Source organism: Spea bombifrons, chromosome 2, assembly GCF_027358695.1.
Source record: "Spea bombifrons isolate aSpeBom1 chromosome 2, aSpeBom1.2.pri, whole genome shotgun sequence".
Classification (NCBI taxonomy): Eukaryota; Metazoa; Chordata; class Amphibia; order Anura; family Pelobatidae; genus Spea; species Spea bombifrons.
Window position 1 is genome coordinate 132411606 of NC_071088.1, and position 576716 is coordinate 132988321.

The following is a 576716-nucleotide window of genomic DNA, read 5'->3' on the forward strand; positions in this document are numbered from 1 at the left end:
GAGCCAGAACCTGCAGCTGTCCTCTTCCACCTCGGTCCAATGCCTATTACAAAGAGTTTTTTTTAAAGGGAAGGGGAAATAGATCATGCATAGAGTACAACTACCATTGTATACGCCAGAAGCAATTAAAATACAAAATGTAATTAGTATTAAACATTTTTGGCCCTGAAAACAAGCTTAGCAACTGACATACTAGTAGTTGTGATCAGCCATTAGATTGCCGGGGGGGCTACCATGCGAAAGTTTGTACAATAAATGGAACCCACATGTTATGAAATTTAGCAATTTAGCCAAAATAATTTGTCTCTATGTCCTCCGTATTATTCCGCTTTGGTTCAAAAGAAGTTTAAATCACTGAATCATGCCGGTTATTTTTTAACACATGCTGTCAGAGGAGGTGATCGGTGCTTCCATAGTGACACGACAAGGCGTTAAACTACCAGGGCAGAAAATATTTTTCGGTCACAGAGAGTTCATACAGATTTTGGATTTGAAATTGGTCTGCACTGACCTTCATATAACCGTGCGGGTTAAGTTCAGGTACGCACCAAGCAAGCACGGAACAAGCTGACAACTTGTGTATTAGGAACATACATCTAAAAAAAAAGTGATGTTATATTATTATTAATATTATTAACTGTCACGGGGTTAGGGAGCGAAGGAGGACCCAACTATGCAGATATATGGGTGAGGCACGGTCCAGTAAACAGTCCGAATAAGGGGCAACAGCAAGCAGCGAGGTCAAAAACGTAACCGAGGTCGAGGCAGGCAGATCAGAAGCGTAAACGGTATAAACAGGTCCGGGTCGGTACACAAGGCAAAAGATATATACGATAGAACAGCACACCCAAAAGCAAAACACTTTGAACGGGTAAAGGAGAGAAATACAAATGGCGTTTAAATAGGAGAAGGTACTCACGGATAGGCCGCGGCGTGGTGTCACGTAGCGTGGCGTGCGCCGCGTGACGTCATCGCGGCCGCGGCAGGCTCCCTATCTGCTGTCCCGGTATCTGCCTGCACGTCCTCGGCGTGCAGGCACAAGCCCCAGCGAGGTAGCGGAGGCAGGACTATCCTGCCGACGTCGGGTCGCGGTGGCAGTGACGGGCGCGCCGCTGCGATCGCCTGAGTCGCGTGCCGCGGCGGCGTGCGTGACAGTAGAGCCGCGATCCCGATGTGACCGCACGGCGTCATCGGGCGGATGGAGAGAACCGCCGCGAGCACCCGAGGTAAGTGCCGCGGCGGCGCGCGTGACATTAACATATTCCATAGAACATATGAAAAACACCCATAATCGATCCTCCATAGTTCCTTCATCTGCTTTTATTTTATATGATCTTTTTATGCACACCAATCCTTCAATGCTAGTAAACACAAATACACTCACGCTAACACACATGCTAACATACACGCTCACGCTAACACAAACACACACGCTAACGCTTACATTATCACACAAATCACACCATCATCACACCTTTACCATTACCAGAGCTTACTTTCTAACCACACTATTACCACAGGGTCACTTTGCATTGTGTTATGTGACCCCACTGTCTTCCCACCTTCACGAGGGAGCCAGTCCAAGTGAGATGAGCCCTGTTTAAAGGATCTTGGACCGGCCCAGGGTGTAATAACTCTCTCTTCCCACTGGGCCACCCCGTCCCTCGTCAGGAAATTCCCGAGAAGATGAAAGTTACGGAAACTCCAGAATGGATGTAATCCTAATACGCCGGTGGGAAAAGGTAGAAGAGAGACATGTCATGGTTAGGAGTTTGAATGTAATTCTGGAGAGTATAGGGAGCCAATGGAGTGAGGGACACAGTGGGGCAGCGGGCGAAGAGCGACGGGATATAAAAACTAATCTGGAAGTGGATGTCCACGATGGGTTGGAGTGGTGAAAGGCGGTAAAGCAGGAGACCGGGGTAATTTTTCAACCATAACCAGAAATGTGCTGTAAGCAAGATGAAACCCTTTATGTGGCATTCTATCACCTGCGCGACTTTCCTCATAAATAAGCAACTTGTTTTGGCTAGAAATATGCAGAACAATTTCACAGCAAGATTTTACAGATGGCACTTTGGCTTCACGGGTTTATCCATGCGCCTCGAGTAATGTTTTGATGTGTATTGAGATATGCTATTTGCAGTGAACCAGGGAATTACATTTTTCCAGTACAGCTCATAAAACTCTGCCTATAAGACTGTGATACGTCTTTGTGTTTACCAAGTCAGGATCTCACAGTTCAGTGGAATTCTTTTTACAAGAGCTACCTGGTCATTGAAAAATAAAAATGATGTTTCACAGGTTCACAGATCGCGATGACAATTTAATAGACCAGAACCTGCACAGATATTAAAGCAGCCGAGTGCAAAGAGCAGATTATGTACAACAAAACTAGCAACAGAATGTTTTTATGTATATACCATTTTTTTACGACCAAGTGTATATTGATCACAAAATGATGGAGGTCTGAACAGCCGGTGCTGCCCGGTGGCGGGTATATCACATGTAGGTATGTAGCTTGGCCGAACACATCTACTGCACAGAAAATTAATGGGGAGCTGGGGAAGGGGTAAATGCAGATGGCGGAGTCTGCAGAATCCATCTGTGGTATCTGCACCAAGATGTTAGCAGCAGATCCTTTAAGTTGTGAAGTGTGGCCTCCATGGATGAGTCCTCGTGCCATGTGTTCTCCAGGTAAGCGACGCACCCGGCCATCCACCTGATGTAAAAGAAAACGTGATTCTTCAGACCAGGCCACCTTCTTCCATTGCTCTGTGGTCCAGTTCTTCTGCTCACGTGTCCATTACAGACGCCTTCGGCATTGGACAGGGGTCGGCATGAGCACCCTGACTGGTCTGCGGCTACACAGAACCAGCATTAACTTCTTCAGCAATCTGAGCTACAGTAGCTCCTCTGTTGGATTTGACCACACATGTGCACCAATGAGCCTCGGCTGCCCATTTTTCCTGCTTCTAACACAACAACTTTAAGGACACCTGTCAGTGGCCACGTGGTTATGGCTGATCGGTAAATACTGTATATATATATATATATATATATATATATATATATATATATATATATATATATATATTGCAAACTAGAGCCCCATTCTTTACCCATTAGAATTCCAGAAGCTCCAGTTCTGTTGACATTAAAAATGTCAATAAATAGGTTAACTCAGTACAGACACCAAACTGCCAACAGCAGGTGGATAATATTGTAAAAAGTTTCAATAAAAAAAAATTCAGACTAAGAACTGCAAGACCATGCGAGACATTTAAGCTCCTTAAATCAATTGAATATTATTTCACTAGAACATCCGGGTTCTCTGTCTCCGGGAATACGACATTGTACCTTGTGATGTTCAGGATTACTGGATCGACAGCCGTTCCAATGTCTTCCAGCTATGCATAATCTCATACATTTGTGAGTATAAGATTTGGGTATAGAATTCTTTTTTCCCCAGTGTTATTAGTTTTGGGGACATTTAAAAGACTTCCAAAGTTACACAAAAAAATGTTGAATGTGTACATCTTTAAGAAATGATAAAGAAATATTGTTGTGTAGATTGTAGATAAAAAAACAAACGTTTGTTACATTATTTATTATGCAAGCATAACTCGTGTTCTTTTGCATTTCAATATTTCATATGTTTAAAATGGAAATGTATATCCCTGTAATGAAGGAATAGTACTGGGAAAGTAAGAAGCTTATCTGTGAAGCAGAAGAGAATGAAACTCATTATATAGTCTATAAGCATCCAAAGTCATTAAGAATGCGGGTAAGCAGTTGTGACTTAATACCTTCGGCTAGGAAAGAAATAGATTTTTTTCTGTTTAATTTATGTTTCATTCTGTAGCGAGGTCAGTGTGTTGGCTGCATCATTCTGTAAATTGCCATTTTTTACACCTATCCTCCCATGCAGGGCTAGCCCCACACATATGACCAGATAGCCCAATGACCTCATAAAGTCACCCCCCCAGAAGAGGGAGCGCTCGGAGTTGCCCATCCAGGGAAATTCTCAGGTAAGTATTGTAACAGAAAACCAGGTAGATCAGAGAGTCCCTGGCCTTTGTTGCCGGCTTCATTGAACTCTTGGCTGGCTACAGAGTAACCGTTACGGTTCTCGAAGAAACAAACCCCCCGACTAGCAACATAGCACGATGACTAAACGAATACTGCTTATTGGGGGAAAACACTGTATTTTGGACACAGACCCAGGAGATTACAGGTAGACACACAGGACACAAATTGGCTTGGTTATCGTTATCTATAGCCAATGGGATGTTGAAGGTGACAAGCAATAGACATTAATATGAAGTTTGTTCCCCCTTTTGCAGCTATAACATCTTCCAATTCTTCTGGGAGGGCTTTCCATAAGATTTTAGAGTTTCTGTGGGATTTTCTTTGTGGAAACTGCAATTGGTTTAGACAGCCTAGACCAGTGATGGGCAACCTTTTTGGAGTGGTGTGTCAAAAATCGGCAAAAAATCGAGCATAACTCGCGTGGTGTGTCACTTAAAAAAACATAATTTTGCGCAATTTATAGTTTAAACTACAAAAATGTATAATTGCAATATATAATTGTATTTAATAAACCAAAAACAAATTATTTAACATACCTGCTTAGTAACTTCTTTGTTCATCAGTCGATTTCGTGTGTTGCCCTTGATATACCAATCCACACACATACACCAATCCACACACATACACCAATCCACACACATACCAATCCACACACATACCAATCCACACACATACACCAATCCACACACACATACCAATCCACACACATTCCAATCCACACACACATACCAATCCACACACATACCAATCCACACACATACCAATCCACACATATACACCAATCCACACACATACACAATCCACACACATACACAATCCACACACACACACCAATCCACACACACATACCAATCCACACACATACACCAATCCACACACATACCAATCCACACACATACCAATCCACACACATACACCAATCCACACACACATACCAATCCACACACATTCCAATCCACACACACATACCAATCCACACACATACCAATCCACACACATACCAATCCACACATATACACCAATCCACACACATACACAATCCACACACATACACAATCCACACACACACACCAATCCACACACACATACCAATCCACACACATACACCAATCCACACATATACCAATCCACACATATACCAATCAACACACATACCAATCCACACACATACCAATCCACACACATACACCAATCCACACACATACACCAATCCACACACATACACCAATCCACACACATACACCAATCCACTCTCACTGTATGCTTTCCTACCTTTCCTCTTTTCTCCTTACAGCTCCTTTTCCTGCTCTTCGCTCCTCTTCTTCTTCAGTTCTTCTGTCTTCTTCCGAGGGCACGGGGTTCAGAGGGCACGGACAGCGGTGGGCGCGGCTTCAGTGTTGTGCGCCGGGATCTGACAACAAACCCCGGCGCACAACAGCTGTTGCCGCGCGGATCGCAAGGGAGCGGTATCGGAGGTCTTTAACAGACCTCCGGCTCCCTTGAGTGATTTTAAGCCGGGTTCAAGGGAGATCCTTGAACCGGCTTAAAATCACTCAAGGGAGCCGGTGGTCTGTTAAAGACCTCCGATACCGCTCCCTTGCGAGCCTGCTCCTCCAGCGGCGGACATTACTGTCCGTCTCTGGAGGGGTGCCGGGTGCCGGCAAGTCGGCACCCCCCTGATGAGCGGCACCCGGTGCGGACCGCCCGCCCCCCGCTAGGTACGCTACTGCACGTCCCGCCCCCCCCCCCTTCCCCCGTTCCTCCAGCACAGATTCTTTCATCCTCGGTGGCCGTGCAGGAGCCGAGGATGAAATCCTGCGCGTGTCACCCCAAATGGCTACGCGTGTCAGCACTGACACGCGTGTCATAGGTTCGCCATCACTGGCCTAGACTGCATGTCAGTTGGAGTAGCCGCCCTTACAACCCGCTGTAGTATATGGGCCATGCAACGTAAATCCACAAAGTCCCCATCTCTAACGGCTTTCACCATGTTTACTGCCCTGTAAATCACCTCTAGTGCCCTTTCTACCACTGTGCTTGCCTATGGTCCAATCCGCTGCCCCAGCATCCTTCTGCCAAAACCTCAGCAAGAAAGGATCTATAACCTCTTGCCCTCCTACTGGTGCTTGTAATGGAACCAGTGGACTGGAATTATTCCTCCTCACCGACATTTCCAAACCTATGGCACCCGCCGGTAAAAATAAAAATGCATATTAGTGGAAGAATGCAAAACTGACTACTTTGGCGATCACAGACTAGACATTACGCACAACCTCCTGCTTTCTATACATTTCCAGGGTCGAACTCGCCAGTTTGCTCTGTAAGAAGGGCCAAACTCAAAATACCTCATAGAATTCATCTAAAAATGTAACTATGTGTTACACAGAGCCAGCTGCAGGAGAATCTCTTTTTATTGGAATGTCTGAGGCTTTGAGAGGAAGCCATGTCTGAAATATAAACATGAGAGTGCTTGGTAATTCCAATTATTATTTCAAAAGGCTAAATCTAGCGTGCTCATTCATACTCATTTGAATGAGCTGTAAACACAAGAGAAAACATCATGGCTCTAAGCCACAGCATTTGTTAGACTCCGGAAACATGGTCTCCTGCACGTTCCGAACGGGTGACATTTGTAGAAGAATTTGTCTTGTCTCTAGTGTTTTGAAGCCGGCGGCTATATTTACTCTCACTGACAACTGTTATAAGTGGCACTGGATCATGAGGTAGGCGTGTCCGCTGTGTTTCCTCCTGCACGCGGTGGGCGTGGATGCGCATGCGCATGCGCATTGGGACAGGAGTCGGAATTGGACGATGTGGCGGATGCTACCGAACTGGCAGCTACGCGGTGACCATAGAAATGATGACGGACCCCGTAGCGTCAGAGGAGGGAGAGGAGATAGGTAGGGATGCCCGGGGGGCGTGGGCCCTGTGAGTGTGACCGGTACTATACACAGACCGGAGTTGACCCACATTCACATGTCGCAGCTTCGGTTTTAATTCATTACTTTCTTTAGCTCCTTTACCACCCTACGTCACTGCCCCCCCCCTGGTCACAACCCTCTGCCCTTATTGCCTTCCCATTTGCCAAAGCATTCTGCCCTTATTGCCCCCCTACTTGTCACAGCACTCTGCCTTTATTGCCCCCCCCCACTTGGCTTTATCTTTGTTGAATAAATCATGACAGTATAATATATATATATAGACCTTAGAAATACTGCTATCCATTATAGAAGCATGTTTGTCATAAAATTAAGTAGAGAATTAGCGTCTGCAGCAATGTTTGAGATGATAGTTTAAGAGCGAGGCGGTTCTGCCTGAATTGTGCAAAGATCATATTTTAAGTAATTTTATGAAAGGGCAACACCAGTGAGTTTAGACTCCCCTGCCTAATGCAATGTCAATCAATGCGATTACATAACGTTGCCTCCTAAACTATGCCTTATGCGGGGTCATCCCTGCTGCTGTTGCGGGATAAACCTGTTTGAGTTGGTCCGTCATGATGTAAAGTAAAGTTGATGAGCCGAATCTACATCTCTGCCCACTTTAGTTAATAAACCCCGGTGTGAGAATAAGGCTGCGATTTATGCCCCTTCTTGTTTTTGTGTAAATTAGCCGTTCAAACTTTGCTATAATTACAGCCTATAGTTTAGGCTAGAAGTGTTTTGAAAGTGGTTTATTAGCTGATATCCCGGTTAATCCAGACGTTTAACCGGTTCCCCGGCAGGTAAGAGGAACTTGCCAATGTTTGCCTATACGGACACCTTGGGCGGTTTTTGTGATCCGTATTTCTTTCAAAGCTATTGCGAGATTCCAGGAACTATCATTCCTTTACAATGTGTTACACCCGCTGCATTCTCTGTTCATTCTTCTACTCGCACGGCTCCAAGCATCACGCACATGTTTACAGGTACTAACCTTGAAAAGCACGAAGTACATTAAAATGGATGGTTTATAATAAAGACCTTTTAACATCCCGCTGAAGTGCTGAGCCTGGAGAACGGACATTAGATGTATTTACTTTAATGGTTGAATGGTCCCCGCAAATCAAGATGTTTAAGGGCGACTAAAGAGCTTGTAAAGGGATTCTGTTGCATATTTCCATTTAGATGAAACATTGATAGTATCGTCAAAATGACTTTTCTCTTTTCCAAGGCGGAATTAAAAAAAAAAAAAAAGTTGAGTCCTTTGTTAGCGGGATCTGGGGATATTTCAGACGCTGGTTTTGCAAGTACTTTTTAGAACTTTAAACATCTTTCTAGATTGTTTTTTTTTTTTTTTTTGCTGAATAATAATAATATATGGTAATTAAGATTTAGTCTGACACACAGGGAGGTAGAGGTTGTGTCAACTTCTGCCAGGTATTTCAGCTGCCTGGGGAGGGACATCTGAACTAAATATTTTAAAAGCACTAATTCATAACTTAATTTAACTGATTACATCATGAAGACAAACAAAATATACCTTCACATTTGTCACCGGTAGAGATTTAGCCCCTGCCTGTGCAAAAAGTCCATGACGTAGGGGATACATCCTTGGTCCTCTAGGACCAATTAGTTTGTAAACTATCCCCTACTTCAGCATTAAGGAGTTAAGCTGGGATATCTGGGTTTGCAGCCCTGACATGTACCAAGAAACCATACATTTGTATAATAAAACCACTTCTACTAGTTTTTTTTATTCAGTAACCCGGAAATAACAGGGTGGTTAAAATATGGCCCTGGTGTGATCTCTTATTTATAAGAATAGATGAATCCCTTTCTGCTTCCTAAATTCTACACAGGTTTGATTATGGCTCCTGTATACAGCATTTATCAGACTAAGACAATTATATTCTTTCCATTTTCAAACTAGTGTTTCTTGTTTCACAGATATGGAAGTAATGAAGCCTCTGATTGAAGATGACAGATCTTCTGATGAGAACAACGAAGAAGAGGCTTCTACTCCTAGACATTACGACTCTGACGATGCCGATGGCTTAACGTATGTGTAGCATTGTACGTCTTGTTGTGTTGTCTGTATGTCCATGTTCCATAAGCCACTTGCACACAAGTTCTTCTGCTAACGCTCATGTGATTTTAATGATGTCATTGTTTTAAAAAAATGGTTTTTGGGTACCTATGATTAAGCTCAGCATTGGGACGGAACGCGTCAGTTGTACCCCTTGAGTGTTTAGAGTGAGCGTGATCTCCGTGGTCGCTGAAGCTCTGAGACCGCAGCTAAACATGTGTGTAAATATCAACTTCTCCAGCGAACAAACGCATATTAAAATACTTACAAGATCCTTTAATAAGCGTTCTTTGTTATTGCCGCTTGGATCGGTGGCGCGTCCCTCAAACATTGAAAAGTTAGTAACCTTCAGGGCTATGGAAAGACTTTTCTTGTACTTTTGAAGCATCTGGTCCTGATGTTCGTAGATAATGTTTGAAGCTATTCTAGGCATCGTTACTCAAGTTAATTATCTACTCTGAATATAGTCTTCCGCTTTAAGTATTCCATGTCATGTTTTACAGAACATTTACGTGAATGTGAAAGTAATTTGATATCCTAACAAAGCCGTTCTTTAGATGTAAATTAAGGTTTGTTCTCTGTAGTTTCTTCAAGCATTTTTTTGTCTTTCAAGGGCAAAAACTTTGAAAGCCACTGGGCTTTTAAAAAGACTCTTACTTTTTCAAAGTTATGTTTAATTTGAACATTCTTCTCCTACTTTTATTCCTGAGTTTTTAGCTTATTTACCTTGAAGATACCCAGACCTCTAAGTAACGGCAATATTCCTGCCGGCTTATGGCTTATGGCCATAAATTGTGAGAAACGCTTGTCAATGTGACAGATAATGAAGCGATATTCATTAAATGGTAAACCAGTAGAAGGTGGTTGGGGGGGCTTGGAACATTGACCTATTTCTGTGATATTTAAAATATATCCAAAGGGGGGGGGGATTGTGCAAAAGATGTTGTGTAGATCAGTCTTGTGCCAGATTGAGCACCACCCAACAGTTCGAGGGCTGCTTGGCCTCCCAAGGAAAGGTGGTGGAGGTAAGGGCTAAATCTACAAGTTGGCCAAGTGAACCCAAGATCTGCATCTTCTGGCTATTCTAACTTTAAGTTTCACTCACTTTGTGAGTTCCCCTTGGCAAATAAACATAAAAGTAGCTTTCTACCTACTTGTTCATTCGCTTTTGTTTGTGTTTTGTGTGAATGAATTAACTTCAGCCTTGGGGACACCAGGAACCAAAACACCTGTTGGCACAAAACCTGCACTTGTGGACTTAAAGTTAATTGTAATTTAGAGTGTAAATATACGCAAGATATGTAAGTTAAGTTATTCCACCAGAATCGAAACACATTTACTGAACATTCCATTTGCAAGTTCCAGGCAGAATTATATTTCTTTTGAAAGGCAACTATAAGAATATTATTTTTCCCATTTGATGCTATAATCTAGTATTTCTTTTGTATCAGATACCGAATTTCAAAAAAATATTTATTAATGTTTTAAAAATCCTGTCTACAGCTTGTCTGGCAGTAAAAGCTGTGAATGGACACGGCGCAAGTTCAGGTCTAGATGAATAAGCTGCAATGCCAGCAAATGTACGTCACGGGCTAATTCTTATCGACCTAGCTAAATATATATATAACGATATAGTTTGTTGGAGTTTCCTGAATGTTCGCCAACTATATAAATATAAATAAAAATCCTTATATTTTCACTTTATTGTTTTGTCTTCAGGTTTGTACAGACTCTTATACATCTTTTGAAAGGAAACATAGGCTCTGGACTTCTCGGGCTTCCTCTTGCAATGAAAAATGCAGGGATTTTGGTAAGATCATAACGTGACGTTATTTTGTTAGATTATGCTTTTGATTGGGGCTCGGCTCTGAAACTGGGTCTATCCAGGGATGGGGGGGGGGATATGTGAAGACCCAGGGCGTGATCAGCCATTCTTTATCAGACCTTTTTGCCTGCGTATAAACAAGGATTGCTTAAAACTGCACCGGGTTCCCGCCGCCTTTGAAACAATTTAAAGGGTTTCACGTTTTCTAGCAGTGGGTTTTTCGCACGAATGCATACCAAATGTGTTCCAGACTGTAGAAGCGGGTGATTCTTTGAAAAATAATGCTTTAAGGTACGCAGGTTATACATTAAACATTGTAAGAATAGAAAGAAAAAAAAAAAACATTAAAAGAAGTGCTGCGCTTTAATGACACGGATGTATAGAACGCTAATTTTTGGACCTTTCTATTGCAGGTAGGGCCGTTCAGCCTGTTACTTTTTGGCATTATATCCATTCACTGTATGAACGTACTGGTACAGTGCAGCCACTATTTCTGTCGAAGGCAAGTACCATTTAATGTGGAAAATATGATTTTGGATATTCTAATTATGCTTTTTTTTATTTGAAATGTTGCTTTTGATACTGTTGCTAACTTTAAAGAAACTTGGCTATACTCGTCATCAAATTATGATATTAAAGCCACGTATAGCATTTCTTTTAGTTTTTCAACCTTTGTAATGGCTGTACATATATTTGGTGTAGAAGTCCCGTTTATTTTTTTTTCTCACCAAAAGTTAGCAAAACCTGCCTATTATTTTGATCTCTAAATCATTCTTCCCTGCAGGGGAAAATCTACATGGCGGATAATTCACAAAACAATCTGTTGATCATTTTTTATGTTTTTTATTCTCTCTTCCAAGTAAAATGTTGGAGACTTTTATATTTGCTGTTAATTGACTCTTCTTCGTTTTCGTTTTTAGGTACAAGAGAGGGAATTTAGGCTATAGTGAAACAGTGGGCCTTGCTCTGGAGATGGGGCCAGTGAGTTGCCTTCAGCGACATGCTTCATTAGGAAAGTAAGTTTTTTGTTTTTACTTTTTTATTAATTATTGGAATTTAACCCTGCGGTCTCACTAGGTTAATGCTGGTAACATATGGCAAAACCCCCCCAAAAAAACGTACGTTCATTAGGGTAGTAAAAACCCTGGTAGCGAAGGGGTTAAAATGTTGCTGAAAGCATTTCGGTTTGAAGTCTCTTTGTTAATATGAAACGTGCATCCCATGGCGATAACGCGTTCCGACTTACCTGGTTCTGTTCCCGGGCGAAACGTCCTTTTTGTTCGGAAGTGAAATGGAATTGCGAGAAAGGAACGCAGTTTGGAAATGGCTAGAAAGTAGAAATAGCCCTTCGACTCTTCCGCCATCCTGTTCTACTTTCATAACAAGAAACAAAACTGTTTCTTGTACAGAAGTTTTATAAAACTGACAAGCTTGACAAATGGCAACAATCAGTGGGACCCGGAAGCGAGCGAGGAGCCGCTTGTTTGTGAGCGCGTGCTGTGGTGTCAGACTCACCGGACCGTAAGAAGGATACAAACTGCACCCGGCACGTGTCTTGTAAACTCCTGTGCTCTGTATCAGAGCGTTTAATGGCTCTGTTTACCCTGCTTGTTAAAGATGATGAACAAAAAAAACCCAATTATATTTAATAACGTCACCAGACTAGGACTTTGAGTTTAATCCCCCCCCCGTACATTATGCTTATCTTATTTGCTTAGCTCAAAAGGGGGGGGGCAGTGGATTAAAAAACTAGGAATTAATGCTGGGGGGAAAGATATATAGCACATAATGTGATCCTAGTGATGCCCCCCCAATGTATGTTCTGAAGGTGAAATCAGCTGATATTGTTCCAGTTTTGAAGGATTTAGAGGTATTAATGGCGCTGAGGCCCTGCATGCAAATTCATTTTATTTGGACGGCTCCACGTTCGTCAGGATGAACTTTATCTGTTAACTGCTTTATCCCATCATTATTAGCACAGGAGGGATTTAGTAAACCTCGTCCTGCGTAGTGTGTGCCCCTGCTTAAAATTATTCTGACATTTATTGTTTCAGCCTGGGATTGGTTTCTATTTAGAGCAATTTAATTGTTTGAAATTGCTGGAACCTTCTAAAGACAATGTCAATGACGGTAACCAATGGCATTCAGAGCAATGCGAGATACCGGGATATTTTTTAAATGTTTGGAATATATATGAAATATATATACTTTTTAAAATGACTTGAAGATAAAGAATAAGATTTTATGTGAATGCTAAAATACTGAACAGCATGTGTGTGTATATGTGTCCTAAACACTCTGGCTACCCTGTTGGATACAATAGAATGGCTCGGTTTCAATCACGTAGATGCTGACACTTTAGTTGAACTCTATGTTGGAATGGATTTCATTAGTGTTGCCATCAGGGGCGTAACTAGAAACCACCGGGCCCTGGTGTGAAAAATTGCCCCGGGCCACCCAACCTCAACAGATGGTCTGTGCCAGCATTGCCCCCACACAGCCGGTCTGTGCCTTCTTTGCCCCTTGCCTCCTTACAACATACAACATATGTCAACAAAATAGTTTAGAAAGGGTCTTTCTGACATAGATTGGTGCTGTTCAGGTCTGAAGGGCCCTTTCTAAACTATTTTATACCGGTACGAGGAGAGGAGAAGAAGGGGTCGCACCAGGCTCCCTAGAGGCACGGGCCCGGGCGCAGCTGCGACCCCTGTAGTTACACCAGTGTATACAAAACATTGCTTTAACTTTTAAATATAATCTTCAACATATTATAGATATTTTGTAATAGTTATTCACGCAAACTGTAAATAAAATGAAACATTGACATTTTGAACAATTTATTATATGCTACGAGATACATGAAAATGTGCGTATTCTGCACCTAATCCTAAAGTCAGTTATCTATGAGTGCATAAACAGGGTAATATTCTCCTCTATGCACTTGGGGATGTCTTGTAGAAGAGCCAAGGTTTTAGCTGACTGTGAGGTGGTCTTGGGTGGAAGGAAGGTGGTCCAGAGCCAAGGTGTACAGCCTTCTTGTGGCAAGAACAGTTATGGAGGAACGTAGTTCTCTGGTGGAAGTGTAGCAATCTTAATTATTGAAGACATTGTTGCTATTATTTATCATCCTCATCACTGTCACCATCCTCATCACTGTCACCATCCTCATCCTCATCACTGTCACCATCCTCATCCTTGTCACCATCCTCATCCTCATCCTTATTACTGTCCTCATAAGTATCCCAATCACTGTTCTCATCACTGTCACCATCATTATCCTCATCACTGTCACCATCCTCATCATTATCCTCATCACTATCATCCTCATCTTTTTGTTGGCCTTCCACATCATCTTGAATTTTGTCTCTGTGTTTGCGAAAACAGTGACGCAGAAGGCAGCAGCAGCCGCATACGATCACAAGCAGCGCTCCCGCACCTATAGCACAGTACATTGCCAGGTTTTTAAAGGTGTGATTTATAGAGGGGGCTTCAGTCACTGTGGCTTGTGTTCCCTCTACTTCTGGGTTGTTCATATGCCCTGTACGGCGTGTAATCGGAAGTGGCATCGCAAATCCATTTGATGCCAGCAAAACTAAAAAGAACAAGCGCAGATACACAGGAGACATTGTCTTCTGTCAAGCTGAGTGCTAGTCTGAGCTTCTAGCCAGTAGCTCAGCCTTTACACCATCAGTGGGCTGTGATGTCACAATGACTGCATAATGTCATATGTCATAATTGGTGTTTCAAGAGGGCCCAGAGGAATTATTAAAGAGACAGTCTCATGCAAACAATAAATGAAACATTAGAGTTCTGTATGCAGTAAGGAAATGTTGGTTTATTTCTATTATTGTTCAATAATCTCTCTGCTTGTGCACCACTGTTTTCAAATAGTTCCTTTGGCTCTTAATTATATTTAGATCTTTCACTTGGCTACTGACTGTCTACTTATTGTTTTTTTTGTTTTTTTTATTTTGCTCCATCCATTCTCCATCCATAGTTTATAAATTGCCCAGGTCCTGGTGTCAGAGCCAGGGCTGTCAGCATGTATGACAGTAAAAAGGGTTAAAGGCCTCATCTTTTGCTATATGCAAGAGCAAGTTTACCTAGTTATCCTCTCTAGCCAATGATCCAATTTTACTTACTTCACCGACCTGTCTTGGCTGTGTAGGGCATAACTAGAAACAACCGGGCACCGGGCCCTTTCTATTTTTTCAAAATCAAATTTTTATTGTGATTTTCAACTTTTATGTAAAGGAAGGAGGGAGGGGGATAGGGATACAGAAAGGAAAAAAAATCGGGGGTGAGGGTACACGCGTTCCCACCTAAGATGGGCTGTACATAGCAATGAAATACATAGCATGCAATTAATAGGCATCATGGTACATACATTATCAACAGTACATGTGGAGGAACAAAATAAATCTGTACCCTGTGTTGGTGACACCCTTGAGGTGTCGTATACCCTAGGTTTCGAAGTTTCATCTGACTAGCTGGCATTGCAATCTATGGCGCGTTTCTGGCCACAAAGGATAGCCAGCGAAATCAAGTAGCTGTATAAATCTCCCTCTGACGTAGAGAGGTGGCAGAGATATCTTCAATATTCCTAATTTCCTCTACTCGGAGCATCCACTCCCGTAGGGCAGGGGGATTCGCATTCTTCCAGTACAAAGGGATGAGGCTCTTCGCCGAATCAAGCAGGTGACGAACAACAGATTTTTTTTATAGCGTGAGACAGAACGCGAGGTGTGATGTAGCAACATCACCAAGGGCTGGAAAGGCGGGAGGGCGTCGGAGCTCAGAAATCACCCGGTGGACCTCCCTCCAGAACCCCTGTGTCCCGGGACAGCTCTGCCACACATGCAGCATGGTACCCACATCCCCTCCAGCATCTATCAGAAGTGTTTGGAAACAAGAGGTGCAGTCGCTGTGGCGTTCGGTGCCATTGTGTCAGGAGCTTGTAGTCCGTCTCTTGGGTCTTAGTCGCCCTGGAGGTTTTGTGTGTGAAAAGGAATACTCACTCCCAGTCCTCATTTTAAAGTCGCTCGTCACAAATAGCTTCCCAAGCCAAGCAGAAGGAAGGTCTCGTAGTGTGTGTAGAGTTCCAAATCAAACAATAAAGCAAGGAGACGGCCCCCTCTGGTGGGCGCTCTCTAGTGCACCAACTCTCAAAGCTTGTTAAATCCCTGTGTAGGCATTGTTGGTTTGGGAGGGTGGAAATGTAGTGCGCCACCTGATGGTATGTAAAGCGTTGTAGCCAGGTAGGATTGGTGTCTGCCAGCAAATCCCCCATCGGCGCGACCCCTCCATCCGTCAGCAGCGCCCGGATCCAGACGGGTAACGGAAGCCCCATAAAAGTCATCCTGCCCCAGGCACGCCCAGGAGCAAAATCTGGATTACCCCAGAGGGTATCAGCGGCGAAGGCGACGTGGATAGCAGGGCGCTGGGCCCCATGGCTCTCCACACCGTCAGGAGTGGATGAGACCCTGGGGCCCCATACGGCATGCAACATGCTGCCCCTAGAATCACCCAGTTCCAATGCGACCCAGGGTTTTACGTTTGGCTCTGACATGTTCCATTCAGTGACCCGCAGCAGGTGGGTAGCTTGGTAATATTTGTAGAAGTCCGGCCAGGCGACTCTGCCCGTGGACTTGGGCCGAATAAGCTGTGAGAACCTCTGCCAAGGGCACTTATTGCCCCCAAATGAATCTAGTCACAACAGATCTCAGGGAAGTAAAAAATGCACAAGGTATCTGAATCGGGAGTGTTTGAAATCAATACAGCACCCGTGGGAGCACATTCATCTTTATGACATTCACGCGACCAATCTAGGATAGGTACAAGGGCATCCAGCTCTGAAGGGCCACCGACTGTGTGGAAAGCAGAGGGGCAAAATTTTCCCGATATATGTGGTCAGTCGTCAGCCAGGTCCCCGGGTATTTCATCCTCCCCGTGCACCATTTAAAAGGGAAGTTGGAAGCAAGCCATGGGACCTGCTGCGGTTGTATGGAGGTATTTAGAATCTCGGATTTGGAATAATGTATCTTGAGGTTCGACAGTTCTCCATAGGATCGGAATTCTTCAAGCATATTTGGTAGCGTAACCACGGGGCGATCCACAACAAAAAGAAGATCATCCATGTAGGCAGCCGCTTTGTGATGCTCCTCCCCATCCTGAAACCCCATGATGTCGGGGTTAGTCCTAACAGCCTCCAAGAAGGGGTTCAAGACACAGTACAAATAATATGGGGGACAGAGGGCATCCCTGCCTCGTACCGTTCCCAGTCGCCACCTGTGGAGAAAGGGCCCCATTAACCCGAATACGTGCCGTAGGTGTGGAATACAAGGCAGCAATCCAGGATAACACTGAAGTGCCCCTGGTGTTTCAGGGTGGCTTGTAAAAACGTCCAGTCTACCCTATCAAAGGCTTTTCGGCATTGGTGGACAAGAGTAAAACCTGACTAGCCCCCGTCTTTGCTTTGTGGTGATATTCAGTAGCCGGACAGTGTTGTCCCGTGCCTCCCCCTGAGGGACAAATCCCGCTTGATCTGAGCGAACAAACTGGGGGAGAAACCAAGCCAACCGCAACGACAACGCTTTAGCGAGCAGCTTCAGATCCACATTTAATAGAGAGATGGGCCTGTAGCTTTGGCATAGACAGGGAGGGGTCCTTGCCCTCTTTGTGTATGACTGTGATCGTTGCTGCCAGAGTCTGAGGCCCTCTGGGATTGAGTTTACAGCTTTGAGTAAACGAGGGAGCAGGAGCTCTGAGAAGGTCCTGTAATATCCCAGGGGCAGCCCATCCGGACCCGGGCACTTGCCCCTCTGTGTAGCCCTCAGAGCTAGGGTCAGCTCCTCAGCGGTGAGCAGCCCCTCTAGTGTGGCGGCCTGTTTGCGTTTGATGTGGCGCGTAAGGCATTGGTGGATCAGCGCGTGCCTGTCGGGTGCCGTCTCCTGGGACCCCTGTGGGTGTTAGGTTATATAGTGATGTGTAGTAGGCGTGAAATGCCTCCATTATCCTGGAGGGGATAGGAGACACGTCACCAGCGGTCGTCCGTATCTTATGCATATGTGTGTTTTTTTTTTTTTTTTTTTTTTTTTTTTTTTTTTTAAAGCATTTTAGCCAACAGTGTACCACATTTGTTGCCGCGTTCCTGGAAGAATCTCCAGCTGTACAGGGAGGCTCGCCGGAAGTGAGAATTTAGTATATCAGACAATTTACCCCGTAAGGACACAAATTCCTGATAAGTCTCATCTGTTAGAGACTGCTGGTCTCGGGGTGCGTAATACGTGCAGTAAGTCTTTCTATCTCTTGAGCGCGTGCTTTTTTTACTCTGTGCGCCCTGCTGTATGAAGAATCCCCGTATTAAGCTCTTGTGGGCTTCCCAAACTATCATTTTCTTGAAAGTACCTGTTGACCCCTATTAGGAAGATAGATGCTAGCGAATGTGTACATAATCTCTGCAATAAGGCTCTTTACAAAGACGTATCTACCCGACCCAACTAGGAGGGTGTCCTTAACCACAAGTAGTACCGATTTGGCGATCAAGAGAGCCGTCCTCTTAGTTTTGGCCTCTGGGTTGTTGCTAAAGTATCCTGTGGGAAAGTAGGGATTGTTAAGACTGGGGGCCAGACCCTCTTTAATGTGCGTTTCCTTTAGCAGCCCCACAGATGCTTTATGTAGTCAAAATTTGAAGGGGCAATGTATACAAAACACTGCTTTTCCTTTTGAATATAATCTTCAACATATTATAGATATTTTGTAATAGTTATTCACGCAAACTGTAAATAAAATGAAACATTGACTCAAATATTTTGAACAATTTATTATATGCTACGAGATGCATGAAAATGTGCGTATTCTGCACCTAATCCTAAAATCAGTTATCTATGAGTGCACAAACAGGGTAATATTCTCCTCTATGCACTTGGGGATGTCTTGTAGAAGAGCCAAGGTTTTAGCTGACTGTGAGATGGTCTTAGGTGGAAGGAAGGTGGTCCAGAGCCAAGGTGTACAGCCGCCTTGTTTTTCCTTGTGGCAAGAACAGTTATAGAGGAACGTAGTTCTCTGGTGGAAGTGTAGCAATCTTAATTATTGAAGACATTGTTGCTATTATTTATCATCCTCATCACTGTCACCATCCTCATCACTGTCACCATCCTCATCCTCACCCCACCGTAGGGCAGGGGGATTTGCATTCTTCCAGTACAAAGGGATGAGGCTCTTTGCCCCATCCAGCAGGTGACGAACAACAGATTTTTTTAATAGCGTGAGACAGAACGCGAGGTGTGATGCAGCAACATCACCAAGGGCTGGAAAGGCGGGAGGGCGTCAGCGAGCTCAGAAATCACCCGGTGGACCTCCCTCCAGAACCCCTGTGTCCCGGGACAGCTCTGCCACACATGCAGCATGGTACCCACATGCCCTCCAGCATCTATCAGAAGTGTTTGGAAACGAGGTGCAGTCGCTGTGGCGTTCGGTGCCATTGTGTCAGGAGCTTGTAGTCCGTCTCTTGGGTCTTAGTCGCCCTGGAGGTTTTGTGTTTGAAAATGAATACTCACTCCCAGTCCTCATTTTAAAGTCGCTCGTCACAAATAGCTTCCTAAGCCAAGCAGAAGGAAGGTCTCGTAGTGTGTGTAGAGTTCAAAATCAAACAATAAAGCAAGGAGACGGCCCCCTCTGGTGGGCGCTCTCTAGTGCACCAACTCTCAAAGCTTGTTAAATCCCTGTGTAGGCATTGTTGGTTTGGGAGGGTGGAAATGTAGTGCGCCACCTGATGGTATGTAAAGCGTTCTAGCCAGGTAGGATTGGTGTCTGCCAGCAAATCCCCCATCGGCGCGACCCCTCCATCCGTCAGCAGCGCCCGGATCCAGACGGGTAACGGAAGCCCCATAAAAGTCATCCTGCCCCAGACACGCCCAGGAGCAAAATCTGGATTACCCCAGAGGGTATCAGCGGCGAAGGCGACGTGGATAGCAGGGCGCTGGGCCCCATGGCTCTCCACACCGTCAGGAGTGGATGAGACCCTGGGGCCCCATACGGCGTGCAACATGCTGCCCCTAGAATCACCCAGTTCCAATGCGACCCAGGGTTTTACATTTGGCTCTGACATGTTCCATTCAGTGACCCTCAGCAGGTGGGTAGCTTGGTAATATTTGTAGAAGTCCGGCCAGGCGACTCTGCCCGTGGACTTGGGCCGAGTAAGCTGTGAGAACCTCTGCCTAGGGCACTTATTGCCCCAAATGAATCTAGTCACAACAGATCTCAGGGAAGTAAAAAATGCGCGAGGTATCTGAATCGGGAGTGTTTGAAATCAATACAGCACCCGTGGGAGCACATTCATCTTTATGACATTCACGCGACCAATCTAGCATAGGTACAAGGGCATCCAGCTCTGAACGGCCACCGACTGTGTGGAAAGCAGAGGGGCAAAATTTTCCGGATATATGTGGTCAGTCGTCAGCCAGACCCCCGGGTATTTCATCCTCCCCGTGCACCATTTAAAAGGGAAGTTGGAAGCAAGCCATGGGACCTGCTGCAGTTGTATGGAGGTATTTAGAATCTCGGATTTGGAATAATGTATCTTGAGGTTCGACAGTTCTCCATAGGATCGGAATTCTTCAAGCATATTTGGTAGCGTAACCACGGGGCGATCCACAACAAAAAGATCATCCATGTAGGCAGCCGCTTTGTGATGCTCCTCCCCATCCTGAAACCCCATGATGTCGGGGTTAGTCCTAACAGCCTCCAAGAAGGGGTTCAAGACACAGTACAAATAATATGGGGGACAGAGGGCATCCCTGCCTCGTACCGTTCCTAGTCGCCACCTGTGGAGAAAGGGCCCCATTAACCCGAATACGTGCCGTAGGTGTGGAATACAAGGCAGCAATCCAGGATAACACTGAAGTGCCCCTGGTGTTTCAGGTTGGCTTGTAAAAACGTCCAGTCTACCCTATCAAAGGCTTTTCGGCATTGGTGGACAAGAGTAAAACCTGACTAGCCCCCGTCTTTGCTTTGTGGTGATATTCAGTAGCCGGACAGTGTTGTCCCGTGCCTCCCGCTGAGGGACAAATCCCGCTTGATCTGAGCGAACAAACTGGGGGAGAAACCAAGCCAACCGCAACGACAACGCTTTAGCGAGCAGCTTCAGATCCACATTTAATAGAGAGATGGGCCTGTAGCTTTGGCATAGACAGGGAGGGGTCCTTGCCCTCTTTGTGTATGACTGTGATCGTTGCTGCCAGAGTCTGAGGCCCTCTGGGATTGAGTTTACAGCTTTGAGTAAACGAGGGAGCAGGAGCTCTGAGAAGGTCCTGTAATATCCCAGGGGCAGCCCATCCGGACCCGGGCACTTGCCCCTCTGTGTAGCCCTCAGAGTTAGGGTCAACTCCTCAGCGGTGAGCAGCCCCTCTGGTGTGGCGGCCTGTTTGCGTGTAAGATTGCGTTTGATGTGGCGCGTAAGGCATTGGTGGATCAGCGCGTGCCTGTCGGGTGGCGTCTCCTGGGACCTCTGTGGGTGTTAGGTTATATAGTGATGTGTAGTAGGCGTGAAATGCCTCCACTATCCTGGAGGGGAAAGGAGATGCGTCACCAGCGGTCATCCGTGTCTTATGCATATGTGTGGGGTTTTTTTTAAAGCATTTTAGCCAAGAGTTTACCACATTTGTTGCCGCGTTCCTGGAAGAATCTCCGGCTGTACAGGGAGGCTCGCCGGAAGCAAGAATTTAGTATATCAGACAATTTACCCCATAAGGACACCAATTCGTGATACGTCTCATCTGTTAGAGACTGCTGGTCTCGAGGTGCGTAATACGTGCAGTAAGTCTGTCTATCTCTTGAGCGCGTGCTTTTTTACTCTGTGCGCCCTGCTGTATGAAGAATCCCCGTATTAAGCTCTTGTGGGCTTCCCAAACTACCAGAGGGGACGTCTCCTGCGTATCATTTTCTTGAAAGCACCTGTTGACCCCTATTAGGAAGATAGATGCTAGCGAATGTGTACATAGTCTCTGCAATAAGGCCCTTTACAAAGACGTATCTACCCGACCCAACTAGGAGGGTGTCCTTAACCACAAGTAGTACCGATTTGGTGATCAAGAGAGCCGTCCTCTTAGTTTTGGCCCCTGGGTTGTTGCTAAAGTATCCTGTGGGAAAGTAGGGATCGTTAAGACTGGGGCCAGACCCTCTTTAATGTGCGTTTCCTGTAGCAGCACCACAAATGCTTTATGTAGTCAAAATTTGAAGGGGCCGGGTCGCAGCTACGACCCCTGTAGTTACACCAGTATATACAAAACACTGCTTTTCCGTTTGAATATAATCTTCAACATATTATAGATATTTTGTAATAGTTATTCACGCAAACTGTAAATAAAATGAAACATTGACTCAAATATTTTGAACAATTTATTATATGCTACGAGATACATGAAAATGTGCGTATTCTGCACCTAATGCTAAAATCAGTTATCTATGAGTGCATAAACAGGGTAATATTCTCCTCTATGCACTTGGGGATGTCTTGTAGAAGAGCCAAGGTTTTAGCTGACTGTGAGATGGTCTTGGGTGGAAGGAAGGTGGTCCAGAGCCAAGGTGTACAGCCGCCTTGTTTTTCCTTGTGGCAAGAACAGTTATGGAGGAACGTAGTTCTCTGGTGGAAGTGTAGCAATCTTAATTATTGAAGACATTGTTGCTATTATTTATCATCCTTATCTTCATCACTGTCACCATCCTCATCCTCATCACTATCACCATCCTCATCCTCATCCTCGTCACCATCCTCATCCTTATCACTGTCCTCATAAGTATCCCAATCACTGTCCTCATCACTGTCACCATCCTCATCATTGTCCTCATCATTATCCTCATCACTGTCCTCATCATCCTCATCTTTTTGTTGGCCATGGCCTTCCACATCGTCTTGAATTTTGTCTCTGTGTTTGCAGAAACAGTGACGCAGAAGGCAGCAGCAGCCGCATACGATCACAAGCAGCGCTCCCGCACCTATAGCACAGTACATTGCCAGGTTTTTAAAGGTGTGATTTATAGAGGGGGCTTCAGTCACTGTGGCCTGTGTTCCCTCTAGTTCTGGGTTGTTCATATGCCCTGTACGGCGTGTAATCGGAAGTGGCATCGCAAATCCATTTGATGCCAGCAAAACTAAAAAGAACAAGCGCAGATACACAGGAGACATTGTCTTCTGTCAAGCTGAGTGCTAGTCTGAGCTTCTAGCCAGTAGCTCAGCCTTTACACCATCAGTGGGCTGTGATGTCACAATGACTGCATAATGTCATATGTCATAATTGGTGTTTCAAGAGGGCCCAGAGGAATTTTTAAAGAGACAGTCTCATGCAAAAAATAAATTAAACATTGGAGTTCTGTTTGCAGTAAGGAAATGTTGGTTTATTTCTATTATTGTTCAATAATCTCTCTGCCTGTGCACCACTGTTTTCAAATAGTTCCTTTGGCTCTTAATTATATTTAGATCTTTCAATTGGCTACTGACTGTCTATTTATTTTTTTTTATATTTTGCTCCATCCATTCTCCATCCATAGTTTATAAATTGCCCAGGTCCTGGTGTCACAGCCAGGGCTATCGGCATGTATGAGAGTAAAAAGGGTTAAAGCCTCATCTTTTGCTGTATGCAAGAGCAAGTTTACCTAGTTATCCTCTCTATCCAGTGATCCAATTTTACTTACTTCACCGGCCTGTCTTGGCTGTGTAGGGCATAACTAGAAACCACCGGGCACTGGTGCGTAATAATTGCCCCGGCCACCCAACCTCAACAGCTGGTCTGCGCCAGAATTGCCCCCACACAACCGATCTGTGCCTTCTTTGCTCCTTGCCTCCTTCCAACATACAACATATGTCAACAAAATAGTTTAGAAAGGGTCTTTCTGACCTGGATTGGTGCGGTTCAGGTCTGAAGGGCCCTTTCTATTTTTTTCAAAATCAAATTTTTATCGTGCTTTTCAACTTTTATGTAAAGGAGGGAGGGAGGGAGGGGGATAGGTATACAGAAAGGGAAAAAAATCAGGGTAGGGGGAGAGGGTACACGCGTTCCCACCCAAGATGGGCTGTACATAGCATGCAATCAATAGGCATCATGGTACATACATTATCAACAGTACATGTGGAGGAACAAAATAAATCCGAAACCTAGGGTATACGACACCTCAAGGGTGTCACTGACACACGGTAAAGAGTTTCATCTGACTAGCTGGCATTGCAATCTATGGCGCGTTTCTGGCCACAAAGGATAGCCAGTGAAACCAAGTAGCTGTATAAATCTCCCTCTGCCGTAGAGAGGTGGCAGAGATATCTTCAGTATTCCTAATTTCCTCTACTCGGAGCATCCACTCCCGTAGGGCAGGGGGATTCTCATTCTTCCAGTACAAATGGATGAGGCTCTTCGCCGCATTAAGCAGATGCCGAACAACAGAATTTTTTTTATAGCGTGAGACAGAACGCGAGGTGTGATGCAGCAACATCACCAAGGGCTGGAAAGGCGGGAGGGCGTCGGAGCTCAGAAATCACCCGGTGGACCTCCCTCCAGAACCCCTGTGTCCCGGGACAGCTCTGCCACACATGCAGCATGGTACCCACATCCCCTCCAGCATCTATCAGAAGTGTTTGGAAACAAGAGGTGCAGTCGCTGTGGCGTTCGGTGCCATTGTGTCAGGAGCTTGTAGTCCGTCTCTTGGGTCTTAGCCGCCCTGGAGGTTTTGTGTGTGAAAATGAATACTCTCTCCCAGTCCTCATTTTAAAGTCGCTCGTCACAAATAGCTTCCTAAGCCAAGCAGAAGGAAGGTCTCGTAGTGTGTGTAGAGTTCAAAATCAAACAATAAAGCAAGGAGACGGCCACCTCTGGTGGGTGCTCTCTAGTGCACCAACTCTCAAAGCTTGTTAAATCCCTGTGTAGGCATTGTTGGTTTGGGAGGGTGGAAATGTAGTGCGCCACCTGATGGTATGTAAAGCGTTCTAGCCAGGTAGGATTGGTGTCTGCCAGCAAATCCCCCATCGGCGCGACCCCTCCATCCGTCAGCAGCGCCCGGATCCAGACGGGTAACGGAAGCCCCATAAAAGTCATCCTGCCCCAGGCACGCCCAGGAGCAAAATCTGGATTACCCCAGAGGGTATCAGCGGCGAAGGCGACGTGGATAGCAGGGCGCTGGGCCCCATGGCTCTCCACACCGTCAGGAGTGGATGAGACCCTGGGGCCCCATACGGCGTGCAACATGCTGTCCCTAGAATCACCCAGTTCCAATGCGACCCAGGGTTTTACATTTGGCTCTGACATGTTCCATTCAGTGACCCTCAGCAGGTGGGTAGCTTGGTAATATTTGTAGAAGTCCGGCCAGGCGACTCTGCCCGTGGACTTGGGCCGAGTAAGCTGTGAGAACCTCTGCCTAGGGCACTTATTGCCCCAAATGAATCTAGTCACAACAGATCTCAGGGAAGTAAAAAATGCGCGAGGTATCTGAATCGGGAGTGTTTGAAATCAATACAGCACCCGTGGGAGCACATTCATCTTTATGACATTCACGCGACCAATCTAGCATAGGTACAAGGGCATCCAGCTCTGAACGGCCACCGACTGTGTGGAAAGCAGAGGGGCAAAATTTTCCCGATATATGTGGTCAGTCGTCAGCCAGACCCCCGGGTATTTCATCCTCCCCGTGCACCATTTAAAAGGGAAGTTGGAAGCAAGCCATGGGACCTGCTGCAGTTGTATGGAGGTATTTAGAATCTCGGATTTGGAATAATGTATCTTGAGGTTCGACAGTTCTCCATAGGATCGGAATTCTTCAAGCATATTTGGTAGCGTAACCACGGGGCGATCCACAACAAAAAGATCATCCATGTAGGCAGCCGCTTTGTGATGCTCCTCCCCATCCTGAAACCCCATGATGTCGGGGTTAGTCCTAAGAGCCTCCAAGAAGGGGTTCAAGACACAGTACAAATAATATGGGGGACAGAGGGCATCCCTGCCTCGTACCGTTCCCAGTCGCCACCTGTGGAGAAAGGGCCCCATTAACCCGAATACGTGCCGTAGGTGTGGAATACAAGGCAGCAATCCAGGATAACACTGAAGTGCCCCTGGTGTTTCAGGTTGGCTTGTAAAAACGTCCAGTCTACCCTATCAAAGGCTTTTCGGCATTGGTGGACAAGAGTAAAACCTGACTAGCCCCCGTCTTTGCTTTCTGGTGATATTCAGTAGCCGGACAGTGTTGTCCTGTGCCTCCCGCTGAGGGACAAATCCCGCTTGATCTGAGCGAACAAACTGGGGGAGAAACCAAGCCAACCGCAACGACAACGCTTTAGCGAGCAGCTTCAGATCCACATTTAATAGAGAGATGGGCCTGTAGCTTTGGCATAGACAGGGAGGGGTCCTTGCCCTCTTTGTGTATGACTGTGATCGTTGCTGCCAGAGTCTGAGGCCCTCTGGGATTGAGTTTACAGCTTTGAGTAAACGAGGGAGCAGGAGCTCTGAGAAGGTCCTGTAATATCCCAGGGGCAGCCCATCCGGACCCGGGCACTTGCCCCTCTGTGTAGCCCTCAGAGTTAGGGTCAACTCCTCAGCGGTGAGCAGCCCCTCTGGTGTGGCGGCCTGTTTGCGTGTAAGATTGCGTTTGATGTGGCGCGTAAGGCATTGGTGGATCAGCGCGTGCCTGTCGGGTGGCGTCTCCTGGGACCTCTGTGGGTGTTAGGTTATATAGTGATGTGTAGTAGGCGTGAAATGCCTCCACTATCCTGGAGGGGAAAGGAGATGCGTCACCAGCGGTCATCCGTATCTTATGCATATGTGTGGGGTTTTTTTTAAAGCATTTTAGCCAAGAGTTTACCACATTTGTTGCCGTGTTCCTGGAAGAATCTCCGGCTGTACAGGGAGGCTCGCCGGAAGCAAGAATTTAGTATATCAGACAATTTACCCCATAAGGACACCAATTCGTGATACGTCTCATCTGTTAGAGACTGCTGGTCTCGAGGTGCGTAATACGTGCAGTAAGTCTGTCTATCTCTTGAGCGCGTGCTTTTTTACTCTGTGCGCCCTGCTGTATGAAGAATCCCCGTATTAAGCTCTTGTGGGCTTCCCAAACTACCAGAGGGGACGTCTCCTGCGTATCATTTTCTTGAAAGTACCTGTTGACCTCTATTAGGAAGATAGATGCTAGCGAATGTGTACATAATCTCTGCAATAAGGCCCTTTACAAAGACGTATCTACCCGACCCAACTAGGAGGGTGTCCTTAACCACAAGTAGTACCGATTTGGTGATCAAGAGAGCCGTCCTCTTAGTTTTGGCCCCTGGGTTGTTGCTAAAGTATCCTGTGGGAAAGTAGGGATCGTTAAGACTGGGGCCAGACCCTCTTTAATGTGCGTTTCCTGTAGCAGCACCACAAATGCTTTATGTAGTCAAAATTTGAAGGGGCCGGGTCGCAGCTACGACCCCTGTAGTTACACCAGTATATACAAAACACTGCTTTTCCGTTTGAATATAATCTTCAACATATTATAGATATTTTGTAATAGTTATTCACGCAAACTGTAAATAAAATGAAACATTGACTCAAATATTTTGAACAATTTATTATATGCTACGAGATACATGAAAATGTGCGTATTCTGCACCTAATGCTAAAATCAGTTATCTATGAGTGCATAAACAGGGTAATATTCTCCTCTATGCACTTGGGGATGTCTTGTAGAAGAGCCAAGGTTTTAGCTGACTGTGAGATGGTCTTGGGTGGAAGGAAGGTGGTCCAGAGCCAAGGTGTACAGCCGCCTTGTTTTTCCTTGTGGCAAGAACAGTTATGGAGGAACGTAGTTCTCTGGTGGAAGTGTAGCAATCTTAATTATTGAAGACATTGTTGCTATTATTTATCATCCTTATCTTCATCACTGTCACCATCCTCATCCTCATCACTATCACCATCCTCATCCTCATCACTGTCACCATCCTCATCCTCGTCACCATCCTCATCCTTATCACTGTCCTCATAAGTATCCCAATCACTGTCCTCATCACTGTCACCATCCTCATCATTGTCCTCATCATTATCCTCATCACTGTCCTCATCATCCTCATCTTTTTGTTGGCCATGGCCTTCCACATCGTCTTGAATTTTGTCTCTGTGTTTGCAGAAACAGTGACGCAGAAGGCAGCAGCAGCCGCATACGATCACAAGCAGCGCTCCCGCACCTATAGCACAGTACATTGCCAGGTTTTTAAAGGTGTGATTTATAGAGGGGGCTTCAGTCACTGTGGCCTGTGTTCCCTCTACTTCTGGGTTGTTCATATGCCCTGTACGGCGTGTAATCGGAAGTGGCATCGCAAATCCATTTGATGCCAGCAAAACTAAAAAGAACAAGCGCAGATACACAGGAGACATTGTCTTCTGTCAAGCTGAGTGCTAGTCTGAGCTTCTAGCCAGTAGCTCAGCCTTTACACCATCAGTGGGCTGTGATGTCACAATGACTGCATAATGTCATATGTCATAATTGGTGTTTCAAGAGGGCCCAGAGGAATTTTTAAAGAGACAGTCTCATGCAAAAAATAAATTAAACATTGGAGTTCTGTTTGCAGTAAGGAAATGTTGGTTTATTTCTATTATTGTTCAATAATCTCTCTGCCTGTGCACCACTGTTTTCAAATAGTTCCTTTGGCTCTTAATTATATTTAGATCTTTCACTTGGCTACTGACTGTCTATTTATTTTTTTTTATATTTTGCTCCATCCATTCTCCATCCATAGTTTATAAATTGCCCAGGTCCTGGTGTCACAGCCAGGGCTATCGGCATGTATGAGAGTAAAAAGGGTTAAAGCCTCATCTTTTGCTGTATGCAAGAGCAAGTTTACCTAGTTATCCTCTCTATCCAGTGATCCAATTTTACTTACTTCACCGGCCTGTCTTGGCTGTGTAGGGCATAACTAGAAACCACCGGGCACTGGTGCGTAATAATTGCCCCGGCCACCCAACCTCAACAGCTGGTCTGCGCCAGAATTGCCCCCACACAACCGATCTGTGCCTTCTTTGCTCCTTGCCTCCTTCCAACATACAACATATGTCAACAAAATAGTTTAGAAAGGGTCTTTCTGACCTGGATTGGTGCGGTTCAGGTCTGAAGGGCCCTTTCTATTTTTTTCAAAATCAAATTTTTATCGTGCTTTTCAACTTTTATGTAAGGGAGGGAGGGAGGGGGATAGGTATACAGAAAGGGAAAAAAATCAGGGTAGGGGGAGAGGGTACACGCGTTCCCACCCAAGATGGGCTGTACATAGCATGCAATCAATAGGCATCATGGTACATACATTATCAACAGTACATGTGGAGGAACAAAATAAATCCGAAACCTAGGGTATACGACACCTCAAGGGTGTCACTGACACACGGTACAGAGTTTCATCTGACTAGCTGGCATTGCAATCTATGGCGCGTTTCTGGCCACAAAGGATAGCCAGTGAAACCAAGTAGCTGTATAAATCTCCCTCTGCCGTAGAGAGGTGGCAGAGATATCTTCAGTATTCCTAATTTCCTCTACTCGGAGCATCCACTCCCGTAGGGCAGGGGGATTCTCATTCTTCCAGTACAAAGGGATGAGGCTCTTCGCCGCATTAAGCAGATGCCGAACAACAGAATTTTTTTTATAGCGTGAGACAGAACGCGAGGTGTGATGTAGCAACATCACCAAGGGCTGGAAAGGCGGGAGGGCGTCGGAGCTCAGAAATCACCCGGTGGACCTCCCTCCAGAACCCCTGTGTCCCGGGACAGCTCTGCCACACATGCAGCATGGTACCCACATCCCCTCCAGCATCTATCAGAAGTGTTTGGAAACAAGAGGTGCAGTCGCTGTGGCGTTCGGTGCCATTGTGTCAGGAGCTTGTAGTCCGTCTCTTGGGTCTTAGCCGCCCTGGAGGTTTTGTGTGTGAAAATGAATACTCTCTCCCAGTCCTCATTTTAAAGTCGCTCGTCACAAATAGCTTCCTAAGCCAAGCAGAAGGAAGGTCTCGTAGTGTGTGTAGAGTTCAAAATCAAACAATAAAGCAAGGAGACGGCCACCTCTGGTGGGTGCTCTCTAGTGCACCAACTCTCAAAGCTTGTTAAATCCCTGTGTAGGCATTGTTGGTTTGGGAGGGTGGAAATGTAGTGCGCCACCTGATGGTATGTAAAGCGTTCTAGCCAGGTAGGATTGGTGTCTGCCAGCAAATCCCCCATCGGCGCGACCCCTCCATCCGTCAGCAGCGCCCGGATCCAGACGGGTAACGGAAGCCCCATAAAAGTCATCCTGCCCCAGGCACGCCCAGGAGCAAAATCTGGATTACCCCAGAGGGTATCAGCGGCGAAGGCGACGTGGATAGCAGGGCGCTGGGCCCCATGGCTCTCCACACCGTCAGGAGTGGATGAGACCCTGGGGCCCCATACGGCGTGCAACATGCTGTCCCTAGAATCACCCAGTTCCAATGCGACCCAGGGTTTTACATTTGGCTCTGACATGTTCCATTCAGTGACCCTCAGCAGGTGGGTAGCTTGGTAATATTTGTAGAAGTCCGGCCAGGCGACTCTGCCCGTGGACTTGGGCCGAGTAAGCTGTGAGAACCTCTGCCTAGGGCACTTATTGCCCCAAATGAATCTAGTCACAACAGATCTCAGGGAAGTAAAAAATGCGCGAGGTATCTGAATCGGGAGTGTTTGAAATCAATACAGCACCCGTGGGAGCACATTCATCTTTATGACATTCACGCGACCAATCTAGCATAGGTACAAGGGCATCCAGCTCTGAACGGCCACCGACTGTGTGGAAAGCAGAGGGGCAAAATTTTCCCGATATATGTGGTCAGTCGTCAGCCAGACCCCCGGGTATTTCATCCTCCCCGTGCACCATTTAAAAGGGAAGTTGGAAGCAAGCCATGGGACCTGCTGCAGTTGTATGGAGGTATTTAGAATCTCGGATTTGGAATAATGTATCTTGAGGCTCGACAGTTCTCCATAGGATCGGAATTCTTCAAGCATATTTGGTAGCGTAACCACGGGGCGATCCACAACAAAAAGATCATCCATGTAGGCAGCCGCTTTGTGATGCTCCTCCCCATCCTGAAACCCCATGATGTCGGGGTTAGTCCTAAGAGCCTCCAAGAAGGGGTTCAAGACACAGTACAAATAATATGGGGGACAGAGGGCATCCCTGCCTCGTACCGTTCCCAGTCGCCACCTGTGGAGAAAGGGCCCCATTAACCCGAATACGTGCCGTAGGTGTGGAATACAAGGCAGCAATCCAGGATAACACTGAAGTGCCCCTGGTGTTTCAGGTTGGCTTGTAAAAACGTCCAGTCTACCCTATCAAAGGCTTTTCGGCATTGGTGGACAAGAGTAAAACCTGACTAGCCCCCGTCTTTGCTTTCTGGTGATATTCAGTAGCCGGACAGTGTTGTCCTGTGCCTCCCGCTGAGGGACAAATCCCGCTTGATCTGAGCGAACAAACTGGGGGAGAAACCAAGCCAACCGCAACGACAACGCTTTAGCGAGCAGCTTCAGATCCACATTTAATAGAGAGATGGGCCTGTAGCTTTGGCATAGACAGGGAGGGGTCCTTGCCCTCTTTGTGTATGACTGTGATCGTTGCTGCCAGAGTCTGAGGCCCTCTGGGATTGAGTTTACAGCTTTGAGTAAACGAGGGAGCAGGAGCTCTGAGAAGGTCCTGTAATATCCCAGGGGCAGCCCATCCGGACCCGGGCACTTGCCCCTCTGTGTAGCCCTCAGAGTTAGGGTCAACTCCTCAGCGGTGAGCAGCCCCTCTGGTGTGGCGGCCTGTTTGCGTGTAAGATTGCGTTTGATGTGGCGCGTAAGGCATTGGTGGATCAGCGCGTGCCTGTCGGGTGGCGTCTCCTGGGACCTCTGTGGGTGTTAGGTTATATAGTGATGTGTAGTAGGCGTGAAATGCCTCCACTATCCTGGAGGGGAAAGGAGATGCGTCACCAGCGGTCATCCGTGTCTTATGCATATGTGTGGGGTTTTTTTTAAAGCATTTTAGCCAAGAGTTTACCACATTTGTTGCCGTGTTCCTGGAAGAATCTCCGGCTGTACAGGGAGGCTCGCCGGAAGCAAGAATTTAGTATATCAGACAATTTACCCCATAAGGACACCAATTCGTGATACGTCTCATCTGTTAGAGACTGCTGGTCTCGAGGTGCGTAATACGTGCAGTAAGTCTGTCTATCTCTTGAGCGCGTGCTTTTTTACTCTGTGCGCCCTGCTGTATGAAGAATCCCCGTATTAAGCTCTTGTGGGCTTCCCAAACTACCAGAGGGGACGTCTCCTGCGTATCATTTTCTTGAAAGTACCTGTTGACCTCTATTAGGAAGATAGATGCTAGCGAATGTGTACATAATCTCTGCAATAAGGCCCTTTACAAAGACGTATCTACCCGACCCAACTAGGAGGGTGTCCTTAACCACAAGTAGTACCGATTTGGTGATCAAGAGAGCCGTCCTCTTAGTTTTGGCCCCTGGGTTGTTGCTAAAGTATCCTGTGGGAAAGTAGGGATCGTTAAGACTGGGGCCAGACCCTCTTTAATGTGCGTTTCCTGTAGCAGCACCACAAATGCTTTATGTAGTCAAAATTTGAAGGGGCCGGGTCGCAGCTACGACCCCTGTAGTTACACCAGTATATACAAAACACTGCTTTTCCGTTTGAATATAATCTTCAACATATTATAGATATTTTGTAATAGTTATTCACGCAAACTGTAAATAAAATGAAACATTGACTCAAATATTTTGAACAATTTATTATATGCTACGAGATGCATGAAAATGTGCGTATTCTGCACCTAATGCTAAAATCAGTTATCTATGAGTGCATAAACAGGGTAATATTCTCCTCTATGCACTTGGGGATGTCTTGTAGAAGAGCCAAGGTTTTAGCTGACTGTGAGATGGTCTTGGGTGGAAGGAAGGTGGTCCAGAGCCAAGGTGTACAGCCGCCTTGTTTTTCCTTGTGGCAAGAACAGTTATGGAGGAACGTAGTTCTCTGGTGGAAGTGTAGCAATCTTAATTATTGAAGACATTGTTGCTATTATTTATCATCCTTATCTTCATCACTGTCACCATCCTCATCCTCATCACTATCACCATCCTCATCCTCATCACTGTCACCATCCTCATCCTCGTCACCATCCTCATCCTTATCACTGTCCTCATAAGTATCCCAATCACTGTCCTCATCACTGTCACCATCCTCATCATTGTCCTCATCATTATCCTCATCACTGTCCTCATCATCCTCATCTTTTTGTTGGCCATGGCCTTCCACATCGTCTTGAATTTTGTCTCTGTGTTTGCAGAAACAGTGACGCAGAAGGCAGCAGCAGCCGCATACGATCACAAGCAGCGCTCCCGCACCTATAGCACAGTACATTGCCAGGTTTTTAAAGGTGTGATTTATAGAGGGGGCTTCAGTCACTGTGGCTTGTGTTCCCTCTACTTCTGGGTTGTTCATATGCCCTGTACGGCGTGTAATCGGAAGTGGCATCGCAAATCCATTTGATGCCAGCAAAACTAAAAAGAACAAGCGCAGATACACAGGAGACATTGTCTTCTGTCAAGCTGAGTGCTAGTCTGAGCTTCTAGCCAGTAGCTCAGCCTTTACACCATCAGTGGGCTGTGATGTCACAATGACTGCATAATGTCATATGTCATAATTGGTGTTTCAAGAGGGCCCAGAGGAATTTTTAAAGAGACAGTCTCATGCAAAAAATAAATTAAACATTGGAGTTCTGTTTGCAGTAAGGAAATGTTGGTTTATTTCTATTATTGTTCAATAATCTCTCTGCCTGTGCACCACTGTTTTCAAATAGTTCCTTTGGCTCTTAATTATATTTAGATCTTTCACTTGGCTACTGACTGTCTATTTATTTTTTTTTATATTTTGCTCCATCCATTCTCCATCCATAGTTTATAAATTGCCCAGGTCCTGGTGTCACAGCCAGGGCTATCGGCATGTATGAGAGTAAAAAGGGTTAAAGCCTCATCTTTTGCTGTATGCAAGAGCAAGTTTACCTAGTTATCCTCTCTATCCAGTGATCCAATTTTACTTACTTCACCGGCCTGTCTTGGCTGTGTAGGGCATAACTAGAAACCACCGGGCACTGGTGCATAATAATTGCCCCGGCCACCCAACCTCAACAGCTGGTCTGCGCCAGAATTGCCCCCACACAACCGATCTGTGCCTTCTTTGCTCCTTGCCTCCTTCCAACATACAACATATGTCAACAAAATAGTTTAGAAAGGGTCTTTCTGACCTGGATTGGTGCGGTTCAGGTCTGAAGGGCCCTTTCTATTTTTTTCAAAATCAAATTTTTATCGTGCTTTTCAACTTTTATGTAAAGGAGGGAGGGAGGGAGGGGGATAGGTATACAGAAAGGGAAAAAAATCAGGGTAGGGGGAGAGGGTACACGCGTTCCCACCCAAGATGGGCTGTACATAGCATGCAATCAATAGGCATCATGGTACATACATTATCAACAGTACATGTGGAGGAACAAAATAAATCCGAAACCTAGGGTATACGACACCTCAAGGGTGTCACTGACACACGGTACAGAGTTTCATCTGACTAGCTGGCATTGCAATCTATGGCGCGTTTCTGGCCACAAAGGATAGCCAGTGAAACCAAGTAGCTGTATAAATCTCCCTCTGCCGTAGAGAGGTGGCAGAGATATCTTCAGTATTCCTAATTTCCTCTACTCGGAGCATCCACTCCCGTAGGGCAGGGGGATTCTCATTCTTCCAGTACAAAGGGATGAGGCTCTTCGCCGCATTAAGCAGATGCCGAACAACAGAATTTTTTTTATAGCGTGAGACAGAACGCGAGGTGTGATGTAGCAACATCACCAAGGGCTGGAAAGGCGGGAGGGCGTCGGAGCTCAGAAATCACCCGGTGGACCTCCCTCCAGAACCCCTGTGTCCCGGGACAGCTCTGCCACACATGCAGCATGGTACCCACATCCCCTCCAGCATCTATCAGAAGTGTTTGGAAACAAGAGGTGCAGTCGCTGTGGCGTTCGGTGCCATTGTGTCAGGAGCTTGTAGTCCGTCTCTTGGGTCTTAGTCGCCCTGGAGGTTTTGTGTGTGAAAATGAATACTCTCTCCCAGTCCTCATTTTAAAGTCGCTCGTCACAAATAGCTTCCTAAGCCAAGCAGAAGGAAGGTCTCGTAGTGTGTGTAGAGTTCAAAATCAAACAATAAAGCAAGGAGACGGCCACCTCTGGTGGGTGCTCTCTAGTGCACCAACTCTCAAAGCTTGTTAAATCCCTGTGTAGGCATTGTTGGTTTGGGAGGGTGGAAATGTAGTGCGCCACCTGATGGTATGTAAAGCGTTCTAGCCAGGTAGGATTGGTGTCTGCCAGCAAATCCCCCATCGGCGCGACCCCTCCATCCGTCAGCAGCGCCCGGATCCAGACGGGTAACGGAAGCCCCATAAAAGTCATCCTGCCCCAGGCACGCCCAGGAGCAAAATCTGGATTACCCCAGAGGGTATCAGCGGCGAAGGCGACGTGGATAGCAGGGCGCTGGGCCCCATGGCTCTCCACACCGTCAGGAGTGGATGAGACCCTGGGGCCCCATACGGCGTGCAACATGCTGTCCCTAGAATCACCCAGTTCCAATGCGACCCAGGGTTTTACATTTGGCTCTGACATGTTCCATTCAGTGACCCGCAGCAGGTGGGTAGCTTGGTAATATTTGTAGAAGTCCGGCCAGGCGACTCTGCCCGTGGACTTGGGCCGAGTAAGCTGTGAGAACCTCTGCCTAGGGCACTTATTGCCCCAAATGAATCTAGTCACAACAGATCTCAGGGAAGTAAAAAATGCGCGAGGTATCTGAATCGGGAGTGTTTGAAATCAATACAGCACCCGTGGGAGCACATTCATCTTTATGACATTCACGCGACCAATCTAGCATAGGTACAAGGGCATCCAGCTCTGAACGGCCACCGACTGTGTGGAAAGCAGAGGGGCAAAATTTTCCCGATATATGTGGTCAGTCGTCAGCCAGACCCCCGGGTATTTCATCCTCCCCGTGCACCATTTAAAAGGGAAGTTGGAAGCAAGCCATGGGACCTGCTGCAGTTGTATGGAGGTATTTAGAATCTCGGATTTGGAATAATGTATCTTGAGGTTCGACAGTTCTCCATAGGATCGGAATTCTTCAAGCATATTTGGTAGCGTAACCACGGGGCGATCCACAACAAAAAGAAGATCATCCATGTAGGCAGCCGCTTTGTGATGCTCCTCCCCATCCTGAAACCCCATGATGTCGGGGTTAGTCCTAACAGCCTCCAAGAAGGGGTTCAAGACACAGTACAAATAATATGGGGGACAGAGGGCATCCCTGCCTCGTACCGTTCCCAGTCGCCACCTGTGGAGAAAGGGCCCCATTAACCCGAATACGTGCCGTAGGTGTGGAATACAAGGCAGCAATCCAGGATAACACTGAAGTGCCCCTGGTGTTTCAGGGTGGCTTGTAAAAACGTCCAGTCTACCCTATCAAAGGCTTTTCGGCATTGGTGGACAAGAGTAAAACCTGACTAGCCCCCGTCTTTGCTTTGTGGTGATATTCAGTAGCCGGACAGTGTTGTCCCGTGCCTCCCCCTGAGGGACAAATCCCGCTTGATCTGAGCGAACAAACTGGGGGAGAAACCAAGCCAACCGCAACGCCAACGCTTTAGCGAGCAGCTTCAGATCCACATTTAATAGAGAGATGGGCCTGTAGCTTTGGCATAGACAGGGAGGTGTCCTTGCCCTCTTTGTGTATGACTGTGATCGTTGCTGCCAGAGTCTGAGGCCCTCTGGGATTGAGTTTACAGCTTTGAGTAAACGAGGGAGCAGGAGCTCTGAGAAGGTCCTGTAATATCCCAGGGGCAGCCCATCCGGACCCGGGCACTTGCCCCTCTGTGTAGCCCTCAGAGCTAGGGTCAGCTCCTCAGCGGTGAGCAGCCCCTCTAGTGTGGCGGCCTGTTTGCGTTTGATGTGGCGCGTAAGGCATTGGTGGATCAGCGCGTGCCTGTCGGGTGCCGTCTCCTGGGACCCCTGTGGGTGTTAGGTTATATAGTGATGTGTAGTAGGCGTGAAATGCCTCCATTATCCTGGAGGGGATAGGAGACACGTCACCAGCGGTCGTCCGTATCTTATGCATATGTGTGTTTTTTTTTTTTTTTTTTTTTTTTTTTTAAAGCATTTTAGCCAACAGTTTACCACATTTGTTGCCGCGTTCCTGGAAGAATCTCCAGCTGTACAGGGAGGCTCGCCGGAAGTGAGAATTTAGTATATCAGACAATTTACCCCGTAAGGACACAAATTCCTGATAAGTCTCATCTGTTAGAGACTGCTGGTCTCGGGGTGCGTAATACGTGCAGTAAGTCTTTCTATCTCTTGAGCGCGTGCTTTTTTTACTCTGTGCGCCCTGCTGTATGAAGAATCCCCGTATTAAGCTCTTGTGGGCTTCCCAAACTATCATTTTCTTGAAAGTACCTGTTGACCCCTATTAGGAAGATAGATGCTAGCGAATGTGTACATAATCTCTGCAATAAGGCTCTTTACAAAGACGTATCTACCCGACCCAACTAGGAGGGTGTCCTTAACCACAAGTAGTACCGATTTGGCGATCAAGAGAGCCGTCCTCTTAGTTTTGGCCTCTGGGTTGTTGCTAAAGTATCCTGTGGGAAAGTAGGGATTGTTAAGACTGGGGGCCAGACCCTCTTTAATGTGCGTTTCCTTTAGCAGCCCCACAGATGCTTTATGTAGTCAAAATTTGAAGGGGCAATGTATACAAAACACTGCTTTTCCTTTTGAATATAATCTTCAACATATTATAGATATTTTGTAATAGTTATTCACGCAAACTGTAAATAAAATGAAACATTGACTCAAATATTTTGAACAATTTATTATATGCTACGAGATGCATGAAAATGTGCGTATTCTGCACCTAATCCTAAAATCAGTTATCTATGAGTGCACAAACAGGGTAATATTCTCCTCTATGCACTTGGGGATGTCTTGTAGAAGAGCCAAGGTTTTAGCTGACTGTGAGATGGTCTTAGGTGGAAGGAAGGTGGTCCAGAGCCAAGGTGTACAGCCGCCTTGTTTTTCCTTGTGGCAAGAACAGTTATGGAGGAACGTAGTTCTCTGGTGGAAGTGTAGCAATCTTAATTATTGAAGACATTGTTGCTATTATTTATCATCCTCATCCTCATCACTGTCACCATCCTCATCCTCATCACTGTCACCATCCTCATCCTCATCACTATCACCATCCTCATCCTCATCAGTGTCACCATCCTCATCCTCGTCACCATCCTCATCCTTATCACTGTCCTCATAAGTATCCCAATCGCTGTCCTCATCACTGTCACCATCCTCATCATTGTCCTCATCATTATCCTCATCACTGTCCTCATCATCCTCATCTTTTTGTTGGCCATGGCCTTCCACATCGTCTTGAATTTTGTCTCTGTGTTTGCAGAAACAGTGACGCAGAAGGCAGCAGCAGCCGCATACGATCACAAGCAGCGCTCCCGCACCTATAGCACAGTACATTGCCAGGTTTTTAAAGGTGTGATTTATAGAGGGGGCTTCAGTCACTGTGGCCTGTGTTCCCTCTACTTCTGGGTTGTTCATATGCCCTGTACGGCGTGTAATCGGAAGTGGCATCGCAAATCCATTTGATGCCAGCAAAACTAAAAAGAACAAGCGCAGATACACAGGAGACATTGTCTTCTGTCAAGCTGAGTGCTAGTCTGAGCTTCTAGCCAGTAGCTCAGCCTTTACACCATCAGTGGGCTGTGATGTCACAATGACTGCATAATGTCATATGTCATAATTGGTGTTTCAAGAGGGCCCAGAGGAATTTTTAAAGAGACAGTCTCATGCAAAAAATAAATTAAACATTGGAGTTCTGTTTGCAGTAAGGAAATGTTGGTTTATTTCTATTATTGTTCAATAATCTCTCTGCCTGTGCACCACTGTTTTCAAATAGTTCCTTTGGCTCTTAATTATATTTAGATCTTTCACTTGGCTACTGACTGTCTATTTATTTATTTTTATATTTTGCTCCATCCATTCTCCATCCATAGTTTATAAATTGCCCAGGTCCTGGTGTCACAGCCAGGGCTATCGGCATGTATGAGAGTAAAAAGGGTTAAAGCCTCATCTTTTGCTGTATGCAAGAGCAAGTTTACCTAGTTATCCTCTCTATCCAGTGATCCAATTTTACTTACTTCACCGGCCTGTCTTGGCTGTGTAGGGCATAACTAGAAACCACCGGGCACTGGTGCGTAATAATTGCCCCGGCCACCCAACCTCAACAGCTGGTCTGCGCCAGAATTGCCCCCACACAACCGATCTGTGCCTTCTTTGCTCCTTGCCTCCTTCCAACATACAACATATGTCAACAAAATAGTTTAGAAAGGGTCTTTCTGACCTGGATTGGTGCGGTTCAGGTCTGAAGGGCCCTTTCTATTTTTTTCAAAATCAAATTTTTATCGTGCTTTTCAACTTTTATGTAAAGGAGGGAGGGAGGGAGGGGGATAGGTATACAGAAAGGGAAAAAAATCAGGGTAGGGGGAGAGGGTACACGCGTTCCCACCCAAGATGGGCTGTACATAGCATGCAATCAATAGGCATCATGGTACATACATTATCAACAGTACATGTGGAGGAACAAAATAAATCCGAAACCTAGGGTATACGACACCTCAAGGGTGTCACTGACACACGGTACAGAGTTTCATCTGACTAGCTGGCATTGCAATCTATGGCGCGTTTCTGGCCACAAAGGATAGCCAGTGAAACCAAGTAGCTGTATAAATCTCCCTCTGCCGTAGAGAGGTGGCAGAGATATCTTCAGTATTCCTAATTTCCTCTACTCGTAGCATCCACTCCCGTAGGGCAGGGGGATTCTCATTCTTCCAGTACAAATGGATGAGGCTCTTCGCCGCATTAAGCAGATGCCGAACAACAGAATTTTTTTTATAGCGTGAGACAGAACACGAGGTGTGATGCAGCAACATCACCAAGGGCTGGAAAGGCGGGAGGGCGTCGGAGCTCAGAAATCACCCGGTGGACCTCCCTCCAGAACCCCTGTGTCCCGGGACAGCTCTGCCACACATGCAGCATGGTACCCACATCCCCTCCAGCATCTATCAGAAGTGTTTGGAAACAAGAGGTGCAGTCGCTGTGGCGTTCGGTGCCATTGTGTCAGGAGCTTGTAGTCCGTCTCTTGGGTCTTAGCCGCCCTGGAGGTTTTGTGTGTGAAAATGAATACTTTCTCCCAGTCCTCATTTTAAAGTCGCTCGTCACAAATAGCTTCCTAAGCCAAGCAGAAGGAAGGTCTCGTAGTGTGTGTAGAGTTCAAAATCAAACAATAAAGCAAGGAGACGGCCACCTCTGGTGGGCGCTCTCTAGTGCACCAACTCTCAAAGCTTGTTAAATCCCTGTGTAGGCATTGTTGGTTTGGGAGGGTGGAAATGTAGTGCGCCACCTGATGGTATGTAAAGCGTTCTAGCCAGGTAGGATTGGTGTCTGCCAGCAAATCCCCCATCGGCGCGACCCCTCCATCCGTCAGCAGCGCCCGGATCCAGACGGGTAACGGAAGCCCCATAAAAGTCATCCTGCCCCAGGCACGCCCAGGAGCAAAATCTGGATTACCCCAGAGGGTATCAGCGGCGAAGGCGACGTGGATAGCAGGGCGCTGGGCCCCATGGCTCTCCACACCGTCAGGAGTGGATGAGACCCTGGGGCCCCATACGGCGTGCAACATGCTGTCCCTAGAATCACCCAGTTCCAATGCGACCCAGGGTTTTACATTTGGCTCTGACATGTTCCATTCAGTGACCCTCAGCAGGTGGGTAGCTTGGTAATATTTGTAGAAGTCCGGCCAGGCGACTCTGCCCGTGGACTTGGGCCGAGTAAGCTGTGAGAACCTCTGCCTAGGGCACTTATTGCCCCAAATGAATCTAGTCACAACAGATCTCAGGGAAGTAAAAAATGCGCGAGGTATCTGAATCGGGAGTGTTTGAAATCAATACAGCACCCGTGGGAGCACATTCATCTTTATGACATTCACGCGACCAATCTAGCATAGGTACAAGGGCATCCAGCTCTGAACGGCCACCGACTGTGTGGAAAGCAGAGGGGCAAAATTTTCCCGATATATGTGGTCAGTCGTCAGCCAGAGCCCCGGGTATTTCATCCTCCCCGTGCACCATTTAAAAGGGAAGTTGGAAGCAAGCCATGGGACCTGCTGCAGTTGTATGGAGGTATTTAGAATCTCGGATTTGGAATAATGTATCTTGAGGTTCGACAGTTCTCCATAGGATCGGAATTCTTCAAGCATATTTGGTAGCGTAACCACGGGGCGATCCACAACAAAAAGATCATCCATGTAGGCAGCCGCTTTGTGATGCTCCTCCCCATCCTGAAACCCCATGATGTCGGGGTTAGTCCTAAGAGCCTCCAAGAAGGGGTTCAAGACACAGTACAAATAATATGGGGGACAGAGGGCATCCCTGCCTCGTACCGTTCCCAGTCGCCACCTGTGGAGAAAGGGCCCCATTAACCCGAATACGTGCCGTAGGTGTGGAATACAAGGCAGCAATCCAGGATAACACTGAAGTGCCCCTGGTGTTTCAGGTTGGCTTGTAAAAACGTCCAGTCTACCCTATCAAAGGCTTTTCGGCATTGGTGGACAAGAGTAAAACCTGACTAGCCCCCGTCTTTGCTTTGTGGTGATATTCAGTAGCCGGACAGTGTTGTCCCGTGCCTCCCGCTGAGGGACAAATCCCGCTTGATCTGAGCGAACAAACTGGGGGAGAAACCAAGCCAACCGCAACGACAACGCTTTAGCGAGCAGCTTCAGATCCACATTTAATAGAGAGATGGGCCTGTAGCTTTGGCATAGACAGGGAGGGGTCCTTGCCCTCTTTGTGTATGACTGTGATCGTTGCTGCCAGAGTCTGAGGCCCTCTGGGATTGAGTTTACAGCTTTGAGTAAACGAGGGAGCAGGAGCTCTGAGAAAGTCCTGTAATATCCCAGGGGCAGCCCATCCGGACCCGGGCACTTGCCCCTCTGTGTAGCCCTCAGAGTTAGGGTCAACTCCTCAGCGGTGAGCAGCCCCTCTGGTGTGGCGGCCTGTTGGCGTGTAAGATTGCGTTTGATGTGGCGCGTAAGGCATTGGTGGATCAGCGCGTGCCTGTCGGGTGGCGTCTCCTGGGACCTCTGTGGATGTTAGGTTATATAGTGATGTGTAGTAGGCGTGAAATGCCTCCACTATCCTGGAGGGGAAAGGAGATGCGTCACCAGCGGTCATCCGTATCTTATGCATATGTGTGGGTTTTTTTTTAAAGCATTTTAGCCAAGAGTTTACCACATTTGTTGCCGTGTTCCTGGAAGAATCTCCGGCTGTACAGGGAGGCTCGCCGGAAGCAAGAATTTAGTATATCAGACAATTTACCCCATAAGGACACCAATTCGTGATACGTCTCATCTGTTAGAGACTGCTGGTCTCGAGGTGCGTAATACGTGCAGTAAGTCTGTCTATCTCTTGAGCGCGTGCTTTTTTACTCTGTGCGCCCTGCTGTATGAAGAATCCCCGTATTAAGCTCTTGTGGGCTTCCCAAACTACCAGAGGGGACGTCTCCTGCGTATCATTTTCTTGAAGGTACCTGTTGACCTCTATTAGGAAGATAGATGCTAGCGAATGTGTACATAATCTCTGCAATAAGGCCCTTTACAAAGACGTATCTACCCGACCCAACTAGGAGGGTGTCCTTAACCACAAGTAGTACCGATTTGGTGATCAAGAGAGCCGTCCTCTTAGTTTTGGCCCCTGGGTTGTTGCTAAAGTATCCTGTGGGAATGTAGGGATCGTTAAGACTGGGGCCAGACCCTCTTTAATGTGCGTTTCCTGTAGCAGCACCACAAATGCTTTTTGTAGTCAAAATTTGAAGGGGCCAGGTCGCAGCTACGACCCCTGTAGTTACACCAGTGTATACAAAACACTGCTTTTCCGTTTGAATATAATCTTCAACATATTATAGATATTTTGTAATAGTTATTCACGCAAACTGTAAATAAAATGAAACATTGACTCAAATATTTTGAACAATTTATTATATGCTACGAGATACATGAAAATGTGCGTATTCTGCACCTAATGCTAAAATCAGTTATCTATGAGTGCATAAACAGGGTAATATTCTCCTCTATGCACTTGGGGATGTCTTGTAGAAGAGCCAAGGTTTTAGCTGACTGTGAGATGGTCTTGGGTGGAAGGAAGGTGGTCCAGAGCCAAGGTGTACAGCCGCCTTGTTTTTCCTTGTGGCAAGAACAGTTATGGAGGAACGTAGTTCTCTGGTGGAAGTGTAGCAATCTTAATTATTGAAGACATTGTTGCTATTATTTATCATCCTTATCTTCATCACTGTCACCATCCTCATCCTCATCACTGTCACCATCCTCATCACTATCACCATCCTCATCCTCATCACTGTCACCATCCTCATCCTCGTCACCATCCTCATCCTTATCACTGTCCTCATAAGTATCCCAATCACTGTCCTCATCGCTGTCACCATCCTCATCATTGTCCTCATCATTATCCTCATCACTGTCCTCATCATCCTCATCTTTTTGTTGGCCTTCCACATCGTCTTGAATTTTGTCTCTGTGTTTGCAGAAACAGTGACGCAGAAGGCAGCAGCAGCCGCATACGATCACAAGCAGCGCTCCCGCACCTATAGCACAGTACATTGCCAGGTTTTTGAAGGTGTGATTTATAGAGGGGGCTTCAGTCACTGTGGCCTGTGTTCCCTCTACTTCTGGGTTGTTCATATGCCCTGTACGGCGTGTAATCGGAAGTGGCATCGCAAATCCATTTGATGCCAGCAAAACTAAAAAGAACAAGCGCAGATACACAGGAGACATTGTCTTCTGTCAAGCTGAGTGCTAGTCTGAGCTTCTAGCCAGTAGCTCAGCCTTTACACCATCAGTGGGCTGTGATGTCACAATGACTGCATAATGTCATATGTCATAATTGGTGTTTCAAGAGGGCCCAGAGGAATTATTAAAGAGACAGTCTCATGCAAAAAATAAATTAAACAGAGTTCTGTTTGCAGTAAGGAAATGTTGGTTTATTTCTATTATTGTTCAATAATCTCTCTGCCTGTGCACCACTGTTTTCAAATAGTTCCTTTGGCTCTTAATTATATTTAGATCTTTCACTTGGCTACTGACTGTCTATTTATTTATTTTTTATATTTTGCTCCATCCATTCTCCATCCATAGTTTATAAATTGCCCAGGTCCTGGTGTCACAGCCAGGGCTATCGGCATGTATGAGAGTAAAAAGGGTTAAAGCCTCATCTTTTGCTGTATGCAAGAGCAAGTTTACCTAGTTATCCTCTCTATCCAGTGATCCAATTTTACTTACTTCACCGACCTGTCTTGGCTGTGTAGGGCATAACTAGAAACCACCGGGCACTGGTGCGTAATAATTGCCCCGGGCCACCCAACCTCAACAGCTGGTCTGCGCCAGCATTGCCCCCACACAGCCGGTCTGTGCCTTCTTTGCCCCTTGCCTCCTTCCAACATACAACATATGTCAACAAAAGAGTTTAGAAAGGGTCTTTCTGACCTGGATCGGTGCTGTTCAGGTCTGAAGGGCCCTTTCTAGACTCTTTCGAAGCAGCACGGGGAGATTGGAAGAAGGGGCCACAGGGGGCCCATGTGGTTAAGCCAATGATTGCCATAAAGCATTTTTAGAATCTTTCAAAACAAATTACTTAAATCTCCCGCCGGGATCTATATTTTATCTATAATAAGGTATTTTGTGTTTCCTTTTAGAAACCATAACTTATATCATTTCAAGAATCATTTATACTTTTTTTTTTGTCTTTTCATGCCTTATTCATGACAACACTTCTGGAGCATACAAATTTTGCTGACGCAGCAACCCCCCTTGAACCACCCCCCTCCCCCCCGTTTATGTTTTGTTGCAGGGCGGACGGCAATTACTATTTTGTTGTATTCCGTAACAATAAAGCACAGGTGATAGTTTGTCTTATCTCCCGCTGGCAAACGCCAGATGATTTCTTTGTTTGAAGCCGTGTTACACCATCCGGCTCCTTGTAAAGCTCCGTCTGTCGCCGCAGTAAATTGCTTCAGCCGGCGTGTTCTTCCAGGACACGGAAAACAGAAGCTATTGCAGAAATCTCACCGAGTCGCCATCGACGTCCCTCCAGCTGTTCTTTTTTGAATGTGTTATCAATTCAATAGAGGGATCGGCTGAAACATACCGCTTGTATGTTACTACACAATCTATGAACCTCGTTGCCTGAAGACTTCAAGGATCCTCTTTAAACTTACAAACAAACTTTTTTTTATTCCTGAAGTTTGTGTTCCCATTCCCAGCCCGTTGACCGAAAATGAAGATTGTGTCCCGTTGAGCAGGAACCTGCCTCTGTTTAAATATTTCAGTTGATGTTTAACTGCCGCATCACTTGGTGTTTTAAACAAACATAAAAATTCTAATGTTTACAACCGCAATTCTAAATCTAAACGCTGTCTGGGTATTAGTTTATTATTTCTAGAGGACTCGGTGGTGTAGGTTTGTCCTTCAAGAAGAGCAGGCCTTGCGTATTGGATGGTTCAAAGGGTAGGGAGAGGGTCTCGTGTAAAATACTTAAATATGCATTATACAGGGCTAATTGAGTTCTTGCAGGAGAAGCTCACTGATTTGTCATAAATGCAAGGCAAAGGAGTTGAAATGGCAACCGTCCTCTCAAGTGGGGGGCAAATAAAACGTTATTGGCACTTTTATAATTGTTTGTTGTCTTCCTTACACAGGAATATCGTCGACTTTTTCCTGGTGACAACGCAGCTGGGGTTCTGCAGTGTTTATTTTGTCTTTCTGGCAGAAAACATGAAGCAGGTGAGTTCGTGACTGTAACAACATTGTCATTCTCACTAGGAGGTTCTGTAGCACCATTATTAACCCCTTCATGACAAAGCTCGTACATGTACGGGCTCACAATGCATTGTTTTTAATGGGTTAAAGGACAGCCCATTGTGCTAAAGGGGTTAATCGTGCAAAATAGCATTAAAACGCTGACAATAAACTTTGAGAAGGTGCGAGTGGAGTGTGCCACATCAACGCTCCCAGGAGTTCCCATCGCCATAGAGCGGCGCATAATGGGCAATTACAGTATAAGAAGCCTGGTTTGTTTAGTCTTTTTCTACATTTATTTGCATGGATAAACCTGAAAAAAATATATTCAGTGTGGAAGTATGTGCTTTAAAGATATAGCTTCATATATGGCCAGTTAAAAACATGTGCTGTTTCTGGGGCCAATTAGCCATATCTGAGGGTTACATGGTCAATATTTCTTTATTAACCGGAACTTTTTGGCTATCCTTGGGTTTTGTTGTATGTTACCTCCTTATGTTAAACATAAAGGGATTAAGTGAATAAAGCCCACTTCTTCCAGCGTGCCTTTTCTCTGTTCTTCCGTGCAGAGCTGGTCTCTGACAGTACAGAAGCTGGCCGTGTCTGTAAAGCACTAATGGAGCCTCACTTCATAGTAAGTAGGGCATTTCCTATGAACTGCGGATATGAGTCAAATATTTGACTCCAGAACACGTGTGAGTAAAGTTTGCACGTCTGTCTCATTTAAGTCCGCCCCCCCCCTTGCTGCCTGTATTAGAACCAAGAAGCATTGGTATACAAACCACCTGCGCATGCTCGGTGGCTCTGCCGGTAAAGACCCCGGCAGCTGCACGCATTGTTCAGATAGCATACATGTCATTGGCTGCTGCTGCCATTGATTTCAATGTGAGCTTGGCTCCCATTGTTTGGAATAGGAGTACTCCTGAGCGTGTGGAAGGAGCATACCATGGTATGCTTCCTGCTCTCAATAGCGGCAGCTGGGAGGGGCTAAAATGAGACAGAACTCCAATATCTCCAGAATGTTTACACCTATTCGCATGCAGTAAGATGAACTGGAGTCCATGGCCTTTTTTGGCACCGTTAGAGTGGTGGCAGCATTTGTCTTGGGCTGTAAATATGACATTAATAAGAAACTCCATATCAATGAATTATCTTCCAGGTATTTGAAGCATTCTTTGAAAGCCGTTGGCCCTCGGTGGAAACAGCTGAGAAATGGAGCTTCGACCTCAGACTGTACATGGTCTGTTTCCTTCCACTCATAATTCCATTGGTGTTTATTCGAGACCTGAAGAACCTCTCTGTGTGTTCCTTCTTGGCCAACCTCTCCATGGCAGTGAGCCTTGTCATTATCTATCAGTACGTTTTCAGAGTGAGTATTTTACCCCCCCATTTATTTTACAGATTGGTAATATAGAGTTCCATGAACGATATATACAAAAATAAAGAATAAGCACCTGATATTTTAACACAATTTAGATATCTAGTTACAGGTATTTGTAGACAATCATTAACAATATATGTTAGTTATTGGTGATGGGTGAGGTGTGTGATGGCGTACGTCTGTTTGGGATGGTCACAGCAAGCAGAAATGCTTATTTGTGTTTGAAATAGCTAGAATATCCCTAAATTCAATCAAAGCTGTATCTTATTTTTTTTCTGTGTCCATTAATAAGCAAAAACACATTAAACGAGTAGCAAAGTGTACCCCTCGTGCTGCACTCGGCTTTGGTTTATACATATATGTATCTAATGCGTACATGCCGGTGATATCAATGGAGTGACATTCTAAGGGTAGGGCGAGTTCCCTTACAAATCGGGTTTTACGTGATCCCTTGGATATGTATTTGGTGCCCCATCACTGATAGTCCATAAGCATTAAAGCTTTTATTATGTGTTCATTTCTAGGCTTTTATTAAGGTCGTTCAACTCTTTTTTTGCTTTTTAGAACCTCTCGAATCCTTGTGCGCTGCCTCTAGCAGCCAGCTGGAAAAAGTACCCCCTCTTTTTTGGAACAGCCATCTTCGCTTTTGAGGGAATAGGTGTGGTAAGTCCACGAGTTCCGATAATTACATTCATTGTAATATTTGTTAGCTGACCTATAATTCATCATTTTTATGTAAATGTATTTATAGTGTCCTCAGAGTGAAGAGTCCCCCAGCCTGTGCTTATTCATGTTATCATGTTAGCGATAAGAAATCCCCTATTAAAACTCGGGATCTTTGAGACCTCTAGGTGATCCTCCATCTCACTCTATAATTTGTGTCCATTAAGGGGTCTCGCAGACTTCTGTGGACTTTGGGATCCAAATGGAAATATCCAGGTTTTCGTATTTACATATATATGGTTTTGAAAATGTCAAAATCTCAGTCGTGTTGTATTCATATAGTTATATGCAGGACAAATCTCAACAGACCTTAAATGCATTTTACTTTTTACATTTGGGACGTTGAAAGGTATTAATAGATTTTGGAGAAGACGTTTTTAGCAGCTGTGGCTTTCTCTGTTATATAATTAACCAGAATGTGTCCCAAATTTCTAGCCATACGATAACCCAAAGGTCCCTTTAAATCTTTGCATGGATCCCCATGTAAAATTTCTGCATGCAGATATTCTGTGGAATCATCATCTGCATTTGACCCTTCCGTCACCCCCCCCAGCTATTCAGCTGAACGCGTCTCCTGGGCATATGGTTACCACCGGTGGTGGCTCAAAAAGGGTTCCACTGTGAGGTCTAGCAAGCAATGGCCAGAAGAACTGGTTCTCTGACGCTGGTCTGCCTGGGTCCTACGGGCAGCCGGCAACGGCATGGGGTAGTTTAGGCAGCCCACTTAAGAAGAGAGCATATTAAAGTGCTTTAATATTTATCCCTTAAAATGTTAAATATGATAATAAGTTATGGTGAAGCTGCAGCAGAACGCCTCCTCGGGGGTCTGACGATTCGCGGCATTGATTAGCTACTGGAAAAAGCCAGTCGGTGTCGGGAACGGTCCCAGTGTAATCATTGGGAGCACTTTCTGCGCATGCGCATGGAGGGGGTCTCCCTCAGAGCTGCAGCCAGCTGGCAGTAAGTATATCAGCTGGGAAATAGTCAAGCATGTCGAAAGTTTTGGTCTGTATATCTGTTGTAAGACACTGTATCACACTCAACGTGTTTTTCGGGAAACCAATGTTGATATCACCCGTACTAATGGCCTGAAACATGAGAAAACTATTCTCTCGGTCCCAAAATAGCTTTGGGCTTTAATCTATGTTTAGTTTTTCAAAGCGACCGGCCATCTTCAGGAAAGTCGAAAAGAAATAAATTGAGAGAGGTGTCTCTAATAACTGTTCCTCGGGCCATCTGTACCTTTACGGTATCAAAGCTCCATTATTTTCAAGCAGGCTTTGAAGAAGGACTTTATTGTACTTTCAAGATCAAGCAACGCAAGAGAAATATATTTTTGGTGCAGAAAAGCTTGAATTTCTTTAGACTGGTTCTTCTCAAACTCTCTATAAAATGTTTTAATGTAGGATGATCTAAATTTTTTTGGGGGGGTCTGCTTACGTATGAATGGAATTTAGCCACAACGCAATTATTGGCTCTTTGATTTAAATTGTGTAAACATAAATAGGTTTACCAGAGGTTTATCTGATATCTGGTATACTAGGCAGGCTGACCCAATGAAACGCAGACTACCCATTGGGACACATTATTGTACGGGGCGTTTCTGATGGTATTGGCTGTTTATCTGCTTTGTATGAGAACAGCACACACGTGTGTTCCGAATTCACGCGTGATAGTTATTGTGTTCCGTTAGACAGTTTAAAACCTCAGACTTAACAAGAATGGTGAAGGAACCAAGGCAGTTGACTATCATGGCCACCCGTCCTATCATGCTTATACCCAGAAGAGACTCTCTCTTCAATAGTCTAGCCTTCAAGAGCCATAATACTGGCAGGTATTGGATCTCCCAGAAATAATAATAATAATAATAATGAACACTATGTATCATTAAATACCGTGCTTTATAGTCCCCTGAAGATCCATTCGGTCCTCACAGACTGATGTTCAGCCATCTTGCCATAGATCGAGCACTGAAAAGATCAGGTTATTTAGAAAGCTGATATCTAGGACAGCTGTACAGACTTTAAACCAAAAAGTTAAACCTATAAAATAAATGATTGGTAAAGCTGAATTCCTATATTCTTCACGAGATTAATTTTTAATTTGCAAATACCAGAGTTGTCATTTATCGCAGAATGTTTTAACCATCGGTTCTTTCGTCAGAATGTTAATAGGTTTGGCTAGACGCTGAAAAGTAATTATACCGTTCTGTTCAAAATATCATTACTTATAATCGTTTGTGACATTTCGCTAAATTCATTTGTGGTTTTTCACATGCGACAAATCCTTTTTTTTTGCTCTGAGTCTTTGCAAATAAGTGCCAAGCTTTAGAAAATCTTTTTTTAATCTCCTGTTTTGTGAAATCTAAATGTGTATTCAGGAGGGGAATTTTTCCCGGACGGAAATAGATTAAGTTTCAATGTTAGACATTTTAAAACACAAGATTTGTGTTGCCTGCTCTTAATTAGCCCATGTTTAGGTTTACACTGTTAGCGTTCCTTAAGGGAGGTCGTTGCGTGTGTTCGGTTTTAATATACCCTTTTTGGATTATTTCTCATTGTCAATGTTTACTTTAACAATAGCGGTTTGGTAGAAAAAAAAAACATTACTAAAGGAAAATTCTGACAGATTCTGGGTATTTTATTTTTAATAAAGGGACAGGACCATCAGGACAACACAAAAAATAATGTTTTAATTTGTAATTTGTTCAATTTGTTTTTTGGGTGCATTTTAGTCTCTTAAGTAAAATATATTTTATGTTACCTCTATGCATACATGATTTCCTTTTGGGAAATTAAGCACTTTGTCAATAGCTGAAACTAAATCATAAAGTCCAATAGACCTACGTTAGGGTCTCTGTGTCTAAGGTGGGAACTTCTTGGGGGGAAAAAGCATAAGGATAGAGGACTCTATCTCCTTGGCAAGAGAAAGCATAGAATGATCTGCCTCCTTATACAGTAAATAAATTGTTCTCTATAAATTGATGTTTTTTTTCTTTAAAAAACTTGTATTCAAAAAGAAGTCAACCAACTTTAATGTTATCACGGTAAATCCTTGTTTATATTGTGTTTCCTTAATGTGTTTCCATACAGGTGCTTCCGCTAGAAAACCGAATGAGAGAAAAAAAGGACTTTAGGAAAGTGCTCAACATCGGCATGGCCATAGTGACGGCCTTGTACATTTCCCTCGCAACCTTAGGGTACCTTTGCTTTGGAGATCAAATCAAAGGCAGTATAACCTTGAACCTTCCTCAGGATTCCTGGTGAGTGACCGTATAGACGGAACATGGAACGGCTTTGGTTCTTGGAGTATGAGCTATGAGAGGTTGTGCGTGCTGTCATAAACTAGGGATGATCTTCTAATCAATAAATGTAAGGCTCAGGTCAGGGGGAGAAGCACAAACAAAATCATGCCATTGGTCACTTTGAGAATTAGGAAAGAACTTCCGGGACCAGAGATTGGTTGCATTTCCATGGTTCCTCAGCAAAGCTATTCGAATCGCTGTCTGAGAGTAGAACAAAAATGAATAATGACGTAATAAAACACAAAAAAAGTAATACTGTGTTGCATGAGATCCAAGGATGCACCAATTAGCAGGCTAGGATTGGAGTAAAAAAAGTACAAAAGTGTGTGCTTCGTACTTTCAAAGTCGGTTGCGGATGTTTTCAGTTTAATGGAATGGTTAATAAACTTTTATTTCTCCTAATTTATTGTTACTTTGCTTTTAGTTGAGTTCCCATTAACCCAAGTCAAATTTATGTAAGCATTAAACATAAGGAGAGTGATATGCTGGACATGCATGCTGACCGTTCCCTTTTTTCCCCCTAGGTTGTATCAAATGGTGAAAGTTCTATATTCCTTTGGAATCTTTATAACCTATGCAATTCAGTACTATGTACCGGCGGAAATTTTACTGCCGGAGATTATATCCAGAGTGGCAAAGCAGTGGAAGCTGCCGTGTGAAGTTGCCGTGAGATCTTTGCTAGTCTGCGTAACCTGTAAGTAACCCCACCGAGACCTTAGTCTTTCAGCTTGATGAGAGAAGAAGGCGCCTGTCAGTTACAATGAAGCGACCGTCAAAGTCATTGCTCTATATTACGTTCCTTCGCTATTGTCCATCCTTGTGATTTCATTGTCGAATATCAGTTGGAACAATTTGTTCCTTGACTGATACAGACAAAAGCTGAAGTCTTTCACGGGTTTTTTTTCTAAAGTGTCTAGCAAGCACAATGATATTTAGGATCTCACTGGGGGCTCATACTATTTAATATTTTTAATAACAATATTACAAAAGATCTCAAAGGTAAAGTGGCATGTCTTTTTGTAGACAATACAAAGGTCTACGACAAGGTAGATATTACTGTAGGAAAAAGTCAAATGTCTAATGATTTAAATAAATTAGAAGAACGATTGAGAGTGGTAGATGCAGTTTAATGTTGATAAATGTAAGATAATGCACTTGGGATGTAAAAATCTAAAATCGGAAAATAGCACTGCAGACACGGTGCTGTCAGTGACAACAGAAGAGAGGGGCTTGAGAATGAAAATTCTGGGCCGATAGCAATTACATATATATATATATATATATGTCATGTCATATATATATATATATATATATTTATTAGAAGTTTTCTGTCCAATTTTGGCGTTACTTACCCAGCACGTTCAGTCACCATATAGAATTTAGGAGAAGCATGTCGGAGGATGTGGAAGTAGCCGTATCAAGAAGAGTGGCAGCTTACAAATGGATGGGGTTTGGCGTGTTATGCAACAGGAGCCAAACAAAGTTCCTTTAATAGATCTGGCAATCAGCATTGGTCTATAAATGGTTTCCAGTTTGTGATTTACAAAAATTCTAAAGAATTAACCTCCAGATCTAAGATCTGTGTTTTTTAAATGTGGAATTACTAAATCCGACTAAATCCTGCTTTACATTCCCACTGGTTGTTAGAAAATGTTGACCCCCAATATATTGAGAATTCACAAACCTGATGACGTATAAATGAACCACTAGAGGGTGCCAGAGGACATCAGATTTTGTACAAAAACCTTCGCTTTTATCTTATAATTTGACCCGGTTTATTTTACAATGTATTGTTCAGGGTTTGAGCATTAAGCAGTACGGGTGATATTTCTAGCTGTTAGAAACCCATCATGAGTTACATTAAAGCAGGCGTGGGATTTGTAAATACTTAGCACAGTGTGTAATGCAGGGAATCCAAATCCTTGCTTTGCAGTCCCTTCATTTCAGGTTCTGAAGTAGAATATACACCCGTGGTATAACCTCCCTAAATATCGTATCACATGACACGGTTCACGTTACCCCATTATGTTTAAACTATTAAACTGTTTAAACTGTTTTATCTATCACGTTAGAAGTAAGAGTCAGCCGAATGGTGTTTGGTTGAGATTGAACTGTGCCAAAGACTATGAGGCTGTAATGTCTTAACCTGGATCTTTATATACAGGTCTGTAACAGGGGTCGGCGTTTACAGATTCCTACCAGTTCCACACGTATTGGGCATCAAATTGACTTTTTTTTTTTTACCGTTACTGATTAAACAAATAAAAGTATATGTACTACTTTAAAAAAAATAATAATAATAATAAAAAAAATAAATAAAAAAAAATAAAAAAAAAATAAAAAATAAAATAAATATATATATATATATATATTATATAATTTTTTTTTTTTTAATGAACCATTCCCTTCATACAGACAGGAAAATGCCGATAATAACGCTGCCCTGTTTGCTTTTGGAAATGCTGAAGTTTTGTTTGGTACTTTTCAGTTCTATTCTCCAATAGAATTATCATAACGCTCACAGATTGTTCTGCGTTATCTGTGTGTGATGTGTAAGCTGTACATTATCAATTTGTTCTGATGGATAGAAGAAAGGACCCAGTCTAAGAATTCGTATATAGTTCATTTTAAATACAGAAGAGATGCATTTGCATAACAAAGGAGTGTTTTTAACCGCATTTGCTCGTTTATGAAGTGAGTTTGGATATTTTCAGTTTTAGTTCTCTTGTCTTTGGGGGGGAAAGTGATTCATGATTTTCTTTTGTGTTCTTTTTTTTTTTTCTTTGATTTTATTTACAAAACAAATGTATTCATGGTATCCGTTGCCTAAACGGCGTGCAGTGGTGGAATTGGCATGCATAACACAACGAGATGTCTACTTTCTTTGCATGACTAGCGGAAGCTCGAGGTTCCTTGGGTTTTAAAAGAAAAAAAGTCTTCACCGCTTGGATTCAGATTAATTATTCTTTACATTCAATTTAGCAACAGCCAATCTTCATTTCGTTACTTGGTACCTGAATGGATAAGACTCAACTTTTAACTGAGCTCCTCAAAAGATGAATGAAGTTTCTTTTTCATAATAGAAATTTGCCCTTGCTGGTCCAAAGGACGAGGGTACGACCTGATGGGTCGAAATAGGTTGGTCCGGCCAACGATGAGCATGGACGGCCTTTTATATGGCCAGGAGGAGTGAGCGCGCAGAAGACTTCTTGTGACCTTGGGTCCAAGGTCATCAAACGCCACGGTGACAAGTATTTCATAAACGACGGACGTGACAGGAGGGCTGATGGAAAAACATGGGGATGAATAGATAATAAGTAGAAGGAGGGTAGCAGAAACACAACGGCTGGTGGAAGGGAATGGTCAGAAATAAATGGCGGTGTAGAAGGGAGGTCGGCGGAATCATAGAAGTGATGCTTTTAAAGATTTCTGTATCTAAGGCCTTTAGGGTTTTCTTTTTGTGCCGTGATGCATTCTTGGCAAATGACATGGAAATTAGATTTGACCAATTTTGTGCATTTTCTATAATTTATGTGAAAGTCGGAATTGTGCGGGTTGGATGTAGAATGGTGCATGCCCCGTAGACCGTGCCATTTGGGAATTGGGACCAACATAAAAAATGCTGCAATTAAGGATGTTTTTTGTGTGGCTTCTATATAGATGAATATAACAAATTCAGCTCTTTATTCACAGGATGGACACATTTTTACGAGATTGAGCATGGGGTAGAAAGAGAACCAGCTAGGTTTTTTCCATGAAACAGTATGTTTTATATAAATAAAAATTTGTGTTCCAACTATAAATCGGGCACAAAAAAAAAAAGCAGCACGGGTTAACATAAAAATGTAAATTCTATTTTTAGGACTGTGTGTTGACCGAAATTGGCGATTTATCAGCCATAAAAAATGCTATTTAAAAAAATTGTTAATTATGATGAATAACACATTATGATAAAATGAATTTTTTTATTTTTTTTTATAAAGAAAATAACTTTTATTAAGTTATGGTCCACTCCAAAAACTAATAAAATGGGTTTATAATTATATATTAATTTTTTTATATATATATATATATATATATATATATATATATATACATTAGTTTACATTATGTGCTTTAATTTTTTCTCATGCATATAAATAACTCATCAGTCAGTGAAAGTCGGCATATCTAGGGCAGTTTTTTGCAGAAATATTAGTTTGCCTTTCATGTTTGCTCCTGGAATCCTGCGATCGTTTGATATCAACTTTAAATTGAAACACATGCAGGTATTTGCTTACTTTTTCTACCCTTTTGCAATTAAATGTAAAACCGTGTTTTCAGGGATTATAATCTTCAATTTGGATGAAAGCGTGCCTATTTCTCTACTTTTTTTTTAATCATTGGAAGGATTTTTTTTTTGTCTGCAACTGTTGTTGCGGGAAGTAATGTTTCTATCTTAACAAGTTAAGCTGATGTACAAAGCCCAGGTTCCGAGCGGCTAATGAAATGTCCGCAGATAAAGGACCCATATGAACACTGGCAATCCATTTGCAGCCGTCTTCAGCAATTCATGCGATCAAAGAATTTGAGGTATTGCTTATCTTGCTCGTTGTGACAAGTGAATTGGCATATGAGCGCCTTTATAACGCGAGGTAATGAGCAGATTTATACTTTCACTTGCCCTTCAAGCTGACTTTCTTCTGAAATCTAAAGATTTTTTTATTTTACCATGTCTGTTTAGAATTTTCTTTCATTTTCTCTTGTCTTTTTTTTTATTTTTTATTTTTTTTATTGCAATAGTTACATAGGCTGAAAAAAGACATGCGTCCATCAAGTTCAGCCTTTCCCATATCTGTTAATTCTTGCTATTGATCCAAAGAAAAAAAAAAAGGCAAATTTTGCACAACTTAGGGAAAAAATTCCTTCTTGACCCCAGAATGGCAGTCGGATCTCTCCTTGGATCAAGAAGCTGTTTCCCCATCATTTAAAAATGATATCCCTGAATATTATGTCCACACTTCCAATGGTTTCTGTCACCAGTGACTTCAATGGGAAGTCCGACGAACAGCGAATTTCAAGACTATGTTTAGTGACTGTTATTACCTGTTGGCTTTTTTAAGCCTGGTTCATGTTGAGGCCCCACAAACAGCGGCTAAGAGTTCACCGCTTCCCAGAACTCTGCCACGGTGAGCCACCTTTGGCTTCAGCTGAGAGAAAGTTCTGCGATTCGGATATCAGTTGAATATTTGGACTGGATCTCAGATTCCCGGAGCGCTGTACAAAGAGTAGAAAGGACATAACAAGTTATATAAAACATAACAAGATGACATACAGGAACGAGTGAGGAGGACCAAGCGATGTCTCAAATACAGCCCTAAGCAAAATGACTTATTGGAACAACATCTTTAACACCTGGAATAATTCTGCATAAACTAAGGGACACAATATTTATACCTTCAAAATTATATGACAGAAAAACACCTGATATAAGTGATGATATAACTTTGAGAATCCATGTTGTTCTTGTATAAGTATTCCCCCTTCGCCCTGTAAGTGGTCCCTTAGATCGGGGATCCCGAGTAGCTGCTTAATCAGCTAATATGGTAGTTCCACACAATTCTTCGAAAATGCACATTTAACTAATATTTTCATTCAGGTCTTTTTCTTTCATATAATTTTGAGGGTATAAATAATATGTGTCTTGGTAAAGCCTTACACCATAATGACGTTTCACAACAAACTCTCTAAATGAAAAGTATTATTATTTATTATTTAGTATTTATATGGAAGGCATGAGATGCCACCTATGTCTGTCTTTGCATTTCTGAGGCTACCTGAAATCGTATATTGGGAAGGTGATCATTTTCTAATCAGCTCAGTATTGAGGGGTGCTATAGGCTGTCTAGTTAAGTCATCGTCATCGTCGTCATAGTAATTAAATAACTAATCATGATACCCTAAACTTTCACTTCTGATTTTAAACACATTGCTAGATTTACGTTTTAGACACCCTAAGGCTCGGGTTATGGCCATAATACACGAATATACAAGATCATGAAGGCAGACCATGGAAAGAAACTTAAAATTACTTGTTTCACTCTGGATTTTTTTTTCTAGAAAATTCCAAATTCAAGTGAACATTTTAAAACAGTTTTTTTTACTACAGCAGGGAAATTACAATGTTTTTTTGTGAACCATGGTTGTTCATGATAAATGTGATGCATTCCATATAATATAAAATATTAATAAATAAATAAATATATATATATATATAAATATATACTGTATGTGTGTGTATAATATATATATGTGTGTGTGTGTGTGTGTGTGTGTGTGTGTGTGTGTATACACACACACACACACACACACACATATATATTATACACACACATACAGTATATATTTATATATATATATATATATATAATTATATATAATATACACACCAAGCAGCAGACAACGCGTTCAGGTAAAATGCTGTTAGAACAGTTAATCTCAGAATCATCTCATTGGGGTTTATTCACTAAACAGTGAGTTTTGGAAGCCAGTTGTGGCTTCAACTCGCTTCGCTGTTCACTGTGATGACCCCGGCCGGTTTCTCCAGCAGGAAGGGCTGATCTGGCCAGGACCAGACAAGTTTCGCCCTACAGAAGCAGCTCACTGGACCTGTCATGACACACAGCGAATCCAAGCGTGTGAAATCCATTACTCTCCGGTCAGCTCTCCCTTTAGTGAATAAATCCGAATGTCATTGGTTCAGTGAACGAAACTCACCTTTGTGCGTCTACTGATTGTTGATTGGTTCAGGCAGCCTTAGAAAGGTGGGTTGAGACCATCAAGGCAGAAAGTCTACAGCAAGGGAAGGCTCCGGGTAGCCGGAGCCCCGAAGTTCCCAGGTATGGTCGTGTGTGTCCCGCAACATAACGAGACCTTTTATATGTTTGTTTTTAACGACTCTGGCGTTGGATTTAGTGTTTGTCTCGGTACATTCTGTAGTGAGTAACTATTTTCATAAAACATGTTACATGCACTAGACTCATTTTATTAATTCTGCTGGAGATGAGACGTGTGACAAAAACTCCATACGGTTGAGTAATGAACCTTTTTGAAAATGCTAGTGGAATGAAATGATTTTAGCGCACGGGGTAAATACTGTACAGATGGAATATCGAGCTTCTTGTGTTATCGGTGTTGACAAAGTCTTTTCTTTCTGGTTGCGCGTCTTGGAAATAGGGCATGCATTGTGAAATAAAATTGCTTTATAAGAGAGATTTGTCGGGGCATTGTGAGGTTCCTTCAGTGGCAGGAATAAAGACTAAATTCACGGTGAAAGCAGGCCGCGTTTACACGTTCCAGCCGTGTCCAGTTATTTCTGACAAGGTGCGCAAAATGATTATCTTTTTAAAAAAATTTTTTTATTTATCCATGTCTTTAACCTTTTCCATGCTGCAAAGAACTGCACGTTGGGACAGGGTAAAGGTTAGGGTGACCACATGTCCCACATAGGGGTCATGAATGGTGGTTCCCCTGCGCCAGAAACCACTACTTTCTTCATGACGTTCCGTGCCACTCAGTCGTGTGTGTGTGTGTGTGTGTGTAGGACAAGTGTGGGGTCTCTGCCATAAGCATTTTTCCCCATTCTTGACCAAGTAAGCGTATTTAAATGTGCGCCTGAGAGTGGCGTTTGTATAAAGTGGAAGAGGATAGTCAGGATAAGTGTGGTCAGTAGGTTTGAGTGTCCATCAGTGTGGCAAAGAGGGGTCAGTCAGAATGTGTGCCAGTGTGGCTGAGAGTGATCAGCGCTGTCTACAGATGCTCAGCGGGTTTGATTATGCGTCAGTATGGCTGCATGTTCTTGGGGGGTCATCATGATGAAATTGCGTCCCCTTGCGGAAAATCAATCCTCTGCTTAAAAAAAAAGTGGGGGAGGGATTTTTCTTCCATTAACGGTAATGGATTTTCGGTGTTGGGTAGAATCTAGGAAACATATTATGAACTCTGTGTCCGGTGGTATTCCAATGGAATCTTCATGGCAGGATGATGGGAAATGAATTAACAACTCGGTTGTTTTTCAAGTTCTTATTTCATTGACATGGATAATGATGTATAAATGGTTCTGTTTCCAAAGTCAATGGAGAGCATTTTAAGCAACTGGGTGGTTTTAAGATAAATCACGAGCAGCTGGTGTCATCCTTCGTATTCTTGCGTTAGGCGAGGCTTTACTTTGTCTTTCAAACGTGTTTGACATTCATTAGTTTTGTTCTTTTTAATGCCAACAAAAGTGCTGAAATTATCAGTGACCTGAGTCGAGTTTTGTGCACTTCTTGATAAATGTAAACGTTCCAGTTCCTGGTTGATATTATCCACACTTACGCGACTAAGGAAGCACTCATCAGATTTGTTATTAATTATTGATTTAGATGATATCATATCCGGCGCTTTTCTACCTTTCTGCAGGTGGGGTTCAGCCATACCCACTCTCGCCACTACTGCCCTCTCACTTAACGCAGCGTCTATGCATGGCTAGCGGTGGAACCCCTCATAACGCCACTCTAGAAGAGCGAGAGAACCAGGTAGCCCACCCTTGTATTCACATGGGGCACCAGAAAGCCCAGGGCCAGCACTGAATCCACCAAAAACATTCTTTGTCAAGTTGTCGCAACTTATGAAAATCTTGGAGATGCTCGGTGGAACGCTTTGCTCATCCAAAACGCTTTCTAGAATTCTACAAGATCACCCCCAAGCCTAACAGATGTTAAAACTAGGAGTCAATGAATAAAGTCCCCCCATGTGTGTGGTTTTTTTTTAACGCAAAGTTGAGGAAATGGTAACCTATATCCCAAGGGGAAAGCTCTTTTCTTTCATGGTTGATATGCGCCCCAAAGCAGCCTTTTATATGAAATGTGTTATGGGTTTTGACAGGTAACTAGTAAAATATTCTAGAAAACACACAGGATTTGGTTAAACATTATATTCAGATGTGTACGCGTTTGAACTTCGCACGTGCGCTCAAAACCTCGGATAAGCTTGGACACGGTGTTAAGATCTTGGAACCCAACTTTACATAATTTGAGCGTAAGCGGGGATGTTTATTTAAATTTGTTAATTACTGGCGGCCCATGCTCTCCGTACAGTTTATTTACTCTCGGAGTTTCTGGCACTTCCAGGACTTTTTCGCAATTACTTTGTACTCCTCCCGGCAATTAGCATGCAAAACGCTAACCGAATGGATCCGTAACTGAAACGCGAGCATTGGGTTCGCTGGTGTCAAAGCGAAGACAGAAATACTAAGTACAAGATAAAAAAACTCAAATAACTCCCTAATGAATGTTTCAAATACGGTATTTTATGGATTACGGTTGTGAAACTGCAGGAAATATGCACCGGTGAGCTGTCATATACGGTACCATGTTTAACTTTTAATGGGGTCCTGGGCAAGCCTCTACTATTGCCCCCCCCAGTACAGTTTCTCCAAATGCCCCCATCTCCTACGTTCTTGCTTTCTTGCCCTACTTGCCATTTAAAGCGCTTGTCCAAACCCCGACCTAAAAGGAGCATTTTAGGTTAAAATTATAGCTATTCCATTGAATTTTCTTGGAAGATGTAAGCATGCAGACTGCCTGTACTCATTTATTACGTTTATATTATATTTATGAAGTACAGTGCGTCTGTTTTTTGTTCTTTACTTTTTTTCTTATTTCTTGGGTTTTTGTTTACTTTTTCCCGCTTAATATTGTAGGAAATATTTAATCGCAGCGAGAACGAACATGCTTATTCCTCACACTGTTTTAATCACAATATCGCCATCTGATTTACATCTGATCACCATCTGATTTAAATATAAATGAAACCTATATTACTATCCAGGCTGCAAATGTGGCTCGAGAATCCGACCTCAAGGTTTTATACCGTATTATTTCCAGCTTACTGTATGTATTTTCTTTTTACTAAGTAAATTCATAGAACTACGACCAGGATTTCCATGTCTAATTAAGGCTTCATCATTCCCCTAATTTATCAATAGTTTATTACGCAGCACAAGTTTCCTAAAAGTATATTTTTTTTTATTTTTTTTTTAAGAGATTTAGAGATCTCTGCCATTAATTGGATGACCCGTCAATAATCGGCACGAGTTGGGGGGCAGAGGGAGCAAGTTATCCATCTCATTGAATACCTGTTTGTGGGAAAAGGCATTGCAGTCATTTTGACTTTGGCTTCTCCAATGAAGAGAAAGTGGTGGTGAATTCAGAGCCAGGCATGTACGAAGTGTAGAAGAAGATGTTTTTTTGTAAGATGATTATGCAAAGCTGGCTATTTCTGGACAGGACTGGAGCGGCGGACGCTAATATGGTTGGATGCGTGATGAGCCACTCAAGACAGAGCTAGTATTTAAAAGCTGGCTAATGAGGTATCGTCTCTGGTGACTTCTCAATGTTGATTGATTAAGACTTTCTCCCTAAAACTCTGCATTCTGCAGTAACTCCTGTTTCTGGAATCTATTATTTACGATGTAGAGAAGCTCAATTCATCTTGGGTTACCTTGCCTATACTCGCCAACATTTAATTCCTGGATCAAATGGGGCGGGACATAAAAGGGGGCGGGGTCACATACCCTGCAGCGCTGAGCTCTAGGCTGCCCAGTACAGATATTGGGTGGTTTGGAGCTCATTTACAACTCTGTAAGCTGTGTGTGTCTTAGACCCAAATTTGGATCCAAAAAACGGAACTCTTCCAAGAAATTCGGGACTGTTGGCAGGTATGCCATGCCTCCGAACATTAAATGTGACTACAGAGGGACCCTTTTGATTTAGGGGGTCATGGTGTTACCAAGATTCTAAAACATTTTAATTTAAAAAGAAGAAAAATGGCTCCATTCCCGAACGGTTCTGCCGGTGCGATGCATTTGATCATTTTTGCCCTTTACTAACTTTTTAGGTAGCAGCCCTCATTTGCCTTTTATTTTCCTCGGGTTTGCCTTTCTCTGGTATTTGCACTATGCTCTCTCCTGGCTGATTGCGATGAGCTGATTAGAGATATAATACTCGAATATCATTATTAAATTATGTTTGAAGTATCGGCCTCTGCCTCATCTTCTTGTAGTTTAAAAAGGTTAGCCCGTTTAATTCTTAACGTAAACCTCTTTGTGCCGTGTGAGCCAAGGGCAATTCATCAAACATGTTATCCTTCTAATGCGAACAGCTTCAATCAACGGATCGAGGATGACTTTTATTACTGGCTGCATAAAAAAAACAAAAAACAGCAAAGTGACTCGCGTGTTTCTTTTTAATTCATTACTTTTCTGCTCATTTATCGCCTGCCGTAATAACGCTGTTGGGGTCTCTTTCTATTAAATTATAATAATTTACAAAATCTTGCCTATTTTTTTTTCTTGGAGGAAATCTCCCACCGAAATATCTTTGGCGTGAAATATTTTTTACGTATTAAATGAATTGGGGGTTTGATAGCTGATGCCGCTTTAGCAACTACTAAGCATAGATGCGTAGCGCCAGGCTTTACTCCTAAATCCTATGAATGGGGAAGAATGCATTGGATGTCTGCCAATGTGCCGAGGCGCCCATCACCACTCTTCTTACTAAAGAAAAGTCTGTCGGCCTTATTAGTGGGTTACGAGTAATGCAGTTACGAGTAAGTGTCTAAATTGGGGTGCCCATGTTGGGAGGTTTGGCTAGAGATGGAGTTGGACGTGGGAAGGGGGGGTGGCTGTAGGTGGGAATGGGCAGCGAGACAGTGCCCGGGAAAATGGACTATCCCGCAAAAACCGGCACACTCTGGAGGTATGCAGTGCCGCTAATTCAGCTCCGTGGCATGCAGTACAGAGGTTAGGACTTGCCAAGAATGGGGTGTTTGACTTAATGGTGGAATAAGCGATGTACGGCCATACAGTGCGACTCAATCCCCATTAATAATAATACTTGAGATTTTTTTTCTTCCCCGCTTGTATATTTAACATTGGACCAAAATAATACTTTTTAATCACACAAACCATTAGGATGCTTTTTTTTTTTTTTTTTAGTTTCGATAGCAAGAACCCGTCAGGAGCTTCTTTTGTGTCTCTCGACAATGAAAGAATCTCAACATAAACGGAACAAAGCCAAAGTTCGCATGATTGAGTAATTGTTTTTGGGTTTTAGCATTCTGGGGAACCGGATATTTCTTATGCAGAACGTGGTTATAATAGTGTCACATTTCATGTTTTTCATATACCGTATTTGCTCGATTATAAGACGAGGTTTTTTCCAGCAAATGCTCTGAAAAATACCCCTCGTCTTATAATCGGGGCCGTTTTATAATCAGACCTCAAATATGCCTGTGTTATGCCCCCCCCCTCAAATATGCCTGTGTTATGCCCCCCCCAACTTACCGGTGCATCAGAGTCCCCCGGGGGTTAGTCCGGGCAGCGTCTAGAGCTCTACGCGATTCGCGTGGAGCTCTAAACGCTGCCCGGACTAAGCACCGGGGACTCAGAAGCACTGGTAAGTTTGGGGGAGGGAGGGGGAGGGAGTGTTAAACGGGGGGGGGGGGCATAAGGCATTTCTGGAGGCAGAGTGCTCTGTGAAATGCCTTTTTTAATCCCCTTAATGCCACTCTGCCTCCAGAAATGCCTTTTAACCCTCTATATGCCACGCTGCCTCCTGAAATGCCTTATACCTCCCTATATGCCACTCTGCCCCATAATATGCCTTTTAACCCCCTAAATGCCAGAGTGGCATATAGGGGTATAAGGCAATTCTGCAGGCAGAGTGGCAAGCCTGGGGGCAGATGTGCATAACTGGGGGGGCAGGTTGTAAAAAAAGGAAATAAAAACAAAATATTTCTCAATCATAGCTTTTATTAACAAACAATTGTTCACATAGTTTTAACTTTTTTCCTATAGGGTTGTCTTATATTCAGGCTTTTTCTTTTTTTTCCTAAATTAATATTCAGATTTTGGGGGTCGTCTTATAATCAGGGTTGTCTTATAATCGAGCAAATACGGTAATAGTGTTACATTTCAGATTCTTAACCAGATTATCCAAGTGTATGAAGTGGTCGCTCACGTGCCTGAGCTTTGTGTGTGTTTACTCACAAGGAGCCATTACTAGAGCCACGGAAAGGCTATCAAATAGTCACTTTCAATAACTCACGTTTTCCCTATATTTTGGAAATTAAAGCTCATTTAGCCACGATGTGAATTTACCCAGCGTGGACCTTATTTCTGGGCAAGGTTAGCAATGATTACTTTTACTGTCACTCACTCCTTGTTATGGGGTGCGTTTGGACAGCAGTGCTTGTTCTATCACAAACTGAAGCCGCTTTGTATATTCACCATAGTACGGCGTGAAATAGAAATAAATTCATTTTTGATTAATGCTACCAAAACATACATTTTAAACTTTACACTTTTTTTTGCCTTAATAAAGATCTCAAAAACATATCCTGTCCAGAAAATAGTCATGAAAAACCCAACTTTAAATGAGTAGGAAATTCAATCACGTTTATCCAAAGGTGCATAGAAATTTTCATGGAAGACAGAATAGAAAAAGATGAGATTTTTAATGCTAGAACCAATTATTGCGTTGAGATGCACTAGCTGATGTGCTGCGGGTTTAATTTTCTCTATCCAATTTGGAAGATTATATGCGCTAATCTTTAATGTGCTGCTAATTATTCCGGTGCCCCGTATCCAGGTATTCCCTTTTTGGACTTATTGGAAAACAATTTCCCTTCTTACATAGTCTCCTGATGATAAAACTTGAAATAGTTATTCACTTAAAAGTGTGTGCACAAGCATATTTAAATATATTATTTCAATAATTATTATTGAAATATATTTTTTCTGCGCATTAAATTGAATTAAAAAAATATAAGGGACGTAAAAAGTGTACAGCGCTACGGAATATGATGGCGCTCTATAAAACAATAAATAATAAAATACCAATTGGACATATTTGAGAATTTCTAATTGAAATACAAAGCAGGAGGTCAGCACAATGAATACCATTAAAAAAAACAAAGGACCCCAATTTTGGGTAGTTCTATATAATTTTTCATGGCTATATTGCTTACCAATGAGCTAAATCAGTGGGACTGCATTGCCTTTTAGCACAGCGAGGCTCTCCCACGGTTTATACCACTTTATCTTGCTTAGATTCAATGTTTTTGTGTTTACGGGAGTGAGCTATTGTATACCGTCTCTAATTATCGAAGATTCATCGCTATCTCGTAGTCTGGTAAGCTGTTGACCTTTCTTTCAAGGCTCACAATTCGTTTAGAGAGTTTAGAGAGCGTTAAACGGTCAGAAGCCAACTTTGCGGAATCGTTTTATTCCCGTCAGGCGTATTTCCACTGACAAATTATCACGCTGTCTGTCTGAAAGCTGACGAATGAAATTAATATGCATAGTAAGTTTTGGCAAGTGTATCAGGGCTGACCTAGTTACAGTGTGAACGTCATGAAGTCTTTAAAACATTTAGAAGTCACCAAATCTTGATGGTTTGTAGCATGTGATATGTGAGGAATTAGTCACTAGATTTCCCCAGGATTTTAGTATATAAAGAATGTAAGTTCTGGGCAGCATTGCCATGAAAAAGGTGACTAAGAATGTACCTCCTGCTGCCTTACGATCAATGAACCACTATACAGGAGAACTAGATTACTGTCAGGAAAAACCGGCAGACTGGCTGGGCTGAATGGTTCTTAACGGCCGCCATGTTTCTAATGCTCTCACATTGTCATGAAGAGCGTTGGCCCCTGTCAGCCGGGTTCCACACTGAATTCAAATCATCTTATTAGTGGCCTCGCAGTCTTTTTGCCCATGAAAATTGAGCATTCTTGGTAAAGTAGCTCCTTCAGCTACAGCTTAAAGGTCAAGAGACGTATTCCCAGAAGACAACAATTTCAAAGAGCCTAGAGTGAAGGAAAAAATGATTTGATTCCCTGCTGATTTTGGACGTTTGCCCGCTGACAGAGACAGGATCATTCTATAGTTTTAATGGTAGGTTTATTTGAACAGTGAGAGAGAATAACGCATTTCAAATAAGTTATAAATTGATTTGCATTTGACCCCTTTACAAAGCATGACTTAGGACTTGGTGGCTAAACCCTTGCTGGCAATCACAGAGGTCAGACGTTTCTTGTAGTCGGCCACCAGGTTTGCACTCATCTCAGGAGGGTTTTTGTTCCACTCCTCTTCGCAGATCCTCTCCAATTCATGAAGGTTTCGAGGCAAACGTACAAAATCAGCAGGGGATCAAATAATTTTTTCCTTCGCTGTAGATAGAATATGGATGAGGGAACTAAGATAGACATTTGACAACATCCAACAAAATAGAGGTGCAGATACCCCACGCACATAATAAAAGTAAAAAAAAAAAAAATAAAAAATAAAAATAAATAAATAAAAAAAAAAGTAATACAACCATTAATTTATAAAATATTTCTGCCCCCTTTTCCAAATATTGTTTTGTTCTATACCCTGAGAGCAGGCAGGGTTAAGTTCCGCTTCTCAGTCGTATGATCGTTCCAATAATTGTGCCACGGATATAAGTCTGTTTTTAGATAGGCCCGTCTTATGTTTGCAATTGCTTGATATCCACGACTGTGGAGTAATATAGACAACTTTTCACAGCCTTTTTTGCTGATATTTATCAAGGGTGACAATATGTGTGGAGCACACTATGTACAGTATGTGTGTGTATAGATAATGTATGTATATACACTCACTGGTATACCTGGGAACTTCTGGGCTCCGGCTACCTGGAGCCTTCCCTTGCGGGACGCGGCCAGGACTGCCCACTGACATCGGTGGGTGTTACCTCTGTCGTCGAGGGGAGTTCCCCCCATTTAAAGGAAAAATGGGCGGGGAGTGGGGCGTGTCGAGATCCCGCTCCAGCGACCTGGAGGATTCTCCCGGTCAAACCCGGAAAGTTCCCAGATATGCCCACTGGCCACTTTGCTAGTTGTCTTGACCACGTCTACATGCCTAAATGCTTCCATGTGATTGGCTGATTAGCTATTTGTGTTAACAAGACAATTGAACAGGTAGACCTTGGTGTTTTATGTATATGTCTGCATACATATACCATTTAAATGTTCTTGTTCTTCAAACCCCACATGATGTATCCCTGCAATAGTAGTAGAGCAGGTCCTGGCACTTGTGTCTTTTGGCTGTCTCTTGCGTGTGAATTGGTCGGGCCCTGCGCTACGCTACGTTTTGAGTAATTTTTGATAATTATGTATATTTATAAAATGACTCTCTTGCCACTATAGCACAAATAACGTCAAGCTGTTTCCGGTCCGCTTCTACGGCAAATCTGAATTTGGAATAATCAGGTTGGCGTTCGGAACGGTGTTTTTCAACGATTATTTTGAAACCTTTACAACGAAGCCTTTAATTGACGAGAAGCTCACTGAAAGCCCCACATTTTAAATGCTCTGAACTTGAAAAAATTGGCAGGCGCCGTCTCCTTCTGAAGCTACCGCGCTCTGCCAGGAGGAGTAACGCGAGAGGAAGACGCCACTCCATCTCTATGCAAATAGCAAAGAAAACATGTTAATCAGAGCAACTATAATCCTGCCTGCCGCCGGGCTGTTTATTGATAATCTTTTCAAGCAGATGGCTGGAGTGCCATCCACCATTTAGACACATTTCCGAAAGTGTTAGTCCCAGGAAAGTAATTGGAAGTTCTTCGATGGAAGTTGTCATGAATAACTCCTAATAAGATCCTGGGTTTTGCGATAGCTTTGAGGGAAGCAGTAGACGCCAGACTCTAATATTATAAATGAAGGCCCTTGAAAATAAGAGCCTTCAGTCTGAAATTCTTGGTTTTAGGCGGTTAACGTAAATGAACTATTACATTTCCCTTCTGTTGCTACAGTGTTTGTTCTGGATGTTTAACCTCCTAAATGCCCTAAATATTGTATATTTAGATCAACTTGTACTGGATTTTATCCCTAAAATGCTTTGAACTCGCCTACCACACATTAGGCATTGTTTTTAGGCTTTTTTGGCTTTTTAACCTGAGCTCGATAAAGAACGTTTGGTGTCGTCCTCAAAACTCCTTTCTTACACTCGCTCACTGGTCTCCCCTGTGCCAGCAGAGGCAGTGTAACAGTGCTCTGTATACATGTTGTTATCATGAGTGCGTTCGAATGCCTGAACCGTTTGTCTCAGCTGACACTTTGGGGAAACATCGGGCATAGTAAACAAGGTCCTACAGGTTCTGGACAAATCCCACAGAAGTCTTTGATGAAAGCAGATCTGCACTTTCTGATTACTCACAACCCCAAAAATATAAAAAAAATGTATTGTGTGGGCTGGGGGACTGGGACACTTAGATACTTAGGTGCCAGTAAACGGGGCTTCATCTATGACAGGTGCTTCCCACTCTCCTGTCGGTGACTCTGGAGGTGTCACAGCCTCTTCGACATGGCACCAACACTTACACCACCTCCTAATACACAAATATCACTCTGTAATACCCTTCTGATAGGGTGTCCCCTGGTACCCTGCAATTAGGTAAGGAGACCGGGCTCCACGCGTTGCCCACATTTCCATGGGTTTGTTTTTGTGATGCCTCTGTATTTTATTTTATTTCATGCTTTGATGCCCTCATGGCTTCATAGAACCATGCCAGGTGAGACATCCTGCTGAAATTATAATTTTCTTTCTATGGAGATAACAATTTGTATATATTTTCTTTCTATGTTCTTTTTAAAAAGCCCTGGCTTGAGATTAGCAATCAGATGTGAAATGGCTCCGGTTATGTCTGTTTTATCAAAGCGTTCACCTCTATAAATGGGAAATATTTCATATGATTTTTCAGGAGAGTGTTTTACTGTAGCCGGTTTTTATTTCTTTTTATGCTCTACCGCTGATCAAAAGCTGGTTTCATTGAACAATTTTGAGTCCTTTTTCCTAGAATAAGGTAACTTCACAATAAACCGGCAAACCCATTAGGAGATCTTACAGCTGAAATGATAGTACTTTTCGAATGCTCATTCCTGATTGGTGGAGGTAACGGTAACAATTATAATGATTTTTACTGAAAACTTTCATTTTTTTCTTCTTTGTGGGGCAGCTCAAAATGTGGTTGGTTTTGTTACAGAAAATCATTCTTGGACCGTTAAATTACAATTATAATGAATGGGTCATTCCGTCTGACCTGCTAAGCTTTGATGTACAGTTATTGGAAAGTAATTGTCTAGATTTGAAGGCGCTGCGTTTTGCAAACGCCATATTATGTTTTTCTAGCTCTCTTTTTTCTTTATTTTTGTGTGCACTAAAGTAACTGCTTTAATTATAGTATTTATGGTTCTGATAAAAAATAAGCCGATTAAGCACCATGATATTTGACGTTTTAGATGCGTATCAGTATTTGCTTGGCTCGCAACATTTTTTTTGCACAACTTCTATGCAAGCAGAACCAGCAGCAGGTCTGAAACTGAAGTGATGGAGAGAATTATAAGTAATGATTAAGGGATATGATTGGGTTGCTGGTAAAATTATCTGTATGTATATATCTGTTTATCCCTTTTGGGCACCTGAAAAGGCAAGTGGACGCAATTAGATATTTGTTTCCACCATCGATGGAACGTTTTTAGTCATGCTTCATCCCTAAGAGCTCAAGATTATTTGAAGTCTAAAGGTCAATATGCTAATGCTAAGCCTCTTTGGCGCAAGTAGACCAGTTGGGAGATCTCCCAATGGCCCTTTGTGCAGCGGGACATTGGGGTGCTTGGCTGCCACAACGTAGACCCGCCACCCCAAGATATGTGACTGGTTATGGTTGGATCATTTAAAGGGAAAAAGGGCTGGTATCGCAATCTCCGTTCCAGTTCATCCAAAAGGTGTTCGGTGGGGTGTAGGTCAGGGCTCTGTGCAGCAGGTCAAGTTCTTCCGCATCAAACTCATCCATCCATGTCTTTATGGGCAACCTTCTTACTCCTGCTGTTGAAATGCCACTGGCAATATTGGTTTCAACCATCTAGAAAGGAATTTGGTCTGTCACTAAAAATTAAGACAGGAATCTGGGCTTTTTTTTTTTTTTTTTTCTTTTTTTTTAAAAATTAATCACTTATATTGCTATCAAGCAAATAGTTTAATAAAAAAAAAAATGTATTGTAGAAAAACCTGAGCCAAGTCTTGGACGTTATTCAGCCAAAAATAAGACTCGATCATCCTTGATCATCACCATGCATATTGAGTTCAATGGCGCCGCGGCTGTAATTGCTATTCCTGCGTCTCGTAAAAAGTTATTCCTCCGCTAACTGGTTTCAGTTTCCCGTTAAATGCCTGGGGTCACGGGCTTCTGTTCTTCTTCTTTTCTCCCATTATGGCTTTCAGTTTTGTCATGAAGTTTAATAAATCACATTATCCTCATATTCTTTTTATGTGCTTGTATGAGATCAGATAAAATAAGTCTTTGTATCAATTTATGCTAGTTTTTGAAAGACATAGTAACTGCTGTGTACCTTAATTATAAAAATCCTGCTTTATGATTTTTTTTTTGATTTTTTTTTTTTACTCGTTCACAAATGAGGAACGCTTCTGATTCTAATTCCATCACTTAATAAGGTTTTGATGTAAACTGAAACAATATGGCTGAGATAAGATATTCCTGGCATTGATAGATTTGTGTCTTTGTGTAAGGAGATTAAAAAAAAAATCTTATCAACTATGGATATTTTGTAGAGAGGATTTTGCTCATTGTTGGAGAAGCTATGTGTGTTAACCCCCCCCCCCGTGTCACATTTGCCGGATATATATATATACATTTTAAGTTCCAGAATTTACAGGATTGTTACCAATAGACATGAGAAAGTCGGCCAGTAGTGCGGTATGAGCCTGGTTAGACTTGTCAAGTCCCCCAAATAATAGAGCATAACTTTGTGATATCTGTATGGATGTTTATACGGATGTCAATAGGTAGAGTGTGACACAGTGACCTTATATTGTGAGCAGATCCATGCATGACATCACATGACCGGCTGAGTCCTGGAACTGGAGTGTTACCAGGTATGAGTTCTGGTGTGTGGCTGGTTTGTGATGTGTTAAATTCTGCATCATGTGACATTTTCCCTGCAATCCCTGGAGACACTAGATAGATAGTACATTTCATATCTCCAATCTACTGGTAGACCGAATGTCTTGGTTTTCGCTATGGAAGGCTTGTGTTCCAAGCCTTGTTTTCAGCTACGAGCCAGAAAAGGACTAGTGTACACTGCTGTTGCAGTATAATGATAAATCCCATCTTGTTATCTGATTTGGCACCCTATTTAATGGGTCACCTTGGCTGTATGTGAGTATTATCTGCTCCCTTCGTGTATTTTGGTGCTGTTGCATCTGTTTCCAAGTATGTCAACCCCTGACAATCCGGATGTTTTCTCTGTTGAGAATAAATCCCAAAAAGTTACCATGAAAACTAAACATGCTAAGTGTGTCGGATGCTATAAAACCCTGCAAGATACTAGAAGAAAATTGTTCTTAATGCTTAAAATCAGCAGTGATTTCAGAACACCCCTGTTGAAAATAATTTCTCTCCTTGTCAAAAAGTGAAACGCCATCTGCCATGTTTAGACATCAGGCGGTCCCGGCCCCTGTGGACTATCCTCATTCCAAAGCTGCATTTCCACACCCTTCACAGAGTGCATCAGACTCTGATGGTCTCTGATTCTGATCTTGATTATCTGGAGCAAGGTGAAATTTCCTCTGATGAAGGTGAAATTGGCGACTGATGGTTCCTGTCTCTTTTCTGTGTAGCAAGTAGACACTTTAATATCGGCTGTTAGATCAGCTATGCATTTAGAAGAAGATGTCAAATCTAAACAGAACCCTTTCTCTGGATTTACCAGTAAAAATTAGTCCTGTCCGACATAATTAATAAAGAATGGAAGCATCCAAAGAAATGAACCAAACGTCTCTTCCTGTTCGCCGAAGAACTTGCCCAGTTGTGGAGTAAACCTAGAGTAGACACGGAAGTTATGAAGGTGTCAAAAAAGACTACACTACCCTTAGAAGATGGATCACATTTTTCAGATCGGATGTAAAATAAACCAGGAGCAGCTGTTGAAAAATCGTTCTAACTTCTACAGCAGCCTTTTGTTCACATATAGCCTCACCTTTAGTGACCAGGGCAGTTGAGGCCTGTTTATCCCAAATTGAGATGGAAATTGACTCTAAGGCATCTAGAGAAGATTTGCTCAAGATGGTGGCGGCAGTTAAAATAGAGTGGACTTCCCCTGTGATGGGTCCATTGGGTCTATTCACATCTCTGCCAGAGCCTCGGCTCCATCAGCGGCAGATGGATTATCCGGACCATTTGTATGGCCTACTCCTCGGCTAATAGGAATCCACCAATGGGAATCAAAGCTCATACTGCTCGTGACATATTAGCAGAAAAGTGCAAGATTTCACCAGAACAGATCTACAAATTGGTCACTTGGACGAGTCTTCAGACATTTGTCCGACGCTACAGGATTGACAACTTTTCTGAGAAGAATACTATCTCGTGTCACTAGGAATTGCATGGAAAAAAGTCTGTTCTACTTACCGAGAACTTTTTTCCCCTGTGGATCCCCAGTGACATGTTCCCCCCTCTCTTTATTTTTTTTCTGATTTTTTTTTTTTTTTTTTTTTTTTTATTTTGTTTAATGTTTTTTTGGCAAGTTACTATTTCTTCCTGAGTGGTCTTTGTTATTCGCTAAGGATAATTTATCAGAAGTCTATCCATCATCAGCCATCCACAGGCAAAAGAAGTTCTCGGTAAGTAGAAGTAACTTGCACCGACTTGATTTGTGTTCAATTAAAAGTTATAATTAGAAATGTTGGGATATCTCAGACAAAATCTGGAATACTGGCTTAATTTACAGCTTTCCTAGTGATATTTATTGCTGTCTTAAGCATTTAGTTGAAGCATATGTTAATCTGTAATTAAACAGCAGTGCTTTGGAATATTATTATTTTTTTTTAGTTATGTGATCTGTCCGCACAGCTGCTTCATTTAAGTTAATATTTTTAATCTTTTAAAAGAGAAAAAAAATCAACTACAATCCTCTCTGCTTTATAGCTATTTTTTAATCTTAAACGAATGAGCCCCATTATTGTACTTTATTTTTCTGATATTCGTTCATACATTTTACGCTTAATATTTGAGGGCTCTGCGGAGTTTATAGAGTTCTCAGTGGTTGTAGGGATGAAACGAGCGATAACGGGGGATTCCTGGTAAAACTGTCATCTCCGGTGATTGCATTCTTCTGCGAGAGGATCGGATTAATCAAACGCGGCAGGATCCTTCGCTGCTGATGAGGTCGGGAACGAGGAACACAAACCGCAGGACGCCCTGCTGCCTGCAGATAAACTGCTTTCTGCCTGCGACGAGTGTCCGTGCCGTGAAGGCAACGTGTATCTGGACACACATCTCGCTACATAGTATCAGGAAGGCAGGAATCCAAACCGCTTGGCTGTTCAGATTCTCAAACAGGCTTCATTTATTAACTTGTCATCTAATAATTGCTAAAGTATACACAAAGGGTTTGAACAGAATTCTTTATAGAGAACTTGACAAGATAGAATAATAAGCTATGAATTGGTTGATTAACTTTACTGAAGAGGTGATAGTCAAGTGGCACAGCCTCCCAGCAGAGGTTGTAGAGACCAATACCCGGGATAGGCTTGAAGCTATCCAGAATGTAAGATAAGACCGAGGACTGATTGAGTCTTTACATCAGAAAAAAAATGGCGGACTAGACGGACCGAATGGTTTTTACCTGCCGTCAAATTCTGTTTCTATAACTAATAAACTTTATGACAAAGTTGTGATGTCACAAGTGTATAAACTAACACTTTATTGGTAGTATATTAAAAATTCGAACTCCGCTTTATCTGTGTACCAGTGACAGAGATAAGTTTTAACTACTTGTCCCATGATTTGTACAATCGTTCCCACTCAAGGCCCTGGTAAGTGGGAAGGAGAGAAGCCGTAGGAAGCCGGGACTAGAGGACTGCACTGGGAGGCGGGTCCCGTGGGACCCGCCAAAAAACTTGCGGGCGGTCTTGCTGGGGCTGCGGGCGGGAGCGGGCGGTCAGGCACTGTACCTGCGGGTCCCGGTAATCCCGCGCAGTCCCGCAAGGCTGCCTTCTTGCTGCTCCCTTACAGTGTCTCCTAGCTTGCTCCGCCCAGGAACAAAACAGAGTCACGTGATGTGACATCACTTTCTGTGACTCCGCCTTGTTCCTGGGCGGAGCAAGAGAAGAGACGCCGTGAGGGAACAACTCGAGGGCAGCCGCGCGGGACTGTGCGGGAAATCAGGTAAGGAGGCGGGCATGATTGGCCACAAAAGTGGGCGGGAATGGGCGGGAGCGGAACACCCACATTGCGGGAGCGGGATTAAAAACCGCGGGAGCGGGATTAAAAACCGCGGGAGCGGGATTAAAAAAGTAGTCCCGCGCAGGGCTCTAGCCGGGACAAGAAATTAAAGGGCAACAATCATGACTTCACTTGAGATGTCAAACGGTTCAGAGGTCACGAGTCCTACGTCTTAAAAAGCTGTTGTCATTGATTTGCAGAATTAAAGTCTGATGTCCTTAAAGCTCCTTTCCTCTGTCGCGGCGAGTTTCTTAGGGCATAAATGACTAAATTGCATCCAAGTGCACGCATACCGATAAACGTGTACGGAAGGTTCAGAGAGTAATAGATAGTTCTTTCCCTGAAGTAATTATGAACGATTCTTACCAGCAACTTGTAAATCTGAATAGAGAAAAAAGATACTAAATAAAACCCAATAGCCGGGATATTTGTGTTCTTTTATTAACGCTGCAGGTTTTGCCAGCAGAGAAGATGAACTTTAATTATAGAAGCAGCTTATTGGATTTTATATCATTTGATAATTTGTATTATACACTGTTCTATATTTTATTCATCTGTATTGGACTGTATATGTATTGTCAGAGCCAGTATACGGCAGCTCGTGTGCCTTCGTCTGGGAACCCAAATAATGCCTTTAAGCAATATACCAAAATCTACCAACCAAATGCATTTATCATGATATAGCATTTTTAGAATTGCATACTAAGTGGTAATCGTATATTCTTTAAGGCCGCCGTGTGAAGTGTAGAATTGCTTGAGGTTAAAAACCTAATCTTCACGATTTTTCCTTATTTTTTTCAGGTGCCCTAGCTGTTTCGATCCCACGCCTCGACCTGGTCATATCTTTTGTGGGCGCTGTGAGCAGCAGCACCTTGGCTTTGATTCTTCCGCCCCTGCTGGAGCTAATCACTTTTTATAAAGACGGCTTAAGTCCGTGGACCGTCGCTAAGAACGTTTTCATAGCGGTCGTCGGCTTCGTCGGCTTTCTGATGGGAACGTACGTGACGATAGAAGAGATTTTATACCCAGCTGACGCGCTCCTCGGAAATGGCACCCAAGCTACGTCTAAAGTCACAAACTGTACTTTCTTCGGTGCCCATTAATGACGAGGCTCCTGTGAGGCGCTGTGCCTTTACGCCGAGATGAAGGCAATATTTAATGTCAGGAAACCTTATTTGAAGCGTATTTATACACTGTAATATTTTACTTTGTCTTGCTTTTGCTTCCAAATTATATTTTTTCCCGCGTCATACATCAGAGACCTTTTAAAGTCACGGGGATTTACTTTCCTAATAGAATACACGATTTGTTTTCATGGAATATGCAACTTGCCGTTCATGCAGATTGCCAGCTACAAATAGTTTTCAGACTTGAAAACCCTGATTTTCTTCTCCGAACACAAAACAGATGAATGCGGTTCATTGGAAGCGACAGATAATTATCGGAACCGTGCATTTCTATAATTATTTTTAAGCCTTTGGAAACAGGACTCAAAATGTTTAGCGTAAGCGTGCGTTTTATATGCAAGTTAGTGTTTTGGATTCGCGTTTCAGCAAGTTAAAGTTAAGCAAAGTTTGCGTTATAGACATTTTATCTCTTTTACAGACGTCATTAACCGTTTATAGTACAGGCACGTTAAAAAATTGTAATTCCATGATATCAAAATATATTATAAAAGGCGAGAGGCTGAGGTGGTTCTCAATGTCTCGTTGTGTCAGTAATGAGCCCAACGAGAAAGGTTCTACCAAATGACCCGGTAATAACGCGGCAGATCACGTTTGGTAGACAGCATACTCCAAGACCACTACCTAGTCCATCTCAAAGTCAATTTACATATACAGAATGTATAGAAAACACACAAAAGGAGCATAGAACGGATCCAACCAGTAGCTGAAGGCTGCTTAAAAACCCACCATAAGCATGTTGTCCCTTCATGGTGGAGAAACTCACTAGAGTTATGATGAAGGGAGAAGTCAAGAGATTGAAATGCTCTCCTCCCTTGCAAACTCCTGGCGTTAGAGAACACACAACCGTGAGAACTCGGTGCTGGAGGACAGAACTGATTACAATCCGCTGTATCTCTTAAAATATGTAGAATGAAAAGAAAAGATATTCAAGATAGAAAATGACCTGCACATTATAGTTATTTTAACCCTTGAATAGGGTGAGTGAGTGAGTGAGCGAGTGAGCGAGTGGCCAAAAATACAGGTTTTTAGGATCTCCTGAAATGTGAAATAATTTGTTTCTCGTTCTGTGTGGTCAGTCAACCAACGTTTGCTAGGAACTCTTAGGAGATCTCCTGAGGAGTCCTAGAATAAACTATACATTCATAGAATATTAATATTCCCTGTTTAAATTGGATTGTATAGCGTCGTTATGTCCCATGCTCCCTCCCGGGCACATGCTGCCATCCCATGGTGGAAATTTTACAGTGAAAATGAATGCTTTCCAGACGTGGTTGGAAACGGGGAGAGTCTGGTTTAAGCCCCGTGGAGTATAGGAGGCTGTGAGTATTCATTCATGGAGTTACCACTCAAACAAGTCAAGACTTTCCTTTTCCCTAAGTAAAGATGTAGCATTTTAGATCAGTTTTTAGGGGGGATCTAAGATAGTGTATTTTTGTTTTTCCCAGTTGCCGGAATTGCAGAATATTGCTGGTTTTTAAAAGCATCTCATTTTTTAGGAATGGGTCTACCTTACACCAAAAAAAGTAGTGTGCTTTATCCAAAAAAATAATAAATAGAATTTGAATTATAATATGCAATTAAAACATACTTACGAGGATATTCCCTTTCAGATGTGTGGATTTATTTATTTTTTAGAAAAATAATGAAAGGTGTAAAGCCTGCAGGGGAGTAAAATATATCTATGTATCTATACATACAATAGGGAATATAAAAACATGAAATAGCAATAAAAATTCCAAAATATTGAATGCATAGAAATATTGTATTTTCCATTCTTAATACAAGATTTGTATATTGCGAAAAAAATGTATCCATGACAAATGTATTTTTCTACGGTTACAACAAAAGCTGCTTTTAAAGTATATGTGTGATTTGTAATGTACTGTAACACAATTTTAATGTGAATTTGTACATTAAGAGTCATTAAGAGTCAGGTTTGCTGCAAGTTTCAAAAGTTGTGTTTAAAAATGACTTTATATCTGTTTTTTTCCCCCCAGTTTTCATTTTATGAAACAAATCCATCACATTTTTATTTTTCTCTTATTTTGGAGAAATCTGAAAGCTGCCGTTAATGTATTTTTAGTCTCATTTGGTTTTTATATGTCTGAGAAAAATGTGACACTCTTATAACATGGCTGTCAGAGTGGAATCTAAGATTTTATTTCATTCCCGTCATTTGTGTCATTCACGGCTCATTATCACCAATAGGTTCAGATCTGTCTGTCACACTAGCGTGCGGTTTAAAAAAAAAAAAAAAAAAAAGTAAAATTATCAAATGTATATATTTTTCAAATATCAATAAATACATTTTTATGAAAATGAATGTGTGTATTTATAAATATTTTATCATATTTTGGGTCAGGTATGGTGTGCATATTGTTGGATGCCTAACCAAAAAAACTGGATTAGGTAGGTCTGATTTCGGGTCTGATGTGGGGCCAGGTTGCCACAGATGAAGCGCATTGGTTTCTACTCCCGCTACCTCTGCATTGGAACATTTGGGTCATTTATAAATGTCTGAACCTTAGCAGATCTGTCATTTTTTCATTTATCTATTTTTCTAGCAGGATAGCCTATTAGAAAGTGTATTTTTTTTTTTGTCTCAAAAAACGAATGAATTAGACATGTACATGATTTCTTTATAAGATTACTCTTGTGTGTTTGGCTCTGTTACAAAAGGGTGGAAAGTAACAACAATATTAAAATCGGCAATTGAAAACAAATAAATGTAGACACCTGACAGTGATACCTATATTAGCTTAGACATCACATTCCAATACTATGGGCATTAATATGGAGTTTACTCCCTTTGTGGATTTAACAGCCTCATGATTTTGGGGGTTTCTGTGTGAATTTTTGCCCATTCATCCAGTAGAGCATTCGTGAGGTCCAAACTCACCCAAGCGTGTCTTCATGGCACTTGCTTTGTGCGCTGGGACACAGTCACGCTGGAACTGGAAAGGAAGCAGAGCATTGGCCAAAATGTCTTGGTGCTGAAGCATTAAGATTTCCCTTCACTGGAAGTAAAAGGCCCAAACCCTGAAAAACAGCCCCAGACCGTTATCCCTCCTCCACCGGACTTTACAGTTGGCACAATGCAGTCAGGCTGGTAACGTTCTCCTGGCATCCACCAAACCCAGACTCGCCCATCAGACCTCCAAACAGAAACGCATGATCCGTCACTCTACAGAACACGTTTCCAGAGCGGCGCCGTGCTTTACACCACTCGATCCGACATTTGCGTGCAGCTGTTCGGCCATGAAAACCCATTCCATGAAACTCCGAATGCTTGTGTTGATTTTGCTTCCGGAGGTGTTTTGGAACGCTGTAGTGAGGGATGATACAGAGGCCAGGCATTTTTTTAATGCACTTGGCAGCCCCGTTCTGTGAGTGTGCGTGGTCTACCACTTCATGACCAAACTGGTGTTACTCAGACAAATTACATCTGAGAGATTACATCTGAGAGATTACAGCAATTGGATAACGTTCTACCTAATTATAAAAGTTGAATTCAGAGCCGTGCCTTTAAGCCACTGGTTCTGCATGAGAACACGAGTTTGATATGATCGCGCAGGTACATTTGCAGATATCACCAGGCTGGATGCCTGATTTCGTTGTAAATTCCACGGTAATTAGAAGATATTTGATTTCAGAAATGTCAACATAAACTATAATTACAATGCAGAAGAGTGAAATAACCGCATCTGTATTATTCGCCGCGTTGCCTAAAGATCCAAGGCAGCGCACCGACATTCCCTAAATGCTGAAATAAAAGAAATATACACTACGTGTATTCCTGAATATTAAAATGCTTTTTATTCAGCTGTGTTGCAGACTGTTCTGCTTTTACATTTTATTACATACATTACACACATATTATATGGATATATATTGGTGTATGTATATATATATATATGTTCATGTGTGTTTGTATATATATAATATATATATAATATATAACAATTTTGTGTTAATCGCCCCAAATAAATCCACTTGGCTCTGATGTTAAGCATCCACGGTCATTTCAACTAAATAGATTCAGGAGCTAAAATAAACAAAGAGAAATAAGAATAAACTAAAAATGAACAGTGGGATGAAAAGAAATCCTTAGTTTTTTATACTGGCCTTGATCCCGCTCCCTGCCCACAAAATAATACTTAGGCATCCACGCAATCGCCCACGCTTACCAAAGAGCAACTTATTTTCACGGAAAGCCGGCAAAGGCCAATGAATTTGGTCTCCTAGACGGCCTGCGGTTTACTCTGTAACAAGTTCACGCTAAAACGCTTTGCTATCGGCAGCAACGTATTTGGAAAGTTAACGGCGAGACTTGTTTTAAAGAATATTTTAATATTCCAACTCAAAGGAATACATTTAGTAGAAAAACTTGACATTGGGGAAGAGTGAAAAAAAAAAGTATGAGATGCTGTTAAAGAACCGTGCAATTGTATACATGTAACATAATGATAAGCTGAGGTAAAAAATAAATAATGCTAATGCGCATAAGCAGTAATGGAAAACAGCAATTTGTATAAACAGATCACGACGACAAAAGGAGTCATTTACATTGCGGTTCTCTACACGCGTGGTGTAATAATAATAGGTTATAACCGATAAGAAATGCAAGACGCTGCGGTGCATACGAGGGAATTATGTTTGTCTATATTCTAGCAATGTTCCTTTATTAATAGCAGTACAAGCAGAAACAAGACGAGGTGAAGAATTTAATCAGAAAAAAACTGATTATGATGAATTCCAAGGAAAAACGCTGTCCCTGACAGACATTTACCCTTCACCGAGGGGAAAAAGTAGCGATTCCGGCGATTGTTTAGGGCTCCGGGCCAGGCGTGTTTCAATAATAAAAAGTACGACTGGAAATAGTTCGATGGAGAATGGCCAAAGAGTCAATGAAGAACTGTCACCCGTCATAGATGATAGTATCGCTAAAGCTGTTCGTTAAAAGCATGGCTTGTGTGTATCGTTCTTTACTTTACAAAAGGTAGATCGAGCCGGCAGACTCCAAAGAAGGATGGAACCCTTGGACGGCCTCCAAAACAAGCTAGGAATACGTATCTGGAGTCCACCGAGAGAGTGTCAATGTACAAGAAAATGGACCTTGTTGTGTGCAACTTAGAAGGTGATGTGTCTGTCTATATATAAATATATATATATATATATACTTCAATGATATATCATGCAGCCAAAAATGAACGTCAAAACGGGTGGTAAATTGTACTGTGATTAAAGGGCAGACACCAGTGTCCCACAGCATTATGTAGAGCTGAACTATATAGCTGTAACATTGTGACCATCAAAGGTGGTCTAAGGAAGGAAAAGCGGTGAACCGGCTACAGACTCATTGATGCACGTGGAGGGGAAGGCTGGCCCGTGTGTTTAAATCCAACAGACGAGCTGCTGTTGCTCAAATTGGTGAAAACGTTAATGCTGGTCCTGATAGAAAGATGTCAGAACACGCAGAGCATCGCAGTTTGTTGCGTATGTCCCTGTCCACTGCTGAAAGCATAAGAACTGGACCACATAGCAATGGAAGAAGGTGACCAGTTCTGATGAACTACGTTTTCTTTTACATCACGTGGATGGCCGGGTGCGTCACTTACCTGGAGAACACGCGGCACCAGGATACATCCATGGAGGCCGCACCTTGCAACTTACAGGATCTGTTGCTAACGTCTTGGTGCCGGATACCACAGCGCACCTTCAGAGGTCCAGTGGAGTCCATGATTCGACGGGTCAGGACTTTTTTGGCAGCAAAAGGGGGGCCTACACAATATTAGGCAGGTGGCTATAATGTTATGGCTGATCGGTGTGTGTGTATATATAAATTATATATATATATATATATATATACAGCAAATAAAGTTGATGCACTCAGCGGGTCTTCTTTTTATAAAATGTGTTAACTTGGTGAAGGTCCGACGTTTTGGCTCTCAATGAGCCTTTCTCATTTATAGTATTTTAAAATGTAGATTTTGTGAAAAAAAAATGTTAGAAAAATCTAAAATGCCAAACAAAGGGTGTTTAAAACGATGGAAGCGAGAATTTGATTTGCTCAGTTACTGTTATTCTGTAAAAAAAAATTATATTTGGTGCCAGGGCTAGCAGTGTTAGTCTTTGCCTGGATTATTTTCTTCAACTTTGTACCAAGAAATGCTGGTTTTTTTATATCACTATAAACTTTGGCTTCAAAGGCAGAAAATATTTTTACCATCACGTTTATTTTGCAGGGTTTATTTATTTATTTTTTTTTACATTATTCAGGGCTTTGTCAGTAGAACACAGCACAAAGCGTGATTGACAGCTTAGGTCCTAATAGTGCCGCAACAACTGCTGCGTTAAGTGTAAGAAGTCTGTAATTACCGGCCTCACTTATTCACTTACAATCTGCAGAGAAAGACCCCATCTCGGCACAGAGAACGGCCTGATAATACGAATTACGAAGGCTTTTATCTACCTGTGTCCCTTGGCTACCGAGAGTCCGCTCGTGGCTTTTCTTCTCCGTTTTACATTTCTGGATATTTTACTAACACGTACAGAAAGTACTGAAAGGTTTTTGCACAAATGAACTCATTAGCGTGGTTAACAAAATAACGAATTAGATGGTTTTCAAAAACAAAACGGAAGAACACAAACCTCTCGCTTTCACCTTCCTTTTCAATTCTCTGCAGAACAAGAACCTGGATATAGGAGGACGATGGCGTATCTCATGCTTTATTGTGGTCTTCCGCTGTCCGAGCATTCATTCGAGACCTCTGATGTCATGGAAGCCTTACAGATGATTGGAGGAGTGATGTCAAGAGACTTAAATAAAAAAAAAAAAAAAAAAAAAAAAAAAAAAAGGGACCGTGCTGCTGATCAATGACTGATCAGCAGCATCTCTGTAAATGGAAGTAGTGATTTTTCATGACTACAAGTATAGATAAAGTGCTTGTAGGCTGACAACTGATCTACGGTCACATCAGGTTGCCATCGTTGCAGGAACAATTGTCCAATCCCGATTCACACATTTATATAACCAATACTCACCGCCTGCAAAAGCATCCCCATAAACAATAAAAAACACCTTAACACACGCAATCTCATAAATATGTATGCTACAAATGGCATTAAATGTACTTACGCAAGTCGCATGTAATGTAAGCGCAGAACATCTAACATAGGTACCTTCTGATCATATAAATACGCCGCATCCAGCAGAAAAAAATGGTTCCCTTTTAACGTATGCTTACATAGGTAGAAAAAAAACCCACGAGTCCGTCAAGCTCAACCTTTCCAAAATATCCTTATATCTCGTTGATCCAGGAGAAGGCAAAAAAACGATTATGCTATGGCCAATTTATCTCAGTAGGGTAAAAAAAAATATATAATCCTCAACTGCACAGGAAATTGGATTTTCCATGGATCATCCATACAATCCTTGGCAAGTTCAGTCAATACCTTAAAAAAATTGGATACATATTTTGCTAAAGCAGGCATTCTGTCTTATAACAATTACGTTAAATGTAGTTGTAACCCACAATGCCTGATTTAGCAAAAAAAAATAAAAAATCCATCCAATCTTTTTTGACGTTATTGACAGAACCAGCCAAAACAAGGTCATCAGGCAGTGAATTCCATGTTTGGACTACCCTACTGTACAAAAAAAAAAAAAAAAAATAAAAATCCAAAGAAATGTCCTAATATTGACCTTGGATATACTTGTAGATGCCAGTTAAAGCCCCTCGTGGGTAAAACTTTCCCTGCGTTTTATTTTAAGTTCTATAAGTGGCCTTTACTACCTATATATTTATTTAATTATATATATATATATATATTAGACTTGGGCACCAGGGGGCTCTTCGTGTTCGTCTTCGTGCTCGTCTTTGGGGAAAAAAAAATCTTCGTATTCCGCGAATATTCGCCCGTTCCTGTCTTCTCTTCGGGCGAATATTCGCGGACATTCTTCGTGCTCGTTTAATCTTCGTTTTCCTCCTGGTTGCCTAGCAGGGGTTAATACGGGGTTAATAACACATCACAGCAGCAGCAGCTGCCGTGAAGGTACGTGTGTGCAGCTCTATTGGTCGTTTCGGCAGGGGGCTGGTCTGGCATCAACGAGTGAATTGCAGAACTGCAGAATGCACTTCATTCGTTGATGGCAGGCGAGCCCCCTGCCGAAACGACCAATAGAGTTGCACACACATACCGAGGTGTACTGTCCATAGATGTTTAATAAAAGAATAGGGAATATTTTACATTTTTAAATTGATTTTGGACCACTTTACATGCCTAACATTTGCTACCTAGATGGATTATGTCTAAATAATAATAATTTAATTTTAATGTTTTTTTAAAAAAAAAAATAGGGGTTTATTTAAATGTATTTTAAAGTTAGATTTATTATTTAGTACTTGATTATATTTATTAAATGTTTATAGTAGCGTTACCTACCGAGCTATAACTACCTATGTGTATTTGCATTTTGCATACCTAGTTTAGCTAAATTAGATGGGACAGGACTGGAAAAAAGCAGGACTGTCCCTGAAAAAGTTGGGTCTGTTGGCAGGTATGTGGATGGAAAAATGTTATAGGGTGAAGTGTGAGTTATAGTGTTAATGTAATGCTATTAGTGAGTGAAGGCCAGGGCAAATAACAAGGAAAAGGTCCTTGTGTTTTGTGCATTGTAAGTGTGTGTGTATGTGTGTTATGTGTGATGTCACTGTGTGTTATATGTGTTATATGTGTTATTGTGTGTGTTATGTTTGGTTGGTTGTGTATCAGAAGGAAAATAATGAAATGGAAAAGGAAATGGGAAAGGCAAATGAGTGGGAAATTGGCGACCCGCTCACCTGTTTCACCCCAGGGCAAAGCACCCAAACACTGTCAGTCTTAGACGTTTGGCAGCAGACTTCCAGAGCTCAGACACAAGGCCCTAGAGTAAGCTGGCCACTCCGGCGGAGGTAGCAGGCGTTGCCACACCGCAAACAGAGGCAGTCAGGGGGGAGAAACTGCCCTTACCATTAGGGACATTTTGGGCATGACTCTAGCCAGGAAGCGAACTGGCAGAGAAGAGATGCTGGCACCACCAGCAGCAGCATTGAAAAGGCGAATGAGTGGGCAATTGGCGACCCACTCACCTGTTTCACCCCAGGGCAAAGCACCCAAACACTGTCAGTCTTAGACGTTTGGCAGCAGACTTCCAGAGCTCAGACACAAGGCCCTAGCGTAAGCTGGCCACTCCGGCGGAGGTAGCAGGCGTTGCCACACCGCAGACAGAGGCAGCCAGGGGGGAGAAACTGCCCTTACAATTAGGGACATTTTGGGCATGACTCTAGCCAGGAAGCGAACTGGCAGAGAAGAGATGCTGGCACCACCACCACCACCACCAGCAGCATTGAAAAATTGGAAAGGCGAATGAGAGGGCAATTGGCGACCCGCTCACCTGTTTCACCCCAGGGCAAAGCACCCAAACACTGTCAGTCTTAGACGTTTGGCAGCAGACTTCCAGAGCTCAGACACAAGGCCCTAGCGTAAGCTGGCCACTCCGGCGGAGGTAGCAGGCGTTGCCACACCGCAAACAGACGCAGCCAGAGGGGAGAAACTGCCCTTACCACTAGGGACATTTTGGGCATGACTCTAGCCAGGAAGCGAACTGGCAGAGAAGAGATGCTGGCACCACCACCACCACCAGCAGCAGCATTGAAAAATGGGAAAGGCGAATGAGTGGGCAATTGGCGACCCACTCACCTGTTTCACCCCAGGGCAAAGCACCCAAACACTGTCAGTCTTAGACGTTTGGCAGCAGACTTCCAGAGCTCAGACACAAGGCCCTAGCGTAAGCTGGCCACTCCGGCGGAGGTAGCAGGCGTTGCCACACCGCAAACAGACGCAGCCAGAGGGGAGAAACTGCCCTTACCATTAGGGACATTTGATTCATGACACTAGCCAGGAAGCGAACTGGCATCGAAGAGACACTGGCACCACCACCAGCAGCAGCAGAATTGGGAAAGGCGAATGAGTGGGCAATTGGCGACCCACTCACCTGTTTCACCCCAGAGCAAAGCATCCAAACACTGTCAGTCCTTGGCGTTTGGGAGCGGACTTCCAGAGCTCAGACACAAGGCCCTAGCGTAAGCTAGCTACACCGGCGGAGGTAGCAGGCGTTGCCACACCGCAGCAAGTGCAACCAGGGGGGAGAAACTGCCCTTACCATCAGGGACATTTAAGGCATGACACTAGCCAGGAAGCGAACTGGCAGAGAAGAGATGCTGGCACCACCAGCAGCAGCAGCAGCAGCAGCAGCAGCATTGGAAAAGGCAAATGAGTGGGCAATTGACGACCCGCTCACCTGTTTCACCCCAGGGCAAAGCATCCAAAGACTGTCAGTCCTTGGCGTTTGGGAGCGGACTTCCAGAACTCAGACACAAGGCCCTAGCGTAAGCTGGCTACATTGGCGGAGGTAGCAGGCGTTGCCACACCGCAGCAAGTGCAACCAGGGGGGAGAAACTACCCTTACCATCAGGGACATTCGAGGCATGACACTAGCCAGGAAGCGAACTGGCATTGAAGAGAGACACTGGCACCACCACCAGCAGCAGCAGAATTGGGAAAGGCGAATGAGTGGGCAATTGACGACCCGCTCACCTGTTTCACCCCAGGGCAAAGCATCCAAGCACTGTCAGTCCTTGGCGTTTGGGAGCAGACCTACAGAACTCAGACACAAGGCCCTAGCGTAAGCTGGCTACACCGGCGGAGGTAGCAGGCGTTGCCACACCGCAGCAAGTGCAACCAGGGGGGAGAAACTACCCTTACCATCAGGGACATTCGAGGCATGACACTAGCCAGGAAGCGAACTGGCATTGAAGAGAGACACTGGCACCACCACCAGCAGCAGCAGCATTGGGAAAGGCGAATGAGTGGGCAATTGACGACCCGCTCACCTGTTTCACCCCAGGGCAAAGCATCCAAACACTGTCAGTCCTTGGCGTTTGGGAGCAGACCTACAGAACTCAGACACTAGGCCCTAGCGTAAGCTAGCTACACCGGCGGAGGTAGCAGGCGTTGCCACACCGCAGCAAGTGCAACCAGGGGGGAGAAACTACCCTTTCCATTAGGGACATCTGAGGCATGATTTCAGCCAGGAAGCGAACTGGCAAAAGATACTGGCACCACCACCAGCAGCAGCGTTGGAAACGGAAAAAGGTGAATGAGTGGGCAATTGACGACCCACTCACCTGTTTCACCCCAGGGCAAAGCATCCAAAGACTGTCAGTCCTAGGCGTTTGGGAGCGGACTTACAGAACTCAGACACTAGGCCCTAGCGTAAATTGGCTACACCAGCGGAGGTAGCAGGCATTGCCACACCGCAGCAAGTGCAACCAGGGGGAGAAACTACCTTAAACATTAGAGAGAAAAAATTTAACTTTCCAAGCTAAGAGCTGGGTAACCCAATTTGGGCAGATTGAATTTAAGAAAGGCAATCTGCTCCATCAGATGAGGTGCCATGCGTGAGCGCTGTGGACTCAGTATGTTTCCAGTCATAGAAAACACGCGCTCACTTTGAACAGTGGTTGGCGGACATGATAGAAGCTGCTGCGCAACCCATGAGAGTGCAGGCCACACACTCTTCTTTTCATCCCAGTAGCTAAGAGGATCAACATTAGGAGCAGAAGGAACTTCACAGAGGTAAAGTTTGACCATTTCAGCAGCACTACTCTCCTTTCTGCTGCTAGCTCTGTCAGATGGTCCAACTATACTGCCAAGTGCCTCTTCCCAAAACGCAGCTGCTCCACTCAGCTGTGTTGTGCTGCTTGTGGCACTGCTGCTGATGCTGCTGCTAGGGGTAGCAGACCACATCATCTCTTCCTCCTCCTGCACCTCACCCTCCTCGGACAGCATTCCCATTTTACGCTGCCAGTCACGCACCTTGTTGACCAATTGCTCCCGGTAGCTACTGAGAACATTGAATTTCAAAGCTAGCTTTCCCTTAATTCTTGGATCACAAAGGCACGCTAGCATCATTTCGGGACTCTCTTCCATTCGCTTGCGAAGGTGTACTTTTAGCAGATCCTTCAGCTTCCTGACTATGGCTGCTACGTCAGGATGTAGAGTGCCACCTTGAACAGCCTCACGGTTTCCAAGGAACACATCCATCTTGCTGCCTAGATGGGAGAACACTGGGATTACCTGGGCCAGACTGGCAGTGTTTGAGCTTAAATTTTCTGTGGCATCCCTGAATGGTTTAAGGACTGCCACTAGCTGGGCGATCACTGTCCAATCCTCCCTATTCAATGGAGAGGTAATCCCAATATTGTGCTCTGAGGCAAGATTATGGATTGCCCTCTGCTGCTCCAAAATCCTCTCTAGCATGTCTAACGTGGAGTTCCACCGTGTACTGACATCCTGACGTAGGCAGTGTACGGGAAGACCTGACCTCTCTTGCTCTTCCCTCAAAAGTTGGCTAGCCTTAACACTATGGTGAAAGTGCCCAGCGATCTTTCTGCAGCGGGACAGAACTACTGCTGCCACATTAGTTCCTTCTGACATTGCTGCCTTCACTACAAGATGGATGATGTGGTCTGCACAGCGCACACCAACAATATGACCATCTCGCAGCGCTTTCACCATATTGGCACCTCCGTCAGTTACCACAAAACCAACTTCAACATTGGTGCCCGCCTCTGCTCCCACCCAAAGGCTAAACATTTTCCTAATCGCATGCAGAATATTTTGGGAAGTGTGCTTTTCATCCATCACTTCTGCATGGAGAAGGAATGATCGGTAGCCTGCTGCAGCAGCTTCCTTAGACACACCGGGCTGCCACCAGTGTGCTGTCAAAGAAAGAAAGGCATGCTGGGCGCTAGGTGCACTCCACAAATCTGTAGTGAAATGAACACACTGACCAGCAGCCTTGGAAAGCTCCTCTTTCACTGCTGCAACACAGGACCGATACAGCGAGGGGACAATGTTCCTGCTGAAAGTGGAACGTGACGGAACTGTGTATTGTGGAGCCACAGCCGCCATCAATTGTTTGAAAGGCTCCCCTTCAATCATGGAGAAGGATGCCCCTCCAACAGCAATGAACTGACCAATAAGTCGCGTTACTTTATTGGCCTGCTGTTTGGGCATCGTTCTCTTGGAGTGGAATGCCCCAAATTCTTCCAGGGTGGGCTGGGCATGCAGTGCTCCAACCTGCCTTGGTCTCTGGCTGCCAGCACTAGTTGCTGCTGCTGCTGCTGCTATTGGCTCAGAAGAAGAAGCTGTTGGGGTTTTTCCACGGCCACCAGCTATGCTGCCTGCACTAAGTTTTACCTCTGCATCTTTCCGCAATAGCACAGCGTTGTGTTGAGTGCTGAGGTGATGCTTCATGCTAGCACTGGTAAAATGGCCAGACACTTTCCCTCTGCTTATTAGCTTCCCACAATGTTTGCACTTTCCATAGCGCCCTTCTTCAACATTTTCAAAGTGCTCCCAAATTGGGGCGCGCATAGCCTTGGAGTGTGCCTTGGGTGCTGCTCTTACTGCTCGGGGTGGATGAACAGAGGCAGAACTAGTGGTGGTGGGACTGGTGGTAACAGTACTGGCCATAGTGGGACTGCTAATTGCTTTAGATTTGCTAGGTTTTGCTGCTGCTGCTGGTGGTGGTGATGGTGATGATCGTAGCAGAGAAGGTGGAGGCTCAGGGGAAAATTGTGCACTAGTCATTTGGACACTGCTCCCTGAGGAATCTGATTCCTGACCACTCATCTCCTCTACTTCCTCTGGCTCATAGTCTAGCTCTTCATTAGCCAGATCGAATGGAATTCCTGCTAGGCTGGAGCTAAGACTGATATCGTCGTGAGACTCGTGACTAGTAGTAGTGCGAGCAGGAAGAATAGACTCTGCACTTGGCCTCTCAGTCTCAGGCTCCTCTGCTACCTCGCTAGGTGGAGTTCCACTATGTGTAGCCCTCTCTCTAACTGTCTTTACAAAAATTTTGTAAGGACTTGGTGGCTTGCTAGAGGTACTAGGAGGACATGGCGTGGCGGTACCAGTGGGAACAGTAGGCGCAGCACTAGTGGTGGTAGAGGCGGTAGAGGTGGGGGTGGTGGTGGTTTTCCCTACAAAGGAATGAGATCGCTTTGGTTTGGGACCCCTCTGAGTCTTGCTGCTAATTTGGCTCTGCTTGGTACCTTGCATGCTGCTGGTGGATGGGGAAGATGCTGCTTGGGGCAAAAGGCACTTCTTTTTAGTCACTGGGCTGGTACTACTTGTGCTACCCTTTAACTTTGAACGTGCTTCTGGTGCTTTAGGCTTTCCGTAAAAAACCATAGAGCTTGTGGGCCTAGCCGCACTACTACTGCCTGCTTTTGGTGCCTTTCCTTTACTTGATGATCCTTCAAGCAATGCTTCCCCAAATGATAAGCGAGAGCTTGGCCTACTTGGCCGACTAGACTGACGCAAAGGCTGCATCTTAGAACTGGTGGTGGTGCTGCTGGTGGTGGTGGTGGTGGTGGTGGTAGATGGAGCTTGTCCCTCCTTAGTCCCAAAAGGAGGATCCATTTCAAATTTTGTGTTGTGTGTGTAGTGTAGTGTAGTGTAGTGTAGTGTAGTGTTTAAAAAACTATAAAAAAAAAATAAAAAAATAAAAATAAAAAAAAGGAAAAATGAATTAAAGACAAAAAAATTAGAGGAAGTTCTCTTCAGTGCTACTGCTTAAAAAGTAAAACTATGCACTACTGCACTGTGCTGTGTGCAATCTGCCAAAATCCTAAAGTTATTTAAATTATTAACTCAAGATTAACTATTTAATAACTAGCAGTATTTTATTTTTAATTTGAATTTACACGGGCCTAAGAGCTTAGCCTACTACTATGCTAGCCTAAAGCTATATTTCCTTACTATAAGTCTACCTCTAGGCAGACGCTCTCAAACCCACTAAGCTAAAGTGAGGTTAAATCAGATTCAGTATATGATTTATTAATTAATATTAAGTTATATAATATTAATAGATTAGAACTAATTTACTTATATATTATGTATTATAGATAGAAGAATATAGATTATGAATTAGAATTTAGAATTAGAATTACTTATATTATAGATTATGAATTAGAATATTATTATTTATAATATATTATAGATTAAGATTAAAGAAGATTAGAATTATTTTAGTACTACAGCTAGTAGCTTGAAGCTTTGCTTAGTACAGCTCGTCACAGTCAATTTTTCTTGAAAAGAATTAGAAATAAAATAAAATGTCACAGCAAAACAGTTATCTTCACTGCTTGCTGCACTCACTAGCCCAACAAGTTCACTTCACTGATGGACTGAGGTGAGCAAAACACTAAGGGTACTTTTAATAAAATTGAAATAAAATGTAAAATAAATGAGAAAATCTTTGCAAAACAGTTAACGTCACTGCTTGCTGATCAAAAAAAAACACAGCACTTATGCGGCTGCACTCACTAGCCCAACAAGTTCACTTCACTGATGGACTGAGGTGAGCAAAACAAATGAAATAAAATGAAAGATTAATTAAGAAAAATTGACTTGGTCTCTTACTGTTGCTAAAACAAAGCACAAACTATAGAGCTGCAGCACCAGTACTAATAAGATTAGCTGAACTATACGCTAGTAGTAATTAATTAATATTATTACTTTTATTTATAGCTAATTTAATTAACTATTAAGATAAGAAAGAATTAGAGAATTATTGATATTACTGATTTTAGATTAGACACTAGTAGATGTTCTGAATGTCTACAGTACACTCTACACTAGTATACTATTACTAACTATAACTGACAAATATATATATAATTTTATAATGAATTCAATTATTAATTATATTAATTAATATTACTGATTTTAAATTAGACACTAGTAGATGAATGTCTACAGTACACTCTACACTAGTATACTATAGTATATATATATATGACTGACAAATATATATATATATATAATATTATAATGAACTATTAAATTATAGATTCTATTAAATTGTAATTTATAAATTCTATTTAATTTATTTAAGCAGGACAGGCAATAGGCACTAGTGCCAGCCCAGGGCAAGGGCACCCCAGTGCCACTGAGGCACTGGGTGCACTGTCAACTCAACAGCACTTACACTAAAGTTGATGACAAATTAATTTAAAAAAAATTAAATTAATCAAATTATTATTATTAAATATATTAATTAAGTAGCACTGAAGTGAGGATGAAGTACACAGTGAGAAATGGCAGGCTAAGGCTTACCAGTCTCACACAGAACAGAACAATCTCTCTCTGTAACGCTCGGATGCAGCACAGCAGTGTTGCCAAAGCAGTCACAGCGAAAAATGAATGGATCTCTCAGGCAAGCTCTGGTCTTATAAAGGCGCCTTCAGAATTCAAAAAACAGCAGCACAGGCATTGGACGAGACCCTTAGCGTTACGTCACAAGAGTGAGCTGATTGGACAGACGAGGATCAGCTCACTCCTGTTTGAAATTTTGGCGGTTGCGCGGCAAAAACGAAGACGATCACGAAGAATCTTCGATTCTTCGTGATTGTGAGTCTTCGTCTTCGCCTACGGTTTGCCGGCACTGTATTCTGTTCTACGTTCCTTCGGAACGAACAAAAAAACGGCCTCTTCGTGCTCGTTTTCATGTTCGCCCGAAGACGAATGCACAAGTCTAATATATATATATATTTAATTAAAATATATTTAATTAAATATATAACATTTATAAATAATTTATAAATATAAAATGTCATTATATATATATTAAAATATACAATAATATAATTATATAATAATTAAAAAAAAAATATATATATATATATATATCTTCCATACGCTATCCACAGGTACTGTCAAGACCAAGTCAATTATATATACTGCGTCACCATGGCCCAGAAAGAAGAAAAATATTTGTAAATTGTAAGAGGTTTATAAAAATGTTGCCTAAAATGAAATGAGCAGAGCTATGAATGTCGGTCCAGTTTCCCAGGAGGAATACGGTGCCGTATCTCTCAGTACTCAAAGGTAAGAAGAAGATGCTTTAATCCGCTATCTGTATGGATACTGCATGTCCCAGTTTGTTTCCCTCCATCACACCTTTTCTGTTCCCATCATCATGATGTAATGAATGTACTTGTTTGCTTTTTACATTTATTATGAACTTTTTACAAATTATGGTTAATTTAAGGCTATTGCCAAGGGTCCACAATGTGGAAGAAGCCTCAGCGTAACCACAGCTTGAAGGTCTGCCTTTACTTTCTGTGAACGCTGGGAGTTTGGACACAAGTCATGCGCGTACATTCACACAACATGAGACCTCCAACCGCATATCTCCCAACTTCTACCCACAGCAAACTGGGACGCTGGAAGCTCACTGGGAGCGTCGCCTTCAGAGCTAAATGAAATTGGGACGAGTTATTACATTAGGGGAGTTGGGTCGGTCTTCTACGCCGTCTATTCCTGGCAATTGCAGGAATAGTAATCCAGTTTAGAATTATTACCAAGTACCGGCTTCACTTACCTGCTGTACTAATTAATGACGCAGCTAATTAATTACGAGCCGGCTGTGTGTTGGGAAGGCTCTACAAAGACTTTGTTAAAGCTGGATTTGGTCGGATTATTTTATTTAGTGAAAGCGGTGTAGTCCCAATTGTAGTTGGGACTGAAAAAAATGTTTAGTCATTGCTCAGGAGAGCCAGGATTTTGTTTTATGATTTGTTTTCTGGTTAACCAGTGTGTGTGTGTATGTGTGCGTGTGTGTGTGTGTGAGTATGTGTGTGTGTGCGTATGTGTGTGTGTGCGTATGTGTGTGTGTGCGTGTGAGTATGTGTGTGTGTGTGTGAGTATGTGTGTGTGTGTATGTGTGTGTGTGAGTATGTGTGTGTGTGTGCATATGTGTGCGTGTGCATGTGAGTGTGTGTGTGCGTGTGAGTATATGTGTGTGTATGTGTGCATGTGAGTATGTGTGTGTGTATGTGTGTGTGTGTATGTGTGCGTGTGAGTATGTGTGTGTGTATGTGTGTGTGTGTATGTGTGCGTGTGAGTATGTGTGTGTGTATGTGTGCGTGTGAGTATGTGTGTGAGTATGTGTGCGTGTATGTGTGAGTATGTGCGTGTATGTGTGTGTGTGTGAGAATGTATGTGTGTGTGTATCTGTGCGTGTGAGTATGTGTGCTGCAAATGTGAGCTTTATATAAATGAAATCCTGCAGTATGGAGTCCTGCTCAAAACCCCGGATTACCCCGGACAAAATACCTTTGTCACAGTACATAGAAACAACGTTCTTCTGCCTCACGTGTAGAATTTACATTTATTTACCCCTTCTGTTTCCAATTTATTTCCAGTATTTTTTTCATCTTTTCCCATCTCAGGCGTTGTTGTTTCCTTCAGAAGCCGTGTTTACGAGACGTTATTTAGCGATTACCCTCTGCTGGATGCCGGCACAGAGGGCGCTGGGGGCCGCTGACGTTGGTGTTGTAGGACTGGGGGTATCACTGTGTCACTGCTGTGCTCGGCCAATGCATCCGGCTCTCTCGCTGCGCCCTGTAACACGTCTGGAAAGAGATGCTAATGCCGTTCGTGCTCATGATAAAATTGCCAATTTATCCGCTGATTACCTTTTCCTTCATCATTCCCTTACTTTGCATGATCTCTTTTAGAACGTGTGTTTGGCATCTCTGCTAGGTGGATCCGTGCTTCCTGACGCTGTCGTATCATCGCCGGCTCTTGATGACAACAAAGAGTCACTGCCAAAGCAAAAACTATGGGGTGTACAATGATGTACTAAGAAACATCCCGAAACCAGAGCTTTTGGACGTGATAGTATGTCTGTTCGGTGGTGAGGAGGTTAACTGATCAAGTGTCTGCTTCTGCACTTCTACAAGATGCAGGTTTATGTTACTGAATGTGTAGCAATGGGAATGAAAGGGTGCATGAAAATGTTTATCAAAGTACCCAACAATTACATTTTTTTTCTGATAGATACCCCTAATAGCGCCTGTTTCTTACTTAATAAAATGACTCTTTGAAGTTAAGTAGGTTTCTAGTGCCCTCTGGCCAAAGACTTTTTTTTACAGCAATATACTATATAGAAAAATATATTTTGCCTTAACCCCTTAAGGACCAGGATTATTTTACAATTTTTCCATTACAGGACCAGAGCGATTTTCATGTTTTTTTTTTGCTATGTCTTTATTCAACAGCGATTTCCCATTAACTCATGTATTGTACCCCCACAAATTATATATATATATATATATATATATATTTTATTATTATTTTTTTTATATACTATACATAGCCAGTGCAAATGGGGGGGAAAAACATTTAGGTGTTTGTCCTGATTTTCGAAACACTTCGTATGCCTGGTATTCTCACCTATTTTGGAGATGGTTGGCGAACCAAAGTATCTACCGTATTTGCTCGATTATAAGACGAGGTTTTTTTCAGAGCAAATGCTCTGAAAAATACCCCTCGTCTTATAATCGGGGTCGTCTTCTAATCAGACCTCAAATAGAGGTCTGATTAGGAGACTAAGATCCAGATCCCCCGCACCGCTGCAGGGGACCTGGATCCTCCTGTCGTCGCCCCCCCCCCTCCCCACACACTTACCGGTGCTTCCGGAGGTGAAGTTGGCAGCGGGGGTTTGTATGCGTCCGTCGCAAATACCTTCCCCGACTGTCAGAGATCAGAGTTCCAGAGTTCCTGATCTCTGACAGCCGGGGAAGGTATTTGCGACGGACGCATACAAACCCCCGCTGCCAACTCCACCTCCTTCCGGCTGCCGCGGAATGAGACGTCAACCCGCTGCCCCGGCAATGCAGCAGGAAATTGGAAGCACCGGTAAGTAAGTGTGTGTGTGTGTGTGTGTGTGTGTAATGCCTTACACCCCTATATGCCACTCTGGCACTTAGGGGGTTAAAAGGCATATTATGGGGCAGAGTGGCATATAGGGAGGTATAAGGCATTTCAGGAGGCAGAGTGGCGTTAAGGGGGCATTTAATAGTGCACTCTGCCTCCTGAAATGCCTTATACCTCCCTATATGCCACTCTGCCCCATAATATGCCTTTTAACCCCCTAAATGCCAGAGTGGCATATAGGGGTATAAGGCATTTCTGGAGGCAGAGTGCTCTATATAATGCCTTTTAACTCCCTTAATGCCACTCTGCCTCCTGGAATGCCTTATACCTCCCTATATGCCACTCTGCCCCATAATATGCATTTTAACCCCCTAAATGCCAGAATGGGATATAGGGGTATAAGGCATTTCTGGAGGCAGAGTGGCACATAGGGGGTCAAAAGGCATACCATGGGGCACAGTGGCATATAGAGGGTTAAAAGGCATATCATGGGCCACAGTGCCATATTGGTGTGGCAAGCCTGGGGGCAGATGTGCGTAACTGGGGGACAGGTTGGAAAATACAAGAAATAAAAACAAAAAAAATATATTTTTCTCAATCATAGCTTTTATTAAAAAAAATAGTTTACATGAATTAACATTTACTGGTAAAACTTTTTTCCTTTAGGGTCGTCTTATATTCAGGCTTTTTCTTTTTTTCCTAAGTTAATATTCAGATTTTGGGGGGTCGTCTTATAATCAGGGTCGTCTTATAATCGAGCAAATACGGTATTTTTGGAACGTTGACGGACCAAAGTGCCAATCTGTGCCAAACATTGCAGTAACGTTTATTTTTTTTTTTACATTTTTAACAAACACATTGCAATATTTCAGTAAATTTCTTTCGCAGGGTATGTGCAAGTACTGAAACAACTCATGATTTGGATTCATGAAGACCTCTCAAGTACAGCAATAGCCCACATTGCGTGTTTTTTCTACATTGTAGGGCCAAAATGGGAACATACGTGTTACAGATTTCAGACTTGGAATTGACAGATGACTTTACTAGGCCCACCAAAGACCCCCAAATCATGAGTGCAACAAGGTTTCCATTGAACTAGAAAAGGCACACCATGATTTGGGGTTAACCCCTTAAAAACAATGCATTGAGAGTCCATAGATGTACAGGCTTTTTCATGAAGGGGTTAACATCAAATATGACTTCAAAAGATCCTCTCATGAACTTCAGTACATATTCCACAAAAGCACAAAGCCTGGGAACCTCAGACACACATTACATTTATGTATATAGCGCCAGCAGATTCCGTAGCGCTGTTACAATCATTGGGATTATTTGAAGTCACGCATAATAACAAACGGGTACAAAAGGAGAAGAGGGTCCGGGTCTTGTGAGCTTACAATCTAGTCACCCTGCCTTTCTAAGTGGATCTAAGTTTGAACTGCTGCAGAGTCTAGCTGACAGCAATTGACCTGAAAGCACTTTGGACTTCGCTTCGGGGCAGACATCAGCGTCAGGGCCACCATGAATGTAGGAAGGACCATTAAAGTCGCCGGAAGTAGGAGGCCACCGCTCCCTCCTCCCAAAAAAGAACATAAAAACAAATCTTCAGGGGATCCGGTTCCATCATGGTTATTTTCCGTGATTAAAAAAATTCTGCAATTTTTTTTAAAATAAATAATTTAATAATATGCGCACAAAAAAAAGAAAAAGAAATTGTGGAATTTGTGAGAGCTATCTGTAAAATATTCTAATACATTTTCTAACCTCAATTAAGAAATGGACCATATATAATTATTAGTATAGGCAATAGTCAAAGATATGTAATTATTGTTCATAAATAAATGATAATTAAGATATATTAAAAGGTTTCAATTATAAGCTTCAAGGTTTCCTTGACCTTAATTATGGAATGAAGGATTTGCTGAACAGGCAGTCTATAGATAGGATAGTAGCTTGCTGATGCATGGTATAGTTGTAACTCTAAAAGGGCATTACAATATACGTACAGCGACCATCTAAAATAGGGTTTGGGCGTGTAAGACCTAAGTGAACATGTTTGAACACCTAATTAGGTGAAGACCAATAGACTGACATCATTTTCAAATGATATATAAGCTTGGTGTACGAGAGGCATGGGAGGAGAGGTAGAGGAGAGATGTACTTGCCATCCACAGACTCTTCTTGTCCCAACACTCCCTCCCTCCATCCTCAGGAATGCATAGGACAGATGTCATGAACTAAATTCCTTTCCAAGGTTTTGTAAGACTTGTTTCGTATTATTTTTGTTATCTTCTTTTTATATTCTTCTTTTATTTTTGTTCGTATTAAATGTTTTACCTTTGTTTGCATCTAAGTGACTCTGCCTATTTTTGACGCACATACATTTATATGTGATCCAATTATTTGAAGTTTGTGTTTGGCCTATATTTTCTTACATATCTGGCGTGCCAGCCCTGCGTATTTTTTTCCTGACCTTTGCCCTCCAGCTTGCTCAGGGGGAAGGGCAGATATATCTGTACACTTTTTGCAAACTGTCGGGAGACAATTAAGAAAAGAACCTTTGAGGATACAGACTTTCAGATTTTATTGGAACCACAAGTGCTAAAAGACGCTATTGACGGCAGACGCAAGAAAGCCATACAGCGTGAAACAACACCCACTCAAGGAGAGTTCACTAAACAGGGTAAGTCATGGATTTTATAAAAACATATGCTAACAAAAGTAAAATAACTTTTCAATTTGATAATTGTCCTACTAATGCACAGTTATGGGCTAGTATGTACAAACAATGTGAGCTAGAGAATATGAAGATAGATAAGAAATTGTTATGTATTGATAAACTTAAGAAGAAACTGCAAAATGTCCTAAGCATGTTTAAAACGTTTAATGACTTGATTGTGGAGGATTTACAACCTAGACAAAGTATTTGCATGATTAACAAAGTCGTACCAGAATCTAACCCTGATGACAGTACTGACGACTTTAACAGCTGTCCCGACTGTTTTGTTTTAGCTCAGCAATTAGAGAACTTGGAGAGGGCTAGGGACAGACAAGCTCAGTTACTGTCTAAACTATGTTTAGAAAATAAGAAAGTGTCAGTTATCACAAGACAAGAAGGTAAGAAGGGCGTATCTTTTGTCCCTGAAATAGCTGGTACCTCAACAATAGATTCTGATGAGGAACTTGACGTAGGAGGAGTTGAGAGACAAAAGCTCAGAGACAGTGCAACAAAATTGACTTTAAAAATTAATGATCAATTAATGAAAATTGCCAAAGATATTCCTAAATATGACGATAAGATGGATGCATTCCATAATATTGATGTATTTGAAACAAATACAGACAAATTCCAATTAAGTAATAAACAAAAAAACGCCATTTTTAAGCTATGGATACCTTCACATATGTCCAAAAGGTTACAGGACACACCTACAGAGGATGCATTAGGTCAATTAGTGCATGCAAATGACATGGATAGATTGAAACAATTAATTCTGTTTACAACTGGTGACTCATCTCCATCTCTTGACTTAATCGAATCTCTAAAAGTAAATCTTCAAGATGATCCCTTTGCATTTTTGTTGAAATTTGAGAAAGCCTATAGAATGGTAATGGGAGTTGATGATGGAGATGAACCACAGGCAATGATTATAGCATTTGTAAGGAAATTTAAATATCTAGATCCTGTATCTGTTCAGCTTGCCTCTGAAAAACCTAGTTTGCAAGAAGCAGCCATATTCATTGATCGTATTAGAAGAGCAATGAAAATGTCAACTGTAAAGGTAAAAGTATCTACAGTACAGGAACTAATTGACAAACGGCGAGAATTAACTCAGAATGACTGTCACAAGCCACAAACTAATCCTACTAATTTTGAACGATTTGATAATACTAACCGAAAGATATTCAGACCAAATGTTAGTTGTTATCATTGTGGTCAAAGAGGACATTTGAAGTGGCAGTGTAAACAATTTCTTCAAAATAGAAAATTTGTCCCTAGAACACAAAATTTTGGGAAAGAAAATGGGCTGATGCCAACAGCCCCACCTACTGGTGAACAATTTAAGTCAACGTCCCCATACACTCCACTAATTAGACAGGTGCAAGAGCTCACAACAAATAGTACTGCTACTAATGTAACAGGAAAGAATGTCAGGAGGGGTCTGACACCCTCTCAGTGACTAGATAAGAATCAATCACTCTGTAAGTTGACCTATGTAGCTCCAGTGTCAACTGACAACTGTGGCAGACCATATGTCAAGGGAAAATTACAGGGAAAAGAGATTACATTCCTAATTGATACAGGAGCTCAATTAAGTGTGACTAATCAAGCTTTACCTATAACATCTAACTCACCTGTTTGCACGATTGTAGGTTTTAGTGGTAAAGGTAATACTTCAGCAACTTTGGTTACTGGTGTTTTGTTTGAGATTCCTGGCTATTTGTGTACTGAAATTGATATCTGGCATTGTCCTAGCTCAGAAAATATCTTAGGGGCTGATGTAATGAGAGAACGAGGTTGGGTCATTGACTTAGGGAATCAAGTGATTTGGAGAAGTAATAACCTTAAAGGGCCTGTAGTAATTGATCCAAGTGACTACAGTGTAGTGGCCGTCATCAATTTAATTGAGGAGGTATCCCCAAATCATGTTTGGCCACAAACGGATTGTAATGACTTGACTCTTGTAGAAATTGTGCAGAAACATCCCTCGTTATGGGCTCAATCTAAGAATGAGGTAGGGACGATGAAAGATGTTGTTGTCAAAGTGGAAGGAACAGATCCCATAGCTCAGAAACAGTACCGATTGCCTCCAGATTCAATTGAGCCTTTGTCCAAAATTATTGAAGAACTACTTCAACAAGGCGTCATACGCAAATCAAATTCGGTGACAAACTATCCGTTATGGGCAGTTAAGAAACCAGATAATTCTTATAGAATGCTTCTAGATCTGCGTATGTTTAATAAATGTACCCCAAATGTGGCGCCAATTGTAGCAGATACCCCCGACATCATGTCTCGATTGAATGCTAAGGCAAAGTTTTTCTCGGTACTGGATATCAGTAATGGTTTTTTCAGTATTCAGATAGAGAGGAGTTGTCAATACAAATTTGCTTTTACTTTTCTGAATGAGCAATATGTATTTTGCAGATTACCACAAGGGGCGCACATGTCACCTAGTCTGTTTCATCAGGCATTGGCAAAAGTGTTATCAAAATTCTCAAGGCAAGATTGTATTCTACAGTATGTTGATGATATCTTGTTGGCAACAGAGAGTAGAGAGGAACATCTCACCTTGCTAGCAGAATTGTTTAATCTGTTGTACGAGTCAGGATTGAAATTAAATCCAAGGAAGGTCCAATTACTGAAACAAGAGGTTCAGTACTTGGGAGTTTTGATAAGTCCAGGCCAGAGACGTCCTTTGCATGAAAGAGTAGCAACAGTAGCAGCTTTGCCTGTACCTACAACTTTCAAAGCTTTAAGACAATTCCTGGGATTTGTAAATTTTTCTAGAGACTTCATAGAGGGCTTTGCTGAAAAAGCTAAACCCTTATATGACTTACTAAAAAGTACTGATGATGACAATTTGTTTGGTCCATGGGGAGATGAGCAGCAGAAAGCGTTTGAACAACTAAAACTTGATTTACAGAAAGCACCAGCTTTGACAACTGTGTATCCATCTAAGCCTTTTGCTTTACAAGTTCATACCTCGGAGACGGCTGTCTCGGCAGTTTTACTGCAGCTACAGGGAAAGGAATGGAGAATAGTTGGCTATTTTTCCAAACTCCTTTCACCTGTGGAAAAAGGGTTTGAAACGTGTGCAAGACATCTGGTGGGTGTACACTTTGCAGTCAAGGCGACTGAACATATTGTTGGGTTTAACAAACTAATTTTGCAGACCCCTCACTCCACTTTGAAATTGCTTTTTGAAAAAAGTATCCCAGGAGTGTCACATCAAAGATTTGCACATTGGTTGTTGTCTTTATCTCCAAAACAGATTGAAGTGGATCATAAAGCTAAATATGTGCTCCCTCAACTAATGCAATATGAGGGTGAATCACATGAGTGTGTTGAGACATTTCAGGGGGATTTTCCATCTCTTTTTAGGAAAAAAGTAGAGGAAACTGATGAACCAGTATTTGTAGATGGTTCTAGATTTTGTTTGAAAGGACAATATTATACCGGATATGCCATTTGGTTTCCAAAGAAAGGTCGAGCTATTCAGCATAGACTACCAGGACATTTTTCTGCACAGAGAGCAGAAATTGAAGCTGTTAAAACAGTATTGGAAATTAATGAGAAAGAAAATAATGATCCTTTGGTAATCTATAGCGATAGTTCATATGTCGTACGTTCACTAACAGACTACTTACCTGTGTGGAAAAAACGAGGTTTTGTGGATTCATCTAACAAAATCTTAAGTCATGTTGATACATTGCAGAATATCTTTGAGCTTGCTTCTAAAAATCCTAACCGATATGCTATTGTCAAAGTACCTGGCCATAGCAGAGGAACTAGTGATTTAGCTTTGGGAAATGAGAAAGCAGATTCTCTAGCCAAGGAAGCAGCTTTGATAGGAGAGATAGTGATGGAACTAGAACCGTTGGAAGTACTACCAGTAAAGAGTAAGGAAGCAAATTTACCTTCATTTAGTGATGAACAGATGAAAGATCCGTTCATTGTGGAATGTAAGAATAAAATAACACCTCCTTTTGTTTGTGAAAATGGAGTGATTTGTTATGAAATGCAAGGTAATTTACTTCCAGTTGTGCCTAAACACTTGCAGACGGAATTCACCCGCTATAATCATGAAAGTTTAGGTCATGTGGGTCAGCAAAAGTTGCTGGAAATTCTCAAAGAGAAGTTTTATTGGGACAAAATGGAGGACTCTGTACAAAATGTTGTTCAGTCATGTCTCATTTGTGCTCAAGTAAACCCCAGGCCTAAAGGACAAAAGCCTCCACTTCTAAGAATTGCACCTGCAGACGGTCCGTGGTCTACATTGCAGATTGACTACGTAGGTCCCCTACCTTCAGGTAAACAAGGTCTCAGGTACGCATTGGTTGTGGTAGATGTATTTTCTAAGTGGGTAGAACTGTTGCCTGTCAGGAAAGATGATGCTTTGTCTACGGCAAAAGCATTAGTGAATCATGTTTTTTGTACTTGGGGAATCCCAAGGATGATTTCATCTGACAGGGGGAGCCATTTTACTGGCAAAGTCATGCAGGCTGTTTGCGCAATCCTGGGGGTACGTCAACAATTCCATGTTCCATACCATCCTCAGTCCGCAGGTATTGTAGAAAGAATGAACAGAACGATTAAGTCTAGAATTGCAAAAATGTTACTTGATAAAGGAAATACTTGGGTTGATGCAGTACCTCTGGTATTGATGAGTATTAGGGGAACGAGCTCCTCAACTACCCAGTATACACCTTTCGAATTAATGACAGGAAGGAAAATGCCATTGATCTTTCCTCATGAACCGTTTTTGTCTACTCCACAGAAAGATGCCATTGCAAGAACTAAGTGGTTACAGATACTTCAGGAGAATTTAAAAACAATTCTTCCTCACGCAGCGTCTAGAATGCAGCGTATGGTACCGCCTCACTCTTCTAAATTTGTGAAAGGAGCATCAGTAATGATTAAGACTTTTAGGAAGGCGGGACCTTGGGAAAGTAATTGGGAAGGACCGTTTGAAATAATCGATACTATGGGTCAAGTTATGATCCTTGTTCAAAGAATAGAAAAGACTGTGAAAAATACCCGTAGGCAGCAGAAGCTGTGGGTACATGTTGACCAGTGTAAATTGTATGTTTCTAACTAAATTCTGTTCTTGCGGGAACACAGTTCTGCAAGAAAATGGAGGAGCAAAACTGTTTACTATTGGACAAAGAACCTCCAAAGAAACAGCAATACAAGAAGCGTGACATCAAGATAGCGTGTTACATATTACTTCCATGGTTGTTGGTGCTGAGTTTTTTGGTTGCTGTGTTGTTTGAACTATATCAGAAGCCAATTGGAATTGATGATCCAACAAAGGATTTACCACAGAAGACATTATCACATAAAATAAGAGAAGTTCGGGTGGATCGACTCCTGACATCAGACATTGATACATCAAGAGACATTGTTGGACAAATTAGATTCGGTTATGGCTCCAGAGATCAACCTTGTTTGACTATATTTTTTGAGCATACCTCAGAAATCACGGTTCATGCAAAAGTAGGACCAAAAGCCAAATTCACACAGTCACAGGGGAATTATACCCATAATAATCAGACAGGTGTTTGGGAATGTCATCCTACTGAGTCCATGTGGTGGTCTATAACAATTAAGGGAGAAGAACATGCACAATGGACAGGTGATGTTACCAATGAGATGTTAACATCAGGGAAAATGGGAAGATCTAAGACAGAGATTTGGTATAAGACTCAGTCTTATGGGAAAATCTTAGATCCTTCACTGCTTTCTATATCAGCAGGGGATGATGATTGGACTAGGGTTTGGAACTTTCAGGTGGAAAGAGAGACAGCTTTGGTCAAAGTATCTTTTGTGTTTACGGTAACTAATTCTATAGCACCTGAAGTTAGAGTAAATCCCCGTAGTGTGAAAGTCCAAGAGGAATTGGAACCTATAGAACTACAATGTGGGACAAGGTTACCATTACCCCAGGAAGCATCACTCGTTTGGTCAAAAGGGAAAACATCTTTAGGAAGTTTTACGAATAATCCAACTCGTATACTTCATAAGGGTCAAATGGGGGATGTACATTGGAATGGTATGCATTTTATACTTAGATTAGATAGTCCAACTCGTAAAGACTCTGGGATATATGAATGTTGTGTATTACTGAAAGGAGATTACAAACACTGCGACAGAGCAAATGTCAGTGTTTGGTCCCCTGAAGATAATTTGTGTACTGGTACTACACTCAAACCATCCAATCCTTTTCAGGTTAATTATTTTCAATCTAAACCATTATTGAGGAATGGATCGTTTGTAACCCTAGTTTGGACTTTTAACATGACTGATTGGAAAATATCCACTTGGTTTCCTCAATGTTTGTCACACCTTACTAATATGGAAAAAGGTCTTGCCCAATGGTTTGAACAAAATCCATTGAGAATGACAAGAAGTAGACGAGGTGTTATTGAGGGAATCTTGGGGGGTGTTGGTTCGGTAGGAAGCTTACTGAATACTATGGATATAAATACTCTTAAATCCGATTTGGGATCCGTAAGTTATGTAGGAAGTCAGGGAGCAAAAGTACAAAAAGGGTTAAATCAGTTATTGGAACAAATGGTTCTAAGTTCTGCTACTGTGATTGGGTCGTCTGTATCTCACTTACAGGATGCCACTTTAGACTTAATAGAGAGTCAAGAGGAGAATCAAGTGTCAAGGGCATGCCTGGAAATACAGATAGAATATTCCACTAATCTAAAGATGATTGCACAGGCTTTACAGAGTGGTATTACACCTTTGGGTTTGTTGAAAAGCTTACCTGATAAATATAGTTTTGGTCTGGGTCATATTGATTTGTGGATTAATAAATGGATGGGATGTGATCAGGATTTTTGTATTGGGACATCTTTAATCCCAGTGGCAGGAGTTGAACAAGTAATGGTACCAGTAACAGTTTTAGGAATTCCGGTCAGTGACACACAATTGATTCATTATAATTTAAGATATACAGATTTTGTATTTGATGGGGAAAATCTGGAACAATTAGATGTTTCAGCTTGTCTTCATTTTGTTTCCAAAGTAATATGTCTTCCAGGGCAAGAAAAAGTTGTCTATCATTCTTGTTTTCACAATCATTCATCATGTGAGGCCAGGATTGAAAGTGTTACATCTATGCATGAATTAATGACTCAAGTAAAAGGAGGAAAAGTTTGTTTTCAGGTAATGAAGGAAGAGTCATTGGTCAGAGCATTCTTTTCAAATTGTATGCATAATGAAACTCTTCACAGAGGATTATATTGCATAGAAGGAGAATTGAAAAAGTTGGAGATAGATGGGAAAAAGTTTAATGTCTCCACTATGGGCATAGAGCGTTTAAAAACACTACCTCTGCAATTTAATCTCACACAGATAGACCATTTTCCTTGGAAAACATGGACTGAGGAAATAAAGAAAGATAAGGGATTATTGGCCATATTAAAACAACAATTGAAAGATGCCGAAATTGTTTTCCAACATAAACAAGGTGAATTAGAACAAATTCAACATCAATGGAATGATATGTCTGGAGTTAGTTGGTGGTCAAATTTTAAAAAATCAGTAAATATGTGGTCACAATCTTCGGTAAAATCCGCAGCTGGGAATATATTGTTGAATCCAATTGTTATTATAGCTATACTTGTTTTATTATGTATTATTTATCAAAGTTTTCTTATGTGTAGAATAAGTAAGATATATAAACATGTTAAGTATGAAGTAGATAAGGGAGATGGAATATTAAGGGAATTGATAAAAAGGGCACAATCCTCTCATTCCATAACAAATGTAGAGAAAAGGGTGTCTCATGCTAATGATTATCATATGGTCCCAGGTAAAGTGTGATGTGATTGTAGTATAAATGTGATACGAATGTGATACGAATGGTGAGTAAATGTGTATATTTGAAAAGATATGATAAGGATATTATCCTATCATCAGGGGGAATTGTAAAAGATTCTAATACATTTTCTAACCTCAATTAAGAAATGGACCATATATAATTATTAGTATAGGCAATAGTCAAAGATATGTAATTATTGTTCATAAATAAATGATAATTAAGATATATTAAAAGGTTTCAATTATAAGCTTCAAGGTTTCCTTGACCTTAATTATGGAATGAAGGATTTGCTGAACAGGCAGTCTATAGATAGGATAGTAGCTTGCTAATGCATGGTATAGTTGTAACTCTAAAAGGGCATTACAATATACGTACAGCGACCATCTAAAATAGGGTTTGGGCGTGTAAGACCTAAGTGAACATGTTTGAACACCTAATTAGGTGAAGACCAATAGACTGACATCATTTTCAAATGATATATAAGCTTGGTGTACGGGAGGCATGGGAGGAGAGGTAGAGGAGAGATGTACTTGCCATCCACAGACTCTTCTTGTCCCAACACTCCCTCCCTCCATCCTCAGGAATGCGTAGGACAGATGCCATCAACTAAATTCCTTTCCAAGGTTTTGTAAGACTTGTTTCGTATTATTTTTGTTATCTTCTTTTTATATTCTTCTTTTATTTTTGTTCGTATTAAATGTTTTACCTTTGTTTGCATCTAAGTGACTCTGCCTATTTTTGACGCACATACATTTATATGTGATCCAATTATTTGAAGTTTGTGTTTGGCCTATATTTTCTTACACTATCAAAAAACAAAGAAGTAAAAAGGTGCCGATCGTGGATCCAGTCTTCTTACATTGGTATATTAAAAGTATTAAAATAATAGCGCTTTTTGGTGTGCTAAAAAAACGATATGTTCTGGGATGCAACAGAACAGTGATTTATGCACCCGCCGAGACCCCGGAAATAACCTGGAAGTGCTGGGTAGAGGCTCTCGTTTTGGTTTTTGTCCTGATTTACACCCGTCTTGGATTATTACGCGCCCTGAATACTGTCTTTCTCTTGTATTATTTTTAAAATGATGAATATATACCTTATGAATAAATACAAAATCACATGGTTTTAATATGTAGCGCTTGGCGTGTCTCTACACGAGCGAACGTCTACCTCCTGCTCTTTGATATTCTAGTTTGGAAACGTTGCAGGCCTAATTATTTACTTTGCATCACGCCGTTCTCTTTGTTTATTGATTCAGCTCGATAAATAGACTATAGAGAACGCCAACATGTCTCCGGCTGCAAATAACCTTTTCCAAAATGGCTGGCAGCAGGTAATGAGATGTGTAATTTGCTGAAGATAAGAGACATTTATTTGGCTGCTAACAGTTTTTTTGGAACAAAACATGAAAAAGCTCGGCTTTACCGCGAATAACACATCGGCCGATGGGGGGGAGCTACGTGAAACTCCCGAACCCCTTCGTAATGCGGACCGCAGGGTCAGGAGTTATGCCTGGCTGGGTATTAGAATATTTTAGGAAACATTCTACTTTTTTTGTAAGAAGTTCAAACAGTTCTTTGTTGGAACGGTTACTCCCAGCATATAATGCATTTTGCTGTTGGGATAATTCATAGAAATGGCCATTAAAACGGAAATTATGGGGGGGGGGAGTAAAATTGTCCCTTATGATGTTTTTCGGGGAGTAAAAGTGTCAGCGACAGCAGAATGCTTGTCTTTTGTGTTGCTCGTCGGCACTCTCTGCCAATGATCGGGCATCATCGATGACATACTTGGTACGTCCCGGTCTGTGGGTGTCACCCAACCAGGAAGTACCAGGTACGTCACCGGTACGGAAGGGGTTAAACATATAGGAAATAACCAGCAGAGACATTCCACCCGTTTCCATGGTGATTGCGTCTCGCTGTGCCAAACAATTGTATTTTATAAATTGGCACTCATAAATCTTGGGACATTTTCTAGATCAATAAAGTAAAATGTTGACATAATATACTTTGATTTTATAGGGTTACATTCAATTATAGCAATAAGTTTTTTTGCCGCAGAAAATTGTTTCCCAAAAGCCATTGTAACTTTAACCATATTAACGTTTTTTAAGACCTGAAAACTCTCGGCTTTGTGTTTTGTAAATGTCAGGAATACATTTAACTTGTTCTATTTATCCATAATCTTTTCTTTCATTCAATAGAACACTGGGGTTTTTTTTTTTCTATGTAAGGATGCGGCACTAAAGCTACTTAAAAAAAAAAAAAGTTTCCCTAAGTCAAGAAAAGTGAAATGTGATAATGATAGCAAAGAACAAACAAAGGATTCTGCCATTGACATTAGTTTTAGTGTTTGTTCAGGAGAGTCATGAGTTTGCAGAGACAAAGTAAAAAATAACAAAGAAAGAAAGTATATTAGGAGAGTAGACTTCTGCACGAGGCCCAAATTAATTTCAGATAATTTTTTTTTGTTTTGTTTTCACTAATTTGTTTTTTGGCAACAAAGGTTGTTTTCTGCCCATTGGTTAGAAATTTGAGCGCTTTTTCGGAAACGGAATTCAGGGGCCAAAAACATGTCTCTCTGTCTGTGTCCCCCAGTCCTATCTGTGTCCTCCCCCTGCCTTCTACCCCCCACCTGCTCACTTAGTTTGTTATCGCCACTGATTTCTTTGCAGATGCAGAGATGATGCAGGCAGGGAGCGGGGAGAGGGGGAGTCAGTATGTGAGACAGTGCCCTGCTGCATAGAAAAAGCCACAGGAGAAGGGGGGCATTTAGTGTATGCACAGTGCCTGAAATAGACGCTGCTCTAGATTATAATATAACCCTTGCTTGTCTGTAGAGGTAAATTAATGCAATGCTTTCCTTACTGACAATGAAATGGTTAATTGTCATTTGCATATTACCGGGGTTTTTTTTTGTAAAGCCGCCCAGGGCCATTCAACACAAAGAAAACAGTGTTTGGGGTTTTCATCCTTGGTAGTTAATTAAATCACTCTGTAGGCCGCTGGTTATAGTGGTATCCAGGCTGCTCGAGTCCCGACTCCCATTCCTCTCACTCTGAGGCAGCTGTCTGGGAATGAGGAAAATGGGGGGTTGGGACTCGAGCAGCCTGTATACCGGTATCTGAGCCCTTCTCTGTGGATATAACTCTTGGAGCCTCCCAGTAGAGGTAATCTGCCTCCCAGTAGAGGTAACTTGCCTCCCGGTAGAGGTAACTTGCCTCCCGGTAGAGGTAACTTGAGGTCCACAGAACCCCTGAGATCTTTCTTTCTTGTCCTCATCTTTGCGTCTCTCTAATATCAGTTGGTGCCTTGGTTGTTGTTTTTAAAGATCTTATTAAAAGTTTTTAATTTTAGAGTGATCTGAGATAATGTGTGAGAGGGAGAGATGACTCTGGCAAAAGGAATCTAACAAAATATTGGAGATTTGCAGTAAGTTTTCATTAGCTTTGTTGGGGATCACCCTTGTTTTTCGGAGATTCTTACGAATACACGAAACAGGCAATTTAAGGTAAAAAAAACAAGTTTGCCCCACCCTGAATGCACGAGTCTGGTGAATAATATGGAATGGCATTGTCTAATTTTTGTAATGTTAAAGAATCTCCATAATCACGGGAAGGGTTAAGTTTATTTGATGCACTTAAGAATGTAGCTTATCATATGTCATCAACAGAGTCTGTTTTTAAACGAAGCTTAAGGGGCTTATGGGAATTTAAGTTTTCTATTAGCAAACCTCATCACATTAAGATGATGTCATACTAATTTAGGTTGAAAAAGGACATGGGCTTGATGGAAAGTCTGATGACCCCAAAGCCGCATCAAGGGGCTTTTCAATTGTGCCTCAGGTGAAAAAGCACAAGGCACAACCACTGAAGGCAGTGAATTCCCCATCTGTATTATTCTTACTGTAAAGAATCCAGTTCACCGCTCTGGGTGAAAGTCTCTGAATGGGTGACCTCTTGCTCTTTTAATGAATAGGTCGCTCGAGAGCGGTGTATTATCCCTGTATGCGTTTGCAGTGTAACCGCTGTCAGCTTGTCAAGCCTTTCTTAATAACTAAAGTGTTTCATTCCGTGTTTCCATTCATTCATGTTTTGTAGAAGCCCCTGCACTTTTTCAAGCTCCATAATGTCCTTTTTCTTTAATTAATTCATTTTTTTTACAGGTGCCCACAGTGTATATTCAAGACGAGGTCTTTGCATTGACTCACACAGAGGAAACATTATATTTTTTCTCTTATGAATAAATACCCCCTTTTTACACTTGACAATACTGGCCCTTGCAGCAGCTGACTGACATTGAGCAATACTGTTAAGTGTATTGTCTATTATTGTCAAGTCCTTCTTGTTTAATGATTCACAACCCAAATGAGAGTGTAATTTGCACGTTTATTTCTTTTCCCAAAATGCATAACCTTGCATTTGTCAACATTCACCCGCCAGTCCTCCAATTTGACCAAAAATCCTTGCAGGGAAGGGACATCTAGGTAGGACTGCGTCGCCTTAAGTAATTTTGTATCAATTGCAGGTTTTCAATACACACTGCAAGATCATTAATGTTCTAAGGACATAATGCTGTGATACTCCACTTAGCAGTTTTGCCCCATCACATCCACTCTCTCATATAAGACTCTGATCTATACTTTTTTTCTCGCCTCTTCATAGAAAGCAATAAAGTTAGTGTGACATGATGCGTCTTTCATAGAACTGTGACGACTCTTACTAATTATATTATCGGGCAAAATGTATTATTTTAAGTAACATCCCCACCTCGGACGTCAGGCACACAGGTCTGTAATTACCTGGCTGTAATGTTGATCCCCTTTTGATCAAACAGTCTTGCTATTTTTTTTCTAAGTTCCCTAAGTACCCGTGGATACATACCATTTGGCCCTGCGGCTTTATCTATTTTAATTTTATTTAGCAGTTTTATCACTTTTTGCTGCATACTTTCGTAGCATTCATTTGCAAACCTGCAGGCGTTGGTTCTTCATTCATATACACAGGGACACAAAATTGAATGAAAGCTTCTGCCTTCTCCTGATCTTCACTAACCAATTTCAGTTTTCAGTTTACCTTTTTTATTTTTGTTGTTGTTAATTCATAAAAAACGAGGGGGTTTCTCGGCTATCCTATCATTCTGTAGCCATTTTTTCATTTCCCTTTTGATAGCGCCTTCGTATTTTAAATTGATCCTTTTGAGTTATGTGCTCTAAATGACATTCTTCTTTCTCCACTGATTGCTTTATTAAGCGTTTTTGGTTTTATTTTGCTTTTGAGTGCCCAAGGCTACATTATTAATAAATAATACGTTATTAATAACATATTTATATTTATAACTCTCCTGTAGCATTATATCATCAGAAGCAATGAGCACTTTGAGAGAGAACCTAATGAGGAGGAATAATCACACAGATCTTGAAAAAAGAAGAACACTGTTACATAGATCTATGGGAGTTGGAAAAGTGCGAATTTGCCTTTTTTTAAACCAATTCACATTAGTATAGCATTAGAAGTATCTACACAGACGACCATCTCTTATAAATAAACCCAGACTCTGGGGCAAGCAGTAACTTGTACGGCCCCATTACTTATTTTGTGGGACCCCCCAATATGCATGCCACAAGGCAATGCTGCATCAGGGTCCACTTGCTGGAAGTGGAATTCTGCCTATACTATATTTTTTATTTTTTTCCACTATATTCCAGCAATACAGGGGCTGGGAGGGGGGGGGCATTTACGTATATTTTAAAATATACGTAAATATTTTTTATTTTTTTATTTTATTTATTTAGAAAACTTCTGTTAAAAAACTTTTAGAAATTCTATCTGCCTGCGCGGGAAGTGCTGGGTAGATAAAAAAAAAAAAAATACACACATAATGTTTTTTTTATACTAGTACTCATTAGTCCTGTATTGATGATTGCTGTCAAATTATCTTCAAAGTTTAATAGTGGCCTGCGGGATACCCCATGAAGCTTTTTTTTTTATCCCAGTCTTTCCATGCCGAGTCTTTTAAGTAAATGTTTTCTTTTTAGTAAACAGCGGTATTCCTTTCCGTTAAAGGGCATTGAAGTTGAGGCTTGATTTAAAGATCAAAGCCAATGCCTTGTCAAAAAAATGTGTAGTTTATAAAATTGTCAACTTGTTTTAAGCAAAAATGTGAGCGGCTGCGCATTATGGAAATTCTAGCTCAATTAATTTGTATATTATTAGTACGCTGAGGGTGTACAAACCAACTAAGGTCTATTATCATTTTGACATTTTTAAGTCGGCAGCATATTCCTTATTGTTCTACAATCAACGGAGGTTGACATTCCCTGCGACAGTACATCAGATTAAAGTTATCTAAAAGCACTAAAAGAAACAACTATGCAAGAGGCGCACTATAAGAATATTTAACCGTGTATTTTAAAAAAAAGATAAACACTCAAAGTCCTTTTAATGTCCCTATAATGGAGTGTAAATTATAATACCAATAAAGTATATAATAATTATATATACACACATATATATATATATATACCGTATATACCATATTGGCTCGGATATAGGCCGCCCCCGTATATAGGCCGCACCCTAAAAGTTTGGTGCTTTTTTAAAGAAAAAGTTTTTTTCTTTAAAAAAGCACCAAAAACATGCTGCCACTCTGTCCCGTCCCCCAGACTTACCAGAGCAGACTCCCGGGTGTCTTGCGGGGCCGGAGGGGGACATCTATGCACATCGTGTATACAACTCCCGGTGCTGGCACTCAGCGGAAGTGCCGGCACCGGAAGTTGTATACGCGTATTGCGTAGATGTCTTCCGTCGGCCCTGCAAGACACCCGGGAGTCTGCTCTGGTAAGTCGAGGGGGGTGTGTGTAAAATGCATCGTGCGGACGTTCGGACGATGCGCTTAGACAACCTCCTGTGCCGGCACTCCCCCCGTGGGAAGTGCTGGCACGGGAGGCTGTCTGAGCGTATCAGACAGTAGGATGCAGGTCCCCTGCACCGCTGCGGGGGATCTGTATCCTAACCCCGCTGCCTGCCCGGCGCCCAGGACTGCATGTCCTGGGCGTCGGGCGCTAGACCCCGAATATAGGCTGCACTTTTTTCCCCCACTTTAAGTCTTTAAAGTGGGGGGAAAAAGTGAGGCCTATATTCGGGCCAATACGGTATATACACCCAGAATTGCGCAGCATATTCAAGGTGAGGCCTTACTATTGACTTATTTTTATACAATATTTTATGGGCTTTGCAGCTGCTGACTGGCATTGCACACTGTTGCAAAGTCTGTTGTCTACAATTATTCCTAAATCCTTCTCCTTTGTAGTTTTTCCCAGGCAGTTACCATTTAAAGTATACGTAGCATTGTTATTTTCTCTTCCATAATGCATAACTTTACATTTGTCTGTAATGAACTTAATTTGCCACTTGCCTCCTGCAGAGAAGACACATTCGGGTTAGACTGTATTACCCTACCTTGTTGTGTGTCGTCAGCAAACACTGAGTCATGGCTCTCGATGCAATATTGTAATCAATTAAAAAGAAGAGAACCCAGAACACTTAATACCTGGGTACAGGCAGGAAAGCGCTGCCAACAAGACATTCAACTTAATTCATGGGAAAATGTACCCAGAGTAGCCATGAACTCGAAAAAGGTGCACAACATGAGTTTCTGGCTATAATAATTAACATTTCACTTTGATTTGCATTTTCAAGCTTTATAAAATGTGTAAAGACTACCCCTTTCTGAGGAACCGTTTCATAAATTCCGCATCATCTCTGTTGAGAACCTTTTTCTGCTACTTGCGATGTCTTCGCACTAACATCAAAGCGCAGCTCATTCATAATTTCCTTTGGCATGAAAGTTGTCGTGAATGAAACTCGTACATAAAATCTATATGGAAAGAGAATGTTAAAAGGGAAAAATGTACAGAGGCTTCACTTCTTTCAGAACAGATATCTCTTCTTTGATAAGATGCTTCCATGTTATCATAGATACCGGGGATGAAAAAGACCGACCTCAAAAGAGCGAGACCAGGAACTTTGATAAGATTAATACAGAAAAATAGAAGGGTGCTAAGTAACAAAATAAAGAATAACTCAATATTTGTTTTCATTCGTATCCTATAAAATTGGATTCCTAAGTTTAATTGTTGTAACATTGTACACCGTCCTTTATGGACTATATATTACTTGAGAATGATGAATGCCATCTGAGCATCAGTAGAGAGAGAGCAGTAAAGATATGGGGGGTACCCAATGTGGGCGATTTACAGCTCCAACATATAAAGAATGAATACATTCGAAAATCCACTAAAATGAATGAAAGCCCAAGTCAATTAGACGCAGAAGACGAGATGAATGTTTTTCGTCAGATGACCTCACTGAACTGACCTTGTACGTTTGTAAGCATCAGTCTGCAAAGAGTAACCGGGTAAACATTTAAATAGGTAAACAGGGAAAAGAAAAAATGTCGGTGCGCTAAGCTAGTCACAGGCTCAAATAATACAAATGTGTAATACGAGGCCTACCAAACAGGTGTAAGCATGCTGCAAGAAACAGTGTATTGGCTGTACAATGTATACAAAAAACAAAAACTGTCTGCGCTTCTCACCCTAATAAAGTTGGCAACAAATATATAAACATAATATAAATCAGGGCTCGACAAATCCCAGGCGCCAGGTCGCCATGGCGACAGAGAATTTTGTCCTGGCGCCTAGGTTTTGTCAGCCTCTGACATCCAGAACAAAATTGTTGAGGCTGAGTCGCCACACGGGGGCGCTGCTGTCTGCCCAGGAGTCTGGGCAGACAGCACAGCCACTCCGAGCCCGCCCCCGAGCCTGAGATCACTCCCACGGAGTGAGCCTGTAGGCTGAAAACGCGGTTGCTGCAAAACCAGTAATCGCGTTTTCAGCTGCCACAGGCAGCTTCAGGGAAGGGGGTTGTGTGTTGATTGGGCCCCCACATAAGTGTGGGGACCTGACACAACACCTCCCAGCTGCCTGATCGCTCCATGAGAGCGACAGTGCAGCGTTAACCCCTTCAATGCCGCGATCGCGGCATTTAGGGGTTAATTCCCGTTTTGTACGGGGCTCTGCTGCTGGTGGTCTGCCTGGTTCCAGGCAGACCAGCAACAGCAAAAACGAGCCCCCACAAGCCCTGTGATGACTCCTGTAGGCATGGAAGCCTACAGCAGTCATCAGAGTTCCCCCCCACCCCCCTGCAGTGGCTGGTCTATAGACCAGCAATTGCTTCCCAGCTGCCAGAGGCAGCTTCAGGGACAGGGTGAGAGGGTTCTTCGGTCTCCACATGAGTGTGGAGACCAGCCCCAACACCCCCCTGCTGCCTGATCGCTCCCTGAGAGCGACAGTGCAGCGTTAACCCCTTCAATGCCACAATTGTGTATGACACATTCGTGGCATTGCAGGGGTTAACATTTGTCCCCACAAGCTTGTGGGGACTAAATATCAATGCTGTGCGCCAATGGAACATCAGCATTGAAAGGGTTAAAAAAAAAAAAAACAGCACTGACCTGAAAGTCCAGGGTGCTTCCAGGTCAAATGCTGTGAGTTTAGTAAGTGGGCTGATAATGATCAGATCACTCCTAACCAACTGTTAGTTTAAAAAAATCCTGGCTCCTAACTTTTTTACCTGGCGCCTAGATTCACAACAGATTTGTCAAGCCCTGATATAAATGAGAGGTTTTGGTTATATGAATTGGCCAAAGCATAATTAAGCTCACCCGCCACGTCAAGGCATCAAATAAATCAATAATAGCGGAATTTTGAAAGTACAGATTTAGTCTTTTACAGTGACATGTTGACCTCATTTATGTCATTTTCTGCTTGTGGTCTTAAAGGTGCCAGGGTCATCTCGTCATCCACAGTCATGCCCTGCTCACCAAGATTGGCACTTCATAATAATCCACTTGTGCTACAAAACTGTCCTTCTTGCTACTTATCATAACTAATTTATTAAATCCACCTAATAAATTTTAGTTTGTCAATCACTGTAGATATTTTGTTTAAAGGTTCATCTCATGGAAGCAGGGCCACCATTATCTGATAATGCTCTGATGAAGTTCTCTTGCTTCTCCTCACCCACCATTACAAAGACTATCTGAACAACATCAGCAAAGCTAAAGGTTTTTGGTTCCTTGGGCTTTTGCGTCACATGACCATTAAATATGAATGAGGTGAAAATGTTCATGATTAAATAATTATTTCCGGGAAAGGTGAGGGTTTTTCACAGCATTAGGATTGATGTTTAGTTATAAAAGTGTGGAATTCAGCAGAGTGCTTGGAACATCACCTTAGAGGGAGATCCTGTAACTAAATAAGTATGATAAGTAAATAACTATGGATATCTAAAAGTTAAGATGGTTCTTCCCATGTCAAACATATAAGGGGGGTTTCTAAAACATATACTGCTAATATGTCAACACTGTAACAAAGATTCATGTATTTTATAGAATTATAATATGTAGGAATCAGGAAAAGTGTTATGCAAATGGTTTGTTTAGCATTCCGTAATACATGAAGCGTTAACAAAGTATCTTGCCTGTCCGACTAGATATCTAAACCTCAGACATGATAGATCCTGATGGAATTTTCTGTAGGAACCTGAGAAACATAATACATACAAGATGATATTTATGATAATACCCAGGAGATGTCCATGCGGCAGGAAAGATTTGTAGGGTACTGCGTAGCCTATCCTGGGGTTACACAGGGTAGGTTTACTTTGAGTCTGCCTACTAGAAGATCGTCAGCTTCCATCATAATGATGATCAGTGCAATTGCTGACTGTAGCTCAATTTAGACAGAAATCCCTTGATACGTTAATAAAAGAATTCTCGAAATCTGGAGATACTCCCCTTCAACCCATCGTCGGTTCATTGGAATATATATTTTATTGTTTTTTATGGTTCAGCAGCAACCGTTTCTTACATCATTTATGATGTTTATTAGCTTTGCAAAAACAGACGCAGAGTTCTAACTGTGAAAATCTCATTATTGGGTTTTAAATATGCCAAACACGCGGCTTCGGCTTGGGGGCTAGCTAAGGACGGAACAGAGGGACTGCAACATCTCACGTTCCAGAATTCCATCTAAATCACGATAAGAGCATTTTAAGCGGCCCCGTGGGATATAGGTTACTGGGTGAAAAAATAACACTACATGATTCTCCGGCACTAAGAAAGGTTAATACCATGGATATCTGAAAATTGACTAATGGATACAGAAGGGGGGGGGGGGTAAAGTAGACTTCCTAGTGTGTGTGAAACAATATGAAAGGGTACTTGTCTACCATTATAGTATATTCTGTTTTTTATTGTGAATGGCTTCTTTTGATTTTTAATTACAATACTCAATACCAATAATCCTCTGAATGCGCATTGACAATAAATCTTACACAAGAGACACACCATTAATGAAATGTTTGAGAATGCTCAGGGCTGTGCTATCCTTTCAAACAAAGATGAGACTTCATTAAATGCCGGTTCGGCTTTAGTAAATTGCTGTAGTGTGTTGGGGAGCCATTGCTGCCCCCATGTTTCACTCCACCAGCCTAGAGATGAAGAAGATGCTTTATTTCATGGTATCCGGCAATACAAAACTCTTTCATTAACTACCTGGTGTCCATGTTCTTCAAATGAAGAATGCAAGTTATACAAATGATTATTTGCGTACTGCTGTAAACGTTTCTCATGTTGTTATAATAAAAATAAGAGAGCACAACTATTTTATGGTAACATGGTTTTCCTTTTGTAATGATCAGTTATTTTGTTTTTCTGAGAACTGGTTCTTTGTAGCATCTTAAAAGCATTGTGGCTGTCACCTGATAGACAATCACTTTCAACGGCCTGCGTACAATGAGCTGAGTTATCAACAAACTATTAGCAACAATTATTAGGAATAAGGCAAGATGCTTTAGACATCAGACTACTATTTACGCTTTAGTTGAGCAGGGTTGAGTGGGGTGACGTCACATTGTGTGACCGCTGTAGTGTACAAGCTCCACTGAAGACAGGATGAGGCATCGTAGGGTAAGTGAATTGTGTGCGTCTGGGTATGTTAGTATGTGTGTGTGTCTTGGTATGTCACTGTAAGTGGGTTTGTTAGTATGTGTGTGTGTCTTGGAATGTCAGTGTAAGTGGGTATGTTAGTATGTGTATGTGTGTGTCTTGGAATGTCAGTGGAAGTGGGTATGTTAGTATGTGTATGTGTGTGTCTTGGAATGTCAGTGGAAGTGTGTATGTGTGTGTCTGTGTATGTCAATGTAAGTGGGTATGTTAGTATGTGTATGCAGTGGCGGAACTACCGGGGTCGCAGGGGTCGCGACTGCGACCGGGCCCTGGAGTTCTGCCAGTCAGGGGGGCCCAAGGGGTGCCGAGCGGTTGCTGAAAACGACCGCTCGGCAACTCTTGGGCCCCCTTGACTGACAGAAATCCGGGATGCCTCTGCTCACACATTTGTCTCGGGTGCCGGCGCTCAGCAGTGAAGCGCCGGCACCCGAGACAAACGCCTCACGCTCCCAACACAGGAGTTGACGGTAATTGACCTACAAAAGGGGGGGGGCTTGGGTAGTGAGGGAGAGGGTAGATCGTGAGAAGGGGGGGAGGGTAGATCGTGAGAAGGGGGGTAGGGAGGGAGAGGGTAGATCGTGAGAAAGGGGGGTTAGGGAGGGTAACAGTATTACATATATTTTGTATATTTGCTTTCTATGTATGTATTATGTATTTCTATACTGATTTTTATATATGTATATTTTTGTATGCAGTTTTGTTTACATTATAAAATTATATTACGTGTTTGCATTATATTTTTGACGATATATTTTCTATTTTTGTTATGTTAGTGTGAGTGTCCAGAAAGAAAAATGCACAATATTTTTGAAATCTGATATTTTTTTTAATCTGATATTGGTAAAAACCTCTCTTTCGGATCACTTAGTGGAGGTTTTGCGTTATCTAATGGAACCTGGTTTCAATTTTTATTTTAAAAAAAAAAGCATTACAGCTACTGTAGCTTTGAAATATTTTACTTTTTTCAGATTAATGGGATCGGTGTAGGACCTAATCCATCAAGCTCAATGCTTGCCTACTGAGTGCTGTGACCGAGGGATACTGCTCTATACATGGAGTCACTTCAATTGGAATGTATTTGCATATTCATGGCGAGTGGAAAATGTGTTTCACTTTAGTCTCATAAAAGAACTTATATTAAATATATTAAAACTGAGCAGAATGTATTCATACGGAGGTTTATTTAACGTGCATGAGCAATTATCTCATACACTCTACATAAGCACAAGTTCCTCTGTTGTAAGACCGAAGCAGATCAAAAAAGGACAGCTGTAGTCCTTCTTAACACGTTTTTACATATTAGGTTATCTAGAGGCTTTTAGCAGAGATACTTATGTAAATTAGGGTGAAAATATGGACATGGTCTGCAAATTTTTTTTTTTAAATAAAAATTGATTCTCTTTATAACGCAAAAAATGTCCATGGACCTCTCTGTTGGGTAGCGGAACCTTTCATGCTTTGTTTTCAGCTGTTAAATATGACCTTCAACACAGAAGTGAAACTATTTAAAGGGGGTGGTTTAAAGGGGGTGATTTTATTATGTTCTATATAGGACCAACCTTGGTGAACTTCTCCTGCCACTCATCTAACCTATTTGACTGCGCTTCATGCTTGGGTTTTCCTGCAGGAGAAGTTTATGAATGTACCCAAAGTGACGTGGATGAATGATGTTAACGTCTGAGAACTATCACGATTTGCCCTGCACTTTCTCAGCTTTATTCCATATGAGCATGTCACTGTCCTGCCTTCAAGGTGTAACAGTGTGGCTCCCCAGATGGACCTAAAAGATGAATGCCAGCATTTGCACGTATGAGAGCCCCTTTTTCCCCGACGCTGGGCCTTGGTGTAGCCTGTGACCCCTGAAACTTCATTCTTCCTATTGTACATGCATCAGGGGGAGGATAAAGAATCATAGTCAGATGAGGTTCCAGAGCCTTACACAGTTCCAGAGCGTAAAAATCAGACTGTCAGTTCATAGTCATGTGACATCTAATCTATCCATTTCTTCTGCTGCAATGGCCAAGACCATAATCAGTCCTTGGTCTCGTCCTTTTTTCAGGATAACCGCATGTCTACATGTTACAATTTCCTTAATTTCCACCACTTCTGCTGGGAAGTTGTTCCATTTATCTACCCCCCTCACCAATAGGTAAAAGCACTTCCCAAGAGGTGCAATAATCAGCTGTGATTCCGAGGTTTCTGGTCCAAACCTGGAGCAGTCCCAGATGGAAGATATCTACAGCTCTTTGGGAGGTCAGTGCGTGTATCTTCATTTGAGGTTTTCAATGGATCTTTCTAACTTCACTTAGGATGATAACATTTATGTCTCAGAGGCATTGCTAATGTACATCTTGTCAGCAGCGTTTGCACATAAATGTTTATTATTTTGAAGTCTAACACAAAATTCCATCTTTACGTCTCATATTATTTTCTCAACCAAGCAGAAGCATAGCTACATTTGATTGATTTTCTTTCCAAATCTGGATGTCACAGAGAAAAAAAAACACACACAGAAATGTGCTCAACTCATTTTTCCAAGTTCTATGTGTAGTGTCGGTGTGTTCATTTATCTCAAACAGCTAGTAACAAAAGTGTTAAATGTAGCTTGTGGGTGAACCTTATCTCACAGTAACCTCATGATTGGAATATATGATTGAGGTTATTGGTCAAGTTTATGGCACCTTATGGGACGTTGGCACTTTTCTGTCCACATAATTAGAAAGGTTTAATCTTCTTAAAGAGTCTAATGTCCCATGCAGCCCCCACAACAAACATATTAAAGTACTTTGTAAGTGATAATTTCTTGCCCGGAAAAGCACTTACTTGGATACGGAGCGCCATTGTTGCTGTACATGTTTGTGTCAGTTTTGGTTGCTCGAAGCTGACAATCATTGGCAAGAAAGCCAATGGAAGCATGTAGATGGGGAGTGGATGGAACCAGCCTAGAAGCCCCCTAGAACTAGTGTTTGGTCTGGCTGATGGTTAGTATGTGTGAATGTGCATTGCGTAAGAGATGTGTAGGCGAAAGCGATGTACATAGCTGAAGGGGAAGTGTCAAAACAGTGTGGCCCCCCAGATGGACCTAAAATTCATTCAAAAAAGGGTTCATTTGAAGGTGACACTCAACACTCATTAAAGAAGGCCTAAGGGTTTTTTTTGGACTTTAGGCCTCCGAAAAAGCAGATAATGTTAAAGTCTTAAACAATAGGTACGCAATACATACAAAGCTAATTTTGGTGGGGAAATAAAGTAATAATAACAAACAAGGGCACCGCAGAATAATCATTTTATCGCCATACGTAAATTGCCTAGAACAGTTAAAGGCCCAGATTTTATGATGGATAATGAGGTCCCGAGTGCCTCACATTGGAATGAACACCTGGAGCACGGAACCTGCGCAAAACCTCAGATTTGAGAGAAACCCTGTGACATGAACACAGGGTTACATGTGGTTGTTGGGGAGTGTATTCGGTTTTAAGGGTTAATGGCAAAGGGTCAAATAGAGGACAACCTTGGAATATTCTGGTATGCGCTCGCGCTGCTTAGTTTTGCCGCCTTTTGCATTGGAATGCGCTCGTGAGGGGTCTCGCGCCGCTTAGTTCGCACGCGCTTTTGCGTTTAGCTGCGCTCGCGGACAGCTCGCGCTAGGTTTGGGCGGGATTTTAGGATATAAAAGAAGGTTACCTGAGGCGTTTGCCCACTGACCCCTGGCTAGCGCTAACTGACTGCACTGACCTTAGAGTCTGGTGAGCGGCGGTTTGCAGCTGTGCCACGGGGAGCAGCATGGAAGAGCTGCTGAAGTGTCTGCGTGAACGAGCCGGCAGAAGAGGTTTCGATGAATGGCTGAAGTCCTGTCTTTCGTCCGCTCCGGTTGCCGAAGATATGGATGCTGTCATCGAGCCGGTGGAAGTTGAAGAGTTCGCGGAGGAGGAGTCGACGGCTGGGGAAGACGGCGCTCTCTCTAGCAATAGGTTCCTGATCTCGCGAGAGGTTCCCGAATCATCGCGGGATTATGATGCAGTTGCGGCTGCGTCATTGGAATCCGTGGAACGCGGAAGAAGGTCATCTAGGAGCGCGACAGCAAGACGTACGGCGTCTTCTAGGGCTGTTAGGGGAAAACAGCCCTGTAAGAAGAGGAAACATCAAGAGGTTGAAGAGGAGGTTTCCCTGAATCGTCGGGATTCCGGAGGCAGGCGTCAGTCGCTGGCTGCATCTTCTTCAGCTCGTCAGGAGGATCCTGATCAGCCAGGAACTTCCGTAGGACAAAGCAGTACGGGGGCAACCGTGGGTGAGTGCCCTAAGGACAATTTAAATAAATTAAATATGATGGTGGGTTCTTTATTTGAGCTATTGAAAGATTGGCAGGGCCCTAGTCCAGCTCAAGCTTGGGGGGGTCATAGTGTAGTCAGTCAGAGAAATTATGTGAATGAAGTGAATATGAAAGAAGCATTATCTTGCGAAATGTCACCCCTAGGTTTTCATTTGACTAGAGGGTTAAAAGATAAAATTTGGAATAATGAATACATTGACATTTTGTCGCTGCTTCCAGCTTCAAAAGAATTTTTGGTTAAGCAAGATAAGGAAGAGGATAGGAGACGACCAGTTCCTAGGTCGTTCAACAACTGGCTTCAGGCATTCTGTATTTATTCGAGTGTTTATTGTGAGAAGCATAAGGATAGCAGTTCAGGATTGTTCCAACATTTAGAATCTGTCCTTGAAGCCTATAAGAATTTCGGAGGTATGTCGTGGTTTAACTATGACGAAACCTTTCGTCAGAAGCTGGCTGTACACAAACACTTGAAGTTTGGTATGAAGGACGTAGGTACGTGGGTGAGTTTAATGCTGCCCCAACGGTATAATTTTACAAACAGGTTTCAGTCTTCTAATGCTAACCAAATGCGGCAGAAAGGAGTGTGTTGGGCCTTTAATGAGGGTCAATGCAAATTTTTTAATTCATGTAAATTCAAGCATGAGTGCTCTTTTTGTGGAGGTAATCACTCAGGTTCAAAATGTTTTCGTAGAATTGGAGGGAATGCAAGCACTAAAGAACCAATTCAAAAAAGCAGTGACACCGGTGATAGTGTCAAGACTGCTCCGCTGTTTAAGCAGCTATCCAGACAGACAGAGAGCTGAGTTATTGTTTAATGGCTTTAATGAAGGTTTTAGGATACCATTGTATGAGGAGGAGGAATATGTTTGGGTTAATAATCTGAAGTCTGTTCTGGAGAATGTTACAGTGGTCCGTGACAAGATTAGAAAAGAGTTGTCTTTGGGCAGGATTGAAGGTCCTTTTGTGCAGCCACCTTTTGAGAGGTTTAGGCTATCTCCTTTAGGTTTAGTGCCAAAGAAGGAGAAGGGGTCTTTTAGATTAATTCACCACCTGTCATTCCCTAAGGGGAATTCTCTGAATGATCAAATAAATACGAGTGAATTTCCGGTGAAGTATGCATCTTTTGAAGATGCTTTATTCTGGGTTCGACGGTTTGGCAAAAATGCTTTGCTGGCGAAGGTTGACATAGAATCAGCGTTTAGATTATTGCCTATACATCCGGAATGTTTCCATTCATTGGGTTTTCAATTTGATGGTCAGTTTTATTTTGACAAATGTTTACCAATGGGCTGTTCAATTTCATGTTTTTATTTCGAGGCTTTTTCTGGGTTTATAGAATGGTTGGTTAAGACGGTTGCAGAATGTAGTTCGATAGTTCATTATTTAGATGATTTCTTGTTTATAGGTAGCGAAGGTTCCGGTGATTGTTGGAAGTTGTTATATTCTTTTATTGAAATTTCAGAGTTCCTAGGTATTCCTTTAGCAAAGGATAAGACGGTTTTGCCCTGTACTTCACTGCAGTTTTTGGGTATTGTTATCGATACAGTGAACATGGAATTCCGCCTACCTTTAGAAAAAGTTCACAAATTGCGAGGCATTATTAATGAAGTTTTAGTTTCCAAAAAGGTCACAGTTCAGAAATTTCAGTCTTTGCTAGGTCAGCTTAATTTTGCGGCTAGAATTATGCCGATGGGTCGAGTTTTTTCTCGACATATGGCTAGGAGTATAGCCGGTAAAAAGGTGAGCTATCATAGGGTGAGGGTGAATAAACAAATCAAAGAGGATTTGAAAGTGTGGGATATGTTTCTTCAAGATTTTAATGGTGCTATGGTTTGGCAGAGTGAGTTTATTAATGCGAATGAGTTGGAGCTATATACTGACGCGGCAGGGTCAGTAGGCTTCGGGATATATTGTGGTGGCCAATGGGCAGCTGAGAAATGGCCAGCATCATGGTCTGCAGCAGGTTGGACAAAAAATTTAGTTTTACTTGAATTATTCCCAGTGGTGGTAGCTATCTTTTTGTGGGGTAAGACATGGGTAAATAAGAGAATTGTTTTAAATTGTGATAACATGGGTGTTGTCTGGGTGATAAATACGCTCAGGGCTAAGTCAATCCCAGTTATTAACTTGCTTAGACACTTGGTGTTGTTCTGTTTACGTTATAATATTTGGGTAAAGGCAAAACATATTGAAGGGGTTAAGAATGGAATTGCTGATGCCTTGTCTCGATTTGATTTTAAGGTATTCAGGCGTTTGGCGCCGTTGGCGGACAAGGAGGGCTTAGCAGTTCCCGGGGAGGTTTGGAAGTTGACATCGCCGAGTTAAGTTTTTATTTGTATAATTCTCTTTCTAAGGCTACTTGGGTTAAATATTCTAAGGCTTGGAAGGAGTGGGTTAGTTTTATGCATGAAAAAGGGTTAAATGAATTTGATAATGATGCAGCAAAATGTATTGAATTTGTGTTTATGTTAATCAATAGGAATTTTTCACGTAGTAGAATTGATTGTTATTTGTTGGGCATTTCCTTTTTTATGAAGTTAGCAGGCAAGCAGCCGATAGGTAAGGATTTTTTAACTAAACAGTTACTGAAGGGTTTTGGGAAGAAGCAAAGGAATTTGGATTCTAGACGGCCGATTTCTTTCAGCTTGCTGCAAGATTTAGTTGGTATTTTACATATTAATTGTTGGGACGAATACGAAACCCTTTTATTTCGAACAGCGTTTATTATAGCTTTTTTCGGCGCCTTTCGTGTGAGCGAATTGGTGGCAGCTAATAAAAGAGGGGGTTCTGGCATTAGGCATGAGGACGTGTTATGTAATGATAAGCTGCTGATTTATTTAAGAACATCCAAAACCGATCAGGCATGTAAAGGTTGCTGGATCAAACTGAATAGGATATCTAATTGTGATGTTTGTCCGGTAAAAGCAGCAGAATTCTTTAATGAAAATAGGCCGTGTTTTAATGGTAATTGGCTTATACATAGGTCGGGTTTACCTCTGACACAATTTCAGTTTAAGAAAATGTTAAAAAAGTGTTTGATAAGTTTGGGTTTGGGGTCTGAGAAGATATCTTCTCATTCATTTCGTATAGGTGCTGCGACTGAAGCTTCCATGCTGGGTCTCGATAATTCTATCATTAGACGGTTGGGTCGGTGGGATTCAAATCGATTCAAGTTATATATCAGACCTCAATTGCTGTAATGTTTATATGGTTATGTTAATACTATTTTCTTTACAGGTAAACGCCCATTAGTAGTATGGATAGTGGGACACTCTTTTATTTTCTGGGCACATCGAAGAGCCATGGAAAGATGTTACGGTGAAAATCTGGGTTTCAGCTTCGAAGATATCATTATTTATTGGATAGGTATAAGGGGTTTAAGTGTTTTTCAGTTAAAATCGAATATTGTTAGCTTTATTGATGTTTTTCCATGGCCTGACATTATGATTATACATTGTGGGGGGAATGATATAGGTAAGGTTAAATCTGTTCAATTGTTGATAAGTTTTAAAGATATTCTTGAACAGTTAAAACAGGTATTTATTGGGACGAAGTTTTTATGGTCAGAGATTGTGCCACGGTTAATTTGGTTACAGCGTCATGACTTTAAAGCATTAGAGAGAGTGAGGCGCAAATTAAACAGAGGTATGGAGAAATTCATGATTTTGATGGGGGATTTAAGTTTTAGACATGTGGATTTGGAAGGGGGCTGCGAAGGCCTCTACCGAAAGGATGGAGTGCATTTATCTGCAATTGGGTGTGATATTTTTAATGCTGATCTGCAAAGTATGGTGGAGAAGGCCGTGGTTTTTGTGGAAGGGGCCACAAATGGTTTTTAAGTATCCATTTGTGGCGGTTGGGGGTTTTGGAGGTGTTAGGCTGACCGGCTATTGGGGCAGTTGGCCTTGATTAAATTATATTTTGAGAACTCTGTGGTTTGGGCCAAGAGTTTTTGGTTGTTTTGATATTTAGTTACAAATTGGTGTTGCAAAATTGTTTGATATGGTAATGGTTAAACCAATTCTGTTGTAAGCTAAATAAAAGACCACGGCCTTTATTTATCCACAATATTGTTTCAGTGTCTTTATTTATTTGGTTACATTCTGATTACATGCATTACACCATACAACCACATGAGAGAAACCCTGTGACATGAACACAGGGTTACATGTGGTTGTTGGGGAGTGTATTCGGTTTTAAGGGTTAATGGCAAAGGGTCAAATAGAGGACAACCTTGGAATATTCTGGTATGCGCTCGCGCTGCTTAGTTTTGCCGCCTTTTGCATTGGAATGCGCTCGTGAGGGGTCTCGCGCCGCTTAGTTCGCACGCGCTTTTGCGTTTAGCTGCGCTCGCGGACAGCTCGCGCTAGGTTTGGGCGGGATTTTAGGATATAAAAGAAGGTTACCTGAGGCGTTTGCCCACTGACCCCTGGCTAGCGCTAACTGACTGCACTGACCTTAGAGTCTGGTGAGCGGCGGTTTGCAGCTGTGCCACGGGGAGCAGCATGGAAGAGCTGCTGAAGTGTCTCCCGCCCGCCCTCCCTGTGTTAATAAATAATAAAAAAAAAAAAAAAAAAAAAAAAAAAAAATTTTGTGTATGTATGTGCATAGATATATATATGTTTGTTTTTTTTTTAAAAAAAAAAAAAAAAAAAATCTTTGGTCATGTCGTGGCTTTTATTGGGGTTAAGTTGTTCTCGATAAGAGGGCGAACATTGGGGGTTTTGGAGGTGTTAGGCTGACCGGCTATTGGGGCAGTTGGCCTTGATTAAATTATATTTTGAGAACTCTGTGGTTTGGGCCAAGAGTTTTTGGTTGTTTTGATATTTAGTTACAAATTGGTGTTGCAAAATTGTTTGATATGGTAATGGTTAAACCAATTCTGTTGTAAGCTAAATAAAAGACCACGGCCTTTATTTATCCACAATATTGTTTCAGTGTCTTTATTTATTTGGTTACATTCTGATTACATGCATTACACCATACAACCACATGTTTTTTCTCCCAATTACTGCCTTCAAGGCTCAGGACAAATCAGTGTCGCCCGTTCTTATTTGTTCCAGCTTAATAAATTCATTGTTTTACACGGATATCAAACAGGCATCGCAGTTGGTCCAACGCTCCAAAAGAAGATCTTGAATGATTAATCGGTCTCTATTCTGTCTGCTCGTCGTATCCAGAATAATGTGTAACATATGTCGGCTGCTTGTTAGCAAGCGCCTTGCGTAAATACAAAGGGGTTGCCAGCAAATTGATTCAATTTTGAGCATCTGTCTCCTAAAAATAAGGCTACCGAATATGACGCGGACAATGTATTTTGTAACTCATAAAAGGATGTGTGCATTTTCTAGTCGTTTCATGGAGAAGGAGTTCCTTTCGTTTTTAGGTGGATATTTGAAACATAAAGAAATTGTTTTTAATGCATTAATTTTCCGTAACCGTCGACGGACTGGAGAGAACGCACACAGCAGGGCTGTTGTGTATTTTGTGGCACACGTTGCTAAAAAAAATGGGCCGGGAGTTAGCGATAGACTGTGACTCCGCCATATGGTGCTTTCTTAATGAGCGCTGATTGCATCCTTTCTATTGACTGCCTTTATGCGTTGGGTTCATTTATGTTTCATGTCTTGGTTGATTTAATTAGCACTGTAACATCTCGTTAAAAAGAACTTTTTACATACACAACTTAATGAGGCCTAGCGCCGTATATCCTTCAGGAAACCATTTCGCCACATACATGTTAACAATGCCGGCATCCTTGTTGCTACGGCTACTATTATAATTTGCGCCGGATGTTCTTTAGAATTGTATAATTTAACTGTGTTAGGCAAAGAAAAGCAGATATTGTTATTTATAAAGCTACGACGTACAAGAAGTCAAACATTGGCAATGACTTAGTTTGAAAGGTAATGGAGGCCGGGATCTCATTTCATGTTTGAGGTGATGGATAAAATGTTGGCCTGCATTTTAAGACATAAGTGAAAGAAAATGCAAGGGGGCCGCTGAGGGTATGTTTTGGTACTTCAAAGTTGGCCCCATTTGAGACATTTTGATGAAATTGGGTCTGTTAAAAATATTTGTATTCGGAATGATAGTATCTGGGGATCCCAGATACTATCCACAAGGCTCACTAGGAACTGGCCGGGATGCCTAGGGCCCAGCAAAGATTTGTTTTTTTCACAGTGAATCGAATAACTACTGCTGTTTCAAAATGTCTCCGTTATTCCAAAATGTTGAATTTTGCGGGCCGCTGCCTCACTCCATTAATAAGTCCCTCGGTACACAATAAAAACACGGAGGGACTGACTGATTGAAATTAGCGTGGCCCTCTCCAGCCACTGGATGAGCCTTTCCTGGAACAATAAACTAGGTGTATATGTGACTGTGCGTGTATGTGTGCGCATGAATGACTGTGTGTGTGTGTGTGTGTGTGCGTATGAATGACTGTGTGAATGTGACTGTGTGTGGGTATGTGTATGTGACTATTTGAGTGTGTATCAACTTATTTGCTTGATTATAGGAGAAGGAAAAAATCATCTGAAAAAATTACCTCATCTTTTATTCGGACCTCAGATCCGTTGCTTACGCCGCTCTCTTATGCTCTCTCACACTCTGATTCACTCTCAAAGTTTGTGGGGGTCATCTTATAATCAGGGTCGTCTTATCATAAAATACTGTAATAAGCTTGTATATATATAAAACTGTGCAAGGTTTTAGACAGGAGTGAAAAAATGCTGTGAAATAAGGATGCCTTGAAAAAAAGACATGCTAATAGTTTATTTTTTATCATTTAACAAAACGTAAAGCGAATAAAGAGAAGAAACATCTAAGTCAAATCAATATTTGGTGTGACCACCCTTATAGGTACACTAGGTACCTACGCAGGTATACTCGCACAACATAAAGGATTGATTTTATTTAGATATTCCTTCTGTTCGCTCACTTTGGGTGAATGGTACTTTAATCATGATGTTCCATGCAGGTTTTCTGGCGCATGTTTTCGTAATGGCAAGGAACTTCACGAGAGTTAATCGCGAGTGTGATTTCTTGTGATTGTAAGTATTGTGTCCCTAGTTTTTGTATTAAACTGCTAAGGAAACCCAGAAAACCCAGAGTCTTGGATGTAAACTTGGCCAGGGAAGATATGGCTAAAGTACCCGCGCATATTTTGCCTTAACTACGATCATCATTTACTTGGAAACCTTTATACGAAATACTGTTGCAAAAAGGTTTTTTTCCAGCTGCAGTGACTAGTTGAATGGTATGATGAATGGCCAGAGGGAATTGAGATCCATTACACATCTCTGAGGTAAGAAGACGGCACCAATTATGCTTCTGCATACATAATAGATTTTATAATTTAGAAAGTAAATAAAATTAGTATACCACCCAAGAGAAATGAAGCAATATAACAAATCTAACTGATCTGTTAGAATGCGTCCCCTGTCTAGTTAAGGATATCAGCGTTTACAGCTTATCCTATAGCAACGGATTACTGTATAAATACTGGAATAAAACAATGTATTTATTCAATGCTTGTCTATTTCTCATTTTAAAAATAAACAACTTCGCATTTAATCCACAGAGTGTTTATTACAATTCAGCACAAGGGACCCATGTTCTTTAACGAACACCTAGTATTTCTGTTGTCTATCTCATATATATAAAAAAAATGGACTGGGGGGAGAGGCAAGGGAAAGTTTGGGATACCAAATATAATAATAAATAAGAGGTCAGAGATAGAGAGAATGGAGAGATAATGAGATGGAGAAGAGAGGGGGCAAAGGGGAGAGATAATGAGAAGGAAGAAAGGGGAGAGATAATGAGAAGGAAGAAAGGGGAGAGATAATGAGAAGGAAGAAAGGGGAGAGATAATGAGAAGGAGGGTGGATAATAAGGGGAAGAGATAATGAGAAATGATAAAGACTAAAGGTGGGAGGATAAAGAGAACCAAGAAATAAAAAGAAAGAGACGAGATAAACAGAAAGGGGAGAGATAAAAATGAGAGATAAAGAGAAAGATGAGGAGAGATAACGAAAAGGGGTACCAAATAAAAGGGGGAGAGATAGAGAGAAAATGGGGAGATAAAGAGAAAGTGAAGAGAGATGAAGAGATAAGGAGGAAGTGGGAGGATCAAAGACAAAGAGTGAGATAAATAGAAAGGAGATAGATAAAAGTGGTAATGAGAAAGGGAGCGATGGTCAGAAAGGGAAAAGATAATGAGAGAGAAAGAGAAGAGAGATTATGAGTTAGGGGAGAAATTATGAGAAAGGGAAGAGAAAGGGTGAGTGTTTTCAAAGTGTTTGTAATCAAGTGTGTCCATGCAAGTGTAAGTCAGGATGTTTATGTGTAGGGGAAGTGTGAATGTGCATGTGTTTATACAAATTACATTTGTAGAGTATATTTGTAGGGTAGAGTATATTTGTGTAATTTCATAGTCTATACATTACTGTATTGTGCATAGTTCACAGAGGTTGCTGTAAGTAAAGAAATCAGAATTTTGTTCATTTGTTTAAAATAAAATTGTTAGAATCTGCTATGGGCTCCAGCCCTGGATCTTTTGGAGACCTAGCAACGCCCCTGAGACATTACATCTGGATGAGCATTGTCGCTCCTGGTTCCACTGGGACTGCTGTCTGTCATGGTGCCTAACATTTTACTTAATGTGATGGCATGCATGTATTATACATCCGTGTTGCTGCTGACACAATCAATGAAAAAATATAATAATAATAAATAATATTTGAACTAAATGAACGTGACTGTAGTAGTACATAAAACACATAATAACATCTACACCAACAAAACTCACATATAAACATGACACAGGTTCCATCCCATAAACCAGAGACAACACTAACTTGGGCACATCCCCCAGTAAATATATCGCTGGGAAACTCTTACTCCACAAACCACCTTGTTCCAATTCTCAAACCTTCCTTAAGATGCCTATAATCATAACCAAACCATCTAACTAAACACTCGCTTAAGGTGCCTAGTAAGACGAATGGGGATTTCCTACATGCAATAGCCAGAGACAACGATCTTCACAAAAATATTTAACCATAGGCATAATCCTAGCGGCAAAATTCAACAAGAACAACAATTTCTGAAATGGCTTAACTGTAACTTTATTACTAAATAATAACCAGACTTAACCAAGCAAAACGCTCTGACATTTTACAGGAATTATTGAGTAGTAAAACCCAAGAGCAAGCTTTATGATAAATACCAAAAATATCTGAATAAAGAACCATTGAAACAAAACCTGACTCCAACTTTAAAACCCCCCATTTCCAACCTAAGCGTGTGTTCTGACGCACCTAACAATACCCGACAGCCAATCGCCACCAGCCCTACTTTTGCTGCATTTTCTGGTTAACCTCAAAGCGTCCTCAAACAAACCTGTCGGGGACGACAAACAATGAATTAAAGAACGAACCCAAACGTATAACTGCAGTTCCAACCTAAATGAGTGTCCCCACGTACTTAGCACTGCCTGACGACCAATCGCTGCTGGCCCTTCTGGCCCTACTGGCCCCGGAACAAATATTTTTGTCCAGCAACTAAACTAAACTGTTGAAATGCTGTGTGAGCAAACCAAAATCAAAAAAACATTATTTATTTGTAACTAAACCCTATAACTAAAATCTAGTATAAGAAGCTAATCTTTTCCTATCCAAAGATTAATATTTGTATCAAGTTAGCCCTGGGATCAGGACACAAACAAGATGTTTTGAGCTGCCTTGCATGCGAGTTACTGAAAAATATCCAAAAAGCAATCTGATGTATCAAGGCGAGCGTGGACAGAAGGTCAGCGTGGGTCTTGCGCAATCTTTTATTGAATGAACTCACATGCTTAAATATTATCAGATCTCCACGTGTACTTTTGTATACTATCAGTAGGTAAATGTCATACAGAACTAGGGGAGCCAGAAGCAGGCTGTTTGGGAATAAGAAAAATGTACATTTGCGTATTTGGCATAAATAGCAGAAAATCATTCCTTATCAAAGAGCTTCGGAGGACAGCTGCAGAAATGCCGCGTTTACAGTAGATTGGAAAGATCTCACCTGTTCTTCTCTGGAGGGAAGATAAAAAACAGTGCATGTAAAATCTGGCATAAGAGTGGCTCCTGTATTCTATCTCATTTTAACCTCTTAATTGCCAAAAAATGAACAACTAATATTCTCGTTGCTTTCTATTCGCTCATCTAGCACTCTAAAGGTTAAATATTTTTCAATTCTTGGAAACCAAATGTGTTCTGGTTGGATTTACTGTAAAATTAGAGATAAGCGCGCATATGATTCGCGCAGGTAATAGATGTCTTTGAAGTAAGCTAACATGGTCCAGGTATACGATTTAAATATTTATTTGAGTTGTATCAGAGCGTCAACTGCGTGCATGTCATTTCACGGTCATTTTTTCCCCCCGTATATATAAAATCAAACATAATGTGATTAAAGTACACCAAATTTAAATATTCAAGACCGGGAGACCGTGTAAAGAAATGATACGGAACGTAGCCAACCGAAATGAAACATTTCTTGCTTGTCTGCGGTAAATGGGAAAAAAAAAAGAATATAAAGAAAAACAAATAAAGGAAATATAATAGGATTATGGTGTATGTTGTAAAACTGTTCCCTGCCATACTAGTGCAAATTCTCCTGAATTAACCCCTTAATGACAACATGCATTGTTTTCAATGGGTTTAGGATACCGCCCATTGTCCTTACGGGGTTAATATAACACATAGCATGACTTAGTTGACTTTGGAAAGAACCAACGTATGTGATAACAGTATATTGCCAGCCTGAATGAATAAAATTAATATTGAAGAGGAAGAGGCCACCTTGGCCCTTTAAGGCCAGCGGCCTAGTGATGACCTAGGTGTGTCCGATGGCTGCATTTTAAAATAAAAGCAAACGGCATCCAAGGAAATTACCCAGCATTTCCACCCAGAGAGCGTAACGGTAGAACTGGGTTTCTATTTGCATACCTACAAATTGCAAATTCCCAATTAAAATTCCCCCAACCACGGAATATCTTTGATGTGAGGGTAATCTTCAATTGCTTATTAAAAATAATAACGTCAGGAGCGTTAGTAATAAGCTGGCAGCCGGGATATGATTGGAGGCATTTCATTAACTTTGTACTCGCTTACCTTAAAATGTGCATTTTAGATTTATTTTTTTTTACTAAAACAAAAAAGGGTGTGTAGGAAAAGCAGAATCCTTTCATCCCAACATTCAAATTCTTTTTTTATGTACAAATATCTAATTCTGCGCTGAAGCAGAACTAGATATTTGTAGTTCTCGTAATTCATGCAGTTTATTTTTAATAACGTATTCAATTAATTATTAAAGTTGGTAAAACTACCTATATACATGTTAAAAACAAACGATTACATTTAATCTATACTGTTCTTCAATGTTTTATCTTCTGATGGGAAACCTTGATTTGCATAATTATTACCCCTAATACTTTATCCCACCACCTTGATGCGTGTAACTTCAGGAAGAGGTGCGAGAATGATGGCGGTAGAACAAAGGAAAGAAGGGATAGGAGGGGGCAATTTATGGTTGGGGCAGGGATAACCATGGGTGGGGGAAAGGGGGCAACTCTAGATCCTTTAGTCCTTGGTTAGTAAAAACAATTCAAATCCCATTGTGTTCAAATAATGGAAAGCAAACCAAAAATAAAGCATATACATTCAGATTCCAGGGTTCTGATGGAATGACCAATATATACCCTAAGGCTTGGCCACAACCTGCAACTATATATGGGCAAAACAATATATGGCCCAATAGTAGATAGTATCAATAGTCAGATTTTGCTTTTAAATATTATTTACTTTTTAAATATTTTATTAAGCAAAACATTTTTTTTTTTAAATTGAAAATTGAAATAAAATTGAAAAATGATATATATTGCTACAAAATTATCCATGTGAACCAAAGTAAGGATAGGAATAAGGAGCATAGTAACTATTGTTCTTCCAATATAAGTTTAATTATTTATGTACCTCTCCTGATACAGTGCCTGAGGTGGGTTATGAAATGTCCCCTGGATGACAGCTAAAAGATAATTACATTATATTTGTTCTCCTAGAGCATTGACAGACAGACATTTCCCGGCGTCTTGAGTCCCCATCTTATACAATCAGCGGTCTATTTATGGTCCTTTAGACATAGGGGGGATAATAGGCAGGAACATCATCTGATTCCAAACCAGGTCATTTACTGCTACATGCTGGACCCCTCTTTCCTTTTCTGTTTCTCGATTTTTACCAGAAATAGAGTTTTAGCTGTCCAGAATAGACTAGATATACCGGTATTCTGTTGCCAAATATATACATTAATAATTTGGTGTTTTAATTAAAAAAATAGATGACGCACATATTTTTGTGACTGAGGACGCATGTTATAAGATTATCGGGGGGGGGGTTGTTAGACTTCTCCTGGATCTGTTAAGAAGGTTGAACTTGATGAGCCGCCTGTATACTGCAGGCAGCGGCTTATGTATAAATGCTTGATGTCGTAACTGGAAGGTTCCTCTCTCTGCGAAGCAGAACCCGCAAATGTTTGGGATCTGTACAGATGACTTGGTTGCATTGTTTTCTGGCTTAAAGACATTCGTATGACGAGTTCTGCTGCAGCAGAGTCCTAGGACAGGGGTAGGCAACCTTCAGCTCTCCAGGTGTTGTGAACTACATTTCCCTTGATGCTTAGCCAGCAGCAAGACTGTAAGAGCATTATGGGAGATGTAGTCTACAACATCAGGAGAGCCGCAGATTGCCTACCCCTGACCTAGGAGTATGGCAGCTTGGGTAGAAATAGAAGCAGATAAGAAGCATTCGGCCCCTCTAGTCTGCCTCTTTCTTCTGATGATTACTAAATATTCTGGAGTGTCCCTAAGCTCTGGCTGAGACACAGCCTAAAACATTTAGTTACAGCATTATCAGCAGTGGCGTCTCCATCATATTTAGGGGCAGACGGGAGAATAGGAAAAAGGAGAGAGAGGCAATTATAAAGCTCTCTCTCCCTCATAAACACACATGCCTGCCCATACACACATGCCTGCCCATACACACATGCCTGCCCATACACACATGCCTGCCCATACATACATGCCTGCCCATACACACATGCCTGCCCATACATACATGCCTGCCCATACACACATGCCTGCCCATACACACATGCCTGCCCATACATACATGCCTGCCCATACATACATGCCTGCCCATACATACATGCTTGCCCATACATACATGTCTGCCCATACATACATGCCTGCCCATACACACATGCCTGCTCATACACACATGCCTGCCCATACATACATGCCTGCCCATACACACATGCCTGCCCATACACACATGCCTGCCCATACACACATGCCTGCCCATACACACATGCCTGCCCATATATACATGCCTGCCCATACATACATGCCTGCCCATACATACATGCCTGCTCATACACACATGCCTGCTCATACACACATGCCTGCCCATACATACATGCCTGCTCATACACACATGCCTGCCCATACATACATGCCTGCTCATACACACATGCCTGCTCATACACACATGCCTGCCCATACACACGTCTCCCATTTCATATAATTTCTCCCAAGTTTGCTTATATCTCCCATTTCTACCCATCTGTCACCTACCCTTTGATACTCCCTTTTCTTATTATCGCTCCCATTTTTCTTTATCTCAGCTTTCCCCTTACTCTTTATCTCTTTCTTTATCGCCACAACCTTTGTCTTTTTTCTTGCCTCTTCTTTCTCTTTCCCTTTTCTCCCTATTTCTCCTATTTCTCTTTATCTCTCCCCTTTCTCTTTAGCTCTCCACTTTCTCCGTATCTTTCCCCCTCGTTGATCCCCTTTTTTCATATCTCTCCTTCTCTTTCTGTTTTTTTTGCTCCTTTCTATCTCTCTCCTTCCCCATTATCTCTCCCAATTATCTCTACCTCTTCCCTTTCTATTTATCTCATCTCTCCTGTTTTCCTTATCTCCCCTTTTGCCCCATTTCTCATTATCTACCCTTTTCTCATTATATCTCCCTCTTTTCTTGTTGTCTCTCCTCCCCTTTCTCATTATATATCCCCTCTTATTCATTATCTCTCCCCTTTCTTCCCATCTATCTTATTTCTCCATATTTCCCCCATCTCACTACCTCCACATTCTCGCCATCTCTCCTTTTTATCGCTATCTCCCCCTTCTCTCTATCTGTATAAGGGTTTTGAATTTTGTAATTTTGCTCCCCTCTATACTCCTATGGATGTTTCTTCTCAAGTAAAGATTCAGATTTCAGTTGGTTAAGTTAGCAGAAGAAGGCTTTAAATTGCTTGAGAATCTCCATGGGTTAAAATGCAATGCAGTCCCACGGATTCAGCTCCTTGGTAAGCAAAATAGCCATCAGCAGTAAGATAGGACTCACCAAAATTGGGGTACTTTGACATAGTGGAGGGCTAAGCAATATCTGGCCATATAATGTGACAGACTCCCCAATATTTATGCCTAGAAACTAGAAAGGTGTATTTTGAATGGTATTCGCTGGATATGCACATCTTTTTTTAAGAATTATGTTTCCCAGCATATAGAAAGCCAGCACTGAGGGGATATGTAAGGACGGAATGTTTTATATTATGTTTCATCTGTGTTTCTTTTTTATAATTGAATGTGTTCTTTGATGCAGCAGATTTTTGACTTTCGTATCCTTTGCTGTTACTCCCCTTTATATTACGGTGGTTTAGTTAGCAACCTTCAGTCGGGCGAGTTGGACAATATGAATGCATTTACTTTCCACTCCATGTTGCTTTGGACATCCACAAAAGTTACTTGGATCAGCGCAGAAAGGGTTTGGGAAAGATCTCTCCATTTCATGGTAGAAACTGTGAAGTTGAGGTTCAGCTTAACGCGTCATCAGGTCAGTAACCTAAAAATCAATTGTAAAGAGCTGCAGGACATGATGGAGCGTTATAAAAATCAATACAAAATATTGATTGCTGTTTTGTAGAATGTTTAGAAGCACTTTAAGGATTACACAGATTACCCAGTTTTGATAACAGCATGATACCTGATCTTACAAAAATATAAGCTGAGTTTGTTAACCGTTAATATTATGGATACTTGGAAGACATTTAAATGATTTATACAATCATTATGTTGATTGATAGAAAGTTATTAGATACTTTATAATTGATCGACTAACATGGTCTGATCTGAAATGTTTATTGGATCTGAAAACACTACATGCCTATAATGCAACGATCCATTTGTTGAATATATATCTAAAGTAAGAGAAAAACTATTGGGTTCAATTATTTTCCTTGGCTGTAAATAAATACATAAATGAAGAATTTAAAAGAAAATATGTCTGACATTTCAGCTGAAGGCTCAGGGCTCCTCACTAAGGAGAAGACCAAATGGCATAAATAAGTGAATTACCGCCTATTCCAATGACCTTGCTTGAGAAATCCAGGTATAATGAGACTCCTCGACAAGACCATAGTGTTCATTATCCAAAGTATATGACATTACACTCTCTGCAGTCAATAAAACACATAACACATTGAGGTATATGAATGTATGAGAAGGAGCATTTCTGTCAAAACAAACACTCTAATAGCATTGTAGGCCGTGAAGCTCTCTGTCTCCCCGATTGTTTTCTCTGTTGTTATGGCCAACATTGGCATTCTTTGCGCATGTTTATTATTGAGGATATTGTGTTTTTGTTTCTGCTTCAGAGACTTTTTTAAATTTCCCCACCTCATCCAAGTTGTCCATGTCCCCACTTTCATGGCATCAGTACCCGGACCTCTAGGGATTAAGTCAAGCTGCCAGAGAACAGTGCACCATGGGATCATGGATTTTGATATTATTATTATTATTATTATTATTATTATTATTATTATCTTTTATTTATATAGCGCCAACAATTTAAGTAGCGCTTATGATATGTCTGTATGTCTTGACTAACCAGTATATTTTCCCTTTACTGATTCCAGATTAAACTATGACCCCCCCCTAAACTCTACTTAATATGAAATAAAATGCTTAGGCGGGTTTTCCATTGAATTTTTTATGTTTATTACAGCATTGGGGTTTTGACTGTTGATGGTCAACTACTTTTGGATACTTTGGACCTGTAAGGCCACCCCAACTCTCAGTAGTCATCCAGCAATCAGCATCCTTGGATTTGTGTCCCACTTTCTGTTTTCAGACAAAAAAAAACTCATTATAGAAAATGTGTTTTATCGAGTATCTTTCTGTTTCATGCAACAGGTAAAATAATCATGACATTTTTAATTTCACTTTTTTTCTTGCTTTTATTCAGACAAAAAAAAAACTCATTATAGAAAATGTAAGAAAAGTTGTTTTATTGTATTTTATTGAGCATCTCAATATTTCTAACAATACTTAAAAACTGACATCTGTTTTTTTTTTGTTGTAAAGTTAAAAATATTTCACGTTCCCTCACGATTCGTTTAAATAAGTGAGTGCCTAGGCCGGGTTAAAAGTCATATAATTTATTTTATTGTAGTTTCCCCACATATAGAAGTTTTGGGTAATTAATGGGTTTTTGTCGAGTAAATTTTAGAATCAGATTATAGAATGATGCATAAAAATCACAACTCAAAACCGGATTAAATTAATATATGTCATGTATGTAAAACAGGAATAAGTTTAAATGCATCATCTTTTATTTATTTATTTATTTATTTATTATTTTTCCATTTTTTTTGCCAATGTCCGTAGAAGACTTTACAGGACAATGCGGTGTTATGGAATATTTTTTGTGCCACTTTATTATTATTTAATTATTATTATTATTATTAATAAAGCTACCTGTGTAAATATGTGGCAGATTACGTTCATCTGTCACGTGTGAGCATGTGAATTAAACCTGGACTTGTTCTCGCTGTATCATTCTTCGGGTATACTATTTGCAAAGGAAGCTTACTATTATTTGATTAATACAATCAAAGTACATTTTTTTTTGTAATGTAAAAATATAAGTTAAAACAATCCATTTTCTTATAATAAATCATTAAAATCTTTAGGTTTTTTTGAACACATGGAACATTTTATATAAAAAATTAAGCAGAATAAACTATGACACATTCATTTTCCCCTCGAGGATATAATTTTTTTTTATTATTGAATGCATTTTTCTTCAAAATATTTTTATTTACTCTGTAAAATAAGCACCACGTGGTTGGAAAGTACTATGAATGGATGAAAGGGGGGGGGTGTTTGTGGCATGCTGAGCGTTCATTCACGGTGGGTTTAGACCGTGTCTGTTTTCACTTGGTCGTTGTTATTTAAAGCTGGAGAAGGCTTACTTTTCGGACACTCGGTGCCTCCTTTTGATAGTTCCTGAAAGAAGAGTCGCGGCATCCACAGGGACATCAGAATCTGTTTATATTCCTTACGGAAATTTTGATTAAGTAGGCCGTATATGACCGCGTTAAGGCAACTGTTAAAATAGGCCATAAAGTAACTGACTACAAAGAGCCACTCCGGGATTTTGGGACCAATTTTGGATGGATTAATAGCCACCGCCAAGCCTATGAGGTTCAGCGGCGCCCAACAAAAGGCAAAAATCACAAATACAACAAACATTGTGAGAAAGTTTCGGAAATCACTTGGTTTCATCCTCGGTTTGGTCTCGGATTTCACTTTTCGTCTTACTTGTATCACCAAAATCCAGATACGAAGGTAGCAGAACGTCACCACAGTGATTGGCACAATGAAATGGATGACGACTACTGTGATGGTATAAGACGAGCTTGCGGTTTGAACAAAAGTGCACGAATAAATCCGGGGGTCGTACTCCAGCGAGCCGATGAAAAAGTTTGGAACAGTTGCCAAAACCGTCAGAACCCATATCAGACAGACGTATAGCATTGTATTCAACGCACTGAAGAGCTTATCGTAAACAAAGCTATGGCAGATGTAGCAATATCTGTTGATGGCAATCCCGGTGATGTTGAAGATAGATCCGATAACACTTAGGCCCATCACAAATCCACTCACTTTGCAGTGCGTGTCCCCAAGGACCCATCCATTTTTAAAAATTGCCACAAGCACCAATGGGAAGGGGTAAAGGGCAACAACAAGATCTGCAAACGCCAAGCTTACCACGAAGGCATTACCTGTAAGAAAACAAAAGTCACAAGATTAGAGTCCACATTTTCTGAAATCAAGAATAAGTGTGTAAGCTGTATTCCTAAATATAACATTCATTTTGAGGTTAAATGTCAGTCCTTCTGTAGGGTGAGAAATGATCAAGCGCAACCGAAACCATCAAAGACAATTGTTTGAAGTGTATGTTAACTTCCCTTTTTCTAAGCTACAAAAAAAAGGGACTCGGAGAAAAGGACAATTAAAGACTATATTCTGAGTGAACCATGGGTCATATGTATCTCTTTTAGAGCATGTTTAAAGAAAGTCTTATTCCCAAAGGTAGCAGGAAAATGACAAAAAGATATATAGTTACCAAATAAAACTGGAAAACCAAACTCCCTATAACAAAGTTCTAGAATCAAAACAATGACTACTGTTTATTAATTTAAATGATACACCATCACTATACAAACCTAAACAATATAGAAAAACATATTTATGGGAACATTGAGGAATCAATTGAACCAACCTATTATTTATAAGTTACCAAGGTGGAAAAAATGATCTTCAGTAAACCAAATCCCCAAAACACCTATAAAGTTTGTGTGTGTCCTCCTTGGGTGGGATAAATGATGATGATCTAGGTCAACCAAACCAGGAGGACAAGTGTAGAGCCTCTTGGTGAAACAAGGACATTTTCAGACAGTAGAACATGTATTATTTTCCTTAATCAAATATATTCCATATGCTGTCACATTCATATTTTGGGAAAATCCCATGAGTGGTAATGCAACATTTAATTTGCCTTGATATATAGTAATAGAAATTTAAGGTATTTAAGTTGATTCACTAAACCTCAGATGCTGGGGACCAAACATGGAAGATAAAACTAGGGGAAGACCGTGCTCAACTTGAGTTGCACTAAAATCACCAAGGTGGAGTTGATTTAAAGCTGAATATTTACTTGCATTAATTTGATCGGAGCTGAGTGGAAATCCTTTGGATTAACTCACCATAACTAAGATGGCGGAAAATATATCTTGAATTTATCTCTTCTGTCTAGCTTACATCATCCATGTTATGGACATAATCTCAAGGTTTGTCTATAGAAGTTGGCCATAGATTAAAGGCTGTCCATTGGTCACATCAATGCATAAGTGCCAACAATAAGCAAAAACAAATGTCCATTAACAGTATATAAGAAATTAAATCAGGAGGGAAATGTCATCTTTTTTCTTCTCTACATTTCTGGAGTTCCAGCTCATGATAATGTTTTGATCATCACTCGTATATTCTTTCTGGCTACAGACTAGTCACCTGTTATCAACATGTTATTGTATTATTTTAACAAAAACAGTATGGGAATAAATCCTTGAAGAGTTTAATGAGCGTCAATCAAAAAAGGACATTGTTCTAGAAGTTTTGTGGTTTGTTCAGATGCAGCTTTGAAAACCTAAGCCATGCTGCCATGTACTTTTTAGATAGAAGAGGTCCTGGCAACCCTTTATCGCCAGGAGAAGGATAGGAGAAGAAGCTTTTATGTATGATGGGGAAATTGAGACAATACCCCACTGGGGTAAATCAAGCATGTTTCATGAGAAACATGCTAGTCTGGATCCTTGGAGAATGTTAGGGGCACATAAGGCAGGCTTATGACATTTGAGAGAATAGTACTTAATTGATATGTACTTCAAGGCAGCTTTATCTCCAGAGGTTAAGGGGGGGGGGATTTTATAGGATGAGTTAAATATCCTATAAGTTTAAAGCAGTAGTTGCAAACATGAGACAAACAAGACAACGAAAAACCCATTAAACAGAACACGCCTTGGAACTGAGGTGTTGGAACTTCAGTTATTTTACAAAAATAAAATAAAAATAAAAAAGAGATGTTTCAAAAAAAAAAAAACAACAAAAAAAAAAATAATAAAAAATAAATAAATAAGAGGTAATACGTTTGTCTCCAGAGGACTGTATCGTATAAATGATCTGCGACATGAGAAAATATATAGTGTACTTTGTGTATGAAGAACCCAGTAACATGGAGAGCGGCACTTTGACTTTAGCTCTGTTCTGTGATCTCTGTTGTGATGTTACTGTTTTTAAAGCCCTGTAGGATTTTGGTCTTTATCCACTGGTCTTTTTTTGCGTACGTTAAAACTCTAAAAGACTCGCATTGGTAGAATAAAAATTGTACCTGGCATTTATTTTTCATCTATTTTTATAGGCTGCACTGGGAATGCATGTTATAAGAACTGCAATAATTTGAAGATTTTGATGCAAATTTTGATTTTATGCAAATTTTACATCTGCTTTCATACTTATTCACTGCAAAATCTAAAAAGAACGGACATTCGCAAGACTTTACACCATGGCTGCATCCTTTCTGATTTCCTTTAATGTGTTTTTACGTAGTTGGCATCTACTCTCACCATCTAACTTTCCTTTTTCCACTTTAGGTGGTGGAAGTTATAGTTTGTGATAGAGGAATATTGATCGTATTGTCCCCTCAAAACACTAAAGTATTGAAAGAAAAAAAGTCATCATAAAATGTATATTTTTTTTTAATTTAAGTCTGTCCTTTTCTGCTCTAATTGAATATTTTGTAAATATAATTATCCACAGGCATTTCATACAATACTGTGAAAACAAAATGTGAATGCGTTTTCCACACTTGTATTTTATATTTAGTCACCGTTTGATTTCTGAAGAATGTTTATTGGTTTCTGCTAAAGAAAAAGATGAAAAAAAAGCAAACTGTGTTAATTTTACATTTATGTGTACACAATAAAAGTGAGTTTAATAACATAGGGGGTTTAATCATTAGAGTTCAATTGAACTAACTTGCTACTTTATGCATCCTCCGATGATTTTCGTCTGTACTTCTCATGTGCGTTTGCCCAAGGACTGCCCCATCCTCTGGAGCATCCAACTTATCCGTCTCTGCCCCTGCTTCCAGTCCACTAAAAGATGCCCCATGGCCCACTTCTTCCGAGATGCCTATCATTGACATATTAACTGCCTTCCTTCCAGTGGCGCCCAATCTGTGCTACCAACAAGGAACCTAGCTAGACACGTTGGGCAACCAGAACCAGAAAAGGCTGAGGCTTAGCAGGTCCTATAGAGTTATTAACACAGTAATCCTGCATGGATTAATGAGACAGTAAAGAAGGGGAGTCTTCAATATTTTGTAGAACCAAGTGTGGCTGATCCTTTAATTTAACATAAAGCAGATCCTAAACCTGGGACAATCATTCATTAGGCACATGAAAAGACCCCTCTTTTCATGTGCCTAACACATCAACTCAAACTAAACATATTGAATATAATAAAAATCAATGTATTGCAAATTCTTCTCAATTCGTTCATGATGTCACACTCTACTCATATTAAGTGTTGGCGTCACATTTTGTACAAAGCATATTTCAACAGGCACTGCGTATTTGCAGCCAATGAAGTGCCAATCAGGCCGTACCCCATGTGCAAAACCCCTGGTCAAGTCTGCATATACCACACAACACTGTGGTGGGGAAAATAGGGAGTTAAGATCTTCTAAAATGATCTACCAACCATTGAACTTCAAGACACAACCTTGTTGTCCAATGGGAAAAAGAACGAGTCTGAACAGCCAATCAGAGCACTCTCCATAAGCCCTCCCACACTTCCTGTCTGGGCGCAGATGGGCACCTGGAGCGAGGAGCCGGCGCCGCACAAGATCTATCAGGTAACATCCATACCTGTTGGAGAGCGGCTGCTCTCTGCTAGTTTCTAACTGACCCTCATATTACTCAAATGCAGCACAGGTTATGGCGGTAGTGGAGACGCTCAGGCTTCTACAAAGGCTCAGGGCCCCGCACTACTCTGGGGCTCAGGAGAAATCGCTCCATATGCCCCTTGGTGAATCCAGCCCTGATTGTACTGTGTCCTACGGTGCTGATTATTTTTATGTTGTCATGGTGTTCATAAAATGTATGTTCTCGACTAGTGATTTTTTCTTAATATTCCACGGCAAACTCTGGATACAGCCCATGGAGTTGCTGCAAGTCAAAAAAACTGATAGATTTTATAAAATAATACAAATAAATCTGTTCATACCGGTTCATCTATTCGGAATGCCTGAGCCTAGGGATACTTTTGTTGCGTTTATATGCGATTACAATTCTTCTCACGTTCGTCTGTATTTTACTTCTCAGCTTTTAAATAAAGGAGAAAGAATTAGTCCTCGTCGTCATTGTTTAGCGTGAATGAGGGGAAAATTGCTGTGTTGCATTTCAAAGACTAACATGAGAAGATTCTCATGAAGAAGAAGCGTGAGTGTATGTAGAGACGGAACAGAAATGATTCTCTTTTTCAACGTCGATAGTGCCTTTTATGATTCAAGCAGCTATCGCTGCTAACAGGTTCTGCTGTATTCATTCCTTCAAAACCCAAAATGTTATTAGAATGCCAGGTACTATACATGTTTCATTCTAAATCACAGTAATAACTATTTCAGAAAAAATATACGGTAATTTGCTATTAAGAAAGGGTACATTGTATAGTTATGGTACCTCAGAAATATATTATTATATAATAATACAATATTATTTGAACCAAAAAATATTATCCAGAATTTCCAGCGCTCTAAGCATGAAGATTATTTTTGTCTTCAACATGAAAAAAGACATAAACTGAAAATCCCAATATTAGAGTCAATTAGACTTTGGAAAAATCTATACGTTTTGACCCCATAAATGGGTCCATCCAGTCTGGTTGCTTTCAAACCAATATTAGAGTTGTTTTTTCTAGAACACAAATGTGGATTTTGCCATATTGGTACCAGAAAAAGATTGTCCAAAGATGTTTATGACACGTCGAGGGGGAGGCTTGCTGGTCTTTCGTAAAACAGAAAACAAGTGGTTTGGTGAACGAAATATGTTTCTGGGTACCTGGTTTTCAGGGAGTATGGATTGTAAATCGTAATTCTGAATAGTTATGCTAGGTGATAACATAAGGAACCCATATATTTCACATCATCTCATTATAAGTAGTTGACTTCTGTCTATATTTAAGGGCAGTGCAATTTCTTTGTCAACTTCTCTAGCTAAGTTGAATAATTTGTAAGGAGAGGGGAATGTGTTTGTATTTAATGTTCATATCAGACCGGAAGCAGTGACAGTAGATGGCTTGACTATATGTTACAACTCCACTCTAGCATCAGGTAGTGGAAAAGTAGGATCCCAAAACCCAAGTAATGGATGCTCACATTCCCAGCCCCAGCACCAGACACAAGCCAGACATCTCCAACCACATGTCTCCTTAATCATATCCCATTTTACCAAGTCTCCGTCATCTATTTTTATTCTTACCCTTTCATCTTTAATCTCTCCTTCTCCACAGGATACTTCCCGAGTTCCTTCAAGCATGCCACCACAACCCCACCAGTTGATCAAACTGCCATCTCAACTCTATAGTTGCCTCCAACCTCTGTGTTTGCATACCCAGCTGAATAACTTTCTTGATTTCAATGCTTTACTAGACTTAACTATGGATAGTACCCTACTGGGAACTCTCTTATTAGTGCTTTTAACTATGTTTCCACTGGGACGCAGTTCTGTGGCTGGTCCACCTCAACCATTTGCACTTTTTGCCCCACCTTTGGTTTCTGTAAGTTGAAATTGTTTTGTGATCTGGTCCGGACTTTCCATCTGGCTCACCAGGCAGATAAGTTGCTGTAGCGTGCATCCAGCGGCTGGAAATGCCCGGCTCCATCCTACATTAGCATAAAAACGAATGTGCGGCCTCACAAATCCATCTGTCAGCTACACTTTATCAAGCGGCCATCAGGCTGCAGCTGGCCTTAAAGTTCCAGGGCCCCCTCGGCATCACAAGTCTGGCCCTGTATGTGATCCTGTACACCCATAGTACAGCCCTGTGGAATATGAAGGCACTATATACGGCAATAAGTAGTCTCTGTACAGAGTTTCTGTAGCCATTTGCATTGTGTGACACTTATGTTGTGTGATATGTTGTCACACATGCCACACAGCGTGCATCGCTTTGTCAATTAATGGATATTGGTTCCTGTTCTCTTTGGAAGGAGTTATATCCCTGTAGGAATTACTATCAAACAGGATGAAATTGTGATGTTTCCACGGTAGCTTCCAAGGGAACTTACTTTTCCTCCAGCTCTTCTTATGTGACTCTTTACCTTTCTCTATGAGCGTCGGTTCGTTAAAAGGTACCACGGATTGCTTTGGACTCTTCTTCAAGTCAGAAATACGCAGTAACTGACTATTTGTGTCACGTTTATATACCCGCTGATAAAATCATTACTGTGCATTCATTAGAATTACCTGCCACTTTTTTTACTTACCAAATACATATTTTTTTTCTTTTCATTTGAAAATATACTAAACAAAAGTTATATTATTATAGCATCCCAAACACTAGTAATGGTATAAGAACTAAAGAAGAACTAAAGAAGTCCCAAAAGGTGAGGTTTTTGCTGAAACCGTTCGCCTTTAGTTCTTTTAGAAACGCACATCTCAAACGATCCAAGAAGAATAATTATAAAAACACGGAGATAGAACTGGAATAAAAGAAAAAGACGATTGCCAACTAATAAAGTCACGAACACGCGTGAAGCATGAATGATGATGCATGGCGTAAGCTGTTCTGTGGCTGTGAGTGATTGCCACCACTGAACCGCTTACACTACAAACCATCCACTCATGACTATCTGTATCAACCAGATCAGGTCTGCTGCATGATTCGTGAATAGTTTGGGCTTCTGTGTCCGGATCTAGAGAGGCGGCGTCCGGTAATATATTTTTTGAAGATGTAACTATCCCTCAGTTTCTCATCCAAACTAATTCTGTTTTGAGCTCAAATACGTTGAGTAGAGCATGCGCCACTTTGGATGGTTTGACATTTTATCGTTGGCCGTGGTACTTGGTGCCGCTGGGTCTTGTAATGAATTCCCTACATGTTTCACGTATGGGATTAAACTGCTTCTGAGCCTTTTGGCTATGAGACGGGGAAACACTTGGTCAATCTTTTCCCTTCACATTGGATCTACCCATTGGAGCACAGATCACCTCGGTCCTTTCAACCACACTTTCTCTATCTCTCTCTCTCACCAGCCCTGGTCTTTTGGCTGACAGGTGAAGGATACATTTTTATAACACCAACCAAGCAGCTGGGACAGAATTTTTTTTTTTGCCATTTTTTAATCAGTTTTAACTCACGACAGCTCCAAAGGTCCCCAATTTTGGCGAGTCCTATCTTATTTTACACGGCTGTATTTCTTACCATGGTGCCGAATCAATGGGGCGGCGCTGTCTTTTAACCCATTGAGACTCTCCTGGTATTTAAAGCCCTCTCTGGACACCGTTAAAGAGTGGTGGCTCGGGATCCTTACCTTCTTTGACCTTCAAACAATAAACTTTTCCGCTAAGAAGCTTTGAACGTCACACTAACTCCGTATCACATTCCAGCGCTCGTTTTATGTTAGCGTGTACAAATATATTTTGTTTTCTGCGCAGAAATGTAGGTTTATCATGAGTTTCAAAGATTTCACTATTCATACCTCAAGCTAAATATTTTGTCCATTGAAGAATCAATCAGAGGGCTGGAGATAACGGCATTATACAGAACGAGTCATTCTGTTTCTGTCAGCGTAATATTTTAGTTGCATTATTTTAGCCTTTCCAGCGAGTTTTTATACCGATATATATTTTATCTTTCTGTAGGGCATTATGGTGTCTTGATCCAGCGCTTGTTGCCTGCCAATCCCCACCAGTTATCTTCCTTTAATCCTTTTCTTGAGGCTGATATAAAATAACTTACATTATGCTTTTTTTTTCTCCCCCTCCCCTCAGCATTCTCATGTCTGCAATTTAACATTTTTCAAAAAGATTTTGCCCTAACATTTGAATTCTATTTTTCTCTGAAAAGGCATTTTTAGCGTGCCGTCAACATTTTGCTTACTGTGCATTTTTGTATAAACGCGTCTGTACTTTTTATTCTATAAATTAATAAAACATTGGGCCGTGTTGTATTCATTGAGATTATATTACGTAGAGGCCAATCAGGCACCCGTAATCTGTGTTTATGTGCTTGTTAGGGTGTGCTTCCCTTTTTATATATTTTCTGTGCATATTTTGAGGCCCTGATCGTACATCTGGGTTAAGTCACCCCCCCCAAAATGGTATTTGATTATGCGTGTTGAAAGAGCTATACGAGCGACTCCATTGGTCGCCAGTAGGGGGCTCATCTGCCATCTACCAATGAAGTACAGGTGTGCCTGAATAATTTAATTTAAGTCAAATATTTATCATTTTTAAAGCGCGACACCTTCAGTGCTATTTATCCAGTTCCTGGAAATACCCAAAAAGTTCATTTCTAGATAAATTGTGTTCAACGTTATTTAAACAGTGTGGATTTTTTAAGGTTTTTTTTTAATTTTTTTTTATAAAGCTGGGCCTATTGTATGAATGTCTCAATTATATTATTATAAATGATATTTAATCAATTATATTATTATTAATTATATTGAATCAATTATATTATTATAAATGATATTTAATCAATTATATTATTATTAATTATATTGAATCAATTATATTATTATAAATGATATTGAATCAATTATATTATTAATTATATTAAATGTCTCCTTCAATATGACCAGATGTTGACACACAACCTATAATAATAATAATAATATATATATATATATATATATATATATATAATCTAGATAAGTCTACCATTAATAGTCACCCAAGATCATTTTATGTCATCTTGTACCATTTACCGCATTTTTTCCCCAATCTAGTTTGCTTTGGGACATAACGGGGTCTTTAGTTGAAGTTGATACCTTTTATTGGACCATCACAGAAAACGATGTAAAGCTGCGTAAACTCACAGGTCTCTTCTTAAGATGACACCCGATAAATGTGTGTTGATGAAAAAGTATAGAACAATTTACCGGCAATTTAGAAAATAAATAAGAAAGGAAGAAGTGCTCAAATATAATATTGAATACTTTATTGCGATTTTAGTAAATAATTGTTTTTGCATTCCAGGCACAATTTCTCAGCAAAACATGAATCCATAATGTCCTCACAGAATTAGGCTCCGTTACGAATAATTATGTATGATTCAGGTGTATTTGAAGTAAAATCAAGAGAAATAATTAATTACAAAGGTTTATACAACTCAAGCCGTCCAGAGAATTCCATAAAAATTAATTTGGTGAAAGTCATTGCTTATATTAACGCGGTGTAAGAACGGGATGAGTAAATATTAATGAAGCGAACATCAAAATGTTTCTCATCGGAAAAGCAGCTTCTATCATCCTTGAGCCAGATGCTCACCGGTTTCAGCGACCACAAATCTCTTTGTTAGAGTGACCTGTCATTTCAAAATGTTTCCTCATTTCCACTGAAAAGTCTGCCGACCCTCTCCGGCTTGTTCGACCATAACGTCTAAGACAATCTCTCCATTGAGTCTGGGTGGCCAGGCATGCTTGCTAGCAAGTGTTGGAGATGAGGGCAAATCTGGAGTCCATGATGCCCAAGAGCATCCATCATTACATGTAGTAAAAGGTACAACACACGATTACAGATTAATCGGTGGTGCCACTCCTAACACCACTTGGTCCCAATAAAGCGTCCACCATCTTTTCAGCACCAGGGATACGGCTGGGGTAGCCATTGCACTGGTCCATTGCGCTGAATATTGTCCATGGTTGAGGACACATTTTTTATCCCATGTGTTCTGTTATCTCTGGGGATTCCATTACATACTCACCATGCATTCTACTTTCCATACCTGTTTATCTGCTCATGTTGCCACATTTATTGTAATCATATTCGTCGACACACATAGACCTAGACCTTCCTTCCTGCAGAGTGGACGCAGATGTTCAGGCCTCTCAGTGAAACCATTAGTCTATGAGAACTCTTTGAGAAACAATCCTGATTGCAGCCTTCAGAACAACCTTTTTCTATCTGGTTGAAGGACACGGTCTTCACTCAGCCCCAGTCTCTTTCTAGCTACCCCTAATTAAATGCACTTACACTATAACTGCCATAAAATATTACATTTTTAAACCAACCCTGGTTGCCTTCTCATTTTGGGTCTCTTTAGATCTTTTTAACTTGTTCTACAACTGGTGCAAAATCCAGGGTTCATTAGGTCTACAGCAAGGTCAAGAAAACATCGACAATATTTTATTCTCCTTTTTGTGTTGCTTTGGTTAATTTTTTTACAGTATTTCTTTATTTTAAAGATTTATGCAAGCAGAACCATGTAACATAAAATGAAAAATCCCCTTACCGACAATAAATTATTTTCTGGGCAAGCTGGCAGAAGCAGCTCTGCCCTTTTATTTCCCTCTTCTATTAAGATTTTCCGTTTAACGTGCATAACGTCTATGATCCTAACATTTTTCATTCTAATTTATGAAATGATTACCTCTGTATTCCTAAAATAACATTAAATATCAAGTTAAAAGGTGAAAAAAACACTTCAATCCAGAATATTCATGTCAATAAACCATAAATCCCATTAAAGGTACCCAAGATAATGTCCTGTCTTCTGCTTCTTCAGTGGTTGGCATACATCTATCTATAAAAGTTTGACTTAGCCTCATATTAAAGCAAACTGTCAATTCTTAAATGGTCAAAACAAAACAAAACACAAAATAACCTATTTCAACCCGTCTGATGTCACAAAAATAAATTGGATTGTCCTTAGATATATTGCTTAGCCAACCATAGAGTTCCTTGAGTTGCTCTTATGCCAGGGCTCGCTTTCTGTCCATTTCCCAAGCTCCGTTACCTTATATTTTTGACAATTCGTGACAGTCTGAATGCAAGTGAAAATATCTTAAATTCCCTAAAGGGTCCATTATTAAGGTAAAAAAAAGCAGAAGAAGAAGAAAAAAAAGTACATCGTCCGTTCTCTCGAGTGCGTCCCTTTGTACTCGCACTCAATACTTTACTTTTCTGTAATGTGCGTTGCAGCAAGGTTGGAGGAAACGCTTTCAGAAAAATACTTTTATTGGTGTTGTGATGGATTGGAAGGGAAATCTCAGTTCACGTCCCGTATGAGGTCATTAAGAGAGTTGCAATAACCGAGGCTACGTGACTTTTCCTTTGTCTGCGAAATTTATTGCACGCAAAGTAATGTAGGTGTATCCTATAAACTAATTATATGATTACATATAACACTCATAAAAAATAGTCTCAATTAAGTTATCCCATGGCGTTCTGGATATGCGTCATTCCATAGAATATGCAATTATAGTATAATAATTTTATAGTATAAAAATAACTTACAAAGCGTTACATGCGATACATATATACTATATAAGATAGAATGAATTAGATGTTGGTGAAATTAAAATTGAATGATTGTCATGTCCTCTGCTATCAAAATAGTTTATAGCAAATATAGCATCCTTGAGGTCTTCGATATATCGATTTTAACCCCTTAATGACAAAGCCTCAAAATGCATTGTTTTCAATGGGTTTAGGGACCGCCAATTGTCCTTAAGGGGTTAAAAGTCCTTAAACTGCTATTTCGTTCTCCTTGCCCTCCCTTCTATTTCTTTTTTTTTTTTTATTGCTTAAACTTTTTTTTAAACTTTTAATCCACATGAGAGCCACAGAGTCACTGCCAATTCCCCATTAGTAGTTAATAATCTCATGTAATTGTATAAAAAAGGGAGATTACAAATAAAATAAAGAATACGCATGGAAGAGAATAGATATGGCTGTTATTGGCATCAGGTAGGATGAATGCATTATGTACGGAATGACTTTCATTAGAAGCGAGAAGCCAAGCAAGGAGACAAAGTGTGTATTCAATATGAATGGACACAATTATACTCGTTCGATGCATTTTCCGGTGTTCTCGATATTTGTTCTCTTCCCATCCACAATATCCTTTTTTCTTTTGCATGATACGTGAAAAATAACAGAAGGTCAAAGTATCACATCCACCTACATACTGAATAAGTTATGTGAAAACAAACAAGGTTAAGAGCATCTACAACCTTAACCCCTTAAGGACAATGGGCGGTCCCTAAACCCATTGAAAACAATGCATTTTGAGCCCGTACATGTACGGCCTTTGTCATTAAGGGGTTAAAAATGTTATGTTAGCTAGTTTAAATCTTGAACAGAACGTTGTCCTTCGGGATTCTTAATTGGTGGCATTCTGTAGAGTTAGAAAGACAAAGATGGCACATATAAGCTGTTTGGGGGAAAAAATGGCACAGGCATGCTGTTTGGGGGCAAAGTGGTCATTATGTTATTCTTATTGTAAACATTATTCTTTGAAAAGGGTTTGCTGGTTCACAGGGCACTCACTAATGGTTGGCCATTAATGTATACAAAAATCCTAGTTTTCATCGCTTATAGCAAGAGTGGTGCGGATTTCTTTGTAGTTGTATTAATGGTAATTTGTTTTAAATACACTACCGAAATACTTCATTTAAATGATGAGTGTCCCCCGGGGCGATGTTTTAAAAGGAGTGTTTGCGTCTGACAGATTGATAGATACGCAGCCATTTAAAAGGCGAGGGTATGTGAGTGAGTGATATAGATATAGACAGTTTAAATGCGTTAATAGGCAGACCAATATTTGTTATTGACCTTGTCTTGTCTATGACATCTCCTACAGAGGACTAGGGAGAGGATTTACTCATGAATAGTGCAAAGCTGCTGAGCGTGACCTTATGTCCGTGTCAATAAAATGCGCGTAATGTTGTCCACAAAGGACGATGGTCACAGAAACCATAAAGGAACTTTATACATGCGCATGTTTTAGCGGGCCAAATGCACAGAGAGATAGGACCGAGGAGAAACGTGTGAAGGTTTACCACCTTCCTCTGTATTCTACTCCTATATAAATAGGTCTGATTATGAGACTAAGATCCAGATCCCCCGCAGCGATGCAGAGGACCTGGATCCTCCTGTGTTAACCCCCTCCCCCCCACTTACCGGTGCTTCTGAGTCCCCGGTGCTTAGTCCGGGCTGCGTGTAGAGCTCTACGCGATACAATCGCGTAGAGCTCTACACGCTTCCCGGACTAAGCACTGGGGACCCAGATGCAGGGGACCTGGATCCTCCTGTGTTAACCCCCGACCCAACTTACCGGTGCCTCTGAGTCCCCGGTGCTTAGTCCGGGCAGCGTGTAGAGCTCTACGCGATTCGCGTGGAGCTCTACATGCTGCCCGGACTAAGCACCTGGGGCTCAGATGCAGGGGACCTGGACCCTCCTGTGTTATGCGCCCCCCCCAACTCAGAAGCACCGGTAAGTTTGGAGGAGGGAGGGGGAGTGTTAAATGGGGGGTGTAAGGCATTTCTGGAGGCAGAGTGCTCTGTGAAATGCCTTTTAACTCCTTAAATGCCACTCTGCCTCCTGAAATGCCTTAAACCTCCCTATATGCCACTCTTCCCCATAATATGCCTTTTAACCCTCTAAGTGCCAGATAGGGTTAAAAGGCATATAGGGTTAAAAGGCATATCATGGGGCACAGTGGCATATAGGGTTAAAAGGCATATCATGGGGCACTGTGGCATTTAGAGGGTTAAAAGGCATATCATGGGGCACAGTGGCATATAGGGGGTATAAGGCACTTCTGGGGCAGATGTGCATAACTGGGGGGGGCAGGTTGGAAAATAGAAGGAAATAAAACCAAAATATTTTTCTCAAGCATACCTTTTATTAAAAAAAGTGTTTAAATGAATTAACATTTACTGGTAAAACTTTTTTCCTATGGGGTCGTCTTATATTCAGGCTTTTTCTTTTTTTCCTAAATTAATATTAAGATTTGGGGGGTCGTCTTATAATCGAGCAAATACGGTAATGTATATATGAAGATCTTTGTGCAGTATCCCAATGCCCCCATCAGAATATTCATGAATAGTCCCCAGGGGTGCAGAATAAGTGATACAATATTGCATAAATGCATGTGGATATGTGACTTTGTTACAAGGTCAACTGGAATATTTTTTTTATTTATTTGTCATTTTATTTATCCTTTTATATTATTTTTTTAAAATGTAAAAGAATCTTCACATTCACACCATATATTGTTTTCCATTAATATGTTGGTTAATAAGGATGCATACACAGTGTTTGTATATCTACGTGATTATAATGTTCTTATTTTTTATATCTTACAGAAAATGTTTAGTACATAACAGCTTTGTACCAAACAAAAAAGTATGGGATAGAGTCCCTAGAATGAAGATATTAACTCAGTGCCCAGCAGAGAAGAACCATTCGGCCCATCTAGTCTGCCCATTTTCCTTTAAGTAGTCTTTGGTCTTGTCTTAGATTCCAGATTTTTATGCCTGCCCCATGTATGTTTAAATTCCCTCACTGTATTAGTCTCAACCACTTCTAATGGGAGGCTGTTCCATTTATCTACCACCCTCTTAGTAAAGTAAAATGTTTTTACATTACATCTAAACCTCTGATTTAGATATATTCCCACGCCTGCCGCTAATACTCTTCTTGAAGGGCTGTTCTTTGTATCCGCCATTTGTAATCTACTATAAGTATACTTTAAAGTGTTTAATGGTTAGTTTACCTGTATGTATGTATGTATGTATATTTGTATGTATGTATGTATGTATGTATGTATATTTGTATGTATGTATGTATGTATGTATGTATATTTGTATGTATGTATATTTGTATGTATGTCTGTATGTATGTATGTATATTTGTATGTATGTCTGTATGTATGTATGTCTGGATGTATGTATGTATGTATATTTGTATGTATATTTGTATGTATGTATGTATGTATATTTGTATGTATGTATGTATATTTGTATGTATGTATGTATGTATGTATATTTGTATGTATGTGTATTTGTATGTATGTCTGTATGTATGTATGTATGTATATTTGTATGTATGTCTGTATGTATGTATGTCTGGATGTATGTATGTATATTTGTATGTATGTATGTATGTATGTATATTTGTATGTATGTATGTATGTATGTATATTTGTATGTATGCATGTATGTATATTTGTATGTATGTATGTATGTATATTTTATATGTATATATATATATATATATATATATATATATAATGCTTGCAACCTTTATAAAGCCTTTAAAAGCCATTACAGTCTTGATTAAGGCTGCAATAATTCGCTGAAACATTGACCACAATTATGTACAAGTCTCAATAAACATTTTACTTTTTTTAAAGTCCATATACTGCTATTTTTTTTGGTTGATATCCCTGCTTGAATGCAGGTGACTCAATTAAGTCTATCTTTAAGGCCAAACATTTTTTTTTATTACATTTTCTGCAATATTACAGACCATATTGGGGAATCATTTTTAAATTTTTACATTGTTTAAAGGAGAATCCTATTGTCACATATGGCACATTTACTGCGGCATGGATCGGTGCATTTCCATGAAACTGTTAAACAAAGCTCTTATTTTTTCTACTTTCAAATGTCATTACCAGACAAGCCATTTCATATTTATTTGTAAAAAAAAAACCGAAAAAAAAAAAAACCCTAAAAAATAAGTTACTAAGGCAGAATGGAAAAATATGCAATGTATATGTAAATGTTTATTTTTTTAAATTATTTGTAAATTATTTATTTACCACCAGCAATGTACGCGTTGTAATTAATAACTACATTTTTACAGCCTATTTTTGGATAAATTATTTAAATTGACTTTTGCCATTTAACTGTTTTTAATTAGTTTTGGAATTTCAGCCTGGCAGGGGTTGGGATCGATCTCTGCTCAATACAGAAGTGGCAAGTGAGAGCCTCACTGGTGCCCTCTAGTGGCTGCACGGCGCGGATATTATTACATTATATCCATCGTCTCTGCTTATTGCTCTGCTACATGAGAACAAAATCACACGACAGACACCTGTGCTAAAGCAGCATACAAGCAAAATAAAATACATTTATGCGAAGATGGGTCTGAACGTTACACTGCTTTGATTTGTGTTTTTTTGTTTTTGTTTTGACAGACAGTTGTGTTTATTCCAAGACAGACTATACATATGAAATGCGAGGCGACACAGTACACAACACAATGAAACAGCTGCTTCGATCTGTTTATTTATTGTCAGCGCAGGGTAGGTGCTGCTTTGGCTCACGCAAGTAAATCTTACAAAAGCACTAGGTCTGTATGGTTATGGAGAGCCAAAAGCTATAAAAGCCTCTACTAAGGCCCTGTAAAGCTCTGTTTTTCAAAACCTTTGAAAGATTCATGTTGGTTTCACTTTAAACCCCCGGATCAAATCTTCTAGAAGAGAACAGCCGCCTGCGCCACTGATTTGAAGGCAGTGGCACATCCTTGTCCCAACACACTGGAAGGTGGCTTCGGAAAGCAAAACGAAGATGCTACGGAGCAGATACTCATGGCCAAAAGAGGCTGGGGCATGGAAGTGACTTAACATACATGCCCTGCATGCTAGATCAGTCTGCACACGGAACAGAAGAAGAGAGACACAACACTCCTACAGAGATATGGTGTGGACAGGGGCACTGGCAAGCTGTTTGGGGGCAAAGATGGCACAGACAAGCAGTTTGGGGACTAATATGGCACTAATAAGCTGTTTTGGGGGCAGTGGTGGAACTGTGAAGTCTGTTGCCTGTGAAGTCAGGAGGCCACAGGGCAATTTTTGCACCAGGCCCTGTGGTTTCTAGGGCTGGGGAGAAGGTGCTCATGGTGAGGAAGGGCTGGGGAGTAGGTGCCGGTGGTGAGGACGAGGCGGAGGTGGTGAAGAGGTGATGGGGGTGTGGAATACGAGGTTATGACGGTGAGAATTTGTGATAGGAGGAGATGGGGTGGTTATGTTCTTAAGTCCTTATGATTGATCTAATTTTTATATTACATTTAATATCAAATTTTGTTTGGGGATTAATGTCGCCCTAATTTGATTAAGATTCAATTCATGCCCTACCCTCCGCTTTACAGAGCACAGCAACAAAAATTATACTAGCAATATAATTAATTATTAACATTATTAACATAATTAACATTAATTATACACTTGACTTGGACTTGTTAAAGACTAAGAGACACACAAAGACTAACTCACAAAGACTAAGAGTCACAAAGACGTGACATAGATTTCTGCCCCCTCATATATCTCTGGACCCTCTTTGTCGCAGAATATGTAACTACGTCTCTGATTATGATGTCAGGAGGGGCCAGGAAATAATTGCACCAACATTTTTCATTAAAACGCATGGGTTGTGATGGAAACCATACTCTGCCTCACTTTTCAATGAAAAAAGCAGCCTTTATTTACAATTTTACCTAAAAAATAAAAACTAATATCATTGTTTTAGTTTGCATTAGAGTGGAAAACGTATACATAGTCATCCATAATTGCCATTTATGTCTCATTCACCCCAAACCCCCCAGTAGATTGTACCAGCGTGTCTTAATGTATGTTAATTTATTGTCCTATTGTGATATCGCTGTATAATCTGCTGGCGCTCTAGAAATGAGAATGTAATATATTGTGATTTCTAGTAAAATGTAGAAACTGACATTATTTACTGGATTCTCAGCTATCCGTGAAACCTTCTGTACACTGGCGAGTGGGGCAGACAGCAATTACCCTCCTGGGCTGCTCAAAGTAAAGAGTAAATCCACCTGCTAGCTTTTTTTTAAGAGTTTTAATATTTTTTTTAGAATTTTTTTAGGAAATGTACTATCATTCTTAGCTTGGCTTCATGCATTTGGTGTTGTGGCCCTCCATGCAGATGGGTAAAAGGACATCTGGTTCTACGCATGGTGGGGAGTCTGGCTCAGCGAGTCCTTCACTGACCTGCCAAACCCGGTACGGCTCACCCACCACTTTCCATGATCTTCTCTCATTACGTTTCTTGAGGACATGAGGTGGTGAGCAGGAGAGGGCTGGTAGCCTAAGGCCTGGGGGGCAAGTCAAGTGAAGTGGCTCCACCCCCTCGCACTCACCTTTCACCCCTCACGCTGCTCCCATCACTATGCGGCCATCAGACTGCTAGAAAACTGATCTAAACGGCCGCTGGGTGCTGATGCCACCGGCCGGAGCTACTTTAATCCTTTTTTTTATTTATTTAATACGCCAGATCAGCTTGCCATATTAAAAATAAATAAATAAATAAAGTATTAAAGTAGCGCCGGCCGGCAGCATCAGCACCCAGCGGCCGTTTAGATCAGTTTTCCAGCAGTCTGATGGTCGCATAGTGATGGGAGCAGCGTGAGGGGTGAAAGGTGAGTGCGAGGGGGCGGAGCTTTCACCCCTCACGCTGCTCCCATCACTTGGCGGCCATCGCATACGGCCGTTGGGTGCTGATGTCGCCGGCCAGCGCTGCTTTAATACTATTTTTTTTTCATTTAATAGCCGATCCGGCTTGCCATAATAATCCAGCGGCCGTTTAGATTAGATTTCGGGTGGTGAGGACAGCCTGCGTCCCATCATGAATACTGTATATATGGTAATGTATACCTTCCGCTCTACACATTGACACCCCCACATTTTTGATTGACAGGAGCAGTTTCCAAGGTTATATGTTAAAGTAGCCAACAGGTTCTATAGATGACATCCCGCGCAATATAAGTGACATCTTGTCAAGGCAGGTTCGTCGGTGTCCAAAGCAATCTGTTCTTCAGGAATTCAATCAAACTTTCATCAATACAAGACCTTTAATATGTTACGGTCTGGCTCGATATTTCTCACTTGTCCACCATGCTCAGACTCAGAGATGAGTAACCTTTGTGACAGACATTTTACAAAGCGCACCGTAGGCAACTTCTACAAATGTTGTCATAGACACCTTCACCTCCATGATGCAATAAATCCATGAACGTCCTGGCTCAGATAACCTAGGTAAATACCACCGATTTCCTGAAATCAATAGAACAAATATCTATTTGGGAGTCAAATATTTATTATTAATCACAAAGGATTAAACATGGAATTTTTGTTGGGGCCTAAAATATAGAATAGGCTATTTTATAAAGTTTTGCTGCTGCTTTTCCGCCCTTCCTCAATGATTTGTTTCCATCACCCGTTAAATAATATAAAAACATTTCCCGTTTAATGCCAATTGTAAGGTCAGCTATGGGGGGAAAAAATAATTTCCACTGTAAATAGAATAAAATGAATTCTCTTCAGAACAATAGATGGTATCAAAATGTTTTATATTAAAAAAAAGATTAGAATGCTGTAGTGAACAGATAATCGCAGCGAAATGTCACACATGAAGAAGAACAAATTCTTTAGCTTAACTGCATTGACTTCCAGGACGGTACTACGTCCGCCATCCGCCATGTTTCCCAGGACACATATCATTTTTACATATTGCTGACCAGCCCAGATAAAATGCTGCCCTGCAGTATGGAGGATGTATATCTGACTAATTGGTTCCCTTCCATGAGTCTATACATCCTCCATGCTGCATGGCGGCATTATAACTGGGCTGGTCAACAATATGTACAAATGATGTCCGGGAAAACACGGCGGATGTGGTCACCTTACTTGGTAGTCACAACGGTGAAGTATGTTAGTATGTATTTCTCAGTAGCGCAGAAAAGGGGTTAACCAGGGGGGTTAACAGGGGGGGTTAACATCCCAATTACTTAGCTTATATTTAGCTTCAGGAACAAATTAGGATCCCCTCTGTAGTTTCCTTGCAAAGGGGGCTCCTGTAAAACCCTTTCTTGTGCCCCTCGTCTCCACATCCTGATGTTAAGGTGAGGGAAAGATAGTATGGGGGTCCCTACATATGCTTGTGTAAGTGTATCCCATTGAACTGTGGCCCCCTCAGTGGGTTCCCGAATGCCCAATACAATGATTTGGCCCTAATGAAGTGGGACAGGGCCTGCCACCTGTTTTCAGAGCATGCATTCCTTGGCCTAGGCCGAAATAGACTACTTATTATTATCCCATTTCAGACATTCCCCCTCGATTACCCATATGTTCTTTTTTCCTGTCCACCCCGATTTGTATCCGAAAATTGTGATTTTGCGGAGACTCGCCGCAGGACTCTTTAAAGGTAAGTACCGGGGGGGTGTGTAAATAATGGCGTCGTCGAAGTTTAAAATGACGCCCCCCCCCCGTCGGCCGGCCCTGGGTTCCAGATTATTGTTATTATTATCTTTTATTTATATAGCGCCAACAATCTATGCAGCGCTTAATACAATACATATATTCAAGGGGTCTGACAAGACGAGAATTGACCGACTAAGACAACCCGATGCATTAGACGGAGAGAGCCCGGCTCACAAGCTTACAATCTTGAGATGCAATATGTATGATAATAGATATGTGTTTTTAAGGTTACTGTAAATCCCATTACAGACAGAAAAAAAAATCCAGAGCTATAAAATACAGCTTTTTATACACTCCGTATAATCCTTAATCCCACCACAATGACAATCATGTCCCGCCACCTCTGTAATAAAATAAGATGTTAGAGCTCCTGACTCTATCACAAGAACGGATAATTTGGGCGAATTGCCACTGAAAAAAACGCCACCTTTTGCCCCCCCCTTCATAGTGAGTTCTAGAAGATCTGGCCACCCCTTGGCTTCGGCCAGGATGGGGAAAAAAAGGTCCTTTATCCCCAAAAAAGGATTGGAATGGAGTGAGCATTGAGCACATCCGTGGCATTGATGTCGGTGAGCACCACCAATCAGCGGCAAGGACTGTTGGACCATGGAGGAGGGCAGCCGCCGACACTAGAGCTGCAGCTTCTACCTTAAGTGTTTTATTTTTTTATTTCATTCATTTAAAGTGCACTCTTCTTTAGTGTAGGTGTCAGGTACATTAAACTGTCCCTTTAAATGGGACACTCAGCTTTCCCTTTAACCACTCGCAGTACAACACAAGAGATTACCACCCAGCAACGAAATGTTTCTTGTACCTATTTTTTTTATGAATCACTAATATCCAATTTAATTCTGCTTCATCGCCGTGTGGGTATTTTCTTGGCAGGATTCATTATTTTGCAATTATGCTACGTGTGGCACAAAGTAAAATAATTACAAGAAAAAGTCAAATGATTGCCAATTGCTCGGCTAACGAAAGCGTTGAACAATATCCCATTAAACAGTGATGTGGTTCCATTAAATCGAGGTAATTTTCTTATTTGTACAGGTTTGGAGCTTTTTTTTTTATGATGGCTGAAGTTCCGTGGTGTACGATGGGCATACTTATACATGGAGTCATTTCTAGACCAGAATGACCCGAGGCACAATCTTTTGAGCTATACATCTGCTAGCTAGTTCTATGAAATAGTGGGGGTTACCCAAAAAATGTAATTGATGTATAAAGCAAAGGCTCTCCGCTAGCTTTGTACTTGAAAGTGGAGAAGAACGCACTTCTAGATAGATAGTAACATGTTGAGGAACGCATGTATATTAGATGTCACATCACTCCCTCTGTTGGACCAAACATGGATCCCAAGCTGAATCCTCAAAGCCAACCAGAAATGTGTACTTTCAGCTTCTTCTTGTGCCGGTCACTTTTCCCAAAGACCTATCCGTATTATTAAATTAGTGTCGGGATTTGGGTTCCCGAGACTGGATCCACTGAAATCTTTCAGATCAACTGTTTTATAATGTTTACTATTAGTTAGTAATAATGCCTACTGCCACATGGTGTACTCAATGTCAGTCATCTCCAGCAAGCGCCGGGCCACCATGTCCTCGGGGGGGAGGCATAACGAGTCCCCACCCCATTCGAATGCATGGAAAGTGATTGCAATGGGATTGCCTTCCTGATACTAATTCACTGCTTTAAGCTTTAACCACAGAACTGGACCTCTGGAGCTGCAGCTTCTCCTAAAGCACATTGATGGTGAAGCTGCATGGGACACTGTAGCACTGCTTTAATATCCTTTATTTGCATAGACAGCAGGTTATACAAAAGATGCCGCTGTTATTGTGAGCTCACGATCTACATTTTTTGGAATCCATCCATGGGCATCCCTTTGGTATAGGCAAATAAAATACTACCCACTGTCCCACTTTGCGTCTGACAGTCACAGTATTGCCAATCTGTCCTGCTGAGCTCTACTGCTGTCTCACTTTTCGGGACAGAAGTATAACTCCTTGGGACAGAGAGATTCGGGACCGTGGGATTGTATTTAAATGCATATTTAGTGGATTCTAGCGTCGGGTTAGAAGGTGTTGGTGTTGCGCAAGATCATCAGAAAAATGGCGGCCTGAAACGATTTGCCACCCCGAGAACCCATTAAGTCGCACAAACACCGTACTACATTGCTGATTATGTATGCTGTATAAATACCACATGCAGATTATTTTTCATAGATAGACATTTTATTATGCTTTAATCTACGTAAAGAGAAAGGATGCACTCAATCGAGTAAGGGATATCTTTATCTCATTGGGTTTTTCAGACATTAATGGATCCAGGATTCTGGTAAAAATAAACTATTAAGGCACATAGCATTAACACGAGACAGGTATCATATTTATATATATAGGTTAAAAACTATTAAATTAATTTTTTTTGATAATTTTATATGATTTATTTATTGGTTGTCATGTGAATTGTTCAAGTTAATGGAGATTGAAGCTGCATAAAGTGCATATAAAGAGTTAATTATGAGCTTTTCTAAGGCAAAATAGGGATTTGACCATTATATAAAATTTTAAGACAATAGTAAAAAAAAAAAATGCAATATTGCTGCCCTGGCATACAGTTTGATGGCTGAGAATGATGGAGGTTGCAGTCCACAGCAACTGAGGTTGTTTTGCACTGGATCATAAGTGCAATCCGGCAGTCTTTTTTGCCTTTTTTATTGCTACATCCCCTGCCACTCTCAGTCAACAGCTGCCTGCCCTTGATGGGAGTTATACTGCAATGCTTATCCCAGTAACTGTAGCTACAGAGCTGGGGCTATAAAGCAAAAGCAGCGCAACTGCCCACAGCAGACACATGTCTGCAGAAATACATGAGACACAATCCCCTGTCATACCAGGGGAAAAAATCATTTATAATATCACACACACATTTATGACGTCATCATGCCGATGGATCAACTCCAAAACCTGTATTATACGCACTGGTCTGCCCTGGCATGGTACCAAGGGGCTCAGATCACAATTGCTTACACGTTTGCACCAACAAGGCAGGGCATCCCTGACCCCCCATCACACTGCTTTCCCAGTACCAAACCAGTACCAAATCTAACAATAAAGCCATGCATTCGCAAAACACACACTTTGCAACTTTCTAACAACTGGACACCTCTCTCCAAACCCATCACTGACACTATGTGTCCAACTCAAGAGCTCAAAAGTCTATATATCGCTTGAACATAATATATAAGCATATATATAATATATATATATATATATAATACATTTCAGCAGCGCACATGGGATTTAAATGGTTAAATGAGTATTGAGCAATATGAGAAATATCTTCATGTGACATCATATCAGAATGCAACGATGTATTGAAGATAACAACACACTCTGTGCAGTTTTGAGTTGGTGTTCATTGTGATTGTTCTCCCCCCTCTAGCGCCATCACATGCCGTAGCGCTGTACAGTGGGTCACACAAGGACATGCCATCCACAGCCCAGGCAAGGCATGTGAGCTGACAGTCTGTTCTCCCCTCTTCTTGGATAGATGCTACTATCACAGGTGGATGGTACAGGATAAGAAGACCTCACCTGAGTTCCTCAGCTTTCTGTTCTTCAGGACAGAGATGATGACCAGCAAGCTCCCCAAGATGTCCACCACTGTGGTGAGGATCAGCACGCTGGACAGAGCAGCCACCAGCAGAGCAGCCCTGGGAGCCTCAGCTTCCAAGTCCTCCTTGCTGCAGCAGTTTCTTGGAAGTGATGCATTTTGTACCATCTTTCCTCTCCTTGCCTCTCATCTCACATCCTTAGAAAGAGTTGGCCAGGAGGATGAGGACTTCTGCTCTCCTTGCAGAGTGTGGCACAGGTAGCAGGGATGCTCAGTGCTCTGACACATCCCATGGATGGAGGTAGGGTGGCAGGGGCTTCAATGATCAGCTGACTCTGGCTGACAAGTTAGGGCTGCCTTTTGTCAATGTTCAGGGTGTTAAAAGGAATGGTGGGGAGGGGGATAGGATGGATTGGGGGGAAAAAAAGGAAAGGAATAAAAGGAGATCAGATGCAGAATTGCAAAATCATCAAAAGTAAACCAATGAGGGATCTCTGTAAGACTCTTTGGAGTTAAATGCAAGGATGGGGGTGGTGTGAGGCTGGACACAGAGCAATGCAGGGACTGGCAGGGACACAGGAGAGACTCATCAACAAGGTGTGCAAGCAGCATCCTTCACTACTATTGTGACAGTAAGAGGGGGGTGAGTGCTGCTGGACCTCAGCTCTCATCACAAACAGCCAGCAGGGGCAGGGAAAGCAGTGAAGCTGCCGGTAGATGCCAACTCTCACCACTCTTAGCCTGCCATGCTCATGTGGCAATGCCTGTGAGACAGAAGTTGGAAATGATCAAAACCATTGTCTCTTTAAATGTAGAGAATAAGCGATCTCTCAGTGCCTCTGACTAATTAGGATGTGGCAGGCAGTGTTATCACCATGGATTATATATATACTGTGTGTATGTGTGTATATATAAATATGTATACTGTGTATTTATATATATATATATTGTATATACTGTGTGTGTGTGTATATATATACTGGGTATATATACTGTATATAATTTGTGTGTGTTTATATATATATATACTGTACTATGCATACTGTATATACTGTGTGAGTGTATATATATATATATATATATATATATATATATATATATATATATATACTGTATATACTGTGTGTACATCTAGATATGTCTGTGTATGTTTTCATGCACAGCTCAGCGCTAGGTAAAGTATATTTATTTTTTAAGTGCTGGTATATTATCATTCCGAGTCAGTAATCGGCATCTGTAAATTACATGGAAAAGCCCGAGAGAGACTGTAGTGTCTGGGAATGACTTTTCCAGTTTAACGGCTCCCCGTACTTAATGATAATGGCAGCGCTAACCCCTTCCTAAACGCAGCTAGCTTCAGTATGATTGACAGGCTCCAAAACTGTAATCTTCTTTGGCAGCTATAACCAGTGGTTGGCTACCATTTCTCAAGCAGAAATCTCTATTATCTTAAATATTTCCCAACAGCTCAGAAACGCCGATGCATTTCTCCCAGGACAGGATCACCACAGACCGCATCACATTGACGGATTCCATAACCCATTACAGGCATTGATAAACAGTTGATTTACTGAGAGGGTAGTGGATAAGTGGAACGGCTACCCAACAGAAGTGGTATGAATACAGTAAGGGTCTTTAAACATGCTTGTATGGCTATCCTGAATCTAAGACGACATCAAGGACTGATTAAGGTCTGAGCGTTTACAGCAGGAAAAACCAGCAGGCTAGACAGGGCCGAATGGGGCCGATCTGCCAGTAACTGGAGGAAGCGCCTGTCTAGTGATTAAATCTATTAGGCTCTAATTATGCGATTAACAAACAGCAATCAGAAAATAAACTGAATGCAAGCAATTACGGTGTAAATAAATAGTACATTTCTTTTTGTTTGGAGTTAAAAGTTGTAATTATGAACCCGAGCGCAGGGTTTTAAAGCCCGAGCAAAGACATCAATTATGTAAAATGTGAATTTTGTGAATTTTTTTTCTATTACCATAATTCACTATTTACCAATGGGAGTTGTGCGAAGTGGTGAAAGACGCAAAGGGAAGGTGTATGAGACTAAGGGGGCATCTTGTACAAACTTTCTCCCCTCTTTATTAATCGCTGGACTTTCACAGACCTCCGACATACAGATTCCTTCTTTTTGAGATTATTTTATGTAACAGGGGCTTCTTTGGGATCATTTTTCGCATCTCGGTGCATTATATAGAAGATATGTAAATGTCGGTTGTAACTATAATGCAGAACATTAGTTATACAGATTACATTCAGCACTCAGAGCGCTTTACGTTAATTGGTACAATAGCAGAATGCGAATTTCACGAGGAAGGTAGAGAGATCTGAATGATTTATAATAAAGACGCTTCTTTCTCATATTCCAGTAAGACGACTTTGGGGTCTTTTCATTAAAGCGGAGTTGTGTTTCAGTTCCTTGACTTCACTATTTGTTATGGAGGGTCAACTCGAGTGAGCTGCAGGAAGATTTTGGCTATCCCTATATTATGATTATTATTATTATCATTATTTATTGTTTTATATATTAAATAATAATTTACATAAATCATAATAAATCAATATATTATTAAATATTTATTGGTTTTTTTTTAGTACTCTACGTACCACACGTTTTTTGCCATTTGTTACCATATATTGGTTTAGTCAAGACTCCTTAGATTACAGACATACCCCACCTATTTTTTATATGTTTTATATGTTCTAGGGGGCCACCTCCATCCCTTAGTACCCTACAGGGTAGTATTTTGAATACATCTGGCTTAAGGGGTTTGGGGGTAGTGAGCAGGGGATTATACTTTTTACATGTAGTGTTAGAGCATTGGGATGTGGGACTTTGGGACTTTGTGGATAGAGATCACACATCTTACACATGTTAGTGATGTCACAGTGACATCACTGAGCTCACTGTATTGTTTATTTTTATTTTTTTCTTTCATTAACCCCTTCGAGACAAAGGCTGATTTTACTTTTTGTACCCTTTGTGACAATGGCCTTTTTAACATTTCTGCGCTGCTTGTGTTTAGCTGTAATTTTCTTCTTTCCCGTTTACTGAACCCACACACATTAGATATTGTTTTTTTCGGGACAAGAAGGGCTTTCTTTAGATGACATTGTTTTGATTGTATCATATTATTTACTATTAAAAAAATTATAAAATATGGTGAAAAATTTAGAAAAAAATGACTGTTTCTAACTTTTAGTTGAAAAATCTTTTACTCATCTATAAAAGGTAATGAAAAAACCTGCTAAATAGATTCTACTATTTGTCCTGAGTTTAGAAATACCCAATGTTTTTATGTTTTTTTGCTTTTTTCTACCCATTATGGGGCAATAAGTACAGGTAGCGTTTTGCTATTTCAAAGCCATTTTTTCCAAATCTGGTAATTCTTCCCCCCTTGTGCCATTTCGGGTATCTTTGAACCCGGCCAATGCAATTTACCCCATCAAGTCATATATTTTTGAAAACTAGACAGCCCAGGGTATTCCAAATGCTAGTATTTTAACTCTTTCCATGCACCATATCTACCACCAGTCTTTGTCAAACTTTATGGTAGTCATTTTTTTGCATTTGTTTTGTCATACACATTTTACTTCAGGTATGAATTAAAATGTTCTCGTTTATGTCACTATCACAAAACACCCCAATATGTGTTCAGCAACATCTCCTGAGTACAGCGATACCTCACATGAATGATTTTGCCTGGCTGTTTGGGGGCAAAAGGGCCACATTTGGGGCATGCGCATTTTTCAATGTTGAACTTTGGCATTTGGGGATCCACTGCCCATGCCCTATTTGGTACATCTTTGAGCCGGGCCATTTCAGTGTGCCCAATAAACCCATATATTTTTGAAAACTAGACACCCCAGGGTATTTCAAATGCTAGTATTTTAACTCTTTCCATGCACCATATCTACCACCAGTCTTTGTCAAACTTTGTGGTAGTCATTTTTTTGCATTTGGTTTTCCACACACATTTTAATTCAGGTATGAATTAAAATGTTCTCGTATATGTCACTATCACAAAACACCCCAATATGTGTTCAGCAACATCTCCTGAGTACAGAGATACCTCACATGAATGATTTTGCCTGGCTGTTTTGGGGCAAAAGGGCCACATTTGGGGCATGCGCTTTTTTCAATGTTGAACTTTGGCATTTGGATCCACTGCCCATGCCCTATTTGGTACATCTTTGAGCCAGGCCATTTCAGTGTGCCCAACAAAACCATATATTTTTCAAAACTAGACACCACAGGGTATTTTAAATGCTGGTATTTTAACTCTTTGCATGCACACATTTTACCACCAGCATTTTTTCAAAGTTTGCAGTAATATTTTTGTGTGTGTATTTTTCCCCCACACACCTACTTTATGTATGAATTTACAGCTCCTGGTATATGCCGCTGTCACACGACACCCCATAATGTGTTCAGCAACATCTCCTGAGTGCAGTGATACCCCACATGCATGGGTTTGTCATTTTTTGGGGGAACTAAAAGGCCACATTTGGTACGTGTGCATTTTTCTAATTGGAAATTAGATGTGTGGCCATCCTTCCCCCCGTGTTAATTGGGACGTTGTTGAACCTGGCCCATTCAATTTACCCCATCAAATCATACATTTTTTAAAAGTAGACACCCCACGGGCATTTAATATGCCAGTATTTTAACTCTTTCCATGCGAGAATTGTTTTAAGCTAATATGCTAACTTTAGGACTTGCTCACAAAAATATATTTTTTATATATATATATTTTTTTTTTATTATTTTTTTTAAAAAAAATTTTAACATTTTTTTCAACTTGGAGGTTCCCCTGATAGTGACATCAGTGGGAAATGATTTTTACATTTTACTGTTTTTTTACTATTTTTTTCTAATTATTATTAATTTTATTTTATTTTTTAATTTATTTTTACTAATCACACTGTGATTAGAAAGCTGGGCTCCATTGACTTGCATGGTGAATGCAGTACCTGTATTCAACCTGCAAGTGGAGCCAAAGTTCTCTAGATGGTCTGGACCATCTAGCTAAATTTTAAAATTTGTTGGTTCCTGTTACAGGACGGCGGCCATCTTCCTTGATGGCGAAGATTGCCGGTAGCTGCGGCTGTGACCGCTCTCCGGAGCGGTCACAGCCCATCAAAAGGTTAGTGTTTGGTGTCGCTGGATGCCTCCTGATCGAGGCATTCCAGCGACACCATTTAAGTTTAGGAGGCGATCGTCGATCGCCTCCTAAACGCTTTTAAAACGGGCGTCCGCCGCCATACAAAGTATGGCGGATGTTGACGCCCCGTGGAGGGGCCAGAGATGGCCCCTTCGTGCCGATCGCGGCGTTGCTGAATGCCTCGAGGTCGAGGCATTCAGCAACGCTTTTTGGGTGCAGAAAGCGATAGTAGATCGCTTTCTGCACCCGTTTAAAGACGTGCCGGTCCTGGCACGTCAATTGTCGTAAAGCACATGCTTTTCCGTGCCGTGCCAGGACCGGCAATTGTCATTAAGGGGTTAAAACCTTTTTCCCTTTGTGGGAAGAGGGAGCACGTCACTTCCCTCTGATCTACCCTGAGCACAGTGATCAGCAAGCAGAGCCGGATAGCCCTGCATCGCTGATCACAATGCGTGGGATCAGCCAGCAGGGGGAGCAATCGAAGACAAGATCTAGCAGGGCCACGGAATAGCTGATTCTTTATGTAACAGTATATGTACCTTATGTACGATTGGTTGGCAAGAAGCCAGCAATGCTTTCAAACTCTCCTTGACATCTCTCCCTTTAGTGAATATACCCCATTAGGCTTGCTGACTGGCCTCCAGCGAAGCTAAGGAAAACATCAAATTGGACAACAAAAATGTGGTAAGGAACCAAGAAGGTAAAAAAAAAAAAAGAACCACCAAACAAGGAAATGACTTCTATGGCTGCAGCCGAATTTGGTGGATTGATGATGAGGGGCTGCGTAAAATCCTCATCAGCCATTGTTATGGTATAAAAAAAAAAAAAAAAATGTATTTAAACATGGAAAATAGGTTTTATTCTGACATGTTTAATCAAATATATCTACGTATTATCTAGCTAAGTAATAAGTCATACCAATTCTGATTCAACTCAGAACAATGAACAGACTATTATTATCCTTTATTTATTAAGCATCAACAAATTACTCAGCGCTGCACAATTTAAACAGGGCAGGTAACATACACAACAAATATACATTAATACATACAGACACACAAGTAGATGAGAGCCCGGCCTGTGAGCTGCCATCTAGCTTCATAGTCATAACTGGGTGGATGTGGGCTCAGGCTACCCGGAGCAGGATGAGGTCAGGGCCACCCGATGACATCATGGGAAACACCCTCATTTAAATGGGAAATGGGTGGGGCGTCGGGCGCGCCAAGACCCCAATCCCGCGACCCGGAGGATTGGGATGTTGAGAACCAGCGCTTCTCCTGGAGTTTTTCTGGGTGAAACCTGGAGAGTTCCCAGGTATGCATATGGTATTTATGTACAAAGTTCCTGGCAGGAATGGTGGGCTTATGAGGGTTTATAAGGGACCAGCTCGTGAGCTTACAATCTAATGCAGTAGCTCTGTTATAGCAGTAATTAGGGTTAAGTGGGGCCATGATGCAGAAGAGGATGTAGGAATAAAATATACAGAGGGGTGGGTTGGTTGGTGGGTTGGTTAGTGCTTTGCTTGAGATGGTGGGTATCAGAGGGCTTGTGGTGTTTTAGAAAAACTACAAGAGAGAAAAGAAGAAAAAGAGAATGGAAATGTTTTTAAGTAAACGGGAGGGGGTGCGTTACGGCGGCCGTAAGGGAAGGGGCTCAGGAGGTAAGGAATGTTTCATTTTGGATATGGATTAATAAACCTGATTGTAGATCTGCCAAAGTAGATTGCATACCTTTGTCTGTTTTGCAAGGAGCCTGGCTCAAGATGGCGGCTTGCAGATGACTTACGGCGTGTCAGGAAAGCCTTTCTATTAAACACTAACCTATTATCCAAACTGAGACCTAAGAGGAAAAACATCACACGTTCACAACAATAACCATAAACTTACAAAGCGGGCCGGTGCCTGGAGGCAGCCATCTCCGTGGTGGCAGTGATCAGCGTCAGACGCTTGTTATTTTGGTGTAAGAGTTGGCTATAAGGCATCGTTCAGTAATGGCAAATACCCAAATACAACTAAATATCACTTAATATTACCTAGATTAAACAAGCTCTGCTTCCAAATCTAATGAGGCAAGTTGTTCCAGGAGGCAGACACTGGGACATCATAGACACATGCAGCTCTGTGGAGAAGGCCTGGATTTCCCCAGCATTATATATTATATATATATGGCCCTGTATAATGTATTGTTAAATCAGTAGGAAGAACTTGAAGAATTCTCCCATATTAGTTATGTATTATACAGGGCCAACTCAGTGGGAAATAAAGATACAGAAATCCCTGCAAGCTTGTTGGACCACTAGTGAGTATATCTTCTGAAGGTCCACCAGGATGCTATGGAGAATGCCTTTAGTTATCCCAACAGGGTTCTTCGAGAGCTTTGTTTGTTAAGTGCCAGACCTAATAATATTTGGGACTCCATATCTTGCGAAGCTATGGAACAATATTGTTGAAACAGTATATTTATAATAAGAGGAATCACGTCTGGTTTTACGAGAGGGAGTCCCGTGCGATTGTCCATCATGCGATTTACAGACCAAATCAAAGATGACTCAACAGTCCACAGCTATTTCAGAAGTGGGTATTGGTCGAATAACCTCAATTATTTTTCAAGGTTCTGAAACTGATGGGTTTAGTCACTAAAGTAGGATTTGGCAGCAGAGTTCATGGGAAAGTTGTCGTTTCAAACCTCTGAATTCATAATGCATGATGAAGGAACATCCCTGTCAATGCTCTCCTGAAAGAAAAGCCAAGCTGTATGATGCATAATTCAGCCAGCGAGAAGACCTTCCAGAAATGTGCCGCCGTCCATTTATATTTCCACACATGGGGGAAAATTCAATCCACAACTAAGGCTTTCCCACTTTAAAGCGTCCGAAATCCTCCGGTGATTTTGATTTCCATCATAAAAGTGATTCTTCTTGCATTCATTCTTTTATTTTTCGATGGGCCTCAATCTGCTAGAACAAAAGTATTCTCCCTTTTGGCTTGTTTTGTAATCATTTCTCCGTTGTTCCTCAAAATGCCCAATTTCTGAGACACGAGTCAAATAAGATGTAGGCCCAGAACAAGAAATATTATCTAAAATACATCACATACTGTTCAAACCGAGGAAACGTAACGTGTGCGGGGTGAGGATGCCGAGGCAATAAATGGGACCAAATCATTCCGTCTATGAAATCGTTCCGTAGCCTAGATATGTGTAACTGATGCAAATAATACAGAGGGGACATTTTCAGAGGGGAAATAATAAGCCATGTTATAAAACTGGAGGGTCAGAGGTCAGGATGTAATGCAAGGAAGTTCTACTTTATGGAGAGGGTGATCGATAAAAGGAACGGCCTCCTATAACAAATACAGCGAGGGACTTTAAAGATGTATGGGACAGGCATATAGCTCACCTAGATACGACTGATTAAGGCCTGTCTATCTATCTATCTATCTATCTATCTATCTATCTATCTATCTATCTATCTATCTATCTATCTATATATATATATATACTAGAGATTTCAAGGATTTAACATAGTTCTTTTTTCTCTAAGACTTTTTGAAAAGTTGCACACAGTGATGAAAACAATTCTCGCCGCTGACTTACAGGACGCACAAGTCTGCCGTATAGTCTCCAATAATAAAGATATGACATCATTAGACCGGTAGCATACAAAATATATGAGAATCCCACATACATTTTTTCGAAAGCAGTGTGGTCATGAAAGCAGAAATTGTGGTTCAAAGTTTGAAAAGCGATCTTCTGACCATAGGAACAGAATGGACCGATCACCATCAATGCTTTTCTTTTTACAGCGATAAGGTCGTGCTTGAAAAAATGTGCACAATGATCCCTTTTTTGTGTATGATTCGTATTGGAACCTTACGGGATTTTGAACGCTTTCTGGAGCATACCAAGTGAAAAGATCAGGATGCATCTCAGCCAATTGGCCGTTTGGGAGCCATGCCAGGGATCTTCTTATTTAACCTATAGTGATAAACGCTGGGTTTTATGTCAGATCCCTGTTACTGATAAAGGTCATAATCGAGCCATTCACGTCAGAAGTAACTGCTAGCATCTCGACCAATGCCTGCGGGCAGTCAGTGAATTGTCCAGAGAAAGCAGCCTGCAACTTCTAAATTACCAGCTGCTTCCTGGTGTCATAAAAAGGAGCCAAAAAACCCAAAGTTATTTTAATGGTTAAGCGGCAGTTTTTTTCTTGAGCTCAACATTAACACTACGTAGTTTCCCAGTCAATTATTTTTTTCTTCTTCTGTTTTGTACTGAATATTAATTGTGTTTTAATGTATGCATTATATTTATTGAATTTTGTACGATCCTGTAAAAAATGTTGGGTTTTATTTTACATTTCTTGTATTAAATTGAATATCACGCTTCAGTATGATACTTAGTAGCTGATCTGCTGCCGTACCATGACGACGAGTAATATCTGGCAAAACACGTATTTGCTAAATAGATTGGATCTCCTTGGAGAAATCCAGGTATTTAACCCAAATTAACTTAATGTTTCTCACAGCACCAATATCGCTTGACAAAACAGGGCTCTGTGTATAGCAAAGACGCAAAATTGTCTATTTCTCTGGGAAACCAGATGTACTGGAAATTGACATCAACGTTGGGTATCAACTTTATTCACATGGCTAAAGGGAATGAAATGGTTACTCGGTCTGGGCAGCGTCTACGGAGACAGCTGCTGGAGATTTAAGTGCTGCTACATTTTAAAAGTAACAAGGAACACAATTTAGGCACCAACTGGCTTCCAGCACCGTCGGCTGTTAATTAGAACACCCAGATTGTCGCGAGGGAGCAGCTTTCTCTCATTCCGTCCTCCTAAAAGCCATTTGCCTTTGATGGTTTGGAAAGCGATGTGTTTGTTTTTCCTGCTCCCAGAAAGGCAGCAAAGAAGCCAAACTCCATCCTGTCCAAAGCTGATCTTCATTATTGAAGCTTCTGCGTGCTGCTTTGTCTCCAGCTGCGCTCCTTCCATATTTAGACTTCATATTGTTCTGTTTTTCAAGTGGATAATCAAGTAGCCTGGAATCCCCCCGGCTGGACCTTCAGGAACTTGGAGGGCTGAACAGTGGAGGTTTCTGGGACATAAAGGGGGTTATATGGTGATGCGTGACTCCACCTTCTCCCTTCTGCCCCGGGGTGTCTGGAGCTCATTTACCAGAGGTTATTGGGGGGGTGGAGGATGGAGCCTGACTGGAAGGAAATCTCATGGGACTGAGATGCCAGAGATGGTGTTAGACCGCCTGCTTAGATACATAGTTATCATTTGGAGAGCTTCCTTTATTACGTTATTATTATTTTATTGTTTAATATCACAAGTCCTGTGTAGGGAACATAACCTGCATTCTGGGTTTCCAGTCAGGTGGTGGTAGAGCCAACGACCTGAAAGCCCCAATATCTCAATCCATCGTGGTGGCTCAAGATCCCCCAGTCAGCCCCGAAGCAGTAACCTGGAGATAGCTGGTAAGTGCAGCTCATCCAGCCGGAAACATGTTATATAACATAATCCACCATATGCTATCCTATATTGAGTAGCTTCAAGAACATAGTTAAAAATCGAGAACTATATAAATGTATAAGTAAATGTAACCCGCTGGAATCCATGGAGCAAACATGGAAACCCAGCAACGATCCGAGAGCCAAGCCAAGTTCCAAAGGGTTCCAAAAGAAGTCATTTCATGAGATGACAACCTGAGTCGTTCATTGTCTCATACAAGGTTATGCTGTTAAATATGGTAACATGACCATTCACGTACATTGTTGTCAGACAGAGCTGTTCATAGATATTCAAACGCAGCATGAAATAATGTTAGTTAATAACTGTACAAAAAAACATCTCAAATTTTAGCTCTCTTGAGCGATTACGGAGAAAAAAATCTCCATCTACATACCAGTCTGATCCCAAAAAATGGGGTAAAACAGCACTGAAATGATATAATGAGATACAAGTTTCCTCTGCACAAGGGAACCAACAACCCCAGATGTACGTTTCGGCCTTCGGTGGCCTCATCAGTGGGGTCCGGTTGGTGCCCCTCTAGGCACAAGAGAGCAAGGAGTTAGGAACTATACTATTTTTGTTTTAGTATTGCCAAACATCTAAAAATCCATGAAAGGGTGGAAAAACATAAATCTGTTATCCTAGGCAAATCAAATAATTTGTAGTGCAGAAACGGTAATTTGTCTCTAAAGTGGATCAACAGGAAAGTTTGAGGCAGCAGGATAAACCTCAAGGAATATTCAGTGTGCTGCAGAAAGCCTCGGTTAACTTGATACAATCCTGGCAATCCGTGACAACCTTTCCTTATTCTAATACTCACGTAGACCTCTGCGTTCTATATATTAACACGCGGATTAACGGTCTGCAATTCATATGCATGGGTGTCTACATTTTTCCCCTAGACTGGGGACAGAGGGGTTTATTCACTAAAGGGAGAATTAGCAGTAGAGCTGTGGTTTCAATGGTCTTCCTTCACTATTCATTAAGCGAATGAAGAAGAAGAGCCGAGCTGGCCCTGTAGAATGTATAGGTTAATGACTCAGCAGAAGAAATCTCACTGATTTAACCATGCTGATTTAACCAAGCTTCTTCAACAGAAACTGATCCTTCAGGAGGCTCTGAAGCCACACATGTGTATAATGTATAGCACTTCTTGCTATATATACAGAAGTCCAGTAGATTAGAATCTGCAAAGACCAAGGCTGCCCATAGGCATAACAGGGAGCATCCAGGGTACAGCTACCTGGACATCTCCCTTTTTGGGATCCAGGTAGACAGTCCTGCTGAAGTCAGTGGACGGTCCCGTTAATGTTGCCGCGGTCCCGCTGCCCAACGAGCAGGAAAATGTTGTGATTGGAGGGGAAATGGGGGCGGAGCAACCCAGAGGTTTTTTTTTCGGGTGACTCGGCGACCTGGAGAAGCAGCGCTTTACATGGAGTCTCCATGGCCATAAGGCAAACAAGGAAGAGCCTGGAGGGCTGGTGCCCGACAGCGCCTTTATTGATGCTTGTGTTGCAGAGCCCGTTAATGTGCTGCCTCTGGCCGGATACAAATAGCCGCTGTCTGCGAACGTCTAGGAGTGTAGCAGGCGGCTCCGCTTATGTTATTTATCGGCGGTTGGCCTGAATGTGCCAACGGCTATATTAATTACCCGTTCAACCTTGAATCTGTCCTCAGCCTGAACTACTCTATTGTACAACGTAACTTTTGTAAAACAAATATCATTAAATCTGCCTATTCTGTGTCTTTTCATGACTTCATAAACATCTCCTATATTCTTTAAAGGATGTCAGGAAGCTTGTAATGTAAATATTTTATACGGTTACATGTAGGATAAGAATGTACTCATGGTATTATGCGATGTGTCGTATAAGATGTATGATTATTAATACTCCGCTGAAAAGGAAAGAAATGAAAGAGAAGCAAATTTTGTCCACTAAAATAACATAGAATGAATCAGAAATCCAGCCCAGACGGGGTTAATGTTGTTAATGACTATTGTAGCTGGAAACGGCTGATATTGAATGGAATATCTTTATAGGTGTATAGAGGCCCTTTATCACTCCCATCACTCCTGTGTTCCAATGGCCCTTTATCACTCCCATCACTCCTGTGTTCCAGTGGCACTTTATAACTCCCATCACTCCTGTGTTCCAATGGGCCTTTATCACTCCCATCACTCCTGTGTTCCAATGGCCCTTTATCACTCCCATCACCCCTGTGTTCCAATGGCCCTTTATCACTCCCATCACTCATGTGTTACAATGGCCCTTTATCACTCCCATCACTACTGTGTCCCAATGGCCCTTTATCACTCCCATCACTCCTGTGTTCCAATGGCCCTTTATCACTCCCATCACTCCTGTGTTCCAACGGCCCCTTATCACTCCCATCACTCCTGTGTTCCAATGGCCCTTTATCACTCCCATCACTCCCGTGTTCCAATGGCACATTGTGTACGCTGATCCAAGTTTCAGTTTAAGAGGATCATTTATTGTTAGAAAACCCTTCTGCAATTATGTTACAGCTAGAAATGTCCTTGTTTTCCATGAAAACAGCTCCGTGACCCCAAACTTTTATATTAAAGGTAGTCATATCATGTTAGCGGAATGTAAATTCCATCTGCCGTATTATGTTCATAAGCTGTATGCACACAGAGTTCGCTGCAACCATTTTCCTCTGCTTCTCGTTAATCCGTTCTTGCTAATGCGCAGCGATATCACTAATAGATGTTATCAGGGTGAGGTTAATGCCGTACGATTTAATAATAATTGCACTGTTTGGGATAATTTGTTTAGCTGCTGCAGGCCACCAACATGAAAGTAAAAGAATTCCATTTTCACTTAAATGATTAAATATTTCATTTAGCTACGTATCATTTCATTTGTATATAATTAATTCATATTTTGTCAGATGATGACTTCCATGGTTTTGTTACTTAACATGGAAATAGTGTAGAAAACATAAAGTATAGATCCTTCTGTTTCTGTCAATCTCTATATCCATACCTGGGATCTCTCCAGGTTTGGAGTCTTTCTCCAGTTCTCTGGGTCAACACCCAAATTCTTCGGGTCGCGGGAGTGGGGTCTTTGCCATGCCCACTCCCCGCCCATTTCCCCTTTAAATGTGGGTGTTTCCCACAATGTCGGCCCATTGACAATAGCGGGAAAGCCTGGCGACATCAGCGAGACCACCCACCGACATCAGCGGGAGCGCCCACTGACAAGGATAGGCTCCAGGTAGCCGGAGCCCACAAGTTCCAAGGTATATCTCTTTCTATCCAAATGCCTGGGAATGTTCTAGAATGCTCCCCCCCCCCCGAGTGCACCGTGCCTTCCTCCTTATAAATGGCAGGAAGGGGCCATAGGCAAATCATACATAGCCATACCTCTCAAAGCCATGGTTTTTGCAGGATGTTCTCGATTTTACACACATAATAATAAAACAAAAATAGGTGGAGGAGAAAATAATAGTCAGTTAATTTAAGGGTTAATTTGACATATTTGGCTTTAGTCGCATTCGGTTAGCGTTACTTTTGTGGGACTTGTCTTATGATGTTCTAGAAAAACAAAAAAATATATATGTTCCGTAGCGCTGTACAATGGTATGCTAACATGACATACTATTTTAGGATACATATGATTTGGACAGGTAAGTTTGGATTGGAATTTTAGTAAAACAAGGAAATTTAAAGAGAGTTTGGGATCTATGAGTAGTTTCAGGATTACAGTACGCCCTCTTGTTGTGCCGTTCACCCATTTTAATAACACCTTGGCGCCCTCTGCTGGCGAGTTAAAGACTCTTAGTGATCCTTTTCTACATCCCACTGAAAATGGAAATAATGTTTCTGTGATGGTTTTGCTAGTAATAATAAATCAGTGGTGAAAACTTTTATTGAAAAACATCAAAAAAGGTCAATAAAGTTTGGGACCTCAGATGCCTCTTCTTTATTTAGTGAGAATCAACTTTGTATAATTAACACAACGCCGGTTCTAGAGTCATGCAACCAAGTACTGTGTTGATTTCTAATTATTGACCCTGAGGTTGGCCTTAATGTCTCTATTTGATTATTTTGTGTACGTAAGCTTTAGGAACCTCCGCAGTCTGTTCTTCAGCTGATGCATTCCATCTGAGGTTGTGAAAACATTTTTTTTTTTGGTTGGCCCAATATAACGTTTGATTAAAGACTCCATTAAAGACGGCTATATCCGTCTTATTACTTGTATGGAAGTGTTTTGGAGGTTATTGTGGGCTTCATCAACATCTCCTAGATGTGATAGAAAGTGACTATTACCAAAACAGTTATTTTTGGTGAACTTTAATAATAGGACCTTTTGTTTCATGAGAGAACAATTCCAGCATAAGACCCTCTATAACGTCTCGACTGTATGTCTTCTCAACGCATCTAGCAGCTTGTGGGTGATAGGTTCCTTACTTGGCTCTCGGGCGTTTCGTACGGTCCAATACCTTTCATTTCTTGACGAATATAACTTTACGAACTCTATTTTTCATGAAGCTGCGCACGTTTGATAACCCCTTTGATATCTTTTATAGTTGATATCCACTTGAGATGTTCAGACTTTCCACTTGAGGTCCTGTCTGGAGCCAGGAAAGTAACATTTTCCTTGTCCGTGAAGTGGAAAAATAAATTGATTTTTTTGTTGTCCCCACTGGCTGGGGTGCCGCAGAGATCTTTTTCATAATTGAGAAATGTTTTTAGTCCCCTTTGATGGCACAAAATGCGAATCCTGTAAAATATGCCACCATTTTCCTCGGCGGTCCAGCCCTGCCCTCAAAATATTCTATTATAATGTTGAAAATCGAACAGATAGCCCCTTTTTCACTTCATTAATTGAATGCTGGTATTGCCGTGAAACAATGTTGCCTTTCAATTAACAGTTCCTTTTAATTCGCAGCCGCTCTACGCTTTCCAAGCCACCAGATTTTTTTTACTTGGCCGCCACGCTCTCGTTAAAAATGCAAAACAATGGCGAAAAAGAGAATTATCCTCACTACGGTTCCGTGAAAGAACGCAGAAGCAGATATGTTCCTCGGATTTATTCTCCTATAATTGCTATAATAACCCTACTAGCTTTTCCCCCGCTGAGAATGTCAAAACACTACTTCTGGAATAATTTCCCTTCTAGACAATCTCTGTGTCTCTGACAATCTGTTTTTTTTTTTTCGTTCTGTTGGCTTCTTTTCAATGTCATAATTACTACGAGATTATTCAATATTTATATTTTAACGGAAATCTTTTGCCCACCTCCTGTTCCTTTTTTTCTTTTCTTTTTTTTTTTTTATGTGTTTCTGCTCCCTGGATCTAGAACTGGTCTAGAATCTAGTCTTCTGCTACCAGTTCCCAAAATCATCAAAAATAATACTCGATGCATTAAACAAACTTCGTTTTCCAACTCATTTTCCTCTTAGAAAGTACTGTAGTGATTTTTACATCTGTTTTATGCAATTCCATAGTATCTTAGGTTTCACAAAATGTAATTTACGCTCTGCTTCTTTCTATCATCTTATAAAGTAATTACTTTTCATTATTCAATATGAAAACTATCAAGAGAATATACTATCATATTGTACTCATACGTATAGAGCCCCTGATTAAATATGAATGATTACCGGGTAACGCGATGAGGGAATATTTTTGTAATATACTATATAACCGATTTACATTTTGTGATTTCGTTTTTTAACACAGTTCACAATAACAGGTACGATTCACTTAAAATAACACATTTTTCGTTGTGTTCCTCTCGGATTGTTTAGAGAATCAGATTCTACTCTATTCATATTATTTTTTAATATATTAAAACACAACGCCCCTTCCTCTTGAAACTAACATGTTTCTATAGCCTGGTCCCATGCCTTACATTGGGTTGATAGCTCCATCCATGAAGGTTTTGGTTGTTTCTTCCTCTTCTGCTCTTGCGCTGTAGTGAACTGTGGACTGATTTCCAATAAAAAATGATTATAGGTTAGTTGCCTTTCCTTGACACCCAATTTATATCCCAGACACAATCCCGTCGGTGCATTACAAGAAGACAGTTGGCACGTATTGGGCACACAATGATTTCTGCAGCCCAGAGATGGGTCCATACGCTCCCTTGGGACCTCGTCAATAGGGTAGATACTATCAGCTGTTAATCTATAACACTTTGTAATAACAACCTGCATCCTTGAAAAATATCTGGACTCCCCACCTTCGAGATCTCTATGCAACCGACTTCTTTACATCGCCCAAGCCATACCCAACCTTAGAGATTGTAAGATGGCAAGAGCAGGAGCCCTCCTGCACCAGTATGTCTTAACATGCGTTAAACGTATTATCCAGTTTTATATTTTAAATGTTATTGATCGTTCTCACTCTTTCCTATAGTAATAGCGCTATATAATCTGCTGGCGCTCCATAAATTATTATATATATATTTATTACGGTATAGTATTATTATATATTATTATATAAATTATTATTATATTTATATATATTGATATAAATTTATATAAATAAATATATAAATAAAAAACGGGTGTGTGCCCGGTTGATGCCCCCAGGGAGGGGCCAGATATGGCCCCTGATGCTGATTTTCACCCATTTAAAGTCATGGCGGTTCTGGCACGTCAATTGTCATTAACTGACTGTTTTTGCGGGACGTTCCTGGACCGTCATTTGTCATCAAGGGGTTAAGGAGCATGGGCTTGTTTGGGATATCCTCTGATCTCACCTGACTGACCCAGTGAGGTGAAAAGGCAATGGATGTAGGAGTTTTGCCATTGGATTGTTGTTATCTACTTATGGGGCCAGCCCCGACTTTTGCCACACACCCCATCACACCTCATCACACCACATCACACCCATCACACCACATCACACCACATCACACCACATCACACCCATCACACCCATCACACCCCATCACACCACATCACACCCATCACACCACATCACACCCATCACACCCATCACACCTGAAATGTTGGGAGAGATGCCGCTATACCGTGAGATAGACAATGGTGAATGTTGCACAGCACACAGAATGTGATTTTTTTTTTTATTATTTTTTTTTTTAAAACATCCTTCAAAATATTTTTGGTCCATCTGACCAAATAACTGCAAACGTACTATGAGAATGCACCAACCGTGCTTTAAAATCTATCTTATAAATAATATATAACTTGAATTGCTTGCGAGAACTAGTGATCATGGCTTGAATAATAAAGTACTTTACATAAGGATTATCTTCAACCAGAAAGTTTATCTTTGCTGAAGTTCTCTCACCGTGGGGAACCTTCTTTGTATTTTGCGTTAGTTAGAATAAGCCGAGCCGGGCTTGTTAGTGAGAGGTGATCAAGGTTTTTTCTGACAGCACCCATTGTTCTAATTTCCAGCTCATGCGTTGACTTCACCTTCTTTGCAGGGACAAGGAATTTACATTCAGATACGTTAAGGTTATGGGTTCCATAAAATCGTTTTTCGGATGTATGCAAAGTTTTTAAGTATTTTGCGTTTTTGAGGTTTCTGGGGTTACAGCTCCTTAGAAATCTTGAGAACAATTTTAAAATGGCTTGTCTCCAGTCTCTCTCTCCGGCTAATTGCATTGCGCTAGTTGTTTCAAGTACTTTTCCAGTACTTTTAGTGGTTTCTGGGAAATGTTATCATTAGACTAATGAGTAAAACTTGTAAAAAGTCAGGATTTCTCTATTTCTTTGTTAATGCATAGCTTGCAAATAAACAGCACAACGCCTTTTTGGTATGAGTAATTTATTAAATCCCCCTATAACTATAAATATGTTTATTAAAAGATATAATATTAATATACTTGGATGATCCCATGTTACTTACGTTAATCTTTACATACCACGCGTGATAGTGTAGATACAATGAGATTTTCTGTGCGTATTTTGTCACATGATATGTATGGATCCCGGAGGTGGTGCATTTCGAGAGCAGGTTGGGCCAATGCGCCAACTCCAGTCCTGTAGCAGATTTGATGCCCGTGTTGGGTTTGCAGGATCTGGTCCAGGACTTTGATGCTGCGGATTAAAACCCTTGGAGCGGACAATCAGAGAGACTGTTGAGGGGAGAAGAAGTTACCATGAGCTCCCAGGGCAAGAAGATCTCCGGGCCAAGTGATGCAATACCTGCCTGGACCCATGTGTCCTGTCCATACCTGGGAACTCTCCGGGCTTGACCTGGAGAACAGCATCACTTCTCTGGTTCTCCCTAGAAGACCACGCTTAACCCCTTAATGACAAAGCCCGTACATGCTCAAAATGCATTGTTTTCAATTGGTTTAGGGACCGCCCATTGTCCTTAAGGCGTTAAGATCGCTAAATGTGACATCTGTAGCCCTCATATACCATGGTTTGTCACACATTACGTAGATTTATTTTGTACTAATAAATACTTATTTACAGGGCCACTTTAATTCTACCTGGGCCCTGGGAAACCTCTGTTGAAAGGCCCCCATTCATATATTGTCATTCCTCCCAACTGTCCCAATTTAAGCTGGGCAACCAAATTTTTTGGGGTTGGGGTTGTGTATTTTATGCATTTGGATAGACGATACATGCACATGTGACCACATAAGAGCCTGCTTGACACTGCTTAAAGAAAAAACACGGAGAAATGAAGTGAAATGTTCTGTTAACGTGCCAATACTTCCAGTAGTACAATATTAATGAACCTGCATGATTATTTCATCACTTTTTGTTTGTCATGAATACCTCAACAACGGGAAGAACCACCACCTGCCTGCCGGCTCTCACTGTGGGTGTGAAAAGGTTAATGGAAAAAAAACAAGCCCGCAGGCTTACTTGCCACTCTCCCTGTATTCGCTGCCACCACCACCGTGTTCTATTTAAGACTTTAAATACATCTAAGGAGGTAACCCCCTCAACTACTCAATCTCTATAAAAACCCAATTTGATAAAAAAAAGGTAAAACTTAGAAAAAAATAGAAAAAGATAATGTGTGTGTAAGAGGGTGTGGAAGGCAGTATAAATGAGTGAGTGTATGAGTGAAGGAACGAGTTGCTGTTTGGGGGCAAAAATGGCACAGGCAGGCTGTTTGAGGGCAAAAATGACACAGACTAGCTGCTTGGGGCAAAACGTGACACAAGCAAGCTGTTAGGGGGCAAAGCTAATCCAGGTAGACTGTTTGGAGACACAGACAAAGTGTTCAGGGAAAACGATGAAACAGAAAAGCTGTTTGAGGGTATTAACAAGCTGGGGGCACAGATAGCACAGGTAAGCTGCTTGCAGGCAAATATGGCACAAAGAAGCTGCTTGGGGGAACAGTTTGCGCAGACATGCTGTTTGGAGGCAAAAGTTGCATTCAACTGTTTGAGGGCAAAGATTGCACTGTGGCAAATGTTGCTTGTGAAGTCGGGGGGCCCGCGGTCTGTTTCCCAGGTACTTATTTGGACCTTTTTATTACTTTTGGTTCCTGCAATTTTAATAATAATTTGATATTCTGTTATCATTAAGGAACAATCTAATATACATTTTTAAGATGGCAAATACTGTGACTAGATATGGAAAAGGGGTGTAGCGCGTGGCATAAGAGCTCAACCCCACGATAAAATACATAGGCCAAGTGTCCAAATATTTCCATTTTCATTCCCAGCCTGCACAGAACATCTTCATGTCTTGATTCTACTCTGGAAATGTAACCATTTTTATGACATCATAACTTTGAAGATGCTAGGTGCTGCATTTCCTATGTGATCGTATTAGATTTTATGGCACCCAGGACAGGGTATCTGCTTGGGTGCTCTTCATTGGCGGGTCTGAAAACAAATCCAGATAGCATTCATGGCAGGAGGTGGCATACGAAAAAGCTACATTTTCTATTCTTCATGCAACCCTCAAACATAGGCATTTTGCATGCCATTGTTAATAAGCTTCATTAAACTCCCATTCCTTCATACAATATTAACACACTGTTGTCACTTCATATTAGAAGTAACTCTGGGTTGGAAAATCTGTGCATGTAATAACCTCAGAATGCCAAACGAATGCAAATCTTGAATTCACTGGCTCCATACTAATCATTATGTTCAGCAACATGATTATAAATTTATAATAAACATTGTAAGTCGTTTAGACCTCACAGATAAAGAGACGGAAATCTGACGCCAACAAGAAATCTGCATATATTTTACCTTCATGAGTTATCATTTTAATAGAGATTAACAATACCTCTGTAACTCCTGGAGTGTGGGTGATTATTTTTTAATGATGGAAGCACGTCAATAATCGTCATGGGGATATATTTATACATACACATATCTACCAGCGCAATTAACTTAATATTTATGACATAGTAATCATATATATATATATAACCTGTGCAAAAGGACCAAATATGATTCAGACTAATTTTCCGGTTCGTTTTTGGGCAACAAATTATGTTCCCTCCCCATGCCTTATGGCTAAAAGCTTGGGGGCATTTTTAATTGGGGAACAAAATTTGTTTCCTGGTGCCCATATTCACTCTCATTCACACTCACACTATCACTCACTCTCTCACATTCTCGTCCTCGTTCACTCTTTCTCTCATTCTCTATAAGTGTTTTCCTACCTTCTCTGCCGTCCACTTCCGCTTTTGTATATTTTCCTGAATCTTCTTCATCTTCTATATTCCCTCTCCTCCAGTCTATCATCAATCTTTAATCCTTAATCTGGTAACCTTATCCAGATTATCTTTCTTTGTCCGCATCTCTGCGGACACAACCTGGCAACATCCGTCAAAATGGCGGTGCTGCGGAGACGTCCTCCCCAATTTTTTTTTACAATTGCCCCGCGTGCGATGCAATCTATACCATGTTCCGATCTCTTCACATATAGCAGAGGATCATGGGTAGGTGAGAAATACATTATAAAATTATATATATATATATGTGTATGTGTGTGTGTGTATTCTTTACAACTATTAGACAATTACTACAGTTATTAAGGTTAGTAAAGTATAGTGGGACTTCCCCTTTAATGTAAAAGGCTCGATTTTTGGCAGTTTACAGCTTATAATTGATGTGACTGTTGCTGACACAGGCAGGGAAGACATGCTAGGAGACCAAAAAAATATCATCCGCAACGCTAAACTACTCAAATGAAATAATATTGATTCATAATTCTTACTCAATGGAAAGCCGAGGCTTCGCAGCGAGACGCACATAATCTCAGCGAAGCTTTCTGTGTCGCCGTAAATAAATTGGCAGCTCGTACCAAATGAGTCATTGCAGAAATGTTGGGATATTTGCATGTTGCTCTGCACTTGAGTCGATGTTTACATAGTTTGAGGCGCGGGTTGCTGCAAGTAGATGGGAGCCGAGTCCTTCATCGAGAGTCACATCAACTATAAGCTGTAAACTGCCCGCCATACTTTAATAACCTTCATAAATAGAGGCAAAAGGTAATAATTAGTAACCTTGTTGGCACATGGCTACCCAGAATCCCTTGCAGATGTAAAAAAGCTACAGGATTTCTGAGGGGGAAAAAAAAACATTTTCTGGCTTGTCTGGTTGGTGTAGATTAGTGTTTAATAACATGACTGCTACCCCCTTGGAGAATGTTGAGTTTTTGTGAAATAAAAGTAATGAACCAATGATAAGCAGATCCCCTTCTTTTCGACGGGAACCCACCTAAACTAAACTTTGTCCGAGATGTCCTGTGATGTGTCTCACTGGACCAGTGTTCATAGAGTTAGGCTATAGGGTTACATAAGCTTCCACGAGTAACCCTATAGAATGCCTTCTTCTGATATCCCTGTGTGGTCTTTAAAAAGCTTATGGGACGCTACATCTTACCCAAGCCACCTAAAGATACATAATCATCTTCAGACTAAAATCCCCATAATTACTCCATTGTTTGCTCTAAAATGTCCATGCTCCAGTAATACGGCTGATTTTTTTTAACCCAAATAGAAAATTTTATCATTATTGTTGGGCCAACTTTGTTCTTTGAAGAACCATCTGGTGTGGATGGTGGGGTCAAGTGATCACTATGATCAATGAATCAACTCATTTAAAGCCAATGCTTATAATCTCATTGGTTTTGTAAATCTGAATCTCTCTTGGCGGAAGAAGTCAGGTAACGTGTGAAAAAAAGTTAAAGAAAAAGTTTAGAAATTAACATTTCTAAAATTAACTCATTGATTACCTGTACACAGTATAGTGTATAATTTATCTATTTATCCTACACTGAAAGAAGAAAATCTTGAACAATCTAAATTCAGTGTAATTCTTTTTTCTTTCATTGGTAAGTTTTTTCATTATTTTTATAATCATTTTTTGGGTAGAATAGTTGCGCTCAGCACATGCATAGTTTAGTAGGTGAAAATTAGAGAACCTAGTGGTCAGTAGGGAGGAAAAGAATATTGTATTTATTTTATAGCTTGTATAATTAAGTGGAATAGGTTTTATTTATCCTACTTCACCTAGGAGTTAGGGAGAATTTTTTTATATATATTTTTTATAAAAATATCCTTTGAAAAGTGACAAAATGACCCTGGTTGTTCCTTTTTTTCCAGAAACCCATACTGTTGAAGTTACAGTGCTAGCATGCAAAATCTGAAAGATAGTTTGTTTTCTCAAAAAATGATGGTTTGCCAAAATATGAAAAATCTCTCATCCATGGGGTACAAAATAAGGGGTTAAAATAGATTGTATGAAAGCATAATAAAGAATTTCGACAATAAAGAAATAAACACAAAACACATTTTTTGTAAATTCGTTAACCATCAAGTTTATCAAATTCCAACATTTTATAAACCTGTACACAATTTTTTTTTTACAGAAAGAACAAAAAAGAAAAAAAAAAAGAACAAAATAAAATAAATGTAATACTGTCAATAGCTATATATCTTGAATTGATATAGGCCCATCTTTCCAGTTGCATATCTCATTATCAGAGAAATAACGACATGGCATTTGTAATGGTATATAAATTGTGACTGTGCAAAATGTATTAAAAAAAATAAAAAATAAAAACATAACAAAAAATTAATAAAAAAATTAAAATATATTTAACACAACTACACATTTTTTTTTAGAATGTTGTGATTTTGTTAATTTCAATTTAGATCAGACATGTGGCCCCGTAACATTCTTTAAAATGAAATCCATTCAAGAATTAAAGTAAATTGCCGTGTAATATCTACAAGATCTTGGAAATCCAGACCACTATATACATTTTACATTGTATTTTACAGACCTTTTAAACAATAAAACATACATCACTAAAACCAGCCTGTTCAAAACAGGAAAATAATATTTCTTTTTTTTTTTATCTTTTTTTTTTGACAGTGCTTTAATAAATCCCAAATCAGAAGGGCATCCTAGTGGTGAAATATTCTGGGCAAATATGTAATGCACACATTATGACATAATTATATTTATTAAAATAATAAAATTAGAAGCTTAACTAGTTGTAACTAGCACCTTCTAGTCGAAAAATTCTGAAATTTGTATGAGGAGGAAGCAAGTATCCCCTCAAATGTCAGACAATTATTCCAGAGTTATTTGTATCTCAAAGGGTTAACTAAAGTAATACTCTGAAGTCCAACAAATGACAGTCCTTTATTAATACTGACACATTTTACAGGTAATTAGGATAAAGTGATATTTATTGCCGTCTTCTGCATATATTCAGTTTACCATGAAAGAAGTAAATTAATATTTTTTTTTAAAAAATCATATTAACAGGACTAAGTCCTGTTACAACCATGAAATAATTTTTAAAATTAAAAAAAATATATTTTAAAAAAAATCTAATTGGCTGACAATTTTTTTTTGGAAACCTGGAAGGAAGAAGTAGCCAGTTTAGCTTTTTTTTTATTATTATTATTGCTATATAGACTAAAGAAATAACTAAATATGCAGGCTTTGAACTTTCATTACTTAACGATGAAGATTATTTCAACATAGGTAAACTAATATTTGAGCCATACATTGCAAAGGTTTGTTACTGTTTAGATTCTGCTTAAAATATTCCTAAGAAAAGCAAATATATAATGTGTAATATTCACTCAAATATTCCTCGTGTTGGACAAAGATAATCTTAATTCAGACACAGAAACCTATAACTGATGTTGCCCTGTTTTACACTATACGGTTAAAGAAATCTTAGTACTAAAATTCCCACCATCCTGGTAAATTTGCCAAGATGGCTTTTGTCATCCCGGGTATGGGCTGACCCCGGCCTTTAGGGGGAGAGAACGTGGCAGGGCGCCGGTGAAAGTGGGTAGGGAGTGGGCAGAATGTGGACACCCTTTATGGGAGAGAGAACAAGCTGACCCGGAGACCCCGTGGAGCAGGGCTTAATTTGGAGACTCCGGGTCAAACCATGTATAACTATAACTATATACTTAAACTATAACTTCCAGGTATGCTTTTAACTAGCTAAGCATGATGAGACCCCATGTAAATAAGATTGTAGGGAAAAAAAAACGTAACTATTTCTCTACATGAAGAATGGCTTAAAAAGGCAATTAATAAAATCAATAATATAAATGACAATATGATTAAATATTTTAATTCATCCACATGGTGATGATGAATTATAGGTCATTGGCTGTGATTTTAGAAATGCTTGGTTTGGAAGCATTCAAAATTCTTCATGAAATTTTTTTTAAAAAGGATTACTCAGATGCATAGCACGGTCCAAAGCTGCAGTATAATTGTGCCAGGACTCTGTCTCCCTCTAGTGGTAGTGTTTATTAGTACAACTGCCTAGAAACTTGCATAGTGTATCACTTTTAGTAGGATTTTTCATTCTTCTTATTGTCTAATCCTAATTTTGATGTAATGGTATACAAGAGGGTAATGAGACTTGGAAGCTCTTACATATGAATCAAAAGGTATTCAGAGCCTCCAACTTGAGAGTCAACATAAGGTCCCAGATAAACTGTTTTACACAAAACAGGACATCAAATTTTGACATATTTAAGTCCTTCGAGATTGTATAAAAACTCACAACATTAAAGAACCTAGTAACTGGTAACTTCGTGTCGACCCTTAAAACTAAAAGCATCTATTAACTTAAATTTCTTATGGAAAGACCTTCAAAATCATCTAGATGGTGGACTTTAATAACTAAAATCAATATTTTCAATGCCCCAAGAAATGGTTAAATGAAAAGTGGAGCGTTGGTAATATTACAAAATATCAATCCTACTTCTTCCCTGTTCTCTTCTCAGCCTATAGAGTAAGTCTGTAACGTACTGTTATCTGGTGCCTCCAACTGTTTAATGAATAAGCACCTATCACCGTATGCCAACTCTCCCAACTGCAGGACTGTCATTCATATGCTTTATCTATTTATCTCACTCATTATTATTATTTATTGTTTTATACGGCACCATCATATGCCGTAGCGCTGCAACAATGGGACCTTCGACATCTAAAACCTTGCGAACATTCACCGCTTAGACATATTTCAGATTTCTAAAGACTGTATGCATCATTTTCATTACATAGACACATTAAATGCTCATGCATGCACCTTCGCATTCTTCAAATAAAGTTGATCAAAACAACGTGTTTTAATATGGAAAACTATAACTCATAAACCATATTTTACCAAATTTTAGAGGGCCAGTTTAATTAAGAATACGGCTACATTTTAAGAGATGGGAAAACAATTGTATATTAATTCATATATTCATACTTCTAATTAAGTGTATAATAATTTAGTTATGGATGCTGATTTTGGGTAATAATAATTATATTATTATGGACACCGTTACGTAGGTAGCTTCGTATTACGCAGGTCTGTCTTCATTCTCATGCTAACAAAAAAAAAATGAAAAAAAAATAAATAAAAATAATAATAATGGACAGAATATAGATTGGGGAATAATAGCACTAATTAAATATTGGTCTTTAACATTCATTAGGAGGTTGTAACTTTTTAGGTTTGATAGGTATTGATAGGAGGTTATTTCATTAAGTGGACAGTATTTAATAATTGACATATTATATATTGTATATGAATGCCTATCTACTCGCTAATCACAAAATATCTCAACAAGCAAATATTGCGACGTGCTGTATTAAAATTCTATATACAAGGTATTCAAAAAGGTGGTTGTGGAGCGTAATGTGGACGTTGCTAAACAAGAGACATGGCTTGTGTTGGGAGGAAAAAGAAGCAAATACTTAGATATTATAGAGTATTTTTTATTCTACACAAGTAGTTAAATATTGATTCTGGCATAAATTGTAATGGAATTGAAATAAAATACAGAGATACACTGGGCTAGATTCATAAATGAGATAACACTTTTCATCACTGGTTTAATCTCATTTTTGTCCATTTTGGTGTACGGGAGTATTGCCATTTAATTACTTGTGATGGTGGTGGTGGAGGGGGATAAGTGGAACGGCCTCTCAGCAGATGTGGTAGAGGCTAATACAGTGAGAGAATTGAAGCATGTATGGGATAGACATATGGCTCCTGAATGTAAGACAAGACCAACGACTGGTTATGGTTTGAGCCTTCAGGGAAAATGGGCGACTAGATGGGCAAATGGGCCCTATCTGATGTCAAATTCTGGGATTCAATCCAGCCCATTTCATATTATAGGATTTTCTTTTTAGGAATAATGCGTGTGGTGAATTTTTAAAAAATATATATTAAAAATCTAATTTTTGTTCTCTTAGAAAAACATAACATGGGTTATATTATTTTTCATGCCATGTTTTCGATGCCTTTAGTAACAAATATTCCTATTACAAAAAATAGCAGCTTTCTGACAGGCTAGAAATTAGACAATAACAGGCTTATTTAGGAAAAATAGGTCCTGGTGCAAAATGTGCTCTTAATAGAGTGCAAGCTCACAAGAACAGGGCCAATGTTCTATTTTCCCCTCACTGTAATAGCGCTATGGAATCTTCTGGATCTCTGTAAATATTAACAATAATCACCCCTGTAACCAATGGAATGGTCCAGTCAATGGTTGCTATGGAGATCATACCTCTTTTTAAATGGGCACTTCTCATACAGAACCCCCAGTATGTTTTGCAATAATCAAAATTCCATAACTTTATTATTCACATTATAACAGAGCCAATATTTTTTTCCCCCCCACTTTTTCTTTTTTTGGTAGAATTCTTCAACTTTCGCCTCAATTAATCACTGATTCTCTTGCAGACATTTAATCTACCGCACATTATATTTACTTTCACATTTCAATATTGTTTATAAATAATGGAAAACATTGGCACGACTGAAACACCAAAATCCTATATATTTTATACTACTTCAATGCTCGCTAATTTCTAGTTAATATTTATCGCTAGCTAACATCTTGCTAAAATTGTGCTATTCGTATATTTTTTTTCTCTACTTATCATACCCTGAAACAGAAATATCGGTATTTAGACCGTAGGAAGCTAGATACAAAAGACGATAGGATTCGGACACAAGAGCGTCTGTGATATATCACGGGAATAGGTTGGGTTTGTTATCACTCCAGCAGAGTCCTCCATTCCTTCTTTCTGTGTCTTTTCTTTCAAAAATCTGTTGTTATCACAACTGCCCTCGGAATTTGCGGGGCCGGGGCCAAAACTATTTGTAGAAGCCCTTAGAAAAAGGCCAAAGGGTGCTCCCATTGTCCCTCATGCTTGTAGTGTCTCCAGGGCTGAAGAAAGTGGAGCACTGGGGTATGACTAGGCTACCTGGAGCTCTGAGATGAGCCGGGTAGCTCCGCCTGAAGGTGGAGCTATCCATGCATGGGGTGTGGTTAGCCATGTGGCAGGTAGCCCCAGATAACAGTTAATGGGTCAAGATTGGGAGAGTTATTTGGCAGCGAGTGTGCGTGGCTTAGAACCTCTCCCCTGGCCTGGAAAAATAGAAGAGCGACCCGGAGACCTGGAGAAGAATCTGGGTGACACCTGATGGATATGACATCATATTCCTGTGCTCCACTTCGCTCAGTGATGCAAAGACCACAAACATGAGGGAGAGCGTGATAAACAGTTTAATTATGGGACCCTCTTTAGAGTGTGTTCATGATCAGGAGCCCGGTTCCGGAACCCCACTTACCTCTGCCTAAGGGGGGGCCCTGGTAAGTATTATGTGTAACCCTCATACTAGATCTATGGAATCTGATGACGGCATAAAAGAGAAGATGATGGTATATAACACATGATAATAGTAAATAATATCCAATAGCTCCAAAACAAAAGGCAAAAAAAACCCAAAAAACATCCTAAAAAATATGAAATTTATAATCAAATCTCAATTAAAAAAATTCACATGTTGCTAGAAAAATTCCGGCTTTTAAACTGATTTTATTTTGGTTTCCAAAGAAATAAAATGCCTTTTGGGAAAAATGCACATCAATGAAAATGTTTGCTAAAAAAAATCAAGGCGAAAATAAATACAAAATATTTATTTATACAGTGGTTTTATAGCCGCTAAATTTAATAATGATTAAAATAAAGAACATATATTTTTTCTGGGGGAGGGAGATAACTTAGAATGGCCTATGGCTGTTTATTGTTTGTTCTGCAATATAAATCAATGCCCAGCTACTTACTGTATGTTTGCAATGACGCCATATAAAATGTGACCACCCAATTAATCAAAACATTCCTTTTTAATCTAAAATGATTTACCCTCTTCTATGTCCAATTTTAAAAAAAAAAATACAACATGGAATAGCAGCCATATCTTGCAGCTGATATATGGAATACTACTACGCCTTATCACTACCCTCCTCGCTAGCAATCCTTCTTAAGGGGGAGTGGCTTTGTGAAGGGGTGGGGTTAGCAGGCTATGTATGCAAGGTTAGGCTTATTAGCAGAATAGACGGGGCTAGCCTGAGTGCGGATCGGGACTATCCCCCAGTGGGAGGGGAAGTGGGCAGGGAATGGGTGTGGCTAAACAGCACTTCCCTGCCCAGAAAAGGAGAAAAGTGACCCAGAGACTCCGGATCAAACCTGGAGATCCGGAGTAACCAACAATACACCATATAATGGGATGAATTTTATTGCTTTACATTTCTGGAAGTGAATTTGTTTCTGCAATATTACTGCATCACTTGAGGACATTTTGAATGTTTAAAACTAAAATTTTTTTATTTCTTGGGGTATTTTTTGGGGAAATTTGGTCAATAGTGCAAAACAGAAGCGATGGCCTTTACACGAACCGATAACACCAGAGTATACAAGGCACCCCTCGTTCTATAAAATGCTATACGTAGACATGGCTATTTTATTTGTTAACGTACACGTGTCGTAGTCGTCAGTAATGTAAAAATAAGATCTTTTTTTTCTAGTACAATTTAAGCTTGTGCTATTCCAGTAAGTTTTTCAAGTCGCTATTTTCACAGAACCCTATTGCATATCGTCAGCTTTCCAATTCGTCTGTAAAATAACATGAATTCCGTCCATTTCAAGCCGTCAAATGTTTTGAGGATGCATGGCACTGAGTAATAGATTTTTCTCGTATTTCAAAAAACACGAATGAGATTTTAATACTTCTAATCGTAAACTAGCTTTAGTACCAAAACACTGTGCATAAGCTTTTTTTTTTTTTTTGGCAACACATTTTAGCCACATGTTGAAAGGATTGTCTGTTTGATCTTTGCGAGAAATCACTGACGTACTATCAAAGCAACCGCTATGTCATCGTTTGGACATGTCCATGTCTCGCGGCGGGTACCGTAACTCGGACGCGTATTTTGATATCCCAAATAAAAACCGCGAATCACACTTGCGTTTGATGTTGTGTTTCCATGTAGGGGATGTGAGAATGATCCATGCGGAAGTCATCCAAACTTTCATAGTCACTAACGGCGACTTCTGTGTCTTCGAACCCACAACTCGCTGAGATATCAGACGAAGAAGTGCAAGGATTGTGCAAGGATAAAGATACATTATCTGTGCTTGTCTTTTCCACCCTTGGACTCGGACCAGGTACAAAAGTACTAAATGAAGGTCCAGGTTGTGGAACGCTTGTCTCTATGTCATTGGATAGATGGTGGGGCGGTAAATATTGGCTGGGGTGGAAGTGAGGACGTCTCCTGCAGTCAGGGCTGAGAGTGCTAACCACGGATATGGGCTTGGCTTTGGGGAGGGTGTCGTAATGTTCTTGGAAATCTTCTGGAAGGGGAGGTGGTAGCTGATCCTGGCTTAAATAGTCTTCTTGTTGGGGTGGCGGATAGTCACTGTCAATGTCGTAACCCCCCAAATAATAATCTGTCTCCAGTTCCCTTGTACTTCCATGGTGATTGGAGGCCGCATCAGCTGTTTCATAGTTGGGAACCTCTTCGATATCGGAGAGTCGGGCGCTTGGCATCCAATCAGACGTATCCCAGTGATAAGCTGTGGAACGGAATAATCAACAAATAAATAAGTGCGCACTCATACTCAGCTTTCTGCATGCACCAGTTAATCATGCTTTTGAATTTGAATTCAACATTCCTTTATCATGTTTTCCATGCTTTCAAGCATGTGACAGAGAAAAAGCATTCATCGGGTGGCAACAGTTTTTTGGGCTGTATTAGTTGGATATAACCATCATGCTGGGAAGTGAATGTCAATGGGTACGTGTAGGTTGACATCGATGGAGGCTAAAACAAATCGGATTATAAGCAGGAGAGTGCAAACACTTGCAATCAAAGAAGACAGAAGCTTTCGAAACGTGTATCAATCGGCACGGCATACGCGCAGCAAACGCGTTAGGTGATACAACACAACAAAACGTGATAAAGCTCAGGTTACAAATGTCACCTCTGTTGTAATTCTGTCCTTGGTCCATTTCTGGAGCTGCTTAAGTCAAGGGAAGAAGAAGATTGCTTAACATTTCAGAACATTTTGAGGGTAAGGTGTTGTTTGCATGCAATATGAATATGTTTGATCTTCAATAACCTGAAGGAAGCCTGCCCATAGATGTTCTAGATATCAAAAATAATACCCCCCCCTCTGGAGAAGTCAACCGATCTTCAGCTAGTGGGAAGTGGAAGCGTTCCCTTGCCTTTCCATCCTACCCCATGTGATTCTGCCCCTCCTGGCTCCCATTTGGGGTAAAAGAAGGACATCTTCAGAGGAGCTTATCTGATGAGTTCCCAGCTTTATACATTTATCTACTAAGAAGCTTTTCAGTTGAGGTAGATCTGAGATAAACTAGGGTTTTGAGATAATCCAGATCAGGGATAAATAGGATTAGGAGATAATGCCTAACCGATAGGGTATTTAAACAGAATTTGATATGTTGAGATGTAGCTACACCTATTTTGCTAATCATGGTTAGGCTTTCATGGGCTTTTGCTCATTCCTGTTAAAGCGCAATTCAAGAACCAACAGGCATTCAGTAATCACGCAGTTCGTTAATTTGGGGAATGGCAACCAGTTTGAGCCAAGATAATTAAGTGGAACTGAAAAGCCAAATTGGCTGTCCTGCTGTTCAAGCTACAAAGAACGAAGCCCTGTGCATTTCATGCATGTGATTATTAATGATTGGCTATGGATCTCTTGAAAGCGGATATTTGCCGTAACTATTACGTGGGTTTTTCTAGGTAACACTGTTTGCCAAAAACCTGTCTAAGGATTAAGTAAAAGCACCAAACAACACATGGCCTGCAACAAGAATGCTGAATGTTGTTAACTTAAGGGTATTAAATATATGCAATACATCTGTTTTTCCTTATTAATGCTGTTTCTCTCGAAAAGGTGGGGTCACTTTGAGATTTGAGATACAGTATAATAAACATTACGCACATGTTCATACCAGTGTGATACTCCTTCCTTTTGGTTGAAGCTTATTGGTGCCCTCATCCTTTTATAGGGTTAAAATAAATGTTAATGGCACAAAAGTTATTAACATACCTGGGAACTCTCCTGGTTTCACCCAGAGACTCTAGGTGGCCCTTCTCTGGGTCACCATGGAGAAACTCCAGGTTGCGGGAGCGGCATTGTGGCACGCCACAGTCCCTGCCCACTTCCCCATCCATGGGCAACCAGCCAGCGACGTCAGCAGGACCACCAACCAACGTCAATGGGGGGGCCTTCAGCTTGGATGTTCCCAGGTATGGTAATTAGCTGTGAATGTTTCTGTCAAAATGTTCCTGGACTGGATCTCTGGTGTGTTCAGAGGTGTATTCACCATGGATGTTACCATATACTTGACCCAGGGCGGTGCCCCCAGCCTCCCCCCGCATATCCTGGTGCATTCTTCCATGGCCTAAATTGGCTGGTTGGAGAATTAGAGATCTCCCTTGTAACCGACCCATTGAGCAGAGGTAGAGGGGTGCCTGATCACCCAATAGCATGAACCGCACCCCGTTTTGCGGCACGGTGACTGCCACCCCCTCTGGACCTGTCAGCCAAGGCCAGAATATATCCCTGGTTGCGTTGAGGTGTAATGATACAATGCCCTTTATGTAAGAATGTGTTTTCTTCCATAATTAAGAGATTTTGCCCTAAAATGATATCTAATGACGGCTACTATGCTCTCAACCACCACCACCTGTAATGGATTACCTTTACATATTTATTTTTAGACATATTATAATTTTTGAATGGCCAAATGAAGCAATGAATATCATCCAATTCCAAACTTTAAAGAGCTATTTAGAAATAGTCTATTAATGTGCATTTCTGTTAAACTTTTTTTTTTTTTTTGCTTTTAACTTTGTAATAATAAATTGAAAAACTGACCCTGACTATTAAATCTATTTATACCCGAAGTACATTGGAAAGATCGGTTATTCTTGCATTTCTATTCTTAGTTTATAATACAGAAATCATGTTTCTCGTTACAGTGCTTCAGCATAAAAAGTACAGAGGATAAAAGTCACAAAAAAATTGAAATACCTTCATTTTCAATTGTGTCAACAACATTGTTGACTAGATGTATGACAGTCACTATGGAAGCTTGTGGAAGGGGGCAACAAAGAGGGGGAAAAAAAGGTAGGGGAAGGAGACAACAGTTTGGTTAGTATTTAACACACATGTTATCACATCAAACCTTTGAGTTCCAGATGATTTGACAATATATAGCCATCCCTGGGAGCCTACAAAGATTGCCTCTGAGACTGAGGGTCTCGGGGGGGAATGGGCAGGTTCTCCGAGTCACGCAGTCTGGACCCAGCTTCTTCATATCGTGCTTTTTTCATTAGTAAATCAGAGTTAAAATCCCTGCTTGAATACAGGTTGATTTAATTGAGAGCCGTAATTGCCTTTGTAAGGACCATTACTAGAACTACAGTGTTTGATTCCCACCATTAGCGGGTTACTAAAACAGAATCTTTGTGAAGGGCTATTAAAGGGTTAATGATAAAGTCTCAGAGTCATCTCGTTTAGCAGGTTCCCAGGCATGTAAATTGCTTTAAACATCCTGATATTTAACAAGTTAAGTATAACAGATGATTTTCTCTATAATGCAGTCAGGGCAAAAGTGCCACTCTTGCGGTAGGCCATGGTAATGGCAGCTACCACAGGAAACCCACCAATGGCAATGCTCCATTTCTTCCAAAATGCCTTCTTCCTAAAAATCCTTTTGTAAAGTTGGAGCTCTACGCTACGTTAATAACAAAAGAGCAAATACACTGAAACACTTCTGCATTATTTCAATATATAATATAGTATTCACCCAAAACCATACTTACCAACTGTCTCATTTGGTCAAACCCAAGCCAATTTTACTTTTCACATCTTCATGTCATTTCTGGCACCATACATGGATGAAGTGGAAGAAGTCTCACTTCTATCCATTATGAAGGGCCAGCCAAGCTCTTCAGAAGCTCGCTGGGGTCGGCTCTTCATAATGTGCAGTGAAGTTAGTTCGATTAAGACCTTAACCCTCTATTTAGCAAAAAAAACTTTTTTTTATGAATTCATATATTAAATTGCTCCGTATTTGTGCTTTTTCCTCATCTCTATATTCTGTACAACCAACAAACAAGTGAAATATAATAATAATACTAATAATAATAGTTGTTTTTAAATGTTTTTGAACCCATAAATAAAGTGCATTGTCACATAAAGAACCCGGATTACAACGGAATGCGCGTTGCTTTCAGGCATTTTAGGCATTGACACCGTGCATGAGTAACCGTCTTACCATTGTCATCTCCTGAATCCGACTGAAAGGAGTTTAGAGACTGGTTTTCGGAGTTGCTGCCTTTATTGCTTCCCACGAAGCAGGTCGCCTCTTCGGCAGCATCGAGCCCTTTGCCTTTATGTAAGACAACAAAGCAAAGTAATTACGTCCTTGTACAAGGGCTGTTTGCCGTTACCTTTTATATACACCCGACGCGTTCTTCTTATCTGAACTTTATGGAACGTTCAGTTATTTGCTGGAGCGGCATTGAAGAGGCAGGTCAGGCAAGTCTTTTTTCATAGATTTTGTTTTTAACAGTTTTTTATAAACCGTTTTCATAAACTGTCAGTAAAGCATTCATTTACCGCCACGTTGACTGGCCCAGGGAGCCGTAAAAATCTATGGAAGCCTGTGCTGTTGTATTTATTTTGGATGCTGCCCTAGCTCATTGCCTCCAAAGCTTGGGGCAGTCCACACTTTGCCACTTTATCCAACTCTTCGGGACAGAGTAAGAGCTCTATGGGATTCGGGGTCTTGGACACCGGAGAATGGATACTATGCACAGTTCTGGGCATGCGCAGCTGCCTCCCAAGCTCTGCCCCCTGGTGTCCGGATTCACCGGGGAGTAGAAGTTGGGAGGTAGGCCAGTCATGGAAGTGAAATGACATTTTGACATATTCATATAAACATTCTCCCTTACCACATTGTATTTAAAAGGAATTGCATGACAACTTACACTGTAAATGTGTTCAGGCCTCCTACATATTTAAAACAATGTCCTAACGCAACCAATCTAAGTGCATATCCAAATCCATTTTCTCTTTAAAATATTCATTTATGATGGTTCTGAGTATGTATCCCAGCATATGACTCTGAACAATAAATGTACTGTTTATACCCATCCTGAATTCTGAATTAATAATAAGTATGTGATGTATCGGTGAATGATAACTTTTACTAAATTCAACTATGTCTACATGACTTTTTAATGTGAGCGTGACACTCGTGGGAAGGGATGGTGGCCTTTTGGCTGCTATGTCCCCTTGGAGACTTCAGTGGTTCCCCCTCTTATGCTGGCCCTTTGCCTTGGAAGTGAAGAAAGGGGCCACATATCCCTTTCACACCCCAGAAGACGAAGAAAGCCAGGGACTGGGTGGTCCACTACGACCCTTCCATAAAGAGTTTTTAAAAACGTATGTATTCAAAAAAAGAACTGTGCCGGCTTTCATAACAAAATGGCTCGTCCGTGCGTCCACACGCCATCGCTACACATTACATCTTTCATTGAGCCTTCTGATACTTAAAATTAGATGAGGAGAAGCTAACCAAGACCCAAAAGTTGACTTGAGGGGCTTCCTGTAGACGTAGTAACTGGTTTTGTCCCTCGCAGAGCTCTTTAAAGATAACTGAGGCTGGAATACGGGGTTAACCTTTAGTATTTTTACTTACAGTCATTTCCGGTATCCCAGGTGCCTTTTCTGATCGAGTCGCAGTCTGACCGACAAGGGGACATGGAGGGCAGATTGGGAGCCACGCTGCACACCACCACCCCTCTTCGAGCCGTGAGTATCCGAGGAGATTCAGGGTGAAAAGTGGTCATTTCTTGGTGTTCTACGCCTAGGCCATCCACCATTTTATCCAAGTTATTCCTCGATTCACTCTGAAAGCATGGAGTGTAGGCCATAGGCCGGACGGGTACTTGAGGTGGACCGACCTCCTGGTAAATATTTCGACTGTCCCCGCTGTTCCTCAAGTTTTTGAACTGGATCCCATTGGTCTTATTGAGTAAGGCCGCCGTGGCAGGGTCCTGTACAAGCGTTATGTTGTTTCGGGAGTAATTCTTCCGGAACACTTTCTTTCGGAATACGATAAAAAGAACGATGAGAAGGACGATAACGAACAGCACTACAGCGATCCCAATGAACTCTTCTTTGCCTATGTAGGAATGTCCGGCCTGGATGTTGGGCACGACAACTGGTCTTAAGCCGCAGTACTGGCCAACATAACCATGAGTACAGTTACAGAAGAAAGATCCGAAGACGTTGACGCACGTGCCGCCATTTTCACAGTCTTCCCTTTCACACTCGTTGATATCCTCTTCACAACTACATGAAGGAAAGGATAAGAATAATACAGAGTAGAGACTTGGTGTTCAAGTTCTAGGGGCTCGTTGATGTCGGTCGGCTCGCTGATTACTATTTTTAATATACATAGTAAAGCAGCTAGAATTTTTGGAACCTACTAGGCATCTCTACTAATAAGATCCTAAATTCTTAGCTGCTGTGAAAGATCCATATGTGTTAGTTAAAGAATAATTGGTATTCATAATTGAGATCTGTGGACGTGATATTAGAAAGTATTCACCGAGCGGGCAAGGGGGACAGCCGTCCAGCAGAAGTGGTAGAGGTTAATATGGTGGGAAGATTGAAATATGCATGGGGTAGGCATATGGCTATCCTAAATATCAGATGAGACCAACGACCAATTAAAAGGTAAGCAAAGGTATCAGGATTTACTACATTTAAAAATATTGGGAGAGCAAGGGGTTACTTCATTTAGAAACATAGATAGATGAAATGCTTTGTATCAAAAAGTGCAAGTTTTGTTGCGAAAGTATTACAGTTATTTACTTACATTTCATATATATATATATATATATATATATATATATATATATATATATATATATATATATATATGTATATATATATATAACGCTAGCACATTCCGTAGCAGTTTTAGAGTCAGAGTCAATAGAATAATTTAAAGTCGCAAACAGTAACAAAAACTTTATTGTGAAATAAAAGCGACTTACGTTAATCCTCTAAGTCCTGTTCTACAATTACAGATGAACGAGTTTCCGATTGGATCACAAGTCCCACCGTTCCGGCATGGATTGGGGAAGCAGGCAGTGATCTCTGATTCACAGTTTTTCCCTATGAACTGAGAAGGGCAGCTGCACTGATACCCTGCGAGAAAGAAATCATCTCAATAACCTGAACACAAAACAAGCAGAAGAATACAAAGCTGGCAATAATGTTTGGTGCACCCCCTTGTCCTTGTCAATTAAAATAACATGAAACAACTCAAAAATCCGGCGCAGACAGGGTTAATGTTGTAAATGACTATTGTAGCTGGAAACGTCTGATTTTTAATGGAATCTCTTTATCACTCCCATCACTCATGTGTTCCAATGGCCCTTTATCACTCCCATCACTCCTGTGTTCCAATGGCCCTTTATCACTCCCATCACTCCTGTGTTCCAATGGCCCTTTATCACTCCCATCACTCCTGTGTTCCAATGGCCCTTTATCACTCCCATCACTCCTGTGTTCCAATGGCCCTTTTTCACTCCCATCACTCCTGTGTTCCAATGGCCCTTTATCACTCCCATCACTCCTGTGTTCCAATGGCACGTACTGTTCGCTGATCAAAGTTTAAGTTTAAGAGGCTAATTGATCGTTAGAAAACCTAATTATCTTACAGCTAGAAATATATATATATATTCAGATTTTACCTAACAGGGAGGTTATTACCAGTCCGTAGGATTTGTAACTCAATAGCGACATCTACTGTTTGAATGAGTAACTGCACCACATGTGTATACTAAACACATTTATACACAAAGCACCTAATGTGGGCTCATTCTCTCTAAGATTATAATAGCGGCTGAAAGATACTGATTCCCTTCAACTGTCGGGGTGGTAGATAAGTGGAACTGGCTTTCAGCATAGGTGGTAGAGGTTAACACAGGAAGATAACTTATACATATATGGGAAAGGCTATACTGCATCTAAGGTCATGCAGGTTTGAGCATTTACACCCCCTTTCCAGTTGGTCTTGTAGTAGACCCTACTGAGAATTCTTTGGGACAGGAGAGGAATAGCAGAAAGTAATCTTTAAAAGGTTTGATGAACGCTATATATGTGGGCGTCCGGAGCGAATGCCTTCAATATTTGAGAATTGTATGTATGGCCTTGTTCTTTTTAACTCTTTTTTTTAAATCAATGTCGCAATTATTTTGCCATATTTTCAAATTAATTCTAAAATTGGCACATAAAAATCTAACCAATAAAATACTGACGTGTTCTCCTTTATCAACACACCTGCGTAATAAAGCCTAAACGACCTTGGGGTGGTACGATACACTTGACAAATTGAAAAATATTCTTATGGAGGATTTACAGAGATCATGCGACAAAGAACCTCTTTTAGAACCTGAATTATTAATGCAGATGACACATCGGGTCCCTTAAGACCCAGCGCTGCCGTCGGTACGTATCGCTGCACTTGAACCTTGAACAATCAACAACTATGTAATTCCGTCAGCCATAAATCACATAGGCGTTTGGAGAATTTCCCAATGGGGTTTCACAATTAAATTTGCCAGATGGCGCGGTGAATAAAATGCGCAGAACTACATGTAGCACAATACGGATCCGGGCTCGGCCAGGAACGTGTGTATATAATACAGTCGGACGTTCATAGAGGATCTGCCAGAGCAACGTCGTGATCATTCCTCATGAATCGATATCCTCCCTGAATATATATGTATATATATATTTTATATATATCTATATTTTTTATATTTATATATATATAATATTATATTAATTTCGTTTTGGAAATAAAATAATTATATGTCTATACTTCTGCACAGACTTGCAAAATTTTGTACATACTGTAATTAGTGGTTAATGCATCTGGCCGGAATCCCCGAAAATCCAAAATCACAGCAAAATAATCTCAGCCTGTCGCGGTAATCTCTGTTTCCGTTCCCAGGATGGGTCAGACCCACTAACCAACTTGCAGAACTACAGCTCGCTTTTGTAAGTGGCCGCTATTCTATTGCCGGGGGTTAATCCCCCCCCCCTACTGGCTTACCAGCTACGGGTAAATCTTAATTTTCCAATTGGCAAACAATGCTGAGACAGCAGAGATAGAAACGCCGATTTCTAGATCGGCAGCAGAATATCCCGCAAAAAAAAAAAAGGAGATTGGGGCTCTAGTTGTGGTTTTTAATACCAAACATTGATCTGCTCCACATAATTACAGAGCGCGCTAAGTAAATGTCACTATAATAATACAGGAGTCCCACAAACGTAGATGTATGCTAGAGATCAATTGAAAACACAAATGACAGCACTAGAGCCTCATCCGCTGGAGCGATGTCAGCGCCGGCTTTGAATAATTACAGTCGTGGAGCACACCGAGTGGCTCAGCCTTTCTCGCTTTATGATACTTGACCTACTTTTTTTTTTCTCTTCTCCAAAGCCCGGAATAGAAATTTGTTCAACTGCGACGCCGGTAGTTGTATTTTTTCCCTAGATAACCAGATCATTCTTTACTTGGATCCTTTGTGCACAGCTTGTTCTATCGTATTATTTCTGCTCGGGGTTCTTTTAAAAAGTGTTAATGTTCTCAGGAATATAAAATAAACATCTCCTCTTACTCTTAGGTGGCTGATGAGAACTTGCAGAGAGCAAAGCTGGTCATCTGTTTTAGGTTGAATAATGGGCATTTATGGGAACTCCCTGGGTCTCCGGGTGCTTCTCCCTTTTCTCCATGGAAGATGTATAGCCTGTGTATCTACCCCCCACCAAGCATGCCCAGGGAAGTTCCCAGGTATGATGATTGGACTGGAAGTCTAGAGGACATAGACAAGTCTGATCCTACAGATATAAAAACGAAGGACCAAGTCTATGTAGCCACCATCTTCATCCCTTCCAAGTTTCTCTGTTAAGATGAACCAGCGCTTCGTTAGGACCCAAATCCCTCTGCCCCTCTTTCCTTCCGCGAAATGACCCCTTTTTTTAGGAGCTCAGAACCCTTGGTGGGCTGTAAGGGAATTTCTAGGGGTTTTAGCGCACTCTAGGTTATTTACTGCCAATGCGTCAACAGTTTTTTCTGACAATTTTTCAGTAAAAAAGTAAATCTGTCAGGGAAATGGTGTTTAAGCATGGTCCAAAAAGTTGCAGGTCATATCGCTTGGGTCGCAAGCGCAAAATAATCTGAAATGGCTTTACAGCCGTGATTCCGTTTCCACAGATCGGGGGCAGGTGCAGTTATAGCTCAACACGTCTACCGATAACATGGTCGGGGTTGGAGGTTCAATGTCAATTTTCTTGAGCAATTAATTATTTATTAAACTGTATCCTAAGGCCAGAGACGGCCTTAAGTGTTCTGGCGCCCTGTGCGGACTACTCCTCTGGCGCCCCCCCATCCCAAAAAAAAGAAAGGAAAAAAATCTCCCCCCTCTGCCCCCTTCTCACTATCTACCACCTCTGCCCCTTCTCACTACCTTCCCCCCTCTGCCCCTTCTCACTGCCTTCCCCCTCTGCCCCTTCTCACTGCCTCCCCCCCCTCTGCCCCTTATCACTGCCTCTCCTCCCCTGCCCCTTATCACTATCTACCCCCCCTGCCCCTTATCACTATCTACTCCCTCTCCCTATCCTTACATACCTTGTTGCCGGAGTCCTGCTGTGGGAGCGGGAGGCGTCCATCTTCCCGCTCTGCCGCGGTGCACGCTTCACAGCTAAGTGCCAGAATAATTCCGACGCTCAGCATGAAACGCCAGCACCGCGACGGAGTCACGGAGAGTGAAGGGCGCTGAGCGGTTGCTGAAAACTTCACGACCAACCGCTCGGCGCCCCTCACATGGAGGATGTTAAATAAAGTTACAAAAAAAACAAACAATGTTTTAATTTATGTCCCGGACGGCGCCCCTGTTTCCATGGCGCCCAGTGCGGCCGCACAGGTCGCACACCCCTAAGGCTGGCCCTGTCTAAGGCTTCATAAACTGGCATGCACGAGCCCTTAGAAGTGGGGCAATGTATTATTAGATGAATAAATGCAAAGTGCAGTGCTGGATACTGACCACCAGATGGCACACTGGTACAGGTCCCTCCGTTCTGGCAGGGCTTCCTTTCGCATGCATCAGGATAGAGAACACAGCCCAGCTTTAACTCCGTCAGTCCGACCACTTCTGCAAAACTGCTCCTCTTGTTTTGAAGTGGCAGTTCATTGTTATTCAGGACGACCGAATCTAAGCAGCCCTGGAAGCCGCCCAAGACCTGTGTGCTCCTTTTGTCGGTTAGGCTGCGGACGTTCTCCACTTGCACCTGGGCGCCAAAATAAATCGAGCTGTCGGTGCTGAGCGTCTGAAAGTAAAGCGGAGCCTTGCGACGTTCGACGTAGCTATCGTCCAGCGACAAGCTCGTGAAATTGCGGTTTAGCTCCAAATACACAGAGTGCCAGCTCCCGTCATTAACAGTCCTGCCAGAAATTCCCAGGATTCCAGGGCCGCTGCCGCAGTCCAACTGGAACCACAACTTGCCGTCCACTATCTGCAAGAAGCAAAAGAAAATACACACTGTATGAAGTGCACGCTCAGCGTTAAATGTACATCAAACAAAAACACGCAGTGAGGGAAAGAATGTGATACAGCTGCTAGATAAAATAGCGTTATCACAAGTGAAAATAACACCATGGGTTAACGTCTTTGAAGCTGCTACACGGATCATTAAATCGTGATACAATATATCATGCGCAGACATTCGTATTATTTTTACTTTGCTGATCAAAACTAAATAAAGATGCTATATTTTATATACAAGGCGTCAGATTCCTCCCTACAGGTAGGGGGCTCCAGCGAGCATTCCGCTCATCCCGTCCCTAGTGACAAATAAAACGTTGAGATGTATCCTACAATTAAAAAAGAAGGATTTGTGGGTAGGATGGACAACAGACACAGCCAACGTGTTGCGGTATCCACTTGATTCTCAAGACGCAAGGTTGACGGAGAGCCTTTTTGTGGTGGACCTTCATAATGCACCTCAACGCACCTGAAACCCATCATTTAGCGTATACATCCATCTGTCTTTCTCATAGAGCACCAATTTATTTAATTTCAAAAGCCCAACGTCCTTTAAAGATTTCGGGGCCCTGAAGAACTTACTGAATAAAACATAATGATCGAAAAAGGAAACAAATAAACATTCCTTTATGACGTCACTCAACGTTATGAAGAGTTGGCATCACATAATGTCCCAAGTAATCTAAGGTCCGGCCCTCGACCAATGAAGTGACATTGGATAGGACTGTTGGCACATAACTCCTGGTCATGGCTGTCCCATTCATATCTGGACAATCGACAAAAAATATAACGTGGGGCTCACCATAATATTGCATACAACACGCAGGGGTGGAACAAGCTAGGCACTTAAGCTCCTCCGACCTGGAGATGCTATTGGCCATTTCTCTTCAGGCAAATATGTCGCTGACCTGTTTGTGGCCCTGTTTGTGGCCCTTCGCCACTACTTTTGGTAATATGTCTGTAGCCCCATCTAAGATCAACCCCTGCTAGCTTCTGGATATAATCAGGGCTACCGATACACCTCGTAAAAATACTTCGGCGTAGCGTATCAGTCATATACGGTCCATCTACGCTCTTTCGATGGCTACAAAATATCAAGGGGATGGTTCAGAAGACGGGGTTAAATTTCATGTGTACTTTTTATAGCTCGCATATCTAATTAAAGCGTTGCTTATGTCAAAAAACCGAGTCACAACTGGGACGTTATCCAAGCTACGAGTTGAGCCAACAAAAAAGATGAAGTATTCAAAAATGAAAAGTCAAACCATACTTGTTAACGCATTTTTCTAACCGTCTGCCAAAAAAAAAAAAAAAAAAGATTACGTTAATTGCATAGAAGAAAAATCAGTCGCTTCAGCAACAAAAATTAAAATAAATAAATAAAAGAGATGACTTTTCCAACCGGTCCTTGAAGTGATTTTTGTAACATAAATTAGGATTCCGGCCATGGTTGTTCTAATCTCATTACGGTCCATAACCCCTTTCCTTTTCTCCAACAGATGTTGAGGGTAAGGAGACAATCCTATCCATATGTTCAATAATGACTTCGCGAGATAATGTGTCACCCAGACTGGACGGTTTTATTTTAATCATGCTGGAATATCAAAAGGGTTATAATGTCTTGGGTTTCACAAGGAAAAAAACAAATAAAAAATATATAATATATAGTATATATATATATAATATATATATTATATATAAATATTATATATATATATATATATATATATATTGTGATCCTGCACCCACACAGGGTACCAAACAGCACGGTCCTCTAGGGTATTAACGCCACATCTCAATTAGGTAATCACCCACGATTTATTTGTAGTCCACGTATGAAGATATTTACAGGATTACATAGAACACAAATTCTCTACAAACAAAAGCCTAGCTCGTCTGAGCGCTTACTAACATATAACTTCCCTCACTACACAGGGTCTAAAACTAAACAAAACGTAATCCCACCAACCTTTTTGATGGTCTCTCTTGTGCAAAGCAAGCCCTGCTGCTTCCAAACAAACTCTCTCTCTTCTGTCCAACAGGTCAGGTTATATTGCAGCCAGTGCAGCTAATTACCTGCAGCTGACCAGTGCATTGGAGTCAGCTTAAACTCCTGGCCTGGATCCTGGGTCAGTCCAGGTGCATGTAAACTGCGGGGCGGAGCACCAGCCTGCCCTATATGTCATATAAAACCCTGCAAAATCGAGGGGGAATGTATACCCCTTCCACAACAACACCCCGCACCTTGTTACATATCCTCCCCCCCAGCTCAGACCCATCGGGGCGAGCGGCCTTGGACCACAAACAGTGAACTCGGGAGAGGCCATCCACATTACCCTGGGCAGTACCAGCCCTGTGAACCATAGTAAACTGGAATGGCTGGAGACTAAGGAACCACCTGGTGACCCTGGCATTCTTTTCCTTGTTCTGCCTCATCCAGGTTAAAGGTGCATGGTCAGTAATCAGTGTAAACCTTCGACCCAACAGATAATACCTCAAGGACTCTAGTGCCCACTTAACAGCCAGGCATTCTTTTTCAACCACTGAGTACCTCTGTTCATGAGGATTTAACTTCCGACTTAGATACATGACTGGATGTTCCTCTCCATCATGTGCTTGAGAAAGAACCGCGCCCAGGCCAACATCAGACGCATCGGTCTGTACAATGAATTGTTTAGAAAAATCCGGAGCTACCAATACGGGGTCAGAACACAATGCCTCTTTCAAGACCTGAAAGGCATGTTCTGCTTCTGGGGTCCACTTAACCATAACCGGGCCTTTAGCTTTTGTGAGCTCAGTCAACGGGGCAGTAATGGTGGCAAAGTCAGGGATGAACCTGCGATAATAGCCAGTTAAGCCCAAGAATGCCCTTACTTGTTTCTTTGTTACAGGACGTGGCCAATTGGAGATGGCTGCTACCTTGCTCTGTTGTGGTTTAAGGAGCCCCCGCCCTATTGTATAACCCAGATATTTAGCCTCTTCTAAGCCTAAAGAGCACTTAGCGGGGTTGGCAGTCAAACCGGCAGCCCGTATACTATCCACTACCGCCTGAACCTTCATCAGATGTGTTTCCCAGTCCACACTGTGAATCACTACATCGTCCAGATAGGCAGCTGCATACTCTCTATGGGGCCTAAGTATCCTATCCATCATACGCTGGAAGGTGGCTGGGGCACCATGCAAACCAAACGGTAACACAGTGTATTGGAACAACCCCTCAGGGGTAGAAAAAGCAGTCTTTTCCTTTGCTCTCTCTGTCAAGGGAACCTGCCAATATCCTTTGGTCAAGTCCAATGTACTCAGATACCTAGCTTTACCCAACCTCTCTATGAGCTCATCCACCCGAGGCATAGGATAGGCATCAAACTTGGAGATATTGTTTAATTTACGGAAGTCATTACAAAAGCGTATTTCTCCATTTGGTTTAGGCACTAACACAATTGGGTTACTCCACTCGCTTTGTGACACTTCAATCACCCCTAGTTTTAGCATCTTTTTTATCTCTGCACTAACCGCTTCACGTCTAGCCTCGGGTATTCTGTAGGGCTTCAGATTGATTTTCTTTCCGGGTTCGGTGATAATATCATGTTTTATTATGTGTGTTTTTCCTGGTACTGGGGAAAACACATCTCTATTTTTTAGCACAAACTCTCTGACTTCCTGTTTCTGATGAGAGGCAAGAGTGTCAGCAATGTACACCTCTGGTTCTTTCCCACAAGCAACATGAGTGGGTTGCCCTTTGGTCATGGTGAAGACCTCTCGCTCTACCCATGGCTTCAATAAATTCACATGGTAGATCTGTTCTGCCTTCCTCCTACCCGGCTGTCTTACTTTATAATGAACCTCACCGACACGCTCAATAACTTCATATGGTCCTTGCCAGCTGGCTAGGAACTTGCTTTCAACTGTAGGGATAAGAAGCAATACCCGGTCCCCCGGTTTGAAGATCCGAAGCCTTGCATTCCTGTTATAACTGACTTGTTGGGCCCTCTGGGCTTTTAACATGTTCTCCTTCACTATGGGCATTATAGCTTCCATACGCTCCTGCATTTGAGCAACATGTTCTATAACACTACGGTGAGGGGTATGCTCTTGTTCCCATGTTTCCTTGGCAATATCTAAAATACCTCTGGGGTGTCTGCCATATAATAATTCGAAGGGTGAAAACCCAGTGGAAGCTTGTGGGACTTCTCTAATAGAAAACATAAGATATGGTAAGAGATAATCCCAGTTCTTACCGTCTTTGTCTACCACTTTGCGTAGCATGGCCTTTAATGTTTTATTAAACCTCTCTACCAGTCCGTCCGTTTGAGGATGGTATACTGAGGTTTTTAGCTGTTTAATTTTGAGCAGCTTACATAGCTCGGTCATAATCCTGGACATAAAAGGAGTTCCCTGGTCTGTGAGAACCTCTTTTGGTATACCCGTCCTGCTGAACATCATCATTAACTCCCTTGCAATACTCTTAGAGGAGGCATTCCGTAGGGGAACTGCCTCAGGATAACGCGTGGCATAATCAACAACCACTAAAATGTATTGATGTCCCCTAGCTGACTTAAGCAGAGGCCCTATAAGGTCCATTGCAATTCGTTCAAAAGGGACCTCGATAACAGGAAGGGGTACCAGTGGGCTGCGGAAACCTTTGTGCGGTGCCTTTAATTGACATTCGGGGCAGGATTTGCAATACCTCTCTATTGCAGCGTATATACCTGGCCAATAAAACCGGGTCAGAACCCTCTCTCTGGTCTTCTCAAATCCCAGGTGCCCACCTAGCACATGGCTATGGGCCAGTTTTAACACCGTGTGTCTATACGATTGTGGGACCAGCAACTGTTCCATCTCCTCTTCCCCTTTCTTCTCTACCCGGTAAAGCAGGTTATGTTTTACTTTGAAATAAGGAGAACTTAAGTGCTTGTCAGGGTTTACAATGGTATCCTCCATTACTTGCACATTCTCTCTAGCTGCTGTCAGGGTTGTATCCTCCCATTGGGCAGCTCGGAAATTTCCAGGGTGGACTCCCAGATCCTGAAACTCTACTTGTGCTAAGGGGGCCTCATTATGGGGAGGTTCTACATCATTACCCAGGCACACTACTGGTGACTCTTGTTCCTTGCATGGCTCCCAATCAATACTGGGGAAAGGAAAAACATTATCCATTCCTTCTTCCTCATGGGTTTCCTCAGAGCACGTTACCTGAGGAACTGAGGGTTTTCCTGTTATGTTGCGGAAATGGGGGAAGTCCCTCCCTAATACTACATCGTAGGGCAACAGGGGTACCACCCCTACCTGCCATTTGACCTTTCCTACATCCGTGACAATATCAACCTCTGCCGTGGGGTATGAGTGGGTGTCACCATGTATACATACAATATCAAGAAGCTGCCTGGTATCTACTTTCTCTGGCTGAAGCAGAGCACTTTTTATCAAGGTAACTTCACTCCCAGAATCAATCAATGCTTGTACACTCTTCCCCTCCACCCTCACTGGTCTTAAATGAGTTGCATCAACAGCACTAGTAACCACACACATTTTTGAACAAGTCAACACAGTCTTGTGTAGGGCCCTGGCTCCTACATCACACTGCATGGGCTCTTCACCCTCTGGACAATTACGCGCAAAATGTCCCAGCTCGTGGCATTTGAAGCATCTTATCTGTTCCTCAGTCTGCTCTTGTGGCCGTAATGGGAATTTCGGGTGCCTGTTACCACCATAGTCATATTGTCCCATGCGGGGTACAGGGTTTTGTCCTTTGCTTCCGGTTTTCACGCTTGTCCGGTTGTTAAGGGATCTGGACTTTGGCTGTGGAGAAGTACTACGTAGCTCCTTAACGGTCAAATACCTCTCAACCAGACACATCATCTCCTCTGGATCCCTCGGGTCCCCTTGGCTGACCCATTGTCGCAGTTCTGTAGGCAAGTTCCTGAGAAAGCGATCCATGACCACCATCTCCATTATTTTAGTAGCAGAGTTGATCTCAGGTTTCAGCCATTTCTGAGCAAGCCTCAGCAACTCATACATCTGGGTCCGTGTAGGTTTACCCATGTCATAAGCCCACTTATGAAACCTTTGGGCTCTAAGGGCAGGGGTTATGCCTATACGTGTTAGAATTTCTTTTCTGAGTTGTACATAGTCCTGGGCTTGGTCATCAGGTAAATCTTCATAGGCTTTCTGGGGTTCCCCACTTAGACAAGGAGCTAGTAACCCCGCCCACTGGCTTGCTGGCCAGTTTTCTCTGGTAGCAACCCTCTCAAAAGTAGTGAGATAAGCTTCCACATCATCTGCCTCTGACATCTTATGCAGGAAATCCGTTGCTCGAATACGGGGCCCCTTATCCACAGTGGGGCTCCCTGCAGAGGGCGACAGCACTTTCTGCAAAACATTAGCAAGGACAGCTCTGTCCTCATGCTGGGCTTCTCTCAGGTTTTCAACCTGTGCAGTCAGTAAACAATTTGTCTCCTGCTGTACAGCAGTCGCCTGTACCAAAGCCTTCACCAGCTCTTCCATCATAACACCAAGGCAGACGACTAGTATGAAGGTACTGTACTGAGTGGGTGTCCCACAATTCACAAACAATCTTCAATATGCAGACTGGCAGAGACTTTGCATACCCACAGACCTTTTATGTGCTGATGCCCGCATTCTCCACCATATTGTGATCCTGCACCCACACAGGGTACCAAACAGCACGGTCCTCTAGGGTATTAACGCCACATCTCAATTAGGTAATCACCCACGATTTATTTGTAGTCCACGTATGAAGATATTTACAGGATTACATAGAACACAAATTCTCTACAAACAAAAGCCTAGCTCGTCTGAGCGCTTACTAACATATAACTTCCCTCACTACACAGGGTCTAAAACTAAACAAAACGTAATCCCACCAACCTTTTTGATGGTCTCTCTTGTGCAAAGCAAGCCCTGCTGCTTCCAAACAAACTCTCTCTCTTCTGTCCAACAGGTCAGGTTATATTGCAGCCAGTGCAGCTAATTACCTGCAGCTGACCAGTGCATTGGAGTCAGCTTAAACTCCTGGCCTGGATCCTGGGTCAGTCCAGGTGCATGTAAACTGCGGGGCGGAGCACCAGCCTGCCCTATATGTCATATAAAACCCTGCAAAATCGAGGGGGAATGTATACCCCTTCCACAACAACACCCCGCACCTTGTTACAATATATATATATATATATTATATATATATATATATATATATATATATATATAAATATAGGATATGCTTGAGGTATATCAATACAATGAAATGGAGAAGGTGGAAAAATAATTTTTTTTAAAAAAAAAGGTAAAATTAACAGATTTAAAAAAAGGTTTTTTTTTGTGCGATTGAAAAGGCAGTAAAAGGAAGATATTAGGTGTACGGTGATATAATTAACATGTACACGCTGTACTCGTTATATTTATTCATGGTGAGTCATAAACCCACAGTGTAGAATAATCATTGTGAATAATTAACATACAAAGAATGAAGACTCGAGCCGTTTTTTTTTTGTTGCTTTACCCTGTTTAAAGAAGAGCTGCCGCCTTCCTAAATTAGATGTGTTAGAGCTCATGAACGTTAACACATCTTTGGAGCACGCAGCTCAAAATGAAAGCTATTAGGAAGCCCTCTTTATCTGTATGCCAGTGACCATGCTCATCTCTTGTAGTAGAAGTAGATTGAGGTTCTGGTAGCGTCCGAATCAAGAGTGAGGGGAAGAGAGGTAATGTTCGGAAGAGGAACACAGGTTTTACCCCAAAATGGTACAAAACTAAGCTAGTATTTAATCATATATCTGTGAAACATAATGCTGATTGAAAACAAACGGCCGGAGACTGGTAAATACACCGGGGCTGCCTGAAGATAATTGCCACAGCTAAGCTATGAAAGGAGTGGAAGGTGGGTAGAGAGTAGGTGGGAATAGGTGTATATGGGGTGGGAGAGGGCATGAGCGAACATCACTTCCCTGCCTGGAGATTGAAGGCGCCTAAAACCCAAGGAAAGCAGGAGTAGTGGAACTGCAGCTTAAACCTGAATAATTATCCGCTTTATACATAAGAGTATGTGCTTTATTTGCTAAAATGTGGGTTTGCCGTTGAGTAGCTAGTCCGAATCAGCATCCATATTCATTCTGAAGGGCCATTATGGTGAGCTTTTCTCGCATGGAACATAGTTTCATCAACGAGGCGGAAATCCTGATCTAAATGGCCATCATACAGAGCCAACTCAGACATTTTTGCACAGGAAGGTCTATGGGGATGCAAACCTCTACTATGAGACCACCTGAAGACTTGGTCAAGCTGTACGCCGGGGTATGATACTTCACTTGGTTGTGAAGGGTAAGGTAGGGTAAGTGACGTGACCCAATCATTATAATGACTTTTTAGATAAAATGGTGGACATTTGCCATACAGTTCCTGAGATACAGAAGTTCTCACCTGTTCCCACCCAGCAATGGAGTGTTTCCTATTTACTAATGTGTGATATGAGCAAAAATAATTCCTTTACTTTAATGTTTTATATTCTGTTTTTATATGAAAACTGCCCATATTTTGGACAATCCTCCGAGTATCCAGAATATCGGCTTTCAAAATGGCGGCTCTGCTGTTTCAGAGGACAGAGTACCCCAGAATCAAAGCTATGTGTTAGAACCGGACATCCTCTCTCTGCAGAGAACATTCTAAAGATGTTTCCACATCGTGTTGAGTTGCGCAGTATCTGGTTAATATTTAATATTTATGTGAATATATATTTAATATTTATATTTAAGGTTGTGATACATTTCAAGGCAATGCTTTTGGGATTTTTGGAAAGATTCTGTTTTGGAAACTGCTGGGGAAATAATTAAAGCTACATTTAATAAACCCAACAGTGAGTGATGCTATAGAGAGTTCAAGCGTATATTTTTCTTCCTAAAAATGGCTTTTTATTAAGTTACGCGCACGCACTACTTCTGGAAGTCCCTGCTGCTACGGCTGAGGAGATAAATCCTGTTGAAGGTTTCTGCTCCCTATTTCTTGCTTCCCTCGCTGTTACTGAGAAATAAGACAGAGAAAAACCATAGAGATGAACGTTCAGTCTCCATAAGGTATTATGTTACTTAAGTCCTCTCTGTGATCAGGCAGCAGTGCGAGGAACTCTCCTCTCTGACAGACGGAGAAGGTCTGCGCGATGGACGCAGACAAGCCCCGCTGCAAACCGCAGAAGTTGCCTACGCGAATCGCGTAGACGTCTACACGCTGCCCCGACTACACGCTGCCCCGGATACACGCCGGGAAGTCAGAAGCACCAGTAAGTTGGGGGGGTTACTAGACAGGAGGATCCAGGTACCCAGCAGCGCTGCGGGTGATCTGGATCTTAGTCTCATAGTCAGACCTCTATTTGAGGTCTGATTATAAGATGAGGGGTATTTTTCAGATCATTTGCTCTGAAAAAAACCTTGTCTTATAATCGAGCAAATATGGTAATTTAGCACAGAATAGAGATGTTCCTGGCAACTAAAAAAAAAAAGTGATAATTCCCACTTAGCATCCACGTTCCACACAAATTCATCAGGGAGAAAAGCAAGAAGGGATATATGTTCTACTTCCCATGGAATAACATTAAACAAATACATTTTAATAATTAAGTAATGATAACTGTTTATCGGTTTGGAATTTATTGCCATTTTTTTTTTCTGCAACTGCCTACATTTTTAGAATTTGTATTTATTACGTTGACAACGGATTTCTGTCTCAGTATCTTATTTTTTTTTTTTTGGTATGAAGTCTTTTACATAATGATATTTTGATCCTCGGCACAATTTGGGAGAATACGCGTTCTATTAACATATATATGCATTTTAGTATGGTTGGCAGAACCGCAGGGTGCTGGATGCCAGGGGAGACGTTTCGCCGTCTACCGACCAGTAGGGGAAAAAAAAAAACCCGAAACAACAAAAATCAGAGTGGTTTTCCCTGCTGGTTGTGAAGTTTAATAATTCCCTCTTCAGCTCTGCTGTATTTGCATCTCACAAAGACTCCGTGCAATTCTGTAACAGTTTGGGTGAATAACCTCTCGCTTACTTTCAGTGATTACATGCAGAGAATACAATTTAGCAATCAATGAACAATCTGCAGGACCGTTACGAGACTTTTTTTTATTTTTAAGAAAAGGTTGTTACGCTCCAGAGCATATAACATTATGGAGAAATCAATGATGCTTTTTAAATATTTCTTGTAGATGGGGGAGATTTTGTCTTTTAAAGGGACAGTTTAATGTCCCCGACAGTCTCACCAAAAAGAACGCATGTTAAAAGTTCTTTATTGATACTTTATTATCCATTCTTTAAAAGTTAAAGTAGGTATTCTTTAAATTAAAGGTAGAAGCTGCAGCTTCAGAGCTTCTCTGCCTCGGTCCCCGGTCTGACAATTCTCACCGCCGATTGGCTGCTCGAAGCAACCAATCGGTGGCAGGAAAGCATTCCCACTGAAATCAATGGGAGCTCTTTCTCCGCACGCAGAATAGGGGTCTTGTTAGACCTCCATCAAGACGTTTACGGAAAAAATAGCTGGGGGGGGCAGGAAAATGCACACGAGGGGGACATCACGTAAATTTAACAATACATGTCCGCACATATCTTTTCTCTTTACGTGTTCTCCGTGGTACGTTATATGAATTTACTTTATTCGGCTTTGAAGAAGTCTAGTTTAAACACTGGAAAATACAGTTGCGAAGCTTTAATTACTCGTAATGACCTAAAAGCCCTATTCCGCGGAACAGTTCCGTTGCAAACTACCAATTTACATACAAAAGCCTTTAAAAAAAAAACCTTCAAAGAGTTTGCGCGACGGAAGAAGCATACATCTGCTCGGGATTCTCCAGGGATGGCTAGCGAGAGTATTCGTTTTTTTTTTCTTTGTTCTGTATTATGCATGAGAAGGAATTGTTAGAATAATTATAATGATTTTGGTCTTGTGAAGTGTCTTAAAAGGCAGATTCCCAACTCGAATTGAAAGTCTAGGGAATTTAGAGCTTTTTCTTCAAAATTACAAGAAAAAAAAAGCAGAAGAAGAAAAAAAAAAAAAAAAAAAAGAAAACATTGAAGGGTACGGCATGTAGAACGGATTATCTTACCTGGACAATCATTACTAAAAAGTCTATTTATAATAATATTAATTATAATGACCGCAGATAGATAGAGGAGACAGAGGAATACGTACCTGCCAACTTTCTAAATGAGCAGGCTTGAAGGCATTTCAAATATTAAGCCTTTAATAGCCCACAGCAAAGATTCTATAGCAGTCATCCATTAATCATAGCACCCAAATGGGTCAACTAATAGTCAGTACGAGTAACGAGAGATAACGAGTATTCTGAATGAAGCCACCAACCGGGATTTCATCTGTGATGTATCAGGGAGGGAAGCACCAGCTGGGATGCTCAGATATTATTTATCGGAATAAATTCCAGACGGTTTGATCTTGAGAAGCTGACTGTTCACCCCAAGACCCTGACATTTGGGTAAAAGCTCTTCTCTCAGAGACCCCACGTAAGGACACAGACATGTAATAGATATCAGAGGTGGATAGAGTGATTGATGAAGGCCCAGACTGGCCATCTGGCACACCTGGCAAATACTCGGTGAGCCGGTGAGGGTCGCATACTTACGGATGTTGCTGCTCCAGCAGGAGATCAGGTCCTACAGGGTGCTCCCGCCGGCTGGATACACTGACATGATGCAAGAGTATAAAAACGTAACACGAGGATGCGTTTATCCAACTGGCAGCCATATGTCACTTGGCAACCACTGGGTTTAAAGTGCCAAGGCCTTTTAGTTACCCCCTAGTTCAGCCATGGGCCAATAGCCCTACTTTAAGGGAGCAACAAGCATGCAAGAACCTACACATACCACAAAATCCTTCTTCAAAACACTAGTAAGGCAAATCAATGAGTTACCTTCAGAATCATGCATGGGTTAGCTCTGGTGTACATGATGATTGCGTTGTTTTGAAGCGTTCTCATTCGCAGCGCCAGCCGGAACTCATCTTTCTTGGGATTTTCAGAGACCCGGTATTTGATGTAACTGTTCCCCGCGAAACTGAGAGAAGTATGTCCTGGAACAGAGATCGAGTGGAGTCAGACTTCGGCACAGTGTTTGCTTACAACCTGTGGATTTATTCTAGTACATAAAAAATGTTTATGAAACATAACGCGTCGTCAACGTAAATGCTCGTTCATTGCAACCTATATCAACATTTAAAAAATATACGCAGCTAATGGGAGATTAAATAGATTCCCAAGAGTCTACCGCCAGTTACTCTCAATTCTAATTTGGAACGCTAACTCACTGATACAGATGTGTGCGCGTCTGTCACTTCATCTCTTCCTTTCTAGCTTTCTTCTTTCCGAAGGAGGACTGAAGCTGAACTCTCATTCTGCCCACGCTTCCACTAATAAATTACATTTATAAAATCCTGTGAACACTCCAGCCTTCTTAGTTATCCTGGATATTCTCTGTGCTCTTGGACTGAACTCTACAGTTAATATTACCATGTGCATGCGTGTCACAGTTACAATATTTTTAAGGTCAGGTTAGAGATGAAAGGCTTTTCTTGAGCCATTGACATCTCCTTAAACATAATGAAAGAAAATGATAGTGTCAAAATTGTATAAAAAGTTTAAAACTCGAACTCCTCAAAGGCACTATGTGTAGGTGGGGCAAGAGCAAATGCGAGGCTGGCCCAGAAAGTGGCCTAGCTCCTCAACGTTCCTGCTGACTAACCAAGGTTATTGTATGAGGTACCATAACCACATGAGGACTGGTTGGCATTCACTCCCACACCCGGTCATGGACTGGCCTGGAGAATGGCCCTCCTTGACAAGTGTCTTCTTCTTCTCTTTGTTCATGACAATCTAGATAAATGTCTATTACCTGAGCACTCCCCGAGCTTGCCTGGTGGACACTGACAGATGAAAGGTCTTCTGCTGATTTCGTACCCAACACATTGCATGTCTTCGGGACACGGCTTGTTCAAGCATGGATCAGCAGAACCAGGGCAAAGTCCACCTAAAATAAACAAACCAGAAATAACTTTTATTTATCTGAAAGTGTTCTGCTTTATGTGAACACTTCTGCTAAATGGGAGCTGTCTACATTTTCATTCCGATGATAAAAGTTGCTGTAAATATGTAACGGCAGCAGTTCCCCTTTGAAGGTACTAGGACAGAAATATATCGTAACGTATACAGAAACATATCATGATATATATGCAAGTGACAGGATTATACTCCAGCATGGCCCACCGGCAGACAGGATGGCCGCCGGAGTGCACGTGGCACAGGCCTCAAATCGCCACTCTATACCGCTGGTGGGACAGCAAGACACCAAAATCCTGTAGACCACATCCCATTCTCAGGTGACACCTCAAAATGCATACTGAGCATGAGCAGACACTCTTCCTCCCAAGCTCTGCCCCCCCCATCACAATTCGGGAGGTATGTATACCTGTCCACATAAAGAAAAACAGTTTTTGCTGTTTCTACACACATTATTGGGGCTTTTCGGGCTGTAGAACCCTGCGATCCCCTCATACCCAGCAAACATTCCGAGCACATCGAGAAGAGGTGTATGCGGGGAAGAAAGAGGGACAGAGGGATTTGGGTCCTAGAGAAGGAGCTATGATAATTATGTTGATTTATCTCATCCGATTTAAGAATATAATTCTTTAAAAGATTAACCCCTTAAGCAAAAATGTTTTTTAAAGTAATTATTATCTTTTATTTACATTAAAAAAAATCTTTCTATTTACTTCTATTTACTTTAATTTACTTCTCAGACAGGTTAAAAAACATAACTATGGGAGTTTACAAAGAAAAATATATACATGGTGGATCGTTTAGTAAAATAAGGGCCATCTGGCAGTGATATCCATAAGTTCCTGTATAATCAACTACGGTAGTTGAAACCGAAATCTGCTGATTTATTGAGAAGGAAAATGCCTGGTATTAGAGCCCAACGCCAGCCGCACGTTCCACTGAAAGATATATTTTCTGTGAAAATGGGTAAATTACTGTTTTCAAAAATGACACGGTTCACTTACTAATCCAGTTGAGGCCTCTAGAGAACACGTTACGGAATGACAAGCTGAGGTCTGCTATTCTAGAAAGATGTTTAAGACAGACTACAGTCAATGGCTCGTTCCCTGCTGACAGTTACATTTTTGCGCCGACATCTCATTTAGATGGGATTTTTTTTTGGGGGGGTGGGAGGGAATAAAGTGGCTTTATATTAATGTACACCTGTCACCGGGGGAAAAAAAAAGGGGACTTGAATGAATCAAACAGCAATAACCGTCTGTGCGCTGCGTTAAAGTGTTTAAGTGAGCCGTCAAGCTTTCCAAATTCTAGTTGCCGGCGTTGCACTTAACCTGCCCTTCCGCCATTTTGAAATATCTTTTTGATCTATGCAGCTGGAGCAGCAAACATAGAAATGTAATAAAGATAAATATGGTATAAATGATGTCCCTGTTAGTGTACCGAAGCTATGTTGGAGAATTACAGAACCGTCAATTTATGTAGGAAGCTGGATGGAACCGCGAGCAATGAGGTCATAGCGTCGAAAGCATGGGTTTTACAACGAGAAGGATAAAATACCCTCTGTGGGGACCCGAAGCCCTCTGACTCTCTTTCCTTCCTTGATGTCACTCTTTTATATAAGTTGGGGATGTTTGCTGGGTAATAGTGAATCATAGTACTCTACAGCTATGATATATAGAATAATGCATACCCAGCGACAGTTCGGGGGCCTAAAAAGTGACACTTTTGTTATAGGGAATGATTTGAGGTGGCGAGCGTAGGCCAGACATTTGTGTTGTCTAGGTTGTCCGGAGGCAGGTTTAAAAATCCCTGGAGAATATGTAAATTAAAGGTATAGTTCCACCTAAACTTCAACTAAATGCAGTATTACAAACACACAATCCAAACCCTTTCCAAGAAATAAATCTGTGATTACTTTGTAATTATCAGGATTACTTTGAGCAGGTACGTTAGAAGACCATACGGTCTCCCGGCCGTCAGCTATCCCGGAGATAGGAAGGAAAGGCTGTCGACTCAATACACCGGTAGTAAGATTAGACCAACCTTACAAACACCTTACAGAATGAACGAAGATCACAAAAACCATGGAGCCAGAATAATTTAACAGTATTAATGTGTAGAATATATATAACTATAGCAGCAGATGACAATATCTGCAAAGTATTATGCTCTGCGTAGCATTCAATGAGCATTTTATTTTATTGAATGTAGCCCATCTGTGACATATGGTGAAAATGAATTCAAGATGTTCTAGATTAGTGTTCATTTGGATTTCCATGTGTCTTCTACACTTCTTTTACGCTGTCTGTAACATAACCCTGGATTTCGAGTTAACTATGTTTTTTAGACAATGATCTGACAGCACCAACTTTTTGGTGGTGGTGGGGGGTGGTGTTATACCTTTATTTCTTTTCACTTTCCTGGGTTCCCTACGTCAAGAGTCAAATAGCTCAGTAGACCGGCATAACAGTCATTCATAAAGATAGGAGTACAGAGGAATCAGACATGGGGTGGAAGAAACTGTAGATAAAAGACACGTTTAATGCCACTTTATAACTATTATACAGGCAGATACACAAACTGAGAGACGCCTGCGCGAGTCATATCTCACGCAGGAGTCAACCTACAGTATGTGGCGCCATCATGATGTCATATTCCACAGACATTATGTCAACGCTGCAACATCACTAAGCACTTTCCCCATTATTAAACCCCATATCTACCTCTCTTTCTGCATGCAGATACCTGCACAGGTGCACAAAATTTGACAGCAGAGGAACCATCGGCCCATCTTCTCTACCCGTTTTTTGGCTCAAACCTTAATCAGTCGTTGGTCCTGTCTTCGATTCAAGAGCCATATGCCTGTCCCATGCCTAACCCTCCACTACTCAATTAATGTTCTATACGCCTCTCGAGGTAAATGGAACGACTTAAGAAATGTCTGCAAAATATAAGCTAAAATAATGAAATAATGTAATTTAATATAATTATTATATATATATATATATATATATATATATAAATATTATAAATATTTTTTTGAAATATATTTCTCTGTGTTTGCTGAACACTTTTTATAGATATTTTTCGAAACAATAAATGCGTGAATTTCAAAGAATACCCCTTCGTGCTATACGTCCCGTCAAGAACATTGTTTTAGATGTTCTTACAATCAAGGATAATATAGACATAATAAAAAAAAATTAAGAACAGACGCTTAAAGACCCCAAGACTAAAAAATGAATGCATGCAGGAGTTTTCGATAATTAAAGTGCGTCAAAATACTATGACAGGAACCTAATAGAATCCCTTATTCTCCGTATTTCAATATAAAAACCATTTTGGTTGCAGAATAAAAGCCCTGATTTTGTGTCCTCGAGAAGACTATTGTTCCGTAAGTACTATAACTATCAGTTTTGGTTCTTCTGGGATCCTTTCACTGGTCCGGGGGTAATGGATTCCTTAATTAGTTTTCAATAGCTAACCTATGTTTACCATCTCAGTCACACAAGAAAAGAACGTCCCCGTTCCCTGCCTCGGCAAACATGATGAATGACAGAACAATTGCCACATCTGCTTCTCCGACTTGGTAAACCTGATTTTGAGGCAGAAGTATAATTAAAAAGTGGCAGCAACCATCAGATTCTGCTGATTTTCCAAAAATACAAAATCCCTGTAATCGTCATTTACAGCGAACGCTGAGGTGCGGCCATTTTTTTTTTTAATTCATTGCTGTTTATGATAAAAAAGATATTTCAGGGGTCTAGCTGGGAGACAAAAATATTAACTGACCGCTTAGGCTTGTTAAGCAAATAAACCTTAGAATAGCTGCGATGGAGAATGATTGATCGTAAAACAAGGCAGAAGCTATTGAAAATGTTTTTTTCATGATTCTATGGCAACATCCTATCAGAGGCCTGGTTTTGGGTCACATGACAATTCTATATTCCCTGAGAAATTAGGAATAAGGCAACATTTAACATGGTTTGAGGCTATATTTGGTTATAGAAGTGTTATGTTTTGAAAAATGGTTGGAACGACACCTTTCAACGACCACTTCATTTGAATGTCACTTAAAATTAACTCTTTAATAGCTAATCTAACTATTCTATGTGATAATCTGCCATGGGTGTATCCGTCTATGATCCCAAATGTTTTATGTTGGAAAAGGGCACAAGGTCATTACGTTTATTCCTGGTATTGGGGGTGGAGTATGGATGCGTGGGGCTGCCAAGCAAAATGGCCGAACGTAGTCGCCCCCAAAATCTGATCTTCTTCTTCATACAGCGGGCCATAAGAGTAAGAAATGCACAGCAATTTTGGAATAAAGGTAAAAGAATAATGTTTTCTTTAATTTTCATGAATACGTATATATTACCGTATTGGCTCGGATATAGGCCGCCCCCGTATATAGGCCGCACCCTAAAAGTTTGGTGCTTTTTTAAAGAAAAAGTTTTTTTCTTTAAAAAAGCACCAAAAAAACATGCTGCCACTCTGTCCTCCCTCCCCGAGATATGCTGCCACTGTCCTCCCTCCCCGAGATATGCTACCACTGTCCTCCCTCCCCGAGATATGCTGCCACTGTCCTCCCTCCCCGAGATATGCTACTAGGGTGCTTTGTAGTCACCTTCCCTTACGATAAAATTACTGCAGTTTTTCTGAAGTAATACTGCAGTTTTTTGGACATGAAAAAAATGCAATACTGCACTTTTACTGCAGTATTACTGCACATTTACTGCACTTTTACTGCATTTGTACTTCACTGTACTGCAGTTATTTTTGTACGGAAGTACAAATGCAATAAAGCTGCAGTACATTGAAGTACAACTGTAGGTTTGCAATATAAAAAAAAAAGTGCGGTAAATGTGCAGTAAAACTGCAGTACAGTGAAGTACAAATGCAGTAAAACTGCAGTAAATGTGCAGTAATACTGCAGTAAAAGTGCAGTATTGCAGTTTTTTCATGTCCAAAAAACTGCAGTATTACTTCAGAAAAACTGCAGTAATTTTTTGTAAGGGTTGACTTTACATGTATATGGAAATCGTATTCCCTTAAATAATGGAGCTCTCCCACAGTAAACAAACGCAATCTGGACAGCTTGTCCTCGTTACCAAATGCTTCAATTCCTTCTAATTAATTTCCCAGCCTGTCTCTGAAGCATCTCCAGCTCCACTCCGTCTTTTATTTTATTTTTATTTTTTTATCGGCTGGCTTAAAAAAAACGACTTTTTCATGGTGAAATTTTAGGAATAATTTATAAAGAAGTGAAAATGACATTTTGATCGCAGATTCTAAAATAAAACAAAAAAAATTGAAAAAAAATCTGACAAAAATTGAAGAAAAAAAAATTAAACATATCACCTATGTTCAAGCCGGGATTTTCAACCATGGGATAATAATAATATTTATAGAAAATCACCAGTATTTATTCAAAAAGAATACTGTCTGCAGTATAAAAAGTTAAAAACAGCTGGACAATCACCATAGCAACCAATGGAAAGTTCTTGATGGATTTTTTTACCACTTTGCACCATAATTGGTATATATATTTTTAACGCCCCGTGTGAATTCTGCAAATCATGTCTTATTTCCTAAGAATGGATCTTATAAAACTAAGATTCCCCCAGAGTTCCCCGTAATAAGAAAGCGCGCCGTACGGCGCCTGATTTTATTTAGCGTTTAAAGGGTCCGTACTCACCATTGCATACGCATCGGACATTTCTGTAAAAACGCGGGCACACAAAACTTATGCGCGCTGTGCTGTAGGTCATTAAGGCATGAGAGTCGACGGACAGCGTCTGCTCGCAGTGCTGCTCCTGACAATCCAATCCCGAGCAATTCTTTTCTAGGATGGTAGAGATGCGGATCACATTTTCCAAATGTCTTCTTGCATTTGAGAGCTTCTGAATCAAATAAGCAGGCTTATAGAATCCCCCGCTCTGCATTTGTACCGCAAACAGCATGTCAAGTTGGTTGGTTCCCACCACTGGCTGAATACTGATAATATACAGGCTGTCTTCCTTCTGGGTGAGGACCGCGTTACGGAGGGTCCGGCGGAATCCATGCAAGTGAAGCCCAACAAAGTCTTCGGGGGAGATGTTCTCGAAGCGTATGGTAACCGCGTTGTGTAGCATGTCCTGGATCAACTGCTCTACGTGGACCGAAACGTCAACTGAGACTTGGTAGCGGCCATCGCTAACGGAGACGTTCAAGTTGTACTTCCCACCGTCCAGGCCGCCGAGGGCAATGACTTTCCCGTCGTGATTATTCACTTTGAACAGACTTTTCTGCTCAGACTTCAGAGCGTAGGAGAGCACGTCATAAACGTCTTGATCGGTGGCGTGGATCTTGCCTATCACCCCGCCCGGAAAGTCGTCTTCCATGGTGACGATGTATATCTCCAGGGGTATGGCTGATGGTTTGTGGACACTTTCTTCAATCACTCGTACCTGAACGTAGGACTGCGAACTCAGGGGAGGTTTGCCAGAGTCTTTCGCCTTTTGCAAAAAAAAAACAAGATAAACTGTTACCGTGTTATTTTTAAAGGTCTTGGGTGATCAGAAACAAACGAGTCTGCAATGTCACTGAAACCCAGGGTAACTCTTACTTTCAAATGCAAATGGCCAGCCATTAACAAAGTACAACATAAACAGCGCCTGGTCATCTTAACTGCAGCTTTCCCAAAGCTTTAAAGATCTTTGCTGAAAAAAATGCATTTTTATACAATTTAGTATAAGCCTGCATCCCGATCGTGACGGGGGGGGGGGGCTTTGACAAGCACATGGAGAGTAGCATTATGTGCGGGAAACATGGCTTGTGTTTTACGTTATAAGGAATGTTTTGTACCTGAATACAAAGCAAGTGCTCATTGGCAACAGTATGCTGAAATATCACCGCAGAACGTAGAATCCCATCCTGATCCAACAAGAACTCGCCCCCTTCGTTACCGCTTACGATCGTAAAGCGGAAAGGAGGACCATTGTGGAAAGAGTCCTTGTCTGTCACCATTAGTTGTAAGATGCTGGTCCCTATAGGTTTGTTCTCCTGTTTGAAACAAATGAGTATGTTAGCTCTAGAAATACATCCTATCGAGTATATGATCTGCTATATACTATGTTATGTTTTTTATTAATAACGACAAATAAGAACTGACAGAACTATCCAGTCTGAAAATCAGTCTGTAGCCCTCATACACTGGAAGGTAACTCCACTTATATACCACCCTACCGAGAAGCCGATTCTGGTCTGGCTGCATAACTGTTGGCCGAACGTGTTCCTTGTAACCAGCCCCTCGCCAACTCAGCTCCCATAGTGAACTTAACGTCATGCGTCCTCAAGACGCAGCAGGCCGTGATATGACATGATGTCATACCCCAGGTCTGACTTCTCTCGAAGGAAAGGCCAAGTTGACTTTGTTTAATGTAGAGCTAAACCGGCACCATTCCCTTGAAGATTTAGCTTGGCAATAGGCAAGTTCACCTCGTCCATTCTTGTAGAAGAAATTTCCAGAGTTAAGCTGGTGAGATGAAAGGTCTCAACCGGCTGCAAGACCTACAGCTTTCCCTTCATCAAATAAAACCATTCTTTGGATTATTCCATCTTGTTATACTATTTTTATTTCACGTTTTATCTAACCATGGAAAAAAACTAAATCCCAAAAGATGTAACTCAAACACAAGATGAAGCGTATTAAACACCAATGAGGTCAATTAATATAGAGCGCCTTTATATTAATGAGCATGTACACACCTGGGAGCTTCCAAGGGCTGGTGGCCCGGAGCTTCCCCTCTCGTGCTCCTTATAGAAAATCTATAGAGTCTGGTTCATTAAACAATGACTGGCGGTGGGGCGAAATATATGGAAGGCTAACCTTGGAGAACGGCCTTTGCCAGAAGTAGAGTGTGATACATATTTCAGTAGGTGAGATGAACATTTCTTCTCACCGACTTACTGTTTAGTGAATCAACACCACCGTTTCTTTGGCTGCATGGAGGTATGCGCTTCCTCCGAGACTCTATAGATGTAACAGATGGTAAATCACATGCTAGTTAATATATACGTGTAAAAACTTCCAGCTTGACACTTTCACTCGCTAACAAGCGTGAATATTCATCACTAAGCCCTAAGAACCCAAGAATGTGTTGCAAGCTGACTAAGGAAAATCCGCAGACCAAATATTTAATTTCCTTTTCTTTTAAGCGCTATTTTTCACTGAACTCATACCTCCTTTATTGGATCTGCGATGCGGCGTAAGATTAATGAGTGTTTAGCCGCGGGTAACAAATGTATGCGGCGTTTAAATATCAACATTCCACTCTACGGACCGTCTTCTCTAATGCAAAGTAGCCTTGTTTATTGTGCTAGAATTTATCTTTTTTTTCCGGATTATGATTGGCACCTTGCCATAGAGAAAATGTGCAGAAATAAGCTCAGTTAGGAGATTAAGGTTTCATACATTGTGTTAAAACTGATTTATTATATACTTACTTGAATGACAGCAGTATGGTTGGCGGGTGTGAATTGGGGGCTGTTGTCGTTGACATCAGAAATATCAATATTAACGGTCACGGTTGAAGACATGGGAGGTATACCACTGTCTCTAGCTTGGACCATAAGTGAGTAACCGGATACCTTTAAAGAAACAACTAAAAGTTAGGAATAAAGTCGTATGCTGGGTAAAGTTCATTCGAGACATTTCATGTATCTGACAATTTCATGAGAATGTTGTTGGCTTGCCAATCTTTGGACAATAGGGTCTCTCTAGACATTAGGGTCAGTCTTTGGACAATAGGGTCACTCTAGACATTAGGGTCAGTCTTTGGACAATAGGGTCACCCTAGACATTGGGTCAGTCTTTGGACAGTAGGGTCACTCTAGACATTAGGGTCAGTCTTTGGGCAATAGGGTCACTTTAGACATTAGGGTCAATCTTTGGACAATAGGGTCTCTCTAGACATTAGAGTCAGTCTTTGGACAATAGGGTCACTTTAGATATTAGGGTCAGTCTTTGGACAATAGGGTCTCTCTAGACATTAGGGTCAGTCTTTGGACAATAGGGTCACTCTAGACATTAGGGTCAGTCTTTGGACAATAGGGTCACTCTAAACATTGGGGTCAGTCTTTGGGCAATAGGGTCACTTTAGATATTAGGGTCAGTCTTTGGGCAATAGGTTCTCTCTAGACATTAGGGTCAATCTTTGGACAATAGGGTCACTCTAGACATTAGAGTCAGTCCTTGGGCAATAGGGTCACTCTAGACATTAGGGTCAGTCTTTGGACAATAGGGTCACTCTAGACATTAGGGTCAGTCTTTGGACAATAGGGTCACTCTAGACATTGGGGTCAGTCTTTGCATCATGTACCAGGCATTCACACATAACAGGCACAATTTACCACTGTAGGAGTAATTTAGAGACTCAACAATATCTGGATCCCGACTAAAACGACTGATTATTGTTAGAATATATCAGTTTAGTTGACCCCGTGCTCCTGGCACTGTAAGTAGCCATGGCAAATTATGTATCCACATACCCTTTCTCTGTCCATTTTTTTCTTAACCTTGATAAGTCCAACTAGTGGATCGACTGTAAATTGTTTATCTTGATCACCGCTGACGATAGAAAAGGTAATCTGTCCGTTGGAAGGACTGTCCAGGTCTTCAGCATATACCTTAAAATTAAAAAACAAAATGTAATTATGTAATTATGTCCCTGTACATTGGATACTCCAGCCATTGGCTGACTGTAGGTCACTACTGGGGATGTCCTGGGGAATTGAAAGAACCTTGAATCATTAGACTTAATTGGAAAGAAAGTACTGTTAGTTCATTAACCATATAAAGTTTTAGATGGGAATAGTTACCGTAATTAACAGGCATTGATAGGCTGTCGCCATAAAAACTGAAACCACTTTCCTTCTGTATTGTCCTTATGTGATTATAACTCAAAAATAAATAATAAAATAACAGATCTGTGTAGAACACCATCTGTAAAACCAGTTCTACCCAACCTCCGTTACTCTAGACTTTGAAGAAGCTTGAAGAAAGTTGAAACGATCATTTTAAAATTTCGTAAAAATAAAAGGAATTGACTGGAGTGATTTTTAGGCAGCTAATTAGGTTAATAGATGATTATAATTATAATCATTGTCGAGGAGCACAAATAGAATTACTGCAAATATAGCAGGTATATGGCAGGTATACTATTCTGCCCCAATCAGTACATATTGAAGAGCTTTTGATTGGCCCAGATGCCTATGGGGCACATTGGGAGTCAGTACTGCACTCAGCCACTAGGGGGAGTCAAGAATGTGTGCGTCATATGTCTGAACTCTGTACAGATAGGCATCTTTATGATCATAGACAAAATATTTGCTATCTGTAGTTAAAAAGTTTGTTATATTTATTCACATCAATAAAATATAAGTGTTTATGCTTTATTTTAGTTTTCTTAACTTATATCTCAATAAACCGACCATTAGTGTAGCGTCACACACATACTACGTTAAGAGGAGCTAATGAATGCAATATAACCAAATGAAACTAAGGCACTCAGATCCGATGAGCTAAATTAAGGAAATAAATCATTGATTTTTAAAAATATATACTGACCGTGGTCACAGAATCACCGATAGAAGCATCTTCACTTATGACAGCACTATAAACTTCTTGGCTGAACGCGGGTGCATTATCGTTAACATCAGTTAAATTAATATTTACTGTAGTAAGCGCACTTAACGGTGGCGTGCCTCCATCTTTAGCTTCTACTGTCAAGTAAAAATGCTGGCAGCTTTCATAGTCGAGAGAATTGATAACAGAAATGGCTCCTGGGAAAATAAAACAAACAAAAAAAAACATTTGCGAAAGCTTCCATTCTTGTAAATTGCAAACCGGTACATTACTAAACGTATTTTTTGGTTTTGTTAGGAAGGTAGAAAATAAAATGTCTGTCCCCTGTCTGTTATTACTGAAACTAGCAGTGTACTTAAGTATGCTACCTGTTCATTAGCAGTAGCCATAACCTGGGAACTCTCCACGGTTGACCAAGAGTCTCTGGGTGAAGAGTTGGTTACCCGGTCATCGAGTCGCTCTCCTTATTCTCCGGGGCTAGGGAGCAGTGTTTGGCCGTGCTCACTCCTAGTTCCACTCAATTCTCCCATCCCCAAATCATTTAATGCTATCTGGGGCTAGCCTCATCCTTGTTTGTGGCTACCCCTTGCCCCATTGAGTGGGTAGGGCCACTAGAGGTGGCGTGCCTTCTGAACTTCCTAGGTATGGCATCAACTTATACACAAGTGAGTGGAGCGCCATTGAAAGCACCAGCCATTAAAATTTTCCCATAACATCCAATGGAAAAACCCAAAAGAGTGCAGGCTCTTAAAAAATACACATGGATAACCATTTTATAAAAATACCCGCAAATCTTTTCAGACTCAGAAATCAATCATAAACCGTATGCCTAGTTTCCATTGGCTTACTTTCGAGCTATTAAAATGACTAGCTATGGATCGTTCAGAGGCAACAACTTCATAATTATTTGTCTTCCTAATCCTGAGCTCAGCACCTTCTGTGTATTCTTCTCTCTGTAGCTCCCTATTAATATCAGCATGTACCCAAAGGCAAGAATATATTAATGGGACGGAATAACCATGCAGAGCGGGTGCAGATAAATGCCCCCCACCGAGTTGAGTATCTGAGAGAGTTTTTATGTTGAAAGCTTGAGTTCTTTGGAGTAATTTAAGACTGACTTTGAGAACGTACAATATGTTGATCATTATAATAGCTTTGCATACAGACACCGATATATGGTAATCCTTGGCACATGATGCCGCATCTACTGCTATATTACACTGCCTGCGATCTTGAAATACGACGCAAGTGAAAAATAAATCACTGATAAATCTTATGCCTTAAAAAGATCTATGCTACAAGAAATAAACATTGCTAAATGTTAACTGATCGTAACAAGAACAGGGTGTCCTCCACGTTTATCAATTACAGTTTTCTTTGTCGTAAAGCGGAAAACATCTATTTGTTATAAAAATAATTGTTCTATATAAAAATATTATATTCTTTTGTCTTCCTACTGTGATTATAACAATAATAAAATGAAAACATGGAAATGTACCATTATGTTCTTTTAACTTAAATTTTAGACATTGTTACTGTGCTCGACATTCCATGGTAGATCATTAGCTCCCCCCAGTTATATGCATTTTGGACACACCCACACATTTTGGTTAAGCTCCACCCCAAGTGGTTCCCAACGGAGTTGTCATGGAACACTAACCTTGGCAGTACTTAATAATTACCACATCGTATTCCAATATGGAGAGTCAAGAAACCCAGACCATTGCTGTCCCTTGATGACTGGATTGGGAACAACTGATAATGTTAATAATAATATAAAGAAGTCTCACCTGTTTTGGGGTTGATAGTAAATTTACTATGTTCGTTTCCAGACCTGATGCTGTACAATATTTCTGCATTGGTGCCGATGTCTTTGCTGGCAGCAAAAACAGACATAACTTGGGTTCCAAGTATTGCGTCTTCGGCAATGGTGACCAAATAATCCCTTCTTTCAAAAATGGGAGGGTTATCGTTAACATCAAGGACTAAGATCGTGACAACACAAAATGATGACAGAGTCATAACCGGGCTCAGGTCTGATGCCTTTACTGTGATGTTGTAGGTAGACTGTAACTCCCGGTCAAGTGGCTGGTCCAGAATGATAATTCCCGACAAACTGTCGACAGCAAAATAACCCCCGGCAGAATCAGCTAGAGAATATACGACCTTTCTGTTTATACCTGCAAAATAATCAATATGAAAATTGTATTTGTTATTTTGAGTTGTGAACACATACCAATTCATTAAAATGAATTGAACATTGCTCTAAGTTCCAAACCACCAGTTCTGAAGTCAATGGGGAGCTATGGCATTGGTGGAACAAAAACCCCCAAAAAACAAAAACATAGCGGAACGTGCAAAAACATCATTAAAACCAATAATTAGCACTAGTCTTCCTTTGTCTTCCCAACTCTTGATACTATGGACTTATCAAAACTACAGTAACAAGTGGATTTATTCTCTAGATGATCTGTGACATCACCAACACAGCATGGAAACACCAAAAGTGGGTGACAGTCACTAACTGTACTTGACTGTACATTCAGCAAGTTCTGTGGGCCAGAGGGCCACTGGCACCTTGAGGCTTTAGTGATAAACCCTGTTGGACGATTCCGCTGAGAGCATGCGTAAAACTGGGGGTTCTGCCTGTGGGGAAATGGGGGTCAGTTAAGATAAAGGGTTGGTGTTTTTGAGTGAAACCTTATTTCTTTAGTGAAAAGAATGAGGAAAAATCGATTTGCTTTACTGATCCTTGCAGAATAAAAATCTGGCATTGCTGCACCCTTTCCAAAGAACTTTAGAACTGAGCATTCTCTTATGTTCAAAAGCATGTTTTAATCCCGGCCAAGAGTCAAGAGAATAAGCGTCCAGTGTCCACTTTTGGAATGACATCACTTTTGGAATGACTTGTGGCTATGAATATATTAATGGAACTGCCGGGAACGATGAATAAATTGATTCTTGATGAATAAAAGAAATTGTACGACGAAGCTAGGTTTCCTCAAGGTAAGCTGTTCTTAATTTACCGTTGATATTAATTCTCGGCCTCTTTCAACCGAGTTTTGCTAATCAGTGAAATGCTTGCTTTCTGTAGTGCTAAGTGGTTATGTCTAAAGAGCAGAAGCTTACGTTCTAATCAATAGATAATTTAGGAGAGCACAGATAATAAACTCAGACAATGGTCCCAAAGACCACGAGGACCCAGACATACTGTAGCTAGTGGGCCGCGAGTGCCTAGTCTCGGGTAATGGACTCTGATGGTCCAACTCTACATGGGAACCAAACTATCTATAGCGCTAGAGGTTCATGCGCAGCCTGCTAAACCAATACAACGTCCAGGAAGCACGTTACAACTTCCTAGTTTGGCTAACAATGGTATCCTTATATTTTTCACCGAGACATTATGGGGAATTAAGCGAAATTGACATGAAATGCTTCGGCTACCTCTGGCGGCCAACTGAGACCCAAAGGCACATTTCAAAGCTTCCTCTTGCCCTCTAGAAATCATCTGTCACTTAAAGTTTTTGAGGACATGCTTTAACCGTCCCTAGAGCCTAGCCACTTAGATATCTTAGACATCTAGATATCTAGATCATTAAATAAATGTTGACTTAAGCTTAATAATAATGGTTTCCTGACGTGTTTTTCTGAATAGCACTTATGGTTTATATTTTAGGGGTTTTTTTTTTGCAACGTTCAAGTTCTGTCAAATCCTTCAGGTCTCCTTTGAACTATATTTTACTTTGTTAGAAATGCGTCTCAAATAAAAAAAGAAAGAAAGTGGAGAGTCTACAGAAATGTCATTTTAATAGCATCAGTACATATATATCTCGACGATGAGGACGTCTTTTTGATTAAACTGCTAACACGAGGAGTTCAGAACGAGGTGGTTGGTAACGGAGGAACAAAGGAAAAGATCTATAGCTTTAGGGCATAACTTCTCTGCCACATCAAGTAGCACACTGGAGAAGCTGAAATAAGGGTTGCTACTTGCTTTAGTATAATTATTAACACTGCGTAATTCTATCACTTTCTTTTAAGCTCTGTGCTGGCTACATACATTGGCAAAATATTAGCTCGGAACACGCGTTTTCTCTTCGGAGAACATTTTGGAAACCAATGAAAAATGGGAAATTCTATTGCTATTTCGCATAAATATCAGGTCACCATGGCCTACAAAAAATGACATGAAAATGGAAACCTTTAAGGAGGCAAAAACACACCAAAAATGTAATTTCTGATCTTACATGGTTCCAGAGACACATTCCCCACATGCCACCCCGTTATGTTCTTCTGTGATGTAGGTTGGAGCTGCCATCTTGCTGCTGCTTTATGTTTGTAATTGATACCTCTCACTAATATCAGTTTGTACTTGTAGTAAGGAAGCCAGGTGGGTAAAGCTTAACTATAGCCCCTTTCATCCCCGCATCTACAGTCTCACCATGGTCTAACTATTCTTGGACCATGGCCTTGTCAACATAGTCTAACATCTATCCCATGCATGAGTTGTCAGCATCTCAAAGAATCTCACAAAATGCTTAAGAAGCCTTTTTTTCTGGTTCTATGGCAACAACCTATTAGTACCAACTTTTGTGTCACCTGATTGAGTGGTTCCAAAAAATATGTCAACCTTTTACATGAGCAAATAATTATTTTTTAGGGGGGGGGTTGCGTGTTCAGCAGTACAAGCAATAATGTTTCTAATGCTGTATTTATTAGGAAAGCAGTAAATTCAGCAGAATAGAAGGAACAGCATCATTAATGACCGGTCACTCTTGGTTCTTTGCCGTACTCACCGACATCAGGGTCGTTGGCTTGAACTCTGGTTAACAACGCTTTGGTGACTGTGTTCTCATAAACGCTAGCAATGTAATGATCTGATGAGAACGCCGGAGGGTTATCATTAACATCTTCAAGTATTAAACGGATTTCGGACTGACAAAATCTTCCGCCTCCATCTGTGGCGCGAGCAATTAGGTTGTACACTGGGATTTTTTCTCTGTCTAGAAGGGACAGTGTTTTCAGCTCACCTGCAATTGATTGGAAACAAAGGGAATTATTTGCAGGCGCATAATGACAGCTCAAGCTGCGGCATATGTCATGTTTCCTCTTGGGCGCTTGCTCCAGCAAAATACACAACAAGACACAATTTAATCTATTATGTTCACACAAAGCAAGTGTTTATAATAGGAAAAAAAAAAAAACGCTGGCATTATGCTTCTGAGCCAGAAGTGCATGTTTTACCATTAAAACATTTTGAAATTTGCACTATATATCATTTAATTTTTTTTTCTGATTTTTATTTTCTTTGTTATATTTTGCTATTATATTATCGTTTATTATCATTGATTAATTTATGTAGCTTCATCAATTTCCATAGAGCTTCATGGGTTTATTTATACATCATCTGAAGCTCATAAATGAATATAGCAAAGGTACAGATATATATCCACCACATTGAGTGTAATAGTAATACATCCATTCAAATAATAATATGTATATAGTATATAATATGAATGCTACACTTAAGTAAGTAAAGTGGAATGTTGTAGCTGGTGTATCAAACACCTTTGACGTATGAGCCTCTGTGACCAAAAATCAGGTCCTGCCCTGACAAGCATGTGAAGAAGCATGTTGACTTCATGTGAAATCTAGCATCAACGTACCGCTTTCAGGATCTAAATTAAAGTTATCCGAGCCAGGTCCATGGAGAGAGAAACGGATCTCAGCGTTGGTCCCAATATCGGCGTCTGTGGCACTGATCCTAAGAAGCATTTTATTGGAAGGAATGTCTTCTGGGAATGATGCTATATTAATGGCCTATAATCAGAAAATAAGGTAGATGACAGTTAGATGATCAATCTAGGCCTAAATCACCTACATTTCACGTTGAAAGATAGCTTGTAATCATTTAGCATCCCTTCTACACAAATCCGGCTTCATTATTTTGGCCTCTTGGAATACTTCCACAAAAGGGCAGAGCCACCAGGGCTGCCTCTCCTCCATTCCTCCAATTGGGGGAGAGTGTGTGCCTGGAGGATCCCGCCGCTTTCCGGAAGAGCACTAGAAGACATGGTAAGCTGATACCGGGAAGAAGAGGACAAAGAAGCAAGACAGAAGACACAAGAAAAAAGAACAAGAGGCAAGAGAAGAAGCAGAGCTGCGGAAAAGGAAACAGAAGGGTCAGTTGAGAAGGTAGGGAGACATTGAGAGAAAACATCAGACAGAGTGAATGCAAGTGTGAGAGAGTGAATGAGAGTGTGAATGAGGGTGAGTGCCAATTACAAGCCCTTTAAATTTCATCCAAACCAAGAGGACAGGAAACTAAATTTGTTGTCCAAATGGACCAAAAACAAGGTGGAAAATTTGTCTGAATTGTTTTTGGTCCATTTGCACAAGTCTTATATTCAGAATAAGAAATAAATAATTGAAATGAAACACAAAAGGCAAGACAAACCTTATCACAAACAGGAGTGTTGTCATTAACATCGATGACCGATACTTCAACCAGAGTTTGAGACACAAAAAGGCCGTCCGTTGCTGTGATGTCGAGATAGTACATATCTTGTTCTTCACGGTCCAGTGGCCTTTTAACATATACTTTCCATTCATTCTGTATCATCCCCAGAGCAAACTTTCCTTTTCGATTGCCTCCTAAAATCGTAGCATAAATAACCAATGTATAGGTGATAAGTAGGATACACCATGAGTAAAAGGGAAAAACGCTAGATGGGCCTTCCATACTGAGATTATGTCCAGCCTAGAGATTGTAACATTGAGTTAATAGAATGCAATAGTTTTAACATTACTTATCTTCAATGTACTGCCCTGGCCCAATGACTGGCCCAAGGACTTCCAGGGAGGCTCAGGGTAATTCATGTTAGTTCTTGAGAAGACCACCAATTAGCTTCAAATGCTAAGCAGGTCTTAATTTTCAAGAGATTGGGAACCCTTATATTAGATCACCAAATCAATGTTTAATGAACAGAGCTTTTAAGGGTCATTCAGGAAGCCAAAAACCAGTGCGTATAAGTGTAACTGTATGTACAGACTCATAGTGTTTCCATGGTTGAGGTTTGCACATCCAATTGGGTTGTATCCTTGTGGAGGACTACAGAGATTTTCTTATGACGGTCTAACACATTATTTCCATGAAGGAGACTACTATCTCACCACCTCGTATTGTCCCAGCACATGGTGGTTTCAAACACAACATGCAAAACTAGATGAAGAAACTTTAAGGAGACCCTCACAAGGTCCAAGTTGGTGCTAAGTACCCTTAAGTTCCCGATTTAAATGATCAATTAGCCCACTGGAAAAGAGGTTGAGGTGTGTGGTGGGGACAGCCAATGTCACAAAGACCACATTTACTACCCTTACCCACAAAAAAAGATAAAGCAGATTCTTCCTATCCTGCTACTAACATTATTTATGAATAATTTTTGATACACCTAAATATAACTAAGGATAAGTCTAAGTAAATATGGCATATACATAGAAGTTTAGTTGGAATTAAGCAATTATTTATTTATTTTAATGCATCCACGAGGCTCCAATAATTGTTTTTTAAAGAAAGAAAAAAATAAATTGACAAAAGAGATAGAATAACATACCAGCCTTAAATGGCCTTAACGAGGGGTCATTTGAGGAGCAGTTTAAAGATAAGAATTGTAATTAGGTGGAATTTATCAGACCGGAGTCTGCTAAGCAGTGGACTATATGAAGCAGAACAACCTTTTATTAAGCTGGAACACTGACATTGAAACTGGCAATAGCGCTTTTCCACATCATTAAACCGCACGCCGCTAAATCCTCCTTGGAAAAAGGGACATGTTTTTGAGTTCCCTGGCACAGCGAGTACCCTTGTCTTTCGGATACGGGGAAAAAATCATAAACTTGATGAAGGAGTTTTCTCCCTTGACAATGTGAAAAGGCAACGGGGTGTAGAGAAAAAAAAAAAGATTTGGATGACTGATGCAGTGTAAAAAACATGAAAAACATCCCTTTGGAAACGCATTTCGGTTCTAGATGTATACATTTATTGTACGGCTGGACAAGCTTATTGGCTCCGGGCAAGAGTCGTTCATAGACAACATGAAAGTCTTGGTAGGGACCAATTATGTGTAAGTCTACATAACAAAAAAAAAATGGGACACAACATGCATTTTCTGCACAAAATCTGAACCTTGAAAAGTTTCCAACACCGTTTTTTTTTAAATTCTTGGCAGGGGCGCGCAGCCATGGACACAAAAGGCGCGTCACTATTAAAATACTTTGTCTGGGCTTCCTTCTTTGAACTTGCGTGCTTGAGCACAGCATGGTCTGATAAAAAGACGGCAGATTCATTGAATGAATGGCGCAGAAAGTGTGGATATATGCAGTCCTGTGCTTTGTATTTCAGAAAATGAATAATTTTAACTCATTCGTTAACGGATGACAACTTTGGCTGTGTATATTGGCTAATAAAGGAGAAATGGATAAGATACAGTATAATGATACTAAAGGAACACTCTTTATAGGAAAGCGTACGAAAATGAATTAATATTAATATGAAAATATTATTAGGATTATTGGTTATATATTTCATAGCCCTGTATATATTTTCAGCTACTAAGAAATGTTGCGCAATATATCATGGCGGAGAATACAGGTTACAACTTACATTAATTCCAACCTTACCTTATAAGAAAACTAGGCATCTGCCTATTGGCATTGGACGCCGCCTGGTTTACAAGGGAACAATAAAATTTCAAGAGATGTCTCCTAAGAGATTTTTTCATTTATTTTTTTATTTTACCATTTTCTCTCTTTTAATATTATTTATTGTACCATAATTTTATTTTAATATTTATTTAATATATTATAAACCAGATTTCATAGGAAAGGGCACTTCAAATAAATTCTACAAAATAAAATATATATTTTTAAAAAAAATATATATATATATATATTTCAGGAATGGTTTTGTTGTCAGTGAACTATGAAATAACCACTTTATATTTTTGAGTCGTTACCGTTTATGTGATTTTTGTTCTGCATGTTTCATATATATATATATATATATATATATATATATATATATATTCATGCTGCTCCATAAATATATAGCCACAAAGATCAAGAATCCATCTGCTTTGAAGCAACAAGAATTATAGCTCGGACTGATAATTAACTTAGCATTAATTAGGAATTAGATTGCCTAATAAGTTATCATTAACAGCTAGTCTATTACATTTTTGAGCTTTAATGTTTATCAATGGTTGATATATTTTAAGTAAGACGTCCTAGAGTTCACAGAAATGTTCATACTTCTACCTAAGCATAATCAAAATCAAGGTATGAATTACAGGCAATGTTAATTTTTTGTGGAATATTTAAATTTTATTTTTGAATGATTAGTGAAGCATGATTTGTAGTGTTGGGCAACAAGGAAAAAAAAATATGTGCTGGGACTATAGTGAAAACCTTGTAATTTTGCCCCATTCCGCAGCCACTCTCTCAGGAATAAAAGGCACCTATGGAGGATGGAGGAAACCCTGCAAAGGTGGGGGAGCTTGTCTCAATGAGGGTGAGGCTAGCCCCATATGGCATTCACTGGGATGGAAATGGGAGGAGCTACATGCCACGCCCCTCTCCTGGACAAAGAAGAGAGTGACCGGGAGACTCAGGGAAGCAATGCTTCACCCGGAGATTCCAGGTCAAACCCAGAGAGTTCCTAGCTAGGGTAACACCACAAGCAATCACGTGATGTGATCACATGATGTACACACCACAATGCATGTGATGGAAAAGAAACGTGTTTTTTTCATAGTTCCAATTGGAGTTGGCATTATTTGATATGGGGAACATTTTTCATTTTATATTTAATTATATTAATATTTCATTATATTTCATTATATTTTTAATTTTTAGTAAAAACAGAACAAACCTCATCCTAACATCACAAATTCAATAGACGAATCCAGCGTGTCCTTAAATCATCCATGTTCTTTAAGTTCTGGGTTCAAGAACAAATAAAGCAATGTAGCCATGTACGTAGCTTACATCGGTTTTAGAAAATCAGTAGAGGGATCCTTTAAAAGTTATTTTTGCAAACTTGGCTGCTTTGCAAGTAGGGAACAAAGACAGCACCGATTGTGTGTCTAGGGGGACATGTTATACAAACAGGTCTCTTAAAAATAAAGTTTTTGGTTCAAACCAACCTAATATAATTTAGTGTCAGGGAAGCAGACTGGGATTCCTGTTTTATTTGCTTGAGTTGATTTCTGGGTAGAAAAAAATAATGATAAATGCGAAATACGCTATCATTCTCTCCAGAGAATGTCTACTAAGTGCTCAGTCGAAAGAAGGAAGATTAACAATACTTCATTAGCCTCAAGTACGATCCTCAAGTCGGCTGCAATGTATTGTCAACGTAAAGGGGGGTAAAGTAAAAATCCAATTAGGATCTGTTGGGGGTTGATGCTGCTAGGGAGTTAAAATTGTTGAAGGCAAGTCTGGAAGCATTTTAACAGCGGTGCTGATTGAATATCCTACGGTCTTATTTTTTTTTTTTATGCCAAATCATGTGCTGAGAAAGTCGGGGGCTTGGATCCGTACTGTGCAAATAATTCATACAGGTATTCAGAAGACACAAAGGCATTTACCTCTGTAATCACCATTAAAACAAATCAAGGGGATTTCATTATGCTTATAATTAGTAACAGTTTTAGTAAACCTAAACTATGATGGCATTTTGTTTTCTTACAACTTGTCTGAATTATTATTGCGCTAAGTACCATACATTTGGGGAAGTGATTACTATAACTTCATTATTTTTATTCAGATCATTATTATTTTTATTTTTAAAAGTCTCTATTGGCTACCAAGCAATGATCACAGGTCATAATGTTTTCCAATTGTATCACAGAAATAGGTGATTAAAAAAAAACAAATATTTGGGAGAATATTTGCCCATTGCTAATATATTCAGAATTAATATCTGATAAAAGTTAAATCTAAAATTAGAAAAAAATCAACACTCCTGGAAGCGCTCCTGCCAATGAGCTTAAGTGAATAAACCCGAGAGAGTGGTTAGACCAAATGAGGTCAACACTATAACTCCCATAAAGATTTGTGTGTCACAAAGACACCTAAGGATTTACTTTACGTATTCACAAATGACAGCTGGACGCCCACCTCTGACTGATCACTTGATCACTTACTGTACTTGACTTTATCTCATGGGTTAAACTGGTCCCCAAGACATTCAGTTTTATGTGTGATGTGCTGCTGCGTTTATAGAACTGGGGTCTGTACAGGCTACTGTAAAGTTCATTGTAGAATGAGGTTTGTTTGTGGTTAGGTAACTAGATACCTAACTATTCTGCACGTTGTGAAGGTAGTTCACCTGCCAATATTGTCAATGCAAAGCTCTGCCGATGATATTTTTATTGGAGCCTGAGGTATCAACAAAACTTCATTCATTGATGTCCTCCAAGACTCCAACCTCAGTGCAGGTTGGTCAGATCCACCATGGAAACCACCAAGCTCAGTGCAGGTGGCCCTGATCCATCATGGAAGCCATCAAAACTCAGTGCAGGTGGCCCTGATCCACCATGAAAGCCATCCAAACTCAGTGCAGGTGGCTCCAATCCAACATAAAAGGCATCCAAACTCAGGGCAGGTGGTCATGATCAACCACGGAAGGCAGGTCTACTTACTATCCCCTAACATTCCAGTTGGATAATAAGGCACTTAGCCTGCCTTAGATATCGTATATACATACCCAGTAGGTTGTGGACCATCAACATATCAATGAAGACATCTGGCCTGTCTGTGTCTGGTCTTATAAGTAATAAACATAATACATCTGTAATTTAAATGTTCTAAGGACTTGGTTGTATACTTTTTCTTGTTTTGATAATTATATATAGACACATTTTTGTGTCGTTTTTTTTTAAATCTCAGATGTAGGTTTAACTATAAAATGTTGAGTGTATTAATTAAGAAGCTATATTCATAGCAGGAATTATGAGAGATTCAGCCATTATGTTGTAGGAAGGACAAACTTTATGAGGCACAAATTAATTAACTATCATTACTGCGGCCCGAATGTCAAACACTTAATGTGTCTCCAAACTCTGGAAAAATATATATTTTTCTAAATGGAACAGAAAAGATAAATGGTGTCCTATATTATATATCGATATTTGGGAATGAATAACACATTAAAGAGGGTTACATTTAACACTTTAGTAACTAAATGCAGCATTAGAAACATCATTCCCAATACAGTTGAAGGACATTGAATCAGCACCCTGTGCCTCAATAGCCCAGATCTTCTCTTGGGGCCCTACTCTATAGATATGATATTACGATCTCTGTCTTCAGAAGTACCTATGGAATGTCAGATGATATGTGGATCTGTGATTTGTAATTCCCTGATAAATAAATAGATAATGCAGCCCAGAACAAGCTTCCTCACACTGCTCCCTGGAAGGTACCTGAGCGTGAGTGTGAGTGAAGGTGGCATTCTGTGCAACTCTCCACTAGAGCGTCCTCCTTGGTGATCTGCAGCCACCTGCTGCAGAGCAACGGGATGTCTCATCATATCCCATCGTTCTTCACCAGCAGGTCATGTGCTTAAGTGGAGAAGATGATGGCAGCTGTTGAGGGGCATGAAGGACAACCGCTGACCTCTAATGTTAACCCCACCAGGACAGCCACCTCTTTTGTCCCAAGGTGGCCCTGAATAGGCTTAAAGTTGTACTTTAACAATGGAGCTGGAAGTAACTGGATGTAACTCATATCTAACATAACATAGCGTAAGATTTGCTGTCAGGAGTGGAATGGTTCCATTAACATGCGCACGGTGAATTTTCTTCACCAGTAGACCAGGCAACGCAAATCAGATTATGTTTCACAACTTTAAATGTTATATTCCTTTAGGCACAGATGCCAGATTCCCATTCCAGCTCACCCAGCTGACAGCACGATTACAATATATTTACATATTCTCATATGTTTATATATTCCTTTGAATCCCCTGAATGGTTTGTTACTGGCATCGTATATTTAATTCCATGACTATTTAAGCCTTACGGGCAAAATTAGGCTGATGTAGATCCATATTTGTCATTTTTTTTGTATGAATTCTGCAGCTCACAATCATCACCGCTTATCTGAAGGCAGCCATTGTGAGCATTGATGCGATATTTTGGGTGACTTTCCCTGCTTAAACTGAGCTGATGCTTTATTTGCAAAGCTAATGATGTCCTGCTTTAGAATTCCTTGAGTAACTGAGTGATTAAGACGGAGTCATTCTATTCTTTTATCACAAAGCAGTATGATAATGAGCCGGGTTTATTTGTCTAGTACATTGGACCAAGATATTGGACCCCAAAGGTAGCACTAATATGCAGTAATATTTTTTTTCTATAGCGCTAACTCAAATGTTTGTTTTATAACTCCACGTGTCTCTAACAATACAGATTATACCAGTAAACAACCTCTATAACACCGATCACCACTCAAATCCCACAGATTCTTAGTCACAGTTCTTGAGGAACTCTCTGGACAAGATATACATTGCCTTAAAGGTGAAGCAGAGCCCCTAGACAGAAGGTGCTCCATAATACAGTACGGTAATTTAAACACTCATGTGAAACGCATACGGCTCCTGAAGACCAACGACTGATCAAGATTTGAGTCTTTACAGCAGAAAAAAACAGGCAGACTAGATGGGCTGAATGGGTCTGATTTGACGTCAAATTCTATGTTTCTGTATAAGACACAATTCATGCGTATGAATTTGTGTTAATTAAAACAGTTTACTTACCGGTAATATGGTAGCTCACTTGCCGATTCTCTTCTGATGTGTCTTCATCCCACGTACTGAGTACCGCCACAACTTCTCCAGGGGTATCACTCTCTTTCACAGATCCCTTGTAAACATCATGTTCAAAGACGGGCCCATTGTCATTTACATCTGTGACCATGACAGAGACCACCGTTGTGGTAGAAAAGGACAACGTCTCTCCAAGGTCTGCTGCTACCACTGTAAAGGTGTACGTAGGATGCTTCTCGTGGTCCAGCTCTTTCAGCGTGCTTATCCAACCGGTATTTGTGTCAATTGTGAATGTTTCGAAGAGTTGGTCTTCCTCCCTATCTTGAACAAGACTGTATGTAACCTGGCCGTTAGCACCCCAGTCTGCATCTACCGCTTTAACCTGGATAACGCTGGCTCCTGTTGGCATGCCTTCCATTACCACTGCCTCGTAGTGTGCAGAGATGAAAACAGGTTTGTTATCGTTCAGATCCAAAACCTTTACCTCTACATCAACTGTAACTAAGACATCGATATTGTCTAGAGGTACTGTTGCTGCCACTTTGAAATGAAATACTGGAGTTACTTCATGGTCAACTTTTTTGTCTAGTTTTAACACTCCAGTGTCTTTATCAATGGTAAAAATGTTGTCTTTGTTGTTTTCTGGCAAGTCACCATTGACAGTGCTGAAAATGGAAAGTTGAATCGGTGTAATATGAAAAGAGCCTATTGTTGTTCCTATGACAGAGTCCTCTGGCACTGTGAATGAGTACTGAGGTTGGGAAAAGGTAGGCACGATGGTTTCTGAAGGTACCACGTGGATGTAGACAGGAATGAGAGAGTGTTTCATTGGGATGCCACCATCTACTGCTTTAACGAAGAAGGAAAGCACTGTGTTTTTTAACTGGTTAAAATTGCCCTTTGTAACCATCCAGCCGTTGTCAGGATCAATTTCCAGGAGATCGGCAACTGACACAGAAGCCTCGCTGTAAAGCGAATAAGTAATACGAGCATTCGCACCATCGTCTGCATCAAAAGCTTGGACCTGTGTCACCAGATGACCTTTCTCCACGTCGGCTTTAACAGTTGCTCGATATTCTGTTGCCTTGAACTGTGGTGAGTTGTCGTTTTCATCCACCACTATGACTTGAACCGTACAAAAGGCAGCTCTTCCTCCTCCATCGAGAGCTCTCAGGAATATGTTGATGTCCTGTTCCAGTGGATTTTCCCGGTCAAGCTTTTCTGTTGTCACTATCTGACCCAAGGAGTCAATAAAAAATCGATTTTTGGCCAAGTCATTTATGATGGTATAGGTAACTTGTCCATAAATGCCAGAATCTCCATCAGTTGCCTTCAGGTATATGACTTTTGTTCCAATAGCAGAGTTTTCCCTGACTTCTGCCACATAAACACTCTGAGCAAAAACCGGGCTGAAAAGGTTAGCTCCTAGAATCTTTATGTGGACCTGAGCTGTGCTTGTGAAAAGCCCGTCGGAGACAGAGATGTTTAAGCTGTGCATTGGTTCCATTCGCTGTTTACGATGGTTAGAAAGCGTAATGACGCCACTCTTACTGTCCATGATAAAGGTTACCCGATCATTTCCGGATAGGATGCTGTATTCCAATCTGTCAATGTCAGTGCTGTCTGCATCCGATGCTTGGACACAGGTCACAAAATGTCCCCTTGGAGCAAGTTCACTAACATAAGATTCATAAATCAACTGATTAAAAATAGGTGGGTTGTCATTTAGGTCTGTAATGTAGATAGTTACCAGAACCTCACTACTCAGAGCTGGGAATCCGTTATCGGTCGCTCTGATTTTTAAGCTGCTCTGCTGGGACACTTCATGGTCCAACAAGCGAGCGGTTAGGATCAGGCCACTTGTGCTGTCTATATGAAACGAATCAGTGTTGTTAAAAATATCTTGGACGATTTGATACCGTATAACTCTGTTGTTTTCGGAATCAGCATCGGTGGCAACAACTTGCAAGACCGGGGTCCCAATCAGTGAACTTTCAGAAAGCGTTGCATTGTAGGAAGAGAACTCAAAAATGGGTGGGTTATCATTAACATCGTTCACACTTAAATCGACAATGACTTCCGCTCGAGCGCTTGTAAGGGAATCACTAGCTCTTACAGTCAACTTGAAAGAAGGGTTGATTTCAAAATCCAGAGGACTTACCACAGTTATTACTCCTGTATTGAAGTCAATGTTAAACTGGTTATAAGGATCTCCATCCACTATCGTGTAGATAATATCCTGGCCTTCTGGGCTCGTGGCATTAATACTTAAAATTGGGGTGTGCATTTCTACGTCCTCGTTTACCGATGCCGTGTAGAAGGCCTTATCAAAGATGGGCATTGCTTTGTTGACAATAGTAACAGGAAGTTCCACGGAAGCAGACAGTCGAGGATCGCCACGGTCTTTCGCGTGTATGAGTAGCACATATTCAATGTTGGAAAGATCTGAATCAAAAGGTGTTCTTAATGTCACGCTTCCGTTGTGCTCGTCTATTTCAAAATGGCTGTGGTCGTTTTCAAGAAAAAATGTCAGCTCGCCATTTTTACCCTTGTCCTTATCTATAGCAGTCACTTTATAAATGAGAGTCCCTGGTTCAGCGTCAACTTGAACAGCAGCGTAATACGGGAGTCCGACGAAAACAGGCACGTTGTCATTAATATCCTCGATGTTGACCTTCACCACCACGCGTGCCACTCGAAGGTGATCGAGCTCCCTACTAGCCTCAACCACCAACTCATACACCTCTCTTTCTTCTCTGTCAAAAGAGACCCCAGTAGTTTGAATAACTCCAGAAGTGGTCTTGATCTTAAATTTATTTCCAGGGTTTAGTATGGTGTATTTTAAAGGCTCATTCAGATGATGGCCTATAGCATTTACAACGGCAATTTTGGTGATGTTGGTGGTGTTTTCTGGTATTGATGCTGAATAAAAGTCTTGGGTGAAATAAAGTCCACTGTCCATTGCTTCTTTGACCAGTATCGTCACAATAGCAGTGCTATAAAATTTCCCATCGGACACTTTGACCATCAGCATGTAGTGATCTTTAGATAAACTGCTATTTTTCACCGTAAGAACCCCACTGTTGGAATCAATAGAAAAATGGTTCATGTTGCCCTCTGTCAAAGTATATGTTAGCTCTGGTGGTACTGCTGAATCTGGGTCTCTCGCACTGACCTGAAGAACCTCGACCCCGACGTAAGTTGGCAACAGCAACGTTGTTTCAAATACAGCTTCTGTAAAAACTGGTGGGTTATCGTTCACGTCCGTTACTTCGATAGTGACTTCAACTGGATTTTCTGCAGTAAGCTGTGGACTTCCGCTGTCTCTTACGTGTACATGGAAATGGAAAAAAGCTATTGTTTCATGGTCCAAATATGCAATAGTTCTGATAGCTCCTGTGCTGGAATCCACGGTAAAATACTTTTTAGCCGTTGATTCAACAATCTGATAGACAAGCAACGCATTCTGGTTGCTGTCGGCATCGTTTGCTCTTATTACTAATGGATTCTTCTCTGAATTTCGCACAATGCTGTTAATCGGAGCAGCTTCGCTGATGCTGCCCGCATACTGTGAGCTAAGAAAAACAGGAGGGTTATCATTTTCATCGAGAAGCTGAATGTTGACGGTAGTGTTGGAAGCCATGCCAGCCATATTGGTTGCTTGGACGACCAGCTGATAAGACAATGTTTGCTCATAGTCAAGAGACTTTTGGGTAGTTATGACTCCAGAGTATGGGTTTATTGTGAAGGTGCCTTCCGCGTTCCCAAGTCTAATTTCATAAACCAGTGTAGATTGACTGATAGCAGAAATCTGGATGATTGATGTTCCCAAATCCACATTTTCAGGAATTTCAGCTTGGTATTCATTCTGCATGAATTTGGGCCGTGAATTATCTGACATGGATAAGGAGATTCTTACTATAGCAGCGGCGGAAAGCGGTGGGCTACCTCGATCCGTTACTTTTACCGACAGGACAAACTGGCCCATAGACATCATTTCTGGTTCTTTAGCAACTGTGATAATGCCTAAAACAGGCTCGATTTTAAATGTATTTCCATTGTTTCCTAAAAACAAAAAAAAACGAAAAAGAGCCCAATTAGCATTGTGCATAACAATCATAACAGGCAAAATGAATGCAGATCACATCTGTTTCATACGAGAAGTAAACCTATATAATACTATTCTCCAATTAAAGTAAGCACAAATATACACCCTATATGTATAGCATAGGTTAGGGTATCTCTCCCTGTTCTTAGAAACTATATGGATTATTCTTCCTTATTAAGTTAACTCTCTCCTATTGTAAAGTCGCTGACTGTTGTTGATTGGTCCAGGGAGCCTTTTTTTAAGTGCGGAGGAGAAGGGAGAGAACTTCAGCACAGTCAACTAATCAGGTGTTGCTGGCTCTGCCACAGGCTGTCACCAAAATCAGCTATAGATAATGCCTGTTGCTATATATATATATATATATATATATATATATATATATATATATATATATATATATTTTATTATTATTATTATTATTTTTTTCTCATGCAAAGTAATTCTGTAATAAGATTAATTGCAGGCTGCTCTATGTCGTTTAAATCAGATGATTTGCTTAGTGAACTACGACGGCTCACGTTTCATAGCAAATTATTTTAGGGCTGGATGTAAAAGCTATAGTAATATAGAAATGGATAAATACGGAACGGAATTAAAAAAACGCCTTTAGAAAAGGGACTTTTGTAAGCATTCATTTATCGTGTTATTTTATTAAAACGTTAAGTTAAAAATATTTTTATTATTAGTGTTTTGGTATAGTTTGTGTTTATTCAAGTCTAAAATAAGTACAGATACCAATAAATACTGCATTTTTGGTTAAAATACTTGAAAATGGCTAGACAGATCTGAATTTGAAATAGATTATAGATATAAATATAAACCAATGGTGAAGTGCATTAGAAAAATAATATATAATACTCCGATATAGTGTGTGAAAGGACGGAGATGAAGTGTGAGGCAGTACAGCTTTCCTTGGAGCATAACAAATTTGTGGAACAGCTGCCAAGCACAAGGATGAAGAAAAATAAATTAGCAGAATTCAGAATTACTTGGGACGTAAAAATAGAACCCAGGAGAATGGCAACTAGTAGATACGGCAATCACATCTCAGCGTGAGCTTCGAACTCAGATTCTGATAAAATGCATCAAATTTTTTGCATAGAATTATTTTTTATTATTTCACTTAAAAGAGTAGTAAATGGACAAAAAGGATCCATAGCTTATGTGAAAGAATGCTTGCGCCATATGTTGTTAGAGACCTAAAAGACATTTTTGGTCACACTTCAAACTGCAGCTTTTTGTTTGTTTGCTAGAGATGGAGAAGTCCATGGAGATGTCCATGTTCGGTTGTAAGCGGACTTTCTCGAGCACGAATGGAGGTTCAAGATCAGCTCTCATCACAAAGGAAACTATGGCGTCCATTCATCTTTATCTTACCGACATTACTATGGGTTATATAGGGCCAACCCTACTTATCCTCTGCAAGGGCTGAACTGTGTATTATACAGGGCCAACTTGGCTTTTCTTGCAGGAGAAGTTCACAAGAGCTGGCCCCTCATAATGTATGGGTGAGGGGAGATAGGAGCTTTCCTTACAAACTCATGTAGAAATGATTGTGCTGGTGAATACACCCCAATGTGTTTTAGTAACAAAGTAACAAAGGTTGAAAACAGAACTAAGTTCAACTCTTCTACCTATCCTTCCTGCTTTTGATCCAAAAGAAGGGCAAAAAACCTAATTACGCTATTTTTTAGGGGAAACAAATTCCTTTGTACCTCCAAACTCCAGATTTCTGATTGGGCCAAATGTTAAGGTCTATTCAATCATATATAGCCCTGTATGTTCCGCTTTTCTATAAAAAAATTGGGCATCTATTGTATCTGATAGAACCACCTCTCTTGGCAGTGAATGATATACCTTTATTTCCCTTACTGTAAAGAATCCCTTCCTTGAAATCTTCCCAAAAACTCAACTTTGACCAATGCTCCATCTTCTTGTATCTTTATGGCTCTAAACATCAGGCCGTTGATTCAAAGATTCAATTTATGTGGTAGTCATGTTAGCTAATTCAGCGAGATCGAGCTCTCAAATTGTACTCATTCTGGGCAAGATCATTATGAACTTAGTTGCTGAATTCAACACATTTTTGACAACATGTAGAATAGATGGAGATAGATAACAGCTTACAAAACGAACCAACGTTTTGGGGATGTAGGTTCTTTTTACGCTAATAAAAGTTCTAGAATTGAAAGACAGACAAATATCAATTTCTGTTGAAATCATCCATTTTTTTTACATTTCATCAATGTTTTTAATCGATTTTATTGGATCTCACAGGATACTTTTAATAAAATCGGTTGCATGTTAACTACTCCTCAATGTGTTTAAAAAAGCTCCAATAAGTACCTGTTAATTAAAAGTTAATCTTAACACAGTTGGGTATTTGAAAGCATTTAACATTAAGTTAATTAAAACCTTAGCTATTAGTTAAGCAAAAGCCTCAGTACTTAATTAAAGAAGCTCATTTTAAGTATTTTGCAGTTTATTTAACATGAAATGGTACTTAAAAGAACAGCACACAATACTCTGCAGTGTCACCTAAAGTTATTGAAATCTTTAAGGTTTTAAGTTTCAAGAATATTTCGGACATGGATGTGAGGGGGAAATGAAAATCCCCAAATATTAGTGGGGGACTGTATTCCAGGGTGAATCCCATCAGACACAATAACCAGGCACTAAGACCATACGGGGAACAAGTGGAACGTGTACAGAAAGGTACGTTGTGGCATCAGAGGCTTTATTAAATCGAACTACGCCCGCAAGCCTGGGGTCACTTACACAACTATGGGGTAAGATGGGGGTAAGATCTGTTCTTGTTCTGTTTTTTGACACATCACTCAATAATATTTATTGTATGCCCCTCCATGTTTGTGCCCATGTCCCACAAAATATCCAGTGAGGTGGCATAACGTCCTAGGTCCCCTTGTTTCAGAGGGACAGAACCTCTTTGGGACCAAAATTCCATCCATTATATTCCTCTTTTCTAGGAATGTTTGCTGGGTATGAGGGTATCAGAGCCCTAGAGTTCTAGAGCCCTAAAAAGCACAACAACGTGTATAGAAACACCTATCATAGATACATACATTCTTCTTCTTCTAAATGATCTACGTATTTACTTGAATGTCAATAGGTCACAGAAAATTCTCAATAAAGGCCAATTCCTAGCCATGCCTCAATCTAAAAGAAAAGTGTGCCTCTTCGTCACCTTAATCTTTATGTCTGGGGGTGTCTTGGATGGTCCTTTCTTCTACTACCAATCATATTACCTACTGCTCCTCAGGTTCCATGTTTACAAGGGTTGTTCCTCAAAAAATCTGTCTACCATGATACATATAAACATGGAGTACAAAGCCTTTTTGCCCTTCTGTGTCCGGAAGAAGGTATTCATCCCCATGCTATCCACGGAAGTTGCTTGTTTCCATTTCATCATTATATGACACTTATTCCATTCTTAAATGGTTAATAATTCACGCTTTCTGTATCGTTATAATTCCCCTTGATGTATTTTAACAATAATTAAAATATAATGCAAACTAGTTAGTTTGTTACCAGTAACCTCATTTAGACAAGCAATTAATGTTGACGATATTAATTAGTAAGAACTACCAAATTTGTATAATTTGAATACATAATGCCCATTACAGTAATTAGAATAATGAGGGTAAATGTATCCTCCTTAAGGTTAACCCTATGTATGCCGGACCCGAAACCCCTTTTTCTAAGACATTGTTATTCAAATAGACAATTTGCTTCAATATGGGTGTTTTTTTTAACCAGAAAGTCTATGATACTCTGATTCTTTCTCTGTATTGTTTCTGTATCTTCTTCTTGAACACCCTCTCCTTTCTTAAAACAGATTTTTTTTTCCCCCCGCAAAGTGACATTTGGCAAAATGTCACGGTTTTCACAAAATTTGCTGAAAGTGTGAAACACGGACGGAACATAAGTGTTAGTTTTAGAGAGATAACATTTGCAAAATATGCAAAGATATTCCAAAGGAAAGAATAACGTTAAAGTTCACAAAAAATCTGCCAGGCATTATCAATCAGTAAATCAGACAAGCATATAGTTTAAAAGAAATACAAAAACTGTAAATATTTATATTCTAATTATTTTATATTTTAATATTTCAGCAAATGGAAGAAATGGACAGATATGAGTATACTTGGGAACTCTAAGGGAAGCTGTCCTCTGTGTCTGGGAAGGGGAGCGGTGTTTAGTGGTGCACACTCTCCAACGACTTCCCCTCCTACGCTCAGCGCATTTAAGGCACTCTGGGGCGAGCCCCGCCCATATGTGAGGCTAGCCCTGCCTTCCCATAAAGCCACTCCCCCCAGAAGTAGGAGAGCCCTGGGTGTGAGCACGAGTAATATATCTACATTGTAACAACTATAGTAGAACCTGCTGTTTATAAGATATTTTAAAGAACAGAAAACTGTTGCTGTGTGTATAAATAAATTCTAAACATTATTGCATTCACCAAATTTAATTTGAGAGGCTACTAGGAGTACCGTGAGGTCTGTATTAAAATTCATATATAGCATCATATGCATATAATTCACATATATCATAATAACGGATGTAGTCAGGAGGTGTTGCCACCATTACCTGTTTCGATTGAGTAGATAAGCTCAGAGTTTTCCCCTTTGTCTCTGTCTAAGGCGGTAACTTGGATAACCACGGATCCGATGGCGGCGGATTCAAACACGGAAGCTTCGTAGAGAGGGCTGGTGAAATAGGGGCTGTGATCATTGGCGTCTTCTACAGTAATAGCCACCCGGGCCAAGTTCCTTCGGTATGGAAATTCTTGATCTTTGACCTTTAAAAAAATGAATTTGAAAGAAATTACCTTTAGAACACAATGGGACATCTTTTTTATTGTGGTATTCATCATAATTTGTAAGAACACGTCTATTGTAGAATCGGTGATTATTTTTAATATGATGCTCAACCTTGCATTTATGAATGTTATTTTATGAATGTTTATTTAATGTTATTTTATTTTCATGCTTAACCTTTACATTAAGTCCTAAATACTTTTTCATTCTCATCCTTAATGCTCATTCTTACCTTCCATTAGTGGAAAAATCTAAAACCCTTCAGAAAAGTAAAAGGTCACTAATTCTTGATTCTGAGTAGAGATATCATTTTGAGGGCTGGTCATTAGTTCAATCATAAAGATTCTATTGAGATATTTAATAACCGTTTATTGCGCTGTTATTTGATTAAGGGCACTAAAAAAAATATGCTGCAATTTATTTATAGCAAAACATCTAAATTGAACATGGCAGACAAGTGGTCTTGTTTAGCATTTTCCAACCCTGAATCGCATTCCACGTTCATTAAAATAAACCTTTCCACTTCATTAAGTCCAATAGATTTTAACAAACCCACAAGGTGGACAGACACCTGGCAAGCAAGGCTTTCAGATTTAACAATAAACCTAGATTTAACAAAAAAACAACTATTTACAATAAATACTAACAATATGGTTATACAACATATAAACTTGCCCAGAATACTCAACATTTCACATCGTATAATCCAGAACACAGCAACTAATTGCTCAGCATTATAACTTAACCGTGATAAGAACTCTCATGTATCCTGCATTAGATGTACTAAATGTGGCGTATAGATATGTTAGGTGTAGGCGCCATTTATCTCCTTGCCATAAAGAAAGGCATGTATGCCTAAAAAAAACCCAGTAATCTTCATTCACTCCATATAGTTTTTCCATATATAATTAATTCAATCAAGTGATTCACATAAAGGTGGTGGATGCTGGTTGATGAACCCTTTGTGGTGGAACCAGCCGACCACTATTCACTAAGTCAAGTCATAGACATATATATATTCAAAGTAATGGCTGAAAACAACTATAGAAACATCATTTGAGGATGTGCCTAAATATATGGTGGGAAGATCTACTGACACCCAGAAGCACTGCCCCATTTGTGGTTTTGAAGAAGGCAGTTTACATACGTACAAATACATAATAGAATACGCAGAACACTGTTAATGAGTATGACAGAGTTGAATGTTCTAATAACGCAACAAAGGACGCCTACCATGACTGTGAGAATGTGGTGAGCTTGTGCTTCGTGGTCCAGTCTTTCAGCTGTGTACAGCACCCCCGTGCTGGGATCAATCCGGAACTTTCTCATGCTGTTGGGATCAATGCTGCTGTGGATGATGTAGCTTAATTTGTGGTTTTCATCTTTATCTGTGGCTTTGATTGCCAAGATCTCACTGTCCGCCAGGACGTCTTCTGAGATGACAGCGCTGTAGCTTGGCTGAGAAAATTCAGGTCCGTTGTCATTATTGTCAAGAACACGAATCAGAACCTAAAAATAAACAAATATTGTAGTTAAACTTTTTTTTTTTAGCATCTTCCTTCAAATCCATTTAACACTGAGAAGATTGCAAATCAACAGACCCGGTGGCCTAAGTGGTTCCTGTATCATTATATTGCACCGTCTATTTTTGACTATGACCTCCCGTTCCAACATCCCTCTTGTGCTGATGTCCCAATAAGTACCCCTACCAAGCCCATAAGGGCAATAATTGGCTACAAAAAGCTAGATTTCAAAGATCGCTCTGCATCCCGTCTGTACATGCCAGTTACCCCATTCACAGACAGATTAGGGGCTGATCAAAGCCAGGTTGCCTCCAATGCCTGACAATGGCGGACTGGCTTGGGAATATAGTGTAGTGCTTAGAAACCATGATTGGCACTTTGCGTATTATACCCTTGGACTGTTTTCATTCTGGTTTCCTCCTACGCCATTACGTTAATCTGGATTCAGTGAACTTAATGTGCAGCGGTGTCCGTAAATAATATTGTCCCCTGAATATCTGGTATTCTTAGCACCACTGCTTACTATTACTAATTGTGCCTGACACCGGCTCTCCCCTCATTCCCATCATTTTTTGTTTGGACCAACACAGAATGATATGTAAAGTCCTTCTTCTCGGATTCTCATAGTGCAGTCCACTCAGGTTGCAACATTCGATCTTCAATGCTGACCCTTCTGTATAATGTTTAATTTCCTTTCATCCATTTCCTATCTTCTTCATCTCTCGCTTGACCTCTTGCGTCTTCCACGCTATTACTTTCTTCCTTTTCAGTTTTAAAGCAGTTTTTTTTTTTCACACATCAGCTCTTTTAACACAGAAACATAGAATCTGACGGCAGATACAAACCATTCAGCCCATTTTAACCTGTTATAAACCAACTTTAATCAGTCGTGATCATAACGAACCTCTGGCACTTTAAGGTTAATGGCTGGATATACACAGCCGCACATTACATTTTCTTTTTGTTGGCTAACATAGCGGGCGTATCTAGGAATTGGCCCCACATTGGAGCGGCAGATTGGGTGAGTATGAGGTGCCAATGTCCAGGGTCCCACCGGACATACCCAAGGTGCGCCAGATGGTCAGTCCATGCCTGCCTCTACCACTTTTTTATGGAACCTGTTAATAACCACTTAATAACCACCCTCTCAGTAAAGTAAAACTTTCTCCAATTACTTTTTCTCCCCCTAAATATTTTTAGCCCTTTATCTGCAGTGGTGTGGTGACCATTGATGGTGATCTCATGCAGAATAAGCAGAAGATCACTTAAGAACATAGTACACATTTATGGCCATTAAAACATGTTGCTTCTGTCTCATCCTCTAGCGAATATTACAATGCAATGGAGCATAAAAATCAGCAATTTCTAGGATGAAAGTGTTTCATATCATTGGTTTTAACTAATTCAAGATTATCATACTAAACATTTTCCTTATTTTTTTTTTTCCCCCAGCTCTGCCCCGCATAAACAGTCTGTCTCTCTAATATGAGACCGCACGGAGAAAATCTTTTGCTCGTCTCCCGATCCGTCTCATTTACAGTCATCGCACGTTTCTCATTACTTTCTTCACATTTCCCACAGTTACAGAAGTTTCTAATAAAGAACCTTGTGCTTCACTAATCTCAGAAATTAAGCAGAGAGCGACTTGATATTCCGCAACAAAAGAGCTAAACCGTGCGCTACTACAAAACAAGAATATAAAAAAGTGATCTTTATTCATACAGCGTGAAGTGGTTGGAGGGCTGCCACGCTTTTTTTTATTTATATATATGGTTTTTTGAACTGTTTTCAAAGGTTAGAAACCCACTACTTTGTGCTAATTGCTTTTCCGAAGATCTGCTGTTGGACGACAACAACAACATATTAAATCTATAAATAGCAAAACCTCAGCATTTTGCTTTATTTGATCTGTAAATTCCAAAATGTTACCGTTCCCCTTGTTGCTACTTTTATGGAAAGAATGGCTGAGCAATTAGGTCCCTTTAGAACTGATTAAGTATACGTTTGTCTATTGTCTTTTGCTATTACTCCCCCAAGGTCATTTAAAACGCGTGGGTTTCCTAAACCATTGTTAAAAAGCCACTGTGTTATGTCCCCCCTCGTACATTTTTAGTAAGTTTAGAAAGAACTGCAAAGAATTCGACCTGCGTCTCATGGGGTAACTGACTTTAATAATCTTGGTTTAGCAATTTAAAGAGGAAAACCATATCACCATACTTGGGAACGCTCCGAGAGACTTCGGGTGCCATGTTGCTTCTCTGGGTCACCACTATCTGTCTCTGGGTCTCCGGAGTGGCACTCAAGCCCAACCATTCCTCGCCCTGTCTCCTTCTCGCCCCCATACAGATTTAGGGTAAATGGGACTAGCCCATACCTTGGAACCCTCGCATCTCTGGGTCACTTGCCCACCTTACCTAAAAAGCCATCTCTAGGGACAGCTTCAGATTGTTGTAAGGTGGCCACGTGGCCATTGAAGTCTGTGTTGCAACAATACAGACCTCCATTGTCTTTCATCCCTGCGCCAAAGGATCTCCCCATCTGGCTTATGAGCTACTGTCTAAATCAGCTACATAGACAGCAGAACAGTGCCAGGAAATCAGGAATATTCTCTGAAAGCCGTGACGGTTGGGAGTTATGATAGCCAAACTTCGGGTTATGCAGTCATTATGTTTGCATAGGAGAGGAAACGATTATAGCTGCCCACTAGCTGTATAATTTAATCCCCATGTAACGTGATTTGCAAAAACGTGTAATTTTACAGTATGAAAAATGAGCAGGTTTCATAAAAATGATCCATCGTATAAGGCTAATGGCGTAAGAGAGAATCCGAGTCTACATTTTCAAGTCTGGCAGAATTGTAGCAATAGCGGGTTTAAAAAAAAAAAAAAAAAAAAGTATTAATCCAGAAAATACGATTGTCTAAAAATGGCAATTCTGTTTTATCTGTCTTTAGGACGTTTCAGTGTCCTTGAAGAAGCAGAGACTACACAAGGGATTAATAGACTCTGCTTGGCAAGCATTAGGACTTCTGATGTCATTAAGCATTTTTTTTTTTTTTGGACACCTTCGGTTTACTGAAATCTTTTTTGGAATCCGAAAATTGAATATAAATAAAAACTATAAGGATTCTGTCGCTGTATTGTTTGGTAATATTATAATTATAATGATATTCCTTTTCACGTGTGCGTATATGTCTCTTACATGCTTCCTCGTTTCATCTGATACGTGGAATGTCAGAAACGCAGCTGATGGCCGGAATTCTATAACCTGTGATATATTCTCAGGTCTTATCTCGCACTCCCCTGTATATTATAGCATGTTGTGATATAACATAGTGAAAGATTTGTCACGTATGTGAGGTCAAGGTCTAGAAGACAAATCCCATCACTCCCATTTAGCTACAGCCTCAATGGGAGCTTATTCTTTAAAACAGTGGAGAACTGAGAAGTTCTAATTATATGCAGTAGCGATTTTTATTGTTTTGGGGTTTTTTTTGAATATGAATGGAAGTAACTCATTCCATACCACAGATAAAGAAAAAAATCCAGAATTTATATCAAAATTATCTACGATACATCTTAACGATATAAGTAAATAATGCAATACAGACTTTATTAACTTCATATCAGTGACCGACTGGGCATGACGGGTTGGGCCCTGGCACTTTAAGGCCAACGGCCCCCTGATGACATAAGCAGGCATCTGCCCCGTGTCCCAGATGGCCGGTCTTGCCCTGCTTTATATGTAGAATTGAAGCAGGCAGTTTCCAGCTGTTTTACGTTATTTGTCCACTATTGGAATCATTTTTATTTCTTGCGCTCGCCTCGCATTAATTTCGTATAAATGTACATTTAAGTAGGATCTCGCCGGGTAACAGACATTTAAATACACGGCTGTACCATTCCACTGATATAATCTAACCTGCAATTAAGATCGGAGGCTTCGTGAGCGCAGCAGGCATGCTATTTCAGAAGATTGAAGACTTTTTATTACAGCAAAGTTTTGGTAACAAACTTTATAAGACATTCTCTGATTAACAAAAGATCGCAATTTCCCATAACGCAACAGTCTCCCCAAAAACGCGACCCGTGAAGGAAAGAGCCCACAGAAGTGTATTACAAAATATACTGGGGTACCACTACCGGTAAGAGGGACAGGTCCATTTATTTTGGCTGACCCTGTGGAAGCTGAATATAAATATTTATCACCTCACTTCAGTCTTATTGGATGGCTCCATTATTTACTGTGTGGCAGCTGCATATTGCCTAGGGGTAACTCTGGTATTATCGACTCCTTTAATGAACCGCGTCAGGGAAGTAGCTAAAACTTGTTGTTTCTTCCTTTGAAATATTGCTAAAATCCACCTATTTCCCTCTTGGTGTACAACCAAATTATTTCTACATGCCCTAATCATCTCCTGTCTAGACTACTGTAATCCCCAGTTTATTGGCCTTCCTGCCTCATATCTCTCTCTACAATCTGTTCTCAACTCAGAATATGCTTTCTTTCCCCAAAAAACATCACTCACCCTCATACTAAAACAATTATATATTTCATCTCTGATTTCCCACCATATATACCAACGCACCCTCTGTGCCCCTCCTATAATGACCATCTTTCTCGACTAAAGACCTTCGTTCTCTCTGTGTCACATTTCTAGAACTCCCTACCACCAGACGCTTGCCAAGATTCAACTCTCCACAGCTTCATCAGCAAACTAAAGAGACATAGACCTCCCGTACATCACACTCGATTTTGGGCAATGGGTGCCAAAGACTTCTTATGCTAAATAAGACCTTGACCGGTGATGATGCTGATCTACGTCTGGTTAAAATCTTATTTGCTTAGATGGCTGGCTACAAAAAAATGGTGTAATATTTAATATTAAGTAGAGAATAAAATACAAATTGTTCAAAATATATAATTATTATATTATAATTGCCCTCCTACTTTTATCAATGCCCCTCTAGATTTAATTTCTGGAGACTCCACTGTGTGGGTTTTGTGTGAAAAGCATGGGGTAATGTTAAAAATTACCATCTCGAGATAATTCTAGCTCTTTTGGCCCACACGCTATCTCTCTACGTGTCCTCCTCTACCACTACACCCAGCACTAGTCCACCAGACCAAGTGGATCATCAGGTGGCCGTTGGTGGCCCAACCCATCATGGCCAATCGGTCCCTGATACTAGTCCACCAGACCAAGAAGCCCCACCGATAATGGCCCAACTGCTATTACAATTGATAAGGCAACATAAAAACACACCATTGATTATACCACATTCCACTGGACCATGGCAAGTCTACTGACACGAAAGGGTTAGGCTATCTTTTCATTCATGGATAAAATGTTATGAGTTCTGGTGTTTGTATAAAACAAAGCTCACTTCATTTTCTTTCATGTGTTGCTTGGAACCTCGGCTTACTGCCTGAGAATATGTTTATTCAGAGAGAGAGCTTTTGAAGGATGGTGTTCACCTTCTTCCTTGAGAAAGTAATCATTTTTCCAAACATGGCCCTGAGCGATGATGTATTAAGCAGCGGTGTAGTAAAGCCATGCATTTCACTCAAGTGTCTGAAAAATTAATCAGTCGGAGGGGGGGGGGGAACTCTGGGGAAGTCAATTCCTTACACATTAGGAAACTTACAGTGAGCCGGAGTTAAAAAATGGGTCACTTCGTAGGTCAAAGTAAGAAGATCAAGTTACGGAACTTGAGTCACTCCGTCCAGACGGACCTAAAATTACCACAAATTGTGTAATTATGTTTTTTAGAAGGAAATAAAAATGTTCCGTTATGTTTTTCTTTTTGTCTGTGTCTTTGTTGTAAAGCCACCTGGACGTGCGATTACTCTATAAAACATTCAGAAATGAGAAACCATTATTTCAGTGTTTATAAAGTTTATAAAGTGTTTATAACACTTGGTGCGAGACTGGCTTGAGTTTGAGATTATTATTATTATGGAAAAAAATTGTAGTATTTGAATAAAACCACAGATTTTAATGCAGCCCTATAGGACAAATGGTACATTTTACGGGGATGAGTATAGGTAGCAATGTATTTTCGTGCTTCCCTAGGGCCGACCTGGGGAAGCTCTCACTCTGCGGCCGGTATCTTCACTGCATTAAAAGGCCTACCATGCCTTTAAGACACGGTAACTCGAGACTGAGGACATATGGGAGTTGGTTTGAGTTTAGGAGGGGGCCAAGACAGATTCATGATGAAGCGCCTTTCTCAGCTTCCCAGTTCCCTCTTGTGTCTAAATCACCCTTTGCATATGGGGGGGCAGGGGAAACCCAGGTGACTGGGAAGCCCTGTTTGGTCTGCCCAATACAGACTACTAATAAAGACTAATCGGCTAGGAGGGCTCCACACGCCTGACCGGGACAAACCAATCTACGGAACCGTTGAGCGCATAGTAACTTTGCCCCCGTATGTAACGAGACTGTCCTTATTGCTATTTCCTGCTCCCTACTGGCAGCTTCGGGACTTGCAGAACGCCGTACCTTACACCTGGCCGGAGGACTGCAGGATTCCCGTGGATCACGAATCAACCGAGGTCCCCTAAAGCTTTGAGTTATTGCAGCTCTCCATACAGCCTCCGACCAGTAATATATTTGGGAATGAGGGCCGCAATTGTAAGGGGCATCTCGGGATATACAGTCACCAAGTTAGGGGGACCCTATTTTCCATACGCTAGGACTCTTCACAGCAGGGCCCTGGGAAAAAAGGGCGCAAGGCAGACGGCTGGAATGTCTACTCTGGGAAGGATAGGAGGATAAATGCGTGCACTGTAATAAATGAGTCTTGTTTCAATCCTTCATCGAGTTTCAAGGTGGGGAGCTATATATCACTGAACACGCAGGCCAAAAAAAGAAGAGCCTTTGGCAGAGATACTCTGGTTAAGAATCGGAGCTCCACCACAGCCGAGATATGATGTCATATAGATGTGTCTTAAAGATGCACAATGTCTTCTGATGCAGTTCCTGAGCTGGCAATACCTCCATAGTGTAAATGGGCCGGGTGGAAAGATCCAAATGATCTGACCCTGTGGACTGGCACCCCCTGGACCTCCCGCTCTAGCCCTAGTCAGCCTAGGCCAGGAGATATCACTGGGTGATGGATTTGCATGTCTAGATAGCCAACCTCTTTAATAGAAACACAAATTTACAGCGGCTAAGAACCATTCAGTCCATCTTGTCTGATGTGAAGACCCTAATCGGCTCTTGGTCTCGTCTACCACCCTCTCTGTAAAATAAACCGTCTCACTTGCCGTTTATTTACATTACCATGTAACCGGGGTGAAACTGTCACTCTTACTAACACCTCTAGGTGCTGCTAATAGGAAAGGTATTTATTTCTTTGCGTCGCCTGAATCGTGAAAACCTGTGGTTTTGCAGTACAAAAAATGAGCAAGTTTAATCAAAAGTATCCATTTTTTCTAGTAATACAAAGAAAGGAACCCCTTAGTGACAAGGCCCGTACATGTACGGGCTCAAAATGCATTGTTTTCAATGGGTTTAGGGAGCGCCCATTGTCCTTAAGGGGTCAAATGTACATTTACTACAAAATATGAGTTTAGAACATTTTCAGCAAAGGTCCAAATGTTTTTTTTTTCTTATTTGTTTAGAACTATTTTACTCAACTTGAAAAAAAAAAAAACATTTTCTCAACCATAGCGATAAAATACATAGATTATTTTTACTACACACTTTTTCTTGCTTACCCCATTGGTTTATTAATAAATATATTATACTAGATCATTAAATGTAAAAAAAATTATATTATGTCACATGCAATCAATAAAATAAAACCCAGACAATAAACTTGCTTTCTTTTCGGAATGAAGCAAATAAATTGAATAAAAGAAGAATTTTAGAACTTTAGTAATGCAATTAAAGTATTATACCTGTGCCAAAATAAAGAATATTCCGGTTTTCTTTTCCCTACGATGGGTTAGAGGGCAAAATTCAAATTGCCCTATTTGGTTTCTGACTAAAAATGCGTAAAGCCACCCACAAAGCTGAGGGCCCGGAGGTAGACAGGCAACATCTTATCTTCCATTAAACCACTATATAAAAGCCATTCCTCTCATGTGTTTTTATTTTCTGCAGAAAAATAATGTTTTCAACGTTATCTGCGTATATATTTTTATTTATATTACCTGTAAAAATACCCCAGTAAAAGCCCCGCTACTCCGAGGACCAAACAACTGCTCCTCAACGTCTATTCCTAAAGAAGCCATCTGCTCTGCCCATCTTGGAGATCTCCATGCCGCTGACCACAAAGAGCCCCAAACCTTATCCAGTACTTAATAGATTGTAAGCTTGTAAGAGCAGGGCCGTCTGTACCAGGATATCAGCTTGTGTCATTGTCATTGTCCATCGTCAATTTTAGCCCCCTCAAGACACACGGGGTGGGGGGATTGATACCTTAATGCCTTGAGCATTGTTGCCCTTTTTAACATATGTTGGTTTAATCAACCGTTTCCCCATGTCCATGTTTGATTTTTTTTTTCAGGGCTTTTTAAACCATAGAAACACATAAAACATAGTAATTCTGATAATATATAAAATATACCCCTATAATGAAGAAATAAAAAAAATAAAAAGTTTGTTGCAATTATTGCTTAGGATTTCATTAAAAATGTTTATGTATATGTGTTAACGTCACTAATGTTTCTTTTGCAATTCCATAAGAGGCATCCAAACAGTATGAGCTTTTAGGTAGCATTTTAAACAATACTGGATCCTTTCTGTGCTCCATGTATTTTATTTCATGCATCCAGTTTTACTGAGTGTAAACGGGGGTGAATCTGGATTGTTGTAGAGGGCCCCTCAACGTTTCAAGCTGCCAGGCTTCCCCCCAAAATATAACTTTGAACAAATCCCAGCAGGTACCAAGGAAGAAGAGGTCACATTTCTGTCCAATGTCAGGGACTTGGATATTACTGGATTTTTACTTATTGTTAATCAGGACAGTAATAAAAATGTCTGCCAAATACTGCTGAAGAAATAGTTGATTACATTATGTTTAAATTTGTTTTTGGACAACAAATGACATTTAGAGCAAGGGGAGCCGGTACCGGTATCCGGTACACGCAGCTCACTGCATACTTTACCTGCGTGGTTGCAATGTTGGTTCCATCGGTAACCTCTATGGTCATGTTATAAACAGATCGGGCTTCGGCATCGAGCGGCTTTGCGATGACGATAGTGCCTACCCCTTTCTCAATGTCAAACGTGCTGTCAGCGTTTCCCCCTGTGACAAAGCGGTGGAAGAAGGGAGAGAAGCCATCAGTCAGAATTCTATCTAAATTCAAAAAAAGTATTCTGTCTATAGATGGACCAACCACGACCCTTCATATCAGCCATATTTATCAAGAGCTTTCATGTTGAGGTTAAGAAAAACATAACAAGTTACAACTCAATAGATTAAGAAAGAAAATGAAGTAGAGTATAACGTACATTGAACTGAAGAGCAATGCATAGTAATAAAAAAAATAAAAAAAGCCAGATGGGTAAGTGATGTGTTCTTCACCATTTCAGCAAACAAAGGGTTAATGGTGGATGAGCATACCTTTATGGAGTACGGCGATCAGTGGCAGGACAGCAAAAGCAAACCCGCTTTCCACACAAGCGTAAGGGGGTCTCAGTAGACCCCTGCCCGTAGCGTTTGCCGAGTCGGTGCTGGAGTTCCTACTGGACATTCGAAGGGGGCGTCTTAGCTATACAATAAAGTGCATATGATGGCCGGAGTGTCCCTTCAAACTCAGGACAGGGAACCCACTCCGCACCCAGGTTCTGATCACGACCGCCTAATGCCCACCTACTGCCACCTTCTCTTGGCCACTTGTCACCCCTCAAGTGTAACTGAGACTAACCCACCGTCTATATATATATATATATGGAGATGACATGCTGTATATATAGAGATATAGAGACCATGTCATCGTCTTACAACGGTTGCTCGGAACTTGTATAAAAGCACTCTATACCCATAACCCCGAACAGGCTGGATTCGTTGGCTGGAGATAAACCTAAGTCAGGTAAGTGAATAGCAGTCACCCCCATATACTTTAATGGGAAATGGAAATAAAATGAGATAAAACAGGGAGGCGCGCTGCTTAAAGACTTGTGATGGACGCTGGCATTGAGCCCAGCCCAATGTGTTCCCACGGCTCAGCTGGCGAGAGCCTACGAAGCCCCTTTTATAGCCACTTTCTGTGTAGGTGAATAACAAAGTGGCCATTAATACATACTTAATTCATTTCTAACGTCACAGTATTCATCTTTTTGAGAAATAGTCATAAAACTACTAGAACAGAAAATATCTACAAATTCCAGAAGCCCAAATCCCCCTTTGTATGCTATTATTGGATATTAAAGCCAGATTTAGTGCAGCACTTGCCAATTTTCTAATTTTATGAAGCTTTTTAGTTACCGTTTCCACTCCCTGGCAATTCCAACAAGTTTATCATCGATCATTTTCGTTACTTTACTTGCAAAAAATAAAGAAGAAAAAAAAACCATGTTTCTTCACAAAACAAACCTAATATCAACTACCGTATTTGCTTGATTATAAGACGACCCCCCCAAAATTGGATTATTAATTTAGGAAAAAAAGAAAAAGCTTGAATATAAAACGACCCTATAAGAAAAAAGTTTTACTAATAAATATGAAATCTCATGTAAACAATTTTTTCATATTTAATAAAAACTATGATTGAGAAAAATGCATTTTTTGTTTTTATTTCCTTTTATTTGCCAACCTGTCCCCAGTTATGTAAATCTGCCCCCCAGAAATGCCTTATACCCTCTTATATGCCACTCTGCCTCCCTGATATTCCTTTTAACCCCTATATGACAGTCTGCCTCCCTCATATACCGTTTAACCCCCTATATGCCACTCTGCCTCCCTGATATTCCTTTTAACCCCTATATGCCACTCTGCCTCCCTCATATACCGTTTAACCCCCTATATGCCACTCTGCCTCCCTGATATTCCTTTTAACCCCCTATATGCCAGTCTGCCTCCCTGATATTCCTTTTAACCCCCTATATGCCACTCTGCCTCCCTGATATTCCTTTTTAACCCCCTATATGCCAGTGAGACACATGTGACACCGACGCTCCGTCATAGAAGTGGCGGCAGCAGCGGAGGTTGTCTGCGCGCATTGCACAGACCTCCACCGGCTGCCAGAGAGAAGGATCCAGGTCCCCTGCAGCGCTGCGGGGATCTGGATCTTAGTCTTGTAGTGAGACCTCTATTTGTGGTCTGATTAGGAGACGACCTCGAATATAAGACGATGGTTATTTTTCAGGGCATTTGCTCTGAAAATAACCTTGTCTTATAATCAAGCAAATATGGTACTTCCAATAAGTAAATCATTCTCATTACACTTCCTTCCTTTGTTTATTTCTCTTATATAATCCCTTTCTTCCTTTAATTCCTTCCTTCATTCTTTCTTGTATGTCTCTCTTTGTTCTTTCTTTATTTTCCTTCCCTTTTTGTTTTCTTTGTATCATTTTTCTTTCTTTCTTTTTCTTTCTTTTTTCCTTCTTTTCTTTCTTTCATTTTTCTCTTTCTTTTTTCTTTTTCTTTCTTTTATTCTTTCTTTCTTTTTTGCGCTACTTTATCAGGTTCCACCCAGGCATACAAACTTGAGCACAGTAAATTCTAATAAAAACACATATTTGACTCATTCCGTCAAAAGCTTGAAGCTTCAGGATACAGAGGCAACAGCTTCGCTGGTTTCATTTTGTCCTTTTCCCCTTTTAATCTATTTCTATAGTTTTGTACCAGAAGACACAATTTCCCCCCAAAACATTGCATTAAAGTGCTGCCAAAGTGTATTACTTTGTATTTCTTGGAAGGAAGTGCCATCAGCTGGAAAAAAATAAATAAATCCATAAAACGCAATGAAAGCCGCAAACAACCTTGGATTAAAGATTTATAAAGATTATTTCTTTCCGAGGCACTGAACTCCCATAAAACACACTTTTTACTTCAATGCTCTGCCTCTAAGCAGAACCGACTGGAAAAACCGCTGCCGTAAGTTTTCCTTTAACACGGTGCGATGAGATTCCTCTATGAATAGTTTCCAATAGTATTCCAAATATATATATATATACATATATATATACATATATATATATATATATATATATATATATAAAATGCATATATTCATATAACTGTACTTTCATAGCTTTAAATCAATAGGACCTGTTCGAGGATCTGATACATTTTGTGTACCGCCAGATTGTGAGCTTTTCAGAACATATATTATTAAAAAGGGAATTGCCCTCCCTTAGCATATATGATTATTAATATTATTATTATCTTTTATTTATATAGCGTCAACAGTTTACGCAGCGCTTAATACAATACATAAATTCAAGGGGTATGACAAGACGAAAATTGACAGACTAAGACAAACCGATACATTTAACCCCTTAAGGACAATGGGCGGTCCCTAAACCCATTGAAAACAATGTATTTTGAGCCTATACATGTACGGGCTTTGTCATTAAGGGGATGATATTTTATTAAAACTACCTAGAGCTCATGGTTTTGTTTGTCAATTAGTGCCTTTTGAAGATATTCAATTTAACTCAAGAAATCGTAGATCTTTGTCTCAGTGTTATCTCTGATCGGCCCGATCCAATCAACAAAAGTCAGCAACATCGCAATAGAAGAGAGATTTAATGGGGGGGGCTAATGTCGATGGCTTTCTCCATGATATATATACACTTAGGGTGAGTGTTTTTCGCAATTTCTCTCAAATGAATATTTTTTGTTCAGTTTATAAAGCTAATTTGGAAAATGTTACCGATCAGCTTTAAAAGAACCGGATGAATAATGCGAAAGATTCCAGTAAACTGAGACTGTTCTGTATGTAAATCGTTATCATTACTCTTAATTAAGCTATTATTATTTCTTGCCATTTAACATAGGAACACTTATTGGCCGACAAGAACCATTCAGCCCATGTAGTCCATTTTTATCCTGCTGTAAAGACTCAAAACTTAATCAGTCGTTGGTCTCGTCTTAGATTCAGGAGCCATATGCCTATCCCATCAATGCCCAAGCCGCCATCACTGTATTAAAGGAAGACACTGCCCACAATTGTCATATAAGCTTAATAATTGCTAGCGAGGACATAATTGTCCTTGACATTCAATTTGGGTTGCAGAGATAGTAAGGTAGCTGGAAACAGCTGTTAGACGACGTGCCTTTTCAATGACATGCTAAAAAAGACTCGGCATCTTCCAATTAACGTTTTAATTGATTTGCTTGGGAAATGGTGCACACAAAAAAAAAATGTAAAAAAAAATTGTTTGAAGAACTGGGATGCAAGTAAAGTATTTAATTGAAAGCCCTGGGAGAGTCTGATATATTTCAAAGAGAATACCGTGTCCTGTTAATTAGAAGAAAAATAAAATAAGCATCAAATTATGCCATTGCCGAAGATGAAAAGTATAAACTAAGGTACAGAAGTTTGTAAAATAATCATTTCTGCCTATTTAAAAAAAAAAAAGAAAAACTAGCACAGTGGAATAAATACTTCTTATAGTTATTTTTTCTTTTTTTTTTAATCAGAATTGTTTTAACTAAAATAAAATAACCTGGAATATTACACTATTATGTGGCAGGGAGAAATCCAAAATGGAACTAGAAAAGTGCTTTTAATTCAATAAAATTAGAGCAAGCATTAAATGATGTGAACGATAACCTAAATTTACACTAAAATTCCTTTCTAGAACATGCAACATATAATCACCGCTCTGGAACACAGGAAGCTCTATTGAAAATTAAGCGAGATCCCAGTAGAGGATGAAGGACCACATGAGAAGCCATTTTTGCGGCATCTATGAGTGATCATGATTTTTTTTAACCCAACTTTGAATAAGACTTACAGAGACCTCTGGCAATATCAGGTATTTAGTAAGGACTAAGGTGGTGCTATCCTGGTGTATATCCAGGGAAAGAGATGATCTATAGATCTATATTGTTCCCGTTGCTCCCACACAGAGCAGAACACCATCTCATCCCAGTCCTCTGATCCATATGAGCTTCACAAACTCATGCTGTCCTTGGCTTTGAGTAGAACGATACAATCATTTCATACATCACTAGTCAGCATGCCCCTAGTTTCCTTCTACAGAGGCATTTAAGTTTTGGAAAAAAGAAACCAGGACAATAGTGCCCCCCCCCAATACACAAACTAACTGGACTTCCAGGACGCCTGCGGTAAGAGGACGTAGACATCCATGAAGACAGCAATGGGTGATGTCCTCTTCTTACTAGGAGATTTTACATTGGGGCAGGGATTTCCCTAATACCAACTGTTAGAATGCTTTACATCTCTGAATGTCATCTAGAATCTTGGGTCGCCTTCTACAAGATCTCCAGGAGAAGCACAGCAGGGACCACTGAGACCTCTTGGGATCTGTTAGATTCTGGACCATGCCCCAATGTTGTATAGAGCTAATTTTTTAATCTATGGGTCATTAATAAAAAGCAATCCAATGGTATTAAAAGCAACAAAATCAAGAAATGACATGGTTCCTGAATGTAATATTCCCCATATTGTTACCATAGAAGAGAGTCAAGTTATTTTAACTTTATAGAAGAAAAAAAAAATCACAATTTCCAGAGCCAAACCATTTACATAACTATTATTTTGGTGGTAAAACTAAATGATAAACACTGTTTAAAATGTAAAATTATAATTATTGCTCTTGCAGCAGAAAGAAGGAATATGCCGTATCGCGTTAAAACAGAAGCGCATGAGTTACTGAATCTTGAGTTATTGAATAAGTTTAGAGGCAGATCAGGAGATCAAAGCAGAAACGGTTAATGTAGTGTGACTAAGAACATTAGCTCTGACAGACTTAGGAAATCCTGCTTTCCAGAGGACATCGTTGCCTAGTTTTCGCCTATAAAACAAAACGATGCAAGTTCTCAGCAATCTGCAATCATACGTTACCCTACTTTCAGCACTTAAAATAATATTACAGAAAATGGAATGTCTCTGCTGAACATAGCGACATCATAACTGATGGCAGTGCTTATACATGATATAAAGTGAGTAAAATTATTAAGATCCTCCACTTCCATATTTCACATTTTTCAGTTTATGTGGATCCTGAAAAAGGCAACTTGAGGGCATTGGAAATGTTGCTACGAAGACTAATGCAATAATGTCTGTCTCTAAAATGACCTAATAATCTCAAAGAAATGTATTAATATTTGCCGTTTTATACCTGAAATGTATCTAGAACATGGAACTATATCCACGGTGTCCACCATCACCTGCTGATACATTCTGAATAATTTAACCCCTTAAGGACAATGGGCGGCCCCTAATCCCATTGAAAACAATGCATTTTGAGACCGTACAGGGCTTTGTCATTAAGGGGTTAAAGTTTTTCCATACAAAAAGTCTATTGTAGCTCCCATTCATTGTTGATGTTATCTGTGGTGTTGAAGCTATGTCTATCTGTAATTTGGATGGCATCATTTACCTACCCATGCCTTTTTTTTAAATGATCTCTAACCCACGCATACTGAAAACTCTAATGGTGGTAACATTGGTGGAGTTATTCATTATTTTGATGAATTAATATTGATCAGGTTCCTTTCCATAGAACAATGGTAAATACTATCTGGTTTTGTGTCCTGACCACCTGCGAGGCTACAATGGTAGAATTCACCTTATTTAGCTGAGACATTATCACATAAATGATGTGTGAAGTGACATAGCCCCCCCCATGCTTCCTTTCAAAGAGGTGCACTGGGATATGACATCATATCCCAACACCCAGAAGTAAGGATACAGGGGCGGAGGGGGCGGCAGGTGGTGCTACTCTGGGTTAGGCCTAGGGTAAATACATCACTGCCCATTTTCTTAGAATTAGCTTACTATCATATCTTCTAAACCTCTGAAGGGCCAGCTGGCCCTTCTATCCTTGCATGTATACTAGCTGTGTTTAAGATATCCCATGCCTGTTTAAATGTCCTCTTCTAACCTTTACCGCCTCTGTTTCAAGGCTATTCCCCTTATCCACCACCCTCTTCATGATGAATTACATACTTCCATTTTTTACATAATGAATGGCAAATCTACAGAGCGTGTCATGGGGCCAACAAAAGTCCAACTGAGGTTCCACTAGCCAACATTTGTAGCACACTTAATCTTATCTATGCAATTAGTTAACACAACATATTACCGGCTTCTGACAGCATGGAAGGAATCTGAATTAACAATATTATCTGAGCGATTCCCTAGTCATGGAAAGCATATACAGAATTAGAACACTTTCTTTTTTCCTGTAGCAGATGCAAAAACTTAGATTGAACTTTTCAATAATTAGAATATATTATATAATATTAAATATATTATAATATATATAAAAATTATACTATACACACATATATATTTATATATATATTTAGATGTGAGCATATTAAATAGTCTCTATAGCATTTAAAAGCTTAAGCAAAATACCACTTGGTGAAAAAATTGCCGCTATAGGAGTTCATAGAGAAACGTTTTACAGATACAATAAATAATAAGCCTTTAGGGGTTGTGCGTTTATAAGAAAGGAAAATGCGCCATAGCTCGCCAACGCGTTTGCACCGATAATACCTTCTGTTGAGCAGTTCTGCCCACAAGCTGTTTGCAGGATACAGAACATCTCCCGAGCATGCTTGCCACCTTGAAGCAGAGCAGTCAGCGGCAAAAGCAACAGAGAGCAGGAAGAGTAAAGAGAAAAGAAGTAAGTAACAAAGACAAGTTAAGTCACACGGAAATATGACGGACGGAAGAGGAGGAAGGAAGAGAACAGGCATTGAGATATTAGTAAAAAGCGTGGCATATTCATCTGAGATAACACAACATAGCCTTAGGTAGCCTCGACAGCAACAATGCAACAGAACAATTCAAAATGGCCGACATTTCTTATTAACAAGTATGAGAAGTAGTTTCGTTCTTCACGGTGGATCAGGCTGAAACTCATATGATGCTTTTAGCCCAGGAACAAGGGGTAACATAGGCCATACGTGGCAGGTGCACTTTAAAGGGGCCCCAAGGCCTTTTGGAACATAAAGTCGGGGGTTAAACGCATAAGTAAAACAAATGATGCAATTTTGTTAGGAAAATGTATTGATAAAAATATATTCTGGCCGTGTTTTCTGCTACGGATCCAAAATCTCGTACTGTCATATGTTACAAGCACAGTGATACATTCTTATCGATTAGTAGCCTACAATGTTAAAATCTTACTCGAGAAAGAAGGTGTTGAAAAAAAGAAAAACAACGTTGACTTCTTCTGAAGAACTTCTGAAGGTCTAGAAAGTTTACGCGACTCTGCGCCCTGCTTTATGAATATGTCAGCCCACTAAAAGCTAGGACCTTCTAAGACGCTGCCTACTCTGGGACCTGAACAGGTAAGAGCTAGCATAAAGCCGCACTTACAATATAACCTGGTCTATATGTTCTTCAAGCAGGACAAAATAATAACCAGTAGGTTAATGGAAAAAAAAATAATTTACTGTAATAAAACTGTTTATTTGTTGAGTAGACACGTTCTTACCTTCTACATCAAACCAAAGAGGGATATTTGAAGGCTGCACGGTTACGACTCCCACGATTTCGGTAACTTTGTCACTTTCCATTATAGTAAAATTGTAAAAGGGCTCGTCAAAGGTCAAAGGAACGATAGAGGGTGGTGGCTTCTTTATCCATTCGATATGGAGTCTCGCCGTAGAAGACTTCTGAGGGCGGCCGTTGTCTACAGCTTTAATCTGTGTGGTTAGCGAGAGACAGGGTTTAAACAATTAAACATATACAGGTATAGGAGACACTTGACCAAAATACCAAATGGTGATAGAGCCATCTTGGCTCCAGCTCCCAACCCCACCTTATTAATGCCAAACCAAGCCAGACATTGGGCTGATATATCCAATTGTACAAGACATATAACATATTCTCTGCTGCTTACTAATTCTTACCGTTAGTATGTCGTAACTCCCGGACGAAAACTGCTTCCTTGAAGACACCATTCCAGTTTTAGGGTCGATAAAGAATTTTCCATCCTCGTTTCCATCTACGATGGTATACGAGATTTCGGCATTTGGACCTTCATCCTTGTCGAAAGCAAACGCTCTGTAGATTGGCTCTCCCCTTTTTTTGCGATCCCTTTCTGGAAGCTTGATCTGGTAAACCTTTTCTGGAAACTGTGGTTTGTTGTCGTTTTCATCCAAAACCTCTACTATGACCCAGACGGTGGATTGCTTGACCGATGGACCACTATCACTGACGCTAACCTGAAAACAGAGGAACACGATGTTCTGAAACACATTGGATGGGAACCAAGCCCAGGAGATACATCTATCACAGTTATTGAATAGCAAGCCTCCTATAGACTGCAAATAGAAACCATGTGGTGTATTTTCTCAGTTAATGAAAATGTCCCAATTTACCGTTATTGCTGGGTTTTTTTTATCCTACCTTCCCCATTACAGTCTATGGGATGACTGCTATTTACTGGTGATATATTTATCTCCAACAACTGAATCCAGGCAGGTTCCTTTAGAATTAATTTGGTTCATTAGATTAGGTTAGTGTTAGTCCTCAACTCCAACCATTCATGTTCAGGAGCTGGTTTCGTAACATCACAAGAAATGTAAATGGGAAGTCTGGGTGAAGATCAGGATGGAAATTACATTTTGATTCAGTTTCCACAAAAACCCATGGTATTCCTGCATGCTGAGCCATGCAATAAGGGGTTCTATTTACTAAAAAAAACAGTTGGAAGGACAATTGTGTTTCGACCCCCTTCACTTCACCATTCATTATGAAGATCCAACACCGGCAATTTTGACCAACGTCAAGGGCTTGGCTGAACTGCATGTAGCATAATACAATGTGTACGGAGAACCTCACTCATTTAACAATACATAACACAGGGCCAGCTAAGCTCTTCCTGCAGCGAAAGCTCACTGGGGTCGGCTCTTCACATGAATAGTAAAGTGAAGGAGATGAAACTCAGCTGTCCTTTAAACTCTCTTGACAACTCTGTTTTTAGTGAATAAACCCCATCATGTGTAACATCGCTCACGTCCCGTATGCCGGTCATATACAAGGCTCTCGGAAAGGCAGCTTTGGCTTAGCTGGCAGGAACCGGCATAAAATCAATACAAGGTTTTTTTTTATATATATATAATAGGCTATTTTGCATCCGATTTACTTATTCAAATATTGGCTAGCGGAGAATTACATTTTTTAAATACAGAAATGGCCTAATGATATGACCAAGTAGAAGCAGCTTAATGCTGATTAGCTCAATGTGCAGGAACGGCACAGAAATGTATTTTTTTTTAGCCATTAGATGCTAAAATTCTTTCCATTATGAATTCTGCGGCTGTAAAAAAAAATTGCAGGCTCTCTCCTCTTTCACCGAGGACTTGAAAAGTATCTATTTACATATCCGTTCATCATGGCGGGGTTTCCACACTGTTGAGTGAGTTAATTCTGATTATTACACATTGACGGCTTTGCTGTTTATCAGCTCTGCGGTTCACCGTAGCATAAAGCCCTCCCACTGGATGTTCTATTCCCGAAAAAGCCCCAGCCAAAGCACAATTTCACATCATATCATCTCCCCTGCTGTAATGTTAATACCAAAACGCTCCGCAGCTATAATCTCCAAGCCCCGCAGCAGTGTTCAAAATCGATACAAAGATGAGAAAAGTAATAAAGTGAGTTATCCGGTTCGTCACCTATATTTAATATAATTTCACTCGTAAAGTAACGGGTTTCTAACTTTTCATACCCTTTTCTTTTTGTGAAAGTATGCATTTTAATTTGTCTGTAACTGTTTCCGGAAGGTGAGATGCGCAGTTTATTCATTGTAGAAGATATAACAAACATAATAGAATGTATCTGAATGTCAGCGTTCTAAATAAAACATGACAAACCGCCAATAGGAGACATGAACGGCAATCATTTCACCCCATTCTCTTGGAATGCATCCACTAAAGATCTAGCAGCGTAGCATAGGTTTGGGCGAGTTGGCCACAGCCAAACATCGCAATCAGGCTATCCCATGGGCCAGCTCATTTACACGATGAAGGACTGTGCCTAGCCAGTAAAACCTGAGACTGTGTCCTTAAGAGACGTAGAGCTGGCCTAACTTAACTTAGGTGCCCATGTCAGTTGTTTCTTGGGCCACCACAACAGTCGAGATAGTCCAGTGGAGGTCTTTGCTCTGCCCGGCACAGACTCTTCCTAATGCTTCTTCCGTGGTGTCCTGTGCGTCCATTGGAGTTGGGCTACCAAAAGTAAATAACCAAACCTAGAAACAAGGCTGAAAACAGCAAAAAAGCCTGGTGATAAATGGTGCCAAGTCCAAACGTACCAACCCCGACGTTTGGACTTGGCACCATTTATCACCAGGCTTTTTTGCTGTTTTCAGCCTTGTTTCTAGGCTTGGTTAGTTACTTTTGAGCACTGATGTACCATTGCTGTTTGTTATTTCATTTGTTCCTTCTTACTTTATTGCTGTGGTCATCTTTGTGTTTCTTATTTGTGCCTTTATATACATACCTAGTTCCTGTAGTCCTGTGCCCTGGTTCATATGTACCTTCCTATATGTGTTTTGGTGCCGAGATGCTTTTTTATTATATATATATCTTTTTTATATGTATTTAAATCGTATTGTCTAATAAAGATTTACTTTGTATATACCTGTTTCTCCTTACGTGCTCTCCTTACAATAGGTTTTGGTGTTTATATATGTAGAGTGCACGTATCTCTCTAGTTTGTTTGTTTTTGGTGATTATTACATAGAAGCTGCAGCCCTGCAGCTGCCCTCATCTCCCATGGTCGGACATTATTGCCAATGATTGGACCGTGCTTTATTTTAAAGACAGAACTTGTTTGAAAAAGCGTCTTCATTCATTCGATTCACTTTTTCATTCCTCTGCTGCAGAGGGTTAAAATGAAGCACACACAAAAAAATTCACCATATATTCATCTTAATTTTCTTTTTTCATTTTCATTATCAGCGGGAACTAAATACCTTCTCTCGGCTTTCTTTTAATTACAATGATTGCTTCTCTGCATTTAAACCAGATGGTCCCAATTTACCCAATAACAAGACATCTTAAGACACAAGCAAACAAAAGAATGTAATCCTGGTATATTTTAAATGATGCAAAACTACAATCGTAATTTAAATTAAGTAACAGCAACAATAATTTTACAAGAAACACACAAAAAAACCCACCCGAGTGTATAATAGTCACTGATGTCTAACTATGATATAACTTGGAATATTTATAGACAGTGTCTGGATGATGTGCATTGTAGTTAAATAACAGCTGGAGGGCTATAAACTACAACCCTGTAATTGATCCGTAGCCTTCGTCAGGTTTGTCCTCTATCCATAATGACTTTTTTTTTTTAATTCCCTGCAGATGGAAAGAGTGTTTCACAGTTTGCCTGAACCAATCTTTAAATCTGACTTTTTGCTAATGCATCCACTTAAAAAAAAAAAGTACTCAAAGTGAAAATTAACATGCCGGAGAACATGTGGAGTGGCGCTCATTTAAATATTTATAGAGCAAACAGATGTAGTTATGCGGTTCTTATTATAGTTATAGAATACCGGGGTTTTTTTATGCGCAGAGACAAAGTTACAATATTTGCTTTTTCTGTATAAACACGAACATCTTACTCGTATATGTAATTTGTTCGTTTGTAGCATTGCTGGCTGGTTTCATTAATGTCAAAATGTAATACAGAGGCGGCAATGGCCGAGCCTAGGATTTCTAAAGCAAACTATGCTTCTGGGTCCCCTCCGCCATACTTCCTTGTTAACATTGGAGAGGACCTCATGGTGGTGCCACCTAACTGGTCAATAGACTAAGTAAGGCCGGCCCTACACGTGTCAAGAACTAAATCTATCATGGAACAGAAGACTTAAATGTATGCATATTGGCTTGAGAAGATATACATATCTTAATATATGTTGTTTTACACAAAGATAGGTCAAGTACATGCTGGAGCAAATGTTTGAGATATCTACAACAACAGGCTGACCACATGGCCATGTTTTCCGAGACACATATACATTTGGCTTATTGCTTACCAGTAAAGTGCTGCCCCCTGCAGTATGTGGGATGTATAAACTCATGAAAGAGAAATCGGATACATCCCATACACTGCAGAGGGCAGCACTTCACCTGTGCGTATCAGAAATATATATTAAAATTACGCGTGTCCTGGAAAATGGCCGATGTAGTCACCCAATGATCAGCATGCTGTGGTAGATTTCTCTGACACTTGCTCCATGCAGTTGTACAGGTTTTATTTCTAGTGCATGGTACATGGAAGTAGAGGGCATGAAGGAAACATAAGTATGAGTGCTGTAGGTTATAGCAGGGTCACCGGCCGTGCCGGGCTGATGATTTGGTTACTCTTAAAGTTTGTAAGTAACAGTTGAACTGCATCACACAAGTACTGCGCTCAACCTCAGGATGCAGGGGGTATCAGTGAAGTCGCATCACGTCGCAAGCGAGGAACTAAGTGACAACCCAGGCTGAATTTAACTGAATTGTCTTATTATTATTATTATTATTATTATTATTATCTTACGTGCGGTTTGGTTTGTAGAGTTCTGTTGGTGGATCTAAAATGGTTTAGATCCACCAACAGCTTTATGTATTTTGGACACAAACATCTTTTAACATCAAGATAATGTGAGATGAGCCTTACTAAGACCATAAATACTGATTTAAGTTAATCTCCATAGGATCTAAAACCCCATCTTTCCTAATTAGTACAATAGTGTCTACAAGTAAACACAGAAGCCTAAACTTTGACGGCAGATAAGAGCCATTCAGCCCATCTAGTCTGCGCTATTTTCCAGATGTAAGACCTCAAACGGTCCCATAATCAGGATAGCTTTATGCCTATCCCATGCATGTTTTAATTCCGTCACTGTATTAGCCTCCACCACCTCTGCTGGAAGGCTGTTCCTTTCATCTACCACCCTCTCTGTAAAGTAGAACTTCCCTTCTTTATACCTAAGCCTGACTCTCTAGTTTTAGATTATGACCTCTTGTTCTAGCATTTCTCCTCCTTTGAAATAAACTTCTCTCCTTTACCTTGTTAAATCCCTTTAAGTATTAAAACGTTTCTATTGCATCTCCTCTCTCTCCTTTCCTCCAAGCCGTACGTATTGCGATCCCTTAGTCTTTCCTGATGATATGAAAAGGTCTGCGAACCCTCTAAACCTGATTAAAACTTGCTGCGATAATGCAGGGAACATCCACTGTTTAAATAATAGCTGGAAATATCAAGCACGGGCTGTTATCGGTGATAACGATCATCTACCATCCAAAAAAGCAATCAGAATTCGCCTTCCAATAGATGGCTTTCCATAAACTCCATTAGACTCAGCAGAACCGAGAGCCCCTTGTAGTTTTTATGGTCTAGTAAAGTTAAAATGGTATATAGCATATGGCACAGGAATATGAATTGATACTAAAATCAGATTTGCTTTTAGTATTCGCTAAGAAGCAAGAAATAGCATCATCTACAGCTCCTGCTTGGGTAGTCAAATAAAATGTGACAGTCCCCCGACGCACCCGAGGTCATGTTCCCCCTGACGGCATTTTCAGTGATAAAAACCCTTGCAGTATTAATAGCGGTGTGAAAATTCACAGTATTTATTTTTGACGGTTCCAACTGATACAGTGTTAAAAATTAGTTTCTGTAAAAAAAAAAAAAAAGTAAGTGACGGAATTTTGCAGAAATTAACAAAAAAAACCCATTATATATATAATGAGATTTCTTACTGTCAGAACCACAATGGAGTATGCTAGTTTGATGGGAACGCCACTGCTTTTAGTAATGAATCAAGGTTTTGTTCCCTAGTCAACTTATGAGACCACCAGTGATGCCCAACTCTGTCCTGAAAACTAAAACTACAATAGATCTTGCAATGCAGATGTTTATTGGTCTCCTATGATCCCTCGGTGAAGATCGCAGCGGAATTCTACTTTCAGGCCGGGCAGGAAGTTGTAACCCACTTCCTGTACTCTGCTCGCATTGTATTAGCAACGCAAGAACCATGTGTAAAAAATGCCATTTGTTTGTCGATAAGTGAAAAAAGCAAAATAACATAATATGGGGTATATAGGTGTAGAATTATGGTTCAGCAATATCTATGTGAGATTTCTGCCACTGATTAGCTCGTGAATCACTCAGCAGAGACACGCGTCTAACACTGAAACCCACATTGTCCTTGAATTCCGGAGTCAGCAAACCACTAGACACACATTTTATCCGTGGACATCATGTAATGCTTTTTTTTAACCATCTCAGCTACATTTTGACCCAGTTCACAGAAACCCCAACGAGAGGAACGACGTCCATGTGAAGATCAAGTCCCTCTTCTGGCTCGTCTTAACCCATCATCATTCGTCGGCGCGGCAGACAAACCACCTTTTGTCTATTGTTTCTTAATCCATAGGACCTTGTCAAAAAGCCTCTCCCTCCCTTTCTTTCAGTCTATTATTTCCTCTCTAGGCATCTGATTGCTAAGTACGGCGAAACGCTTCGCAAACACAAAGCAGATTTACAGTGTCGATTACTAAGAGAGAAAAAGAGACCAACATAAAAAAATGTGATGTTGCCATTTCTTTCTCTATTTTTTAACATGTGCCCCAAATATGATTTTTTAAAATGGCAATTTGGGTAAAAGCATTTACCCTTTGTATGCCAGGTGGTTAGACAATACAAAGGGCTTTGCCACTTCTGAGATATTAAGGCGTTACCAATGCAATAAGCCGTGTAGGCTATAGATACACTTTAATACGTTTTCACATCTTGATATGGTGTCTGCAGGCCATGGGGTTCTGGAACCTGATCAGATAGGAGAGACAGCTGGATAATCTGGCAACAATGTAATCCTTTCTTAAAGGACGCTGGAAAGCGTTCATAGACTGGGCTCAGTAGGTGTGTATTTCATCGCTGGGTTAGTCCTTTTACAAACCAAATGCATCCCCAGACTTTGGCACAAAAACATATAAGACGCACAGGGTAATCGAAAAAAGACATTTAGGCACGAACAGGTGCAGCATCCACCACTAATTGCACACCACAGAGGCAAGCACCTCGTAAATGCTACCACGGCGAGCGGTAGTAAGGTTGATGAGGCATCTGTCTTTTCAAATAGTAAAACTAATCTGCCTCTGACAGCTATATCGTTTATTCTGAATATGCAGAAAGCTCACATCGTGTACGCTGGCAAAAAACATAAACGCCGCGTCTTTCTGAAAAGGAGATTTCACGACGCCATCTAATCTCTCCATCAAAAATGTTACGATGCATTGTACACCTGTATTGTCTGCATGAAGAAGATATATCCGATTAGAATGAATGCGCTGATATGGAAGAGGCAAGGTGTTACTGGAATAAAATGTAGCCCCTACAAGAAAACGTTATATGAAAGCACAATATATGACCCTGCTCTATATTTCACACACACATATATATATATATATATATATATATATAGCATTTCCTTGGCCAACCATTGCGTCTATGGTCCTCAACATTGTACATTTCTTTGTGCTTCTTCAAAAGAACTTGGACACCACATCTGGAAACCCCTGTCTGCCTTGAAATTTCTGCCTGGGACAGAGCGTTGTGGCTACCTTGTGGGTTGTTGCTGTGCTCGGTGTTGCCGTGGTTTATGACTTTTGACATTGAACCGTCCTCACCAACCTCACCTTGTTAGTGAACCCGGCTGTTTCTTACCAAGTTTTATTCCTCCTACACAACTGCTTCTGTTTACGTTAATGATTGTGCTTCACGTGTAATTTAAAGGATTCACTGCCATGACTAAGGCAGTTTCCTAAAATATTTTGGGATTTCACATAGGGGGTCAGCTTGTCCTGGTCCATTTTGCTTTATTTATGTACTTTTTGTATTTGTTAAATTAATATTTTGATACTTGCTATCTTTAAGTAAATATGATTTCAGCATACTGTTTCTTTGTCCTTCTTTTACTGGTGCGCATGCTTTAAATTATGTATGTTTATGATATTGTTTAGTGCTTGGAGGGCAATTGTTTTAGCATTGCATCCTATCATATTCAGACTTTTATAGGCCACATCATAATAACCGTTTCAGTACAGCTCCCACCCATCTGGAACACAAAGTGTTAAACCAAGCCTTATTCTAAATTCCTTTTTCTACGTTAATGATGTGCTTTTTGGTTTCTTCCCAGCTTTACGATTTCTGCCCTCATTTCCCCTCCTGTGCATTAGCCTTACTCTGGTCTCCGTGATTCCTATTAATTAAAAATCTGCTAATGGCTGGGAATTGGTACACACAACTATTAGCAGCACGGGGCAGCCATTGACGCAGAATCATATTTATGGCGAAATTAGCATCTAATACCTAATTGCTCAAGAATTTAGGTTCATCCATCTGCCTGAAATTGGCAGAACGTCACAAAAAAATTCTGGAGATTTATTTTTTTAAATTAAAATTGATGTTGATGTGATTTTCCCTGCCTAAATTCTACGTTCAAATGTATGTATATTTACATATTTAGATATCAATAAAACAATCCTTAATTAGGAGGCTGAAACATTAATCGTTCCAATAAAAAAAAAATTAGTTTTGAGTGCTATGTTTTCTCTTATATATATATATAAATATATATATATATATATATATATATATATATATATAGTTTAAGGTCAATTTAAAATTGAAATTGAGGGTTGATATTTTAATTTTTTAATTTTTTTTATGTCGATTTCATTTTTTTAATTTTCCTCGATTTGTTTTAAATTGTATTAATACAAAACCTTTATTTTTATATAATTGAAATCCGTAAGTAACGATGCGCTCCCAGCGTGAGGCTGAAAGCATCTGAAATTGAGAACATTATGTGTTAACATACCCCGTTCAAACGACTGGAGTCCATAACCCCAGAAGATCCATAGAATACAGATGCAAACTATAAAACTGAGCGGCTTCGGATTCAGACCTTGCAGGTGCAGCGTAAGAGAACCAAAAAAAAAATCCTTTAACTGTTTTTTCTTATAACACCAAACTTTAAAGTCCAAAAAAATAATCGTACAGCGCTGCGGGATATGATGGCGCTATAAAAATAAATAATAATAAAATAAACGGTAAATGAGAGTAAAAAAACATACAATAGGAGTTATGGCTATTAGCTTTAAGCAAACCTAATCCTGATGGTGGCACTATCATCGTGGGGGTACTGATGCCCCCAAAACATACCTGTTGACATTTAGCATGGATTAAAATAGTAGCCGCTACCAATCACAAGACAATGAATGAGAAAGTAGAAATAAACAATATATTGATAACAATATGGTTATTCATCGTCAATCTTTTATAATTCCGATGCAAGCAACTAGATGCAATTATAAAACTGAATAAGTATTCCCTACAAACGCGCTCGTGAACTCTTAATGATTACAGTTACGCGAGAATCCAAAAGCTGTATAAATTAATGACCATCCAATATAATATGTAGGAGATGTAAGAGATGGAGAAAGTAATGTCTTCAGAATACCTACAACTTTGAGCATTGGCAAGCTGCTTCATATCTGAGAATAGATTGAAAGGGGATATAAAGATGTCTGGGAAAAGTATCTATCTCATGAGGCTCTTCTAATGATAGTGTGAAGAAGAAGCACACAAAGCGGTTCTCTCTTTAACACACTTGGCTCTGTCTTTGGGACATTTGGCTACTGCCTATTTTCTCCATTACCCAAAGACTGGACAGCGTGGCGACCATTTCAGGTTCTAGTCCAAGCTTTCTCGCCTATAAATGCAACTTGGGTATGGTGGTGCTGCCCCTTCGCAGCTGTCGTCCTCACTGCTGAGCGCCAGGTTGTGAAGTCATATCATGGAACTCCGCATCCTAAAGTCGATGGGATGCTGCATACTATGGAGGTTGTGCCGGCTAGGCTCTCCAGGGTGGGGACATCTTTCTTGTAACCAGCCCATTGACAAGAGACACACTGGGGGTCTAGTCATCAAAGAGGACTATCTGTCCCTCAGTTGAGCAGCAGAAGGACATCTGCCCATATTCCAGATATACTAGGCCAGAATACTTCATAATACAATTTATGTAAAATGTTTTCACACTGTTACAGAACACAAGATACATGACATTTCATTCAATGTTCTTATGTCCAGGATAGCGTTTTGCCTATCCCATGCATGTTTAAGTTCCCTCACCACTTCTGATGGGAGGCTGTTCCAATTATCTACTATCCAAGTGAGAAAAAAAACCCTACATACATCTCGAAGGTATGTGTGGCCTTTTATCTCATGCTTTGAATATATGTGAGTCTTCTAAAGGTTATGACAACAGAAGCAAAGATGGAACCACAGAGGTATCATCCCCCCATCGTCTAAATCATAACACAATTTGAATGGCTATAAATTCTTAAACAAAAGCTTTAACTCATTACTTTTTCTTGGTGATAAATAAATTTCATATGACAAACTCCCGGTAGTCATAGTACCCCTTTACATGTTTGCCCCATAAGTCATGTTAATGCATACGGCTAGAACCGCTGGGCTGTGTTCATTTTTCTTAGATGCCTGGGATTTCTGGTACTCTTGAGGTGCTTTCTCTCTAAACAGAAGATCAAAGCTCTTCCGGGGAATACGTATAATCAAAGCGAAGCACTTATACATATTCAGTGTTCCTTTTCCCCTTCCAATTCCTGTTACAAATCATAAAATAGGATTTTATTTACGCAGCTCTTTTTTTTTCTATAACTTTCATAGCTGGTGTTTGGGGTGATTTACAGTCCGAGAGCTCCATAGTGCAGTAATTATGGAAGTATGGGGGGGGGGAGACCACAAAAGCAGCGGGCATGGACTGTAAATCAACGTAGGTCACGTTGTACCATCCACCAAGAGCTCATCAGACAGCGACCATCCCTCTTACTTCTGGAGTGAGGGATGTTGCTGGACAACAACATCTCAAGGACCTGGGTCTATGACGTCCATTTTTTAGTCCTCAACATGCGGATAAAAGCTTTTGCATTTGCTGGTTGCAAGACTAATAAAGTTACAATTAGCAGAATTTGTTAAAGCGCCTATTTAATTATGTTAGAACTCATGATAACTAATAATATTTATTAGTTTAGATACTACTTTTCTGGATTTTGGCTTAATGGATACAACTCAGAAACATGTATCTGAATGTTATGATAGCAATAGAATGCTTAGACTGTAGTGCTTGGTGACAATGGCATATTATACTTTGGCACTAGCCTAGGGGCCATTAGCAGAGTATGATGTCATATGTCAGCATGCTACCTTTTAAAAATGTTGGGTACCAACTCGGCACAATCCCCTATAGTGATCTCCCTTTTGACCGTCTCATTGAGCAATGCTGCTACAGGGAACCTTATTGCCCAATAGGGAACTTGGCTCCTTGTTATTCGCCGGAAGGGCCGCCACCACCGTGGACCTGCCGCCCTAGGCCTGCCTGACCTAGACCAGCTTACGCCATTGCCTGGTGAAGGTCTACTAAGATCCAATGTGAAATAATCATCACGGTCAGGTTTGGAAGCTGGGCATTGTCTTCTGTATCAGAAACATGAGGTTTAGTATTAGAAGATTATTAGAACAATTAAGTTATAATCAATTCAGTCCTGAAGAAGTAATTGCGGTTACCACGTCTACCTCCAAACCTATCTTCTTAACCCCTTAATGACAAAGCCTGTATGGGCTCAAAATGCATTGTTTTCAATGGGTTTAGGGTCTGCCCATTGTCCTTAAGGGGTTAAACATGTCTTTAGGTCCACTATTAGGTTTGGCCCCTATATCACTTATATGCTACACCAATTGCCAACAAATTCGGCACAATACTGCTTGCAAATTCCCCAGGCAGAAGGTACCGCGAGCACAGCTGCACCACGCGAGCAATTCATAGGACTAAAACTGGTGACCCGAACAAAGATTAAGCGTATAAATGTAACCACAACGTAACAATAAAAATCAGAACACACTCTGCTTCTATTATACAAAGCCCTGGAATTATCCAGCGAGACAGCACCGAAACATTCATATTTTAGAGCTGATTGATCCAAGGATCCAAGGAGAAATCTGATTGCCTTTTGGAGTCAAGAACGATTTTTTTCCCCCCTAAGTGGCACAATTCGAAAAATAGCTTAATTAGGGTGTTTTTTTTCTTTCTTTCGGATCAAAAGCAGGAAGGGTCGGTAGAAGAGCTGAACTGGATGGACTTTTTTTTTTTTTTTTACCTAAATGACTAAATTCAAAGTAATAACAAAAAATAGATTTCCCCTTTAAGGAAACCAAAATTCTTGAAATATATGGATACGTTTGCATACGGTTTGCCAGAAACCCATCTTTGGCGCCCACATTATCTGAATTATTAAAAACTGAAGTGGTAATTTTAGATAAATTGACATTATTTTCACATTACCGCATGGAAACGAAAAACCCATTTTATGCATACAAGATATATATTTCTACATTTTTTGCTCTTTAAAACGAGCAGCCGAGTTCACTTTGAAGCATGACGCCTCTTGCAAAGATAATCCCATTTCGCTGTGGAATACAGCCAGACGTTTCTTATTGATACAATTATGTCATACAGGCAATGGTGCCAAAAGTTGGTTTGTAAAGATCACGCTGATGCCGGACCGCTAATTGAATTTCTGTTGTCTAGAAGCGCTGTATATCCCCTTATACAAGCAAAATTAAATCACTGCTACAACATTTAGAAACAATTCTAACTACAAAGAAATCACTATTTTGTTCAGCTCTCCCCTTCAATAATAAAATTCATTTTTCAACCCAGTTTGGGAAAAGAAAAAGCCATCAGCCTCAATTTTAATATAGCTTTTAAATATTTTATGCCTGCAATGGTGTGTTCCAGATTAAATGAATTAAATGTAAATTATATATATATATATATATATATATATATATATATATATATATACACACACACCGGTATATAAATGTCTCTCTCTCTCTCTCTCTCTCTCTATATATATATATATAAATAAATGTCTATATATATATAAATAAATAAATGTCTATATATCTATATATATATCTATATCTATCTATCTATCTATCTATCTATATATATATAAATAAATATCTCTCTCTCTCCATATATATACACACACATACATAAATAATGTATATATATATATATAGAGAGAGAGACATTAATATATATATATATATATATCTATATACACACACACACATTATACATATATATATATATGTAATGTGTGTGTATATAGATAAATATATATATATTAATGTCTCTCTCTCTCTCTCTATATATATATATATATATACATTATTTATGTATGTGTGTGTGTATATATATATAGAGAGAGATATATTTATTTATATATATATATATATAGATAGATATAGATATATATAGATATATAGACATTTATTTATTTATATATATATATATATAGACATTTATATATATATATATATATATATATATATATATATGTGATATATATATATGTGATATATGTAATGTAGCATGACTCAGGCATGGGTTTGATCAGTAGCAGGGCAGATGAAAGAACCAGGCTACTGGAGATAAGTCCCCGAGGTCATGGGGTTTAGTTTTTTGATAAATCCCGTTCTGCTTTTGTTTTCCCTTAGAGGAGCTATGGCCATGGAAAATATTACCCAACCATCCCAGAATTTCAGATTCTCATCTAAATCCTCCAGCAACAGATAAACAATTTATCGGAGCAAATCAGTAGCCTCAAAAGAATTCATGTAACATAAAATAAAATAATACTAAAAGCTTTAGTTTAACGGAGAACATTTATAATAAATGGGGAAAATGTGCTGTGATTCCAAGAACTTTTTCAAAAATAAACAAGTTTTAATATGTTCAAAGCTTATATTAAAAAAGAAGCAAAATATGTTTTTGTTTTTTTGCTGCCAGATGGTGGCAAAATTTGCAGAATTAATTTCTGCAAAAAACTTAATTTCTGTCCAATCCCCAATCCATTCTGCTTCCGAAACTACCAGAGCTAATCAGCTTCCTTCGAAAATGTCTGTTCTTCTAATATAATTAGAAAATTATAATTATTAATGATATAAATATCGTTCTTCTAATATAATTAGAAAATTATAATTATTACAGATTTGATGTTCTCTTAAATGGTATATTCCCTATAAAAAAAGTCTTGCCCAACGCTATGGAGGCCAAACGTTAAAATAATCTGTGCCCATCGTTTGTAATTTCTGTAAACAAGACCCTTAGCTCGGGCATTGCTAGGACATTGGTGCGGTTCCAATGTTTTCAGCACAAATCTTCACGCTGATACCCAAATGTGTGAAATTCATTTTCAAGCCCAATTGTTTAATTGAATGTTTATGGGGAGAGGAGATAATAAGAAAATAAAATCCAAGACACTAATTCACTGTTAATAAATGGCTGGTGATTTCAAGTCATAATTGGATAAATTGTATTGATTTTTAATGGTTAGGTTTTGGTATATTTTATCATTTAGCGTGTTTGATTAACTCTTTGCTAGCCATTCATTCTGGATGTAAGGGGGAAGTTCTCCTTACAGCACCAAGAGTTGGAATACTATGGAAATTCACTATTCACCTACCAGCTTGAATTTTCATGACCCCCCCCATGACTCCCCCGATTATCCAGTTCATTAGTTCAACTCATGAACGTTCTCGTACCATTTCTTTTATTGAACTCATTGGAGATCAAAGTTACAAACACGTTCATCAAAGCTTCTTACCCCAGAGTTGGCCCTGAATGGTCGCTAATGAAGAACTTTCATTGGTACCACTATAAAAATACACAGGTCTTCCTAAGACCACTTTTATACCCAATTGCATTCACATTTGAGAAAAATATAAAATATACGGATGGAATTATAGCTGAAACGAATCCAAAGCGTGATATTCTTCCCACCCCTACCCCATACTTGTCTTTACCCACCTTGAAAGGACCTAGGAACCCAAGTCCGAGGCTGAGAGTCATGTTTGGCATACACAGCATTCTCTTAGTCCTCCCATCTGCTTGATGAGCTAATTTCTTTTATTAAGCAATTGCTTTAATAGAATCCCGCCTCCTGTTCTATAAATCTTAAAGATCTATAGCAATCACCGGGCTGATTTTGATTCATGTTTCCATGTTTAATTATGTGCTGTTCTACCTACGTCGCTGTCGTTAAGACTTTTGCTTTGGAGACGTCTTAGTACTGTTGAATGCTCAAACCCCAGAAAGAATTATTTAATCATATAAAATGCTGCCTCCTTTATCATTCAGAAGAAAAAGAAAAAGCCTGTGTTCATATCAGCTAATGTTTGTTGGCTTAACACGCTAGAGAAAGCAACTAATGATTTATCTAAGTGGAACAGCGCCTTTAATGAAATATAGGTCAATACGCTACGCTAGTACTGTGTTGCTTTCCTTGGTGAACTCGTTATGTGATAAACCCGGAATAAGCAGATGAGGTGGTGGATAACAATAACCCTTTGTTTTCTCAGGGCGATTGCTGATTGACTTAAAGCTCAGAGGGCTCCGTCTTACGTTTAGCCACTTGGTTGGAGGTTAAGTTGGATGTCAATTGAATTATCCAGTGTTCCTTTAGTTCGTTGTTGTATATTACGGCTGGTGGTTTTCTTGACGGTACATTAGTGTGATAGTCAGGTTAACAGTTCAGAGTTCAATTTAAGTATTCTACAGCAATAAACAAATCTGGAAGGGAACGCTAGTTAGCTAGTCCATAACAGTACTTATTACTCGGGAAACATAATGACCGGTGAAGGTCTCTATAAGGTTTATTCCCTAAACAGCGGATTTGCAGGTATGTTAAAGTGAGAAGAAGCATTTAGAAATTACCAACTTCGCTATGAATTATTCAAGGCTGAGCTGCCCAGCATAATACATAGTTAATGTCAAGAGATTCTACTGATTAATGTATACATTATGCAGGGTCAACATAGCTCGCCAAGGTTTACTGTTGACAATGCAGAGTGGAGTCATGCGTATAGGGCTAGTTTTCTAATGTAACAGATGGGACTGGTGCTAGACTTGTACAGGTTCTGGGGCTGAGGTCCATAGCATACATCCACATTTTTTTACACCTCTTATGTTAAGTTTACAATAAGATCTAAGGGCTCTTCAGAACACTCCAGTGTGACCTAGAGTCTCTGCTCCCCTGAGCCTCTGGGTCAGAGAATATGCCATGCCCACTCTCCACCTTCTTCTTCCCACTCTCCACCCACTACAGGTTGTCTGGCTTTAGCCCCACCCCTACATGCACCTTGTCCCACCCCATCCATGAAGCCCCTACCTTAGAAGAGGGAGAGCTCCATCGTTTTGAGACCCACCTAACAACGCTCCATGTAAGGATGGATTTGGTGCTATTAGGTGTAGGGGTGACCTTGATCATGAGCGGAGATATTCCTGTATCTTCCACCGCAGCAAGCAACTCCATGTGACTATACAGAGTGCTCCTTGGTTCTGTCCTAGATAGCAGGTCATGTTGAGGCTATTGATGTAGCTTACATATGGAATATATACTAGGGTTCTATTCAAATGTTGTATATGCCTTTGAGTTTTCTGCTAAAACCCTGAAGGTCTATATTTCAGCAGCTGGAGTTACCTGCATCTGTTCACGTCACGCTGGTCAACAGTCATTAAACGGCTCATAACACTATGCCCAATATTTAATAACCTCAGAGCTCCGAAAGCTTATGTAACGACATGGTTTTCTGTACTGGCTCAATATACGGTATCAGCTGGAGATTCCATTTTATGTAGAATGACAATATCCATGTTTCTTATTACCATTAGGCAATTGGAGAGACACAAGCTCATAATGTCTACAGTTTCTTCCATGGGTGGTGGGAAATGTACATCTCACTGCATTCATTTTAAAATTATTTTCACATGGTCTAGATTTTAAGAACCAGTGTTACTGTTTTCGGTATCCGGACTATTGGGATCCGACAAAAACGTACCTCCAGAAAATGCTCTGCTTGTTGCTCGCGGTCCAGCTTCCTTGACGTTGTGGTAATGAGACCTGCGAGAAAAGAAAGAAGACATCATTTTATTTTCAAACCATCTTGTTCAGGAATCAGAGAATTTGTTAAGTCATTTGTGGCCAACCTAATGCAACAAACAAAGAGATCAATGAGTTCTAATTTTATTCATTTAAAAGCAGCAAAGATGCTGCATCATTAAATAATTTAGTGTTAACGCACTGCCAGGTTTGGAAAGCCTTGGGAAACGTGGTTTAGGGCGGAAGCTAAACGTCTACACTTAAAAGGTTCTAAAGGCACGCATATGTTGTAAAACCTTGAACAATACTATTAATGGTTGCCATATTACTAACTTTTGGGGCCTAAATATATTATCAGACTGAGCTGCTCTGAGGCAGGATAGGTTGATGAATTAGCATATTCATCAACAGCTTGATTTATGTCCCAACTGGAGTCTGTCCCAAGCAGGTTATACCTTCTGAGCGGCTATTGATTGCACATGGGCAAAGTCAAGAGCAATCAATAGCCGCTACCATGATGGGTCTACCATGATGTTATAGGAGCAGAGACATCTCATGACAATACCAAGGGTGGGTGTCCTGAAAGTTGTTCATTATGAACGTAGCGTATCCCCCTTGTTGAAATAAAAGGACTGCTTTCTCCATGCAGAACTCTGTAATACATAGGGTGGTCCCCATGCATAGGGGCGAGGCTAGTGCAAATAAAATTGAGTGTTTTTGATTAAGGTATGCACTTTTGAATTACAGACCTCAATCGCAGCTCCCATTTGGCTGCCTGATGACGTAATGAAGCAGAGCACCACAATATGACATCATATCCCAGAGCTCTGCCTCAACAATTCATCAGATGGAGAGAACAACAAGAAGACTCTTCTCCTCTTCCCACCACTGACCACCCCATCTTGCCTCCCGGTTCGGCCTCCAGCAATGATGCGAGATATAACCAAACCTCTTCACGATCAGAAAATAATTCCGTTTTAAATGTCATAAATCAGTCGATTGTTATATTCTGTGGGGGTCCAAAAGAATACCAGCTTGTTCCCCCCCCTGCCGATTACTACGCTTTGGATACAATCTTCTCGCCTTCACGCATAACCACATTCAAAACATACAGTCCATAGCCTGCTTTTTAATTAAACACACATTTCCAGTTCTAAATTAAGCAACAAAGTTCATCCGAAAGCTACCGTCTCCACTACAGCGTGTACCAGATGGCGTAGCTCGGCGTGCCAGGAAATAATAATTGTATATAGCTGTGCATGAGAATACATATTGATTACCGCGGGAGGGAAGAGCGTGACTTAGCGCTCTAAATGGGAACTCCGCTGACAAATTCTGCGTGCGTTCGGCTTCTATATTATAGACTTTACATCTGGGTGACACAAATAAACAAATTCAGCCGAAACGTCTAAAAAAAAAAAAAAATGGATTAAATAGCCTGCTAATTGTGGCACTTTAAGCCACTGGTAGCCCCGCTATGTTTTTATTCAGAACACGGACCGCTCAAAATCTAGGCGAGAGACAAAAGCAACCCCAACACCTGTTGCTAAGATGACCTCATCACTTAAGATTAGGAGAAAGCAGAAGAAAAAAAAAACAAAAAAAACTTTTTAGGGCAGAACAAATTTTTCGAACTTCTATTCATCCCGTCTATTTATCCGCAAGGCCCCGGACAAAAAATACTTGGTTGGAGATTTGTTCTTGTTTTTTTTTTCTTTTTTTGTTGCTAATCTCGCGGCTGCCGCGGACTACGGGATCTAAATACATGTAATCATAGCTCTACTTAAAAAGTTGTATCAAGCTGACAATTTGGATGGTTTCTGTATAAGAGCACGCTGTGGCTCTATCGTTATTTCAGACTTCCAGACAGCATCCAATCTTGCCAAATGTTTTGCAGGGCAATTTTCTCAGACTCTTAACCAGAAATTTATAGCATGTACCACGATGGTTTGTTTTTTTTCTCCTATCCGCATTAAAATCTTTTTTTTTTGCTCCGCCGGGTGCCGCTTTTGTGTTAACCCTTTGAAAACAAAAAAGAGAAACGCAACAACGCAGACTGTGCTGGCGCGGAAAGGGTTCCTATGAACCTCCTTACAGCAGATCTGTCTCTTTCTATGAATTAGAAACCCGCCTGATGTGTATACCACGGGGGCCAACTACCTTAAAGGGGCAAGCTAGTAAAAATTGTAATTTTTATTTTTTAATGCACGGACCCCGGCGCATTTTACAGCATGCGTTGTTTAATCATTGGTGTTAGAAAATGAGTTTGTAATCTTCTTGCACGTGCCCAGGAGCCTATTAAAACACCAGACAGTGGCATATATATACCACAATAACAGGGCAAAACTAGCCCTTGACCTAGGGCTGAGGGTCTTGGGGGTGGGAGGGTTAATCATCCTATAGGGCTTCCCAGTACGCCGCTTGGAACAGAAAACCACCACCATATGGCCAGTTTATGGACCTGGCTAGCCTGGGATAAAACATAAGTGCTACATTTCTGTGAATATGGTATAAAACCAACTCTTTCTATGTTTTATGCTCTACTGCTTACTTCTTCAAACCCCAAAGAAATATGGAACCGGAAGGGTTAAAGGTATGGATGTGCCTTTATGTATACCAATACTTCATTTGTGTTAAAATCTATAACAGCACGCTGACATACGTTCAGAAAGTGTTTAAAAAACGCCTATTTTCCCATTTAACTGCTACAAGAAGCTGTGAGTTCATGAGAACAGCTGCGGAGGGACGATGACACTAAAAAACAGTGACATGTTTGGACTCTCATCTCTTCTGTGATTGGCTGCTTCTGATTTCGAGCCAATGGGAATAGAGCTACACATGGCGAGCGCGCAGGAGATGCACAGATGTGAATGAACGAATGGCGGCCCCATGCCTGCTATAAAATGCACATTTCCTGGAGCAATAAAAGTCAAAAATAGGCCAGTTGCACAACTTTTAAACACAAACTTCAACTTTTGGAAATATGTTTGGATGAGCCTTAAAGTTTTAGACTTTGGTAACTTCTCCTTACTACACATTACCTAACAAGTCTGTATTAAGGTTGACCAACATCAGGCCCACCTACCTTCCAAAATTAAATTTGGCCAAAAAAGGGAGACCTTTGCTTTTGAGGCCATAGCTAGAGGCTTTAATTATGTGGAATTTTGCCTTCAACACAATATTTGGAGAGCTAGACTGGCAATGACAAGGTGGACCTGGATGTGGATTATACACAGTGCACATTATACCCCAAATCTCATGAGATAATCGTTAACCAAATTAAAAATGGGAAAAAATAAGAAGTGGCCAATAAAGCCTCCTCTTCCATCCACAATGCCTTTATTTGTATTCCACACCTCCGTGTCCTCTCTCCTATAGTTTCCCCCCAAACGTAATTCTTTATATGTTTTTGCATCACTATTCTCGTGCTGTGATCGTATCGGCCGTATCACAAGACGTACGTTAGTCAAGTAGGGTTTTCACAGAAAACAAAGACTAGACACCACTTGGCCTTTGCAGAAAGGTCCCACTTCAACTTGATGAGATGTTCCAGCCGTAGCTAATCTCGATTTACTTGGCCAGCATTTCCACTTAAATGAGTAGAAGAGCAATTCCACGGCTAGATATGGACCACCCAAACTGCAGAACTGCCAACCGCCCCTCATAACGGCAAAATCCACTCTACACGCAGATACAAACTGCCATTTCTAACAAAATCCTATCAGCATTTCCACGTTCGTTGGCCACAACGAAACCACCGAAGATGTAGTGTCCTGTAGAACCATTATAGCCATGTCATGCAGCGATCGGGGCGTTTGCGACCGGCCAAACCACAAATATTGTGTTTCTAAAGAACACGTGACTTAGACTTTCCAAGTCATCAGCGGAAAAAAAAATAAAGGATCAAAATGGAAAAAAAATATATTATTATTATTATCTTTTATTTATATAGCGCCAACAATCTACGCAGCGCTTAATACAATCCATAAATTCAAGGGGGTCTGACAAGACGAGAATTAACAGACTAAGACAAACCGATACATTAGGTGGATACAGAAATAAAGCATTTATTTAGACATTTTCAACATTTTTTACCCGTTTATTTTAATATTGGCTATTCATCAATACAGGGTGAGATCCCTAGGGTAACTGGAGAGCAAAGGAAGAACAAGCGACCGGGGCAGTACCTGACCCAGGCCCAAAATAACAGAAAATATATGAATTGCAGGATTTTTACCGAGGCTTGCTGAGTATTCAGAGAATTACAAATTCAGCAACCATTATTTACCACAAGATAACATGTCCCATAAATCAGACCAAATTTATGGTCACAATGCTGAGTCTGCTACGAGGATAAAACTATTTCTGAGTTGCCATGGGAACTGTTGAGCAGGTATGTATCAAACACTATAATCACGGTTCCTCTCCCATTTGTATGTAGAGGGATTTGATTATTTCACAGTCCTATATAACACCGTGTAGCGGAATAGAAATATAGTTATAAATAGATACTTTAACCGTTAACTGCTCTTACACAATATAAAATACGTAAATACTAATATTTACCTATTATAATATATATTTATAATATTTATTATTTAAAAAAAAAATATATATATATATATATATATATATATATATATATATTCAGAAAATATTTATAGATTTAAAATATTTATAGATTTACCATACTGTATATATGGCCAAAATTAGATTAATATTATTATAAAACATAACAAAGGAGAATATTGAAACATGTATAAAAGTATAATTATATGTGTATATAGGTTTAAGTCCAAGTTCCACAGTGCTGCCTCTACTACATTAAGCTATTTGTGTTTTATTTCTAACTTTTATTGGATGTCCTTCATATTTTTATTTATTCTGTCTGGCATGGCTTGGTCCAAGTGCAAAGCGGAGTGAGGACCTTAAGTGATGTAACGTTTATGCAGGCAGCGCGGCGCATGACATCACAAATCCACTCGCCAAAGGTGTCAATCCCATGTCAAGTTCTGACAGTCGGGGGGCAGTATAGGTTAAAAAAAAACCCAAAAACATAACAATATCAGTGGATAATGGACTGGATTCAATGTCAGTAATTGGATGGTAATCATCCCATTGTTTGCAATTTATTTAATTTATTTCACCTGTACTATATGCAACAATTATTACTCCATTACTTTTGATGGATTGATCTCTGGCATTTAAACGCCACGTGCCAATAGCCTAGTCTTGGAAAAGTTCTATTCCTTCGTTACATTTATTTTTTCCGCACCGCTTGGGGAAGTCCGCGTACAGGACTTCAATACCCAAATATAAAGCAGGTAAGTGAAAGTTAAGCCGAATAGACCATGCCAAGTATTTTAAATTGAATCAAAACAAAATTACTGCGCCTTTTTATTCTCCGTGTTTAGCATCCTGCAAAGATTTTGTTTAAAAAGTACATTTTCATCAAAGGTTTGTTCCTTAGAAAGGTGAATAAAACCACTGAGCTGTTTGCTGTGGCCTCGGGCAAAGAATTTGTCTTATATTATTTTCCACGCTGGGAACCGTGAGTTGGAAATGTTCTTTTTTTTTTATTATAGTGCCGTTTCTAATCTTGGATGGGACATCTGTCCATTATACAAAATGTTTATGACATATATAAAATGATTTTTTTTAAAATAGGGAAAGGGAAAAAACAGAAATGTTCTTTATTGCTTTTTCTAATGTGCTTTTTTTTTTGCTATTTTTTTAATCTTAAACTGAGCACTTTGTTCTAAGGTAATATGAAACGTAAATACTTTCGAAAGTGTACGATTTTAAGTGCTCCTTAGTAGCAGCTGATTAAATGTGAACGTAAAAATGGTAATGGTAAAATTAAGAGAGAAGAACTAGAGCAGCCTTAAAATGGCCAAAACCTGGAGTTCATTTCTTCACAAATAAAAGCTGATTTTATTCAAGAAACAATACGTTTATTTTGAGCTGTAAAGATGTTAAGATGTAAAAAACAAAAATAATTGTATAAATAGATATGCAAGGGAATGATAGGAAAGTAACGCATTATATGTACAGCACATATCTTCCGATAGTCCTGATTATTGGCTGTCCTAACAGAATAGGCAGACTAGATGAGCCGAATGGTTCTTATCTTGCGCCAAATGTCTCTAATTGTCCCATTTATTGGCAAAGCTGACCACTTAGCATTCACAATGTTTTAAGTGAACAATGTACATGATGAATCAGGTACGAACTAAGCGAGAAAAGTGGCCCTTGCACTTCAAGGGCCAGCGGATGCTAAAGGACATTCAAGACCATGGCATGTGGCTGCACGTGTCTGTCAGGGTTCCACCCTGCCTGCCCAGACCCTGTCTATTGTATACTGGCCGTCATGTTTATCTTCAGCCATTAGCGGCCACCCAGTTGTGTCGACCAGTCCTGTTTTGTACTTACCTGTCTTGCCAGCTTACTCCAACACAGAGTACCTACCGGTCACTATACATCATGGGTTCAGACCGAGCTCCTGGTATCCCATGCACCCAAGCTCCTCCTCGACTCCCAAGCCTGTGTCCTGATGGTGTCTACCCAGCGTGTGGCCACACATTAAAGCACCATATCTGCCGTGTGGGTGGCAAAAAAGGTAAGTGGCCTGTGCTATCTGTGACTAGCCATCCGGGCACTTGCCCAGTTTGACAGATGGCTACTCCAGGTCTGTGGGAGTAACATCAGTCTGCCTATAGAGCCAAAGGTAATGTCATAGTCGTTAGTAGATGGGCTTTATTAGATAGGATCATCCTCTATTCTAGGTATGATGTCTCTTTAATGGTTTGTTCTTTATAGCAGGTATTTAATTTTGTGTGTATACAGTATATTATATTATATTATATATATATATAATAGTACATACATACAGAGTAGATAATATATATACATTAAGATCATGCAGATCGTTCAATGTCATAATAAAAAGTCAACAAAGAACCCAACTAAAAAAAAAAAATTGACACAATGTTGCTGTAGTAAACCGATAGAAAACAGATGTTCCTTTTGTGTGTCTGTTCTTTCTTGTGCATACAAATGCTTTTTGGGGGATCTAATTAGGCTTCCACAAAACTCAAACTAGGTAATTACTATCATTATCTCCTTCTCAAATAAATCTGAAGTCTAAACTGCAATTACATTTTTAATCTTGCAGATCATATTCACACAAACATTATATTTTTTTTTCTTTGCTAAAATACTTCTGAGGTCCACTAAAGGAATGATGGGGATCCTTTCTAAAAATACACCGACCGTTTTTTTTCCACAATTTTATTGATGGTTTACATTTTTTAAAGGGATAGCACATTTTTTAAAATAGACAATGGATACCAAGACCAGACTGAGGATGATGGGGTTACCCTCTTTAAAGCCAGAGCACCCAATGACCTAAATGTGGTCGACAACTGGAAATGTGTGGCCGCACTCATATTAGTCAACTGTGCATCACCCAGGGCACTACATCCTCCATGGCCACCATCTTCTTTATCTCATCGTTAAGATAAGATTTTATGATAGCATATCCCAACACTCCCTGGAGTTTAACACGGTCTATGGTGGCTGTGCTGAGCTCAGGTCGGAGATCTCCCCTGTAACCATCCCGTTGAGCAGCAGTACACCTGGTGACCTGATCACCCAAGATGGTCATATGGTCCTCAGTTTTGCAGTAGGTGGACTGCCGCCCCCTGGACCTACCTGGCTAATCGATCTAGGCCAGGGTAGGTCACTGCCAGCAGCTGATCTAGGTCCTTATAAATGTCTAGATCACCCACATAAGTCCCAAGCACTCATGGCCATTGACAAGCGTCCACAATAACCAGTTCACTCATAGAACGTACTGTATAATTTCCATTCTAGCATTACTCATATGGTAGAAAGATATTTCTCCCCCAGTATTAACAAATTGAAGCCATTCTTCAAGCCTATTTTGTTTTCTTGACTTCGATATTATTCATTAACCCACATATTTCTTTGACCTTTCCATTGAGCGACTTCCAAACTAGCACTTGGAAAATGTTTTAACCGGCATCGTGAATAAAAGGCCTTTAAAGGTAAACTGATTATATCATTAAGCAGATTTACTAACTTGTATCTATTATGTATGATGCGTTTTCCATTAAGATTCTCAAATGACAAGTGAATATGTGAGAATATTCTCCGTCAGGAAGTTTATTGATCATGTACTTTGGAGACAAATGAGGCGTAATGCATCTTAAAAGTATTTTCAAGATAAATTTAAAAGGCTGTTCATACCACCTTGGGACATAATGTCATAGCTTTACTACCAATGCGGCACTGAATATTAAACTAATATAATCAAAATAAGGCCCTAGAGCTCCCTAATGTGCCGGTGAGTGTTCAAACTTCACTTCCCGTAATTGAGGTCTACAAATGCAACATTTCCGAGCATGAAGAAGGATTTATTGACGTCAGATTGTTAAAAACTTTAGAAGGCAAACTGGTTATATCTTGGCTTTTATTTCGTTTAAGACTAATCAACTTTTACAACTCTTTTTGATCGTGAAGGATGATAGATTTTAAGAAACTTTACAAACCCTCAATCCCTAGAATCAAGATTGCCCCGGCCATACGCAGTGCATGAGATGGCAGCACTAAGACGGGCTTCATAGAACGTACACGTGAGGGCCTAGCAGTCATAGGCCTATAGGGCTACGGAATATGGAATCCATCAATCTTTAGGGTCATGTGGGTGAAAGGTAGGTAGGCATTCTAATCAAGGTTTAGATTGGAAGGTTTTGTTCATCAAGGTTCTCATGGCTAGTGGCAAGGAACTGTATGAAGAAGAACGTTTGGGTTCCTACTGCTGGAATGATAAAGGCCAGCTGGGCTTTCCTAAGTGCTGCCAAAAAAGTTGAATACAGTGGTTAGTAGGATATACAGTTTCAGCTCAGCGGATTTAAATCTGTATTACGTACAACATCTCCGGAGCTCCAGCTATAAAGCACCCAAGACGCAGCTCCCTAGAGAAGGACACTGGGGCTCAATGGCAAAGCATATTGGTTGCTTGTAGAATATCAGTGGTAGACATTGTTGGGTCACAGACGTCTCCAGCCCGCTCTACAGGAATCACAAACGCCGCTTTCGCACTACTGGGTTTACATTTTATAGTTAAGAAATTTGGTTTAATCCATCTGCAGTAAGAAAAGGTCATGCTGCATGACCCTGGCCAACTTCACAACTGCAAATAGAAAGAAATGCGTTCATCCAAATTCCTAGATTGAAAGCGGATTATGTTGCTATTGACACCATCCTCCCCCAGGTGAGCTCACCCCCTTTTAACCGAACAACATCACTTCCACTCCATCTCTGGAATGAAAAGCCTGAGGACACGTAGCAATAGATCCAACGCGCTTGACCAAGTTGCCAAGAATTCATTTTACACTTTTTCATTTTTAGTTCATGCGGCTGGTAACAAGGAGCTTACCGACTCTAAGGTGCCTCTAGGAATGTGCCTTCTGTGACCTGTGTAAAATCCAATCCCCGTGCTTTACTGCTCCTTTAACGCGTTACAACCTAGCTTTTTAAGTTTAAACCGTGAAACTGCGGTCGCCCGAGCATCTCGCGAACAGGGATGGCAGCTGATGGATGGCTCGTATTACAACTCTTGCGTTAAGAACTAAAACACAGTTCAGTAGAAAAGTCACAACAAAGTCTGTTTGTACATAGTTATTAACAACTCTTTTTATTCTTTGTCGCTTCTTACTGCGAGGGGACGCAGCAATTGCAGTAAATGCCTGCCAGAGATATTGACCTCCGGTGTCACGTTGGTGTTGACAGCAGTTGTCCAGAGGAGGATTTAAGAGAAAAAAAAAGGATTAATGTCAGTGTACCGAGGGCTTCACAGTGTGTTGCTGATACAGACATTAAAGTAAATGCTGGTTATACAGTAGTTTATAACTGCTACAGTCACTAGCAAAAGATATCATCGTTTGTGTTGTCTTCTGAAAATAAATCTCTAGCTGGGTAAATTAGATCCATACGGCAAACAAAGGAGTCACTACTACGATTGGATTTTATACAATAAATACCAAAAAAAGAGGCCAATCAACAGAGACGTGAGCTGCCTCCTAAGACAATACCTTGGATTTATCTTTCAAATGTAGCCAACGAAGAATACTAATAGGAAACGGTGTGTTCTTTTTGTCTTCGGCATAAAGAACCCCACAATCATTATGTGATATGGCCTTCATTCATGGACATCTTCAGAAAGGAAAGATATGAATGATAAGTGTTTCTGACCCACCTTTTTTCATGGTCTTCTTGATTTTAACCAGTTCTGTAAATATTAGCCTGATTCGTGTACTCTTTCACATCAGACCGATTTGCCCCAGATTATTATAAATCAAAATTACAAGGAGGTCAAATACCCCGATAATCTTCATTCATTTGGTAGTCTCTTGTCCCCTTGGCCCCTCTTGTCTATACGGTCTCATCATGGTCAGGTCCATCCTGTTCATATATGATAAACCAGGGCAGCTGCCCAAGGCCGCAATCCTTAAATTGGAATGAAGGAGTATCCTAGTAGCCCCCTACATGATGCTAAGAGCCCACTTACAGCTAACTGAGAAGCAGTCCACTCACTGCATCTCAAATTCACCATTGCAGTGAACTCCTCGTGGAGGTGAGGGTCCCTGTAAAATATTAATTATTACCCCTGGACCCCGTGCCCACCCTAGCCTCAGATCTGGCTGTAGAACATTGGTACGTATGAGGCTATGGAACCTGACAGATCCTACGATAATATTAAAGCTTCTGCAGATCTATAGAAAAAGCTATAGGATTGAATTCTCAGATTCTTCATTGATTTTGATTTTTTTTTACTCCAGTCGGTGAAGGGGCAGGTTTCCAGAGTCACATAGCCTGGAGGTGAGTCCTGTTTTATTACAGTAATAAGGTTTGAGCCTCTCAGTTAGTACGTTCCTTTCTAATATGTCATGATTGTAATCCTTGCCTAAATACATGGGAGTCAGATATCTTTCAGACCAGAGAAGACATGAGCAAATTGTACAATAAGACTTTTACTTTTTTGCACGTAGTAATTAAAAAGACACATTATTATTAAATGTGATTCATATTAAAGGGTTAACTGCTTGTGAATGTATAGTTGGGACCACGGTGTCTATTGGCGTCATCAAAAATTCTTATTTTTTATTACTAAAAAAGTACCAGTTTAATTTTCACTTTGCCCTAGGATCATGTATATCCCCTCTGGTAAATTATAGGCAAATAATTAGTAAATAATTAGAGGAAAGAACCCTAAAATGGTCGCTTTTTTACGTTTACTCTTGGGGTTTTGCGGTTCTATTTTGGGAACTAATATAAAAGTAAACAGTTTGTTTTAATCTCAAATAAATAATAATAATAATAAAAAAAGATTTATTGACCAAATTAATTTACTTTCTTAGTCTATAGTCCTCTAATCGGCATAATCAAAGAAAACACGTTCAGCCAATCAGATGCTGGCGTTCGTCTGGGAGACATTTGGCGTATAGCAATTTTTCATAAAGTTGAAATGCGTTTAGAATGACAGCAGACGGAGTCGGGGGAATGATGCGTGATAAATCTTTTCTATGCTAATGTTGCGGCAACGTTCAAAGAAGATCAGTTTTCAACAACGTTAAAAGAAAGGAAATCGATGGGATTTTGTTGGACTGGCATTTTGGCACCGCCGTCTTATCTCTTAGTACTCCGGGTTCGCACCGCCGCATCAAGAAAGAAAATGAAGATCTATAGCAAAGCTTTCATAAAAGTGCAGGTAATTCAGATGCCGGTCAATGAAAAAAAAAGGTTGGTTCTTTTTAGGTGTTATGTTTTCTGTACTTAGAGGAAACACGTAACCTTCAGCAGGATAGATGCTATGACAAACGTAATAGGACCATTTAAGTCTCCTCCTGCCCACTTCCCCTCCAACAATAGCGTCTGTCCCATGCCGTCAGCGGCACTGCGCTGTGACATCATTGGGACTTCCTACCTGCATCCTGCAGATTGGTATCTGAAGCCAGAAAGTTCCCAGGTAACTCCCGTTGGGCCCCTCTCTGGCATATGCCTTGTTGCTCCAGACAAGTGTAAATGCCCTCAAGCTTCATAATGTAGGCTTCATCAAAGTCTTGGCCCAACCTTCTCTTAAATTGTTCCAACCCAGTGACCCGTGTAGAGGTCCTGTGCATAACCTGAACTTGTTCTCAGTTATAGGGCAGCAGTTTGTAGAGAACATCCCACTATGATGTCTTTAATAAAAGTCTGTATCTCCGTAGGACAGGCAGTGTAGGGCTCAGGTTGAGCTGATGAGCTTTGAACCGGCCAGTGATTAGCAAACAGCCCAGGAGGATACGTGGGAACTCTTTGGCTCCGACTACCTGGAGACCCCCTTGAGGAGCGCAGGACTTGCCATGGGCTAGGTTCCTGGTGTGTCCACCGAGCAGGGGACTTACCGCCGGTGTCACCAATCTTCAAGGTCTCATCTGTTTCAAAGTTCAAGCTAAGTTGGATAAGCTAAAATAAATTGTTCAATGAACACGGTGCTCTTTTTTATTCCATGCCTCTGCGTCTGTGTCTTTATTGTAATGACCGCGTTCACATTGCACACATCATGCGGTGATGCAATCCTCTTAGAATGAGTCACTGACTCGAGTACTCCACTTAAATCAAGAGTAAACCGTCCATCCTCTCTCTCTACAGCCCCCCCTCCACCATGTGCTTTCTGAAGGCATTCTCGCTGATAATTGGGGAAAATTGAGCTCATAAAATAATCCATTCTTTCGGTAGGAATGCCCCCCCCCTTGACTGCCATGGCTGTTGTCTTTTTTGTGTGCCTTGGCATGCCTAAGGAGCCGACGAATGCCCCCGTGAGCCTCATACACCCTGTGGGATACATTTTCAGCACAGTTGCCGGAAAATTAGGCGTGCAAGTTCCATTAACAACAATGGGTAGAGGTGTAAAATAATTCACCGCGGTACAGATTTACTCCGTCCCTTGCCTGCGCCGCCTTGAAATGACTACATAGGCGTTGAAATGCAGTTTTGTTTTAATGGAACCTCGCTGAGAGGGTAATCATTCTGAAATATGCCGCATTTGGGTCAGATAAGAGGACACTAAAAAACCCAGCACCCTACGTGAGCCACCTATCCGGTGGTTTTATTTGATTTATTATAAATTAGGCAATATTACGGCACCTTCCAAAATACAACGTGAAATGTCCGTGAAACAATGCGCTAATGCCATCCTTCAGAATTATACCACGCTATTACCCGGATAAAGCTCTGCCATTGATTGCAAGAGATTCGAGACGTTATTGAGATGAAAAACCGAATTACAGATCGGTTAATACCCCGTAAAAATAAGACACACGTCATTACTTTATCTCAATGTGCACAGCAAACGCTAATTCTCCACTAAATTACCATTCTCCCTTTATGTCCACGGAGAAGAAGAACATTGAAAACCATAGTTTTGTTCCCACTAATAATAAATCTAATCTATGGGATGGCATAATACGTTTTTTCTTGTAGTTCTACCTTTAAACTAAAACAAGAACAGCACATTAAATATAGTTTTATATATATATATATACTTACATACTCCTTTTATATTTATATATATATATATATATATTTATGATTTAACTATATATATATATATATAATTTAACTATATATATATATATATATATATATATAAATATAAATATACGGTATATATAAAGAATATGTATATATGCATGTATATATATATATATATATATATATATTCCATTATATATATATATATATATACATATATATATATATACACACTCCTTTTCTCTAGAACTGCATAATTATTGATATATTGAAATATTTCTCCCCTTTTGTACATTTTGGCAGTGAATAATGCTAATTCTGCCATCTTTTGTCACCGATATCTGCTTCACTAACGAAATATTCTCTGACTTTCGTTTTATGATAACTAGCCCCGCAGGGATTTTTTTTTTCTCTCTATGCCTTGGAAATCAGAGGAAGAAGAAAGGCTCGGCCTGACAGCGGGATTACTGGAACAGAAATAAGGATATGATGGTGGCTTATATAGGTCCTAAGCGCCAATCCGGAATCTTTTGTTAATTGCACTCGCTATCGTGTCGAACAAATTAACCGTAGCAGATATATCATTTTATTCCTTCTCCTGATGGTTTAATCTCTTTTATTTTCCTATTAGCTACAGCAACAACAATCAAGTTTGGCCATTCAACAGAAATGATGTTTCTACTAAAGTGTTAAGAAAAAAAGCATTTTTTTTTTAAACCGCCATGTGATCTTTTGGGTGACTGAGCTGACTCTTTCTGGCAATGCTAATGAAGTCCTGTTTATGCGATAGACTTCCGTTAGTTAAGTGTGTCAGTGTTTGGGTCATTAAGACCAAGCCATTCTATTTTCAATCACAAGGCAGTATGATAAGGTTCTGTTATCATATAACATACAAATAACTAGCATTTAGCTGCCTGAAAGTATTATATTAGGGAAAAAATTAGAGCGTGTGCCATCGCGTGACAAGGGGACAGGACTTTGGAACGCTCTGCAGGGCAATAATCAGCCTTCAATTTTAATACATTAAAAATGTCCAAATAAATAAAATGCCCTGTTTCTTTAAAGAGTTTTTTTTTTGATGATTTCATGGCAGAGTGGCTGTAATTTTATGACTGAAATTTAAGAAAACGCGGCTAAACGATTAAACTGCTAAACGTTAACATTAATAGAAAATAAGTACATTTTATGCTCTATTCATTCTGGTAAATATGTTTTGGTGACAGGTCTGCTTTAATAATGCTCTATTAGCGGTAAGAATCCACGGTAGCGGTTTTCACTGTCAAGCGTTCATTTTATTTTATGTTTAACAACAGGAAGTCTGAGAGACAAATCATCGCCTGCCAAACATTAAAACATTTACGTCCCTCCTGACACCTGAATCACTGCTACTTGTCCCGAGGACGCAGACAGTATTTCACAGAGAGCGGTTTCTTGTTCTGAACATCAAGAAGTTTGATACATTACTCAGACGGCAGGCATCAGTTTGAGATACAGTGCCTTTTGTGAAATATTTAGAAGAAAAGGCTAAAATAAAATAAAAAAGTCTTCCAAATCTCATAGAGATAAACTTGGGTTCTTTTATACGTTATGTCTTCCATACAAGCTAAGAAACACCTCCCTTTCATTAGTCTGTACCTCCCAACAGTCCCGGTTTCCAGGGACTGTCCAACTGTCCTGGTAGCTGCCCCATTATCCCACTTCTGCAGATAGTGAGAATCATGGGCCAGATGGGGAGATCGCCTGATCTCACATGTCTGGCCCAGGAAGCTGTAAAATCAATTGAGGTTTGTGCCGTCACAAGGAGCTCCAACATGTGCTGAAGCTGAGTGACTCCTCGGGGAAGGTGAGCGGGTGGCAATGCCCACTTCACCAATATATGGTACAGATCTCATCACTTCTCCGCTCTTGCCACATCGGCCAAAGCGTCCACCAACAATTTGGGCACCAGAAACGTTGAGGGGCCGTGTATCATATCTGTCACTGGTAGAGAAGAACCTTCCCAAGTGGTCTGGTGACGGCAACAAAGAGGAGATATTTTTTATGGTGACTCCACTGTAGGGCACTAAGATAAAACTTACTCCACAAGTCTTACCTTGGTGGATCATGGTCTGGTAGAGTTCTGTGTTTCATCATCATGGGGTTGGAAGACATTGGTTTCATATGTCATGGTTCCATCTGGAAACCTGAATCCTATATAATTAGTAAGTGTACTCTAGAATGGAGTCAGTGATGATAATGATGCCAGGTTCTAAGGCCACCTTTGCTGGTCCACTCAGATCCAAGGCACAAACAGGAAAAAAACATCCAGAAGTTATCAAATGTGTGCTTGTTTCTGCATATTTATGAAAGCATCCCACAAGAGTGCAAATACCCGGGGCTAAAGATGCCATTATGAATGTGCAACCACCAAGCCGATCTCTCAGTTAACGCATTATTAAGGGTGGTCAACATGAGCGTACCTTTGGTAACCTTCGGTGCACATGACATACTTTATTCTTCCCTGAATCATATACAATGGGTATATCTGCCCATATTTTAACATAATTAAACCTTAAAAAATGATATACGCATGCATATACCTGTTTGCCAACATCATTGCTGAATTATACACCTTTATTCCTGCCGCGCAGATGAAGTTATCACAATTTAAAGTATTAATCTGGATGACTTCTCTCTGTTAAACTGGTTATCCATCTGACAGATTTATCTAGCTGTAATGGATGGTCCCTTGAGTTTTATCATATTACATGACACCAAATTTAACTGTACCTGAGCAAGATTTATACGTCCTTATCCCTTTATCCTTCGGTTTTCAGGCTTGAATTTTGTGCATTGTACATTTAGATTATAGCTGCCTGCAAGGCATCTGAGCCGTCAGCTTGCTGCAGAGTTATAGCTCACGTGGCTTTATCCCTCGTCTCTATCCCACATAGGGCTTGCTGACCTCATTTTGGAGGCATAAGATCAGCTGGAGAACAAAGAGGAACTCAATAGTTTTCCAAAATAGACTCAATGTATCACTTCACTAAGGAACTCAAGGGTTCCATAATTGCTAAAACCTTCCCATATGCTTCCTTCCCATGGCAGCCAAAGATAAGTATGTCTATAAGAGGCAACGCAGAAGATCATTTCAATTTATTTTGGTATTTCTATTTTGCTCGATTGTAGCAGAAGCCCCGTCACTGCCTTTGTTTGAAGCATGATGTGTCAAGAAGACCAGATACCAGCCCAACGGATTGCAGATGGACCTTTGAAGAACAAATTAATTCACAGAACCGGTTTACCTAGAGACTGCAGAAATAAATCTCTCCGTAATAGCAATTCCAGGCACACCTGGTGTATTATCTTATCAGCTTAGATCTAATTCCAGAGCCGGACCAGGAGCTGCTGATTTCACCGCGATGTGGTCTCGTGACAGTCCAATGATAGTCTACAGATGAACCATATATATAGAAAGCATCATACGTCTCTAAAAGTCTATTACACGTCAAATACGATCTGTACAGCGTCTTCCAACGGTTCCAAAAGGCTGTCTTTTTATAGTAAAGGTTAATATTTCACTGGTGAGATTCTGAATACATGGACGTCCACTCAACTGCATGATTTTAATGATGTTGCCTTTCCTCTCCTGTCATTGTCCGGATATATGGAGACATTTCGTACTGACCTATTCTTTGCTTTGAAATTCTGCTTTACTTTCATGCATCAAAACAGCTGAAAACAGCCAACAGAAACTCGGATTACTGGGCTGGATGTAATGCCGGCGATAAGACTTTTCCTCGCAAAGACTACGGGGCAAAAAAACCCCAAAACGTTGTATCTCAGAATATAAATCTGGGCCAATATATCTTTATTTTATCTCATTTGTTTTCCTCCACTGCAGTCCATGTGAATATGCTTTTCAACTACTTGGTAGCAAAAATGGATATTTCCCTGTCAGCTCAAGAGAAATGTAAACAAAGCGTTTGGGACCTCAGAGGTCTCTTCTTCAAAGGTCGCTTTTATATCTGAAAAGAAACCTTAAACGCTTGTGTAACTTCACATCGTTCTCTCTCTCTGTTGAATCAACAAATCAATTATTCAATCAATTACATGCAGCCATGTTATCTTCCTTCTTTTTCCATGATCTGGCATTTCTTGACACCGATTGGCTGCTTGAAACTGTCAATCAGCGGCAGGAATGTGCTCCCATCCAAATCAATGGGAAGACTTTAAACAAACATGCACACCTGGGTTTAAACAGACCCCCGCATGCAGCGTTCACCAGAGCCAGCGCTGGAGCACACTGGAGGCGAGTACATCATGCAACGGGAAAGGCATTCGGCTGAATGCATCCCCCACAGGGCATTTACCTGTAGGGTAGGGGAAGGGGCAAATGCGAGTCTAAAAGAGAGGGAAAAAGAGGGAAAGGGGAGAGAAACTCCTGAAGATGGACAGGATGGCATTTCATCCTACTTGGCCTTTTGGTGCATTTACCAAACGCTTAGTCCTGGTATCCAGTTCCACTGGTACATGACTGGGGAGGCAGATTACCATCATGGGCAATCAAGCCCCTCGGTGACGCTGCGCAATGGGTTTTTGTTTTTTACAAAGGGAGATCTATTTATGCTATGGAGGGCTCCATAAACTTCATTAAGGGTGCTGTGTTACTGGTTCATGCCCCAATTCTTAACGGAGTGTGGTGCCCTTTACTGCATTGGGACAACAACCACGAACGTGGATGTAGCTGGGGACACTGTCCTAGGACAGCCCCAAAGGTAAATACATCACTGCATACACCCCTAAAAAATAATTACCCTGTTTTTCATAAAATAAAACATTTAATGCCTGTTAAAAAAAAAAAACGAGAACTCAAACAATTTGCAAATGTTGCTGATTTTTTTCTTTCCTTTGAGGTTTTCTGACTTTGAAGGCTGACTGCCTCCAATTAAATGTATTTGGGAGTTGTACTAAACGGTACTCCTAGTTTTTAGCATCTTTCAGAGTACACGGTGTGATATTTCCCCATCTTAATTTAACAGCGGACACACCAAAAAAATGTTCCTAGCGATCCTTCAAAAAGATGGACTCTTTCATGATGTTTACAGCTTTTGTATTTTGCATGCTACGGTGTATATCCATCCGTCGTCAGCATTAACAACTCTCTCCCTCGCCGTGCTAAACCTCTTCTCTACCTGTCAGATACATAAATCACATTGGGTTTTCCCCGAAGGACCTTTTGATGGTTTGATCAATGTCAACTTTGAGAAAATGAGAAGTTTGCCCTTATTCAAAGCCCGTTGAGAGACATCATCCCAAATTATATCCGCAGGCTGCTCAGGATGGGCTCTGATTATTAGTTATTTGTACGGCTGGGAAAGATGCAAAAAAAAAAAAAAACATCTTATCCAAACACAAAAGTTTTTCATGGCGTTAAGAGGCAGGGTTTTCAGGAACACATGCTATCTAACATGCTCCCCACAGGCAGGTTAATGTGTCAGCCCAATGTTGGATTAAGACCCTTGGGGACCCATAGGCATTACTGCAAAGTACACACACTGCCGTATTTGTCACCTGACATTACCCTTCTGAAGATAGTCTTCAAGATGTTGCATCTCCCAGATAGCTGGCGATGGTGCTGATCATGAATGCACCCCCCTCCTCAAAGTTTAGGGGACCCTAGGCACATGCCTAATCCGCTACTATTCCAACCACTCTAGTCACTGATCAGCAATCTCCTACAAGGAGTATGATGGACTAATATCTTGTAGGAGAAGATACAGTCCTCCCAAGGCTATAGATGATCAACAGAGCTGAGAAAGCAAACTACATTTTCCTAAAATATGGTAAAGGTGCCCCTTGTTACTCGTACAATGGCCGACCCGACTCATGATACCCCATGTATCTTGTTTTTACTATATTAGGAGCTCCAGAAATGTTTGCCCCTACAGCGTCTAAGGACAAAGATTTGGCTTGGTTTGAAGGTCCTTCACGAGCAGCGATACTTGGATAAAACCAAGAAGCCAAGTGAGAAGAGGTCTACTTACAGAGGTTTGGTATGGAAGAGTTAGGAGTAAAAGTGCGTTTCGCGTGCATTGATAATCGCCATGGCTTTTAGATCATTCCACGTTTATTTGTGTGCTGTGTAAATAAACGTGATGTCGGTTTGAGGCCGACCAGCAAATCTGCAACATTACCCAACAGCAGCATCCTGGCGTTTAGCCTAAAATAACTGAAATTTAAAAAGTATGATTACCAAAGCTGGCGACTCCTGTTATTTCACAAAGATTAAAGTTAATTGGCACGATAATACCCAGAGTGAATGTTAGTTGCGTGGATATACACAACGCTAATATCTAACTTTGAACTCATAGCTTTCGGGGACAGCCAGAGTAACCAGATTAAAATTTTTTTTCTAATTTGGAGGGTTTTTTGACTAAATTTATTTTTAATAAAATGGGTTTTTATAAAGTTTAAGCAGTTCAGAGGGTTCATGAGGCCTCCTTAGGTAGAACTTAAACAGGTGATGGCAGCGACTAAACTTTTGGGGTCACGGAATGAACAGGTTTAGGGTTAAGGATTAGTTACTTTGGGCCCTGAGAGGAGAGTGGCGAGTGAGCCTGCGGGCTGCTTTTTAACCCTTTCGTGCCCAAATTCCCCTTAACGTCACGGTCACAGCAGGCAGTCACGTAGTGGTTCCTCCTCTTGTGTTTGGGACTTTCGTGACACTGCCCTTCCCCCATTTTTATTGTGGTTAGTGCCCTCACATCCCCCCATTATTTTATGTCCTATCGTTTTTTGTTTTTTTTTACTTTTTATTGTATTTCTTCCCCAAATCTCGGAGTATAATATGCCCCCATCTACAACATACATGTTAAATTACTAGCTAAATTTACACGACAACTTTATACTGAAGTTGTTGTTTTGTAAACATTTCCTTATCATGGTGTTGGCGGTAAGTTGGTAAATGCTCACGGAGAATTTCTCTTTCCCCATGGAACTTCCCCTTTAAAAGAGGAAATTAACATCATATGCTCATACCTTTCCAAAGCAAGGTTACCGTCAGGAGCATAAATCATTATTTCACTTTCGGAGATGTCATATTAATTAAAAATCATTAAATTTCAGTCACTAGGATCGTACGTTTGACCGTGTCACACCTGCTCGCTGCAAATCGACTTAAATCATATCCCGAAGAATTAATACAAGAGAGCAGGTTTCCAAATTAAATAATGTCACATTTCAACTCTGACTGGTTTCCTTGTACTGAGCAATGAAAAAAAATATGAAAAAGAACAAAAAAAAATACATCACGGCAGAATTAACAATGTCCTTTTAGAACTTCATAGTGAAAGCGACGAGGGAAGGACTACATCTCCCATCCTCCTCAGCCAGCCCCTTAGCTGAAAGAGCAGCTGGAGGGCCACAGGTTGGACGCCCCTGTTCTATAAGTTTATATTATCCCCATGGAAACAGGTTACCTTCCCATACCTCCCAAGCATCCCTGGATATGAAGGCCGTTGGGGATCACAGGCTGGTTGGGGGTATGTCTTTCCATGGTTTCCATAGTTCTCCTTGAAGTTAATGGTCAACCTTTCCACTGGGTCTTCCTAGTGTCCCCTTTCGAACACCAGTCTTCATATTTTGTATCTATGGCAGCCAGAAATCCCCCTTTTTAACCTTGTTCTACAGTCAATACTAAGAAGCAGTCGCTGCAGTCCAAGAACCAAATGCCATACCTCCCAATATTTCAAATGGCCAAACGGTGATGGATCTGGCTTAGGGGCTGTGGTTACAGACAACTAGCGATCTTGGCGCCTGGGGCATGGAACATTTGACCCAATTGGTCTCAAAGATATGAGTACTAATATTCCTAAATTAGTCATATACGCTTTTTAAGGAACAATCCCCCCTTTGCATCTCAAAGCCCCCTTTCCTCTGCTGATGCCCTCATACCCAGCAAATGTTCTGAGGAAAGAGGGGCATCACAGGGTTCTACAGCCCTAAAAGCCCCAATAATGGTGCTAGAAACAGCAGGAAATGTTTCCCCAAACGATCTCGGGGAAAACTCGAGTAGGTATGTAGAAGGCGCCTTTGATGTCTTGAAAGCTTATGAGACCACATTAATCCACGAAACCACATCTAGATCCCTGCAATGCATTATCGTATAATGTTAAGTATAAACCACAAAAAACCCGGTCATTTTGTTACATTTTATTAAAGAAGAAATTCTGTAAGCCGCGACTCCATTAACTAAAATCCTGTACATCAGTTTAACAACCCCGGTGCATCAAAAACAAATTGGTATAAGCGTACAACGCACAATATATGTGACACGCGTTTTACGATGACAGTGGCAATCATTTTTAGTGCCACCATGTATATATTATATCTGGAGTGATTATTGGAAGTAATGCATTCTTATAAACCCCTTTCACTGCATCTCACCGTCTGCAGCAATGTGTTGCGGTAAATGTCACGATGTTCGACACGGGGTAATAACTCATATGCTATAAAGCAGGTTATGATTCATTTTTGCCTCTCTCTCTCTGCTCTGACGGCGACCGGTAGGAATTCTTACAATTGTGAGAATAAAATATTTACAGGGAGGCAAGAGAAGCATTGCGACCGACCGTCAGATCTGGGTTTACGGGGAGATGTAATGGTGGGTAAGGAAAAGATGGATGGATACCAGTTTATAGGTAAATGCTTTATCTCACCAGAGCAGGTGTTTTATCTCTGAAGGTCACGTAGCTAGATAAACCTCCCAAAAATCGTAGATATATATCTCCATTACCTCCATTACTAAGAACAAAAAACATACCCGTAGAATATTTAAGGAATTTTGAAGAACGCATAGCTGCCAACAGTGTGGATTTGAGCAGGACATGTCAACTCAACAAGTCACTTTATCAGGGAACATGCCTGGTCAAGTTCTAAGATGGCCCTAAACGATGCATGATTACTATGGGGATATTTCTTCAATGTCGTCTCCTCTCTTCAATTGAATCATGAGTTATCTAATATGATCTATGCTTTTGGAATGTAAGGAATACATTTAATGAATGGACACCCAATAATCCTACGTGTTCCAATCTTCTCTGTATCTCAACCACCTAATCTAGAACACCATAGTCAATGAAGAATAAGCATTTAATGAATGGACACCCAATAACCCTACGTGTTCCAATCTTCTCTGTATCTCAACCACCTAATCTAGAACACCATAGTCAATGAAGAATAAGCATTTAATGAATGGACACCCAATAACCCTTCGTGTTCCAATCTTCCCTGTATCTCAACCACCTAATCTAGAACACCATAGTCAATGAAGAATAAGCATTTAATGAATGGACACCCAATAACCCTATGAGTTCCAATCTTCTCTGTATCTCAACCACCTAATCTAGAACACCATGGTCAATGAAAAATAAGCAAACATGACATATTGTAAAGGTGATAATGGCCAATGCTGTCATATCATAAACATTTGATGGCAATTGTTCTATTTTTGTCTTTAGATATCTTTGGTAATCTATGTATGCAGACATTTTTGTGTTATTGATCTTTATAATTACAAATCTAGAGGTGTCTTTGAATTTTAGGATTAAAAAAAAAAAAGAAATTAACAGTTAATTAGCCTATTAAACCTTCTGTCTATATCAAAGAGTGACAGGGCTTTATTGATCTGAAACCTAGCATGTATGATTAATGCGCCCCCGCGATGGCTCAGCGGTTTGGATAGATCAAATATCAAGACAAAACTGTCAAGCGGTGGATGGTTTATCACCGGCAGCTAAAACCCGGTAAATCATCTGTGTGTTTTGTCGTTCCCAAAGGGATGCGGAACTCTTAACATTATAACAAGTGGAATGGCATAGAATTCCATGACACACGCACCGGCAGATCATGAGGTCAACAATATTTGATATAAGCACATTTTTTTATTTAAAGAACTCATTAATACAGGGCTGGACTGGGAATTAAAACCAGCCCTGAAAATAATTGAATATCAGCCTCATATTTCATATGTATGTGTATGGTGTTAGAGTTGCTGTATGTATGTGTTAGTGTAGAGCTGTACCTGACCATCATCATACCCCAGCATCCTAATTTATTCCAATCCCCCACCACAATCATAATTCCTCAACTACCCTTTTTGTACCCCCCATCATCATATTCCTCTACCATTGCACCACAGTCATGCTCCTCCATCTTTATGTGCATGAGATCTGTGCATCAACCTTCAGAAATCTCTTTTGCCCCTGATGCTGCATTTGCGGCCGCAAGTATAATTAAATAGTTGGGCTCAACACTGGCCTCAAGAGAGGCGGCATACCAGGAAATCTCCCTGGATCCTGGTAGGCCGGTCTGGCCCAGCATTAATGTATTGCTGAGGAGACTTGGCAAGATTAGGATGGCAACCTTCTGCTTCAGATCAGTATTGCCCAATAATACAGGTAATGCAGCACTGAAAAATTCTAAACTATTTTTATTTTATTTTTGGTCTATGAGCAGTTGCATATTCTGGCCAAGGCTAACAAGGCCTATGGTTAGGCTGTACCACGTGAAATAAGTGTCCCTCTTACAACAGACAATATGGCGGGAGGTGATCTGCCACCAGTTATGCCCATGAAACTGCTTCCCTAGGCATAACTGGGGGCAGATCCATCAGGCTTCCTGGCATGCCATTGACAATGTGTCCGCAGAGAGAAACTCTGAAACAGAAGCCGCCATATTCTACTGGTGACCATACCTGGGAACTCTCTCGGGGGTTTGACCCAGAGAACTCCAGGAGAAGCACCACTTGACACGCCCCACTCCCCGCCAATTTCCCCTTTAAATGGGGGTGTTTCCTGCGATATCAGCGAGAACGCCCACTGACATCAGCAAGAACGCCCCAACGTCAGCGGGAATGCCCCAACGTCAGCGGTCAGTCCTGGTTGTGTCCCGCAAGAGTAGGCTCCAAGCAGCCGGAGCCCTTAAGTTCCCAGATATGCTGGTGACCCATTAGAAGAGGGTCTCTCTACGAATCCATTCTAGTACAAACAATTCCAAGAAATAAACCCAATAAAAACAATAATCACCTAAAATATACAATTAATCCCTACAAATATATTTTAATATGTTTTCATGGCAAACTTTAATATTTTTGTTAAACGTAAGTATAGTATCTACGGAATACTCGTTTTTATGGGAATCTTTTTACTAGAAATTGTGAATACTTTATTATAGAATGCCTTCGTAAATATGATTTTTTTTATTACCTGCTTTACTAATTTACGCACTGTCCCCTCAAAGACTATACTAGCTAACGCAACCAAGATATATACCGTTGACTACGGCTGTTCAGTATTAATTATTCGGAATGCATTGCAAAGAATTATTTCGTACCGATGCACATTTCTGCTTCTTATAATTCACGCCGAATAAGGCTACAAATTAAAAAAAAAAGCAAGTTCCGAATATTCTCGGCTGCCGCACGCATTATAAAATACGGCGCTTTGTTTGCAGCGAAACATTAAACAAATGTAATCTAATCCGCCCCGGTATCCTTTTATAAATTAATTCAATATTCCACCGTAAAATAAATAAAATAAATACATATTAAAAGGAATTCTAATTTCCAGTATATGAGCGGAACGGAAAGTGAGCAGGTGACCGGTGGGTTCCGTTGCAGAATGTCAGATTTGGAAATGCAATATGATTACTTTATTCACGCTGAATTAGTATCCCCGGAAATAAGGAACCGCAGGGATTGAAGAGATAATTATGTCTGTAAGTAGAGGCTGCGGCATAAAACAAAAGCCTTCGGCAGTTTTTAACGTTCATCGTACCTGCTCCGTGACATTATCACAGTGTGGAATTTAGTACCCTTCACCGGATAAGAGAACCAACGGCGCGCTTCGCCGTCTCAAAACGGAGACAATGCCCGTGCTTCCGAATCAAGGATATTGCCTTAGAACGGAAGGAGGGAGTAGAAATAAATAAATCGCCTTTAAAGCGAAATAAATGACCCCGTCCTTAAGCTGCGGAGCGGTAACGCTACGGGGAATGGGTGATAAACTGTACTTTACTTAAGGCTAGCGTTAGATACTCACTCAGCTATTAAATCTCAGGATACATTAGATAATTAAACATGTAGCGAGTGTAATTGTAGGAATATAATGTGAGTAATGCTGAGAAATTGTAACTTTATTCTTAAATTGACATTTAACTTGTGCAGCCGGATGCTTGGCAAGGGAAAAGAAAGCTCAGCATCATTAAATTCCAGAAAGATGGAGAGTCATGTATCATTACATGCAACATATATACTGTATATACACACACACATACATCCATACGCACATACATATACTCGACCGCTCAAAAGTTTGGGGTCACATAGGAATGTCCTTGTTTTTGAAAGAAAACCACATTTTGTCCATTAAAATAAATGGATCAGAAGTCCAGCGCAGACTATTTTAGCTGGAAACAGATGATTTTTAATGGAATATCTTCATAGGCGTACAGAGGCCCTTTATCACTCCCATCACTCCTGTGTTCCAATGGCCCTTTATCACTCCCATCACTCCTGTGTTCCAATGGCCCTTTATCACTCCCATCACTCCTGGGTTCCAATGGCACGTTGTGTTGACTGATCCAAGTTTAAGTTTAAAAGGCGAATTGATGGTTAAAAAACCCTTTTGCAAATTATGTTACAGCCAGAAATGACCTTGTTTTCCATGAAAACAGCTAAGTTACCCCAACAAAGGCTAAAATATAAAATATAAAAAATAGAATTTATGAGCAGGAAAAAATGCAAAATTAATTTTTGACCTTAAGTAGTACTTGGCTTTTTGCCTTTTTTCCAATGTTCAGGACGGTATTCCAGCTCAAAAATGTCTTTAAACAAATAATTCGTTTTTTTGTTTTTTTTTTAAGTCAATATTATAATGATAGTACCTCTAAGTACATACTTGAGGCGTTGATAAGATTGTATTTGAATTGTAGAATTGCGTTGCGTGACATTGTAACCTGTGCTGATAGATCGTGGGCAATGTTACTATTTTCTATTCATAACGAGTATGTTTCCAACATGGGGTCTTGTAAGGTTAATAAGGAGGGTGGCGATACCAGAAAACAATTTATTTAGAAACCCATTTTTATCATTACCATACAAATAGATTCCATGCAGAAGTCCGTATAGCAGGACCAGCCCAACCTATATGAACTAAGCCTTTCAATCAAACCATAAAAGCCATGACACCGGTATATCTCTATATTACCATTTTTATTATTCTCGTTTACTTATACAGTGCCAAAAATATTGGATCATTGAACACAACGTGCCATTGGGACACAGAAGTGATGGGAGTGATAAAGGGCCATTGGAACACAGGAGTGATGGGAGTGATAAAGGGCCATTGGAACACAGAGTGATGGGAGTGATAAAGGGCCATTGGAACACAGGAGTGATGGGAGTGATAAAGGGCCTCTGTACGCCTATGAAGATATTCCATTAAAAATCAGCCATTTCCAGCTAAAATAGTCATTTACAGCATTAACCCCGTCTTAGGTCGGGGGGGGGTTGCATGGGACTCATGGAGCCAACTGTCCCTAGGTTGCTCTGTTTTGTGAAACTTGCGGTTCTACCCAGCCAGTAAAATATCTATTTATATAACTATAATATATCTTGTGATTGGGCGTATCTTGTTGTTATTAGCATTGTGTTCAGTAGGTTCCGTATGTTTTTTCCACTCATTTATATTTGTCACCGGACCCCCCAGAATTATTTTTATTAGGGTCCCTAAAAAACCCTAGAACTCCTCTAAATAACTGCCTGTTACTCCTACTAATGCCTTCATCTATAAAGCATGCTGCGTGCGTTCCCTGACACCTTGTAACAGTCTTTAATTAGAAATAATTACAGCTTGTTCCTCTGTTGTCACTGTCAGTACCGTACCCGAAATACGACATTCTGCCTTTTTTAGTTCTTCAATGTACTAAGAACATTACCAAGCTGCCGACGCTCTATGCGTCCTGACAGCCGTAGGTATGAGGGCACCAGACATTTCACTAGGTATGGACAGTACTCAAAGATGCCAAGAATTAAATTAAGAATACCCTTTATCAAGAAGAAACACATTTTGAGACTACGTTGACTTCAGTTCAGTATTTCTACATTAAAAAAAAAATAATATCCAAGCCTGGTCCAGAGAAACGCTTTCAGATACACCTTACATCTAAATGGATGGAAGATAAACCATGTCAAGATACATGGAAGAATTAAAGTGGAGTTTAAGAGCATTTGGATTACCGCAGTCCCAAATCCACGGGGGCTAAAAGGAGCTGCTGCTGATCTGCTGATCACAGTAAATTGGGTGAAGCCAATGCTAACTTTAAATAAGGCAGTACAAGTGCGCTCAGCGGAAATATATTTTCCCCTTTCCATTTAATAAGCAGAAGTTTATCTTGCCTGTGCCAGACAGGTGATTCTACCTGCGAACCCATATATCCCACGTATTCCCGACTGAAACTTTACATACGCTGACCAGGGAGATGCGAAATGTATACGTGTGCTCAAAAAAAAAAAGTTGAGGTTATCTACTGAGCATGTGCTGTAATCTATGTATCAGCCATCAACTATCATGCCTTTTTCAACTTACTGGTCCGATCCACTACCTATACAGAACCCTATACATCAAGACACACTTTTGGGTTCATTGGGGCTTCAGGATCAGACTGCAAGATACAATATATGTTACCAATGTTGGATCTTAGTGTAGTAAGAGTTAAATCCCTTTAGATTCCACTAGATCGTAGAATTATTGAAGTGGGCAGTATGTTACGTGGAAACGCACTGCTTAAAGGGGCTTCACTGTATAGGAAACGTTGTTGCTATCTCCGTACTGGAAGCAAACCATATCAGATGGCTTCATATTTGACGGGGCAATTAGACACCTCTGGGCATGCTCCAAACGTGGTCTCCATGGTGTCGTAGGCAGTGATGTGGAAAAGACTGGATCCCAGAGGGAAAAAGTAATTCAGAAATAGAACTCTATGGATTTAATTGAGGTTCTTCTAATAGACGCGACTATTGTTCTACACTTCGGAGAAATTAACAACCATAGCATTGAAATTAAAGCAAATCTGATCCCAATGATAAGTCCTGTCCCCTCGTATAGCGTGATTATGTATATTCTGTGCCCTCCATTACAAATTTGCCATATTTTAGGTTATTTCTATGAAGTCCTCGGGTCTTGGATGGGGAATTGCATTCCCAGTTAAAAAAAAATGCTCATTAAGTTTGTCTGCATTTTAATTTGTTTGTTGATCTAATAAACACAAAAAAAGCTGAGTCTATATGACTCTCTTGGGTTAATGGTTCTTCAGTGGTGTAGCAATTAGTAACAACTATTCTACTTATCGTCAACCAATATGGGATGCCCTCGACTTCACCCCGCACCATTATCTGGACCCACGCTTTTTTTTGTGCACACAAAAGCGTACGTTATTAATCCCTCCACACCTCGTTACTAAATTGTCTATCCTCTGCACTAAAAGGCCCACCATTTCCAGAATTTGCATAATTAGAGAACAGAATCTTTGTTAGCGTTACATTTTATTGCAAAAGAAAGTCCTGTTTCACCATATTTGTATCAAAATTCCCCTAAAAAAAAAAATACCCCAAATAAATTATTTCCCTTATATTTAAAATATAAATAAGAAAATAAAAATAATAGAGGCCTTTAAAAAAAAAAAATCTTAAACATTGTAGGATTTTTATTCAGCATTTTGTAGCCTTTCTCAAATATAATAAGATTTTTTTTTTAAATTTAATATTATGAGGAAAATAATTAAATATTGTAAAACGAGAGCTTGAAATGTCAAAAGAAATTTAAAAAAAAATAAATAAAAATAAATAAATAAAAAATATATATATATATAAAAAAAAAAAATTCTCAACATAATTTCGGAACAGAAAGGCAATTTTAACTGTAATTTTTTTCCGGCCCATTTCAAATACTATCATTAGATAGTAAAGCTATCTGCGGTTCTTTCTTAGAACATACTGTATATTATTTTTATTGACTTCTCAGGTTAAAATAGCAGCTCGCTTTGCAGCAATGCCAAGGTGCAGACGTGGATAGCAGGTGTTCTCTGTTCTGTTTTCATTTTACAGAGAATTGAGAGATTTAATGTGGCTAAAGACAGATACTGATTACTAAGGACACAGCAGGGTCCGTCGCGAGTGATGCACAGAACATGTACCTAAGTCGACACCGCTGTGCGTTAGACCTGTTCATCTTTTCACTTCAAAGCCTACAATACCATTAAAAAAAAACAAAAAAAAAACGAACAAGGGACTCCCCGCGGTGGTCCAATCACTCGGAGGGGAGACCAAAATGACAACGTGCGCGAATCGCTGCCTCAAACTTGTGACCTGCCTCTTTGAACACAAGGATCCAGCTAAGACTGAAGGCTTGGCCGAGCCAGATTGTTCTCATCAAAGAAAATATCCCACTAAACAAAGATAATTGTTTAAGAAATACCCCGTTGTACTGAAAAGAATACAATATCGCCATTAAGGTCTCCCTTGTTTGAATTTACCATAAACGTGACAACTGGAGGACTTCGATGTCTCTCCTCTTAACTCCAAATATTCTACTAAATGTCCTCTTCTCTCTACCCATGAATTACGTCCCACCGGAAACATTATCAATCCTTCCCACTCGAGTATCCTGGATTTTACCCCGTGCTGTGTCTATTGTCTGAAATGCCATACCTCGTTCTGTCTGAGTCTTTCCTACTCACTCGAAACATTAAAAACCCACCGACACAGAGACGCCTACAATCCTCTTAACACCCGCAACCAGTATTCTGGAAGAAGCAATCAGTTCTCCCCTCCTTCGAGAGCTCAATGCCGCCATTTTCCTGTTACAATTGAATCATCCTCACCCAAGAAGTCCTTCACCTTCTGCTTCATTTACCCTCAACCCTTCTAATAAATAATAACCTGGTAGGAGCAGGACATTCTTCTCCTTCTGTCCCAGTATGGCTTAACATGTGGTTACTGTGTTGTGTATATTGTCAGTTTTATTGTTACTCTTAATTGTCACGCTCCCCTTATTGTAATAGAAATATGGAATCCCATGATGCTCCATAAATCTCCATGTAATCTGATGGAACATACGCTACTTGGGGAAGACTTATGGGTCAATGATAAGGTGACTTCTCTTGGTCTTCTAATGTGGGAAGCAGGAATCTGTATGTCCCACAGACCAGGGTCCAGAAGAGTTCATGTCAACGAGCTCTCATCCCAACTTAGAACGGAAAAAGGAATGGAAGCATACCTGTTTTGGAGTTGATAGCAAAAAAGTTCTGAGGGTTCCCGCTGGTGATCCTGTAGGTCAGCTTATCGCTTGAATTTGAATCCGGATCTATAGCATGAATCTGAAGCACCGATACGTCTTTGGGGGAGTTCTCCATGACGGTGGGGTAATAAATGGGTTCGGAAGTCAACGGTGCGTTGTCATTAACGTCTTCGACTTCAATATAAACTTCGATGGTGCAGAAGAGTGGCACTACCCCCCGATCGGTGGCATACACTGTCAACCAGTAGGACTCGGTGGTCTCTTTATCCAGGATATCGGCCGTGTAAATGACTCCTACAATACAAAGAACAAGAAGCACATGGTTAGTATTGTGTGTCCTTCCTGTAAATAAGATAGGGATATAACATAATATCCACAAGTAATGCATTCATGCCAAATGTTTCTGCTACTATGCCGTGTTTAATCGGAATCCTGTGTTATTTCGATATATTTACCGGTTGTGAAGGAATATCATTATAAAAGACACGTTTTGGAAGAATTATGATGCAATAAAAAAGCACAATGTAGCATGAAAGAAATAGTTGGGGTATTGCTGTAAGAAAATGTATTTTATTGTAATCATAAATTGCGCCGGCTTTTTTCGCTTGTAGAACATTGATTATGATGATACTTATTCTCCGATACGCTGGGGGGGGGGGATGGGCATGGTGTGAAAGACTTGCTGAGGAGTCGGCATGCTTTGGGAAGGTTTATAGGGATGTATGGGGTTTTAGAGACAACTGTAAAGATTCAAACCTTAATTAGTCTTAGATTCCCGTACATGTTCAAATGCCCTTACTGAATTAACCCTTTAATATTTCTGCTGGGCGTCTGTTCCACTCATCCACCACCCTCTCAGAAAAAGAAAACCTCCTTACATTACATCTCAACCTCAGTCTCTTTAGGTTTAGATGATGACCCAATTATTCTAAAATTTCTTTTGAGATAAACTTAAAAAAAATGTAAAATAACATAAGTTTTCGCAATTAAAAGAATTCACCTACTCTGTTCAACTAAAACTGTTGTAAGTTTGGTAAATGAAGTATTAAAAAACACCATTCCTAGTACCGATGAGTCGCCAACCCTTCCCAAACATAAATCTTTAATCATATAAAATTTTGCATCATTCATAATATTTTGTATGGGAACACTTAATGGTCACGTGACACAAAAGCAGGCGGTGCTTGCTGGTTGTCATAGAAACAGATATATCTTCTTAAGTTCTTTTTTTTTATGCAATTAAACCATCAGAGGGAAGAATGAAATAACAAATGGTCTGTATCTCAACAAAGGACATTATAGAACAAAGGACATCTTAGAAGGTTTTGTTTGAGAGAGTTCCTTAATAATAATAATAAAATTAATAAAAATAATGATAAAATTAATAATAAAATTAATAAAAATAGTAATAATAATAATAATTTGAAAGTGTTGCAGTGAGTTGGGTTGGCGATGCTGGCGGTTGAGGCTGTTAGTAAATAACATACGTGAGATAGGAGAATTACCAAGTTAGAGATGTTGCTGCGTATGTTGGTGGAACATCAAAGGAATGACTTGTGTCTGTGATGAGAGACTATTTGCAGGTGTGGGGATGCTGATGGATGTGTGAGTTCTCCGAGGAGTACACGGCACTCACTAGTGTTGACAGATCACTGGGAGGCAGGGATATTGAGTGACGGCTGTTTAATTATTTGTGTGTTGAGAGAATTTCTGTAGTACCTTCAGAAATAGTTATTTTCCACGTATACGCGTGTTCTTTTTTTTTTTATTTTATTTTAAATAAATGATGGAGGGGAGTGTTTAGGTAAAAAAGGAAATTAAAAAATGGGGGTTTCAGGACGTGGTGATAAAACCAAAAACAGTGAAGACATCTTGGAAAGCAATGGACTGTTCCTTAGAGTGCTTAACGTTCTGAGCAGTCACAGACTGGCCATCTGGCTCATGGGGCAAATGCCTCTGTCCAGCGGCTGGATATACCACAGACACCGGCCTACGTCATCAGGTGGCCGCTGGCTTTAAAGTGCCAGGGCCGTCCAATATAGCCATTCCAGCCCTGGTTATGACATAAGCACTATCTCTCTCTCTCTACATATATATAGACACACACAACTTCTCGAACGTTTGGGGTCAATTAAAAATGTCCATGTTTTTGAAAGAAAAAGCTAAATTTGTCCATTAAGATAACATGAAATAGATCAGAAATCCAGCGCAGACGGGGTTAATGCTGTAAATTACTATTGTAGCTGGTAACAGTTGATTTTTAATATCTTCATAGGCATACAGAGGCCTTTATCACTCCCATCACTCCTGTGTTCCAATGGCCCTTTATCACTCCCATTACCCCTGTGTTCCAATGGCCCTTTATCACTCCCATCACTCCTGTGCTCCAATGGCCCTTTATCACTCCCATCACTCCTGTGTTCCAATGGCCCTTTATCACTCCCATCACTCCTGTGTTCCAATGGCTCTTTATCACTCCCATCACTCCTGTGTTCCAATGGCCTTTTATCACTCCCATCACTCCTGTGCTCCAATGGCCCTTTATCACTCCCATCACTCCTGTGTTCCAATGGCCCTTTATCCCTCCCATCACTCCTGTGTTCCAATGCCTCTTTATCACTCCCATCACTCCTGTTCCAATGGCCCTTTATCACTCCCATCACTCCTGTGTTCCAATGGCCCTTTATCACTCTTATCACTCCTGTGTTCCAATGGCCCTTTATCACTCCCATCACTCCTGTGTTCCAATGGCCCTTTATCACTCCCATCACTCCTGTGTTCCAATGGCCCTTTATCACTCCCATCACGCCTGTGTTCCGATGGCCCTTTATCACTCCCATCACTCCTGTGTTCCAATGGCCCTTTATTACTCCCATCACTCCTATGTTCCAATGGCTCTTTATCACTCCTATCACTCCTGTGTTCCAATGGCCCTTTATCACTCCCATCACTCCTGTGTTCCAATGGCCCTTTATCACTCTTATCACTCCTGTGTTCCAATGGCCCTTTATCACTCCCATCACTCCTGTGTTCCAATGGCCCTTTATCACTCCCATCACTCCTGTGTTCCAATGGCCCTTTATCACTCCCATCACTCCTGTGTTCCAATGGCCCTTTATCACTCCCATCACGCCTGTGTTCCGATGGCCCTTTATCACTCCCATCACTCCTGTGTTCCAATGGCCCTTTATTACTCCCATCACTCCTATGTTCCAATGGCTCTTTATCACTCCTATCACTCCTGTGTTCCAATGGCCCTTTATCACTCCCATCACTCCTGTGTTCCAATGGCCCTTTATCACTCTTATCACTCCTGTGTTCCAATGGCCCTTTATCACACTCCAGATTTGTTGCACCCATCCACCGGATATCTACATAAAGATACATTGAGTTTTCTTTGTACGCTGTGAAGGAAGTGCTTGTTTGAACGGCATTCTGCACAGAATCTGATAACATTTGTTGAGTTCTCAATAGTGCTGAAAGAACTTTAATAATGAGACCCTTCGGAAGGCTACGAGACAGAGGTAGCGGAGCATTAACGCCGACTGAACTCGGAGCAGAAAATCCTGAGACGCGCATGACCAGCAGATATATTACAAGCTCCAAATATTTGGGACGGGAATTCAAACCCCACAGATGCCTATAGAATCTATAGAATCTAGAGCTATAACTTCACATCTATATCGGGGTAAGCAAAGAAACAGACGAAGGAAGAATGTGGAAGACATATTAGTAGCCTTTCCAGAGTCTGCGAGGGAATGAAACATATTAAATTAGAGAAAGCTAAGACTACAAATTAAAGGTGCTGTCCCACTTAGACAAAATTTTAATTGCACACAACAACATATTTATGGGTGCCTTCAAGTTGTCCTACTCAACCTACCATGCCGAGGAGGACTAACTCATCTGGTGTTTGTGTTCTTATGTAGAGCACCAGGACACGACATTATTGTCTGGTGCACTAGTTTAGTTGCCCAATGGGACCCTAGTGAATCCGCACATTATTGCCTTCTCTAGTATGTCGAGCAAAAAAAACCTTAGCCTATATGTTGGGTGTTTTCTTCCTCTAAAGGCTTCATTACATAGAAACAACTCAGAACCTTTTAAGATGCTCTTTAAGTTTCTATGGCAATAACCAGTGCCTGTTTTTGGGGTCACGTGACAATAAAGTCTTCCCAGCAAAAATGATGAATCATTTTACACGATTAAAGGATTGTTTATGCGAAGGGTTTGGGCATTCAGCAGTACCACGAATGATGTTTGCAATGCTGTAAAGCGTTAGAGAGTTACCAACTCTCAGATCCTAGTATTCCATTTCAGTAAATCTATAGGTATCATGTAACTTCTACAAACTGAATATACTGTGTAGCCTCAGTGATTCACACAAAGGATCATATATAGTCAATTACAAAATATGTATTAAAGTTTCTTAAACAGACAAAAAGATCCTTAGCAACAATGGAGACAATTGTGATGTTGTCTTATTAATGATATATACGGTATATATATATATATATATATATATATTTTTTTTTTAATCGTATCTACAGCTAACTTTGGAACGTGGGTTTGATTTCGACTTTTCCAAGATCAAGTTGCATATGTAATATAATGAATTTTAGAGGGTGGTAGATAAGTGGAACAGCCTCCAAGGAGAAGAGGTTAATAGATTGAAGGAGTTTAAACACACATGGGACAGGCATATGGCTCCTGAATCTAAGACATGACCAACGACTGATTAAGTTCTGATGTTAAGGTCATTATTGTTTAACACCCCCCTACTCCATGTTATTTTAAAACTGGGTTTTTTTGTGAATAGGGTTCTAAAATTGTTGAGAAACATTTGAAAATCCAAAAAAAACATCCAATCCAGATAGATCATTAACCAACGATGTCGCAATTTACTTTGGAGTGTTGAGGTGTCTGCTCTACAAAATGAAATCAAAAGATCACATTTTTTTTTATGCTGGAAACGAGTTCTATGGAGTGAATTCCTGGGAGTGTGAAGAGGTGTAATTAGTACCCGTTAACCCGGCGGTCTATCTGATACACGGTTACACCGTTGTGTGAATCGGAGTTAACCTTGCATTTTCAACGTGACATTTGCTAAATGCTCCCATTCCGATAACAGTACAAAGGGGTGAAATCCCCTCCAATCTGGAGTAAAATGATAAAAAATGTTCCTAACTGTGAAAATGACTCTGATTCTTGATGGTCTCCTTTGAAAATTGCTGTACAATTGATGTACATCTAACCTGAAGAACAGACAAGAGCTCCGTTTAACATAGAAAATAAATATAAGATTCAGGCCCTGGATATATATATATATATATATATATATATATATATACTGTGTATATACTGGAAATATAATGCAATTTAACTTTAAGACTATGCAGTATTTCCCCGAAGTGCACAGACTGAAATAAGCACTATGTATGTTTTAAAAACTATATATATCTATATATATATATATATATATATATATATATATATATATATATATATATATACAGACCAAGGGAGCAGCCATTTTAACGTCTTGATTAAGGAGCTGCATAATTATACCCAGATCTGGGAACGTTCAGGCTCTGGATACTGGAGATTGCAGCTTCACGAGGGCCGGACTATATTTGGGCAGACTAGATGTGGCCGAATCGACACATTCTAGGCTTATATGTCTTTAGTCACATATGTAGGCGGAGATAGCCTCAAACACCTTAAATTTGACTAGGAGTTGGGGGTGGAGAATAGGGCGGAGAGTGGGGCGGAGAATCGGGTGGGGAGTGGGCGGAGAATTGGGCAGGGAGTGGGCACGTCTTTACGCTGCTCTGACAACCCGGAGATTTAGCGGCTTGAGTCTCCGAATAAAACCTTCTCTCTTCTCTCTTGAATTTGATTCATTACAAAAAGTAATAAGAATATATAATTTCCTACTCTTAAATATAGAACGTGTTTCTGTGTTAAAAAACATAAAAACAATCGACTGAATTAAAAAGTATGAGCTCTGTGTAGTGTCTTGTAGAAGATGGTAATTTTTGTGAGGCAGTAGATTTACTGCTAGCTATGAAAAAATATACAGAAGATACAAACATGAATAGATGCCACTTGGGTTGGAAGATGTCAGATTGTTGTGTTACATTTCAATGCCGCTGTCTTCGTCCTTTAATATTTCAAGAGTGATTGCTGAAGGCCATCTCGGCTGTGCCAGCCTGACGGGCAGAAAATTGTGCGATTTCATAAATAACGTATACTATTATTCGTCCGTCTGTGAGCTCCTGTGACACGCTGACATTTTGAGGAGGATATGGGAGTCTAGCTTGAGATAATGGAATGCCTTATGAGGCTGTGGTCATCCTGAAGGTCCAAGGGGAGTGGGTATTAGTGGTCATTTTGTCAACCAAAGCCCCGTGGTCTCCTTACTCCAGGGAGGTTCTTAATATCATGAGGTCCAGCATATTGCTGGGCAAAAAGCTGAAAAATTAGATTTAAAGCTTTCTACTTCAGCCTACGATGGGGAAGCGCAGACGGGCATAGGGCAGGAGTTGGAAAAATACTTATATTGAGCCAAATGGGTTGGTGATTATGTTCAGCTTGTAATTTAATTAAAAGATCAATAATATATATTTATAACAAAAAAATTAAACGCCAAAAAGGGATTGTAACCAAGTTTACCCCTTAAGGACAATGGGTGGTTCCTAAACCCATTGAAAACAATGCATTTTGAGCCCGTACATGTACCGGCTTTGTCATTAAGGGGTTAAGGTAATCCAACGCCCCTTTGAAAACATGGGGTACCTAAAATATTTGCAGCAGAGACACCAATTTTTATTTCCATTTTTTACCGCAGATGTCCTAAAGACACATTTCCCCCCCACACGCTATTTAGTTTTTATTTTGGGTCAACCGGCTGCTTTCATTCATTGGCACGATTCCGACAGATATAGGAATAGCCCCTTTATAGACTAGTACAGAGGAGAGGCTGGCGCATAAGGGGTTAAAAATGTCCGACAGCAAACCATTTCTCGCCGAAGCGCAGGAAAAAGAAAGAAGCTATTCAGCTTTAGCGGCTACAGAAGGCGATTGTTAGGACGGCCCGATGAAGTGCAGCCAGGTATTTTACATTAGGCTACCGGGAGCCGAAAATGTTTCCAGTTCTTCGGCTCAAGAAAACAGAACGGATCAACTGGTAGCAGAAGAGCAGATGCAGGAGGCCGGACAGGAAGAATTAAACCCAGAAAAGCGTATTTCTGTCCCGATAGATTGTATGTTAAATTTCAGTTCATTCTTAGGTGTTTTATCCTAATGAAACTAAATAATCGGAGCCGCAGGAGCAGAAGTTTAACGCAAGTTCATGCTGAGAAGCTATATTGAGCCGTAATACACTAGAGAGCCGAGAGAACGGAGGAGAGGAATGCTTAAGTGGCGCTTTAAAGAATATAATTGAACTAAGCTGGGTTTTGTTGCACTTTCATTCTTTTTTATTTAAGTGTCGAATGTAAAGATTCAATGAAGCCGGCCCCGCTACGTCAGTTTCGCAGGTTTTCATTGGCTCTGCAAAGCCAAAGCAACGGAAATTCCCATTGCTTTAATGGTCTATATAATTTGCGAGAGCGGAATTATTCAGCGGATACAAAGCCTGCTTGTTACACCAATATAAATCGGCATAAAAACATTTAATGTGGTGTGGTGAGAAACACTGAAAGGACGTGAGGAGACAGTATGCGGCGTAGGCTGTTGTTTGAGCTTCTCGGAAATCAGTAAATCCATCGCTTGGTCAATAGGACACATCAACCGTAATCATAGCTCTTTTTAAGTTCAAACAATTTTCAGAATGTCCCAATTTTTAAATATAATAGTATTTCATGCAGCAAAATTGCTAAGACTATCAATGTTCCCTAGCTATGGAATGCAATTGAGCTAGATGTGGACCCTATGCAATGGCGAGGAGGTAGGAAGGACTTATAGTAGACACCAAGCCTCAAACGTAGGAAACGCTGCTCAATCCATGTTTCTCGGTAGATTACCTATATGACTTTTTTTCACAGGTAAATAAAGCAGTTGATGAAGGACCGACCACGTCTAAAGACCCACAGTTGTCAAGTTTTCACACCACTTATTTCTTCTGAGATACCCAGAGTTGGTTGTGCGTTGGGAATCCCCATCAAACGAAGACAAGCTCAGCCAAATGGTCCAGTAAAATGGTTTCCCAAATGGAATGTGGAAGATGCTTACAGACTACTCTCATGACCAACGCACATTCACCAAGAGGGTTTACGCAAGAGAGAATCAACATGTAAATGCCGTCCTTACAACTAAGTGTCCATAACTGAAGAGCTTCTGGCAATGGCTCGAAATCTTTATACCAGAGCAGCAGTAGGAGCAATTGCTCCCATCCCACGCCCTATATCATTATCTTTTACGATGGTATATTATGGCCATTATATGTGTCTAAGGAAACTGTGATTTTCATGCTTAGATAAAGGGAGATTGAGCCTGGAAGCTCTACCATGATGACCTAAATGTAACTCTATTCCTTAAGACTGTACCCACTATAGAGGTGACCTAGGTGGCTGCTGTCACCAGGTCGGTTTACAGTTTCTTCCTATGTTAACAAGCAAAAGGATAGAGAAGGTGGAACCAGGACTATAGCTTGACTAGGGCACTAGAAATCCTCATGCTGGCCTATGATATACAGGAAAATTGTAAGTTGCCATGGATGGACAGCAAACTTTGATACCGTGGTCATATTAGGGCATGAGCGCATATTAGGTATAAAAAAATTTAGTAATTACCCGTGCATAATTAATCCTAATCATATTTTACAACCTGTACCAACAGAATTGCTATTACGTTAATCCACGATGATTTGAAACCCGATGTTAATTAAAGACAGCATGCCCAATGCAACCTAGAGCACAGAAATCCCTATCAGCACAGGTTCCATGTTTGCCTTTTAGTATAATAATGATTTAAAACCCAGAGGAGCAAAGCAATATAAAACATCTCCCGTTTCAAGGATGCTGAATGAAACTTTAACTTTCCTTAATTTTCCATTAATTCCTAGATGAGCCATATCGAATCTTTCAAAAGGTCTCGACTCAATTTTTATTTAATGAACCTTGGGACTAGGGAAAAAAATGATTGCTTCTCACGATGTGTCTTTTAAATGTCTTACATCAGTTTAATTCTGATGCGTATTAACAGGGCATGCGACTTTGACTAATAATGACTGATATATGAATTCATTTTTCTGTAAGAGCAATCTGTTGTTTTCCCACGAAACTAAAATCATTTTAACATTAATTTATTGTTTCTTCATCTCCCTTCAATCATTGGGACATTGGTGTTATCAATCAAAAGAATCAAAGCTATACAGAAAAGTCCCGCTGCTAAAAATGTTAACAAAAAAAATCAATTATGGGTTACTTTGTTCCATTATTTCAGCCAAACGGTTGGGGTCTTCATAATACTTAAATGGACAATGAGTCTTTACAATGTGGGTCTGTTTTTCATGGTTTATTGGTATAGTACAATTACTCTGAGCATTGCTACTGTAAATCAATGAATACAATCGAAAATACCCAGAAACAAGCATTTCGTAGAAGGTATGTTCACTAGGACACCACATTGACCTAATCTTCTTTCTGTATCTTTTTGCCTAATTGCTAAGCCCAGAGTTGGCCCAGATAGTGTTAACCATTGGGTATGATTCAAGAATTATCAGTTATTGGAGTGGTAGTCGTTGGGTATGATTCATGAATTATCAGTTATTGGAGTGGTAGTCGTTGGGTATGATTCATGAATTATCAGTTATTGGAGTGGTAATCGTTGAGTATGGTTCATGAATTATCAGTCATTGATAAGGTAATTGTTGGGTATGATTCATGAATTATCAGTCATTGAAGTGGTAATCGTTGGGTATGATTGATGAATTATCAGTTATTGAAGTGGTAATCGTTGGGTATGATTCATGAATTATCAGTCATTGATAAGGTAATTGTTGGGTATGATTCAAGAATTATCAGTCATTGAAGTAGTAATCGTTGGGTATGATTCATGAATTATCAGTCATTGGAGTGGTAATCGTTGGGTATGATTCATGAATTATCAGTCATTGATAAGGTAATTGTTGGGTATGATTCAAGAATTATCAGTCATTGAAGTAGTAATCGTTGGGTATGATTCATGAATTATCAGTCATTGAAGTGGTAATCGTTGGGTATGATTCATGAATTATCAGTCATTGAAGTGGTAATCGTTGGGTATGATTCATGAATTATCAGTCATTGAAGTGGTAATCGTTGGGTATGATTCATGAATTATCAGTCATTGAAGTGGTAATCGTTGGGTATGATTCATGAATTATCAGTCATTGATAAGGTAATCGTTGGGTATGATTCATGAATTATCAGTCATTGAAGTGGTAATCGTTGGGTATGATTCATGAATTATCAGTCATTGAAGTGGTAATCGTTGGGTATGATTCATGAATTATCAGTCATTGAAGTGGTAGTCGTTGGGTATGATTCATGAATTATCAGTCATTGACGTGGTAATCGTTGGGTATGATTCATGAAATATCAGTCATTGAAGTGGTAATCGTTGGGTATGATTCATGAATTATCAGTCATTGGAGTGCTAATCGTTGGGTATGATTCATGAATTATCAGTCATTGAAGTGGTAATTCTTGGGTATGATTCATGAATTATCAGTCATTGGAGTGGTAATCGTTGGGTATGATTAATGAATTATCAGTCATTGGAGTGGTAATCGTTGGGTATGATTCATGAATTATCAGTCATTGAAGTGGTAATCGTTGGGTATGATTCATGAATTATCAGTCATTGAAGTGGTAATCGTTGGGTATGATTCATGAATTATCAACCTCCGTGTCAATTTTATGAGAATTTGTTCTTCCAGAGTTACTTGGAACTTCTGATCAAGGTCAAGGTGAAAAATAACCTCCTGAGTTGGTGACTTAGGGTAAATTTGAAAAAAACTCAAGGAGTCAGCTATAGTTCATTCAACTTACTCAAAAGACACTTGACTCAAGCAACCTTATAGACACCCAACCTAATTCTCAAAATCCAACAATATTTATGCCATGCCCCAAACTATGAAGCTTTCTATATTTGATTATAACCAATAGATTTTGTTTTTCATCATGTGAACTCATGGTCTTCTCAATTCCTTTAAAGTCAGAATCCAGCGTTTAGCTGTCTGTAAAACAGATGGCGGAGTCCGCAAAACGCCAAATTCACTCAAAATCAGAAATTTACATAAAACTCTTCATCTTTTAGAATTGATTTCCAAGTCTGGTGTATTTACATACGTTTCCTTTGATTCTGTAACACAACACAGAAGCATGGTGTGCGTATTGTCGAGCCAACGTTGTATAAACGCCCTCTGTATGAAAAACATTTCTGATACTTATTTTAGTAAAGTTTGCGATGACGTTCGATATCTGCTATTTCATGGAACATAAAAAGACAGGTGATCAAGCACTTCATAGCAATGACAACAGATGGACAACCGAATATCTACGCGCCATAAAGTATCCGATCGGTACGACAGAAGGACCAGAACAACAACAAAAAAACTTTGGACTTGGATCGAGCGGATAATTCAAATAACATGAAACATTTGTAACTTCGCCAGTCTGTTGTTCCATAAACTCTCTGTGCTTTCTAAGGCTTGTTTTCTTATAATCAACTTCTGAAAATCCCTCCCACCCCCATCTGTTAATAAGGCCAAAATACATGATTACCATTCTCCTCCTCCAGGCCCTTATGTCGAAGCCAAAAGATAGCATAGTTTTGTTAGTAAGGTAGGCAGAAACCATCTGCAAGCTTTAAAAAAAAAAAGAAGTCCACATCAAACAAGCTATTTCATTTCCATATTCATTTGTTTGTTGTTTATTCAATTTTTGTCTCTCATCCTGTTTAAATAAATAAATATAAAAATAAAAAAATATTGGAATTTTAGATTCAAATTAAGTGCAATGAAGTTGTATGTGCAATATATATATATATATAATGAAAGCAAAATGAAATATAAAAATATTATATAATATAATAATGAAAGCAAAATAAAATATTAAAATATTATATATACATATATATATATAATAAAAACAAAATGAAATATTAAAATGATATATATATATATATATATTATTTAGCCCCATAGAGCATTTTGAGATGAGCTCAAAAAAAATCTAAAATGTTCCTTTTATTTGGTAAATATTTTTAAAATTGTTAAAAACTATAATATATATATATATATATATATATATATATATATATATATATATATATATATATTTATTTATTTATTGGTGTTTTGTAGCATGGATGTAAAACAAAATGTACAAGTGTATAGGTTTACCGTAACCGATCAAAAGAGGAAGAGCATGTATTAATCCAGGGAAGTGCTTTTTAGAAAGCAATATATTTCCCATACATATATTAGAAGTTAATCAATAGATTCAAATGTATATTTAATAATGTATTCAAGATCTGATTATGGTATAGATGTAGGGGACAAGGCATATTGTAGTCTTCTGTATTGACCTGCATCTTTACAGGTCAGAACTCTTCTACAAATAGGATATTATAAATCATTATTGTACATGTCCTGGGTGGAATAGGAGCTTATCTTCCATTATTATATTTGTGTTCTTTTCTGAATGTTCATGGGTTAAATCTTGTTATCGGGAAGGTGCATCGCATTTGCATAAAAGATGTTAATGTTGCTTCCATGCATAAACATTTTAACTAGCTTAATCCCATTTACCAAGGGTAATTATTGGGGAAAACAGTTTTAATGAGCTACCTTGCTCACACGAGTCCGTCATTAAAATAGTTTAGTGTCCTTCCCTGTGATTTTAGCCTCATCAATACCAAGAGGGGGATTCTCATCAACATACAAATAACCCTCATTTCAATTCACTGGTTGACCTAAAACACATTTCTCTGTCTGGGGGGGGGGGGGAATAGGGATGCTACTGCGTGGTTACATTTTCCCAACCTGATTTGCGGCGTCTTCTCATTTTGTAAGCAGATGATCCGGCACTGACTCCTATAAATAAATCTGCCGGGAAGAGAGGCGCAGTATGTCTCGCCATGAGTAACTAAGCTCGGCATTGTCTCATTAATGTGAATGATTGGATTTATTTTTAGTATTAAGAAGAATACAAAAGGCTACAAAACATATCGTTAAAATAAAAAGTGAATCATATTCAACGTTCTACTTGCATGTGGCTAGATGTGTGTTCTTAAGCATGGACGTGGGAATCTGGATCTGATTAAAGGTACTAAAAACCAACGTTCTTCATTGCATATCAACATTTCTGAGCTAAAGATGTGGCTCCAACTCACTAACTTCACTCTACGTTGTGCGAGACCCCACAAGTAGGGCTGAGGTGGTCCTGCTTAATTTATGGATCAACGGGTGAGGGGATCTCGTTGGTTTACCAATGGACTCTGAAGCTAACTTGGTCTATCAGAATGCCATTGTTGGTGTTAAGGAGGATATAATATGTTCACTGTTATGTCAAATGTTACAGAAATCTTAAAACCATCTGGTTTGTGGCTACTGAAGACCATGTTGGACATCCCTGACCTACATCGACAGTAACTATCTTTTCCAGCTTTCCACGCCATCAAACAATTCTGGGAGCTGATAATATATATGTTTATTTGCCATTTAATATGCATGGGGTGTTTAATTTTCTTATCTTTTTTTAAGTTATTTTTTTTCTTATCTTTTTTAAGTTATTTTTGTTCAAAATTCATTTTCTGCATAACAGCCATTATGGAATATTAAAGAAAATGTCATGTGAAAAAAAATATTTGGAAATGTTTTTTAAAGTCTCTTGTCCCACAGAGTGTTTCTATATGCTTTGCTCCACCACATTTGTCTCAATGGCCAACTGTTTGGTTTAGCAGGCTCGGCGTCCACTGGAGGAAAGTTTACTGGAACAAAGAGCTTTAGTGAATCAAGTGCTGTTTTACTCATTCATTAACCCCTTAAGGACAATGGGCGGCCCCCTAAACCCATTGAAAACAATGCATTTTGAGCCCGTACATGGGCTTTGTCATTAAGAGGTTAAGAAAAAATGGACCCCTTTAACACTGTTTGTTCAACTCGTCCATGAAGAAAAGACAAATAGGATCCCTTTAAATTATAAAAAGAAGTATTCAAAACAGCTTCAGTCCACCTTTGGGAAGGGCAGCCGTTGGGAGTTGGAGAACTCACTATTCATTCTAATCCTGAATTATTAAACTACAATAAGGAACTCCTATTGGCTAAGAGGAAAATCACAGCAGCCAATAGATTGTGGGGAATAAGACATTTTTTTAACTGTGAAAAAAATAAGTGTTTTCACGTTTTTAAATACTAGTTTAAAACCTTCCAACGTGAACAATTCTGTGATTTAGATAGAGAGGAGAATTCTAGGCAGTTTGCGGAAAGATTTATGTTAAGAAGGCTGGGAAGAGGAAACGTACAGACGCAGCATTCAATAATATCAGCGAATGAATGTCTTAAGACGGATGGACGCGGAGGTAATTTTTCAGTCGTATGATTTCCCTTCATTTAAACGGTGACAGTTCTGAAATCTATTCATGGGCAGCTCTCCATTAAAAACACATTCATCACACATGCTGGTAATTAGTATTGTACCTAACGGTAAAAGACAAGTAATTAATATCAGCCAGATTTCATCTTGTCTTAATTCTATTCAATGGCCAAATAAAGCCAGATGGTAAATGTTATTGCAATAGGAAAAAATCGTCGGAAAGCAAATATCGTCAAAGCTGCTGAAGAACGGTAGAAGGATGCCGTCAACGTGAGCGTTCTCTTAAGGACAGTTCCTATTAGGGTTTGAATGCCAAAAATGTCTAATAAGTTAGTCCCTATTGTTTAATAATTAACTGATGAATATGTTTGAAAAAATGCTTTTGCCTTCCTCAACTTTTGTTTCTGTGAAGTTCAAATCGTTGTGTGATGGGCTACTTGTTTAGCCATTGTACAACGCTGAGTGAGTGAAAAATATGGGGACCCTAAAGGAGAATGAATAAGATGCCACCCGTGACTTGGGGTTTACTGGTGCCACGTTTTATAGAAAGGGGTTAATTTTTAAGAAAGGAAAAGGACCCCTTGGGGTACTGATGGATTCTATTTCCTATTTACTATATTCTGTTGTCATCTTACTCGTGCCTTTATTGGGATGACACGCACGTGATGACATGGCTCTTCCTACATCATAAGAGGTCTTGGCCTTCACAGTCAGGACACTGATCAGTGGCAGGAAAGTGCTCCTACTGGGATAAATGGGTTCACCTTCTGCACACGCACACGTGTCTCTCGTTAGGCACCATGGCTCTCTTGCACAAGCCAATGCTTTGACTGCCTGGGGGACAGTACAACACGCGTGTGCAGGGGTAAACAGGAAATGTATTTGGGCCAAATGCGTCTCCTACCACCCAAGGAGCTGGTAGAAAAGGGTAAGTCCATGGGGAGTATTTTGCTAAACCCCTCGTCACTTTAATCCCTAAATCAATTGGTCAATTTAATGGTTATGTGACTCTCACAAGTGCTGGTATGTTGGTTGGAACACTAGGAGCATTTCTGGTCCATCCCAAAAATATTAGCACATAAGTAATAAACGTATCGGGTTGTACCGTGTTAGCCGTGTGAATAACATGCCTGAAGAAGAGACCTAGATCGTCTTGAACGCTTGCAATCTATTATATGGCCAATAAAGTCATCATATCTACCAAACATACATAGACAGAGACCACAATTGGATATTTTTCACAGACGCAGATGTTGAGTGTTTGCCACCATGTTAACGGTAAATATTTTTTAATGGTAAAGGTTGAATGTTGCTTTCCAAAGGCCACTTCACAGTTTAAAATGAGAAAATAACAAACCGCTACTTAAACTAGCGATCCATTATTCATCCCGTCGGCATCACTTGCCAGTTCCTTATTTCTCTGCATTCACTCGCGGGCTGTCGACCTCGGTAGCGCCTCATATATATTCATGTCCAAATGTTTGTTATCACCGTTTGATAAATTAGCATGTCTGATTACAAGTCCGTTTCCTAATAAGTTACAATGCGAGTGCTTTATACGGACAGCTTAATGTTTCCAGGAATTGAATGAAGTTGGTGATAGAGAGAGGGGGGGGGGATTCCAGGGTTATCGGTGAACATTCCAAAAAAAAAGGAACATTGAGCGGAAATAAATGTGAAAGATATGGGTAAGAAGATGACGAGCAATTAGGGCGAAGAATAAGGACAAGGGAAGGAGGCGCTGATTAAAGTGATGTATTCTGGCCTAGGGCGGCAGGTCCAGGGAGGCAGTCAGAGCCTTATTGCCCTATTAAAAGGGAAGATCGCTGAGTGGAGCGCCGGGATTTGATGTCATATACTGCCGCCGACAATAATTACACTGGGGAAGCTAGAGTTCTATGTCTAATCTCTGGTACTTGGAAGATTTCAGGGTATATGCTAACTTTAACCCTTTATATTTCTAAAGTAAGTGTATATATGCTTATATATTTTTTATGGGACGATCCAGCCATCATATGCACGTTAATGTATATGGTAGCTGAGAGGTCCCTTTAAATGTATGTTGTGCCCCCTCCTTGCAAATGCCTCAGGGATTCTGCAGAATCCCCCCCAGATGTATTAACCCCTCTCCCCATCCCCTAGCGATTTGCCACGTAGGAGTTGCGTTCGGCCGTACTATACTCAATCTACTTCCATGCGTGGAAAGCATTCACATTCATTTCAATTTCTTCAACAAGCCAGTCAGTGGTACAAAATGTCAGGGGGGAGGGGGGGTATTCTGGAGCTGCAGCTTCTCCTTAAGGTATACTTTCACGTTACTTGTTAAGGGGGCTCCACTGGACATCGACATGTCCCTTTCATTTATGATATTCCTCAAGTGTGCCGTCGACATTTAAAACAAGCCTTGTTATTTATTTTATGTCATTTTATGCTACCCCTTCCAATAGTTTTTGCCTTGCTCATAAATATTCCTTTAATAACAGCATATGAAAGAAATGAAATTATAAAATACAAAGTTATAATCACACCAGCACGTTTCAACGTCTATCGCCTGGAACTCATTAAGAAAAGTATTATGTACGGTGAATTAAAATGCAGGGTCTATGATCTACGGACAAAAGGATGACGACGCTTATCAAATGTATGCTGTGAACTTCTCATTAACTCAGATGGAAATGCCTTTGTCATCTGAAATCAGACTACCGCTTCTCTAGAGTATTGCTGTATGCACAAAAAAAAGACCATAGATTACAATCCCGCAGTGTCTTTTAAGGTTTCTTTAAAATAAATGGGGAAAAAAGTCCATGTTTGTAACTAGAAACCAAATACTGTGCATGAAATTGATTGAGGTCTGGTCTGTTGGAGCGCGGACCTCAATTGAGACGTGGTCACCTTGCGATGCATTTAAGTAGAATGCGGAATGCTGGCGGGACGGTTACGGTAGGCTGGTGGCCCCACACCAGCATTGCCTCTAACCGTGCCGCTGACCCTGTCTCCATCCACACCCCCCTACAAAATAATCAGGAGTTTATAATATTATTTTTAATCTAAGCGCTTCCATCTATAAGAATTCCGCCTGTAACGTGGTTAATAGAACCACTATGCAACTGTCGAGGTTCAATGAACTACCGTTCATATAATTCATTTTATGGTTAATAAAAGTACAAGTAAATGGCCAAGCTAAAGGGAACTCGTGTCTATGTAATGTGCACATGCACAGATGTGATAACACATGGACGAGCCCCAAGATTGCTGCCAACGTCAAGTCTGCCCTCTAGCTCTGGATACCATCTGAAGGCACCTTAGGGAAGCAGTCCTTCAGACTATTCCAACAGAAGGTGGTAGACGATGGCGCCTTCCCCATAATGTCATTTAAACGTCAAACTTGCAAATCACACAGATATTCCCCAAGAATGTTGGCTTAGGAAATCTATGTTGACGTGTTCATCCATCCTTATAGTCTTCTTATTCTTGGACTAGATTTGAGTAAACACAGACTTACATCCTACAATTTTATAAAACTGGATGCATGTGCAAACATTTGCTGCAGACGGAGCTATAATGGCTGTTTATGACTGCATCCCTTGAATGGGTGTCTGCATATTACGCATGGGAGAACTTAACCCCATAGGATGGGGATATTTGCCTGGAGTTGGCTAAAGTCGTGAGGGTAAGTGATAGGTTCTTCTCTGAAACAAGTTGTCCTGCTTATAACAACGTGAATAATCACATAGAGCCCGAGAACGGGACATGGAGTTTGCTGCTCAAGCAAAAGCAACAATTTTATGTATATTACGGTGAAATGTAGGATTTGGGAACGTGACAAATCTGCCTTAAACTAGTGTTAATTTGGGGAAACCACTGGTTGCGTGTTAGAATAATTAAATGTAGGGCGAGTTTCGCCTATACGCTCCTTTACCCCGTCTATGAACCAACGGGGTAAAGGAGCCAACACTGCTTTTTGAAGACATCTGAGCTTCAGAGGGTGGTGGATAAGGAACACAGCCTCCCAGAAGAGGTAGAGGCTAACACAGTGAAGGGACATAAGCATGCATGGGATAGGTATAAGGCTGAATCTAAGACGAGACCAATGACTGATTAAGATTTGAGTCTTTACATCATGGGCAAACTAGCCGGGCAAAATGGCTATTATCTGCCTTAAAATTCTATGTTTCTATGTCTATGTTTGTCCAGTCAGATACAGTTGGCGAATACCAGTTGGGTCAGTGCCGAGTACCCCCTGGCACATTCGGCCACAGGTTGGGTATACACGGCCACACACCATAACAAGTGTGAGACCATAGCGCGTTTATCCAACAGGTGGTTGCAGGTATACTGTTTATCGGCCGCTGGCCTCAAAGTACCAGGGCCAATTTTACACCCCAGTCCGACCCTGTTGGCCAAATACGCTGCGTTATCTTTCAGACTGTCTACCCAAGGACTTATATTTTCTAGGAATTGAGGATCTTCTTATGATGGCCAACATAACAATGGGATTTCAGATTGCACTCAGCTATCAATGACTTTTGAAGGAGTAAAAGCTACCCAAACCCCCCACAGATCTTAAGCTCACACCAAAGGCACAAACATGATAGCCGTGCGTTTAACTGAAGAATTACTGCGAAATAACCTGTTTTTTCACAAATATAATGTAAGTGGTTGCTTTTAGATAATGATGTTGTTTTGAAGCATTAGTGAGGCATTAACAAAGGCGAGCAGCTTTATGGGTATAGCTGAAAATCAATTTGCATTAATTTGGCAAACTTTTAAGTCTGATGGATCTCTGCAAGTAACTTATTTATTCCTTGGCGTGGGAACGAAGCTAAATGAGCTGCCGTGTTATTACCCAAATACACACACACAGCAGCGCGCATGTTAAATCCAGGGCCATTGTGCGTGATCCCACGGTAGTGATCTCATTCTGCAGTGTGAGGCTGCATTTCATTACCGAAATTCAACATGGCATCTGCAAAACCTTGGAATGGAGAGATTTGTATTAAGACATGTTGAGCCACAAGTATGAAGATAAAACTTGTGGGAAATTATAAACAGTGGATATAGCTGTTATAGTCTTTAGTCGAAGTTGACTAAGAAGTCCATAGTTTGCCATTCCGTGAGAAGAAGAGAAGAAGAGGGCTTATAATGGCCAAATAACTTCTACTAAAGACTCTATAAACAGTGGGACAAACACAAATGTCATTAAAAAGACTGTTCTCTCAATGAACCATGTAGAAAAAAATTAGTAACACCAAAGCTGTCCAACTTTTCTTAGGAGAACCCATCAAGCTGATGATTTAATATGATAGAACCCATGGGGGAGATAGGCAGGATGGGGGCTACAAAGGTCTTAACTCCCAGGTGGACATCTATGGTATAAAGAGCATTTCTGGGCCATGTTGTGGAGAAGTGGAGCAACCAGCATTGACCATTGTATCAGTTGCCACGGTCACTGAACCACTTTTAATATCTTAAACTAAAATTTGTTCTGGTTTACACGCATGTCCTTAGAGACATGGACTTAACACGATCCCATGTCTTAAAAGGTTATACCTTAGTCTATGAAAACTGACCCAAGTACTGCTAACTTCTTCTGGCTTCTCTATAACAGATATGGCAATATCCATTTTTGTTGTGTCCTTGTCCATTAGAGCTATTTGTAGAATAAAACCAAAAATATTATCCATAACACAGGCACTTGAATAATAATAATAAAATAATATACATATATATATTTAGAATTTTATTTAAGTGAGGTTTTTGTGAAAAGTGAAAATATGGCCTGTAGCATTTGAACAGAAAATTATTTTAAATTATTTCCTTCGAGGAGCATTTGCGCCTCAAAATACATTGCTTACAGTTATTTTTTCCCGTAAGAGAATCCTGTGATATTCTGGTAACTACACGTACCCTCTATCCTCACTCATTGTATTATGAATAATTATGGATGCTTCACTCGTTCACTTGAAATATTGAATTCTCTTCATGTTTGAATGACTGCATATATAAAACAGTTCACAGACTTTAATACAATGAAAGTCAGAATCATAATTAAGGTACGAATCACTGCAACGTTCCCGTGACTCAAGGAGGTAGTGACACCCAGAAGGGAGAGAAAAGGATAACTGGTTATTAAATAAGAATATTGGATTAATTTTCCTTCAACATAAAATATATCCTTGTAATAGTGTTTGGGATGTCAGTCATCATCCAGCAAATAATCCCTTTAATATTTATATGTAACAAGCTTCGTCCCAACACATCAGCCACGACTAATTTGTGTTGACGTATGTAGAATTGACCATTCCCTTTCGGCAGGTATCACTGATCTAACATAGTCTGTCTTGACCCTGCTGACAACGCCCCCTGCTGGCTGATCACTCGCATTGTGATCAGCGATGCAAGGCTATGGAGCCCTGTTTGCAGTATGATCGTTCTCCCTCTTCCCAGAAAGGGAACAAGTAAAAAATAAATAAAATATATTTTTTTAATGAAATATAAATAAAAACACCTACTGTGTAGAAGAAATTCTAAGAAAAATTGGAAAAAAATGTTTTTTATTTTAGATTTTTTTTGTTACATACCAGAACTTACAATAATCATGTTTTTTTAAGGCCCTAATTTTCCTGAAAAATGGAAATATACTTTGTGTGGGTACACCAAACAGGGAAAAGGGTGAATCTTGACAAAAACACTATATATGGTAAATATGGCACAAAACGTATGGTAGGCAGGGTAATAAAAGTAGTCCTAGGTACGCGGAAAGGGTTAAACCCTCCAAATAAGATTCGCACCCGAATCTAAAGAATGTTGAATGTGAAATTACAATGTAAACGCATGAGAGTTATATGACAGATGTGTAATTATCCCTTCATACCATTTTAGCTACATTAGAGCCGTACGCAAACTAAACATGACAATGTGAGGCTCTCAGATGCGCTCCAGTAGATTTTCGACTCCCAAAGCGATTGTTCTCTACAAGGACGCAACTACGGCTGCCAAAAATCGCCGGATAATCTTTAAGGGTTCAAGCACTGCGTCAAGTAACCACGGTCCGTCGGTGACTCCAACAGGCCAGCTATCTCTGCTTAAAGGGTCCGACACTGAGTGCTACTCGGAAAGGTAAAGAGGAAAATAAAGACATTGGCCACCTGGCTGGTGATATAACGAATGTAGTTTCAGTCTGAGAAAAAAATAACGGTAAGTAATAGGATTATACATTGCTAAAAAGTGGTCAGAATAAAGGAAAAATATTACTCTCCAAGAAATAGTGGCAACATAACCTAATATATATATAAATATATATATATATATATATATATATATATATATGTATATATATATATATATATTGACAATCGTAAAAAACTCTGAAGTGGCTACAACATAACTTTTAATATCTAAAAAAAATAAAAAAGAAAGAAAAACAATCAAAATAATAATGGAGGGAAGACAAGTAGCTCACTCAGGACCCTAGGTTAGAATAGATTAATACTACCTTGGGGTCGGTTTGCTCTCCCAGAAGCCAGTATTAGGATGACTTTACTAAATCCATACTGTGCCAGATCTATACCCCAACACGTGTTCCGCGGCCTACGTCTGCGGCTTTGACAATAGCGTTGGGGGAAAGCTAGTAGAAGTGGGTATAGCTCCTGGAGGCAAGTAAAGTCATAGGTGGAAGGTTAACGAGAGCGGGATGGGTACAAAATAGTTGTTACGGAGTGACAAAGTGAGCTAAACTGAACACCGATTTCGAAAAGATGATGCCTGAAGTCCAGCGATCAGCCACCGTATCTAGGTACAAATCCTTAGGGTTCCTTGGTATACCAGCTGCCGAAAATAAGCATTCTTATTTCAAACTTCTACTATATTTTTTATCCATAATAAGAAAAATATATAAAAAAAAATAGCAGCTATTGTTCCTTTGTTTTAAATATGTGAGATATCAGAAATATTGAGGTGAGGGAAAAAAAAAAATGCGCAAACATTTAGGACCCGGACATTTACAGACACCTACTGTGCTCTCTCTGAAGCCAATTCGTCCTGATCTAACCAAGCTTTGATGAAAGCACGATAGTATAGATTAAAGGTTCCATCGAATTTACAGTTGTACTGTTCGGCGCCTGGGGGCTTAATATTGAAAAGTTATGAAATGCGTAGCTTTAGCTGAAAAATACAAATCATAACACAAGTCGCTAGCCTGCAGTCTGGAACGACCCCCTTCTGTTCAATCATCAAAGGCAATAAAAAAAGCCGTTGTTCCTTGTCTTTTTTTTTTTTTCCTTTTATATAAATTTGTACGTTCCTTTGAATTTTTACTTATGCCAGGGGCTGGTAGGAGAATATATAGAATCGAGAACGCTGCAGCTTGAAACAGCAATGGTGACTTTTGACCAATAGCTTATTGTGAAACTGGAGTACGTTTTGTTATAAACCTGATATTAAAAAAAAATATACTTCCCATACTGTGCCTAATGAACGCAAGTACTGAGTATATGCTGCGATGGACCATGGAGGGGACCATGGCTGCCAATGTCTCTGATGAGGTGGAGTAGGGAGGGTCAAGACGGACGCTGGACTCAAGACATCAACTGTGTATTTCTTTATGATTCTGGGGAATATTAAAACATTTAATCCTCAATTGGTTATGATTTTTCGCAGAAAAATGGTTAAGTCTAGAGCCGGTCTTGCCCACCGAAGCTTCATCCAAACTTGCATTTACGTTGCCAGCAAGTTCCAGTCTACAGACTATGTACAGAAGGCAGGGATTCAACAGAACTTGGGCATTAGCATAATCTGTCAAGTCTTCAGGCTACTAAATTAATTGGCATAATGCGATCATTTTGTAAATCACAACAAAGTCTCGATGCATTATCATAAGATACGGGGATATCGTTATAACAACTTGTTGTTTTTATCTTAGACATAACAAAGAAACCAGAGCTTGTGCCAATCAGAACAAATGGATGTGACACTCGGCAAGGTAGACAGAAGCTGGCTGGCTGTGTTTCTAAAAGCATAATCAGTGAATCCTGACACAGTAAGATGTCTGGCGTGATTTGACTTTTCATTTATTTTCGTTTTATAGCCTAGGGAACCGTGCAAGAAATTATGGAGCATAAGATGAATTAGAACACCAATTTAGGAAATTTAGGTAAATGGTGAGATCAAGGGTGTGATAAACACTTTGCATTAGCTTACCCGAACTCCACCATTATCCCCGTGCATAAACTTTGTGAGTTTTATCATTGGGAACTCCAACATTTGACACCGAATGAGAGCAAGATATTGCAAAACTATTCGTTTTAACTCAAAAACAGTAACAACCAAGGTTGGACTGGTGATGACGAGGTGGACCTGGCACTTTAAGACCCACAGCCGCCTGTAGCATGCAGCTGGACATATTCAGCCACTCACCGAAGACCCCAATCTGCCGCTGGAGGGGCAAATTGAGTAATTATGGGACACTGTTGGCCCCATATGGCCAGTGCGGTACCATGCTTCAAAAAGCGACTGGTCCCATTCTCCACTTCTTCTGCTATTTCGTTCTTGAGTTCCATCAAGATGTTGAGTTACTTATTTGATTGAGCAAAAATAGCAAAATATCAAACTCTCTCGATTATGTTTGCAGAAATCTTTATTATTTTCCTTTTTTTTTATAGCTGTGTTGCCTTAAAAAAATGTTTATTAAAAACAAGATCTGTATGGTCCTTCTTAAGAGAAGGTGCATATTTTAAGCATCACTGATGTGTGTAGGCGAACCTATTGAGTATAAGGGGCAGATCCCTCGGAGAACATGTAGGTAGAATAAAATCTGCCACCATATGGTGTCCATATGGCTATGATACACCTGAGGCATTTTTCAACATTATCCAGGTTATTATCCGCTACAAGCCCAACGCTACCAGCCTAATACATAAATCGTTTTATTAAGGTCTATGCACCTGTTCCTGTTAGTATCTGGGCCACAAATATCTTTAATCCAAATTAAAAATAGTTTGGTCTTATTCCATCCCCTGATCGATTAGTAATGCACAAAAGATTAATACATTTCTGGTGGAACGTTAATTTGAAAACGTACAATTGTCCGAAAATCATTAATGGTAGGATTCACAGAACACGAAAACCAAAGAAAATAACGTGTGATTTCCTAAAAAATAAAAAAATGTAATTAAAATGTAATTTCCTATTTATTTAAGCCCAACATTAATCAATTTCCAATCTTGAGATACGGCAGATATGTTCTTTCATTCCACGCAAGCCTTCTAAGACATCTTTAATATTCCAGGGACTACTCGCTACTTTTCAGGCAAATTCATTTTGGATTTTGGATTTAATGAGAAAAAAAAAGGTAAAATCTTCAAATGAAAATAAATCCAGAATTTACAATATGAAACATTTCTCCTCTGACCTGAAATTTAGATTTTTTTTTAATACAAAGCTTGTGCTGGGCTTGCTCAAAGGCTACCAAAATATTAGATTAAATATTAGATTCCCGTGAATGTTTCTGTGGTCTACAACAACAACGCAGCGATGCCGGTGAAAGATTAGATAAATGGGATCTTTGGCGTGAAAATACATGCAGTATCTGATAAAATGCAGTTCCTGTGCGCGTTTCCTTACAATGATTTCATCTATTAACCAAAAATGGAGCAGTCAGCAAAGTCAAAAAGAATCCTGTATTTTCTATTACCGTTTCACTGTGCCACAGGATTGCATGTTTGCCCCCTAAATTTCCAGATGTCTAACTAGGGGCACTTTTGTTGGGGTGTGGGGTTGGAGGACGGGAGGAGTGGAACGAGATGTTTAAGACAGAAAGGGCAGGGATGGAGACAATGGCGGTGCTGGACAACCTGGCCACCTTATTTGAAGAGTCACCTCATGGTGCTTAGCTTCGGGGAATGGAAGGAGCCCACAGAAGAGCTGTGATGGAGTTATGTGCTGCAACAGTATAAAACTCCATTGGTTTTGCAGTTCCTGGGCCAGTTGGAGTGGATCAGGTGATCTCCCAGTCGCTAAATGTGGGGCATTTGAGAGGTATTCTTAAAATGTATGTTATGCTCCCCAACATATGAGAACAACATGGAAGGTGCTTACTTCTAGAATGGCCTCTATGGTCGTATGAGACAGTTTGTGGCTACTGGGCTTCCCAAACCCTTACTGTTTTCAGTGCAAAGACAGGGCTGGAAGAGGTCATTCCTAAGCAATCAAAAAGATGTCACACAAGTGCCGGTTGCACTAAACACAATGGACTATTACCCCTGGCTGGTTCACAACAATTTATGGGTCCGGCAGCAGTATGGATGATAATGAGTCCTTAAGCTCTGCGTAGATAGACATCTAGATTCCAGGCACAGACGTGGTCTTCTCAAAATGTGTTTGTTGACTCAGTATCGTGCTAATCAATTCTTTTATTAATAATTGATAAACTGACAAATTACTTGAAAGTAGCATCACGATGATACTTTTGATCTCGTGGTACTCAGCAGCCATGGGTTTCCCACCGGCTGGGCTTCAAAGATAAATTCCCCTTCAAGCCGACGGATTTCCACCTTGATTAAAATCGCGGAAGCAGAGCTCCTAGCTAAGACGCTCTCCCCGGTGACACGGGAAGATGACACGTATATAACAAAAACAGCTCATTTCCACTGAATTCATTATGTTTATTTTTTTTTTTTGCTTTATTATAAAATACAATATGGTATACTTTTTTTTTTTTTAAAAAAAGGCAAATTATTCTGTTGATCATTTTTTATATTCTCTAAAAAAAATAACTCCCCCAGTCATATATATGTAAATTTATTTTTAATTACCCTGACAATTATCTAGTAAGCCTAGTGAGTGAATGAAAAAGAAAAGAAGGTCAGAAGCCCTTAAATAAAATAAAGTGGCTTCCTTCTAGCTTTTTCAGTGCTGCTTATTGATTTGAGTTTTGGCGGCGCGGACTAAATAAAATATTAGTAAGGGAAAAAAAAATCATTATTCATATTACTCTTGGAGAGAAATGGAAGATGATGCATACATTAGCGGATTTATTGATATATGTTGTAAGGTCTTAATTTTCCATTTGTAAAAATCAGTAGGATTACCCTTCACTTTCAGAATCCATTAACCGATGCCCTGCCGAGGAGTAAAAAACATGGAGATCTGCCAGAGCATATTAAATGGAGTCATTAGCATTGCAAAGCAAAGCCTGGCAGTTTTAATCAATGTCACATTCTATAATCAGATTCAAATGAACAGGTTCTCCAAACTATTTGTACAACAGAAGGCGCTTTCCAATCAGCGAGTCTTTTTAATATTAAAGACCGTACGATTATGTGTCAAAGCTGTTACAATGTAAGAAGCTCTCCGATGTAGATTAGAACTAGAGGGTATGACCCGAGGCAGCCAATGCAGGGAAAGGGTAATGCTATGGAAAGGGTTGCAAATAACTACGTTATTAATTATACTTAAGGGTAATCCCGGGCTGGGGATCAATAGACGGCCCTGGCACTTCCAGATGGGCATATCCATCCATCAGCTACTGGAGAAGCAGATCGCGCAAGTATGGGGAGTCTAGAAACTATGGTAACTAGAGCATCGTTGCACTAAAACATAGTGTTTGTTCCAATAAAGTAGGGCTGAAACAACGAATCGATAAAATCGATAATAATCGATAACGGAAATCGTTGTCGACGATTTCCGTTATCGATTAATCGAGTGATCGATTCGTTGTTGGAGCACTCAGCTCCTTTTACTTACCTCCGCGAGCGTTCCCCGCTTCTGCTACACGCTCTGCAGTCTCCGCCTTCTTTTACCTACGTGACGGATGTGACGCGTTCCGGAGGTAAGTATTCTTCATGTCTATGTGCACGGATCGCACAGAGCCACTCGCACAAAGCGAATCGCTCTGTGCGAGTGGCTCCATTCGTACATTCGCGGGGGTGGGGGTCCACGGCGGGGTGGGGGTCCACGGCGGGGTGGGGTTTCAGGGGATGCAGGGTGTGAGTGTGGGTGCAGGGCAGAGTGGGGGTGGGGGGTGCCGGGCAGGAGACTGGGTGCAGGGCAGAGTGGGGGTGGGGATGCAGGGTGTGAGTGTGGGTGCAGGGCAGAGTGGGAGACTGGGTGCAGGGCAGAGTGTGGGCCAGAGTGGGTGCAGGGCAGAGTGTGAGTGTGGGGGCAGGGCAGAATGTGGGGGCAGGGCTGGGTGCAGGGCAGAGTTGGAGACTGGGTGCAGGGGCACAGTGCAAAGTGCTGGGTGCAAAGTGCCAGGGCTGGCTGCAAAGTGCTGGGTGCAAAGTGCCAGGGCTGGGGCAAAGTGCTGGGTGCAAAGTGCTGAGTGCAAAGTGCTGAGTGCTGGGTGCAAAGTGCCAGGGCTGGGTGCAAAGTGCTGGGTGCAAAGTGCTGGATGCAAAGTGCCAGGGCAGGGGCAAAGTGCTGGGTGCAAAGTGCTGGGTGCAAAGTGCCAGGGCTGGGTGCAAAGTTCTGGGGCAAAGTTCTGGGTGCAAAGTGCAAAGTGCTGGGGCAAAGTGCTGGGTGCAAAGTGCCAGGGCTGGGGCAAAGTTTCTTGAACAGTAATAGTCCACCTCTTTTCAGAATGTTTGGGGTTATTTTGTTTCATAAATATTGTGTTTGGGTTCTTGTACTTTGAAAATATTGTTTTTTATTACATCATAACAAAATAAGAATGTTAATGTAAATTTTAAGTTGTTTTTTAACATCCAGTTCATTAAATTATTTTAAATAAACGAAAAATTTGCATATTGTTTTTTTTTATCCGATTAATCGATTAATCGAAAAAATAATCGGCCAACTAATCGATTATTAAAATAATCGTTAGTTGCAGCCCTACAATAAAGTCTCTTTATCTGCAGACCTGGAGGCGGCCATTGTTGTCGGTCATGTGATATATTGGGGGACTTTCCCTCCTCAAACACCACACCGAGCTGATGCTTTATGGCAATGCTAATGAAGTCCGTTCCTCCATAGCTTTTTATTAGTCAGAATATCTAACTGGGTGATTAAGACTGAGTCATACCACACGGAAGTATGAGAAATAGTCAGGGCATTTGTCTAGTAGATTGGGCTATGATAACAGCACTAGAACACATAAAAATAGCTAATATGCAGCTGCCTAAAAACCTTATATTATGCAAAAACTAGAACTGTTTTAAAAAAGAAAACGGCACAATATTTTAATCTGGTCCCAGTAATAAAATAATAGTGGGAGTTCCTCTTTAAATTACCATTAGCTATGGTTCATCTGATAAATCCCGATATTGGGAGTCACTTTCTTTTTACTACTTTTGATTCCGCACCAGCAATCCTTAACTTTCGGCATTTTCCTACTGAATACAAAGCAGAGAAAGCGTTCCTTCGCTCTCATGAATTTCCTTCCCAAGAGTAATAAAGTCCGTAACATTTCTTAGCATTTTCATACATTTGTAATATATAAAAGCAAATATTTGACAAGAAGGCTTATGGTGGGAAAAGCTCATAAGCGTAGCCAGACTGGAGAGAAAATTGAAGAAAGAAACTGTAGCCTATGTAATAGTATATTGGTTTATGAAAAAAAAATAGCGTTGGCCTTTAGAATTTTAGATCAATTCTGCAAGAAAAGCAAATATCTTGGAATAAAAAGAGAATTCCATAAACTGAATGACCTATAATTAACTGCCACAAAACCCTTCCTTTTCTATTCTTATATATTTTCCTACAATAGCTGTCAGCGCAATAAATGATACTTTTCTTTTTTTGACCATGACTGGTCCATCAGCATTCACCGCGACTTATGTTTGAAGGATCCAAAATATAAGAGGTCACATCTTTCACTGGAGAAAGGCTATACCCTAGTGTATAAAACATATGCTTTCAACGTAACTGAGGGTACTTACGTGAATGAAAAGTTGAAGGGCATGCAGAAAAGGTAATTAGCAAGAGTAATTATAGCAAAACAGCACCGATGATCCGCTGTTAGAAGTACCGTAAAGTCTCGGCCAAGACAAGGTCTCTTTGAAAAAGGCTTCTATGGCAAGTCTGTCTGTCTATGAATCATCTGTCCATCAAGCTAGATTTATAATCAGAGGGACATTAGTGCCCCAACCCTTAGAACATACTTTTGAGTCCAGAAAAATATGGTTGCTAGACATTGATAATAATATGTTCTAGATATTCTGCATCTACAGAGAAGTCTTCTCTCTGATCCACCCGTGATCGAGGGTTCCACGACCAACCTTGTCTTCTTTCAGCAGACTTTTGCACATAGTGATAATGGATATATCCATATTGGTCCAAGACGGGATGGAATCTACATCAAAAAAGGTCTCTTCTTTAGATTATTCTTCTTAATCTGTAGAAGAGATCTCTGAGACCCTGGAGGTTTATGTAAACCTCCATCTTTATCGATATCAACCCAATAGGATGTATCACCTTTGACTGAAGACTCCATCTTGGTGCAAACAGGTCAGTAATCAAAGAGCCTATTCGACCCACGGGTTACTTCTTGAAACACTGCTTAGAACCTAGAAGTTAGGGGTATCCACGCCTTTTGTCCAAACTGTTATGTGTCCATTGTGCAGACGAAAAGGGCTATATAAACCAATAAATACCAATAATAATACACTGGATTTAACCTTAGTCTGAGTCAAAAACTCTCCATCTTTACCGCAATATGAATGTGTGTAGCTAATTAATATTCACAGGTGCAAAGGTATAGCTTAGGATCTGATTGTGGGATTGATCTGTTTTAATCGCATGATATGTTGTGCCAAAGTTACTAGAAAATAAAAACATTTTACCATCTAAAAACCAGGTGCGTAAACTAGCAATAATACAGCATTCAGTGACTCATTAGTGTGGCTTTCTTGTAACATGAAAAATCTACATTTTAAATTAAAAATTGTTTGCATCACTTTGGCAGCGGTGTATAAATTATGATCTGCCGTCACTTACAAGGGCCAGGAGCTATTGACGAGATCTGGAATCTTTATCCAGATTTATCAAACTTGTTCCATGTGTTTTGGGGGACCCATTTTCTCCCCCTGATGTCCTCTTTTCTAGGAGCTGAGAATGTTTGCTGGGTATGAGGGTTCTAATCAAGAGATTAGAAGACTTTTGGCCCTTTGTTACATTGATATCCGGGTTTGACCTGGAGCCTCTGGCTGAAGCCCTACTTCCCGGGATCTCCGGGTCAGTTTCTTGTTTCTCTAGGGGAGCAATGTGTTGTCATACCCACTCTCCTCCTTTGTCCAACCTACTCTCTTCCCACTTGCTCCCTACCCAGTTTTCTCCCATTAGAGGCTCTCTGGGGCTAATCCCATCCCTACACATGGCTAACTCAGCCACTACAAGAAGTCACCCCATCAGAAAAGGAAGAGCTCCAGGTAGTTCCCATCAAAAAAACATGGATGTCCTTTACAAGCTCAACAATCAAGTCTTCTCAGAGAGCGACGAACTAGACTAAAACATGATTTATTATAATGAATCACTGTAAAAAAAAAATTATTCTCAAATACAGGAGACTCAACAATTTAAAAAAAATTAAATTACAATATTTTCCTTTTTTTAAAAAAAATAAATAAGTACACCTTTACATTTATTAAGGCATTTTATTTTTCAACTTTAAATATATCAGTTTCCTGGAGAAGAAACAGCAGCTGATGCTCATTAAATCTGAATGGCAACATTTTTAAAGCGATTTCCAAGATGTGGTAAAAAAAAAAAATATTAAAAAAAATAAATAAATAATAATAAATGTTTCTCAGGATTTGGAACAATGTGTTACTTTTGAAGAAACACACAGCAAGGTCACCCCCTACTTTTTTTTTTCCTGGCTATGAAAATATTTCTGCCGTAACGTAAATCCAGAAAAAAAAAAGATTTTTTTTGTATCACCCACAAAAAAAAAAAAAAAAGAAAAAAAAATGTGGTCTTCTTTTATTCCAGAAATTTTTTTATGAGTGAAAATGTTCAGGGAAATAATAAAATCAGGGTTTTTATATTCTCTTTGTTCCGCAAGCTTTTGACCCCCATATACTTTCGCCCAGCAGGCGTATTTCATACCGTAACTGTGGTGTTTGAAGCTGGAATAAAGACGGTGTTAAGGAACGATACCGCGCTTGATTTTTTTATTTTTTTGTTAGTTCTGACTATTTGACCAGACAATGTTCTATAGAAGGTGTCGATGTTTAATCATTCCTAAAAATACCGAACTATTGTGTTCGCTGCCCTGTTAGACAGTCATTGTGGGAAGATGTTTCTGTGAGTTTCCTACTGATCTTCATCAAAAGAAGTTTTTTGGTCAAAAAAACGAGAGATGTTTCCGATTCACATAGCGGGGGAGGGGGGATACAGCATTCACGTGTAATTAAATAGAATTCTTTATTCATTTTACAAGCTCTATAAACAAGGAATAAATATTGGAAACCTAAGGACCTGGTTGATGGACCTGGTAGAAATTTTTCATACATAAGCATACCTGGGAACTCTCTAGATTTGACCCAGATAAAGGGCTGCGGTTAACATTTCTAATTTCTCACAAGTGTCCTGATCTTTGTGGGACAGTCCTGATGCCCCATTATGACAGTTTTAACAATACGGTCTATATTTGCTGCACAGATAACTTGAATATCCCATTCTGCAGCGCTGCGGTGTATGGTGGCGCTATATACATCTTTAGAGTGGGTGACTGTGCAGCAATGACCCAGTGACACCCCCACTTGTGCTGTTGCATACCGCCCAAGTGTCCCAGTTTTCCACTGGACAGTCCCAATATTCGGGCAATCACCCAGCCAGTTGGAGAGGTTCCTTACTGAGCTATAGAATCAACGGAGGGCCGTGCTCCTCGTGCAGATATTACCAACCTAGAAATCTGTTAACATTAAGATGGATATCCCTTCTAATTGTTGCGGGGACCACGGAGGCTGATAAGATGCTGTGAACTAATTCAATAATGAATTACCGACATCTTAACAAACTAGATTTACGCGGCGGAATACAAAGAAGAGTAAATCATTCATCTGCCGAGCACGGAGCGAGCCTTCCTGTAACTTCATTTACTTTTAATAATGCTCGGTTGTCACAGTTACACAAGGAAGGGTTTCAGCAGAAAACCCATATAATTAATAATTCCCACAGCTCTAACGAGCGCCTAATGGAGCTTTACCTCCTTGTATGACTGGAGCTGGAACCTCCGGGCGCTGGCATTTCGTTATTCATTCCGCATTAAATGCCACGCGTTCAACGAGACATTGGTGACGAACAACATCCTAATACAGATGTTCAGAGATCAGGGGAAATGACTCTGCCGGGGGTTAACCATGGGTACGCGTGATACAATGGCTGCAGCATGATGGGAATTGTAGTCACAACAGACGTCATCACAGGTAGAGCTTGGCAAAACTGTCTTCACGCGGCCGTGCGATGATGCGAATGAACTTGCGGACTAGTAACCTACCGACTTCCTCCATTGTGCGTAGAATTATTATTTTTAGTCTTTTTGTAAAATTTTACAACAAACAAAGGCAAAGAAGAGAACAGTATGCGGCACACGTATTATGACCCCAAATATACGTCCAGTGGATATCATTGATGATCAACAAAGGGTCAACTTTACATTAATTAAAGATCAATAAACACAATGTGTAGGGTCTTAGAATCCCCCCCCAAAAAAATTCCCTCCCCAAACTTCCCATGCCCCCCCCCAACATCATGTCAGTCCAACATAACAAATAAGTGAAGCGGAATACTCTGTCAGTTGTCCAACCGTCACAAGTCATGTATCACGCACAAGGATTGTTACCCTGTAGCAGTTGGCGTAGAACTCTTTATGAACGTATAAAAGCCATGTCACGCCACGTAAAACCTCATGACAATCCTTGGCAGGCCAGTCTTTTTGGTGGAACGTGGCACCTTCGCCCACCTCTAAATGCGGGGTTCGCAGACGCCCCTAAGAGTGAAGACCATTGGTGTAACTGAAGGTTTGGATGAGCTGGTGAGGCCATCATAAAGCCCACCATCCCAAAGTGATTATTTTATATATTTTATATATAATATATTATATTTTTTTTCTCCAAACCACAAGCAAAAAAATAACAAAAAAAGCTATTCTCTTGTTACAATACTCTACGTCAGTTGTAAGAAATATAACAATGCAGCATTTTTTGTTCTCCTCTTTACAATCGAATGAGCTTGTGGGATTTTCTCGTGTAACAAAAACACCCCGCCGCCATTCTCGTCTACCTTGCGATAAACAAACCTCCGTTCACGTTGTTACTAATATTTGGAGCCACAGGTGTCGGGGCAGCGGCTGTTCGGTTTGCGGCGGCATTTGAAACAGATGAAACACAAACGGCGATTCAGCCACAGTCACTGCGCCAGATCAAATCCACACACCGAAGCCTAAATCCCTGTCAAGAATATTACTTTTTTAAGTTTTCCATCTCAATACATTTTACATAAATCATTTTTTCTCTCTTTAAAAAAATAAGACAAGCACATCTTGGTAATAAACCCATACGAGGCATGATGAACAAAGGCGTAAAATATAAAAATATACGGTATATATGAAAAAACTATTTTTTCTCCTCTGCTTTTGTTAAGACGTTCCTTTTGAAGAAAGCAGGTTTATTAAACATATAGCTGCCGCTTACGAGTAGGGTTGGCAGGTCAGCATTTTAAAGCTTATTAACATGGAAACAGAATTTGCAAGCAGATTCGGCCCATTTACAGTGGTCTGCCCATTATTTCTGTTGACCGTCTTAGATTCCAGAGCCAAATGGCCTACCCCATGTATGTTTAAATACCCTCACCGTATTACCACTTCACTTATCTACGACTCTGATTCTCTTGTTTTAGACTATTTATTTCACATTATCCAGAACACTCTTTGACGAGTGCAAACCAGCAATGACGTGGGGCCCATGGGCCAAGTGTGGCATAAGCTGGTCCAAGCCATACGCTGGCTGAGAAGGGTCAGTGTGCAAGCCAAGGAGGACACAGGTCTCCAAGAGGAGGTCTCGCGTACGTTGGTTTCCATTCTTGCTTAGAGCCGACACCTGCCTGCATGGACCTTCTGACATATATGTAGAATTCATACACTGAATTATTTAGAGATACCTGAATGGACTTATCAAAGGGGTTGCGTTATAGGTGTGAGTAAGTGTGAAGACCATGTTCGCCCGGTGGTCCTTTTATATCACATATCAACATACTTAATGTTGTTAGATGAAAAGTCCTATCATCCCGGCTGTGCTTTCTGATTATTTTTCCTTGTCGGATAATCTAGCAAATATGGAACATGTTCATGCCGGTACATGCTTAAAATCTGTGCCAAGATGCCCCTTAGGAGATACCAGTACATTCTGACTTTGTTGCAGTGGCGAGGACATAATCCCGCCGCTACCTGGGAGAAGGTGACATTGCCTTATGGAAGGTGTCAGTGCTGATACCCACTGGAAGGTCACTGGGGCTGCCCAGTGCCCTGCTAGCTGATCACAGTGTGATCAGCACAGACATTTCCAAGATCTGGAGAACAAAAATAACGGCATACGGCTCCTGAATCTGAAAAAAATAGATCATGGACTGACTAAGGTCTGAGTTTTTCCTGATGTAAAGACTAGAGACGAATGCTGCTTATTTGCCGCCAAATTCTCTGTTTCTATGTTACGTTACCTCCAATCTGGAAGTCTTTGAGCTTGCACTATTTATTTACCATCAGTCAGTCCAGTTTCCAGAAGCATACACTTGCAATCTTATATTTTAGAATTAAAAAAAAATACTTTTCACAATAAAATGATACTCCCCCCCCCCATTCCCTACACAGCTCTGTAATGTTTCACTGGGTTCTCACGTTACCTGGCTACAATTTCCCTCCAAAATCCGACAGATTAGTTGCAGACGGGAGGTTATGATTTCCTCCACGGTTTCCGATATTGTGATTATGTTGCAATATTTTTTTTTTCCCTCTTTCTTTCTTTATTTAAAGAAGGTGGTTCTAATGAATGCAATTAATTAAAAAGAGGCATTTCGGAAGCAGCATACCCCAAAAACCTCAATTATGTTTTCTTGGGAAGGGACATAAAATGTTCCCACGACGTAAAATAATAACAAAAAAAAAGAAAACTTTTCACATAAGGCATTGAAAAATAAGTAATTCAGAATTGTATGTAACTGTGAACTTTCGACGGAAGTTCTTTTACAGTCAATTAGGAATAACAAAAAGGGTGTCCACATCCTCGGCTGCTTCCCACTTTCTCATTATCCTTGGGTAAGTCGGCTCCTACGGCTGGCAAGTCCGTTCCTGCGCTACGCGATGAGACTATTGCATGCCATTTATGTGGGACGGGATTGTCTGCGAGCCAATTACCCATGAATGAAAGGAACAAACAGCCCTTCCTAAATGTTTCGCGTTCACACAATCCAAACATCTACCTCCTGCTAAATAACTCTGGAAAAGCAATTAGGTAAAGCCACGGTCCCTCCTGGCCTTCGACGTCTGCGAACAGCCGAGGGATAATTATCTCGGTGTATATGCTAGGAGTCTAGGTTATATACATATCTATAAATCTAAGGGGCCGCTGCTTTCCCATAACCCACAACAGGCACTGTTTTTCTAGGAAAACTCACGTTTTCCAGGTATTTCGCAGTAGCTGTCCAACTGGACAAATTGGGGTGGTCCAATGATGTCATTTTAACCTTCGTTATATCTCCAGCACGGAAACGGTTAAGCCCTACGTGAACCTGCAGCCCCATAAGAGGGGGGTTCCGGTTCTATACGTCCAAACCCTCATACTGTACGTAAAGAAGGGAGCTGCGTGGAACTGGTATACCGAATACGTGTTTCCATAGTTACCAACTTCCGAATGTCCTACACCACACTCTTACCGTCCCCCTTTTACACTTCAGACGGCTTTTGTGAAGTAATATTTTGTGTTGACTATTTTTGAGGATTTTATGGCTATTTTTTCTTTTCTATACCTTTAAATCCACCAATAAAGCCCTCTCCTGCTTATAAAGCTCAAGGGGAACCTGTATCGCCTACCTGGCACTTAACAGGTTAAAAAAAAATTTTGTTTGTTTTTTTAAAGAACGGCACCTATCGGGCTTCCCGAGCAGATGGAAGTATTTTGCCGCGGTTCAAAGTGAAATAATAAAACCGGTGGCTTTAAAGTTCACGCTGTAATAATAAAAGCGATTAAGCCGAGCACACGTTTGAGCAGTTTAATGAATCGCTATTAACCTTTCTTTTCTTCGCTAACGGCGTCATTCCTTAACAACCAGAAAACGGCCGGTCGCCATCTCAACCCCCCCTCCCCAAGCCACCTTTAACGCTAAACATATAAAAAAAAATTAAAACAAAAATCTTGCTTGGAGAATCCAATAAACAGCAAAGATTTCAGGAAATTCCTTTCCACTTTCAAAAACTATTGTTGACTCCCAACAGTCCAGGTATATGACGCCAATCCCTGGCAGGGAAGTGGAAATCAACGGGAGGGCTTCTGGCCCACGCACCTGGGAACTCTCTCGCTCCGGCTACCCGAAGCCCCCCTTGCATTTGCGGGTAAAGGCCCCTCTGACGCTGATGGGCAGTTCCACCGACGTCATGGAACACACGCCATCTTTGGAGGGGAAGTGGGCGGGGATGTGGTTGGGGAGTGGGTGGTGGAGGGTGGGGAGCGGGTGATGGTGGGCGTGTCACGATGTCGGAGTTTCCCCGCAGTTACCTGGAGAAGCAGCCCGGAGTCTCTGTGGGGAAAGCCGGAGAGTTCCCAGTTATGTAAACTAGACGCAAGACATCTGCATGATTCTACAGTGAATTTATCAAAGAACTTCTCATAAAAAGTCACCGAACCGGAACGATAATACATCCACATCCACAGATGCCATGGTGCTCACCACGCCAGATCTTTATACGCGCATATGTCAAAAGAAAAAACTTTAGGAACCGCAGAGGTCTCTTCTTCAGACCGTCCAAAGTAGCTTTTTACTTTTATTATAGGACTGACACCAATTTTAACATCAATAAAAAACATACGTTAAATTTTTATTTATCGTTGTGGGTCTATCCTCTCTTCTCCTACCAGCTGGCCAGCCACACTAATAAACTTTTTCTTTCGCGTCTGCATAAATGGCAATAACTCTACTTTCCAGCTGTAGCCAAAATCCGAGTTCCCTGATCCAGGATTAACGTCCTGTTGATCGGTAACAGCTGCGGGGGTTAACTGTTGGTTATGCCGGTTCTAGTACAATGCTTCTCGACTTTCACAGACAAGTCCTGGATCACCACCCATGACCGTTTCTTTAGCACAGATGGACCTCTTAGCCTGACTGAGGCATGGGTAGGTCGGTAGACCTGGAACACCTCGGAATCCTTCTCTAGAACCTATAAGAGAAGCCCATGATCCCCACTATCAGTAATCACGGAAAACTGGGACACTTGGGAGGTATGCAAAGACACAAACACGACTCTGCCCATTTTTCCTGATGTAAAGACTCAGGAGCCATACGCCTATCCCATGCATGTTTAAATTTCCCCACTGTATTAACCTCTACCACTTCTGCTGAGTGGTTGTTCCATGTATCAACCACCTTCTCAAATGCTTTTGTGTTTATTCGGGTTGTATATAATATTCTATTCGCAGACACGTTACTACGCTCCATCTGTAATTAAGTATCAAGTCTGACGATGGGGATTGTAGTTTGTCAACAGCAGAGAGGTTGTGGATTGCCTGGCCCTCTGGGACCGGACCCGCGTCCTCAGCTGCTCCGCTCCTAAACGTTTGAGTGAAGTGGATCGGGAACGCGACGACGTTTGATGCTTCCAATCAGCCGATGTACACGCTCCTCATTTGTGTGCAATGAAAACAATATATCAGTCTTAGTTCCTCTTAATTCCCTAGCAGAGCAACCGGTTAGTAACTGTCACACGGAATAACGTCAGCACATTTCCCCAGCGAGAGCCACGGAGGGGCCGCGCGATTAGGAGAGAAATCTTCACCGTGCGGCGTCACGGTCATACTAAAATCAACCGCGCTTCACTAACGAGGCTCTCAGTACATCCAGAAAACTGTGGAATAGTAAAATAATAATATACTGGAGATTATTTGTATTTAATATTTATATAATATAATAATAATAGTAATAATATATTATAATTATATTATAATAATAATAATATTTATTTGTATTATTGTTATTATTATTAGTAGTAGTAGTTATTGATTGATATAGTGCTGCCATATTCAATAGCGCTGTACATGAGGGAACAGGACATAGCATATAGTGCATCACTTAACAGTTGGGCTCAAAGAAAGAAAAGGTCAGGAGCGCCCTGCTTACAATCTTCAGCTAAATCCCTTAGTTAGATATATTAATAATTAGCAATAGAGTCCAAACACAAAAAGTCTACACCCCCTGGCCCCACCCTATGAAACAATAAAGTTACATATTGGCATTTTAAATGTCGGTAGCTATGACATCACTGTGTAGGTTTATAAAGTATGCTGAATGTAAATATATATATATATATATAGGATAGAACAATGTGATTAGTTACGTTGAATTAAACTACATTTCTAAGCAGGGGGGAGCCGAGGGTTACGGGCGCTCAGATATATAATGTCTTTGGTGCCCTGCGTCCGGTAATTAACACATACACTCTCTCTAACACCATATGCCAACTCACACACTCTAACACTATACGGTAACATCCACACACACACTCTAACACCATACACTAACCTCCCACACTTTAACATGCTAGACTAACCCACTCATTCTAACACTATACTCTAACAGCCACACACACACTCTAACACCATACCCAAACACTCTTACAAGGCGTAATGTTGCGTGACCCTGCTGAACACACCCATTTCTAAACGGCCGTCCATTATGATGTTACTGATGAAAACCCCTTTCTGCGATCAGAAAAATAAGGGAGACAGAGGGATAGAGTGGCAAAATCTGGACTGTCCCATGCAAATCAGGACAGTTGGGAGGTATGATGTTGTTTTCTTGAGTGGGGAGTGCCACAGCCATCCCTTATATAGACCCTATAATACTTCTGGCTTCAGCAGTTTGGGGGTACAGATTTTTTTTAAAATCTACTTCCAATGGTAGGGGTAAGAGTATTTTTTTATTATTTATATAATTTTTTTAATTCTTTTTTTTTTATTATTATTAGTTTTGGGGCTGTCCCCCCCTTTTTTGTACTATAACCATCATAATATTAATATACTGTCACCTTTTTTGTGGACAGAGCAGTATGTTTATAGGGACATGTACAGGTTAGTAAACAACATTTTACATCTAATAATTATTACAACTAAATGGTGCTGCACCAGAGGTTAATGGATGCTAAAAAAGCAATTAAAAAAATATTTTTTTTAAAAAAAAGTAGGTTGCGTTGCTAAATCCCACACATGCTCCATAATGCATTTGGGGCAAATACAAGCAAAAAAAAAAAAAAGGCTGCCGTGCTTCTAAACCAAAGCTGTTCCGGCAATATAAAGTTCTTTCTTGATGCAAAACGACTGATCAAAGAAAAGCATCCTTAAAAATAAGCATTCAGGCATTGAATCGCAGATTCTTTTCTCTAAGGTGCAGCTTCAACTTCACAAGAAATATAAGTAGTACTGACAAGTCAATAAACTATGAAAGAATAATAAAAATTTCATTACTATGCCAGCTTGGAGCAAAAACATCAAACACCAACCGCGGTCGTAATCTGCTTCCTCTTACTTCCATGTGCAGACTTCGGACAAGACTGGCCTCCAGCCCCAAAATAATAATAATTATAATAATAATTTTAAAAAAAATTAAAAAATCAGAAATTAATTATATTAGCTGCATGGATTAATTCCGCGACGCTAGCAAAAAAAAAAAAAATTCCCATACTGTATTTAAAACAGGAACGTCATGTTGCGGCTTTTTATTGACAGGACAATTACTCAAAAGCGACAGCACTTAATGTCAGCCGGTGGATTCTGAAGATGTTTCAAAGAATAGATAAGAAGGTAGATATTGATCCAAACGGAATGAGCTGTATGCGGAGCAGGCGAAGGGCTTCTAGTAATACAGCAGTACCTTTTTTCAGCAGCATCATCAATAATCTTAAAGACTGTACTTTACTCATGTCAAAAAAATGTTCTTGCCATTTATAGAGACTCGGGTAACCACACTTTTTGCTTATTTATATATAAATTATTTTTATAATTTATATATTTATATATATATATATGTATTCTTTTTATAATATAATATATATTATTTTTATAATGTATATATATTATTTTTATAATGTATATATATATATATATTATTTTTATAATTTTATATATATATATATAAATATATTTTTTATAATTTATATATATATATTTTTTATAATATATATAATTTGTATAATATATATATATTATTTTTATAATTTATATATTTATATATATATATATGTATTCTTTTTATAATATAATATATATTATTTTATAATGTATATATATTATTTTTATAATGTATATATATATATATATTATTTTTATAATTTTATATATATAAAAATATATATTTTTTTATAATTTATATATATATATTTTTTATAATATATATATATTATTTTTATAATTTTATATATATATATATATAAATATATATATTTTTTATAATTTATATATATATATTTTTTATAATATATATAATTTGTATAATATATATATATTATTTTTATAATTTATATATATATTTTATTTTTTAATTTCTTTTTATTTATTTTATCCTTGTATTTCTACTCGACCATACCTGCCAAGTATACTTTTTGAAGTAGGTCAGTCCTGTTTTTAGGCACAACATTTGCGACAATATCTGCTCCCCTTCTAACACCCGCGTATCGCGTCCTTAGGAACTATAGAAAGTGTTTCTTCTTAAGTAGTTGTTCCGGCGCAAGTTTCTGGAGAGCTACCAAATTTACAGCAACCACGAGCCGAACCTAATCACACATAACTTATATTATACTATTATATTAAACGTCTTGGGGAGTCGTTTGCTAGCCATCCGTCTTGTAAAGCGACAGGATTTTAATCTTCCCAACGCTCAGGTAAAGTGCAGACTTGCTACAAGCTAATTACTGGGATAACCACTAAAATTAAAGTAAGTCAATCATGTGAAAAATACCAAATCAGAAAAACATTAGGAAGCCGTCTTCGGCGTTGTAGCAGAAAGTAATTTTACTTAAGATGCAAAGACGGCAGATTTCACTTTCTGTCGTATCGTTGGTATACAAGCTCCATTTAATTAGGAATTAATTTTTTTTAAAGCGACAGTGACCCTTTATGGTGAGTGTAAAAAAAAAAAGGGTTACAATCCTCTCTAAAAGCCCTATAGGGGGGAAATCCCACTTTTAATCTTTTGGGAAACAGCTTAAGGTCATCTTTTTTTTATTTTTTAAAAATGAATATTTTACATTCTCATAATGTAACTTTTTGTAACATCTTTTTCTTCTCCTTTAAAAAAAAACATTATTGATGGTTGGGGAAAAAAAATCTATCTTTAATGGTTTTGGGTTAATTGAAGTAACATTTCTATGGATACCCGTATTCCCAAACTTAATTACAACTAACTTGAAAGATAGTTTCAGGGATATAACAGGTAACAAGTGTTACAAAGGTTGGCCAGCTCCTAATTAACCCCTTCACGACAATGCATTGTCTTTAATGGGTTTAAGGCCAACCTGTTATCCTTAAGGGGTTAAAGGAGATTGCTTAAACAACCTGAAGAAGAAGACCCGTTAATGAAGCCAATCATGTTTTCACGATTAAGTGCTAAATTTACTTATATATTTGATACAGTAACAATATAGTTCCATACTATTTAAAGATATGTAATAAAGTTTGGCAGATACAACATGAAATTAAGGTACTCCAGGCAAGAATTTCAAGCAGGACCATAAATAGAGGTCCTTCGTGGTCTGATGGCATCACCCACGTCTGTGATCACTTATCTGGCTTTGGTTCTTTGAATACTTTGGAAACTGATAGCAATGCGCCTAGAAATCGGGGCTTGTCAAACTTATTCCGCGTTAAAGAGCCAGATTGAAAAACATAGGAGCCAGTTTAATGTTTTTAGACACAGGAATAGGAGAGCTGTAGGCCCCAGGATAATATGACTCTAAAAGGTAGGAGCCATGCATAAATCACGAGAAGCCACCGGATTTGCCCAGACCTGCTTTAAATCACTAGTCTAATTAACTCCACTAGATTTACAATTTTACCTATACATGTTACAAGGCAAATAAGAATAAAGGACTAGTTGGTGGTCGGGGCAAATAGCCCATTTGGAGAAGGAAGTTAACTAAAGGGTTGTTTTGTCAATCTTTTGACATCTGCCCAAAAGAAGAACAATTTTACAACCGAAAGCTACAAGAGACAATGGAAAGAGGGTGATGGAAATGCAATGTGATGGTGGGGATCTACCAGAGGAGGAGAAGAGCCTAGGAGGGAGAAGCAGGGAAAGAAGAAGAAAGCGAGGTCATGGGTGAACCACAGAGGTCACAGAGAAGACCATCTGGAGATGATAAACGGGAATGTTAGAGGGTGCGGAGTTGTTAAAGACCATGTATTATTAGTGCTATTAATTGTCCCGACAGGAGGTCATTAGTGTCCAAAGATGTTTGTGTGCCTTTTGTGAGCTATAAGAAAGCTACTGAAGAACCAGTAAAGGACCTTTTATACTGAAACGCCCTTAAAATACTTTTGTAAAACGATAACCTTCATTACACCTGATTTATGGTTCTTTGCTGTCTACATCTAAAGATGGATACTTTCCTTGACATTAACTTCATTAAATTCATCAATAGTTACACTGCTGTTCAAAAGGTTGGGGTCACTTGGCTGTTTTCATGGAAAACAAGTAATTCTATAACTGTAACATAATCACAAAAGGATTTTCTAATGATCAATAAGCCTTTTAAACTTAAACTTGGATCAGTGAACACAGCATGCCACAGGAGTGATGGGAGTGATAAAGGGCCACTGGAACACAGGAGTGATGGGAGTGATAAAGGTGGATTTCTACTCAGACCTCATTACTCTATATATATCTTTAACCCATTAAGGACAATGGGCGGTCCCTAAACCCATTGAAAACAATGCATTTTGAGCCCGTACATGTATGGGCTTTGTCATTAAGGGGTTAAATAAATCTATATAAAGTCAAGTATAAATAGCTGAAGGTAAATATCTTTGTTCTCGTGTTTAACACTAATTGTACAACGGTACAGAATATGATGGCACTATATAAAACAATAAATAATAATACATGCAGCGAATTAAAATTACGCGGGGGGGTACTAAAATGTTTTAACATGTGTTTGTTCCATTACATATAAAAAAAGAACATTCCTACAATAAGTAGCCCTGAAGACGGGATTTGCTCCGATAATAAAAACATCATGGAAGGCAGAAAACTGTTGAAAATCACTAATGCATGAAAGCATGACGGCTGTTTACATTGTACAAGAAACCCACCGGGGCTGCGACTTCATGCAAGCTACCCACTTACTTAGAAGAAGGAGGCTTTTTGAGTGCGTCATGCTTATTTTCATCTTCTCTAAAACAAATAGCGCTGTTACACATTATTTCTCCTCTTAAGTACTCGGCTCAGTCAAAAAAAAAAACATGTCAGTCAAAAAGTAAATATTAAAGGGACACTTAAAGAAACATAGAATGTGACGGCAGATAAGAACCATTCGGCCTGTTTTTTCTTGCTGTGAAGACTCTTTTATCAGTCTTAAAGTCAGGAGCCATATGTCTATCCCATGAATGTTTAAATTCCCTCACTCTATTGGCCTCTACCACTTCTGATGGGAAACTGTTCCACTTATCTACCACCCCATCAGTACAGTAATGGGATGCAATGCTGGAATTACTAGGCCAAGGATCTTCTAGTTGCCCCCAGGGTACTGCAGATTCTTATAACAATATAGGCTTTGCACGTCTAACTGCCGCTAGAGATGAGGCTCTCGTGCCCCAGCTTCTCTGCACCTTCCACTGCCGCTAGGGATAGGGCTCTTGAACCCCACACCACTGATCCTCCAATTGCCGCTAGGGATAGGGCTCTTGAACCTCACATCCCAGATCCTCCAACTGCCGGTAGGGATAGGGCTCTTGAACCTCATATCTCTGAACCTCTGTCTGCCGCTAGGGGTAAGGCTCTAGTGCCACACTCCAGTGTCCCAGAGCCACCCCAAAAAATCAATGCATATGAAAGTACCTTGTAAGTACTTTAATATGTATTGGGAGATTTAGGGAGAAGCTGCAGCTTCCCACCCCCTCCGGGCCCTGACATATAACAACACATACACCGTGCACACTGCACACACACAAAAAAAAACACAATCGGAGAAAAAACAGGCAAACCTAATATGTTTAGTTTGAAATTTCAAAAGTCCATTAAGCAAAGGGTTAATTGTTGGAAGACTATTCGTAAAATGTTTTACACGGGGTTTCAGGACAAAGGAAAGTGCCGCGTTTCAAACGTCCGAAATCGGTGTAAAGAAGGAGAAGATCTATAAATCGATATCCTTGTTTGCTCGCACCTGCAGCAGATGTGAGAACGGTGATAATTATGTGTCGTATGTTGGCTTCGGTCATTTATCAAGGAGATTTGAATCATTTTAATTGTAAATTGTTGGCTCCTCCCGATACTCGGGAGAAGAATATAGTGAATTAAATCCATACGGATGTTTTAAAGTCATTGAGATAAAATCACTTCTCGCTGTTATTCACCAAGTCCGTTGCACTGAACTCCAGTATAGAAACACGGAATTTGCTGGTGGAAAAGTCCATCTAATCCACCCGTTTCTCTAGCTGATTATTCACATTATTAACATTTATTAACAATCTACTTTACAGAAAGGGTAGTAGATACCTGGAATAGACTTCCAATGGAAGTAGTACAGAAAAAAACAGTAAAATGAATTCAAGGAAACTTAGGCTATGCCTAAATCTATCAAGAATTTAGAACTAAAAAATAACTGGGAGGACCAATGGGTTCTTTTGTGCCACCAGGTTGGAGAAGGCTGACCATATAGGAGACCTAGGGAGCCAAGTTGGGGTCCCTCAGCAGGAGAGCTTATAAATGATCCTTAGGTCAGACCTAGTTTAGCACTCCTCTTAAATACATTGGTAGATCCAAGTCCATATTTTGGATCATTTTACTTTAACCAATCAGAAGGTATTACCTTGGAGACATAATCATTTGGGTTCTAGAGCGGTGGCACTGTTCTCCACTCACATGGTTGATTTGTGCCCTAAATATAGTAGGATGCATACAAATATTAACTTTGTATATTGTGTAGTAATAGACACATCAACACATGGAGCGAGATACTTCTTATAATTCCAATGTGTTCAGGTAGCTCATGGTTTTGTTAATAGTTACTCTAGTTATGGGTTTTACCCAAAATCCAGCAATCATGGGTCAAGAGGCTGAAGATACTGAGAATTTTCTATTAACCTTAGTAAAGAGTCCTTCCATCTGTTCAACGCCAAAGCTGAAATGTACAAAATAGTTTAACTACTTCCATGTGAGAAGACGGAGAATCTTAGTCAATGAAAAGGTTCATTGTCTATTCGGTCGGCGGCAACTACACCTTTTCTATGGCTTTGCCTCCATATTTTCTTCTAGAATATATGTTATTTTGTGGTTCATTACAGGCGGGGCAAAGGGTTTCTTCACTATTGTCAAACTGCTGCCCTACTGGTCATAATGGACTTCAACCACCATATTTCACAGCTGATCTGCTTATTTGATAGGCAGATATAGTATTGTCTCATCCAATACTCCTCTACTGCATAAATGGGTGCCAATTATGGCATCGGGCAATCAGGCTCCTTGTAGTATCACTGCTGAAAGGGAGGGATAAAAGGGAGATCGGTGATCTCCCCAACTCTCCCAGCCTCCATAGTTCACTTCCACCTGGCATCTCACATCCTAAAAAGTCAGACCACCAGGATATGATGCCATATTTAACGACGATGGTGATGCAGAAGGGTGGCGTAGGTCTACGGCAGCGCCAACAATAAATATGGCGCTGCCTGGGGCCACACACTTTCATTTATGTGATCTTCTCAGTGATCTACTCTTGTACTGATATTCCGAGAAGCAGAGAGTCAACTAGTTCCTTAAATGCAATATTTCAGTTCTTGATTCACAATAACGGGCAAATATGGTTGAAACCTTTGAAACCTGAGTTAATGCCATGCCACAAACCTGCTAAAATAAAAGAAATATATATATATATAAACTACAGAGGACATTTTTTACAACTACATACAAGTTAAACATCATCATCGCAGCCATTAAAGGCTATACGGCTGGAATGTGGCCACGAAATGTCTTGGTTCTCAGGGTTATTATGTTCTAGTCCAACACCTTCTAGACGTGACATTAATATCATAAAAATCAGCTATTTTTTCATGTGGCCATTTAATGCGTTTCCAGCTATGAACATCTTGCTTTACATTTGTTGTGAAAGCTAAATAAATACTTGAAAAGGAAGTATAATTTTTTTTTTAATTTAAGCTTGAGTTTGGATTAGTGACTTATGATTACAAATGTCTTTTTTTTTTTTTTTTTGCTGCAATCTTCCTAAAAGAAACCCCTCAGGGAACTCATTAGTATGGCCGAGCCTTGATGAAGGAGCTCCACTGATTAAACTTTCTGCTACATTAACAAACCCATGTTTTCTTATTAATTGCCGACTATTTTACTCTTGGTCGCTTACAAATTATTAATAAATCATCCTTAAAAAGTAGGAAAATAACAAGGTTTGGTATTCTTCGGGATTTGTTTTTGCAAAGTATATCCTTACTTCCTTCCGCCAAATCGCTAGAGAAATGAATTCATCATTGACGGCTCGGACAACAGTAGTAATTCAGTCAGGCCATCTAGTCTGAATATTCTTCCTGCCGTAAAAACTCAGAGCTTAATCGTTCCTTAACCTCATTTTAGGTTCAGGATCCATATGCCGATCCCCCATGCATGATTAAATTACCTCATAGACTACAACGTCTACTCAAAAGGCTGTTCCACCAATCAACCACCCTCAGTAAAACCTTGATAATATTCTCAAATAGATGTCTAAAAAACCTATGACAGAACTTAAAATATACACAATGTATATTTTGTATAGTTTTTGTGTATTAGCAATGGGGGACGCAGGCGCTATGCACTTCCTGCGCTATCTAAGAAGAACTTCCTGTTTCAAGAATAAGCGCATGGGGATATAGTGCTCCCTTACCGAAAAGCAATCCGTTTCAAACTGATTTCCTTCAAGACTCAAACCTTAATCAGCCGCGGGTCTCGTCTTCGATTCATGATCTATCCGCGCATCCCATTCATGTTTAAATCCCCTCGCTGTTTTACCCTCTACCGCTATTAATGGGAGGCTGTTCCATTTACCTACCACCCTCTCGGTGAAATAAAACTTCCTTACATTACACTGAAAGACTATTTTAGACTATGACCTCCTTGTTCTAACACAAAAGATTGTGTGAACATGTGGATTTATTCACCGCAATGTCCCTGCAGGTCTAATGGCAGAATCATGAGGTGACCTGCCTTCTCCTTCATCCATCACCGTCCAGATAAAATGAACAGTAATACCAAACAATCCCGGTGAATTGCTTTCGGCTACGTAGCTTATGCTTATTATTCAAACCGGGACTGTATAAAACCAGCCCTTCCGAGTTTGTCGCGTGCTTATACCTATAAAATATTAATAGTAGCTTTTTCACATTATTTATGGTGACTGAAATCGGGGTTGGACAGAACTACCTATCATTCGAGAAGATCCCGGACAGCGTTCTATAGAGAGGAGAACTCTATAGAGTTCTTTGTTCTAAAGACATTTGTTAGCGTTTAGCGTTCTTAAACTTCGACCCCATTTTACTTGCAAATAACTCGGGTGATCAAATAATAACGACAAGGGTAATCAGGAGTCTTTCACATGCCGGGAGATATCATTTCAGAATGCCACCGCTTCTGGAGCTCTCACCGTTAAATCCCTCAGGCTATTTGGTGGCCGCGTAAAATAACTTGCATAATCTCAAATTCATGTGTATCGAATAAAGTCCGTTCCGACACATACATCTTTGTCTCCGCTTGTACATTAACATACGCGAGTTTCACATCGGGTTGGCTGCTGTTGCCAAAGGTGTAATACATCTGGATTGAGTTTGCTCAATTTCAACACTTTTAAATCAAATAGAAAATGCCCTCCGTGGCGAGGGTGTCGGATTATTATTCTATTTAAGAAAGTGATGAAATATGTTATAGCACGTAAGAAGCAGCCCTCTACAGAAAATACTTAACGTGGTATATTTTACTCAACAAATATTGCTGTAGGAAAAAAAATGATACTGGTCTGGATTCAATTCCGAGAGATACATCCATGACAAGTAATTGAATGGCTTTCTTTCTATAAAAAACAGCCTTCCAGTAGAAGAGGTAAAAGCCAATACATTATAAGGGCATTTAAACATACATGGGGTAGGCATATGGCTATCCTGAATCTAAGCCGAAGGGTTTTGGTCGGAGACTCCGGGAGAAGCGCCGGTTCTCCGGGGTCGACACCCAAATCCTCCGGGTCGCAGGAGCGGGGTCCTGACATGCCCCATTTTCTGCCCGTTTTCACCTGAAATGGGGTGTGACCCATGACATTAGCAGCAACGCCCACCAATGTCATTGGGACCGCCTACAAACATCAGCGGGACCACCCGTGACATCAGCGGGTAGTCCCGGCCGCATCCCGCAAGAGTAGACTCTGGGTAGCCACAGCCTAAAGGTTCCCAGGTATGTGTAGAACCTCTCATGAAAGCTGCCTCAGTCTGTGGGTACAGTGAGCCTTGGGTGTCTCCAACATTCATAGAAAGTCAGTAGGTCACACGTGCTCTAAATCTTCAAGGCCATTGGAACACACATTTTCTATGCCTAATCACACTTTTGTTTAGAACTTTAAATCCGTGCACAGGTGCTGTTTGCAAAAGGACGTAAACGAGCCATAAGCCGCGGGTGTTTGCCGCCGGCCTTCATTAATTGTCTTAGCTAATAACCCGTGACACATCTGGATCTGCGGCAAACCTTTAACCTAAAAATCGATGGCCCCTCATAACGACCACATGAACTTAACAAAGTGTAAATAAGCGGGCGCTGGCAGAGTAAAGACATTCAATCTGGGACTCTCTCTCTAACGAGACAGAAGATTAATTATTCAAAGGTATTTAAGCTGCCGCTCGGCCAATAGCAATCCACTAATGAGTCGAAGTAGCGCTGATCATATTGCCAAATGAGTTTCACGCGTATGGATCTTAGTGGGCATACACCCAAACTATCAGGCTGACGCAGCTTATGTAGCATGTCGGAGAAATAACCCTTTGCGTGCTTCTAGGTGGTGAACGGCTCACATGTTAGGTAGAATTTCCAAACAATAGCAATGCGGCGAGCCGTTAAAGAGCCTTCTGTATAGCCATATGTCAATCACAGCTCTGAAATATTATCTCTAACCAACCCTGTTGGTATGGAGGGGAGGTTTAGTAAGGTGACATACGTAGATGACAGAAACTTCCACGCTCTCTGGGATCTATTCACTAAAGGGTCAGCTGATGGGAGAATTGTGTTTCAGCTCCTTGGCGTCACTATGCTCAATGAAGGACCAGCCCCAGTAAGCATCTGCTAAAGGGAGTGCTTGGCTGGCCCTGAATAATGTATAGGTAAATCAGTCTCCGGATGGGTCTCCATTGGCAACTGGTAGCAAAACAAGCTTATTTCTCCTAATTTTGCTCCTCTTCTACTCTCTCCTCCATCTAAGGTTGGGGTAAATAACTCATCGGAGGAGGAATAATCCAGAGAACCATGGCTGTATGCATAATGTGGCATATATAAAAAAGTGACAGATCCACTTTATGTATACTTAATAAATGACAGAAGTACTTATTATCTTCTTCTAATGCAAAACCATATAATGCATTCAACTTGCCAGAATTCAAGATGACAGCCTAATAAGAAAAGACCACTACTTATTATGCATACAGCACTTCTATGACATTAAAATGAATATAGAACTTGTTCAGCTGTTTCTAGTATTCCAAACAAACGTGTAGCTATAGGAATCTAGTTTTGAGTGGTCACAAATAAAGTATATATCTTTAAATCACATCATAATATAGTACATATACTGAAATAATACACAATATAATACACGACAATATAATAACCACACTCAAAGGCACCTTAGGGAAGAAAAACACAACACATGAAACTATAGCTCATCTAATAACCGCATCATGCACAATTTTGAGCAATAAATGCGATTTTCTATCATTTTTTTTCTAACCCAAGACTTACCAGTTTCTTCATCAATGCTAAACCTTCCCAGGCCGCTGCCATCTCTTATGGAGTACTGTATTTCCCCATCTCTTCCGGTGTCTTCATCTCTCGCCACAACTTGTAAAACACTAGTTCCAACTCGGGAATTCTCTCTTATAGATCCAGTGACAGCGAAATCAGGAAAGTAAGGGGTGTGGAGATTCTCATTAACATCCACCACCTCGACCTCCACAAAAGATACGGAAGAAAGAGAAACTGGCCGGCCTTTGTCCTTGGCCCGAACAGTTAGGTTGTAAAATTGCTGTTTTTCATAGTCTAATTCTTTGTTTAGCCGAATAGCTCCACTGGTTTTATCGATTTCAAACTTCCCATTGTAGTCATTTACCAAAGAGTAGCGTACTTGCCCTCCTAATCCGAGGTCGGGATCTTGGGTTTCGAGCCATGCTATAACAGTACCAACAGGGAGGTCTTCAAGCACTTTAGCACTGTAACTAGAAGGGATGAAGACCGGAGAGCAATCGTTGACATCATCCAAGTAGATCTTCAGAGTAACAACGGAAAAAAGCTGTTGACCGTTTTCCGCTTTGTCTCTTGCCTCGATTTTCAAGGTGTAATTGGACGCGAGCTCCCTATCTAGCTGGTCAGATACATACACTATCCCGCTAGAGCTGTTAATGGCAAATTTTCTTGTGTCAGTCAATATTGAATACGTGACTTCACCGTTCGGTCCAATATCTTTATCCCTAGCTTCTACCTGAATTAACTCGGTGCCTATGCTAGTACTTTCTAGAGTGTTAGCTGAATAACTATCCTGTAGGAAAACAGGGCTGTTGTCATTGGCGTCGTTTACGTGTATTGTCAACAATCTCCACGAAGATCTCTGTGGTTTGCCCAGATCATACGCTGTGATATTAAGAAGGTATTTATCTGTCATCTCTCTGTCCATTGGCATCAAGACTTTGAGTGTCCCTGTTTCTAAATCAATGCTAAAGCAGCTGTCTATATTGCCATCGGAGATGGCATAAAGTACCTTTCCGTTAAATCCAGAATCAGCATCAGCGGCCTTGATTTTAAGTATGGAGGATCCAACAGGAAGGTCCTCTTTGACAGAAACGTCAGAGGGGAATGACTTGTCAAACTGGGGTGGTTGCCTGTTTACAGAATAGTAATCAAACAAGCTGTCTTCGTAATTCAACTTGGCGTTGGCTTTGGACTTTTTAAGAAGTTTTTCCGCTAATTTTTGGGCCACCCTGGTCTCTTTACAAGAGAAGCTTTTAGAAGACACCTTTCCATGCACGACAGTTATGTTGACGAACATGGGGTCAGCAAAATGTTCTCCATCGGTGGCAGTGATTCTGAGAGCAAAGTTACTGTTTCTCAATCCGGAATTAATAAAAGACTTTTTTAGCTGCAAAACTCCAGAATCTGGATTCAAGTAGAAGAAGCCTTGGTCGTTACCGGACATTATTTTATACTTAACGAGTTCCAATTCATCTATGTCTATGGCCGAAACTGCTGTGATGTGGCCACCAGTTGGAAAATCGTAAGACATCACTCCTTGGCAAGCCACCTTCTCAAATAATGGCTTATTATCATTGACATTACCAACGCGGATTGTAACGTTAACTTCGCTTTCATGGCGGTACGGAGAACCCCAGTCTGAAGCTCTTACAATAAACCTATAGCTTTCAGGAGAGGACTCAAAATCTAAAACATCCGATGTACTGATTATTCCGTTGAACTGGTTAATGGAAAAAGGCAAGGAGTTTAGGCTCCCTATGCTGTAAGTGATATAGCCATTTTCCCCTTTGTCCTTGTCCAAAGCTAAGACAGTCAGGATACTAGTACCAACAGGGACACTTTCATTGACAAACGATTCATAAAAGGTTTGTTGGAACTCTGGAGTATTATCGTTGGCATCTTCTAATTCAATAAGGACTTGGGCTTTCACATCACTGTCTTTTTGCATCACTACTAACTCGTATTTGTCCTTCCCGTGGAAATTTAAATGGTAACACGTGGTAATCAGTCCGGTCCTCGCATTAATCTTAAAATATGGAGAATCTTCACTGTCAGAAATTTTGTATTCCGCAGATGAGGGTTCTGGGTGTACTTTGACAGCTGCAACCACAGTTCCAGGAGGAGAGAATTCACTGACCTTAACTTCATAAACATCTTGTCCAAATTTTGTATCCATCTTCTCTTTTTTCAGGCTGGCAATGTGCACGTGTTTTAAGGCGGAAAACTTTTGAGGTGAGCCTTTGTCTTTTGCTTGGAGAGTCAGATTTAGACCATATGGATAACTGTCCCAATCGATTGTGGTTTTCTCTTTGAGTTTGTATTCATTAATCCACTTCCCCTCTTTTACCAACGCAAACTGGTGCAGAGGATCTCCTGTGATAACCGATAGCGACTCAATGTCCCCATTAGCACCTTCATCAATATCGTCGACGGTAACAACGGCATAGGTTGGATCCAAGTCCAACACGGATGGAATGTGAGTAACCACAGTTATTGTGGGAGCGTGTTCATTAATACGTTCAATATGAACATAAAGCTTGGCAGTGCTGCTTACGCCATTGTTCCCGTACAGTTTCATACCACGATCCACTGCTAACACTTCAAGGTCATATCTGTTCTTTTCGTCGTAGTTCAAACGTCCACTCAATGAGACAACGCCACTCGTGGGATGAACCGAGAACAGCTCCACCTTATTTTTGAAATAGTAATAAAATTCGCCATTGGATCCTATATCGGCATCGGTAGCAGTAACCTGTGCGATGCTAGTCCTTATGGGAGTACTTTCCGCTATTGTCACGGAATACGTTGTTGGTGAAAACAAAGGTCTAAGGTCGTTCATGTCCAAGACTTGTACGTTGACTTTCGTCCAAGCTTCTAAGTCCTCTCCTCTTACGGAGGCTTTTATTGTTAATACGTATCCGTCTTGGATTTCTCGGTTCAGTATAGCAGAGTTACCGCCTTTTGTTCTAATTCTTAAAAAACAAAAGTCTCCAATTACAACTTCTTCAGCCTTGAAAAACCCCTCTTCATCTCCTGACATGATTCTGTATTTGATATCCCAAGAGAGATTGGCTAACTTGATGCCCATTTTGGTTTGGCTGTTGAGATACGTTCGTGCCGCCGAATTTTCATAAACCGTGGCATTGTACGTTGGGTAGGTAAAGAGGAAAATCTGCGGTGACGTTCCTGGGAGACCATTGCATAAATTAAGAAACACATTTAAAAATAGTAGGGTTATGTAGGAGAGGGAGGTCGGTGTACCTCCAAGAACATCCATCTTTATAGTCATTCCATTATTTTCCTTCCTAAAATAAAAAAAAAAGATAAAAAATGTAAGTATACAGAAGTTAAACTACTCTTTTGACAAAGTCTTATCCATAAAACTTGTATGTAAATTTAGAAATGAAGATAAAAAGCCAGTTTTTAGAAGATCTACAAGAAGAACCAGGCTTTCTACTAGATCGGTTTGGAAAAGTTAACAAAGTACTGTATATAGCTGTAAGTGTTCATAATTCCACCATCCTGCGACAAATGTTCCTTTTCCGACACTCTAAAGACTCTGCCTGCCTTCAAAATTAGACTTTGCTTTAAGTGAAGTGATTAACACAATAAAATACAGTTTGCGAGCTACTGAATGTGTCGCTTTGCTTAGCAAAAGTCACAGTTTCTAGTAATGACTGCTTTTTTTATTAGTGAAAAGTATCCCCCCCCCCCTTACTTTGTTTTCCAAAGCATTCTGGCCTATTCAACTGAAAAACAAACCAATTTAAAATGCAATTAGAGTCCTCAATGAGCACATTTAAGGCTTGTAATGATGCTAAGTGCATTACTTTGCTACAGATGGACTCGGTGCCAAACACCATGCTGGCATTTCTTTTTTTTTGTCAGATGCCAGTTTTTAATGAAAATTACAGAAAAAAAAACAACAAAAAAAGCGACAGTACAAGCATAAAAGGCAATTGACAATGTACAATATGGTGTCTCTGTAAGAAAGCAGGTCTCGCCTACTGCGCCATATTTGAAGGGCTCTTAGCAGACAATGTGGCCTTCAGTATTTCGAGCCCCCTTGATAAACCTTAGTTTGGCTTGAATCATTCCAGGTTTGGAAGCCAATAGCCACTGTTCTTCAGTTTTCATAAAAAAGGGGCACATGTTTAGTTGCAATTATGGAGTGTATGTAGGGTGAAGACAATGGACTAGGACTAACCGCTTTGCATATAACAGTCTGTATTCATGGCTGTTTTTTGTAATTATCTCTTAGTTGGGTCATTTTGCTACATGCCTTCCCATGACGTGTTGACATTAAGATAAAGGATTATATTTTGATGAGTGTGAGGCATTCATGTCATGTTGGTCTTGGCACACCCGCCATAGTGTAAAGGGGCCCAGTTACTGGCCCATTGAGCAGTGGCACATCTGCACCCATGGGTCCCCTGCCTTAAAACCATGGGTGCAGATGTAAAGCCAAGCAGCCCCATCGGCTCCTTGCCCCCTCCATATATGCACTGGCGCACATATGTACACAGACTTCCATAAACTTACATATTCACACCAACACACATACACACTCATGCTAACATACAATCCCTCTCACACACACTTACACATTCTGCTAACACACATGAACACGTCCAAGCTAACAGACTTACACATACACTTCCATGCTAACACACAAACCCTTACACATTCATGTTAACACACACACGTATACACATATTCTTATGCTAACATATATACTCCAACAATTCTTCACACAGGGCCAGTCCGACCTGCCTCGTTCCCGGTCAGACTATTTACCCTCTTGCCCCCCAGGCCACCCTGCCCCTGCTGCTGCCCCTCTGACCTCTGGGCCTAGGCCAAAACAAGTCACCACCTAGCCCAAAGTAAGAAGAAGGAAAACTAAGTGCCACTCTTGCCATCCTCTAAATTAAAACAAACTTTGTTATAAGCATCAGACTTACTGCAACCAATATGTTTGCTGGCAACCCCCAGCTGAATCTACAGCACATTTATCTATTAGTATGATGTCAAAAAGCACGCTTTGGGATTAAGTTGCATTTAAACAAGACATCTTTTATTGTGCTGAATCATGAACCCGTTCACTTTAGGTCTTTGAAGATCAGGCAAAGAATGCATGACATCAAAGCTTCTTATGCGAAACACACAGTCCCCACACATGCTCTCAACATTCTTGGTGGAATTTCATTTTTTAGCTGTTTGAAGGTTTCATACACTTAACAAGTTTTTGATGACATGTTTCAGAGGATCAGCCAGACTTTAAAAAAAAAAAAAAAAAAAAAGTTGAAACAACTGCGGGTCATTTATATCATGTTTCCAATTACTATAATAAAAGTAATAACATTTGAAGGAACACGTTATCGCACATAGTGGATTCTATGGTTAAAAGCAAAGAACATTTTTTTTATAGAGATAGAGAATATGAAGGCTGATGACAAGCCCTGGTTTCTCATATTTGAACGTTCGATACAATCAGCTGGAAATGATTTACTAAGTCGACACATTGCTGAACTATTTAAAGGTTCCATATACTTAACGGGGCACTATCTGGATTTTCCCAAAAGCTGGGGTATCGCAACCCTGCTAGCTTGTTTCGCTTTTATCTTTGACCATGTTTTGTGATAGCCCCGCCTGCCTGGTATAGCTCCACCCACTTCCACACCTTATATGAAGCAGGAGAGGAGGACCCCTGATTCAGTATAGTGGGGAAGCCCACGCAACCAGACAAACACTCAGATCCCATGCGATAATAATAGAATGGCTTGGTCTTAATCACCCAGCCAGACACTCTTACTAATGAACGTTTATGGACAAACAGACTTCATTAGCATTGCCATAAAGAATCAGCTCAGTGTGGTGTCTGGGCAGGGAAAGTCACCCAACATATCACATGACTGACAACAATGGCGGCCTCCAGATCTGCAGATAAGGGAGTTTATTGAAATTAAATTAGATAAAAATTTGTTTTTTTTGTCAGTGCCAACCTACGTTACTGTATACAGCACTAGGGTTTATGCTATATATATATATATATATATATATATATATATATATTTACATAGGAAAATAACCCTTTAAACTTTCAGAGCTAAAAGTACCAAAGCCCACCTAAGAACACTTACTAGGGTGAACAGTCAAGCATAGTGGGGAAAAAAAGGTAGATGCAAAATAAGTTTCAATTTACTTTCATATTTATTTTACATTCCAAAATAATAAATCAAGCCAGTTGGTTAATAAAAGGCTATAAAGATTATGGCCTCATATAAAGAAAAAGAAAATGCTGGAGAAAGATTAAACGTGAAAACATAAAAGGTTGGCGTGAACCTAAAATTGCCCATATGTTGCTCACGGAATGCAAGCCTGCCGAATGTTGAAATTTCATTTTGTTTACATTAACTGTGTTAAAGTTCTCTTTTTTCTTCAGCCAGACATATATATATAGAGAGAGGAGTGCAAAGTCTGAAATTAAAACAATTTTATGACACTTTTATAGCAGCAAAACTATGTTTTCTTCATGACCAATACGTTCTCAAGATGCAGGGAGGTCATTTTGAAAAGAATATTGATCTTGAAAAGCGTCGCAGGGTGCTGGGGTGTATGGTCGGTGGCATGAATAGCAGAAAGAGGGAGGAGGTTCTGGCACTTTACAGAAGTCTGGTCATACCGTAGTGTATCATATACAGTTCTGGAGACCCCATCTCCAGAAGGATGTTGGCCCATTGGAGCGAGTTTAGAGGAGGGCTTCAAAAATGATGGTTTGTAGGATAAAATTAAGGGAACTTAATATGTACGACTTTGGGGAAAGAAAGGTGAGAGGAGATGTAATAGAAACATAAAGGGACCAAGACAAGACCAAGGGCTGATTACGGTTTCAGTCTTTACAGCAGGAAGATGGAGCAGACTAGATAGGCCAGTGGTTCTCAACCGCCATCAAATTCTATATCCATACTGAATTTCCATACGTTAACGATAGGAGGTACGACAAAACACGTAATAATTGTCTATCGAATTCTGTAACGGGGTGAGAACAAGTAGCAGCCCCTCAATAAAAAGGAGACGATGAAATGAATGTGAGTGAAATCTCCCAGTTAGAAGAAATAACTAGGAAAAGCCATGCAGTATTAGAAACGTGTAATTCTAGACACCCTGGGGAACTGAGACTCCTCCGCCATCCAGTATTTTGTTCTGAATACCTTTCTCACTTTTTCCCAGGTGCTGATATCATTTCCATATACAGTGGCACGATTTTCATGTGAAGCTTGGGTTTATCAGAAAACGATTCCAACCAATGAGTATATATATATTTTTTTTTTATCTTTTCTTCCCTCTTGAGACTATGTTTGTACATCATAAAACGATCAGTTTTTCTTAAGAAGGTCAAAAATGTGTAAAATAAGAAGGAAATGGGCTAGGTAAATCTGTCAAAAAAAAGTATAAAATGACAAGCAGACAAAAGATCTTGTCTCGATGCGACATACTGCGATTAGGGAGATGAAAAATACAGTATTTTCATCATAAAACATAAAATGGAGTTAAAGAATTGGTTTGTCTTGTAGAATGGAAACAGGACTGGCACAGGCTCGAAGCAGTTATTGTGCCCGTTTTATACGGTGCTATTCTATCCCAAAATATTCCCGGGGTTGTAATGTGGGAAACAGATTGCTGCGCTCCCCGTATAATGCATCGAGCAGAACTTCCATGTTAAGTAAAATAAAAGCGGTTTTAAGCGGCGGATTTTCTATATAACCTCTGCAGATGAGTCACTGAACCGTGGATGGTCATTTCCTCACTCCCGTTGATATAATTGATTCACGCGGTTAAATTAACTTTAATCAGGCTAACGAGGCTCTCACGTGCTGGATAGTCATTATGTTCTGCGCCTACTGCATGTATACCCAACACATGTATGTTACTGTGCGGATATGTTAATGTTACATAGTGTATATGTTTAAGTATCTTACTGCGTGTGTGTGTTTGTATATGTATGAAATTAATTATGTTATGGTGTGTGTTAGTATGTCTGTATGTGAATATGTTACTGATTGTATGTGTTAGTATGTGTAAGTATGTTACTGTATGTGTTAGGGTGTCTGTATGTGAATATGTTACTGATTGTATGTGTTAGTATGTGTAAGTATGTTACGGTATGTGTTAGTGTGTCTGTATGTGGATATGTTACTGATTGTATGTGTTAGTATGTGTAAGTATGTTACGGTGTGTGTTAGTGTGTCTCTATGTGGATATGTTACTGATTGTATGTGTTCGTATGTGCAAGTATTTTACTATGTGTGTTAATATGTGCATATGTGAAGGTTTCTGTGTTTTTAAGTATGTTACTGTGTGTGTTAGTATGTCTGTATGTGAATATGTTCCTGATTGTATGTGTTAGTATGTGTAAGTATGTTACGGTATGTGTTAGTATGTCTGTATGTGAATATGTTCCTGATTGTATGTGTTAGTATGTGTAAGTATGTTACGGTATGTGTTAGTATGTGTGTATGTGGATATGTTACTGATTGTATGTGTTAGTATGTGTAAGTATGTTACGGTATGTGTTAGTATGTGTGTGTATGTGGATATGTTACTGATTGTATGTGTTAGTATGTGTAAGTATGTTACGGTATGTGTTAGTATGTCTGTATGTGGATATGTTCCTGATTGTATGTGTTAGTATGTGTAAGTATGTTACTGTGTGTGTTAGTATGTCTGTATGTGAATATGTTACTGATTGTATGTGTTAGTATGTGTAAGTATGTTACTGTGTGTCAGTTAGTCCTTGTTCTGAATCGTAGATTTAGGAGCCATATGCCTATCACATTTGTAGTTTCCCTCCGTGTAATAACCTCTGTCACTTCTGATGGGAGGCTGTTGCATATATCTACCACCTGTTTGGTAAAATAAAACTCCCTTACATTATTTCTCCGACATGAATTACGTCTCTGGCGCCCACCTCGCGCATCGGGGGGCTGCTCTCCTCATTAGCTCAGGGCGATCACTATGGCAGGAGCCGCATTGCAGGCCAGTCTCACAGCCCACTAGAAATAGGAGCTTTCAGTGACTTCAGTACCAGATTAAAAATATTTCCACAGAGACTTTTTTACAAACAGCCGAGTAGTTGACTTATTAAATGTGCTCAAAAACAGATGTAACTCAAATTTTGCGTGAGACATACAGGACGGCTCGTGAGTATTATATTTCTTGTGTCCGCGCGGAAGACATTAGTCGATACAAGCGTAATGGCAGAAAAATCAAATACATTCAACACATATATAATAATAATATATAATATATATAATATATAATATGCCATATGCTGTATATTGCTCCGTTTTATATGTTTAACAAAATGTAAGGATAATTAAAAAAAAATTCACTTCGAAACCCAATCCTCCCCGCTAACAGCTGTGAAATATATTAACGTAAACTGACTTAAAACCAAATCTCCGCTCGTCTGTTACGGCTTTTTGTCTCAGAACCCCAATTGTGAATAGAGTTTGCAGCGGCTTTGAACGAAGCCCTTTGAATCTCAGACGCCATCGTTAAAGAAAACATCATCGCCAACCTGTTTAAAACATTTATCTTTACGGCCACCAAATGTTTTGAGACACGGCACGCTGACCCACGAAGGGCAATGAGCTTTAGATGAGCTGTCTCGGCTTCTACATAGATACATAGAATGTGACGGCAGATAAGAAGCATTCCGCCCGCCTTGTCTGCCCGCTTCTCCTGCGGTAAAGGCTCAGACCTTAATCAGTTCTTGGTTTTGTCTTAGATTCAGGATAGCTTTATGTCTATCCCATTCATGTTTAAGTTCCTCCACTGTATTAACCTCTACCACTTCTGCTGGGACGCTGTTCCACTTATCTACCACCCTCTCCCTAAAGTAAAACTTCTCTACACAACGTACAGGGGTCCTCCGTCCGTGACAACAAGCAATGGATTCAAGGACCTAAAGATGGGGTCTCCAGAACTGTACACCAACAGGTTCTGTAGCGCTGTTACAATAGCGGACAGGGAACATATTTAACAGGGGCAATTTATAATGAAATAACATGGGTTAAGACCTACAGGCAGATAAGGAGGAGAGGACCCTGGTCACAGGAGCTTACCATCTATTGAAATGTTAGGTACGACGTCTATGTCTTCTACTGTATTTAACCCCTTCATGACAAAGCCTGTACATGTACGGGCTCGCAATGCATTGTTTTTAATGAGTTTAAGGACAACCCATTGTCCTTATAGGGTTAATCACAGAAAAAGTAACCTTGTTGAAAGAAGGAAAACAGACAATTAGAGCGCCTCGGAGTTGATGTGCGTTGTTGTGTGTTGTTGTGCGTTGTGTGTTGATGTGCGTTGTTGTGCGTTGATGTGCGTTGTTGTGCGCATGGCTCGCTGTTCCCTCGCGTAACCTTTATGTATGGATTCCTCACAGTTCACTATTTCCAGCTGAAAGACTTTCAAAGATACCCAACCCCCACCCCTCCGCCAGGCACCTCAAAGCGCACCCTACGACTCTGCCTTTCAAATGCTAATCGTAGCCACCCTCACGCTAGGATTGCCACCAGCCATCAAAAAAAAAGACCCAGCGAGGTCCCTCTTTGTTGTCTCTGCTCCATATTTCTGCATGCTTAGGTTCTAATTAACCCCTGAGGGGCTGGAAGGGCTGCAGTGCACTGCCTTGTTCTATATATATTATTACTATTAGGATGGCAGCGGATGGGGGGGGCGCTCTCCTTTATTCATTTGCAGATTTGAATTGAGGGAGAGTTTGGAGAGTTAGTGAATGTTTAGAACACAAGCCGCACGGGACATTGTGTGATTCTGGTGGGTAACAAATTGTTTCAAACACTCTTCACCAGGACTTACACTGCGTGCGTGGACATTTTTCTTTCTCGCCCTTTCTCTTTTTTCCCTCCCTCTCCCCCTCTCTCTCTCTCTGTCAAGCTTTCTATTTTCTAGATTTCTGTCTTTTTCCAGATTTTTTTCCTTTCTATATGTCTCCTTTTCTAGATTTCTCTTTTTTCTTTCTCTTTCTAGATCTCTTTCTCTCTCTCTCGATGTCAAGCTTTCTATACCTTTCTAGATTTCTCTGTCTTTTTCTATAATAAGATTTATTATTCACATACACACATACTAACACACACAGTAACATACTTACACATACTAACACGCACAGTAACATACTTACACATACTAACACGCACAGTAACATACTTACACATACTAACACACACAGTAACATAATTACACATACTAACACACACAGTAACATACTTACACATACTAACACACACAGTAACATACTTACACATACTAACACGCACAGTAACATAATTACACATACTAACACACACAGTAACATACTTAGACATACTAACACGCACAGTAACATACTTACACATACTAACACACACAGTAACATACTTACACATACTAACACGCACAGTAACATACTTACACATACTAACACGCACAGTAACATAATTACACATACTGACACGCACAGTAACATACTTACACATACTAACACGCACAGTAACATAATTACACATACTAACACGCACAGTAACATACTTACACATACTAACACGCACAGTAACATACTTACACATACTAACACACACAGTAACATACTTACACATACTAACACGCACAGTAACATCCTTACACATACTAACACGCACCGTAACATACTTACACATACTAACACACACAGTAACATACTTACACATACTAACACACACAGTAACATACTTACACATACTAACACACACAGTAACATACTTACACATATTAACACGCACAGTAACATACTTACACATACTAACACGCACAGTAACATACTTACACATACTAACACACACAGTAACATACTTACACATACTAACACACACAGTAACATACTTACACATACTAACACGCACAGTAACATACTTACACATACTAACACGCACAGTAACATACTTACACATACTAACACACACAGTAACATACTTACACATACTAACACACAGTAACATACTTACACATACTAACAAGCACAGTAACATACTTACACATACTAACACACACAGTAACATACTTACACATACTAACACACACAGTAACATACTTACACATACTAACACGCACAGTAACATACTTACACACACAGTAACATATTTACACATACTAACGCATAAAATCAGTAACATATTCGCATACACACATGCTAACACACACAATAACATACTTACACATACTAACACACGTGAAGCTTTCTATACCTTTCTAGATTTCTCTGTCTTTTTCTAGATTTTTTCATTTTTATATGTCTCCTTTTCTAGATTTCTCTCTTCCTAGATTTCTCTTTTTTCTTTCTCGTTCTAGATTTCTTTCTCTCTCTCTTTCTTTTTCTAGATGTTCTCTCCAAACACTCACAGTTTGCGTGTATATGTGTGTATATGTGTGCGCGTACAATCTAGATTCCAGGACTAGTCTACTACGGAGAGTACTTCGCGTACACGCAAAGGAATTTTATTTCGGGCCTTCAGTTGCTATGGTAACCACGAGGGAACGTTGTCAGGTTTAATGTTGTTAAGTGCTTTGATACAGTTGTGTTACATTATTCTGGCCATAGTGGCATAGAAACGGGTTATAATACTGTAAATCAAACTAATGTGTTCTATAGAGAATTTTTTGTACAGAAAAATCTATATGTTAAAGTATAGAAAATACTCTATACTTAAAAAAATACCACCAGTGCGTACACATAAATATAAATTAAATAAAACATAAATGTAATCACAGTGTAAAAAAATTTATATAATATTTTTTTATATTATATTTAAAATTTCTAGGAATAAGAGGGAAAGTTAAAAAATATATATATTTTTATTATTATTATTTACAAGCACCCCTTATGGATTCTGTCCCTTTAATGCTACAAACCTTCTGCAAAAAAAAAAAAAAAAAAGAGAGAGACAAGGCGTTTTTATTTAGTTTTTTTTGGTTTTTTTTCACCCTTTTTTAAGAGCACTTTTCTGGTAAACCATCTTGATTAAAATGACAATTTGAGTGCCAGATAAGACGAGCCAATGAATCGTCAAAACCGTATAATCAGCCCTAATGAAATTTATCTTCCTGCTTATCAAAGATAACGAGCTGATAATTACATAACCTAATTATGGCCAATGCAAATTATAAAATAATAATACCACATTTGATATTATTAGCTATAAAACTATAAAAACTTTAAATAAAAAATGTGTAAAAAACACCAAAAATATAAATAGCAATAGATTGTAAGCCTCATATACCAGTATATCTTAATGTGTGTTGGTTATTGGACGCCAGGTCGAGGAGGCAGCAGTCCTCTTGCCGCAGATCAGTGGGGCGTTACAAGGGAAAGCTCCCCAACCTGCCTGAGCTGACGCAGCCTCTATAGACTACTTTAAAAGGAGCGGCGTGCCATGAAGTCACGGAACGCTGGAATATGATGTCATATGCTGACGTTCCGCAACGAGGATGGCCAAGGTACTGTGTCCGTGGTAAATACGCATACCTGGGAAGTCTCCGGGTCTCAACCAGAGAGGTTGACAGCTGAATTTTCCTGGTCAAGGGAGCGGGGGTCCTAAAACCCCTGCCCATTTAACCCTTAAATGGTGGCGTGTCCAGAGACATTAGCGGGACTGCCCACTGGCGTCAGAGGGTAGCCCGGAGGTATGTAAATATGCCTCTACAATCTGTGTGTGGGGGGGTTGCTTACATCTACCTTTTAAGGTCCTATCTACTGTAGTCTAAAGATGCCCTCAAGTCTTCATCTTGGACTCAGGGAACGACGGGGGCTACCCAATAAAATAAAATGAAAAAGCCCACCAGAAAAAAAACTCTTACCAAGAAAACCATGGTTATTGGAAATGCTTAGTAATCCCTTAAATCTTTAAACGTCCCTTTTCTTATTATAAACATGAAAACATAGTATCTGACGGAAGATGGGAATCATTTGGCTGATGTAATCATTTCGCGGTCGTTCTAAAACTGTATGCATTTTCACGGATGTTATGCTATGTTCTACGCGTGTAATTTAACAAACCGTAAAGTTTAAGGCACCATAAGGAAGTTTTATTTTACTGAGAGGGTAGTAGATAGGTAGAACAGCCTCCCATCAGAGGTGGTAGATTCCGATACAGTGCAGGAAGTTAAACATGCATGAGATAGGCATAATGGTATGATGAATCTAAGACAAGACCAAGGACCGATTAAGGTCTGAGTCTCTTTGTCAAGAAAAACGGGCCAACTAGCCGGCCCGAATGGGTCTAGACGGGCCGAATGGGTCTTATCTGGTGTAAGAAGCCTTGCATTTCTGCATCATATACAGCAGCGTGGCACAGCAATCATTAACCCTTCGCTTTCTGAAATCACAGATGTTGATTTATTTCTCTAGATGGTCGAGCACAGGAGGGGCACGTTACGCCTACGAGGACATTAGCGAATGCCTATAAATATTCATCGAGTGAACCGTGCCCCGTCCCCTCCCCCGGAAAATCACGCACTTTATATGTCTCTGTGCTCATTTGGTGGCTTTGCATTCCGGAGCCCCCTCTTATTCACGAAGGTGGATATGAATCCGCATGTAAATCCCTAATACCAGCGATGATGTTTCAGATTTGAATTTCAATGAATATTAAATATCTGCAAAAATGTGAAAGAATGACCTTTTCTCCTGAAAGTTTCAGGATCTCCTGTACTTTTGAGACTTTTGAGGACCAGCAGAGTTACCAAGGACAAAACGATGTTCTTTAGTATGTGGCAAGCACCCAAAATGCATAATTTAGACATTTATAAGCCTAAAAAGCAAATATTTACGGACTTTGGGGGTTTTCATTAAGAAGTTATCGCACTGTGTGTTGATATGAGCCGTTTGCTCTTTACGTTAGTAGCTCATCTGATGCTTCATCTTCACATTGTGATGCTTTTCTGATTTGAGAGTGAAGCTAGAAATGAAGAGAGGTCCCTGACACGTTTCCCTTCCCAGCCACATTTCCTTTACTGAAAGGGTGGTAGCTAAGTGGAACGGCCTTCCAGCAGAAGTGGTAGGGGTTCATACAACGAGAGAATTTAAACGGGCCGAATGGGTCTGATCTGTGGATACGTGGAACGGCCTCCCAGCAGAGGCGGCAGAGGTTAATACGGTGAGAGAATTCAAACATGTATGGGACAGGTTCTTATCGGCAGTCAAGTTCAGCGTCTATATGTAGAGAGATACGTGGAGGGATGGACATTGTCTTGGGATGGGGGAGGGGGAGACGCAAAAGAGCTGCTACAGAGGTGATGTCCGGGATGAATTAGCGTTAAATCCTAAGGAAGCAATCGCCTCGTCGTCTACGTGACAAGATCCCGAGAGGATACAGATGCTGTTCTGTTGCCTCCTGTTCCTCACATCGGTGGCCATCTCCGGCCCCCCTGGGACCCGTAGCCAACACACAATGAGACATCTCTAGATACCAGTAACCAGAGGCAGGAGTCTCTGCAGGCCAATAAATATATATATTAGTCTTTAAGGCTACAATGTTGCCCAGCGCCTTTGTAGGTAGCGGTTAAAAGCAGCGTTTATGACCCAGATTATGGGCGGCCGCGCCAGGAGGCCGCAAGACCCGACGGCTTCTTTTGACAGCGTAATAAATTAATTTCAAATACATTTCCAAAAATCTTTTTATACGTCCCGACTGAAACGTACGTACTGATTGAAGTTTAAAACTATTTACCACAAAAAAAAATGGCGTTAAAAAATGCATATTTCTTCTGATCCAAGAACTCCTTTCATTTCTCCTGAAAAAGACAGCTTGAAATTAAAAAAACGTGAGTGACGCACCTGTTAAATATTATTGTAAGTGAGGAATGAGAGGGCAGACAGCCCAATGTAAACATTACCCAGCATTCCTAGACTCTCCTATAGATGCAGCTGTCACTGGGCCAGGCATATCTACACAGCTCGGGTATATAAATCTGTCTGCCGGGCGCATGTGTCGCTGCGTAAAATCTGCACGGAACAAAAAAAGTCAAAACTGCTATCTACTAATAAGTTGCCCAAAAAAGGCATTTTAGTTAAAAAAAAGTAAATATTTTTTTATGGTTAATTTTCTCTATATCACAAAATTAAAATTAAAATTGCAAACAATATATATATTTTTTGGCAACACGGCATCTCAAAATAATTTGAGGTAATTCAATCTTAATGCGTGGAAACTCTTAATCTTTTAGGTTTGAAGGTGTCTTCTGCTTCATATCAGTTACTTATCCAGACAGGTAGAGATGTCTAGTTTTAGCTAATCCATTTACGGTTCATGAATATTTCCCGCTGGGTTCCCCCCGACATCTTCCCGTCCTTCTATTTGTAAGTGGTAGTAGGGGCAGAGATACTGTTGGGTAAGTGGCGTTGGCCCCAATATACATGAGATGGGGAGAGGAGTAGATAGAACCTGGGTGAATGGTGAACAGAGCCAAATGCTGCTCCACTTCTACTTGGAGACCAAAAGCTGAACCAGGGGCCGGAACCAGCTAAACCCTGGAAGCTTCTGGACTTTCCAGGTAAGACTATTGTATACTCCCTTTCCACCACAATGGTTAACCCATCGGGAACTGAATTGAACGACAATGGATCGCTTATCTGGTTGGTGGTAAGGGCTTCCAAGCTGGGTCTTCATAAAACAACCTTGTAGCAGCAATACGGGAAGCAAATAATATTTAATAACAATTCCTTATGTCAATGTTTTTCTACTTTACCGTTAGATTTACATTTTCCGAAAGGAGCTTCCACGCCCCTATCCACGAAAACGTGTGTCTTCACCTCGAGCACATGGTTTGTATAATAAAAGGTATGCGCAATAATCCACATCTTGAAGAAGGAATCAACATTCTAGACTCAACGAGACAAAATTGTAAACAGAGGGTGGATCTCAGTGGTTATCGAGGAATGGGTTTGTGTTATCTGATGGAAGCACATCAAGCGTGTGTTGTCTACTCCACTTTGAACCTCGATTTACTGGCAGCAGGAGTTTACAGAGAACATTCCTGAAGAGCACAAGCGTTATGTACCTATAGATGTTCTTCATTAGGCTGCAACATCTTCTGTACATCTGAAGAATTCTTCAATACAGATTTTCTTGACACACAGATGCAGACGGATAATGTACGGTGATGTGGACCATAGTCATGTTAGTTTCAAGCTGGAGACTTTTAAGGAGAACTCTGTGGCTTTGTAAATATTTCAGATAAGTCCACAAGATTCCATCAAACACATGCATTGTTAAGACCAGAATTCCCTTTTATACCTATGACCCATTGTTAAAGTACCTGGGGTTTGTTCTCATTATGAGGGTCTTCTGAAACCACAAATAAAACAAATCCTGGGACGACAGAGACCTAGGAAATCTTGAGTTCTTCATAACCAAAGCCCAGCCTGATTGACCAGTCCATTATATACCACATAGCTGCCACCAACACCAATTTAGAAGTTCCGATTCACGCCTGTCCTACCGACCCTATGAAACTATGTGCGTTAGCCAACAAATTCATACATGTCCCCACCAAAGTACTCATTTAGTAAGAAAGTGACGTATTTCACAGAAGACTTCATACTAGGATGTGCCAAGCAACCATTTAGAAGATAAGACTTGCCCAATTTTAAGGATACTTTTTCTTAACGACATCTTACATTCCATGATATACAACATTTCAGCGGGAAGACGACGACAAAATGCATATTTAATGCCCTACATCCAACAGATTGCTTGCGTCTCTCGTCCATCTGTTCATCCTCACGATGAATACTTTGCATCCTTCCAAACTTTATATAAGCTAGGGGACTCCATATTGTAAGGGAAAGCTGTATTTTATATGCAATGTCACACGCCGTGGTGATTTTTAAGATAAATAAAAGGCCTTGTATCTTCTTATAAGTCTGGTTCCTTTTAGCAAGAGACACGATATGTTGTCTATAAAGAGCGGTGCTGCCATCATCATAACAACAGATTGCATCAAAACCAACTTTACATTAACTTAGACAACCTCGGTTGTGCTATAAAACATACACATCGTCCATGGCTGGCCCTTGGGTTTCTAGTACCCTGGGCAAACTAGATCTGCGGCATCTACCTCCTATACCAGCTCTGCCCCATAGGCTGCCCCCTTGGCATTAGGGCCGTCTTTTTAAGCTCTTTATATTTAAGTATTTTCAGAATTTTCTTGATTTTCGGTCAACAAACGTTTCTTTATGAACATTTATTTGAAGCTTGTAACATAGAAACATAGAAAGTGACGGCAGATAAGAACCAGTAGGCCCATCCAGTCTGCCCAACCTCTGAGTCCTTTCCTGTAGTACCTGCCCTTATCCTATATCTAGCTCGGCCTTCTGCCTATCCCATGCGTGCTTAAATAACTTTACTGTATTAACATCTACCACTTCTGCTGGAAGGCTACTCCATGCGTCCACTACCCATTTCCGTAAAGTAATATTTTCTGATGTTACCATTAAACCTTTGCTCCTCTAGTTTATGCTTGTGTCCTCTTGTTGTGGTAGTATTTCTCCTTTTAAATAAACTTTCTTCCTTTACCTTGTTGATTCCCTTTAAGTATTTAAATGTTTCTATCATATCCCCCGTCCCGTCTTTTTTCCAGGCTATATAGGTTAAGATCCTTTAACCTGTCCTGGTGAGGTTTATCCTGTAATCCATGAACCATTTTAGTAGCCCTTCTCTACATTTCTATATCCTTCTGGAGATCCGATCTCCAGTACTGTACACAATACTCCAAGTGAGGTCTCAGCAGTCCTCTGTACAACGGCATGAGCACTTCCCTCTATCTACTAATACCTCTCGCTATACAACCAAGCATTCTGCTGGCATTACCTGCTGCTCTACTGCATTGTCTGCCTACCTTTACATCCTCAGAAATAATTACCCCTAAATCCCTTTCCTCGCACGTTGAGGTTAGGACCGTACAGAGTGTGGCATTTATACAGAATTTTACAGCAAATAAGAACCATACGGCCCATCTAGTCTGACCCATACATTTCGTGACGTTCATAGATGTACCTCGTGATACTTATGATCTTACAGGACAGTTGAAAGTGACACCGATTTGTTGTAATTGAGCAAATTTGATTCTTAGGTTGAGAGAAATTGTTATAAGGACGTGACAGGGTGAGGAAATCAATAGCCATAGTAACCCACTTTATGACTAAAGGTGGATTTATGAGATTATACAGAGAAATGTGCGACACCGAGCAAAGATGCTATGGAGGTCGATGCGACTTGGCCGAGTCTTCCTCATCTTAAATAGACCAACTATAAGGGACGTCTCTGATCTTCCCAGCTGGGTCATTGAGAACCAGCTCACCTGAGCATCCTAGAGGGCAATCCTCATCCAATGTTTGTAGCAGAGAGGCTATAGCTGTTGGCACCACGAGAACTTACCCCTCAGCCTCTTCCTGATATCATGACTTGATAAGGTGGAGGATTTCATCTCATCTTCTCATCAACTCATGGCCACCCCACAGGTGAAAAAAAAGACCCTGGTTCTCAATAACATGGGGCACCGGTAGGGACCAAGTATCTTCTTCTATAGAGCATCCCGAGCATAATCTTCAGACATTCATTTTAGACTATAAAGAAGAAGACCTCTCTATGGCCCAGGGCTCCAAATTCCTTCACACAGAATAGGACACGTTCATAAACATCACTGACATTACTCCATGAAACGAGATGTTATAACCCAAGCACACAAACATCTGAAAAGCCTATACATTTAACCGAATTGTTACGATTCATGGGTCATGCCCAAATTACCAAGAATCAGTCCGTAAGGGTCATTGACCTGCTGCGGTTTTACGATTACTATAATTAACATGCAATAAACCAATTAACGTGGCCACATATATCACCAAGCTATATAGTTAGGTAGGCATTGCGCTAGACATAAAGGCTCCGTGGGGTCAGGGGAAATTGCATTATTATTTATTAATATATATATATATATATATATATATATATAGCACCATCCTATTCAGCAGCGCAGTACAAGGATAATAACAATGTCAGTGACATTGCAAGGTTTGAGACAATACGATTTTTAGATTGTAAGCTCCTGTGCTTATTACATTTCACTTAATGTTAAGTTATGTAGGACCCATTTATAGGGATATATGAATATCTTGGCAATTCATGAATACTAAATAATCCAAATAACGAAAATACCGGTAATAAAAGGAATTCTAACTTAATTGTGAAGAAGCTATAGTGCATTTAGATACATAGACGAATATACATTTGTACTTATATTGTATATAATCTTTTTTTTTTTTTTTAATAGGCTATTGTCTCATTTATATGTGATATTGTTTGCACAGCAGAGGTAAGAATAACAATTTACCCCATGGATTTTTTTGGTCAGCAGACATGTAATTATTGACTCATTTAAGGTCATCTGAGGTGACCTTAATTTAAAGCGTTGACATTTTTCTCCATTTTTTGCTCATTACACATTGTAACGAGTTATGTTAATTCTAAAAATAGAATGTATTGTCTTCTAGTACCAAGCATTACTCTGCATTCTACATATCTATCTATCTATCTATCTATCTATCTATCTATCTATCTATCTATCTATATATCTATCTATCTATCTATCTATATATATATATATTTTAACATGATAAAAATCATGCTTATATACAATTAAGAAAATGGATTTGTTCCAGATGAAAATAAAAGTATATAATAATACAGTACAGTCACCAATGGGTTATACAGAAGTGTTTGAGCCTGTTAATGTATATATATTTTTTTATTGTTATTATTATTATTTTATTTATTTTTCTCATCACCTTTACCCCACCATAACTATATAGATAGATAGATATAAAGTATATATACAATATATATATGTATATAGCTATGATTTAGAATTAAACTGGTGGTATAATAAACTAAATGTTACCAATATATTTAAAACTACTCCTATATTTTTTTATATACAGTTTACTGTACAATATGTGACTCATCAAATGTAGTTAATGAAATATTTGTTGTGGTGGATCCTAACCCTTTTGGTGCTGAAAAGGTTACAAAAGACACTCAAGTGTTTTAACACATTGGTTGCCAGAGCGATGCAACAGTTTGCACACAACTGGTTAAGAAAACCACAATGTAATAAAGGACAGTGTGTGTGTGTGTCACAAGAGGAAGAGAGTAAGGTTATAAATGTGTGAAAATAATCCAGAAGTCTACACCTGCCAGATGTACGACTCCCAGACTAAGATGGAATGAGTACAAACACACTCCCAATTACAGCGGTCCCAGAGGAGAGGGCTAATAGCGATCCTGCGTGTAATGCAATTCTTGTAATATTCCAAAACTACCGTAAGATACAATCTGCTGAGCTAACACCATATTAACTCAAGTTACGTATGGGGAGGCAGCATGCAAATCTCCAATAAAAAAATAAAATAAAATAATAAAAAAAAAATATATATATATATATATATATATATGTATGTATATATATATATATATATATACATATATATATATATATATATATATATATAAATCCAAATGCACTTTTATTAAAAAAAATATATATATATATATATATAAATTATAAATGAATTATTATAAATAATTCAGAATCTTTGTATTGGATACACACACAAAGCAAAAACCCAAACCGATGGATTAACTCCTTCTGAGCCAGTGGCAGAGTATATGGTAATTAACACGTTATTCAATCATTCCAGAATCTAACAAACAATAGGTTAAAAAAATATGTAACAAAGTATGTAAAAAAAAATAAATAATAATAATAACAATATACATATATATATATATATATATATAAAACAAAGTGAATATTTCGCTGTAAATAAAGCAGAATGAAGCGACACTTGACATGCCTTACACAAGCACTTTGTATAATGCTTTTTGGGTAAAATCTGAATGTTGAAACAAAAAAAAGTTACAAAAATAGTCAAGTCTAAGTAAAAACGAACACCCGCTACATGTTTTTAATGTCATTTTTGTAACATTAACCCTCTAAGTACCAGACATGTGTGCACCAATCCATATTGATCGCACCCTCCTAACACTCATGGGTTAAAAGCGATTAAGAGTTTGAATGCATGGACTGTAAGAAGTGCTGTGTAAATTGTCGGCACTGTATAAATAAAAGACGATAATGAGTGGAATACAGTAGCAAATCACCTATGCAATAAAGTCACAATAAGGATATGCATTCGGAGGCAGAGAGATAAGTCTTACCTTTGTATCAGGGCAAGAGGCAAAAAGGAGCTTTAATTAAGTCCGAAACAATGGTTGTTGTGTACATCCTCTACCCACTTCGCTTTAGATCCCAAAAGCACACGCAAGTCCAGGCTCTGTTCCCCATTCAGTAGCACCGCTATATGCTACCAAGGAAACCAGAAGGAAAAAAAAAGATTTACTACTGCTTACTTCGCTTTCTCTAAATTTTACTTTAGAAAAAAAAAAGAAGAAAACGGGCAAAAATATTCCATACGGTTGATTTTTTTTCCCCAAGCGAGACGGCTTGGAAGTGTCGGCGCTCGTAGGGAATTAAGCAGTGTAAAAGTTGGAATCACCAACTGCTACATGAAAAAAAAAAATCTGATCTAGGCATTAGGGAAGCATATACTGAAGTAGGGGGAAGGGAAGAAAGGAGAGAAGGAGGAGGAGGTGGAGGAGATGGGGAGGTTAGTGTTTGGATGTGACATACATATGGAATGAGCATTGGAACAATGCTGTCAAGACAAGTGAGGGACGAGAGTCTGGGGCAGCGGTTTTCAAGGCTGGAATTCACTGCCTTAAGAAAAAAAAAAAAAAAAAAAAAAGAAGAAGAAAGAAAGAAAGAAAAGAAGTCCAGTTTCCAAACACTGAGCAGACAGAATAAAGAGATGCCTTGGCAAAGCCACCGGCTGCCTATGCTAAGAGGGACTTGTTCCTTTACAGTCGGACTCCAGGGTGGACAGTCTCTGGCATCAGCTCCTACAAGGGCAGATGGAGCCCACGCAGCTGCGGTGCCAGAGGTTGCCTGTCCACCGTTGGAATTCCGATACATGTGGTCAGAAAACTAATTTAGTCCATATTCCCGACCCCTACTCAATAAGAGTCAGCAGGTATGATATATATATAATGAGTTAAAAGGGTGGATCACACATATTTAGTGGCACAGTGCCCAAAAATCAGGGATGCCCTGCGAAAGATGGGACACTAGAAAGAGATTTGTGATGCTACTTTGTTTTACACAATACAATCCATAATTTATGACATTTTGGGCAATTGTTAAGATCTATATCGGTTAACTGGCTAACAATCTTAAACACGGAAAGTAATTTAAATATATGGCTTTATTTACCCAAAATATTGTTTTTATTATTTTCTATTTATTTCAGATTATATATACTTTTGCATATTATATTTTATATATATATACATTATATTTTTTAATAAAATATCACCTTATAATTGTTACCAGTGTTTTGTAGCCTCTTATAAATTTTCTGTAGCATCAAAAAGTGCTTATAAGTGTGAATTATTATTATGATTATCTTGTATTTACATAGCGCCAACAATGTACGCAGCGCTTAATACAATTCATATATTTGAGGGGTTTGACAAAACGAGAATTTACAGACTAAGACAAACGATACATTAGGTGGAGAGAGCCCCTACTAGTGCCCAAAATCAGGACTCGACTGTGAAAATTGGGACACTTGGGAGAAATATATATATGTAGCTGCTTAGAGCTAGGTGGTTGCCAATTTCCTATGTTATCTAGCGCATGTATGTAGCAGGGAGTAGCCGGAGACTGGTTTTGCCCGGGGCTAGCCCTGCAGGGTAGGGCTCTACATGTTCCGGTCAGCAATATATGAAATGCGTTTGTGTCCCGGGGGTAAAAAAAAAAGCTAATGTGGTCACCCTCGTATAAAGAATAATAGTTTGCTGCATGTACAGACACAACTTAACCTAAGTATTCCAGCGACGATTCCTCTCATTTTTACTTGTGCGTTAATGTTGCAGGAAAGTACTGCGCACTGAATGCTTGTGCAAATGTAAACCCGAAATAGTTTCAAGGTAATTTTTTAGCACGGCTAATAAAACTGTATCGTCACATTTTAATAAAATACCATTATTAATGCAATCTATGAAGTTACGTATTTAGTTACAATTTTGTTATATATTTTGAAGTTTGAACTACTTTAAAATAGAACATCAATGTGCATCAAATTGTGTATTTTTTTTATGTGTAAGGCGTTAGAGTGAGTGTGGGTGTAAGTATGTGTAAGTGTTGGAGTGGTGTATGCATGTAAATGTATGGTGTTAAAGTGGTTATGTGTTTATGTATGCATGCATGTGTAAGTGTATGTTGTAAGAGAGTGTGTGTGCATGTGTAAGGTGTTAGAGTGTGTGTATGTACTCTATATGGACAAAAGCATTGGGACACCTGACCTGTCCCCAACAGGAACTTTGATCAAATTCTAAATACATAGACATTAATATGTAGTTGGTCTCCCTTTTGCAGCTATAACAGCTTCCACTCTTCTGGGAAGGCCTTCCACAAGATTTTGGAGAGTTCCTTTCATCCAGTAGATCATGTGTGAGGTAAGCACTGATGTTGGACGATAAGGCCTAGCTTGCATTCTCCGTTCCAGTTCATCCCAAAGGTGTTGGATGGGGTTGAGGTCAGGGCTCTGTGTAGCCGGTCAAGTTCTTCCATCCCAAACTCATCCAACCGTGTCTTTATGGACCTTGCTTTGTGCACCACTACATGGACAAAAGTATTGGGACACATCTCTTAATCATCCCTTTGCATTCTACGTACGCCAATTTCCATTCAAACATGTCCGCTTGGCAAGTACGCAGTTTAACTTTTTTAGAATTAGTTGAACGTTTTTAGAATGATTGGGATTTCTAAATAATTTATTTGTGATTGACATGTGGCTAATTCCTGTTTATGTCTAACAGGAGGTGCGAGAGTGTACGACGGAGCCAACATTTACTGGAGCAACTGCTTCCCGAACGCGGTCAGCAGCTGAGAATTTAGCAATCTGTGTCCAGAAGGAAAAAAAAACAAAGGAAAAAAAATGGCCTGTCCCTCAGATGACCGACCGGCCGGCCGCGATTACCCAAATCCTTAATCCGGTTCTGAATGCTGGGAATATGACTGATCTCTGTGCCTGCACACTCGATTGGATTAAGTGTCATTAACCTTATCACTTTAACGGGGCTTCCAAAAAAAACAATGGCGGATTCTTGCAAGAACAGCATTCTCTGTCTCTGTCTCCCAAAGCAATTTCTTCCAGTTGACTCCACTGAATGAAATCTATCACATTTTTTAATAAATCAGCTCCGTTTCTGCAGAAAGAGACATAACATGTGACGGCAGATAAGACCCATTCGACCCGTCTAGTCTTCCTGTTTTTCCTGATGCAAAGACTCAACCCTCAATCTCATCTTAGATTCAGGAGCCATACGCCTGTCCCATGCATGTTTAAATTCCCACACCGCATTAGGCTCCACCATGTCTGCTGGGAGCATGTTCCACTTATCTACCAGTAGTTGCACAGCCAGGAAATTGTTGCCCTTAATCCCAATCGTATGGATAGATAGCCTAAAGTTAAAAACCCTAGCCATTTGAGAGATAAAGTGTTGCTATCTCCTTCTGGACCAAAAAGCAGATGAAAGGAGCTTTTTTTCCCCCATGTGCTTTGCTTCCTAATCTAATAATGTATGAAAGAGGATTCGTCCACATGCGCTCAATCAAGGTCTTTAATATACATAGTGTGACCACAATAAGCAGTAAGGGCAATCAATAAATCCTGCCTCTGGCCAGTGGCTCGCGAATCAATAATTTACAACACAGAGAACAAGAGCACCAGGAGGAAAGGCTAGGGCTCGCTTTCTTCATACCCCGGGAGAAGAACATTGTTAATATGCTCCATATCTCTCATGAATTCCAGCTTATCTGCCAAAGCGAAGAGCATTTAACGCACGAGAGAGACGCGTGAAACATGAAACACGTGTGTTTACATACTAGACTTGTATGAATCTCCGATAATCGATCGTTAGAAAACCCTTTTGTAATTATGTTACAGCTAGAAATGTCCTTGTTTTCCCATGTTGACCCCATGTATACCATATTTGCTTGACTATAAGACTAGCTTTTTTTGGTAAAAAAAAAAATAAACTGAAAAAAAGACCTAATTTTATAATAGAGGTCAGAGACCTCAGATCTGCGCCACCAATTCGCAGAATCAGCACTTCTGCCCCCTACTATATAGCCCCTTGACTTGCCAGACTATGAACTGCAGGCCAATATCCGGACACACGTAGGCGCGGGTCAAGTGAGTTTCGCAGATATTATTTTGTTCCTTCGCTAAGGAACGATCTTCAAGAAGTGTTTGCTGCATAACGTCTGTGCCCCTCTTCACAAGTTGTGGAGAGGAATTCTGGTTCACAAATGGGGGCAAATCTTTATGGACTACAAATCCCATGATTCTCAAGCTGCTTTAAAGGTTGACCTCCGCCCTACAATACATAAATGTTTGGCCCCATAGGGTCATCTTATATTCAGGCATTTGTTTTTTTCTTTCTTTCAAGCAGATCCAAAGTTTGGGGGTCATCTCATAATCGAGCAAATACACCATATATACAGACCTGGGACATTTCTAAATGAGCTGACCCTTTAATAGCCCATTGTGAAAATTCTCTGTAGTGACTCCAGAAATATGGAAACCAAATGGAAACCATTATTTAAAGAAAGGATTAATTGAGTCACCTGCATTCAAGCAGGGATATCAACCATAACATACCAATATCAAAAGCACCAATTGGGAGTTTTATATCTGATCATGGCAGTGTAGGATTGGAAGGAGTCAACGCCAGACTGTGTGACCGTGAGAATCTACCCCTTCACCCTGAGACCTTGAGATTTAGGCAAAGACCCTGAGGTATATATATATATATTAGGTGCAGAATGACCAATCTGTGGTTGATAGAACCGAAGCACTATTTATATATAAGAATTTTTGGCCATTCATCCACCAGTTCGTCCCAAAGGTGTTCCATGGGGTTGAGGTCAGGGCTTTGAGCAGGCGGTCATGTCTTTATGGACCTTGCTTTGCGCGCCGGGGCAGTCATGCTGGAATAGAAAAGGGTATTTTCCCTCCAAAAATGGAATCTTAGCATTGTCCAAAATGTCTTGGTGCTGAAGCATTATGATTTCCCTTCACTGGAAGTAAGAGGCCCAAACCCTGATTGTAATAATTAAGAGACGTGTCCCAGATTTTTTATCCGTAAGTTTGGTGTGGAAAGCCTTCCCAGAAGAGTGGGAGCTGTTATAGCTGCAAAGGGGAAACCAACTTCATATTAATGTCTGTGTGTTTAGAATGCAACATCATTAAAGTGCCTGTTGGTGTAATGGTCAGGTGTCCCAATACTTTTGTCCATATAGTGTATTATATATATAGGGATTTTTTTTGAGCTGGTCTATTGTATAATCCATCTTTTTATTATTATTATTATTATTATTATTATTTTCACAATCCCGTATGTTTTATAACCGCACTTGATCTTTGCGATATATTGGCTGCGCTAGAAACATTCATTAAATGGTTGCGCGGGGGAAATAATCTGTGCCCTGCAGCCTGCACTGCTCATAACAGGCCCGTAATGACCTTTTGATTGAACCCATGCATATACAGAACAAGTACAATCATGCGGCATACCTGCCAACTGTCCTAAACAAACAAACAAAAAAGCTACAGGTTTATTGCACCCAGTAAAAAAAAAAATCCATGATCCTGGCTTTTGATCTCAAAATGATTAACTCTTTCAGCGTCAGAAGTTGGCCAAAGCATGAATGTTCTGTATTGACTTACATAGCGCCATCATACTCCGCAGGGCTGTACAAGGCCGGTACACTCACTGAGCCTGTTAACCCTTTCAGCTCCAGAAGATATTTCGTTAACCCAATGGAGGAGTTTGAATATGATATTTCAGTGACAAACTTGAAACGTATATAGAATTTTAACCAGATTAGGTTTTTTTTGCATGAAAACTAATACTTAAACGGACAGCTGTGTTAAAAAATATATTGTATTTATTTAAAAAGGAGTTACTATGTTAAATTAGTGGGAACAGCCTGCCAGCAGAAGTGGTAGAGGCTAATACAGAGAGGGAATTAAGGTCTGAGTCTCTACATCAGGAATAATGGGCAGACCAGATGGGCCGAAAGGTTCTTAATCGGCCATCAAGCTCTGTGTTTCTATGTTCTAATTATCAGGAACGGAAAGGGGGTGATATTTAAAGCCTTCCAAACATGAATGCCACCATCTTGCAAATGCCATATTTTATCCTCTGCTGCTTTTCAAAAATGGGAATCATCCACATCATCGACAAAAATGACAATTCCTCGAGGATTTCAAATGCCAAAACAGTATTCGGTTATTTCTATTAGTTCATTGATTTCAGGGACAATGGGCATCGGTTTAAACTCAAGATAACAGAACAGATGAGACATTCTTAATTTTATATTACCGCTAAATAATTCATTTGGAAGGAACCGGCCAAAAATGATTTTCCTTTTTCCAACGAAAACAATTCCGCAGCTTTTTTTTTAAATGAATTCAGTGCTTTATAACCTATGGAATTAATTATGAAATGGTTTGGCGATGACCTTCTTCAGTAAGAATTTTCATATACCAAATTATTTTCATTATTATTGGAGAAGAAAAATGAAAAAAAAATATTGTGTTATTTGGCGCATTATTTTTTACAGTGTGTCATTTTTCAGCCTTACTGTTAAATATAGTAATTTTCTCATTATAAAATATAGGTTTATAAAGCCATGTTAAACAAATGACGGTATGGAGCGTCTTCAGTACGGTAGCGGAGCCTGGTGGAGGGGGTTGTTTCGCAGCCTACATAGTCTGCAGTAACCAATAGGAACCTTTTTGTGTCCCGTTACCTCTGTGATTGGTCAATGCAAACAATCATGGGGTAAGTGTTTAGGAAGTATTTTTGTTGAGTTAAAGTTTTAATGTCATAAAACCCATACATCCCCAGAAGTGTACTTCCATTTGTAATAATCATCATTTAATTATTATTCCTTTTATTCATTTTATTAATACGCCATTTCCTATGTAATTTTCACATTTAATGCAACAATGTACAACTTTAGAAGTGATGTATATATAACATTTCTTCTGTACATATCTTATTTACAAAATTAATATATTTTGGAGTATTTTTTGGCAACTTGTTGAGTGAAAAACTATAATTTTTTTCCCCTTTATTTTTAATTTATTATTATTATTGATAAAATGTATCAAAAGAAAATCCTATTTGTGTTTGGGGAAAAAAAACATTTAAACGTGGAAAGATGATGGCATGTTTGAGCAAATTTTGGAACAATTCCAGGAAATCTCAGAAATTTTACAAAAATATCCTCAGCCGTGAAGGGGTTAACATAACGTTAACAAAAAACGCTCCGTAATGTGTGTACAGTGATAACATCTTTGGTTTGAAACTTCACAGACGTTCTTATAACCCCAATCAGTCCTTTCAAAAAAAACAAAAAACAATGATGATGATGATGAAGATAACATGAAAGTGAATTTAGCTCTCAGCACTTTTAGAGTCTGTCCGTGACCCCTGACATATTTTTGAAACGCTTCAGTCATCAGCAGGGTTAAAAGTTCTATTACTCTATGTTTGCAGAAACTTTCGTTGCCCTTAAAAAATGATCGTATCTTTGAGGTGTTTTAGCTCTGTCCTCGCTCTCTCAAATAGGTAAGAGCGTGCGGTCAATTCAAGACCTGGACTGTGTATTTTGGATACAAGACCAGAAACAGACGCCACTGGGACGTCGGATATCACATTAGGGCCTCCACTTTCTATACGTTTCACAATAAAGGAAGCTTTAAGTGAATATGCATTACGTTGTGGGGGTTAGAGATAAAAAGCGATTTCTGGTGCAAAGTTACAGATGTGATCTGATCGCCATAGCAATCAACTGAATGGTATTAGTTCCATTAATTGTCATGGTGATAAAACCACTTTTGAGACACTTTGTTTTTACCCGTAACCCTCCAATGAGCTTACGTGTGACTCACGGGGAGTGATGTATTCTAAACTAGGCAGACTAGGCCCGGGCCTAGGATGTGCAAGTCCAGGGGGGTGGCAGCCAAGGCAACAGCCGTAGAGGGGCAGCTGGGGGCGCTGCCCTGGGTCCGGTCTAGGGCATCGCCTGAGGCTGTAAAGTAGATTTTGGTTTAGATATTTTTTTTCTCTCCAGCAATCCTAACATTTTATGATATAAACCCTTCCACCCAGTATGGACCAGTAGGAAAGAAGGCCATGATTGTTGGATTGTTTCAGTACTTTAGGTGACCTGCTACCCTACTGGATGATGGTGGATACTATGTTGTAATTTACCCTGGCTTTCAGTCCTGCTTGGCTCCCCCTCCCCCATATTCTTCTTTTCTCTTGTAGTCACACAATTTGCCCCCAACACGTCAGTGCTGCTCATTTATGGGCTGGATGTGCCTGACGGAACCCAAAGACACCAGATCACTGGCTGACATTGGGAGTTATCTGCAGCGGGCCCTGAAGTTGGCATGTTGTGCATAGGTTGGATTGGTTTAAGTGGTTTAACTGTGGTTAATGCCCTTACCCTAGTATTTATTATTTTGTCCTGACTTTCAGCTGGTCCACCAAAGTTATTGAGACTGCCGGTAGCCTACCATACACAGTGCCTCAATCGGGCACTGAACACGGAGGAAAGAGGAAGGAGATGAAGGTGTCCTGTGACACGCCACCAACATTTCTGGTGTCCAATTTTGGACATCTGTGTTGGGTGGGGGCAGGAAGGCAGCGAGGAGGCACTGCAATATTGGTCTGTGCTGCAGGATCTCCCCAGCTGGCTCATGCTCCCCACTGCCCCCTAAAGCTGGAAAGTGGGGCACCTACTCGGGACCGTGCCAGAAAATTGGTACTGTCCTTCAAAAATCAGGTGTGTTTGGTGATCGGAAAGCCCTATGATGTCATGGTTAAGCAGCATTTGATGTCAGACACACCGATGCCCCAGCATGTAACAAAGGAAAGATAATGAAGCATGACATCTGAGAATAATTAAAATTTAAATCCCAGACCGCCACTTCAGTTGTTTAGGAGCACTGTCCCTTTAACCCACACAAGAAACAAATCGAATCCAGTAGGAAATAAAAGGCATATGATGTATTGTTCGGGGAGTTTAACTATCGTCAATCATTCCTCCTGTTTTGCTTCTTACTCTTTCTGCATTCATGCACAAAGCATGCCATCATTGCGGAGTGATAGCATGTACACCTCCTGTTATATATCATGCAGATCTGTAGAACATGACCTTTGCATAACAACTTTTGGAAAAAAGAAACAACTGAGAGGAGACAGTGCATTAACTACAGAGATATACATCAGTCCACGATTAAGAATTTTTTTCTCTCCTTCTACAAAAAGAGATTTGAGCTGCTTCATTATCTGGGGATGTGAAAAACAATACAGCGACAGACACTGGTTTCAAAGGATGATTTTATGATTTGATTTATAATAGAAATCTGCATGGCATATCATATCTCCTGAACCTAATCCAAGAGCTCCTTTAGAAAAGAGTTATGGATGTGAGCCCCGGAGTATTACTTCTCCACTCAGCCTGCTGCAATGAGCCCTATTAATAATATATATTTCCTGAGATTGTAATAGAAAGCATGATCAAAGTCTATGAAACTCCCCCGGGTCTTCCAGGAGTCTTTCCCGTCCACATGCTTTGGGGTAGAACCGGCCACTTAGGGGACAGGCTGGTGTCAGACAGGTAGATTTTAGGTGGGGAAATGGGTATGGATGGACTGATCTAAGATCCAAGCATCAAAACCTCTGCCGCGTGACATAGTCAATGTGGACGACCAGAAATGAGTAGGGAAAATCTGCAAGTGTCCAGCTTCTCCCCTGACCAGCCCACTGAGCTGTGGAATTCATGGGGGTCTTTGCTTTTGTAGCATGGACCTCAATCACAGCTACTAATGGCCTCCCTGAAATGTAGTAAAGCTTTGAATCGGGGTAGGAGATCATTTGCAAGAGGTAAAGTAGGTGCCCCTGGCCCTACGTATGACCACATGCCACTTCCAATGAAGATGTCCTATTTTGGACACCCAAAATGTTGGGTGGTAGGTAATGGTGATGCTCCATAAGGTAGAAAAGGCATGTTCTTTGGGAGGTCTCGTTAAGGGCAATGGATAAGGTATCAACAGGGTGCTGTCCCACCAGCTCCTATGTATGCCCTGTCCATGTCTTTATCACGTCACCCCCTTTCAATCATTTACTGGATCATGTCCCGCCGTCCCCATAAGACCTTTTGCGTTCCTTGTAGCTAAGAGGAACTGGAATATAAATTCGGATATGCCGTCTCTATGTCGACATTCACTTCACCAACGTGACAAGAGCTGAACTGAATGCTTCTGAAAACGTACAGGCTCCCCCTGTCAAAATAGTACTTCTAAAGAGTAAAACCTTAAATTGGTCAAGTGTAGCAGTTCAACTCGGAAATGTTAATTGTAGCAGAATATTCTTTCCTTTGCTCTTTATAGTAAAATGTCAGTACAGACAGATTATTTAAGACTCCCAGCCTCTGAACTCTTTAAAAAGCAGAGAATACAATCTTGGCAGTAAAATATGATGGGGAATACCAGTGAGGGCCACATGTCACAACGTTCTTTCAACATCAAATTCTATGTTTCTATAATTTCTCTTCTCTTCTTTTTTTTCCGTCTTAAATGTGACATATTTTTATGGAGATCTTTTAGAAACCACGATATTCATAAAGAACCTAGATGTACACAACGCTTACTCATCAATAGACCTTAAAGTGCCAACCACAGCAAAAACATGACCTTATCAAAAATGTTAGGTTATGGAGTTCCAACAAAAGGGCTAAAAGAATAAAGATCTATTTACATGTCTAGTATGTTCCCTAAGGACTGTTAACCATTGAACGTCTGGGCGCTGTCAGCAGCTGTTTTTTAAGACGGTATTAGGGATTAGATTCCCTTCTCCCTAAGGACCCCCCCACCACCACCACCAATTCCATGGCTACAATACCCTTTTTGTGTCCGCGCTTTTACCTTGCATTTTAAGCAAGGTTCATTAATGTCAATGTCCTTGAGAAAGCTGCTCCTCAGGACCATTTCTGTACAAATATCCCATTTGTTTACATCGCTCAGAATGTGTTTTGACATCTTTCCTCTCAAATTTCCCCTTTTCGTTTTCCAAACCCCTCACCCCGAGATAACTGTTTTCATTAAACTGGAGTGCCCAACACATTAAGCTGACAGTCCCCCCCAGTGATATATTTCAACTCATTTGAATTCATGGCTTTGTTCATGGTTTAAAATTATTTTATTTTAAAAATATTGTATTTTTGTTTTTTTGTTTTTTTAGTTTTCATCGTTTCGGTTGAAATGGTTGAAAAAAATAGAGATAAATTCGTACAATTTTTCTCAAAGAGTTAATAACGCGAAGCGACATTTATAAATACTACAAACTCGTGAGTTTCCATGGGAACAGCAAGATTACAATATTATTTGAGGAGGAAGCATACTGTATATCTTAGAAGAAGCAATTCAGCACCTTAAGTAATTCAAACAGTTTAATCAAAATTTCAAACATCTACCACAATTCTTTTTTTTATATTCTCCATAAATTTTGGAGATTAAAAAAAAATGTTTTTTGTTTTTTTTTATGTTATTCATTTTAATCAAAAGGAAGATATTTTATTTATAAGCTTACAAACATTAAAAATATATTAAAAAAATATAAAAATGAAAATGCTGAAATGGCAATATGCAAATGAGGAAGCGCATGTATAATTCAGTAGTTGGCGCCCTAAAAAATGTCAACTGAATCTGATAATTAGATTTACAACAACAGTCAACATATAATAAACTGTTCCAGATCTTCAAAGTGGAACAGAACAAGTGACATGTCTCTCGGGACTACAGATTAAAATGTGTTTTACCATATAAAAAAAAAATATTTAAATAATAACTTGAATCGGATGTTTGAGTTTCATCATTATGTTTATCAAAAGTAAAATCATCCAAATATTTTAAAGAAGGCGAGTGATCGTTACTGTTGCATTGTGCTAGATAATTGATCATTTCTTCTTTTATTAAGCCAGGAGACTGATCTCATAATTAACTGGGACTCAGCTACTAATTAGGATATTTGTTATTCATGTTTGGCAGGAGGAATGGAGACAACAGACATTGACATAATACTTTTACCTTAAAAATTCTAGGGTATTTAAATGTGTGAACAACACAGAATTAAAAGAGATGCCAATAAACATATGAAAAACACAGTGTAGTTTACGTTAAAAGGATTGGTATTATTATAGTTGGGAAAAAAGGAAAAAAAATGGCGAAAAAAATTATAAGAAAGACAAAAAATATTTTATTTAAAAAAAATATATATATATATAAATATATATTTTTTTAATAATTAATAGAATTTTGCCTTTATTTTTATTTAAAAAAGGAAACAAATACTTAAAGAAGCTTTGTTGGCATGGAAACAAAAGGAGGGTGTATTCTTCTAAAAGCTCCACCCACTGTGAGTATAGCACAATAGTTAAGCTAATGATTAAATTCTGTGACCTCGCTCACATTCCTTCCACATACTCATTCCTCACACTTACGTTCTGAGAAATGTGATCACTTAGTAAGTGAATGGGTTCTCCTAACATTTTGGATGTTTTATTATTTTTGTATGCTGAGAAGTATGTAAAGTATGTAAAAAATATTCGTGTAAAATATGTTTGTTTTTTTTAAAAAAATACTGTTGATCGGATGTTTTTAGTAAATTGAAATTGAAGTGAAATTTCAACCTAAACATTTATTTGGCTAATTTTACATTATTTTGTAGAGCGCCGGCAGATTCAATGGCACTTTTATTTCCATAACAACAATAAATTGTTTTATTCCCTATAAAGTTGCAGTGTTAGCATTATGTGTGGATGGTCTCTATATCAATCCTCCAGCTTATTTTTAGCTCTGCCCTCTGCGTCAATCTACTAATGTAATCATTTTCTAACTTCTGCCGTCTTCACTCCGAATGTATCCCTTCAATTATTTTGTCACACACACAACACAGCTGTAGTTAATGAACTTCCATGTTGCCTTGACTACTGGTACCCAATTCTAATCATTTATTTTTGTACTCTGCTCCCTTCAATCTATAATGATGAATGCCCTTCCAAACGCATCGTCCTCAATCGTTGGTGTACTCTGTATGCTCCTATTAGGTGAAAGGCTTGGTAAAAACATAGCCTTATGTATGCTACATCCAACTCTATTTTAGATCTTGGTTTCGACGATGCAAGGATGCTTTCATTATGCCCAAAATGCCTGCGTCTTCTTCTTGATAAGGACATAAAATTATTCTATAACATGATCCCGACTACCTTCCAGAGGTTGGTTAAAATCGCTACTTTGTAGCAGAAAACTCATACAAGTTGGCCTGAAGTGTAACTCGCAAATTCACCAACGCCAACTCGCTCACAGATGACTACAGGACAGCCATGTTGTAGGAAACATCGCTAAACCCATTCCCATCTGTCCAGCCTCTCTCTCATGGCTCCCGAGTCCCCCCATCTTCCTGCTGTAGCTGCTGCTCACCAGGTGAAGCTCATTCGGCATGCTTGAGCTTTCCCACCCTGTCCGCCACGCCTGTTGCTGACCCCGGCTTCCTCCACAACTATGTTTTTGATACATGTTAACCAGTTGCTGACCCTTGTCAGCAGTGCACTATGATTAGCAGTGCAACTATATCTCTGTGGTATATCCAGCCCAGTCCTGCTCATTGAGGTTACCCTAGGTCCTGTGACTAGTCTGCCAATTTGTTCCAACCCATCTATTTAGGCTCCAGTGCGTCCTTTGGCTGGCTGACACATGTTAGTTGAAAAAAGCAACTCGCGGATTCATTAAGCCACACGTTTCTTGGGCGTTGAAAATGTCTTTAGTGGATGTGAGATGAACAACCCTTCCCAACTCACTTTGAATAGGTCTTGGTCAAGTGTTGCTGCTAGTGTACCTATCGATTTGGGTCAAGAAGGCACCAAGCATACTTGAAAAATCCAAACATATTTTCCAAATTCCATATTTTTCCTTTGAATGCCATCAACCCTCTCTTGACTGGACCATCAACCAGCCCAAGAAATGTTTGGAGGCTCTGTAGCAAGGTAAAGCAGAGTAAATTGCTTCCATATATTTATCAACATATTTTTTCCAGACTTTGACTTGTTGCCAAAGGTGTTCTTCACAAATTGTATTTTAACTCAAGATATTTTTTTTAAATTGTGATATATGAAATACTGAGGTCTAGTTAATTGGGGCGTTTATGGCCTGTGGCCCACTACAACTGAGCAGAGGAGGAGGAATTTTTACATTCTACATGTTTTGTTGATTGTTCCATATTGCCCCTTCATACAATTCTTATAAGGACCAAACAGCTAACCAAATATATCAATTAATCTATTTATTTTTTATTTTACTGAAATCCACATGTAGGACCACCCAGCTTTCCCTTGAAACTGTTGGGAAAAGTCCCACAGCATTCACCCAACCTAAGCTGCAGACCATGCAGCATAAAACAACCAACTCCAATAAGACGCCTTCAGGAACCACCACCCAAACCTGAAACCATAGCCTGATAGAAGGGCGAGCAAAAGTCCCCACTGGATGGCCTGAACCCCCAGCACATCCTTATATTGCCCTTCCCCTTAAGCCCACCTCTCCTGCTCCTTGAAAACCTGCCCCCCTCAAATCCACAGGGCAATTAATGCCTGTACCCTAATTAAGGCCGGATCGTGACACCCTTTCTTAAACAAGTTTTCCATTCAGGGCTCCCTTTATCGCTCCTCCACCAAACTTTGCAGTAGGCACTATGCATTCCGGTTCTGCTGACATCTGCCAAATCCAGATTCGTCCTTCAGACTTCCATATAGCGAAGTGTGATTCCCTGCTCTATATAACACGCAGCCACTGCTCCAGAGTCCAGCGGCGGTGTTCTTTACACCACTTTTAGCCGAAGCTCGGCATTGCTCATAGTGATCTTCGATTTGTGTGCAGCTGCTTGGCCAGAGAAGCTTTCTAGGCGCTAAGTGCTTCAGTCACGCTCTATGAGTGTGCGTGGCCGACCGTGTCATAAGCTGTTGCTACTCCTAGATGCTTCCACTTCACAATCATAGCACTCTTCAAACATATATATATACCAGTGATGAGACTTTGAACCCATCTGCGCAATATACCTACATTCTTCAGTGTACTTATGCCTGCATTTGTTCTACCTCCAAATTAAGCCTCTCTCTCTCTCTCTCTCTCTGGGCTTACCGCCAAACCTAGACAGAAATTAGCTGTAAAAATAGCAGCGTAGCTTTGTTCTTTATCGACAGCCATAAAAGATATAATTTAGGTCCAGTTAAAATAATTTATTTGTATTTCACCATATTGGTTGTTAAAGCAAAAATCTACTTATTGTATACTCGAATAAATAACAAATAATAACAATAAACCAACAAAGCATTAGAGATACATTAAGTATATTTTATTTAATACATACAAAGTATATGATGAGCATGAATATCTTATGTTTTAATTTTTAAATGGTGTGCTGTTTATTATAGTCAGCCCAATTTTAATATGTATTTTTTTAAACTTCCACATTCAATAGTATTTATAACCGAAAGTGAATACAAGGTAAAGCTCAACAGGATAGAGTGGCAAAAACATGACTGTCCTGCACAAAGCGGGACAGGCGGTTGGCGTGTGGTGAGTATATCACGCATGTGCTATGGAAAGTAGAAGCTGGGCGACAGGGAAGAAGGCAGGGGCGTACCTAGAAGCCTCAGGGCCCCGGTGCGATAATCTGTTAAGGGCCCCCCGCAACCCAATCTACCCCCTTCTCACACCATCTACCCCCTCTCCCCCTTCTCAGGCTATCTACCCCCTCTCCCTCCCTTCTCACTATCTACCCTCTCCCTACCCCCTTCTCACTATCTACTCTCTCCCTACCCCCCTTCTCACTATCTACCCTCATCCTATCCCCCCTTTGTAGGTCACTTACCGGGCAGTCCTGTGGTGGGGGCGCAAGGCTTCCGTCTCGCTGCTCTGCGCCGGCACCCGAGACAGACGTCTCACGCTCCTGCTACTCGGCACGCCTTGGGCCCCCTGGTTGGCAGAACTCCAGGGCCCGGTCACAGTCGCGACCCCTGCGACCCCGGTAGTTCCGCCACTGGAAGAAGGCAAATGCATTAGGGGGTTCTGCCTAATCCCCCTTACATTTGCAAAAAGGGAGAACTTTGACCTATCATTAAAAATGAAATGTTGCGCAATTTATAATGGGAGTGTTTTTGTGTTTTTACCCATGTCATTAACATAAATGGATTTTATTTTTCTGGATATGTCCATCTATTCTAGACCCCCGTTTATCAGGCGCACCTCTAAAAACAAGTGTCTCGGTATCTGAAATGCCGATGATTGGGAGGTAGATATTGTTTTGGGGTATTTACTATTATTATTGCAGTTAATTCACAATATTCTTTTTTTTCTCTGCTTATGTTTCCAAGAGGTTCATTTACATATTTATTGCCCAATGACTCACATGACATTACCTACATTATTTGTGACTTTTGAGAATGTATATATTTCACTACGGTAAATAATGTATGCGAAGTCGCGCGAATAATACCGCATGTCTATTTTCAATGCATATTTTATAACATTGCATTAAAAGTATCAAAGTGAAATTATTGCTTTTTTTTTTTTTTTTACAATTTAATATCAATGATTACATTTAGCCGGCCGGATTATAGGAATATAAATTACTGCATTACCTGATTCTTAACACCCTACTAATCTCTTACAGATATCCTTTCAGTAACTGCAGTACATTCCTAAAAAAAGAGCCAATTAACCCTTTGTGGGAACCAGAATGTGACAGCAGGTAAGAACTCTCACTGTATTAACTTCTACCACCTTTGCTGGAAGGCTGTTCCATTTTTTGACTACCCTCTGTATTATTGCTAACACATTGTAAGAACACAAGAGCACTTTATATATATATATATATATATATATATATATATATTTACATACACTAATTCTAGTAAACAGTAATAAATAGTGAAGCGCTTGTATCAGACTAATATTTAATTACAGCGGATAATATGCTGGCGCTTTCTAAATCGGTCCGCAGCTACAGTAAAATAAAGAGAAGAATTTCACGACACTAAATCAGGGGATTTTGTTACATTTGTCTGAAAAGATAGAGTTTAGTTTATGGAGCACAGACTGATCGTCCAAAAACAGAACCTGATACCCTTCAAGTTGAAAGTTAATAAGGAAAACAGCTGTTGGTTCGCCGGGTCAAACATACGTCTAGAGACAAGTGGAATTACGGCTAACAAAAGCAGTCGAGGAATGTTTATGGGTGCGACCTCCGAGAATGCAGAGAAAACCTACTACAGTATGTAAAAATATTCTGTTTCTTAAATACTAAAGGGAAACTCCAGTCGTCACATATACTATAATTCATATGATAGCCGAGAGGTCCTCTTTGTGAATGAATGGAGAGATTCTGCAGAACCCCAACCTGCCATTGACTTCCCTCTTCTCCCATCCCCTAGATCCTAAGTCCGCAGGAGATGTGTTTCGAGCTCACAGTTATCTTTCCAATGCCTCAAAAATATGAGAAGGCGGCTCGTACTTACAAGATGTTTTCTCAAGAGGATTAGCACTGCCTGATGTGGTCACCAATAATGACGGAGTAAGTAGGAACTTAGCTAGATCCCCCCTGCTTCCCATGGGCCAAAACGAGCAATCCTCCCTGCCCGGGCCAATCAGCCTCCTCAGCTGAACGATGCGCTGATGATGATGGAACCCATTGGCTGTCAGTAGGACAGGTAGGAGAATAATATATATCTCAGTAGCTACATCTAGTTTCATGAAAACCCCAATGGCAGATGTAAAACAACTTTGGCTTCTAAAGAAAAAGAAACTTTAAAGGTTTACTGGCGCTAACAACTATTTTGCTAATGGGCATGACAATGTGCAAGCCTTTTTGTTGGTTCTTCTTTTTTGTGTCCCTCCTCTCTTTTTTGGGTTCCTCTCTTTTTTCTTCCTAGAGCCAAATGTCTTCACAGCTAACTAGGACTCATTCTCATTGTGTCCCATATGATGACAGCAGTACTATGGTTCAATAACTAGAACTCTGACCTAGTAATGTGGGAGCATTCCTTGAAAAGAAGCTCATACGTTTAGCTAGGTATTTAGCAGGGCCAACTCTGCCTTTCCTACAGAAACGAGATTTGAGGCAGGAAGGAACCAACAACCACAGGCATACATTTCGGCCTTTATTGACCTCATCAATTGGGTACAGTTGGTGTACCTTTAGGCACAAGAGAGCAAAGAGGTCCACGTCTGGACTTAACTTTATGTTTGAGGAGAACCCCAAGAGATTTTGTTTTCTATGATACAATGCTTTATGTATACATTCTGTAGCCAGAGTTGGAAATATTAACTGATCTAAAGTTCTTCTAAGCATTAATTTCAGCGGTTACTATGGTAGGTTACCATGCAAGAGGTGGGCCATCTATCACCTGCCATGACTGCGTGCTTACCAACTAGAGCGTCTGTTCCATCTTATCAGTTCAACAGTTTCACTGTCTGGTCGAAAGCGTGAAAATCTATCTAGCAAAAAAACATCAATATCCTTCGAGAAATCTTCACAAGCAGCAACTGCTTTATGAGGCAGAAAAGTTCTGTACAGAAAGGAATGCAAGACCATTCAGTGAGTCAAAAAATAGACATACGCTTCCTAGACTTTCGAGCTGTCCGTACAGGTGAGTTGGTTGACCATAATTCACTTCAGTATTTAAAGAGTATGACCCTACTAAAAACATCTGTAAAAGAAACATACCACTGCCTCAAAATTCTAGTTTGCGAATTCCATGAAAGAAATGACAACCAACAATTAGGTCAATATCGTGATGGCTGCACCCGTGTTACCAGCTCATTTCCACCTTTCTTCAATTCTCCCTCGTCGGAGATCATATGAATCCAGACATTGAAAACCCACGTAGACCATTCTGGCCTATGCCTACTAGGGGGGGGCAGTAGGCCTAGGAGGCAGCAGTCCCTCTGGTGCAAAAACTGGGGGGCAGATTGCCCTCTTGGGTGATCATGGCCCTCTGGTGTCCCACTGGACAATGGGCTGGTTACAAGGGAGATCTTTGATCAACTGGCCAATTTACAACTGGCTCAACATAGCCTCGATAGACACCATATCCTAGCTCTTTGTGGATTGAGGATGTCAACCGCCGAGGGGATGCTGCCCTGGGACGAGCCTAGGTCAGAGCCAAAGGTAAATACATCCTCATAAGGATCCTGAATACATTAGAACTGGTGCTGAAAAAGGAAACTACTTTGTCTAACTTCAAATGGTCTAAAACTGTCTTTCAGAATGATGCGGTGGAGGACAACAAATCCAATTCCCATAAAAAAAAGATATAGCAATTTGTATCTCATTCCCTCGGCAGCTTTAAAACCAGCCGGTTTCAACCTAGATCTTTTAAGACACTCACGCCAGACTACATTTTTTTTTGCCAGAAAAGAGAGCTTTGGTTGATTACCCACTCATCTTCTCCAAGCTCGGAAAAAGAGGCATGGAAACTGGATTTGAGTAGCCTAATTAAACCTACACAGTCAATTACATTAAAACAGACATAAAACAAACCATGCAATTTCAGCAATTAAGCCTAAAACAAAGAGACTTAATGCGGTAATATGTGTTATGTGGAAAGCCAGAAGACGAACAATATATTCTCGTTTATAATCGGATGAGATGAATTAATGTTTGGCTTTCCGAGAGGTTTCTGGAGGTCTCGATGCTATAAGAAATCTGAATTGGAAATAGCTGAGATAAATAACAAGCCATAGGATGCTTAACCCTTTAAGCAATATTAACACTTCGCATTATTACTGGTGGCTCGGTCATAGGTTGCCTGTAATTTCAAATATCTTATTAAAATAAATAGCAACTCTCAGGGCCAACACCCCCATCTCTTACATCGGCAATATTCATAAGGTTAGAGGAAAAATAGAATTATATACAGAAATAGTTTTTTTTTTAACCAAGCCTATACAGTAAACCGGCATTTATCACATTTTTCCAGCCCGTTGTAAAGTACTGATCAATACTTTACTTTTCACAGTCCTGTCAGTTCCAGTGGCTGAACAGAAATATAACTGGAGTTTATAACATCAAGAAAAAAAAGTATTTTTTAAGTAAAAAAACAAAAAAAAAAAGGTTGGGGCCCTGACAGTGTGCCAGGGGGAGGCTGGCAATATTCCCAATACAGCCATTTTTTTTTTAAATACTCTGGATCCACAGCTTTTCTCTACGAGATAGCTTGACCTAAACAAGTCTCATCCATCCATCATTATGACAATGGAGATGGAATGGACAAAAAATATTCAAATAATAAAGCGCAGGAACCAAATGGCCTTGGTGCAAAATCAGTCACAACCAGTTGGGTGGTGGCAACTAATGGGATGCCAGCTCAGATAGATTAATAATACCTCCATTCCTGAAATACTCTGATCACACAGTACTTCCATTTCCGTGTGCCCATGGGCTTTACATCGAGGAATTAACAGAATTATTTTTATTATAACTTTTACAGAATGGAACTGTGATGTTGGACTTCCTTAGTAGAAACCGACTAGTGAGGATAGCTACATGGTATCTTAAGTAGAATGTTAGATCTTCAAGAACACCAGATGGTCCCAACAGATTCAGCCAACCCTACTTCATTCTTTCCAAATGATGCCAATACCTGGTCCTATCTAGACTGGTGGGCAACAGCTACTCTCCACTCCCACCAAATACGACTTGAATCCTTCCAGTCTGTGTCCACTTTCTCTCTCTACCCTAAACTGAGTTCTGGACCACAAACTTATCCAGCTTGATTTTAAGTGAGTTCAAATGTTTAAAAAGGCTTGACAGTGATCCATCGGCTGCTGCAAAATAAGCGATTCTATTGAAAAATGGTCAGGAGAGGGCTGTCAATTGGTGCAGTGGGGCATTATGGCCGGTATGATTTGGACAGTTTTGGGCCCCTTGCTTTGTATCTATTTGCAATTCAGCAATTATCCACCAGAATGCCTAGAATAACAAGGATCTAGAGCAGCATTTATATGATGACTGGATCCTTTCTGTGCTCCCTTCTATTGGTTTTCCATCCATTCAGTTTCTGTAAATGTTTATGAGGCACAATGAACATTCTGACAGATATACCATAGGCTGCTTTATTAGTGGGCCACTTGGCTGGACCTGCCCTATTGGCATCTTGTCAACGCTGGAGCAGGGAGCGACTGTCGGCAATCAGATCGCCGGCTAAGAAAACAGCTCATAACTCCAAGCTATATTACCAGTTCTTTAAGACATAGTGGACCTCCTGGAGCAGTACTGGATTCTCCGCAGGGTAGGGAAGGCCCAGAGGGCAAGTAAAGCCAAGTGGCACCCTGGCCACTGCCTCCCCTATAACATACATTAAGACACTCTCACTTTAGGAAGAAGTGGATCATGCACATTTTCTTTTCCCTTCTATCACAAACAAACAAATACATACCCACTGAGCGTCTGCCGTCTCCTTGGAATGTACCATTTGTCCTTGACCCCTTCCGGAGCTCACATGCAACAGCTGTACGTGAAGAAATAAAAAATATTTATCATGCTATAATACATTGATCCTTTCCCAGTTATACATGCTGCATTGCAATCATAGGGAATTAAAGTAAATGACAGTAAAATCTCTGGTATAATAAGCACAATTTACCCCTTCTTACCCTGTATAGGGGGTGTATCACACCTTAGTGCAATTTTTTGCACCATATTCCAGGTTATAGCAAAACATTAACTCCATGATCACCTCAGTATTGAAATTCAGGGTGTCCTCGGCCCCCACACGAGTGTGGAGACAGACCAGCCCTGACCTCCACCTGCTACACCATTACTCCATTACAGCAATTATGAGAGTGATCCATTTTTTTATATATCAACTTTAAATGAGAGGTTTGTGATGGTATCACACATATTTTCCATTGTTAAGGCAATCCAATTTTCATTTGGATCAATGTTATATATGCTGTATTCAAATGTTATTGGACTGCCGCCTTTTGGAGCATTAACTCAACAACTACTGGTGCGCTCCAGTATGGATTTCCATTGTCAGCTGCACAGTTTCCATAAGGACTGGCATACATTGAAACTTTTGATGACCTCCACTGGGGAAAAAATGATTTGTTCATTAGACATTACATTATATCTAAGCCTGTAGCTCACCAGGCTTACACAATGATGTACTTTTACCTCTTTATCTATTTAAAGACTTCGCTCATATCTAACATCTCGTCTTATTATTTTATTTCATGCTGAGATTTAATATGGCGTTGGAATTTAGGCATGTGTGGAATAAGTAAAATAAATTCACCTGAAAAACATCTTTCAAATTCAGCCAATTCCTCAACAAAACAACAAAAATAGTAATCCATTTGTGATATCCCCTCTGGATTATTATGTTGTGTTCTAATCCTCCCGCAATATTTTTTTTTTTTTAACCACACAATAAAACCAGCAAAGTTTGCTCTTGATGTTAACCGAGGAACAAAAAAACTCTTCAACAAAGGAATTAATGGGGGAGCTATTACTGAGTTACGCCGGTCGGAATGAATGGTACATGCACAATACTCCAACCAAAGCCTTGAGCTACGTACCAAGTGCTGCATCGCGAACATTATTTTGACAATACCAAATGGCACAGCGGGTCTGAAAACAATGTAATTTCCTTTTTATTTTACTTTTTCTTTTAAGGAAAATATACAAAAAGTCACTCAACTTGCATTACTATGCAAATATGAAGAGAAATTACTCGGCGCGATTGAATGAGGCATTTGTGAATAGCTAAGCAGATAAAGCATGCTTTTTTTTTACGCTACGGTTTACCGTGTCAGAATTTGTGATTTTTAGCACAATAGGAAAACTTCAAAATATTCTTAGTTGGTCAAAGTAACTTCTAATGATGGAGTTTGAAATGTTTAAAATAGATTGGAGTACGCTGTCATGGAAACAAATAATACAGCCAACTAGGAAACATAAAAGAATACTTAAATGTTCTGAAAACATGTTAAAAAAAATAAATCTTATGAATTTGAATTTTTTCAGACAATTTTCTTCTACTTCTTTTCAACCGAAACATAAAAAAGACAATAGAGGAGAGAAAAAAAAAACACAAAACAAAACAGATGTTAAATAGGAAAAAGGCAAATGTTTATTTAAACCCTGAAAATATGTAGCAGGAAATAATTTTAAGATAAGTATGTTGGTGTAAGAAATGCGGCCGTTGTTGACATAGCAGCGGGAGATTGTCGTTCGGGATTGTATGGCTGAAAAACTGAAGCAGGTGGCCAGGTTTCCTCGTGAAAGAAGGTCACAGAGGTGAGTAGAAGTCACGTGTGTACCTGGGAACTTTCCGGATAAGCCCGCGAGCTTTAGTGTTGTGCTATAATCTGAAGGCGAATCCTGTCCTGATTCTCAGGGTCTAGAGTTACCGTCTAGGTTCTTCTAAAACTGACCTCAAAAGTCTAGACTCTCCGCGCCGGTAGCTGCTTGTCTTATCAGTAGGTCATAGAAGACAATTGGGGTCTAACAAATGGGGCAGGTCTGAAAATAAACCCGTTTTGGGTCGGCCGGCCACCGAAAGCAAACTTTGAAGTAATCAAGAAGCCATAAAAATGTCCACTTCTTATGTAATGGCTTAAACGATAAGTATACGATCCCAAATATCTGTTCTGGAACTCATTTAACCCCTTGGCTGCTAAGCCATTTCACACCCTGGTGCTAAGCTAGTTTTTGGCATTTTGGTGCATCTCACGTTTAAACGTGTTTCAAGTAAATTTCTTGGGAATAAACTATACAAACCATATATTGTTTTTTTCAGCACACCCAGCAGATTCCAAATATACCATTTTTATATGTGTATGTCTCATAAGGTTTGCAAAATACAACCAAAAATGGGAAAAAAGTGTAATTTTTCACTTCCAACTCAGTAAAAACTAGTTTGTAATGTTATTTTTCTAAACTCTAATATCAAAACCTGTGTTGCTAAATATTTGTAGTAGGTAACCGGTCTAAAATAAACAGACATTGAGAACAGTAGACTGTGTTTTTCTAATATTTTATTGCTAAAAGTTACCTTTATTAGACTATCACAAAATTCATCTTTAAATGTAATGCATGGCTGCCGTCAATTAAACAGCTCTAGCTGCCTGGGATGTTAAAATATGCCAACAAAACTATATATTTTTAGAAACTACACCCCCAGCCGCAGCAAATGAGGTCTTATTTGTATTTGTATAACAAATCTGACTTGCACAACAAATAAGTGAATATCACACAAATAAAAATAAAAAATAAATAAAATTAAAAGCGACATGTTCATTTATGTCTTCCGCACTCCAGGTTTGTCCTAGAAACACATGCAGCCCCTCATTTGATGCGCCAAGGGGTGTAGTTTCTGAAAATATATACTTTATGCACCATAATTTAACTTCCCAGCTGTCTAGAGCTGTCTAAATGCAGCCATCACCCCTAAATGTTTTAAGACAATTTTTTAACAAGATTCTCCAATCTGCCATATCTGAAGTTAAGGTGGTCTAGACATCAGGGAAGTTAAATTAGGGTACATAAAGTACACATTTCAAGAAACTACACCCCTTGGAGCTTCAAATGAGGGGCTACATGTATTTCTAGGACAAAAGTTAAGTTCACAGATAATGATGGAATATGTCGCTTTGGCAAGAAAATGTTTTTTCTAACCATAGCGACATGTTCATTTGTGTCTTGCGCACTCCAGGTTTGTCCTAGAAACACACGCAGCCCCTCATTTGATGCGCCGAGGGGTGTAGTTTTTGAAAATATGTACTTTTTGTGCCATAATTTAACTTCTTACATGAGCAGTAATGCCACGTCAAGGCTTCAACCCTAATTACTGACCATTCACACGCTTTTCATTTCTCCATTCACTCGCAGAAGCACACACCATACTTTCCATACATTCACTCGCAGAAGCACACACACCATTCTTTCCCCTAACAATCCCAAAGAGATGATCGTAAAGGGAGAAAAAAAACACTTTTACAGCAAAAATAAGTTTTGCAGTAAAAATGCAAGGGGCTCCAGGGATGACATGGTTAACTTACGTACTACAGGCTGTACGGCTGATTTTTGCAGTTCATCTGGATTTCAAAAATTGCCTTCCTCTACCATTGGCTAAATTTAACCCCATGATCAAAGGGATCATGGGGTTAAAATTTAGTATCGGCCATTTTTAAAAAGGGAATGTGACTTTTTATAGCTGTATGATCACTGTGGTAACATTGGCTTCCACAGTGATCATTTAGCTAGAATACTTAAACTTTTTTTTTTTTTTTTAAAGTTAAACCAGTTCATGTTTAGATAATTTAATTTGGGGGTCTCTAGGCAATTTTGATCTTTATTTATCTGCCTTTAGAGACCCCCAAATCATTTTTTTACTTTTTTTATACATTTTTATTTTTTTAACATAATATTTTGTATTCTTTTTTTACAAGCATTATACCGTTGGAAAGGTGAGGCGATTACCTTTCCAACGGTATATGTTGGGGGTCTGTAGCTGCTCAGATGCCTGAGATACAGGCATCTAAGCAGCATGCCCCCATACCGTGAAAACTGACAATTGTCAGTTTTCAATAAAGTTGCGCGGTGACGTCATCGCGTCATTACGCGCGACGTCACCGGCCGGATCGGGTGGTCCCAGTGATGCCCTTCAAAATGAGGGGCAGATCGCCGGGGTAGGTGGTGATGGGGGTCCACAGACCCCCAACATATACCGTCTGTCCACAGACCCCCATCAAGGTAGGAGAGTGCTAGCGACGGCATGGTGCCGTCGTTAGCACCTGACTGGGACTGCTAGCGACGGCACCATGCCGTCGTTAGCAGTCAAGGGGTTAAGGTCCAAATGTTTCATGATCTACCTTCACAACATACCTTAACCCCAATTTAAAGACGTTACGCCGCTAAAAATGTAGTTTTTAACAAGGAGGCGCTGCTCACATTGCCGGCGGATATATATTATGTGATGGCTGTACGGTTAAGTTCACAATTATTAGTATTATTAGTGAGTCAAACCACCTATAGCGTGTGCCTTTTCCAAGCAGATGTTTAAGAGACGCGTGGTTCAAAATTTAGCAACAAGTTTTTCTTACTATCAATGATTTTTTGCCGCCAACCATTCATTTTTTTTTTATGGGTTTTATGTTCAAGGATATATTTTTTTAATCCATGGGATTTCTCCTTTTAAAAAGGGAGAGATAACTTAATGGGTTGCCATAATCATGCAGATAACATAAAATGGGATTGTAATAGATATATGTTTATGTAAATGGCATTATTTAGGTTTATTTTGTGTACAGAAATGGAAAATTTAATTTTTTTGGGGAAAAAAATGAAAGATTTGCTTTAAGCATCGTAAGGAAACCAAGTGGAGGTAGATTATTAAAGACATCTTAAAAAACTGTTACCATGGCATACATGTGTTATTTTTATTATTTTCTATTATTTTTATGGCGCCATATGGCAGTCAAAGGGTTTGAACAGATAAATTAGGGAAAGAGAGCTTGGCCCAGAAGCTTACAATCTACATGGGGTTTTTTTTAATTTATTTATGCTTTATTGCAAACTTTACTATAATTATTGCAATGTTTGCCCAGATGAGTGAGCGTCCGCATATGCTAATTAGCATATTATTTCAACAATTGCAAAGATACATATTTTAAACACGCCTAAAATCACTATTTTGTAAAATGTATAGTCTAATATTTGTAGAGAGATAAAGTGTCATTTAAAAAAAAATGAAATTCCTCAATTACTGACACTGTAAGCCTAACCTGCTTCGATAACGATACTTGATAGACTCTTCAATCTGACACAGTCTGCAGAAGAGCTCTATTATTTTAAACAATCAGAAAAAGAGGGAAAGAAAATCGATAAAGCACAAAAAGTAAAGAACAGAAGAGTCTCTACAGAAAAGCAGAATTATTTTCAATGACATCGAGAACTGGTTTGGTCCATAGTATTAAAAAGATTTGGACCTTGTTTTCAAAAATATGTATGTATATATATATATATATATATATATATATTCAGTATATATATATATATATATCTATACACACACACATATATATTTATATATACCGTATTGGCTCGATTATAGGCCGCACCCGTTTATAGGCTGCACTCCCACTTTAAAGGTAAAAATTTATTAATTTTATATTATTATTATTTATATAATTTATACACACACACTCATTGGTGTTAAAGATGGAGTTTGACATCATTATCATCTTATATAGCACCATCATATGCTGTAGCGCCGTACAATAGGTAAACAGCCAACCCTCCGCCATAAGTGCATAAATCCAATTAAGTACATGACAACATACTTAAGGAGCAGTCAGGATTCACTGAAAGGTTTGCGGCCTCCCCTTTTGCGGGCACCATCTTCCCAATGGCTGTCCATGCGCGTGCAGACAGAGGCAGCAGCCAGGAAAAGTGAACTAAAGTTGGGCCCGTTTTATGCAGAATACTGTAAATATAGCATTCTGAGAATCATACTATCATATACATTTATAATGCTGAATGCTCCTATTTTGTTAAGCAGAAGCAACTGTTTGGATGAAATATAAGCCGGAAATAGTCACGTTACATAAACTGCACCTGGTGTTTTGACCAAAATAACACAAAAAAGTGGCAAGGAAAAAAAAAATATATTATCCCAAAGTTGCAATTTATCAGCATTTATGATTCAACCTGTATAAAAATAACACTATTTTCCGCTACACTGCACATTTCACTCAAACCGTTTGCACAGATGGTACCTGTTTTATATTAAAAACACCTCTTTCAGCATAGATACAAGTTCTAGGTATTTACAGAACAAAAAAAATGTTTATTGGACCTTTTTTTAGTAAATATGAGGATGGGATAAAGCAGAATACCAGAGTTTTAAGTGATGACCGCCTGTGCTTGTGTTATCCTTCAGATTTAATTCAATTTAACTAACTAATTTTTTTTTAAAAAAATATGACCTATAGATCGTGTGTTTTTGTTTTTCAATCTATTTTTGTTTTAGATATTTAGTTTAAAAGTAAGGGACTATTTTATGTACCCAGGATTCAAAACCCAAAGAGCAACCTAAAGGAGAACGGGGTCTGAATTGTTTCATTACTCATATTAGCCATTAATATGCATTCTCGCTCTTTTATCTCAGCCCAATGTACTAGACAAATGCCCTACCTCCTTATCATACTGCCTGTGGTACTCATAAGAATGGCTTAGTCTCAATAACCCCGCCATACACACTGACCTATGAATGACTCAGGGGTAATAGACTTTATTAGCACTGCCATAACGCATCAGCTCAGTGTGGTTTTTGAGCAGGATAAGTCACCGAAAATATCACATGACCGACAACAATGGCCGCCTCCAGGTCTGCAAAAGAAGGGAGTTGAGATAAAATGAGGTAAAATCTCTATCCATAAAAAAAAATCAAATATGGAAAAAAGCATTTTTTTAGAACAATAAAAATATTTAACCTTTCCATCAAAAACTGGGGACTTTTCCTCAACACAGATAGCTGACCAGTTGGAGGCAAGATAACCTTTTAACGGCCGACTCGTTCTAAGGATAATGGAATTTTGATTTTAAGGCAAACTCTTGCTATTTCAGGTTTTTGTGTAATAATACCCAGGAGCTGAAGAGCAGATTGTTCCACTTACAGTTTACTGAAGCACTTATATAAATGGCTGCACTTAACTCTGTGTAAGACAATTGGAGGGTTTTTTTTGTGTGTTTGTGCTTTTTTTTCCCCCACACTGAATGTAGCAGAAACACTAAATAACTGGAAAATTGCTCTTTCCAGAGCTCCGCCGAAAGTTTCTTATCCATTTATCGTGTTGTGTACTATTTAGCTTGAGCATTGTGATATTAAAAAGAATTTTATCAGAAAAAAACCCCAGATAAAACTCTTTATTTTAAATTGAACCTGGCTTCAGCCACAGCAATTACATACTTCCCAAGTGTCCCTTGATGCTCCCCTTTTCTAGGAGCTCAGAATGTTTGGTGGGTATGAAGGTATCGCAGGGTTCTACAGCCCGAACAGTTACTATAATGTGTATAGAGACAGCAGAAAAATGAATTAAAATGTCCAAATTAAAATATTTCGTTTATAAAAGCCATTGCCGTGCAGAAATGCTTGGTCTAACAGCTCTCCTGACATCTAGTTGATGTCCTCTAGCACTGGCTTGGCTAACAAGACCGTCCAGTGTTTCAGTGGAAAATGCTTCCATTGATGGGAACCATTTCCTGCCCCTGATAGGCTGCTTCAACTAGCCAATCAGTTGTGAGAATTGTTGGATTCGAAGAACGCATATTAAAGCTGCCAGGAATATTAAACTTTCCCTTTAAAGCCCTGTCCTTTAGCCATTTAGAAATGTAAGCTATTTTTTTAAAAAAAATATATAAACTACCCAATAAGGAGGTTATTTTTCCATTGTTGTTTTCCATAGACACATACAATCAGCCAATAATGGATGTGGGAACTTGGTATAAATAAATAAGGTAATAAATTAGATATTGATAGGCGTGTGTGTGTTCCGAAGTCACTTAAACATGTTAATACAGAATTTCCAATGTCGTATTGTTTTTAAATCCCCCCTCCCACTATACTACTATATATTTTTCACAGTAAGATAAATCATGGAACTGAAATCTGTAGTAAGATTTGTATTCAATGACAAGCCCAAGTCCACATGCATGCTTTATGGATTCTTCTGAGCATACTAATTTATATACATACCTGGGGACTCAATTTGTCCAGGGGCAAATTGGGTCCAATCCTGTAACCCGCAGGTATGTAAAATAGTGGGTAATTTTTAACTTATGCCTGCCCAACTGTCCATGTACTCTATTTGAGGAGCTCAGCGTGTTTGGTGGGTAAGACAGTGATCCACAGCCCTAAAAGTCACAAGTTTATCAAAAGAAACAGAATTTTTGAAAGAGCCTCCGTAATTTATTCCGTACAACTGCAATAAAAGTTATAAAGTGCCTAAAAATTCTAGGTGTGCCTTAATAAAATATTCCAGAACATTTGTTTCATCGTCTTTATTCTGTTATATGTCAACGTCGGCATTTTTTTTCTAAAACAGACGCTGCTCATGACTCATTATACCTGATCGGCCGGTACATCCTTCGGCCATCATTCTGGATGCATGAAAGTGTTTCAAGGAATTGTTTATATCATAGAAATGTGTTACAGTTTGACTCCGCTCTGATTAAAGGAAATTACTCATCGTTTAGTCTTATCAGGTCTGGTTTTTGGATAAGCAGAGATAACGGCATACCATGGATTAAGGATGGGTGTATTTTCCACTAATATATATTTTTTTATTATTAGAATTGAAAAGTTATATTAAAAGGGTATTAACGAAGCAAACTGAGTTTCGCACCAGCTCCCACTCAAATCCCTATGTCCCTTATTCCTGCCCAATGCCTCTCTTTTCAATGCTTGCTTGTTATGGTGGCATCACAGTGTTCTACAGCCCAATAATGTGCATTGGGTTTGTAAATAATGTAAAGAACGTATGTTAATCACCTTTCCCCCCCCCCATGATTTCATTGGGAGCTCTTTCCTTCCACTGATTGGCTACTAGAAATGTGTCCCACTGCAGCTCTGGAACTGCAGCTTCTCCTGGAGGCAAGTGATTCATTTATTTATTTTGTAGGTTTGAAGAATGCACTTAAACATGCATGTTTTTGTTCAGGAAGCTGCAGTGAACACTATAGACGTAATAAAACTATGTAATGTTGCGTTCAGGTTAAAATGCAACATATTTGTTTATCTGTTTGCCACATACCTGGTGGTATATTTATAATGATCTATCGCAGAATATGCATTCCTGGCTTACAGCTCTGTGTTCCCGTGAGCCTAAACTGTTTTCATAAAACAAGCGCAAATTATCGGGATAATTATTACAAGAAAGAGCTCTGAATAAACGAAGGGTTTTCTCTTCTGCCATCATCACCAATAAATATGAAAACACACGGTGCAATTCCCACAGATCCGAGTATCTCCACTCGCAGTGATAATGCCTGCATTCATCTCTCTTCCCGTATGTGTTTTTCACAGCATGAAAATTAACATGAATTTACAGTGAATTAGTACTTTTCCAGAGCCTGGCTGCGAACAGAAGATGTAGTCTGATCTAATCTGAAAGCGTAAAAAAAAAAGTCTAGCTATCAACATTCAATATATGATTATAGCATTTTGTCAACCATCCAAAAACCTTACAATTACTTATTTGGTACCTTAGCTGGATAATATTATAAACTGAATTAATTAGAACTCATTGTTCTATTCTGATAAGTCTTGAGTTGGGATGGACACTCTTCTTATTGATGCATCTGGGGCATTCCAAGGAGAGCAAGTCTAGCATTTCATTCTAGGATGGACGTTCTCCTACCTTACGTTTCTCCTAATAAGAACGTTGGCGGCTTTTAGCTCCTCAATTCTATATCATTTGAAATTCCTTCATTCCTTCTCATTCAAAGATTGTTTCATTCTTGAGTTGGGTTGGACATTCTTCTTCTTGGTGCATCTGGGCCATTCCAAGGAGAGCAAGTCTAGCATTTTATTCTAGGATGGACGTTCTCCTACGTTACGTTTCTCCTAATAAGAACTTTGGCGGCTTTTAGATCCTCAATTCTATATCATTTGAAATTCCTTAATTCCTTCTCATACAAAGATTGTTTCATTCTTGAGTTGGGTTGGACATTCTTCGTCTTGGTGCATTTGGGCCATTCCAAGGAGGTATATTATTTGAAATTCCTTCATTTCTTCTCATACAATTCTCAAAGGCAATGGGAGGCATTGTATGGGATTGGATGGGATAGAGGGGTTGACAACGCCACATCACTCATGACATCATATTCAACACCCTACAATCTTGTTACTCATAAGAGTAAGCCTGTTAATGTAACACTGCACATGTGCTTTTTTTATAGGCCATAGTATAAGCTTCCTTAGAGAAAGCAACTAGCACGATGCCATAAGGGTAAAAACATTAAAAGAAAGATTAAAGCAAATGTGAGACTACGAAGCATTTTTTACCCTATTTATAATCTTATCTTAACTTTCTGAGGCTGATTGGTAAGAAAAACATATTAAAAGTTGTATGTTTTTAGATTGGATTTTTACAAGTTATACATAAAATTAAGTTAACAAAAAATAATATTTTCTATTTAAATGCTTAGAATTCAATATAAATAATTCAGATTTTTAAATAAATATTGAAGTTTAATTTGTGATAGGAACTTTGGTGTTGACGCTAGAACGCAAACAACATTACAATTACTAAACATGGATTTGTAGAAGGAAATCAGGCCACAGATCACTGGTCAGACCTAACTTTGAGTACCGTTTGTACAGTACTGAAGACCCCCCCATTTCCAGAAGGTTTTATATTATGGAAAACACCCAAATGCCCAGCTGAAGGACTAAAAGATCTCAAGCAATGAAAGAGATGTGATAAAAAAAAACCTTCAATGTTGTAGAGGAAGATGGAAAGTATACATCAGAGAGAAGGTCATGGATAAATACAATAGGATCAGAGGCTTAGATGTATATACTGTTGAGAGGGTGGGGGATAGGTTGGATTAACCTCCCAGCAGAAGTGGTTAATACTGCAAGGGTATATTTAAGACCAAGAACCGGTTAAGATTCGAGGTCTTCTAGCAGACAAAGAAAGGCAGAGTCCATATTCCAAAATTATCTTGGATGATGACAAATCCTACGTTTCTTTGCTCTTTCTATATAGAGAGCATGCAACTTAAATTTCAGACGCATGAGTCCACCTACGAACGTTCTAAGGTCGTTACGGCAATAACAAACCCCCAAAAATCCACATTAGGAAAACAAACAGCCTACAAGGGAAAGATTTCTATATTCCTTATGCAGGTGTGCCTATTGCATATTGACATTGATTAGAATGTCAAATAATAGTTGATGGTGTTGTATTCATTGCCAAGTAGGGAGATCCTCTGGGGAAATCAACGTTTCACTGCCGATAATGTTTTTCACATGCAAATAATGAGCATTTGATTGTAACAGTTTCCTAATTTTTAATTGTCAAGCCACGGACTGGGATTGCATTCGGGTAACTAATGTAAGAGAGCCGAACCTACTCGGGTTTTGTTTCCATCTGAACGTATCCACCACGATCACCTGTAGGTTTTTTTAAACCAAGGAAAGCTAAGTGACCTCTCGTTCTGACCCTAGATCACTCGAAGTGCTACCATCTGTGCAAAACCCGGTGTAAATTTATCAAGTAAATGGCAGGAGTTAGCTGCATTACTGGCTAAATAATTGAATAATAGGCTAATCAGGCTAATATCTGATTTACTATAATCAATCTTTGATATACACAAAGGGTGCCTTATATCTGGGGTACTCCTGTAGTGAGTATACTCCTAGTTAAAATATGTTTTTTTAAAGTAGGAAAGTCATTATATAATTTCCTGTACTCATTTCAGGAGCCGTATGCCTGTCCCATGCATGTTTAAATAACCTCACTATATTAGCGAATATTGCTCATATGATATTATAGACATAACAAGGAGAATGAGCTATGAAAATATTATTAGGGGGCATTCTGGGAATTTTAGACTCCCGGATGATTTTGGCAACAATGAAATTAAAATTCTAAAAAGTCTGCTCATAACTTGTTATTGTCCAGAAAATAAAATAGATTTTTTTCCCCAATTTTATATTTTGACCAATTGCAGCTCAGATTATTCTCTCCTGACCCATATTTTAAGTCTGTCGGGTGTTAGTTTAAAACGTACTGAAATAAAATCAAATGGTGCGTTGCTACCTGATCATTAGTTGTTTTCACTACCTGGAGTGGACATATCCAAGTTATTGAGATGGACAACGTGACTAGACAGCCCATCTGTTTGGTTTCTCCTGACATTTCTTCCATTTTTTGCCTTCTGTCACAGAAGCAGTGTCATCGCTGGGGTATCTAACCTATTTACCCCTTCACTGTCTTCCATTTGTACCTTTTCCCTGAATCAATACCCTATACAAAAAGGGTCCCTGTGGGGTGTTGCAGTGCATTATTAGATCCTATTGTTCTGGTTTAACGTCCATCTGGGCCACCATCATTGGGACGGTAGGAGAATAAGAACCATTGAAATCAATTATATTAAAGACTTAGCAAAGGCACCAATCTAGTTATGCAAAGGGATGTATTAAACGTCTATCCGTATAAAACACCCTCTCCTCAATTACGTATTGGGTCAGCCTTCTGTTAGAGAAGACTGGAATTAGCCCAATGGCTAGCCCGATTGGCTAGCAAATGGTATAGGTGAAAGGTTATCCCCTACAAAAGCAGCACCTAGTCACCTTTTAGTGATCGATACACTTCAACTATAAACTGCACACACACACACACACCCTTACTCTAACACACAGACACTCGCTCACACAGTCATTCAAGCAATCTCGCCATACTACCGTGGGGTCACGTAACATGCCCTCAACAAGCCTTGCATTCGCGAGTGGGTTGGCCCAACTTGTCCTCAAGCTGACCTTGTTTGGAAACTTAGGACCGTCCTGGGGGCAACTGTCCCCTCGCCCCCAAGCCAACCCATTTAACCTGAACATAAGCTTCACTACCTTTTACGCACCTCAATTATTTTACAACCCTGCATGAAAAGTTAAGGTTGTGGCCTATAATCGCGTGGGTCCTCAATTTACCATAAATATATATATATTCGTGTTTCTTCTTTCTCAGCATCGGGAAGTGAGAATTATTAAACCCGCGTCTCTGTCTCATCCAATATTCAGCCACCAAATATAGATTATCATTCCGTATCTATTCTGGTTTCCTCCGCGATATTAGGAGCCAGCTGTGTGGGATGAATGGTGGTGGGGGGGGGGGATTGCCATCCCCGGCATTACCTTTCATTACATCGTAACGTTCTATTAGATTCTCCGCATCGGATTCTATTAGATTTCCTTGCATTCTTAGTTCTGTCTCCGGTATTAAAATACAAACATTGGACAGAGAAGATATAAAGAGGATATTCTTTTTTTAATATTACATGTTCATATCTTCATGATGGATAACAGTAAATAGTAAGGGCATGATATCCAGGGTGAAATTTAGGTGTGAGACAAGGATGTTAAGTCAAGATACCTGTGCTGGCTCATGGCTGTGCTAGCCCACATCCTATTTAAATACATGGCAACGAGACCTTGACGTTGTACAATGATGTGGAATATGATGGCGCTATATAGTAATTATTATGATTTTAACCCCTTAAGGACAATGGGCGGTCCCTAAACCCATTGAAAACAATGCATTTTTGAGCCCGTACATGTACGGGCTTTGTCATTAAGGGGTTAAAGGGGTATAAGGAGCCATATCCCTGTCCCATGCATGTTTAAGTTCCCTTACTGTATAAAGCTCTACCACTTCTACTGGGAGGCTGCTCCGCTTTCCCACTGCCTTATCAGTAAAGTAAAACTTCCTTAGATTACATCTAAGCCTCTGGCGCTCTACTTTTAGATTACGGTCGCTTGTTCTGACATTTTTTCTTCTTCGCAAAATAAACTTCCCTCCTGTGCTTTGTTACCTTGAAGTACTTAAATGTTTCTGTCGCATCCCATCTCTCTTCTCTAGCCCAAGCGGGAGATATTGAGGTTCCTCGGTCTTTCCTAATAATGTTTATCTTGCAAAACATTCACCATGGAAACCTGAAAATTAGTTTTTCCGTTGATCTCACGTGTTTAACCCTTAAGGTAATAATAAAATAACAGATCTCCTGAGAGGGCGAGTAACGTTCTGTGTAAGTGGAACAGCACCTTTAAAAACCCAACCATTAAAGTAATTATAAACAACACCAGCGACGGTTCGTTGTCAATTGTGGTTTAAGTCTTAGTTCCGGAATCGGCACTTCAGCTCGGTAAACATTAAGTAAAACATAATCCGTTTTATTCTTTGTGAATTTACGCGATTATCAGTCAAAGAAAACGTACGTGTCCTTTTCATGAAAGGAGAAATCAAAAAATATCGCCCACATAAATGTATTAATCATCCTGAGAAATACGCTGGCAAAAAAAATATATGATTATAATAAATAATTTAAATAACATTTTATAGTTTACCGCATTTTATTCATTCTTTATAAATTTCCGCAAAATTCCAAACCAAAAATCACTCAATCTCAAAAAACGTTCACCTTCAGCTTTTATCCCGAACTACCTATCGCTTGGTTAAACTTTATTCATATTATCTAATAAATTCTCTCTCCTCGCCGCAGCTCATCCTTGCAAATGCTGCCTGAACCAATCGCTGACAATCAGCAACTTAACAACCAGGGGGGGGTGGAGAGAGATCACTTCTGGTCCTACCATATAGGGGACGCGCTCTGGAGACGAGCAGGTAGGGGGCGCCACCATGAAATTCCTTCCCATCGCAAGCAAGAGCATGAAACAAGGGTTGCTGAAGATCAAAAACATATTAAAATAAATACCTTACTGAGAGGGTGGTAGATATGTGGAACAGACTCTTAGCAGAAGTGGTAGAAGCTAATACAGTGAGAGAATTTAAACGTACACGGAATAAGCATATGGCTCCTGAATCTAAGACGACACCAATGACTGATTGAGGCCTGAGTCTTTACGTCAGGAAGAAAGGGGAGACTAGGCGGGGAGAATGGGTCTTGTCTGTCATCAAATATTTCATTAGAAAAGTTTTTCCTCATTCTTCTAGTAAGACATTTTTGGTGTTTTTTCTGGACAAGGCCTAGTGTTGGAATAATACACTTTAAATTTGTGTCAAATTTATACCTAGTAGTACATAATGCATGCCTCCCAACTGTCTCGCATTGTGAGGGGCAGTCCCGATTTTGCCACTCTATCCCCCTGAGCTCTACCTCTGGGCCACTTTTCGAGGAGGATTCGGGAGTAATTTCACCAGAAATGACCCACTGAGATGTTAATTTATAACGGACATTGAGATTCCATCATGGACTTGTGGCCAGCAGAAGAACGCGTCTACATTTAGGGGGCGGAAGATCATACATTTATTCTGCAATATTAGCAAAAAAAAATCTTTTTTTAAAATAAAAAATGTATTTCTCTATCCTAAAGCTCATCCAACCCTCAGCCCTAAAATACACAGATACAGACGCTGGATATGAAAAAGACACAGTAATTATTTGTGGGGTCCTGCCAATGACCAGAATATCCCAAAACAGTTGCTTTTCCTCGTATTTTGTGGCCGTAACTATATTATTATCCCGTCAAAGAAATCAAACAAAAGTCTGCTTGTATTCGCCAAGTCTTGAGGCGAATTGACTTTGGTGATTTCCTTAGCCACAAGATGCAATGATATCATCACTAAGCATGAGAAAAAATATATTGGCCTGAAATATTAAAGATTTTGTAAACAATATTAACTGGAATTTTTTATATTAGTTGTTTATATGTTAAAAACTATATAATAGTAGTTTTGATTTTTTTTCATTAGAATCGTCATATTCAGGCCTTTTCTTTTTCTTTCATTAAGATCCAAAGATTAGAGGAGTCTTCTTACAATCATCTTGCAGACAAATTAATTTTTTTATTTTTTTTTTTATTTTATTGAATGTTTTAGGATTTCCTTATGTCGATGGTAAATTATTTAAATCAAATATATGGTCAATACATCTTCATCATCTTTATTTATTTAATGTTCTGTTTTTCCCCGAAAGTTATATATTTTTTTGTACTGATATCAATTAAAGACCAGGGCATTTCATACAAACTTCCCAAATTTCCCATGATCCTTCAGCAAAGATTATATTTCCCCTCTGTCTCCCTTGCAGGCCTACTACATGTATCGTTGGAGTCTAAGTCTTTATTTGTTGGCTCCTGCTGAGACCTCAGGCTGTCTACTGTTCGTCTATTGGTTTTAGGGAGACTCCATGGAGATTTTGGGGGAGCGGAGCACCCCTTAACGACGCAGTCCTGATTTTTGGGACAGGCATATGGCTCCAGACCTGGGACTTATTAAGACCTGAGGAAAAACGGGCAGACTAGACGGGCCAAATGGTTCTCACCCGTCGGCAGATTCTATATTTCTATGGAAATTGTTGTTTTCGCTCTTTCACTGCCACTCCTAGCCCAACAGTCGCCATAAAATGGATAGAATAAATCCATCAGAGCACCTATTATTCAACAGCGAAGATAAATGTTCTGGAGGTTTGGTGGCATCTTCTGAAGCAGCCAAGAGCATCCTTGAGAAATGATTTCTAATGTCTAGTTCTTGATGCGTTCTCCATATTATTTGTGCTTCCTGCCAACAATCTTTTAATTCCCTCTGCTTCGTGCATAAATATTCATATATTTTTTATCGCTTGGGAATAAATGATGGGCGCTTCTATCGCGTGTGCGTTTCAGATGCATTTATTATCCATTCGGTAATACACGATCACGCAATTTTTTATGTCTAACGTTTTCCATTTTCTAGTTCACCGCGCCATGTGTTCGAACTTCATGGAAACCTTTCGTTGGAGAAACCCTCAGCCGCTCCGTTTGGTTATAAAATATTCCTCTTATTGAAACTTATTATATAAAATGTTGAGATTTGGTTAACTCTAAAGTCCAAAAGTATCCACCAAGATTCAGAATCTGACACTTGAGGTCCAGAGGCGTAGATGTACTGCAAGGAAGTTTTTACTTTACTGAGAGGGTGGTAGATAGGTGGAGCAGCTCCCAGCAGAAGTGGCAGATACTAATACAGTGAGTGAATGTAAATGTAAAATGTAAAGACGAGACCAAGGACTGATTACGGTCTGAGTCTTTACAGCAGGAGAAAAGGCCGACTAGCCGGGCCGAGTGGGTCGTATCTGCTGTCAGATCCTATGTGTGAACCACGTAATGAATCGATTTAACATACAGCTGTTAGATTGTTTGGTTTTCGACATGTAAGAGCAAAACTAGAAAAGTTGTCAGGAAAAGAAAATAAAGGTCTCATAGCAGCAAATGATTTAAAGATTAGAAAAATATTTTGACAGGGCCAGGTTCAGAGGTCAAGACTGTGACCTTCGGGTTACTAATGTTTCCGAGGGGGTATCAATCATTTTTTGGGCCTTTGTAGAAAACAACCTATCATATATTTCATTCAGATTGTAAGAGTAGTTAAATGTACTAAAGAGGGCTCGTTACTCATGTGCCTACATATGAAGTATAAAACCCACGAGAAACGTGATCTGTGTAATAAAATGCATATTTTTAAATATATACACAAAAATACAAGAAGCGGAGATATAGAGGAGGAGAGGGAGAGATGCAGAGAGGGTAGGGAGACATTGATAGAGAGCCTGTGAGTGTGTGTGTGTGAGAGAGTGAGTGCGTGTGAGAGAGTGAGTGCGTGTGAGAAAGTGAGTGCTTGTGAGAAGGTGTGTGCGCGTGAAAGAGTAAAAAAGAGTGGAAAAAACAACAATATGCAAAGGAAAATTTGGAGAGCTCTTCTACATTGGTTTCGTTGGGGCTTCTTGTTTCCGGAGCCAAAATTGGGGAATTTGGTTAAATTTCTAATTTGTACAAATCCGTTTGCACAGGTCTAGTACTAATACTATTAAGTATTAAGAAAGTTGGAGGAAAATGTCTAGTTGGAACATCCTGAAGCCAGGAAAAAAATGGCCAGACTAGATGGGCCGAACGTTTTTTATCTGCTGTCTAATTCTGTGTAAATGTTCCTATGGACCCTGCTCCTCAGAGCTGACATTCTAAAGACTGCTGGCTCTGACATGTCATCCGGAGATAATTATCATACGGTTCTGCAGGCAAATTAATTACGCTCCATTGATGTTTTCAATGTGTGTGTCGTGATGTTTTTGAGATGAATTAGTGTAATTGTTTAAACACAAGAATAGCAGTTAACAAAAACTGAAGCTTAAACTGTCCCAGTGCCTTCCTGCTAACGAATAAACCGAACGGATTGACATCAAGGTTTCCATCAGTGACTTCATAGTTTAACGTTTCTATTCACAATACATTTTCTAGAGTTTGTGTTAACGACTGGGGGATTATTTTTGGTCAACATAGACCAACATAAAAACCAATGAGCTTACTTAGATTGTAAACTCTGTGGGACAGGGATCTCCTTTCGTTACCCCAACCACAATGTCTGTAGACTTCTGTACTTATTATACCATATAGTGGCACTAGAGATTAAAAAGTAGGCAGAGAAGAGGGCATATCTCATGGATATAGGGATTCTACCACTCCACTACCCAAAATATATCCTCAGGACCACTGGGAAAAATAACCATTTTTTTTTTATTATGAATACTGTATATCTGTATGTTTGGTATCTGGCCACTGAGTATATTTGGAAAGACCTGTGCAAAGCTTAATCAAGGAAATGTGTCAATCATAATTATAACCAGAAGATCTCCAGCAGAACATGAGAACCTCAGTACTCCAGCTACCAAAGTTCTGTGTTCCTCCTCGCAAGTTGACTCTTCAATGATCATATATTTACAAACCAGACGTGCCTATGGACAAGTGAGAAGATCCTTTGTTGTTGTGTTGCTTGAAGGCTCTGGGAAACTGACCTAGAAACCCAGGTGGCTTTCACAATGTTCTGGTGGACATGGGTCTAGAACAGTAGTAGGCTTTAGTAGATACTCCATTATGTTCTAAGAGAAGAGGAGATTCTTAAAACCTGTCATATTGGGTGTACCTTAAAGGGACACTCCATTCATCATATGAACTTTAATATATATATATGATAGCTGAGCGTCTACTTTAAATTATCATTTTCTCCCACTTGCAAATGCATGGAGGGATTTTGGAGCTTCAGCTTCTCCTAAAAAATAGCACTTTTCCCAATATAGATTAAAGAATGCATATTAAAGTATTTCCCAAAGTACTTAATATGCGTTCTTTATTGGTGGGGCTGTATGGGATGCTAGACCGTCCCTTTAAAGAGTGCCTTCCACTGGTCTAACATCACAAACGGCCAGTATTTAAATCAAATATGAAATAGTGTATCATGTTTTAGTGTATCATGTCACAATTTTTTTTCCCAAGCACATTTGAAGTAGACGGAGAAAATTACAGCATAAAGATGTGCATTCGGGGAATTTGAATAAGTAAATCAGTGTGGAGAGCAGACAAAGCCCATCAAATGGTTACCGAAGTAGCCAAAACACTGAAACAGTCCTTTGAAAGAGTGTTTATTCAACTGCGCAAATAGGATGTCAAAAAAAAGGCAACGCAATCCAAACATAGATGGGAAGAGATTTCAACAGCGACAAAAAAAAAAGAGGAGGAAAAAAATCAACACAGCCTAGGCAATGCCTGGTCAAACACAAAGATGGGACAGAATAGATGGCTTCTTGATTGCAGAAGGACAAATGGCGGTAATAACAACCAAATAAAAGGCAGAACCAAAGATAAAAAAAAAAGCTTTGGAAGAGAAGATAGACTTAGATGTAAGATATTGTCATCAGCATCCTTTGTTTTTAGCGATAAGACAGTCAAACAGATACTTCTTATCATATTATTGATGTGTTCAATATTTGGAACATTCTCCGGCAAGCTGATGTAATATTTTTCACGCGTCTCGCAAGCAATCATTCAATAAGTAGAAGAAACGAAAAGAAGTAATGAAGCGTAATGTTGGGACAAACAAGGACACTTCATTCGGGATAAAACTACATCTTTGAATGGAGAAGAAAAAAAAAACACCCTCTACACAATGCTAAATCCAAAAACACTGAAAGTGAAAAATATTCAATGAAATTTAAGATCTCAAATGGGTTCCGGAATATCATAAGAATAACAAAAGTACTGTGACGTAAGAGTTGAAAACCTGTATTAACGGATAAACTCTATGAGCCTATAAATCAATAAACTAAGAGATTAATTTATTTACAAGTATGTTATATTCAGGAGTAACCATCAGGATAACCTAAAATGATCATTTCAAAGAATAGTTAGCAAAATTTAATTCCTGATGTTATGTTTGTTGAGTTTTATTGGAGACTAGAACCTCCAGGTCGTAGAAACACAAAATGTTACAGCAGATCAGGCCCCGCTTTTCTTGATGTAAAGACTCAAACCTCAATCAGTCGTTGGTCTCATGTGAGATCATGAGCTATCTGCTTAACCCATGCGCCATAGCAACCATCTATGGCCGCTTCTGAGGAGCATGGGGTTGCTCCACCACAACCCACTTAAATAAAGTGCCAGAAGGAATTTTGGTGTCATGTCTGTGTTTATCAAACCAACACGTTTTGGAGCTACGTCAACCTATAGAATAATTTTCCTAGGTAGACCTCAATATACAACATCAAGGCTTAGAATGGAGCTTTGGAACACCAGCATAACATATATGATTATGGATGGTTTCACTCAACAGTTTCTTCAGAAGGTTCTTTAGAAATATTTATACAGGGAAGACCTGAGAATTGCTTGATGTGTATAAATGTAAGCTCGCGAGTCGGGCTCTCTCCACCCAATGTATCGGTTTGTCTTAGTCTGTCAATTCTATTCTCGTCAGACCCATTGAATTTATGTATTGTAAGAAGTGCTGCGTAAATTGTTGGCGCTATAAAAAAAAAGATAATATTATTAATATTATTAATAATAATAATATACTTTTTTAGCAACACCACCGATTACCATTGTTGTCTACTCTTTGGAGTCTTTTATGCACATGGATTGCATTCAGGAGCAAAGCTTGAAAGGTGATTACCACAGAAACCAATGGAAGATTCCATTAGTTGCTATGGAGATAATACCACTTTTGTGTACATAACGTGCTCTGGATCACAGCGTGAATTTGTGTCATAATGAGTGCATGCTGAGTACGTGTGCGGATGATGGCAATGCTCTTTTGGGGGGTTTTTGCTCCTAGTTCCTGCTGCTCACCTCTTGCCCTGCCTTCTGGCTTAGCATGTGCGTTCTCCATCACGTCTCATCTTGTGGTCCCGGTGTCAGCGTGTGTCTAAAGAACTGTGGTGTCCTCTATTGAGTTGTTGGAACAGGCAGAATATCTGTACAGGGATAAGGGTCTCCATGCCCAAGCTTGTTAAAGTCATTGGTGCCCATTGGGAACTTTGGGAATAAGTTCTGGGGTGGGCAGTAAAATGAGTTATAGAGGACATTTCACAGACGTTTAGCTTCTATGAGGTCCATAATCTCTACAGTGTCCTACCATAAAGATCCTATCTAGAATACATTGTCCTTCTCGTGCTTTACAATTTGCCCTGAATTATACATTTCTCTCTCCCATATAGGTCTCTACACTTCCAATGAAACGTTTCTTCTATCCAACACTTTTTGTTGTTTTAGGTTGTTTTTTTTTTTTTATTGGCAGAATTCATGATCTTTTCTCGGTACTAAAATATTTCTTAAAAGGTCGCAATAACATTGGAAACCATTTCTGGCTCTAAACCATTGCCACCTGGCTCGATTTGATTTAATATGATACATAAATATATAAATTATACAGGGAGATGTCTGTTGTTTCTCTAAGTCAGATTGTTATGTTCTCTCTACCCACTGCACAGCGCTATGGAATATGATGGTGCTATATAAAACAATAAATAACAATAATAGTATATATATATATATATATATATATATATATATATATATATATATATATAAAAGTAAAAAATCAGTGTGCGTTGTGTAGATTTTTTTAAATTGCTCCTAAATGCTGCGTAGTCAATGACATCCGCGTGACTCTTGTCTCGCATGCAGAAGCTGTATTCATACGCACCCATCCTATGCAGTGTCATACATATTCATGCGCGCGCGCGCAGTCATTCATAAACCCGAAGTGACACGAAGTATCGCTCCACTTAAGAGATAAAACTTTGAGTATTAACATTATTTTTTTTTTTTATGGGTCGTGGCACGGCCCGAAGACATGTCATTTTGTGGAATAGCTTCAACAGCGATGAGTAACCCGTCACATTATGGAAAACCCGCCACAGTCATTCCTAAACCTTTAACTAGAATTACCGCTTATATTTCCTCCAATAACGGAACGTATAATCGAGGTCAGCGAATTTAAAGGAACAGTAATGTCAGCATTTCTGGTTGATGTAAAGAATGAACCCCTTTCGGCAGGGTTGCTCTAATACTCAGCATGGCTGCTAAACCCCTCATCTCATACTTTCCCAACGGCACGACGGGGTGACACTGGGTTCAACCGTAATGCTGGCCCCAATGGGAAAAAAAGCCCACTAGGTCCACAGGTGTACCTGCATGCGCAGGGACTGGGTACTCTAATAGATAAACCTTGACTAAGTAATATGGAGGTATCTCTCGCTGAAACACGGCTAGTAGTTTGCTCCGCTAATCCCTGAAAATAATGGCCATGATCGTTGTGTCTCGAGGCGATGGGGATTTTTATGTGGCTTTTATGAATTACTCACAGCTGATTAATTCTGAATTTAATACATAAGCACATTTTGGTTGTACATACACAATATTGTGCGTTTTATGTTGAAGGACAAGAAAATAGAGACGTTATGAGCTTCTAAAAGGGCACGATGGAGGGACAGATGGTTATGAGTTGTGATGAAGAACTCTCCATCATTAAGAAGGTCACTTGGGAGGTATAAAATGTCATCCAACATTGCTATGGTAGGTGCTATTTACCATGATCCGGGTTTTGCCAGGTCTTCAAAGCAGTGTGAGAGGTCCAGGACATCGTGAGGAGTGATGTTTGGCTCTAGCTGCTACCCACCTAGGTCCCACCACCAACCACCCCTATCACATCTATAGGCACCAAGCCATAATTCCTTAACCGAGCCACGTCCCTTTCTGCCACCTATAAAGAGCAGGTAAGGGAGAGGTGATATATTGTTGGAGATGGCCCAACGTAGATGTCCATGTTGTATAATCAAGCTTTTGGATCTCATCTAATCATTAGCAACGGCAAATAATTCATTTTAATAGAAGAATTAACAGGTTATGAACACCTGGGTTTGTTACAGAAGTTAATACAACAACCATAATGGTTTTATACAATATGAAATAATAAATGAAAAGGCATCGTGTCTGCACTTTATGCCTAATAAATGTTTTATTTAATGGAATGTTTACCAAATGCATTGATACAACTCTAAATCACTTCCAATTTAAATTGGCAGAATTCTTTTTAATGTTCGCCCTCCGGCTTTAATACATTTTCTAGTCCAACTTTTTCAGATATTGGAATACACCAATCAGAAATGATGAGTGATGGATGCATTGCTATTCTATGTGCCCGTTGTTGCAAATGTTTCATTACGTTAGTCTACTTTACATTTATTTTTTGACAGGTTCCAGAAGAAGACATTAAACTCCTCATTATCATCGTGGCATATACAATGCTTGGTACACACACTGCATCTCTAGTGATCAAGATGGCACATTACACATAATGGACAAATATTATAATGATAACACTGTTTTGGTTGGTTGCTCTTCATAATATCTTCTACTACGACCCAATTTTGTTACATCTAATCACTAATATGTAAGGTTATTTCATTGAAAGGATTACTATGGCATAAGGACATACCTATCAACGGCCACAGTTTTTGTAGGACACTTCTCATTTTCCTGGGTAGCTGCCCAACTCTTCCACTTTTGCTCAAAGTGAGAGACATGGAGGAGTTGAGGAGATCAGAGGATCTCCTCAACTGCCTGCACCCGGTGTGGGTTGTTGCAGAACAGACCTTCATTGCATCTCCTGCATGGCCATCTTTTGATGCTTTGATTGATTCCAAATTTCCCAAAACTATCCAGGCATAACTGGGAACTTTCTGGCTCCGGCTACCAGGAGCCCACCCTTGCGCGATGCAGGTAGGAGGTCCTGTTGATGTTGAGGGCGGTCCCGCTAATGTCAGTGTGACACACAGAATTGTTGGAGGGGAAGTGGTCAGGGAGTAGGGCATACCGTACCACAATGCCGCAACACCGCTCCTTCGACTCGGAGATTCGAGAAATATTATATATATATGTATATAAGATATTGCTCAATCTTATCATTAGATAGTGATGTAGTATAATGCTGTTACCCCCGGGGACAACCGTCACGGATTAATAGCCCGATTCTTCTATTATGAGTTATAACACTTTAATGGGGGGATCTTCCAGCAGCGGGAGAGATGTTGATTTTATAGAAGGGTTAATGAGTAAGTACGTTATCAGATCATGGAGAAGGCAAGTGACTGCCCCCTCTATGGGTCCACGATCAGATAACCGGTTTAGCTTCTGATAACAAGGAACAGAGCGCTGATCCTCTGAATATCTAAGCTTCCCTGCGAAAAGAAGATTTGCAGATAAAATATTTAGGTAAGCCTCATGGACCTCGCGGATAACGGCGGTTTAACACATCTTCATTAACATTTGAAATATATACCGCTTATACTTATTTACAATTTGAAGCAAAATGTAAATGATCTTGTTGACTTCTTGGAAGATTATCTTGCAATTAGCAACACCATAAAAACTCACTTGTGATCTTACGGAAACCGCAGCGTTCTCCGGTCCTTAAAACGTCTTTATTTTAATATATTACACACGCAATAACTTTCAATTATCTTGCAGATGAATACATATTCATCTCTAGTGTTTGCATTACAAATTTAGTTTAGGAAATGAAATCAACGGTATTGTACAGTCCTGCGAATACCAGGACTGTTGGGAGGTATGTGACTACAAGCCATCCCTGTGCGTTCAAGAAGAAAACATCTGCCTTGAATTTTATTGGCATGGCAAGGGTGATAAGGGTTATGTTACTATCAAAATATTTAGTTATGTAATATTAATGTAATAACTGCCTCCGTTTGTACAGAAAAAAAATAATTAAAGATGACAATGATGTCATGCTGGTGCCAATTATATTAAAACCACCTGCAATTTTTGTATAATTTAAATAAAAAATATGTCATAAAAGATACCATTTTTTGTTACATCCTACATATTTTTTTTCTCTGAAAAACTTTCAGGCCTTCTTTAAAAAAAAAAAACCCACAATAATAAATACTGTAATTATGGAGGAAAATGTGACAAGAAAAATACGCTGCTTATGTTATTGATTTTTTTTACTGAAAGCAAATACATTTTCTTCCAGAGCTTCCATTTGTACTCGCTGCCCTCTTGTTGGAGTAATGTGGATCAATTATTATTATTGTTATATATAACCCCTTCACGTTCTGCAGCCCTGTACAATGGCTAAACAGGGCATAACGAGTAGTGCATCATGTAACAGTTAGGACTCTCTCCATCTCTCCTGTCCCGTATTACCAATTGTTTGTCTGCTATTTCTTCATGGATGTCACAACACTACCTGAAACTTAATCTTTCTAAAACTGAACTCATTATCTTCCCCCCCCTCCATCTCCACTACCTGAATTCTCTATCACCATTAACAACACGACTATCTCTCCTACTAACCAGGCCCGATGCCTTGGGGTCATCCTTGACTCAAACCTCTCCTTCATCCCTCACATTCAGTCCCTCGCCAGATCCTGCCGCTTGCACCTAAAAAACATCTCTCGTATCCGCCCATTCCTCACCCAAGAATCCACAAAAACCCTGGTTCATTCCCTTATCATTTCCCGTCTTGACTACTGCAACACTCTTCTGGTTGGCACTCCACTGTCTCGACTCTCTCCTCTACAGTCTATCCTAAATGCTAGGCTCATCTTCCTTGCACGTCGCTCCTCTTCTGCTTCCCCCCTCTGTGAATCCCTCCACTGGCTCCCAATTACCTTTAGAATTAAATTTAAGATCCTGGTACTTACATTTAAGGCCATCCACAATACTGCTCCTCCGTACATTTCTGACCTCATGCCTTATGTTTCTCTATGCCTTATGTTTGTCACCCCATTTCCCTCTAGATTGTAAGCTTGCGAGCCGGGCTCTCTCCACCTAATGTATCGGTTTGTCTTAGTCTGTCAATTCTTGTCTTGTCATATCCCTTGAATTTATGTATTGTATTAAGCGCTGCGTAAACTGTTGGCGCTATATAAATAAAGGATAATAATAATAATAATAATATTGAAATGTATCTTTCTTGTAGCCACAAGGGACACATTCCTCAACCACAGTTTCCTCAAAGAAGAAGAAATGTTCTAACAAGAGGTCATGGTCTAAAAACTAGAAGGTCAGTAATTTAGATGTAAGGTCAGGACGTTTTCTTCTCTTTTCTAAGAGGGTGGTAGATAAATGGAACAGCCTCCTATCATAAGCGGTAGAGGTTAATACAGTAAGGGAGTCCTGAATCAAAGACAAGATCAAGGACAGATGAAGACCCAAGTCTTGAATGGTCAGAATTGATGAGCTGCCATCGAAGTCTACATTTCTCTGTTTGATCCACATCACCACGCAATATAATGACCAACAAATGTTGGTTTCATTGTCTATGGGAGCAGGCATGGACTGGCCAAGGGGCACAATCCCAGTGGGCCACTGGCCCTAGGCCTATGTTTCAACTGAAGAAACCAAGTCATCCATGAAAAATTCCCACCACTTTCATAAGTTACTGCAAGAACATATCAATTCTGCCGACAGGCATCAGAAGAACTTGAGATAAACAGCACTTCCAACCTCCATTGGAAACACCAGCGGTCAGTCAGCTGAGGTGAAAATTATTTTACTGAAATTCCACTGGAATTTTTTTTTTGCTAAAAAAAAATCATTTAGAGAGCAGATTAGAAAAATCAGATTTTGAAATTCACATGGGAGTCCCTGACCTTCCATATTTACCAACGCGCTGATAACGGCTGAAAATAAACTTGGCTCTGTGTATTAGATTCCGGACAGATGTTCCTCCTTTTTATTAAATGAAAAGCTGCTTGATACAATATATCTGGCACAATATTAATGATAAACCATGTTGCTCTGCTTAATGCTGGTATCTTGAACAACTGCCATGGATTTCTAATCAAGCTCCTGAACCAAGAAACCTCTGTGGTCAGCAGTTTCTTCTGACATATGTTATTCCCTATTAAGTCGGAGAAAAATGGTACATCCAACTACCTACGCAAACACGTAATGAAATTATAGATAGTCTTGTATGTGCTTTAACATTTGGAGTAACTCGTGAAATGCAACAAGATAGACAGCAGGGGATTCTGAATTCTCACGAGCCAGAAGGTAAAAGTTGCCCAGGGAAACCTTTACTACATTCTTTTATAGAATATAAAGTATTCTTTATTTCCTAAGCTGAAGTGATGGGCCACCATAATTATTTGGGGATGGATTTTGAAAATCAAATTGTAAACAAATATTCTATTAGGTTTGGCATCACCCACTTGTCATCAGACACTTTAGTGAACGTTTTTCATGGTTCCTCTCCAACAAACGAAGTAGATACGTCATTACGGGAGAGGGATTATCGGCTGATCACAATGTTAATGACCATTAATGTCACTCAGAAACAATAAGGCTGGAGTCGGATGTGGTGGAGCCATCCAGGTCAACATGTTCACAGAATATTTTATCGTTTTTGACCAAAGCGCTAGAGTACTTAGCTTAGATACGTTTATTTACCAGGTGAAACTGGTGGCTTTATGGAACTACCCTAACATAACCACCATGTCTAAAATCAAATGCATGCATTAGCAAGACCAAGTGAACTAACTACATCGTTTTTTATGGCTCGTGGATGAGCAACTACTTATCTCAACAACTAAGATTCCAGACCTCCATGCCCTGACAACCCCAACATAACCTTCCCATCCACCCTTTCTGGCACTAACACCACCTTCCCATCCACCCTTATTGGGACTAATGCCACCTTCCCATCCACCCTTTCTGGCACTAACCATTCTATCCACGCTTATTGAAATTAACACCACCTTTCCATCCATCATTTCTGGCCCTAACACCACAATTCTATCCACACTTATTGGAACTAATAGGACCTTTCCATCCACCCTTATTGAGACAAACGCCACCTTCCCATCCACACTTTCTGGCACTAACACCACCATTCCATCCACCCATATTGGAAGTAACACCACCTTCCCATCCACCCTTATGTGGGTCTAACGCCGCCTTTCCCATCCACCTTTTCTAAATCTTTTCTTTTCTTCATTCCTACACATCAATATTTGTATTATGATATACCAATAAAACCTTCTCAAAATGTATTCAAACGATGCAAGTGTTGATATGGCAACGCTATATGTATCAGAAAAGTAATTCTTTTCATCACCCCTTTTATATTGTTTGTGGCTAAGGAAACACAGATGGTTCTTATTGTGCAATAAGTTCCAAAACACATAAATAATATATTTCAGGGGGAAAAAAAATACTTGGCATTCCTTTGCGGGTATAGAGACAACTATGTTCTGGTATTTTCAAGTTCACTTCATTGTGCTTGAGGATGCTTAATGATAGTGCGCTGCAACTAAATAACAGTTGACAAGCAAGATACATGCCATATAATTCACATCATGGACCACGCGACCTCTAACCCTCATGATGCCACCACGGTCTTCTACGTTCCCAACCTCTACTTAGAAGGAATATTGTGTTTCACCCTACACTTAAACATAGCACAAGCATCAAATCCAGAAAGTATGTAATTACGTTCGAACAAATGAAGAAGAAAAAAAATCCACATATTTACTACTCCCTCTGAAGAGCAAAATATATAATTTTCCTGAGGTTCCATTCAGCTCTGTGTTCTAATCCGGCGGTTATTTGTAGTCTACAACTACGCAGACGTCCTCGAAAACCATAGACTGCGTCCGTCCAATTTATGTTACGGTGAAAGGCGTTGTTAAGTCGGAATAAAATTATGCCCTGCTTTTGATATTTGTGTCTTTTTTTTGTTCACTGATTGGAAAATGGTTGATCCAATTGCTTTTTGCTTGAGTAACGCTGTGGGAAACTTTCCCCCCAAACTATTATTCTCGTTTAAAGTAGTTTGCTTTGTGGCATATAGAAAGCACGTAAGGCTGAAAATGGAGCGATTAATGTCTATAAGTCAACTTAGGACACATTTGGTACTACATTTTTTAAAGGTACTACTATCCTCTAGTGTTTCATCTGATAATAATCCCTTAATGACACAGCCCGTACATGTACGGGCTTAAAATGCATTGTTTTCAATGGGTTTAGGGACCGCCCATTGTCCTTAAGGGGTTAAGATGCACATGCAGCAAGTTTTCTAGCTATGTCACACACAATCTGGGTAGAGTTAGAGTGGCACAAGTGGTTCCATCATACTCCCCAACAGTCCTGGTTTTCTTGGGACAGTCTTGATTTTGGGGCATTGTCCTTCTGTCTAAGTTTGCTGCCCCATTGTCCTGCTTTTGCGGGCTGTGGGGATCATGCGCAGGTTGGGGAAATGCTCTGATCTCCCCTGAGTGGCCCACAAGGTTGCCATGCCTTCCATCTTGCCCATTTTTTTCGGCCAGCACCCCCCACAACACAGGAGCTTCATGTTGATGGTTCATTGCATCGTCAGAAACGTATACATGATACCCAGGTTTATTTAGTCTTCTATTTTTCCATTACTTTTACTGCACATAAATATAATAAAAAATAATAATAATAATTAAAATCAAAATCAAAATAATAATATATTAATACTACAAATAATAATGTATTATTATTATTATTATTATTATTGTAATTAGTGATATGGCAATATCCGTTCAAAAAATAATCCATAGCTGTTTTAAATTATTTTAAATAAAATGGCTACCCAAAAAACACGTACATTTGTGAGACGCTCCGTGCTTATCTCCTCTATTTCGTGAAACCCCCATTAATTCCCATCTAACACACCTGCTTCCTTTGTTCCGTTCTGCATTGTAAAGCATTTTTTCTTTTGCGACAACATGCCCTTTACCTCACCTACAATCCTTCCCTGCCATTTGTTCTGGCTTTGCTTTACTATATTTTATTTCTTAAATCACATAAATCTTAAGTGTTCAGCTTGTTCCTCCCCTTTACATGACCTACCCCATCCGACCTTGGACTCCTGCCTGCGCCTGCTTCATCTTTCTTCCTGAATTCTATTGTTACCCTCCTGTGAACCTTGTAAATTAGGCCCATGTTCCAAGAGAGACAGTAACAGTTACCGTAACGATTTTATCATATGATAATACTTAACGTATATTCTTATTCTCTTTTAGAGTCCCCGTCTCACCAGCTCATCACGCTAACCATGGCTAAATAATTCCTTGCAGAAAATGTGACTTTTTATAAGACTCTAAAGGAAAACGTAGAACTATTTCTATACAACGGACGGATCGCCCCCCTTGGGTTCAAAGTACCTTTTGCTTGCAGCCATGTATATGACGTGTGATGAAATATTATTGCCATTATTAAAGGGAAAGTCGTTTGTAAGTACTTATATTCCTTTTTATTGTTCGAGGAATGCTTGTAGGAAAGCAATGGAAGCGCAAAAAATAACGTATTTATTAACAAATATTTGGCTCTATTATTTTTTGCTTTTTTTCTGTATTATTATTATTGGTAATCATTTTGTAAAAAGCCCAAGGTATGTGAACAATAGCATTTTATTTAGGTGAACGGGTAATTTCTCTTTAATGTTGTGCCATTCGTTTCGGCGACGATCAGCAGATTTGTAATTGCCAGATGCTAACTCGAGTACTTCATTTCTATTAAGATCCCCCGAGATAATAACTTCCCGTTTTGCGATGGCACATTTACGCGCCTTTAACAATATTTTTCCAAGTTTCTATCTAATTACCATTCGGGGGGCGCATCGTCGATGTTCCTCCATAAACAAGAGCCAAACAAAATAAAACTGGGTGGGGAGGGGGCGATGGTATTATTTTTCTGAACTCTTACCTCCTGTACCGGCGCGTTTTTCTGAAATAGATATTTCTTTGACAAGTACACATCATATTTTGGCAACAAGCTTTTGACAGCGCGGCTCTGTTTAGCTTCTCCTAGCCGTATATATATATAGCGTAAAGTCAAAGTAGATGACAATATCTGACTTTCTATCAGAAGGGATTGAATTCGTAGTTTGTATTAAATTGGGATTTTTGGCAAACATCGTAATTATCGATTCCATGGGCTACGTGGAAAAATTGCATTATTACATTATATTGATATAGCGCCAGCGGATTCTGTAGCGCTGTTACAATAGGGCGCAGTGAAAATACCTAATATCATGAAGAGACGTACAGCGCTACGGAATTTGATGGCGCTATATAAAACAATAAATAATAATAATAAAATGGTTTGTATGTTTGTTTACATCAATTACTAAGGTTATAAAAAATAAGAAAGTAACATACGCCATCATAGTACCTGTCCCACCATCGTGCTTTAGAAGGCAGTGGGTATCGTGCTCCTTTTGGGGAGATCCTCCGATCGACCCTGACCGGCCTAGGGAGCTGTCAAACCAATGAAGAGACCTCCATTGGAGCTTTAAAGATGAAAATCGACTCTACTGAATCAACCTCGATATGGAAATCTGCCCAATTCCATGAAAAACTCAAGGAACCGGTTGGTTAAATGACCTGCTCGCGCAGGTTGATCTTCCTGATGATGCCAGTGGGCCGTTCCTTGCGGAATTGTTTTAGTTTTTACTTTGTTAGGCTTGGTCGATAAGCATGGGAAGTCAGACATATTAATTGGCTGAAAAGAAAGCCTGTTCATTTTATAACCTATAAGCATGTGACGGCGATGCTGACCGCAACGTTCTCTGACTTCCTCCTCTGTGATCTGGAAATTCTTGCTGCTGATTGGCTGCTTCAAGCAGCCAATCCGTGGCAAGAAAATGCTTTTATTAAAATCAATGGGAGTATGTTCCATGCATGCGCACAGGTATAGCCATATCTGGGAACTTTCCGGGCTGCTCCTATGGGTCACCACCGGAACAATACGGGACTCTGGGTAGCCGGAGCCTTACAGCTCCCAGGTACGTATATAACGCACAAGGAGATGCGTTTGGCCGAACACATCACATGCCTGGCTTTAAGCTCGGGGGTAAATTCATATGGGGGGATCCTGCTAAAGGGACACAACAGAAATTTAAAGCGCGCATGGCTGGAATTCCATACTATACTTACTATAATTCCAGTGACGTTTTGTGATAAGCAGACTAGAGGTGAGGAAAGGCAATAAAATAAATTCCAACACTTGCAAAATATGTAAAAACATTTTGAGGAATTTTGGTTCATTTTGATGATTTGCAAGATTGCTCTGAGCTTTCTCTCAATTTGTTACAAAGCAGCACAAGCTGTGACAAGCGTTAGCACCCAAGTGCCTGTAATTAGGCAGATCCAGAAGATAGATTTCAAACATAACAGAAAAAGACAGCTTGTAAGATTTTGTTTTACAAAATAATATATATATGTATTAAAGGAGAGTGTTTTAGTCGTCTAGGAATACATTTCAAACCATTCTAAAGAATTAAGGTCTGAATGACATCAGCACCGATATCCGGACTTAAAATTAACCGGGTGTCTAGAGGGTATCTACAATACAGTTATTACAATAAAGGAACATGATGGGGTCCAGTTTAACCCTATAGATTATCTCTTCCATAGGTTTTTTACGAAAATGCTTAGCAAGGTCTTTCTTTCTAACTGCTCACATACATTTTAACCTTTTGAGCGCCGGGGACTGGGCACGTTTTCCCCTGTTGGAGGCCGGGACAATTTTCAAAGTTTTTTTTTTTTTATTTGTTTTCCTTGATAAATTAAGCTATTCAGCGATAACTAGTTTAGAGCAGACTAGACATCCTATCACGTGATATAGTGGTAAAAAATATACAAAACCACCAACAAAATGTAATTTTCATCTATTATTTCCACATAAATGCCAAAGGAAGTACTAAAAGCAACTGAAACGATGTAATTTTCTTGAAGGTTCTCACCAATAGGCATAAAAGCCTCTGCTGGACCCAAAGAGACTCGGAACACAAAACTGTGAAATGTGTTGGAAAATGGGACTGCATAAGTGTGTTCCATGAGTGACATCACAGCCAGGCACACATATTACGGGCTACACATGATGTGATGTCACAACACTGCTACCCCGCTCAGTGGGTATGGGTGGTCTACCGCTTCGTGGCTAACCTGTTGTTATTCCTGAACGCTTCCAATAACAGCAATCACAGAGGACCGGGGCAGATCTATTAGGGCAGAAACTTCAGAAACTGACTTGTGGCACCGATGGCATCCCATGGCAGCTCCACATTTAAAGTCACTGAGCTCTTCAGTACGACCCGTTTGTCTGCCGATATTTGTCTGTGGAGATGGCCGCCTATGGGCTTTATTTTATACACCTGTTGTGACTAAAGCACCTAAACTCAACAATAAGAGGAATGTACACACACTTTTGGTCATACACATACCCTGGGAACTTTCCAGGTTTGGCTCGAGCCCCCTGAGTCGAAACCTAAATCCTCCAGGTTGCGGAACCGGGGTCCTGACATGCCCCACTACTGGTCCGTTTCCCCCTTAACTGGTGGTGTGTCCAGCGACATCAGCAGAAATGCCCATTACATCATCGGGTAGTGTCATGTCCTACAAGGGTGGGTTCCGGGTAGCTGGAGCCCAAAAGTTTCCAGGTATTGTTATATAGTGTATACACATATATAATATATATGCAGTATAAAATAATAATGGGACGTCTGAAGCCCACATTATGTGCATACTATGGGGACGGCCATCTTAACTTCCTGTTCTCAGGATCTGCTTGGTTTCCCCCCAACATTAACTCGTTTGTTAGGTTTCTGATTGAGGTTGATTGGTTCAAGCAGCCTTAGTAACGTTTGGGGTGAAGAAAAGGAAAGGACAGAAAATTGATTAGGTAATTCTGGCTCTGCCACAGGCTGCCGCCGATCCCGGCCTCCATGAAGGAAACTTCTAAACACAATATTTCTCAAAAAAGCACATAAATCAATGTACTTATTCTAAAAGTAGTGATGGTAAAAGTTCTCTATAACCGCCATGTCTCGAAAACGAGATTGTAGCTTAAAGGATCCCACTCGCGACCAAAAGCTGCTACGCGTGCAATTTCCATAATGCTAGGTTTGTAACATTTCAGCATTTGGTTCCTAGATAGTAAGTTGTAGCATCTCTGGTTACTATGGCAACTAGTACAGAAGACATTGGGGGGGGGGAGAGAAATCCATTTTAATAACCCAAACAGTTGGTCGACTGACTGCAGATATCTCCTAAGACAAAACATGCTGCACGGAATAAAATAAAACCGCTACTTAAAAGAAAAAAGCCTTCAAAAGAAAATATTTTGGTTGCAATCTGCCCACCACCCCAATAATAATAATAATACAATATATTGCATGTTCTATATCCTCAGTGTTCTCCACCTTTTGTATTAGTGGCATTAACTGGGGCCATAATTACACTTTTTTTTTTTTAAGCGATTTGTCATCATTTTACAATTTTTTTCCAAGTCAAATGTACCGTTTATAAGAATCACTGAAAATGGCCTTGGTGGGTCCCGATTCCACAAAGGACCAGGAGTGATAGGGGTTTGAGTCCATACACCGTTCTTGGTCTCGTCTCAGCTTCAGGAGCCGTATGCCTATCCCATGCATGTTTAAATTCCATTTATCTACCACCCACTCAGTTAAAGTTTTTTTTAAAACGGCAGAGTTTACCAGAAAGTTAAAGATTTTAGTGCATTATGAACGGCTAGTAAGCTGCACCTGCAAGAAAAAAGAGTGATATTGCTAGATTCCTGGAAGCGAAGCTCGACAGGGGTTGTCCATCAAAACATACATTCGTGTCGGGGAGATGAAACATTCAGCTCAGCTGCAAGCTCGCGGGTCACAGAATTCACCCCAAAAAGTTGTGCGTATTACAATCTCTAAGAATGAGAACGTCAGCCTTTATCCACCACGCACACTCTATTCAATATTTAACCCATGCGGGACATTGTCTGCTTCCACTGAAAGGGTTAAAGGAAAAAAACAGAATGGTGTTCAGCAAATGGACAGCAGAACAGTCCCCACGCTCAGCCGTTGAAGCCACATGTACCCAGTGGGTGGATATATCCTGATACCAGATCACTTTTCAATGAATTACCCCGTAACCGTAGAAACTGACTTGCAAAAAAAACTAAACAAAAAAAAAAAGTGAAGCAGAAGTTGTTTTCCTTAGTAACGTCCGAGAATACGATTTCAAAATGTAAGTATTTTTTTTAGACGTTATTTTTATTTAAATATTAGATTGTGTCTCTAATTTGGAGCTCTCTCCCTGGCAGCCAGATCTTGTTAAGAGTCGCGCATTCTACGCCAGGGAAACCCACATTCTCTTTATGCCGATATACACGAGGGATTGGGCTCGGCTACTGAATCGGATATCAAAGCGCACCCAAAATATTCAAGATGAAACCTCGCTTTGCTACTGTGCTAAAAAAAAATCAAATAAAAAGACCATGAACGCCCAAGTAAAAAAAAACAAAAAAAATCAGAGCGCGTCCCGCTCTCTCTAACAGCAAAAAACGGATATCTGGGACAATCTCTGAATAAATTAACTGGTTTGAAAACTAAAGTTTCTCATCCCATCCCCCTCCATCATCCATCTCAACCCCCCCCCCCATGCTCCCAATTAAAGGCAACTGTTAAGTAAAAGAACAGAGAAAAACCCGCTCAAGCGATACAAATTTAACCCATTCTCTTCCACGGGGGGAAAAAACTCCCCTCAAAACATTACAATACATTCTATTGCATCGTCAGCAAAAAAAAGGCAAGTGCTACCGAATCGCATGGAAAATAGCTGAATTAAGACAAATACAAGCATTTCAATATTTCGCAAAAAGATGGTACAAATTAACCCCTCCGCTGCGGGAGATGGTGGCCGTCAACACCACGTGCTGTAATATATTGTTTAGCCTGCTGAGTAGTTAAATATTAACTGTTTAGGTGAATGAAGGAATGCAGTACGCGTGCGTTTGTGTGTTCCGCAACCTTCTGGCAAAAAGTAAGGATCGCCGCTAGAAATTCTTAACCAGTTATGTGCCAAGGCTGCAAGCATCTGAATGACTAAGAGTACCGTTACTGCTCCGAGGTGCTATACGAGGGTTAATTTCATTCACGAGTACTTCTTCTAACCTGCTGGTTTGCCTGTCAAGATATTTGGGAGATTTCCAAAATATTTTTTGCATGTGACACACAGTAGGCAGCGGTTTGTTACATATTCACCATGTCCTGTCCCGGATGGGGGGAGGATTAGGGTTATTGTACCCTTGACCCTAGCAGCACCTTACAAAAGAATGCCCCTGCATGCAGAGCAGCTCAGAGGGGAGCACCGGGGCTGCAACGCTGGGGGGGGGGCTGGCTCGGAGAACAAGTCAGCAAACAGTGAGGTTTAAGAGTTCACTAAATCTCTTTGCCCTTGTGAATTACTCTTCTCCATGTATGACACTGCATGGTGTCAACGGTAGCCATCATTCACCCACCAGACCGAGAAACTTTCATTTAAATAAAGGGGGGGGGTCCGGTGGTCTGACTTTTCAATAAAAAAAAGCATTTTACGCTGGGCAATTAATGCTCCGGGCAGCGGATAATATACCGCTCACTATGGACATTACGACTGCCCTACGTATAGGAATGATTATTAACCATTTCTGCGTGCTTTGGGAAATCGTGTCTGGAAAAAAAAATTGCCTATTAACTGATACAACAGACAACATATATTAAACCTAGGTCATGACATATATATATATATATATATATATATATATATATATAATGACTCAGGTTTAAATATATAAAAATAAAATATAAAAAAAAATATATTAAATAAAAATATTATGATTATTGATATAGAAACATAAACACACACACACATATATATATATATATATATATATATATATATATATATATATACAGATACACACGCACATGAACACATATATACACATATAGCCATACATTAGAATGAAATGCACTTTAATCTGTATATACCTTGCGATTGCATATATACATTTAATACATTATACATTAAACCCCACTTAAGGAATGAATAAAAGCAAGGGCATAATTGTGTATTAACACTATACATCCCCACAGTATGTATGGAGCCACAGATCAAGCGCTGGCTGTGGATCTCTAGTGACACAGACCATGCTGATGCAGCCTGTGAAAAGCACCTGCATATACAGTAGCCCAGTTGTGTGCTTTTGACAGGCAGGCAAGTGATGGCCACACCAAGCAAACGGCAGGCAGGGGCTGCCCCGACCCCCGTCTTCCGTGATACAAAGTTTCAATCCTTACCCGGGCAAAGGTGGAAACTTTCCATGTGCTACAATGTGCAGCGGATACATAAAACATAACACAAAAGGCAAGCAGGCAGGCAGGCAGGCAATAAAAGCACATACCAAGAGCTGCTGTCAATCCACTCTTCCTTGAGAGCTGGGGGCAGATCTGTGCATTAGATGTTAGTAAATACCCATTAGAAGGTAGAAGGCTTTGCCATGCTGGTCTCCCAGGTCAGATCGCACGCGCGCAGCCCCGGTGCTGTGGCTGCCTATACACTGTGATCCTGCCTATAGCTCCAGCCTCTGCTACACGGATAATTCCCAACCCACTAATCACAGCGCAGCCTACTGGGGAACCCTGCCTGCATCTCGCCTTCACTTCCATTCCTCCCTCCCTCGCTCTCTTCTTTTTGTCTGTCCCTCCTTTCCGCACGTATGTCTAAATTTATTGAGCGTTAATAGATTTACTTAGCACTTTCCAGTTTACAGTATAATAAAGGGGAGGTAGAAAAAAAACACTGCCGGATAATAAGTAACGTAGTCTGCGGACCTGGCTGGGGTGCAATAGGTATGAATACATTAGGAAAGAAGATCCCTGTCCCGTGGAGCTTACAGTCTAATTGGCACTGTAGCGACTTGGTTACTTCTTTCTCTTTCTCCTTTTTTTGCGCTCGTTCTTTTCTAGGGACCACCAAGCTGTAGATCACTCAAAGATACAAAGTCAGATCTCTGCCGCTGCAGCTTCTGGAGGAGCCGTGCACTCAGCTATTGCCAAAGAACAGAGACACGCGCTGACGATATCGAGAAATCTGTGATCATGTTGCAAGGATTTATTAAAGGCTAGTTAACGGTACGACCATTAACGTTTTCTGGCTTTCTCATCCGATTTAGGTTGATTTTTAAACATTTATTAAGAAAAAAAAGGCTTCATTTTAACACTTAAAGCCCCAAGGATGGGGAATATTTATTTTCCAATAACGCTGACCGGCAGAAGGCTGCTAAATGATTAAACTCTTTGGTATTCAAATGGTTAAAATGTATTCTAATTATCAGTATTCTTATTAATTATAATACATGATTTTATATTTAAGAAGGATTTCTGTAACTGGTAGAGGAACAGTGATATTGATTTACACGGAGATGGGGATAATAATCACAATGATATAAATTCCCTTTAATTATAGAATAGTATTGTTCATTCTTCTTTTTTTATTTGTATAGGGCCATCATCGTCTGAAGCGCTGTACAAGCCAGGTCTTAGTGAGTAATAAAGATACTCTTCCTCATTAGTCTTCTTCAGGGACGGGTTCTTGATAATTATTACCACGCACTATTATATTTGTAAACCAAATATATAGCTAATAATGCTAGCTTTAATGCTAAAAAAAATGCTTATTTTTAGTTGTTTTTCCACCTTTCTCAGGATTAGCCTAGTTTTTTTAGGGCCCTGAGAGCAAAGTGATTTGTAATGCAAATATATAAAATAAATTATACATAAACAAACTCCAGCCGACGCGCTGCTTCCCCAATGAGAAATTCCAGGTCGCGGGGCGCACTGCTTGCACCACTCCTCGCCCACTTCTGCTCCAACCTCGGGCAGTTTGCCTGCGTGTGGGGCTAGCCCCACAAACAACGAGAGCAGGAGCGCCCAACGATGTCAGCAGGACCACCCAACAATGCTGGCGAGACCACCCAACAATGTTGGCGAGATCACCCAACAATGTTGGCGGGACCACCCAACAATGTCGGCAGGCCTGAAAATGGAGGCTTCTGGGTAGCTGGTGTGGAACGGCAGAGGTGGAACACTTGTGTGAAAAGAAAAATGTTCTACTACTACTACTCTGGTTCTGTGTGAGCTTGAAGATATCATCTTGGTGGAACCACCCTTTGATGGCCACATAACTCACCCTTTCCAAAAGCCGACATTATCTTTGCTATATTTAGTGTAGCTTTAGCCCCCTGTTGTATTTTGGAAGAGCTAAAAAAAAACACATGGACATTTTCCTATTCATGTTTCTGACATTACAGACTACAAGCAATTTTATTCTGCTTTCTATAATGATCACTGTTGGCCTTGGGCTAAGCGGTCTTCTGCAGAGTCTGAAATTCATGTTCAAAAAGTATATATATGTTATAACGGTGCCATTAGAGGGTAGTTCATGTCAGTGGAAAATAAAATAAAATTATGAAGCCTTTGGATACACTGCAACATTATATACGTCATCATCGCTGAATAATAAGCAGGGTTGACACTGGCTGCTGTGCTAAGCTGCTAGAATGAAGGCAATATATATATATATATAAATATATATATATATATATATAATATAATATATAATATATATAATATTTATAATAATATAATGTTATTGCATTACAATATTACCTATATAACCCATGAATGCAAATTCCCTTTTGACTTGTCAGAAGAGATTAATGGCGCTGAACTATGAATGACAGACTCACTACATGCTGCAAATAATACAAGGGCAGAAAGAAGAGACTCATCAGACATCAGGGCTTTACAGGGATTTCTGTCCATTTAAATTACATTTTTACTCTTAATTTGTTAATAATTCACCGGTTAAGTGGGGCATGATTACCGTTTTTGTGCAGTCAATTACTCTACTTGAATAATAATTAAAAAATACTAGTTTTTATTATTAAAAAAAATTAAAACAATTAAAATAAATATTTATTATGGGTATGATTTTTGTATATACAAGTATGTTTGTGTTTATTGTATTATTTTCATGACATTGTTGTAGACCCAGAATAAATAAGGAATACCGGCTACCAAAGGGGGCCAGCACGGCACAGGGAGGAATTGGTGGAGGCTGCATCTATCCTTGATAACATCTCCTTGGGTGAAATAGGACGGACTAATTTAATTATATGACTTTTATGGTGCTTTGTCAATGTTAGCTGCCTCATAAATGCCTGTATGGAGGAACTGCCACTCAACGAATAAAACCATATTTAAATTCAGCTCATGTATGGTTCATGTAGCACAATAATTGAATCCTACATATAATGAGGCTATGGTATTTTATCTGGGATTTTTCAAAACAAACAAACTATGCAACCCAAACTCTAATGGGCAGCGTATTTAACCAAAAGCAAATGTTCTACGTCAAATCTATAACCAGCCATATATGATGGCCCAAAAACTCTTACTCCCATTAAAATGGGCACCACAATAGAATAAATAAGGTACTATCTTTTATCTGCCCAGCACCTGACCTTAATTGTTCAGGCGCTGGACTTAAACACTGCGGCTCGTGCTGCTCTGCTTGGCACCCAAACGCTCAGCATTTGACCACCATGTCTACATGTCACCAACGGGTGATTCTGGTTACATTCTGAAAGACATCTTTCATATGGTTACTTAATAGACGTGCAAATGGGCCCAAAATCTTTCGGTTCGTCTTTGGCCCTTTAGTTTTCGGTCAGTGAATTCAGTTTCCTGCCCGTTCATTTTGGACGAACATCAGGAAGTAAACATGAGGTTATTGTAGCGCAACATAGCAGAGATCCTGGTAATGTCCTCTCCCCAATCCTCTAATCGGGGTAGAGCACGTCAAGGGAAGTTCTGACATTTTGACAGGTTTACAAAGGGTTATCTTGGGGCAAAATGGCGGCGCTTCCTGTGACATCCTGTACACTGACTCTCCAATCGAGGTTGAGCATGTCACCAGAAGGTTCGCAATTTCCACAGAAGAAAAAAGAGAGGAAAGAAAAAATAGGGGAGAGAAGAACAAGATGATGCGAGACATGGAAGTGGAGCTGCAAGCTGTTGTGTAATGTGACTCCCCTGTAGGGCCTGTGGTTGTCAATAGCCCAGAAGAAGAGCTTTGAGTATGTATCTAGCTGCCATGTTTGTAGGCATCATACAACACAGGCCAGCCAACAGTGGGCTCAGAAGTCCTCCGTTACCATTAACCGCCATGGGGCATGCTTACTCATTAGTGTAATTTGAGAGGACAGTCACCGGAAGGCATGATGTAGACCAAATAAAGGTTCTCCTTCTGGGCTCGTCTGGCACGGTGAAAAGAAAAACACAAATGTGACAAGAGCTTCAGTGAGTTTAAGGCCACAGGGAGACCAGGTCCCCAATCCTCTTCTTCTGAGGGTGTACTTCCCCAAAGGGGATAGTCTCTTCCTTCCCTCCCAGACCGAAACCAAGAAAGGGCCGGATCTTCTAGGGTTTTCTCCGAAGAGGGAAAAAAGGGGGAATGATGGCCAAAAGGCTGAACTACCCTCACACACCACATAGACACATGGAGCCCCCTGGCTACCCCAATCCCAGGGGACCCAAAAATCACATCCCAGGCTTCTAGAGCCTGCTCGACATTAAGCCCAAAGGCCCATGCTTTATCTCTCTCACACGTACTTACTTGATCTTAGCCAAAAGGCCGAGAACCACACTGCATATGTGCCTCTCGGACATACGTGACACCTTAACAGTCTTGACCTTTTGTGCGCCTCGGAAGCCAAAGTTCATTTTTATAGCTGTGGATCGGATATCAAAGCAAACACAGAATAAATGTAAGATTCTTTTCAACCATCAGTCAAAAATCATGGATATTATCTTAAACGAAAGTCTAAATTTAAGTCTAAAGCGAAAAGCTCTCAATCTTCAAAACAGAAATCTGGGACAATTTCTGAATAAATTAGAGGATGACAAGCTAATGTTTTTTACGACCAACCTCTCAGTTAATGTGAAATTTGTAAAATATATTCCAATACATAAGAATAAAATAAATCAGCACCGCACGGTTTGATATCGTGGCAATGAAAAGGCCGAGTCAGCTGGAAATGTGGAACCAGGTTTCTTAAAGGTGCTGTTCCACCAATTTAACCATCTTGTAACTAAACGCTACATCTTAAACATCATTAATCGTACTGGTGAATAACCTAATTCTCCCCAGAAATATGGAGTAAAGTCAAATTTTACTTCAATCATATGTTTTTTTGCAGGGAATGATTAATAGTCATGTGATGCAAAATCAAGCTTTGATAGGCTGTCACTCTATAAACTGTAGAAAAAAAACAGTTTCTTGAACTTTTTCTGGGTTTTTACATGATTACATCTTCAGAGGAAATAATTAAACGACAAATCTTCTTTAAAATCCCCCTCAAGTCACCACTCAGCTATCATAAGCATTAAAGTGTATATGCTGGCTGGAGTGTCCCTCAAATCTCAAAGGGTTGTGGAAGTACAAGGACAGTACTGGTATTTGACCAGTTTGCTCTATCTAGGGTCTCACATCGATGATAATGTAGGCAACCATCTTTTCTCCTTCATCTGAATCACAAATATAATTGCACTTGCTGTTGTACTGAAGGAGCAGGAGATAGTTGTGGGAGTTTATGCACCTTACACCAGTGACTCAGTATAGCCAATTTTTAATTGGTCCCAACTGGTTCCAGTGCGTGAGTAGATTCTTGGAGTTATGTATATAAATAGGTAACGACGTCCGTAAGTATCCTGTATTTGTCCCCCGAGATGTACCGCCATTGCCAAATGAACTTATACCCGTGACGTATACTTTGAAGTATATTAAATGTGCCATAACTGAAGCTAAGCCTGACATAGGTGTCTCAGGTTGTTTGCAACATTAAAGAGAAAAGTTATGGGCAATTTTTATTTTATTCCAAAATATATAATGCTTCTTCTTTCTTCGTCTTTGCCTGTGGGGGCTGTTTAATCGTTTCTACGGCTGCTTCTACTGAAAGCAGGGATATATATGTTAGTATACTTCTCGCACATGCTCAGTAGCACTCCCATTCTACACAATGGTAACACAAAGTAACAGCAGCCAATCATATGTATGCTATCTGAATACCAATGTTTTGCTAGCATACATTCGATTGGCTGCAACTTTAATGATTTCAGTGGGAGTGCTACAGAGCATGTGCGAGAAGTGTACTGACGAATGCTTCCTGTTTTCAGTAGAGGCGGCTGGGGGAGGAGCTAAATAAGAGAGAAGTCTCATTTTCTGACTCCAATAACTAAACAATGCAGGCAACAATTTGTATGCAGTCAAACGCACTGGGCCGCACCTATACAGCCGTTTGGTGGCATTTACGTCATCGGGGGGCGCTGGCCTTAAAGTTCCAGGGCCGCCTCTTGATCGTCAGTCTGGCCCTGTCCTTAAGTATAACTTAATAACGAAAATAAGTATTTATCAGCCACCTCATACACATTTTATGTACATTAGAAAATTCTAATTTCATGCGAGTCAGGGGGGAACACAATGAATGCACCTTTTTTTGGAAAGAAATTACAGTGCATCACGTATTGTGCAGTTTCTCGCTGGGAGATTACAGGTTGCGAGAAATATATTAAAAAAAAAAAATAGGCTACAAATTAAAGCCTTCAACTTATGTTCAGATAAACCTTCAGCAGCTGTAGTTCTCAGGGGTGACAATTAAACTATACACAGAGAGCTATTTTAACATACATTACAACCCCATGCGTGAAATCACAGAGGTGAGCACAAAAAAAAAAAGAAAAGAGGAACAACAGCAGCAAATTATTGCTAGATTCGAATGTTTCAGACAGAACGTGCCATACGGCTTTGCTGAATAGCCAAAATTCGACCTCAAACCGATTGAGGCATTTTAAGTGATTGCCGCTACAAACATCCATTAACTGGATGAAACCCGAATCGAGTGTTTTTATTATTATAGAAAATATACGGGACGTAGCGGATATACTGTTGATATCAGACATTATTTGGGTATTGGTCTTATTAGCTGTTTAATATTGACATTGTAAGTGTTTTTAGTTTTTTGTTTTTTTTTCTTTCACCATTAGCCGCTGTTGCATATATTATTGGTAAATAAACATGCATTATAGATAATGTCCATAAATATGTAACTGCCTGTTTTAATATTATAATAACAAAAAAAAATGATTTGTACATAGAATAAATCTCTATAGCCGTAAGGAAATAGAATAAATCTATGCTTTTGGAGCACAGGGGATTAATTATTTATACTTGCAAATGTGCTTTATAAACAAGCATAGCGCAATACGACGACGGCAGGTGTAAACACGATCCAATGACGCTGGCGCGAAGGAAAAGGTGGGGGGCGGGGGCCAAGGTGTGATGTGGCTTTTAATGTGAAGTTTGCGGATGATGTAATGACCGGTTCAGTGGTCAGCTGTCTACACAATAACACAATTAATCAAGATTAACACCTTATCTGGCGGTAAATTAAGGTATCTTAAGACACTATATTGAGACACCAGTGTGATTCTGCTCACTGTAATGTATTGCATCATGAGTCAGCTTCATATATATAGAATGGATGGATGGATGGAAGAATGGATGGATGGATGGAAGAATGACGCCCAGGGAACGAGTCTGACCTAAAATTGTATTGGGACATACTGACACTTTGTCCAGTGCGGTTCAGAAGATACCTAAGAAGGCTTCAAGGTAGTCACTTAGTCAACACTATTAAAAATGGTTCGGTACCACTAGGCCCAAATGTTATTTAAGTGTGTGCCACATGAAACTTAGTGGCTGCCCGAGATGGGAATCTTGTAGAGGGTGCCACCATGAAGATCTTTCTTATGTTTGTAAGCAAACAAATGCATGCTTCAAAGGAAGAGAAATGTTAGAACACGAGGTCGTTGTCTACGTAGACTTCTAGATCATAGAACGCACGGTGAAGGAATTTATACATACATTGTATACCCATATAGCAAACAGACCAGTCAGGCAATGATGCATTTAACAAATAGACCTAATTGAAAACTTTTTATACAGTTTCATTAAAATCATAAAGCTGTTCTAAGTATATAAACCTCTACAAATATAATAAAATAGTCTTAATTTAAGCATGCAATGCATCTGCAATCTATATGCACCGTAAATAACCTCCATTGCCGAAATATTTAATGTGTAATATCCGTTTTTAACAGTTTTTACCTTTTATCAGTCTGGAGCTAACACGGATGCGCCTGTTTTCTTTTTTTTTGGTAAAAAAAGGTTTCCATTAATGTGAAAACATGATATTTATTAGAAGTACTGCCGACACATGAATTGATCACAGCATAATGACAAAGTTTATATTTTTTTTTTCTCACATCCTAAACATACCATCATTGAAGGCAATGGAATTTGAGAATTTGAGGTGCACACGGTAATAAGAAAGCAGCCATTCTCCTTTATTCCAGGGGAGGAAAAAATTAAGGTTTATCTACCGGGCTGGACTGGAGATTAAGAGACACTTGAAGGCCAGGGGCCGTCTAATGACCAGACCTGGGAACTCTCTGGGTTTGGCCTGGAGAACTCCTGGGGAACACCCAAATGCTCTGGGTTGTGGGGTCTTGGCATGCCCCACTCCTCACCCATTTCCACTTTAAATGGGGTGTTTCCTGCGATAAAACAAGTTCCCAGGTATGCTAATGACCTCAGCACAGGCGACAGCGGGATATGACAGGCCACATGTTCCATTTTTATGCACACATAGCATGAACCTGGGCATATCCAGTGATTGACTGCATGACCAGAGCAGGAGTTTGGGTGAGTATGGAGCGATTTCAGGCGCCAGACCACCGGGCATTTAACCCATGTGCCAGATGGCCAGTCCAGTCCTGCTTATCTCAACTCTGAGAGCCGATTTCTTCACCAAATAAAAAAAAAGGAGCAAACTACATTGTAAATTTACAAGCATAAGAAGATAGCCTAAGGACAGCAATTTTTGAGTTCAAGCACTTGAGAGAAGTATCGCAAGAGTGGCGTATAAGCTTTTATTTAAAGACGTTTGCGGTACTCGAGGACCCGGTACGAGTATCCAAGTGCAGATGATTAATTTAGAGCAGTGACTGCAAATGTATGTAGAGAGGAACATGCCAAGCCAACGAGGACCTTCATTTGTTTCACGCTGGGAATGAAACAATTATAGCACTTTAATAAAAGGTATTTGAAAAGCCATTACATGAACATTTTCCTCTGCCATGCAGCGCTTTAAACGTGAACGTTTGAGAAAAACATACCGGTTAATAGGAGGGTCTTTAGATATCGGTTAGCGAGACCCATAACCTGAAACACAACCCTCCATTAATTTCCTTATTAAAGCCAGAAATATATTACTTTTTTTAAAAATAACAATGCCCATTCTTTCCAACAACCTCTTTTCTTAAAGTATTTTAGTGAAGTAAAAAGAAACGTATAAATAACAAAGACAATACATATTATCGTGTATATCATCTCAAGTTGGGGGGAAAAGTGCCGATATTCGGGCAAATACATTATTAGATATCTGAGGTTATTTGAAAAACCCGGAGCTTTAAAAGGGCAGATTTACATTTACAAAACCCTAGAAGGCATTTAGACCAAGTGGACATAGTGGAATATAATAACTTCTTTCATGACCCACATTAACCCTTTCTCTTTTGCCCCATAATAAAAACGGAAACAGAATTTGACGGCAGATAAGATCCATTCAGGACAACTTTCCTGATGTAGAGACTCACACCTTAGTCAGTCGTTGGTCTCATCTGAGATAGGAGCCAAATGCCTACCCCATGCATGTTTAAATTTCCTCACTGTATTAGCCTCTGCTACTTCTGATCGGAGGCTGTTTCATTTATCTACTACCCTCTCAGTAAAGTAAAACCTCCTTATATTACATATAAACAATTATGCATGCAATTGTCCTTTCCACCTAGACTTTTTTGCTCACTGGTTTCCATATCTTTCCTCTACAACCACTTCTCATCTTATCCTTACACTAACCTGCTCTTTCCAACTTTCGGGCACTTGCCCTCCCTCTGATGGTACGTGTATGTCCACACACTCCCTACTACTGCGGGGCAGGGATCTCTTTTCCTAATGTAACCCCCCAATTTTACCCCAATCGCAATGCCTGTATGATTACTGTATTTATTATACATTAGTTTTGTGTTACGGTCAGTGGTGTATTATTACTGAGCACTACATTTGGCCAGATCCAGGTCAGCTTAATAGCCACCCAAAAGCACATACTGTACCTTTAGCCGGCCACCATCCTGTGGAGCTGACAGGCGGTAAGTATATCATGCGTTATGAAATGTTGGCCACACATATCTCCTGCATGGCAAATAACTGGGGGGAGGGGGGTTAAAGGGACCACTCAGCTATATTTTGCGTTAGTGCAAAATAATGGCTGGAGTCCCGGTAAAATAATAAATAAATCAAATTTTTAGTGCGCTGATTTGTTAAAATTTAATTTTTCAGAAATTAAACATCTACTATATCTATTCTTATTATATATATATCAGTTTAACAATTCATAGCTAACACTAATATATTACAATAAAAACGCAATAGTGTGCATTAATTCTATTTTCTATATACATACACACACACAAAAGCACATAATTGAAAGACTTATTGTTAAAAAAAACCCTTACATTACACAATAAACTTTTCTTTTGCTTAAAACATCTCTACAACCCATTCAGATAATTGCTTGTGCATATCAGCTAATGTCTTATAAAACCTTAATAGCATGTATTCCATCCACCAACCCTTCTGCCATGCTTTACAAAGCTATAAACCAAACTTTAATCAGCCTTTAGGTGTCACTAGTGAGCAATTATGGTAGAGTTCTACTGGACAGCTAACAGATACTATATGTTATCACTTTAATGGGAAAAATTGGCATATGTATAGATTTCACTTTAATTGTCTTTTGATATCCAGAACTGACAGCTGAGCCCTGTATGCACTTTACAAGCCAATTAGCATTATATGCACACAGCTTGTCAATTATAATAATTAGTTACTATCTATTGTGTAATATCCATATCGGATTGACATAAGAAGATTTTTTTAATAGAATTTTTTATTGCCATTAATGCCATTTTTACTTTTTGCTGCCTTCTTACTGCTCAACATGATTTTTAATTGAAATTTATATTTATGGATATTTGAAGACTTCCCCATAATTTATAATGTGTTATATATACACATACTTCCAGGTCTTCCTTTAGAATTTGCTGAGCAGTGGGGTAAGAACCATTTGCTGAGACCTTTTGGTCTTAGGGGCCCTAAGCAGCCGAAGTATAAAATGTTAATGATATGTAAACTAAAGGACAGAGTACTTTATAATTATCAGTCTGTTTAGGAACACGATTCACCAATGATGTTTTAGAAGAATCCACATCCACCGGAGGTCCTCAACCTATTACTTAATCTGTTTCTATGATGGAGCTACCACTGTGGGGCAGTACAGAAAAAACATGTTTGGACTCATCCTTTATAGTGCCATTCCTGTCTTTCTCAACCAGGACTCTGCATTGACAATAGTTGTATGTGTTACCATACAAAACTTAACTATGAGATCTTTTTTAATTTGCTATTAGTTTTGTTATCTGGTGGAGCACAGTAGCCAAGTCATGGGCCAAGTAAAACAGAGGGATTTTTGGCACATAGCAACCGTCAACAACTTTGTGCCCTGTTAGCTTCCACAAAACCCCCCTAAAAACCTATGGGTCGCCAAATGACTGCATTGTAAGAGTCCAAATGCTCCTAAATACAATATTATGTGTTTTTCTTCTTTACAAAAGCATACTTGTATGGATATTTGGAATTTGGGAGGCTACTAAACCGCACTAAATACTACATAAGCCCAGTAACATGTCCAAAGCCAGAATAGAGGCATGTTCCAATTTGTGTGTCCGTTAATATCCACCCAAAAACCCTTGCGTGTGGGATATTTGATGCTGCTAAACACATTTTGGTGGATTTCTCTGCCATAAACCATAACCTGTGAAAAAAATCGTAAGCAACGCAGAAGTGTTGACAAAAAAGGTGCAAAAACATCTAGTTGTAGCTATCTTTTGCAGTGAATGGAGGACAACTGACTGCATGACAACTGTCAGAAAAGCTCCTAGTATGTTTTTTCTACTTTCTAGAAATATAGATTTTTGTGGGTGTTTTATGTGTTATTTGTACCAAATGAAAAACAACAACTTTGAAACAAGAATGTACACCTTCTGATATTTGCCCATAATTATCAGAAATATATGGAAATTCTACACAAATGAGACCTTTCCAAAATCAGGACACTTGAATTATTACATTTTTGGGTTATTTGTGTAATATTGACTATGAAAAGTGTATTTTTTTTTCTCTCTCTCTTTTTTTTTTAATGAATTACTCATAAAACTACTCATGTAAAAATTGTATCAAATGAAAGCACTATCTGCCCTTTAAAAACAAACGCTATATAGTATGCGTGGGTATGCTGTTCATGGTAAAGGGGAGTCGTGCTTAACCCCTTAATGACGAAGCTCAAAATGGCATTGTTTTCAATGGGTTTAGGGACCGCCCATTGTCCTTAAGGGGTTAAATCAACATATAGTAAAAATGGCAAATAATCTCAAATCTTTAACTCCATTCCATGCCATATGTGTCATCTTTGGCACAAGCAACTTACCTGCGCGTTTAACCTTTGAGGTGGCATCACCAGGAGGTTGATATCTACCTTCTTTGCTATAAATTAGCTTGAAATTTAGCCTTTTTGTTTTTTTAAGGAAAACATGAAAAACACATAACAGTTGAGAGTATGATCTCATAAAAGGCAAACACCCCCCCCCCATTCTGACAGAAATCCTACACTGACAGGTATATTGAATAAAAATATTAATTATACGGAATAATAATAATTATATTAAATAAGAATATGAATTATACATACTACTGGGTAGTATTGTTGTGCGTCATGTAGGAATTAAAATGTTTCATCTTTTGAATGGCTGATATGATAACCTTACTGGCGCCAATATGAAAACTACATAGAACAAAAATAACGTTTATCATATTTATAACAAAAACGTTCACTTTAGAATCATTTAGAGCGCATGACACCATTTAAAAAATTCTTGAAATTACTGAGATTTTCTCCTCTCCTGTAACTGGCAAGGTTTATATTTGTACATACCACAAGCATAATTTAATTCCCTATTCACATCGAATCATTCCGCGTGGCGTAGGATGTAGGGAGTTCCATTAACAGATAAAGAAAACTTATTGTTTTTAAAAAAAATTCATTTAAGAGCAACGTTTTTGATAAATACCAACTTTCTACAGTGCCTTTTTTTTAGTGTAGCGACGTGTCAACCTGTTTGATTTTGAACTTGTTTGATAAGTATAACAATTTTTTTCTCCCGTAGTTGAAGAGCTCAGGAACTAAAATATAGTTTTGGTTGCTTATTTACCGAGAGATAAAGGGATCACGAGTAGAGTCTGCACTTGAACTGAGATTAACATCTTCAAAGCGCCGTCTCTTCAGTTCCTAGAGCATTTACATGTTTGACATAGCTTTTATCTTGCATTGAAAGCATCGCTCCTAAAAAATATTGACGGAAGCATTCCTGTTTTGTTGCCTTTAGAAAACAACCAGGCGAAAAGCTTTATTTCTGCTGAATTTAGGAATTTAGACTCCTTTTTTAATTGATAGTCAGTGCTGGGGTCAACGCTGGTGCAAGGATTTTAGCCACCTTAGGCAAAACCTCATTTTGCCACCCCCTTTGCTCCACCCTTTGTTTACTGCCCCCTTTGTGCCCTGCCGTTGGGGGGTAGAGTGATGTCAGCATATCATACACATGACGCCCCTCTGCTTTGACAGTGCTTAAGTCTCCAGTCCTGGAACAAGGTGGGCTTTACACATATATGATAGTAGTTGCCAGGCACGCTAGTAGAGCGCTGCATTCAGGGCGGCAGGAGGCTTTCTGCGCACTCGCTCATTAGGAGAGTCACCTCTCTCCTCTGTGTTGGGGCATAGCAGCTACTGGAAGAGCCACCTCCGTAATCACCCTAGAGTTCCCTTGTCCCCTCCTAGAGCAACTGAATAACACACAAACCCAGCCTACCAAGTATAGATCCACTGGAACTCACATGCAAACTCAGCATTGAATGTGCCACCGATCATCCACAACATTATGACCACTGACAGGTGAATAGCACTGATAATCTTGTTATCATTGGGGATATATTAGGCAGCAAGCGAACATTTCGCCCTCAACGTTGAAGTGTTAGAAGCAGGAAAAACGGGCAAGCGTAAGGATCTGAGCGACTTTGACAAGGACCAAATTGTGATGTCCAAGGAAGGAAAAGCGATGAACCAGCGACAGGCTCATTGATGCACGTGGTGGGGAAGGCTGGCCAGTGTGGTCAAATCCAATAGTCTTCCCCAATGCTCCTAGAAGTGCTGTTTGGAATGTTTCATTTGATGAAGCCCTGCAGCATTTGTGCCGTTGGCTTTAAGTTCAACTCTTAACTTTTGTCTTTGCCTCCTGCTAGAAACATTTTTTCTTCAGTGAGGCAAATTATGTCTTTTTTTTTATCGATTCCGCACCAGACAAATATGGTAGGCATGCATCACATGGGAAAATTAAATTTCCTGAGTCACTAAGCTCTAACAAATTATTACAAGAGTAATTGAAGAGCTGTGTCGGTGAGAGGTTGCATTCAATGAATTTCATGTTGTTCGATTACATTATTCTACTCGGTCTCGTTGAAAAGTAGGTAAACATCGTACACTGAGAATGTGAATGGTAAGTTGTTTAGTAGAAAATGATGTTCCTGTAAACCAGGGGCGTCCAACCTGCGGCCCTCCAGCTGCTGCAGGACTACAAACAGTGACCCAGAATGGCCATCAGATATAGACAAATGTCCAGCGTTCTGGTGGCTCCAACTCACCTTCCCTAGCTTGTGCTGCCGATAAATTCCTTTACCATGTAGCTGTCTACCATAAAGGTGCTTACAGGTAATATAAAAGTGTAGTAAAGCCCTAAAGTGCCAGGGGCAAATTTTCACTGCCAACATGGTCTCCCTATCATCTTCATACTTATTTTATACCTCTAATAATATCACATGCCAATTATGAGTTAAACAGTGAACAACCTATATTGCTTGATGGAAATTCTGGTTCACATTATGCTCATAATAACCTCATAACTTCTCTCTGAACACAAATAATCTTGGTGATTATTGACTTTGTGATTGACTGTTATATATATATATATGTATATATATATATATATATATGTATATATATATATATAATATATAATATATTATATATATATATATATTTTTTTTATAGGAAGCTTACAAAAAAAGTCTATACTCCAACACGCCAGGCCCAAAACAAGTATTGGCAGACTATATGAGCCAAATGGTTCTTATCTGCCGTCAAATTCTATGTTTCTATGTCAAATTCTATGTAAGTTTTCCTCAATTATAGTCTTTTTTTTTAGCATGGCTATAGATTTTAATTGTATTTTCAATAGGGAGATGGATAGATTTATGAAATATCTGGTACACGATGCTGTGTTTAAGGTTGTCATATCCAAAGCAAATTTATGGAGCACTCCGAAAAGAGATAAGCTGACCCGAAGTATATGGGTAAAGCAGCAGCGAGCTGTCTGGTAGGTAACCTTTTGCATCAGAAATCCTCAGGGTTCCACATAGGGGCTGTGATATTATCACTTGTCCTTTACTTAAATGGCATGAAGAATAAAGGTTGCTGTGTAACGATGGCTTATAATTTCACTAGAGAATAACTTAAACACCCTGAAATTTGTGTGATTCAATTGTTGCCACTACAGCAAATTGATACAGATACGTTTTATGTTTTGAAAGCAAAATAAAAGTGAATCTAAAATTAACCAAATTGATAAATTGAATTTTCAGACTAGTACAATGTCACAAGGAGTGAAGTACAGAACTTATTTTAGAAAAGTTGGCATGATAACTGGTTAATAAGATATTTAATAGATATTAAAAGATACTTTAGTTTTTAATAGAAAAATGAATATATTCAACATTATTTTTTTCTATCGTTTCCACTTGTATTTGTTAATTTGGTGTTTAAAATATTAATGCCCGTATTGGCAGAGAGAGGTATTGGGTAGAGTTGAATAGTATTTGAGTTAATCTGTAACCTCAGTAACAATGAAGGCAATTTGTTAAACTCCAAGACATTGGCGTCCAGGTATGGACACTTTGCTCTTCACAATACATTATGGAGGAGAACCCCATGTGAGCTTCTTCTGCCAGAAGAACCCAGTTCTAATGTGAGAAGATTTTGTGAGACACCTTCCCGACTCAACTATGAATTATACAGGGTCAGGTCAAGAACACACCCAAAAAACATTTGGTTCTGGGCTTTTGAGGGCAGATATCATGGGTCAACTTAAATAAATAGAGTGCCCGCTAAAACACTGATTCAACTCTCTGGGTTTGAATTCAAATGCTGGCCACTGAAACTGGCTAGAATAATACAGCGAGTACTGCTTTCAATTAAAAATTTGCAGCATGTTTTAGCCAATCAGATTAAACCTATAGGCATCCAGTTAAGATCAAAGTGGTTGAGAAATACTCACATACATTAAACTAGCCATAAAAATCTGTAGAAATGATCGTTAATTTAGTCTTAGCTAAAGTCCCATTTGTTCAAACTATAATTAAACACTGTACATATTGTGGATTTTTTATAATCATGTATTTGACAAAGCTGAAGGCGTTTTGTGACATAGTATAAAAGTTTTATAGAAAACCCTGAAAGGCTCGTTCCGTATCACTTTTCCCCATACCTCATGTCTCCAAAACGTTCCATCGGTTAAATTCCAACAAAACCTTTCTAGCCGAGTTTCAGATATCCACTTTAATGCAACGGCACTAAATTGACCGTGGCTATCCCATTAAAATATAAAATCCCTATTCACACATCTCATGAGCTTGTGTAAGAGCAATGATAAAAAGTGATTTGTTTAGAATTGATGTATAATCGAGCCTTGTGTTGGTTTCCAAGAGAAATGGGCATTTGGAGGCATTAGGTTTCAGATGGGAATATGAAGACATGCCTCACCGCTAAGTGGTTGCATCTACAAAAAGCTTGTATTTTTTTTTTTACGAGCTGCTTGATAATGTGTGCTCAGCCCTGATTTCTTTGAGTTCAAACAAGTATTAACCCTTGGCAGTAATTTCTAAAGCCTGCATATATTGTGAATACAAAATATAGGAATACTTCTTCTGTAATAAAAATGTACATTTTTGGTACAAAATTCTCTTAAGGAGTTTTGTTTTTTTCATGTTTTCATTTCCTTTTAACCAAATTAATAATAGTTTCATTCCTCTGTTATATGTAAGATTTGCAATAATAGCTTTTCAGAGAAATTGCGTTAGTGTACACAGTTTCCAGGGCTAAAGGCTCTGCTTCACTTGCATGTAAATCAACGTATTTGAAGGGGCTTACAAGTTCATTTCTCGGGCTGATAGTAGGATTCCAATGGAATCCTCGCTAAAGGATCATGGGACATGAAGGAAAATTTGCATTAAATGCCCTGGTGGTGGCTTTTGTCAGTATCAAGGTTGGAAAATATAATGAAGGCTTAGGGCATTGATATAGTAATAATCATTCTTCTATTAAATAATAATTATTTTTCTTCTATTAAATAATTATTAAATATAATTATTATTTAATAGAATAATTGTATTATTCTAATAAAGAACAATATAATAATAATAATAATAATAGTATTATTGTTGTTGTTAATAGTAATAATAATGATAATAATATTATCAATAATAATATTAATAATAATATATTATTTTTATTATTTTTATTCAGTGCCGGATACAGCTATGTATTATTCTCAGATACGGCAGTTCCACTTTAATTAATAATTTCTGGCACTGGGTAACTGGCTAAAGTAACCTCAAATTGAAAATCATAAATGGACGTTCAGAGAAAAAAGAAAGGTGAAACTATTAGGCTATGCATTAGACTGAAAATCAAATAAAATACCAACTTCCTTTCATTCATGAATAAAATATTAGCACCATATTAACTTTCTGTTTTACTTGACAAGGAAACGTGCTCTGGGCATCTTTGACGACAGAAAACTTCTTAAGGGATTTTATCAGTCATTTTTTATTTGTTCATTTGTTAAGAATTGTTTTACAGCAAAAAAAAACAGCCTTCTTTCTGTGTCTCTCTTAACATGTCAAAGCAACTACAAATATATGATTTTCGGTACTTTTTTAATTGAGGATGTTTCATTTTTAGTTCTGTTATCATATATAGTGCCATATTTCTGAACTATTTTTTTTCTTTTCTGGAAGTTTCTTACTAACTAAATGTGTCTATTCCTGGTGAAAATTTAAAGTTTTAAAGTAACGGCTTCTTTAAAAAGTTTGCTGTGGCCTGCATGGCAAGACTGAAATAAAAATACTACAGGATACTACACTCTATACGTTATGTGGTTTAATAATAAAAGAATAAAAAACAAATTATGTCTATTTTGATGTTAAAAACATGTTGTGTGGACTGTGTATTAAATATATACCGTATATATTAGGCAGGATCATCGGAGCTCCCTTTTACGTTTTTGTATTGTTTTGTTATTAAAAATACTAGGTAAATCAAATGTCGAACAAGCAAATTTAAGCTTTATCTCCCCTTATTGTAAAATTCCTAGTTGTTATTGATTGGTTCAGGCAGCCTTTATAGGTAAGTTATGGGGAAAGAAATGAGAGAATTACAGGATGTGAAATTGATTACTTTGTCGGAAATATCAGCTTCCCTGAGATAAAATAGTCCAATGACACCAAAAAAAAAAAGCCATAAATCTCAAGATCAGTACCTTTAAACAATTAACCCCTTAATGACAAAGCCCGTACGTGCTCAAAACGCATTGTTTTCAATGGGTTTTGGGACCGTCCATTGTCCTTAAGGGGTTAATCTAATTAGGTTAAACCGTGTGACAATTCCCCTATATGACCACGCGCATTTTAGAATGTGGAGCGTGCAGTTCCTTATATGGCCACATGGGGGAACACTAATAAGATATGATTTGGAGAGTGCCACTGTTTGGTGTGGAGTGTACATAAAGGTTATTTGGAATGTCTGTGGGATATATATATATATATATATATATATATATATATATATATGTACACACACACGCATATATACATTGATATTATGGGTTGTTGTGTCAGCTCCTGATTGCAGCTATATGCCCTCTATCCCTTATAGTTATTGCGGAGATACAAATACCCTTTGAATCGCCAAGGAGTACACTCTTTTCTCATTTGGGTTGCAGGAACACGCCGCACATTCAGATATAAAAAGTAATGCCGCAGCCATGAAATCCTAATTGTATGCAACCTGTTATTAGAATTCCGAGTAGCCAGTATAACAACTACGAGAAAAAAAAAAAGATGTATGCATAATACGGCAGTACAAAATGTAATAAAATGCCTGGACCAAACTGAAAAGAAACTAAAAATAATGGAGAAAAAGCGGGCAAATAAACAAGCAGGTTTTATATGTACGTGTTAACACTGAATAGTGCTAGATATTTATAGCAGACATCTGTTTATTTCATTCTTCTTCAATTTATAAACCCCTCGGCGGTGTTTGTTGCGGAATTTTATATATCCCCCATCTGCATATTGTACGCGGTTAATTATTTTGCGAAACCATGCAATCTCGAAAAAAATAAAGGGTCTTATAAATGTTTTATTAACACATATCCCTTTAATTTGTCATTTGATATAAATAAATTCTAGGTACCTTTGATTGTTCTGAATGCCGGAGAAGGAATATGATTAAATGGAGATTGACCTTTTTAAAATGTCATAATGATTGAGCACATTAAACGTAAGGATATAGGAATGGAGTGCTTTGTAAAATGACATAATTCGTTACCGTGGGGACCTCATAAATCCTTAAATCTCCAGACAGATCCCCTAGACAGAAGAAAATAGATTTGTGTTTATGATATAAGTACATGAAGGTAAACTTAGAGCAACTACGCCCGTTCGTTGTCATCATCTCCACTGGGAAAAAGGGGTGGTTGCCCAAACATTCTGAGGGACTCGTACAGCTTTCCGATGCTCTCGTTGACCATTTTGTATCAAGGTGTGATATCTCTATCACTTTTGACAATGCCACTATCCAACCTACAGACCAAGTTCACTGTCTTGGTGTCCCACTTGACTCTGCTCTCTCCTTCATCCCTCACATCCGGTTCCTCACCAAATTCTGCCGCCTTCATCTGAAAAACTTCCCCCAAATTTGCCCCTCACACAAGAAACTCTCTACTAACTTGTCTCACCTTCTCCTGCCTTTCACCGCTCCAATCCGTCCTCCACACTGCAGCTAGATTCATCATTCTCTGTCACTGTTCCTCATCTACCGCTCCTCTGTGCTGATCACTTCATTATCTCCCCATACCCTTCAGAATCAAATTTATACTGATGCCTTAACAACTCTGTACCCCCTAAATCGCTACTCTCCTATCCAAATACACCTCTTAATGTCCTCCTCATTCCTTTCATGACTTGTATCTCTCTCCTACCATCATTACCTCTTCCCACTCCAGTATTCAGGATTTCACCCGGGCTGCACCCCTCCCGTGGAATTCCCAGATAAAAATTTCTTCCTCATACCCAAATTTCACAAACTCTCAGAACACTCACGTCTTTTGAGAAGCGTACAACCTTTCCTCCTAACACTCTCAGCCACCATCTTGTGTAGGGCACCTGAATGACCAGCAACCTACAGCAGCTCATCCTGACTCATCCAACTCATCCTCATCAAAGCCGTAAGCTCACAAAACCAGAGCCCTCTTCTCCTTTTGTACAATTTATCCTACTGACTGATTGTATGGCACTACGGAATCTGCTGGCGCTATATAAATACATGCAATGTAAACAAATGTAATGTAATTAGAAGTACAGAAGGGGCAGGTAAAGTTAAGTAAACTGAGAAGTATAGATTCCAACTCCCTTTGCCTCAAAAAGGTTAGATCCATGAGCACTTCCTGTATGGATTTTGACTTCCTGTGTTAGGGTGCCTTCAAATGCAGGCGTGTGAGGGCAGTATAATTATTAATGTAGTTGCTACATTCTTGACTTGATATTGCCAGTTATGTTTGGTGTGATGAGAGTAAACTGAAATACCTCATGGAATTAATAAAGAAATAACTAATGCAGGAATTTTTTTGTATGGAAAAACTTTTCAAAGGTTCAGTGCCTCTGCTGAAAAACTGCCACTTTACTGTATGTCCTGCAACACCCCTGAGTGCATTAATACCCCACATGAGTATGTTTGGTTCCTATAACAACACAGGATGGGGGAAGATGATCGGTGATTGTCTTCCTCGCCTTGGTTAATAGGGGCTTTGTTTAACTTCCATGCCCTTGTAGCCCTTGCAAAATTTAAAGTCGCATGTACTCGCAAACAACTTGTATGTCAGTGAATGTATGAGTTATTTTACTAATGTTGGTATGTGAGGGCATGCAACCTCAGTTGAGTCTGGTCAGTTGAGTTAACCCATAACTTGACTGACCACTCCGCCTCCTGGTGAATAGACCCCATTGTTACAGTTCAGCTGTGAAGAAAAAGTTCCTCTAAGCATAGAAACTTTTCAGGGACCAGTCTTTTTTTGTCTTTTTTTGTGTTTTTTTGTCTTTTTTTGTGACTGCACATTTTTTGGCCATCCAGCATGAGGACAGCAGTCCACTCAGACAGGGAACATCGTTTGCTTTGCTGTTCCTTTAAAAAAAAAAAATCTCACTACCCCTTAATTCCGATGATTTTTGATATAGGGAAACCAGGTTATTTGGAAAATCTGAAGTTTTTGATTACCGAAAGTACGCAGTACACAACTAAACACATTCATTTTATTGCTTCCTTATATTTCAGTTTCATGCGCCGTCAGGTTCCATGGGGAATCGGTACGAGACCTGGCTACATGCAGCCTGTTACATAAGCCTCCTGGGCCACTGGCTTGGCTCGGGTTATACGATTCCTACAGGAAGCAGGGTTTTTGTTACCAGCGAGACACCTGCATCCCATTATTTCTACAGCCAGCTGTATAGCCGAGCCATTTTTGGGGCCTTTTGGTAAATAAATGATAATGATCTTGTTACGATTACTTCTTACTCTTATTCCTTGTTATCTCTAGCTCAACCCATTACTGTCCCTCTTCAGTAGCAACTCTTGGTATTGGTATGGTTTGGTTTCACAACCATTACTACTGTAACTTCAGGTGTGCCTGACACTTTAATAAACCAAATTGCGCATGTGCGACCACCGGATGGATACACGGCCTGCTCGTTACATTTTAACGTTACATTTTTGTACTTTTCCAAGTGATTTTCTACCAAGGGGAAAGAGTTGGTTCCATCGTGTTTTGCCCAGCCGTACCATTATCGGCTTTTTTTTTATAGTAAACATAGGAAACGGATATGTAACAAAAATATCTGCAAATACTGTATTTCCTGCTTACTTTGGTTTCGCAGATTTCTTTTTTTCACACTGGTAAATTATATATATATATATATTATATTTTTGTCCAGGAATATTCTAGACGCATATTTTATTATTTTGTACGTTAGATGAATGGCAGAATTAAGGTAACATAATCCAGCTCGTGTGACTTAAGTAAATTAAGCTTGTTATTATATACTTCCATGTTAAAAAGGTACCATGGCTTAAGCGCTGAGGAATAGCTCTAAATGACAGAGTAAGCGATTATCTCATCACTCTTCAGACATCCATACTGTTATTTCTGGCCAGTAAGGAAGTCTTGAATATATTGGTGTAATTACATTGAAAATGAAAGTCTATTCAAAATGATATTTTGAAGGTTTTTTTTTTTTTAGGGGATAACTTAAAAAGAAGAAAAAAAATAGTTACTAAGTTAACATTATTGCAGATTTTGTGAGTTTATTTATTTTTATATAGCTTACAATGCAAATGATAATATATTGCACTTATTTGCAAAATAATAGTTTTATTAATTTATTATTTTTTTATATAGTGATATAGTACTACAATTTAAATAATCAATGTATGTATATATATATATATATATATATATATATATATATATATATTTAAGTAAAATGATATTTTATATTATGTATGAAAACACAGTTGGTACGTATACCATGGGAGCAGCCATCTAATCTTACTCAATAAATACGCCTGCCTATTTAAGTATATTTACTTTGAATCTGCTTAGCCATTCAAGTTATGGGAAAACTCAACTTCCCAGACTTGACTGAGGTTGGAGGTTGCATGCTCATACTCACATAACAAGCTGCATATTCACTAAAATGTGCCCGTGAATATGGCCTTCATTGGAGAGTCTAAGGTGAGGGCATGCAAGTTACAGTTGAACCTTTATGTGCCTGCCTTAAGTCTGCAAACTTGAGTTTAACACCCCCTCTTCTCCCACTGCATGCCTGCAGTAGGGCGGGGGTAGTAAAATAAACCAAGGTAGGTTTAGTCACCAATTACTTTCAACCATAGAAAGGGTGCATGCATTACACACACACATTGGTATGCAAAAAACAACAAAAAAACACCCCAAAATAGGGAATGTCAACTTTTTTAGTGCACTTAAGTGAGCACTTATTTCCACACATTCAACAACATAGCCCTTTAAACTTTAAAGCCCTATATACTTAGGGGGGGGGGGACCTCAACATCATTACTTGCAAAGGGGCCTCTAAAGTTTTGGCTACATCCTTGGCAGAAACCACTCACTTTTAGCAGCTATTCTGGAAAAAAGACCATTGGAGTTTTTATAGGGTGTAAAGTGCTACTTTCCACCATTTTTTTTTAATGGCATGGATGAAAGTTTTGGCGCACATCAACATGACTCATGACTCCCAGAATGAGCCAGCCTGGTGGCCACATCTAGGAACGAAGGCCCTAGAGTTTGTGGAAGCAAATATTTTTTCTTAACCAGAACTACTTTCACAATGCATATAAATTTACATTGAACAGGTTAAATTCCATATTAAGTTTGTTAATATTAATAAAAAAAATTGAACTACAGAAAGCTTATATATTAAGTGTATTTCCATTTATATAAAAATGTCATGATTTGATATTATCCAACACCTACTTTGTTTTTATGAATGCATTATACCGTTGCCCACTGGATAAACTAAAAATAAATAAAATAACATTTTTCTTGTTATTTACCGAGGAACAAGTAAGTGGCTGAAAATCGATAAAAGCATAATTGCAGCAAATGATTGGGGCACCAGCTGGGCAATGGGTTTAGTTCAAAATCCCACAGCCAAATATTTATTTTTTTGGCTTATTAGCCTACAGTCTCATTTTTACTTGGCTAGAATTGTGGTCTTAGAGCCTAAATATATCCGAAACAATTAGAACTGGAACAACGTTTTTATGTATTTATTAAGTATTTCGAGAAAAGAGTCACATACATACAATACGTAGACAACAATTTACTTTAAAATGCTTCCGTGTGCTCTGTTCTTCTCTACACAGCTGGTTAATTATTGTACTGGGGATTAATATTACAAAAAACATTATAAGCCAAGGCAATGATTTCATAATTTATTATTAAATCAAGCTTGGAATAGAATTCAGATAAAATTGGTACCTTTTCAAATATTTCTTTCCCATGGTACATAGACAGTTAAAATACAGTAGCCATTTGAGCTTGCAATCTATTCCACTTAAGTGTAGTAAATGTTTTGTAGATACCTCCAATTATGAAATGGGTGTTTTGCACGCCAGCATTAAAAAGGTTAAACAATCAGACGCACACCTTCTGAAAACACTGTCCGCACTCACTTTCTAAGGTTGTTGCTGCTCCAGACCTATAGAACTCACGTTATCTCATGCAACAGATCTCCATGATGGATGGCCATGTGGACGAGGCTTCCAGACCAGCCTCAGGGCAAGTAGCCCACTGGGTCCTGCCCTGTCATCTACTAATAACATCACGGTTGGTACATTGAGGATATGTCCAGGTTGGACACTGTACACATAGAACGTACCTATAATGGTAATTGCTCTTCAGAAGGCAGAATTGAGGGGGCTTCAATGAATTGTTATATCGTGAAGTATACAAAAACAACAAAAGTTCTATTTTAATAGTTTGTTGCAAAAACTTTAAAATGAAAGCCCCAGGTTCTGAGGGACCTCAGGAACATCCATACAATCTACATCCAATTTGACTTCAATACATGGCCTTCTTGAAGCTTTGACTGCACAACTGATCAATACTCCTACATTTTATATTACTTCTTTAAAAACCTCAACATTGCACAGAGATTTGTTGATATAACTTTAAATGACTGATTCTTCAACATCGGTTCAGGTTTGGTCTGTAGATACTTTAGGGCAATAGATCGTAGGCAACAAAAAAAAACATTACCATATCTATTCAGGTTTTACCCATCAGTAATCTACAAAATCTTTAAAAGGTTAATGGAGGTATAAACCAAAGGGGTTTACAACAGCGCCATAAAGCAATTCCTTTACCTTTGAATTTCAATGAACAGAAGGGAAAGAAGAATTACAGTCCTCTCACGGATGGAAGGAACGGTGTCCCCGAGCCCTTCACAATCGTGCTGTTGAAGTGGGAATAGAACAATGTTAATCTACTGAAAAACACAGAGGAATTAGATAAATGATGAACTAGCTAGCTTGTTTTCTCTACAAACTTACTCAACATCCTTATTCTTGTCAGTCTATGAATCAATGTTTCTGGAGAAATTGTTTTTCTTCCCTGGAAAAATGGAAGAAAAAAAATGGTTCTCGGTTGCCATGAGCCCTGGACTATTTGTTTACATGTTGGATATTATTTGAGATACAGGCCCTCTTTTTCTTTCTTGCTACCATTTATCTAAAGGTGCCTACAATGCTGTAGTGTTAGTATGTGTGTGTGTTAGTGTGCGTTTGTCCTGGGTGTGTTAGTGAGAGTGTTTGGATGGAGGGAGAGAAAAAATAAACACACACCTATATTAAATAGGCATATCTACGTGAAAATAATAGACATCTAAATAAGTGAGATTACATAGAATCTGGATAAAACAGAAAACATGTTAGAACTATCAAGCAGGAATAGATGACAAAGTTAATTTTCCAGGAAATTATGTGAAATAAACAGATGTTGTGCTAATTTGTCAAATCACACATGCAGCGCGAGCTCAAGGCAACGAAGAGGGCAAATGATCTGAATTGCAAGTATAAAGTGTTCCATTGTGTTCGTGTTCAGACAACGAAGAAACATTTTAAGCTGTATGTGGGGGTGAGATCTGACCATGTACTACACAGAGCAGATGGAGCGCATGGGAGGTATTCTACTTACAACTTAATTTCCCTTGTTTCAAAGTGGTGGCCCAGCATGTCCAGCAGAACCTCAGTTTTGCACCAATTTCTCAGGTTGGTTTGTTCTTCCAAACATACAGACACCAGTTTACATTATAAATGCCTAATGCCAGTCAGCTTCTTCTGCAAGATGAGCTTGGATATTCCTGCATCATGCATTCCTACATCAGTAAGATGTCTACAAAGCCACCCTATAGAGTCTGCATTATGGAGAGCCAGCTCAACTCTTCTTGCAGAAGAAAAGTGCTAGTGATGACCCTTCATCATGCATAACAAATTCAGGGAGCTGGATCACAGCTTTACTGCAAACCCTCCTTCCAACTCCAGCTTTTGAGGACATGATGAATTTAGATGTCCCCATAGAAGCTATGTAAGCCTTACGTTATGATTCTTCGGCAGCGGCTGTACTCGATAAAGTCCATATTTCTTCCTTTCACCCATATCCAGCCTATAGTTTCTTTCCAACCTGACCTTTACATAAGTACCTGGAAAAAAAACTCCCAATTAATCACGAGAGCTGACTATGAGCAAATCTAGGGGTGTATCAGGAACACTAATTATATTCAAGACATCCAAAAAGGAAGAAACTATCGTCTAGATAAACATAGCATACAATCTGTTGTGTATCTCAATATAGTACAATCATATTATTGATATTTTTTTTATTTTATTTTTTTAAGTACCTTTATTGTGATTCTAAACTTCATTTTGACAGAATTCCATTGTAAGACTATCATTGAGAAGTGGTACTAAGAGTTCATTATGAAAATAAAAAAAATTACTGGAATTTGGATAAAATTATTCTTTTCAAGAATATTTTATGTTCTAGACATAGTTTACTGTAAACAGGACTGTCACACAACACAAGAACAAAACATATGGGACAGCTTGGCAGAGACGTGGCTACAGATGGACTCTCCTGACCTCATTTAAGTACGCCAAACCACGACTGTCAATTGATGATGTTGATCCATCAGTCCTATGCCTTATGTCAGCGAACCTCCATGGCTATATTGATATTTATTCATTATACACATCAGGTGGATTTTTACTACGTATACAACTGTAAACATGATTACATCAATTTATTTAATGTGCCAATTTGGGCAAAACCGACACATCTGTTTTACGAGCCCTTTAAATCATCAGGTTTCTATAAAAAAGGCACGTGGCAATTTTAAATTGGTGAAAGTTTGGACGTTTGGCCAATAGCAATTTTTTTAAAGCTGCAACCCCTTAGGAATATCAAAGAAATTGCATGATAAGTGTTACAAAATATAAAAAAAAGAGAAAAACGGTTCAGAAGCTGTATAATATGAAATATGTAGCTGATTGTGATACAAAGAAAATATTGATCCAACAATGCTGAATGTGAAAGTTAGAGTACTCTTACATAGAATATTCTTTTGTCGATAACCACAGATTCAGATGCGAGAGTCCTGACTATTCCATACAAAAAATAATGCATTGCAAAAGTGAAACTGCAAATTGCCCATTTTATTGTTTTGTTGAGGTCTATATTTTTCACCTCAATAATGGAATATGCCGTTCAAATACAAATAACAGAAAGTAATTTAAAATATTTTATTGATCTGGGAAAAAAAATGAAAAAGAACAAGAATTTTTCTCACAAAAGCATTGCAAAACTGTCAAGGCAGCAATAGCATTATCAGCTCACATTCAACTCAAGTAAACACCAACAGCAATGCGGCACAACCGGAGGATGTCCATGTCTTTAACCGCCATCTCAAACCAACCCTTTACCTAGAGACCCAGAGACATGTTAGGGTCGTTGGCCATAGCTTTATTAATCCTTCCAGGAAGATATACAAGAAATAATAAAATAATGACCTGCCAACTGCTGGTCAAGACCCAATTGCCAAGAGTCCTAGGCCAGTGGGTGCTGTGAGCCACCCTCTGAGCACTTCCCACCAAGCCTATTGAGGCATGATTCCTACCTCCAAGATCTTCCTTATGTGCTGGACAGGAGGAAAAACTCACCACCGTTGTGACTAAAAGAAAATGTAGACAGAGGGAAAGAAATTCCTTAAAAAAATAACGTTCTAGACAAGGTGAGGGAGGACAGGCGGGTAACGTCCTGGCAATGGAAGTGGAAAAGGGACAAGTCCCACATGGGCCCTTAATTGTCGGCTTTGGCCAGCAGTAATATTCCTTTTTCTTTAGCCTTTATTGGTGGTATCTGAGGACATTACATATAATATCAGTAGTCAGGTATGATGTAGGCAGCTGCAGGTACTTAATTTCAGTAACATGGACAGATGTTTCCGGTGCCACATTTTGGGTGGTGGCACAAGACTCAAGTTGGTTGTATGTAGTAGTAGCAGCTTCTACTCATATGACCCGGCTGTTTATATCCAGTGGTCTCACCCATACCTTCCAAAAATAAAAAGACACACACATGCATGACATTCTCTGAATAACGTGGCCACAGCGTTTATTAACACACAACATAGGTATGAATAACATTACATCACAACAGTTGTTTACAAGTCTTGCAACAAGCTTTGGACCTGAAATGACACCACCCGCAATCCAACTCCATAACCTGAAACAATCCCACTACTACAGCAACGGAGCAGTCCAACCAATAAAAACATCCATACCACCATCCCCTCTGAGTCTCTGACCCAAGTCTCCAAGTATAACCTAAAGGAATAATTCATAGAATGAAATCACCGTTAGCTGCAAGTAGTACCTAGAACCCTCCGACATGGTCACAGAACCTTGTCTACCAACCAGTACCCTAACAAAGGGAGGGTGGGTGGTAAATTACTTGAATTCCAGAAGACAAAGAGACCTCATCACTTAAGCACCCCTTATTTAACCCCTCAGCTCCTTACCCATAATCCCTATACAAGACCACCCCTTTCCCGCCAAACCAAGTCACATCACATAAAAAGAAAAGTTTTAGATTTTGAAAAAAACTGACTTTTCTAAAATGAAAATATGTGTAAAGGAGTCATTACCAGACGTTCCATATACAACCCACATACTACAGGGCAGCATTTTATCTGGGCTGGTCAGCAATATGTAAAAATAATGCATCCTGGAAAACATGGCCGATGTGTCTCCGTACTTCCATCAGAAGCGGTAGAGGTTTATACAGAGAAGGAGTTTAAGCATGCACAGGATAAGGTGAAGCTAGATATAAGGCCAGTGTGGGTAGTTTTATCACACTGATCCCTATCTGCCACTCCATACACGGCATTTTGTGACATATTGGAAAGGACTGTGGGTTTTGACGGCCCACCTGGCAGCCATTTTTGAAAGTCTTTATCTCTATACTGTCTTAGTGTCTGATTTTGCATAATTTGTCACCCATATATTTCCTAGCTCATTGGTTAGTACAATCTATAGGTGAAATCTGACAATTTATCATTATTCAATATCCCCCAAACAATAACACTGACTGTTAAACACAGAGCACAAGCTATAGGTAGCTCTAATGAATTAACTGATGCTAAAGGCTTAAAAGCTTGGGACATTTCCCTTTAAAATCAAAAGGTTAGAATGTATAGATGTCTCTTTCCATAAGATTAGACAGTTGAGCTTCCCCTGCAGGTTATAAACTGCTGGCCCATACTCAGAATATCCCCATAAGCCTTATGTGCATGCTGTCCATCACCCGAAGCCATAGCATAAATATAGCTTTTTCTAATACGATTATAACAGCGCCTTCTGAAGCGTATGACTGATCTGATTTATATGGACAAAGCAAATTAAACAGGACGCAAGAAAACAAAGGTTACCACCCCAGCCTGGTTGCCACGCACAATACAGTTAAAGGATATGACAGTTATTCTGGAACCGCTCCAGCATCTATAGAGAGAGTGGGGGGGGGGTATATAAACTTAACTCCATGAGTTCTAGAAGTAGAAGATGCTACACTATAGCCAGCATTCGAGAACACCACATACTCCGTGTGATCTGCATTCCGTTAGAAAACAACTTATATATTGTCTGAGTACAACCTCCGTAGCACAGACACTCTCTCTATTGTATTCACATGCTTTAGTAACATTTGTAGGCCAGGGATGTTGCAGATGATGCATTTGTTTATGTTGTAGGGAAGATTTTACATGCAGCCTCCGTCCAGATATTAAAGTAAGCGGTAGGGAGAAACGGTAGAGAGAAGAGAAAGGAGATAGTAGAACAAGAGAGAGAGAGGGATGAGAGAGATAAAAGATGGAGGGATGAAAGAGGGGGAGACAAGAAAGAGAGAGAAGGTGTTTGTGTGAAGGAAAGTTTGTATGTTAGGGCAAGTGTGTCTATTTGAGGACAAGTAAGGACGTGTCTGTAAGGGCAAGTGTGAATATGTGTGTGTGTATGGGCTGTCTATCCATTACTATTTCTGCTTCGGGTCTTTGTAAGATGAATATAATGATTGATTTTAAGATGTAACCTAGGGGAACTGTTTAGTATTCATTTTAATTAAAAAAAATGGATAAGGTCCTTCCAGTTTAAAAATATACACCTTAAACCATGTCCATGCCTATCCCTGTTCGTGAAGCATATGACACTGCCCCCCCCTCCCTACACATTGTCATGGGACTTGGGCTGTATTAAAACTGTAAATTATAGAACATCAGCGCTGACAAACATCATTACTAAAATTAAACGTTAAAGATAGGATTATTGAGTAAGATTTATGATCTCGTAGGAACAATAGCAGAAAATTACAAGCATCGTGGAAAAAAAAAAAAAATTTGATGAAACACGTAATTAACAGCAACCGTAAATAGCAACAGTTATTATCTACTAAAGAAGGATTTCACAACTAAATTAATACTGTGTATTCGTATAATTAATAGAAATGAATATGAATATGTAATTGAGGACTATTTCAGGATGTGATGAAAAAGTTCATTATGTGTGATTAGGGAAATGCATACCTATTAAATACGTGCGCCTCTGCGATGCGCATTAACTCATTCTAAAGCAGGTTACAATATGGAAATAAGGCAACATTATTTGTATTGCTGATATAAAACCATATGTTTCCTTATAATATGGTGTGTACCAGTTTACAAAGAAGATTTTCAAGGTGCAGTTCCACTTCCACAAAACAGTAATGGCGCTCAAGCAAATATACCTTTGTAGATCTGTGACTTAGCCTCTTGTGACAGTTAAGTCACACTAAAAGAACGTTTTTTTTTCTCTTCCAGTTTCTGTGTCCACAATCTATCGGTGCCTGCTTTTGCATCACATGAAGTGTGGCCAGCAAAAAATATATTCAAGTAAGTGCTACATTCGGTAGTGTAAGCAGAATTAAATGATGAGGGTCTCTAGCAAAAAATTATTGTGCTTATCAATTTACTAATCTCTATTTACTTGTTGAGGGTCGTTTTTCCCCCCAATGTGTTAACAGGTTGGGTTAGCTGGGCCTGGTACATCACAAACCAAGCTGAGCCAAAGAAAAACCCCACACTTGGCTTTGTAAGGCATACTAGAAGTCATTGAAGCTGTCTGTACAGATGAGTATGAGGACCAAACGAGGAGAAGGTATGTCAGCCAGCTTGGACACTTCTGCCATTTGGATGAGCGTCGTCTTGATAGCAGAAAAAGTTGAGGACCTACCTGTCAATCATGGTTGGATGCCGCAAGAAGCATCTTGAGTTCCCAAGTCTACTGTATGCACAAGCACATAAAGGCATCGGTGCATGTGCAATTTCCTTTAAGGTGTCTCAGGCAATCTCTTTTAAAAAAGAAAGTATGTTAAAAAGCTTTGTAAGTATTTTAATATGCATTTTAAGTAAAAAATATAAATATATATTAAGCTAAAAAATATAAAATAAAACATAGGGAGAAGTTGCAGCTTTCAAACTGCAGTAGAATGCTTTGTTCATGGTCTGACATGGTCTGATTAGACCAGTCAATCAATTGGAGAACTTTGTGCACACGGGGTCTCGTTGGACATCTCCATGCAAGTGGACCATTTGAAATCGTAATATATACCGTATAGGTATATATTATATATATTATATATATATATATATCTTATATTGCGTATATAGTACCAAATACATACAGTAAGTATACACATAAGTGTGTACACATTTACAGGGAATAAAAAAAAGATTTGTTAATGATGGTTTCTTTTGAATAATACCAACAGAGTATCTACCCCTATAATTGTGTTAATTGTAAGTATTATCAACGATATTTGCCAAGAAAAAGATTTATTTCCGTGCATCTGTGGGTGATTTCAGCAATAACCTGCAATTTTTATGTATTGTCCGTTATGATTCTGCTTCCATGTGAAAATACATTCGACATGTTGATTGACACATACAAATTAATTACTGTGAGAGAAATCAGCCCACTGCTTACGAACTCTGGGCAAAAAAGATATGCAGAACGCAAGTGGAGTCATTTCCAGTCTCAAAGAAAAGTTTGTGAAATTCTGGTGTTATACACAATTATAATGAACATGAAATAAAGAGGTGAAATAATGTACACCTGCTACAAACACATCGCCTTGGATTTTTTTACATGTTCAGGACAAGTAAGGCCTTCATTTCAAATCATAGAATGACATAATTATTACGCTATTATGTGAAAAACTAAACTAAAATAGAAAATAGATTTTTTTGCAGTTTCACTGCAATTCTTCTACACAGCAGGTGCCACTGCTGGACAATGACCTGATTTATGCTCAACAACATTCCCTGAATACAGTAATACCCAGATATGTTGTTTTTTAACCCCTTAAGGACAATGGGCGGTCCCTAAACTCATTGAAAACAATGCATTTTGAGCCCGTACATGTACGGGCTTTGTCATTAAGGGGTTAATGTTCTAAAAAAAACATCCATTCCTTACATATTACCCTATATTGGAGATATTGGGGTGCTTTCTAAAGGCAGGCTGTTCCATTTATCTACCGCCCTCTCTGTAAAGTATAATTTCCTTACATTGCACCTAAGGCTCTGACGCTCTAGTTCTAGATTAAGACCTCTTGTTCTAACATTTCTTCTTCTTTGACATAAACTTCCCTCTTGTACTTTTTTAAATCCTTTTATGTATCTAAATCTTTCTATCACATCACCCCTCTTTAGGTCCCCTAGATTTTCCCGATTATATTTATCCTGCAAACCATTCACCATTTTGGTAGTCCTTCCCTGAACTCTCTTGAAAACGTCAATATTGGGAAAAGTCCAATTCATTCAGACTAGAACAATAAGCTAGACTGTATAGCAAACGAATGTCAAAAATATACATTAAGTTAATTATTAAACCTAAAGGCACTCAGTCATCATTAGACGTCCTCCATGCTATCGATTATTTTTCTCCCATTGGACCAGTTTTCACTATTTTTGAGGGTATGCAAATGGTTAAATGGGGATTGTTGGAATGGTAGTACACCAGTATGATAGAATTGTAGTTCTTCCTACATACCGTCTCCCTTATGCTGTCACAAAACGAATCATTGTCTGACACCTCAAAAAAAGTGTTTTTATTATTTGCGATGGCTGATTTCCATATTTTACATTAATGAAAGACAAATGGCAATAAATATTACACTGAAAGCAGGGAATGCGGTCTTGCATTAGTTCGCGTAAATCAATTTCTGAAAACATTGAACTGTGTTATTGCGATAAAAAATACCCCAGAGGCACACAAAAAAATGGAGTTTTCTCCTTTATATTAGAAAAAAAGAAAAGTGTTGTTCCTACAATTCAGGGCAATATCAAACCATCGAGAATCTTCCATTCATCTTGTCTTCGTATTTTCATATCTATTGCTATTTTCAACTTGGTCTTTTTTCATTAATTCTTGATGTTTCCTTTCTTTTTTTCATTTGTTCACAAAGACAAAGCGATTGGACTTGCGCAAGGTGTAAAAGTTATTGAATCCTTCGGAGGTTTACTAGACCTACACTACCATTTATATTACGTGCGCGTTCCGTTTGACACCGCTATACAATGGCGGCCATAAATCAATGGCGGACGTAAAGCTTGGATTTGAAGTCAGGGCATTCCACATCTATTTTCCAGTATGTTACTCTTACAGCAGCAACTTGCTATATTTATGCATTGTCCATTAAAGCAGCTTTGTTCTACCCAAAACATGTTTCCAATGTGTTCCTCTATTATTATTATTATTATTATTATCTTTTATTTATATAGCGCCAACAGTTTACGCAGCGCTTAATACAATACATAAATTCAAGGGATATGACAAGACAAGAATTGACAGACTTAGACAAACCGATACATTTGGTGGAGAGAGCCCTGCTCGCAAGCTTACAATCTAGAGGGAAAATGGGGTGATAAACATAAGGCATAGAGAAAAGGTGAGAGGTATTGTGGGGGTATCAATGACAAGGATGTTCTAGCAGCTAAGATCGTATGCTTCTCTGAAGAAGTGGGTTTTTAGATGTTTCTTGAATGTCGGGAGGGAGGGTGAATTCTGAAGGTTCCTTGGGAGCAGATTCCAGAGATATGGGGCAGCTCGAGTGAAATCTTGTAGACGGGAAAAGGAAGAGGTGATGAGTGAGGAGGAGAGCCTTAGCCCATGGGAGGAACGTAGGGATCGAGTAGGAGAGTATTTGCTAATGAGGTCAGAAATGTACGGAGGAGCAGTATTGTGGATGGCCTTATATGTCAGTACCAGGATCTTAAATTTAATTCTAAAGGTAATTGGGAGCCAGTGGAGGGATTCACAGAGGGGGGAAGCAGAAGAGGAGCGACGTGCAAGGAAGATGAGCCTAGCAGCGGCATTAAGGATAGACTGTAGTGGAGAGAGTCGAGACAGTGGAGTGCCAACCAGAAGAGTGTTGCAGTAGTCAAGACGGGAAATGATAAGTGAATGAACCAGAGTTTTTGTGGATTCTTGGGTGAGGAATGGGCGGATACGAGAGATGTTTTTTAGGTGCAGGCGGCAGGATCTGGCGAGGGACTGAATGTGAGGGATGAAGGAGAGGTTTGAGTCAAGGATGACCCCAAGGCATCGGGCCTGGTTAGTAGGAGAGATAGTTGTGTTGTTAATGGTGATAGAGAATTCAGGTAGTGGAGTGGAGATGGAGGGAGGGAAGATAATGAGTTCCGTTTGAGAAAGATTAAGTTTCAGGTAGTGTTGTGACATCCATGAAGAAATAGCAGACAAGCAGCTGGTGATCCGGGACATGAGAGATGGAGAGAGATCAGGAGAAGACAGGTAGATTTGGGTATCATCTGCATATAGATGATACTGGAGGCCAAATGAGTTGATTAGTTTGCCAAGAGAGGAAGTATAAAGAGAGAACAGCAGAGGACCAAGGACTGAACCTTGGGGGACACCAACCGAAAGAGGAAGGGGCGATGATGTGTTGCCTGAGAAGTTGACAGAGAAGGAACGGTTAGACAGATATGAGGAGATCCAGGAGAGAGCTGTATCTCGAATGCCCATAGAAGCAAGTGAGTCAAGAAGAAGGTGGTGATCAACAGTATCGAAAGCAGCAGAGAGATCCAGTAGAATTAGAATAGAGTAGTGACCTTTAGCTTTGGCAGAGAGCAAGTCATTGGAGACTTTTGTTAGAGCTGTTTCAGTAGAGTGAAGGGGTTTGAAACCAGACTGTAGAGGGTCAAGGAGGGAATTAGAGGAGAGGAAGTTAGTGAGGCGATTGTACACAATCCGTTCAAGCAGCTTAGAGGTAAAAGGAAGCAGAGAGATAGGGCGGTAGTTAGTCAAACAGACGGGGTCTGAGGAAGGATTCTTTAGAATTGGTGTGATTAGCGCATGCTTGAAGGCAGATGGTACCGATCCAGATGATAGAGAAAGATTAAATAGGTGGGTAAGTGATGGACATAGAGACTTTGTGAGGTGTGAAGGGATGGGGTCGAGGGGGCAGGTTGTTGGGTGAGAGGAAGAAAGAAGAGTGGCTATCTCTTCTTCGGTTGTAGGGGAAAAGGCAGTTAGTATAGTAGGAGTAGAGAGGGTGGTGGTGAGTGGTGTAGGAGGGAGTTGTAAGGAAGAGAGGTCTTTTCTAATAGTCTCGATCTTCTCTTTGAAGTAGGTAGCAAGATCTTGGGCAGTGAGAGAGGTTTGTGGTGTGGGTGTGGAGGGACAGAGAAGGGAGTTGAAAGTAGAAAAAAGGCGTCGTGGGTTGGAAGAAAGAGAGGATATGAGAGTGGAGAAGTAGAGCTGTTTGGCGAGAGAGAGGGCAGAGTTGTAGGTGTGAAGCATGAATTTATAATGAGTAAAGTCTTCGCTGGATTTTGATTTTCTGAAGTAGCGCTCAGCTGTGCGGCAGCACTTCTGAAGATACCGTGTGGTTTTGGTATGCCATGGTTGGCGTTTGAATTGTCGGGGGTAACTTGTAGTAATTGGAGCTATGGTGTCGAGGGATGAAGCAAGTGTGTTGTTGTAAAAAGAGGCTGCTGTGTCTGGGCAGGAAAGGGTTAACATGGAAGGTAAGAGAGGTTCGAGTGAGGCTGACAGTTGGGTAATGGTATTTTCTGGTAATGGCCTACAAGTATGAGGTGAGCGCTGTAAGTTTGTCTTGTTAGGGGTTAGCACTGGAGAAAAAGATAGGAAGTGGTGGTCAGACAGAGGGAAGGGGTCTAGTCTTTAAATAAGACTTAGTGCATAACCCCACCTCTTTCGGGAATAACGAGAAGGATGACAAATGCTCAAATATTAGAAGCTTAAGTTCAGTTCTCAACGAAGCTAAAAAAAAAAACATATTATAAGTAAGTATAAAAAAGCCCCAAAATAGGGGTACTTAAGACAGGGGCAGGGCCGGCCCTACCATGGAGCAGAGTGGGGCAATTGCCCCAGGCGGCACTTTTGAAGAGGGAGCACTTTGCCGCCCCAAGCGCCTTTTTTTTTTTTTTAAAGCGGAAGAGAGAGAGAGGGGCTCCGAGTGGTTTTCGCTTATCAACTTGTCAGTACCTGCTCGGTCGCCCCTCTCTCTCCTCTGCGAGCCCTCTAGCTCGGTCTCGGTGCTGGCTTGTAATGCTGAGCGCCGGAATATGACGTCATTTCCGATGCTCAGCAGTAAAGCAGCACACACCGTGGCAGAGCAGGGAGACTCGCTGCAGGACTGCTGAAAGGAAAGTGAAGTACAAATGGGGGGGAAGGGTAGATAATGATCCCTGGCATCAGCAGGGGGGGCGGCATTTTAAACTTCGTCCCAGGCAGCTTTATGTCTTGGGCCGGCCCTGGACGGGGACATTTACGGTATTTGCTCGATTATAAGACGAGGTTTTTTTCAGAGCAAATGCTCTGAAAAATACCCCTCGTCTTATAATCGAGGTCGTCTTCTAATTAGACCTCAAAAAAATGTCTGCTGGGGCCAGGCTGCTTACCGGTGCTTTGGTCCCGAGCAGCGTCTCTTCTATTAGCAGCAGGAAGCTAGCAGAGTGTCACATAATTCTGCCTCCCCCTCCTTCCTCTGGGGGCGGGGCCAGAGAAGTTGCTCGCACAACCGGGCCCCTACAGAAGTCTGCGAGTGGGAGATCTTCAGTTCAGGTAAGGGGGTGGGGGGTTTGAGTGTGTGTGTGTATGTGTGATTAATGGAATGAATGAGTATTTAAATGTTTGTGAATGAGTGTGTGTGTGATAGCATGGATGTGTAAGGGGGGGTGGTAGCATGGCATAGGGAGGCTGTACTCAAACTCCTACCACCCCTAGGTTCCAGCATGTACTGGCTGCCTTGGCTTGATAGGAGTTTGGTTGCTGTTAGCAGTTATATATATATATATATATATATATATATATATATATACCTCCAGAAATGCCTTTTAACACCCTATATGCCACTCTGGCATATAGGGGGTTAAAAGGCATATCATGGGGCAGAATGGCATATAGGAGGGCATAAGACATTTCTGGAGGCAGAGTGGCATATAGACGGTTAAAAGGCACATCATGGGGCAGAGTGGCAAATAAAGGGGGATTAAGGCATTTCTGGGGGCAGAGTGGCAACCTTGGGGGCAGATGTGCATAACTGGGGGGGGCAGGTTGGCAAATAAAAGGAAATAAAAAAATATATATTGTTCTCAATCATAGCTTTTATTAAATATGAAAAATTTGTTTACATGAATTAATATTTACTAGTAAAACTTTTTTTTCCTATAGGGTAGTCTTATATTCAGGCTTTTTGTTTTTTTCCTAAATTAATATTTAGATTTTGGGGGGTCGTCTTATAATCAGGGTCGTCTTATAATCGAGCAAATATGGTATTTACCGACAGGCGATATAGAATATGATGGTAGGTAAGACCCATTCAGCCAATCTAGCATACTGTAAAGACGCAACCTTAATCAGTGTTTGGTCTGTGCAATCGCTCTTTTATTCCTCCTTCTGTATTACCTTCTAATATGACAACAACTAAAACCAGAACTAAAACACATACACATGATAAAAAAAAACACACTCAACAGTTATATTTAAAATTCAAACTTACTTTTTACTCGTTTCTGTGTGATAAGATATAAAAATAATTCAAAGACCATAAAGTTTAAAAAAAAAGCCCTGGATATATTAAACACAAGACAACAATTTCTCTCCAAGGAAATTAATTCTTTTCTTTCGCTGTTTCCCATGAAGAATGAAAAGGAAAATCAATTCATAGTCAATTAGACTTTTATTTGTGTATCGATCGACCTTGCTCATTGTTTAGGTAGATTTGAATGGTGGGAAGAACATTGCCCTTAGGTACCTTCGCAATCATATTTCCAAACAGAATACTAAAACAGGATGGATTCCGTTTACCTTTTCTAGCAACCCTGAGAAACATTAACATAAATGAAAGTTTCAAAAACTTGTGGGAAAGATGGCCAAAAACGTATGGACATTGAAATTAATAAAATATAAATTAAAGGAGATACATATTTATGTATTCATTTATATTTAGATCAATTGTCAGGAAACCTTTTTCCTGACACATTCATGTCTATTTTAACAACAAATTCTATTATTGGTACAACAAAAGCCATTGATTATGGTATAATGGCCTTTCCTGGGATTCTTATTTTTATTCATTTATTTAGTATCACCGTCACATTCGACATCGCTGTACAAAGGAAATAACAAATAGTGCATAACATAACAATTTTCACTTAAAAATAAAGCTTGTTATGTAAGGCGCATAGAAATACCTATTGAGAAAAAGGTACTTTCAGAAAAAAAAAACCTGTTAACCCGTGGTAGTCCAATTCCATTCACCATTGTTACCTGTTACTCGTGTTACTCCATCCACCGTTGAGCCTGCAAGAGATCAATTCCCTGATTTTCATCGCCAAAAACATAAGCTGGATGGTCTAGGATAGGGGAACCTCCAACACATATATTGCACTCCAGCACTGAAAAGGTTAACACATACTTGGAAGTTTTGTATCCCAGCCCTTATTAGGTTAACTACACACTGGCATAGCCGACTGAAAAAAGGACAGAGGCCAGGGTTTAGCTGTTTTGTTACACTGTATCTGTTACATTGCATCTACCTGAGAACAGAGGGGAGGCTGCCTGCTCCCTGCTTTCCCTACAATGCAAGCATCGATACATTATATCTGTCAGCGAGGGGCCAGCGATGCCGACTCCTGCTATTAGAAGGAAGACAAGGCTGCCAGAATATAACCTTCTACCTGCAAAAAATGGTTCTTCTAAAAGGTATCTATCTGCCGGCTTCCATCTTGACCTTTTGGCACCCCAGCCAAATACCAGCCACTTGGCAACCGTAGCCGACTCCTATTATCAGTAGTTTCATAGCATGTGAGTCTGAGAAGCTGACACCATAAATAATAAAATAAATCTTGTTATTTTATGTTCATATTATGTTTTCTAAGTAAAAAATTATGGCTCATAGAACCTTGAAAGGTTACGATTACACAATGCTCCTGTCTCCAGTCCCAAAGTAATATTTATCTGATGGAATTATAAATATTATTTTAGATTAGTTTGGCTTTTTTTGTGTTTGCTGCTTTTTTTTCCCCGTCAGTCCCTCTCGGTGGACCTTTTTCGCACAAACTGAGTGATTTTTTATCAAGCAGCAGTCACGGTGTCAGTGCAGGATTCAAAGCATAAAATTACATTTAATAGGTGCAGTTTGAATACGTTGCTATAGTCGGGCATTCTTATCAAAGATGTGGATTGTATCATTATACGCAGCGGGAAATACATAACAGTTTATCCACTGCTGTCCCCATTCAATCTTCACGTCTCCAAAATATCTTGATCAGAAGATCTCAAAGAAGCTTAAAAGCTTTCTGCATTATGAAACAAAAAAAACAAAAAAAACTATTAAAAATAAGAAAAGATTTCAGAATTACAACGGTAGGACAATTCTGACACCTTCCCTTAGCAAATCCCTGTCCCTTAACATAAAAAATATAAATCTACGCTAAAACCGCAATTGGATTTATTTATTTTTGTAAAACTCATAATTTATCTGCATTTGTTAAGCCAGCTACGCATTGAACCCTCCTGCTTGCATCGCAGTATTTGGAGTTGGTCTACGCAGGTTGCGGATATTTCTCACATTCCCACCGATTATCTCGACTATAGATTTTGAAAAGCCCAATTACAATGAGGTGTTTCTCCTATATAAACGGCTGATCTGCCCCACACAGAAAAGTTAATTCACCCAGGCTATGGGTTATGTTAGGCATGATGACCCAGGGAAACTATCCCCCTTACCCCCCCCCCCGACCTCGGGACAAGTGACGTTGGGTTAGGCATGTTATGGACACTGTGTTGGCTATGACCTTCCAAATGGCTGGTTGAGAGATCAGAGATCTCCATTGTAACTGGTCCATTGAGGGCCGGTGTTGTCCTACCTAAATAATGCTTCTTTTAGTTCCAGAAATGTCTTGTGTTCTGGATGGCGATCAGCACAAAAAGAAATGGCATTGCCTATGAGTTCATTAAATCTAGATTCTGTAGGTCACAGATTTAAAGAGGACTTTTCTACCAAAGCCTATAGAATAAACAATATTGCTTCGAGGAAAGCATACCTAATTATATTTATCACGGATTTAAACCACTTTAGTAGCCTATATCAAGAGGATTTGGTGACTTCATTGGCTGTTCATTGGCTGTGAATCTGGATGCCTATTTTGATGAAAGCTATAAAACCCTATTGATTTATCCTTGGGCTTTGATCTAATGCAATATGCTTTTTTTCTTAGACGCAGAAGCATCTCACCCCGTATATTAAAGCGTTAATGTTCTGTGTTGAGATTTCAGATTCTACGGTTGTAAACGTATCAGATTCAGTGAAACCTTTGAAGCGACCGCTAATCTACATTGATATGAAATTTTCTGTGCAAGGGAAGTAAACCCTATGACTAATAGTTTAATTTTCTTGTCAGCAGATAGCAGACTTCTGTTAATATACTGTATTAATTTGTCTAGTTGGTAAACATTTAAAAATATGATAAGAGCTTGGAGAGGAATCGTGATATCCTGTGCTATAGATTGTGTCAAAGAAATTAAATGTTGTGCACCCTGGCAAATACATTTAACGCCGGCATTCTTCTTTTATTCAAAATGTTAAAACGGCCATTTTTTTTATTGACTTTCTTTTAATGTCCAATATTGTAGACTTAATATTCAATGAGGCTTTGGTACTTGCTGCCACGCACATATACACATTTATGCTAACACACACTTACACATCCGTGCTTTCACTCCAAACACACATAGAAATCCATTGTAACACACAAAGACACATACAAATCCAAAGCAACACACAGTTACACATCCATGCTCAAACACCAACGACTACACATACACATTCATGTTCACATAAACTTACACACACACACACGTATACATACATTTTCATTCTAACATACATACATACCTGCATTCATCCCATTCAATTTAAAAAATGCATGGGATAGGCATGAAGTTATCCTGAATCCAAGACAAGACCAAGGACTAATCAGCAAAGTGGGCTGACTAGATGGGCCGAGTGCATCTTTCCTGCCGCCTAGAAAATTGGCTCTGGTTCTGTGTAAACTTTTGGCAATAAATAAGTAAATAAATGGTAATATGATGTTTCCTCACATAACACATAGCATCGTAATTCCAGTTAGAGGGATGTATTATAGAGCACTGAGTAACATTATTATTTTTTTTTTTTTTTACACTTCATACAATTTTGATTTGTTAAACAGCATAATGTAAAAACAAATAAAAATCAACTGGAAAAAGCATAAAACCCCCATGTGTAGTGTGATTTTGCATCATCAATTCTCTACAGAGATAAACAGTGTATTCCAGGTGATGTTTCTTACACAAAAGGCTTTGTCTCCCAGTGATACCAGAATGCATTTCCTCTTATTCTATACAGATACTTTATATCTAGACTAAAGAAAACATGGGTCATGTGCTATTATTGAATGATGCCAGATGTGCTGTTGACCTGCATATGGGAAGCGAAAAAACATATCAGGGGCATCAATAAAAGGAGTCCATACAGGGATAAGAGCAGCTCTTGAATGTGAGATTCAGAACCATGTAATCGTGTAATCATGTTTTGCTCACCTGTATGAGATTTTTGATATATAGCCAGTACCCTTCCCCAAATCTCACATTATGCAGTTCTTTGCACTTAATAAACCTTGTTAGGATGTGATTCTCCAGTCATATATTCCTCTCTATAAACCCATTTCTTTTACAAAGTTTCTGGCTGTCTTTAGTTTGGCTCCCGATTCCGTGCCCGGTGGTATTGGGGGTTAAATAGAGTAAAATCCCCTCATGGGTGTAGGAAGTTAAACAATGAAATTACATTAAAATAAAAAAAAAATAAGTTAAATTCCTGTCTCTAGGTGCCGCAGGTGGTAGGTGACCTAGTTCTACCAATGTACATTTTGGGTGCCAGGAGTATAGAGTACAGCATGGAAAAAACCTTTGGATGCCATCGAGTCGTGCGTAATCCCTCCGTTTCTAAGCTTCAGTTAATTGGGGTTCTAGGGCCCTCTTATTTAAAATATATATTTTTAAAAGTGTCATTTTTCAAATTAAGGTCTGGTGGTATCTGTGGGGGGTGACTATTTATCTGTGAATGGACCAACCAGTCACCTTAGTCAAGTTACTAACAAAAGCGCTAAAACAGATTATTCCAGGGGTATCTACTTTGGAGAGTAAAACACAAGAGCCACTTTACCCTAGCGCAGAGCCGGATGAAAGTGTACAATTCCATATGAGCAACACAACAGCTAGATAACACCCTTAACTCATTTATAGCGAAGAAAAGTCATTCTCTTAATGGGCTTGTGGATTTATATATATATATATATATATATATATATATATATATATATATATATATATACATATACATACACACATTGAGATTATCAATGATAACATTAGAAATAAAAGTTGAAATGTCGATATAATGCGTTTTATTAGAATTATTGCCCACTCATGCTCTACAGGTATCTCTCCAGCTGAAGTTAAACTAAAGCCTTATCTCCATCCGGCTTTTGGCCAGATAAATCACTTCTTGGCTTCGCCTGTTTGATCCAGCAGATAAGTTGGGCACTATTCACAAATGGTACGTCATAGACGGTTAAGAATATAAGTTATATTCCATTGGTCACCATGGTGATTGAACCACGTTATCATCTGTAATTTAATAGTTGCATTATTTTAACAATGATAAAACTATTGGATTTACTGCATTTGCATAAACCTGGATGCAAATATTTGCTTTGAGTTATTAGCAGCGTCATTACGCCACCCGCAAGTCCCGACAAGGGGCGGATGCCGGTGGGCGCTGGTTGTCTTTACAGAAATAATAAAGTAAAATTAAAATAAGAATTTTATATTTATATTTACTTTCATGTCTGATTAATTTCATACGCATGGCAACACAGAGAAGCATCAAAAGATCATAGTAAGCCAACTTCATGGTTAGCGGAATTCAAAGAACAAGAGAATGACTTTAAATCGTCCTTTTGCCAAAGTAAACATACGTGACGTCCCCAAAGACAATACACGGTGTTTTATATTCAGCTGGAATGGGACATTTAACGCGCAGGAACACAATAAGAATTCACTACTCTTCCTTCTAGGACATCATCATTCCGATGCTATAGTCGTCCTTGGACTATTGTCTCGTCTTCAAAATTAAAGGTTCCCTGGATAATACATGATTGTTTTTTGGAGTTTTTTTTTTTCTTTCTAATACACGTGCATAAATGAATGCATCGCTGTACTGTCAGGCTTATGGTAATTAATTATAGTTATAACATCATTTGTAATTAACGCTGCATAATAATTTGTTTCTAAAGGCACCATTAATTGAGTATCTGTTACAGATTCTATATTCAAAGAGAGCGTCTATGAAGCTTTAACAGGTAAACATTTTTTTTTTCCCCGTGATAAATAGTTTTTTCAAAGGACATTTCCACAACCCGTGGGTGACATTGAAGATCTATAACCATATGGAGTTAAAAAGCATTACCATTTATCAGCGCTTGTTTGCCAGATGTCGTAAACTTCATAGGTGCGGTGCTTCAGATGATCTGTGCTTCTGCAATAAAAACAAATACTCTTCAACTGCAAGTGTTTATACCGGATAGCCCTTTTTTTCCCCGTGTTATTTTATTAAATGAAAGAACTACATTTCATACGACGTGTTCTCATCTTGGAGATGCAGAACACACGGAGGAAAAGTTTTAACAATATTATAGCAGCAATCCATTACAATGAACAAAACATTTAATTGTTTTAGCTTGGTATTGGTACTCGTGGATGTCTTAAGTCGCAATTGGGAAAGTCTGCGCCAGTGGGCCCCCACAATAGACGTATTTAGCTCAGATGCTGCCTTTTGCCTTACCCAGTATAGAGGCCCAAGTCACCCCATCCAATGCATGCCGTCGCCACCGAGGAACGCCAGCATATGATGTCATATTCCGGCGTTCCATGCCTTGAAGGCGCATAGTGACTTGTAATGCGTCCTATGGAGGCTCTACCAGCTTGGAGGGAGATCTCACCTTGCAACCAGCCCATGACATACCCAAGAACATACCCAAGACATACCCCTGGTTTTGCGGCAGTTGACTGCCGCCTCCCTGAACCTGATGCCCAAGGCCAGAACCTGATGCCCAAGGCCAGAATAAGCCACTGCCCCCCCCACAGGACAATGCCAATTGGCAGCCCCAAGGTACACAGAGGGGTTGGTGGGGGGGGGGCAAGAATTAAAGCCCATGTTTTAGTATACTACTGGAAACCGATACTTGGAAATATGTAGTCACCTGCCCTAACACCTTTTATTACCATGATGCTTGTGCTGTAATTCTTCAACAAAGGAAAAACCTGTCCTGTTGGCCATTACTGTCTAAAACTCTTGAATTATTACTTATATGTAGACTGCTGCGAAGCTTCGTGTTTCAAATGGTATACGATTCTGGAGTGAAAAACACAACTTTCGCTGAAGCCATAAGGGCTTGTAACATTTCCCACCTTCCTCCCAACAAGCTACTAGGCAGTTGGCTCGGCGAAGAGGGGGTTTCATCTGTGTGCCTCCATCCCGCATCCGAGAAAGCAGCTGCTGGGAACTAAAATACAGACAGCCTAATCCCTATAGCCCCAGTCAGCCCTACCACCACTTACCTCCCTAGCCACCACCATCTACTATGCTGCGTTCTGGGATATGACATCATAGATGTGCACGCTGCATGTGTAAGGTCACTATGGAGGCTGTGCCGGTGTGGATGCATCCGACACACTCGTTATGCTGCAGATAATTTATATATAAGTAGGATCTGATTAGGACATTTTTAAATGTAAATGGTATTTTTTTTCATCACAGATCCAGAGAATCCGTTATGTGAAACAATTTACATTTTTATAAAGAATTCACACGTAGTGAAATTAATGCGGGAACATGTAACTATCATAATTCTAATATTCAAGCCTTGAACAAGAAGATTTATTCAACTATTACAGTCAGGTGCCCAAAAGAATATTATTATACCTTACATCTTCGCCTACGAGTGCTTCCAATTTGCTTGTCAGGGAGAGTAAAAAAATTAAATAAAAATGAAAGCACATGCATTTTATTTCTTTTTTTTATTTTTTTTTATTATTACTGTAGTCTGCCATTTATTTCTGCTACTTTTCTGGATGTTTCGTTCGATTTGATTCAAATGTTTTCTGATTGATTTGGTTTGAGTGAGTTTGATATTTTAGATTTTTTTTTTTTTAGAATGTTATAATTTTATCTGCAAAGACAATACAAAATTGCCTTAGGGTAACATATTGGAAAAAAAAATCCTATTCTTGGGAAAAAAATATGCGGAAATATTTTTGAGAGTAAAAAGGGATAATTCATGTGCATGACATCACTTCCTGAAACCACAGACATGCCTGCCGTCCATGTTTTTCCAAAAGAAAGACTCGTTTAACATAACTGAAAGAAAACAGAACCCTTGCGTTTTAGTTGATGAATAACTGATGATTGAAAGAACGCATGCGCGGACACAGCGATTACAGGAAGATTGATAGGTAACATTAAAGTACGCCCAGGCTCATTTTTATGTTTTCCTGTAAATAATTATCATTAAAGGTAGCCGAGTATGCGTATGCTCTGTGTTTCAGACTGCTGACATAGGTAGAATTATTAAGATGTATATTATAGTCGAATAATATACATTTGTCATATTTGTTATTTTCTAATTCCCTTTCTGGGCGAACTTTGTTCCAGAGCTAGTCTGTGGCTTGGTTGACTAATTACCGGTAGTATTGAGCGGTCTTAACATTGTTATTTAGAACGTAATTAAATGTAATTTTGAAGTTGAACAGTTTTAGTTTTTGCATCGTAGAATGTTTTCAGGCAGCTGACTATGTTCTAGCCTTTTGTTCATGTTCTAGCCTTTTGTTCATGTTCTAGCCTTTTGTTCATGTTCTAGTTCTGTTATCATAGCCCAATCTACTAGAGAACATCCTGACCCCTTATCATACTGCCTGCGGGAAACAATAGGACAGCTCACAGCCTGACTCTGTGACTAATGAAAGTCTATGAACGAATAGACTTCATTAGCATTGCCATAAAGCATCATCTCAGTGTGGTGTTTAAGTTACCAAAAATATCACATGACTGACAACAATGGCCGCAATGGTCTGCAACATGAGATAATAATAATAATAATGCTAACCTATATTACTGTATACAGCGCAGTTATTAAAAATATTTTTTCTATGGGACATTTGTATTACCACAAACCACCATACTTATGTTACATACCTGCCAACAGTCCTCAATTTAAAGTGTCAGTCCCTAAATAAATAGAAACTACTATTAATTGGAGAGAAAGGTAATACAGATGAAGGTGCGCGTATACCATGTATAATATGTACTCTTTAAATTATGAGAAATGTACTTGTAAGATAGCAAAAGAAAAATATATATATATATATATATATATATATCACATAATATGTTTAACCCATACAATAGAAAATGTGTACGGAGAACCACTGTTGTGTATCTCGCTAACATTTTATTGAGCCCTATAGATCGAGACTCAAGAGATACATAGCGTCTGGTTCAGATATAAGACAAAGGGAATCCTCCAGGTATTATAATACTATATAGCTGAACAGGAACGGAGCTTGCCAACAAAACCGAAAATGCAGAGAAGAGAGAAATAACGTTCACTTTACTAAACGTATAAAAAGTATACATCTTCTTACATATAGGTTTGGATAGAAAGGCGTTCGTTGGGCGCCATCCAGACAAATATCTTTATATTTCCTAGCGGTAGTTTATTCTCTGTGCAGTCTAAAGTTGAAATTAGCACAGTTTCTTCTTTTGGTAAATAGGCTAATCTAACAAAAAAATATTGCCACCAATCAGTGAAAAAAAGACGACATTCAGGCCAAAATCATACAAATGAAGGCAATTAATAAGATAAAACTACCTTTAGGACCAGCGGACTGGGAATGATATTTATATGAGGCTTGGAATCTCCACCTGGCGAAACTGAAAACCATACTGATGATTTTTTAATGAAAATGATAAAAACATCCACAATACACTGGAATTGAATGCCGAGTGTAACACATTGGTATTCCAGCCAGCTCTGAATATTAAAACCAAAGAAGCCAGGATTCTTATTATATATTTTCCGGGTAAGTCTGCATTTTATACGGACTCATTTTTTTTTTTCAGATAAAATGCAAAACATGTTCAACCTTTTGTGTTTGCAACTGACCTTTAGTGAAATAACAAATATCACTTTTCTTGACTTAAAACTCTTGTACGTTCTAAAATGTAAGTGATCATCGTAGCTTCTCAGCGTTAACCTTTTCATTTGCTCTATAGACAAAAAATCCTCGGCTGTGAATGTTGTCGGCATTTCTGTGTGCGATAGTTTAAGTGTGCGAGAAACCTTTCATATTCTGCACAAAAGTCAAAACGGAGATGAAAACCAAATAAATGAAAATTATGGTTTTAGCAATATTAAATTAATGAAGAAAAACGAAAGAAGAAAGAAAGAAGAAAGAAAGAAGAAAATACAGCGCTGTTATTACTTATATTTTTTGTATATATATATATTCTTTTAATATATATAAGTACTAGGGTTAATAAACCCAAAGAATATATAACTGAAATAAAGACAATTAAGCAGTCATTTGCATTTGGTGCATATATTTTATCATTTTTCTTGAACTGTTTATTGATTGTCTTTATTTTAGTTATATATTCTTTGGGTTTATTAACCCTAGTACTTATATTTTTATGTCTTTAATGTTTTTTTTTTGTTTCACATGTATTTTTAACATTTGTTTAAAATTTGGGGGGGGGGTTTCACTTTTAATTAATAAATTATATATTTGTATATCTATACCCTGAGGTCATGTTGGGTTCCTAAATATTAATCTAGCTCTTTCTTTAATTTATTAATTTTTGTCATGTTTACAAAGTTCTTGTAAATCATAACTATAGCTGGAAACTTTCTGGGTCTGACCTGGAGTCTCTGGATGAACCACTGTTTCCCCGGGGTCTCTGGGCCATAAATCTGTGTGTTATAATAACAATTATTGTAGTTTTATTATTCAAGGTAGTGTTTCTGAATACAGCCATAATAGTAATATTGTCATTGTTGATAAAAAATAACACAACAAACAGTAATTACATTTAACCCCTTAAGGACAATGGGCGGTCCCTAAACCCATTGAAAACAATGCATTTTGAGGCCGTACATGTACAGGCTTTGTCATTAAGGGGTTAATCACATCCACAGATTTATAATCCCTAGCAATAAGGGTACCTGCCTGGTCTCTGATTTCTATAGCCAGTTGTTGTGCGATTAAATAAATATGCATTTTTATTGAATTTGTATCGCGTTGTGGAACCCGGGGTGCTGACAGTGTATATAAAATCCTTTTATTACTTTAAAAAACATTGAAATAGGTATTTCTTAATAGAGATCTTTTCCTTTTTTTCTTTAACTCTTATAAATACTTATGTTTGCAATTTCAAAGAAAATAAAAATAAGCATTTTTTTTCCCAAAATTCAATCAATGGGTTATAATATATTAATTTTTAAAATATTATCATTTAAAATGATCGCCGGTTCCAACCGGAAAACACTTTGCTTTAAATTTGCTAAATTAGTATTAAACCTAACAAATGAAAACATTATCACCATCCAGATGTTATTTTGTCTGATCCCTGTGTAGAGCCGTTCCCCCCTCCCCCGTATATATTCAAAGTTTATTGTCTAATTTCGTAGCAAACATCTGTTATCATTTGTTTGCATGCATCTTTCTGTGTTCGGTAAACAGACTTAAAGCTTTGAACAGCTGGATAAAAAAAACATAAGTCTCCCCTTGACCAAAACATAAATTTGAAAAAATTCGGCACCCAATTCCCAAATTGAATGTGTTTAAAGACAGCGTCAGACTTAGACAAAACAGTAATGGAGTTGTTCAGCTGGTTAGATTTACTAGTGAAACATTAGATTGAGACCCCCAAACTCCTCTTACACACGCAGTAACATACTTATATACAGACTAACATACGTACACACACGCTAACACACACACTACCATATGTACTTACACAGAGTAACATAGTAAACAGGGAAGTGATCGCGTCTTCCTGCAGGTAAGGCTGAGTGCTCCCCGGTCCCTTAACCCCCCCACCCAGTAATATAAACAGATTAAAACACACACTCATCATAACAGACACTCACTAAAAAAAACCTTGTTTACTTCCATTATGGCCTCACACCGTAACATACTCTCTCACACACACACAGTAACATACTTACATACACAGAGTAACATACACACACACATACAGTAACATACACACACACACACACACAGTAATATACTCACACACAGTAACATACTCACACACAGTAACATACACACACACACACACAGTAACATACTCACATACACACACACACACACACAGTAACATACTCACACACACACACAGTAACATACTCACACACACACACACACAGTAACACTCACACACACACAGTAACAGACTTACACAATGACAACGACAGCGTTTGCTCCCTGACAGTTCTCACGCTGCTTTGTCTGAGTGCTGGGAAATGACATCATATCCCGCAGCTCAGACTGCCCGCCAGCCTAGCGCTATGCCCAGGAGGGTTGAGAATAGCTGGTGTTGTGTAAGTGTGGGTTTGCATGGATGTATATGTGCGTATGTGGTATTTATACCTGGTATGTGTAATTTGGGCCAAATTGTGTTTCTAACCAAATATTTTGCAGATCTGTCATTTTATTCTTTTCTCTAAACATGTAATCACATAAAAGCAGCACAGAAATGTCTTTCAAATCACCTTTCAGATTCTATGGCAACAGCCTATCAGTGCCTGATTCTGAATGACATGGCAAAAAAACATGAATTATTCTTTTAGCAGTTCTAAGAATGACATGTCTGATGCTGTATTTGGTTGTAAAGGTATAATTCTTCATTTCTTTGGTTTCTTCTGATGCACCAATAGTGTGCAATTTAAAAGCATATATTCTAAGTAAATAATAGATAGGTGATAATAAGTACTTTCCGGAAACATCTATCATGCCAAGAAATCAGTTCTCATTGAACTATAACATTACTTTATTTCAAGTTAGCCATTAAGGTGACCGCAATACTGGGAGCAGCCAATAGGGATCTACCTAGCAGTGGAACCTTAACTCTCACGATGCTTAGCCAGTAATTAAAAAAGAACAGTGTTTCACCTCTTCCTAATTTTTCTATTATTTAGCATTAAAATTTGAGTTCGTAGATGGGGGCCACAATAAATCGGGTAATTCTATGTATCCCACAAAAACAGGTTCTCTCGTGCGAAAATGGGACTGTTTGGAAGTATGCCTTTTTTAAACAAAAGTACCATGTGATTTTTTGATTCTTTAAAACCCTTTTTCTTGAATTCTAAAATAACGATCGCTTGTTATAGCTTTCATTCTGTACACATACAATGCATCAGCGTATGATTCTGAACTTTACACTGAAAATCTACTCCATGACACATCATTAGAATGTTTACTCAAAGCTACTGGAATTTTGCGTCCATAAACCATATTCAAAAATGTCCTGTCTTAATGAAGATTAGGAGAAAATTGTTCAAGGGTATTATCTCATACTTTAAGCTTTCTCTACTATTTGGTCTAACTGTAATTCTTTTAATTCTGCCAAATCCATGAAATGGAAAAATAAGGTGTTCGTTGATCACGTTAAACCCATTTTTTTTTTCTTTTAGGCATATGCACTTTTGTAGAATTACATCAATTTAACTAAATATCAACTATCACGATCGTGATGAAATATATATATATATTTTTTTTCCTTTTGGAGTAGAACATAAAAAACAATGTGTTTTGACTTTGATTTGTTATTTTTTTTTTTATCCAAAATATTTCAATTTACTGAGTAAAAATTATTGGGCATATAATGTGGAGCTACGCTTCAAGAATCACAAAAGTATGCATGGGAACTCTCCAGAATTCACCATCTGTTACTCTAACCTCATCTTTCCTCTTTCATTTTTGGGCTTGGTTCACTCTCCTCCTGGCTTCAATGGGAAGAGAGAGCTTTGGCTTATTAGGGAGTTTTAGGTATGTTGTAATTAATGTCACCCTGTGTTAACTTTTTATGTAATTTACAGTGTTTTGGCCATTTCAGACACCGAACCCTCCCTCATGTCTTGTTTTCTGTTGCATTCGTATTATTATGATTGCATCTTGTTATTGATTGCATCTTGTGAAGTCTGATTTTAGCACGCCCACCCAATCGCTCTAATTTTGTGGAGAGCTGGAGTTACACAAACCAATCGTGTGCACGTTGAGGATCTTGCGTGTTCTTCATCTCTGCTGTGATCACGAGGATGGCTTTTACTAGAGCAGAAAACTGTATTTGTGTGATTCCTTCCAAATTATTGTTTTTGCGGTTCTCTAATACCTCTTCTAGTATTTATATTTATTATTTGTGTTATATTTAACATATTTTTTACGTGAAAACCCAATTTACAAATCTCTCCAAAATAATGTTCTAGGTTTGGTAGGGCTTAATGCTGAATGAAGTGGGTCATAGTCAAAAAGGAAAGGGCAGGTGGGAGTGGACCCTTTTCATCTATCACCCTAAAATCAATAAAATATCTGAGTTATTCCATGTTTTACAGTAATGTGTGACAATTCTGAAAATTCTTCCAAAATTAAATGGATACATTGAACATTACATGGGTTTACTAAGGGAGAGCCAAAAAGCGCACGGCAGTATATCTAGGATTACCACCTTTTCCTAAACTGTTTCCTCGACACATGTCATGGTCATGTGCATGGCTATTCCAGCGACACCAAATAATGTCTGCTTTAGTAGAGAGAATGAAAAGATAAAAGGGGAGAGGAGATAGGGAAAGGAGAGAAAATAGGGAAAAGAGAGAAGGGGAAGAAAAGAGAAGTGGGGGAGAAAAGAGAATAGGAAGAAAGGAGAGAAGGAAAAAGTGGAGAACGAAGGACAATAAGTAACACTGAATGATAATGTAGTGTTTTCAAGAATCAGGCTACATTGGTCATCTATCTATATATCTCCTATAGGTGATTGTGATATCTGTGCACATTGTGTGTCCAGATAAGAGGGTAAATTCCCAGCAGCCATCCTTAAATTCAAAATGTATGTCATTCACTTTTTTTTTGCTCGGTTGAAACAACTACTATAAAGAAGTTTTCCTTTTCTGTCGACTTGTTAGCGATTCTGAATCATCTGCTGTTATACCGTGTTCGTTATTCAGTGTCCCTGTTGTGAAAATAAATCAAGAAAAATATGGTATAAAAAAGGAAGAAAAAAATGAGTTTTCAGTAATAAATCAGACGGTAGAATGGCAGACAACACGAGGCTAGCGGTTCTTATCTGTTGTCAACTATTATGTTTCAATATTTCTGCCTGAGAAAAGTGCGAGCGTGAAATCTATTCCAGAGAGGGTGCCGGAACGGAGGATAACACACTCAAACTGGAGTACGCCTGACATTTTAAGTATGAGGCGGTACAGTTTAACTGATGGTTTTTGACACTACTAAAAAAAAAAACTGATCGCTGTGGATGCCATACCCAAAACTGGCAAAAAAAAATGCCATATAGATAATGGCAAGTAATTATAAAAATAATATCAAAGCGTAAATTGTAAGGCAAAGCGGCTCGCTCCAATATAAAGCTATAAAGATATTACATTATAAGTCGTATTCAGCAGCCGGATTCTCACACCATTAATGAAATAACTCTTAATTACATTATTAAATGCATTAATCATATTGATGACAAAATCATGACATCATATCAAATATATTAGTGGGTTATTTTGAGCTGGATAAAATAATGGTTTACTTTCCACAATTGTATATTAAGTTATGAAACCTCTAACAAGATTAAATTCTGTACGTTGTGGTTTGATTGACGCTGGAGACAATCCTTTTCACGAGTCTTGACCTCAGATGAGGGCTGGCGCAGAAGCCACCATTACAGGCCCAGTAGCATAGCGTCCCAAAACTTTTGGCTAACAAAGCAAAGACAGCTATACTCAATGGGGAGTCCGGTCCTTTCCAACGCAAAATCGCCTGCAGAAAAAGAAAACATACGTTTAAGGTCTTATTGCTGCCCAAAGGCCTTGTTACTATGGTGGCTATAAGCCCCCTGTTTGGCCTTCAACCATAGCAGCACCATTGTTTATTTTTTGCTTGAGAGGAATGTAATGGCTGAATTTGAGAGAAATTCCAACCGGAGGCCGTTATTGACATTTTTCACCTCTTTTGCAAACACTTTTACCTACGTCTAGCCAAGCGGTGCCACAGACATACAACCGAAGGCAGGTGCTGCCTTCAAGCTGCATCGAGGGTTCACACCTCATTGAACGCACCTTTTTTGTCCCTAAGTTGATACGTCTGAAAATATATCACTAACCATTTATGTTCTTACCCCTGAGAAGTGACTTCATATGTGGTGTAAATAAGGTCATCATTTACCTAGTGCACCAATAGATCCATCCTAGGTCAAAAGAGATTGGTCAAATTCCATTATATGAAACCAAAGGAAAATCATCAAGAATGGAATTATCCGTTCTGTTACAGTTGTGTTTTTTTCCCCCACCCGATGCAAATAGTTCAAAAAACTGTTTATGGAATAAAAACACAAATCAAAACACATTCCACAATCGTCAGTCATATTTACATGTGTAATTTGCTGAGTTGAGATTAGACGTTGTGTCATTGATTTGGTTTTCTGCTGTAAAGTATGAGATGAATGGCTTCAGAGTGCTACTTTAGACATTCTAGACAGTCTCTGTGGATCTCATTATCCAAATTGGAAAGTGTGCTGTGCTGACGTAAGGCTTTTTATGAAGCTTTCATTGAGCAGAGAGAGCGAGACAAAGAGACTCCCAATTAGGTGAATTAGGGTTTTTTTTTTTCCTATAGAGAGTTATGAACAATTCCTGAGCAACTTAAACGAAAAAATGACAACAAAATTGTGCGAAAAGGAAAGTACAGTGGAATATATATATTTAAAATGGATATTTTATGTCTTTAACCTTATAAGTACCACCATCGCCTTCTTTGTGTTACAAACCCCTCCAAGTGCCCAAAGAGTCGATATTCTTCTGCAGTAACTAAAATTGATTTTTTGGAATATCCCACGGATTCTAATAAATAGCACTTTTGTAAATGGAACATTAATTTTAGAAAAAAAAACCTGTGACAATCAGTATTAGTATTTGGAGAACAAACACCGGTGACATACAATCACTTTATGCTCCCAAAATTTGTTGTTCAAGTGTTTAGGGAAAAGAACTTGGTTGGAGAAACATATTACTTAGAAAAAATACAATATACCATTATATATATATAATATATATAAAATATTAGCTTTTTAAGCGACTGCGGCCCATTGATGTGATTGTAAGGCATTTAACAATTTATGTGTTTTTAGTTACAAAAAAATTCTTTATGTTTTGGTGTTTTTATACACATAATTATCACTTTTAGGGCTGTAGAACACTGTGATACACTTATACCCGTCAAACCCAGAGGGACATCAGGGGAGGAAAGAGGGATAGATCTTTTAACCCCCAAAAAGAGGGGTACTTAACAGGCATGTAAATATTTTTTCATATATGTTATGAACATATTAGCGGCTAAATGAAGGGGGGCACAAATTAATCAGGACTCCAACGGGAGCATTGAGAGCTAGTCAAATGTCACCCAATGACTTTTATCATCCACCAAAAGCTATTTTTCTCCGACATACAGTATGTTATATATTGTACAGACTGTCAATAAAAATTAGAATTTCAAAGCTATATACTATACATTTATCTCATGTCTCATTTTTTTAAAAATTTTTATTTAAATGAGCTGAAATGTGCAGTTTCTAGTCTGCGGTGATAATTAGTATTGGGCCAACACAGAAAAAGATGTAAAGCCAAATAAGCTTTCATTACCTCGGAGGTCTCGTCCTACTGAAAAAGTAATAATTTTATGGTAACCTCTTCCGTATCCGTAGTGCCGCTCCTTGTCTGGCCACTTTTTGTTCTTCTGTCCTCCAGAATAGGGAGGTGTCTGTCCTTTTTCTCAGTGGATAGGTCTGCATTATTCTGACCTCTTGGATTACTTCCACAGAAATGGCAGAACCACGGCGCGCCCCATTCCTCAAGTCGGGGGAGAGGGTGTGTGCGACTTTGTCAAAGCGCTCCAGGAGATCTGGGTAATGCAGCAGATAACAGGGAGAAGCAGACAAAGAAAGAAGAAAGAAACCAGAAGAAATAAGTAAAGGCAAGACAAGAAGCAGAGCTGACGAAAAGGAGAAAAAGTGAATGAGAGCTCATGAGAAAATGAGTGACAGCGAATTTCATTTCGGAATGGAAAAATCCCTCTGAATTTTGTCCGAACAGAAAAGGCAGTAAAGAACAAAGAAATAAACAAATAAAAAAACTTAAATCACTTAATCACTTAAATCATCAACTAAAGACTCCATCTTTCCTTGGTCCAATACAGCCATATTGATTTTTATTAAGTGTTCATAAACTGGTATTACCTAGTATATATATATATATAAGAATTTAAGTTGAACCCCCCCCCCCCCAAAAGTTCATCAAGTTTAGCTTCGCTGTTGATTCAAAAGAAAAAAAAAAAAACATACATTAAATCTTGGCTCCAAAATTATTCTTTTCAACTAAACAAAATCATCCAGGACATACTTAATTTTATTGAATTCCAAATCTTTATTGTTCTTACTGTAAGGAACCCCCTTTTACTGCTTTAAGTGAAAATTCCTGTTTTTCAAGTCTAAATGGATGGCCTCTTGTTCTTTGTACAGTCCTATTAATGAACAGGCCATCGGAGAGCAGGTCGTATTGTCCTCGTGTATGTGTTTAATGATATCATATCCCCTCTAAGACCTAGTTTTTCTAGCGTGAACAACTTCAACTTTTCTAGCCTTTCTTCATAACTAAGGCGTTCTTTTCCTCATTAGTTTTAGAGACCACCTCATGTCCTTTTGAAAAACAGGTGCACTGAGTGGGGACAAATTCATGCCGCCCTAACTCATGTATTACTATTGGATGGATTCAAGGGTTAACCCAATGATGTTCTTTTGCCCTGCTTTTGGCGCTGTTGCCTTCTAGACACAAAGGCCGGTAGACTTTTTTATTTTTTTTATTTTGAACAATCAAAGATTTAATGTAAGTGTACCTATAAAAGTGGACTATTTTGTGAAAAAAATAATTAAGATAATTCTGCATTCGGACTCAAGTGAAATGCACACCTTTAAAAAAACATGACTTCTCAAACAATCTGATTCAGTGCCGAGGGCAATACTATTAATGTCAAAGAGTCCCTAAGACGTCTAGACAGAAACAGATCTGCAAAAATTCCCGGATCTGTATCACATTGAAAAGTAGATCAACTCTAATAAAAATATAAAAAATTGACAATGACTTTTTATTAGAATATGACTGTTCCATCTACTATGATATTCTGAAATTTTAGGCGTATGATTGGAGCTATACGTCTGGAGAGACCAAGGATTACCTCCATATTCTGAATGACTTCAAAGAAAAAGTAGGAACATTGTTCTATATTAACACCAAGCTACTGTTCCTCCTATGTTCTGCTTTGCACATAAAACCGTTACGGTTAAAACCGTGTCCATTGGTTTTAACTCCAATCGATCACACTAGCTATATCTTCTCAAGGGACCATCATGAAGGTTCTGGTGACCATGGCATGAAAACCATTGGACACACAAGGAACCCTGCCTAATCTGTTAAACGGCACAGAAGCACTGAAATCTAAACAGTATAAAACAATCACACCTTTTCAATGAATAAACTATGCTTATCCAATATAAGGTAAGTGATTTTTTTTTTATTTTTTTATTACAATGTTTCCTGATCACACTTTAAAGGGCGAAAACCCAAGAATCAATTATCAGAAGTCAATGCTATTCTGTCACCATTGACGTGAAACACCACGCTCTGCATCGCAGATGTTTATGATGTCATTACCATTCCTAAAATAGCAGTAGGCGAAAAAATGTCTGCAGTAAATTTGATCAGGATGCTGATCTCTTTGAAACAAAATCGACACTGAAAATGATATATGATAATAGCAATCAACGCGATATACAAATTGAGGAAAGAGCAGACTCCACATATGGTAATTTAGACCCTACTCTGATGATGGTATAAATAACATTTTCACTGATAACACATAAGGAGATTATTTGAATGAAATACTGATGGCTAACTGATTATATAAATTATGGAGAATTCACGCTTTTTCTGTTAAGCCAAATCTATGCGTTGCTAATAATACTTTTATCTGCGAATCATTGAATAAAGTAGGTATTCCTTGGCACAATGTTGATTATTAATTACAGTTCAAGGGCCAGATCCACCAGGGATGCTGGTTTCAGTAAATCTATGATGAGTGCCCACGATCTTAATGTTAAATGTAAAAGGAAGATTAAGTGGACTTGCTTTTTTCAAATGCAGTTTCTACAGCCACGATCCTTTCTGATGTGTGTATCATCAGTTATCTGTTCAAACTCTAAACATTCAACTGAGCTCAACCCTTCGACTGCCCATTTTTTCCTCTTGGGAGACTGGGCCAATTTTCTTCCGCCATGATTCAAAATGTCTTGCTACTGATTGGCTACTTAAGCTGTCAATCAGTGGCAGGATAGTACTTCCAATTAAATCAATGGTAGTATGTTCTAGTCACTGATTGACAGCTTAAGCAGCCAATCAGTGGCAGGAAAATGACTTTACGCTTGGGTCTAAACAGACCCCTGCACACAGCGTTCAGCGGAGCCAATGGTAGAGCTGACTGCAGCTGGAGACTGCGGGGCATTTAGCTGGGGGCGAGCAAATGGATTTGGGGGGGATTTTGCAACCACTCCCAAGCATTTGCAAAAGAGAACTACGCGCCTATCATATGTATTAAAGTGCATAAGATGGCTGCAGTGTCCCTTTAAGACAAACTGATATCTCACATGATATGGTGGAAAAAACAGGGAACAAGTTATAGTTCCCCAAAAATTTAATGGAAACAAAGTAATTTTCTAAAAAGCCTCCCCCATACCTATTTGTACATTTACCCAGTTGATGTTGTTGTACATAAATGTAGATTGTGCAGGCAGCCCAGTACACAATATAAAGTATAATATAAAGTATAAGCACACATAAAACAGGTTTAAATTCCATAATCATGTTAAAGAAAGAAAAACATCAATACCAATCTTTGTACACTGTCCCTGCTTAACCACCACACTGAGCTGACTCTTTACGGCAATGCTAATGAAGTCTCTTCCTCCACAGACTTTTATGAGTCAGAGCAGTAGACTACTTAGTAGAAGACTTTTAAAACGCAAAACAATTCAATATTTCTAAAACTAATTTTGAATGTGATGTTTATTAACAAAAAAAGTAGGCATTTCGGTGAAAAGCTTTACATTGTGATTTTTAGTAGCTAAGATGTACTTAGGGTTTTAAGGTAAGCTATTTGGCTTCTTGCTGGAGTCATCTTAGGTGCTGAAACATAAGAAACAGGACAGCATAAGAAACAATTACATCTGTTTAATTTAAAAACTATGCACAACAGCTATATATACATTACAACTAGAATTCCCCCCGTCTCAGAAGATGAAGATAAACCTGGCAGAGGCCTGATCCTTGCAGGAGCTGGATTTGGGGATTAAAATTAGTCCCGCCACTTTAAGGCCAGTGGGCAATAAATCATAGATGCTCTTACACTCTTGTGTATCGAGCCGATGGCCACATACTGAAGGTCAAGAGGGCAGTAAAGGTAAGTACGCAGCGCCACGGAGCACTTGTGTGGTTTGCCAGATGGCTAGCCCAGTACAAGGCCTCAGGAACACCTAAGCTTAAGTCTAGGAGACACAATTCGGAGTTTATATGTAATGTCTTTATGTAAGCGAAAGGGAATTCCATCACTGGACCATGGGAGGCATCTAGTATGTGGGCAGAGTTCCAAAGTTAGAATCCTGCCTACATACTAGATGCCTCCCATGGTCCAGTGATGGAATTTATGTTAGAAATGACCAAATCAAGGCGATCTGTAGTATGGGCATGTTTGTAACATGTATTTATGGACAGTTTATTGGTTCTGTGCTGACTCGAGCACCTTTTGGAATCCCTTTCTTTAAGTATCCTCCACGCTATACGTGCAGTCTAAAATGGAATAGCCATGGCAAAAGCTGGTAATGAGACAGTTCCTCTTTAAGATGAGTGATTTTTTTATCATTTTTAAACCAAAAAGTACTGATGGAACAATATGATAAATATAGGCTTCAGGTCCTATTTCATTAGGGGGCGAATGCAGAGATGAGAATTTCCCATAAGCAGCGTGGGATGGCTCTACGATGCGGCTGAGACGTTAACGGAATTATTACATTTATACGACCTTAACCTTATCTTGCCTATTATTTCTGACATATAAGCCGACTCGTGTTGTTCTAGGAAGACCCTTCATGCCCTGTTCATATTATTTCTGAATTAATTAGCAGTATAATGGCAGTCTTATTCCCAAGGTAGCGGCTGTAATGTGAAGTATCACCGGCGGAAGGAAAATTGGTTATGTAGAGATTGGGAAAAATGTATTTTACTGTGTTTACACTTGAGTCATTTTTTTTTCTCTTCCGTATCCTGCCACACTTAATGTTTCTAGTATGAATATAAAAATCAATCTAGTCCTCTTAAGCAAAATCAATTTCTCCGAAGAAGTGTTTCTTTTTAAGAGACTCTTACGGCATTTGTATTTAGCCTTTGAATTCCAAAAGGGAGGTGCGCGTGGCGGTGGGATGGAGAGAAGAACAATGCTTCACAATGGCGCCGATAGTAAATCTATCATGCAGTGCGGAATTAACAATATCAACCCATTGTGCTGGTAAAATCGGTATTTGGTGGACCCACTGTCCAAATAAGAAGATTATAGTAATCATTATCCACAGTTTAAAATAAAGTATATTGTTTCATGCACCTTGGAGGTTGTTATTGGAGCATTACTGTTCATAGCTGCCAACAGCCTCAAATTTGCTGGAACTATCATGACAACCTAACCACTGTCCTAGATGTACACAGCCCCCAGCTAGTGCCCCTGACTACTACTATTTCTATCAGCTTTCCGTGTCCAAAATCCAGAATCGGGGCAGTGCACGTCAAAAAAGAGGAAAAATGTCAAAAAAGGGCAGACTAGATGGGACGAATGCTTCTTTTCTTTTGCTGCCGTAAAACAATATATTTTGATGTACTGTAGATGCTGATAATGAGAACCACATATTTGGTCAGTATGAATCTTTTATTTATATAGTGCCAACTTAGGTAGGGCTTATGTTCATGAAAACTTACAAGGAGGGCCATGATGGACATAAGGGTCAACAAAGCTGTAACGTTTAATTTTCAGAACACAGCCAACCCAATTACAATATTTTTTTTTTACACAAAGGAGTAACTCCCTGAAATTCCTGTTTGCTTAGGATGGTGGGGTCGCCGTTCTTAATGTCCTGGTGGGGGAGTTGGGAGAGATTGCTGCTTCTGGCAGCTTAGAATTCTATCTGATCCTGGTCTGTTCTTTGTCTGTATAATTGGTTATGACATCATAGTCCAGTTGTTTGATTTTTTCTTATTATGTAGACAGGCAGGTTGTTTTTTTAACAAACATTTGTGTTGACACAGAGTCATCTTATACAAGGAACTTGAAGGTTACGGAACAGCCTAGGTCACATGTTTCTAGGCCAATTACACCCTCGCTTGTCATTCCTAATTTAATTAACTGTAATTTAATTATATCTATGCATTCTGGTTTTTTTGTCCCAGTCCCACCGACTAACCAGCAAAACATAGCTTTTTACTAAAATGCAGCTTTTTACTAAGTTTTCATGTTGATTTCCTACTCGCTCTGCTGCTTCTATCTCTTTTGTAACTAAACGCAGCATTAAAAACATAAAAAAAAATTCCTAGTACTGCTGAAAGCCCAAACTCAAAATATTTCTTGACTAAAGCAAAATTTGCTTCATTCGCATAGAGTGCAGGGGACACTTAATCGCCACGTGACACAGAAGCGGCCACTGATTGGCTGAAAAAACATCCTAAAAGTTTATTTTAGCAGAAAAATAAAATCATAAATGGTGTGTAAATGGAAATGAACCTTAAATGTATATTATTTACATTTTTTTATTTTTATTTTTTCTTTTAAAATTATTAAACATTTTATTTGAATAGATTTTTTTGGAAGACACAGCTACGATTACAGAAGCTGTATTGAAAATTGTTACAATCCACATATGAGGCTTTGGTTTGGTGTAACATCCCACTAAGCTTTAATGGCAACACCTTTTGGCCAGGCCCAGCTCCAGTGACAGATCAGTTGCTGCAGTGTGTGGCCACTGGCCACCCCATGTCCAGCTGTTGGCCACCCCATGTCCAGCTGTTGGCCACCCCATGCCCAGCTGTTGGCCACCCCATGACCAGCTGTTGGCCACCCCATGTCCAGCTGTTGGCCACCCCATGTCCAGCTGTTGGTCATTAGGTGGCCGTCAGCGATAAAGTGCCAAGGCCACTTCACCATCATCAGTCCTCCCTTTTTTTAACTGTTTGTGACATAGAATTTTTCATCATAGTTTCATCTTATACAAGAGCTTGGCAAGGCTGGTCTTGAGTGCGGCCTATATTATTTTAAAGCCACTAACTCCGTGACTGCATACCCATTCCTAATATCATAAAAATGGCTAATTGAAGTCCCACTAATGCTAATGATCTCATCAGCCTACATTGCTGAATTATTATTCCATCATAAGTCTGGTTATTATACACATAAAGCTCTTTGTACGTGTAACGGACCATGTCGCAGGACATCTGTCCGCACGAATATAGCCCAGAGGTGCCGGTACTTTTGAATCTCTATTATTGACAATGTGACATTAGTGATTTTTAATAAAAAAAACCCCCAAACCCTGAAATCAGTACTTTGAAACATCTTTCTCCAGCTGGTTGTTGAAACAAGAAGCGAGCCTCGTGTTTTTTTTGTAACGGAACATGTACTCGGTATACTAATTGAAACAGAAGGGTACGAGGTACGCGGGGAATAATCATGCCAACATTTCGGAGGAGTAATGTCTCAGGAAATACCATTAAGGCAAAGGTTAAACAGCTTATTTTTTTTTTCCAAACTCGCTGATTGCACATTAATGCATCTAATTTGAAAAAAAAAGAGAAAAACACATAGAAACATTAAAAAAATGCAACAGATTTGTGAAATCGTTAGCAAATTTGCCAAATCTATAGATAAGAACAAATTTTGCTGTAATTTTTCCCTGCTGATAGGGAACCTAAAGAGCTTTTAAGTTAGCAGCCCCAGAGTCCATGCTTTGTTCCAAAAATTACTTTTTTTTTCTAAAATAATGCACAACGCATTAGAAATGTATTTTTCTATTTAAAGCTTAAATAACATTTTTAAAAATCATTCACATGTCACTAGGAGTTATGAATTTGATGTTGGTAAAATATTTTTTTCATAATAATGTCATTTTTTTATCATAGTAATTTTCTTTAGTATTCAGAAAAGATTTGTAATATCGTATTTACTCAATTATAAGATGTCCCCCCCCCCAAAAAATGAACCTGTCTTTTAATTGAGGTTGCAGACCTCAGATCCGCAGCAGCGTTGCACAGCCGACTAAACCCGTGGGATTGTCACTTAATCTCACTCGTGCTCTCTCTCACACTCCCACTCACGCTGTCATGCTCTCACACTCTCTCTCAATGTCTCTTCCGTGTCCTTGTATCCTTTTCTGAAGCTCCGCTTCTTCTCTTGCCTCTTTTTGTTCTTCTGTCTCTTTCTCTACAATATTCTGGCCTCTTGGAGTACTTCTGCAAAAGGGCGGAGCCACAGCCTCTCTCTTGTTCCTCCAATCAGGGAGAGGGTGTGCGCTGAGGTTCCGCCCTTTTGTGGAAGTACCTGGATGATAGAATTTATACCGAGGAGAAGTGAACAAAGAATGAAGACGGAAGAATGAGAAGAGGCAAGAGAAGAAGTGGAGCTGCAGAAAAGGAGACAGGGCCAAAGTGCGAGTGTGAGTGTGAGAGCAACAAAAGCAAAAACAGTGGGGGGTTTTTTCCCCCCAATGGTGTCATCTTATATTCAGGCCTTTTCTTTTTTCCTTTGGTGGGGAGAGGGGGTCATCTTATAGTTGGAGAGGTCTTATAATCGAGCAAATACAGTATATTGTTTCAAATTTTCATTGCATATATAAAAATGGAGAACATAATTTTAAAAAAATAATCAAGTTTCCAGCTAAGTTTAAATTACTGATACATTTTTATTTGGTTTTTTTTAATTGGATTTTGAGATGTTACACCAGCAGACAATAGCCATAAAACGCATGGACCTCTAAAAAGATACTGGTGTGAGCAACCGGCGTTGTTACCGAACTATCTCTGAAGAGCAGAGCTGCTGGAGGTAATAAAGAGCACACAAATAGCACGATAGAGAAAACTAATTAAGGAACGGATAAAGCAGAGGAGACATGCAGGATATAAAAAAAAAGTACAACCTTAGTCAGAGACGCCAAAGAATTGTGTTCCTGTTGTGCATTTTAACAAAAACACAAAATCTATTTTTCTCCTTAATTGCTTGTTACCATAGGTTTTGGCCAAAAAAATAATATTTTAAGTGGACCTGTCAAGGTCAAGGCGTACATTATAAAACTATATCTCTACAATGTTGTAGCTCAATTCTAGCCAGTGAATGATTTAAAACTATACTTACCTGATGTTTTAGGTCTGGGTCCTGGCAGGGCTGGTCCTCGGCCATACAGCGCCCCAGACAAGAAGCCCTTGTTGCCCCACACATACGAACCACACTTTGTTTTTTTACATTCAAAATGTCATTGTAGGGATAGGTCTTTTGTGAACGTCGAAAAGAAAAAATGTCGGTGCGCTAAGCTAGTCTCAGGCTCAAATAATACAAATGTATAATACGAGGCCTACCAAACAGGTGTAAGCATGCTGCAAGAAACAGTGTATTGGCTGTACAATGTATACAAGAAACAAAAACTGTCTGCGCTTCTTGTGAACGTCCACCATACCATGGAGTCTTCCTTTGGGCCCCTGTCAGGTACCTGGCCAACTTCTACACATAGGTTGTGCATTCCCCCTATTTTTGTATATTTTTTGTACTTGTTCTCTTTACCATAAAATGAAGCCTAGCACTTAGCATTCTTTAGCTTCTTTTGTTATGTATTATTTACCCCCCAAACAGCTAATTAGTATTTTGAATATTTTTACTTAAAAAATAACATTTTATTCACTATTGAGAATGAGGTCAAAATAAATGATTTTTAATATAAAAAAATGTTCTTAGAAAAAAATAGGAATTATGGACAATATAGATACCTTTATTTCCGCAAACCTCCCTTGCACTGCATTTTTCATTTTAATAACATTGACAATATATAACATTCTGCAGGTTTTAAAAGCTTACACTTGCCTGCTGTTCTTTAGGAAAATAGAAGAAAAGTAAAAGAAAAGGTCACTAAAAGGATTCCAGAATTTATTTTTTACTCAAGTAGCACTATCTTCCTTATTTCCTAGATGGATAAATTAATCCAAGAAAATCGTGTTACAGTTTATTGAAAGTGGCAGAAATTGTGCAGAATGGGGACCTTACTAATAACAAGTATAAACGTTTGTTTTTGTTTTTTTTACATTGTATTTTATATTTTCTACCTTTACATGTAAGCGATATAGAACCCAAATTTCAGCCATGCTGGGGCAGGAAAGGCTCTTCCCCCAAACTGGTGAAGTAGAAGGAATACAATTGTCTACACTGTCTTTGGGTGCTGTAGCATTAACATTATCCTACACTGGAACTGGCACCAGTTTGGGAAAGGCAATTCCCTGTTCCAGCAAGGCCCATGAATACATGGTTTGATTAGTTTGGTGTGGAGGAACTCGAGTGGCCAAAACAGATCCACGAACCCCATTGAGCACCTTTGGGATAAATTGGAATGCTGATTGCAAACCAGGCTCTCATCCGACATTACCCCTATCAATGGTCTTTTGGCTGAATGGGAAAAATTTCCCACAGACACACTCCAAAGTTGCGTAGAAAGCCTTCTCAGAAAAGCAGAGGCTGTTAAAGCCATATTAATGCCTATGGTTTTAGAATGTGATGTCCAACAAGCTTATAGAGGTGCGATGGTCAAGGGTCCACATACTTTTGGTCATATGGTATATCTTCTTTCCTGCCCAAACTTCTTCTGTGTCGCTTGGTTGACCCAAGGTTTCTTCTTTAGTTATGAACCCGTACTGTTGGCTTTGAGCCCTGGATTTGTTTAACGAGACTTCTGGACGCTCCCTCTTTGGTACTTCAAAGACAGCCCAATATACATTATTTTATCAGCTGCCGGCCTTAAGGTGCCAGGGTGGATTTTGAATCCCCTAGGCCAGCCCTGTAAACATTTAAGTATATTCTCACATTAGAGTAGATGTACTGTATTATATTGTAAGTAAGGAGTAACTGGATAACAGTAGAGGTTTCACATTAGACTTTACTTCACTGGTTAACAGAACTGCTTTATGACAAGGTTTAAGTATAATGCAAGGATTACAGTATCTGGAACTTGTTAGCATGTAGATGTTATATTTTGATAATTAAAATATTTTAGTTAAATTAGAATTCTATACGTGAAAAGGGTCATTTCATTACTTGTATACTCATCATTTTTGGTTTCCTAGCCTTGATGATAAACAATTTGGCCATGATATGCTGTGAAAGTATGGACGTATGACTAATTATTGTGATGGCAAACCTTCTGAATGATAGTGAAGAACAAAGATTCTCTTGATTAGATTCTCGCCAATGCATATAGGAAAGTAAGAGAAACATTTTAAAGGTCCTATTCCAGCAGACTAAGGGCTGTGAAGGAGGCTGGAGAGGACATCCTGACCAGTGACGTATAAGATTTAGCATTTCTCCCTGAACCTCTAGCATATGTTTATTTCTCACCCTGTATATAAGCGTGTAATTTATATTGAACGATGTGACACGTTTGTAATGTTAAATAACAACAGATGTATTAATGTATTAAAGAATAAAAAGTTGATCAAAGTCACCTTGGGCTGGAAAAATAACACGCAATTAAATAGCTATCCTTACATAGATTACAAAAAAAAAATTGAGATAAAAACATATCTTTTATTTCAATTAATGAACCTGGGCTAACATATCTCTGGTTTAGCTTTGGTTTTTCCATTGCAATCCATGCAGGAATTGCTCTTCAATTAATAGTAATACATCTTCAGCATCTAATCAAGCCCCAAGACAAAAGATATTCTTATGCTTCATAGAAGCGATGGATTCCTATGTTCAACTGGTTGCTTAAAATTATATTATAGTAAAGTAAAAGTATAAAAAAAAAACTTTGTCCCTCTTGAATAGGTCTCTTTCGCTTTTCTTAGATGAAGCCCCTAGAAATCACCGGAGGCACTTAGTAGCTGCGTGATCTGCTTATATGTTAGAACCACCTATAAAGACAAAAGTCCATGTGATGCCATTCCAAATACCAATATTGATCAATCTAGAAGAAATCAAACATTCAGTCCCATCAAAATTCCCTTTTCCCTTGGTTATCATCACTATTGACCACGCGCGTCTATTTTTCGCACAGAATTATCACTTGAGAGTATGAGGATTATCAACAAGAGTAATAATAGTACCAAGTTGTAATCATCATGGGAACCTTATCACCATGGCAGGCAATGAAATGATTCATCCAATTGGAACATTTTACAGGATGCCAAAGCGATAAGACCACTTTTTGCCAGAATTAGTATATTTTTTTTTTTTTTTATTTATTTTTTTTTAGAAAGCTTTACATGAGAACAGAATTGCCAATTCTACATGCAATCCATTGTCGCTTTGAAATAGAAGCTGACAACGGTACCCTAACGAGCAACATTAGTAGCTAGTGATCATATCTCCTTCCTTAACAGTTTGGAAAATGTATTCAGGGGCAGGAAGATAAAGATGTTTCTGAAATAACTATTTTGCTCAGGTTTAGTGCAAATATAGTCACATACTGACCATTCCACTGGGAGTCCTTACCTTCCCTGACCATCAATGACTTTAAACCCTTCCTTAACCTATAAGGTTATCTAATTATTTCAACCTTTACCAATCTGTACTGAAAAGTCTGATCCAAGCAAGATCCAAGATCCTCACCACTTTGGCAGGCGAACAGCCAATCCAGAAGAGTGAGGTCAGTTGCATCAGCAGAAGAAATGGTGACAAATATCTGTTTTCATATTCTATTGAATACTTAAAGTTACATTGCATATCATACATCATATTTAGAAATTAATTTGAAGGATTTTATAATCTCAACAGAATAAGCTGTCCCTTCCATGCTGCCCTAGGCTTACCCGGCCTACCCCTCTGGACTGCCGTTCTCTGCTGGGTACCAAGATATGATGTCATAAGATGACGGCTCATGTAAGAACACATGGTTATGAACCATGAAGGTGCAGCTGACTTCTTGATGGGCCAGATGGGGAAATCAGTGGTCACCCTCTTAAGAGAGAGCGATCTGGGTACCATGTTTGAGACAGAAGATGCCACCCCTAGGACCTGCCGCCTCCCCTAGACCTTGGCCAGAATATCCTACTGGACAATAAGGATCCATATGACAGCACACGCGTTCCTTTTATATGACAAAAATAATGATTAGCTGCATCCCATTGTATCATCATATTATCAGAAACATAGTTTTTTTTATAATGTGTTAAAAAAAAAAAAGTTTAACTCAACAATTCTACTAAATTACCCGTATTATGTGTATCCTTCCGATACATCCAGCTTCCTAACAAGAATAATGTATTTTCTGAACACATTTAACAGATACTCTATTTCTTCTGAAAGAGGAATAATCAACTCTTTCAATAGTAAATTACAGTGATAATTAATTGTACTTGAACGGTACACTCTCTGTACTTTTCATAATCCACCTTCATAATAAAGCACTTGTATGTTTTTTTGTTTTTTTTTTAAATTCATGTTTTTCTTTCCTTTTTTTTTTTTCTCCCCAGATCAGCTTCATCAGCTTGTCAGAAACCTGAGAATATTGCTACGGAGATTTCAGTTTTATTTTTCAATCCTTTCCTTTAAATTCAACATTTATGAAACGCTGACAGCATTTCATGAGATCATTATGCAGTTTATTTTTTTTTTTTTTTTTTATTATTATTTTTTAAGTCAAATGGGATTTGGGTTGATATCAGGTAGTATCCTGAGACTCATTTTTTTTTGAGGTTTGGGCAGAACACATCACTCGGTGTACTAGTTAAAACGCAGTCAAGAGTTTAAGCTCCCATTTTAATTGCAACTTGATCTTCATGAATAGGTTGTAAAGAAGTGCGAAGCTTTGAAATATATTATTTATATTCAAGGCTCAGCTGAAGAGCTAATACCTGTTAAAGCAATCTCCCCACTTTCAATATCGCTTTATACGTATTTTGTTCTGTTTGGCCTACATATTTTTTTTTTCCCAGTGCGGTACTTTAAGGAAGGAAAGTTAAACCACAGTACATTAAAACCGTATTTACGGAACGCATTTTCTCATGGTACTCTGGTTTTAACCGTCTTCAATTACCTTATAGTCTAACAATTAATCTTGTAGAATACTTGGGTAAACGTGCATTTGTTACATGCTTGTTCTTCGCAACGTAAATAAACTGTGAAGAAGAAAAGGGTTTTCCACACAAAGGCATAGCGCACCACTCTGGATAGAAAAGAGTTAATATTACCGTGTCTAAAATTACTATATAAATATATATATAGTTATGATTAAAAAAAAAGACCTAAATATTAACAAAATATAGTACAAAAATAGTACAAAATGTTCAGTATGTGGGATGTACAAGCTTGTGACTGTTACTCTGTTATACATCTTACACGCAGCAGGGGGCAGCACTTTACCTGTGCTGGCCAGGAATATGTCAAAATGATGCATATCCTGGTGACGCCATTGGTCGATCAGGGCCCGCCACTGCTCTATGGGCCCTATGAGGATATCAGAGATCTCTGTAACCAGCCCATATACCCATATCTGGGAATTCTCAAGGTTTGCCCATGAATCTCATGGGGTTTTGCCCCAATCTCAGGGTGAAGGGGCAGATTCTCAGGGTCACACAGTCCGGGGCTGACTCTTATATTCTACACTGCCAAGATCACATATAAGACTTTTTCTACCGGTATCTTAGTAGGTTGATATCCCTGCTTGAATGCAGGTGACTCAATTAAGTGTATCTTAATGTATGGTAACGCGGTATCTCGGCACTCAACGTAGCGTATGGCGGTATAACTGCTTTAATACATCACTAGCATCAATGATAAAATGAGTGTATTAAATGAATATTAAAGAAATGATAATTTCTAAACAAATCAGCACTAGATAAATAATAAGCAATTCATAGAGCATTACGCACTAGAGAAATCCCTATTGTAACTAATAGATCAGTCTGATTTATATTAACAATTGGTATATATGATAATATATGCTCTATGTCTTTACAGTAGCACCAGGTTATGCGCCACACACTTAAGGTATTTGAAATTGTCAGCGGCAAATGCTAATAAAATAATAAATAATTAAAAATATAATAAATAATGGGTGCAGATAAATCAGAACGGCTGTAAATTCCTCTTATAGCCTTAGAAAGGCGGACGTTCGGTTATCCAGCAGAAATGCTAATGCAAAAGCGCGTAGCGGGATCAGCGCCGTCTTGTCTGATCAAAATCAACAACGTATGGCTACCGTATTCCGTTCAAAGCCGTTTCTAGGCAGTTACTATAAACTTCGCTTTCATAAAACCGCTACGGTTGCAAAGCTGGTTCTGTGCAAGGAAAAAAAAAAATATTTACAGCTTAATTGAGGGTCGAAAATAAATAAATAATATAAATCAGTCTGATCTATTAGTTACAATACGAATTTCTCTAGTGCGTAACGCTCCACAAATTGGCCGTTATTTGTCTAGATTACCATAATTGCTGCAAATAGGTACAGCGTATAATAAAGTCATTTTAACTTGAAGGAGAAATTACTTTGTATATGCGAGTTGCGTATGATCAGCTGAAGTCAGACATCATTGAAACGAAAGCACTCCATTAATTTGGCGGCTGCTTTAAACCGATTATTAATATAGCCTTTTTACCGCGTAAATAGCACCTTGTAATTTTAGTCCCGCATTTAGTTAAAGACCAGCTGTTTCCTCTGAATAAAACGCTCTTGAACCTTGAAATTGGAATCATAACATTGTAGATTTGTTAGGCTTTGATTGATTATCTCACTCGCTTCCCAAAGTATTATTACCTCCGCTAGTACTACAGCAGGAATATTGTTTTCGGTGCCACGAGTAGATAAATTGAATAAAGGGGGTATATAATTTTTTTTTTACTTTTATACGCATTCGTTAACAAGCAAAAGTGCTTTCCGTAAGGAAAAACAGCCGCGGAACGCCATCTCAGTGATCTGGCACTTTGTGCCACTGATTGGCTGCTTGAAACAGCCAATCAGGGACAGGAAAGCATTCCCACTGAAATTAACAGGATAACTTTTCGCATAGAATCCTCCAATGTAAGGGGGGGGGACAAAAAAGGATCAGTCAACTATCAGGTTAAACCTAAAAATGCTGAAACAACTGAAAAATGATCTGAAGTACCTTTTTTCAGACAAGTCATGCCGTCTCGTTACTCGACTGTAGTCAAGAACCAATAAAATGTGGCGCTTAGGGGATTTTCCTGTATTTAGACAAAAAAAAGTATTACTGCCTGATGAGAAAAACACTAATGTTTCCGTTAAAACTACTTGTTTTAGGATTTCATTTTAAAAAAGGCCATGGGGACTACTTGGGTTTGGTCTTTGCAATATGCGTCGAGTACATGAGGAATAGGCCCCAAAAAAAACCTCAACCATCCCAAAGCCATGTAATAGTGTTATTAGTCACGGTGTACTATGTTTTTGTAGTAGACTCATGTTGATTTTATTATTACTACAAATTGAATTTTACTTCCTCGTGTTCATCTGAAGAAGAGACATCTGAGGTCCCCAAACTTATGTATCTTTTTTTTCAAAGTTGGCCCAATAACTGGAATCAACTTCTGCCTTTTTTATATTTAAGGCCATAAAAATATTCTTTATTTCTCTAGATCTGTTTATATATATATATATATATATATATATATATATATATATATATATATATATATATATATATATATATATATATATATATATATTATATATTCTTTATTATAATTATGCCAACGAGCAAGCACCACAAGATGCGAAATGCGTGAGGGATTTCAACTGGCCAGGGAGCAACCAAAGTCATTAAAACAAAATTAATCATTTTTCCCTTTTTGATATAATTTAGTTATTTTCATTTGTAAGCATCATTTCATGCCTTTATTTGGTATTTCATATAAAATATAGAATTTTGGAAAAGTGACACCGCTTTTAATGAATAACACAAAAACATGTTAATCTCTCTCTAAATTTTACTTACCGGTGCTGAAATCCGTTCTGTCCGCGACCTGTCATATCTTAATTTTATAGCTTATCAAACACAAAACGAGCACTTCCATTACATTTTCTCATTTGAATTTTAAATGTGGACATTGCTCTGACATTTAGATGCCAAATGTTTCATTTTTTTTCCTTACATTCTTGTAAGTAAAAGTTAATTGATACACTGACTTTTATCTCGGTACAGTTGAGAGAACATCAGTTCTAGTCTATAAATTTCCATTGCCCCCCCATCTTATACAATATGGCCTCTCACACCAAGTATTTTGCCGAGTCCAATGGAGAGTTGAGTTAACAGCTACCATGAATGGTTGAGTTCATGTTCCTTCCAAGATGATCTGCGTGGGTTAATAAAACCAAGGTATCCCTCGTTGACCATTTGAAATGTTTCCACAACAAGAACCAAGCAGTTACTGATCCGGAAATCGACCCCCAGCACCGTGGTATGTGGTAAGTTCTCATCTTTCTTCTATGTTTCTCTACTGTAGCGTGAGACGAGTTGGGCGAGATTGCAGGAGGAGTTGTTACCCGGCTCCCATATCACCTGACTTCCAGAAGCTGGCCCTGGTTTAGATGTCTATTTGGCTGGGAATTTGAAGCCGGGCAGTGACATGCTATGAACTCTCATTTTTGATTACTCCTTAATGGTTGTGGTATGGCTTCCTTGTGTATTATTTCATAATATCCTAACTCAGATTTCATAGACACTATGTGACCAAAAACCTCTTGCCCTGTTCCTCTTCCCCTTCTCTGAGTTTCTTCTTCTTTCTCTCACCTCTTCATCTCTTTCTCCAACCTGTCTCTCTCCCAACACTCATCTATCTCCCCATTTCCTTCTCCCGTCATTCCCTCTCTGGTTTCTAATCTCTCTCTCTCTCTCTCTCTCTCTCTCTCTCTCTCTCTCTTCTCTCTAGCTCTTGCCTTTTCTTTCTCTCTCCAAGTTGGTATCTGTTTCTCTTGTAACTACCTCTTTCCCATCCTTCCCCACCTCTCCCTAAACATCACAATGTCTGCCCCAGCGCCTATACCCACCTCTACCATAACTTCCTGGCGTCCACCCGCCCCCATGTTTGTTATTCCCATAATTTATTTATGTACATCCAGATTCCGCACCCGACTCTCCCATAACTCACTGGTGTCCTCCCCAACCATGACATCTGCCTGCCTCCACCCATTTCTGCCTCCCCCTTAACTTACCGACGATCTCACTCATTCTCCATATGCAGGAAAGTAACATTATTTATATATGCTGTTGTGTTCAATGTATACATGTGTTGCTTGTTATTCCACTTGCTTATTCCCACGTGTTGATCATTTTCTAGCACTTTATGGTAAATATTTATGTGAAAACGTTGTTTGTATATTTATAAATGTATACATTTATGGTTCTATATGATAAAATAAGTATTAAGTAGTTAAGTCATTACAAAACATTTGAAATAAGTGCTGGTTGTTTTATGGAGTGAATTTGGTTTGAGTTACAAAGTCATGAAATTTGAAATGCTGTGATATAATGCTTTATTTTATGGCCATTCCATAGGATCTTGATTAATGGATCAGATTATTTGCCAAGGACACTTCAAACAAATTAACACGTTATTTGATATGGTTATGAAAACAAGTGAATTTGATACGGAGTTATCCAACATTTAACTGGCTAGAGAGCTTTTTATAATTTTAAGTTCTTCAAAACAACCACTTAATATTGTGATTTTTTTATAAGCAACATCTATTTTTTTTAACTTTTTTTCATAAGTCCCTAAAGATTAATGACTTGGCATAAAAAAATTTTCCCCCTTTATCAATTTACCTTGAAAAATAAAAAAGAATGAGTCTTGGAAACAAATAATAAGGACTATGTCTTTAGAAATATTTTTCTCGTCCATATGAATTGGATTCAAATGTACAAATTTATATTTAAACAATATAAAAAAAAAAACAACTTTGTAGGCTTCAAGTAAAAACTGTTCAAAAAACCAGAAAAATATTTCTACATCTAGTCTCCCAATATTCTACCTGCAGTAAGATGCCAAACCTATCTTGGTCCTTGACCTTGTTTTATAATTTTATGACCAGCCCATGCACGCTTGAATTAATAAATAAATAATATTATTAATGATAACAATCATACCAATTATTATTTTTTTATTTTATTGATACAGTGACAAAAATGTACGCAGCGCTTCTAACAGTCAATACATCCAAAGGGACTGAGAAAACTGCAATCAACAGACTAGGATGAACGATAAATCAAGTAAAGAGGTCCCTGTTCTAAATCTTAAACTCTAGAGGTGATGCGGTGTGGAAAAACATAAGTATAGAGAAAGAAGGAGAGATATGGATGGATGTGGGAGTTGTTGTCAGTGAGAGATAAAACAAAACATTTGCAGAACAGAAAGACGGACAGAGGAACATAGACCATAGAGAAGATCTCTATGTCCTCATGTTGAGATCTCCAGAAGTTAGAGCAGGTGGCGATGAAACATGATGATTGCAGAATGGTGTTGGGTGGATTCAGATAGCATTAACCAGTCTTGTATAGACAGAATAAAATGTCTACCATTTCCATTCTTTGAGGACAATGTATAGGTGATGTGCGGATTAAAACGCTTGAAGAACAAGGCTCACCTTGCTTAACTGGTACATAGTTGCCCACAACTTTCATAAATTATGATAGCTTGTATAGATGTTGGTATCGCACCTTCTAACAATTAAACACCAGCTTAATATCAACTACTTTAAGATACATTCTTTACCTGCCCCCCCCAAAAAAAACATCTAATATATATATATGTGTGTGTGATTTAATTGTCCTATTTATGCTCTTATATTATTCATAGCATTCTCTGCAGAATTATTCAAATTAGCTGAGGAACACCTGCGTGTCTTAGAATGTGGTATTCATTCGTTTGCCATGAACTCCATCACTAAATGGAATTATTTAAAGGGCTTTGGCACTGGAGTTCCATGTTGTCCCTACCACTGATTTATTAATTTTCTCTGAATTATTTATTTATATATCACCAGCAGTGATTGCATCATGAACTACACAGCACGATACAAGGGCCCGGTGCGGTTAAAAGAGCATAATTAACGTTACGTCTTAAGAACCGACTACTTCTCAGCGGTTGGCATCTGTTGAAGTTGGCAAAAATAATTCCCACTGCCTGGCAGCTTCCTGCTGAATCGGCATGAATAAAAGTGTGATTTAAATCTCCCGAGGTGTTTTGTAGAGGGAGAGGAAAAGCATATCTCACGAGTCCTGGCTATTCTAGCAAAGTATTTTTTATATTAGCATTCTAAAATTAATCCTTCGAGTGCCAGATGTTTTTTTTTTCCTTAATTCATTGCGCCTAACTCTACTTAGAACTAAATAAGGAGACCGAAAATGCCTATAATAGTGCAATATGCCAAAAAATAAAGCACTGTACGAGTACAAAAATGCAGTTTCTATAGATATTAAACAAAATCTTAAGATGCGTCTCAGAGGGTCCCTTTTTTGTGGAATCTATAAAAGAAAAAGGCTACCTCTCTGCGCGTGCCAAACCCACCTATGGTGTTTATTACCAAAAAGCTCTTTTTTGGTTTCATCTGACCATAGAACCCGATCGCATTTGATGTTCCAGTGGTGCCTTTCAAACTGAGGACTGTTAAGTTTGTAAGCTTTTTTCTTGAAACCCTTCCAAACAACTTGTGGTGATGTAGGTGATGTCGGATTGTAGTTTTGGAGACTTTCTGACCCCAAGACACAACTAACAACAATTCTCCAGCTGTGATCCCAATATTAGTGGAGGGCGCTGTATTTCATCCCTTACAGTCCATTTGGTATATATGGTAAATCTATACATACTGTATAAATTAACCCCTTTATGACCATAGCTGTCCTACACTTTTTTTACACCTATGGACACTTAGTTGGAGATGGTTGCTGAAAGTGCAGATAAAAAGTAATTACAAACATTTTTTGCCTTTTTTTGTGATTACCTCATCTCTTGTTCTATCTATCCTGTGCACGCTGATGTGAGAAATGAGGGGTTTCCAGCCCTTTACTTTTTAATTCCAGGAATATAAAATTACTCCGTTCCAACAACCTAAAAATAGTGCTGAAAAATTCCTTCTAGTATAAGTTTTATTGACTAAACTGACCATTTTTTCTTATTTCTTTCAAGACACAGAAGGCAATTTCAAGTCGATGACAGATTTTTCGATGACATGGACTTTTGTTAAGCGAACACAAGACTGCTAAGTCATCACCTGGTATTTCTGCACGATGCACCAGTGAACCATTTCAGAAGAGCTGTGTCTGTCTAAAAATGTACAGAAAGTACCATATATCATTGTTTGAATTTACTGTAACTCCCTCAGTCGTAAATTATTTTTATAGCTAGCTTTTAAGATTGAAAAAAAAATTCTTCTTAAAGGTCAGCATTCAATTTTAGCTTCACATCTGTCTTAAACAAAGAAATTTCATTAAAAATCTAGTAACCAAGTTACTTTTTGAAGGATTATTGGAGCAGATATGTTGCCAGAAAGTGACTTTTTATATTTCAACAAATGAAATTATTAATTGTTAATTTCCAGCTAATTGGGCAATTTCTTCTCATCAATAATAAATATTGTGTTGATATACATATATTTTCAGACCATCTTATCAGACGTTTGGCCAAATAAGGGTGAGCTCTAAGAATCCTCAAAGTTATGGAGGACACTACAATAACCCAACATTCTATGTGAGGAGGGGAAGCAGTGGGGTCCTGTCTGTAATATATGACCATAGCTCAGAAAAACCACAACATATTAAGAGTCTGGCATAGAAGAACAATGTTGGAGCATAGAGTTCAGTGCAAAACATATACAGTATTTATTTAGCCTGTTATTATCGGGGTTCTAGCTGGTGTCAAACAAGTGACCATAAACCGGTGGTGTTGTGACCTTCCAATCTGGGCCACAGGAAATTATTACACCATCTAGAAGTAACTGATGATACTGGTGTCCACTTGCTGTTTCAGTGCCAGAACACATCAGCTGATTCTTGAGTGGATATTTACTTTTGTGCTTTTTGGGGGGATTTCCCAAAATTGATTAGAATTGATTAGTTTCTGGTTACTGCTTTGGCATCTTCTTCTCTATTATGATAGAATATTGCAGATCCCAGCGCACCCAATTTTCTTTTCTTCAGGTCACAAGTCAACCTTCCATCATCTGCATGGATTAGTTTAGCGGAATCCCAAGGAAGGAAAATTATTGGTATCCCATTATGCTCTTAAAGAATATGTACAAAGAGGTATTATATTAACCCAACAGAAAACCAATAGCATTTTAATCCGTGCTGGGAAGAGTCTCACGTTTTAGCTCACTTTACAGAGGAAAACATCATTATATCAGTCTAATTCTGCCCAAAATGTCTTTCTAGCTCTGTCTAGAACCTACAACTCCAGTCTTTTCTGCCTAGGGAGAGGGAGAGGGTAGATAGTGAGAAGGGGGGGTAGGGAGAGGTTAGATTGTGAGAAGGGGGGGTGGGGAGAGGGTAGATAGTGAGAAGGGGGGGTAGGGAGAGGTTAGATTGTGAGAAGGGGGGTAGGGAGAGGGTAGATAGTGAGAAGGGGGGTAGGGAGGGGGAAGTTAGTGAGAAGGGGGATAGGGAGGGGGTAGATAGTGAGAAGGGGGTAGGGAGGGGGTAGATGGGGTGGGGGGCCCTTAACAGATTCTCGCACCGGGGCCCTGAGGCTTCTAGTTACGCCCCTGATGGGAGGCAAATTTCCTCTGCTCAAGGCAACCAAACAACCCCAGATTGTAAATTTCATATTTATTTGTGCTCTACATAAAATACAAATATTGGGTTAAAAAATAAAATAAACTTTAAGCACTTAAGCTCTTGGAATATACCAAGAGATGAAAGCAAAAATGCTTATTGGATTCTAAACAGGAAGGATAATGCAGAATTAGAAACCGCTAGTGTTTTGTGGTTTCAATTATTTCTGAAAAACAAGTTTTATATAGTAATGGTCTTGGTGTACACTGTTTATTGAGAATCACTACATTATTCCTTCCCATTATCAATACAGCCAATGTGTTATTTCATCAGTGTGGTCACCACAGGTCCCAGATGACCTCATTTGGACATCATCAGAATTAAGAAATTATCTGTCAAAAATATGCCTGGTTGCATTTTATTCTTACCAAGTACACTTTGCAAGGCCAGTGGTTTCATCAATAAATATTCATTAGACCCGACTCACTGTTGAGATGATCATGTCCAAAGGATCAAATGAATTAAGTCCAATCATTATGAAAAGCATGCTAGATGTCTCAGTAATAGCATTAGAAAGAATAGTTGCACTCAGAATTCCGAATGAGCTGCAGAGTTTATCTCAAGTAATCAAAAAGTTCAAACCCTTCATGAAGAAGGCATTTTTACACTTCCCGACAACATCATGTCCACCATTTCTGCGATGTCCTTGTTCAGCCGTCTTTCGCATTTGGTATAACACAAATTATATATTTTTTTCAGAACAGGTAGGGCTTTTCATTTGAAAGGATATTCTATATAATCCATCAATTAGTGTGAAAAAAATATTAAAAGAGTGAAACTTTTTGAGATTTACTGTCTTACCTATACTTATAAATTGTAGACAGCTAGTGTAAATGAGAAATAGAAGCCCAAAACATCTTTTTATACATGTTCAGAGTTTGGATAGACCAAACTAGTAAGTTCATTTACTTTGAGAGTTATTGTGCCACAGCTTCCTTAGACAATAATATTATTATTATTAATTATAATCAATATTATGCTGACCTTCACAGTCAGAAACCTATGCTCCCCTTTATTTTCACTTCGGAGTGGGAAAAGACAGATACCAAGATTTCCTTCTAGAGCAAGCTTTCTAGATTATACACATTTAAAGAGTCAGACATCAGAGCATGGTCTCAAGCTTCTCAAGTGGATGCGGCAGTGGCCAGGCCTAGGGTTCTTCTGATGATGCAGGGTCCTTTAGAGATACCGCTCTTCGAGCAAGGAAGCAGTCTACCTCTTCCATTTATTAAAGGATCTCAGCGGCATTTTGTGATGTCTCCAAAGTTTTCAAGGCCATTATCAAGAGCAGTCCTTCTCTTTGGACTCCACCTCGCTTTGTGTCTTCCGTCCAGACCTTTGTCCTTTAGAAATGTTTCTCAGAGTTGAGTATTAGCATTCACTAAAGTCTCTCGGCCAGTCTGATAGTGTATATGATCACAGGAAATAACAATGCAGGAAAAAAACAGTAATATACATTTCCAAAGTTCAGCAGTTTCTCCAGATCTTAACATATATCCTACACAACTTGTTGTCATACTGGAAAATATGAGTTCCTTGAGACACCGTTGATAAATTTACAAAACAGTAGTTTTCTGCAGATAATGTATGATTCAATAATTTCTAGAATGTGCTGGGAGGAAAATGATACATTGTATCTGATATTAGGTTGTTTGGAGTCAGATCAAAAGTTTACTCAGTCTAGAGCTGATAGATTCTATAGAAATTGTAAAGAATCACATCACAAAATCAATTTTAAGACCATACATTATTATTATTAGCCCCAGATTTTGTAGTGCCCTTTGTGAACTATGTGATCGGCACCCCTTTCTTTGCGGTGGCACACTGCCTAACTGCTTGGTGCACTAGGCTGCCGCCTAGTCCGACCATTCCACAACTAACATTTTAGGGGAAAAAAATCTTCAAATCTAGCCTAGGAACTTATGTTGTCACTTGTCCAAATGTGACATCACTTATTAGTCCTGGAGGCAAGTGGTCTTCCAGGCATTCTGTCTATGCGCCCAGAGTTTTGTGATTTGGGATTCATGACTTGAGCATGTGAGACTTTTAAGAGTCACCCATAACTTATTTTGCCAGTGATGAGACAAATGAGTCCAGGGTCCTCTTCATACAGGGTTGGAAAGATTGTAGGGTTAAATATTTTAAGTCCATCTTTGAGTTGAAGAATTGATTGAATGTCAGATAGGTTCCTGGGCGGCTAGAGTTCCAAAGGATGGACATTTTCCTGTACAGCACATGTGTGGTTGCAAACTCTAGGAGCAGTAGGTCCTGACATATGCATCCCATCAAAATAGCTTTCTTGCTCATCTGTCAGTTCTTGAGTTTGATAAAGGGTCATGCCAGTCTCCCCCATGTGGCTTCACCAACACAGAATGCATATTAAAGTACTGCATATAATTTAAAGGGACACTTGGCTGCCATATGCATTAAAGTGCGTATGATGGCTGGATTGTCCCTTTAAGCCTAAACACCCTAGGCCAAGCATGAAATAAAAGACAAACCATCTTGAGACGTTTATGAAGGCCATACTAATTAATGGAAAGTGTGATTTTTCTAGTGACAGGTTATCTTTAATAACCACGTGAAATATAATTGACACTTGACATCAACCACACAGTAATAACCCAAATTAGAGAATAGTATCTTAATACATATTTATTCCATACATTACATCATGTATAGTTAAAGGGCATTGGTATGGAAATGTATTGAAGTATAAATTTAGTTCAATTTAAAAGACTTTATCTTATTTTATTTGTGAAGCCGCCGAGCGAGGGGCCAGGGCAAAACTCCAGTTTCATGCAATGACATCTGAAATGTTTAGAATAAAACTAATTGCATCTTTTGAAGGGCTGCCAAGGACTTATACATTTATTTTATTGATTGATGAATATGGAAAACTAATGTTTCTCTGGAGGATGCTCAAAAATGCATAATTAATATATGTGGAACTGTATGTTCCAATACGTCTTATAACAACCAACGCTGCTAACACTTCGCTAAATGTAACACTGGCTCAATGTCAATCCCTTAATACCCTGTTCCCTCAAAACCTGTTCTGTGGGTGATAAGCTGGTATCTCCTTAATTCTTGGGTCAATATTAGCCCATCTGCTCAAAATTCATCAGGGCCCGTGTTTACTACTGAGCTTTCAGCATCTGAGGTCAATGTACTAATAGACTCTGTAGGTCAAGATAAGTAGGATTATGAAAGAATGGGTTGGTTGCAATAAAATTAAGTTCACCTTTGCTGGGGCAGCTAACACTTTATTGGGTCATGCCAGCTTTTGTGTCAGATGACCAATGGAAAAAATACATTTCCAAGGACGGTGCTATATGAGGAACTCAATCTGTGGTAGCAGCAATATGGCAGCAACCAACACGCAGCATGACTAGGGTTACCATATCTGCCATTTTTTACTGGACACATGTGAGGTTACATGGCGCTGACCACATCCTATGAAGTACAACATGTAAAAAAAAAAAAATGGTGGATATGGTAACCCCGAGTACAGCAGATTATAACAGAGTTCATTTTAATCTTGATAATAAAGGGAAAACAACAAGATGAGGTTGTATATGGGTGATAGAATTAGGAATGGGGATAATCCTCAATGTGACACGCAGTGGGTATTATGGTCTAGGTGTGCTGCTGGTCAATTGCCCAGTTAAAAGGCAGATCACTGATTCTCACGGGCGCAGAGGGGCTTTGTGGCGAGTCAAGCCTAGGGCAGCACCCAAGGTAAATGCGTCTCTGGTGACAGTTCCATTTTTACTATATATTAGTGCAAGATGCATTGACATGCTGTGATATTAGTAATAATCAAATGTAAATGTTATTGAATATGTCATTTAATTACATACAAGTGCAGGCTATTTTAAAAAAATAAGCATTCCTCTTACACTGATTGGATAGCATGCTACCTCATGATGATATTTACAAACATACCTAAAAAAACAGCTACGTGACTCTGTTCTCTCCCATTTCCTATTTTCTTACCCCAGTGTCCTTTTACTTCTAATTTATTTTTTTCCACTGCATGTTCCCATCCACAAACATGCTCTCATGTTGCACATTGTGAAGAAACCTTCCCTAGATCCTACATCTCTATCGAACTACTGTCCCATCTCTCTTCTCCACCAAGCCTCCAAAAGTATTGATTTGTTTAATCTCCAGACACCTAAAGTAAACCGCTTTCCTTTTTTTTCTAACTGGTTGACAGTTTACACCCGGTTCCTGTCTACAACAACATTTTGTTTTTGCTCAATTGTGTCAACACTGGAAAGAACTCTTGGACCTCAAAGAAAGGTCTACTTACTAGGCCTCTTGTCCTAACATTCCATTTCATCATATGCGACTTCTTGTGGTTGGCTTTCTACAACCTAATAGTTCAATAGTTTAAGGTCCCGCAATACAAACAATTTGTAAATAATCATTTTCATTTAATTTCTGCAATACGTGCTATTTGCTAATTTATGTCCAAAAATGGCAGAATCCTAATTATTATTATTCTTGCATGAATTATTTAGATTTAGTTTTTAATTACATGAAAAGCTATTATCAAGCTGTCAGTTGACGTCATTTGGCCAAGAAAGCAAGGTTAAGGAAAAATATTCTGGACACTATAAAAAGGAAATAAACTTTAAAAAATATAGCAAAAACGTGTAGGACAAAAATAATTATTGTTATTTATCCAAGTTGTCTATATTTTTTCCTTGTGCATTAGCAAGGATTGTTTTGTCTTCTGTTCGATGCGATCAAAACAACAGAGTTAGACCAGTTTTGAGATAATGTACTTGGCCAAAACAATTTTAAAAAACCCACAAGTCCTCATCAACAACTATTGTTTAGAAGCAGGGAAACAGATGGGCCAATTAAGAAACCGAAACAATGTTTTTTTATTTAAATATTAAAATATATATTCAATTATCACATATTATAATAATTGTTAGTGAAAAACAGAACCAGTGGGAAGTTCTCCAGTACGACAATAATACAAAACAACTATAATATGCTTTTTTGTGTGGTCAGTAAGCACTCATATTTCATTTTTTCCTCATTTTTCAATAATAGTTTTGAATATGGAGAAGTCTTCAGTCTGCTTTTTTCTTATAATAATGACTGTGTAGGTAACATTCTGCATAGCCTGTCCAGCGGCCTGTGGCCCTTTCATTATAGGGACAGTTTAAGGCCCCATGGAGCTGCTTCAAATAATACTGGATACTTTCTGAGTCCTTTGCTTAGGTAGAAGCTGCAGCTCCCCTCCTTCACCAGAGTATATAGAATATAGAAATCTGACTTCCCTTTATTTTTAGCTGTGGTGCAACGGAAAGTCTGATGGATCATAGCAAAGAATTCAATGAAAGACTTGTTAAGGATTATCGACTTAACATGCTAGAAATCTCAATTAATGTCTAAGTGGAACAGCACCTTGACAAATTTCATGCAGTTTACTGTAAACATCTCTGCCACGTGAGAAACAAATGGATGAAGCCTGCATCAGGAAGATAACGATGGCGTTCATTTAAGAAGATAAAATACTCGTCCTTCGTATACTGTTGTTGACTGTTAACAATACGCGCAAGAAAAATAACCCCAGCGTTTTCTTTACACTCCGTTACCCGAGATATTGCGTGCCAGATGTTAATGGCCCGTGACATCTTTTTGCAAGTCAATCAGAACCTGCATTAACCCCTTAAGGACAATGGGCGGCCCCTAAACCCACTGAAAACAATGCATTTTGAGCCCGTACATGTACGGGCTTTGTCGTTAAGGGGTTAAACAAGTTAATGTAAAGGCCTGTGCTTAGCGCGATCAATATTTCGCGAAGGAGGATGCTATTGATTACATTTTACTTAAACTGCTTGCCTCATCAGTCCTGGAGTTGTGAGAGCCTGAATGATTTCATACCATTAACCATTATATTAGAACATGGAACTATAGTTAACATTTTGACAGTCTTACTCAGATTCTTTCCCTTCTACTGTATTTTAAGCAGCCTGTTTAAATTCAATGGCTAAACAAAAGTGTGCGTATTGTGGTGTCTTCATTTTCTTCTTTTAATATAACGTATGCAATATTAATAGTTATGCGCTATGTTGGTACGACAAAATTAATTAACTGGAAAAGACACATTGTACCCACTTTACCACTCCCTTCCAAATAATAACGGTTTAGTTTCTCAGACAGCCTCACCAATAAAGAATATATATATTAAAGTAGTTGATAGGTATATCAATATGCATTTAACAGCCAGTTAACTATTAAATACATTACTTAACTTAAGGAAGTGGGCGTTCAGCGTCACAAAAGAACTCCCAGTGAAATAAATGGGAACCCTTTCTGTCCTTGTGGACACGTGGTCTTTTAAGATCCTAGTAACTTGCATTAGACAGCCCTGGAGCTGTCTGGCGGTGAGTATATAGTACATGGAGAGTAGTGGAAGTAAGAGATATATCAGAGTTTCAGGCGAGGGCATGTGAGTTCATAGTGCATGTTAGCATGCAAGTCACTGGTGTCGAGTCAGGTCAAATCTACTTTGACCCACTCAACTGGTTAGTGAGTAGAGTGTAGGTCATCGCCTATAACAATTTGAATGAGACTAAAAGCCGTGTAGGCTACAGTTCATCTTTAAGCAATATTGGATGCCACTGAAAGCAAGTTAGTAAACCCCTGGACCAAATGATGTTAGGATTTAATTGGCTTTTGTTTTTAATAGATATATAGACAGACTTTTTATTTTGTCTTGTCAGGAACCTGGTGGCTACTAGACGTTTTTTCCCCGAACCATAATGCCACCAGGAGTCTCTGCTCTGAGATTTAAGATTACCTCCCCTGGCCCTGCTGGACACTTTGTGACACTCCTCTTTATAGCCGTTCCAAGATATTCACCAGTCTTGGATCATAATTAGCGGCACTGTATTAACCAGCCTTCGCTACACCCTTGGCCTGCAACATTATTTCGGCCTGTTTTGCCGGTATCCTTGTTTTGTTTCTGATTTGCTGCTGTCCCTATGGCCCTTACCTCAGCTTGTTTCTCGTGCTGCCATTTGCTTATCCTGAACCTACCTTCTGACTTGGATTGTGCATCATGGCCCCTTCCAAAACCAGAAATGGATCTGTACACAGCCGCTGAAAACCACAAACTCAACCAGCATTTGACCAAAAAGACCGTAACATTTTAATATGACTGTTAAAAAGGTATGGCACATGCGGAAATTGTAACACAAAGCAAGTGCATGTGACTTAATTACGTTCATTTGGTTTTTCATTTAATTGTTTCATGAAATATTAAACCCATTTCTACTGCATATTCTATTATGTGAATTTGAATTGCATATACCATAACAATTTGCTTTACAGGAATTTAGAAAGAAAGATGTTTTTGATATTGACATACCAGGGGAACGTTCAAGGAAAGGCTACCAGGAGGTCCCTTTCTTCTGAGATCCTGGCTTCATGAGACGGTATGGCTGGCCAGCTATTCATGTGGTGAGATAAGCCTTGCATAGCCGCACATTGAGACTGGGCTAGCCAGGCCTGGACTGGCACACCGGGCAAATGTCTGGTGGGCTGCTGCCCGACATCGCTCCATAAGCACCTGATCTGCAGCTCATCGCGTGCTGCAGCGTGTGGCCACTGGTTGCATATGTCCCACCTCACCCTACTTGATCATAAAAAGTAATGTAAGACCTGTCGTATCTACAGTTGGCTGTGCTTATGTCTTTAGGCGGCCGCCAGCCCTCGGGTTAGCCCCAGTCTTGAGTGGGTGAGAATTAGAATGGTGGAGTGAGGTTGGCTAAACACTGCTCACCTCCCTGGAGATAGAAGAAAGTGATGCAGAAGCCCAGGGAAGCAGCTCTTCATACACAGAGTGTAGGTCAAACATGGACGTTCCCAGGTATGGATATTGAGCTTGGCTTTTCGGGTTACAGCCGCGCCAGATAAAATGCCTACATAACTACATAAATTAGAAATTAACCCCAAAAAGGGTTCTAAATCCTCCGGTATCATGGTGCATACCACATAAATAATGACCATTCCTAGACAGTGATATCATTGGATTGCTTCTCCTGTACCTAAAATGAACCCGATCACCAATTTGCTGCAGCCTGCCCAAAATCAATGCTGCATATAGATACAGTAATTGACATCGGTCTTAACAAAGTAATACATATATATATATATGCTTCGGAACTTTGAGCACAGATGGAATCCTTTTAAATAGATCTGACAGTTTAAAAAATGAGCATACAGATGAGACTCAATACATTTTTATAGATTGAACTTTTTTTTTCCCCTGCGGAATCTGATGAAAGATTTAACAAAATGTTGTTTTAATGAGACATGAAATTGTATATACCATCTGTTTTCATGGAAGTCCATTATAAAGACTCCTCATCATCAGTTGTCACTGTATGCTTTCATCTTAACAAGAACTTCACAATGTCAAGTTTTATTTACTTTAAATATTATTTATATTATTTTTTTATTATTACATTTTTAAATTATTTTTAATGCTGGTTATTTCATTTTTTTATTTAAAAACCGGTGATAGACTAGATAATGATGATTTCTTGGGTTCTCAAACACCATAATGCTTTTCCTGGCCCATCGTATGCTTTACCAGTGCTGATTTTCATGCCTTTGGGTGTCTGCTCCTGAAATCCACAGAGTAGGCACTCATTTTGCGAGTCTTAATCTCAGTCTAAATCTTATGGTTACTCCACTCTTAATCGTATCGCTTTTTACCAGCCTTTACAAATATGCTATCAGAGATACATTGGTAAAGTGGATGAACTCTGTTCTTCAAGGGGTTAAAAAAGCCCATGAATTCTGTATATTTCTCGCTTGAAGTAATTTCATATACATCAACAACTTCATATTAAACCGATCGCAAGGTTTCAAGACTATCACCGGCTCATTTTCAGGCAAATAATCACTATTTTTCATAATGTCATAATATGAAGAAACCTAGATATTCTTTGAAGCTTGTAATCCATTATACTTTAGTTTACAAATAATATCATGTAAGGAAAGACCAAGAAAACAAAAACCCTAACATTTCTTAGGGGCTGGGAGCCAGATACCCTCATAAAGATTCTAGTAAGGCTAAACAATTGATCCGGCAAACCATATTAAGCGTTAACCATATTAATCTCGCTGAAAACCCCAACCACACAAAAAAGTAGGACATACACTGAAAAATCATTATCTAAAACTAGTTAAAAACACATGGAACATGTGATTTGTTTAGAGAAAGGTACCTTAGATCATCTAAAAGAAATACTTCGGTAAGTTCTGTCACTCAGCTGCAATTAGGTCCAAGCATGCCAGAGGATGCATGAAACATTTGGAAAATAGTATTTAACCCCTTCAAGACCGGGACGTACCAGGTACGTCATCGATGATGCGCGATCCAGCGTCACTATGACTGCTGGGATCGCGAGGGGCGGCTGCTACTAACCGCTGGGTGTCCCCAGCGATTTTTCATGGCTATGTTTCATACCAAGCAGCTAAATCCAAGGAACTGCACTCCATTTTAACCCATTGAGACTATCCTGTAATATAAAGTCCTCCCTGGATGCCATTAATGAGGCACATGTGTGGTAGGTAGGATGTCTAACCACCAAGTACACCAAGTTTGGCAAGTCTTATCTAAACAAAGAGCTTTAAGTTGAAGGAGAGTCTCGTGGGTTAAACGGCAGTGCAGGCCCACGTATTGAGCTCCATGATTAGCCATGTAAAAGTAGAAAGGACTCATCAAAACTGGGGTACTTTGACGTAGTGGCGGGCTAAACAATATATGGCCATATAATGTGACGGAATCCCCAAAAGTCCTGCCTCAGATGAATGTATATGCTTTTTAGGGGTGTGCTTCTCTAAGTATACTTATTCCGAGAGGAGAAGAAAAATGAAACTATTCACAAAAAGGAAATGTTCAATCATGTTGCTGTATTACAAATCGATCAGCAGGCTGCGTGAGCATGAAATATGTAGTATTAAATATATTTTATAGGATATTACTTATCTGCTGTTTGCAACGCCGAGAATAAATCAAACGTCCGCGCTCCCTGATCACTGCATACATGAGGAACATAGTCATACAATGTATCATGCTTTAAAAAAAATGACAAATGCCTGCAGCTGATTTTAGACCTGAACATTCATAATAACGCCTACTCACGGTTAGACACAGCTATAAATAAAGACTCTAACCGGAAGACGGCCTGCAGAATCATACGGGATAGTAAGTGGAAAGACCTCACAGCACAAGTGGTAGAGGATAATACGGTAAGGGAATTTAAACATGCAAGTTCTTTAGATCAGTAAGCACGGGCAGGTTAGATGTACATAATGGTTGTTATCTGCAGACAAATTCTATGTTTCAAAGACACCATGAGGCAATAATTAGACCCTAAATGCAGAATATGCGCACCGATGATTAACCCTTTCGGAGCCACCCATGCTATGATAGCAGATAACTGTTCTAGAGCTCTCTCTGCCTCTCTCTCCCCTGTCTCATAATTTCTTCCCTATCTCATGATCTTTCCTCTCTTTCATTAATTCTCTCACCTTTCTTGTTACCCCCTTTATATATCTCCTTCCGGTTTATCTTCCCCTTCTCTTTGATCCTCCTCTTTCGATTTATCTCTTCCATTATCTCAGGTCTCCTCTTTCTTTTTATCCCTCCATTTTCTCTCTATTTCTCCCCTTTGTCTTTATCTCTCCCCTTTCTGATTATCTCTCTTGGTTCTCTTTATCTTCCCACTTATCTCTTTATCTCTCACCCTCTCTTTGTTTTCTATTTATCTTCCTCTTTTCTCCCCTTTCCTCTTCGCCATTAATAGCTGGCGTGCTTCCAGAGGGAGCAGATGGACAGACATCAATATAAACAGACTTTGCACTCCCATTATTTTGGGGCAGTTAGAAGGAAATCTATGATCTCCTCACCAGCCAATAGCTTGAATGGAGACACTTAGCCGTTAAAGCATACTTTATCCCCAGAGTCTCCATTCTGGGCTAGGAAGTTGAGATTCGGCAAGGCCATTGTACACAACAGAGGTGAAAGGATTAGAGAACTAAAACTTTGTGTATGTAGACTAGACAATGAGCCAATCTGAATACACATAGAAATGGAAACAGGGGAGTATAAATACAAAATATTACAATTTAGCCCCTGTAAGTCAATGTAAAATTGCATTCCCAATAATTTTCATAAAGTAGCACCCCCCACAATAGTCAGACGTGATGGCGAGATCTTAAACAGATGTACAGCAGATCTGTCAATGCCCTCAGTGTAGATTTAAGTGGTCTATATTTTTCTACTCCAGTACTCCATTAAGGGTCCACTCCATCTTATACGAGCATACGCTACCATTTGTTTTGTATTCCTACCTACTACACTAAGAAATAGTGTGTAGGTGTGGGTTTTTCTATTATTGACATAGTTTGTCTTAAAATAAATAAAAGTATAAAGGGTTAAACATTTCTTGTTATTTAAAAAAAATATTGTTTTAGAATGCTGAAAATGCATTGATACCAGCCCAATAATTGTACCTCCTCCCTGCTCTATTGTCCAGGTGTCTTTCTAGCCCGCTTTGTTAATGAATGTCTTAGATACACATGCATATTGTACATCGGAGGATCCCGGGCATCCCTGATCTATTGTTCAGTACCCACTATCTCCATAAACAAAGAACGAATTGCCTTTAGAAAGAACATTGCTGCCATTGTACACCTGGCCTAAGTGCGCTTTAACTTAATTGCTCCACATGTAGCACACCCGCTATATTGTTTTTCCGAAGCAGAAGGAAAAAACTGCTCTAGTTGCAAAAAGAAAATGAATAATCTAACATATATATTTTTTTATTTAAATAAAATATATATATATTTTTAGAAATCTTTTGTTAAGGCATAAAGACCCCATCGTGAACATGAACAGATAAAATTCCTTGTATTATAACTAGACTATAAACCTTATATGTTTCAGTACACGCTGTGGGATATTTACCTCTCTAGTTCTTTTAATCCTGTCAATGGTTTGCGTTCCAGGCTGCCAAGTGTTATAATCAGACTGTAGTGTGTGTAGCTGATCCAAGGGTTTATTTGTCAGTATCACTGTTTCTGCAGCTTAAACAGACATAATGGCAGCTGCTCTGTGTAACTGATTAACCCCTTAAAGATACTTCTTTAAAGGCGGTTCTCCAGCTGCTGTGGAAATGGAATTCCTATGACCTGTGAGCTATCTTAACATCATATGAGTTATTTCGTCAAAGCTGGTTTGTATATCACGTGTTCCGACGCACAAACTGGCCACTGAGCAAGCATGAAAGGAGCAAGGTCGGCAGTGAAGTTAGGGAGACATTGGGAGAGCACAATAGTAAGTGAATGGGAGTGTAAGAGAACACGAATGAGGGTGTGAGTATGAATGAGATTGTGAACGAGTATAAAAGAGCATGAGAAAGTAAAGTGTCAACCTTTTTGTTTCGGAATGTAAAAAGCACTCCGAATTACATTTAAACCGAAATAAAATTTGTAGTCCGAAAAAAATTAAAGGAAAAGTTTGTCCGAATTGTGTTTGTTCCATCTGCACAAGTCTAGTATTAAATGCTTTCACGTTTCATGACTGCTATAAATATACTCTGTTATTATCCTCTTGTTAGGAGTCTCTTAGTTTCCACTTGTGGAGGGGCTCCTCCATGGAAGTCTAGTGGGGCAGTATCCATCTCCTCATGCATGTATGTCTATGATTTGCTACCGTATGGACCCAATGCCGGCATATCTTATAATGTGTGCTGCACAGTACAGCCATACTAGGAGATCGATGCATGAAGGGCACAGGTCCTATTCTCGTATGTTTAGTCACTTCCCACCATACCACCTTAGCCTTTGTTTGCCTATGCTGATGTATCCCTAGCTGAAGACCTCGCAGCCACCAGAGTTTAAAATCATTAATACAAAATGGGAGAGGAACCCTTACCCACTGTGCTTTTTTAATGTGATGTTCAGAGGAGCTTCAAGTTTCCAATTGGTTCTGGTACTTGAACCCACAACAAGCAAGCTGAATCTTATAAAACTATATTCATGCCCACTCCCTATCAACCCTGTGTATATTATTCAACCTATTTAGAAGAATCCTTCTACTTTCTTTGTCTTCCTTAATTGGTTATTGGCTAATACTCTCTAGGAACTGATGTTTCATGCACAGTCTTTCCTCAAAAAGATTTAAGGCTTAGCGTCCCTGGTAAAATCATTCTGCAGTAAGAGTAACATATCATAAACCCTTCTAGAAATATGTTGGAAAATAAAATATATTCGTACCCTAAATATTCAGAACAAAGCTACTAATAGAAGTGGGGGTGGAAGAATATTAATATAATAGTGAGTTAATTGGCTTCACCAGGGGGCTTTGAAATAATAAAGGAAGAAGTGATATTTTGTTTCAAATAATAGAAATTTAAATGCCAAATGGAGATTAATAATAACTTATAATTACGATATCAACACACAAATACATAGAAGCATACTTAGACCGCAATATAAAACGCATAATCCCCCTGAGTAACATATATTGATACATTTTCATCTGGTATAAGATGGAAACACATTAATGGTTCCCAGTGTTATTTGAGAAATAGAGTTCATGGAATGCGTGCAAAAATAGTAGCAAATCCAATTATAAATGAGAAGAAATGGCTTCATGGGATTGGTCTTTATTATATCCATTTCCTTTTTATTGCTCTGTGGCTCTCAGTATTCAGATATTCTCCAAATTGGTTACAATCAAGAATCAGTTTCCATTTTATGAAGGTTCTTCTTATTACATGTTTTTTTTTATTATTTTGTTTTGTTGTATGCATGCATCTGAACAATTTGGGAGTAATCCGATTTTTTCAGTTTTAAAAGAAACAATCATGTTCAGATTCTGAAACACATCGTTCAGACTACTTGAACTTAAAATGGGAGATTGTATGTGTATGGTGTGTTATTGTATGTTACTTTGTTGTGTGTGAGTGTTGGTGTTCGTGTGAATGTGTTACTGTAGGGTGCTAGCGTGTGTATGTGTAAGAATATGGTGTTCACATGTGAGAGTATATGGTGCTAGCATGTATGAGTGTTAGCATATTGTATCAGCATGTGTGTGTGTGTGTGTGTGTGTGTGTGTGTGTGTGTGTGTGTGTCTTAGTGTATGGTGTTAGACTGTCAGGGGTAAGCCTAGGGTTGGTGGGGGAAGGAAGAGGAGGGAAATAGTGTGTATGTGTAAATGTATGGTGTTAGAGTGAGTTTGCATGTTGGCCTGTGCCAAAGAAATATTGCACCCAGACACAACTAACCTTAGGCTCACCCCTGCCTTCGTGCTAATCATCCTTGAACAGGATCTGCCTGGTTAGTATAATTATCTTTTTACTTTTTTTCCCAATTGGTTAAGTATATCATGAACAACATTATTGAATGCAGATTTCTATAAAATTAATTGCTCAGCCCTCTGCCACTATACGAGTTAGTCCAACATATTCTTTTGGGTAGTCAAGGACTCCAAAACAAAAAAAAATGACTTTCATTACATCCATTAAATCATGGATAACAATGTCCATAGAAAGTTAGACTTTGACAGCAGATAAGAACCATGCGGCCCATCTTTAAAGTCTACATCACACAGGTTCCATTTTATACATCCATGTTTCGAGGTAATCATTGTTTAGCAATGTTCAGGGTATATAAATAGAGAGCCGGTCACTCAAAGCACATCGAGGAAGCTGATTCAGTCGAAACACTGTGCGCATGTGCAGAAGATCGTTATGAAAAAATAGACCAGCCATAAATCCAAAATGTGTTTTCCAAGTTGTAAAAAAAATCAGAGGTGAATGTAATCTTCAACACCATTGTTTTAGTCACCTTTGTACTTATCATGAGAAGACCCTAAGACTTAATGAACTATTGGCCCCTAGGGAGCGATGAATAGGGAACATGCTTCAGAACTTTCCATGCATTTGCAAAGGAGACATCACGAAAATGTAAAGGGGCTACTCACCTATCGTATGCATTAAAGTCCCTCTAATAGTACCAAGCAGGGCTGCACTTGCGATGATGGGGCAGCTGTGGCACTTTAAGGCCAGCGGCCCCCTAATGACCTTCGTTGTATACGCCGCAGCACCAGATCGGGTGAGTGCGTTGCTCTGTCCAGTGTGCCAGATGGCCAGTCCAGGCCTGGTATCTGGACATGGTGCACCCCGTGAACCTGCCTCACTGTACCCCTAACTTTTGCTGCATGAAATTCCCCTAAACTAATGTTACTATAAAGCAGAATAAATAAATATATATATATATATATATATATATATATTCCACATATTTTTAACTTTATTTAGTGTAGAGAACATGAAAATGTTGGATTTGAGAATTTTGATAGTTCTACTTAAACTCCATGAAATAAATGTGCACGTTCAGGGTCTAGTGTGTAGAACAGGTAGAGATGGATATCACAGCTGCATCGTAAAACATTCTATCTTAGAGTCCAAATAATTGCTCGCCTTCCAGATGAGGTGGGTGTCAGGTGTATGGCAAAAGAGACAGATAGCTGTTTGCCGAATCATTACAAAATTGGCAAGGAGTTTGGAATTCCTTTATGAAAAGCGCAACTGAGGCAGCAAAGACCCAGCTCGATTAATTATTTTAATGATAAGTGTGACGATTGTGCACACAATTACCCCGATTGGATTAAATCTCATTTTACACAATTTTGATCTTGCGGATGAGGATTGGAAACATAGGTTTCTGGCTGATACAATTAGTGTTTTTTATGTAAATTTGTTTATTCCTACTTTTTGGTAGCAAAAATGTGTTGGGTAAAAAAAATAATGTATTTGGACAAAATCGTACAACTTTTAGAAATATACAGAAACCTCAAATTAGTAGATGGTTGACATAATAAACCCAGCTCAAAAATGGGTTTAATTTGAAATTGCATTTTATTTTGTTATATTTACCAAAATAAAGAGCAATAAACTTTTATTTTTTATTTTTTTAAATTTCTTTTTACAATTAGAGCTTCTTGGTAAATAATTCAGAAAACAGGGTCTACCAGAGGTCACTGAACATTTATATTCTCACAGAATTCTGTCTGCTTTATGAAATATTAACTTATGTTTTTCATTATTTTTGTTACTTAAATGGTGCATTTTATGGTTCATTGGGCAGCTAATAGGCAGGCGTCTAAACCATTAAAATGTGATATTGTAACCTTCACATAACTGGAGTATGAAAGCATTTCCTATATTTTCTAAATTTTGTATTTCAGCTTTAAGCAGAATTCAGCTTATAATTTATTGGAATGAACAATAAACAAGACAGACCAGAAATAAATCCAATATATAAAAGGGAAATTTATACACATATTGTTGGGAAAGTTATTAGTATTTCAGTAAAAAGTAGAAATTAATATTTTTCTGTTTTTTGTGTGTATTTCTTCTTCATAAAAAATATTGTCAATTACAGCAGGGTCACTTTACTATGGATAGCATTATATTTATTTATAGAATCTATAGGTAGATTATGTAGCTCTCTTACAATAGGGAGTACAGGGAAAATAACATTAAAATTTGACAGATATCGGTAGAGAAGATGTTTTGTGTGTCTTTTCAGTGTTCAATTCTTACAGGGTCTCATCAAGTTGACCATCTGCTTTTGAAGGAGCAACCCCAAAAATTGGCTGATCTGGTGTATTTTATTTTAGAAAATAGACCCGGGCAATACTGACTAATCAGCCTAATGTACAAGACGTTATTATGACCCAATCTGCAGTTAGAGGTGTAACTAGGAACCACAGAGCCCAGATACCAAAATTGGTCCGAGGACCCCAGACTTCACCAAGCAAGATGTCCCCCAGTGCCAGCTTTGCCTCCAAACAGCTTGTCTATGTCACCTTTGTCCTCCAACAGCTTGTCAGTGCCCTCAAAAGTGCCCAGAAGCCCCAAACAGCTTATTTTTGCCATCTTTGCCACCAAACGTGCTGTGTGCAGACTGATCCAGCACGCAGGAAGGCAATGTGATGTTACTTCTGGATCAGTCAGACACAGCGTGCAGGGAGAGAGTGTGAAAAATCATCCTATCAGCCAGGTAGCATCTACTAAAGCCAGGTACCATCTAGACCAAGATGGAAAATTCACTTACGAAGAATAGAATTATTTATAGATCCGTTCTTGGATCAGTACATCATATAGAAAGCAGCTATCCACCAAAGAAGGGAAAGAAAGATAACCCCTAAGGTAGTGGTGTGAAGCGCAAGACGTGCTTAATCATTGGCCAGCGCCAACCTACCTCCTCCACTTCCCCCATTTGTCACAACACTAGTAGCTTGCCACCTCGTTTGTATTGCTAGCTCTGTCCTCTCCAGCCTAGCTCTGGGTTCTCTGCTATAAAATCTGGTATAATATTCTGGTCCCATATAATAAAAATATGCTAATATGATAAATTACTAGGGTGTGGTTAAAGTTTCTTTTATTTCTAATATTGGCACTTTATCATTAACTTTAAATTACAAAGTATTATTATTAATAATATCTTGATAAAGCTAAATTGCCCCTTTACCCCATAAATCATTACACTATCACCACAACTTTCACCTAATGCTATGCATTCATACCTCGGCACCCACGTGGAGAAAACATTTCATTCATTCGCTTAAACTTTAATATCTTTCTCAGTTTATTTTTTCTTCTGAAGGCTTGACCACATAGAAGCAGCCAAGCTTTTTCAACAACTTTCCGGTGGTTCTTTTGGTGTCACATGACAATTAAGTATTCCCAACCAAAAAAAAAATCTGAATGAGGTAAAGTTTTACCTGATAAGATGTATTTTTTAAAAAAAGTTATGGGCATTCAACAGGAATGATGTTTCTAATTCGGGATTTACAGAAGCGTTAAATTTAGCCTAGTACGTAGAACAGCATTATTTAAGGGCGAGTAAAATGTAACTGTGCACAAAAGATTGTATTCCTATTTAATTAATGTTAACAAGAGAACATGCCAGAGGGTGACTGATTCCTCATGTTTTCTGATCAATTCATGTTCATCGGAACACTGTCTCACCGTCAAAATATTATTCTTTTATAATTATTTATTGAGATTCCAGAAATGCTGGGGTTTTGTGCTGAAGTTTTCATGTAGTTCATATTCTGTTCTTCCTGAATTAATTCGGAATGAAGCAAGCTTTCCAATACAAAGTGGCTTTTAGCCTTCACTGAGAGTTTAGTTCATAATCCATATTAATTTTTTTGGTTGCATATTGATGGAAGTCTTTGGAGATAACAACTCTATCATAAGATCAGTTTGAACATGACGGTTCAAATGTAGTGATGAAAAGCTAATAAGTATGTCAACATCTGTATTTATTCCATAAATTGGAAGCTGGCAGCTGAGTTTGTGGTTTATTCACTAAAGGAAGAGTTGGGTTTCAGCTGCCTCACTCCACTATACTGTACATTTTGAAGGTCCAACCCTAGTGAGCATCTCTCACAGAAATAACTTGCCTGGCCCTGTATAATGCATGGTTAAATCATGTATACGACTTCAAGATCTTCGCACCCACTGGAGAAACCTACCAGTGCTGGCGTGAAGTGAGCTCTTCTGGCATCTCCCCTTTATTAAATATACCCCAAGTAAGAGACAACAATAGTGGTCTAACAATGGTATAATGGACAAGTACATTAATGACTAATAAGTACAAAGTTCTTTCTATGGTAGATAACTAGAACCATAACCTTCGGTCATGTTCTTGTAATCTTTAGTGGGAACAAGAACATTAAGGACTAGCGAAAGGGTGACGCTGAAAAAGCATTAGTTGAGGGAGAAATGAGATAGATGTTTATACCAAAGTCTAGGATACCAATGGGCTTCAATTAAGACTTTGAAGTACACCATTCTTTAGACGGATAGACAGAGAATAAAGAAAAAAGTAAAAATGTAACATTGCAATAAAAACAATTAAATTAAATTCTATCCTTTGAAAGTGCCAGTATGAAATTTAAGCAAAAAAACCCAAAACTCCTAAAAAATTTTTGTTGCATTTGAATTAAACATATTAAATATATAACTAGCTGATATGCTCAACTAAAATGATGGTAGGAGATCCAGGTCTGCAATCCAATGCTGCACTGATCCCTGTTCTGCGTCTATGAGGCTGTGACATCACTGTGACAACACAGCCTTTTATTAATGCTGTGATTCCACTTTTAATATATGATCTCTTTATATTATATGCTAATCAAATTGTGAGATTATTTTTATTAGGCATATGCAAAATTTGGATGTCAGATAACAAATGGTTAATATGGAGGAAAAACTATAACAATGTGAAAACTATGATCAAGGGGAAACTGTTAAAGAAGAAAGAAAACACTGCTAATAAAGGTTATTTTTAACACTACTCTATACTTACCTTTGGAATGAGCCGGGAAGCTAGCAAACCTGAAAGAAATATTGGCGATTATATCTCGGCTCACCGCTAAAGGCAACAAGAGAAACACAGAAGGTGAGGATCGCTGATAATTACATGAAACGAAGCACTGTTTGTTTCTGAACTTTATAACATCAAAAAGTGTGGTTTTCTACTGGGCACTTAGAAATATAAAGTACATTTCAGTCATCTCTATATTAAGTCTATTCACTAACAAGTAGAGTGTTCAGTAAGGATTAACTTTACTGACCACACTTGATTGAGTTTTTTTGCCATCAAATGCTAAGACTTGAAAAGCAATTTACAGATTAGTAAATTTTAGAGGGCATGCAAGGACATAGGATACATTGTAATTTAGAATGAAAAAAAACAACCTTGCTATGACTTGAAAATGCGACTTTAAATTTTGTCAGCTTCAGGCGAGGGCATGTCTTGTGTCGCCCATTGGTGTTATTTTTGATATTTCACCTATTTATCTCCTGAGCAGTGGATGGGGCAGAGGATTTTAATACCCAACACTGGAGGTACCATGACATACATGGGCTGCTTCAGAATGAGAGGCACATCTTCTTGTATCAAATAATATCCTCTTCCCTGTAACTAAATAGGAAAGTAGGTACCCCCCCCCACACACAAAAATACTCGTTTCCTTGACATTATATAAAAAAATAGAATATAGAATATAACATTTATCTACTAGCACGATAACGTTAGAGTAGCCATTCCCCTTCATATCATGCATAAAAGCAATCTCTCAATAAAATGCCTTTCAAGAAACTGTTTTAATTAATTTTGAAGATCCAATTTTTCAGTACATTGGTTGAAGGTAATTAAATTACAACGTGGAAAGACTGGCACAAAGGCATTTGGAAACTTTCCTTATGTTTGTTAGAAGACTTTAATATAATTTATATCTTTATAATTTGCAAAACATTTCAAAAGCAACATTTTTCCCTAAACGCACAAAACAGCAAGCTGTATATCATATGCCAGTGAAGACTGGTGAACGTGGCTCTACATTACACAAAAAAAAAAAAAAAAAAAACAGATCTCGTTATAATAGCTTATTAAGTGATATTTAAGAAAACATATTGCATATTTAATGCATATAATAAGCCCTGTTGTGTTAATTGAATATGGAATAATTTGAGGTATTCTAAAACCTCAAGTTTAATGCCTTACTTTCCCTTAAGGCTCTAAAAAAACCAACTGTTTATTATTTAAAACTAATGAAGGTTAATTAAGACTACTTTAAACAATGGTTACCAAAAATGTGATTTTTTTGTATTTGAGCATTAATTAAAACTGTTGATGACACCCTTAAATATACATTATTAATATATTTAACACCATCATGTTCTCCAGTGCTATACAATGGAATATGATATTATATATATATATATATATATATATATATATATATATACATACATATACACACACATATCTATATATAGCAATCCCATTGTATAGCACTGGAGAACATGATGGTGTTAAATATATTAATTAATAATAATTGTTTACATATCACAAAAAGCAATATGTATTAGAAATTCATCTCGCAGGTATACCATGCAAGCAGCCATCTTTTATTCCTGTTCAAAGTGTAAGCAAGATTATTTCTCCCAGTTAAATTCTCTCTCTAGTTTGCACCTGCTGATTGTCGTTGATTGGTTCAGACAGCCTTTGAAAGGGTGGGTGAGGAGAACTTCAGGACAAAAAGGTAGTTAGATATTGTTGGTTATTTGACCAAGATCCCCAAAACTCAAAAAGGTACAAGACATAAGTAATTTTGATGAATGAACTTATTTCCTTTAAAAACATTTTTTCTTTTTAAAACAGGAGACTCCCATCATTTTCTCTATTGCTATTGAGTAAAAGTAGGCTTTCAAAAAAAGTTCTGTTTTTTTATAATATGATACAATGTTTTCAGACAGCAACAGTTCTCGCTCTGTTATCCGAGCCAAATCTACTACACAACCATCCTAACTCCTCATAACTTGTATTACATGTGGTAAACAATGGAATGCCTTCATCTTAATCATCCAGATGGACACTATGAGTAATGAAAGTCTATGGAGGAACTGACTTCATTAGCATTGCCATAAAGCATCAGCTCAGTGTGGTGTTTGAGTCACCAAAAATATCACATGACTGCCAACAATGGCACCCTGCTATATTTGGGGTGCGAAATACACACCCATGTTACAAGTCACTGTAATAGGGTCACAATACATACATATATACAGATATAGACAGGAAAGTCAAGAAGCTAAAACATTTGATTAAACTGAAAATGATTTTGTCCAATAATTGAAGATTTAAAACACTTGTCAGTTTGCATCCACATCAGGCAATTTATCAGCTGTGAATAAAAATCTCTTTTGGTCCCAAAGGTATTTGGTCATGTAGTTGTGGAAAGATTTTCATAATGCATTAGCTTTGCGTCTATTTCTATTTTTTTTATCCTAGAGTCACTTCTGGATAAGCCTATTTAGAAAAAAAGAAGTAAAACAAATATCTCCTTTTAACAATGACATTGAGAAATATTTCCCTGTATAAACATTAGCAAATAATTCAATTAAAGGAGTTGGCATAAACCATGGATTATCCAAAATTAAGCTAAAAAATCTATAAAATACACACATATATATATATATATATATATATATATATATATATATATATATATATGTATGTAGGACAAAATAATAAATAAATGCAAAAATATTTATTAACACTGGGAATAATGCAAATTACATTCAGTTTTCAGAAAAGTCTTTAAAATAATTGCACAGTGTATATTAAATAGCTATGTAATAGCTTTTATGTATTTTTGCTACTTTACTTCTAAAAAAAGAATTCAAATGTTTGTTCTATACACACACACTATATATATAACCTCTACTCAGACGTGTGTGTGTGTATATATATATATATATATATATATATATATATATATATATATTATACACACACACACACACACAGTGTCTCACAAAAGAGTACACCCTCAAATTTTTGTGAATATTTAATTACTGTATTTGCCCGAATATAGGCCACACTTTCCCCCCCCACTTTAAGTCTTTAAAGTGGGGTGCGGCCTATATTCGGGGTCTAGCGCAGGAATGCACCATTTGTATCGCCCGATGCCCGGGACATGCAGTTCTGGGCACTGGGCAGGCAGCAGGGTTAGCATACAGATCCCCCGCAGCGCTGCAGGGGACCTGCATCCTACTCTCCGATACGCTGAGACAGCCTCCCCTGCCAGCACTTTCCACGGGGGGGAATCCCAGCAAGGGAGATTGTTAAGGTACATCGTGCAGACGTGCCGGCAGTGGAAGTTGCTTACGCTTACATCGCCGCAGCAGGTAAACGTCTGCACGATGTACGTTAACAATCTCCCTTGCCGACACTTCCCACATCAGAAGTGCCGGCATCGGAAGTTGTATACGTGTATTGCGTAGATGTCCCCCGCCGGCCCCGCAAGACACCCAGGAGCCTGCATTGGTAAGTCTAGGGGGGGCAGAGTGGCAGCATATATTTTCATGTGACAACACTGAATAAATGACACTCTTGCTGTCCCTTCAAAATAACTCAACACACACATCACAAATTTGGCAACAAAAGTGCTGATGGTCCACTGCTGGACTAATGTAGGACTATTTTCATCTCTAACAATATATTTTCCGCTATACCTGCCCTTAGTGGGCTGTAGTGAAAAACATGGCATAATATTAAGTGACAGTAAAGTCGGCTAAAACAGGGTATTGGGAAGGAGTGGGTAAGTCGTCAAAAGCAATACCGTAAAATTGTAATAAAGAGGTTAAAACACAATTCTCTTCTCTCAGTATGATGATGACCGGGGGCATTGGCCCCTATTGTATGAATCATACAATAGGGGCCAACGTCCCCGGTCATCATAATACTAAGAGAAGAGAATTGCGTTTTAACCTCTATTTTACAATTTTACGGTATTGGTTTTGACTTAACAAAGAGAGATTTATACTCAAAAGCTTGTCCTTAAAATGGAATGTTAGTCCAATAAAAAAGGTATTATTTTATATTGCAATACAAAAACATATGAAAAGAATATTCTTGTGTATGGATGCTGCAAAAAATGAAAACATAAACAAAAGAAGAAATAGAAGCGCATCCGAAATGAACTGGAGGTGGAGTGCATTTGGGGATCAAGCTTATATTATGTAGCAGTTTATTTATATTGAGCCAAATGATATTATTATTGCTAAAATCTAACGATTATGTTAGTTGGAACAATTATTTCCAGAGCTGGTTTGCAGCTGTCTCCTCCAATGACACAAAACAGATAGGAATAAAATTCACAATTACCAAGTTTAGAATTTGTTTTGCAAGTTAAAAAATATATTTTTTTATGTTTTTATGCTTCCTTCGTGGGTTATAATAAACTCCTAACTTCACAAACCCTTTCTGCAGACCGAGCAGCTGAAAACCCACATGACCGTCCCTAGCACTGCCTATTGGGTAATAAAACCGGGAAAGTGCACGGGGGGTTTGCCGAGTTTTGGAACGGTGCGGTTCTTGTTTGTGTTGGTGATAAAATATTCATGTACGTCGTATTGCATTTCAATAAACATCATACAGTTATATAAATTGTTGAATAATGCACCATGAATTCGCACAATAGATGAAAATGAGCAAGAAAAAGAGTGTATAACTGTATATCACTCTTTGCAGACAGCAGTTTGTTCAGCATAATCAGTGTATGTCTGACGATCACGAGGTGGCCCTGGCACTTTAAGGCCAGTGGTCGCCTGATGAGGTAGGTTCAGCCGATGGCTGGATATGTTTCAGACACACGCTACTTTTTATGCTCACGTAGTGTTCGGCAGGGCATATCCAGCCACTGGAGTGGCAGATCAGTGATGGCCAGTGGGCTCACAAGGCATTCTGCCAGATGGCCAGTCCAGGCCTCAACAAAAGAACAGAGTAATTATACACTATATGGACACCACCTGGCCATTACACCAATATGACATCACATTCTAAATACATAGACATTAATATGTAGTCGGTTTCCCTTTGCAGCTTCTTAGAGAGCTTATGTGGGAATTTTTGCACATTCATCCAATAGAGCGTTTATGAGCTCAGACACTGATGTTGGATGAGAGGCCCGGCTTGCGAACTCCGTTCCAGTTCATCCCAGACGTGTTTGATGGGGTTGAGGTCAGGGCTCTATGCGGCCGGTCATGTTCTTCCACCCCAAACTCATCCAACCATGTCTTTACGGACTTTACTTTGTGCAGTGGGACCCAATCACACCGGAATAGAAAAGGGTCTTCCCCAAACTGTTCCCACAAAGTTAGAAGCAGAGCATTGTCCAAAATCTCTTGGTGCTGAAACATTAAGATTTCCCTTCACTGGAAGTAGGGGCCCAAACCTTGAAAAACAGCCTCAGACCGTTATCCCTCCACCACCAAACTTTACAGCTGGCACAATGCAGTGAGTTGCTGCTATTTCTAAATGCTTCCACTTTCCAATAATACCGGTTACAGTTGACCTTGAAATATCTAGCAGGGATGAAGTTTCACGAACTGACGTATTGCAAAGGTGGCGTCCTATCACAGTACCATTCTTGAATTCATGGAGCTCTTCAGAATGACCCATTTTTCCCACAAATGTTTGTAAATGCAGACTGCATGGCCAGGTACTCGATTTTACACACAATGGTTTGTTCCCATACTTTTGCCAATATAGGGTATGTGGTATGTCTAATACAACTGTAGCATTACTGATAAAATATAATCAAAATAGTGTAAAACTATAAACAAAACAGGTAAAATAAGATTTACAGTGTTTTACAAAATTAAATGTTATTTAAAAAAAATTACATATTAGATGAGCTAGATAGAGAGACAGACGATGGACAGACCAAGATGGGTCAATATCTCTATAGATACTCAGGAAGGATCTCAGAGAGTCCTAGCTTATAAAAAGTGTCCAAAAACAAAGATCTGAAAAAAAGCTTTTTTTCTTGTTTATTAATTTCATATATCATTTCATAATAAAACATTTCACCGAATAATGTTTTTGAGGAAAAAATTCGAAGCACCTTCCCCTTTAAAGGCTGTTTATATTTTTCTCAATTGTTCTTTTAATAATATTCATCTGATCATCCAAGATATTGCAAGATATATTGAAAATACTTTCTTGCATGGCTCAAAATATTCATTTTTATGCCGCCGAATGATATTTATACCTCCAGTTTATCAAGTTTCATTTTTTTTTCCTGTAATACATTTTTATACCCAGCGCCTTCTAACAAAGCCGGTATTAAAACAAATATATTACAGAAAATGAATGATTTCTGAATACATTCATAAAGATGTAAAGTACGCCTATTGATTTCATAGATTGAAAAGCATAATTCTTATTACTAATAGTGACCATTGATATAAGGAATATTCGGCTATGTCATTCCCATTCAATCTAGGTTTTTCTGCGCTTCATAAGCAGTGTTTATATCGGTACATGAATAATGAAGAAATGCCTTTTCTCTGAAAATGCTTAATAACACAGCGATACAGGATAGCGGATATTCCCAGCAGGGAAGCGTCTGAGTAATTAATTGCATGACAATTCATTAGCGCAATTATTATTTCAATTTTTCATATTCCATACATTTTCTTTCCTTGAGTGTCTTACTTTGATTTCGTAGCCGATTTCACACTCCATATATTATTGGAAGAATAACAGAGAAAACAAACCAGATGATACATGTAATAATTAGGTATGTTGTGTACAGGATCTGCTTACAGATTAACAATGAATCTAGTTGAGTTTTATTGGCTATTAAACTTTCTAGTTCTGTTAGACAAAGCCTTTATTATTACAATATGTGGAGGGGGCATGTCTAGCAGACATTCATGTAAGATGGACGTCACTAAAGCTCTGGTCTCATCTTCTCGGATCTCAGCAAACTCCCCACCATCAGACTAGATGGGAAAGCAAAACAAAAGCTTGCAGACTCTAAAAGCGCAAGGGAACCGTATGAAACCTGTATCTGCGTGGGTGAAGGACTTCTTCCCTTCCGGGACCACGTTGAGGTTGCACCTTTACTTAGACACATAGGGGGCACAGGTCACTGCACTGGAGCAGGAGGCCAAAGCTACATGCTAGCAAGTGGACTCCATGCACAAGCATGTGAAACAATAGGGTTTCGTGTCCCTCAAAGAGACATGAGTAGGGTAATCAAGCTTGAGATGGCACATCTGGCTCTAAGACTTCGTGGTAAACCAGATTCCCTGCCTCAGGATATTGTGTGATGCCTGCATCACTTCAGTGAAAAAGATGAGATCCTCTGTAGATAGCGCAATATGGAACCAAACGAGATCCTAAAGCAAAGTATCTCTACCAAGATCTCTCACCGCTGACCCTGCAGGTTAGTCAAGCTTTGAAGCTGGTCACTGTGGCACTTCATCTACTGGTCTCAATTACCACTGGGGCTTACCTTATAGCCTGCTAGGCACCCTGTAGAGCTATCTACCTTCCTAAAAATCCTGGAGTTGCTAGAGATGGAGGTTCATGACTGAAGACCACAGACATTACAGATGACACTTACCCAACCTCAAACTGCTTCAGTCTGGGAGCTGCTACCCCAAAGACGCAAGAGGAACCAGCAACCACGCGTACCGCTCAGAGTTCCAGTAAATTTGTGGAAATGTAGGATGTTATTTGTTAAAGGCCATATAGAACAGCAACTGTTTACCTTAATTAACCTTTATTCTCCAAATTCAAATCAACAGGTCTTCCTCCTCAGAGCTCTGACTAAAATGACAGATTTTGCTGAGGGCATCACGGTCATGGGCAGGGACATCAATGTCACCTTTGATCCCAGGTTGGACCTCTCGGGTGGCTTCTACTGCATACCACAGAAGAAGCAATAAAGTCTTGTCTTTTAGCGAAACTGGCGCCTCTAGCACCCAGGTACAATAGGCAACACCTACTATTCACACATGTTTGTAGAATTATAAAAATAGAAAACAGTTTTACTTTGGCAAAAAAAGAATACAATTCAAAATGATGCATGTTTAGGGAATGTTTTAATTTGGGCGCCGGCCAACTCTTCGTGCTAGTCTTCATGGGGGGAAAATCTTAGTTTCCACAAAACTGTTCGTGTGTTCAGGTCAGGCGAATATTCGTGTACATTCTTAGTGTTCGTTTTTTTTCTTTTTTTTTTTGTGTTTTTTTTTTAATTTTTAGAAGGGGTTAATAAGGGATTAATGCGGTATGCACTACGCAGCAGCTTTGGCACCAGGTTTTTAAAGGTCCGTACAAGCAACTCTATTGGTCGCCAGCAGGGGCCTCCTCTGCCATCAACCAATGAAGTGCACCTGCAGGCGACCAATAGAGTCGCTTGCACGGCCCTTTAACTACTGACGGCGAACCTATGGATTTCCGCTCCCGTTGTCTACTCAGCATTGGAAAGGGCCATAAGGACGACTTAATTGGTTGCCGGCAGAGGCCTCCAGAGGAGGCTGATGCCGGAGGAGGCCCAATTTGTTGATGTCAGAGTAGACCCCTGCAGGCGACCAATAGAGTAATTCGCCCGGCCCTTTAACCCCTGGTGGCGAACCTACGGATTTCTGCTCCTGTTAACCCCCCCCCCGATGCTGCGTAGATAAGGTAGACTAGATGGGGAAGGGACCAGGGAGATTAGTAAACGAAGACGAACACTAAGATTATTCGTGTTGTGTGTCTTCGTCTTTGTATACATTTTACCGCCATGTTCGTTTCTTTGGTATTCGGGCTGAACAACAAAAAAGCACCATTCATGTTCGTTTTCCAATACGAATGCACAAGTCTAGTTTTAATTGATGAGATTGCTTTAATATTGTTGTAGTGAGTAAGGATTTAATAGTATGCACGGGTACATATTTGCACTTTATCTGAGATCTTATTATAATTATTATCTGAGATTTTTATGGTGACTGGGCAGATTATCATGGTCACACAGTCTGGACATGACTCTTTCATGGTCTACTTTTTATTTATAGAAAAGCTAAGGGGCCCCATGACTGAGGAGACGGTCCCCTTTTCTGTATTCTTCTTGGTGGTGTTTGGTGACTGTCAGTCATAAAATAACTGATTGCCGGCCCAGATGGCTCATGGGTGGGGAATACTTACCAATGAGAAAACCTGGACACTCCTATTGGTGGGGTAGACAAGGGGCATATAAGAAGGCAACTCCCCACCCGAAGCCATATTACCAACTGTGTTGGGGGCAGTCCCCCCCCCGCCCATTTTATTTACAGTTGCGGTTGGTAATCAGGGTGCCATGGAGCAAGGGTTAACTACCTAGAGGTTAACCCGTGGTGCACAGGCCCCTGGCCTACGTTCAGTACACTTGGTGAATCCCGCGGCGACGAGGGCTGCCGTGCAGGAGACGCCAGTGGTCACAACAGGTATATGGTTTTACACCTATGCCAGATGGGTCCATATAATAAAAACGGTTAAATAAGTGGTTAGAAAACGTTTATGGCTTTAAAGTAGCCATTTCTAGTTTATAGTTCTAACGTGTTAACAGCTAATGTGTTTACAAGTTTTAGACGTGTCTCCATGCGTTGGCCACGTGGTTGCATTGTGTGCATTATCACAAGTGTATTGTGTGTTCATGTATCAATAAAATGTTTTCATGTACTAATAAACTTAATACATGCGTTATTAAGTATTAAGATGGCATTTAAAGCGACACTGATGTTCGTGTCACATGCGGAAGGCAAAAGCTGACCACACCGTGGCCAATAATTATAAAGTTGACTTTAATTTAAGAAAAAAACTTTAAATATATATTCTGGAGTGAGTGTCAATTTGACTACTTCCGTCATGCTATATGAGCATGCTTTTCTCATTCAATCCCTGCTTGAATAAAGGTGACATTATCTTTGCTTCCTGACAACTCATAAGGATGGCCATTAGAGCCATTTGGTTGCCACTGCAGTAGAATCTTTTTGACAGAATAATTGTAAACTTATAGTTGTCGGGTCTCAGGGTCAGCTCATTTAGACAAATCCTAGTTATCATTACGCTCACTAGGTTTGTCAGCTTTTGGAGTTTTTAATAAGATATTGTACAAAACATAAATAAAAATAATTGGTACCAGAAAGACTTGGCGAGTCAGCAGACTGAGAAGAAGAGTTTGTTTTTATTTATCTGCCCCACAGTATGTTTTAAACCCTAGCTGTCTGTAGACATTCACAGGAAGGTCCATTCGATTTGCAAGCTGGCAGAAAATGTGAGTTTAAAATTAATTGTTTCTACTTAAAATTGTGTGGCAAGGAAAACAAACACTGACACATAACCGGCAAAAAAAGTATACAGAGAAGGGGAGACATAAAAAGGTCAGATTCTTGCTCCTATTTATACCCTCATATCAGACCAATTCTACATGCATTTTTACTTTTTACTTTTAATTATTTCTGTACCTCTTTTTAATGTGTTTTTGAAGTCCCTTTTGTATCTTTTTGTTTTACTGAACTCTTTCTGCCTACTTCTCGTTTCCCTTTGATTTCTATTTTTCTGTCTCCGATTCATGTACAAAAATAAGGCAGAAGGAAAGAGGACAGCAAGAGAAAAAGGGGAGAGGGGCTTGAAAAAACACAGAAAAAAAGTGGAAGAGAAGTCTGTGCAGAACAAGAGGCGGCAGTGTTGAGCGGTGTCAAATCGCCAGGACAGTTTGGGGCTTCTCAAGGGAGTTGTGGGTGACTGTGTGTAAGTATGTTAATGTGGTGGCTGCGTGTGGGTATGTTGGTATGTGTGTCTTCTTATGTGCATTTGCGTCTGCGTATCTTAGCGTGTCTGAGTAGGTTAGTGTGTCTGAGTAGGTTAGTGTGTGTGTGTGTGTGTTAATGTCTAGTTATGTTGTCAGTGTCTGGGTGGATATGTGTGAGTGAAGGTCTTTGGATGTTAGTGTTATTAATCGTTTCAAATAGCGCCCTCATATTGTGTCTTGGTACATTATTGTGTGTGCATGTTAGTGTTGAGTACGTGGTTGTGTTGGTTTGAGTGATTGGGTGTGTTAGTATGATTCTCTGGATGAGTGTGTTAGTGTGATTGTGTGTGTCTGCATATGTTAGCGTAGCTATGTTAGTGTGTACGTCTGTGTACATGTGTTAGTGAGTGTATGAATGAGGGTAGTGTTAGGGCTAGTGTCTGTGTGTTAGTGTTAATCTTGCTGTTCTTGACGACATTAGTGGTTGGGCTCTTCTGCTAGCTTTTTGGACAGCGATAAACGGGGCTCCAGAAGACAAGGACTCATTGGTCTTCTATGGCTCTGAGGAAGCTTTACTTTACTTAGAGGCATTAGGCAAGTGGGTCAGCATCCCAGCAGAAGTGGTAGAGGCTAAAACAGTGAGAGAATTTAAACATGTATGATATAGACATGAAACTATCCTAAATCTAAGACAAGACCAAAAACTGATTAAGGTCTGAGTCTTCACTGCAGCAAAAGTGGGCAGACTAGATGGGCCAAATGGTCCTTATCTGCCATCAGATTCTCTGTTTCTACGGTCACGCAAACACTTAAATTCAAAATGCAAAAATTTGCATTTTGAATTTAAATAATAAACATAATCCTTCATTTTATGTTGGGACCACTATTCAGCTCAAGTGGTGGTTTCTACATTCTTCCATCACGGAAATTATAAACCCAAGCATTGTCACTGAAAACCACGATCATGTAATTACCTTCCTTTTCAAACACTGGTTTATGTAACTAATTGATCATTAATCATTAAACTCAAATATATAATCAAGGGTTGCAGGGTTTCTAAACCTGTCATTATATGCTAATCAACAGGATTTTCGAAATGGAATGTTTTTGCCTCTATAATAATAGCGTATACAATATATCATTTTCTTTCTGCAAAAAAAAAAATAAAAAAATGTATTTGTAGTAAGGGGCTGGCGATGAATACCTGACACACAGCAGACAAACCAGTTGCTTCTAATTTTGTACGGTTTTATTTCTAAAAGAGTTATTGTATTTGTAGATGACCTACATTTTTTCCTGAAAACATTTAAACATTTCCCGAATATCGGTAAGACCAGAAGACCGTAGATACATCGCCACATTTCTAACGCAGATTTTTAGCAAAGGAATGGATAATTGTCAAATTCCACGTTCTTGTCAGGGTATATGTAATCTCTTTAGAACTTTAGAGTAACTTTCATGGGCCAACGTAGTTCACACAATGTTATTAGATTAGAAGGCCTCAGGGGTTCTTCTATAGATCTGGAGCTGATGGGGATCTCTTGTTCCATGATAATGTTGCTTCGCTCATAAAAGGTATCACAAAACTTCTAAAGACACTCTCTTCGGGGGAATCAGTATTGTAATATCTATTTTCACATAGGTTTTACTTGCCATATTTTTGAAATAGTTACTGGAAAAGCTCTTTTTTTCAGCTGCTTCACATTACTGCCCGTCAGTGATGCCAAAGTATGAAAGTGAGTGGAGACGACGAGTTTCTGTCCAACGAGGACACCACACAACCATCTACTGAAAACTCAAAATTTGTGAAAACTCAAAATTGTGGAGAAGTGTTTTCCTTCCTTGGAGATGAGGATCAGGCACAGGTCTATTGATCTCTTTTTTCCCCCACCTTCTTTTGATCACATGGATTCTAATACCGTATTGGCTCGGATATAGGCCGCACCCTAAAAGTTTGGTGCTTTTTTAAAGAAAAAGTTTTTTTCTTTAAAAAAGCACCAAAAAAAAAACATGCTGCCACTCTGTCCTCCCTCCCCGAGATATGCTACCACTGTCCTCCCTCCCCGAGATATGCTGCCACTGTCCTCCCTCCCCGAGATATGCTGCCACTGTCCTCCCCCCCGATATGCTACCACTGCCCCCCCCCGATATGCTACCACTGTCCTCCCCCCCGATATGCTACCACTGTCCTCCCCCCCGATATGCTACCACTGTCCTCCCCCCCGATATGCTACCACTGTCCCCCCCCCGAGATATGCTGCCACTGTCCTCCTCTGCCCCCCCCTCCTCGACTTACCGGAGCAGACTCCCGGGTGTCTTGCGGGGCCGGCGGGGGACATCTACGCAATACACGTATGCAACTTCCGGTGCCGGTACCGGAAGTTGCATACGCGTATTGCGTACATGTCTCCCGCCGGCCCCGCAAGACACCTGGGAGTCTGCTCCGGTAAGTCGGGGGTGGGCAGAGGTAAAACGCACGATGCGCTTAGACAACCTCCCGTGCCGGCACCCCCCCCCGTGGGAAGTGCTGGCAGGGGAGGCTGTCTGAGCGTATCGGGGAGTAGGATGCAGGTCCCCTTTAAAGACTTTAAAGTGGGGGGAAAAAGTGCGGCCTATATTCAAGCCAATACGGTATATATCCAAGACCTTGGTTGAACCTGTTTTTTTTAGATGTATCTCTAAAAAAAATACATAGTTGCCATCTTGAACCTGGTTTGCTTACTGCATTCATCTGCTACACAGCTAGTACTAGTTATCACGTTAGGGTTTCCCCTCTAGCTTTCCTTTTTTGGGATCTTCTATTAGGAAACTTAGACGAGTTCTCTTTCCTAGCTGCAACCATTGGGTTTTTTAAAATCTTCAATTCTCATAACTGATTTGATATGAAATCAATACAAGTTAAGTTTTAAATTTAACCCCTTAACAGGCTGCTCAATAACTATCATTTTCAGTTCCCAAAACACATTATATGGCATGATTATCCAAATAAAATAATTTAAGAGATTAATGTCTGAAGTCAAACTGAATAACAGAGTAAGAAATCCAATGGTATGTCCTCCTAAAATGCTCCCTTTGCACTTTTTTTTTATATATAGTAGGCATATTTGCTTCCAATTTATTCTACCACAAGCTAATTGGTGACTACGCAACTCATGTACATAGAAGCCGAGTTCGAACTGAAGCCAATGGCATGTAAGGGAATTTAAACATACATGACCTATCCTGGATCTAAGACAAGATCAAGGACTGATTGGAGAAATGGGCAGACCGGATCAGCCGAATGGTTCTTATCTATGTTTAACTTACATATGTGCATAATATCAATTAAGATACTTGCTTACCATTTCAATGGTAGCTCAACTCATACATATGCAAGATGAGCTATTATAGGCTAACGCTCATGCATGCGCAGCATAGTTAAGTATGCTGCAGAATCAGGCAGGGGAGGAGGAAAAGGAGACAGGAGTCTAATTTTCTAACCCCTATAAAAAGGGAACACATACTAATTTGGTAAAACATACTGGAGACAATGTCAGTTTAACTCAAATGTACAAACAAAAAAAATCATTTTAATCCATATAATTCGCATTTCATAAAAAGTGTGCTATAGTCTATCATTTATTTAATGAATTCACATTAACACTACATAAATGCAAAACTATTATTATTATTATTACTATTATTAATTTTCCCAATATTACACATTATGCAATAAATACTTTTGAACCCTTGGAATAAAATGATACATACTTTTATAAAGATATAATTTAAGTAAGTCTCACTTTTAGAGCTTGAACATGCTTTTTTATTTGAGTTCATATTATAATTGTATTTCTTTCTTGAGGGTCCCCATTTTCCTAATTAATGTGGCGTGTTGCATCTTCCTGCTGAAAGAGTGACGCCTTCAAGCTGCATTTCCAATTACCTTGAAAAAGCCGTGTGTGGTTTTAATGAATTAGGAATATTATTCATCTCTGCAATATAAAAAAGCCTGGTCTATAAACTCCCACATTTACATATGGATTATTTATATAATAATAATAAAACACTGTATGGTGTCTGTACCTAGGAATGATCCAAGCTTTTTGCCCCTTCAAGCTAATTTTGGAGGGCGTTGGGCTTTTTGGTAGTCAAGGTATTTTTATATCTGTAATTTATCAGATTTCTGGCAGCAGTATTACTTCTCTGTCTTCAAGCCTACAAAACATGCCAGGTTGGCTTAGGATCGCGCCTTATCTGGCCTATTGTGTGCCTAAGTGTACCATTTTAGTGCCAGTCCATAACTCATTTCGAGGAATTGTGATGCCTCCTCAACGTGCTGCCCCATTTGTGGGCAGAAGAGTCCATGGACCTGTTAGGGAGATCAGAGGATCATCAAGACTCTGGCCAGTATGTTGGTAAAAATGTCTGATCTTTGCATGTAGAGATAAGTACCAGTGATGTCACTGACGCCCTCCACAGTAACCTTCCATAGATTTTTATTTTTTATTTTATTTTTTTTTAAAGAAAAAACAAACAGATTTATACACATTTATTTAATTTGTATGCATGGAAAATTGAGTTAATGAGCTTTAATGTACTACCGCAGTGGTTACGCATAAAAAGTAATCTGAGAAATGCTCTTATCACCACTGTAACCAATGGAATGTTTCTGCACCATAATTACTTGTAAGAAGAACCCCCTGAATATGAATAGAATATGACTACCCACTCTGTAAGTCCCCTGGAAGAGAGGGGAGCAAAGTAACCATCCGCCCAAGCTCTTTTGAAGATGCACAAAGAAACGGGCAATGTTGGTCAGCCAAGGAAACTTGAAGTAGATGACACATGATGCTTACTTTCCTTTGCAATCCCAGAAGATGTCCAGCAGTGCCATCAGCTCAGTATTGGTAGAAAACAGTGAGGCTCTAGTATACCCATCTACTGGTCATAAGTGGTCCTGATGGAAGACTTGTAGCCAAAAGGACCAACCTCCGACATGGAAACAAGGCCAAGAGATACAATTATTCACAAAAAACACAGGAACTGGGGGTGGGGTGACAGAAGGTGCTCTGGACTGATGAGTCAATATTTGGCTGTAGCAGAAGGCAGTTTGTTCCCCAAACAGGAGGAAAGCGAAGAATGAGTGTTCGCAAGCAAGAGTGAAGCATGGTGGAGGTTTCTTGCATGTTTGGGGCTGCATTTCAGAAAACGGAGTTGGGGATTTGGTCAGAATTAAAAGTCTCCTCAATGCTGAGAAACAGAGGCATGTACTTATCCATGATTTAATACCATCAGGGAGGCATCCTATTGGCCCCAAATTAATTCTGCAGCATGACAGCACCACCAAACATACAGCCAAAGTCATTAAGAACTATGTTCAAGGTAAAGAAGAAGAACAAGGAGTCCTGGAAGTCATGGTATGGCCCCCACAGAGCCCTGAACTAAACATCATCAAGTCTGTCTGGGATTACATGAAGAAAGAAAAGTAACCGAGGCGCCTGAATATACAAAATAACCGGTTAGTTCTCCCAGATGTTTGAAACAGCCTACCTGTCGAGTTCCTTAAAAACTGTGCGCAAGTCTACCTAGAGGCATTCATGTTGGTGGTCCCAACAAATATCGATTTGATGTGGATTTTTCTTCTGTTCCCTCACTTTGCATTTTGTTAAAAGATTATTTTTACATGACTATTAACATTTGTTAAAGCATTCGGATTTTACATTGTGGAAAATGGACAATGTGGTCACCCTATGTTCAGTGATTTCCCTTCAGTTTTCAAGAAACAAAAGCTACAGAACCAAGTTGTCAATGGTGGCACACAGGGCCGGCCCAAGACTTAATGCCGCCTGGGGCGAAGTTTAAAATGCCGCCCCCCCCGTCGACATTTTAAACTTCGCCGACGCCATTATCTACCCTAACCCCCCCGTTTAAAGGTACTTACGTTTAAACAGTCCTGCGGCGAGTCTCCCTGCTCTGCCACGGTGCCGGCTTCTAATGCCGAGCGCCGGAAATTGACGCCACTTCCGGCGCTCAGCTTTACAAGCCGGCAACGAGACCGAACAGGGAGACTCGCCGCGGAGGAGAGAGAGAGAGAGAGAGAGAGAGAGAGAGAGAGAGAGAGGGGCGCCAAGCGGGTAAGCGAAAACCACTCGGCGCCCCTCTCTCTCCTCAGCTTAAAAAAAAAAAAAACGCTTGGGGCGGCAATTGCCCCAGTTGGCTCCATTGTAGGGCCGGCCCTGGTGGCACAGGCATGTCATATGGCTATAAGGATGGGATTAGGCATGGAAATAACTAGGTTCATCGGCCGGACTATCCAGGACCAGATGTGGAATGGGAAGAATAAAATTCCATTACTACTATTCAGTGTTCCAAAAAACTATCCCAATTAGCTCCTATACCCAGAGCCTTTGGAATAATTAAGGTTCTGATGAGTAAAAAGCAGGGGAAAAATAAAGAAAACTTATTTTTTTAACAAAATTTTAAAAAATAAATACAAAATTATGTAATTTCCACATTAAGGAGCCCACAAGACAAAACAAAATCTGTTATTTGAACAAACGGTGTTGGCTGTTAAAAAGTTTACTTCCGTCTATAAAACAAAGTTAAAGCTATCAAGGTGCTTGAAAGTTATAATTAATGTCAAAGCCTTTACCCCATCAAATTTTATGAGCCGAGAGGCTTGTCTGGAGCTTAGGTTGCATTAATTTCTTCCACTGCTCATTGATCTCTCCCCATTGTTCAAAGTATTCAGTACTAAAGTGCTCAGGGGGTTAATCTACTCTCCACTTAAGAGGCTGAATACATAAAAGTCTCTCCAATCTTTAGTTAATCATTTGCTGCTGTCGTCTCTGGATAATTATTTGACACTGTATTTGACTGTTCAATGTTAAATAGTGCACACATTGCAATTAAAATGAGTTCTGTATACACAATTATATAGGAAATAATTGGCCTAAAATTACCTAAATTAGTCCGTTTTAATATGGAGAGCTATTTTCTATAACATTTGTACAGCCCATTAATAAAAACGACTAATCAATAAGAAGCGCCTTTTGGTACTTTGTATGGTTATCATTAATGTATAATCTTATCATTAAATACTTTTCTAAAAAAAAAAACCTGCTTTTATGCAGGCTACACGAAACACAAAAGTCCAACTTTTAAAAATATTTTTGCATAGTAGATTCTCTGAATCGTGTGTAGTGGTTCATAGAGTTGCTTTGATCTGAGGTTTTAGTGAATACTTGTTGCCGATTACATCACACCTATTGAGGTGAGGCGAGTAAAGGATATAGGGGTTTATGTATAGTGGGGCAAAGATCTGCTGTTTGTTGGCCTGTGTTATATGTTGGCCGAGATCTAGTCTGTCATAGGTTTAATGCATATGTTTAAAAAGATAGATTAAAGATGGGGGGGCTACAAGTTACTTTAGTTGCTGGATCTTCAAAACATCCCATATTTACAGTCCATGGGTGATCATGGATTTATTGTTTTAATTAATATGTCTATGAGAGTCAAGGCTCGTCATTGTCCAAGGGATGTTGGATGCCAACCCAGACTTCAACCAGTATGATTTTAGTTCTGTGTTGTGGTCTGAATCCTGATTATAAAGTATCAAGCAACTTAAAGTTCTCTAGATGCATTTGGATCACCCAGATACGATCACTCAGATATCCAAGTGGAGATTTTTCCTCTGCCATGGCATGTGAGGAAACATGTGGGACATACCATATAGTAACTTGGATTGAAAAAAGACCTTAGACCACCAAGTTCTACCCTTCTACCTATCCTTCCTGCTTTTGATCCAAAAAAGGTAGACAAAAACCAAATTAAGCTATATTTTTAAGTTTGTCACATGGTGGGAAAGATTTTTCTTCACTCCAAAAGACAATCAGGTTGTATTTGGTAGACCCACCTTTGCATTGTTATGATTCCCCCCCCCAATGTATAACTTTACATCTGCCTGTATGGAACATTCAAGGAAGGAAGGAAGCACCGATACAGACCATTCACTCCCGTCGGGCTCCGGGCACAGATCCCACAGCCTGTCCATTCTATGGAATACATCACAAAAAAAAGCAGCAATTCAAGATGTATTCTTGAACGTATGTGTTTAGCGACCCTTCAAACAATTTTCTTCCAACAGATGTCAAGCTTACTGGCCTGTAGTTGCCAGGCTGAGATTTTGCACCTCTTTTTAAACATGGGCACCACATCTGCCTTGCGCCAGTGTATCGGCACCATGTCTGAACTGAAAACGTCTGTAAAGATCAAAAATGTTAGTCATAGCTCTTTAAGTACCCTTGGGTCTACCTTAACTGTTTAATTGCTTAAGCACTTTTCCCTGTGTCAGCCAATCCCATGTTTGTTCCAGCGGTCCCGTAAAATCGGCCAGCAGGGGGTCAGCCATTGGTTCTTCCTTGGTGTAAAATAAATATTTAACATATTTGCTTTCTCTTCACTAACCTAATTTTCCATTTAATATAACAAAAGACCAACACGTTCTGCCTTTAGCGTTTTCCATTTACATACTTAAAAAAGATTTGAATTTTACTCCCCTTATAATCAAATTCTCATTTTCCAACTTAGCCATTTTAATCGCAGGCTTTTGCAGGCTTTGTCGGTAATTTTCTTGGTTTTTGTTTTTATTTCTCGTCTAACATGACTGGTAAGCCACATTGGTTTTAATTTGCTTCTTTTGTATTTGTTTCCCAAAGGTATAGATTGATGTGTGTCATTTTGTAAAATGTGTGCTTTTGAAAAAAAGATGCACCCCTGTCTTGGGTGTTTAATAGATGCCCTTAGCCTGTCCGAGTTGACCCTTCTAAAATTAAGCGTTTTGGTGAAATGGTTGCTTTTTTTGAATTCATCTCAAATGAAACAATTTTATAGTTATTGTTTCCCAAGTGTTCTCTTACTTGGATGTTTAAGATAAGCTCCTTATCACCAAGCTTTTAAGTCTTTCAAGCCACCATCAAACATTCAGAACATCACAAAACAAATTATTGAGAAAAGAAATGATAATATATATATATATATAATAATATATATAAAAAAAATATATATATATATATATATATATATAATAATAATATATATATATATAATAAAAAAATATATATATATAATAATATATATAATAAAAAAATATATATATATATAATAATATATATAATAAAAAATATATATATATATAATAAAAAAATAATATATATATATAATAAAAAAAATATATATATATATATATATAAAAAAAAAAAATAAATATATATATATATATATATATATATATATATATATATATATATATATATATATTGTGACAGTGTGAACCCCAGGGAGATGATTAGCATGGCATCTGAGTACAGCTGCTATGCAGATTATACATATGGGTCCCTGGGGTGGAGCAATTGGAGAGCAGGGTGGGCCAATGCTCCATTTCCCCATTTTGTGGAAACTCCATGCCGGGTTTTCCATGAGGCAAGAAGTCCACAGGATCCGGTCTGGGATTTCTATGAGGCTGACATCAGGCACAGGTGCTGGACATTAAAAACCCCTGGAGCCTGATACTCAGGGAGACTGTTGGGGGAAGAGGAAGTTCCCTGTGCTCCCAGGGCAAGGAGAGGCCCTGAAGAAGACCATCCCTGAGCCAAGTGAGGCAATACCTGCCTGGACATTTCGTGTGCTGTCTGGGGGAGGTTTTCCAGAGCCTGGCGTAGCTGGGTCTGGCTGGGAGGTTGAGTTGGTGGGTGATTAGGCTGGTCAGTCTGGACCAGCATAGTTCAGTTAGAGAGGGCTCCAATTGGGAGCTAGGTTTTCTTTTTATGATTTGGTTTTTGGGGTTTGAGCAGTTAAAAATAAAGCACTGTTTTGCTTCAAACTATTGTTCCTGACTCTGATTACCCTAGAGGACTGTGCTTAGGACCCCTAAAAGTGACATGTATGGCCCTCATGCTATAGGGTTTGTCACAATATATATATATATATATTATATATATATATATTATATATATATATATATATATATATATATATATATATATATATATATATTATATAATTTCAAAGTTCTACACAAGGGCCGGCCTGACCTTGAATGGCTCTATGAAAAATCATGTATGATGCCTTATTGGAAAGAAAATCCAGATCCTTAATACATTATTTATTTATTTTACAAGACTTGGCAATGTGACCCTCTCACTGTTTTTACAGAATACAATATAAAAAACAATAAATACAGTTAAAAAATATATCAAACACGCATCATGGATATTGCAACTGCTTTGAAGTATACATTTAGTGACAATGATAAAGGTTATTTATGCAGGTGAAACAATGTTAATTATTCTTCTCTTCTGACAGCTATAATATCACAACTTTGAAAAATATCAAAAAAATATAGGTCAGCCTTCATATTTCTCACTACATCTATAGTATATAGCATTTATTTCGTTTTCTTGGTAATTAACTTAAGGAGTGGGTTTTTTCCTTATTAGTTCCCTTAACACTGAAATAATTTTAAGAAACAAATTAGAGACGAAGAGAAATCAAATCAGACAAATGATGACGCTTGCCATAATGCATTATATCTCAAAGGCATTAGCTCAGACCTGTCAGCATCCACCGTTTAGCAATCAATGATAAAACAATCACTTTATATGACCATTTCAGAGGAACATTCAGAACCCAAGAGAGAGATGTATAAAATTTGGTTATACTACAAAGTTTTTAAATGGGATTATCATCATCATAGCAGCCAAGTGACGGTTTATGCCAACTTGTCCATGCCATTGGTTGATCTGGCCATGGCTTTTGGCTACTATTATTATTTAAAGAGTTATAACTAATGGTCGAGGAGATGATCGAGTCTTTAGTCAAAGACTAAGTAGTATTTTAGACTGGACATTGTATTTTTGTTGGTAGTTTGTTACAACATAATTGTTCCCAAGATGTGTACACCTATTGAAAACCGGAGAGAGCTTCTATGGCAGGCATAGGCTAACACCATACTAAAAAAAAAAAAAAAACCATTTATATAGCTTATATTAACAAAGAATTAGGGACACAATACGGCCAATTTATGGTAATTCAGCATTTGTTAATTTACTGAAACTAACAATCAACTAATATTGTAATATATGTAAAAAGCCGTGATCCTTACTAAAATAACCCTACAGTATGTTGCCTATAAGAATATTGTCTGGTCAAAGCCATGAGCAACTAGTCAAATTAAAGTGAAGGGGTTAATAGTTTAAGATATTATACCCGGAAATGCTACAAAAATGGTTGAGGTGATCAAAAACCTAAAACTTTTACATTTGAGCAGTAGTAGTTTGTATCAAGCAAAAATTGATTTTCTAAAAAGGGATATCCTACTGTGTGAACAAACAGGCAGGAATTACCGAGAAAACATTCAGTAAATAGACCTCCTGCTCAGAAATCCATTTGGACCTTCTTAAATTCACGACTGGGGAGTCACGCAATGCAGAACAGCGTGGTCCCGGAAGGAATGCAGTTCTCAGCATACTGTTGCATTTATGAGCCCAACACCATAAAATTAAGATTTTCGTAAAAATGGGGTATTATGTAAATGTATTTGTACCACTAATGTTGTTTTAAGATGTTTTGATTAAAAAAATTGCTGTGTATGATTTGGAATTATGTTTTTCCTATTTTTAAAGGTGGATTCTGACTATTTTCTAAAAACTACTTATAGCTTGTATTCTTGTTAAATCGGGTTGATTCTTTTAGATATATTTGGTTTAAAGCTTTCTTCGGGAAGCTACAATCTAAGGACACAAGCACATCTTTTTCTGTTCTTCTCCTTACCTGGTTTTACGAGGGCTGTCTAAACCAATCAGCAACAATCAGCAATTTAACCACATGGGAGAGAGAATTTAATGGGCAGAATATTCAGGATATTCATGGGAACAAAAAGGTCTTCTCTTACGATACACGCACATAAGAAAGGAGTCATATAAAAATAGGTTTATTTTATATCTGAAAATAGCATTACATAGGTTTAGAGTGGAAAATCTTTAAATGTAGCCATGAAGAAATTAATGTCTACAATTAACGTTTTTTTTTTAAATTATATATATTTTATTATTTTTTATAAAATAGTTTTTTATAACAAGACTACTTTCCTTTTAACCTCTAATGATAATTTATGAGGGATTAAGTAATTTAACTCAATTTTCTTTATAAATAAAGTTTAGTGGTTATGGATGTTTGGCATATACAATCCATATAGAGAATTCCTGATTAAATGTTTAATACATTTTACTTTTGTGATAGATGTTTGCAAATTTGTGCCTGCTAGGTGTACTCGCTACAGTGTAAGTGCATGCGAGCTTGCAGAAAATGTGAGTAGGCATTAGCCAACTCTTCCGATTTAGGGAATGTATAGAGCCTACTCTAAATCCCTTGCTCATCCTGTGCCTCCCCAAATCCTTGCATCCAGTACCTGTTGGGATGGAGGGGGTCCAGTTTAAAAAATGAAAAGAAATGTCCCTACCTATACCTCTCCCACTTCTAAGGGTAAAGGGACATCCATTTAAGTCAATGGATGATGTAATATATCCTCTGTCCACTAGTGGTCACTAGTGCATGGGAGAATATAAACAAACTCCTACGCAACCAAGGTGTGTATTTGTAGGGGGAGGGGTTTTTGCCCCTATAGTGTACTTTATTATTGTTTAAATTACCCTCATGCACTATACGCAATATAGTGGGTAAGGAAATATTGGCCTCTATTTCCCCCAAGATTAAACAAAAATTATATTTAAAAAAATAAAACCTACACAAGCTCCTTGTCCCTTGTTACAGAAGGGAGGGCAAGAATAATTTGCACATTCTCAAAGGGAAGAAACAATGATCATTGCACTTCCTTGGGTTTGTTTGATGTTTGTTATTATTGTGAGGTTGGAGGCAAGGGCAAATGAGTTGACTGACAGCAAAGTTCCCTATTAACCCCTTAAGGACAATAGGCGGTCCCTAAACCCATTGAAAACAATGCATTTTGAGCCCGTATATGTACGTGCTTTGTCATTAAGGGGTTAATATATGTCAAACATTTCTCATAAATCACATACATTATATCCTAAACCATTTTCAGACTTGACCTGCGTTTTACTTAAAACAATTTAACAATTACGTTTTCCATGCTATTAATGAAACTTGATTGTTTCGACACTAATGCTTATATTACATTTTTTGCATCCATTTTTTTCTGATTTTTTTTTTTTTACCGCTTGACAGAAATTTTAACGTCATTGTCACATTAATTTCAACAGTATGTAATTAACATGATTTCTTATTGCAGTTCTGCCTATGAAATGGAAAGGTGTGGTTGATGCACAAAACATATCTGATATATTGTGTCTATCTTTGGTTTGACGTATTCTCTTAAAAATGAACATTTACTAGTCCTGGTAACAGCCACCCTGACGATTCAGATTTGAAGCTTTAACTTGGCTTTTCTGGGTTTGATGGAAGATCCAGGTTCACTTTTTTACCGGCAGTAGCTTGCTTCGCAATGAGTGATGATTTCATCCCGGCATCTCTTCTTCCTTGATACTCTACAGTGGTTGTCCATTCTATTGTATTATGGACATTCGTCTGATTAGATAAGTCTCTCCTAAATGTTATAAGCGTAGCATTGTTTTCCTATTATAGATGAGCAGAACTGCTTCAGAAGTTCTAATGTGGTTTTTCCTTTGTCTGGTGAGTCCAAGGTGGTCTTTAATTCTAAGGGGACTCGGGTGGACTTCTTTGTTAGATGAAACCCCCATACGTTAACAGTTGGGCATTGTACGCATTCCGAGAGACAATTGATGCCCATATGGCCACCATGTTGTATCATATGCCTTATTATATGTGGTGGAGTGACATCAAACCATGTTCTGTGTCAGTTATTCAAAGGAATTGTTCTTTAAGATCCAATCTCGCTTTTTGTCGTGATGGAGACCGGTAAGCATAAGTGTATGTCGTCTGCTACGTATTTGTTGGGAGGGATAAAAACAGTATTGTGGAAGAAAAAGAAATCAGACAGAGAGGAAAATGACTATGCTTCATAATTATGGGAATAATTAACTGATTGAGTTTGTCACTTGCTTGCTAGTAATTATTTTGATGAGTGAGCACATACTTGATTAAATTCCTACATATAACAGGTTGATGGCACAGTGAATTTTTATTTTATTTTTTATTTTTTATTTTTTTTTTATTTATTTTTTTAAAACTATAGCTGGTAAGACCAGAAAAGCTTGGTTTCTGCCCATTAGGAATGAAGCGAAGTCTGTTATAAATCTGAATAATGATTTTCTTTTTTATTTTGTTTCTAATTTTTAAATTAAAAAAATTGTCCGAGGGGGAGAGTTTGATTTTTTGTGACCAGAAAATGAACCTTTATGGCTCCTTAATTATAAATGCATTAGTTCAAGGGACCAACTGGGGCTGACTAAGGCCAGCAACATGTGATGGTCTTATACTATTGCATCATATGGCTGTGCATATCCCGCTGAACCGATTGATCTAATGATTGATCCCTGCAACTATCACATTTATTTTTATATTTACGCAAAATGTTTCTTTAATATAAATACTTCAACCCAATCATATGGCCAAAAACAAAACCAAATTGCTTTGGATACGAGAATTTTTTTTTTTTTAAA

General features: G+C 39.7%; 3 protein-coding genes and 1 long non-coding RNA gene across 4 annotated transcripts; 1 reads left to right on the top strand and 3 right to left on the bottom strand.

The window, feature by feature from the left end:
- The first annotated feature begins 6878 nt into the window (after nt 1-6878).
- Nucleotides 6879-75962, top strand: SLC36A4 (solute carrier family 36 member 4). Its single transcript, XM_053456545.1, has 11 exons — nt 6879-6992; nt 8961-9072; nt 10819-10909; nt 11338-11426; nt 11845-11940; nt 45815-45899; nt 47074-47283; nt 47860-47958; nt 51111-51280; nt 51847-52016; nt 75472-75962. The coding sequence occupies exons 1-11, from the start codon at nt 6950-6952 to the stop codon at nt 75771-75773; spliced, it is 1467 nt and encodes a 488-aa protein (XP_053312520.1). The 5' UTR covers nt 6879-6949; the 3' UTR covers nt 75774-75962.
- A 63568-nt stretch (nt 75963-139530) lies between these two features.
- MTNR1B (melatonin receptor 1B) lies at nt 139531-164771 on the bottom strand. Its single transcript, XM_053456540.1, has 2 exons — nt 164505-164771; nt 139531-140833 (listed from the first exon to the last, which is right to left on the bottom strand). Exons 1-2 carry the CDS (start codon nt 164689-164691, stop codon nt 139965-139967), a joined length of 1056 nt encoding a protein of 351 aa, XP_053312515.1. The 5' UTR covers nt 164692-164771; the 3' UTR covers nt 139531-139964.
- A 23254-nt stretch (nt 164772-188025) lies between these two features.
- LOC128474256 (uncharacterized) lies at nt 188026-189859 on the bottom strand. Its single transcript, XR_008346332.1, has 3 exons — nt 189684-189859; nt 189120-189581; nt 188026-189077 (listed from the first exon to the last, which is right to left on the bottom strand). It is a non-coding gene; the product is annotated as an uncharacterized LOC128474256 (long non-coding RNA).
- Nucleotides 189860-194284: 4425 nt separating this feature from the next.
- Nucleotides 194285-453644, bottom strand: FAT3 (FAT atypical cadherin 3). The gene is made up of 31 exons (XM_053456544.1): nt 453379-453644; nt 415489-415560; nt 394011-394156; nt 371695-375002; nt 320711-321025; nt 289756-289817; nt 272670-272984; nt 272252-272462; nt 271306-271374; nt 263770-263909; nt 254360-254635; nt 252897-253107; nt 244172-248245; nt 236810-237006; nt 236019-236172; nt 235149-235382; nt 232143-232532; nt 230335-230549; nt 229257-229394; nt 228213-228356; nt 226572-226769; nt 225424-226222; nt 219562-219696; nt 218586-218743; nt 206156-206624; nt 202094-202247; nt 200728-201383; nt 199300-199413; nt 198051-198110; nt 195969-196004; nt 194285-195560 (listed from the first exon to the last, which is right to left on the bottom strand). Exons 4-31 carry the CDS (start codon nt 374984-374986, stop codon nt 194944-194946), a joined length of 13833 nt encoding a protein of 4610 aa, XP_053312519.1. The 5' UTR covers nt 374987-375002; nt 394011-394156; nt 415489-415560; nt 453379-453644; the 3' UTR covers nt 194285-194943.
- Nucleotides 453645-576716: the final 123072 nt, after the last annotated feature.

Coding starts and splice junctions, on each gene's coding strand:
- SLC36A4 (XM_053456545.1), top strand. CDS start 6,950: ATGATGACGGACCCCGTAGCGTCAGAGGAGGGAGAGGAGATAG. Junction 6,993..8,960: donor AGAGGAGGGAGAGGAGATAG/GTAGGGATGCCC, acceptor CTTGTTTCACAG/ATATGGAAGTAATGAAGCCT. Junction 51,281..51,846: donor AACCTTCCTCAGGATTCCTG/GTGAGTGACCGT, acceptor TTTTCCCCCTAG/GTTGTATCAAATGGTGAAAG.
- MTNR1B (XM_053456540.1), bottom strand. CDS start 164,691: ATGGTACAAAATGCATCACTTCCAAGAAACTGCTGCAGCAAGGAGGAC. Junction 140,834..164,504: donor CAGAAAGCTGAGGAACTCAG/GTGAGGTCTTCT, acceptor GTTTTCTTACAG/GTAATGCCTTCGTGGTAAGC.
- FAT3 (XM_053456544.1), bottom strand. CDS start 374,986: ATGACTATAAAGATGGATGTTCTTGGAGGTACACCGACCTCCCTCTCC. Junction 272,463..272,669: donor GGAGTTACGACATACTAACG/GTAAGAATTAGT, acceptor CTAACCACACAG/ATTAAAGCTGTAGACAACGG. Junction 230,550..232,142: donor TACTATCAACCCCAAAACAG/GTGAGACTTCTT, acceptor TTATTTTCCCAG/GAGCCATTTCTGTTATCAAT.